The sequence below is a fragment of the Amphibalanus amphitrite genome, unplaced genomic scaffold, assembly GCF_019059575.1.
Source record: "Amphibalanus amphitrite isolate SeventyFive unplaced genomic scaffold, NRLGWU_Aamphi_draft 000146F_arrow, whole genome shotgun sequence".
Lineage (NCBI taxonomy): Eukaryota > Metazoa > Arthropoda > Thecostraca > Balanomorpha > Balanidae > Amphibalanus > Amphibalanus amphitrite.
In genome coordinates this window covers 293,446-835,754 of record NW_024881641.1, presented here as the reverse complement: position 1 = coordinate 835,754, position 542,309 = coordinate 293,446, and the positions used below count along the sequence as shown (strand labels likewise).

General features: G+C 49.4%; 24 protein-coding genes and 1 non-coding gene across 89 annotated transcripts; 12 read left to right on the top strand and 13 right to left on the bottom strand.

Annotated features, from left to right (window-relative positions):
• Positions 1-8,677: 8,677 nt before the first annotated feature.
• Positions 8,678-26,163, bottom strand: LOC122382759. Of its 2 annotated transcripts, none has more exons than XM_043368527.1 (8): positions 25,981-26,163; positions 21,521-21,710; positions 20,697-20,811; positions 20,160-20,257; positions 18,825-19,003; positions 18,124-18,276; positions 16,871-17,039; positions 8,678-11,322 (listed from the first exon to the last, which is right to left on the bottom strand). In XM_043368527.1, the coding sequence occupies exons 2-8, from the start codon at positions 21,671-21,673 to the stop codon at positions 11,116-11,118; spliced, it is 1,074 nt and encodes a 357-aa protein (XP_043224462.1). In that variant the 5' UTR covers positions 21,674-21,710; positions 25,981-26,163; the 3' UTR covers positions 8,678-11,115. The 2 variants fall into 2 exon arrangements, with proteins under 2 accessions (XP_043224462.1, XP_043224463.1); XM_043368528.1 differs by lacking the exon at positions 8,678-11,322 and adding an exon at positions 11,788-11,871 and having other exon boundaries at positions 25,981-26,160.
• A 6,225-nt stretch (positions 26,164-32,388) lies between these two features.
• LOC122382758 (CD2 antigen cytoplasmic tail-binding protein 2-like) lies at positions 32,389-39,485 on the top strand. Of its 10 annotated transcripts, none has more exons than XM_043368524.1 (7): positions 32,389-32,430; positions 33,237-33,404; positions 36,099-36,262; positions 37,336-37,501; positions 37,761-37,957; positions 38,338-38,593; positions 39,049-39,485. In XM_043368524.1, the coding sequence occupies exons 2-7, from the start codon at positions 33,257-33,259 to the stop codon at positions 39,240-39,242; spliced, it is 1,125 nt and encodes a 374-aa protein (XP_043224459.1). In that variant the 5' UTR covers positions 32,389-32,430; positions 33,237-33,256; the 3' UTR covers positions 39,243-39,485. The 10 variants fall into 10 exon arrangements, with proteins under 10 accessions (XP_043224459.1, XP_043224458.1, XP_043224461.1 ...); XM_043368523.1 differs by having other exon boundaries at positions 32,391-32,610; XM_043368526.1 differs by having other exon boundaries at positions 32,430-32,449.
• Positions 39,486-53,693: 14,208 nt separating this feature from the next.
• LOC122382757 (facilitated trehalose transporter Tret1-2 homolog) lies at positions 53,694-55,857 on the bottom strand. The gene has a single exon (XM_043368515.1). It carries the CDS (start codon positions 55,456-55,458, stop codon positions 53,866-53,868), a length of 1,593 nt encoding a protein of 530 aa, XP_043224450.1. The 5' UTR covers positions 55,459-55,857; the 3' UTR covers positions 53,694-53,865.
• Positions 55,858-76,481: 20,624 nt separating this feature from the next.
• On the top strand, positions 76,482-97,578 carry LOC122382756 (nanos homolog 2-like). 4 transcript variants are annotated; one of them, XM_043368513.1, is made up of 4 exons: positions 76,482-76,543; positions 95,141-95,271; positions 95,944-96,209; positions 96,581-97,578. In XM_043368513.1, the coding sequence occupies exons 2-4, from the start codon at positions 95,253-95,255 to the stop codon at positions 96,815-96,817; spliced, it is 522 nt and encodes a 173-aa protein (XP_043224448.1). In that variant the 5' UTR covers positions 76,482-76,543; positions 95,141-95,252; the 3' UTR covers positions 96,818-97,578. The 4 variants fall into 4 exon arrangements, with proteins under 4 accessions (XP_043224448.1, XP_043224445.1, XP_043224449.1 ...); XM_043368510.1 differs by lacking the exon at positions 95,141-95,271 and having other exon boundaries at positions 76,482-76,629; XM_043368514.1 differs by lacking the exon at positions 95,141-95,271 and having other exon boundaries at positions 76,495-76,564.
• Positions 97,579-118,662: 21,084 nt separating this feature from the next.
• LOC122382755 lies at positions 118,663-139,633 on the top strand. Of its 5 annotated transcripts, none has more exons than XM_043368507.1 (11): positions 118,663-118,789; positions 127,900-128,106; positions 129,457-129,513; positions 129,906-130,043; positions 130,457-130,713; positions 132,601-133,758; positions 134,162-135,443; positions 135,728-135,972; positions 137,136-137,297; positions 137,954-138,080; positions 138,395-139,633. In XM_043368507.1, the coding sequence occupies exons 3-11, from the start codon at positions 129,472-129,474 to the stop codon at positions 138,581-138,583; spliced, it is 3,600 nt and encodes a 1,199-aa protein (XP_043224442.1). In that variant the 5' UTR covers positions 118,663-118,789; positions 127,900-128,106; positions 129,457-129,471; the 3' UTR covers positions 138,584-139,633. The 5 variants fall into 5 exon arrangements, 3 of the variants coding, with proteins under 3 accessions (XP_043224442.1, XP_043224443.1, XP_043224444.1); XR_006256720.1 differs by lacking the exon at positions 118,663-118,789 and having other exon boundaries at positions 135,761-135,972; positions 138,395-138,963; positions 139,022-139,633; XR_006256719.1 differs by lacking the exon at positions 118,663-118,789 and having other exon boundaries at positions 138,395-138,963; positions 139,022-139,633.
• Positions 139,634-140,682: 1,049 nt separating this feature from the next.
• Positions 140,683-143,581, top strand: LOC122382754 (urea-proton symporter DUR3-like). The gene has a single exon (XM_043368506.1). It carries the CDS (start codon positions 140,840-140,842, stop codon positions 143,159-143,161), a length of 2,322 nt encoding a protein of 773 aa, XP_043224441.1. The 5' UTR covers positions 140,683-140,839; the 3' UTR covers positions 143,162-143,581.
• A 1,642-nt stretch (positions 143,582-145,223) lies between these two features.
• On the top strand, positions 145,224-148,091 carry LOC122382753 (tropomyosin-1, isoforms 33/34-like). The gene is made up of 2 exons (XM_043368505.1): positions 145,224-145,560; positions 146,877-148,091. The coding sequence occupies exons 1-2, from the start codon at positions 145,549-145,551 to the stop codon at positions 148,005-148,007; spliced, it is 1,143 nt and encodes a 380-aa protein (XP_043224440.1). The 5' UTR covers positions 145,224-145,548; the 3' UTR covers positions 148,008-148,091.
• A 122-nt stretch (positions 148,092-148,213) lies between these two features.
• LOC122382752 (TGF-beta-activated kinase 1 and MAP3K7-binding protein 1-like) lies at positions 148,214-156,545 on the bottom strand. Of its 4 annotated transcripts, none has more exons than XM_043368500.1 (7): positions 156,404-156,545; positions 153,496-153,614; positions 153,138-153,311; positions 152,696-152,853; positions 152,262-152,450; positions 151,325-151,672; positions 148,214-149,485 (listed from the first exon to the last, which is right to left on the bottom strand). In XM_043368500.1, the coding sequence occupies exons 2-7, from the start codon at positions 153,599-153,601 to the stop codon at positions 149,054-149,056; spliced, it is 1,407 nt and encodes a 468-aa protein (XP_043224435.1). In that variant the 5' UTR covers positions 153,602-153,614; positions 156,404-156,545; the 3' UTR covers positions 148,214-149,053. The 4 variants fall into 4 exon arrangements, with proteins under 4 accessions (XP_043224435.1, XP_043224436.1, XP_043224437.1 ...); XM_043368501.1 differs by having other exon boundaries at positions 153,496-153,622; positions 156,404-156,419; XM_043368502.1 differs by lacking the exon at positions 156,404-156,545 and adding an exon at positions 156,171-156,388.
• Positions 156,546-157,068: 523 nt separating this feature from the next.
• LOC122382751 (ADP-ribosylation factor 6) lies at positions 157,069-170,768 on the bottom strand. Of its 3 annotated transcripts, none has more exons than XM_043368498.1 (5): positions 170,548-170,768; positions 161,119-161,251; positions 160,567-160,670; positions 158,553-158,751; positions 157,069-157,996 (listed from the first exon to the last, which is right to left on the bottom strand). In XM_043368498.1, exons 2-5 carry the CDS (start codon positions 161,198-161,200, stop codon positions 157,854-157,856), a joined length of 528 nt encoding a protein of 175 aa, XP_043224433.1. In that variant the 5' UTR covers positions 161,201-161,251; positions 170,548-170,768; the 3' UTR covers positions 157,069-157,853. The 3 variants fall into 3 exon arrangements, with proteins under 3 accessions (XP_043224433.1, XP_043224434.1, XP_043224432.1); XM_043368499.1 differs by having other exon boundaries at positions 170,691-170,712; XM_043368497.1 differs by having other exon boundaries at positions 170,371-170,698.
• A 2,523-nt stretch (positions 170,769-173,291) lies between these two features.
• On the top strand, positions 173,292-198,145 carry LOC122382747 (myelin expression factor 2-like). Of its 4 annotated transcripts, none has more exons than XM_043368489.1 (10): positions 173,292-173,475; positions 182,840-182,989; positions 183,211-183,299; positions 183,444-183,598; positions 183,891-184,178; positions 185,888-186,081; positions 186,425-186,555; positions 186,984-187,151; positions 187,496-187,866; positions 197,738-198,145. In XM_043368489.1, exons 1-10 carry the CDS (start codon positions 173,429-173,431, stop codon positions 197,753-197,755), a joined length of 1,611 nt encoding a protein of 536 aa, XP_043224424.1. In that variant the 5' UTR covers positions 173,292-173,428; the 3' UTR covers positions 197,756-198,145. The 4 variants fall into 4 exon arrangements, with proteins under 4 accessions (XP_043224424.1, XP_043224423.1, XP_043224421.1 ...); XM_043368488.1 differs by lacking the exon at positions 197,738-198,145 and adding an exon at positions 191,481-192,189 and having other exon boundaries at positions 187,005-187,151; XM_043368486.1 differs by lacking the exon at positions 197,738-198,145 and adding an exon at positions 191,481-192,189.
• Positions 198,094-212,861, bottom strand: LOC122382749 (solute carrier family 41 member 1-like). 3 transcript variants are annotated; one of them, XM_043368490.1, is made up of 11 exons: positions 212,100-212,373; positions 209,977-210,268; positions 207,744-207,923; positions 206,572-206,716; positions 205,959-206,105; positions 205,203-205,350; positions 203,085-203,311; positions 200,292-200,314; positions 199,994-200,119; positions 199,402-199,497; positions 198,094-199,155 (listed from the first exon to the last, which is right to left on the bottom strand). In XM_043368490.1, exons 1-11 carry the CDS (start codon positions 212,273-212,275, stop codon positions 199,066-199,068), a joined length of 1,650 nt encoding a protein of 549 aa, XP_043224425.1. In that variant the 5' UTR covers positions 212,276-212,373; the 3' UTR covers positions 198,094-199,065. The 3 variants fall into 3 exon arrangements, with proteins under 3 accessions (XP_043224425.1, XP_043224426.1, XP_043224427.1); XM_043368491.1 differs by lacking the exon at positions 200,292-200,314 and having other exon boundaries at positions 199,994-200,142; positions 212,100-212,861; XM_043368492.1 differs by lacking the exons at positions 200,292-200,314; positions 212,100-212,373 and adding an exon at positions 211,085-211,377 and having other exon boundaries at positions 199,994-200,142.
• A 185-nt stretch (positions 212,862-213,046) lies between these two features.
• On the bottom strand, positions 213,047-224,592 carry LOC122382750 (serine/threonine-protein kinase STK11-like). Of its 3 annotated transcripts, none has more exons than XM_043368495.1 (8): positions 224,380-224,592; positions 221,511-221,913; positions 220,635-220,808; positions 220,276-220,408; positions 217,155-217,291; positions 216,487-216,672; positions 215,942-216,111; positions 213,047-214,605 (listed from the first exon to the last, which is right to left on the bottom strand). In XM_043368495.1, exons 2-8 carry the CDS (start codon positions 221,900-221,902, stop codon positions 214,487-214,489), a joined length of 1,311 nt encoding a protein of 436 aa, XP_043224430.1. In that variant the 5' UTR covers positions 221,903-221,913; positions 224,380-224,592; the 3' UTR covers positions 213,047-214,486. The 3 variants fall into 3 exon arrangements, with proteins under 3 accessions (XP_043224430.1, XP_043224431.1, XP_043224429.1); XM_043368496.1 differs by having other exon boundaries at positions 224,496-224,586; XM_043368494.1 differs by lacking the exon at positions 224,380-224,592 and adding an exon at positions 222,282-222,367.
• Positions 224,593-224,841: 249 nt separating this feature from the next.
• On the top strand, positions 224,842-235,230 carry LOC122382746 (UMP-CMP kinase-like). 3 transcript variants are annotated; one of them, XM_043368484.1, is made up of 7 exons: positions 224,980-225,145; positions 230,270-230,771; positions 231,373-231,522; positions 232,075-232,221; positions 233,061-233,198; positions 233,442-233,618; positions 233,905-235,230. In XM_043368484.1, exons 3-7 carry the CDS (start codon positions 231,379-231,381, stop codon positions 233,947-233,949), a joined length of 651 nt encoding a protein of 216 aa, XP_043224419.1. In that variant the 5' UTR covers positions 224,980-225,145; positions 230,270-230,771; positions 231,373-231,378; the 3' UTR covers positions 233,950-235,230. The 3 variants fall into 3 exon arrangements, with proteins under 3 accessions (XP_043224418.1, XP_043224420.1, XP_043224419.1); XM_043368485.1 differs by lacking the exon at positions 230,270-230,771 and having other exon boundaries at positions 224,867-225,145; XM_043368483.1 differs by lacking the exons at positions 230,270-230,771; positions 231,373-231,522; positions 232,075-232,221; ... (1 more) ...; positions 233,442-233,618; positions 233,905-235,230 and adding an exon at positions 226,881-229,644 and having other exon boundaries at positions 224,842-225,145.
• A 471-nt stretch (positions 235,231-235,701) lies between these two features.
• On the bottom strand, positions 235,702-265,828 carry LOC122382745 (trehalase-like). 6 transcript variants are annotated; one of them, XM_043368477.1, is made up of 12 exons: positions 265,708-265,827; positions 252,921-253,009; positions 246,026-246,271; positions 245,447-245,635; positions 244,912-245,121; positions 244,455-244,592; positions 243,419-243,561; positions 242,456-242,676; positions 242,072-242,193; positions 241,497-241,701; positions 241,139-241,350; positions 235,702-236,737 (listed from the first exon to the last, which is right to left on the bottom strand). In XM_043368477.1, exons 1-12 carry the CDS (start codon positions 265,720-265,722, stop codon positions 236,434-236,436), a joined length of 2,094 nt encoding a protein of 697 aa, XP_043224412.1. In that variant the 5' UTR covers positions 265,723-265,827; the 3' UTR covers positions 235,702-236,433. The 6 variants fall into 6 exon arrangements, with proteins under 6 accessions (XP_043224412.1, XP_043224411.1, XP_043224417.1 ...); XM_043368482.1 differs by lacking the exon at positions 235,702-236,737 and adding an exon at positions 238,837-240,714 and having other exon boundaries at positions 241,134-241,350; positions 265,708-265,828; XM_043368481.1 differs by lacking the exon at positions 235,702-236,737 and adding an exon at positions 238,837-238,932.
• A 9,450-nt stretch (positions 265,829-275,278) lies between these two features.
• On the top strand, positions 275,279-332,415 carry LOC122382742 (MFS-type transporter SLC18B1-like). 2 transcript variants are annotated; one of them, XM_043368471.1, is made up of 3 exons: positions 275,279-275,353; positions 326,054-327,565; positions 331,937-332,415. In XM_043368471.1, the coding sequence occupies exon 2, from the start codon at positions 326,120-326,122 to the stop codon at positions 327,518-327,520; it is 1,401 nt and encodes a 466-aa protein (XP_043224406.1). In that variant the 5' UTR covers positions 275,279-275,353; positions 326,054-326,119; the 3' UTR covers positions 327,521-327,565; positions 331,937-332,415. The 2 variants fall into 2 exon arrangements, with proteins under 2 accessions (XP_043224406.1, XP_043224404.1); XM_043368469.1 differs by lacking the exon at positions 331,937-332,415 and having other exon boundaries at positions 275,289-275,353; positions 326,054-327,784.
• On the bottom strand, positions 293,774-298,358 carry LOC122382743 (MFS-type transporter SLC18B1-like). The gene is made up of 2 exons (XM_043368472.1): positions 298,314-298,358; positions 293,774-295,363 (listed from the first exon to the last, which is right to left on the bottom strand). The coding sequence occupies exon 2, from the start codon at positions 295,270-295,272 to the stop codon at positions 293,881-293,883; it is 1,392 nt and encodes a 463-aa protein (XP_043224407.1). The 5' UTR covers positions 295,273-295,363; positions 298,314-298,358; the 3' UTR covers positions 293,774-293,880.
• Positions 323,127-360,417, top strand: LOC122382744 (upstream activation factor subunit spp27-like). 3 transcript variants are annotated; one of them, XM_043368475.1, is made up of 5 exons: positions 323,127-323,229; positions 354,103-354,327; positions 358,881-359,242; positions 359,440-359,650; positions 359,836-360,417. In XM_043368475.1, exons 2-5 carry the CDS (start codon positions 354,285-354,287, stop codon positions 359,898-359,900), a joined length of 681 nt encoding a protein of 226 aa, XP_043224410.1. In that variant the 5' UTR covers positions 323,127-323,229; positions 354,103-354,284; the 3' UTR covers positions 359,901-360,417. The 3 variants fall into 3 exon arrangements, with proteins under 3 accessions (XP_043224410.1, XP_043224408.1, XP_043224409.1); XM_043368473.1 differs by lacking the exon at positions 323,127-323,229 and adding an exon at positions 341,180-341,257; XM_043368474.1 differs by lacking the exon at positions 323,127-323,229 and adding an exon at positions 341,523-341,572.
• A 1,185-nt stretch (positions 360,418-361,602) lies between these two features.
• Positions 361,603-382,887, bottom strand: LOC122382738 (structural maintenance of chromosomes protein 3-like). 7 transcript variants are annotated; one of them, XM_043368441.1, is made up of 22 exons: positions 382,768-382,887; positions 381,056-381,126; positions 377,359-377,434; positions 376,987-377,025; positions 376,584-376,723; positions 375,694-375,852; positions 375,432-375,543; positions 374,944-375,125; positions 374,646-374,757; positions 374,352-374,485; positions 373,963-374,084; positions 373,638-373,745; positions 371,881-371,986; positions 371,449-371,552; positions 367,260-367,523; positions 366,500-366,641; positions 365,916-366,074; positions 364,542-365,596; positions 364,097-364,268; positions 363,454-363,648; positions 362,630-362,770; positions 361,603-362,047 (listed from the first exon to the last, which is right to left on the bottom strand). In XM_043368441.1, exons 2-22 carry the CDS (start codon positions 381,068-381,070, stop codon positions 361,976-361,978), a joined length of 3,609 nt encoding a protein of 1,202 aa, XP_043224376.1. In that variant the 5' UTR covers positions 381,071-381,126; positions 382,768-382,887; the 3' UTR covers positions 361,603-361,975. The 7 variants fall into 7 exon arrangements, with proteins under 7 accessions (XP_043224376.1, XP_043224379.1, XP_043224377.1 ...); XM_043368444.1 differs by lacking the exon at positions 371,449-371,552 and adding an exon at positions 368,805-368,908 and having other exon boundaries at positions 382,768-382,885; XM_043368442.1 differs by having other exon boundaries at positions 382,803-382,847.
• Positions 382,888-383,711: 824 nt separating this feature from the next.
• LOC122382740 (THO complex subunit 6 homolog) lies at positions 383,712-417,683 on the bottom strand. 14 transcript variants are annotated; one of them, XM_043368459.1, is made up of 9 exons: positions 410,743-410,807; positions 409,164-409,227; positions 399,219-399,412; positions 398,702-398,852; positions 395,978-396,048; positions 395,349-395,510; positions 384,917-385,076; positions 384,351-384,584; positions 383,712-384,052 (listed from the first exon to the last, which is right to left on the bottom strand). In XM_043368459.1, the coding sequence occupies exons 3-9, from the start codon at positions 399,317-399,319 to the stop codon at positions 383,969-383,971; spliced, it is 963 nt and encodes a 320-aa protein (XP_043224394.1). In that variant the 5' UTR covers positions 399,320-399,412; positions 409,164-409,227; positions 410,743-410,807; the 3' UTR covers positions 383,712-383,968. The 14 variants fall into 14 exon arrangements, with proteins under 14 accessions (XP_043224394.1, XP_043224400.1, XP_043224397.1 ...); XM_043368465.1 differs by lacking the exons at positions 409,164-409,227; positions 410,743-410,807 and adding an exon at positions 417,665-417,683; XM_043368462.1 differs by lacking the exons at positions 409,164-409,227; positions 410,743-410,807 and adding an exon at positions 416,341-416,359.
• On the bottom strand, positions 394,947-395,019 carry Trnar-ucg. The gene has a single exon. It is a non-coding gene; the product is annotated as a tRNA-Arg (tRNA).
• LOC122382739 (zinc finger protein 135-like) lies at positions 414,703-423,568 on the top strand. 4 transcript variants are annotated; one of them, XM_043368449.1, is made up of 5 exons: positions 414,703-414,810; positions 419,826-419,994; positions 420,214-420,415; positions 420,870-421,015; positions 421,145-423,568. In XM_043368449.1, the coding sequence occupies exons 1-5, from the start codon at positions 414,806-414,808 to the stop codon at positions 422,123-422,125; spliced, it is 1,503 nt and encodes a 500-aa protein (XP_043224384.1). In that variant the 5' UTR covers positions 414,703-414,805; the 3' UTR covers positions 422,126-423,568. The 4 variants fall into 4 exon arrangements, with proteins under 4 accessions (XP_043224384.1, XP_043224386.1, XP_043224387.1 ...); XM_043368451.1 differs by lacking the exon at positions 414,703-414,810 and adding an exon at positions 417,935-417,988; XM_043368452.1 differs by lacking the exon at positions 414,703-414,810 and adding an exon at positions 417,946-417,975.
• Positions 423,569-424,331: 763 nt separating this feature from the next.
• LOC122382767 (sodium/glucose cotransporter 1-like) lies at positions 424,332-447,346 on the bottom strand. The gene is made up of 15 exons (XM_043368541.1): positions 446,653-447,346; positions 439,301-439,372; positions 432,981-433,085; positions 432,301-432,465; positions 431,833-432,031; positions 431,259-431,394; positions 430,357-430,447; positions 429,957-430,200; positions 428,945-429,095; positions 428,473-428,641; positions 426,688-426,778; positions 426,184-426,326; positions 425,712-425,808; positions 425,247-425,424; positions 424,332-425,079 (listed from the first exon to the last, which is right to left on the bottom strand). The coding sequence occupies exons 1-15, from the start codon at positions 446,770-446,772 to the stop codon at positions 425,013-425,015; spliced, it is 2,028 nt and encodes a 675-aa protein (XP_043224476.1). The 5' UTR covers positions 446,773-447,346; the 3' UTR covers positions 424,332-425,012.
• Positions 447,347-454,527: 7,181 nt separating this feature from the next.
• Positions 454,528-473,652, top strand: LOC122382766 (importin-9-like). 3 transcript variants are annotated; one of them, XM_043368538.1, is made up of 21 exons: positions 454,528-454,975; positions 457,782-457,951; positions 458,279-458,548; positions 458,830-459,037; positions 459,220-459,378; positions 459,660-459,811; positions 460,138-460,236; positions 460,901-461,059; positions 461,413-461,500; positions 461,696-461,846; positions 462,471-462,636; positions 463,093-463,171; positions 464,011-464,148; positions 464,996-465,135; positions 465,443-465,603; positions 465,965-466,079; positions 468,456-468,622; positions 469,523-469,607; positions 469,812-469,961; positions 470,423-470,528; positions 472,660-473,652. In XM_043368538.1, exons 1-21 carry the CDS (start codon positions 454,846-454,848, stop codon positions 472,854-472,856), a joined length of 3,090 nt encoding a protein of 1,029 aa, XP_043224473.1. In that variant the 5' UTR covers positions 454,528-454,845; the 3' UTR covers positions 472,857-473,652. The 3 variants fall into 3 exon arrangements, with proteins under 3 accessions (XP_043224473.1, XP_043224474.1, XP_043224475.1); XM_043368539.1 differs by lacking the exon at positions 472,660-473,652 and adding an exon at positions 472,545-472,612 and having other exon boundaries at positions 454,761-454,975; XM_043368540.1 differs by lacking the exon at positions 472,660-473,652 and adding an exon at positions 471,885-472,472 and having other exon boundaries at positions 454,761-454,975.
• Positions 473,653-510,142: 36,490 nt separating this feature from the next.
• Positions 510,143-513,323, bottom strand: LOC122382777 (DNA-directed RNA polymerase II subunit RPB1-like). Its single transcript, XM_043368566.1, has 4 exons — positions 513,230-513,323; positions 512,160-512,296; positions 511,060-511,204; positions 510,143-510,762 (listed from the first exon to the last, which is right to left on the bottom strand). Exons 1-4 carry the CDS (start codon positions 513,252-513,254, stop codon positions 510,143-510,145), a joined length of 927 nt encoding a protein of 308 aa, XP_043224501.1. The 5' UTR covers positions 513,255-513,323.
• Positions 513,324-527,177: 13,854 nt separating this feature from the next.
• On the top strand, positions 527,178-533,960 carry LOC122382771. 2 transcript variants are annotated; one of them, XM_043368561.1, is made up of 3 exons: positions 527,178-527,276; positions 532,656-532,835; positions 533,514-533,960. In XM_043368561.1, the coding sequence occupies exons 2-3, from the start codon at positions 532,658-532,660 to the stop codon at positions 533,780-533,782; spliced, it is 447 nt and encodes a 148-aa protein (XP_043224496.1). In that variant the 5' UTR covers positions 527,178-527,276; positions 532,656-532,657; the 3' UTR covers positions 533,783-533,960. The 2 variants fall into 2 exon arrangements, with proteins under 2 accessions (XP_043224496.1, XP_043224495.1); XM_043368560.1 differs by lacking the exon at positions 527,178-527,276 and having other exon boundaries at positions 532,606-532,835.
• Positions 533,961-542,309: the final 8,349 nt, after the last annotated feature.

Below are 542,309 nucleotides of genomic sequence, written 5' to 3'. Positions count from 1 at the left end.
CTGGCTGCGGGCGCGCCCGCGCCGCGCACCGCCACGCCGGCCCCATGGCCCCGGCGTCCCATCGCCGGATGCTGGCGCTGCACAGAGACGGATGCCGCGATCAGGATGGCCGGCCGTGATAGTCTCACTGCCGACTGCCGCGCAGGCGACCGAGCACTTTACGAGGGACAAATTACATCATTGGTCTCGTACCATGCGTCATGATAAAGAATGGTCATGAGGTGCGGCCATGAAACCATGCGTGCTCGGTTAGACCAGAGCCGAGAATGGACAGTGCGGAGCGCCCACAGCACCGGTCAGCAGACTTTTCAAGATGAGCAGAGGATAATTAAATAATGACAAGGTGCGGCTAACGCACAAACGCTGCGCAAATGTGCAACACGCCAATCGCCATTTATTCGCACACGGCAAGCCCTGCTGCCATCGCGATAATTGATGGTTTCACAATAGAAAACAGATATGGTACCCAACCCGACCCATACCGTCCAAGCGGCAAATCCCAGGCATCGGGAGTACATATTTTGATGTCACTGTTTAGTGTTCATCAAAGCCTGACACGGTTCCGCTTCTTATGAACTGTGGTTATTATCAACACAACGTGCGATTAATGCCCCGGTAAGACGTAATGGCTTTGAATACGTTCATACTTCATACACACAAACTTCTCCATATAGAGGTCTCCGGCTCAGAGCAACGTAGTAACAATCGTTAGAAATTATTTCAGGAGAGCAAAGAAACACCTCCCCGCCGCCAGGCCCATCTTCATAGCGCCGGAGGCCGTGGGTAGCTGATATAGGTATACGACACCGGGCGATTACCTCCATGACATATCTCGCTTTAACACCAACATTTCAGGGTTGGCGATCCCACAGAAAATCTTCCCACAATGCAATTTTTAGTTATCATCGGGAGAAGGGAGTGTTACCAAAAATCGCTGTAGGCCTTCCATCGTTTCAAACTTATAGGTTGTGTTATACTAAATAAAACCACAAAATTGTGCAACAATCAACATAAAAATATCATAATTCTAAGCACAAACATGTTAATTACGTCAATGTGCATCGCATGGTATATAAGTAGGATATAGGGTGAATGTAGGTAACTTCGCGAAGAAATCATATATCGATTCCCAGGCTGAAAACGGTGAAGCAGTATGAAAAAGCTAGAACGGGTAGGGTAGCCTGGGGCAAGACGCCCCAGATAATTTATTTTGCTACATAACTTTTGTCCCACATCACCTGGAAGGCCAAATTTGTGCTCAATGCGTTCTTTGGACATTTTACTTTAAATTCCATCCCTCAAATTCATTCACTTGTGATTGGACTCCAAGCCAGGAAGTGATTTGTGAAGCAACTGCAAATGGGGCATTTTGCCCCAACCCCAGGGCAAAACGCCCCACGGCCTGGGGCAAGTAGCCCCATACTCTAGATTAAAGATTACACATGGTAGTTGGCTAAATCTTTTATGAGAGGTCCGTTAGACCTCGAGAGGCACGGCACTGAAGTTAGCACATTCCATCCTATCAGGTGTTCAGCTATGACACTATTGTATGAGCAGGTTTTTCACCTGCCACATAAGGCCAAATAATAAATTATTGCAATGCAAATGTTAACAAAATACCTCCTTTGTCTTCCAGCTGCTGAGAAAAATACATATAAAGGCATAGAAACTTACTGTTCGCCAGCTACCGAACATTAGAAAGTGGGTAGTCCGAACAACACATGAGGTAAAACGCCCCATGGGGCTTTTTGCCCCGCGACCTACCTATGGGGCGTTTTACCCCATCACGTAATTCGGCCAGAGCACAACGCCTTGCGCTCTAGTAAGACATAATTTAACACGAACTAACCCGGCATAATAAGCGTTAGACAATAGTTGTTCAGAATGCATAAAAGTCGTTAACCTGATGTGGACCATAAAAGAACGCCATGATGCATAATCAGACAACAAAACATAAAAATCACACCAAAAACACATTTTTGGCTATATCTCCCCAAAGAGTTATCACAATTTCTTTCCACTCTGCTCATATAATGATCATATAGTGCACGTTTTATAGAAGACAGGATGTTTCCCCAGAACCTTGCCAGTTCCGAGATACATCGGTGAGGCGTTTTACCTCGGCGGGGCGACTTGCCCCGGTCTACCCTACCTAGTTCATGGCGCAATGCAGTCCCTATGTACAGCTTTTATCCCGCGCTCCATCGTGTAGGTACATTTTGCATGATTTGTGTTTATTCAAATACATTTTTGCGCTTGACTTCGGACGAAGTTCCACAACTTCGGGTAAAATAATTTTTACTTCCTGATTTGATTTCGATCTTTGTAAGTTGCCTTATGTACATATGCAGGGGAGAGTGGGGTAAGACGCCCTTTTGATATTACAGGAAAACTATTAATATTATATTATATATGCAAGTTCTTGCAGCGTTTGTTACTGCCTTTTGTTTGTAGGGGAAAGATTTTCGGTCCGAGGTTGCAGGCTTTGAGCTTTTTATGTTTTGTCACGTTCTGATCTATAATTTGTGTCCCATCGTTTTCCATCTAATTACTTGTAGAGGGACTTTAAATTATGTTGCAGATGCATTTTGACCATAACTCCCATAACTCATAGAGGCGCTTTACGCGTGTTGCAACGAGTTTGTGCCTCACGATTGAATCTCTTGAGAAAAAAAATGGAGCCCAAAGACATTTGGTAGTTGAGGGTAAGACCCCCCCCGCAAATTCACTGTCTGCGTCAGGGCTGCGGAGTCTATGCCTTTTCGACGCGTCCAATTCCGACCCCGACTCAGGTTTCCAAAAAAAAAACTTCGACTCCAACTCCGGGCTCCAACAGTCGACTCCGATCGACTCCAACTCCGACTCAGACCCGGCAGACCTTAAATGGCTGCGAAGTTGATGGATTTTCGGTGGCTCCGACTCCGGCTTCGGCTTTACTTCCATAATCAACTCCGACTATAAGTTAAGTACCTTATACCTATAAGGTAAGGTAAGTATTAGTAAGTACAGGTTAGCAAAAGGCAAGACGCCCCTCCCCGGGGCGTCGTACCCACCCCGTGTGGTAAGGCGCCCTTTTGCAAGACTTTTTTTAAATATCTGTGTCACTCACTACATACGTGATACAATTTCCAGCTCTACTCTAAATAGTTGATCGCTATTCTAATGCACACATACCTCAATGGTGGATGCAATCATGCGGAGAGTGTTTGGCGTTTGCAGTTTCCCTTAAGGACTCTCCCCTATGCTATTTGCGCGCAACATCTGCCGCAGTGCCGCACTTTTTAAGATACCAAATTATTGCTTCCAAATGACGTCGTTAGGAACCAGGAACAGCGAGGGCTCCGAAAAATAAACAAAAGTAATTGTCTATTATCTCAAAACTCAGTTTATATTTCTGATATAAACTGTTTATAAGTTTATATTTCTATATAGGAACGTTATAAAGGACGGGGACATCGTGTCATGCCCCCATTGGGTGCCCAAGGTGCCGTTTTGTGATAAAAATGTGTCCCAGCCGTCACAGAGGCTCATTATCAACAATGTCGTCCAATCGCTGTCAATCAGGCTATTCGGTAGCATTTATGCCACTTCTTATTACTGGTCCTTGGCAACGCAACCTCCTTCATCCTGGTACTTTTCTGGTCACTAGTGTCTAGCGAACTCCTGACCTGACCAAAGATTACACAATACCATGAGGCGCACGGCATTACAGAATACCATAGGCGGCGGAACGGGGAGGGCATCGGGGCACCGTGCCCCCCTTTGATTTTGGCATTTTAACATTAGCCCTATGGGCTTTGCATGGAAAGAATGGGACCAAAAGTCGGCAGTGCCCCCCCCCCCCTAATTGAGGGTGTTCCGCTCCGCCGCTACTGCAGAATACTGTACCAAAGATTTTGCAGCATCATATGCAACCTTTTCTAGTGTTGAAATTATCTTATTTAACAGCTGACATACCCATTACCCAACCATCGCGAAGCCGGGCATATTTTCAGATGCATAAAAACCTGCTTGTCAGTTGTCATCAAGTTGCACAGCATTTTCCGCAGATGTTTCTCTCAATGCCTTTTTCAGACGCCGCTCGAGCCGACTCAAGACCATGGCAGCCAACTCCCCCTGATCGAGGCTTTCCTCCATAGCCAGACCAACAATATATTTTCAATTGAGATTAGGTCGAGGAACCTATACCCGACCCTGAGCATTGGCCTTTATTCCAAAGCCATGACAAATTAAAAAAAAAAAAAACGCGCACTATTTTTGACTGCGTTTTGCGTTGTGGCCTGGCACTTCACCTTACGCAAAAGTTGCCGTGACATTGCAATTGCATCACCGGGTTTCCTTTCCTGTTCCACGACGGCGCGCAACTTCGCTGTGTTGACCAAAACTGCTGCTATTTTTGTCTTACCCCATCCGGGTAAGACGGTCACATGGGTAGGGCAAGACGCCCAGCTTCTTTCACCGACCAGCACAGCTCGCAACAAATGCCCGAGATTAGCCGCATTGATACAGTCGCTCGTTGGTCTCAAGTGCTTCGGAAATGGCAGTATACGAGATTCGTGCAGAAGGCGTATGCTCGTACATATATAGGCCCTAGTTCAGAAGCCATGTAGAACCGTTTTTCACATTCATTATTCGAGAATAAACTGTGCCAAAGGACTATTGCTAACATGCCTGTGAGTATCGGAATCGAACATATTCTTATTAGAAATGCTTCTTTTTTCCTACAGCAACAAAACATATTTTCACCATTACAGAACCATTGGATTCATAGTTGCCCGTCTTACCCCAAACTCAATGTCAGAAGTTCAGCACGATTTTTCTCTGTGAGTGTGGACAATTTGATGCAGACAAAGCAAATCCGCGGTAAATGAACACTGGTGGCATATGAGTGTACCACAAGTGATTGCGCGAGTTTTTAACCCTATTCCTGGCGGGCTCCGCCGGGACAAGAAACTGGCGGGGGGGGGGGGGCCGATTCGGCCCCCCCTTCAGATCTCAAAAACTACACATCGCAACGACAAACGGTAAACGGCATCGGATACGCACGGTCAAGATCTACAATTTTTACTAAGGTCATTTTCAGGTCAGGTCAAAGATGACGTCACAGGGGTCGAAAAAGTCAAAATGGCGGCGCTAGATATGGAGAGAGTTTTTCTCGAATAACTTTCGAATTAGTCAAGATAGGAACAAACTAAGGGCATCATCGTGATCTTCTCGTCAATCCGCATCAAATGATATATATGTTGACCTCGAAAGGTCAAGGTCAAAGGTTGACCTCAGGTCACGTGACCTCGAGGTCATCATGTATATCATTCGATGCGTCTTGACGAGCTGAACACAATGAGACCATCCACGCGTCTGTATCTTGTTCCTGTACGGAGTTATTGGCCAAAAACCTTTGGTGACCTTTGATGACGTCACATGACCTCACAGCTGCCCAACAGCAAAACAGACCTCAAGGTAGTGAAGGTTGATCGTATATGAAGTCATGTATGGTATATGGGGCCATTCCGACCCGTTTTAGTGGTAAAAACAGGGAGTTGATTTTTCCCCCATTGACTTATAATGGGGAGGTCGCGAAACTGACCTGACCTTAGGTCACCGATATCAAAATTCCGAGATATACAAATTGCACATACTGGTACCCTAACTGAAGCCCGAAGAGAAGAAATTGATCGGTCAAAAACTCTAGCTCTGGCGTGATTGCAAACTTTTCTGAGGTAGGGTCACCAAACCGCCTCTGGTGACCTGACCTGAGGTCAGATCAACTCAAAATTTTCAGACATGTTGCGTAGAAGCCTTTTAGGAAAAGTCAGAAAATTTGAGCTTCCTAGCTCTACGCGTTTGGGAGAAATAACCAAAAAACCTCAGGGGGGGGGGGCTCCTGAGGTCCCCCCGCCAGGAATAGGGTTAACTCTATAGTGTTGCACACAAAAGCTTGCACAATACATTATGGATGTTTTCAATGAAATGAGTGTTTTAAAGAAATCAAAATAAAAGATTATCGACTGAACACACACTCACCAGACTTCAATGGTGGTGTAGTGGGAAAGGCAATTCTGGTCCTATTTTTTCTCGCTCGTAGCGCTATTGGTTTGGTCTGCAGAAGGAGTGCCCGACGCCCGTCTTACCTACCTGAGGGACCGTCTTACCCCACTTTCCCCTACTGCTCACTGACACATTTTCGTCTTTTTTATTTTCTCCAAATTTAAGAAAATGAGTTTTTGAAATTTTTTGATATCTCAATTTTGAATTTAAAAATCTCAAGATCTTGATAAATCTATATTTTTGGAGATTTCGCGATATCATTTTGCTTGCCATACTTTTTTTGTACCCACGGTCCAATTTTTGAGTCTCTAGATTGATACGACTTTCTGCGATTTTTTCCGTGAACAGCTTTTACGACAAAAAATTGCCGGATATGACATCAGTTTGACCTCTTAACTCATGACCTGAGATGGCTTAGAACCCATTTTTTTTTCAGGAGCTGCGCAAATTGAGGTCCGGAGAGGTAGGTACTGAAAACAGCGGGTCAAAATTCGTCGATTCGCGGCCGTTTTTTGACTATCTGCAAAAAAGGGAGCCCTTTGCCCCCCCCCCACGAGTGGTGGGTTAATCCCCACTCGGGCACACCTGCCAGTGTTTTTGTTTTGCGCGTGTAAAGAAACTTGGTATAGCTTATGATGCATGAATGTCGCATCGTGTGTAAAATATTTGACCCCAGGTCACATAAGGTCACACAACTGCACATGAGACTAGGTATCAACAGCTACAAGAACAACTACAACTTAGAATAGGTATCAGAGCACTTTTTTGTTTCCTATCAATCAATTACGTTCATGTCCAGTTCTTTTCTTGTCTTTTGTCTTTTGTTTTTGTACTTTTATTTTTTGTTTTGCTTTTATTGTTCTTTTCTTTCATTTTGTTATTGAAAAAATGCTCACTTTTCGCCTAGAACTCTGCTGTGGCTTACTGATATTACGCTGTCAATAACACAATTCATTTTGAACGCTATCCCATGGGATTACCTACATGGCATAAACCAGATAGCCACTGCATTACGACTCTCCGCTGGCATGCGAAGCCCAGTGCCCAGTCGATCTCTGCGATATACCGCTGCTGAACGAGCTGCTGTAGCCGTTCAGAGCGAATCAGGCCAGCAGTTATGTCAGCGTTCCACGATTTATTTGAGGGCATCCCCATTCAAGATAAATGGTTCGTACTGATTCCTACATATCAGCATTGTCTTATAAAGCTGCTGCACGTCCCGCCCATTTCCTCATCTATACTTATTATCTCAATTTCTCATTAACCCGCGCACCGACGGGGGCGGTTACCCGCCCCCCCCCCCTGAGGTTTTTCGCTAATAGCGGGAAAACCGCGGCGCGTAGCGCCGCGAAATTTGGTATGACTATTCTCTTATCAATTTTACACATGGTGTGCAAGTTTGAACCTCCTAACTTTTAAGGTCAGGTCATCAGGTAACTTTGAATGACCCAGCCTCAAGTGACTTTTTTGCAACTTTGCCACAGTGTCAGAGCTACAGCTGTAGATGACGGACGCCTTTGAAAGTCGCAGGATGATATTAGGTACCTAATTGGTAGCTATATAATTCGTATATCTCAGAATTTCGATATCGATGACCTAAGGTCAAGTCAATTTCTCGACCTCTCATTATAAGTCAACGGGGGAAAAATCAACTTCCTGTTTTTCCACTAAAACGCGTCGGAATGGCCCCATATACCATACATGACTTCATATACGATCAACCTTCACTACCTTGAGGCTTCTTTTGCTGTTGGCCAGCTGTAAGATCATGTGACGTCATCAAAGGTCACCAACGGTTTTTGCCAATAACTCCTTACAGGAACGAGATACAGCCGCCCGGATGGTCTCATTGAGTTCAGCTCGTCAAGGCGCATCGAATGATATACATGATGACCTCGAGGTCACGTGACCTGAGGTCAACCTTTCACCTTGACCTTTCGAGGTCAACATATATGTATATGGTTCGATGCAGATTGACGAGAGGATCACGATGATGCACGTAGTTTGTTCCTAGCTTGACTAATTCGAACGTTATTCGAGAAAAACTCTCCATATCTATCGCCGCCATTTGGACTTTTTTTACCCCTGTGACGTCATCTTTGACCTGACCTTAAAATGACCTTGGTAAAAATTGTAGACCCTGTCCGTGCGTACCCCATGCCGTTTACCGCTTGTCGCCATCTTGCTTCGTTCTTGATATCTCAGGGGGGGGGGGGCGGTCATCCGCCCCACCCCCGTCGGTTGTAAGTTGGCGCAGACCCCCGCCGGTGCGCGGGTTAATAAGAAGGTACATGTTTTGAGCTTAGTCTTGTGAAAAATGTTAAGGATCTAAGGGAAAATATATGGCTTACCCAAAAATTGTTTTCCAGCTATGACCTGGCTTTGAGTCTGATCTGACCAAGTGACCAAGCTACCGGACCGGGCTCTAAACCAGCCCAGGTACTGGGAGGGGAATCGGGAGCACTCCTCCGAACTGGCAGGACGGTCGAAGAGTCGAGTCGAAAACACTTAATATTTCAGAATACGCCCCAGCCCATCCGCCCCCCCCCCCCCCCATCCCCACGTCCGCGACCGCCAGCGAAGCCAACTTTACCACAGAAGCCTTCTAGCATCATTAAAACATTCAGAACAAGTTGATACAAAAGTGCAAATATATTGAACGAGTACACAACACCTTTTAACGCAGTTCACACAAAACGTAGGCCCAGGCTATCGCCTGCAGCGCTGTATACCACACACATATTATATAGTCATACATAGTCAGTGTATTGCCGCTTATATGCCAAAACTCCAGAGCATACACTATACAGTCCATCCCATGAAGAGTAGTACACTTCCAGTCCAGTCTATTCGCCTATCTATAGTATTCAGCACACCCACGATACTGAGCGCACACGTTTAATAGCCTACAACACACGGAAATGTATGTATATAGTGTATGTGGTCGAATATGGTTATCGACGTTCATCACTCTAATTAGTGCTCAAGAATGAATACATGAATACATCTATTTATCTTCTCATGACTTTAGCTCTACCACAAATCACGACGGGAGTCATGTCCCAACACAGAAGGCCACAAAGCGAGTGACGAAATTTGCCACGCAACCGGTCCCAGTCCTTCCTGCTGGCATCATCAGAAGATGATGCATGAATGAAGCGGATGCGAATAACGACTGGAATACCTACACCTAAACTGTTCAGTTTCTCGCAGAATAGCAAATCTAAAAAAGACACATGTCACAGAGATGGAACATCTCAGAAAGACGGAAGCATCTAACATCTGACATCTGATCATTTGACGGTAGCAGAGTCGATATATCACTATCTGAGAGAGCCACTGCTACCCGTTCCACTCAATATCGGGTCTTTTGTGATGGCAACTACGACAATAAGCATCAGGATGTATCAATAAGGTCATGTGTACGCTGCGATGTTGCAGACGGTTCGTAAAAGACCCGCCACAAGAGTCGATCGTTTCGCGACTAACTATCATAGACCAATCCAAAAATAATTATAATATCCATTCTCATGTTCAGCCTTTATAGTGCATCCATGTATGACCATTGGTACGTTAAAAGAAATGCATCGGTTATTGATATCAAGAAATAAAGCATAAATTCACGACACAAATGCTGAAGGCACGGCCTCAATACTGAAAAGATTGTAGAGTGAATGAAAGCACTGCGCGAACTAATCGTAGTACACTGCTCCGCACGTGCCTCTCGAGACTGCACAAGCCCACTCTTCGTTGTTATTTGTGACTTAACTACGAAGGACCTATCTACGAAGGCCAAGCATGCAATAGACGGTGAAACCAGTGACAAGGTATCGCCTAAATCAGGTCCCTGCCAGACGTTAACATATAATTCGGCACATGGTTACATCACGATCGTTCACCCTCAATCCTCAATCGGCTCCAATCACACACTACTCCAGTCGTTGCTCTCAAACACAGTAGCCAATGCGAACGCAAACACTAATAAACTACCGTGAAATCGGAGAAACTCACTCCAGAACCCTGCATTAGCCATCATTGCTGAAACGTAAGTCCGATGAAATATTTACGCTCATGAAACATCCGCGCTTTTTCGGAGAGCACAATAGCGCAAATAATGTGGCAATACTGAGCAAAAATAATGGATCGAAGTTTTCTTTTTTGTAAAAAAAAAAAACATCCAGACTTACGGCATTGGCCATAACGTTAAAACATGTAGGGCTCCCCAAGCCACCTACAAAGCATGCATTCTGAAGATTCTGACGTCCTTGTTCATACATCACCTTTGGGTTTTTTTATGATACACTGATATTAGTCACAATACTAGTAAAGAAGATAGTTGTTCGTTAAATCTATACCACATATCAAACCCTGAACCAGTGACCCATAATGTTATACGCTTCACCTTTTACATGGCATCAATGTCAGCGAACGATGGCCATTCCAAGACAGTAAAACACGTGTGCAGACAAGACACTGAATCCGTGCCTTAGGACGACCAGCTCGTCATCGGCACGTGAAAAGAAAATGAGAGGAAAGAGAAAACGAAATCTGGCTCTGATTTAGGCATATTTAGGTAACACCTTACATCTGCACCAGCAAAAGAAATCACAGGCGCGTGAAGGCTGGTATTATCCGGACCACAACGCTCCGTAGGTCCATAGAGGGTCAACCCAGACTGCGATTGATTATGAAGCAAAAAGGAGTACCGAAGTAAGAGAGAAAGTTATTGAGGACGTGGTGGATGCACACAATCGTTCTATCCGGAATCCAACCACGAAACGTGCCTACTGGACGACCCCAGAACTAGACGTGGATAGGCCCGGAATTCGGGATCACGAACTTTGTCTGGAATTGACAGCTAGTAACAAAAAGACCCTAAGTGAAAAGCAGTACAATGTTGTTGTTTTTCGAGTATTTTCATACACTACAGAGAAGTGGCCGCCCTTGACCGCGAAGTGTAAGGAAAGCTGGCGCTCCTTTGATTCCCTTGTGGTTGTTTGTGCCACCTATTGCGCCATCTTGTGACGAGATCGTAAGCTACAGTTCCCGGACCGGCCGGCAGATTTTCTAGCCGTTGTTGTCCAGCGAGTCGTACGACTTGCTGGCGCCGTTGAGCAGCGGGTCCATCTCGGGGTGCGGCCGGGCGGCGCGGTGGCACCAGGCGGCCAGCGCGCGCGCCCGCTCGGCCAGCCACTCACCGATACTGGGCGAGCCAGAGTCCCAGCTGCGGTACAGCAGCGAGTTGAGCACCGCCTGCAGCGGGTTCAGCACCGCCTGAAAAGGGAACGGAGGGCGGTCAGCACCGCCTGCAACGAAACGGGAGGGGTCAGCACCGCCTGCAGCGAGTTGAGCACCGCCTGCAGCGGGTTCAGCACCGCCTGAAAAGGGAACGGAGAGCGGTCAGCACCGCCTGCAGCGGGTTCAGCACCGCCTGCAGCGGGACGGGAGAGGTCAGCACCGCCTGCAGCGGGTTCAGCACCGTCTGAAAAAGGAACGGAGAGCGGTCCTGCAACGAAACGGGAGGGGTCAGCAGTCAGCACCGCCTGCAGCGGGTTCAGTACCGCCTGCAGCGGGACGGGAGAGGTCAGCACCGCCTGCAACAGAACGGAGAGCGGTCAGCACTCAGCACCGCCTGCAGCGGGTTCAGCACCGCCTGCAGCGGGTTCAGCACCGCCTGCAACAGGGACACGGAGCAGTCAGCACCAAATGGAACGGAACGGAGGGGTCAGCACCGCCTGCAACGGAACGGAGGGGTCAGCACCGCCTGCAAGGGAACGGGGAGCGGTCAGCACTCAGCACCGCCTGCAGCGGGTTCAGCACCGCCTGCAACAGGGACACGGAGCAGTCAGCACCGCATGGAACGGAACGGAGGGGTCAGCAACGCCTGCACCGGAACGGAGGGGTCAACACCGCGTGCAAGGGAACGGGGAGCGGTCAGCAACACATGGAACGGAATGGGAGCGGTCAGTAACGCATGGAACGGAATGGGGAGCGGTCAGCAACGCATGGAACGGAATGGGAGGGGTAAGTAACGCATGGAACGGAATGGGAGGGGTAAGTAACGCATGGAACGGAATGGGAGGGGTAAGTAACGCATGGAACGGGACAAAAGCGGTCAGCACACAGTACCACAAAAAACGCGAATGTGAAACGGAGCATGGAGGAAACAAACATTGCTGCAACCTAGCATAAGGGAGCACCGAGGAGTCAGAGATGCTTGGGATGGAGGACGGACGGTTCAATAAATACCGCTAAAACGGAACAGGAGGCCGGGCCAGAGCCGCCTGGAACATCAAACGGAGCATGAATGGGTTGGTGCTGCTTGTAAAGGAGCGTCCAGGGAAGTAGCTGCTTGAAACGGAACACAGGGGCTCAGTCCTGCCGGTAACCGTTCAGCGCTGCCCCAAAAATTGAACATGGATTCACTCTGCCGTCGGGAGGAAAAAAGCCGTAAGTCACATTTTTATCGATTTTTCGTTTTTGATATCGTTGGAAAGCTCTTTTCATGATGCGTTTAATGGTACTGCTCAAACGTGTGTACACTCAAAAATGAAAATATTATATATAATATAAAAATTCAAAAACGGATTTGTTACATCAGGGATCGCAAAACACGCAGGAAGAAAGCCGTATCCTTAAATTCGGCAGATACGGCATTTATACAAAATTTCAAACAAAGAATGTGGAACTGATAAGTCAGGAAGAAAGCCGTATCTTGTAGATACGGCTTTAATTTGATGGTGGCCTGTGAAATATGAGCCGAATCGTTGTTCCAGGCAGTTTGGAAGAAAGCCGTATCTACTCATTTAGCATGGCTTCGGCATATCCTGGACGGAACAGTTGAACATTTACACAAACATGCTACGTGATCGTAGCAATATGTGACCATTTATAGGGGAATTTTAGTTGAAATAAAATAGGGAGTGAACTTGAGAAGTTTGAAGCCAACAGAACTTTGTCAGCTCGGTGGTGTCAGCAGGGTGCCGGGCATCCAGTATTTTGATGTGCTAACCAGCCGGGAGCGCCAGTATAAACCGACCGTTCTTTTCCCCAGCTTCGTTTAAAATTCCAATAACAAAAAATACCCGACCTAGCCTCCCCCATGATTAATTTGGCCTCCCTGTCCCCACCCCACTCCACAACCAAAATAGCATCATGTTAAGTTCGACCCGGTAATCATCATAGACATGCAGCTCGTAGCCGGCACGCTTAGTACGACGACCTACAATCTTTGTCGTAAAACCGTTGAAGATATAGTTGAATACCGTGAAAGGTCGATTGCTATTGCCAACCTCGTCACATTCATTGTGATAATTGTGACCACGCCCATGTATCTTTGGGACCGTCATCCCCTGTCACTTCCATTCCGGGTCAATGACTTTACCGTCTTCTTTCCGGCTCCCTCATACCCATGATGCTCAATCATATTGGAAATTTAGGCTACCTTGTAGCACGCACAAGCCCAACATTGTCGTATTCTACGGGCAGCTGCCCAGAGCCTACCAGCACAGCTGTGGCCGGTGGAGGATGCAGCAAGGCGTACTGTGAATAGCCCTCTGCTCTGTTGCAGTAGGCGCTATAATCAGAGCCCTGTGAATACGAGTGCACATTGGGGGCCTTTTGAGGGTGCGCCCTCTAAAGGGCGTTCCCGCAGACGTGTGGAGCTCTCAGCAGTCTAGCGATCTCCGACAATGAGGCGGCATTTGCTTACACCCTCAGCCACGGCACAGTGCTATCGCCCTAGATGTTTCGCCCAGGCTTTGTAGATGCAGTTTCTTTACGGGAATTCCTGAAGTTCTTACACCATCCTCTATTTTGGTTCAGGAGCCGGGCGGTTCCGTGCTTGTAGCTGCGCACCACGTGACTTAACAGCGTCCCTTTTCCGGGAACCTTGTGTCCAGCTAATCAGCAACATTCCCACTCATCGTCTCTTGCCCCCTTGAAGTGCTTTGAGGTCTGCAGATCGACGATGGGAAACTACACTATCTCGGTTCTCTCGACATTGTCGCCGTGGCTTCGGCGCAGCGGCAGACCGGCACACTCATCTCTCCGAATATATCAGTGGCTCAGAATTAACTCTGGAGTCCAGTGTAATCGAAAATTGAAGCACCGTACAAAGACAGCATTCGTGATTCCCCTTGTCGGTTGCAGGCACGTAGCCAGGATTTTGCTCAGGGAGGGGCCACAGGTCGCGGCCTAGTGTCGTGCCCCTCCAGAAAAAGAAAACTCCTCGGATTTGGCCCACTATCTTTTGGGATGTGGTGCAGCTGTGGTTATTTTTTTAAAGTTTTATTTTATTTTATTTTCGCGTTTAGAGGGGGGCATGGCCCCTGTGCTCCCCCCCCCCCTTGGCTACGTCCCTGGTCGGTTGGTCAAGCTGTCTTTTGATGGCACCCTGCGCAACCAGAATCCAAGAGCCTAAAGTTACGACAATAATGCGATTATGCATAGATCATGTAGTTTAAAATGGGTATCATGTTTGTTTTTGTATCGAACGTTCAATTAGATATCCATACTTGAGAGCTGAAGCAGTGGAACAGAACCAGCAGCGGAACTGCTTTAGTACTTTTAACCGAAGGTTTGTTGTCAATAGTTAAAACACTATTCTTTAGAATTGTGTTTTTCTATTGAAAAACAAATCTGAGTTCCCTGACAATTTGGCAAAAGCTGCCTGAGATCAGTACAACTTGATGCTCTTGAAAACGGCTGGTCCAAATATTCTGATTTTTTTCAGGATTTCTAGTGGACCAGGTGATCTACGTTCTGGTATGGGTCTCCCCTCCGCGGACCATCTGGTGCACGTGCCACGTGACTTTAAAAATTCCCGTGTTAAGCCAATGGGGAAAATGAAAAAATGCGTTCCACGGCAGATTGCTCGAAAACGATCCAAACGACCCCCCATTTTCTTACATGCAGATCAACCACCATTCGGTGCACTACCCATGGGTATGTCGCAAAGTGGCCGGAAAAGTCCAGAACCACGTGCCACGTGCCGTTGAAAATGACCCTGCACACCGGAAATTGGGACTTTTGGTCATTTCGGCGCACCCATGATGCATACTATGGCGTGGGTGACCAAACAATGGGTGTCATCCGGTCGGCAACTGTTTAAGGTGTCGTCCAGTGGGCCAAAGTGGTAGTTTCAAACTTTTGGGATCCACCACTCTGGGGATTCTTTTTGACAATATACTTACGTTTCTTGGCGCAATGTTCATTCCACCCAGCCGGTCGTCAATGCGTTAGATGACCCAAATGACGATTGACCTGAAGGAAGTTGGGGGCGAGGAACACGCACGTGCCATCCGTTTTTTACTCGGGCGCTTTCATCTAGGAGATTTTTGCAGATACGTCAATGCGTTAGATGACCCAAATGACGATTGACCTGAAGGAAGTTGGGGGCGAGGAACACGCACGTGCCATCCGTTTTTTAATCGGGCGCTTTCATCTAGGAGATTTTTGCAGATATCTTTTTGATTTGTGAAAATGACCAGCCTAGCGGTATGCCAGCCGCTGATAAATTATTATCTTGCTGCGGCCGGGCGCTTATTTGCGGTGTTTGCGTTTGGCGGCTGGCGGGCGACTTTTAGTCGTTTTCGGTTAGCAGTTAGCGTCGGTGCGGTGCGGGCGGTTTTATTTTTTTTCGGCGTTTCGGCGTTTTTTTCTGTGTGGTTTGCGGCGGTCGGGTGATTTTTTGCCGTTTGCGTTGGCTTTTCGGGCGTGCGTTTTACACGTTTTGCGGTGTTTACGTTTTGCGGCGGGCGGGCGTTTTGTGTTTTTTGCGGTGTTTGTCTTTGGCGGCGGGCGGGCGGGCGGGCGGGCGATGCGGGCGGTTTTCTTCTTTTTTTGCGTCGTTTGCGGTGTTAAATTTGTTTGCGGTTGGCGGGCGGTTTTATTGTTTTGCGGCGTTTTTGCGTTTTTTATTTGCGGTTTGCGGCGGGCGGGCGTTTGTTTATTTTTTGCGACGTTTGCGTTGGCGTTTCGGGCGTGCGTTTTGCGCGTTTTGCGGTGTTTGCGTTTTCCGGCGGGCGGGCGTTTTTCACAATTCAAAGTCCAAACCTTCGGGCCACAGCGCTCCTCGAAAAGCGCTGCCCTCGAGTATGAACCAATACGCTGTCAATACAAATGCACCGATGATAGTGCTTTTTGACAACAATATGATTAAACAAAAATGGCGATACGGCTTTATTCCCGATCGGTTAACCAATGTATCAGACATACGGCTTTTTTCATGACAGTATTGCTCAGGTGTCTCGTACGATGCGGCTTTCTTCCACGATACGGCTTTTTTCGTGAAAGAAAGATTCCGCAAACTCGGGGTTGAATTGGAAGCAAAAAAGTTTTTCGCCTTTTGCTTTTAGGTTAAAATAATTTCCCTTTTATAACCACTTTCATTGGATGTAAAATTTCTTTCCGATCACTGCAGTATGTTTTGTTTCGTTATTGAGCAAAGTTAACGAATTTTATAACAAAAAACGCGTTTTTTGCCTCTCCTGAACAATTTTCAATTCGAAAAAGTGCCCCAGATACGGCTTTTTTCCTCCCGACGGCAGCACTCCTGCCTGGAACAGATCATGGCTGACTGGTGACTGGCTGTATCACAGAACACACTGCCAAAGCAAAACGTCGATGGCTCAACAACGATGAAAGCCGGCAGTTCCAGAAAAAGATAGACAAAGTAAGCGATGGTGATCAGACAGGCTCGCTACCAAAGCACTACTCAGTCATATTTAATCTACCTCCCCCCGCGTGTGCTCGACATTCCCCGGTGATGGTGGCGCAGATTTCGGCCCGGCTCCGCTCAGAGCGGCCCGCGTTCACTCACCATGAAGTACCAGATGACCACCACCGGCTGGACGGGCACCTGCGGCCACGTGCTCCACAGCAGTACGCCGTTCACCAGGTTCGGCAGCCAGCACAGGTAGAACGCCACGATGATGCAGACAAACTTGAAGCGCAGGTAGAGCAGCGTGCGCCGCTCCCGGTTACTGAAACTGACAGCGGGGACGAGACACGGTGACTGGCCTGCTGCATCACCTACCACAAATAGTAAAATCCAGCAATCCACCACAAAAGAGCAGACCAAAGTGCTTCTTTCGAATGAAGCATATGAACGTAGTTCACCGGAATCAATTACAAAAGAAACAAGCAAAATTGTTAAATGTACACTTTGCCATTGCAAACCCATACGTTAGGAGACGGTCATAGAGATTCACGGCCGGTGGGAATGGCAAGAAGCTGTCAATCCTGTCAAGCTGTCAAGCTGTCATCCACCGTTCACAAGCTCCAGAATCCCTTTACCGTGACGTCACCACGGCGGTAGAATCTCCCTTCACCCATGGGCATGCATGCAAATTTCATCATCTTTCGAGCGAGCTGGAGAAAAAAAAAACAAGGATTATGTGTCATCAAAAGTTGTACCAATGTAACAAAGAGTTCACCTCATTACGATAAATGGGGCTGAAGCTAAAAATAGGACTATATCGAGCCAAAATCAGCAATTCAAATGACCCCTTCATTTGAAAGTGAAGGATTTCCTCTGATGACGTCACCACGGCGCCTTTATTTCCCTAGTGAGCCAGCCTGAGTAGTAAAGGAATCTTGCTGTCAATAGCCCGTATTGAGGGCATTCGACCACCCACCGGACAACGATGAGCGGCGCTGGACCACTCAGCGCCTGCAGCTGAAGACTTGGGACCACCCACCGCCATCGGTTGGCGGCGTTGTCCAAGTCACTGGTCGGAAGCTGTATTGTCTAACTCACCGGTCAGAAGCTGCTGCCTAACTCACCGGTTGGAGGTATTGTCTAACTCACCGGTTGGCGGCACTCACTGGTCGGCAGCGGCTGTCTAACTCACCGGTTAGAAGCTGCTGCCTAACTCACCGGTTGGAGGTATTGTCTAACTCACCGGTTGGCGGCACTCACTGGTCGGCAGCGGCTGTCTAACTCGCTGGTTGGAGGTTGCTGTCTAACTCGCTGGTTGGAGGTTGCTAACTCACCGGTCGGAGGTGTTCACTCACCGGTTGGAGGTGTTGTCTAGGCTCTAGCTCACCGGTTGGAGGTATTGTCTAACTCACCGGTTGGAGGTGTTTGCGATGCGGGCGCGGATCCTGGACAGTGAGAGCCGCACCAGTATCGGACACGACACCAGCACCGTCACCAGCGGCAGGTAGACGCACATGTAGTTGGGGAAGTGGCGCAGGAAGCTGTTGGTGCCCTGCGCGTGACAACTGCCGACGGACACGGACATGACAGCATTACAAACAGTAGGTGTACCGCATCGGCAACGACATAAAAAATGAACAAAAAGAACGAGGCAGTGACAGAACATACTGAACTGCGTGAAACAGAAAAAGCTACTTCGGTCTTTAAAATCACATCGCATGTTTCAACATGAAAAAAATCATCATCTCATTCATCTCACGCAATCCTAATTTTATTTTATGTGAATGTCAATATTCATACTAGCATAACAATTACCTATATCAAGAGCAATGAAAATCAAACCTTCCCACGGGAAGAAACGTTTATACGAGACACCACCAAACAACGAGATTTGGTGATGTCTCGTACCATCAGTACGATACACCACCGAACCCCGATATCACGGTAGCCCGGGGGTACGTCTCCGAACGCGGGGGCTCGTCGCTAGCTAGGCGCTAGATTGCCCCGTTAAACCCCATCCCCTCTGAGCGCGATGGCCCGCCGCTCCCATGGTGTCAGCCCAGTTGACCCCCACCCCACCCCACCCCTCTGAGGGTGATACCCCGCCGCTCACTTGGTGCCGGGCACGAAGAGCAGCAGGAAGCCGATGGTGGAGAGGACGAACGGCACCAGCCAGGCCCAGAGGCCGTACACGACCATCGAGCCGCCGGAGCCGCGCAGTGTGCGCAGGACGTCCACCGCGTACAGCAGCGTCCACATGTAGGTGGCCGTGTAAAAATACTGCGTCACCGCCTGCGGGGACCGGAGGAGATGGGACGAGCGGTCAGCCACCGGGACAGGGATGGCAGAGTGCGGTCAGCCCTCAGGGCAGCGGCAAAGGGCCGCGGTCAGTCACCAGGATAGGGACGGCAGAGCATTATCAGAGGTAATGGGCCACGGTCAGCCTCTGAGGCAGGGCAGGTGGGGTGCTGTCAACTTCAACTCAGGAGCGGCGGAGTGCGGTCAGCCCCTGTGCTGGGAGGGGAGAGCGGCCAGCCATCGGGACAAGGACGGCCCAGCATTATCAGCCGTCAGCCCAGGAGCGGCGGAGTGCGGTCAGTCCCCGTGCAAGGAGGCGCCGGCTCTGCATCTCGCCAGGCGTAGGTACACAGGGCACAGGCAGGCGACGCAAACACAACACTCGACAGATACACGGACAACGCAAACACAACGGCCACTAGACAGAGAACGAAAAACACCTATCCGTGCTTCTATCCTCTGGAAACAGAAATCCTTCTCCTCCACGCCGCAACCCCCCTCCGGGCTGGACAGGCAACTTTATCTCATGCGGGCTGCTCCTTTGGAGCGGCACCGCTGCTCCTGAGGGAGCGCACCCCGTAGCCGGGTGCAGTGAGTGCCTTGGGGCTGGGTGGCCTGTCCTCTGGACGGGCTCAGCCCCGGCGACTCACTAGGGTGCCTGCCCAGACCAATGTCTCCCCCCAATTCCTATCATCCTTCCGGCTCTGCAATGGTCTTGTCGACCGAAAGGGCCTAACCCAACAAAACAAACAAACAAACAAAAACGAAAAACAGACAGAAAGCCGCCCGGAAAAGGTGACAAATGTGTGGTGTAGATGTATGAATTAATCGCAATGCCGGAGATGGTAAAAACATAGAATGCAAGCAACGCTCACGAACGTTCAATGAAAAAGAATGAGGCAGTAAACAAGATTTTCATGCAAATTTTTCCTTAACAAAAAGAAAAGATGCGTCATATTTCAGAACTCCCGCTCGTCAGTCGCTAGTTGAGCACCTCCCATACAACAAGAAACTTCTTTCCCCCTACAAACTAAGTTCCAAGTCACTGCTCTTGCTGTTACGTAATGCATGACGATGAAATCGTACGAGCGAAATCAAACATAAAATTAGTGATTATTGATCATACTAACCAGAGTAACTGTGCTCTCACCGATGTGACGATGCAGAAATCGCTGGCGAATTCATCCAATCCGAGACCCCTCATCATGTTTTCGTCCATCAGCCAGACCACGCAGCGAAGGATCACACCTGAAAAGCCACCCGATTTATCGTCGGAAAAGAAAACTTACACATTATTCGCAACCTATTTTCAACATGGCGATGATTTATAGTTTTATTGTTATACTTGACAACAACCCTACCTACCATCTGCAGATGAGCGATCCGACAGCCCTTAACAAGCAGAATAAAAACGCCTATACTGAAGAATTATTTTACACACTACAAAACCACCGAGACAAGGAAGGCTCATAAACTGTCCCTGAATTGTCTTATTTAAATCAAACCTCTCAGTAATTGCGAAGACCAATGTAACAACAAAGTTACGGAGTGCAACTTCAACACATTTGACGGCGCTGTTTAATCATTTCCGTCCAAAAGCAATAAATTAGTCAAACTATTCTCCAAACCCGTCACCATCGCGTGCCCGCGAGGTGACGGCCCAGTCCGACGGGGCACCACCACTGACCAACTGCAGCCATCAGGTCGGCAAAGCCGAGCCACTGCAGGATGCGCCGGCCTCGCAGGATGAACGTCGGCCGCCGCAGGCTGCTCCGCTCCAGAATCACGTGGTTATGCAGTATCTGAGACGGCCAACAGGGATCATCAGCACAATGTACCAAACGGACTTCTGTCGACCTAGGGCATTGGCGCAATACAATCACTAAACGGTCGCACACAGATAAAAAAATACAAACAAATGACAAGAAACTTAGGTAACAGCACAAATGCGACGACATAGTATTGTTTTACACCGCTAAGCCACATTGAACTGAATACGCCCTGGTTCATTTTTTTTTCCTACGAATCTGTGGTAATAACCGCGGCTGCCCCCTACTGCAAACACAAACCTTACCAAAAGCGGACCCAGTGACTGGTGACAACGGTTTTCCGACAAAAAGACCTGTCCTCATACAAACTATGTAAACAAACGCACAACGATAACTTACTATTCTAGGTAATCCATGTTCTATGTGTAGTGTGTGCCATCATTCACGATAACCAAATTATGGTCTGAATGACAGCCGGCAAGTACACAAAAACAAACAAAGCGATCCGATAAACATCCGGCTCCGTAGCAGCGACCCCTGAACAGCGCCGGACTGGCCCTGGCATAAAATGCGATGAACCATGGCAATGCCGTATGTCCTATGTGTGGCATGTAAAAGATGAACAAAATACATCAAATGGACGACTTTCAGATAAACACCAAAGACATGGCGTTTGTCATGTCGCAACAAACGCCGACCAAGTCCTCCATTCAGTGTGGGGGGGGGAGGGAGGGGGACTGACCTGATACGAGGCGCCGAGGACGCCGAATATGGCGAACACCAGACACACGGTGGTGTAGGTGGGCGACCGGAAGTAGGGCGCCAGCTGCTTGGTCGGCTCGTTACTGTCATTGTGTAGCGCGCAGCAAAACGAGTCCAGCGTCGGTGACGCCATCTCCGCTCAGCAGCCGGTGAACCCGCGACCAAAACGGCTGCGGCAGAGCGCAATATCACTGCGCAACACTCTTCTAAAACACTGACGATAACACAACACAATCGCACCCATGCGACCACAGCATAAGTAAGCTTTAGGCCCCCAGATATCGCGATCCTTGAACGACCTCACGCCAAAGAATACGGCACTGTACTCCACTGACTCGCAGTCGCTCGATCGAACGGCATGTTACATAACGCCCCTGGCCTCTAAACACGAGAAACTCGATCTTCTTCATTTTCCCTGCCGATTGCCAAACAAAGTATTCAATGTCATAAACAAAAATCGGATTAAGTTGAGTCAACCTTTGGCGAATGGCAGGCATCAGCCAAGCATGGGCGGAAGCTGCCATATAATAATGGTACTAAGCAGAATCAACGGGCAGCCTGGAATCCACCTGAAAACATGCAACTAGCAACCAGATAGGTTATTGTGCTGTAGGAACTCGGATTGAGCTTAGTAGGTATATGGCGTTCACTCGATCTTAACACCTTTATCTCTCGCCCGGCCAGGGCCTTTTCATAACGCGGACGCCCTGGGGTGGGGGTGGTACGACTCCTCCCCCCCCCCCCGGCGATTGGCTCCAGTATGCCACTCAGAAACTTCAAATTATCAGGGTAGGTGGGCCCATAGGAAATATCTCCCCTGTGCAAATTTGGTGACATTAGGTCAATATTTAGGGGGGGGGGGGATGTATATGTAAAAATTTCACTAAACACGTTAAAAGTTTTCCGTTGATAACTTTTGATCTAGTAAGGATAGGATAAAAATAAAAACACTAGATAACTCAGCACGTAAATGAGCATCGAATGGTATACTACTCACCAGTTTAAGTGAACTTAAATTAATTGATAAAGTTTGTAAGTTCATAAGCTCATACACAGACTTCTTTATATAGAGAAGTCTGTGGCTCTGTGGCTCATCAAAATGCATCATGTCGCATGTCATTCGACTCGGCTGATCACAAGGAACTCAAAGCCACCATCTTTGCAGCTCTAGCCTCATTTATTAGCAAAAACGTAGTATGACCCCATCTGACCTCAGTTGATCTGACCCTAGCATTCTTGCAGCAAGGAAACAGCAAGCTAACCACGTCTGAGGTAGTAAAATATGAAAACATTGAAATGGAGCATACATCTCTCATATTTTTGTCAAGTTGGAGCCATTCGGACAAATTTCCTTAGAACTTCTCATGACCTCTATGCAGATGACCTCCGGTTAACCAAATTTGAAAAACCGGGATGCATGTTATGGCACTCGGTCTGCTTAGCATACCCTGCAAGTTTGAAGCAAATCCATGCACAGCTCTTAGAGCTCATGGAAAAACAGGGTAATTTCAGTGCCAATTTGACATTGTACCGGTTTTTGTGACCTAGTGACCTGAACTGAGGTCGCTGGGACTGAAAACTCTCAGCACGTGTGTCAAATGAATGTCCCAGGTTGTGTATGAAATTTGGTGGCGCTACGTGCCACGGTGTACCTATACGCTAGGTATTAACCCACGCCCTGCTTGGGGTCCTGGATTCCCACGCCCTGCTGGGGGGGGGGGGGGTCTTTGAACACACCTTCCCCCCCCCCCTTCTAACTCGGCTCCTGGGCCACGAAGCGATACGGGAAAGGCGGCGTTCGATTCTTTTGCCAGGCCGTGTTCCTCTCGTCAAGACGCGTCGAATGAATTATCACTTGACCTTGAAAGTCAACTTGAAAATTTGACCCCAGGTCAAGGTATTGACCTGACTGGTAAGGGTCAAGTTGCATATCAGTCGATCCGTATCGTCGAGCCAAACACAACTAATGTGTTTTCGTGGTATGACAGTTTGACGTTTGTGAAAACGTCGTTATTTATTCACACACATAATGTGTTTTCATCACTCTAGCATGCCCCTATCAAAAGTTATTCGCGAAAAACAATGTGTTTTCATCACTCTAGCATGCCCCTATCAAAAGTTATTCGCGAAAAACAGTCAGATAGGTACCATTGGTGACCTAAGATGACCTCAGGGGCATAATAAGGGGTCACGGGTGCCATTTTCATGTTCAGTTTGTCAATGATACTAGTAATTCAGTGTTTTAGAGTGTTTATAATGACTTCCGTCTAAAAAAGGGACTTTCAAATTTGTCCCATTGACTTATAATGAGGAGGTCGCAAAATTGAGCTGACCTTAGGTCATCGATATCAAATGTCAAAGATATACATTTTGTACATAATATTGTTCTTATCAATCTCTGAAAGTTTCAAAGCGATCGGTCACTTGGTGTAGCTTTGGCAGACATTGGAACTTTTGATGTAGTGAGGTCACTTGAATTGACCTGGTGACCTGACCTTAAGTGACCTGGGTCTAAAATTTTCACAACATATATAGAAAAATGTATGATAAGGTTCGCGAAATTCGCGAAAAAACAGCAGGGCGCGGGTTAACGAACAACTTTGTTATTCTGTTGCCGCTAAACAAGTTCAATTTTACCCTGACCTTGTACCTATTTTTTGTGACCTGGTGACCTGACCTGAAATGCCCGAGACCTGAAATTTTCAGGGAAGGTGTCAAAAGGTTGCCCCAGACCCAGAGGGAATGCCATATTTGGCGGCATTCGCGAATACCTTAGGGGGTTGCATGCAATTGCATCAACTCTCCCTTGACTGGGCGAGGGTTATTGAATTATTTTATGATCTCGTTATTTATTCCCAAAATGATTATCTGGCCTTTATGCTTTCTATTGATACTGCAGAATCGGGGAAAGTTTGAGCTGAGGCCTGAGCTGAGCTACCTAGTGGACACTTCTGAGTTCTGACTGTCAGCTATTTGAGGAGTGAGCACGTGTCTATTACACATAGAAGCAAAGTAATCTTGGAGATATGTACACAGGCCAAATGCTAAAGCATCATCAAAAGTGGTCTATCTTCAGCAGTTTCTGGGTCTACTGCAGAAATGCTGCAAGCAGTCTCACTTCTCATCATTACAGGCCAGACTCATGCTTCTTTCACTTTGCAGTTCAGCAGTCTAATTGATCTCAGTCCACAGATACAATGTTTAGTCATTCTGTCTGGTGTCTTACTAACCAGGTTGCAGATGGCAGTTGGCACACTAGCCCAAGTCATTACATCCAGCTTCATGGAGCTACAAAGCACAGAAGCTCTGATCACTGTCAAATGTCAATCTCCCTGCATGGTAGATTGACTGGGGAGAGGGAACACATGGCAAGCAAGACACACCAGTTGGGGAGGATAGATGGATGCATTGTTTTGGTAGTAACTACCTATAACCTATGTGGCTATTTTTTAACTTGCAAAAGACCTCTGTGAAAATAGGCACCCCACCTTTAAGGCTAGAATGCAAAGGATGGTGGGCTCAACTAGATATTGTCTGTGCAGAGCCAGAGGCCCTCAGTAACAGGTGCAGCATCAACAATTTACAGTGGTGTGGTGCAAATTTTGCATTGAGCTGTGTGGATCAACTGTAGCACCATGGTGCACTACTGTGATGGAGCATCATTAACCAGGAAAATGGTGAGCAGCAAACACAATTTGATCAGCTGGGGAGGAAAATCAACCATTCATTGCATCTTTTTTCAGCAGAAGTGCAGTTCTCTGAAAAGAACTGAAAACTCTGCATCTTATTTGGTGTAGGCTGGTGCAAAGTTTCAGCCCAGATTGCATAATGTGTATGCTGGTGCAGAATCAGATCAGCCACTTGTCACTCTGGAATCTGGATGTTGCCAGGTGCAGTTGTCAATATATTTTGCAGAATGCAAACAATCCTGTTATAGCTGCCTGTAGGTAAGCACATTTGTACAGAATCCAAATGGTCACCTTTGGAGACCATGGCACACAAGTTAAAGAAACAACTTGATAAAGTACCTAATGTGCAGTTTCAGTAGTGGTCATGCTTTGCAAATGCATTTGCAAATATTTTCATTTTCTAGTGGAGTACAAAATCCCTAGTGCATCCTGGTAGCTACCAGAAACTCACGACTTTTCCAACCTTGCCTACAATGAAACCTGGCATGTCTCGTCCTCCTTGTAATTACAAGTTTATCTTTTGCTGCATGCTCCTGGAGGCTGGATCACTTCAACTTCGTATTTAAAAATTGTCAGTCAAAGCCATCTGTTGAGATTGGTAAAACCAAACCTTGGGTAAAACCAAGATTCTTACAGATAGGTAAAACCACACATTACTTCAGCGGTGGTCTGTACATCACTAACCCCGTACAGTCAATGCAGGAATGCATACCAATTTGACTAAAAAGTCGAGAGAAAGATTTATACTCACGATCTCTGCAGTGGTGCCAGGCGTCTTTCCGCAAGAGCAAGGCCGTATCACAATTCCACAGCCTTTTCCTCCTTCGCCTTTTTGTTTTCCTCAAGGCTCAAGGCTCATTCCAGCTCAATCAAGGCAGGGCTCAAGGCTTCAGAATCAAGCAAACACTTTTTTCACACCCTCCGTGTTCCTTCAGAAATGCAGCAAGTGCGCAGGTTCGCAGAGTGAGCAAATTGAGCTGTTTTAAGCCAATCAAAACATGTAACGGAAGTTGGCACAGATTCAGCACAGCTTCAGCACAGCACAGATTCGGTAGGGGGAAAAAAGGCCCCGGTAGAGGGAAACCTTTATGACCCGTTTTCCCCTAGAAATGACGTCACAAAGAGGTTAAAATGGGTATCAATCGAAAGCTCTCGTTTACCCAGACACAGTCCTGCAGGAAAATTCCACTTTTTCCCAATAGGAAAGTTTTTACGGGAAAATCAAAATTTTGGGTCAATGGGGGGTCCCCCCCGATTTCGTTCAAAATCGGCACACAGGTGCCCCACCACCAGCCGAGAAACTTTCCCCAAAATGGTCCCCGTTGCATTGACGTTTAAGGCCCTTAAAGCCCCGTAAACTCGTAAAAAATCCGTAAATTCGCCCTTGTACGGCCAAAAACGGGGCGCTAGGGTAAAAATGGGTATCAATCGAAAGCTCTCGTTTACCCAGACACAGTCCTGCAGGAAAATTCCACTTTTTCCCCATAGGAAAGTTTTTACGGGAAAATCAAAATTTCGGGTCAATGGGGGGTCCCCCCCGATTTCGTTCAAAATCGGCACACAGGTGCCCCACCACCAGCCGAGAAACTTTCCCCAAAACGGTCCCCGTTGCATTGACGTTTAAGGCCCGTAAAACCCCCTAGACTCGTAAAATATCCGTAAAATCGCCTTTGTACGGACAAAAAAGTGGTGCTATGGTAAAAATGGGTATCAATCGAAAGCTCTCGTTTACCCAGACACAGTCCTGCAGGAAAATTCCACTTTTTTCCCATAGGAAAGTTTTTACGGGAAAATCAAAATTTTGGGTCAATGGGGGGTCCCCCCCGATTTCGTTCAAAATCGGCACACAGGTGCCCCACCACCAGCCGAGAAACTTTCCCCAAAACGGTCCCCGTTGCATTGACGTTTAAGGCCCTTAAAGCCCCGTAAACTCGTAAAAAATCCGTAAATTCGCCCTTGTACGGCCAAAAACGGGGCGCTAGGGTAAAAATGGGTATCAATCGAAAGCTCTCGTTTACCCAGACATAGTCCTGCAGGAAAATTCCACTTTTTCCCCATAGGAAAGTTTTTACGGGAAAATCAAAATTTCGGGTCAATGGGGGGTCCCCCCCGATTTCGTTCAAAATCGGCACACAGGTGCCCCACCACCAGCCGAGAAACTTTCCCCAAAACGGTCCCCGTTGCATTGACGTTTAAGGCCCGTAAAGCCCCCTAGACTCGTAAAATATCCGTAAAATCGCCTTTGTACGGACAAAAAAGTGGTGCTATGGTAAAAATGGGTAGCAATCGAAAGCTCTCGTTTACCCAGACACAGTCCTGCAGGAAAATTCCACTTTTTTCCCATAGGAAAGTTTTTACGGGAAAATCAAAATTTTGGGTCAATGGGGGTCCCCCCCGATTTCGTTCAAAATCGGCACACAGGTGCCCTACCACCAGCCGAGAAACTTTCCCCAAAACGGTCCCCGTTGCATTGACGTTTAAGGCCCTTAAAGCCCCGTAAACTCGTAAAAAATCCGTAAATTCGCCCTTGTACGGCCAAAAACGGGGCGCTAGGGTAAAAATGGGTATCAATCGAAAGCTCTCGTTTACCCAGACACAGTCCTGCAGGAAAATTCCACTTTTTCCCCATAGGAAAGTTTTTACGGGAAAATCAAAATTTCGGGTCAATGGGGGGTCCCCCCGATTTCTTTCAAAATCGGCACACAGGTGCCCCACCACCAGCCGAGAAACTTTCCCCAAAACGGTCCCCGTTGCATTGACGTTTAAGGCCCTTAAAGCCCCGTAAACTCGTAAAAAGTCCGTAAATTCGCCCTTGTACGGCCAAAAACGGGGCGCTAGGGTAAAAATGGGTATCAATCAAAAGCTCTCGTTTACCCAGACACAGTCCTGCAGAAAAATTCCACTTTTTCCCCATAGGAAAGTTTTTACGGGAAAATCAAAATTTTGGGTCAATGGGGGGTCCCCCCCGATTTCGTTCAAAATCGGCACACAGGTGCCCCACCACCAGCCGAGAAACTTTCCCCAAAACGGTCCCCGTTGCATTGACGTTTAAGGCCCGTAAAACCCCCTAGACTCGTAAAATATCCGTAAAATCGCCTTTGTACGGACAAAAAAGTGGTGCTATGGTAAAAATGGGTATCAATCGAAAGCTCTCGTTTACCCAGACACAGTCCTGCAGGAAAATTCCACTTTTTTTCCCATAGGAAAGTTTTTACGGGAAAATCAAAATTTTGGGTCAATGGGGGGTCCCCCCGATTTCGTTCAAAATCGGCACACAGGTGCCCCACCACCAGCCGAGAAACTTTCCCCAAAACGGTCCCCGTTGCATTGACGTTTAAGGCCCTTAAAGCCCCGTAAACTCGTAAAAAATCCGTAAATTCGCCCTTGTACGGCCAAAAACGGGGCGCTAGGGTAAAAATGGGTATCAATCGAAAGCTCTCGTTTACCCAGACACAGTCCTGCAGGAAAATTCCACTTTTTTTCCCATAGGAAAGGTTTTACGGGAATATCAAAATTTTGGGTCAATTGGGGGTCCCCCCCGATTTCGTTCAAAATCGGCACACAGGTGGCCCACCACCAGCCGAGAAACTTTCCCCAAAACGGTCCCCGTTGCATTGACGTTTAAGGCCCTTAAAGCCCCGTAAACTCGTAAAAAATCCGTAAATTCGCCCTTGTACGGCCAAAAACGGGGCGCTAGGGTAAAAATGGGTATCAATCGAAAGCTCTTGTTTACCCAGACACAGTCCTGCAGGAAAATTCCACTTTTTCCCCATAGGAAAGTTTTTACGGGAAAATCAAAATTTCGGGTCAATGGGGGGTCTCCCCGATTTCGTTCAAAATCGGCACACAGGTGCCCCACCACCAGCCGAGAAACTTTCCCCAAAACGGTCCCCGTTGCATTGACGTTTAAGGCCCGTAAAGCCCCCTAGACTCGTAAAATATCCGTAAAATCGCCTTTGTACGAACAAAAAAGTGGTGCTATGGTAAAAATGGGTATCAATCGAAAGCTCTTGTTTACCCAGACACAGTCCTGCAGGAAAATTCCACTTTTTTCCCATAGGAAAGTTTTTACGGGAAAATCAAAATTTTGGGTCAATTGGGGGTCCCCCCCGATTTCGTTCAAAATCGGCACACAGGTGCCCCACCACCAGCCGAGAAACTTTCCCCAAAACGGTCCCGTTGCATTGACGTTTAAGGCCCTTAAAGCCCCGTAAACTCGTAAAAAGTCCGTAAATTCGCCCTTGTACGGCCAAAAACGGGGCGCTAGGGTAAAAATGGGTATCAATCGAAAGCTCTCGTTTACCCAGACACAGTCCTGCAGAAAAATTCCACTTTTTCCCCATAGGAAAGTTTTTACGGGAAAATCAAAATTTTGGGTCAATGGGGGGTCCCCCCGATTTCGTTCAAAATCGGCACACAGGTGCCCCACCACCAGCCGAGAAACTTTCCCCAAAACGGTCCCCGTTGCATTGACGTTTAAGGCCCGTAAAACCCCCTAGACTCGTAAAATATCCGTAAAATCGCCTTTGTACGGACAAAAAAGTGGTGCTATGGTAAAAATGGGTATCAATCGAAAGCTCTCGTTTACCCAGACACAGTCCTGCAGGAAAATTCCACTTTTTTCCCATAGGAAAGTTTTTACGGGAAAATCAAAATTTTGGGTCAATGGGGGGTCCCCCCGATTTCGTTCAAAATCGGCACACAGGTGCCCCACCACCAGCCGAGAAACTTTCCCCAAAACGGTCCCCGTTGCATTGACGTTTAAGGCCCTTAAAGCCCCGTAAACTCGTAAAAAATCCGTAAATTCGCCCTTGTACGGCCAAAAACGGGGCGCTAGGGTAAAAATGGGTATCAATCGAAAGCTCTCGTTTACCCAGACACAGTCCTGCAGGAAAATTCCACTTTTTTCCCATAGGAAAGTTTTTACGGGAAAATCAAAATTTTGGGTCAATGGGGGGTCCCCCCCGATTTCGTTCAAAATCGGCACACAGGTGCCCCACCACCAGCCGAGAAACTTTCCCCAAAACGGTCCCCGTTGCATTGACGTTTAAGGCCCTTAAAGCCCCGTAAACTCGTAAAAAATCCGTAAATTCGCCCTTGTACGGCCAAAAACGGGGCGCTAGGGTAAAAATGGGTATCAATCGAAAGCTCTCGTTTACCCAGACACATTCCTGCAGGAAAATTCCACTTTTTCCCCATAGGAAAGTTTTTACGGGAAAATCAAAATTTCGGGTCAATGGGGGGTCCCCCCGATTTCGTTCAAAATCGGCACACAGGTGCCCCACCACCAGCCGAGAAACTTTCCCCAAAACGGTCCCCGTTGCATTGACGTTTAAGGCCCTTAAAGCCCCGTAAACTCGTAAAAAATCCGTAAATTCGCCCTTGTACGGCCAAAAACGGGGCGCTAAAGTAAAAATGGGTATCAATCGAAAGCTCTCGTTTACCCAGACACAGTCCTGCAGGAAAATTTCACTTTTTCCCCATAGGAAAGTTTTTATTTTCCCGTAAAAACTTTCCTATGGGGAAAAAGTGAAATTTTCCTGCAGGACTGTGTCTGGGTAAACGAGAGCTTTCGATTGATACCCATTTTTACCATAGCACCACTTTTTTGTCCGTACAAAGGCGATTTTACGGATATTTTACGAGTCTAGGGGGCTTTACGGGCCTTAAACGTCAATGCAACGGGGACCGTTTTGGGGAAAGTTTCTCGGCTGGTGGTGGGGCACCTGTGTGCCGATTGTACGAAATCGGGGGGGGACCCCCCATCGACCCAAAATTTTGATTTTCCCTTAAAAACTTTCCTATGGGGAAAAAGTGGAATTTTCCTGCAGGACTGTGTCTGGGTAAACGAGAGCTTTCGATTGATACCCATTTTTACCCTAGCGCCCCGTTTTTGGCCGTACAAGGGCGAATTTACGGATTTTTTACGAGTTTACGGGGCTTTAAGGGCCTTAAACGTCAATGCAACGGGGACCGTTTTGGGGAAAGTTTCTCGGCTGGTGGTGGGGCACCTGTGTGCCGATTTTGAACGAAATCGGGGGGGACCCCCCATTGACCCGAAATTTTGATTTTCCCGTAAAAACTTTCCTATGGGGGAAAAAGTGGAATTTTCCTGCAGGACTGTGTCTGGGTAAACGAGAGCTTTCGTTTGATGCCCATTTTCACCATAGCGCCCCGTTTTTGGCCGTACAAGGGCGAATTTACGGATTTTTTACGAGTTTACGGGGCTTTAAGGGCCTTAAACGTCAATGCAACGGGGACCGTTTTGGGGAAAGTTTCTCGGCTGGTGGTGGGGCACCTGTGTGCCGATTTTGAACGAAATCGGGGGGACCCCCATTGACCCAAAATTTTGATTTTCCCGTAAAAACTTTCCTATGGGAAAAAAGTGGAATTTTCCTGCAGGACTGTGTCTGGGTAAACGAGAGCTTTCGATTGATTCCCATTTTTACCATAGCACCACTTTTTTGTCCGTACAAAGGCGATTTTACGGATATTTTACGAGTCTAGGGGGCTTTACGGGCCTTAAACGTCAATGCAACGGGGACCGTTTTGGGGAAAGTTTCTCGGCTGGTGGTGGGGCACCTGTGTGCCGATTTTGAACGAAATCGGGGGGGGGACCCCCCATTGACCCAAAATTTTGATTTTCCCGTAAAAACTTTCCTATGGGGAAAAAGTGGAATTTTCCTGCAGGACTGTGTCTGGGTAAACGAGAGCTTTCGATTGATACCCATTTTCACCATAGCGCCCCGTTTTTGGCCGTACAAGGGCGAATTTACGGATTTTTTACGAGTTTACGGGGCTTTAAGGGCCTTAAACGTCAATGCAACGGGGACCGTTTTGGGGAAAGTTTCTCGGCTGGTGGTGGGGCACCTGTGTGCCGATTTTGAACGAAATCGGGGGGGACCCCCCATTGACCCAAAATTTTGATTTTCCCGTAAAAACTTTCCTATGGGAAAAAAGTGGAATTTTCCTGCGGGACTGTGTCTGGGTAAACGAGAGCTTTCGATTGATACCCATTTTTACCTCTTTGTGACGTCATTTCTAGGGGAAAACGGGTCATAAAGGTTTCCCTCTACCGGGGCCTTTTTTCCCCCTACCGAATCTGTGCTGTGCTGAATCTGTGCTGAATCTGTGCCAACTTCCGTTACATAATCAAAACACACTTTTGTAGGATGTCATCATGAAACACAGCGAATAATTGGTTGCTTTTGCAAACTGAAGTATTTATCAAAGCTATTAAATACACAATTACAGCTTGTTGACTCTTGAATGGTGATTTGCGTGAGATCACAAATGTGTCACAAATCAGTGAAAAGTCACAAATCTGTAAAGTCACAGTGAAATCAGTGACTTTACAGATACTTACAGATACTGTTGTTAGGTAGGTAGGCACCTGCGTATTTTATTAAATTTCTTGAAAGTGTGGTGTTTTTTGCAAACGTCTATTTCATTTGCAAATTTGCAAATTTGCAAATTTTTGATTTGCAAATTTTATGGCTAATGACGGTCAAGGTGCATTTTACGATGCAGGTACCAATTTTGTACTTTTTGTAGAATAAATTTGAAATATCTAGGTATGACGGGTGCAATAATTCATGGTTATGCAGCTAAGGCAGAAGGTTCGATTATTGTTTTGTGTGAAAAATATTGGCCTTTTGACTTTTACTTATCCCTATGCAGGCTGGTGCGGTTTAGGATCATAAGCCTGCGTTGTTGCGGGCTGGTGCGCCTTCATCATCATTAACCATATGCATCAGTAGCCTGTTCTGCAGGTCATTTGTCTTTGCTGTTGCTGTAGGTGCAATGACCCATTGGCCTAATTTAAGCTTTTCATTTTTGCTTTCTACTTTTAGACACCTAATCCCACATTTAGCTACTGCTCAAGTGCTCACATCCTGGCTTTTGTGATCATGCTTAATTGCTTAATGCTCACCAAGCTATGCCATTTATGATCATGCATTTCTTTTACTATAAAACGTTACCTACCTTTCTTTTTGTTACCTATAGGAGCCACTTGGGGGTGAAAAATGTCCAAGCGACCTCACGATGCGCTGGAGGTGGAGGAAGAGACTGCTGTTGATGAAAAACATGCAAAGAAGCATACTTTGGATTCTGATGAAGAAGATGAAGTCGACCACAAGAAATATAACTTGATGGATCCAGAAGAAATTGAAGGTAGATAGATACTTTGTTAGAAGGAAGATATTAACTTACAAATGCTTTGCATGTATAGGGACTATCTTAAATCTTTTCATATTCACTTGGTGTTCTTTCATTTTTAGATTTGATATTTATACACATAGAAGAAGTTTTATGCAGTTAGACTTGTGTCAGTTGTTACATCCTAAATCACAATTTCATCTTTCATCACAATTTGATCAACAGTCATGCCCGATTCGGCCGAGCCCCGCGCGAGTATCCAACGACAATGTGACGTTTAGCCTGCCTCCATGACTGGCCGTTAATGGTGTGCTTTGTTCGACATCTGACAGTGTAGCAGGATCATTGAAGATATTGCGTGCGGCTATTGGTTTCCCGAAAAGCAACCGCAGCACGCGTAGGAGCGCTTACTGTAAGAGGGCCTGAGCCCTGAACTTTTTGCGCACCCTGTACTCACACTCGACGCATCTTGCGAGCAGACTGGTGTTTGATTCACCCGTGATTCAATCGATTGGATTGCATCAAACAAAATTTGTTGAATCAAAAAGCTTTGATTCACCGTCTGGATTGTTCCATTGACAAACCATGATTGAAGCAAACGCATTGGGAATCAGAGTTGATTGAATTTAAAAAAAAAAATCATGATTCATGACTTAAGAAAATTGAGGTGAACATAGTTCATCATCAACAATGCACCTGTGCAATGCAACAATGGATCTGTTCAGATGTAAAAATGTATTGTGTTAACCCGCGCCCTGCGGGGGGGGGGGTGTTTGAACACCCCCCTTGTGGTTTTTCGCGAATATCTCAAAACGCCGCCGTTTTTGGTACACCTTATCATACATCAATTCTACACATGTTGTGAAAATTTCAGACCAAGTTCATTCAAGTTCAGGTTAGAGGTGGCAAAATGTGGACCCGAGGACCCGGTCCAAAGAACCAGTCTGGACCCATATGGGTCCAGACCGGTTCCTGGAAATTTCTGACGGGTCCAACCGGGTCCTACCATAACTATACATCTTGCGCACTACACATTATTGCAAAATATGAAGTGAATGTTTCTTTGCACACAGTAGCTCATGAGTATTCCCAGTGGGAAATAGGCTGTTTTACATGATGCAACTAATGATACCTACAAGCAGTTTGTATTAATTGACTTTTGGGGAACGGGTCCAACTGGTTCCGATTCCAACTAAGACCGGGTCCGACTGGTTCCAGAAATGTCCAGCCGGGTCTGGTTCGAGTCTGGTTCCCAAAATTTTCATCTTTTGCCACCTCTAGTTCAGGTCACCAGGTCACTTGAAGTGACCTCACCTCATAAAAAGTTTCAATGTCTGCCATTGCTACACCGAGTGACCGATCGCTTTGAAACTTTCAGCGATTGATAAGGGTAACAGTATCTATAAAATGTTTATCTCAGAATTTTGATATCGGTGACCTAAGGTCAGGTCAATTTTGCGACCTCCCCATTACCTATAAGTCAATGGGAGAAAATTGAAATGCGCCTCTTTTGGGCGAAAGACATTATAAACACTCCCAAACACCGAATTACAAGTGGTTTAAACACACTGAACATGAAAATGGTGTCCGTGACACATATTTATGCCCCTGAGGTCATCTCAGGTCACGAATGGTGTCTAACAGTTTTTTTTCGCAAATAACTTTTGATAGAGGCATGCTATAGCGGTGAAAACGTCTTAGATGTGTTCAGCTCGACGATACGGATCGACTGATATGCAACATGACCTTTTCCGGTCAGGTCATGACCTTGACCTGAGGTCAAATTTTCAAGTTGACCTTTCAAGGTCAAGTTATAGTTCATTCGATGCGTCCTGACGAGAGGAACACGATGCCGGTAAAAGTAAGCTCGTACAAGGCTTGGGTCCAAAATTATTGCAGAAAAACTTTCCGAAAAAATCGGCTATTTTTGCAGTTTTTGCCCCCTGCAGACACAACCGTTGACGTTAGGTCAAATCTGAGAGAATTACTCAGAAAGGGCGTTAATAGGGCTATCGAATGCGCTTTTCCGCGGCGCTTTAGCTCTATTGGTTCCCGAGTTATGCGTTGGCTTCCTGGAAATTGTCGACATTCGACCTGAAAATCGGCAAAATTTTGCCATCAATGACCTCTGGTGACCTGACCTTTGACCTAACCAAAAAAGTGACCGAAGTTATTTCGTCATTATTTTTGGCGCTCTTTCGAACGCCGCCTTCCGCGTATCGCTACGTGGCCCAGGAGCCGAGTTAGAAGGGGGGTGTTCAAACACCCCCCCCCCCAGCAGGGCGTGGAAATCCAGGACCCCCAGCCGGGCGCGGGTTAAAATGACGGCCAAAATATTGGTTTGCTATTTTTTGACCGAATCGAAAAAAGAATTGTTCAATAACTTTTTTGCTGAATCAAACGTGAATTGTTCCATTTTCTGTTTTTTTTTTTTTATTCTTTGAATCGAAAGGAATCGATTCGCCAATTTTTTTTTAAGGAATCAAACGGTGATTGAATAAAAAAAAATCAAATGAAAATCAATCAGTGATTGAATTGATCCAAAAAAGGTGAACCAATAACCAGTCTGCTTGCTAGCGTCATCTTTAACCCATACCTATCCAGAAACATAAATTCCTGAACAAAAAATATCAAATAATTTTGACTTCAAGTGACGCATGGTGCATGACCCTGTAAGTGGCTTACAAGTGACGTAACCTTTTAACACAGGTGAGGAAGAGGGTACCATCACGAAAGACGGAGACATACAGATCACACCATTCAACATGAAAGAAGAAATGACTGAGGGCCACTTTGATGCAGAAGGCAATTATTATTGGAAGAAAGAAGTAGAAATTCGCGACGCCTGGCTCGACAATATCGACGATACAAAAGTGAGTAACGTAAGAAAATTGCTTTTGTCGTCTGCTGTCGGGTAGCTTTTACTGTTCGGTAGAATGCAACAAGGGAGAGCTTTAGGCGCCCGACTAGTGGGTGATGACTCACTGGCTGGTTCGAGGCCGGAAGAATGCAAGTTTTCTGGCACACTTAACTATTCATTCCAGCTGCTGCTAGCAGGAGTGGATAATTGTGCCGAGTTGGGGTAGTACGAGCTTTCCCAATTCCACGCCGGCTTGGCTTTAGAGCCGCAACAGACGGCGGAGGTCAAGGTCACCGCTAGGGCGGCGGCGGATTTGCTGCGCCCGTGCTACCCCAACCCAGCACATTTGTCCACCCCTGGCTGCTAGCAACTGGCGAGAGAAGACCACGCTAAACTAGGAGTGTCATGTCGCCATCTACCTGTGATACGTTAAACTCAAGCCTTAAAAGCTTACCGGTGAACCTGGTTTGGGCGATGTAGTCGGGTGGACGGGGTAGTGGTGCTGCGCAACGACAAGCTGTTGTAGGGGGCATCCGGACTTGTTACCACTCATTTAGCCTTTGGAACTGAGATTAAAAGACGTCCATCACAATGTAAAGGGGCGACTGCATCTAATTTCCAGGCAACGATCACTCAAAGAGTCCGGCGAGATCTTATGAGACTAATCCATTATTGCCGATAATGTTTAATGTACCTAACAGAACAAAGTGCTGTGAATGAGTTCAACTTAGGTGTGGTGTTTTTCACTTAGATGCATCGACTGATCCATATGACCCATTTAGGTCCGGCCAGTAGCGCTCTTGCCCGTCTGAGCGGGCCACGATGTGCTGTGTCATTTGTGGGTCGTGACCTTTGTTGACCCCTTAAGGTCAAATGGTTTTGAGTGTCGCCAAATGGTTTGGGCTGCGTATTTCTTGCCACCAGGACTCTGGTATTTGTGAGTTTCAAGTTAATCCGAGGCTTATCGAATCTAGGCTGATACCTGCGATCTGGGTAGCTGTACCTAATGAATTCTGCGATAGCTGGTTAAATAGCAGGCAGCTACTGCGTGGTCTCTCCGACGCTCAACGCCCGGCCATATTTCAGCAACACTTTGACCCGCGCGCGAAGGCCGGCTCGGATGACGACGACGACGGCTCGTCGGACGGCGAGCTGGAGTCGGTGAAGGACTCGGACCGGGCCGCCACCTACGAGCAGATGCTCGAACTGATGCAGCCGAAGGAGACGGTCGCCAGGGCCCTCCGGCGCCTCGGTGAGCAGTGAGCACAGACCGTCCACGTCAGGTCACCGGCTTTAAGGCGAAAGGCCGAATGTTGTGATTGGTAGACGATAATTGTTGATAAAGTGTTTTCAGCAAAATGTTATTCGCCTTGTTTATTGGTTGGTGTGGCAGGGCGCACCAGCAACGGGGCTATGTCGCTGTGTTCTTTGTATTATTACGAGGAGTATAGCTGATTTGAATCATGCATTTGCGTTTCACTAATTCATTCCTTGTGATTCGACTGCGCCAGGTGGCAACAAGGCCCGTCACTCGGCGTCGGCGCGCTGGAAACAGAAGCGGGCAGCCGCGGCGTCTGGCAGCGCCGAGCCGGACAAGGCGGCTGATGACCGTCAGAGCATGGAGCGCCTGACCGGCCTGGCCGACCGGCTGCTCAGCCAGGGCAACATGGAGGTCTACCAGATGACGCGCGAGGCCGTCAACCACCAGGTAGTCCGCGCCGCGGCAGCTCGTGGGGACACGTCTGTGACCGTGATCGGATGACATGGGATGGTTCGGTTGGTTACATAAGGGTTTTTTCATTATTGATCCATATTCTGTAGTTATTTCACGACAATTGGTATTCAGTGTCACTGCAGTTCAAACATGTAGCTGACAGTGGCTGTACTATAACTCCGGTTGACTCGACTCAGCGGACCCTGGCTCCCCTTCCTGACCTCTCTCCTGCTCGTATGTAGGTGCCCGATCCTAGCCGACCTTACGCCTGAGCACTGACGCACCTGCCCGACCCGCTATTTTTCCTGGTCCCTGACGCACCCCCGGTCCGGTATTGTGGCCTGGTCCCTGACTCCGCCATGGTCCGCTCCCAGCTGGAGCAGCTGCGGAAGCCGGTGGCGGACCGGCTGCAGGGCGCCACCGATGACGACGCGCTGGACATGTTCGCCGACTCGCTGGACCAGCAGCCGGCGGCGGCGGGCGACGGCCGGCCGGCAGTGGGTGGAGCGGACGGCGGCGGGGCGGCCGACAGCCACGGACAGAAGGACGGCGCCGGACAGACAGACGACGCCGCGAAACCGGCGCCAGACGCTAATGGCGCGGCAGAGACGGCCGACTCGGCGGCACTAGGTGAGTCGCACCCCTCAGTGCCATTTGATTGGTGCTTTGCTTGAAAATAGATTCCAGTGAAAGTCCCCGTATCACTGCCACTTATTATCTATCGACTGTGCTGCTATTTTTTAACATGTGGCAGCAGTGGTTGGGGATGCTAGAGCAATTTCCCTGCCTCTCAGAAAAGTGGAGGGATCTTGTGCCTGATCTTGTATTTTGTGTCGCCTCTTTTTGGTCGAGGCCTTTCATTGGCGGTAAGCCGTGTAGCGGGAAGTTATTGAGCTGGAGCCTTTCTAATAAGATACCCTCCTGGCTTTTGATGAGAAACCATGAGTCCAATATCTGTATCTCCGAGGCTCAGATCTCTTTAAGTGTTAGTGGAGGTAGGAGAGAACAGCTTCTTGGGCCGACCTATCCTACTCGCTAAAAAACTCGACTCGCGTTGATGCTGAAATCTGTGCGGCGTGTTACAGACGCCGGCGACGCCGTCACGTGGGAGTTCAAATGGGAGGACAGTGCCGACGCCGAGATCCACGGACCGCACACCTCCGCCGAGATGCACGCCTGGAGCGAGAGCGGCTACTTCAGCGACGCCGTGCTCGTCCGAAAGGTCGGCGCCACCGCCTTCTATCAGGTCAAGCGCGTCGATTTTGAGATCTACATGTAGTGGCAGTGCGGTCCCGTGCTGTGTGCTGTGCTGGTGCTGAAGTGATGCCCTGTGGCAAGCAGAAATATTGCTTGCTGTATCCCGATGATTAAAATTTGGACGGCAGTGTATGTTTTGTTTCCTGCTGCTCCAAACGGAGTGTGCATAGCGTGTTGTGCGCCTAAGGTTTCCGCTGTCATTTTTCATCACATCGCTAACAGGAGATAGCGCACGATCCATTCTAAATAAAGCTCATTTGTCCTTTTTGTGCTTTGAAGCAAGTAAAAATTAGACAAGTGAAAATTGAACAAAGGTCTTGTAGTGTCTATGCCAGGACTACTTATTGTTTTGGCTCATTGCTCAAAAGTCTGCGCGTAGCTTAATCGGTAGAAAGTTGGATTCCCAGTACCGTGGTGGGCTATTTTAGGCAGTGGGGCTATCTGAGACAGCATGTTACAATCGCTATACAACGAAAACCGTTCGATAGTTTTGGTCGTGTTTGCTCAGGCTGGTATGGAATCGCGCGGTGTATTGCCTGAGCTAAAAATGAAAAAAAAAGATATCAGACGGTTTTCATTTTATAGCGACTTTAACCCTCGCCGGCACAGGGGGGTTGATGCAACGCCCAGGATTTTTTCGCTAATAACTCGCGTAAAAAGCGGCCGATCGCGACGAAACTTTCAGTATCCTTGCGTTGATTAATTTTCACCTATCCTGAAAATTTCATGACCCTGACCCAAATAACCTTTGACCTGTGACCTATTTTTCCGAGACCATGTTTGGCCGGAATCGCGATTCGGCGTATGTCGGCTCGCATTAGCCGCGCGTTTGCAGTCTTTTCGTGGTTCCAAGCGTTCAAATATGTGATTTGATGTTGCTCCCTTGCATTAGGGTGGATGTCAAGGTCACCTGAAGGTCAGGTCATTGACCTTTGATGACCTCGGTTCACTTTTTCGAGTTTTACATGTTCCTATGCTAGTTTTTGGAGCTGATTTCGAATTTAGCAACCATTTGAACATTTACGAAGTAGTTTTGGTGCCTTCGTAACATGTTACAAAGCTGTCAGAGGCGGTTGACACGTACTGCGAATGCCCGGCAGGACCCCTACTGGTTGACCTGACCTGACCTGACTCGACCTGGCCTAAATGCATAAAGACATCAACTGTGATCAAAACTAACATTATATTCGTAATCGGCACCCCCCCCCCCCCAAAAAAAAAAACATAGCAGCCACGCTTTACGACGTTCTAACAGGTCCCGATTTTCCCGACTTTTGGGTCATTGACCTTACCTGGAAGGTCAACCGATGACCTAGGATCTTAAAATCGGGTATCATCGGCTTCCTCTCGTCACGGGAAATACGCCCGCTTTTCCCGCGAAGCTCTAGCTCGATCAGGGGCCAAACGCGAGGAGGGGTCGTACCAACTGTTCAGTTCCCCTCCTGGTGCCGTTTAAGGACGCAAAATGGCCTGTGCTGTCGAGGGTTAACAAACTGTCTCGAATAGCCCCAGCTTGGCCGTACCTTCTCAGGTTCGAGGTCAGGTCAAGGTCAATCAAAGGTCAAGTTATGGGGATCCTGTAAGAATTGTGACTTGTAGATGCCCTTTCTCTACCAACCTGCATTCAGAGTCCGGTGCAGATTATTGCAGATTACTTCAGAACGGTGTGAGGCTGCTTAGACTATGTACAGCGTGTCCCAGAATCGACCGAACACTGTTAATCAGCGCATAAGATAAGGGAAAAAATAATTGCACTTTTTTCTTTTTATCGTCCGACATAGCCAATAAGGGTAGCTTCGAAATGGCACATGCAATAGACACGCTAGCTAGGTACAACATTAGCCGACAATTGTAGCTAAATGCCAGACGATGCTGGCTTTAGTTGTTTTACGTTACGGGTCTCCCGAAACTGGTTGTAAGACGGTTTTCATTGACCTCTTGCCGGTGGATACTATAAATATTTTCGATTAACTTTGTATCCAAACTGTTCCCATCCCAGGCCATAAGGCATTCTCTTCCAAAACAAAGAATTCTGCCTACACCACTGTTGCGCTGTTTTTTTTGTTTTGTTTTTTACATGAAGTGGAGAACCTCCATGCCTGAACATGGCGTGACCTTTGGCTTCCAACAGATTTGGTTTCCAAAACAAACCCGTTTATGGCCATTCAGTTCACGACAACCAGTTTTTGTAATGCTGGAATATTACCGCAGTAGCAATCTGTGTTAGCGGTCGTCTTTGGGGCATCACGTGAAGCTGAATGAGCGCACCGTGGCTCAAAATGTCTCACACTTAAATTTTCGACGAGTGCCTGGCTGTCTCGGCTGTTGGGGCGTTGTCACCATCTGACGTCCACACACGACTTTTTTGTGTCGCTCCAAAGGGCAGAATACCTTCGTAAGACCACAAAGTGTGTTTCCATTCACTTTTTTGTTGCATATGTTATGATTTATGGCTGCTTTGTAGCGATTTGCGCTGTCCTTCCGTTAGTTTTGGCATATTTTTCAGATGAGGGGCCCCAAATTCCAAAATTTTGTCGAAGATAGTGGTCAAAGTAGCCTGATGATTCGTAGCTAACCCTGATCTGTCGTTTAGCTTGTTTTTGGGTAGATGGGTGGCCGGTGGCGTTTGTTGTCCATGACATGGCAACAACCCGCTTGACTGGTGCATGCTCCTTTTTGGTCGCGCCCAGGCTTGTCGATCAGGTTATCTCTTGCTCTCTCTGGCTTCGCTCGCTGATACAACTGCGGTTTGCTCACCCCTGCCTGCTTGCAAATGAGCTACTGCCTACTGGAGCTCTCCAGCAAGAACCGTGCCAAAAGTCCGTTTACGAACTTCAGAATTGCACTTTATTCACCATGATTGCCTTTTGTTTGCTGAGGCTGAAAACGAAGAGGGACTACTCTGGATTTTAACTGACTCGAGTCGTGACCGGTCACCAAAAACACACAGTCTCAAAGCTCGATAGCTAAGGTATGTCTTATAAAAGTATAATGCTCGTAGTCGTATATAATTAGAATCGAGCGCAATCGTAGTTTTAGCCACGGTGACTATAAATAGGTTTTAGCCAGGAAATAAATGTTCGGTCAATTCTGGGACACCCTGTATGTAGTGTGGTGCTCGAAAGACCGGCTTAACCGTCCCCCCCCAACACTATCGGGTGACCTCACATGGAAAGAGGTTTCTCAGATCGATTTGAAGCTCTTTTGGGGCGAGTATTGTGTCTAGGTGTCCTGCAAGCTGGGCCCCTCTCACGAAATTATAGCCGAATTCTAGCATGCTTAGCTAATCCTAGCAATCTTAAACGCATTCATGATAGTAATAACAAAATGGTAGAATAATGAACTCCCGTAGATATATGTAGGTCGGCGAGTGAATTGAGCACTTCGCGTGTCAACATTTTAACCCTCGCCGGCACAGGGGGGTTGATGCAACCCCCCCCCCCAAGGTTTTTCGCGAATAACTCGCGTAAAAAGCGGCCGATTGCGACGAAACTTTCAGTACCCTCGCATTGATCAATTTTACACGTTCCCTGAAAATTTCATGACCCTGACCCCAATGACCTTTGACCTGTGACCTCTTTTCCGTGACCATGTTTGGCCGAAATCGCGATTCGGCGGATGTCGGCTCGCATTAGCCGCGCGTTTGCAAGCTTTTCGTGGTTTCAAACGTTCAAACATGTGATTTGATGTTGCTCCCATACATTAGGGTGGGTGTCAAGGTCACCTGAAGGTCAGATCAGGTCATTGACCTTTGGTGATCTTGGGTGACCTCGGTTCACTTTTTCGAGTTTTACATGTTTCTAGGCTAGTTTTTGGAGCTGAATTCGAATTTAGCAACCATTTGAACATTTAAGAAGTAGTTTTGGTGCCTTCGTAACATGTTACGAAGCTGTCAGAGGCGGTTGACACGTATTACGAATACCCGTCACAACCCCTACCGGACGACCTGACCTGACCTGACCCGACCTGGTCTAAATGCTTAAAAACATCATCTCTGATCAAAACTAACACGATATTCGTGATCAGCATCCCGGAAAACCACTTAGCAGCCACACTTTTCGACTTTCTAACAGGTCCCGATTTTCCCGGTTTTCGGTCATTGACCTGACCTGGAAGGTCACCCAATGACCTAGGACCTTAAAATTGGCTATCATCGGCTTCCTCTCGTGGCGGGCAACACGCTCGTTTTTTCCGCGAAGCTCTACTCGATCAGGGGCCAAACGCGAGGGGGGGGGGGTCGTACCAACCCCCCCTTGTGCCGTCGAAGGACGCAAAATGGCCTCTGCCGGCGAGGGTTAAGGGTCCCCTACATTTCTAGATCTTAAATTCCTTAGCTTTGCGACTGTCAACACATTCTAAATTATTCACACATTCTGTGAATGATTTAGTCATTCTTACGCGAAAACAAGCTTATAGGTACTCGGAATATTGGGGGGGGGGGGTAGGTAGGTACTAGTGATGTCAGTTACGGAAAATCGGAATACCGATACCAAACCAAATACCAACCGAAACCGTGGAGAAATACCGAAACCAAACCAACTTGGGAACATGAGGGAAATACCAATTTTTTACCGATTTCTTAGCCTTTTATACATTAGTGGGGGTTCATGATACCAACAAAATACCAAACACATTAGGATTGAAATACCAAACACCAACTTGGTATCGGTTTGGTATCGTTATACCAAAAAGTTGGTATCCGATTGACATCTCTAGTAGGTACTGTACCCCCCCCCCCTGGTAAATTATGGGGGGTCCTGAATCCCGCGTACCCCCCTGTGGCGGAGCCCCTGATATCGAATTACCTATTAATCAACCAATTATTAACGAATTATTAACGAATTAATGATAAAATTATAACGAAATTAATAATTAACACTCACAAACAACGGGATATAGGCAAACATGGCACGCCCATGACTCGTATTTATGCCCCTGAGATCATCTCGGGCAATAAAGGTATTCAGCAGCTTTTCTTTACTTTAACTGTAGATAGGGACATGCTGGGATGATGAAAACTCCATATTTGTTCATTTGTTCAGCTAAACAATATGAATCGACTGATATATGGAGCATGGCATTTAACGTGACCTTCACCTTTGGTGAAATTTGAACCTGACCTTTTCAGCTCAACTCGTAGTTCATTCGACGCGTCTTAATGAGGTAAACGCAATGCAGGTAAAATCAACGTAATGCAAGCTTGATGTCAAAATTTGTTGCAGGAAAACGTTTTCTGCGAAAACGACAAATTTTCAGTTTTTGCCATTTGGAATTTAACCCTCGCCCGTATTGGTGTTTTTTTCCCTTACCGTTTGGCCCCTGATCGAGCTGGAGCTTCGCGGAAAAATGAGCGTGTTGCCGGTAACTAGAGGAAGCCGATGACACCCAATTTTAACCCGCGCCCTGGTGGGGTCTGTTTATAACGCGACCTGGTGGGGGGGGGGCTATTTTTTGCCCCCCCCCCCTCGTATCTCCGAAACTACTGGACGGATCCACAAAATTCAAACGGTGTTCGAAAGGCTTGTCAAATTTGTCGAAGGAAACCAAATTTCATTGACCTCGGGGTCACCGATGACGTCACAGGTCAGGTCAAAGATAAAATGTTTCACCGTTCACGGGTCTACTGGGGAATGCGCTATAACACCGAGGAAAACACATTTTGTCGAGAATCAGCGATAGGGCGTCAGTTGCCTAGTAGATATGTTGCTATTAGAGGTCACTGACAATACCAGGTCAGGTCACAGGTCAGGTCACCAAGGGTCACAGGTCAGGTCACATGAACCCAACTTTACTAAGGTTGTGTGATGCATGTTTTATGGCCAGTTTTTGATTTCCAACTCAATGGTGTTGGTTATAAGACCATCAGGTACGGTTTAGGTCACTCTCTGGTGGAGGTCAGGTCAAGGTCAGGTCAAAAAAGGTCAAATTTCAAAGTTGATATTTTGCATAAAATGGGTATTGATTCAATGCAGCTCGTCACGGGGAGTCTAATGGTGGTCTTTGTTTTGCGCTACGGGGTCTAGAATTGCTAAAAATTGAGTTTGAAAATTTGACGTCATCAATTTTGAACAGTTTTTTCGCTATAACTTTGCCAAAAAAAGAGGTATCAATCTAAAATTTGGTATGTGGATGGAAGGCGGTAAGGACTATCACATATATTCCGGTTTTTGGGAAATTCAAAAAACTTTTTGGATTTTTCGACTATTATATCCAAAAAATCTATTTTTTGATTTTTGGGGGTCAAAATCCAAAAATTTCAAAAATCCGAGACAGCAGTTTTGTAGCCCCGTCAATTCTACAGCTTTTTGTCATCATTTTTCTGTATTTGCAAAGCTATAGGCCTGACAGCTCTTCCTGCGAAACCCTTTTTTGGGTCGAAAACGGCAGAACATGACGTCACTCTGACGTCATTTCCGGCCAACCTATCATAGCTTTTGGAAAAATTGTTGGTCACAATGTGTAAAATTGATGTCCGGGAGGGTACTGAAAGTTTGGTGACGATCGGCGCAGCGGTTCTGGAGATATATCGAAAAGTCTGGAGGGGGGGGGGGCGGGGGCAAAAAATAGTCCCCCCCCACAGGTCGCGGGTTAAGGTCCTAGGTCATTGGTTGAACTTCCAGGTCAGGTCAATGACCCAAAAGTCGGGGAAATCGGGACGTGTTAGAACGTCATTAAAGGGACCCTCCCACCTTCAAAAAAGTTAATGAATTGGCACGAAAGTGATGTCGCTCGATTCAGAAAGAGCGAAAACGAATATCTACCAAATTTCATCGAAAAATATTCACCGGTTTTCAAGATATTAGACTTTTACTTTTGTTTACTTTTTGGGATCTCCGCTGTTCCTAGCGACTTTATTTGAAAGTGCGGCATTTGTTGCGCGCAAAGCAGCATATACCACCGCGTGCTACCAAACGTTTTAGTAAAAGATTTAAAAATCGTTAGATCTCCGCTGACGTCACAAATTCTAAGGGGGCATACCAATGCACTAGCCCCTTAGAATCCGAAAACTGCAAGTTTGAAATTCCATATCTCCGAATTAAAGCATTTGTCGATGTTGTGAGTGCCCAAACCGGTGTTTGCAGGCCATGGCCACCAATTTGGCTATCTCAACTCAAAACTAATGTTAAGGTGGGAGTGTCCCTTTAAGTGTGTTTTCGGGGTGCTGATCACGAATATCATGATAGTTTTGATCACATATGATGTCTTCATGCATTTAGGCCAGATCGGGTCAGGTCAGGTCAGGTTAACCAGTAGGGGTCCTGCCGGGTATTCTTAGTAGGTGTCAACCGCCTCTGACAGCTTCGTAGCATGTTACGAAGGCACCAAAACTACTTCGTAAATGTTCATGTGGCTGCTAAATTCGAATTCAGCTCCAAAAACTGGCATAGAAACATGTAAAACTCGAAAAAGTGAACCGAGGTCATCAAAGGTCAATGACCTGACCTGACCTTCAGGTGACCTTGACACCCACCCTAATGCATGGGACCAACATCATTTCACATGTTTGAACGCTTGAAACCACGAAGAGACTGAAAACGCGCGGCTAATGCGATCTGACATACGCCGAATCGCGATTCCGGCCAAACATGGTCTCGAAAAGTAGGTAGGTCACAGGTTAAAGGTCATTTCGGTCAGGATCATGACATTTTCAGGGTAGGTGTAAAATTGATGAACGCGAGGGTACTGAAAGTTTCGTCGCGATTGGCCGCTTTTTACGCGAGTTATTCGCGAAAAACCGAGGTGGATCCGTTCGACCCTCCCTCCCCCCCCCCCCGCTCCTATCCCTCGCCCCGTAGGGCTATCGGCGAACCCTAATACCCGTAGGGGGGCCGTTTCGTCCCCCCTAAGATCTCGGAAATTTACCGGCCGATTTTCAAAATTCAAACGGCGTTCGATAGCCCCACCGGGGAACTACCTTGTGACCAAATTTCATTGACCTAGGTTAAACCGATGACGTCACAGGTCAGGTCAAAGGTCGGATTTTCACCGTTCACAGGCATTTCAAGAAATGTGTTGTGAAATCGAGTAAATTGGTAATTTTTTTGAAAACCATCGATGGTACATTGTTCGTCAAACACATACTTTGCTATCTGAGGTCACTGATACCAGGTCAGGTCACAGCGAGGTCAGGTCACCGGGGGTCACAATATGAAAGTGTCGTGTGATACATGTTTTATGGTCCATTTTACATGACAAATGCGATTATGTGGGTTAGGCAGCCTTTGGGGTCAGCCTAGGTCACGTTTTGGTGAAGGTCAGGTCAAGGTCAGGTCAAATTAGTTCAAATTTCAAAGTTGATATTTTTGCATAAAATGGGTATCGATTCGATGCAGCTCGGCACGGGGAGTCTAATAGTGGTCTTTGGTTTGCTCTACGAGGTCTAGAATTGCCAAAAATTGAGTTCAAAAATTTGACGTCATCATTTTTGAACAGTTTTTTCGCTATAACTTGGCCAAAAAACGAGGTAGGGTAAGGTGCCTAATTAGCGACCCTTTCCGATTTGCGACCTACCTCCCTACAGAAAAACTGGCATGAGAAAACGGGGTAAAAACATCGTCAAAAGGTCAGCCATACTTTGGTTATCAAATTTAATTATTTTCCGGTCGTCGATGTTTCTGGTGGGACGTTTCAGTTGAGTTTAAATAAAAATGACGAGTTTTTTTATCCAAAACGTGTGTGTTTGGGCCCTCTCTGATGAAAAGCGATGCACATTAGGATGATGCACCTTTTTTATTCTGAATCGACATTCCATTTTTAATTGATTGCCGTTTTCTCATAGTGAATCGCTCAACTGTGCACAGCATGGCAGTTAAAAATGTGTCGCAACTCATATTTCCTATTTGCGCCCGACATGGTCGCAAATAGCTCAAGAAGGGAAAGAAAGGGGAAAAGAGAGAAATGAAAATGAGGTGTTCCTGAAGCTTGCAATGTGTGGCAGGGGATGCCAAATGTCGTCACTGACTGCAGGGGTGCCGAATTCAGCGCGGACCTCGAATATCATACAAGATAGCCCGCAAAATTTGGGTTTCCGCCTTCTTTTCGCCTTCGGTGCATCACGTGATCAGTTTTTACTTACGTAAATGTGTTGGATAAAGGTTCCTGTTCGAGTGATTGAGTGCTTTGCGTATAGGTTACCTTTTTTAGATCATATTTCATCTTTTCAGGCGTCGCATTTTTTGCCATTTTTAACATGGGGAAACCCATAGACTTATTAGCGACCCTCCCCGGTCGCTAATCGGGAAGAGTTCCCTATTAGCGTTTTTTGCAATGGTTTGTCGAAATGCTCACTACAAATAAGTTAGTGAATATTGGGACAGAAAATGACTATATTTTAATAGAAAAATGAGTGATCTCTCCGAAAATCAAGCCAGTAACACAGTGGCACCCACAGAGCGTGAGCAATGACGGTTCAAATTAAGGGGGTCGCTAATTAGGCACCTTACCCTATCGATCTGAAATTTGGTGTGTAGATAGAAGACGGTAGGTACTATCACATATATTCCGTTTTTTTGAAACTCAAAAAACTTTTTGGATTTTTTTTTGGGCTAATATATATAAAAAAATACTTTTTTGATTTTTTTGGGTCAAAACTGAAAAATCTCAGAAATCCGAGATTGCAGTTTGGTAGCCCTGTCAATTATACACCTTTTATGTCTGATCATTTTTCTGTATCTTCAAAGCTGTAGGCCTGACAGGTCTTCTCGCGAAGGTCTTTTTTCGGTCGAAAATGACAGAACATGACGTCATTCTGACGTCATTTGTGGCCAACCTATCATAGCCTCTGGATTTTTTTTTTTTTTTTTGGTCACAATGTGTAAAATTGATGCCCGGAGGGGTCCTGAAAGTTTGGTGGCGATATCTCTAGCGGTTTAGGAGATATCGACGGAAAAGGACAGGGGGGCCGTTTCGGCCCCCCCCCCCCCCCCTACGGGGCGCGGGATCTATAGGGCGGCCGGACCTATTAATATTGGGTTTTTTACAAACGCGCCGGCCGAGGGGGGGAGCGGGTACGATCCTCCCCCTCCCCCCTGGTGGAGCTAGCGCGTCGCGGAAAAAAACGAGGGTGTGCGCCGTTACGAGACGCAGAGATTGATACGCAATTTTAAGGTCCTAGGGTCAACTGGTGACCTCTGAGGTCAGGCCAAGTGCCCCAAGGTCCGGTTCCGCTTTTGGTGAATAACTTCGCAAAAAAAAAACGGCCGCAGAGCCACGATTTTAGCAGCATCGTGTTCGCCTCACTCAGGCGCATCGAATGATATACTTTTTGTTTGGGTGAGGTCAACTTAGGGTATTGACCTCGGGTCACGGTCAGGTCAGCGCCCCCAGGTCACGAAATTTGTCGAAAGGGGTCATGTCGCATATCATTCGATTCGGCAGGTCTTCCTGGGTCCAATGGTGGCTTTCATGACTGGCTAGCTCAATTTGATCGGGAGTTATTGACGAAAAACTAATATGACCCTAATGACGTCATAAATGACGTCACGCAAGGTCAACATTGCAAAAGTGACGCATCAAACTTTGCAAGGAGTGCATGAAATCAAGATTATATGTGCATGGGATAGTTGGAGATCGTTCCCGGCGCCAGAATAGCAGTTTTCATTTTTCCCCATTGACTTATATTGGTGAGGTCACGAAAATAATCTGACCTCATATGACCTTTAGGAGAAATCTGAGATATGCAAGTTGTGAGACTCGTAATGGATGCTAGCTCCTGCAAATTTCATTTCCCTGTGAAAGCTCCTCTGGCAGTGAGGGCGTTGCGAAGTTGCGACATTGAAAAACCGTGCAGAGGTTCACTTATGACGTCATAGGTCAGTGACTTGACCTGACACGAAAATGCGGTTTGGTGTCGAAAGATCCGGCTTGAATCAAAGGTCAGGTATGCCAAGTTTCAGCTTTCTATCGCCAGCGTGTTCGGAGCTATAACAAAAAACTATGGGGCGGCACCCGCTCCCCCCCCCCCCCTCCCTCGGCCGGCGAGGGTTAAACCACTGAACCTATAAGAACATCGGTCAGAATGAGCTTTGAAAGAGCTATCGAATGCGCCTTTCCGCGGCGTTGTAGCTCTATTCGTTCCCGAGTTGCGCCGATTTGTGAGAAGTTTTCAAAATCGTGAAAATTCTCGCATTATTTTTACTTTTGGTGACCTCCAGTGACCTCAGCGATGAGATGATAAAAAGAACTCATAGTTAGTTCCGAAAGCTATTAAAGCGAGCTATCTATTGCTTTTTAAAGGTAGTGTGCCACCTTTGAAAGATTTCCCATTTTATTTTTCCTAGGATAAGAAGCTTCTGTTTTTACCTAATATCGCAAAAAAAATCAAAATGGGCCTGAAATAGTGCCTTTTTCGCCTAAAAGTTTATCGGTTTTTCGATATGTATAACAACTGTAGTGGGCTCACCTGCAAACAGGCGTCGGCAACAATCGCGAATGCGGCGCACATGTGACAATAAGCAAAGGTCATTATAGAGTTACGACGTACGGGAATGAGTTATCAGCTGTCTAATCGTAGACAACACAATGTCGAGCGTATTTCAGTTGAGACAAGTATAATAACACGGAACAAAAATGATAGACGAACGCGTTTCGGCTAAATCACCGTCATCAGCGTCTAAAAGGAAACCTTTTAGACGCTGATGACGGTGATTTAGCCGAAACGCGTTCGTCTATCATTTTTGTTCCGTGTTATTATACAATGTCCAGCCTTAAACTGTAAGCCTGTATTGGTATTGTTTCTTTTATTTGGCTGTCGAACATTATTTATGGTTTGAAATATGATTTTATGTAAAATAATTGATATGAAAAAGCCGTCTCTTAAGTTAAGACCCCATTTCACCACACGCAAGTGGCAGAAATGACAATGATCAGCTGACGCATTTTTCTTGGCCGAAGTCAGAGCGCGCGGCCCGACGCACCACCACCGCACCACAAAGTATGAGCAGAAGCCGCGCCCAAAGCCAGGGCCCCGGTAACGTGAGGTAGCCGAGTCGGGGCAGCGTGCGCTGACCCAAGCCGGGGCCGCAGCTTTGGGCGCGGTCTACCGCATCCCCGCGGGCAGCCCCGGGCTATCACATGACACCGGGAGGACGCGCGGCCCCGGCTTGGGTCAGCGCACGCTGCCCCGACTCGGCTACCTCACGTTACCGGGGCTCTGGCTTTGGGCGCGGTCTACCGCACCACCTAATAGGCGTGTTCGAAACCGCAGGAGATGATGATGAACGACGGGTTTATCGAAACTTGATTGGATGAGCATATCGGTAATAGCGATTTCAGTGTGTGCATTTATTGTTCATAGTGGTGTGAAATGTGGTTGGGGTACGACCGACAACCCGTCGGGGCGAATTTCGCACTGGGGTACTCAAAATTTGAAGAATTTAAGACGTTTCCATGAGTTTTGAAGGTATGGATAAGTTCCAAAAATCCGGTTCTCCTTATCTGGGCCATTAACTCCATACGGTCCAGGAAAGCTGGCACACTACCTTTAAGCGTCTTTCTAGATTCTTTAGTTTTCGAGATAATCGAGATAATCGATTCGAGATAAAGATTTTCACCGTTTACAGGCCTTCTAAGGAGTGCATTATAGCATCGAGTAAAAGGCATGTTATCGAATATCATCGATAGGGCGTTGGTTGCCTAATAGGTACATATGTTGCTTAATGAAGTCACTAATACCAAGTCAGGTCACAGAATCAGGTCACTAAGGGTCACAATATGAATTCAACTATGCTAGGGTAGTGTGATGCATATTTTATGGCCATTTTACATTTGAAGCTCAATTGTGCGGGTTGGGCGACATAGGCGGCGGAACGGGGAGGGCACCGGGGCACCGTGCCCCCCTTTGATTTTGGCATTTTAACATTAGCCCTATGGGCGTTGCATGGAAAGAATGGGACCAAAAGTCGGCAGTGCCCCCCCCCCCCTTAATTGAAGGTGTTCCGCCGCTACTGTTGGGCGACCGATTTCCCGATCTGTTACCTACCGCTGGACTATTATTTTGGATGGTGAGTCGCTCTCGCAGATCCGAAAAAGATCCGCAAAAATGATTTTGGGGTTCGGGAGCTGAAACGGAACGACAGTTCCGGAGTTCGCAGACAGCATTGACGCCGAAGTTGTCAAAGAGGCTGTGCTTTGACCTCCGAGATGTCAGTAAACCCCCCTTCAAGGGGAATAGCACAGTTTAACCCGCGCCGGGCCGGTGCTCTGAGATTCCGCGCCGGGCCGGGGGGAGGGGTGTCTGAACACCCCCCCCCCCTTCTAACTCGGCTCCTGGGCCACGTAGCGACACGCGGTAAGCGGCAATCGAAAGAACGTCCGAAATAAGGACGAAAACACTTCGGTCATTTTTTGGGTCAGGTCAAAGGTCAGGTCACCAGAGGTCACCAAAGGTCAAATGTGCACTATTTCAACATTTTGGAAACTGCCAACGGCTATCTCGGGAACCGATAGAGCTACAGCGCCGCGGAAAAGCGCATTCGATAGCCCTTTTACAGACCTTTCTGAGTAATGTTCTCAGATTTGACCTCAGGTCAACGGTTTAGCCTCCAGGGGGCAAAAACTCCAAAAATAGCCGTTTTTACGAAAAACGTTTTTTTGGCAATAACTTTTGACTCAAAAGAGTCAAAGTCAAAGTTTCTCCCATTGACGAAAAACGTTTTTTTGGCAATAACTTTTGACTCAAAAGAGTCATGACATTACTTTTGCCACCATCGTGTTCCTCTCGTCGAGACGCGTCGAATGAACTATAATTTGACCTTGAAAGGTCAACTTGAAAATTTGACCTCAGGTCAAGGTCATGACCTGACCGGAAAAGGTCATGTTGCATATCAGTCGATCAGCAACGTCGAGCCGAACACATCTAAGGCGTTTTCAGCGCTCTAGCACGTCTCTATCAGAAGTTATTAGCGAAAAACTGTTAGATTCTGTTCGTGACCTGAGATGACCTCGGGGACATAACGAGGGGTCACAGTTGCCATTTTCCGGTTCAGTGAGTCCATTTTACCTACATCTCGATGTTTGAGAGTGTCTAGAATAACGTTCGTGCAAAACAGACGCTTTTCAATTTTCTCCCATTGACTTATAATGGAGAGGTCGCAAAATTGACCTGACCTTAGGTCACCGATATCAAAATTCCGAGATATACATTTTATAGATAATGTTGCTCTTATCAATCGCTGAAAGTTTCAAGGCAATCGATCAATCGGTATAGCTATGACGAGCATTCTTATTTTTTCTGAGGTGAGGTCACTTGGCGTGACCTGGTGACTTGACCTAAGGTGACCTGGGTCTGAAATTTTCACAACATGTGCGGAAAAGATGCACAAACAGGTGTGCCAAAAACGGCGGCGCTCCGCGCCGCCGTTTTTGAGATATCTGCGAAAAACCGCAGGGGGTGTTCAAACACCCCCCGGCCCGGCGCGGGTTAAGAAAGGGTTAGCGATAGCATAATAGTATACCAAAAGCCCGCAGACGCTCGACCAGAATTAATCTGCCAACATTTTATTAAGCGATCACTGCAGTATAACCACTCACCTACCCTGAAACCCTCATTCGGTGCAGAACATACCTAAACAGCGCAATAAAAGTAACGAACGTCACCTAGCACAGCACAATATTTCTGGTCTAAACCTGTGCGCCAGTGCGAGCTTTCAGGCAATGACAGACACGTCGCAACGGCCGCTGTGTCCCCGGGACACCTCCTCGCTACCATCGGGGGCTGGCGCCGGCTTCCCCTTGTCAAACAGCGTCTCAATGGCGGCCAGCGAGAGGCCCTTGGTCTCTGGGACTGCCAGCAGTGTGAACGCGCAGGCCAGAGCCATGATGATCCCGTGCGTGAGGAACAGACCGCCGGCGCCCAGCGCCGCCAGTGTCCGCGGGAACGCCTGTCCTGCCAGCATGTTGAACGCGTTGTAGCTGAACATGACTATCGCCCCGTCCACTTGCCGCATACGCAGCGGGAACATCTCGCCAGCGAGGCAGAACGGCAGACAGGCGAGCGCCGACGAGTAGACGAAGCCGGCGCTCAGCATCAGCGCGATGGGCAGCGCGGTGAGGTGGTGCAGCGCCGGCAGCTGGTAGTAGGCCACCAGACCCATGTAGCAGACGGAGACGCCGCCGCAGCTGAACACCAGCAGCACGCGGCGGCCCAGACGGTCCACCAGGGAAGACGTCAGCAGGACAGCCAGCACGCGGATCGCGCAGAACAGAATCGAGCAGACCGCCGCGTCCAGCTGGAAGCCAGCCATGCGGAAGAACTCGAGCGAGTATGAGAGAATTGCCATGTAGCCGGAGAAAGTGTTGAAGAGCACGAGCATTAGCACAATGGCTAGTGGGAGCAGATTTTTGCGCTGGATTAGAAGCCCCAAAGTCTGCCTCCAGCCATCAGAAGTCTCCGCGTCCAGTGTGGTGGTGTCAGAGAGCTCCAGGTTCAGGTCGAGGACTGCCGCCGAGCGTTTGGCGTCGGCGAGTCGGCCACAGCTGAGGAGCCACACGGGGTCGTCCGGCAGTAGTAGCAGCATGGTGGCGGCAGGAAGCACAGAGGCGGCGGCGCAGACGGCTGCCAGCCAGCGCCAGCCGAGCACCTCGCCCAGCGCGATGACGCCGATAATGATCATTAGGCAGATGACGTCGGCCAGAACGGTCAGCGCGCCGCGATACCGCGGCGAGGACGTGCCGCTGATGTAGAGAATGTACACGCCGACAGAGATGCCGCTGGTCAGACCGATCACCAGCCTCCCGGCGAGCAGCACCGGAGCGCTGTTGGCCAGCGCGACCAGCACCTGGCTGAGACCCAGCGGTAGCAGCGAGTGCAGCATCGCCAGCCGCGGCCCGAAGCGCGCCGCCACCCGGCCGCCCAGCAGACAGCCGAACGCCGTGCCCAGGAACAGCGCCGAGTTGAGCCAGGCGCGCTGACCGTCCGTGAACCGGAGATCCCTGCCGGCCCCCTCGGCGGTGTCCCGCAGCTGCCAGGTGGCCACCACGCCCCAGCCCATGGCGAACGCGTTGGAGCCGCAAGCGAGGCTGGCCGCCACGGCCGCCGCCAGCTGCACAGACAGGCGCCCGCCGTCGCTGCGCTGCCCAGACTCGGGAGACGCTTCCTCCGGCCGACCCATGGTCTTCAAGGCTTCGGTCGGCGCGAGAAATGCTGCTGCTCTTGCGGGACGGCGCGCCGCTCTGGTGACTGCAGGCACGGCTCGTGGTCGGCCCTTCCAGTCTGGCGGGTGGTGTTGGACTCGCAACATAAGACGATGCTTGCTGGGTTATATCGCTATGGGGTCGCGGCTGCGAATATCTTTCGGGACATGACGCGGCTAGAGGGCATTCGTTAAGGTTTCAAAGCAAGTCTCATTGTGAAGGAGCGTGCCAGAGGTTCTGAGTTTGCTGTGTAGTAACTGGTAGGAGCCGGTTACAGGCTGGCTATGGCCGGTCAGGCCCGGTGCGGTCATGTCTGACCCTGTGCGACCCTGCTTTGTCCGTTTCTGTTACTAACCAGTGTGATTGCTGGTGCTCCGTGCCTCACCGGCGGTGGTCGGAAGGCTTAGGGGCCGGCACACGCCAGTGACATTATAATGTCGGCTCTGATGTGGTCGTCCGCACGTCTGTAATTGCGAGATGCGGTGCGATTATGACTGAGCAGAAAAAGATGACAGCTCACAGCAACATAGCAAGACGGGATATTTACAGGGTGATTCATAGCCATGTGACCTATTTAGTTGATCTCTCTTGAGAAAAGGATTGCATATTTTCGTGTGAAATTTCACGCGCTAGTAGAAAATTTTATGAAGTTTTGTTCTATCTTGGTCTGGTCTGTGTGTATCGCTCAAGATGTACACAGCGCAGCAAAAAGTAAAAATGTGTAATTTGTATAGGTTAACGCAGTCCATCAAGCAAACACAAAGATGTTTCTGCACGTCTGAGGGCTTGCAGCCAAGGGAAACTCCAAAGAAGCTAACAAAGTCATAGAATCGTTAATCAATTCAAAGCAGAGGGCACGGTTCAATGTTAAACAAGGCACAAAAAAAAATGGTAAGCGAACCCCGGAAAGTTGATTTCAAAGAGCGCTGAGGTCAGGTGGGCGCCACGCTCGCCGGAGCTCAGCGTCGTGGAATTCTTCCTCTGGGGCTATGCAAAGTCCGAGGTCTATGAAGAGCGTCCCCAAGATATTCTGGGGCTGAAGGATGCCATTGGAAGCTGCTTTGGTTCTATTTCCTTAGAAATGTTGTGCGTCCGCGCCATCGCCAACTTTAGGCTCTGGCGCTGGAGTGCATCCGTCGCCGAGGTGGCCATTTTGAACATCTTGTTTAAAAGAAGCTTGTGAGAGTCGAACGAAAAGTATTTGTGACTGATGCTATACATGGATCAAAACTTCAGATTTGGCTGTTTAATATGGTACTTGGCAATGGCATGTAACACGAATGCATTTCCTGTAGTTTTGATTTATTTTCGGTCACACGGCTATGAATCACCCTGTATTTTGCATGTTGCGGAGTTTCGGTTCTGCTCGCGTTTTTCAGTCGCGTGTTTTGAAATTATGAAGAATAAGCACTAAGTAGCATGCATATGAATATTGAATAATGCATATTTAAAGTGACCATCCCACCTTAACCCTCGCCCGCACATGGGGGGATGCCCCCCCCCCCCCGGGAGTAGTTTTTCTGCTCTGCACTAAACATTTTTAAAGCGGCCCAGGCGCGTAACCACCACTGCATTTCGTAACCACCACTGCACTGGGGACCGGTCCCCGCTCCCCAGTAACTTTTGGGTTACTGGGGACCGTCCCCAGTGAAAATCGACGACCTCCCCAATTTGCTTAAAGGGACCCTCCCACCTTCAAAAAAGCTAATGAATTGGCATGAAAGTGATGTCGCTCGGTTCAGAAAGAGCAAAAACGAATATCTACCAAATTTCATCGAAAAATATTCACCGGTTTTCAAGATATTAGACTTTTACTTTTGTTTACTTTTTGGGATCTCCGCTGTTCCCATAGCGACTTTATTTGAAAGTGCGGCATTTGTTGCGCGCAAAGCAGCATATACCACCGCGTGCTACAAAACGTTTTAGTCAAACATTTAAAAATCGTTAGATATCTGCGCTGACGTCACACATTCAGAGGGGTATTCCTATGCATTAGCCCCTCTGAATCAAAATGCTGCAATTTTGAAATTCAATATTTCCGATTTAAGGCATTTCTCGATGTTGTGAGTGCCGAAACCGGTAATTGTGAGCCATGGACCCCATTTTGGCTATCTCAACTCAAATCTAATGTTAAGGTGGGAGGGTCCCTTTAAATAGCCAAATATTGTCTCTAAATCGACGTGAAGAGTAATATGTAGTTAACGGAGAAAAAACTATAGATGTTATGTTAACCCTCGCCGGCCGAGGGGGGGGGGCGGGTGCCGCCCCCCCCCCCCATAGGGTTTTTTCGCGATAGCTCCGAACACACTGGCGATAGAGAGCTGAAACTTGGCATACCTGACCTTTGATCCAAGCCGCATCTTTTGACACCAACCGCATTTTTGGGTCAGGTCAGGTCACTGACCTATGACGTCATAAGTGAACCTCTGCACGGTCTTCAGATGTCGCAACTTCGCAACGCCCTCACTGCCAGAGGAGATGTCACAGGGAAATGAAACTTGCAGGATCTAGTATCCATTATGAGTCCCACAACTTGTATATCTCGGATTTTTCCTAAAGGTCATATGAGGTCAGGTCATTTTCGTGACCTCACCATTATAAGTCAATGGGGAAAAATGAAAACTGCTATTCTGGCGCCGGGAACGATCTCCAACTATCTCAAGCACACAGAATCGTGATTTTATGCACTCCTTGCAAGGTTAGATGCGTCACTTTTGCAATGTTGACCTTGCGTGACGTCATTTATGACGTCATCAAGGTCATATTAGTTTTTCGTCAATAACTCTTGATCAAATTGAGCTAGCGAGTCGGGAAAGCCACCAATGGACTCAGGAAGACCTGCCGAATCGAATGATATGCGACATGACCCCTTTCGACCAACTTCGTGACCTGGGGGTGCTGACCTGACCTTGACCTGAGGTCAACACCCCAAGTTGACCTGACCCGGACAAAAAGTATATCATTCGACGCGCCTGAGCGAGACGAACACGATGCTGCCAAAATCGGCGCTCTGCGGCCGTTTTTTGCGAAGTTATTCACCAAAAACTGAACCGTACCTTGGGGCACTTGACCTGACCTCAGAGGTCACCGGTTGACCTAGGACCTTAAAATCGGGTACCAATCTCTGCGTCTCGTAACGGCGCACACGCTCGTTTTTTCCGCGACGCGCTAGCTCCACCAGGGGCGAAACGGCGAGGGGGGGTCGTACCCGCCCCCCCCCCCCCTCGGCCGGCGCGTATGTAGAAAACCAATAGGTCCGGCGAGGGTTAAGGCAGCGCCCGGGTGGGCCTCTCAGCCACTTTGCCTTGGTGGTGGTGGTGCAGGGCTTTTTGGCTACACCAGATTATCTCGGAAAGTAAGCAAACTAGAAAGACGCGATAAAAAGCAACAGATAGCTCGTTAGAGTATCTTTCAGACCTGTCATTTTCGATCAGGTCGTCGCTGAGGTCACTGGAGGTCACCAAAGGTAAAATTTTCACGAATCTTTTCACAAATCAGCGCATAAGTCAGGAACCAATAGAGCTGCAGTGCTGCGGGAAAGCGCATTCGATAGCTCTTTCAAAGACCTTTCTGAGCAATGTTCTCGGTTGACCTAAGGTGAACGATTTAGCTTCCAGTCCAGGTTGGCGTTTTTGCGGAAAAGGTTTTTGTATCATAACTTTTGACTCAAAACTTGTATGACGCTGATTTTAACGGCATTGCCTTTGTCTCGTCGAGATGCGTCGAATGGTCTACAAATTGACCTGAAAAGGTCAACTTGAAAATTTGACCCCGGTCAAGGTACCTAACGGAAAAGGTCATTTTGCATGTCATTCGATTGGTATTTTTGAGCTGAACACATCCATGGTCTTTTCAGCGCTCTAGCATGTTTCTACCTAAAGTTAAAAAATACTGTTGGAAGATGTTTCATGACCTGAGATGACCTCAGGGGCGTTGAAGTGGTCGCAGAAGCAATTTCCCGGTTCCGTGTGCCATTTTTACCTATGTCACGGTGTTTGAATGTGTTTTCGGTCATAGGCGGCGGAACGGGGAGGGCACCGGGGCAGGCCGTGCCCCCCCCCCCCTGTGATGTTGGCATTTTAACATAAGCCCTTTGGGCGTTGCATGGAAAGAATGGGACCAAAAATCGGCATTCCCCCCTCCCCCTTAATTGAAGGTGTTCCGCCGCTATTGTTTTCAGCCAAAAGAAGAGCATTTTAATTTTCTCCCAATTGCTTAAAGTGGAGAGGCTGCAAAATTGACATGACATTAGGTCACCGAGGCGAAAACTTTGAGATATACGAATTGTTCCTATATTGATTTCCTCATGCAAAAGCTCGAGTTTCAAATTTCGGGGATGTAAACTGTAGGAATGAGTGACAATTTTTTTAGAGGCATGGTTGCTTTACTTGACCTGGTGATCTGACCTTAGGTGACCTGGGGTCAAAAGTTCCACACACGAATACGATGCAAAATTGAGGTATCATAAGCTATACCAAGTTTCGTGGCGTGCGCGCCGCGGTTTTCCTTAAACGCGCAAAAAAAAAAAAACTGGCAGGCGTGGCCAAAAACGCCTACCCCCAGTTTAGGGTGGTAGGGTAACTGTGGGGAAAACGCACCCCTGGGTTAAACGCCTCCCCTTAAAAAATCGTATTTCTTATCGACGGATAGGTGTTTTATCCTGTCTTTCAGAACAGTCAGCTGCTTGTTTACGTAGGTCTCTAATTTCCGGTTCTGCGTCTTGAGGAGCAGCGTGGGTAGGTGCTGATGTTGGTTTTGGGTGTTGTTTTTGTTGTTTTTACAGAAGATTCCTAATATTTTGATGCCCTCTTTATATCACAAAACTTGCTATTGTCCACCTCACTCAAAACTGCGTTTTATTGTCATTCTGTTGAATTTATAATGCTGCGGCGTTAGTGGCGCGTTTTTTTTTTTGTTTTTTTGTTAATTACGAGCGAGCGAGCGCAGCGAGCGAAGTGAGTCTTTTCAATATAACGGAAAAATCTCAGTATGAGCGGCCCGGCCCGGCCCGGCCCGGCCCGGCCCGGCCCGGCCCGGCCCGGCCTGTAACGCTTTTGAGAGGCTTATATCTCAGCAACCGCTGGACCGATTGGCCTGCGGTCTTTTTTGTTGGGTAGCCCCATCCCTTCTACCCCGTAATTGACTACTTTTGATACATCTCAGTGACCGTCGTGGCACGTGCCACGTGAAAAGTCAAGGGTGTTCAAGCTGTTTTGCAAAAGTGGTGATTTTGAGAGGTTCATATCTCAGCAGCCGCTTGGGCGATTGACTTGCGGTAAATTTTATAGGGTAGCAGCATCCCTTCTACCCAAAATAGGATACTCTCGATGCATGTGGGTCACCCCCAGTGCACGTGCAAAATACAACAATAAGAGGTGTCAAATTTGTTCCCATTTCAGTAACTCGGTAATTACTGGGGCGATTTCGCTGAAACTTGGCATACAGGTAGGCACCCACCAGGTAATGCATTCCCATGTGTTGCGGTTAGGGTGCTACTGCACGTGCGCACGTGCAGGGGGCGTTTCCAGATCTCGAGAACGGCTGGGCCGATTGCGCTCAAATTTGGTACACGGTTGGGGACCAGTTAGTAGGGTGCCGTGCAAAAGTCATTTTGGACCCCGTTTGCACGTGCGCACGTGCAGAATGCCACTTCCAGATCTCAGGAACGGCTGGGCCGATTGCGTTCAAATTTGGCACACCGCTAGCGACCGGTTAGAAGGGTGCAAGCCCGTTGGAAGCACCCTCTCGCCCTTCCGCACGTGCAGGGCTCACTATCTCGCTCGCTCGTTCTTCGCCCAAAAGGCGTTTTACTGGTATTTTGTTGACCGGAAATGGAGTGGATGGGGAAAGACGCCTACTCGATGCATGGGGCAAGACGCCCCCAGTTTTCTGAAAGGGGGGCGTTTTGCACGGTGGTGAGAGTGCAGGGTAGCGCCCTGTAGGTCGGGGCCGAAAAGGCCTCTCCCTGTCCTTTTTTGCTGATATATCCTAAACGACTGCAGATATCGTCACCAAACTTTCAGGACTCCTCCGGGCATCCATTTTACACATTGCAACAAAATTTTATTCCAAAGGCTATGATAGGTTGACCACAAATGACGTCAGAATGACGTCAACTTCTGCCATGTTCATCATGTTCTGTTGATGGATGGGGTGGGGGCGCTTTGCACACACTGGCGGTCGCAGGGGGGGGGGGGGCCACGGGGGCCATGGCCCCCCCCCCTTTGGTGCTGAAAGGTGGGGCCATACTATCTTTTGGCCCCACCTTTCAGATCGAACAAAAGTCCTAGAAAAGCTTTTCGTATGTTTCATTTTCTTTCTTGCGCCATCAAAGGACGTAAATTTCACTCATGATGAGTGGGCTCAGTTTCGCATTCTGTCAATTTGGCGGTCAGCGTCGCTGACACCAGTTCACGAGTATGGCCGGATCTTATATGGAATATCAGCGCGAGTTTACTTGAGGCTCTCGTAGGCCCAGCATTCAGCAATGGCTGACATGAGACCCTCTTCGGCAGTGGCGGGTGGGCCCTGCTAAAGGAGATTGGCTCCAAGACACTAAAGTAAGACCTCATGGGTTGGTGCTGTGCACCTCAGAAGCCCGGTGGTGACGCCGTATGCCGGCTTGGTTTCTTAATGATTAGCGTGGGACCTCCGGGGCCTGCGTAGAGTTTGCATGAGCTATGTAATCTCAGAGGCATGTGTGTAATGTGTACCTACACCGTGGCGGTCGCGGGGGGCCGGGGGGGGGGGCATCAGGGTCATGCCCCCAAAGGTCAATAAAGGGGGCCATCATATCATTTGCCCCCCCCCCCTCAAACAACCAATGGGCCCCCATATAGGTGTATGGGGCCCTGGCAATTATTCGATCGTCACGAGGCTAAAAAACCCACGCCCAGCTATTAATATAGCTCCCACACCGGTCTTTGAACGTCCTATTCTGACCTCTGAGGGAACTTCAGTGGCGGTCAAGCGCCCACGTTGACCGCTAAGAGCCTACATCAACCTCTGAGGCCCCACATCTGGCCTATGAGGGCCCCTAACCGGCCTCAGGGGTCCCAACCGGCGTCTGAGGGTCTCACACCGGTCTCTGGTGGCATTGTTTCTGTCTCTGGTGTCCCAAGACGAACCTTTAGGTGCCAATAAGGGCCCCGCACTGGCTGCTGAAGACCCGATGCCGGCCTCTAAGGGTCTGCATTGGCCTCTGAGGAGGGCCCATCTTGGCCTTTGAGGGCCCTCTGCTGGCCTCTGGGGTCCAACGACGGCTCATGCCGGTCTTTTAGGGCCCCACGCTGACCTCTGAGGGCCCATGCTGGCCTGTAATGAGTAAGGACCCACATTAGCCTCTGAGAGCCCAACTCGGTCTCTGATGGTCTCAAACTACTGGCCTTTGTAGTTTGCAGGCCCTGTACTGGTCTCTGAGGGCCCTAAACTAGTCTCTACATGAAAACATACATGGGTGGGTTTCCGAAGATCAGAGGGCTCACGCAGTCTCCGGCACAGCCTTACGTTGGTCCTGATCGAGATTGCTTTACGTCCTGATGGTCCCGCGCTGATTCCCTCATATTTCGAGGTCGGGACCCCATGAGCCGGTGTGGGTCCTGGGGCTGGCAGAGACTGATGAAGTCCTTAGGGCTCAGGGCCAGTCTTTTTAGCAGTAGGACTAGGCAGGTTGAGTGAGCCCCAACAGAGCCGTTGCGAAGCCCCGCAGGAGTCGCGCGCGGCCCTCAGATGCCAATTCTGAAAGCTCGGAACCTGTGGGGGTCTCCAGAGGCCGGTGTACCTACTCTCTCCCGCCGCCACACAACTACTATGCATTTCAGACCCCATGAGACCCTGTTTTTTGGCGATAATTTATTTACTATTTATCCAATTGGCTTGAAATTTTCGCAAAGCACATTTCAGCTCAAGCGTCAATTTTCGCTAATATGGTCTTTTAACAAAATATCAATTGTTAGGGTACTTGTCGTTGCCTCGTAATGTTAAAATCAGCTCCGTAAATCCGTCAGTGGAGTAGAGGCTATCCGTACGTAGGTGTGACGTCACAGGCACGTGACCATTAAGCTCCGCCCTCCCGGTGACCTTGGCCGGTCAGTCGGATGCGTGGAGCCGACGGGGCAGTAGCTGCCGGACCCGAGGCCGTATGCCGGACCGCGGCAGCTCGCATTGGACGTGGCTTCCTTGCGGTTGCCGTTGCAGTAATAACGATACAGCAGAAACTAACACTCGTAATTAGCACACTAGCCTTCGTTATGGCATTTATCGCAAATTAGCCTACACCATGGCCTCGTTTCATAAAGCGAGTCCGTAACTTACGCCGGTTTTTGGGCTTGTATTGCAAGTGCATGTGAAGCGATAAATTCATTTCCCCTTTTCCCTTCTGTTCTTGCTTGCGAGACAAATAAACTCAACGATTCAAATTATCGTCATCGCTTCACATGCACTTGCAATACAAGACCAAAAACCGGCGTAAGTTACGGACTCGCTTTATGAAACGAGGCCCATGTCAATCAATAAAGATATGGGCATTGCGTAAGTTACAAGTTCAGTAAGTTCAGGGCTAGTGACTGCATTTTTGCTTGATTTAACGTCATTAAAAAAAAAACGTTGATGTCAATTGACTGTGAACTGATGCAAGACGTCGGTCAGCTTACGTCAAATTTGCAAGACATGATAAACAGTTACCTACACCGTAGCATTTAAGAAATGTGGTTGCAATATGAAATATATTATGCTTTGCGTATGCTTGAGATGGATTCATGCGATTGCGGTGCAACATGAACACCTTCAGAATTAACCCATTTTATAATTGGCTAGATTGAGGTCACCGGACTGACTTGATCCCAGGATTTCGTGTTGAACTACAAATAATTAAAATACTTGTAAGTAGGTAAGTAGCCTACTGCCTCATTATTGGAGAGCTTGAAAAGTTACTTTAGTTTCACAAAAAGACGCGATTTCTTTACTATAGCCATCTATAGCCAATGCGCTTGTTTCCCTTATTCTGATGTCACATTTCTACCATGCGCAATAAATCGCACATCACATTTCTGCTCCCTTCTCAACGCTTCCCGAATTACGAACACAGCTCTTAGAGCGATGTCTTAGGCAATCGGAAGTGCTCGCAACTCATCATCCTTACTCCGTTGCTTTCTGCATAGGTACCTATAACAGCGTCTTCAGAAACAGCGATTGACGCAACGACAACGCAACGCAGCGATTGAAGCAACAATATCGATATTTTCGAGTAGTGCAGAGGCATCGCATGCCATGGGTGACAGAACAATGGCACGACCTGACCATAAGATAAGCGCCAGAATGTGCATTCATTCAGATATTCAGATAGTGCATGACTCAGCTCTCTATTTAAGGTTGGTTCTGGGGAGGTTGATATCCTCATTATGATTATTCTTCATATTCTGAGCTGGATCGGTGTTAACCCGCGCCCCGTAGGGCTACCGGCGGACCCTACCACCCGTAGGGGGGGGGGCCGTTTCGGCCCCCCCCTAAGATCTCGGAAAGTTACCGGCCGATTTTCAAAATTCAAACGGCGTTCGATAGCCCCACCCGGGAAGCGAGTTACCTAAGTGTGGAACTACCCAGCGCCGAGCCGGCCGGATGACGTCACACCACGGCCAGTGCCGGCGCGGCGGCAGATTGGCCGAGATTGGCATGGTCTTAACTTGGCGAAGAGGCATCGGACGCCAAACTTCTGCTGCAGCTATTAATCACATTTCATGCGTTTCTTCCATGTGTATGAGCTATCAAGTCCTTCGAATACCTAATGTGTAGGTGAGCGTACCTGCATTTAGCAGTGTGTGCTATGCATATGTGGATGGGCACATCCGACAGTCGACACACTGCGCAATGGATTCCGATATTGCTTGGCTGATTCTGGCTTTGTGTCTTCGAACGAACCATTGAAAGGGAGGACGTCATTTTTAAAGGTTGTTAGGTGCACTCAAACGTTTTAAGATAAGCAACTGCTGATTGAATTTCTGGCGAGGGTTGGTGGAACGCTCTGTTTACAAATGAGTACCTATCTACCTACCTAGTACCTACCTGCAGTGGCAAATAACTGGGTCGCGGTCAGTTAGGCATGATTCACGAAGTCCCTTATCTTTTATTAGACTTATTAAGCACAATGTGCAACATTTGCGTCTTTTCGCGTTGTATCGGGTAGCAAATGAGAAAATCTGCTTCTTCTCCACAGCCCTCAATTCAAGAAACCGTCCTTTTCCTTATCGTATCATTCCAGAACATAATTTTCAAACATGGGTATCTTCCCCACAAAAAAACTGAAGCAGTTTCCTTCGGCTCCAATGCGCCGCTCGCCCAGGGAGACAGAAGTGTTATATTCTCGGCGGTCCAGTCTGCATTCTGCAGCACACTCAAACTTGGCGGACCCCCAGCGCACGACTGAACGATTCGTAGTTGTGAGTGACTGTGACAATTCACTGGTGGTTTCGGAATAATTAACAGGCGGCGCAGCCCAGTGCCTCTTACAATGAATTACAGTGGCGAATGCACTATTGCAGAGAAGAAATGGATTGAGCAGATGCCCAACCTCGCTGTATTATCAACTAAACATTAGGTACGCTTTACATTTTAATCAGGCAATCATGTAAACAAACGACTTGCGAGTTGCGACCCTTCCGCCTTACATAACTCGGCAGAATGACCCTGAGTCGGCTAAACTACACTGCATCTCTTCAAACCTTAAGTATTTTACAATTTACCACTCAGCTATGCAACAGGCTTATAATTCACTGCTCAAGTCTCAACCCCTTTTTCCCTATCATCTTTTTGGCACCGTCAATCGCCATCTGCGCTGCCCACTGTCCAGCAAATAATCCGGCCGTCTCCAGTTCTCTGGCAGGGGCTTCCAAACTCAAGCGAACTCGCCGAAGTTTCGCCATTCAATGCGCAGGATCTGTACAATTGAGTTTGAGAGCCTCTGGGTTGGCTCGGCGCGCCTGCGCCGCGCCGTTGGTCCGGCCAAGTACGCGAGTGACGTCATGCTATAAGCGTCATCCCCCGACTAAAGTCACCAATCAGAGCCCTAGAATCGACTTGTAGTTCCACACTTAGGTAACTCGCACCCGGGAACTACCTTGCGACCAAATTTCATTGACCTAGGTCAAACCGATGACGTCACAGGTCAGGTCAAAGGTCAGATTTTCACCGTTCACAGGCAATTCAAGAAATGTGCTGTGAAAGCGAGTAAATTGGTAATTTATTGAAAACCATCGATGGTACATTGTTCGTCAAACACATACTATGCTATCTGAGGTCACTGATACCAGGTCAGGTCACAGCGAGGTCAGGTCACCGGGGGTCACAATATGAATGTGTCGTGTGATACATGTTTTATGGTCCATTTTACATGACAAATGCGATTATGTGGGTTAGGCAGCCTTTGGGGCCAGTCTAGGTCACGTTTTTGTGAAGGTCAGGTCAAGGTCAGGTCAAATTAGGTCAAATTTCAAAGTTGATATTTTTACATAAAATGGGTATCGATTCGATGCAGCTCGTCACGGGGAGTCTAATGGTGGTCTTCGTTTTGCTCTACGAGTTCTAGAATTGCCAAAAATTGAGTTTGAAAATTTGACGTCATCATTTTTGAACAGTTTTTTCGCTATAACTTGGCCAAAAAACGAGGTATCGATCTGAAATTTGGTATGTAGATAGAAGACGGTAGGCACTATCACATATATTCCGGTTTTTTCGAAACTCAAAAAACTTTTTGGATTTTTTTGGCGAATATATCAAAAAAAAATGCTTTTTTGATTTTTGGGGGTCAAAACTCAAAAATTTCAAAAATTCGAGATAGCAGTTTTGTAGCCCTGTCAGTTCTACACCTTTTTGCTGGATCATTTTTCTGTATCTTCAAAGCTGTAGTCCTGACAGGTCTTCTCGCGAAGGTCTTTTTTCGGTCGAAAATGACAGAACATGACGTCACTCTGACGTCATTTGTGGCCAACCTATCATAGCCTCTGGAAAAATTTTTGGTCACAATGTGTAAAATTGATGCCCGGAGGGGTCCTGAAAGTTTGGTGGCGATATCTCCAGCCGTTTAGGAGATATAGACCGAAAAGGACAGGGGGGGCCGTTTCGGCCCCCCCTACGGGGCGCGGGTTAATATACCAAAAAGAGAGAAGCGGTTACCAACTCCCACAAATGAAGAGCAAACTTTCGCTCAGACACTTCCTGTTGATTCCATGCATGTTTCCAGCGCGCGGCCCCCGTGCGACCTCCCCGCGGTGCTGCCGCCGACTGAGCCGGCATAGACCCAGCGCGGTCACGGCCAGTGGGCGGAGTTTAGTTGGGCCCGGCGCAACGTGATTGGCCAGCGCTCCCATCCAATCCGCTGCGGTAGCGAACGAGCCTCTATCCGGGTGCAAAATCTTATTAGCATTACGAGCCTATGACAAGTGCTCTAAATATTGATATTTTGTTAAGAGACCATATTGATGAAAATTGGCGCTTGAGCTGAAATGTCTAATGTCAAAATTTCAAGCTAATTGGACAAAAATTGAAGAAATTATCGCCGAAAAGCAGGGTCTCATGGGGTCTGAAATGCATAGTAGGTACCTATATGGGTAAATGTCATAGTCTAAAAATGCTCTCTGGGTTTCACATGCTTGTTCAAAGCAAGAGGTATCTGTACTTTTTAGCAAGATGTATCTGCACTTTTCCGAATTGTTTTATAGTGGTAAGATCATGAATCCGCGTGCCTAACCTTCCAGTTTACCTATGCTACACCGATCCGTCGTCATGGACGGTGCAGCGGCCCGACCGGTGGGCACACCATGAGACGGTAAATGGAACCGTTGATTTTGCCTTAAATTGAGCTCAAAGATTTCACGCAAGAAAGAGATGGATGAAGCCAGTGGCGGATCCAGGGGGGGGGGGCTGCGGGGGCTGGCAGCCCCCACCCAAGGAAAACTGGCGCCACTGCGCCGAGGCAGTGGCGCCAATTTTCAATTCGCAACTCATCGGAGTGCCGCATACTAGGACTAGGATGCAAAAATCAGTCGAATAACGTCGTTTCAGTACGCTCCGCACCGATATTTCCAATCGTGTGGTGTCACTGTACATACTGATCCTGGGCGCCTCTTGTCAGGGCCACTGGGCGCCAATATTTCAGCGCCAATACGATGCGACTATGGCGCCCATCCGGGGCGTGGCGCCCAATTATGACCTGCAGCCCCTCCCCAGTGAAAATCCTGGATCCGCCACTGGATGAAGCATAAGTAATGCCAACTGTGCGGCGCCTCGTGGACGTAAAAAATTAGCCGATCACCCCCCCCCCCCCTCCCTCCCGGTGATGGATAAATGTTATGTCCCGCGAGTGTGACTTTGGCCCCCCCTTTTGCTAGCGGCTGCGACCGCCAGTGTTTGCACATGGGTGTGGGCGTATTACCTAGGGTATGGGGCAAAACGCCCTTTTGTAAAGGTATGCGAAAACCTTTTTGGGGGGTTAAATACCACACGCAGGTGTCTTTTCTTGGTCTCAAAGCGTAGCAAAAAGAATGAGCTACATGATGGTGCCCAAAGGTTTAAGTAATCTGTGTTGGGTTAAGTGTCAGAAGGTTTCGCGTTTTTGACCTATTCACCCTACTTATTTTCGAAGCTTTGAAATTTTATCGGGACACCCTCCCATACTATTCCACTGGGCCGTGTGTAAAATGTTTTTGAAAAATTTTGGTTTTTAGGGGTCGCTCAACGAGGTAATTTATTCTGTGTTTTGTAGTAAAAATGCAATTATTCATTTATTTATGGTAATAGTTTTTCACATCAAAACAGATAAGCTTTGCCACAGATAACAGTAGTACTGGATTGGAAACAGAATATTGGCAGTTGCAGTAAGAGGCCGAATGTTTTTATGCGACGGCGCCAAAATGGGATTCTCGCGTGCAGCTGAATGGATAATTTGTGTGTTGTGTATTGCAAGAAATCGTCATTTTTGTGTTTTGTCGTTTACATTTAAAATCGAAGCTACCAATGTTACTTTCATTTGCTTAAAAATTAAAGTATTTCACATTTTGTTTATGGCAGCGACTCGATACAAAACCAATCGAAGCTGGCGACTGCATATAGGCGGCTGAACGGGGAGGGCACCGTGCCCACTGCCCCCTTTTGATTTTTGCATTTTAACATTAGTCCCATGGGCGTCGCATGGAAACAATGGGACCAAAAGTCGGCATTGCCCCCCACCCCCTTAACTGAAGGCGTTCCGCCGCTACTGTATTTATCACAAATGTACGTACGTACCTACACCCTGTTCAGCCACAAAAATATCTAATTCCACACGATATTCGGGACTTGCGAAAAACGCACATAAAAGACGCTCACGCTGTTGATTTCAAATGATTGCGTAAAATGATGCATCAGGTCAGACTACGTCCAAATTGCAAAAGAAAAAATAATGTGTGTCTTAATGACCGTTCTCGTATAGTGCTCAACGTCTGCCTGCCACATTCCTATTTCTTTTTGTGCACGTCTTAACAATATATAACACACGTCACACAACGATAAAGGACAATTCAACCACACGACACATCACGCTTCTGCTCCACCCGGCGCCCCGCACCGCTTTACGAATCACTAATTCGGTCGTCTCGTGGAGTGATGCCCCACTGCCCCAGGCAATCGGCCGCGCCCGCGACATTCGTCTTCATTCTACTTTGTTGCTTTCTGCGCCTTCCTCAGAAACATTCATTGAAGCTGCCAAATATACAATAATTTTGGGTCATGTGGAGGCTTACGCATGATCTCGGATATAGTGACCTGACCCAACCTGACGATGAGATAGGTGCAACTGCGGCGTAAGTAAGCGCCCAGAGTCCAAGAGTTCATCTATCTTTTTTACGCCCGGTTCGGTTCTAATTGATCCTACTCTGATCCTGAGGCCAGTTTTACCAACAGAAAAATAGCCGCCTGCCGGAAATTTTCGCCTCCAGATCGCTTCACATACGGAGCGTAAACGCGATGGGCACGTAAGCAAATAGGGCTGTGCCTTTTACGCTCCGTATCTGAAGCAGTCTACGCAAAAAATTCCGGAAGGCGGCTATTTTTCTGTTTGTAAAACTGGCCTCTGATCATTATGAATATTATGAGCTGGTTCGACGTTAACCCGCGCCCCGCTGGGGGGGGGGGGCAGAATCTGCCCCCTCCCGTTTTTCGCTAATAACTTCTAAACGCATTACGCCAGCAACGTCAATTTGACACGTTCCCTGAAAATTTGAGCGAAATCCGTCGGAAAATTTTTGAGAAATTGACGTTTTAGTGACGTCATGTTCGCCATTTTCGCCTCAAAAACGGCAAATTTTTAAACGCTGCTAACATCTTCAGTTTTAAAGAAATCAAGACGTAACAAAAAAGGTTATACGTGATTCTACTTTGTCTATCAAATGGCTATCTCGGTTTTTTGAAAATTTTGGATTTTGGCCCAAATTTTTTCAAAAAAACTGACTTCTTTTGGGAAAATAATTATAAAATCCAAAATTTTTAGTATATCGAAAAAACCGGAAAATACGTCAGAGAAGTGGTCTATGTGCACCTACATACCAATTTTTAGAAGAATCGGTTCAAAAATGTGGGAGTTATTCAAAATTTTATGACGTCACGACACACAAAATTTTTGAAAAATGATTTTTTTTAGAAGTTCTAGACCTCGTACGGAAACAATAATAGCGCCATTCGATTCGCCGTGAAAAACTGCATCAGATAGACACCTTTTTAGGCCTTAACAACCAACTTCAAAATTTGACCTCACTTGACCTGACCTTGACCTGACCTCGACCTGAAATTCATCCAGAGGTGGTCCATATCACTTATTAAGTGTGCCTATTGAATTCTATGAGTAAAATGACCCATAAACATGTGTCGCACATGCCCTTTTCTATATTTTGTTTTTGGTGACCTGACCTGACCTGACCTGACCTTGACCTTGACCTTTGAATGACATTGTATGCAACAAATATTGTCTTGGTAGTCTAAGAACACTTTTTGGGCAATCAGTCTCAGTCCATTCTTCGGCAACTACGGTGCAAGGCCGATACTGTAGAAGCTTGCATTTTGTACCCTTGACCTGACCTTGACCTGACCTCTGACCTACTTAAGCAAAAATATTTGGGCTCTTAAGATCCGCCTTGTTGAGAGCTTTCGATTGCCGTTTTCCCCGTCTTTCTACGACCATCGGTTCGGAAGTTAGACAGGGGGGGCAGAATCTGCCCCCCCCCCCCTCCCAGCAGGGCGCGTATGGCTGAATAGCCCAGCGCGGCGCGGGTTAAGATACCAAAATATGGAGAAGAGGACACCACTGCCCTCGAACGGATAATTTTTGGTTAAGTTAGTTGGGTCGTTGGTTGAGTTAACCCGCGACCTGGTGGGGGGGGCTATTTTTTGCCCCCCCCTCCAGACTTTTCGATATATCTCCAGAACCGCTCCGCCGATCGTCACCAAACTTTCAGTACCCTCCCGGACATCAATTTTACACATTGTGACCAAAAATTTTTCCAAAGGCTATGATACATTGGCCGGAAATGACGTCAGAGTGACGTCATGTTCTGCCGTTTTCGACCCAAAAAAGGGTTTCGCGGAAAGAGCTGTCAGGCCTATAGCTTTGCGAATACAGAAAAATGATAAAGACATAAAAGCTGTAGATTGGACAGGGCTACAAAACTGCTATCTCGGATTTTTGAAATTTTTGGATTTTGACCCCCAAAAATCAAAAAATAGATTTTTTGAATATAATTATCGAAAAAATCCAAAAAGTTTTTTGAATTTCGCAAAAACCGGAATATATGTGATAGTCCTTACCGCCTTCAATCCACATACCAAATTTAAGATTGATACCTCTTTTTTTGGCGAAGTTATAGCGAAAAACTGTTCAAAATTGATGACGTCAAATTTTCAAACTCAATTTTTAGCAATTCTAGACCCCGTAGCGCAAAACAAAGACCAACATTAGACTCCCCGTGACGAGCTGCATCGAACCAATACCCATTTAATGCAAAACTATCAACTTCAAAATTTGACCTTTTTTTGCCTGACCTTGACCTGACCTTGACCTGAACTTCACCAGAAAGTGACCTAAGCCGTACCTGATAGTCTTATAACCAACACCATTGTGTTGGAAATAAAAAATTGGCCATAAAACATGTATCACACAACCTTAGTAAAGTTGGGCTCATGTGACCTGACCTGTGACCCTTGGTGACCTGACCTGTGACCTGACCTGGTATTGCCAGTGACCTCTAATAGCAACATATCTACTAGGCAACTGACGCCCTACCGCTGATTCTCGACAAAATGCGTTTTCCTCGGTGTTATAGCGCATTCCCTAGAAGACCCGTGAACGGTGAAACATTTCATCTTTGACCTGACCTGTGACGTCATCGGTGACCCCGAGGTCAATGAAATTTGGTTTCCTTCGACAAATTTGACAGGCCTTTTGAACGCCGTTTGAATTTTGCGGATCCGTCCAGTAGTTTCGGAGATACGAGGGGGGGGGGCAAAAAATAGCCCCCCCCCCACCAGGTCGCGTTATAAACAGACCCCACCAGGGCGCGGGTTAAGTTGGGCCCGGCGTAACGTGATTGGCCAGCGCTCCTATCCAATCCGGTGCGGCAGCGAGCGAGCCTCTATCCGGGTGCAAAAACTGATTAACATTACGAGCGAACGACAAGTGCTCAAAATTTTGATATTTTGTTTATAGACAAAAATTGGTGCTTGAGCTGAAATACCGTATGCTAAAATTTCAAGCTAATTGGACAAAAACTGGAGAAATTATCGCCGAAAAACAGGGTCTCATGGGGTTTGAAATGCATAGTATAGGCGACTGCGTGGGTCGCGTGCTCCAGGCGGTTGTTCATTGGCCGCTAACCCGCACCGATGAACAGTGGGGATTTTTCCGATCTAGCGCCTATTAATTCAAAAAATATTTTTTGGATTTTGGTTTATATTTTGTGTCAGTAGGGCTAAGAAATGTCTGAATTTTTCATATATGGCATTGTTTTATCTGTATGTCCACAGCAAAACTAGGAAAAAATGCGCCCAAAGTTCACACTCATGCGTGATTACTCAATGGGCTCAGCAAGGCCCGAAAGTATAGCTCAATTTCATTGTCCTGTCCTGTTGGTTTTAATCTTGCGAGGTCTTAAAGTTGCATATCGTCTGAAAGGTACCTTTATTAGGAATGGAATGGCAAACAGAAAGTATGCCACAACCTTACTAAGGTCACAAAAATGCCCTTTACAAAAAACCCTTACAGACACCATGTTGAAGGAATGGTATTCTAAATAAATGTAGGAAATCAACAATGTTCTCCACACTTTTCCACTCCGAAATATATCCTATCGAATTCCCTACTTTCTTCTGCACAAGACAACGCCTAGTTTGGCTGCCGAAACTTGCCTGAACACGGAATATTCACATTAGAGTATCTTAACACCCCACTCGAGGAGCGCTAGGGCAAACAGCACGATATAGGTATGTTCCGGACATAGGCGAATAATTTTACTTCGTGATTTATATGATGCATATTTTCTGAGACACATTCATTAGGAATAGGATGACAAGCGTAAATTATACATACCGTAACCTTATTAACCATCGCACTTGTGGGGAGGGGGAGGGGGAAGGGGTCGGATAAAACCCCATGGTTTTCCGCAAATTACTCGCGCAAAAAGCGGCCGATCGCGCCGAAACTTTCGGTACCCTCGAGATCATCAATTTTACATCTAACCTAAAAATTTCATGACTCTGACCCAACTGACCTTTGACCTGTGGCATATTTCTCGAGACCATGTTTGGCCGGAATCGCGATTCGGCGTATGCCAGCTCACATTATCCGCGGTTTCCAGTCTTTTTGGGGTTTTAAACGTTCAAATATGTGAAATGATGTTGGTGCCATGCATAATGGTGGATGTCAAGGTCACGTGAAGGTCAAGTCAAGGTCATTGACCTTTTGATGACCTTGGTTTCTTTTTTTCGAGTTTTACTTGTTTCCAGGGTAGTTTTTGATGCTGATTTCGATTTTAGCAGCCATTTGAATATTTACGAAGTAGTTCTAGTGCCTTCGTTCCATGTTACGAAGCTATCAGTAGTAGGTGACACTTCTATGGATGGCCGGCAGGACGCCTACTAGGTAATTGATCTAACCTGACCTGACCCGACCTGGCCTAAATGCATAAAGACATCGTCTGTGATCAAAACTAACATGAAATTCGTGATCAGCACCCCAAAATACCCCGTAACACCCTAACTTTGCGAAGTTTCAAGAGGTCTCGATTTCCCAACTTTAGTTGGGTCATTAAACTGACTTGGAAAGTCAGCTTATGACCTTGGACTTTGAAATTGGATATATTCGGCCTAATTTCGTCATAGGCAGCACGCTTGACTTTTCCGCGAAGCTCTAGCTTGATCAGGGGCCAAACGGCTGAGCGGGGGGTCCAATTGAACCCCTTATACTATGTTGATTATCAGAGCTGGGCGCGTTCCTCGATTTTCGGTAGTGCGTTAGCGTTCCTGCGTTCCTCCGGCCGCGGTTAGTGCGTTCCTGGAATAGCGTTCCTCAATTTTTTTTTTCGCTCGGTGCGTTAGCGTTCCTGCGTTCCTGCGTTCCTCCCTCAAAAATACCGCCGAACCACGCGGCGCGGGCCCAACCAAACACGGGGCGAATCGATCACAGAATACCCAGGGGGTGTCGAAGTCTAGTAGGAAAATCTGGCAAATTCCCTGCGTGACGTCACGTCGGGGATGACCGACGGCACCTTGCACTGAAAGATACGGCAGAACGGCTATTTTTGAAAAATGATTAAAAATACTTTTGTGCTGTTATGACGCATAAAACGCTTATCAGCATGTTCCTCATCATGTGATAAAGGCATATCCGTGGTCGAAAATAGCTGAGCCCCTCCCAATTTCCAACCACCGACCTCATAAGCAAAGGATGTAAGCGTAATCCTTAAGGGCGACTTTCCTATACATATCCGTACATATGCGTCCTTATGGAAATCGGTAGTGTGGCGATTGGCGACGCGCGCGACATCTGTGTGGCGACTGTGGCGACACCTGGTGGCTGCTTTTCTGCTGTATGTAGGCATTGGGGTTTTGCCAGATGTGGTTCCTACTGCTACACCACTATGTTGACCCAATACTAGAAAAGTTATTTTGCTAGTAAAAGGCAAGCAAATTGAAAGTTGATTTATGAAATTGCTTATAAATGATTACGAGATAATAATAAAGAAATTTTGATTGAATAATTATTTAAATAATCAACCGTGAAACTATATTCTGGTAGGTTTAGTAGAAATAAGTCCGTGCAACCTTGTATTTAGGGCCTTGAGAATACCCAGAATGGCGACGTGGGGCAGAAAAGCAACTCGACATATCTTTTCCGAATCGAATATCTGAAATACGTTTTACCAATATCATCCGTAGAGTTTTCAACAAAAATACGACCTGCTTAAAAACAATAGTTAAGTTAAAAGATGTATCTTAGTAAAAGTTATCATATTTACTTTACACATTTAATGCCTGAAACTGAATCGAATAGTAAACATCACCACTAAAAATATTTACACATTTAATGCCTAAAACCGAATCGAATAGTAAACATCACCACTAAATCTAAGCAAGCCTTCCTCGATTCGACCGACAAGTGGCGCCTCTACCGGCAAACACACGTATTCGAGATTCAAACATTTGACACAGAGGTCATTGGCAGCAATATAATTTTTCGAGTGGTTCCGCAAGAACGCAGGAACGCTTCAAAATTTCGGGTGGTGCGTTCCTCTTACTTGCGTTCCTTTGAAAAACTTTGCGTTCCTGCGTTCTTGCGTTCCTAAAAAGGGCGGTGCGTACGTACGGAAGAACGCAGGAACGCACTAAAGAAACGCACTTGCCCAGCTCTGTTGATTATGCACATTTACAGGTAAAATTCTCACCAGGACACACCAGCCAACATCTGTGCACAATCTGGCTACAATTCTACCTATGGTTTGCCCTCTACGAATAAATACGTGCTAGATCGGAAAAAAATCCCCACTGTGCGGTGCAGTGACCGGACGCCCTGAGGCCAGCTGGGTCACGTGACCTGACCCGGCGAGGGGCGGGATCAGGCGGGACTCTGATCGCAGCGGCGGCGCCGGGCGGCCGTGCCGCGCCAAGAGTGAAAGGCTGATGGTGCAGTGCTGCGCGGAATGAGTTGTGTTGCAAGTGTAATGTGCAATACCTATCAAAGATGGCTTTGGAATCTGCAGCCGACCTACGTATGGACCATATAGCTACGGTTTCAGTTTTATGCTACCCGACCCGCATCAAACGAAGTTACGTAGGAGGGAGGGGGGGGGGGCTAAATGATACGAGGAAGGTTCCTAAATTGATAACTTTCTAATAACGTCAACAAGTAGCAGCTAAAAAGGGTTACCTACTTGAGCCGTAATCATGGTGCGGTACCCATCATTTCCAATGTATCCCGACTGCGCATGCACGTACTGTGGTGACTGCAGGTTAAGTCACTGTTTTCTAACCAAAAACATTTTAGTTGTAGCGTCTGTAATTAATCACCTATTTTCCCCATGTTCTGTTGCGCTTGGTTTGGTTATCATTGGTGTAGATTCCTGCAATGCTCATTCAGAGGCGGATCCAGCTCAGAGTTTATTTGGGGGGGGGCAAACCATAACAATTTATCGATTCTTTCCATGCATCGTCCATAGGCGTAATGTTAAAATTATGCCATTGGGGGGGGGGGCAAATACCCATTTACCCCCCCCCCCCTGGATCCGCCACTGTGCTCATTCCATTTCTCATGATGTGCCTATTTTTTTGTACCAATTCGTTGCGTCGCTTTTTTCAGGAATGAGGCTTTCCTGCTTCGGTGTACGCCCAAATCTCGCGGAGTTAGCCTGTCCCAGTGCAAGCTTGTATGTATAGCCAGGGCTGCATTTTTTGGCACCATGGGAGGAGCTTGTTTTGAAATCCTGATTCGAGCATCGTACACAGGGGCGGAGAATTGTCATAATCCCAGGGCAAGGGGTGCTTTTCTAGCACCTAGCGAATGGAAGCGTCGAATTCTTGCGTAGAAAAGCCCATGCCCCATAGGTAGGTACCTTTTCCCACCACCATCACACTCCTCGCGACTTACGCAAAGCAATTTGTGTCTCAGACTCAGACGTAATATAAGCACCTCGGGAGCACTATTTTATGGTGCCTTGAATTTCTGGGGGTGCTCGAGCACCGCCAAACCCCTCATTCTCCAACTCTGATTGTGCATCTTTGTAACCTCACGGTCACGTAACATGAGCGGAAGCCTGCGATCCAAGTTTAAAGGGGACCTCCCACCTCCAAAAAAAAATTGATAAATTGGCATAAAAGTGATGAGCCTCATAGAAATTTCTTGACCTCCCATAGGTCAATGGGGTAAAAGTCAACCCTCTTTTCCCACTAAAACGGATCGGAATGGCCCAATATTCCATGAATGACATTTACGATCAACCTTGACTACCTTGAGGCATTTTTGCTCTTGGGCAGCTGTAAGGTCATGTGACGTCATCAAGGGTCATCAAAGGGTTTTTGCTAACAACTCTGAGATACAGCCGCGCGGATGGTCTCTGTTCAGCTCGTGAAGGTGCATCAAATAATATGAATGATGACCTTGAGGTCACGTGATCTGAGGTCAACCTTTGAACTTGACCTTTTGAGGTCAACGCATATATTATTCGATGCAGATTGACGAGAGGATCACGATGGTGCCATTAGTTAGTTCCTAGCTTGGCTACTTCGAAAGGTATTCGAGAAATGCTCTCTTCATTTCTAGCGCCACCATTTTGGCTTTTTTTACCCCTATGACGTCATCTTTTATCTGACCTGAAAATGACCTTTGTAGAAATTGTAGACCTTGTCCGTGCGTATCCCATGCCGTTTACCGCTTGTCGTTATCTTGCTTCGTTCTCGAGATCTCGGGGGCGGGGGGGGGGGGGGTAAGTTGGCGCGGACCCCCGACACCCGCGCAGTCGGTGCGCACTGCGCGGGTTTAAAGTGCGGCAGATGTTGCGCGCAAAGCAGCATATACCACCACAGCTTTACAAAGATTTTAATATAAGTTTTAAAATCGCTAGATCTTCGCTGACGTCACAAATTCAGAGAGGGCATTCCAATACATTAGCCCCTCTGAATCCAAGTGCTGCAACTTATAAATTACCTAAATATTTTCTATTTAAGGCATTTCTCGCCGTTGCCAGTGCCGAAACCGGTGATTGTGAGCCAGGGACCCCACTTTGGCTATCTCCAAAGTGGGGTCCCTTTGGCTAACAATCTAATATTGTCAACCCTCGCCCGTATAGGGGGGGGGGTCGAACGGACCCCCCTCTCTTCGGTTTTTCGCGAATAACTCGCGTAAAAAGCGGCCGATCGCGACGAATCTTTCAGTACCTTCGCGTTAATCAATTTTACACCTACCCTGAAATTTTCATAGCCCTGACCCTAATGACCTTTGACCTGTGACCTACTTTTCGAGACTATGTTTGGCCGGAATCGCGATTCGGCGTATGTCGGCTCGCATTAGCAGCGTGTTTGCAGTCTTTTCGTAGTTTTAAGCGTTCAAACATGGGATATGCTGTTGCTCCCATGTATGAGGGTGGGTGTCAAGGTCACCGGAAGGTGAAGTCAGGTCATTGGCCTTTGATGACCTCGGTTCACTTTTTCGAGTTTTCATGTTTCTAGGTCAGTTTTTGGAGCTGAATTCGAATTTAGCAACCATATAAACATTTACGAAGTAGTTTTGGTGGCTTCGTAACATGTTACGAAGCTGTCAGAGGCGGTTGCCACCTACTACGAATACCCTTACTGGTTGACCTGACCTGACCTGACCCGACCTGGCCTAAATGCATGCAGACATCATCTGTGATCAAAACTAACATGGTATTCGTGATCAGCACCCCGAAAAAAACCCATAGCAGTCACGCTTTACGACTTTCTAACAGGTCCCGATTTTCCCGACTTTTGGGTCACTGACCTGACCTGGAAGGTCAACCGATGACCTAGGACCTTAAAATCAGGCGCGTCACCACGAGTCTGAAGTTACTGGGGACCACATGGAGGGCCGCGAAGACCAAATATGATATTTCAGGATCAGCCTTCGCCGGAGTGTGTGTATGGGGGAGGGGAGAGGGTGGGGTGGGGGGCGTTTTTGGCCACACCTGCCAGCTTTTTTTTTGCGCGTGTAGGGAAAACTGCGGCGCGCACCGCCGTGAAACTTTTTTTTAAGGTTTTTTTTATTTTTCTCAGTCACATAGCTCGTTATACATACCAACACATATCTTCCAACAAGCACGCATCACATACATAGGTACATACAACACAACCAGTGAAACTTAGACCACGGAAAGTAAACAATCATATAATCGTTTATGTGCTTCGAGCTGTATTCTACTTTTTCTATTTTCTTGACACGAACTTTTATTTATTTCAGCCAAACCATAGCGCCTAGTGAACTCCCTCAACGCTACAATGTTAGGGGAGCTCTTTACAACCTTAGTCCTGTATATATACCGTTTTACAATCAAAAGGATCCTCTGTGTAGCGATCTGCACGTCCTCCGCTATTTCCAGATCCTTTCCTATACCCATTATGATTGTCACCTTATCTATCCTAATTCGAATGCCGAGCTTGTTTCTCATAAGATTTTCTAGTTTTTCCCAGATACCCCTTACCTTGTGACATGTAACAAATAAATGAAGTAATGTCTCTCGTTCAGCATTGCAAAAAGTACATAAGGGACTGCAATCCGTAAACTTTGCTGCAAAGGTGTTGGTAGTCAGTATCCGATGCATAATCTTATCCTGAAACCACAGTAAGCTAGTGTCCTTTGTACAAGAAACAAACCTTCGATAAAGTTCGTCCCACTGAAACTCTGTTTCTAAATCCCGATTCCATTTTTCTTCTGATTTAAGGGGCAATTCTTCAGGTCTATAGTTAAATCTAATTAATTGTTTGTAATAATGTCTGCATCCTGTTAAGGGTATCAAAACTGCTTCCAGCGCGGGCTGCATCTTGGGTCCTACCATACGATAGGGCACTTGCCCAGTAAAGGCCTTTTTTATGGCTCTTAAAATGCCCATGTGCTCAATCATTGATATTCTCGTTCGATAGGATTGCGTAAAATCAACATATGATAAACATTTCCCTGCAGATGACCAGAAATCGCCCACATACGCACTACCCGAGTCAATCAGCCGTTTATACCAAATTGCTTCTCCACCTCTCTTAAAAAAAGACGAGAGGCATAAGGGCTGCGAATGTATACTTTCAGACAAAACCGGAAAAGTTTTCTGAAACTTATTCCATGCTTTAACGACCTCCTGCCAGAAGGGATTCATTCTTACCGATTCCATTTTCTTTCCACTCAAATCCCCACACGTAAATAATAATTGACTGTTTGGAATGACATTTTGCATGACATGTTCATAATCCTTATCAGAGCATATTATTCTTTTAATCCACGACAATTTCATGGAATCATTAAAAGTACGCAAACAAGGGATACCAAACTTCCTAATCATATGAGTACGTTTAATCTTATCCTGTCCATTGTCCCAGACAAACTTGAAAAACTGTCTTTGAAGTTTTACGATAAGGTCTTCTGGAGGACCAGGTAATACAGTTAATAGGTTCGTTAGTTTCGAAAGTGCTAGCGTTTTGAGTACCGTGCGCTTACCGTACACAGTAAGCTTTCTTCTGAGCCACCCCTTCAGAAGGTTTCTAATATCGATCATTTTTGCTTCAAAATTTATTGAGCTCATATCTAGCATGTTGCTTGTAAAAATAATGCCCAAGTACTTAAATTTTTCTTTAATAACATCAAACGAAGAATCAGTTACAAACGCAGGAGCCTGAAAAGACCCTAGCCACAAAAGTTGTGTTTTGTGCATGTTTAGGAACAGACCAGAAATCAAGCTGAACTCGGATACCGTTTCCACACAACTAGTATAACTGCTATACGTTCCATCTAAGATAAAAGTACAGTCATCTGCATATTGTTCAACTTTTTTTTCCACATCACCTATCCTGTATCCTGAAATGGAAGCATCATTCTGTATCATAATCCCTAATACTTCTACGCAGAGAATGAAAAGCAGCGGTGAAATACAATCACCCTGCCGACAACCTTGGCTTATCGGGAAAAAATCAGTCGAAGTCTTGTTTTGAGTTATACATGAATTTGCTCCAGTCAACATAATCTTGATCCATCGGATCAACTCCGGACCAAAATTAAAAAGTTCCAGCGTTTCAATAATAAAGACGTGATTAAGAGTATCAAACGCCCTTTTGAAATCTGCAAATATGATCAGTCCCTTTTTATCAAAGCCTGCGTGCTTGGCGTCCCACATAATGTCATATACTGTTCGGATGCATTCCCCTATATATCTGTTTTTCATAAACCCCTTCTGATTGACAGATATCAGTTTGTCCATTACCTTACGCAGACGATTTGCTATCGCTGCTGATAGTATTTTTTGAGTCGTATTTAACAAAGAAATAGGTCTCCAGTTTTCTATTCTATCTTTTGGCTTTCCACTCTTCGGGATTAAAGTAATCATGCCTTGTTTCTGAGAGATGGACAACTGACCATTTTCGAAACCATAGTTTAGGGATCTGACTAAGAATATTCCTAAATCTTTCCAAAAGAACTTGAAAAAGTTCGACGTAAAGCCGTCAGGTCCAGGAGATTTATCATTATGCAATTTAGCCACCGCACTACTTGCCTCCTGAACAGATAGCATTCCTTCTATCTCCATTCTCTCATCCGTTGAAAGTCTCGGAAAATTATCGCCCAGTCGGTGCCTGATATCACCTAGCTTCTTACGCCTCCCTTTAGACCTAAATACTTCCTCAAAGAAATCTTTCAAATGGCTCATTATTACATTTTGGTCATGGGTTTCATGCCCATTTACCTCTAAACTACCTATGTACTTTCTAGCATATTGGCGCTTTTCGAGAGAACAAAAATATCTTGTTGGACGCTCACCGAGCTCAATCCATTTGGCTTTTGCCCGAAGAAGCATCCCTTCTACCTTCTTCTCCCGAATCAGATAAAGTTCGTTCCTCAGTCTCTCTTCTTCCTCGATAACCCTAGAGTCGCCTGTTGCATCATTCATTAGATTCTGTAACCTGTTGACGATGCGTTTTTCTTCTAAATTTGTATTCCTCTTTTTACGGGCTGCATATTGAATACAAATGCCTCTCAAGTGACACAGCAAGGTTTCAAAAAAGAGTTGATCGTTTACTGTAAACTGAATATCTGGATCCCCTTGTATTGCTTCCATAGAGTATGGGGGTAAAACGTAAAGCCTTTTAATGTGTGATATTTCCGTCTTGACAAGATTGGCAAATTTCTCATCCTTAAGCAGACTATTATTAAACTTCCAAAATAAGCCTCTCTTATCTACTTGTGGATTCTTGAATGTTATTGTAACTGCATTATGATCCGTTCTATACCCATAAGAAATATCCGATGACGTGATATATGACAAAAGTTCTGGTGACACCAAGAAAAAATCCAGTCTAGAGTATTTGGCTGGATTTTGTTTTCTCCAAGTATACCTTAATAAATTCAAATGCTGCTCTCGCCAAACATCTATCAGATTTTCTTGTTCAATTACATCTAACACTACCCTTCTAGCTCTAGGATTGCCTATCTGTCGATAAAACTTGGTATCTTTTTCTTCGTTCATCACTAAATTCCAGTCGCCCACAAAAATAACTGGTAGTTGGTCGACACCTGAGTGGAAAATCTTATCAAATAGATCCACAAAAAAAGATGGGTCATCGTCGTTTGGTCCATAAAGCACCACCAGAGTACATCTGAAATATCCATCGAACTCGACATTCATAATGATGTAGTTACCTAAATCGTCCGAAACATAACTATGAACTATCACCGGCGCCCCAGGGCTGGGCAATACCACTATGCCTCTTGAATTACCGGATCCACAACTCATGAATACATCAGTGCCCCACTCCGAGCGAATCCTATACTTCATTTCTGGGGTAATGTGCGTGTCCACAAGACAATACAGTGCGCAGCTAAGTCCCTTAATGTACTGAAACACGTCTCGTCTCTTTTTGAACTGACGTATCCCTCTAACGTTAACGCTAAGCACTGTTAGACTCATACTCATTCTCTATCCTTTTTGTGTGACTTGATTGCGTATTTGACAAAATAAAAAAGGAAACTGATGAAAAGCAAAGCAATAACATAGACGAAAAAATCAAATACAGCTCGTTCACTACGTCGCTCGTCGGAAGGATCCAAAGCATCGCTACGTTCCGTGGATGCCACCTACCTGCAAGCACAAATAACATAAAGAACACTTGCTGATCACCAGTCAATACCAGTGCAAATACCTTACAATGGTACCTTAGACACCTTACCAACAAACGACGCGTAATAACTCGCGCAACATATAACATCGAGCCTATGAGACTGCGTAGGGTATAACTCAACAGAAAAACTCCCGTATGTCCCGTGAGCCCCCACTAGGACCACGAGACGGCTGCGACGATCGGACCACGTCGGCAGACAAACGGTCCTCTACTGGACCCGAACCTAGTGACTGCTCCGACACCTTAACACTCCCCCGCCCCCGAGCAGGCCCCTTAGCTCTCGTTCCCCCCTGAGCAGACGCACTCGCTCCCAGGTCCCCGTCGTTCCCGCCAGAGCGCCGAGTGCGCTCCTCCCTCTGCAACCCGCCGCCCCGCGACGAGAGCCCCATCGCCCCCTCGGAGGTGGCCGGAGACACAGTCTGCATTGGAGACTCCCCGCCACCAGACTCACATGATAGAGTGGCGACAGACCGGTCACCAGCCACGTCGCCGGCGGGGGTCAGGCTCTCCTTGTCTTTGTCCGCCTCTCTAGAGCACACTGAGTCTCTAGGAGTAGACTGCATCCCCCCCGGCGGCTGTCGGTGATCTCTGCCTGGTGTCCCAGTAACACCGCTGACCCCATTCCCCGTCGGCACAGCCGCAGCATCAGCGGTGGAGGCGGCCTGCAGCGGCGGCAGCAGGCGCACCTGCCGTACCGGCTCTCTGGCGCAGTCTAGCAGAGAAGACGACGAGCGCCGACTCCTGTCCTCCGTGACGTCATCGGGAGACACCCCGGCTCCGCCGGCTCCCTCCTCCATCGAGTGTCCGGAACGCGCGGCGGGAGTTCCTCTTAGCTCTCCTCCACGATCCCGGTCTCCAGTTCCAGGGTTGAGGCTGGGAGACGTCCTTGTTTCCGCCTGGGCTCGAACTTGAGACGGGCCATCCGCGGAGCGCCTCAGATACGACACTCGGCCGTTCGTTTGGGTGTGCTCTCGCTTCGGTTGATGGGGCGGACGGGCTCCCGATAGCTGACGCACAGTCTCCTCATTACTGACTCTGATCGGGGCGGAGTCACGTGTCTTACAAGCAAGTACGTTTCCAGACCTGGTGAAGACTGAAAAGATGGCCTTTTCTTTTTTCAGTTGCAGTAGACTCTGGAACAGAGCCTGTCTTCTTGGAGTCAGGGACTCCGAGATGTACAGTCCCGATCCTTTCAGCTTTGATTTGGAACGGAACATCACATCACTGTCTGAGCCCGGTGCCGCCGAGTAGAAGTCCATCATAATTTTCCCGCTTTTCAGTCTGAAGGCTGCCCTTATTTGCGCTCGTTCGACATCGTGCTGCATGTACCGATGGATTAAGGCACAAATCAACTCAGCTGCATCCTCCCGTCGATTTTGGTTCAGCACGGCTGGGCCCGAGAACAGAAGAGAAGTCAGTCTTTTTTCTTGCTGCACACGGTCCTCCTGCAGTTCTAAACGCTGCAGACGAGCTTCCATGTCTGCCGTCCCCCGCCGTAGCTGCAGGATATCCCAGTCGGCAGACTGCTGACGAGCTGCCAGAGTCGATATCGAATCCATCGCAAACGATATGGATTGTTCTATCGCTGCGATGCGCCTTTCGTTGGTGTCTTTAATGGCGGCCACACACTTTGCATTTTCACTGACAATAAAATCTTTTAATTCCGCACACAGATCACTCTGGCGCTGATCCGGCTCAGCACCGGCTCCTCCCTGACTCTGCTGTAGCGGCGAGCCGGCCTTGCGTTTTTTACCCATGGTCAGTCACTGATGAGTGCAGACCAACACCAGAGGTCCCGCGAGCAGCTCTGACTGGTCAACATATATATCATTCGATGCGGATTGGCGAGAGGATCACGATGATGCCCTTAGTTTGTTCCTATCTTGACTAATTCGAAAGTTATTCGAGAAAAACTCTCTCCATATTTAGCGCCGCCATTTTGACTTTTCCGACCCCTGTGACGTCATCTTTGACCTGACCTGAAAATGACCTTTGTAAAAATTGTAGATCTTGACCGTGCGTATCCGATGCCGTTTACCGCTTGTCGCTATCTTGCTTCGTTCTCGAGATCTCAGGGGGGGGGCGGTCATCCGCCCCCCCCCCCCGTCGGTACTAAGTTGGCGCAGACCCCCGTCGGTGCGCGGGCCATTTTGCCCCCCCCTGTGGTTTTTCCTGAATAGCAAGAAAACGGCGGCGCGCAGCGCCGCCAAATTTTCAGTACCTTCCCGGGCATCAATTTGACACCTTCACACCAAATTTCAAGTCTTAGGTCACCTTAGGTCAGGAGTTATTGAGGTCAAACTGAGGTCATGTTCGAGCAAATATGAGCAAAAAACATGCAATCTTGAAACGCTCACCAAATCTACAGTTATCAAGCAATTTCAAAGTTCTTTATATGGTCTAGTAGACAAAAAGCGGCGCTACAAAACTGCTATCTCGGATTTTCAAAATTTTGGGTTTTTGAACCCAAAAAAAATCAAAAAATTGATTTTTTTATAAAAACTAAAAAAGATCAAAAAAATTTCCGAATTTCGAAAAACCGGAATATATTTGATAGTCCCTGTGCTCTTCTATATACATACCAAATTTCAGATCGATATCTCGTTTTTTGGCCAAGTTATAGCGAAAAAACTGTTCAAAAATGATGACATCAAATTTTTGAACTCAATTTTTAGCGATTCTAGACCACGTGCGGCAAAACAAAGGCCACCATTGAACTCCCCGTGACGAGTTGCATCGATTCAATACCCATTTTATGCAAAAATATCAATTTTGAAATTTGACCTAATTTGACCTGACCTTGACCTGACCTTGACCTGACCTTGACCAAAACGTGACCTAAGCTGGCCCCAAAGGCTGCCTGACCCACATAATCGCACTTGTCATGTAAAATGGACCATAAAACATGTATCACACGACACTTTCATATTGTGACCCCCCAGTGACCTGACCTCTGTGACCTGACCTGGTATCAGTGACCTCAAATAGCGAAATATGTGTTTGAAGAACATTTCCCCATCGATGATTTTCAATGAAATGCATTTTACTCGATTTTACAACGCATTTCTTGAAATGCCTGTAAACGGTGAAAATTGGACATTTGAACCTGACCTGTGACGTCATCGTTTTGACCTAGGTCAATAAAATTGGGTCACAAGGTAGTTCCCTGATAGGGCTATCCAACACCGTTTGCCGCTTGTCGCTAGGTTGCGTGGTTCTTGAGATCTTAGGGGGGGGCCATAATGCCCCCCCCCCCCCAACAGGGTGCGTTGCTCGGCAGAGTCCAACGGGGCGCGGGTTAAGGTGGGATGGTCACTTTAACCCGCGCCCCGTTGAGGTCTGGCAGGTTCCACGTCCAAAGGGTCGTATCTTCGGAACCAATAGCCGGAGCGGAAAAATTCAAACGGCATTCGAAAGAGCTCATCGAGATGCACAAGAAAGGATATCGATGACCTTGATATTTGACCTGTGATGTCACAGGGAGCCGGGAGGTCAAACAAGGTCAAATCAGTCCAATTTACAATGACGAGAAGTCGGTCATAAAAATGAAATTTAAGTTTCCAAAGTTTCCGAAGAGTCTGGACATGATGTAGGTATAATAGATCTGGCATGTGGATAGTCACCTTAGTCATTAGTGGATGATGACCTGTGACGTCACAACAGAGGTCAACCTCGACCAATCAGAAAACACTTTCGTGAATCGCAGGGAAAGACAGTTCGAGTCTTAATGAAGACATGTCATATACATGCAACCACAGAAACCTCCTTGACCATTTTTCTTGAACCTAGGACGTCACAGGAGGGTCAAACACGATCAATTTGTACCGGTTTACATACAACGAAAAACAATTTTTTACGTAAAAGTGACTTTTCTCACGTCAAGGATCATATTCAGTCAAGAAAAGGTTGATAAGTATATCATAAATATTACTTCTCACTGATTTCAAGCACAAATACCGAAAATAGTGTGACGTCATAAGAACAGTCGCTACTTTTTCAGTCATTCAAATGGCTATATCTCTGGCAGTTTTAGAGATATTTTGATAATTTTTGGCATGTGTAAGGCACATAAAAGGTTCTCTGACATATAGGTCTGCTTTTTATTTCACCAAATGTCAAAAATATCCCACGAAATCTAAATTTTTAGTTAGGAAATCCCTAGATCTAAGGATTTTTATATTTTGGAAATTTTGAGATAGCCATTTTGTTCGCTATGCTTGTTTACATATACTTACGGTCCAATTTTTGAGTCGCTTAGTTGAAACCCTGATTTTCTGCGATTTTTCTCCGTGAACAACTTTTTCAACGAAAAATCGCCGAACATGACCTCAGTTTGACCTCAATAGCTCGTGACCTGAGATGACCTGGGACTTATTTTTTTCAGGAGTTGTGTAAAATTGATGTCCGAAGAGGTACTGAAAGTTTCAAGTCAAAATTCGCAGCCGTTTCTGAGCTATCTGCGAAAAACACAGGGAGGGGCCCTTTGCCCCCCTCCCCCAACGGGTTGCGGGTTAAGCGACTGGGGCATCGGAGCTAATCCATATGACCTGGGCCACCCTGGGGTGAAGCAAGTGAGTCGGGATTTTGTGTTCCAATTACTTAAACCGAGCAATGTGACCCAACGTGATCCCACGTAACTTCAGTTGACGTTTGTGACCAAACTGCTGTGACTCCAACTGAGCCTTGGGATCTTAGTGATCCCTGCAACCTGTGGATTGCAATGTATATAAAATAACACAGAACACTGCATCACAAAAAGCACTGCATAATAAAATAATCCATTCATCAGCGTTAATGCAATAAATAGCCAAAGCCGCCTGTTCTGTCCCATAAGACTTTGCTCTGGTATAAAGCTGTGTTCTCTAGTTAAAAAGTTGTGTTCTGTCATAATAAGGCCACAAATTGACCCCACTCCGGATTAAGCCCATATTCAATCAGAGCACCTCCAACTGACTTGCAACGCACACAAGACAGAGCCGCTGGAAGAGGATGTGTGGCAACTCGTCCATCCGACGGATCACTCCGTTTGAGCTAGAGAGGTTGACAACTGGGGCCACAGTCTCTGCACAGCAGATTGTGAGGCAAGAAAGAGGCAAGAGCTCTTGCCTTGCCAAAAACGTTTGTTTATGCAAGCGTTTTTCGGCAAGCGTTTTTATGACCCTACAGGCATGTCGTTAGTAGGGGAAGATGGGGGAACACCGCCCACCCCGATATCAGAAATATAAAAAGGTCTAGGGCGACAGGTGACTGTCTTTTGGCAGCGCGACGACAACAGAAGTGCAGGCATATGCAGTGCACCGCAGTGGTTTAGGTGATTTGCGAGAAATTCCCAATTTTAAGTTTCGTGAATACGTTTTATACTTTTTCTAGCATAATAAGCAGAAGAAAACTTATCTTATTTGAGTTGACAGACATGAGTCCTGAAGTAGGTAGTAGTTTTTGCCATAATTAGGATTCATCCACTAGCAATACGTGCTCCTGCTCGAGTAAAATTTTTGTCGTGCTGGCATATTGAAGGATTTTTTTTAAAGAAAATTGCAGACACTTGGGTAACACCGCCATATATCTATGAACACCGCCCACTTGGGAAATTTGGTATTTAATCACATATTGTGACACCTAACCTGCAGGAGTGGCGCATTTCAAATAAAGAAAGAACGTTGTTGCTATGTTTTCTTTTTTAGAGGATAATGAAAAATTTTGAGAAAATGAAATTTTGTGACTTAAGGTCGTCTAGTTATATAAATGAGTACTACATTGTACCAGGGATATAATGAAATCGTTTCCACTGTTTTTTATAAATATACTAAAATGCCTCGAAATTTACGATCAGAAGAACAACTTAAAAGTCCAGCAATCTGCACATTTCGTTGCCTGTTGAGCTCGGGCGGTGTTACCCAACGGTCGGTGCTACCCCGAAAAATGTAGACATTTACTAAATGTGGAATGATGCAATTATGAACGACACTACAAGAAAACAATTGGTTGATATGTATGTAAAATTGATGCGACAATCCAATGAAACTGAGAGATTGATCATTTGACCAAAATTTACGTGGCTAGACCCTGAAAGGTTAGGGGGGTCGGTGTTCCCCCGTCTTCCCCTATATGTATGTGTCCCGAATCTGGGCTGAATCCGGGCTGGGGTGCGTCCATTTTGTTTTTGTATTTCTTGCTGCATGCGAGGAAGGTTATCTTGTTTGTTCACAAAATTATTGTATGTACCTATGGCTGATTGCTCTGAAGTTGCCGTTAAAGTTATGTCATGAAACGTTTCTGTCAAGCATAGGCGGCGGAACGAAGGGCACCGGGGCACCGTGCCCCCCTTTGATTTTGGCATTTTAACATTAGCCCTATTGGGCATTGCATGGAAAGAATGGGACCAAAAGTCGGCGGTGCCCCCCCCCCCCCCCTTAATTGAAGGTGTTCCGCCGCTACTGCTGTCAAGGAGAATCGAGGCGAGTTTTATGATAAGACTATCTGGGATCCATTTAAATGTGCAAAATTGTTGTTTCAACAAGTTTAGTTGTAAGTTGGATGAAGAATCCATTAGTTGTTTCAACAATGTGACTTGAGCTGTCATTTCTGAACTTAACGCCTAAAAAAGTGAAAATATTTGAGTGCGCTGCACCGTCGATATATGTTTCGTTGGTGCCGTGGCGACTGGCGTGGTACCCAACTCCAAGGTCCAAAGTTGTGTGTGTGTGTGGGGGGGGGTCAATTCTTATGTTTCCTTCACTGGTTCCTTCACTTTCTCTTTGGTTCCCACGTCCCCGCCCTGATGGACGGAGACCGACATCCGTTGTGTCCCATTATCTGTAATTGGTCACCACCGCACCTCCATCAATTTAATCACTCGACGCCGTCGCTAATTAGCGGGTCCGGGGACCGTCGGGTTCAGGAGTCGCACTTACCGCGCGTGCTGACACTAATCCGCGCCGTGTCGGGCGGCCGTGGGCTCTGACCGTCCGCGACCACCACGGGGTGGAGCCGGGCGGGCGGCGGGCGGGGCACTGTCGGCCATTAGCAGACGGCTCCCCGGCACGGCGGCTCCTTACTCACAGCAGGTATAAATCCCTTAAACAGCGACGGTGAGATGAAAGCTGAGCTGGGGTGATCAGGTGACTGTGCGTGGTGGCGGCGAGTCGCGACCTCCCACGGCATCTTAATCCCGATGGCGGCAGTCTCACGGTTGGTTATCTGATGACCGAGGTCCACGTGTCATCCCCGTGCCGCGGTGTGCCTCCTCGACCTCGGCAGTCAGCACTGATCCTTCTAAAACTGCTAATGATAACTGTTGGGCCAACTTTCATTAAATCATGAATAGAAAGGTTCCACACAGGCACAGTTATAGGGACTATCCCACCTTCTAAAATGTTGTTAAAACCAGTTAAATTGTGCCTGACTTTATAGATTGGATGACCAGGAACACGGTTCTGGCATTTATTTTTCATTAAACATCTTAGGCTTCCCATATTGCAAACACAAACTTTCAAATATGTGATGTCACAGCCCAAAATTACCTCCTTTCCCAGGCCACATTACTGTCATAAAGCTGATTCTTTTACTCTGTAGGCACCACAACAAAGTTCAGACCAAGTTTTAAGCGATTTTTCAACGAACAAACCCATATAAATCAGAATGACTAAACGAGGTGACGTCACACTAACGGTCGCTCCATGTTGAAGATAGGGCCTTGCACAAGGCCCATTTTCAAATGAAGGGAACGAATTTTTTCAACACCAAGAGGCCGCGGGGGTTGCAACCTAGATAGATAGTGGTTTCTGAACCTCGCCGCTAACTTGGCTATCTCAACTCAAACCCCATGTTAAAGGTGGGATAGTCCCTTTAAACTCATCAATCATTCCACCTGAACACTTGCAAACATGATTCTCGTGCATCCAAGTGACATAGCACCAATATCCAATTCCAATGGTAAGAACTGTGGGGCGTGGTTGCACTACGAATAATTACTCAGCTCATATACCTTTACTTTGAGAGGACACACATATCCCGGATAGTCTTGCTGATCACAGACTTTATTGAGGCCAGCAGATAACGCGGAAACTTAGTAGGATGCCGAGGTAAGCGATGGGCTCCAGCTTTTGTTAGATACAATACCTAGCACGTGCAACTAAGAGAAATAGGAAGACACCGACCGCTCAAAGAGAACCAAAATGAAAATAATATTAAACACCTTCATCATCAAGCGATTGGCAGCTCATAAAGCGTTAGGAGAAGCAAATTTGGCATCATAAGCGGCAAGCGCGTTGAATATCACTCCGTCATCTTCACGCGCGAGCGCCGAGCGAAGCCGAGCCGCCGTACTCCACTAACTTTACTCCCGTTGTTTTCCATATCTTGGGCTACCCGCACGGGATCTTCGGCCAGGTCAAGCCAGGAACACAGATTGACCTTCAGGTTGTGATAATAATTAGGTATCAATTCATGAACGTTTTTGCTCTGCCTTGATTGACAATACATGCACTAACTGAAATGCATTCAGTCAAAACATTTATTGTGTCCCTTTATTGCGTTCCATCCAGATCAAGCGAGCTACCTCAGCATCTAGCGCAAAATGAAATATTGAAACCGGTGTTGAAGCAAAATAACAAGTTTCAGCTTATTTGAATATTGTTCCAATTTCCCATCAAGCACAACTATATATTATATATCAGCAAAATTTGTCAAAGACCAAGCTTTCAAGCTTCATATGATAGTAAAATAATAAAATTGCTTTTTACCGTTACAGTTCTTGGGATATTCAGTTTATACCTAAGTTATTGTGGGACACCCGGTTCCTGTCTGACTTCCTGTTCCTTTCTGACATTTTCATAATTTGCCACCTATGTTTGTCGCCTGAACTGCATGATCGCTGCATCTTTGACGTGCAGCGTTTTATACTTTGGGACTTTATAGTTTATACGTGAGCATGCACGAAATGCAATTTGATGGTAAATCACGAATTTAGGTGTATGTAAAGTTGACTTCGATAGTACCTTACTACCTAGGTAGGTACTAGATAATAGATATGTATCTACATTTATTCAGGTTGAGCATTCGACTGGTTTCCGGATCGATTTCCTATTCACACCCGTGGGCTGTGGCCATGGGCGGCGCCACCGGGGGGGACAGGGGGGACAGGTCCCCCGCTATCGAAAGTTAGGGGGGTACAGTACCCCCCTATCGGCGAGGCCCGTTCAATAGTTGATAATAATGCATTATAGAGCTGTCCGTCGCATTTAATGCATCGTTGGTCAATCAAGGCAGGTTCTGAATAAAGATTGCTGTTGGGATGCATCGCAGGGGGTTCTGGCCATTTGCAAAAGGTGTGGAGCTGTGATGCCTGTAGTTATAAGGTGATCGGCAGGGCCTCGGGGATCGTGCCCCCTTTTTGGGGCGCCAGGCAGGGTTATTATTACTTATTACCTCCCCACCCCACTGCCAGACCCCAATGCCGATAAAACCAAGTTCACTGAAATTCCATAGATTTCCGTTACTATATGAAAATTTTCCATTCCTAATTAGTCAAATTCAAGCATGGCAGTTCTACCACAGGAACCATTTGAAATCTATGCCATTTAACCCCAGCACTTGTGGGGAGAAGTGTTCGGATAGATCACAGGCAGGACCAAAAAAGCACGCAGTAGCCCAAGGCCTTATAATTAAGGATATAGCATCGGCTCCCTCTCGTCAAGGGGTTCGATAGCACTCGTTTTTTTTTTTCTGCAAAACTAAGTTCGGTCGGCGGCCGAACGGCTGGGGGTCTAATCGAGCCCCCCATCCCTCCCCTTCTTACGTCAGCGGCTGTGAAAATGCCATTACCAGCTGTTGAAACATGGCAGTTGCTTTTGCATGAGTGCACGAAAGGGTTTTAGTTCCGTGATACGTGAAAGGTTCTACATGAAAATTGAGATACACCAGCTTATCAAATTGTGCTCACTGTGGTGCGCTCGGTTTTACCTTGACTAGTCTTTGAATTCTGGGGTGAAACAGACCAGTCAAGAAACCTGTTCCATAAGGAGAGCCACTAATGCTAAAGAGATGTGGGATGAGGTTTCCGGAGACCTTCATTACCTCCCAAAGGGGGTGCCCCGCCATTTGCCAATCCCTGCTGTAGTTGTTACGATTGGAGGGTGAATATGAGAACGATGCAGGTCGTGCCAGCTCGATCATGACGAACACAATGGTGCCGACATCACAGCTCTACTGCCATTTTTGACGAAGTTAATCAACAAGGACCGGAATCCTACCCTGGGGCATTTCACCTGCAGAGGTCGCCGGACCTGAGACCCTTTCACTCAATTTTTTTCAACGGTGCATGCGCTCGTTTTTCCCGCGAAGCTCTTGGCAAGTAAAATCCATCAGAAAGTGTGATCAAATAACGGCTGGTGACCTTCCATGACCTAGCATGGCCTTTTGAGTGACCACCGATGACATGACCACTGACGGCTAGCCATTAGCTGCACCCTGCCCGTTGCATATGGATCAGGTGGTGATGTCATGATTCTGAAATCATATTGCAGTTTTGGCGCACTTGTCAGAGCAGAAGACATTCCCACTTTTCCTCCATGACTATATGATGGTGAAGCCCTGAAGCTGACCAGACTTAAGATCGAAAATTTGAAAGTACGAAACGTAAGAATAGCTGGCACTGCTACTCATACCTAAGCAATTCGCAGCTTGTAGGAAACCAGCTTTGAGTTGGCAAGACTGCAAATTTTGATTTAGAGGCAAGGATGCTTGAAAAGGTGATCGATCTTAGGTGTCCTAGGATAAGTTTGGAAACGGGATGCACCATTCGATGTGTTTTGGGCCTTGCCAAGTTTCGCGGCGTTACGTGCCTCGTTTTTTTTTTTTGCATACACGATCAGTATCTACTTTTGGGATTTTCGATTTTCGGTCCCCGTCCCCCCCTATCGAAAACCCGTGGCGCCGCCCCTGGCTGTGGCCGAGTTTTATCACCCTTCATAATTAGGTAAACCTCGAACCTCCAACCGTGAATATGATATTTGATGGTCGTCATAGCTACTCATAAATAAAGATAAGTGACAACACAGCATAGAATGCCAAATGATAATAATTTTGCCGTTATTTTCGCACGAGCTATCAAAGAAATTAAATAAAGTTCAGGCTATAAATGGTGTTCAAAGGTGGTGGCGCATTTCAAACAGACCCTCCCCACTTCCACAAAGTCCTGTCGATTCGCTGAGACTCGAAGGATTAGAGATGGGGCCTCCCATCGATGCGAGGACTGGGAACCAAACGCTAATTGGTCGCCGGGAGGCCGTCTGCTGACTTGTGATTGGCTGGGTATCGGCGGCCGAGCTGTGATTGGCCGACACCTGTGCTCCGCCCCCGTCTCACGTCAGCACGGGTTTCTGGCCGGCGCGGCAGCTATCCGTCGCCAGACACTAGATCGGAGTGCTGCCGTCTAGTCTTACCTTGTGACATTTACGTTGGAGGTGCATGCCGACCTGCGAGGAATTTTAACAGCTCCAGCGTGCACATGGCTGAAGGGCGGAATGGTAAGTAAAAACCGAGACAAACAACAACCGACCTGTGTTGTTAGTGACCATATGGTATGCATCTCGTCCCTATACCTGCAAATGGGACACTTACACGTCATCTATTCTCACCACCAATGCATCCTCATCATCGATTAAATTTCTTTCAAACGCCGGTGGAGAGTCTGCTCTGAACTGTGGTTTGAGCCACCCTTGCGTCCCGACATACGTAAGGTAGGAAGCCAGCGAATACCAAAGCTGTAGGTATACCTACGAAGCTCTTAGGGTTGGTAATTGAATTTCTAGGCTGGGTGATTAGTGCTTCATTTTCTTTTATTTTTTTGCATTTTCATCTTGATCTGTCGAATCTTTTTCTCCAGAAATCCTTCCTGTTAGTGCCTATTGCAATAGGCGTAGAACATGACTAAATTTGTTTCTCCTTTATTAAAACTGATATAAGGAAAATCAAGAAAACAACCGTACCATGTCGAAATATCTACGGAGTCAGCCTTTTTATAATTGCATCGTTGAAACATGATTTTCATATATGCTATACCTACCTATATATGCATTTGGTATCTTTATGTTTATACATTTAAAGAATTTCCATAGTTTTGGTAGGCAAGTATGTATTAGTTTGTTTTCGGTTTCCCCGGATGCTCTGAAAGTGACTTGTCTTCGTGTTCCGTGCAGACGCCAATCGTTACCCGTCCGAGCTGTTCGTCTACGACACGCTGTGTATCCTGGTGTCGCCCGACACTCCCGTCACCGGGCCCGGCCTGCCCAGTCCCAACGAGGACTGTGACCCGCGCGGCACGCCCAGTCCGGACAACATAGCCCGCTGGGCAAAATGGATCAGCGCCGGAGGAGCCAGTTCACGCAGAGCGAACGCCAACTTTTGCGTCTTTTGTAAAAATAATATGGAGCCGACAGAAGTCTACCACGACCACAAGCTCAGAGTAAGATCTCCGATGGGCGTGAAGCCGTTCTCAGGTGTGATGTTATTGTGTGTGTATTAACGTTTGTATTAACGTAACGTAATGTAGCATATTAACGTGACGCACATCCATTTACTTATCTGGGTTGGTACACATTGTTTTAATGAATGTAATCTCTAATGTTCAATATTGATCCTGCACTCTGCCAGGGTGTGGAGGCGTTTAAATTGAGGCTGTGGTTAATTGCACTAATAATTGACTATGCTAGGTTAAATTGCAATAGCTTAACCGTGCACAACTATGAGCGGTCTGTTGGCCCCGCTAAACTAACCACATAAGGCGGTCGGAACCTATTCACTTCAGCTGACCTTCCATATACCGTGTGTCCGCAGGACCGGCATGGTTTCGTCATGTGCCCGAGGCTGCGGTTCGTCGTGTGCCCCAAGTGCGCAGCCACCGGGTCGATTGCCCACACGGACAAACACTGTCCGCTGAACTCTGTGCGGCCCATCGGCCACGGCCGGCCGTCGAGGCCCCCCGCGCCGCCGCCTCCACCGCCGCCGCCGCCGCCGCCGCCCGCCGTGAACCCGTCCAAAGTTGTCCGTTCAGTGGGCGCGCAGAACGTGTAACGTGATCAACAATGGCCGATGCCGGCATTGTTCAAATATGTGGGTAGCGTCCTACCTTTTTGCTTTTTCAATCATTTTAGCTGAAGAAAAGGACCTACTTGATGCGTGCCAACCCTAAACCAATCCACTGGCTGGCTTCTGCCTTGTTAAATGCAACCACCTGATTGGTTTTACAGTTTTATGTCCTGAGATCTACTTCGATCATAAATACCTGTCCTTTGTTTGCTGTCAGCTTCTACGAGCTGTTAGGTGCGGGATCTATTTTCCACACGAGATTCAATGGGATCATAGATCCTAGCCTGCATTTTGCATCATTCATAATCTACCGAGACCTATACAGTACACACTCATCACTCGGATTCGTCCACATCGCACATATCGGGTTACCTACAACAGTTTACAAGCAGTTGTACTTGTGTTAGGGGTGCATGTCAGAAACGCGACTAAATGCTGTCGAAAATCTCCTGAGTTCGTGACTATTGTGAGTTTCTTTGGATTTTTTTTTTTGCAAATGAAGAAGTAGGTAATAAGCAACGCTGTCATGCCCTCCTCCTTCGTGCATGCACCTCACTGTCCCCACTAAACGGGCAACTCGTTTCTTGAAGTGTGAGTGATGATTGAAGAAATGATTGTGTTGCGCACTCCTCCAACCTATCTGTTTTATCTATGCAACGTAAGTCGGCTGCCGATGCAGGACAATCCCAAATGCTTCATACTCATCCTTCATTAAGGATCATTTGTAATAAAGATGTGTAATGTATTATGTGTATTTTCATTAATCTCCCTCTGACTTATACAGGAGAGCGGGGTAAAGCGGCCACCCATCGTTTAATTGATTAAGCCCTCCACAGCTGGCGTCAGCTCCAATTTATGGTTGCCAATTGTACTTCCCTTCGCGGTCGTTCGAATGAGCCACGCCGGGGTTTGCAGCCCATCGCCATTGCTCCGCGATGCCCGCAAAAGCATTTCTTGCCAGGTTGCTAATTATTTTTATGATTTTAGATTCTGTTTTATTCCATCACCGTTTTGAATTTTATTTAAGTGGTCTCATTCATTCATTGTGTTGTTAACGTAGATTTCTTCACATAGGTGTCTAAGGTGTCGATTTGTATACTGAGTATACAAATTTGTAATGCTGAGTTGGGCACCCCCCAAGGGGCTCTGGGCACCCCCAACCAAAGTTGGTACTGGCATCACTGTTACGATTCTTTGAACGCATTGTTTTCTCTAATTAACCCTCGCCCTGGCAGGGCATTTTTCATAACACGGCCTGGCAGGGGGGGGGGGGTCGATGCGACCCCCCACCCTCGCGATTGGCTCCTATGGCACCTAGAAACACCAAATTTGGTAGGTAGGTGGGCCCCCTGGAGTTCTCGCCCCTGTGCAAATTTGGTTGCTTTATGTCAATATTTAGGGGGGTTTTGGGGGGTATAAATGTAAAAATTTCGCTAAAAACAGGTCAAAAGTTTTTCGGTTATAACTTTTGATCCAATTAAGATAGCGCAAAAAGAAAAGCACCAGTGAACTCAGCACGTCAAGGCGCGTCGAATGATATAGGTACTTTTTAGCTTGCTTAAGTGTACTTAAAGTTTTTCTTAATTATTAAGTAAACTTTAATTTATTAATTAAGTTCAAGTTAACCAAATTGCATCATATCGCATATCATTCGATTTGGCTGATCACCAGGAACACAATGATACCATTTTTTAAGCTCTAGCGTCATTATGTGCCAAGTTATTGGCAAAAACGTCATTTGAGCTCAGTTGACATCATTTGACCTGACCCATGGATAAGTACACCAAACAAAGAAGCACCAAGTGACCTGCTGATACGTAATGTGGTTTCAAAGCACAAAAGTGATGGAACGAAGCGGATATCTCCAGTATTTTCCGAATTTAGTATTTTCCCATAGGCTTAACATTACGACGTAATGACCTCTATCTAACTGACCTCAGGTCAGTGACCTCAAAAAACCCGAACTATATGTTATACAACTCGGTGACCTTAGCACATCCTGAAAGTTTGAAGAAAATCAGTCCAAAACTGTGAGTTGGACAGGTGTAAAAAGAAAATTGAAATTTGACCATGACCTTGTACCGTTTTTTCTGACCTGGTGACCTGACCCAAGGTCACCCGGGCCTGAAATTTTCAGGTCATATGTAAAAAGGTTGCCCCATAAGCTGTGCCAAATTTGGAGGCGCTGCGCGCCGCCGTTTTTACGCTATCTTCGAAAAACCTTAGGGGGGGGGGGTCGCATCGACCCCCCTGCCAGGGCGAGGGTTAATTCATAGGCACGGGAACGGGGGGGAGGGCAGTGGGGACAGTCTACCCCTCCCCCCAACTCTGGGGCCGTAAGGGTGGTGTCCCCACAGCTTTAAGACGGAATATTGCACTTTTTTGCAAATGTTTCCTTTTTATGAAAACGCCAAGGGATGAAAAATAAGTGGTCTAAAACCGGCGAGAAAACTAGGTTTGGGGGTACCCTAGGTTGATTTCAATTATGGTATGCCCCCCCCCCCCCCAGTCTGAAAGTGGTTTCCGCGCCCCTGCTCTAATTACCGTACATCAGAATGCGTTGTAAAAATGGACACAATTTTTCGCTTTATTTATGCCAGACAGCAGCATTTGGTAGCCATCGACGCATTCGTGCCGCGTCAATGGGTTTTCGGTTCCGGACGTCCTGAAGTTTTGCTTTGAGTGGCGAGATAGTCTTTTGGTCCGAAATATCATGGTTTAACCCGCGCACCAACGGGGATCCGCATTCCGCGCCAACTTCGCACCGACGCGGGCCGACGGGGGGCGGATACCTGCTCCCCGTGATATCTCGAGAACGGAGCAAGAAAGAAACAAGCGGTATGGCATGGGATACAGACGGACAAAGTCTACAATTTTTACTGAGGTCATTTTCAGGTCAGGTAAAAATGACGTCACAGGGGTCAACAAGTCAAAATAGCGGCGCTTAAGTTAGACAGTTTTTCACAAATAACGATTGAAGTACGGATGTCTGTCATACCCACACCGAGTGGCTGATTGCTTTGAAAATTTCACCGATTGATAAGGCCAACAGTTTGAACAAAATGTATATCTCGAAACTTCGGTACCGGTGACATAGGGTCAGGTCAATTTTGCCACCTCCCCATTACCTATAAGTCCATGGGATAATTTTTTGGAATGCTTGAGACGAGGCATTAGTATCACGATGTTAGTTATCGGACTTTCGTTCCCGTCTTGAGTTGAGATGTTAGTTTCACTGAAAATGACCTCAGGGGGCGAAAGTCCGACATCTATCATCAGTGTCAATGGAAGGAAATAAAAATGCGTTTTTTTTTTCTGGACGGACACCATTCTGAACACTTCCAAACACCTATTAACAATTCAACATGACACACTGAACTGGAAAATGACACCCTACGTGAAAATGACGTGACCCTTCCTTATATTCCTGAGGTCATCTCAGGTCACAAAAGGGAGCCTAACAGTTTTTCGTTAATAACTTCTGGTAGGCGCATGTTAGAGCGATGATCGACTGAACAGATCGACTGACATGCAACATAACCTTTTCCGGTCAGCTCCTGACCTTGACCCGGGGTCAAGTTTCAAAATGAAATTTCAAGGTCAAACTATAGTTTAGGTATTCGACGCGTCTTGGTAAGAAGAACATGATGGCTGGCAAAATACATGTCATGACTTTCTCGAGTAAAAAGCTATGGCAGAAAAAAGAAACTTTTTCATAAGTGGCTATTATTGGAGTTTTCGCCCTCTGGAGAGTTTATGCTAAGCCGTTGACCTGAGGTCAAATCTGAGGACTACTTCGGCGAAAGAGCGTTGAAAGAGCTATCGAATGCGCTTTTGCGCGGCGCTGCAGCTCTATTAGTGCCCAAATGATGCGCCAGGTTTTCGAAAATGTTTCAAACAATCCAAACTTGACCTTTTATGACCTCTGGCCACCTGAGCTTTGACCTGACCTTATAAAGACCAAGTATTCTCGTCATTTTAACTGTCTTTCCAATGCCGCCTACCGCATGTCGCTACGCGGCCCAGGGGCCGAGTTAGACGGGGTTGTTCAGAGACACACCCCCGACCCGGCGCGGAAGGCGCCGAGCACCGGCCCAGCGCGGGTAAAACTGCTCCGTCTCCGTCTTTACTGGGTGGGCAAACACACTCCACTGGGTGGGCAAAAACTGCTACTGGGTGGGCGATTGCCCACCCAGTTAACATGTTATCCGAAGCTCTGGTACTAACACAATGCAGTTTTATCTAAAAGAATAGCATATGAGGTCTGCCTTAACCCTCGCCCGTTTGGTGTTTTTCCAGCCGCGAACGTATAAGAGGGGGAGGCCTTGCCGACTTCGTAACATGTTACGAAGGTACCAAAACTACTTCGTAAATGTTCAAATGGTTGCTAAATTCGAATTTAGCTCCAAAAACTAGCCTAGATACATGTAAAACTCGAAAAAAGTGAACCGAGGTCATCAAAGGTCAATGGTCATCAAAGGTCACTGACCTGACCTGTCCTTCAGGTGACCTTGACACCCACTCTAATGCATGGGAGCAACATCACATCACATGTTTGAACGCTTGAAACCACGAAAAGACTGCAAACGCGCAGCTAATGCGAGCCGACATACGCCAAATCACGATTCCGGCCAAGCATGGTCTCGAAAAGTAGGTCACAGGTCAAAGGTCATTTAGGTCAGGGTCATGAAATTTCAAGGGTAGGTGTAAAATTGATCAACGCGAGGGCACTACTGAAAGTTTCGTCGTGATCGGCCGCTTTTTACGCGAGTTATTCGCGAAAAAAAACGAGGGGGGGTCCGCTCGACCCCCCCCCCCCCCAATGCATACATGCGAGGGTTAAAGCTCTGGGCACCCCCAACCATTTTCACAAATCGACACCCCTGTAATTCTTCACCAATTCTAATGCGTATTGCCCCACTAATAGGTAATAGCTGGGCTGGAATATTTTTGATTTTAAGCTTTTACGACTAGACATTACAAGGTAGGAACGTTTTTCGGCTACTAGTCGTTTATTGTTTTCGTTTCGAATTTTCGACCTTCGCATCGAGGTCGTTGTCAAGAAACATATAACAATGACAATAACATGCATCGTGAACACGTTTGAAAAATAGTACGGTCATCATATCTAAAAACGTGCAAGTAATCCCTCCAGCTATTTCTGACCTGAAACTCTGTACCCAAAATTAATGAGGAAAAAAGTGTATGAATAGATGAACGAATGAATGAATGGCTAACTGGCGGACTGACTGACTGACTGAAGGAAAGAATGAATAAATGAATGAATGAGTGAATGAATGAATGAATGAATGAATGAATGAATGCAGTACATGAGACACACAAACAGGTTGTGACACATTAAAAATACATGCTTAAAATCTTTGATTGCTTGATCGTCGGATCTCGTTGCCCTACCAGCACTGATCCCATAAAGGACTGAATGCGGTGCCGTCTACTCGGTTGATCGTGTCGTCACGATCAACGACACGACACGATCAACCGAGTAGACGGCACCGCATTCAGTCCTTTATGGGATCAGTGCTGGTAGGGCAACGAGATCCGACGATCAAGCAATCAAAGATTTTAAGCATGTATTTTTAATGTGTCACAACCTGTTTGTGTGTCTCATGTACTGCATTCATTCATTCATTCATTCATTCATTCACTCATTCATTCATTTATTCATTCTTTCCTTCAGTCAGTCAGTCAGTCCGCCAGTTAGCCATTCATTCATTCGTTCATCTATTCATACACTTTTTTCCTCATTAATTTTGGGTACAGAGTTTCAGGTCAGAAATAGCTGGAGGGATTACTTGCACGTTTTTAGATATGATGACCGTACTATTTTTCAAACGTGTTCACGATGCATGTTATTGTCATTGTTATATGTTTCTTGACAACGACCTCGATGCGAAGGTCGAAAATTCGAAACGAAAACAATAAACGACTAGTAGCCGAAAAACGTTCCTACCTTGGAATATTTTTGTCTCGGACCGGACGGTACGCTCGGGGCAAAGTGGAAGGTGCAAAGTGGCCAGCTTCAAATTGGCCATCAGGCCATCTCGGCCATCAGCCGAGACGGCCAACTTAACCATCTCGGCCACTTTTTGGTTACATGAGTTACCTACCAAATAATGCAATTAAATATTTTCCCATGAATGTCCTTTCTTACCCACAGGTGAGATTGAGAAGATGACAACTAAACATCCATCCTCGTGAACCAATCGCTCCGTTTCTCGTAATTAGCGAGGCAAACACTCGTTATTTCCACGATGTTCTAGCTCAGTGAGAGGCGAGATGGTGAGGGGCGTTCCAGCACCCCCCTCCCCTACCCGCCTCGGCTGGGGCGTATGAAGCCGATGGGTCCAGCGAACGTTTCAATCCTCCACCCTCCTGCCGCCAATTATGCCTAATATGATAATTACTTACCGCCAACACTTGTTGCTATCAAGAAACTCCTGCGACCTGACACTGGCACCTCATCAGTTATCACTTCAGAGAAGCTAGACACCCAAATCTCTTATCGGCTCGATCGACTGTGTTTTGGGCCCCACAGCTCATGCGTTCCCAGAGCCTCCCGCCGCGCCGGGGAGCCGTCTGCTAATGGCCGACAGTGCACCGCCCGCCGCCCGCCCGGCTCCACCCCGTGGTGGTCGCGGACGGTCAGAGCCCACGGCCGCCCGACACGGCGCGGATTAGTGTCAGCACGTGCGGTAAGTGCGACTCCTGAATCCGACGGTCCCCGGACCCGCTAATTAGCGACGGCGTCGAGTGATTAAATTGATGGAGGTGCGGTGGAGACCGGTCAGGGGACACCGCGGGTGTCGGATTCCGTTCAATGAGAGCCCGTCACTAATCCCGGCGAGACCCGGCGGCCTGTGGCGGCTGCGAGTTATCCACCAGCAGCGGTCACAGCGGGAGACCTCTACGTCCCTCGGACATTCGGATTTGCCAAGGAGGGCTACCGCTGATGGACGACGTGTGAACATTAAATGTCGGCGATGTAGTTTCCCAAGTAATATTTGTACCTACATGCTCTTTGGGCGTGGATGACGCCATTCAACACTGTCACTGAGTACCATTGAAAGACCGCTTTTCATTACATTTTACGATAACGGTGAAAGCCCCGAGGTCTACACATTGCCGCAAATGCGCCATGGCGCAATATATAGGTATATGAGTGGGCGCAATTTGGAAGGTGTCCTGTCACATGATAGGGAAATAAATAAGTATCGATGCCTAATGTTGCGCATGTGTCATGTACCGTCTTATTTTTGTCTCTCCATACTTGACACACAGATCACAACACTACTAAAACCACTCTTGAGACTTGAACCGCCGTTCCTCCGTACGAACAGCAGTAACATAGGTACAGTAGGTATTCAGTAAATAACATAGGGGCTCCGCCATGAATGCAATCGCAGTTTCTTACTAAAAAGTATTTGCTTTTGTTTCACCTACTTCAGTTTACACAGTGTGCCCGTCAGTGCACCATACCATGCATTCCCTAATCATTTCTGAGCCGCACTGTGAAAGAATTCTATTCACTGTGAGCATTCTTCGCACTGTGAAAGAATTCCCAGGGCTCTTGTTCCAGAACCGCAGCATCCGACTAGCACACCGGGGTGCTAATCTTTTTTTACAGTGTAATTTGGACCTTACCGCAGTGAGCACACCCTAAAGCCCTAGTAAAGAAACGCTCCACCCAGAGCCAGGGGCGGATCCAGGAATTTTCGGGAGGGGGGGGGGGGGCGGCAAGTCGAAATAGGGGCGACCTGGCCATCCGGGGGCGCTCCATACAAATGGGGCGCCAAACCCTCAAAATCGGGAGTTAAAAACCGTGTCGTGCTGGGGGCGTTATTGCGCTCCCCGTCAGGTTTTTCGCATATATCTGAAAAACGGCTGAGCGCAGCGCCGCCATTTTCAGTATACCTTATCATGCATTTTTTCTGCACATGTTGAAATTTCAGACGCGGGTGATGGAAGGTCAGGTCACCAGGTTATGCCAAGTGACCTAACCTAAGAAAAAGTTCAAATGCTCACCATTGCTATACCGACTGAACGATCGCTTTGAACCTTTCAGCGATTGATGAAAGCAACAATATTCATGAAATGTATATCTCGGAATTTCGATATCTGTGACCTAAGGTCAGGTCAGTTGTGCGACGTCTCCATTAGGTAGGTAGGTATGATTAAGTCTTTGTGAGAAAACTGAAAGGCATCTCTTTCGGACGAGCGCCATTCTAGACAATATCAAGCATTGGGATACATATAAAATTAACACACTGAATAAGAACATTGCACCTAGTGTGACCACTCATTATGTCCCAGAGGTCATCCCATGTCATGAAAGGTCCACAGCAGTTTTTTTAATAACGTTTGATATATTCATGCTAGAGCGATAAAAACACCTCAGTTGTGTTCAGCTCGACGATACGCATCGACTGCTATGCAGCATGACCTTTCCCGGTCAGGTCATGACCTTGACCTGAGGTCAAATTCTCAAAATTACTTTTCATAAGGTCAACCTTAAGTTTGTTCGACGTGTCTCGACGACAGAAACGCAATGCTGGCAAACGTAATGTCGAGACTCTTGAGTCAAAAGTTATTGCAGGAAAACATTGTTCTAAATCGGCTATTTTAGAGTCTTTTGCCCTCTGAAGGCTAAACCGTTGACCTGAGGTCAAATCTGAGCGCAGCTTACAGTAACACCTCTGAAAGGGCTATCGAATGCGCTTTTCTGCGGCGATATAGCTCTATTGGTTTCCGGGTTATGTGCCGCTGCTTCGAAAACGGAAAAATGTTGAAATAGGCAACATTTTACCTTTGATGACCTCTGGTGACCTGACATTCGACCTGACCTAAAAAATGACCGTTTTGTTTTCGTCCTGTTTTTGGACGATCTTTCGAATGCCGCTTATCGCATGTCACTACGCGGCCCAGAAGCCGAGTTAGACGAGGGAGTGTGACCCTCCCCCCTCCCCAGCAGGACACGGAAAACTCAGACCATCAGCACGGCACGGGTTAAAAGTTGTAGATGGGCACCGCTACACTAGCAAAAGAGATTGGCAAAAAGGTGGCCTCCATTTACTGGTGCAGTCCTTCTTCTCCCGGTGATATCCCTCCTTTTTCTGGAAGCGTCTCACTTATACTGGTATACCTCACTTCTCCCGGAAGCGACCAACCTCTGCTTGGATCGCCTTAGCCCTCATGGGAAGACCCACTTTGCTTAAGTCGCCTCATTTCTTCCTCCTAAGAACGACCAATTTGCTGTAGGCGGCCCACTTACCTGGGACGCCCATCTTCTGCTAGAAGTGCCCCTCTTCTTCCTGATGCGTCCCACTTCTACTACGAGTGCACCTTTTCTGTTGGGGCGCCCCTTTGCTGCTGAAGAGTCTTTTTTCTACTGTGAATAGGGCGGCCCTCTCCTGTTGGGCGACCCCAAATTTTGCTGGAGGCTCCCCACTTCTGCCAAACTTTTGATGTGGTGCCCCTCTCTTGCAGGGGCACTTTTCTTTTGCTGGAGACGCCACTCTTGTGGGGGCGCCCTTCCACTGCGGGGAACGTCTATCTTCTGCCAGAGACACCCCTTTTCTTCTTATGGGGCTCCTGTTTTTTTTTTGTTTTTTTTTTTTTTGCTGGGGCGAGGCGACCCTCTTCTGCTCGGAACGAGGCACCCTTCCTTTTACTGGGGCACCGCCCCTCTGCTGGGGTTGCCCTTCCGCTGTCAGGGGCGCCCCTCTTGGTAGAATATACTCCTTTTTTGTAATGGGGCGCCCCTCTTTTACTGGGGGCGCCCAACGGCTGCTGTCTGCTGGGGCGCCCATCTGCCGCTGGGGCGTCTCTCATCTGCCGGACATTGTCAATGGGGCGCCCATATCCTGCTTGGCGGGCCCAACCTCTGCTGGAGGCTCCCTATTTCTGATTAACTTTTGCTGTGGCGCCTCTCTTCTGCTGGGGCGCCCGTCTCCTGCTGGAGACCCCTCTCTTCTGCTGGGGCGCCCCTCTTCTGCCAGTGGCACCCATTTTCTTCTTATGGAGCTCCTTTTTTGTTGGGGCGCCCATCTGCTGTCAGGGCGCCCCTCTTCTCGGAATGGGGGCGCCTCTCTCCGTTTGCTGGGGCGTCGCTCCTCTTCAGGGGTGCCTTCTCCTGCTGAGGGTGCCTTTCCACTGCCAGGGGCGCCCCTCAACAGAATGTATCGTTTTATTCTTGTAATAAGACGTTCCTCTTCTGCTGGGGGCGCCCATCTGCTGCTGGGGCGACTCTCATCTGCTGGGAATGGGCAATTGGGCGTCACTCTCCCGCTTGGTGAGCCCAACTTCTGCTGGAGGCGCCCTATTTCTGCTGAACCTTTGCTGTGTCGCCACTCTTCTGCTCGCGGCCCCCTCTCAGCCGCGGGATATGGGCGCCTTTTTCGGATGGGGGGGGGGGGGGCGGCCGCCCCCGTCGCCCCCCCCTGGATCCGCGCCTGCCCAGAGCTTCTGGATTCTCGTTCCAGTCCACCGTTCCTTCACTCCAGCCCGCCGCCGCGCTCCCTCACCTCAGCCCTCCATTCCCAGCTTGACGAGCGTTTGGGCCTTAGTTGCCTTGCTGTAGGCTTACTGTTTAAAGGTATAAGTGTGCCACCTTTGAATGATTTCCCATTTTATTTTTCCTAGGATAAGAAGCTTCTGTTTTTACCTAATATCGCAAAAAAATCAAAAATGGGCCTAAAATAGTGCTTTTTTCGCCTAAAAGTTTATCGGTTTTTCGATATGTATAACAACTGTAGTGGGCTGACCTTCACTCAATATACCCTGGGCTGACCTGCAAACAGGCGTCGGCAACAATCACGAATGCGGCGCACATGTGACAATAAGCAAAGGTCATTATAGAGTTACGACGTACGGGAATGAGTTATCAGCTGTCTAATCGTAGACAACACAATGTCGAATTTAAACTGTAAGCCTGTATTGGTATTGTTTCTTTAATTTGGCTGTCGAACATTAATTTATGGTTGGAAATATTATTTTATGTAAAATAATTGATATGAAACAGCCGTCTCTAAAGTTATGACCCCATCTCACCACATGAAAGTGGCAGAAATGACAATGATCAGCTGACGCATTTTTCTTGGCCGAAGTCAGAGCGCGCGGCCCGACGCACCACCACCGCGCCCAAAGCCAGGGCCCCGGTAACGTGAGGTAGCCGAGTCCGGGCAGCGTGCGCTGACCCAAACCGGGGCCGCGGCTTTGGGCGCGGTCTACCGCATCCCCGCGGGCAGCCCCGGGCTATCACATGACACCGGGAGGACGCGCGGCCCCGGCTTGGGTCAGCGCACGCTGCCCCGACTCGGCTACCTCACGTTACCGGGGCCCTGGCTTTGGGCGCGGTCTACCGCACCACCTAACAGGCGTGTTCGAAACCGCAGGAGATGATGATGAACGGGTTTATCGAAACTGAATTGGATGAGCCTATCGGTAATAGCGATTTCAGTGTGTGCATTTATTGTTCATAGTGGTGTGAAATGTGGTTGGGGTACGACCGACAACCCGTCGGGGCGAATTTCGCACTGGGGTACTCAAAATTTGAAGAATTTAAGACGTTTCCATGACTTTTGAAGGTATGGATAAGTTCTAAAAATCTGGTTCTCCTTATCTGGGCCATTAATTCCATACGGTCCAGGAAAGCTGGCACACTACCTTCGAGACAGCCCGTCTCGGTGAGCTTATTTGGCGAACTACCATGCCTTGGGGAGGGTTTCTGGCGGATCGCTGTCCCATTAGGTTTAGATGCGACCGACTGTCTCTGAATGTTTGAGCGGTCTCCTCCCGCTGTGAGCTAGTTTCAGTTGATATCTGTCTCAGAAATACTTTTTAAAGGAAGGTTAAACGGAAATCGAACGTAAAATGAACAGAGGAAATGGTAACGAGTTGCCTCATTGCAAAGAGTAGCGCTCGCCTACTTCAAAAGGTTTGGCACCGTTCTTCAACATCTGATATGCGATCGGGTTTTATGGCACAATTTTTCCCATTGGAGCTTTTTTTCTAATACAGCAATACGAAAAGCGTTACATCGTCCACTGGCGGATCCAGGGAGCGGGCATTTAACCCGCGCCCCACTGGGGGGGGCTATTTATAGCCCCCCTCCCGTTTTTCTGCAATAACTTCCAAACCGCTTGACGTATCGACGCCAAACTTTCAGTACCTTAGGCTGTATCAATTTGACACCTTGTGTCAAAATTTGAACTTCGTACCTACTATAGGTCGGCCGGAAATGACGTCAGAGTGACGTCATGTTCGGCCGATTTCGACGCAAAACATTGAACCACGGCAATCGCTCCCAAGAGCTCAGTTTTTAAGCTAGATCCAATTTCTTTGCATGAGAGGACTCAAAATAGGCTGCGCTATCAAACTGCTATCTCGGATTTTCGAAATTTTGAAAATTTCGAAAATTTTACATAATAATATCCAAAATTTATATTTTTGCATTTGTTTTCAAAACGTTTTTGACTTTTCGAAAAAAACCGGAATATTTGTGATAGAACGCATTATTATGACTAACTCTAGCAAGTTTTAGCTAAATATCTTCAAAATGGCAAAGTTTTACGCATTATTGCAAAAAATTCACAATTATTAATTTTTAAATCAATTTTTCAGCACGTATTTGACATCGTACGCCAATATAAATAGCACCATCGTGTTCCTGAGCTCAAACTGCATCCAATAGACACCTTTTTTGTTAAAAAATTTTAACTTCAAAATTTGACCTTTTTTGACCTGAAAGTGACCTCACATAAGCTAAATGCGACTCAAAATGACCTCGAATAACACAGACGACATCAAATTCGAAATCTCTGACCTAAATGGACCATAAAACATGTGTCACGTGACCGACGCATGATATAATATTTTCGTGACCTGTGATGACCTGACCTTGACCTGAAAATCAAAGTACAAGTTTGGTACCCTCAGGGTAACTAGAGCATCTGTTCCCGAGTGTGTGTTCCAAAAATGAGCCTGATCTGACTTGTAAGACGGCGGCCAGAGCCCAAAACGTGATCAAGCCAAAATGCTAATAATTTTTACTTTGACCTGACCTGTGACGTCATCGGTGACCTTGAGGTCAATGAAATTAGGTTTCGTTCGACAGTTTTTCCGGGGCTATCAGACGCCGTTTGAATTTTGACGATCGGCCCAGTAGTTTCGGAGTTAGGACGGGGGGCTATGAATAGCCCCCCCCCCCCCCCCAGTAGGGCGTGTTATACGCAGACCCCAGTGGGGCGCGGGTTAAAGCAAATATTTACTCCCCCTCCCCCTGGCCCCTGCTTCGCCCGAAATAGGCAAAACGTACCTTATGTTTCCTAATAATACCTAACACTTTTATCAGGATTTTTTTGCTTTATGCTGTTCAGCAGTAAGTCCGTAAGGAATCGAAATCCAAGGAGTTTTTGGATTTTGGACACTTTTTTCTTGGGGGGGGGGGGTATGTCCCCTACAGCGTCGAAAACGCCTTTCTGGATCCGCCTATGACATTATCTCGACTGGGATCTTGCCCCCCCCCCCCCCACGCCAAAATCGAATCCGCCGCCACTGCCCACCAGCGTCTCTAAGACCCCGCAACGGCGCCTGTGAGGATGCAACACCAATGACGGCCTTTTACCGGCACCTCTGAGCGCGCCACACACCGGTGCAACTCTGAGGAGCTCGCTCGCTCCGCTCGCTCATAAAATACCATGCACAATGCACATTGGCACACTCCTCGGGCATAAATGATATTTTTACTTGCCAATTTTCCACATTTTCTCAGGGCAAAGACCGTTTTAAAGAGGCACGTCTGCCAGTGGGACCGAACCCACCGTTCCCCCTCCCATCGAAAGGTTCTGGATACGTCCCTGCCTGGGCTGACCCCGGGCCCCCGGTTGACTCGCGGGCCCCTTCAAGAGCAGGTGACCCCCTCTTGGGCGAAATCCTGGGTACGTGTCTGACGTACATCGTACATAGTCCTGTTGATTTGATTCATCGGTTAAACATTGAAACATTTTTAAACATTAGTTAAACATTTTATATATATATATATTGAACATAAGTTATGAGCTGGATCTCTGGTCTGTGATCTCACCTCGTATCAGATATAATGGCATTTCATGTCCATGTACCTAAATGAATATGCGAATATACGTGAAAAAGGAGTGCTGCTGCCTGCTCCCGCTCCCACACATCCGGGCCGAACACGGAACGGTGACCGACCCCTGCTTCTAGCCAACCGGGGGCGGTCGGCCGGCCGGCAGTCAGTCGCTGCCCGGGGCTGAGTTCCGAGGGACTTGCAAAAATGCTTATTAATTGAATGTTTTACGTAAAGCTAAGAGCATTAGGTAGGTATATGTAGGGGAAGCCGGGGGAAGCCCGGGCGCGGGGGAAGCCCGGCCACCCCGTTTCCGGCTAAATTATTCACGATAAAATGCTCAACTGTTTGTCCTTTCAGCGTGGCAGCTAAGGTACGCCAGCAAAAAAGTTAAGGCTAACAAAAATTGCATATTGTTAAAGTTATAGAGCAAAAATGATATTTTAAGGGTTTTTAGCTAAAAAATGAGATATGTTGCACTGATTAATGTTATACCATACAGTACTAATATTTATACGAATGCTATTTAAGGGCCGTTTAAGTGTTTGTAGTGAGGGGTGACGAGGCAGGCTGGCTTAAGTATGACATTTTTTTCGAACATCGCTGTTCTAAAATAAAAATTAGCACATTGGGGTAACCCCGGGCGAGTGGCCAAGCTTACCCCAACCGAGAGCAATGCCACTTAACCACTGTTTTCCATGAGATAATAGGTACTGAGCAGGTTTGGTTTACACCTAGATCAAAGATAAATTTCGAAAATAAACATGTTATCATAGACAAAGCCAGTCATGTCACTTAAGGTCAACTAGGGTCAAACTACGTTTTTGCAGATAACGCGACAGACAATGAAGCTAGAGCTTCAAAAATGGTGTCGTGTTCTTCTTCATCAGCCGAGTCGAATGCTATGCAATATGATGCATTAAGGTAAAAAGAAAAATAAATTTTAAGGAATTTTGAAATGCACATTTTTTGTCAATTTTGCATCACGATTTTCATCGACCTGTACTGTATATGTGGTAGACGCTAGCTAAAATACCAGTAGTGACATAAACTCTAATACCTATGTCCAGAGCTAATCAGTACCTTAATGTTTCACTTTCCGTTAATATTTGGAAGACACATAATGGTTTCATCAACTCGTTGTAAAGCGCTGGGGAGGTGGCCGGCGGCCCGGCGTTACCCCTATGCCGGGCTTACCCCAGAAAAATCAACACTTTTTTAAAACTCGATTTTCTCAAACTTATACTTATTCCACGAAACCGAATTTTTGGGAAGACACGACCAATGAACTTAGCTAGCTAACAGGATATCAACATTTTATACAGCACGTACCTATGGTATGTAATAAACACGGGCGTAGGAACGTCATGAAAAGTGGGTGGGCCACCCTGTCAAGGGGCCTCCTTTTCCAGGGGGCCTCCTATTTTCAGGGGCCTCCAACTTTTGCCTCGTCCTGCTGGCTGCTTTCAAGTATGACCTCCAAATCTAGCTTCTGAGATCGGGCAGATGTACCCAGGGGCGTAACCGCTTAAGCGAACAGTGCGGAAAGTCCGCACCATTTTTAAAACTTATTCCCCTCCGATTTTTTTAGAATCTATTTGCCGCAAACGGCGCATGACTCCTGAAAACCCTTACACAAATGTCTTCCTCGTTTCCCAGGTGCCCCCATTAGCTTCATAGGCGCCCTCTTTGGCATATAAGCGCCCTATGTATAGTCATCAGAGACATCCCTATATGTCCCAGTTCCCACAGTCCCACAGTTGTCGCATACAATGTGCGCTTATCATAAGCGTCTCTCTTTTATGGACACTTGAAGGCGCCCCTCTTTGCCATGCCGGCGCCCCTGTTTCTTATGAATGCACCCCCATGGCATTGATCAATTGCTTGCAGACCTCTATTGCATGTGGACGCCCATATATGTAGGCCTCAGAGGCGCCCCTCTTTCGCATTGAGGCGCCCCTATGGGCTTCATAGGCGCCCCTCTATTGCACGTAGGTGTCCTACTGTCTCAGAACCGCTCCCCTTTGGCATGCAGATCTTTCGTACGGAGGAGCCGCTGTGGTTCTTAGAGACGGCATGGCGCTCCCAGACGCAGATGGGGCTCTCGGAGTCGACAGTGTGGGACCTTCAGTGGCTGATGGGTGCCCGCCAGATGTGGACCCTCGGAGATGCCGGTATGGGGCCCTTAGAGACACCGGTGTGGAACCCTCAGATACTTCAGTGTGAAGCCCTTACAATTGCTGGTGTGGAGCTATGAATGCGCTGGCTTAAATCCCTCAGAGGCCGGTACGGACATTAGAGCTCAGTGAGAGCTTGTGTGGTGCCCTCAGTGGCCTTGTGGAGCCGTTAGACATCAACATGGTGCTCTCAGGAGCCGGTGAGTCCTCAGAGTCACCGGTGTGGGCCGTGGGGCCTTCAGAGCTCCGAGATACTGATGTGGGGCCCTCAGAGGTGTCGGTGTGGGTCCTTCAGATGTACGTACCTATAGAGCCTTGAGATGCACAGGTGTGGTGGCCCACAGAGGCGCCGGTGTGGGGCCCCCAGAGCCACCGATATAGGGCCCTAAGAGACACTAGTATGACACTCAAAGGCGCCGCTGTGTGCCGCTCATAAACACTGGTGTGGAGCCATCACAGGCGGGTGGAGCCGTTAGAGGCCGGAAAGGGCCCTTAGATGCCTACAAGGAGCCTTCAGAAGCCGGCGTGGCACCCTTATGGAGATAAGCGTGTCTACTTAGGAGCCCTTGAGGTGCTCTCATGAGCTCTGTGGGGCCCTACCGAGCTGAAATATGGCCACGGCCAGTTGCCGCCGCATGGCTCTTCGGACTATCATTCTCAGGGGCCTCATCTGCCTAGTTTGAATAGAAGGGCCATCCATCAGAACATCAGTCTCATGGGCCTCCTCTGGCTAGTATAAATAGAAGGGCCTGTTAGACCATCAATCCTAGGGGCCTCCTCTGGTTAGTATAAATAGGATAGCCTCTCACTTCTCAGACCATTAATCTCAGGGGGCTCCTGTGGACAGTATGAATAAAAGGGCCTCTAAGACCATCAGTCTCGGGGGCCTCCCTAGAAAAGTGTAAATGTGGATAGAGGGCCCCTCAGATTCATTAGGAGTGGACCTCTCTGACTATCAGTCTCAGGGGCCTCTTGTGGCCAGTATGAATATAAGAGCCTCTCAGACCATCGGTCTCAGGGGCCTCTTCTGACTAGTGTGGATAGAGGGCCCTCCCAGACCACCGGTTTCAGGGGCCTCCAGTGGCCAGTTATATGAACAGAAGGGCCTCACAGCCATCAGCCTCGGGGGCCTCTTCTGACTGGTGCATGAATATGAGGGCCTCTCATACCATCAGTCTCAGGGGCCTCCTCTGCCTAGTGTGAATATAAGGGCTTCCCAGGCCATCAGTCTCAGGGGACTCTTCTGACTGGTGCCGGATTGAAGGACCTCCCAGACCGAAAGTTTTGGGGGTCTCCTGTGGCCAGTATGAATAGAAGGGCCTCTTAGTCCATCAGTCTCATGGGCCTCTTCTGCCTGGTGTGATTATCAGGGCCTCTCAGGTCATCAGTCTCAGGGGCCTCCTCTGACTACAGTGTAGATGGATAGGCTTCCCAGACCATCAGTCTCAGGGGCCTCTTCTGACTATTGAGGATAGAGGGGCCTCCTCTGACTAGTGAGGGTAGGGGGCCTCGGCTAGACCGCCAGTGTCAGGGGCCTATTCTGACTAGTGTGGATGGAGGGGCCTCCCAGACCACCAGTCTCAGACCTCTGACTAGTGTGGATAGAGGGGCCTCCCAGACCGCCAGTGCCAGGGGCCTCCCCAGGCCAGTGTGGATATTGGGGCCTCCTCAGATCCACTAGGGCCTCTCAGGCCATCAGTCTCAGGGGCCTCGACTGACAAGTATGAACAGAGGGCCTCCTTGGATCCATCACGGCCCCTTGGAGTCTGTGCGTGGGGACTCGTGGAACTTATTTTTACCGAGTTTGTTTATTCTGGAAGGTAACGACGTCCTCTCAAATCGAGACGAGGGGCCTCGAGTAAAAAGTGGGTGGGCCAAAACACATGGTTGGCCCCCCCACCTCGAAAAGTGGGTGGGCACTTGCCCACCTGGCCCCCCCTGTTCCTACGCCTATGGTAATAAAAATGAAAAAAGAGCTTACTATGCCGGGCTTCCCCCGGCTTCCCCTACCGACTCTGAGTCGCATTTGAATACAACATTCCAGCGTAAAAAGTATCATAAATGTTTTGAAAATTAAGCTAGTACCGAAATACTTGTTTTACCATCAAAAGCTCAAACTTCAAGCCAACCGAAATATAAGCCAGCAGATCTTTTTTTTTTGGGGGGGGGGGCTTCGGCATGGAAGGGGGCCCAGTTCGCAGGTCGTGCCCCCCATTCAAAAATCCTGTGTGCGCGCCTGTTTGTACATAGGTAGGTACTCGTAATTCGCTGATGGGTAGGTATACGGCCTACGGGTCAATGCCGCAGTCGTGGGCGGAGCCTAATGTCGTGACGTGTGAAAGGCTCCATCCGGGATGAAAAACAGTTTAGGATTACGGGTCAATGACAAGTACCTACCACAAATATTTGAGTAACAGCAAAATGCACTAGAAGTAAAGGTTTCGGCTATTCTCATTTCTCACAGTGTGTTATCCCGGCAGGCGGTGGGCCTACCAGCCACCTTCCGTGCGGTGGGGGGGGGGGCATTTTTTTGCCCCCTCGTATCTCCGAAATTACTGGACGGATCCGGAAAATTCAAACGGCGTTCGATAGCCCTGTCAAATTTGTTGAAGGAAACTAAATTTTATTGACCTCGGGGTCACTGATGACGTCACAGGTCAGGTCAAAGATAAAATGTTTCACCGTTCACGGGGCTTCTAGGGAAAGCGCTATAACAGTGGCGGATCCAGGGGGGGGCTGCGGGGGCTGGCAGCCCCCACCTAAGGAAAACTGGCGCCACTGCGCCTTCGGCGCAGTGGCGCCAATTTTCAATTCGCAACTCATCGGAGTGCCGCATACTAGGACTAGGATGCAAAAATCAGTCGAATAACGTCGTTTCAGTATGCTCCGCACCGATATTTCCAATCGTGTGGTGTCACTGTACATACTGATCCTGGGCGCCTCTTGTCAGGGCCACTGGGCGCCAATATTTCAGCGCCAATACGATGCGACTATGGCGCCCATCCGGGGCGTGGCGCCCAATTATGACCTATTGACCTGCAGCCCCTCCCCAGTGAAAATCCTGGATCCGCCACTGCGCTATAACACCGAGTAAAACGCATTTTGTCGAAAATCAGCGATAAGGCGTCAGTTGTCTAGTACATATGTTGCTATTAGAGGTCACTGGTCATACCAGGTCAGGTCACAGGTCAGGTCACCAAAGGTCACCAAGGGTCACCACATGAACTCAACTTTACTAAGGTTGTGCGATGCATATTTTATTTATGGCCAGTTTTTCATTTCCAACTCAATGGTATTGGTTATAAGACCATCAGGTACGGTTTAGGTCACTTTCTGGTGGAGGTCAGGTCAAGGTCAGGTCAAAAAAGGTCAAATTTCAAAGTTGATTTTTTGCATAAAATGGGTAGGGGAAAGTGGGTGTATTGCGCCCTCCTAACTAATTGCGCCCGCCCACATTCCCACGAATTCAATGGCATGTTCAGTATTTTGTTTTCGAAAACATTATTTCACCACTGGATAGTTCCTTTTATGGCCCAAGCTCTCCGATGAAGCCAATCAGCAAGGCTCATTACGCCATCAAAGATATTACGGCGTTTTCTTAACTTTCTTGCAGCATTTTGAACCGTTGGCTATAAAAATAGGCGATACATGTGTGATTTTGAGAGTGATATTTGGAAAGAAAAATCCTTTTTTTAATATATTTCACTGAAACAGTAAACATCCTTCAGTATCTTTATGGTAACTTCTACGCTTTTATTAAAAAGTACCTCAATTTTAATTGCGCCCATGGCAATTGCGCCAGGGGGGGCGCAAATAGAATAATGGTGTAGCTATTGTATCACGACAGTATGAATGCATCATAAACTGATTGCGATAAAGAAGGAGTTTTATGTCAGGCAGGGGAGCAACCCGCCATCGTCAGTCCAAAAATTATTTCTCTCGTCGAACTTATAATGTAGCTGCCATTTAGGCTATGAACTTACGGTGTAATTGACGAAATACGGCATTTTTAACATGGACTCAGGCGTGAGAGGTGACAGCTATGATACAAAGTTAGAACTGATGTCAAAAAAGTTGTCGAAACAATAAAAAATATTAACTTTGAGAGAAACGATTGAAAATATAGCAGTCTAGACGCATACGTTCATATATATCTAGTCGGTTACATCAAACGTTTTCGTTCCACTTCACAAGCATACCGGACACAAGTAAAGTTATTTACCTGCGCAAAAAACATCGCAATTTATATCTTCATTTATTATGTATCGAGCTTGATTCACATAATACATGTTCAAGTAAGCCACAACGACATAGACTGCCGGAGTGTATGCATTCCGTCTCCTTTGCTTAGCCATGTTAAAGGATAGGGCGCAATTGGGTTCTAATTGCGCCATCCCCCTGGCGCAATTTACATCAGTTGTTGGTAAATGCGCCCTTTTGCATGTTTTTGAAAAAGCAACTGTCAGAAGCAAACGAAACATTCTTAATTGATCGGGAGGCTCTTAAATCGTAGCCAATGAGTTCCTCTTTGAAATGGTGAACAGTGCATGCTTACATCTCCAGTGGTTTTCTTACAATTAGCGTTTTTCCTTAAGGTGGCGCAATTCACCCTCCTTCCCCTATCGATTCGATGCAGCTCGTCGCGGGGAGTCTAATGGTGGCCTTTGTTTTGCGCTACGAGGTCTAGAATTGCTAAAAATTGAGTTTGAAAATTTGACGTCATCAATTTTGAACAGTTTTTTCGCTATAACTTGGCCAAAAAAGGAGGTATTGATCTCAAATTTGGTATGTAGATAGAAGTCGGTAGGGACTATCACATATATTCCGTTTTTTCCAAATTCAAAAAACTGTTTGGATTTTTCGGCTATTATTATCAAAAAAATCTATTTTTTGATTTTTGGGGGTCAAAATAAAAAAAAAAATTGAAAAAACCGAAATAGTAGTTTTGTAGCCCTCTTGATTCCACACCTTTTATGTCGGAACATTTTTCTGTATCTCTAAAGCTGTAGCCCTGACAGCTCTTCCCGCGAAACCTTTTTTTTTTTGGTCGAAAATGGCAAAAATGACGTCACTCTGACGTCATTAGTGGCCAACCTATCATAGCCTTTGGAAAATTTTTGGTCACCATGTGCGCTAGCTACTCCCGGGAGGGTACTGAAAGTTTGGTGACGATCGGCGCAGTGGTTCTCGAGATAAATCGAAAAAACTAAAGGGGGGCAAAAAATGCCCCCCCCCCCACCGCCTGGAAGGTTATTCGTTATAGTCACCGTGGTTATTCGATGATTATTTGACTGCCATTAGCTAGAACCTGGGCTAGAGCACTAAGCGGTAGTCACAAACGTCGCCAATATCCACAATATTGAGAACAATCAGTAAAATGTTTTTGTTATTCAAATGATGCAATTTTTTGTCTCATTGGCTCTGCAAACTGTGAGTTTTAGGATGCCTAGAAGAGCAGCTGTAAAATAGTAGGTACTACCGCCGCGCCTTACCCATCTCTTTCACTTTTCCAAGTACGTACCGACACGTACTTACTTCGAAAGGTATTTGTCCATCACTAAATATCACAAGAAGGGATTTGTGCGCAAGCGAGTCTCCGGCGGGGCGACGCTGGTTAGGGGTTTGTGCGACGTGTTGTTTAGCATGGGATCACGTGAATAGAGGACTTCACTGAAAGTAAGTTATTGAAACTTTCTCTTCATTTAAATGAAGCTACGAAGTTGTGCCGATCAGTTGCTGAAACGAACTGATGATGACCTTGTGCGCCATTTTGGAAACGTCGCAAACGTGTTGAATAGGATTACTTAAATTTGTTTTCTTTCTCGCTATCCCTGAATGCTATTGAAATAGATGGAATCTTTATATTTATAAGACGTAAATGTAGATGTAAGTAGAACTTAATAACATGATGCACAAGAAATTATTAGGATGAGTGTTGGTGGGTTGCTCCACAATCACAATGCAATCACAACAGTAGGCGGAACTATGGTCATGAGTACCCAAATATAGGAACGTTCCCATTTTTGGGAACGGAGTTCCCGAATATGGGAACGGGCGTTCCCATTTATGAGAACGGAAGGCAATTTTTCGGCCGTTTGCCCACTAAAACTCAAAAGTGCATCACGTCTCAAAAAAGTGCACGCTGATTTAAGTATCTACTAAATCTCCATAAAGTTATCTTTAATCTGACCGTGGAACAAGGAAATTGACCGTGGAATGATATTTTTAATGATTTTTTAAAAATGACAGAATGGTGGAAATATGGGTTATACGACATTTAACATGCAATTTTAAGGAAAATGAAGCATTTTTTACATTTTGAGGTCAAGTATAATAATTTTCGCCTGGTTATGAAGTTTCATTCTAGCGACACCAGATGCTGACATATGCAAGCGAACACGCGGACAGTCCCGAGGTAATATTGTTGACTTTTGGTGTCGGGGCGATCGACCGCGTGGAACGTCAGTGATTTTACCGAACTACTGTTGTAAACTCAGTTTCAGTGGTTTAAAATCATTCAGCTGTATTTTATCAGCCCTGAAAGACATATTTTATTTGGATGCTAGCTGTTTAGCGTTGTTTTATAAGCAGCGTCATGAGCGTGGTTTTTGTCTTCGGCGTTTCTAAGCATGATCGTTTGGGGGGAATTTCTCTGATATAGGTCGCTCTGTGTGGCTTATTTATAATTTTTATGCTGATTTCGATCATACCTCGTGCCCATCCTACCAGGCCTTTTGCCACTTACACTCATTAAGAAAGAAAAAAACTAGATTTTCATTGGGACTAGGTGTTTTGAGGGTGTAACATATTCAGCGTTCCCATTTTTGGATACTTCTTGTGCTCGTCAACTCTCGGTGATTAGCAGACAGGTGCTTGACATGTCTCCACCCTCGGCGCGGACGGTGGATATAGGTATGGAAGACCTTGTTGAACATCGCTGAGCGTTGTGGATTACGTAATCCTGCAGAGGGGGGCGTGCCCGCTGCGAGATCGACGGGAATAAAAGCGCAGAAGACCGGGCGAAACATGCAACGGTCTTGCCGGAAAGGTCATCTGATGATTGTTGCGTTAACAATAATTTGCGGCGTTGGACGTGATGCTTGTTAATGAAAAGAGCCCCTGAAAGGCGTCGGTGAAATCGTTCCCAATTTTGGGTACGCCGTTCCCATAATAAGGAACGCTTGCAGCGCCAGTGTACGAGAGCGTTCCCAAATTTGGGCTCGCGGCCCGGGTGATGGACTGCTTTAGAAATAGGGGAACGATTTGAAACTACGATGGGCCTTACGATATCAAACTCTTTCCCAACAATATTGAGACAACTATCAGGCGGTTCACGATCGTTTTATATTTTTTTTGGACGTCATTTAACAGTTCTTTTTCTTGTTTTAAATAATGCCTACATGGCGTTCCCATATTTGGGTTTATCGTTCCCAAACATGGGAACGAAAATGCGTTCCCGAAAATGGGTACGCTTGACCATAGTTCCGCCTACTGACAATGCAAATCATGAAATAAAATGTGAATTTGAATGAGTCAAGGTTGAATACAGTTGGTGACTTACCAGTGAAATGAGGTAAAAATAGAGCGCTCTATTTAATGATCCTGCGCCATGTTGAAGAAATACCCCTTTGAGTGTGATCTTTTGTCAGTTGTTACGCAGCAAGCCAACACTTCTCTGACCAGTTAAAGAGAATTCATCAAATATTATCATACACTAGAAAAATAAAATCAAGATGTTTCTCAATCAAAGAAATCAGTTCTAAACATAAGCTAAATATTGATCCTATTTTGCCACCATCATAAAAAAAGATACTGATACCCAGCCCCCGTTCACGAGCTCCAGAATCCCTTTACCGTGATGTCACCACGGCGGTAGAATCTCCCTTCACCCATAGGCATGCATGTAAATTTCATCATCTTTCGAGCGAGGTGAAGAAAAAAAAGGATTATGTGTCATCAAAAGTTGTACCAATGTAACAATGAGTTCGCCTCATTACAATAAATGGGACTGAAACTAAAAAAATAGGACTTTATCGAGCCAAATCCAGCAATTCAAATGACCCCTTCATTTGAACATGAAGGATTTACTCTGATGACGTCACCACAGCGCCTTTATTTCCCTAGTGAACCAACTTGAGTAGTAAAGGAACCACCCTTGTGGCGCAGTTGGCAAGTGCTTTCACGTTTGGCGTGGGAGGTCCTTGGATCAAAGCTGACCTCTGGCAGCGTTTTCCTCGGCCGGCTCCTACCCAGGAGATGGCAGTAACTGGGGAGTGTTCGCTCGGTTGTGGGGATTACCGCTGTGCCAGCCAGCGCCCCCGGCCGCAGTTACACGGGCCTGATCCGCCTTTAAACAGATCCTTCGGTCCGGTGACATGTCCCGAGGGCACGGCCTCGCTTCATGTCCTGGAGCAGCCCTTTGACCTGCCGGGCCCGAGAAATCGGGATAGCCCCAGCGTGCGCACCAGTGCGGTGCCACCTGGGGTGCGTGACAGGAAGCGTGCGGTCAAGGCTGTCCCGCGTAGCGGGTGCCGAAAACGTTTCGTACCACTGCTGTGTATATACCATATAGTGTACTAACCCAGTATGAATGTGTGCTACTAACGACAAAAGCCCGGGTTGGGCAGTAAAAATATTTTTTTTAAAAACTTTAGTAGCAAAGGACTTGCTGATACCTACCCCCAATCACTTGATAAGCTAAAAATAATGCTGATCCTGCCACTCAGTCAGAAATATTTTTCTCATAGTTGAATTTCATAATTATTTATTAAACAAAAGATTGTGTTTCAGAAAAATGGGCTGATTTTATGTGGAGATGTATGTAGAGAAATTATTAATCATGGTAAGGTTATTTGTATTGTCTTTTTTAGTATGTTAACCCGCGACCTGGTGGGGGGGGGGCTATTTTTTGCCCCCCTCCAGACTTTTCGATATATCTCCAGAACCGCTGCGCCGATCGTCACCAAACTTTCAGTACCCTCCCGGACATCAATTTTACACATTGTGACCAAAATTTTTCCAAAGGCTATGATAGGTTGGCCGGAAATGACGTCAGAGTGACGTCATGTTCTGCCGTTTTCGACCCAAAAAAGGGATTCGCGGGAAGAGCTGTCAGGCCTATAGCTTTGCAAATACAGAAAAATGATTAAAAAATAAAAGCTGTAGAATCAACAGGGCTACAAAACTGCTATCTCGGATTTTTGAAATTTTTGGATTTGGACCCCCAAAAATCAAAAAATAAATTTTTTGGATATAATAATCGAAAAATCCAAAAACTTTTTTGAATTTCGCAAAAACCGGAATATATGTGATAGTCCTTACCGCCTTCCATCTACATACCAAATTTGAGATTGATACCTCTTTTTTTGGCGAAGTTATAGCGAAAAAACTGTTCAAAATTGATGACGTCAAATTTTCAAACTCAATTTTTAGCAATTCTAGACCCTGTAGCGCAAAACAAAGACCACCATTAGACTCCCCGTGACGAGCTGCATCGAATCAATACCCATTTTATGCAAAACTATCAACTTTAAAATTTGACCTTTTTTGGCCTGACCTTGACCTGACCTTGACCTGAACTTCACCAGAAAGTGACCTAAGCCGTACCTGATAGTCTTATAACCAACACCATTGAGTTGGAAATGAAAAATTGGCCATAAAACATGCATCACACAACCTTGGTAAAGTTGGGCTCATGTGACCTGACCTGTGACCCTTGGTGACCTGACCTGTGACCTGACCTGGTATTGTCAGTGAACTCTAATAGCAACATATCTCTACTAGGCAACTGACGCCCTATCGCTGATTATCGACAAAATGCGTTTTCCTCGGTGTTATAGCGCATTCCCTAGCAGACCCGTGAACGGTGAAACATTTCATCTTTGACCTGACCTGTGACGTCATCGGTGACCCCGAGGTCAATGAAATTTGGTTTCCTTGGACAAATTTGATAGGCCTTTCGAACGCCGTTTGAATTTTGCGGATCCGTCCAGTAGTTTCGGAGATACGAGGGGGGGGGCAAAAAATAGCCCCCCCCACCAGGTCGCGTTATAAACAGACCCCACCAGGGCGCGGGTTAATATTTCAGCATGTTCAGTTTTTTCAGTTTTTTTTTTCAGTATTTCAGTATGCTCTGCAGGGAGTTGAGCATTATTTCAGTTCAGGACCAATCTTTTCCTTGTTCAGTTGTTCATTAATCATGACATTTTCAGGGTGGAACAATTAGTTTTCAGGCGTTCCAAGTGGTTTTCGTGAGAATGGTACCAAAAACGATGTCCTTTTTAGATCCTTTTTACAGGACCCTATGGGAGGCAGTGCTGTCACAGGATCTTAATGCTATTGCAGCACTTGCCAAAGAATGGACTATAACTACCTTTGGACCCTCTATAGTCTATGAACTGGAGAAATTCACAAAATAAATACATGAGAAGAACGCATCCATTTAAGCTTGAAAAGTGACACCACACATCAATACTTTACTTACAATACCTTTTACACAAAACATGAGTCACACCCAACCACCTATTGAGTCAGGTAGTAACCCTATCTGACTTAAATCATCATCGGTGTTTGGTTACTTTAGGGGTAAGTTTGTCAGGACTCAGGATAGGTTAGGTTTAAGTATTTCTTCTTGTAGTGTAGGTAGCTGTTTTAGGAGTAAATGGTTGTATGATCAATTTCTTGGCTTATATATCAATATCATTTGTGACAATATGGTATGGTTTTTATTCAATTTTGAGCCCAGGGTGCAAAAGGCAACCTTTGCCCAAGAAAGCGACCTTATCGTACCTGTTCGGAGACAACAGGCAATAAATGGTCTTTTATTGCAACATTTCATCCCACAAGTGCAATTGCATTTTTATGTCATTGGCAGGGGTGTAATTTTATATCTCTTTTTGGGAGCAGATGCACCCACAATCCTGAATTATGCCCCCACAATGATGAACATGCACCCACAAGTCTTTTACAAGCGTCCCGTCCAGAGCACGGCGCCCTTCGCATGCTGTAACGGCGTCCTCCTGACCGTCTCGCGTTCTTGGATAATGTAGCGTTTTTGATCACTCGGCGCCTTTCTAAGAGAATGGTGCCCCTTTTCATGGTTTCCAGGCGCCCTCGTCACCGTCTGGCGCCCCTATGTCCCCACCAACTTCGCACTACTGACTGTTCGACGCCCTTCTGGCCTCACAGCGCCCCTGGACCACATAGCGTGTTCAATCACTCGGCGCCCTTCGAGGAGAATGGCGCCCTTTTTATGGTCTCACGGCACCCTCGTAACCGTCTGGCGCCCTCTTACATCCCCACCAACACAGCATTACTGACTGTGCGGCGCCCTTCTGGCCTCTCAGCGCCCCTGGACCACATGAATGTTTTTTATCACTCGGCGCCCTTCTAGGATAATGGCACCCTTTTTATGGTCTCACGGCAGTCGGCACCCTCGTAACCGTCTGGTGCCCCTCTAATTTTTTACGGCCTTCCGGTCACTTAACACTTTTATCGGTGTATTTGCTTAGTCCGACATGTCATTTGAAGCGCCCTTCGGCTAGCAATGCTATCAAATTTGGTGTTTCTTTAGGCTCCCACATAAAGAATATCCATTGGCCATTGCTCCCCAAAGCAGCCTGGCGCCCCTACAGCTGGACACCCACAATCATTTTAGGAAAATTACACCCGTGGTCATTTGTTATCATTTGGTATTCACGTCGACACTTCTTATGATTTTATCAACGGAGTTCACGTGATTGCACAAATTTTCGTAAGAAGTAGGCAAGGCTGCGGAGTCGATGGATTTTCGGGTGACTCCGATTCCGACCGTGACTCTGGCTTCAAAAATCGACTCCGACTCCAACTCAGACTCCGGACGGTTCTATTAAAATCCATATGATGATATTGAAGTTCATAATGGAGATATTTGTTATCTCGCCTGAAACGACCCCTTGTGCGTTCCAAGGCTTTACGTTGCAAATGGGCATTTAAAATAACATGCATAATTAAAGGGCAGGTTCTGGGGAATTCACCCGTCCTCTGCTTCTTTCGCTAAAAACGTTCGTCCAAATCAGCAAAATTGCCTTTTTTCGACAGAATCTAATTTCGAGAGCAGAATCGTCAATCAAACAGGTGCAGTGCATGCCCTTGTGCCATGCAGCGTCAACTCTGACTACGGAGTCGGAGTCGGTAAGCTTTCGGCGACTCCGACTCCGGGCAGAACTGTCGACTCCCATTCCGACTCCGCAGCCCTGGAAGTAGGTCAAGCGTAAGAAAATTCTTATGAAAATGATCGACGTGAATATGGCCCCAGGTTCATTTTCATTTTGCACACTCGTAAATATATGCTTAAGATGCCCTGAGGGTACCGGACTTGTGCTTTAAAATTTTTCAGGTCAAGGTCGGTCAGGTCATCCTAGGTCACGGAAATTTATATCACACATCGGTCACGTGACACATATTTTATGGTCCATGTAGGCCATAAATTTCGAAATCAGTGTGTTCTGTGTCATTCGAGGCCATTTTCAGCAGGACATAGTTGAGGTCAGATCACTTTCAGGTAAACAAAGTTCAAATTTTAAAGTTAAAATTTTTCAACAAAAAAGTGTCTAGCTGATGCAGTTTGAGCTCAGGAACACGACGATGGTAGTTATTTTGGTGTACGATGTCAAAAACCTACTGAAAAGTTGATTTGAATATTTGATGATGTTAGGTATTTTTACTATGAAGCGTATAACTTAGCTATTTTTGAAGGTATCGGGCTGGAATATCCTATAGTAATTAATCGATATATGTTCCATCACATACATTCCGTTTTTTTCGAAAGATCAACTTACGGGAAAATTTTCAAAAATATTTTTGATTTTTGATGTCAATTATTTTCAAAATTTTGAAAATCCGAGATTGTAGTTTGAAAGCCATGTGTATTTTAAGTCCTGTGTTGGATCTAGCTCAAAAACTAAGCTCTTGAGAACGATTGCCGTAATTCAATGTTTTGCATTAAAATCGGCCGAACATGACGTCACACTGCCGTCATTTCCGGCCGATCTATGGTAGCTACGAATTTTTGTCTGGTCACCCGATGGTACTGAAAGTTACGTGTTGATACGTCCAGCGGTTTAGCAGAAATTGCAGAAAAAACGACAAAAGGGGCTAACCACCCCCTTGGGGCGCGGGTTAACCCTCGCCGGCACAGGCTATTTTGCGTCCTTCGACGGCACAATGGTCCCGGAAAGCTGGTACCGTAGGAAAAATCGGGACCTGCTAGAAAGTCGTAAAGTGTGGCTGCTATATAAGGGCTTTTTCGGGGTGCTGATCACGAATATCGTGTTAGTTTTGATCTCAGACGATGTCTTGAAGCATTTAGACCAGGTGGGGTCAGTATGGAAAGAGCCCCCAACTAAGCGAAGCTTGTTGCGTTGACCCTGCCCTCTACCCTCCGATCGCGCTATTCCGGTTCTATGGCAGAATTTGGAGTCCAAAGTTCGTGCGCACATAGCCGCGCACGGCCGGTCTCCTCACTGACTTTGCCCGGCTACGCCTGCCACCAACCGCAACCATATCTGTCAGGAGGCTTGTAAAGGTCAAGCGCCCGTCGCGCTTCGAACCCGGACCGTTATAACCGGAAACGCGTGCTCTCACCACGCGGAGTCCAAAGGTCTACCGAGTGTGCTACGGGACCGGCTGAAATACCGGCTGAATATGAAACATGACCTTGTCTATGTCAGATTTTGAGTTTTTGCCCTCTGGAGGGGGTAAACTGTTGACCTTAGGTCAAATCAGATAACAATACCAGGAAAGTGCTTGTAAGAGCTATCGAATGGGCTTTTCCGTGGCGCTGTACTCTATTTGTTCCCAACTTATGCGCCGATTCGTGAGAAGTGGTCAAAATTGGAAACCCAATCTCGGGATGATTTTACTTTTGGTGACCTCAAGTGACCTCAGCGATGACCTGATAAAAAATGACATTCGTGATTCTGAAAGATCTTATAGCGAGCTATTTGTTGCTTTTTACCTTTTTAACCTTTTACCTTTTACTCCGCTTTTTTAAACATTATTTGCATTTTTATCACATGGGCTTGAAAAGTCAGAATGCAGGTGCTGGAGTATTTATTTGTAAAGGAGAACGCAATCTTTTCCGACCCCCACCAGACACGATTTGGTAGCAGAGTAATGACGTCAGGCGTGAAGCTTTCCCTTCACCATAGGGATTACACACAAACTGGTCAAAGTTCGAGCCTAGATTTACTAGCCTTAACATACAAAAACCGATCAAATTTTGGCATCAATAGATTCAGTGTTTCATCTTGTGTCTCAAAACGTCCATCATTTGGCCTCAAGGTGTAAAGTGTTCAAAATTGGAGTTGAAAAAGATGCTATTTGGGCACAAAATCTGGTAGCATCACGTGACTTGTTTAGAGCGGTTTGTTGATAATTTACTGATATAATTATCAATATACTGCTTAAAACATTAATTATACATTTTAGACTTTTAATACTTTTGGTAAGGCCATAACATTGCAAAACACAAAAGTTTTAGAAATAGTCACGTGGGTGTCAGGGAATGTCACAGGTGCGTCAGATTTGTGACTGGGTCAAACATCGGGTCTACCTGTATTTTTTTATAGGCATCTTGATCTTTTCAACCCACCTGGGACCAGATGGGTAACGGTCTTATTTTCAGCAATGGGAGTGGGCCAAGTGACCTGAAAGCCAAGTTTCTTGAATTTAACTTTGCATGATTTCATTGGAGCCTGATCATTTATTGGTGTCAAGTTGTTAACATGCTGCTGTTTTTGTTGCAGGTCTTCTCCCATGAGTGACGGCGTAAGCACCCTCGTGACGACCTAACAAGCTGAATGACCCGCCTACTAGTCCCAATGGCTGAGTAGAATGGCTGTCGCCTTAAGAAGGCAGCATGCCTGCCTCAGCTGGCCATCCAAGCCAGGGGAAAAGGACGAACCCGACCGCGCTCCAGTGATGCTGCTCTCTTTCTAAACATTGTAGGCCAGGTATGTGACACTGTGCTTCAGGCTTCGCACTGGAGATTTCAACTTCACTATGTGATTTACGTGCACAGTATTGTAGTTCACCAATCGAAAAGTATAAGCTGCAAACAGCTTTAAGGAATCACGATCGTCATCTTAAAATGCTTTATAGGGAGTATTTTATGTTTCGTTGTTCGTGGTTTTTGTTTTAATAAGCGTCTATCTCATTTTGTAAGGTGCTTACCTCATACCAGTAAAAGATGGTTGTGGTCTGTGTGAGTAGGGTCGATGTGCCAGTAGTCTGCCCAGGGTGGTAGAGTAGAGTTGACGTTTCCTGAACAGACCCTTTGGCGAGAGCCCGGCTCGAGGCGCCCTGGCGCTGGCATCTTTCCTGTGACCTGCAGTCATTAACAGTGGTCGTGTAAAAATACAAATGACAAAAAAAAAATCTAGCCTTGGTCAGGTTCAAAAGTGCAGGTGTAAAATGTCTGAAAGCACCTTCGCTCCCTGCCAGCCGCGAGTTCTGACCACTGATCAGACAGTTTCAGCCGTTACGGCTCCCATTTGCTTGGTAGGCGGCCTTAGCATCTTCCAGACTCTTGGGATTGTTGGTGTTGATCAGGCCTGTGAAAGCAGGGAGTGACCGTAGTCGAAACCTGACTTAATGTCTCGATGGATTGGTGGGCTGGACAGGTTGCAGCAGAAGCTTATTAGAGGTGGCGAAAGGGTTTGGAACCAGACTCGAACCAGACCCGACTTGACATTTCTAGAACCAGGCAGACCCGGTCTAAGTTAGAATCGGAACCAGTTGGACCCGTTCCCCAAATGTCAATGAATACAAACTGTTTTGTACCTATCCTAAGGTGCATCAAGTAAAACAGCTTTTTCCAACGGGGGATACTTATGAGCTGCAGTGTGCAAAAAAAAAAAAACATAACGAACAAATGCTCGTTTCTTGTCATTCACTTCATATTTTGCAATCAGGTTTAGTATCTATGCAAGTAATATGGTTTGTGGTAGGACCCTGTTGGACCTGTCAGAAAATTCCAGAAACCGTTTCGTCGGGCCCACATTTTGCCACCGCTAATGCTAATCATTTTGCTCTAAATTGTGCCTTTTTACCGATGTTTGTTTGTTATGTAGTAACCTGATTAAGTTCGGTATATGCGCAACAAGCTTTGCTTGGCTTGGACTGTTGCCTCGAAAAATGTATCCATTTGAAGGGTTTTGACTAAAGTGAACGATACATTTTGTCCATGTAAGTTGTAACTATGATCTTACATCACAACCGTAATAGAGAACGGCTCAATTGTGATTATTTGTTTTAGGCCACATTCTGACTGGAACTTGGTCATGCCGTTCCGCTTTTTTCAGATAAATAACTGTGTGATGAAGTATCCCCAGCTTGTCTCCACTCCGGCAGTGGTTAAGGTAAGACCTGGCTCATTTTTCCTGGATCATCAGTAAGGCATTATAACATTAGTGAATAATGTCAGGACATTGATCATTTTATACCATTCATTTGTGCGTTATTATTATTTAACCTTTACTAGTTTCAGTTCACCTCTCTTGAAGTATTTACATTTTTCATTGTCTTCCTAACATTGATCGACGATCTTGCCAAAGCTTGCCGGCTCACTGAGTTGGGCGACTTAGTATCCAAAATTTAGTTCCGTAAATGACCAATGGCCAAGTATCTCAGACCTTCAGTATCCGCTCTGAAGTGATCAGACGCCAGGCCAGCACTGTGTAACCCACCGATCGCAGACCACGCCGCCCGCTGTTCACATTGTGACGGCGCGCGCGTTGCTCTCACTCGGCAGGAGTGGCTGGAGGCCGAGTTGGAATGCCTCGGCATCGACTCGGCCGCCTACGCCCGCACCGTGCTCTCCCTGTTGAGCCGCGACACCATCGACCCGGCAGAGGTCATACAGTCCGGCTACGTCCTGATCGCCAACAAGGTACGCAACAACTACGCACACACCCGGCGGCAGACGCGCGCGCGCTGGCTGTACTCTCAGTGTAGTTCCTGTCGTGGACCGAGTAGCCCCTTGCTTGCGAAGGAGAAATGTATATCTGTTGGTTCCTCGCTTTGTTCATACTATTTGTGTGTGTGTGTTTTTTAGATGTGGCACTGTCAAAGAGGTTATTGAATGTTGTGACGTGTTTTTTTCTTTTTTAAGCTGAAACACGTTTAATTACATGCTCACCGCCTTTGTTTATTTCATGATTATTGTGATTTGCACCATTGCACCACTTAGACGCTGGGTTATCATGTATCTGTCCCGTTGTGTGTCGCTCACCCTTCTCCATTATCCGTGTGTGCGTGTGTGACGGTGCGTGTGTGACGGTGCGTGTGTGTGTGCGCGCGCAGGGCGGCCGCGGCGCTGGGGGCCTCGGCGGCCCGCACCCGCCCCGGACCAGGGAGGAGGAGCTGAAGCGAGCTGAGGTGATCGAGTGTCTGCGCTCGGCGTCCGAGGACCACGGCGGCATCCAGCTGCTGGTCGACCAGCTCATCAGCATGCTGAAGCAGCTGCCGGCCTCCTCGGAGCCGAGCGGGGACACGGCGTCCGACAGCAGCCGCCGGCCGGCCACCGGAGACCCGCCGCCGCCCGACGACCCCGTCCTCAGGTGAGTCCGCCACCGCACAGCGTACTGCTGCACTGCAGGGCGGTCCGGGGAACGATGCACGCTTTCGGAACGAGCGAACGAGTCGAACAGCAGCTGCAGTCTGCAGCCGTCAGATACATGTTATGCAATTTGAATGCGACTGTCAATAAATTGGCCTTGGGTTCCGAGTGCAGCTCTGATTTCCTGTACAATGTTTAGGACTTAACCCGCGCACCGACGGGGGGGGGGCGGATATCCGCCCCCCCCCCCCCTGAGGTTTTTCGCCAGTGTTCCATTTTTCAGACTTTTTGGTGGCAAATCACACCTAATGGGGAAAATACTTTCATCCCTAAAATATGAATGACCGACTTTACTTCATCTCTGAAAAAAAGAGTTCAGGTATTCCCAACAGCCAGCTTAAATGTCACTTGACAGTTGATGCACCCACATCCTTTTGTTTCACACCCTGTCAAGATTCTGACATAAAATCCTGGTTTATCCGTTGGCATACAAATTGGCATTGCACCATTTTGCAAATATACTTCGGTTATTTATTTCCTTTTTTCTCATCCTAGGATTTTTTTCATCATCGGCACACCCAACCAAAATTCAATTTTAGAACACTGTTTTTCGCGGATAACGGAAAAACCGCGGCGCGTAGCGCCGCGAAATTTGGTACGACTATCCTCTCATCAATTTTGCACATGGTGTGCCAGTTTGAACCTCCTAACTTTCAAGGTCAGGTCACCAGGTCACTTTGAATGACCCAACCTCAAGTCACTTTTTTGCAACTTTGTCACCGTGCCAGAGCTACAGTAGATGTCGGAGGCCTTTGAAAGTCGCAGGATGTTATAAGGTCATTAGTAGCTACAATTTGTATATCTCGGAATTTTGATGTCGGTGACCTAAGGTCAGGTCAATTTCGCGACCTCCCCATTATAAGTCAATGGGGGAAAAATCAATTCCCTGTTTTTACCACTAAAACGGGTCGGAATGGCCCCATATACCATACATGACTTCATATACGATCAACCTTCACTACCTTGAGGTCTGTTTTGCTGTTGGGCAGCTGTAAGGTCATGTGACGTCATCAAAGGTCACCGGCGGTTTTTTTCCAATAACTCCGTACAGGAACAAGATACAGCCGCGCGGATGGTCTCATTGTGTTCAGCTCGTCGCAAGACGCATCGAATGATATACATGATGACCTCGAGGTCACGTGACCTGAGGTCAACCTTTGACCTTGACCTTTCGAGGTCAACATATATATCATTCGATGTGGATTGACGAGAGGATCACGATGCTGCCCTTAGTTTGTTCCTATCTTGACTAATTCGAAAGTTATTCGAGAAAAACTCTCCATATCTAGCGCCGCCATTTTGACTTTTTCGACCCCTGTGACATCATCTTTGACCTGACCTGAAGATGACCTTAGTAAAAATTGTAGACCTTGTCCGTGCGTATCCGATGCCGTATACCGCTTGTCGCTATCTTGCTTCGTTCTCGAGATCTCAGGGGGGGGCGGTCATCCGCCCCCCCCCCGTCGGTGCGAAGTTGGCGCAGACCCCCGTCGGTGCGCGGGTTAAGAGAAACACCTGTCTACCAATGGACGTTAGACTCGCATGCACGTAGTGTTAATTTGTTTACATCAAGCCGGTCTAATTGACTCTCACACCAACGCTTCGCGATCCAGAAGTTGTAAGCTGGTCATATAAATAATCCTACTTAGATTCTGATTAGGATTTAATCTGACTCCTAAATATTTTATCAGTTTTCTTCTGAGTGATAAAATCGGACAGAGGTCCACGGCGCAGAGTCAGTCCTTGAGTTGTTGGTCTCCTGGTGCGCTCCCCACCGCCGGCGGCCCTGAGTGACTGACACCCGTCCACGTCCCCGTCCGGCCGGCAGATACGAGGCGGCGTTTCCGGCGCTGGGCCGCGGGTCTCCGGGAGTCATCCCGCTGACGTACTTCAGCAAGATGGGCCGGGCGGCGGCGCCGGCGGCGGCCGGCCTGTGGCGCGCCGACCTGGCGCCGGCCGCCGCCGTCTGGCCTACGACCCTGGACCACCTACGGCTGCTGCTGCCGCAGCCGTCCGAGCAAACAGCACCACTGGAGCCGGCCGGGGGCGCGCCCGCGCCGCCGACACCGCCACCCAAACCGCCCGAGCCGGCCGAGACGGCGCGCATCATCCGCCCCTCGGCCGAGACACACTTCCAGCCGATCCGGCGCGCCAGCGGCGACGACGGCGGCGAGGATTGGCCGCCGCCGGCCACCTACGACGCGCGGCTCTACATGCGCTCCGAGAGCGGCGGCCTGTACCTGGAGGATGAGGGACCGCGCTCAGCCGCCGAGCCACCACAAAAGTACATGATCTTCCGCGAGAGACCGACGCTGGCCATGACCCGTCGCGGCCTGGCGCCCAAATTCAAGCTAAGCTGCAATGAAAAGTACTGTCAGACGGACGACCCGGCGACGGCGGACGGCGCCGGCCGAGACCTGCTCCAAATATTGGTTTCCGGAGAGCAGGCGGGCGAGGCGTGTGGCGCGGCGGCGGGCGACTCGGACGACGACGACGACTCCAGCTACGAGGTGCTCTCCAGCCTGCAGCAGACGCTGCACAGCATCTACGAGGACGGCAGCGAGGCGGCGGACAGCGGCGCCGAGCCCGAGCTCGAGCCCGACCAGCCGGTCGAGCCGGCGCCGGCGCGCCGACCGTCGGCGTTCGCGCGCGTGCGCCGTCCGTCGCCGGGCCACCGGCCGCTGTACCTGCGCGGCGGCGGCGCCGACTCGCTGCTGGCGGCCGTGTACACGGGCGGCGACTGGTCGCCCGGCGACGCGGCCGTCTCCGAGCCGGCCGACCACCGGCCGCTGTACGCGCGCCAGCCGACCGGCGCGGCGGCCACCACCACCGGCGAGTTCGCCCAGCACCGGCAGCTCACGTCGGGCCGCATCAGCAACTCGGTGTACTGGCAGGGGCCGACCGAGTACCCGGCGCTGCGCTACCAGCTGGCCGGCCGCGACCGGCCCGAGGTCACCTTCTGTCGGCTGAGCGGCGACACGCACAGGTGGGTCCGGCCCGGTCGCACGTGTGCTCCACGCGGGGGAGGGGCACTGAGCGACCAGACACCTTATCAGTAGGCACGCGGTGATTTTAGGCGTGGAATTATTGCATTTTGGGCTGGGTTTAATTATCCCATTAGATGTTTATGAATTTTATCTCGACTGGAAATTGGACAAAAAAAGAGTGCATATAGGACGTGGAGGTGATAAAATACCCTTTTCAGTGCAACATAGCATACGGCCTGTTTTAGGTTTACGTTTGATTGAACGATTGCTTTGCACATTTAGGGATTTGTTATTATGGTCGTTATCTGGTTTATTTATGTCCAGCCACTTTTTACTCTAATGTTTTCCGACCTTTGCTGAGTGTGACGGTCAGTGACGCGGATTGTGTCTGTTCGGCGACAGGTCAGGGCCGCTGAAGGAGGACCCGGCCGCCGCCTGGGAGGCTGTATCGGACGTGGCCCGCTCCTCGCGGGAGGCCAGTGTCTGCAGTGACACGGTCTCGGCCGGCGCCGCCGCTGACACCACCCTGTGGCAGGCGGCCGGCGAGCGTGAGCGGCGCGACCGGTCGGCGGACCGCGCGCTCTGGGAGGCGCGCGCCGCCGCCGGCCGCCGGCGCAGCTCGGTGGACAGTGCCGTCTGGGAGCAGGAGCCGGCGGCCGGCCTGTGGGAGGCGCCGCGCGGTCTGCACGAGCCGGAGGGCGGCTCGGACCTGGGCGCGCTCTGGGAGCCGGCGGCCGGTCTGGCGGAGCCGGAAGACGGCGCCGAGCCGGCCGCGCTGTGGGAGACGCCGCGCGGCCTCGCCGAACCAGAGGACGTGTCGGAGCTGGCGGTCTGGGAGACGCGCCGCGGCCGCGCCGAACGCGAGAGCTCGGTCGAGATGACCATATGGGAAACATCTGGAGAGCAGTCGGCAGCCACCGAGGCGCCGCCGGCCAACATCTGGGAGTCGGGCTCGGCTCCGGCGTCCGGAAACACCTCAATGGACGCGCGCTGGGCTCCTCGGGAGCTCGTTCAACGGGAGAAGTCGGTGGAAGAGGTGTGCTGGGAGTTCTCTGACGACCTGTCTCAGCGAGACAACTCGGTGGAGGACCCGGCCGCGGACGCGCGCTGGCATGTGCCGCGCGGCCAGGGCGCCGGCGAGCGCAGCCTCTGGGAGTCTCCGGCCGAGCTGGCGCAGTGCGACCGCTCCATCGAGGAGGCCATCTGGGAGGCGCGCGACGAGCCAGCGCCGCGACACGACGGCTCGACCGAGAGGAGCCTCTGGGAGGCGGGCGGCGCCGCGCCGCAGGAGCCGGCGCCCTGGGGCGTGCCGGCCGGCCTGGCGCGGCAGCGGTCCGCCGAGCCGGCGCTGTGGCCGGCCGAGCCGCCGCGCTGGGAGGCCGACGAGGGCTCCGGCTGGCCCGCCTGGGACGACCCGCCGGTCGGCGCGCCCGAGCGCATCTGGCGCCGCTCGGAGCCGGCGGCCGGCCTGCCCGAGTGGGGCGGCGCGCTGCCGGCGGCGTCCGACGGCGGCGGCGGCGGCGTCGAGGAGGGTGACGAGGAGGAGATGCGCCGCCTGCTCTGGCGGCTCGGTGGGGACGACGTGCTCGCCCAGACCGGGCTCTACACGGCCGACATCGCAGACGCCGCCAGGGGCTGGGAGTTTATCGACGAGAACAACGTCAAAAACAAGATCGACGCTCATGTAAGTTATTTACCGGTGTGTAGAGGTACGAGGGTGGGAAGGAGCATGGTTGCTCGCCATTTGATGCTTGGAGTTTGGTCTGGGCCGGCATACGCCAGTGCTAGTTATCTTTGTGTGTGGATGGTGTTTTATTTGTTATTGATCGTTACGTATCGATCCATAATGTTTTCTACTGTCTAAGTGACTGTGGTGATGCTGCTTGTTTGGCTGTCACCTGCCCGCGTGTACCGCCACCTCTGAGCGGCGCGCAGAGATATGATTACGGCGCCGCCGGCTGTCCGCAGGCCGGCTCTGACGGCGGCCCGCTGTGTCCGCAGGCCGGCTCTGACGGCGGCCCGCTGGCCTCCGAGCTGGCTGACGGCGAGTCGGGCTGGCGTGTGCTGCCGGCGCTGCGTCAGCTCTCGGAGCGGCTCGGCCTGACCGAGGGCGCGCCGCTGCCCGACGGCGTGGCGCTCAAGGCCTGGACGCTGGAGGAACAGTGGCGCCGCGACGAGGGGCCACAGCGGCCGGCCCGCGACCGGCGAGTCAGGTCAGTCCGCGAGCCGCCGTGCCGCGCGCTGCTCGAGCGGCATGCTGTCAGACAGAGTGTTCAGCATATTGTCCGGGCTCCGGCCGCCGCCGGGCTCACCCGTGTTTGCTGAGTTCTCCTGCTTGTTTGGGTTTGCGTGACCTTCGATTAACCCAGACTTGGTGATGTTTTCCTTTGCTTGCACCCTACTGGTTGAGGGCGTTGGTTCTTGTGTTGTCTTTTTACAAGACGCGTATATTCAAACGTCCCCCCTCATGAGGTATGCAAAATGCCTATGAGCCATTTACCCCCTACCCGTATGGTTTTCCATGTTTTAGAAGCATTTAACAGGAGTTTTCTCGATAAGGTTGAATTGGTAATTCCAAGCCCGGGATTCACTGATCGTATTTGTTCTTTCCCAAGTGGGGAAATAGATCGAGGTTACAATAGCTAGGGACCAATGTTGGAATTGTGAATTTTGGTCCTGGTCCCGGAGAAAAAAAAATCTGTCCGGAGAACCGGCCAGCTTTTAGAACACTCACAGGAAAGTCATATGTTTGGCCTACTAAATGTGACTGTTGATAAGATGTGTTCTCTCAATGCTATAACTGCATGTTTTAGGCGTAATAATAGCAGTTTTTCATCACACAGGCTGGAAATTTAAGAGATTTCAGGAGCCGGAGTATGCATTTTTAAAGGAGAACAAAATCGTTTGGACCCGACTGGGACCAGCAAAGGACCTTATTTCTTACATTGCTAGGGACAGATCGGGATAGTCAGATAGGGGCACCAACCAAATCCTTACATACTCGTTTTTATCCAGAATGTACAAAACGTCGAGTATGATCGGTATTTTCACTGCATTTTTCTAAGTTTCGTTTCTTGATAGGGACTCAAATGGTGTACAATGATATTAATTCGTCAAGGTGTTATAAGTGTTAAGCTTGAGTATTATTGTGCTCAGTCTCTGAAATTTCCGTTTGCCGGAGTATTTGATGATAGTGTTTGCCTTCTATTGCGTGGCGCCCTCTGCGCCGGGTACGTCTATGTAGAGTCCCTGCGCCGGTAGGCCGGTCTGTCTGCCGGCCGTGCGCCCCAGGCTAGAGGGTGTCTAGAGGGAGGGTGTCTCTTGCCGTCGGACCGTGCCCACGCCGCCACCTGAGGCCACGCGCTGTCGGTTTCAGGAGGTCTGACCGCAAGCGTCCCTGTAGCTATTTTATGGAAGGCAACTGCAAGCGGAACGATTGTAAATTCTCGCACGACCTGTCCGCAATCACGTGCGTGTTTTGGGAGGAGAGCGGCTGCTTCAAGGGCGTGCACTGTCCCTTCCTCCACGGCTACCCGGCGTGAGTATCGTAACAACCCGTGCCTGCCGCGCTGTGTTCCTCCCCGTCGCCCGTACGCCTTGCTCCCACTAACTCGATCATGTTTGGACCGGTGTCGTTTCTTGGGTCTTGCTGAGACTGACCCATTGGGACGCTGTTGGCGCCATCTGTCCGGGTGTGTCCGGGTGGTGAGACGCCGTGGGCGTGATTGTCCATCAGGGCCCTGTTTCACGGTACGACGCTACAATGGGCTACTTTATTGGTGCGGCGTCTGAGACGAATTCGCCTCAGCGCTCCAGCGTTGCGAGCGTCCGAGTTTGTTGATGTTTCCTTGGAAACCCATTACACCGATACGCGTAGCGCGCTACGGTAGCGTCGTGCCGTGAAACAGGACCGGGTAATCATTTTGGCGGACTCTTATGGCTATTGTGTGTTCTGGCTTATCTTAATGGTTGGTGTTGGATCGAAAAAACTGGAAGGTGTTGGTCTTGGGAATCATTCACAGCAGGTGACGGATCTAGGCGAACTGGCTAGTTTGATGTGCAGTGATTCTTGATGTCCTGCAGTTGCTGTTCCGTGTGATGTGCGCGTGATCGCCGGTTCCACCGTGCCCGCCCATGTCTCCGAGCTGCTCCCGCGGCCACCTACCTACCTGACCTGGACTTTCGACTCCCTAGGGACGATGAGGAGGACGAGGATTCGAGCGACTCGGCCAAACGGGCCGTGCCCAAAAAGTCATTCAAACTGGAAAAAGAAGACTTTCCTTCCCTTCACAACACGAAAAAATGGCACAGAAATGATGAGGTAAGTTTTCAATTGTTTTATACCTTTCCGACGGTGATTTTTGTGCCTCCACAACGGCAAGCAACCGAATGCGATAGTCAAAATAATCATTCAATTGTGCTCTTTTTAAAAGATCGCATGCATGTGTGAATTGTATGACGTGGCTGTCCTTATCCGCTTTCCGACTGCAGCTGACCGCCGCCCTGGCAGCCCATCGTCCCTGCTGCCCAAGTGGTTTCAGTAGCTACCGACCCACCTGCAATGCCGCGCCCGGCTGACCAGTCTCTGCTCACTGCCCAGTGCCGTCCCCGGCTGACCAGCCTCTGCCCCCGCAGGATGATAACCGGAAGGTGGGCCGGCGCAACTGTCGGCGGCACAAGTCGTTCTCGGACGCCACGCTGGGCGTCGGCGGCGGCGAGCCAGAGCTGCCCCGGCCGACCATCGGCGGCCGCGGCAAGCGGCGCCGCCACCACTCCAAGAGCGAGGGCGTGCGGCCGACCGACACGGGCGCGCGCCGGCCGTGACCGCCGCTAGACGAGCAATGTTCGCCCAGACGGACCGGGCTGCGCGGGGAGGCGCGAGTAGCGCAGGGCGTGAGCGAGCGTCGGTACAGCCGTGTCTCTGAGCGTATGAGAGAGATGGATGAGAGAAAGTGAGCGAGTGAGTGAGTGTATGAATGAATGACTGAGTGAGCGAGTGAGTGCGTGCGTGAAAGAATGAATGAATGAATGAATGAGTGCGCGATTGAGTCAGGGACAGCAAACGAGTGAGAACAGTGAGCTGATGCGGCTGTGTGCGGGTCGTGAGGAGAGGAGAGTGACGGGCTCGGAGAGCGAGGACGGGAGGACGGGAGTGAGGCGGCTGAGCTGGTGGGGCGATTCGTGGGCCCGGGTGCTCGGGCGGACGGACGGCGGTCCGGCGGCCGGCCGGCCGGCGCCGCTGCTGCCCGCCCTGCCGGCCGCCGGACGGACCAGCCGCGCGCTCGGCCGCGCCCCACCAACCCGGGCCCGCTCCCCATGTATTATGTGCAAGCTTCGCTGACAAAACTATTAACTCATTGTTTTGTAGTGGGCGATCGGTTGGAATTTGTCGTCCCACCCTTATCAAGCGCGGAGTGTTCTAATCCAGAGGCCTGCGAAGTCGGAACCCCACAAAACAAAGAGCTTAACCAGTACGACCTTGTCGGCCCACACCTATACCCGCCGTGCTTGCATACACCCAGAAAGGAGTGTGCGGTCCAAAATTGTAGGTGTTTAGTGTAGACGACTGCAGGCCGAGCTGTGGGCACACCAAAGCCAGCTCTGAACGAAAGCCAGCGGCTGCTGATGCGAGGGATGAGTCAGACTGTCGCCGACCGTCACCGAGCTAGGACAAATGAACGATAGTAGATTAGCAGCAACTTTTGTCAGCCTCACGCATTGTTTTGTTCCTCCTGTTCTTCGTCTTACCAAACACGTTGTGTAAGTGTTCTAGTTTCCTTCACACCAAAGTCGGCGTCGCCGCGGCTGCGGACGCCCGTGGACGGAGACACACAAATGGAAGCCCAGTCCGACGCAAATAAACGTCAAACCTTGTCCGAACGGGTCTCTATGGGACTGCTCTGAGGGGGTACACTGGGTAATGGAGGCACGGGTTGGACACTGGACAGTGCCGAGTGGAGACCGGTTGACCTCTGGACGCTGGGCCTTTAGTGGACGGAAAAACCGCCACTGAGTGCTAATTGAACGCGGCCGGTAACTCTGGGTGACGTAGTCCATTATTTTATTCTTAATCTTATTATTTTTACCAAACATGGTCACAGAGGTTGAGCTTCAGCATTATTAGTGGCCCCAAATGCGAGGGGATCGAACTGCTCCGATTCACTTGAAGATGGAAGGATGGGAAAAGACTGGGAGGTGACGAGGGCTGGTCTTCCCAAACCTATCGATGTTCTATATATGGCTGAATGGGTACGAAGTTACGAACCACAAGGGCACTGGAGACTGGAGTAGGGCACCGTCGAACTCATAAGAGCCATGGAGACTGGAGTTTTGCGAGGAAGCGAGCATGTTAGTTATCAACCGAATAGCTTGATCAACCATCATCTCACTGCGCGGTAGATATCCTTGCCTCGACGAAGCCGCCAATAATTCAAGATTATGTGACATTTTCACGCGGAAACCGTAGCACAAAGGAGTATATTGCTCTGCACGAGCCCCCCCCCCCCCCCCCCGACACGGCGGGGAACTAGTCGAATAAAAGAAGACGCTGCGTAGCCTGCTCATCGTTATATAAGCAAGTCGATGGGCGCACTAAAGGTTTTTGAGGAGCGATACCTACGCAACGGGACTCGCATTTTTAGAATTGGACTTACATTTTCACAATGGGAAGTAACGGTCACCACAACACTAGATCCCGAACAATGCCGACAAGTGTAAAAAAACAAAACAAAAAACAGCGAGCTGCATGACGCACCATTTGTCTTTAGCGAAGTGTTGGAAGTCGCCAATTATGTTTTGATTTACTCCAAACCAGCGATATTGTACGTACAAATGTCATGCTATTTTAAGCGATGCTTTGCAAGTCTGCAGTCTCAACCGCCCTCTGACATTTCCTAATCCGGTATAAAGATCGGAACCGGTTACGCTCTTCCCGAAATCGGCCGCCGTGCCGTCCTGCACCACTCCGGCTGCAGTGAGTCGCTGTGAGCGGCAGTGAGCGGCGGTACTGTGACATCACGGTCGGTAGAGGCACACAGGGAACCGGCCGCCGGGCCGCGCCATTCCGCCGTCGCAGCCGTCATGCAGCGCACGTGGCTCGTGGTGGCGTTGCTGGGCCAGCTGGCTGCCGGGGAGCAGCCGCCGGTCGAGCTGGACTCGCCGCCGGCGCCGGCCGGCTGCAGCGCGCGGGTGGCCGAGCTCCGCTCGCGGAGCGGCGAGGTGTTCGGCGTCCGGCCGGCCGTCTCGCAGGCGGAGGCGGCCGGCGTGCTGGTCGGCGTCGGTCTGCTGGCCGCCTGTGTGGCCTTCACGTTCACGGCGATCCGACGGCACGTGTTCCACGACGCCGACAGCCTGGACACGGCGTTCGACGCCGGCGGCCGGGTGTCGGTCGGCCTCAGGGCCACCACCATCGTCTCGCAGTGGACGTGGGCCGCCTCGCTGCTGCAGTCGTGCACGGTGGCCGCCAAGTTCGGCATCAGCGGCCCGTACTGGTACGCCGCCGGCGCCACCATTCAGATCATCCTGTTCGCCGTGCTCTCCATCCAGCTCAAGACGCGCGCGCCCGGCGCCAAGACGTTCCTGCAGGTGGTGCACGCACGGTTCGGCCGGCCGGCGCACCTGGTCTACTGCGCGATGGCCGTGCTCACCAGCACGCTGGTCACGCTCATGCTGCTGCTCGGAGGCACGGCCGTGCTGCGCGCTCTGGTGGCCGACCTGAGCACCGAGATGGCGGCCATGCTGCTGGCGGCCGTGTTCGGCGGTTACACGCTAATCGGCGGCCTGGGCGCCACCTTCTACGTGTCCTACTTCAACACGGCGCTGATATTCGCGCTGTTGCTGGCGCTGGTGGTGGCCGTCTACCACGGCGAGGACGCCGTGCTCGGCAGCGCCGACCACATGTTCGAGCTGCTCTCCTGCTGGCCGGCCGCCGACGGCAACCGCGACAACAGCTTCCTCACCTTCTTCTCCAGCGGCGGACTCGTGTTCGGCATCGTCAACATCGTCGGCAACTTCGGCACCGTGTTCTGTGACCAGGCCTACTGGCAGAGCGCCGTGGCCGCGCGGCCGTCGCACGGCGTCTGGGGCTTCGTGCTGGGCGGCCTGACCTGGTTCGCCATTCCGTTCACGCTGGCCACCACCATGGGCCTGGCGTACGTGGCGCTGAGCTCGGCGCAGGCCGGCCCGCTGCTCACAGACGCCGACGTGGCCAGCGGCCTGGTGGCGCCCGTGGTGGCGCAGACGCTGCTCGGACGCGCCGGCGTGTTCGTCATGCTGCTGCTCATCCTGATGGCCGTCATGTCTACCGGCTCGGCCGAGGTGATCGCCGTCGCCTCTATCATCGTGTACGACGTGTTCCAGACGCACCTGCGCCCGTTCCGCGCGGACCTGCCGTTCGGCCACTGTCCGCTCTGCAGCCTGCCGCGACTCGACTGCGCCTCAGGACCCGACTCCGGTAAGGCGGCCTGCCGCTGCCAGCCGATGGCGAGCTGCGCCGCGTGCGCGTCCGACAGGGCCGCCCAGCGCGCCGCGCCGTTCGCCGAGAGTCCCTCGTTGCAGTGCGGCACGCACGGGGCGTACCGCGCCTACCAGCAGATGCTGCTCGGCTACAAGAGCTGGAGCGTGGTGTGCGTGTCGCTGCTGACGGTGCCGCTCTGCCTGTTCGGTGCCGCCGTCAACTTGAACTTGGAGTGGACCTACTACCTGACGGGCACGCTGGTCTCGTCGGCGGTGGCGCCGGTGGCCATGGCACTGCTCTGGGACCGCACCAGCGCCACCGGCATGCTGGGAGGCGCCCTGGGCGGCACCGCCTGCGGCCTAACCGCCTGGCTGGCCACGGCCTCGCAGCAGCCGGCCGGCCTGGCCGACTTCATGGCCAGCACCGGCCGGCAGATGCCCATGCTGGCCGGCAACCTGGCCTCCATCTGCGCCGGCGGCCTGCTGTGCGGTCTGCTCTCGCTGCGGGACAGCTGGCACCTGACGGCCGAGCAGCGCGCCGCCGCCTGGCTCGCCACGCGCAGCATCGACAACCCGCTGACGCCGTGGTCGGCGGCGCTGTCCGGCAGCGGCGGCGGCCGGCCGGCGCCCTCCGAGCTGGTGCGCCGGTTCGCCGGCGCGCGGCGCACAGCGCTGGCCGTCGGCGGCACGCTCACCGCAGTGCTGGTGGTGCTGTGGCCCGCCGCCATGACGGCCGCCCACCCGATGGACCTGGTCGGCTTCCGCGTCTGGACGGGCGTGTCGCGCGCCTGGGCCGTGCTGGCGGCGGCCTTCATCATCCTGGTGCCGCTGGCGCAGGAGACGTGGGCGGTTCGGCGCCAGTGGCGGCGGAACCGAGCGGCGAGCCGGCGCTCCCTGCACGGACACGACGGGCCGGCCGCCGCGGGCACGGACATCACCCACCTGTAGCGCGGACCGTCTAGATCAGCTGTGTTCCAATCGTATAGCTCCCGTCTGTGTCACCCTGAGTAGGAAGAACGACCCACCTAGTTAGATCAGCTGCCGTCTCAGTGTAGATTGTAGATCAATTGACGTCTGTGGCCCAATTTGGAGCGAACGGCCTGGTGTCAGCGCCAGACTCCTCCTCCCCCACATATATAGCGAGTCCATCCGAGCTCGACAACAGTTATCATATTCATGAAACCATTATGTGTAAATATAACCATAATATATCGATCAGTGCTCAAGATGGAGGGTGTTGCGGTGGAAAATATACATTGGAATTGAGAGGACAAGCCGCTGACCTTGGGTAAAATAAGCAGCGAAAGCCCGTTTTGAGCTGATTCAGTGGTAAGATCACGGAGGTTAGGTTAGATGACGTGGCTGGTGAGTGGTGCTACGAGCTCAGCTAGGTATGCCACCGCTGAGCGCGTCAGTCTTGCAGACAGACATATTTTGGAAGATGTTTTCCCGATCATAGGCATTCGTAGATCAATGCACTCCTTGCAAGGTCTGATGCTGTATTTTTGCATTGTTCACCTTGCGTGACATCATTTATGACGTCACTAGGGTCGTAAACTTTTCGTCAAAAACTCCCGTAACATTGAGATAGGAAAGCCACCAATGGACTCGAGTAGATCTGCTGAATCGAATGATATGCGACATGACCTCCTTCGACCAGCTTCGTGACCTGATGGGCTCTGACCTGACCTTGACCGGAGGTCAACATCTTAAGTTGACCTCACCCAAACAAAAGGTATACCATTCGACGCGCCTGAGCTAGGCGAACACGATGATACCAAAACCGCGGCTCTGAGGCCATTTTTGGCGAAGTTATTTACCAAAAAAACGACCTCGTGACTTGGGCCTCTTGACCTGACCTCAGAGGTCACCGGTTGACCTGAGACCTCAAAATCGGGTACCAATCGCTGCGTCTCGTAACGGCGCATACCCTCGTTTTATCCGTTAGGCTCTAGCTCCATTAGGGGGGCGAAACGACGAGGGGGGTCGTAACAATCCCCCCCCCCCCTCCGCCGGGGCGTGCCTATGTGGAAAACCAATAGGTAGGTCCGTCGAGGGTTAAAAGTGAAGCTAACTTGTCCAGTACAACTGATATGCATCATGACACGTTTGGGTCAGGCTATGAACTTGACCTGATTTGGTTTGTAAGGGAGGTTTGTCACTTCTTGTAGGTAGTCATACTCGTATATAGTTATCATTTACCGCAACAAATCGATTGGATATCAATCGATTGCCTTTAGGTATCCCGCTCCCCCTGCCCGTTTAGTGCACGATCTGCGTAATTGTCGGACGTCCGTCTTTAGTTGAAAAAATGTCTGATGACCTCTGGACTGGTCATGTCACGCTTACGTACCTGGACAATCAACGATAGAACTTCTAGTTCTTTCGATAGACCCTCTTCAAAAATTTCAAAGGTTGTCTACTGTTTCGCGCTACGATGCCGACTTTTCCAAATCTCCGGGGGAAGCGAGGCACTCCGGCTCTCCCTGTCAGCGCCAAAGTTCTCTAAATACCGTGGGCTATAGAAATCCGTCAGTGCTACGTAGATCATGTGCTCAGACCGGTTGCTGTCTGCCGGTCGCCGGCGCCAATAATCTTGCAGATAGCCAGCGCTGCTGTGCGTAGGTACGCATATCCCTATATACGGCCTTGCGCATATCAACATTTTCAACATTACTTATTAGGAAGGCCATTGCACGTTGGCACCTCGGACGCTTACATAATCCAGCCAAATTCCTGCACACACATTTCACACAATACACGAATGGAACGTGGCACGCTTGTGGCTGTTCCAAAGGTATCCGTTGATATTGATGGGCGCTAATAGCCTCGGTTGTCGGCCCAGAAGCCCAGTTTTGGTCACGATTTACGAGGCGGCGCCGGCGGTAGGTATAGGGTATATCGGCGGCGCGATCGGCCGCCTGTGTTCTGCACGCTGCGCCGAGGGCCGGCCCTCGCCGGCGGCGGTCCGGGGACAGACGGACCGCCGCCGGCCGCACCTTACGCCACTGACGGCGGCGGCCGGCCGCCAAAGCCGCCGTATTGATACCGGCACAATGGGCCGGCGTCAGGAGTGCTGTGCATCACTGTCGCAACGGGGCATCTCGCCGGCAGAGCCGACACGCGCCGCCCAATTACCAGATCCAGGGCAGTCGGGCCGGCCCTGCCCCCCCCCCCCCCATCTGTGTAGCATCGTCCCACTGAGCTGCACCCCCCGGTAGCCGAGATGACCGAGGGTGGGGCCGCCACTGGCCTATCGACTATTTAAACCGGGACACGGCCGTCCCAGACATCACACCGCCCTGGAGCTTCACAGGCCTTCCATCCGACACAGCATGGGAATCCAGGTGAGAGAAGTTCTAACTTCCAAACCCTTAGCTGACGCTCGGGAGTTCTATATGTCTCGTAATGTACCGATTTACCCTCGAAAGTGCATCCAATATGTTCACTGTCCAGGACACTCAGAGGCCAAAGCGCTCGTATCACTCGGTTCTTCCATCGTATCACTAAAATCTACAAAGCTGCGTTTAGACGTCTGCATAGACTCCAACCTGTCAGTCATGTCCTGTGCAATGTGTTCCAATTTTGCCAAGGCGAGCAAGTTTATATTTACTATGTAGCATTATATGACTACAGGAACACTCCATGTGTTCATAATAGCTCATAAGCTATTAAGTCCGTATTATTTGCCAATGTAACGCGGGATACTTTCCAAGCGACCGTCGCCCCCTGCCCGGCATCCCGTCCTCTCCAGGGATGCAGCGGGTAGCCGTGGCGCTCCCTCCGAGACCATCCACCCCGGGAGAACATCCAACAAATGACCGTTCGGCTCCGCTCCCGGTCCGTCAGCCTGCTGGCCGCCCGGTCTGGTATCAGTGACTGCCCGGCCCGAAAATCCCAGCAGCAGACCGCCCACCCCCTCGGTCGGACACCATGACTCCCGAGTCCCGGGAAAACCGGCTCCACCTGGCCTGGCACAGAACATGCAACATGTGACCCGCTCGGCAATACCGAGCCTGAGCCGAATACTCAGCTTCGCTAATCTCTGCAATCATGGACTCTGACAAATTTGAGATATGTGCCCGACGTGAGGTCGCGGAGTTTAAGGCTAACTTGCAACTTTCTGCAGCGATGAAAAGGCAAAAGTCATTCGCAATCGACCACATACAATGTCAACCGCTGCTCAGTCGTCAACAAACAGATGCCATTCCGAAACTTTTTGAAAATCCAACCCCATGAGCGTCATTTTGTGGGTGAACCTGGCTCTCAGATACGTGCATGATCGTCTCATTTAAGAAAAGATTGTAAAATACAGGTCAAATAGTTCATTGGAAAAGAGCAAGCGAAGTACAATATCTTGGATATATCCGCCCTTTCATACAAGGCCGGGAATTGCGTGCTTGATTGATTGGGACAGGTGCTGCAATGGAACCATTTATAACGAAGTAAAAATTTTCCATAGATAATGCGCCTGTCAGAACCGTAAATCGTAATACGACTATTCATAGTCGTCGTCTCACGCTTGCCTTGACCGAGTTAAATACCAATGGAGACCAATGCAGTGAGCAGCGCATCACCGACCCCTCGCCGGTCTGCATTGGAGAAAAGTGCGAACTACTCGATTCCGTCCGTGACCGTGCTGTGTGCCGCTGACCGTTCACAGACGATTCTGCTGAGCGCCGCAGTGGCTGCCGCCCTGGCCGTTGCGGCGCCCCCCACCCCGGACCCGGAGCGGTACTCGGACCCGGCGCCGGCCGAGCCGCACTACCAGTTCGAGTACTCTGTGCTGGACGCCACCGCGCTGCTCGACTTTGGCCAGCAGGAGCGGCGGGACGCGGCCCAGACTAGCGGCTCGTACCGCGTGCTGCTGCCCGACGGCCGCCGGCAGAGCGTCCGCTACACGGTGCTCGGCGCCGACGGCTACCTGGCCGACGTCACCTACGACGGTGAGCCGGCGCCGCGGTACCAGCGGCCGTACGGACCGTCCACCCGACCCCGCACCTACACCCTGCAGACGGCGACCGGGGCGCCCCTGACAGCCGCCGCCGAAACCACACCGGCCGCCGCTGAGACGACCACCGTGGCAGAATACGCCGACACTGTGGCGGTAACTGAACAGATCGAAACGACAGAGGCCGCGCCAGCAGAGGTGGCTGAAACTGACGGCCAAGAACAGGACGACGACGAGACCCACCAGGTGGCTGAGGTAGAGGGCGGAGGGTACGGCACCAAACTGGAGAGCGCCGAGCAGGCAGAGGCGCAGCCTGAGGAACCCACACCAGCGTACCGTCCCCGCCCGCAGCCTCGCTACACTCCGAGCTACTACCCCCAGTACGTGCCTCGCCACTATCCGCGCTACTACCCGCGGTACCGCCCGGCCTCCAGGGCGCGCACCTACTACACCCAGCAGCGCGAGTCGGTCCCCTCCGCCCCGAGCACACCTGCCGCCCCTGTAGTTGAAACGGTGAGCGACGAGCAGGCCCCCACTCCGGCCCCGGCCGATCAGACGTACCAGGAGGGCCCGGCGGCCACCGAGGCGGCGCTGGAGACTGACCAGGATGAGTCAGCGGCGGTCAGCGAGCCAGCGTACGGCGCCAGGCTGGCTGAGACCGAACCGGTGACGGCCGCTCCCGAGACGACCACGGCCGCTCCCGAGATAACCACGGTCTTCGAGCCGACCACGGCGGTGTACGGCGAGCGGCTCGAGGCGGCGGCGGCTGAGGGAGAGAGGGAGGAGGAGGAGGCAGAGGAGGCGGAGGCGGCAGAGCCCATCTACAGACAGGACACGCTCTGATGGGCCTAGCTACTCGTAGCGCCCTCAGCGATGCCGATGTCAATAAACAAGGTATTTCTAATAAATATTGAGAAATATTGTAAGCTGAGTTTTGTTACCTGATGACATGACCATGCGTTCATGTCCTTACTCCTTCCAAACAGTCATATGCCAAGATATGACAGCCTGCACAGCTGTGCACCTTTTCACCAGCGTCCGAACACTGCTTCTTACAAAACAATTATTATTCATCACAACAAAGGATCGAACACAGTAACGAAAAAGGGACCATAATGTCATTGCGAAATTGCGTTTTAGCGAAACAAATCAAAGTAGCACCAATAAGAAACGTCAAGAGAAGTCGTTTAAAATAGTGTCGGAAAAAAACATTATGCCGGAGTGTCAGCACACAGCATTACAATCAGTCAAGCAACAACGCGTAACAGTCCAGCTTACCAGACCTGTAACACAAACTAGCTATTCATATATTAAGCTTCAGATGACAACGAAGCATCCAGAAAAAAAGTTCTTAAAATAATCAACATTTTCCTCACAATGTCACCTGACCAAAAGTGTGTTGAGCCAAATTACGATAAGGACGAGGCCACACGAAGTAGTACATATATCACACACGACAAAACAGTCGTAGTAAAATTAGCATTTCATCAACACGCTAGGTTGCAAAAGCAGCATGACTCATCCCATACACATCGAGCAATAGGTACTCAGAGATAAATGCGGCTGCGCCGCTCAAACACCGCATCACCGAACGGCCGGCCCCATGCACCTAGCCTCCAGAGCCGACCCTGCCGCACTCAGCCCAGCTCCGCGACGGAGCACCCCACTGCGCACTCTGACACGACCGCTGGCCCTCCGTGCCACACGGCAATACGCGGCGAGACTGTTCAGCAGAGCACCGAGGGCGGTCAGTCCGGCACCGGCCGCCGTCAGAACCACTGCGCCAAGTATCACAGACTCTCCGAGCGGCTCCTGTCCAGCGAGCCCGTCCAGCTCCCGGCGGAACAGCCGGTGTCTACGTGTCCGAGACGGCAGCACCCGCGCCGCACCTACATATTTAGTAGCCGCTTCCACCACGTGTCGTCGGTGAACTGTCCCTGTTCGCGCGCGCGCGCCAGGTTCTCTCTGTAGGCGTCAAACGAGACGTACGGCTTGATGCGCTGGTCGGCGTCCAGCGAGAACGAGTACGGGTTGGTGACGGGCTCGGACGAGTTGGTGCTGCTCGAGTTGGTGGTGGAGCGGCCGGCCACGGTACCGCTGGTGGTACTGGTGGCCGACTCGGCCGCCACAGAGGCCGCGCCGCCGCCGCCGCCGCCGGCCGCCGGCCGCAGCGGGTAGCTGAAGTTGCGCACCAGCAGCGTCATGTCCTCGCAGCGCTGGCAGCGCGTGTTGCCCGAGTTGATGAAGCAGTCCTGGTGGTCGCGCGCCACCCGGTTCACCACCGTCTGCGCCACGCCCTCCAGCGTGGTCGACTTGGCGAACTGGTCCGACACGACAGGGGCGGGGGGACGCGAGCTAGTATTGCAACGGTTAAACATTAGGGTCCCATGGATGGGAGTCTGAACATTGAAAAGCGCAGTACTCGCAGTACTCCAGGATAGTTATTGCTAAGAAACAGTTGTGCAAGGTTAACCCGCGCCCTGCTGGGGGGGGGGGGTGTTTGAACACCCCCCCCCCTTGTGGTTTTTCGCGAATATCTCAAAAACGGCGGCGCTCCGCGCCGCCGTTTTTGGTACACCTTATCATACATCAATTCTACACATATTGTGAAAATTTCAGACCAAGGTCATTCAAGGTCAGGTCACCAGGTCACTTGAAGTGACCTCACCTCATAAAAACTTTCAATGTCTGTCATAGCTACACCGAAAGACCGATCGCTTTGAAACTTTCAACGATTGCTAAGGGCAATAGCATGTACAAAATGTATATCTCAGAATTTTGATATCGATGACCTAAGGTCAGGTCAATTTTGCGACCTCGCCATTATAAGTCAATGGGAGAAAATTGAAATGCGCCTCTGTTGGATGCAAGACATTATAAACACTCCCAAACACCGAATTACAAGTGTCTTAGACACACTGAACATGAAAATGGTGTCCATGACCCTTGTTTATGCCCTGAGGTCATCTTAGGTCACGAATGGTATCTAACAGTTTTTCGCAAATAACTTTTGATAGAGGCATGCTAGAGCGATGAAAACACCTTAGATGTGTTCAGCTCGACGATACGGATCGACTGATATGCAACATGACCCTTTCCGGTCAGGTCATGACCTTGACCTGAGGTCAAATTTTCAAGTTGACCTTTCAAGGTCAAGTTATAGTTCATTCGATGCGTCTTGACGAGAGGAACACGATGCCGGTAAAAGTAAGCTCGTACAAGGCTTGGGTCAAAAGTTATTGCAGAAAAACTGTTTTCGAAAAAATCGGCTATTTTTGCAGTTTTTGCCCCCTGCAGGCAAAACCGTTGACGTTAGGTCAAATCTGAGAGAATTACTCAGAAAGGGCGTTAATAGGGCTATCGAATGCGCTTTTCCGCGGCGCTGTAGCTCTATTGGTTCCCGAGTTATGCGTTGGTTTCTTGGAAATTTTCGACATTCGACCTGGAAATCGGCGAAATTTTGCCTTCAATGACCTCTGGTGACCTGACCTTTGACCTGACCAAAAAATTGACCGAAGTGATTTCGTCATTATTTTTGACGCTCTTTCGAACGCCGCCTTCCGCGTATCGCTACGTGGCCCAGGAGCCGAGTTACAAGGGGGGGTGTTCAAACACCCCCCCAGCAGGGCGTGGAAATCCAGGACCCCCAGCTGGGCGCGGGTTAAGTTAGGCCAGCTCTGTCATATCAGTAATAAGAACAAGATAAAAGGCCAGCTCTGTCATATCAGTAATAAGAACACGATAAAATAATATATTGGGCACTGAATTATCATTAATTTTCAGCTTAGAAATAAAAATAGGTAATTTTAGGGTTGACAGCTTATTTTCTAAATACTCTTCGAAGACAACCAGCATGCTGCAACGCTGGGTCCGCTTTACTTGACATATTTTTGGTGTAAAATGGAAATGTTCGCTTACCATAACAACTTTTACCTACCATAAAAGCTTAACCCAATCTGTACTAGAGTACAACAACATAAACAGTACTTTATTACTTTATTACGTCCTCTTTTTCATCACGAATGGAAACGGCAGCGGCTGATTTTGTGCCCTGCAAGTGCCCACTATTCCCTGCCGACGGTGAGTTGTGTCCTCGCTCCAACGTTCAACCCACCCTGTCCCTCAGCGCCGTGTCGCCGAACCGGCCGGCGCGGACTCACCTCCTCGACCACCAGCTGGGCCACCTCCTTGTTGACCTGCGGCTCGTCGCGCACCTCCTCCAGGGCGCGGTACAGGCCGCGCGACAGCAGCAGCAGGAACCGGCACGACTCGTCCAGCTGCACCGACACCATGTCCGGCTCGGCCAGCGCCGGCTCGGCGCAGCAGGCGCGCAGACGCTCGTCCTCCCGGTAGCCGGCCTTGAGTCGGTAGTTGCCCAGGCAGCGGGTCACCTCCTGGCCGGCCAGCTTCTCGCCCTGTCGCAGCGGCGTCACGTCCATGCCGAGCTGCTGCAGCCGGAGCAGCTCGTCCTCATTAGTCAGCGTATGGTCGGTGGTCAGCTGCAGCACCTGGCGGGACGACACGGGGCGCAGCGGTCACACAGCGGGCACGGAGGTCACCGACCGGACCCAGAGGTCAAACGATCGCCCCCAGAGGTCACAAACCAGACACAGAGGTCCAAGAACGAGCCCGGAGGTCACACCGGACCCAGGAGGTCACAAAAGGAACCCGGAGGCGACAACGGTCCCAGAGGTCATATAAAGACCTCTCAGCCCAGAGATCACACAGCGGTCGAGAACTTGTGGACTCCGACTCCAGCGGTGTTACACGCGAAAAGACCCTCCGAACGTTATCCCAAACGACAGCTACGAAAGCCGTAATGGCGGATGTAAGGACTGTTAAAACACCACAGTGCAATCGACCCATAGCAGTAGCAAAATCATAAACTGTGCGACTAGAGAAAAACCACTGCTTACTCGAGACGGGTGATGCCGCTGGTGCAGGGAACACAAGCGAGAATGCCTTTTACTACACTTACTCTCTACCGAACGGCTCAATACGGCACTACCTTATCAGGCCGTCTCATCACCGATAATCTCCGTAGTCACAGATCATCCCTACCTACCGACCGAAGGGCGGACTGACTCTCCGTCCCACCTTCAGTATTCCGTTCTCGTCGGTCTTGCAGAGCAGTGCGCGCGAGTCGCCGACGTTGGCCACGTACAGCCGGTTCTGGTGGACGACCACGATGACGGCCGTGGTACCGCCGCTGATGGCCTGGTCCAGCTGCGCCAGCTGCTGCATGGCCGCCGGGTGGTCGCGGTTCGCCTCGAACTCGGTCAGACCCTGACACAAAGGGCGAAGGGAGGGGGAGGGGGAGTGAGTACGGACACACGTACAAGAGCGGTTACTGTCAGAGTCGTCAGACGAGTATGGTCTCAGATACGGTAGTGGACACTGACCGGGAAAGGGGGTTAACTTATAAATGAGAGCGGTCACTGATTAATAGCGCGACACAAATAAAACTCGGTACAAAACTGAAAATGCTCTGGTCCACTCCACTCCACACTGGGTCTGCTATGCCGCCCTACCTCGGGGATCTCGGAGAGCAGCATGGCCCGCTGTGCCAGCGACTCGTCAATCATCTCGAAGAATCCCTTCTCCACGGCCAGAAACGCCTGCTGCAGAGCCTCCCTCACACTCTCGTCCGAGCCGCCGCGGCGAGTCAGCTGGCCGAAACTCAGCTCCGCTGTCCGGCAACATACGCGACAGCCGTCAAAACGAGCGACCCAAATCGATGCACGGAATGCAACCAGGTGGCTCAAACACCGAGAAAGAAGTTGCCTAAATTAGGTAGTCTCAATTGATAAGATCAGCCATATGTGTGAACGGTCCTGGTGTTAACTCACTCATCTGCAGCATAAAGAGCATGACAAGACAAGATCGTATTATAGTCCCGATTATATATGAACACCAGGTCTTCAGCCACGTCCGGGGGAGGGATAGGAACAGTCTCTATTCAGTCCCCCTCACCAGGCATCCTCTGGTGGGCAAAGTGCGCCGCGCGGCAGCTGTCGTGCCCGTCGAACACGCCGTACAGACACAGGTCCTTGTCGAGCTCGAAGTGAAAGCTGTAGTCCTCCTGGGAATGCTGTTGGGTGCGGTATCCGTCGCGTCGATACGCCTTGTTTGTCTCATAACCGACACCTGCCGGCGGAGGATGAACTCAGCACGGGACGCTGAAGAAACGTTAAATCAGGTCTGCTGGTTGGGGAGGTCTCGGCTAATGAACGTACCAAGCACACTTTGCTGAAGTAGGTAACCTCACAAGTCACAGACCCATATCATTCTATGTTAGTCAGATACATTTGACGTAGTGTGACAATCATACCAGAGATGTTGCAGACGGGCAGGTCGTCGGTCCAGCTGCTCTGCTGCTGTGGCAGGCTGGGTAGCGTCAGCTGAGGCTCCGAGGACGCCGTTGGAGTCGTTGCCATAGCTGCTCAATGCCTGCCAGTCAGTAGACAAAACATACAGCCAGGTGTTCAGAGGGAACTCCTAAAATGCATCTTGGCAAGATATGGGATAGCATCCACAAACCAAAGCCAAGGCCCTCACCTCCCATTGTAAAACACATGCAACAAGAGAGTGGCATTTTATGCCCCGCCCCTCTGAGTCAGCTCCGGTGGCCAGCGATTCCAAGGCAAAGCCTTGTCTACAGACTGGTTTTTGATTCACCTTTTTTGGATCGATTCAATCATTGATTCATTTGATTTTTGTTTGATTCAATCACCGTTTGATTCCTTCAAAAAATTTGGTGAATCGCAAGGCCCTAAATACAGTGAATCGATTCCTTTTGATTCAGAGAATCAAAAAACAATAAAAGGAATGATTCACGTTTGATTCAGCCAATTTTTTTGAATGATTCTTTTTTATTCCATTAAAAAATAAAATCTACAAAATATCAGGGATAGTATTGTATTTGTTGTGTTCTTTTTGTTGTCATGTAATGGCAGTAGTGTTAATATTTGCTGATAATGAACTATGTTCGTTCACTTCAATTTTTTTTTAAAGTTCATGAATCATTAATTCTTTTGATTCAATCAGCCCTGATTCCCAATGCGTTTGATTCAATCATGGCTTGTGAATCAAACAATCCTGACGGTGAATCAAACCTTTTTGATTCAACAAATTTTGTTTGATTCAATCCAATCGATTCAATCACAGATGAATCAAACACCAGTCTGCTTGTCTAGAATTTCTTTGTTGGCAAGCCTTTGTCAAATTTCTTTGTATCGCATTTCTTTGTGAACCTAAACTAACATCACATTACTTAACCTCCCACTTGTAGGGGGTCGGATGGACCTCCCTCGGTTTTTCGCGAATAACTCGCGCAAAAAGCGGCAGATCGCGACAAAACTTTCAGTATGCTCGAGTTGATCAAGTTCACACCTACTCTGAAAATGTCATGACCCTGACCCAAATGACCTTTGACCTGTGACCTATTTCTCGACCATGTTTGGCGGGAATCGCGATTCGGCGTTTCAGCTCACATTATCCCTGCATTACCAGTCTTTTTGTGATTGTAAATGTCCGAAATGATGTTGGACCCATACATTATAGTGAGTGTCAAGGTCATGTGAAGGTCAGGTCAAGGTCATTGACCTTTGATGACCTTGGTTCACTTTTTCTTAGTTTTACATGTTTCTAGGGGAAGTTTGGAGCTGATTTTGAATTTAGCAGTCCATTAGAGCATTTGCAAAGTAGTTTTAGTGCTTTGTAACATGTTATGATGCCATTAGTATTTAGTGGTGGTTGACAGTTGATACCTTCTCTGAGGGCTGTTCGGCTGCGCAGCCAAAATAAAATATGCTGCAGCACGCATGCGCAGTGAGGGCTACGTCGCCCGTTAGTCCCGCCCACACCACTGCGTCATCGCCTGTGTGCCGTCACCTACTGAAGCATACTTCGTTTTCCTGCAGCCGGAAATTTGGTGCTGCAGGAGGAGTGGCGTGGATTAAAGTTTACCGTCCAATATTTCTTATTGTAAGCGGTTTGTATGCTGCTTTTTTGTATCATTATCACTCTTTTCAGTGGCACAATGCACTTTTGACCACATCTGAATGCAATTTAACCGTTATTTGAGCGACAATCACCAGTCCACCCGTGCAACAGTTGCCACGTTTGGAATAGGCTGCAGCGACGCTCGGCCGCGGCGTGCCGACGGAGAGTGGGCAGAGCCAGGCGGTTGACGTCACCCAAGTATGACACACGCAGCACAGATCTGCATGCATTCTGGTCCCTGCAGCATGGGACCCGAACAGCCCTAATGGATAGCCAGCACTGGCGGGATGCCTACTAATTGACCTGACTAGACCTGGCCTAAATGCATGAAGCCTTCTGTGATCAAGACGATCAGCACCCTGAAAAAAACCCATAACAGCTTCACCTTAGAAAGCTCTAGCAGGTCCCGATTTTCAGGACTATTGCGTTATTGACGAGACCTGGAACTTGGAAGGTCGACCAATGACCTAGTTGGTACCTTAAAATTAGGTCTGGTATCATCGACTAACGGCTTCCTCTCGTCACGGGCAGCACGCTTGTTATTTACATGAAGCTCTAGGGGCCTGTTTCACCGGTGATAGCAGCATACTGCTATCAAATTGTGCGAGCTGACGTAATGTGATGATGTCACACTAATGATGTTTCGTGTAATCTGTGACCTTTTTCATAGCTATGTTTGGAACAGAGTTGCTGTCTCGTTGAATGTGTTTAATACATTTGTTTGATCGCATGGCCGTGAAGATGTTAGCAGCAATATTTGATGACATCACCATGATCACACAGATTGATGATGGCATGGTTTGTTGATGTTTCCATGGAAACCCAATTTGACACGTGTAATAGCAGCGTTCAGCATTCAGAGGCCAGATTTCAGGGGGGCCAACTAACCCCCTTAGGTACTTGTTAGAGGCTGTTAAACATTGCGCACACATGGGCAAGGGTTTAACTAGCCTGAAGACAAAGAAAGGTGGGCATGAAGAAATGTGTTGACAAAAAACTTACACAATCAGAAAATACCAGATATAATTTGTCTAGAGACTATGCCTTGCAGCGGTTAAGCAGTTTTTATGCCCAGTTTGTTGGTTGTTACAGGCCATATCAATAATAAGAACAAATTGAAATGTTGTTTGACCATTTATTTGGCATTGGTAAATGGTAGGAAATGTCAAGGCAATCAAAGTAAATGTATCCGACAGAAAAATAAACAAGCAAGTAACAATGCTTTAATTACTCACCTAAAATTCCGATTTAACCAGGAATTTTCTTTTCAAATCGGCTAAAAGCGGTTCAAAATGCATTCAACCTAGGCGTCGACAAAATATTCCCTATGTATGAGCAGCGCCATTCTCGCCCACAGCTAATGCTACCAAAGCATTTGGCCGTGGCTGCCAAATAAGGAAACTATTCCATTTGAAGTGATCCGTAGGCGATTCATCTCCACCATAGAAATATAAATGAATGAAAACACACCATATAAATGAAACAACCGATATTTTGTTCTTAAAAGTACAGGTATCGACTTCTTACCTTACCTTACCTTACCTTCACAGTGATCGGGAGGGAAAAGGCCACTTGGCCTGGAGATCCCGTTCTCATCGAGCTCTAGGACTAGGACAGTCTGGGCTCTGGGTAACAAGCCGGCCATGATCGTGTAAAATGGCTTCATCGTAAATCGATTAGTTTTTGAGGTATAACCGGAAATGTAAAAGTGCAAAACCTGCCGCTTAATCTCGCGAGAGCCGTAGGTACAACACGCGACATATGTATAGTAGAATGAAAAAGATGACAGCGAAACAAGCACTGTTGAGCTGAAGCCACTCCCAATCCCATACACTATGGCGATTGACAACACAGCTGTCATCATCCCACTCGCCACTAGAACTGCAAAGAAAACAACTTCTCAGATCAGCGTCACAATATATCAAGCATTTTATTCACGGAACGAGTCACGTCATGAGCTGGGATCAGTATTCAGTAGATAAGGTACGCATGCATCCTCGCACATTCTCCCAGGTGTTGTCTAGAGCCCTCGCGCCTCTGCGCGTCCCGATATGAAGTCAAAGGACCTCGGAACTTCAGGAGCCGCTTCCAGCCAGCACCCCGCTCCCGGAAGACCCCGCAGCCAACACGGCCACCGGCGTCACCGCGGAAACCGGACGGGCCGCCGCGGCGGCCGGCCGGCGTCCCAATGGAAGCCGGCCGGTTGTCAGCGATGCTGCCGCGGCTCGCGGCCACTAAACGCCACTAATCACGGTAACACGAGGCTCGACGGGCGCCCCTCGGTCGCGGCGCTCACCGCACTCACATGGTGCATTCATCACAACGCATCGTATCGCTTCGTCAGTGGTCGCATCGCAGTCGGCACGGGCGGCCCGGTCGCCGGGTTGTGCGTGCGTCCGTGCGCCAGTGGCGCGGCACTCGGCGGGCAGTCAACTCGTAACAGCACCGTCCTTTCAGACGCCACCATACAAAGCTATCGGCTAGTTTAAATAATATAGTGATTTACCCGGGTCCGAATGGCATCTACAGCGCCAAGCAGAGCCACTCTATCCGCCGTCGGCACAGCGGCGGCGGCGCGCGGCCCGGAGATATGCAGTGAGGCCGGGGGACGGCCGACGTGCCGCCCGCGGCGCTGGAATGGCGGCGGACACCGGCAGTGTGACGGGGCCGGCGCGGCGCGCCACCTCACGACTTGTGGTTGGACGTGAGCCACATGAGGCCCTCGAACAGGCCGTCGCCGGTGGTGGCGCACGCCGGCTGCACGTACCAGTTGCGGTCGTTGATGCGCGTCAGTCCGAGCTTCTCCTGAATCTCGTGTGGCTTCATGGCTGCCGGCCACAGAGGGAAAACGGTCATACGGCGGCTAAACAGGCACAGGCAGGTGGTCGGATACATCCGACGGCATCCTTCACACAACGGCATATAGTGGACGTTTTTTTTTTGTTCCTTTAAAAAATTCAGACGCGGCTCTGCGCGTCTCAATTCCTATGGCTCATCACATGTCATTGCTTAGCGAACACAATGCAGAAGGCAGAAGGCTAAGCTGTTATTCGAAGCAGGCTGGGGTAAAACGCTTGACTTTTGGTTGCATGTAGTTGCCAAAATATCAACACTGAGAGTGAAATTACCAAGAAAGACACATTTCGTTGCATTTTTCATACAGTGGAAAAATAATCCAGCTAGAACTTGTCTTGAAATAGCACAAATGACCCAATGATGCTATGACGTTCCAGTTTGATAGTAAAACGATCAGTACATCGACGCCATCGTACCCCGCCCGCGCCCGGCGCGCCGTAAATGTGGCACTGTTGCCCTGCCACTGCACTGCAGCGCCCCAATCGCTGCCCTTCCGCCGTGAGTATGACGGTGCTACATATGACGTACCGTCGGGCAGGTCCTGTTTGTTGGCGAACACCAGGATAATGGCGTCCCTCATCTCGCGGTCGTTGATGATCCGGTGCAGCTCCTGCTTGGCCTCGTCGATCCGGTCGCGGTCGGCGCAGTCCACCACGAATATCAGGCCCTGCGTGCCCGTGTAGTAGTGCCGCCACAGCGGCCGGATCTTGTCCTGGCCACCGACGTCCTGCGCAGGGAACGGCGGCGTCATGGTCCTGACTATCGCTGACACGAGACAAACATCAATCAACTGCACAACCCTGAGCCCGGAACGGTCCGGTGCAAAGCCATAACTCGGTGCAGCTCGGCAGGATAAGGAAAGGGCTGGTCAGGTGATCAGTGCGGCACACCCCAGGCCGGTGGCGCGGGCAGCGGCCGGCCGGCGGCAGGAAGCCACCCGGGCCGGCCCTGAGAGGTGGAGGGGGCGACGGACGGCGGCTCATCAGCCGACCGGACACGGTCGTTCGCGGCTCCCGGATGGGTCAAGGGACGGGGAGGGTCGGAGTCGCGGACTGGCGGGCCGGGGCGGGGGAGGGGAGCGGAGTCGGAATCACGTCGTACTGTACAAAAAAAAAAAAACAATTAAAGGTAGTGTGCCAGCTTTCCTGGACCGTATGGAGTTAATGGCCCAGATAAGGAGAACCGGATTTCTAGAACTTATCCATACCTTCAAAACTCATGGAAACGTCTTAGATTCTTCAAATTTTGAGTACCCCAGTGCGAAATTCGCCCCGACGGGTTGTCGGTCGTACCCCAACCACATTTCACACCACTATGAACAATAAATGCACACACTGAAATCGCTATTACCGATAGGCTCATCCAATCAAGTTTCGATAAACCCGTTCATCATCATCTCCTGCGGTTTCGAACACGCCTGTTAGGTGTTGCGGTAGACCGCGCCCAAAGCCAGGGCCCCGGTAACGTGAGGTAGCCGAGGCGGGGCAGCGTGCGCTGACCCAAGCCGGGGCCGCGCGTCCTCCCGGTGTCATGTGATAGCCCGGGGCTGCCCGCGGGGATGCGGTAGACCGCGTACAAAGCCGCGGCCACGGCTTGGGTTAGCGCACGCTGCCCCGACTCGGCTACCTCACGTTACCGGGGCCCTGGCTTTGGGCGTGGCTTCTGCTCATACTTTGTGGTGCGGTGGTGGTGCGTCGGACCGCGCGCTCTGACTTCGGCCAAGAAAAATGCGTCAGCTGATCATTGTCATTTCTGCCACTTTCATGTGGTGAGATGGGGTCATAACTTTAGAGACGGCTGTTTCATATCAAATATTTTACATAAAATAATATTTCAAACCATAAATTAATGTTCGACAGCCAAATAAAAGAAACAATACCAATACAGGCTTACAGTTTAAATTCGACATTGTGTTGTCTACGATTAGACAGCTGATAACTCATTCCCGTACGTCGTAACTCTATCCCCGCGTTCGATGTCTCTCGGACGGCAAAGATTCTACGCCGTCCGGCCAATCACGTTCCATAACCGCAACCGAGCCCCCGCTGACCTTGGACGGGATTGGCCGGACGGCGTAGAATCTTCGTCGTCCGAGAGACATCGAACGCGGGGTATAATGACCTTTGCTTATTGTCACATGTGCGCCGCATTTGTGATTGTTGCCGACGCCTGTTTGCAGGTCAGCCCACTACAGTTGCTATACATATCGAAAAACCGATAGACTTTTAGGCGAAAAAAGCACTATTTTAGGCCCATTTTTGATTTTTTTTTGCGATATTAGGTAAAAACAGAAGCTTCTTATCCTAGGAAAAATAAAATGGGAAATCATTCGAAGGTGGCACACTACCTTTAACGCAATGTTAGATAACGGCAGCGGCTGAAAAAGTAGCGTCAACTATCATTACATCAGTCAACGATAAAACTGATGTTTTGCTTGGTAAACATTACTAACATTTGCAAATATCTCGCATTTTATGCATTACAGAGAGCAAAAGCCGCACAAAGAAATGCTTGTACAAAAAAGTAGTAGTCATATACTCACCCAAACGTTGAATTTGACATTTTTGTACGATACTGTTTCTACGTTGAACCCAACCGTGGGTATGGTTGTGACGGAATGACCTAGTTTCAGCTTGTATAAAATAGCTGCAGATTCTGTTAAGGAAGACTACGTAGATAGCAACACAGCAAGACAGTAAGTTTACGCAACAGTCGGCTCTCGGAGCTCAGCACGGCATTGGTATAACGGAAACTGTTATAACCCTGACCACGACACAACTATGTATGCATGTCATTATCCCATAAGACTTAAGAGCATTAGACGCGTCAGACTGCCAAGCGCAGACCTGGTCCAAACCAAAACAGCTGTGCCATTGCACCAGACGGCCCGCCGTTCGCGCGAGACCAGTCGGGCATCGCGAGCTCTCCGACGGACCAACTGGTCGGCTGGTCATCTGACGGACTCCAAGTTCGAACTGGTCTCTGACTGTCGGCTGGTTAGAACCGTCCACATCCCTTCTCTCCCCCCCCCCCTCACACACACACACACATGCACTCATGCACCGCGCCCGTGACGCTCCAATCCAAAGGATACTGGTCTTTCCAGCTGCATCCAGTCCCAGCATCAGGATCCGGATCTCCTTATTGCCGAATATCTTGGACAGGAACTTGCCCATGTTGGCGGGGCGGGGGCGGGGGCGGGGGCGGGGGCAGCGGCTGACAGCGGCCTGCGGACAGACGGGGCGGGTGCAGTCAGTACGGGTGAGTCATATTACCGGGGAGCCGAGACGCTCGACGCCGCGGAAACAGACGCCAGCCACTGCTCAGACAAACGTACAAACACAGACTGGCAGATGGACGGACAGCTGGATGGGGCCGCACGGCGGCGGGGCAAGCGATGGTTCAGAGACACAGCGGTGGAAAGCCAATCCCGCACCTGAGCGGACTGGTCTAGAAGGAGGAGTGGGCCGTCAGGGACAACAGCTATCAATGGAGACTGACTTAAAGCTTCGTTGTTCGATGATCAACTGAAATATCTATCGAGCATTAACTCCGCAAAGATTCCTGAATCCTGATGAGTCTCTCACCGAGCTCCTCTGCGTTGGCAGTTATTGGGTTTGCCGTAACAAAACACAAGGCTACGAAGGCCGCAGGAAGGAAGGAAATGCCATGACTAAAGGTGGCCCATTCATTGATGGCGTTCGAGCGAGATACTGCCTTCCAAATGCTCCCAGGATATCGCGAGAACAAACAATGAATGCACCCAACAAAATATGCAGGCAAGAGTTGGTGAAATACAAAAAAAAAAAAAAAAACGATACTTCCACGAATTCAGGGTTTCAGCTTTGTATTCACCTCACGCAAGCCAAGCACGCCGTGAAGCTGCTCTCTCGGGTCTAACTCTAACAGGCTCTAACCAGGCTCTAACACCGGCACCGACCTGCCCAGCCACCGAGACGGGTCAGTTTTCGCCGCGGACGCGTCTCCAAATCGGGCCGGAGGCGGCGCGGCGGCACTCGCGGTGTCACCTGACACTCGGACTGACACGCGCCGTCAAGGTCGACCGAGCGGCTGTCGGCGCCCGCTCTCCGTGTCACACGCGGTGACCATCCCACTATCGGGCTACGATAACGGCCGCCCGCTCACGCGCTCGTACGGAGTGATCCGAGAGAAACGAGACGTAGAACATGTGACGAGACGGTCGTCTGCTCCATCTGACACCGAGCCGATAAAGGAGCGCCGCGCGGACTCGGGATTCAGTCCACAAACAACGCCGATACCGTACCAGGCCAGGAAAATGACGATAAGTAAGACAGTTTACGAATGACTTGTATCGAAATTCACCCATGTTTATAAAAACAGGCTTTTCTTCTATGATATTGGAGCTTAACTGACCTTTGTGGCAATGGTATATATTATAATAGCATCGATTATATAATCGAAGGTGGTCAACAAAGAAGGCCCACGCCCCATTGAACAAATAAATCAAGAGCCCCAACATCTTGCCTCAACATCTGATGATATTAAAAATCCAGACAAGGTCACCGGCAAAGCCATTGCAGATTACGGCCAACATCAAAGTAATCAATAAAACGAAGAAGCAAAGTACATAATCAGCGAAGTGAATTGATGGCCAATGTCACAACAAACGTCACACGGGAATGCAGGACCGAGCTTAAAAATGACAATCAGACAAATGTGAAACCGTGACATTATTTCCATCGAGGAAATACCTAGTCCATGCCGCAGCGTGCCTTGCCGTGAGCCATGGACCGTCAGCCGGACACCACGGCCGTCAGTCCGCCACCGGAGACGGACTCTACCGCACCGGTGCCGGACCCGGCGGCACGACGGGAGTCGCAAGGCGGAGAGGGCGAGGAGCCACCGGTGCGGGACCCGGCAGCCCCGCCGCCTCCAGCCTCGGCAGCCGAGGCCGCCGTTACAGAAGCGGAGGGTGCGGAGCAGGGGCCAAAGACAACCGAGTTAGGCGCATCAGCGGAACGAACAATATCCGAGACGGACCAAAGTGAAGGAGCGTCCTCTGTTCCTCAATCAGAAGTTACCGATGACGCCCCGTCAGTTCCAGAGGACAAGGGAGAGACTAGTGGTACTGGTCTCGACGAGCGTCAGTCGACGGAGACCAAGATCCCGGTGCCCACCGTCAGTGTCGATGGGCCGGCCAGCACGCCGGGGTCGCCCATCCCTGACGTGGCTGACGGTCCGATAGAGATGACGGCACGCAGCGCGCCTCCGCCGGCCGCCGCCGAGCCGGAGCGCCCCCCGGGCCGCGCCAGCAGCGCCATGGGCAGTATCGGCGTGTCACCTCTGCCGGCCATCAGTCCCGGCTTCCGGCCCTACTCGGAGACGCCGGTGTACAGCGACAGCGGGGCTGCGCCGAGCCCGCCGCCGGCCGAGCCGCCGCCGCGCTCACCCCCGGCCGACCTGCCGTGCTCGGGCGACTGGCACCAGAAGACAGTCGACGACCTGATCGCCATGGATGTGCCGGACGTGCGCATCCCGCGCTGCGTCAATACCTGGGGCGCCTGCGAGATCCGCGGCTGGCTGCGCAGCCTTGGACTCGAACAGTACGCCGAGGCCATGATGAATAACGGCATCTGTGGCCGGCGGCTGTGCCTGCTCACCGCCTCGAACCTGCCGCGCATGGGCATCACCGACTGGCGTCACATCCGCACCATCACCGGCTCGGTGCGCCGCCTGCTCTCCATCGCCGACTACGTGCCCTACGAGCGCCAGCTGGACCGGCCGCCGCCCGGGCCCATGACGCGAGCCCTCTACCTGCAGTGCGCCCGGCCGACCGGGCCGCCGCCGCCCAGCAGCCAGCGCTACACAGAGTTTTTGCGCCAGAACGGCTTTCTGGACGTGCTGCTCGAGCTGACCAACCGGCCGGTGGTGATGCTGCCGCAGCCGCAACCGGAGGCGCTCTACCGCGAGATCGCCGTGCCACCGGTGCCGTCGCTGGCCGACTCGACCAGGCCTCAGAGCGGCTCTCCGGCACTGTGACAGGCAGCAGATTGAGAGCCACTGACACACCGCGGCAGCTGCCCACAGATGGGGTTATGTGTCAACAGCTGCTCCCAGGAATGACTGGGGGAGGAATATTTGCAAAGGCTAAAAATGGGAGACGAATAAATTCAGAGTTCAGACAGGAATAAATGAGCCTGCATGAATGAGGCTAGGTCTGATGCGGTGCTGTTAATTTTTATTAGGAGCAAAGACAAACATTCAATCAGATAATCCGGCAAGATCAATAAGATATCAATATAATATTCAATAAGATATAATAAGATATAATAAGATAAATAAGATAAAAACAAGATCAATAATCAAGATCAAAACAAGATCAATAAGATAAGAATATAAGATATCAATAAGATAATCAGGCAATCAGATAAGGCAAGAGATTCAACAAAAATTTTGTATCATCTTAGCTTGTTGTCATTAGTGGCTTCTGGGTAAGCAAAAGACCTAAAGCTAGCTATGAAATAACTTAAGCTGTTATTTGTTTTACGACATCTTTACCCAGGTAAGGTTAAAATCTATACTTGTTTAGCTCTCAGCTGGGTTTGAATAATCATATTAATGTTTTGTATATTTAGGCATACTTTGCTTAACCTTTGACAACAGAACCATCATCTGTCATTTTGAAATGTAGGCAGCCCCTTCTGCCAAAAGAATAGATAAGCATGCCAAAATATACAGAACACTGATATACTTGTTGTATCCTTTGACTTAATTGCCCTCTATCTAGTCTCCTGCTTCAGGCCAGATGTTAAATCATTCTACTTCAACACATTTGTAATTGTGTCTTACTATCCTTTCCCCCACATATTCAAGTGGATCCTGGATGTTTATACCTTATATATCAAGATACATTCCAAAATTTAAAGCTATATCCTTGCAAGTGACAGAGTGGCAACTTAATGTATGTGACATCTCCCCAAGGCTAGATACCTGCCATTGTACTTGCAGTAGCATAAGCAGCTGAAATTCTACAAATGGGATCATCCAAGTTGGGATATTTAGGGCAATTGTTCCTTCCACAGTGTTCAGAATTGTCAAAATTGTTGTCAGGAGGGAATATATACCGAAACATTTTTTTCTTCAAAATTTACCAAGCTTTTAGGGGAATAAGGACCCAAGAGTGTCAAATGCCCTCCTGGATCAGACAATGGCTTCGTATGAACAGCTATATTACTCTTCACAACTGGACAAACAATGGAAGGGCACAATGTATAACACCTCCTTCCCCTCAAATTCCATTATCTACCTATATCCTCACAAGCTTGATGAGAGGATTCCCAGGCTAAGTGGCCTTGCTTAACTTGATAAGCAAGGCCACAGAAAGGCTAGAATGTAAGGTAGGTACAAGGCAATAAAATATGGGGCGGTGTCACTAGGACTTCTGCACAGTGCACAGCTCAAGTGTGATGTAATGCTGTAAATAGGAACATCATGAATTGAAATGGTGTTAATGAAAAAATATGAGACATTGAAGCTGTATTTCTTTCATTTTAATGTATATCAACCTTTAAAAGAATCCCAAAGGATGATATTTGTCAAGCGCTTTCCTCATGATCTGTTCACATCTTATTCACACAGCTACATCAACCCTTAAAACTGAACCTGTTTCAGGAACATTGTTGCCTGCAGGAAATGATCTGAATAGGGCCATAGGCAAGAAAGGGCTGGTTGCACGCAACCATAGGAAAATCCGAACTGACTATGAGCTGTTGGAACTTAATATAAATGATATCAGTCGAAAAGATGTTGGCAATATGTTCAGTGCCCATCTAGAAAGTGATACAAGCCCGCCTCATGCAGGTCTGAATTCGCTGATGTCAAACTGCCAAGATATTGTCTAATAACTCTTGTGCATGGGTGTGATGTGTGCAGAGTGTACAGGGTGTTGCAGGTAAATTGGGAATTTTCAGACCTAATTTCAACATGCTATTAATACGGTGAATAAAAACACAAAAAGTTGAAACTTCGCACGTGTATTGTGTCATGTACGCACAGCCTTGACACTCGATGTGACCGCCGTCGGCGTCCCGCACCCCCTCGAGACGGCGCCGGAAAGCGGAGCACGCGCGCCGGGCCTCGTCCTGGTCAATGGTGCTGACTGCCTTCCTGATGGCCTTCTTCAGGTCAGAAGCGTTGGCAGGAGTGGTCGAGTTGGACTTTTGTTCTACCACGCCCCACATCCAAAAGTCGCATGGATTCAAGTCAGGCGAGTTGGAGGGCCATATGTCCTTGGGTACATATAGGGGGATCCTCTGGCTCAGGAAATCTTGCACCCTCTGGGAAGCATGTGCTGGGGCGGAGTCTTGCACCAGCATGACTTTGCTCAGGTCATAGTATTTCATCATCCAGGGGATGAGAGACTCCTTCAGGATGGTCAAATACGCGTCAGTGTCGATCATCACACCAGCAGGTATGAAATGGGGCGGCATTATGCGGCCATCACTTGCGACGGCCCCGAACACCATTACTGATGCCGGATTTTTGCCTTTATCACGGGGGCCACTTCATCAGGGCTGTAGGCGATAGCCCGCGAGTTCCTGCGGTTGGCGACCTCTTCTACGATGAACTTTTTCTCATCGACAAATACTCTGACGTCACTCCCGAGGTGCTTGAGGAGATTGAGGACCTTCGGTGCCCTCTCCCTTCGTATCGCTCTTGCTGGTTCGGTCAGGAGGCTTCGTCGTTTTCTGGTAAACGACTTCATCCCGAGGTCCTCTCTCACGGCTCTGCTGATGGTGCTCTTGCTCACGTGACGGGCACGCGCAAGCTTGTTCATCGAGGTCCTCGGTTTGGCCTGTATCGAGCGTTTCAAGCCGCTCAGGAATGTTGGTGTCCGTTTTCGGTCACTGCGAGGTGTGTGAGAACGTCGAGCGACATCCCCTCCAGCTCCTACAGTCGCGATAGTTCGGTACACGGTAGACTTTGGGTACCCAGTTAAACTTATTATGTCCTTCGCGCTCTGTCCGGCGCGAACTAACTCACCAATCGTTTCCCTCCGACGCTGCTCCATGACTGCGCGATATGTTAGGATTAAAATTTCAATATCAAATGAAAAACAATTGTTGAAATTATATTGTGTCAAATTTCCATGATGTTCCTCCGCATAACAAATTTTTTGTAAGGTCATGAACATAGTCCCAATTTATCTGCAACACCCTGTATGTTGATGTGTATGTTGGCGATATTATTATGTTGACTGAATTTGTCATGCCATAGATAACATGAATCTATGGTCATGATTCATGTAGATTAGATAACATGAATCTATGGTCATGATTCATGTAGGGGGCATTCCATGTCAACCGGGACAACCAAAATCGGTCACCTCTGCGATTTTGTTCAAACTTGGTATACTTATTGCCTATTGGGTGAAACCTCTGAGGGTGAAAGGATTTTGTCATATGCCCTCGGGCTACAGAGATACAAGCCGCTAAACTTCTGCTTTTTTAGCAGAATTGGACGTGTACTGTAATCTTGAAAGATCTATAGCTTCAACATTTTTGAAGCTATTAATTTCAAACAAACTGGAACGTATACATCAGGAATTATACTAGCAAAATTTGGCAGTTTTAACATATTTTGAAAATTCTGAATTTATTTTATTTTGAATTAATTTCTTAAAATATAATTTGTGAAAAATGGGTACCCTTCGATTTTGCTCAAATTTAGATATTGTCTTCCACTACACGTAAGGCACACGTGCTGAGAAAATTAGAGTGGGCCAACAATAACTTTGGATGATATAGCAACAAGTAGTGCAACGTAGCACGGGCGGTGAAAGGGGCGGATCTCGCCAACCCCACCTGTTTTTCGCCAATAACTCACGTCATAATTATCATATTAACGTCAAAATTTCAGTATCTGTCCAGAATTGAATTGCTAATTCTCCCGTGCAAGCAATCGGTAAATCGGTCTACAAATTTTCTAGTAATAGCAGTGTAAAGTCAAACATCCTGCCGGAGCGGCGCGGCGGCCGGCGCTGGCCGTTGCCGCCTGAATGGTAGACTGTGCCGGCGCGGGACGGTTCCATCTTTGCACCGCGCTTCTTACCGATGATTATGGTCGATTCGTGTCAAATTTTGTGTGAAGGCTTAAAAATGTACATGCAATCTAATGGTCAAATACATGCGAAAATCAACCGGTAAAAATTGAATTATTAGGGTGCAAACACAATCTGTGAATGAAACGTTTTCGCGTCGGCCGATCCCCGCCTCTGCCGGCGACATCTTACTCTTAGCAGGCCAATAACTGCCAAATTCATGGTTAGATTAGCTAGAGATTCTCATAACACTACAAATGTCGTATAAAGGAAGAAATAGGAAAATCGGCCATTAACTCTTAGAGCTATGGGCGTATAAACGCAAAATAGTCACCATAGCAAATTTGATCACGTTTAACCTCATTTGATCTTGAAGATATTGATCTAGGGCTATGAAATTGGCACACGATAAAGTTCCCCACCTACAATTCAAATTCCGTTTTTTTATACCCTTTTTGACTAAACGGGGCCTTTCTCCCCTAGCGCTGGGAGAGTCAGGCGTATTTCCTTTTTGCAACCAAAGAGAGGCGCTGCCCGGAGAATGCTCAATTGCATCATTAAAAAAAACTGGCTTACAGCTCAGCGATGACCAGCTATCTTCGTGGCTTAGTAGTTAGTGTGCCGAGTGTACCCACCTCGTAATCTATAGGTCGCTGGCTCGCGGCCGGTCAGCCTCAAGTGTTTTAACACGCGTTCATTTTTGTTTTATAGTGTTCGTATCTAAGTAGCATTTCGCCAGCCGGCAACTGCCGTGAGGGCTATACATATTTACGCGTGTTGGATTAGATCAGGTCAGGTCAGGTTAGGTTTGCTTTGGTTTGATTAAGGTAGAAAGAACCATCTCCGCGTAGCGCCTCTCCTTGGCTGCTAAAACGAAACGCGCGAGTGCCAGACATTACAAAGTCCAAAAGACAGTTACGTAGACGTCGGCCCATTCTGAAATTTGCATATGAAGTAGCTAATGTATGGGAGAATAAAATATGTAAAAATCAGCAAAATCGAAGGGTACCCATTTTTCAGAATTTCAAAATTTATTTTTTGAATTTTAATTATGCTGACTAATTAGTTAATGACGTCCATATTTTGATCCTCAAATTAAAGCCTGATCTATTCCCTCCATTTCAAACTTTGTCGCGCGGTGATATGTCTAAAACTTTAAAAGTTATGACGCTTTAAAGATGATAATGTGCCTTGTCGAAGTCAATGTTTGATGACGTATATCTCGGAAAAGTGACGTCATATCTTGACAAAAAAAATGTCTCCTTTCTTTTCACATATACATGAGTAGGTTCACAAAGTTTCGCAAAAATCGGAGGAGGTGAGGTTCAAAATCGTCATTTTTTGTCCCACTTGACGTGGAATGCCCCGTAGATAACATGAATCTCAGTTGGGGAAACTACGAGGCGAATGTCAAAAAATGGATTGGTCAATAAATGGACTTTTGATGACCATATATGGGCATAAATGCAGCCCCCACTACTAAGGGTGAAAAACGGTATAACAAGCCGGTACTTGCGGTATCGCGTCCACTTATTGGAGAGAAAAGGCTTCCATTTTTCACTAGGAATTGGTGTGATTTGATTGAATTCGGCGAATTGACTCGAAAATGGCGATAGGAAAACGGCTTTTCTGCAGGTTCTGGGCGTCACAATCAGCTGGCCATTCAATAAATGGATTGGTTTTATGAAAGAAAATTGTTAAAAGATTTAATTTAATTACAATGAACAAAAATATTTAATTCTAAAATAATAACTTAACTACAATTAGAAAAACCATATACAAAATAAAAAAAATGACATTTTTAAACCACGGTACTGCTTACATTTTTTGGCGCGTCTGTTTCAATCCGCCGTATTTGCCAATCACGGTTTGACCTTGTGTTGTAACTCTGCGATTTAGAGCCGCCAGTTAATTATGCACCGGGTGAGTGTAGGCCTTGTGTGGTTAAAAAACATTCTTATGCCTTATTTTTTCATTTGAATGCTGAAATTCATTGAAAAGATGAAGTTGTCTGATTTTATGACCATATATGGTCATCGCCCCGCCCACTCCAGCCGCTGATTGGCTAATCCAATTTTTGTTTGGCTCCTCGTAGTTTCCCCAACTGATCTATGGTCATGATTCATGCATAACATGATTCATGTTATCTATGGTCATGCATATGTACTGACTTGGTGCGAAATAAATATTATTATTATTATTATTATTATTATTATTATTATTATTGTAATAATGATAACTATGGCCTGGCAAGGTAGGTATTACCTGGCAATGGCATCAAAACCTGATCCAAAATTCAAAATTGTTCATATATAGCACTCAATTACTAAGGAGCAAAATACCATCAAACTGAAAATAGAAAGGTAATGCAGTCACGATTGTCGATTGATCATGATCACAGACACACGAGTCAAGATTGAACCAAGATCGCATTGCACTCACAGCTGTTCAAATGTCGACCTGGACCGCAAAGTACCTATTAGGGATGTCTGCACATTCTAAAAAACCTCCTTTCCACATTAATATGATCTTAATGCTATACGTTAACTATAACACATTCATTCCATTCTATCCGATAGCCATACACTTTTACAGCGGAAATTATAACGGGGCGGATCGGGGAAAGAGACAGATTTGGTTCTTGTCAAGGTTGATATTCAAATGTTTGGCATTAAGTCAAAATATGACGTCATCAAAACTCAAAAGTCTACTCATCGATACGACAAGACCATGGACTTCGTATGTATGTATGTATGTATGTATGTATGTATTGACACCAAAAGCCTTCCACATATGGCGTGGCGATTACGGCTTCATCCATGACAAGGCCATCTCATGCCATCCAAAGAGACTCAGAAGTCGGAAAAGACACGAACACTACTACTGGGCTACTGGTACTGGGGCTCGCGCATTTTGGAGGCTGGAGGACTGATTTTCGCAGCTTTCGAACGCCATTGATGTATGGGGCATTCCACGTCAAATCGAACAAAAATCGGCTGTTTTGCACCTTACCATCAGCGATTTCATTATGAATTTGTGAGCGAGTTCCTGTGTGGCCCTGGACATTACATTGATGTTTTTTTGCACATTCTGACCACAGGTCTTCTAAATATAGGGCATCAAATTTTTACAAAATGTTGCATCTTTATATTTTTGAACGACCATAACTTTGGTTGTACTTGTTTGATTTGAATGAAATAAACCTTACTGTTTAGGTAATTTCTTAAGCATTTGTTTAGAATTGCACCTACTTAAATATATGACCTTGAAATTTGCTTAACTCTGTTCTTAAGCACAAATATTGAAATAGCAAAAAACACGTCACCTTCGATTTGGCTCATTTTCATATATTTTATTGCCTACCATATTCTTAACAACCTGTGAAAAAATTAGAGTGGGCCATTCATAACTTTTGAAGAAAATTGCACATATGCAAACGTATGTTAGCACGCGCAGTGGAGGGGGAAGAGCGAATTTCGCCCACCCCTCCTGTTTTTCGCCAATATCTCATAAGATTAATGCGAAATTAATTATGGCTACCTGTCAAGAATTGAATTGGACATCTCATCGTGCAAGCAATAAGAAAATCGGTTCACAACTGTTCTAGTAATAGCGGTGTAAAGTGAACATCCTGTCGCCGCAGCGACGCGGCGACTCGGCAGCCGGCGCCGACCGCTACGTGCCGCCTGAATTGTAGACTGTGCCGGGACGGAACGGAACGGTTCCGTCTTTACATCGCGCTCCCTACCGCTGATTACGTTCGATTCGCGTCAAATTTTGTGAGAAGACTAAGAAATGTACAGGCAATCTTATGGTGAAAGAGTTTTGAAAATCGGTTGGTAAACAATTGAAATATGAACGTGTAAACACAAAATTGTGATTGCTGTACGTCTTTACATCGCGCTCCCTACCGCTGATTACGTTCGATTCGCGTCAAATTTTGTGAGAAGACTAAGAAATGTACAGGCAATCTTATGGTGAAAGAGTTTTGAAAATCGGTTGGTAAACAATTGAAATATGAACGTGTAAACACAAAATTGTGATTGCTGCGTTTCCAGCATCGGCCGAGCCCGCCTCAGCCGGCGACATGTTACTCTTAGCAGGCCTCTAACTGCCATATTTATTATTGGATTAGCTAGAAATTCCCCATACATACTAAAAAATGTATGTTCTTTCGTATAGTGAAGATCAAAAGACGTGAAGATATCGTTGCGTGATAATGTTTTCGTTGAATTTACTTCATGATGCATTTCCACACGGCTCAAAATTCACCGCAAAATACCGTTTGCCTGAAACACTTTTACTATGGAACGTGAATGCTTGACTACGATGACTATGCATTTCCATTCTCGCAGAGTTTGGGATATCACTAATCAGCAATCATTCATTTCAGAAAGTGTACACAAGCAAGCATGTCTTGACTCTGTCTTTCAAGGTCACGCGCGGTTGCGTGATGTTGATGCATGAAAACGGCGTTTGCCGCGAAAGTTATGAATGGCCCACTCCAATTTTTTCACAGATGGTTAGGAACATTGTGACGGACATAATATGTAAAAATTACCCAAATCGAAGGTGACGTGTTTTTTGCTATTTAAATTTTTCTGTTTTAATTCAAGGTCAAATGCATTTCAAGGTCGCTTCAATTTAATTTTATAATTAAAAATCAAAGCCTTATCAATTGCCTATAAGACCCTGTTAATATCATTTTGATACCAGAAAAGGAACCAGAGTTATAGCCATTTAAAAAATTGATATGTGGCATTTTTCGCTATATTCGATGACCTATATCTCAGCGATACGTTATCAAATTTCGAAAATATTATACGTAACTCAGTTTTGAACCATGCCCAGTCTGCCTACAAATTTTCAGAAAAATCGAAGGGGATGACGGATTTCGGTGTTTGATTTGACGTGGAATGCCCCGTATTTAGTATTTACCATATTTACCATATCAGAATTTACGCAGATTGTTAGATAAATTTGATAAATGCTTAAATAATGCAAAATTTCTTTTACATATGTTCATCTAAGCATAAAACCGTTTTAGATTAAGTAAATATCAAGCTGTGGAAAACTTCCATTTTCTTTTGAACTGAACCAAAGACAAATTAGTGGTTGGTTGCCTTATAGGCACGAGTGAACTTTGTCGGCGAACGTAGCGCCTGCGCCAAAGTGCTCGTCGCATTTTATCCGCGTCGCATTCTCTCTGTTTCGCGCGCGTCTGGCCGGCGGCGTGGCGTGTTTTAATTATTTCTGGTTTTGTTCTTGTATGATCACCTGTTTCTGCAGTCACTTAAGATATATCATTTTTTGACACAGGTCGATGATCACTTACAACCATCTTAGCAACATGAATGGTCGCAGAGACAGGTGAGGAATCGAGCGGCGAGCCCCGGTGCGATGCGATCTAATTCAGTTTGATTTCATTTTGAATTCAATTTCAGGTAATTTTTCTCCTGTACATGTGTGTCAGATCTAATTTTTTTATGTGGGCGAGGATGGATGACATGATTATTATTAATATAACGAGGCTTGAAATGATCTCACGCATGTCAAAGTGTTTTTATTTTAGGCAAAATAAATATCTAAAACAGTAAAACAAGCTTTCGGCATTACGCCATCATCAAGTTTAGCCGAAAGCCGAAAGCTTGTTTTACTGTTTTAGATATTTATTTTGCCTAAAATAAAAACACTTTGACATGCGTGAGATCATTTCAAGCCTCGTTAGATCTAATTTTTATTCATGAACTGGATCAATACTCATCATGCATTTTTGGTTGTGCACATGTTCAACAGTGCCAGACTGGAAATAACACACGTTATGCCAAATATGTCCTGTGTAGTGGCGGGATTGCGCCGAAAATTTCAGCGCACGTCCGGCGTAACTTCGCATGCGCCGAATTCAGCGCATGGCGGCGGACGAATTTTTTGGTGCAGGGCGGTCGCATGATTTTTTAGCGAATGACGGTCACCGAATTTATGCAGTACGCTGGTCAATCTAGCAGCAGATTTGCCCCGCGGGCGGCTCTGGAGAGGTTTCAGGACGGAGACCTCCCCACCCCGGTCGTCTCGTGCTTGAACTGGTGAGCCGCTCGAACTCAGCAGAGAAGCGGCTGCCCAGGTGAGGCCTCAACCCTCGGCGTGGAGATAGGTATGGAAGACCTTGTTGAACATCGCCAAGCTTCGTTAAGCAATACTGCAGTGGGTTCCTGCCCACTGCGGTATCAAGGGGAATGAGAGCGTGGACGACCTGGCAAAACAGACTGCCGCCCTGCCCTCAAACGCCCACTCGCTGACTAGGGCGGTTCACTGTGCGGCCTCGCATCAATGGCGCGACAACTGCTCAGAATCACTATTCAAGCCACTCCTCGGGAGCACGTCGCCGCTCCCTATCCCCGGAGCGGACCGAGAGGATGCCGTTTCGGTGCACCAGATGAGGGCGGGCCACTGGAGCCGCTCGCTCCAATACGGCACCGAATCGGCTGTCTCCACTCCGCGGCGTGCTAGCAATGCCCAGACAAGCGGTGCCCCGCGGCGCTCTGCGCCGTGTGCCGAGAAGAGGGTGATGTGCCGGAGCACATGCTGCTCCGCTGCCCGGCCCTCGCGGCCACTCCCACCAGCCTCGAACACACTGCTCCGGCGCTCCGCCGATAGTAACATCGGCACAAATTTGTAGCCCCGGAACTCACGGCTCTAGCTTTGTTTCACGGCATGAAGCTAGAGTGCACTAAGACTATTGAGGTATTGGGTTTCTGTGGAAATGAAAAACTCATTCGGAAACTCAAACATGGGAGAGCATACAAGGCCCCGGAATACTGTCTGGTTCATATAGCCTTGATCGGTAGATGTGCACATGTGCTTTATATAAAAAGGGCTTAATTTTCGCACAAATAGGCACCTAATTTTTGGCGCAAATCACACAGAAATTTCAGCGCAAAATCGCTTGCGCCGAATTTCGGCGCAAGAGGGTCTCACGGGCGTCCGGCGTAGTGTATGGATGATTTCCAGTCTGGCAACAGTGTTCAGTTTGAGTTCAGTATCTGTCTTTTTTTTTTGCTGCATCTTGGTGACAAGCAGAGGGGTGTTCACGGGCACCGCACACTGCTGCGTGCGGTGTGTGCAGCAGGCGTGGGGTGGGGTGGGTAGGGGATGGGTAGGCGGTTCTGACGTCACGGCTGCGTGCGGTGGACGGTCCGCTGTGGCCAGTCCCGACCGGCCACAGCGATCGCTGTGTGCGGTGACGGAAGGCTGGCGTAGGGACGCAGTGGGCGGAGCTTGGAGGCTGTGTGCGGTCCGACCGCACATAGGGCCCGTGAACAGCCCTCAGGTGTAGCTTGTCGATGCCTCCATATTTTGATTCCATTAAGCTAGTTTGACCAACTGATTTAGTGATTTGTGTTGGATGCAAAAGCCAAGCTGCTATGCGCCTAAAGACAAGTGACACCCAAAATTCTCATGAATATTCTGGAGTGGGTCGATACAGCTTGGTCGACCCAAACTCTGAATCCGGTTCCGACTCCTAGTCCTGGCTCATTACTTACCACCAGGGTTGCGGAGTCGATCGATTTTCAGGCAACAGACTCCGGCTCCGGCTTCCAAAATCGACTGCGACTCCGACTCCAGCTCAGACTCAAGACGTTATTCTTAAAATCCTAGCGATGATGTCTTTTATTTTGCCTGACATGATCCTTGGAGCGTTCCTAAGCCTTACATTGCAATAAAATGCCTTATAAATAATGGCAGAACCCGCGAGTTGCTGGGTTAAACGGGTTAAACGCCCCCACTTTTTCCGCCGCACTATAGCATATGACAAAGTTTAGAAAAATTGGTTGGAATATTTTTGAGATACCGTAAAACGGGGTGTTAACCCTCGCCGGCGGGGGGGGGGGGGGGTGATGCAACCCCCCTAAGGTTTTTCGCGAATAACTCGCATAAAAAGCGGCCGATCGCGACGAAACTTTCAGTACCCTCGCATTGACCAATTTTACACCTACCCTGAAAATTTCATGACCCTGACCCAAATGACCTTTGACCTGTAAACTTCTTTCCGAGACCATGTTTGGCCGGAATCGCGATTCGGCGTATGTCGGCTCGCATTAGCGGCGCGTTTGCAAGCTTTTCGTGGTTTCAAACGTTCAAACATGTGATTTGATGTTGCTCCCATGCATTAGGGTGGATGTCAAGGTCACCCGAAGGTCAGGCCATTGACCTTTGGTGACCTCGGTTCACTTTTTCGAGTTTTACATGTTTCTAGGCTAGTTTTTGGAGCTGATTTCGAATTTAGCAACCATTTGAACATTTACGAAGTAGTTTTAGTGCCTTCGTAGCATGTTACGAAGCTGTCAGAGGCGGTTGACACGTATTACGAATACCCATCACGGCCCCTACCGGTTGACCTGACCTGACCTGACCCGACCTGGTCTAAATGCTTAAAGACATTATCTCTGATCAAAACTAACACGATATTCGTGGTCAGCACCCCGGAAAACCCCATAGCAGCCACACTTTACGACTTTCTAACAGGTCCCGATTTTCCCGATTTTCGGGTCATTGACCTGACCTGGGAGGTCACCCGATGACCTAGGACCTTAAAATTGGATATCATCGGCTTCCTCTCGTGACGGGCAGCACGCTTGTTTTTTCCGCGAAGCTCTAGCTCAATCAGGGGCCAAACGCGAGGGGGCGGTCCTACCAACCAACCCCCCCCCCCTTGTGCCGTCGAAGGACGCAAAATGGCCTGTGCCGACAGTTTTGAGGTGTTTTGTTGTATAACTCAAGAAGGGTTGGAGATAGAAGCATCAAAATGTCAGCATTTGATGTGAAATTTGGCGCTTAAAGGGACCCTCCCACCTTAACATTAGATTTGAGTTGAGATAGCCAAAATGGGGTCCCTGGCTCACAATTACCGGTTTCGGCACTCACAACATCGAGAAATGCCTTAAATCGGAAATATTGAATTTCAAAATTGCAGCATTTTGATTCAGAGGGGCTAATGCTTAGGAATACCCCTCTGAATGTGTGACGTCAGCGCAAATATCTAACGATTTTTAAATGTTTGACTAAAACGTTTTGTAGCACGCGGTGGTATATGCTATTTGCGCGCAACATCTGCCGCAAACGCCGCACTTCTAAAATAAAGTCGCTAGGGACAGCGGAGATCCAAAAAAAGTAAACAAAAGTAAAAGTCTAATATCTTGAAAACCGGTGAATATTTTTCGGTGAAATTTTGTAGATATTCGTTTTCGCTCTTTCTGAACCGAGCGACATCACTTTTATGCCAATTCATAAACTTTTTTGAAGGTGGGAGGGTCCCTTTAACATGCCTGCTATATTAAAGTTTTAAAATATATGCCTGCATATTTTTAATCCTTTTTCATCACTGTCCCTTAGCAGCCCAGTGTGGAGTATTAAGGGACACCTATATTATTCCAAGAAATGGTCATCAAATGCCCGCAATTCGGGTGTGAAAGGGCACACAATTTATTGAAATGTTTTGCATATTCAATCACAAAAATAAGTCAGGTTCATTCACCACTAATGGCCTTTTTAGCCAATTACCTACAGCCTATTTTTGCCTATTACCTGCCTAAGCCTATTTTTAGCCTACATGTAATGCAGTTTACTTTTCTGGAAAATGTGATAATTATAAGGTAACCAGAACCAAAAAGTACCCTTCTGTCATCAACAAAAAACCATTTTGAAGCTACTATGAACGTCAAAGCCCTTGAGACCCCACTTTTTTGCGATAATTTTTAAATGCGTCAACTTTCGCTGACAATATTCTGGCAATGTATGTTTCAGAACCTGCCGAAACTTTTATTACTAAGGTATTTTGACGCCAAACGATTATGGAAGGTACTTTTCATTCACTCGTAATGCTTAGGTCAATTCAGGCCCGGGCAGAGGCTTGCGCTCGGCCACACTCGAGTCCCGCCACCAGCGCCATCTGCTCTAAATGCCATCTACCAGCGCCCGCTACCGCTACCAGCTACCGCCCACCATCAAGCCTGAATGGAGCGAGAGACGCGAGTGACCGGTCGCCGGGCAAGGAGCGCCGGAGGGGTAGGGCGGAGCTTAGCGCTGACGTCATTACGTGGCTCCGCCCAATGAGCGCGTAGCCTCTACCCAAACAGCAGATTTGTTCCATGAAATTTAACATTACGAGTGAATGAGAAGTACCTTTCATAATCGTTTGGCGTCAAAATACCTTAATAATAAAAGTTTCGGCAGGTTCTGAAACACACATTGCCAGAATATTGTCAACGAGAGTTGACGCATTAAAAAATTATCGCAAAAAAGTGGGGTCTCAAGGGGTTTGACGTCCATAGTAGTCACTCGTCATTATGTTGCCCTCTATGTTTTGGCCTTTTTATGATGACATCACATTTACCTACATCAGTCTTCATTGACCCATCATTGTAAAAGAGAGTGTTAAGGTAGTTTTGAGGTGTTTGCTTTATAACTTAAGATGTGTTAGATATAAAAGCATGAACTTGCCAGCATTTTATGTGGAATTTGGTACTTTATGAAATTATGTTTAGCCTACTATTTTTTTATTTTTTCTTCCCTGTTCCTTAGCACCCAACATCCACCTAAAAATATGCATGTGTCCGGAAAAGAGGAAGAGGATGATGAATGAATGGGTGGATTTGTGTAAGTTTTTCAGGAGACATGTGCAATACATGTGACAATACAACTATGCATTCATTTTCCCTGTACACCTACTAGTTTATGTGGTACACACAGGGTTTTAGAGATGTTTCAATTTTGTAAAAATGTAGCATGATTTTCAAAACGATTTTTCAACCAAATCACTTGCATGAAAAACCATTCCATTTTATCCCATAGTCAAGAGCAAAACAGTGCCAACTACCACACTGAAGTTTTTATTTAAACTTCTCAAATTAGGAACTTAATATGACTCAAAGTTTTTCCCACGCAACTGTCCCTTAGCACCCCACGGCCACTGTCCCTTAAAGGAAATAGTTCACATTTTAACATGGGTTTTGAACTGGAATAGCAGTTCTGTAGCTTGGGCTGAGACGAGCATAAATCAGGAGCTTTTACAGCCCAACGATCACCCTAGGCAAAGATATTCTATTTCTCGTCGTCTTGCGTTGAGGATGTGTGCCTTGCATATATTCGCATCCAGTATGAAACGAGCATGGGTCCCGAAAATTCTTCAGAAACTAGAGAAATTATCTACGAGAACTCTAGAGAAATTCGCTCCAGTGAGGCGCTCCGCATGCTCCAGTAACAAAAGCACGAGCAGATCGCCCAAATGCCGGTGGCCGCGATAATTTCTCTAGTTTGTGAAGAATTTTCGGGACCCATGCTCTTTTCATACTGGATCGCGTGTGCCTTACAGAAACTGAAAAGTTCTTCCTATATCAAAAATATAGAAAATAATCTTTTGTTGTAAAAAGGTTTTATTTTCTTTGCTGATCATTTTGAACATAAAAAATCACAAATCCATTGCAAAAAAAATAATTTCGTGAAAGTGAACTATTTCCTTTAACCCGCGCCCCAGTGGCGGTCTCAGCCCAAGTCTCAGCCAACTTCGCCTTTTTTTGGCCAACTTCGCCCTAGTGGGAGGGGGGGGGGGCATATGTTACCACCCACCTCTAACTAAAAAACTAAAAGGGCTAGAAAGACGCGGTAAAAAGCAGTCGATAGCTCTCAATGTGTACGTTTGAAAGTATTTCGGTCATTTTTCATCTTAGAGCAATATTGGGGTCACTGGAGTCATCAAAGGTCAAAATTTGCCAAATGTAATTATATTTTTTTCAGAAAACATGCATTTATCTCAGGAACTATGATAGCTAAAAAAACGCATGAAAAAGCAATCGATAGCTTTTGAACTCTTCTTTTGATAAGGTCATCATCAAAATTGACCTCAGGTCAACGGTTTAGCCTCCAGAGGGCAAAAACTCCAAAAATAGCTGTTTTACGAAAAGTGTTTTTCGACAATAACTTTTGACTAACAAAATCCACGACATTTCTATTGCCAGAATCGTGTTCCTCTCACCGAGACGCGTCGAATGAACTATAATTTGACCTTGAAAGGTCAACTTGAAAATTTGACCTCAGGTCAAGGTCATGACCTGACCGGAAAAGGTCATGTTGCATATCATTTGATGTATCTCAACAAGACAAACACAATGAGGCCATCCCCAGCGTTCTATCTCTTTCCAATCTAGAGTTATTGGCAAAAATCTGTTTGTAGCCTCAAATGACCTCGGATTTATTGAACTTTCTAGAGGCTATCAGCAAAAAGACACATTGGTCGTCACGGATGGTCCAAATCATTGTGATTCTGAAATATTTGGACTGTTCCTATGCGTACACACGGATCTAAAGGCATTTTCATTTTTCTCCATTGACTTATAATGGTAAGGTCACGCCACTGCAGTGGCGTGACCTTAGGTCACGGATATAAAAAAATCCGAGATATACAAATTATAGGCGCCCATAACATCATACATATGTCCCCCCCCCCCACACACACACTGGGGCGAAGGGCTAAAGGGACCCTCCCACCTTCAAAAAAGTTAATGAATTGGCATAAAAGTGATGTCCCTTGGTTCGGAAAGATCAAAAATCAAATATCAATATCTACCAAATTTCACCGAAAAATATTCACTGGTTATTTCAAGATATTATGCTTTTACTTTTGTTTACTTTTTGGGATCTCCGCTGTTCCTAGCGGCTTATTTGGAAGCAATACTTTGGCAGCCTTGAAGTGCGGCAGACGTTGCGCGCAAGGCAGTGTATACCACCACGTGTTAATGATGGTTTTAGTCTAAGATTTAAAAATCGTTAGATCTCCCCTGACGTCACAGATTCTAAGGGGGCATTCCAATGCATTTAGCCCCTTAGAATCCGAAAACTGCAAGTTTGAAATTCCATATCTCCGAATTGAAGTACTCATCTGAAGCGTCTCGTCGCGTTCTTTCGTTTGCCGCCTCGTACGTTTCGCTGCGCCTATTGGTTCTCGAGTTATCAGCTGGGGGCGTTTAACGCTCCCTCCCCCCCCCCCCCCCCAGCAAACGGCGGGTGGCGAAATACCCTAGCAATTGCCGGGTTTTAAGAAGCAGGTTCCGGAGAGTTCGCCTTCTTCTGCTTCTTTTGCTGAAAATTCTCGTCCAAAACAGGAGTAGGTACCTATGATCTTTTTTCGACAAAATCTTATATCGAAAGTTCAATGAGCGTAGGATCGCCAAGTAACCAGGTGCAGGGCATGACGTTGCTCCATGGAGCATTAACCCGCGCACCGACGGGGGGGGGGATGACCGCCCCCCTCCCTGAGGTTTTTCGTGAATAGCGGGAAAACCGTGGCTCGTAGCGCCGCGAAATTTAGCATGACTTTCCCCTAATCAATTTTACACATCGTGTGCAAGTTTGAACCTCCTACCTTTCAAGGTCAGGTCACCTCGAATGACCCAACCTCAAATCACTTTTTTGCAACGTTGTCACCGTGTCAGAGCTACAGTAGATGACGGAGGCCTTTGAATGTCGCAGGATATAATGAGCTCATTGATAGCTACAATTTGTTTATCTCGGAATTTTGATATCGATTAACTAAGATCAGGTCAATTTCTTGACCTGTCCATTATAAGTCAATGGGGGAAATCAGTTTTCCACTAAAACGCGTCGGAATGACCCAATTTACAATGAATGACTTCATACACGATCAACCTTAACTACCTTGAGGCCTTTTTTGCTGTTGGGCAATTGTAAGGTCATGTGACACCATCAAGGGTCACCAAAGGTTTTTGGCTAATAACTCCGTCCAGGAACGAGATACAGCCGCGCGGATGGTCTCATTGTGTTCAGCTCGTCAAGGCGCATCGAATGATATGCATGATGACCTTGGGGTCAGGTGACCTGAGGTCAACCTTTGACCTTGACCCTTCGAGGTAAGCAAAACTATGATTCTATGCGGTTTGACGAGAGGATCACGGTGGTATCGTTAGTTTGCTCCTAGCTGGGCTACTTCGAAAGATATTCGAGAAAAAACTATTCATTTCTAGCGCGGCCATTTTGACATTTTTGACCCCTGTGACGTCATCTTTGACCTGACCTGAAAATGACTTAGTAAAAATTGTAGATCTTGTCAGTGCGTACCCCATGCCGTTTACCGCTTGTCGCTATCTTGCTTCGTTTTCGAGATCTCAAGGGGGGAGGCGGTCAACCGCCCTTCCCCGTCTGTTCTAACTTGGCGCAGATCCCGGTCGGTGCGCGGGTTAACTCTGACCCCGGAGTCGGAGTCGGTAAGATTTTGGCGAATCCGACTCCAGGCAGGACTGTCTACTTCGGGCGACTCCGACTCAGACTCCGCAGCCCTGCTTACCACCACTGTGAGCGAGTCTGTCTCGGCCTCCGCAACCCTGTCTTTTGATCCTGGATGTTCTTGACACAGGGCGAATGCGACCCGTAGGCGTTGATCTCGAATCCGAATTACATGTTACTCTATGCAATGATACTGAGGCTAAATGACACTGAGATCGTTCAATATGGAAGCATTGAAACCCAGGAGCCGCGGACGGACGCAAGCTCTATGAGTGACCCAGTGCTCTTTGAGTGACCTAGTGTCTTTTGGCAAAGAGGTGTTATACTCGTTATTATCGCACCAACACGGTCTCCCTTGCTTACCAGCTGCCATGCTTACGACGCGCCGACACTAATTGTCGTGTCCCTGATAGTCTAACCCGCTCCCCCCGAATGCCGACAGGTCCCCGCTGCGCGATCGGGAGGGCATGCGGAACGACCGTGACTCTCGCGGTGACCGGGACCGCGGACCACGCCGGTTCGGCGGCGACCGCGACCGCGACCGCTCCGGACCGCCGCCGCGGGACCGGCCCCCTGCCGGCGGCGCTGGCAGGTACGCTCGGCGCCTCGCTCGGAAGCCTCTCCCGGCCGGGCTGCGGACGGGAACCAGTGCAGAGGCCGACCCGATCATGGATATACTATTGTGCCAGTGTTGATGCTCCTCACGAAATGGATTATTTTTGTCATCTTTATGAACGAGATATGAAATCCCCAATGACATCGGTGTCAAATTCGTCAGTTCCCCACTGTGACTAATGACAATGTCATTTTCAGGCGTGGACGTCCGGAGCGGCGCGTCTACGTTTCAAACATTCCATTCGACTTCCGCTGGCAGGAACTGAAGGACCTTTTCCGGCATGAAGGTAAGGATTTTGGTTATTGTTTCAGCCCGACACTGATCCGACATATCTTAGTCTGACGTATTACGGTCGCCAGCCTGTTCTGTGCAGTCTGAATGATTTATCGCAGACCCATGCCCGATTTAACTTTGCCCCTGGTGTCGCCAGTGGGCGAGGTCTCTTATGTCGAGGTGTTTACCGACGATACCGGCAAGTCGCGCGGCTGTGGCATCATCGAGTTCGACTCCAACGAGCTGGTCGACATTGCCTTGGAGAAGATGCACCGCTACGATCTCAACGGTCGCAAGATTGTCGTCAAGGAGGTGAGGTTATTACCAAACAGAGAATAAAGCAATTTTTTTCGATTTTCGATGTTTCTCGTTAGTAGTTCAATGTTTTTGGTGTGCACAGGATGTCTCTAGTTGTTTAAAATGCAATAGCACTTATCTTGCATGTTGATGGTGTACGATCACAACGGTATTCGAAATATATGAAGGCATCAACAGCTGTCGTGTTCCCTTTGTTAATTTAGTGATCACCACTGGCCTGCTACCCAGTGGGAGGTGAAGCCCAATGACACCCAATGCCTGCTGCGGTGTCGCCCGTCTGTGACAGCTGGACGCGGTGCGTCGACAGGACTTTGGCGTGGAGCGCGACCGGTACGGGCGCATCCTGCGCGACGGCGTGCCGCACGGCGACATCGGCGTGGGCGGCCGCGGCGGCCACCCGCGCGCCGGAGACATGGGCAGGGACGGCCGGCGCGGCTTCCTCGGCGACGGGCCGCCGTCCGGCCCGGCCGTGCCGCCAGAGGCCAAGTACACCAACACATACGGCCTCAACGTCAGCTTCCTGGAGAGCCTCGGCATCGACGGCCCGCTCGTCAACCGGGTGTTCGTGGCTAACGTGAGTCCGGGCTGGGGCCGGCACCCGGGAGCGTATTCGCCAATTGTATTACACGAATCGGCCCATCAACTAGCGACATCTCTAGTGCGACGTCATAGCCATCCGCCGCGACAATGCATGCATTGAGGCTAGATTTGAGTTGAGACTAGTTTTGCATTGTATATGGCTATCAGGCATGTATGTGTCGCCGTAGCCGAGTGGTTAGAGTCTCGGTGTGATGGACGACAGGTCGGTGGATCGATTCTTGCTTCAGCGGTTCTTTTCTCTTAAAAAGAAGTCGGTCGTAGACGCGCATTTTTGGCCCCTACGTTCGCACGCCAATATCGTACGCCCAATAAATCTCTGACAAGTGTTCATCTGATTAAGGAATAAGTTGCAAAAGAACTGCAGTTGCAGTCTATACCTGAACTACCAATTTTGTTACGGCACTGTCGATATTCGTCAAAGTCGGAAGAGCTATTATGAAACACACTCGAATGACAACGGATTCCTGTATTATTTCATCGATCAGATAAGACATGTATAGAGATAAATTGATGACAGCCCGCCGTGAGCATGCAACTTAACAACCAGTCCCAAGTTATCTTCACAAACGTCTAATATAAATCTTTTGACTTTAACTAGATTCCAAGTAAGAGGACTTAGGTATCCCCCTGGCGGCTGAAATGTAAAAGTTATAGTTAGGGCATAGCTCCTATAGATGACGCTCTGACGGCTGGAAACTGATTATCTCGTCCCGTGATTACGCTAACAGCTATGCCGAACTTTTTTGTGCATGGTGATTCTTACACGAAAAGCTATCTAATAGCCTGCTTACCAGCGTGCGATTTTTACTTTTCATCTTAGGTTTCGCTACTTTTAGGTACTTTACCTTGCCAAGTGTGAAGTGCCCACCTACTTTCAAAAGGTCAGCGCCGCCCCTGTCAATGCTGCGTGCTATCACCCATTGGCAGTGAGAAATATTGATCAATGAATGGCCATCGCCCAGCACCATTTGTCTTTCCATTGGCTACGTTCGCATAGTATGCACTATGCATTAGTGATGTCAATCACAGAAAATCAGAACACCGCTACCAAACCAAATACAAACAAAGACCATTGGAAAATACCGAAACCGAACCAATCGGTTGGACTGCAAATATCTACCTTATGCAACATATTCATTAGAAGAATGCCTACGTCTGATTTCTTAGGTGCACGCCGTTACAAATGTATAAAAAACGCACAATGACAGATGACACGAAAATCGAAGTCGCCGAGTGGATTCGAACCACCTACCTCTGAATCACCAGTCCGATACTCTAACCACTTCGCCACGGCGATAACGTACCCCATGTAGCTTAAATGTCAATAAGTTAAAACCTAGCTTCAATAGACGCCACCAGGGCGAGGACCGAAAGTATGACGCCACGCTGACGTCACTCAGGAGGCAAGCCATTGGTTGGCCGATTCGTGTAATACAATTGGCGAATACGCCACCCGGGAGCGCCATTTGCACTGCCTGCTGTGCAGGGCGTCTGTCTTATACTGTAACTCTTAAATGTTCACTTTCTAATAATATCCGCCGATGGCTATTCTTAGTTGTTGTTGTTTTTTTTTTTTTGTATGCATGGTAGTTCTGAAACTTACACAACTACGTTTTTTCTCACGCTTGATCATCTCGTCTCCTTTTAGTAGGTAATCTGACGCGCAATATATCTACTTCACAGTTGATCTACAGCGTGGACGAGAAGCAGCTAAAGGAGGTGTTCGGCCTGGCCGGCAAGGTGGTCTCCGTGTCCATCAACAAGGACCGCGAGGGCAACAGCAAGGGCCACGGCGTGGTTGAGTTCGAACACCCCGTGGAGGCGGTGCAGGCCATCTCTATGCTCAACAACCAGATGTATATGGACCGCGTCATCAGGTCAGTCGGTGGCCGCCCGGCCGAGTCGCTACCACATTTGGGGAAGGTCACGGCGCGGTCAGCAGGCACGGGTCATTGTTTTACGGGCTGTTTTGTGCGTCTGATTTACTCTGGTAGCTGGTTTCTTCTCTTCTGGAGTTTGACAAAACTTTCGAAATGCCGTGATGTCTTTGAGGCCGTGGCGCCTGGCCCAGCTCAATGGGGGCGGGCCGGGCCGACGGTCGTGCTGTTGCTCGTCCGTTGTATCAGTCTGGTGAGCGGCGTGCTGCTCCTGGCTCGCAGCCTGTCAGCGGCACCCCTCCATTGTTGGCCGAGTGTCTGACCCTCCCCCGTCGTGCGGCAGCGTGCGGATGGACCGGGTGGCCGAGCGTAAGGACCGCGACACCGGCCCGGCGCTGCCGCCGGGACTGTCCGGACTCGGCCTCGGACTCGGCTCCAACGGAAAACCCCTCGCCGACGTGGCCAGCAAACTCGGTGAGAACCGGAATCTTGTATACCACGCCTGTCATGACTGCAAATGTTATGCCATGTGATGGTGCTTATGTAAATGTGTGAATTTAAGTTTGTTTGATTGTGAAACGTTATTCGTGGTCAGCGCGCCGTTAAGTAGAAGTCGGTGTGCTTAAAACCTCAGCGATCAAATTAACGAAAGCTTTATGTAATTTTCTGTTTGTTAATAAGCATGCCAGTTTTTGTCAGAATAGGCGATCTGGTGACTCGTATGAAAGATTGTTGTGAATTTCTGTACCTGCCTATTTGGTGGTGCCTTGTGCAACTGTGTTTGCTGGACTGCCAAAATACAGCTCCAACATGACCGATAACGGGCCGACCCTGTCGTCCCGTTTCCCACTGTCGGTGGCCGCTCGGTCTGCCCTTTCCCCAAGTGACACGGCTGCTCCTAGTCTCTTCGTCTGTTCCCGCAGAGGCGCAACAGCAGCAGATGGCCGTGCCGGCGCCGGCGCCGGCCGCCGCTCAGCTGGGTGGCCTGGGCGGCCTGACCAACCTCACCGCCGCCAACGGGGCGGCCGCGCTCGGCCTGATGGGCGCTGCGCCCGGAGCCGCTGCCGCAGGTGAGCAGACCGTCACACCGGAACAGGGGCACACGCAGGGGTCCGGGGAGCTGGGCCTTACAACAGGGGCTCAAAGACACTCCACGGACTTTGTAGCAAGCTGAAGTGTGTTGGATGCTATCATTTTTACGTTACAAATCAGCGTGGCTATAGACATCGTAGTCATGCTGACACTGCTGCGTGGCATCATTTGAGTCGGGTCGCTGACCGGCTTACGATGTGCGCCTGGTCTGTGACCTGCTGATGGTGTGCGCCGGGTCTGTGACCGACTGACGATGTGCGCCTGGGTCGGGGATCGTCCGACAGTGGTCGCAGGTCGTCTGACAGTGTGTCGGCGCCCGCAGGGTTCCCGGTCGGTGTGCCGATGGTGAGCGCCGCCGGCGGTGTCGGACTCGGCGCACTGGGCGGCCTCACCTCTCTGGGGGCCACCGGCGGCCTGGGCCAGCTGGGCGCCGCCTCTCAGCTCGGCCAGCTGCCGCAGCCGGGCCTGTCGCAGCTCGGCGGCGGACTGCCGGCCGCCGCCACCGCCCCCGCCGGCGGATTCGGCGGCGGCGACGACCTGCGCGGCATGGGCGGTCGCGGCGGCGGCCTGGACCGGGGCGGCGACCCGGGCCGCTCGGGCCGGCCCAGCTACGGCGGCGGTGGCGGCTTCGGCTCGTCCGACTACAACAGCGGCTCGTCGCGCAACTTCTCCGACTCCATCATCGTCAGTAACGTGAGTACCGGCCGGTGAGCGGCGGACGGCGAGCGGCGCGGCGCCGCGCACACCCAGCTGCAGCGCGGCCGGCGGCTGGCCCGGGAGCAGTCCGCCGCCTCTCTGCTCTGCTGTGTGATGGGCAGCGTCGCCAGCTCCGGGCCCCTCACTCAGTATCTTTGAACTCGTTGGACGACTACCTCCGTGCCGCGCTCAAAGTTCAGCGCATCTGGTGCTCTCGTTTTTCGATTAGTGCTTTCGTTCATTATCATGTTTGTCGTCCCATAGTTTCTAGGTTCTCCCATTGCCATGGCTTCCATCCCATTATCAGGTACTTCGGAAGGCGTTCTTTACTGGGCTGGTCTTCCTTCTTTTGTGGATATGTCTTGTGTGAAAAATTCGCAACTATTCAACTGTTGGCGGGCTGATCTTAGCTATATCTTTGTCTTCCAGCTTTGATTGCCGGGCTGTCCAGGCTGGCGATGGACGAGCTTGATGACATTCCAACTCCACAGGCACATAACATTTACAACGCTCGGTTGGCCAGCTTTGTCAGCTTAATCAGCTCGACATCCTGCCTTTGTGTTTTGTTCTATATCTAGTGTTCTTCGACCCCATGTGTCAAAAAAAGTATCCTTCCGATCATTTACTTAGTGTATAACTAAAAAAAAAAAAAGAATGCGACCTATGCATCTGCTGTAATCACCCATAATGAGTGGTAATTATTATTTGTACAATGTTTCTTCCGTTGGTATCTGCGAAAATAATGGATGGGTGATGTCTAGTTGATCCATGATATCCTTGATCGTGATGAGGTATCAGGATTTTCATAACGTGGCAATTTTCCTATGCTCCCCTGCCCGCTCACAGGCTACTTCCCAAGAATAAGCGGCTACTCATCTCCACTAATTGTGAGGTCAAAAAGAATTATACGAACGCTCGATGCCATTCAACGCAGGCTGCTACGATGTGTCCTTGGATTACTGGTTTTCTGCAATTTGCGATTCGACGATGGTCTGCATCGTGTTTTTTTTTTCCTTAAATCGCCTTGTTTTGGCTCGACTCCTAAGCCACCAGTTATAACTTTAATAGTGTGCATTCCATGCTAAGGCGTAATTATTGGCTCTTGTTTTCGGTCTCTTTCATGGTTCACATGTAATGTCAAGAACGTGTTTGTGTTGCGGTGAGAACTTTATAATTTATCATTTTGCAGAGGTTGACACCATTAACACAGTTGGAAAATTCCTTTCGTCATTTCCCGCCCTCCGCTCGATAAACTGTGACGTCCAGGCGGCATGCGCTCTGAAAAACTCCGGTCGGCTGGTACGCTAACTCGATGTCAATCGCTTCCTCATTCGTCCTCATTCATGACCGTGTCTTTAAGGGGCCTTCAGTCAGGCCAGGCTTAGGAAGTGTCCAGTCTCCTCAGTCGCACAGTTGCACTGTCTCGGAGTCGCACAGTCTCGGGACTGGTGTCAATCTAGGAATCTCAGAGGTCCATATGCGCTAGAGTTGCAAAGTTTCCCTACCGCATTACCGGCATGCCGGTAATTCTTCACTACCGCAGGTTTTTTTGTGGTATCTGGCATGTCTTGCCGGTAGCATGCCGGTATTTTTGGTTTTGCACAAAAAAAATATTAGTATATGATTCAAACTTTGGACACTAAGAGGAAAATGTGGCATCTCTTGTAGGGGTAAACTGGAATTAACAATGCAGGTTTTTTAGTATGCCGGTAATTTGGTGGTGTTTTTGCTTTGGGCGTGGTAGCATGCCGGTATCCCCAAAAAAATTTGTGGGGCGGGGCGGTGCCGGTAGCAGCCTTTGGGGGAAACTTTGCAACTCTAATATGCGCCCATTCGGATCGTCGGCGTCTCGAACGGGAGCAGTCCAGCATGTTAGAATGCCAAAAGTAAAAATTACTTCACCCGAGCCATCTTAAATCAGCAACAGCTCTAAACAATACATCATTCAGTTCCATTTGTAAGCTAATGCCAGCATTTTATTTTCACTTTTTTTTGTCATTTGCACATCGTTGCTGAGTCAGAACAATACAAACTTGAGATGATTAAAACATCGATATGTAGTATAAATCGTTCTCTTCCTAAGAGCATTCTTCAAAGTTCCTTCTGATGCAGTCGTCACTCTGAGCATACTGCACACTACTGGCTCATATGAGAACATTTTGCATTTTCCCCCTTATGCTTTTTGTTTTCTTACTTTTTTAGCCTTGATTGCCATAATTTTGAGCATTCAATGAAATTGACCATTTTTTGATGATGCATCGTTAAACCCAATCATGCGAAGTGAACGAAGCGATATCAAAATTTAATGCCTGAGTAACATGTCACCTTTCCAGTGAAAATACACTAAACGATTTACCGGATAGGTTAGAGTGACACTAAAAAAAAAAAAAAAAAAAAAAAACAGAAAGTTGGAATATGACTTTGCTAATTTGTGTGTTACGAATTACGATATCCTCAACCTCAACGAATATGCACCCAAACTGTCTCTGGATGAAATTGTTGGGGTAGCCCTCGCCCTCGACCTTGACTGTGGACATCGCTGTGCGCTAGAATCCGGAAAATTAAGGAAGATAATAATGTGTGGATACAATATGATGAGGCCTCACTTGGCATCTGCAATCCGTCAAAGTCTGGGCCTTCGCCTGCAGTATCGCTCCATCCAATCCCTCACAGCTCCGATCGTGGCCCTCACACGACTGTCAAGCCTGCCACAGACTTGGGCGGCCTGCTTGTTTGTTGAACTCTCTAAAGGACGCCCCCGGAAATGAAGTCTCAGGGACTCGAGCCTGTATTACTGGGAGGCCAGCGCCCCGTCGACCAGGGGATGTCCAGGTTATCGCAGCACCGCGTCTGGACTCGGCTGGACGTTTGATCACGAGCTCGATCCTGTAGATAGAGCTACGGCTTCCCTCCAGCTTCCCGAACCATCCACAGCTTCGCAAATCTTCGTGCCAAGGGTCCATCTCTCGTCAAGATCTTCGTCATAGTAGCTCGGAGGCATGACGTCCCTTTCATTGAAGATCATCTGCCTCAGCTAGTCCTTGTTTCCATTCCCCACCTTGATTCGATGCTGCCTTTTTTTTCTCGTGAGTCGAGAGTTCATCCCCATTCTCTGTCGACTTTCAGTAACTTTGCATGGTCGCACGCGGTTTAATTCGGGTTTTGAAATAAGTCCAATAATCTCCTGAAGCGTACGTTTTCAATGAAGGGCAGCAATAGTTGCATTGTGGAGACCGAACACTGACGGTTTTAGCGTTTATTTTATTGTCACTTGAAGATAGTATAGGTTAGAAGCCATCCAGGAAATCAGACTGCTATATAAGAAACGATTTTCGTTTCATACCAGGTACAAGTTGTTCCGGATTCTAGCGCACGCCCCTGTACTCCACATGCCATGCTCAGGTCGGGCTACATCGTCTATTTCTGCATATCCCAGCAGGATAGAGGAGCTTGGTCCTTGCTCTGCCCGAATTCCAGGTTATCTGCCGTCGAGTGATGTTCGCTCTGCCTGTAGTGACGTTTCCGGCTGTGTTGTCGGCCTGTTCGGCAGTGGGTGTACGCCGGTGGCGGAGCGGCGGTCTGACGGGCCTCTGTGTGTTGTCTCCCTGCAGCTGGACCCGGGATTCACGTGGCAGATGCTGCGCGACCATTTCCGAGAGGCGGGCGAGGTACGCTACGCCGACATGAAGGGCAAGGGCGTCGGCGTGGTGCGCTTCTCCAGTCCGCATGAGGCGCAGCGGGCCATCAGCCTGATGGACGGCTCGCGCTGTGACGGCCGCACCATCGACGTCCGCTCCTACTGAGCCCCCGGCCCGCCGCGCATCAACTGCCGCCCACGGGCGGCCCATCACCTGCGGATTTTACTGAAGCTTTGCGATTCTCGCTGAAGAGGCGCTCTTCCTGAGCGGGGTGGGTTTCCTCTGACGCGCTGTATAGAGACCTCTCGCCGGCTGGCGGGCCGACCTGGCGACCCAGCGCTGCCAGCGGCGTGGCAGCGGGGAGGCGCCGGGACCGGTCGGCCGGAACGGGAACTTGCTCGCTCCTCGAGCTCAGCCGTCGGTGTTTTCGGCGCCCGCTCGGGACTCTCTGTCTGTCTGTGTCTGCTAGCGTCCGTCTGCGTTTCTGACTGGCGTCCAGCGGTCTGGCGTCTCCACCACATTGGCAGCCGGCGGCGTCTGAGCGGCGCGGCACCGGCCGACCGCCAGCGGCGTCTGCCACCGGGCTCCAGCGGCAGTCGGAGGCCGCCGGCTGTCGGCAGCGTTCATGTATCACCCGGTGTTCATTTAGCGCAGAGACGTACAAATACATAAAATGCCTCGGCACCTGCGTATGTCATCGGCGGGAGTTGTTTCTGCAGGGGAGACTTCGGAGTGCTCGGCGGCCAGTCGAAACCAGAGTCGATCTCCAGGACACCGCGCTTATGTTCAGACTGACAAACTCTTGGAGCGTCCACGGTAAGGCTGTCTTTCATCAGCGTGACCGAATAGCAAATGCGATAAGGAAGTTCTCGTTAAATAGGTGTCTCTAGCCGATGAGTGTTTGATATTCACGAAACATCTGTAGTGGTGAATGCTTAGGCATGGGAGGATTTTACTATTGTTTGTGCTAGATGCAGCCTGATTGTGCATTCGGAATGCCTTTCAAGTGGCTTCCATTATGTTTGTTTGTATAAGGTCAAACTGCTGCGAAATCACCAAGGTTCTAAGCAAAAAGTGCAATAGGTTTTGTGATTAATGTATTTATACACTTCTCACCTGGTCTTGGGCCGTCTGGTTCCATCTACGGTTTAAATTGGTGAAGTAACTTGCGGTTAAAAGATGCAAGAATGGCAATGTACAGAAGAGTACCGAACAGTTGATGGTTCAAAGCGGACATCTCTTCACTGCTGTGCTTCTGAACGCGGAATATGGTAAACGACCTGTCATATCTGTGAAACACGAATCCAAGATGACGCTGCGAAGACAAATCTTCAGGCATCCATATCCTTGATATCTTTGTTGTACGCTTTATCGCTCGTAGTCGCAAAATTTGTTCATATCTCTTTGCCCTTTCACTCATTCCTTTCATCTTTTCCACTATTTGATCGATATAAAGTAAAACGTTCTTCGTGCATTTTGTAGGTAAAATAATGTGTTTAATTGTTTACTTGCTTTCCATTGGGTGTTCCTTGCAAAGTGGTTAACTCTGGTAAGTTTTTGGTTCGTATAGGAAATACCTACGTCCTTCGCCGCAATATTTAATATATTGGACTGATGGCACCAACTAGTTAGCTAAAAACTTGAATAATCAGCTTGAAAAAATTAGTCTTTTTGAAGGTTCTCAATGTTCTGTGCCAGCTATCTTGTTAGTGAAGTTCCGCACAGTCGTTTATTTCCCCGTGGCTGCATGCTCTAACAGTGGATTGCTTTGCTACACGTAAGCAGTAACAGCTTGGCAAATGCGACAGGAGCGCGAACATTGTGATTGGGATGGAAAGACGGTATGCCTGAGCTGGTGATATGGATGTTTGAAATGGGAGCCGCCGTCTTATTTTGGTCCCAGTCCACTCAACGCCATGCGTTGTGCTATTTGCGTTGATATAAAACTGCTGAGACCAGCAGCCTCTCAGCTGCGCATATTTCGATTAGGCTTTTTAGTTCGGATGTCGCGCTGAACGGCAGACAGGCCGCGATCAGCAGTATGAGTCACGCCGTCGCTGGACCGAAGACAGCATGCTGCCTGGAGTCGTCTGTTGGATTCCGCCATCGAGTCCGACCTCCGCGCCGCGGCGAGGCCTCCTCTGTTCGCCCGGTTACTGGGAGTTCAGGCATCGTTCGTCCCTTCGCGGCGCCGGCAGCCCTCTCTGCAAAGGCTATACCACTGGTAAGACGACTGTGGGCCGCCTCGAGCGGACTTTGTTGTGTTTTCTGTGTTCGTTTCACTACGATAGTTGGCCGATTGCTTTATCCCGTTTGTACATTTTGCTGGTAGCTCTTCGGTGTGGGTGTTTGCTCATATTATATATACTTCGTGCCTAATGTCCGGTTCAGGTTGGGTCTAATTCACGCTCTTTAAGCTCCATAGTTTTGCTGCGAAATTAGTTAACTTCGAGTATAATCTGCGCATTTCCGATATCCATACTACGTCGCCGGGAGAGATCGCGACAGCGGACTGAGATGACTGGAAATTTATATCCCTACGCTTCCCTTTGCCCTTGCTGTTCGTGTTGTTTATATTTGTTTTATCACACCTTTCGTAGCGTCCGTCCTCCTTCAGTCCAGAAAACGGCTCCGTTCCTTCATCTGCGTATTCTGAGCAACAAAGTAAAAATACAAGAAAATACACTTGTTACGGAGCGAGCGAAGCGAGCGTAGTCTTTCCTTAGATTAACGGAAATTTCTGAGTATGAGCGGCCGGCCGTGGTCACGCTTTTGCGAGGCTTATATCTCAGCAACCACTTGACCGATTTACACGCGGTAATTTTTGTAGGGTAGCTTCATTCCTTCTACCAAGTATTGGACTATTCCCGATGCATGTGGGTGACCCCTTATGCACGTGCCACGTGCAAAACGAAGAGGTGTCAGTTTTGTAATTGTTGCAATATCTCGGTAACTACTTGGCCGATTGCGCTGAAAGTTGGCATGTAGGTAGGCACCCACTAGGCACTGCATATACATGTGCCAGAGTTGGGGTGCTGCTGCACGTGCGCACGTGCAGGGGTCGTTTCCAGATCTCGGGAACGGCTGGACCGATTGCGCTCAAATTTGGTACACGGTTAGGGACCGGTTAGTAGGGTGCCGTGCACAAGTCAGTTGGGACCCATTTTGCACGTGCGCACGTGCAGGGTGCCGCTTCCAGATCTCGAGAACGGCTGGGCCGATTGTGCCCAAATTTGGCACATCGCTAGAGACCAGTTAGTAGGGTGCCGTGCACAAGTCAGTTGGAGGTACCCCCTCGCAATTTCGCACGTGCAAGGCCCACCCTCTCGCTCGCTCCGTTAGTCGCCCCAAAAGGCGTTATACTGGTTCTCTATCGTACTGCTCGCTGGTTTTCCTCTGTGATTGTTGATGTACTGATCGGTGTGTCTTTCTTCCCTTTCAACACATACGCATTCGCCTTCCTTTTGACCGCTCTATGACTTGTGCTGTCAGCTACTCGTACTTAGAAGCTGTGAACTATGCACATATTTGGTTCTGATGTGTGGCACGTCTCACCAAGGTGCTCTCCTAACGGCGAGACTGACGGGGTGCACTGATCGCCGGGGAGGGCGCCCGCTGACGGGGCTGATCGGGTGCAGTGTATCGCCGGGAGTTCGCTCTGCGCCCGCTGACGGGGCTGATCGGGTGCAGTTGTGTCGCCAGGGGAGGGCGCCCGCTGACGGGGCTGATCGGGTGCAGTGTATCGCCGGGAGTTCGCTCTGCGCCCGCTGACGGGGCTGATGGGTTGCAGTGTATCGCCGGGAGGGAGCGCTCTGCGCCCGCTGACTGGGCTGATCGGGTGCAGTTGTGTCGCCAGGGGAGGGCGCCCGCTGACGGGGCTGATCGGGTGCAGTGCATCTCCGGAAAGGGAGCCTGCTGACGGGGCTGATCGGGTGCAGTGTGTCACCGGGAAGGGAGCCTGCTGACGGGGCTGATCGGGTGCAGCGTGTCGCCAGGGGAGGGCGCCCGCTGACGGGGCTGATCGGGTGCAGTGTGTCACCGGGAGGGAGCGCTCTGCGCCCGCTGACGGGGCTGATCGGGTGCAGTGTGTCGCCAGGGGAGGGCGCCCGCTGACGGGGCTGATCGGGTGCAGTGTATCGCCGGGAGGGAGCGCTCTGCGCCCGCTGACGGGGCTGATCGGGTGCAGTTGTGTCGCCAGGGGAGGGCGCCCGCTGACGGGGCTGATCGGGTGCAGTGCATCTCCGGGGAGGGAGCCTGCTGACGGGGCTGATCGGGTGCAGTGTGTCACCGGGAAGGGAGCCCGCTGACGGGGCTGATCGGGTGCAGTGTGTCGCCAGGGGAGGGCGCCCGCTGACGGGGCTGATCGGGTGCAGTGTATCGCCGGGAGGGAGCGCTCTGCGCCCGCTGACGGGGCTGATCGGGTGCAGTTGTGTCGCCAGGGGAGGGCGCCCGCTGACGGGGCTGATCGGGTGCAGTGCATCTCCGGGGAGGGCGCCCGCTGACGGGGCTGATCGGGTGCAGTGTACCGCCGGGACGGGAGGGAGCGCTCTGCGCCCGCTGCCGGCGCGGCTGTGACGGCTCCGTCCCGCACTGCGCCCTCAGTCAGTGGTCGGGTGTCCGGGGGCGCCGGGTGCCCGCCGCAGGACGGCGCTCGGGGCGCCGGCCACCAGTCTGGCGTGGTCGCATCCTCGCGCCGCGGTCGGCCCCGGCGGCTGTCCCGACCCGCCCGTGGTCACCTCCGCCGTCCGTCAGCGCAGTTGGCCGCCGCTCTCCCCATCTACCGACTCTCCCGCCAGCGCTGGTAAGTGAGTCCCACCGACCCGCCCTCCAGTGAGCCGACCGGTGACTACCTACGGTGAGTGACTCAGATCGACTCGCCGTTCAGTGAACTCGGCTGTACGGTCCACGTCGTTCACATTCAGAGGGACTAACGGACCATCATATCATGACTCCTTTGTTTATGATAGGTGTGTAACATGTGATGACGTATGATTGATATTTTCCACTTATTTCATTCTCATTCATTTCCGATCTCCTTAAATTATAGGAGAATCGGTCGACGGTTGCATTCTACACGCATTTTCTTCGTTCCGGTAGGTTTCAAAGGCTGTTGTCCCTGGTTTTGCCGGGCGGCTATATTGACCCACAATTGACTCGCTCCATATTTTCAGCAGTGGTGTCTCTGAAAGTGTTCGGCAACATCCGCCTCCAGCTATTTTTTTTTGCGATATGGGAGGCGATGTATTGACTGTCCGCGCCACTGAGAGCTTGAGTAGCGCTGAGTGGGCTCACAGGCCTCCTGAGCACATCTTCAGGTCACTAATCAGCTGCCACCACCGACAAGCTTCGTCCATGTAGCGGTGCACCGACAATGCCCAGCGTCCACACTCCTAGCCTGTATACAGGTGGTGCTCCAGTCGCCGGCTTTCCCCGTTTCGACTCGGTTCTCTGGAGTCCTGTTATGTTAGAAAGGAGCTGCTCGGATGGGTTGTGCATTTGACGTACGCATTTCAGCCGCGGCGGTTTTTCCTTTGGGAACATTTGGAAACAGACACCTTCGCAATTGCTCAGCGGCGGCTGAAAAATAAATAAATAAATAACATTACTCCGCTATGTGACGGAGCTGAAAATGTCGAACCGTCTCCGGACACGAGTCGGCTCTGGTCACGTCAGGTTTCCACGGGTTACTGGATCATCTCTAGGTGCACGCTCCTCTCCGCCAAGAACCAGTCGCATCAGCAACAAAATGACGCCGTGTCTTCTCGTCCTGACAGAGGTAAATACGCCGACCCCAGCGGTGGTCGGCTTCTGCTTTTCTGCTTGCGATGTGAAGTCTGCCGATAATCAACGTTCAAAATGTCCGGTCGCTAGGGAATAGCTCGCTGAATAATCCGGGCGCTGGGTAGCTGATATTTGACTCTCGATGCTTTCGACCGACTTAAGATGCGGGCTAATGGTTGAATGCATTTAATAATTAATCACAAACATGCGCATTTATCGCTAATGTTAAATCATCACCCATCAGTATTGCCATTTCATCTTCGGGGAGCTAGACGCCCACATCGGTTAATTCCTTTTCCTGAAAATGTATCACGTTTTCAGAGTGCGAGCACTGCCGATCAATCGGCGTGGTGTCAGCCGTGCCTTCAGCCGTGCCCCTCGTACCCTGTACTGTACCTCTGCGTGGCCTGTCGTGGACGCCCCGTGTGACCGGCTGCCCGGCTTTACAGGGCGTCCAGCGGCCGTAGCGGGCCGCGTCTGGAGCCGGCGGCCGTCGTCGGGGCCGGAGGATCTGGCCGCGGCCGGGCGGAGGGCGGCACGCGCCCGCACCCACTCTGTGATACGGCTGTGAGACCAGCTGCCGGGACGGGCAGCGATACTCAGTGATCGGTAGCAACAAACTGTGCTTTACAACGGAACTGTGCGGGTTGGTGGATCCATGATTTGTGATGTGTTTTGTGAATGCTTGTTCATTTCCGTTCTTAACCTAGATACGCATTGATACTGCGGAAGTTTCGGGGCGTTGTAGCTCGGAAGTCACGTTTTTCCATCATCATCATCATCAAACCCTGAGAACAAAAAGCCATACAAATACTAATATGTATTCTTTGGATATAAAATTCGCAAGTTCACAACAACTCTTGTTTATAAATCGCCCATGACCAGAGCAGCCTCGATAGTACAAAATGCCCCACCTACGGGCGTATCCACCCACTCGACACCTGCCTGATCGGCCCAGGCCTACAGACACCTACAGAGGAACAAAACACTGTCAGTGGAACGGACCGAACACAGTCGAGAGAAGGCGCACGTCACCACTCGATAAAATTTTCCAACTTCTAATCATAAAAGTTATTCAGAGAAAACAACATCTGGCAGTTGGACTACCTGTTAAGTACCATTTCCTAGCACCCAGTTTTCCACAGGGATCTCGTATTGCAGTGTCTGATGGGCCCGCGCAGCATGCTTCGGAAATGAGCGCGTGTCTGAAATGTGTGTGTGTGTGTGGGGGGGAGGGATTCGAGTCCAACCAAGTCATCAATCGTCTTGCGATTCCATCCCCGACCTCCTGTAAGTATCGGCATGATCTACGCCTATCAGGAGGCCCCACAAATTATCCGTTATAACAACACGCACTATGGAGGGATGTCGCATCGGCACACGAATGTGCCTGAAATAACGTCCGAACTGTCCTACCCCTCACTCTCCCGGCGCCAGCAGCCAGTGCAGTCAACAGTCGGCACTAACCATCCCGAATGCCACACTCTACACGCCCCACCCGGTATAAAATCACACAACCGCCACCACGCCCCACGGCACACACGGGAATACTTCTGGGCAACGTGACGCGAACATTGCACACGAACGAGTCTTGAGAACAGCCCGGCCGCACCGAGCGGAAACACAGCGCGCTGCCAGCTCAGACCTCGGCCGGCAGCTGGGAGGGAGGCAATCTCACACAGAGTATTGCGGTCCTGGCTGGGGCGCGGCCGGCCGCTGGGACGGAGCAGGTGTTGTCCCGGACGGGCGGGCGGGACCGCGGCGTAGACCGGCCGCCTCAGTCGCCCAGGTCCGAGTCCCGGTCACCGACGATATAGAGGAACTGGAAGGCCAGCGCCAGCAGCCCGGTGCCGATCAGGTCTCCCAGCTGGGGACAGACGCGGGGGAGGGGTCAGCGCTCGGTGCCACAAGCTCCCGGGCAGGGAACTGGCGGATAATAACTGCAAAACTGACGGGACACTAATTGCGGGACTGGCGGAGAAGGGCCGCGGGACTGAGGAGACGCGACCAATAATACAGACGCTGTGTTACCCCGCCTTAGAAGGGCTGCTGACTTAGGATAGCCCACCGACCGTCATCCGCACGACAGCCTGTCTGTCCAGGTAGCACGTACCGCCGTCAGGTAGGGGATGGCCGAGTTGTCCGGGTCCACGCCCTGCTTCCACATCCAGTTGACCATGCAGTGCGCGGCGTACAGCAGCACCAGAACCTGAGGAGACACGGCGCGCCGCCCCGCGTCAGGTGCAGCCAGGCGCCGGAGCGACTGGGTATCGCGGGCGCTGAGCGGCTGCACGCCGTGAAAGACGGCTCCGTAACGGACAGAGCTGAAACGCTATACGAATGTTTAAAGAAAAAAATGTACTCGAAATACACGCGGATGCATATGTAATAACACCAACAAGGGAACGATCGTGAGCGATGGGAATAGCTGAGGGAGCCAACTGGCTGGTTAAAAAAAAAACGAAAGATCGATATGGAATAAAATGTTTATCTACTTCAAATGGCGCACGATACGAAAACTATGCGGTGATGGTCAACACTCATCGTTCCAATCAGGCCCGAAATGTCTTAATTCGTGACCGAGCGGTATAGCAGAGTGGAGCCGCCGGCACTCGGGCTTTCTGCAGCCGCGCCGTGCAGTAGCGTACACCGGTGACCCACCGCGTTTGTAGGTACGGCTGCCCGGCGGCAGGCGCGCGTCTCACCTGCAGTAGCGCGGCGCAGTTGTACACCACGAGGAAGGTGGGCGTTAGCGACGTGTGGCCCGCCCGCAGATAGCTGATACTATAGCAGAACACCAGGTGACCGGGCACCACCATACCGAGCAGAACCCGCGCCGTCCGCGAGTGGCCGCCTGGCGACAGAACGGGCGGTCACAATACTAAAGGTCGCCACCAGATGTCACACCGAGCAGCACCCGCGCCGTCCGCGAGTGGCCGCCTGCCGACATAGGGAGCGGCTACAGTACTAAAGGACGACACCAGATGTCACACCGAGCAGCACCCGCGCCGTCCGCGAGTGGCCGCCTGGCGACACAACGGGCAGTTACAGTAACTAAAGGTCACCAGCAGATGTCAAACCGAGCAGCACCCGCGCCGTCCGCGAGTAGCCGCCTGCCGACATAGGGAGCGGTTATAACACTTTATTTTTTTTCGTTTTGTTGGGTTAGGCTCTTTCTGTCTAACGATATTATTTCAGAGGCGGAAGGATGATAGGAATTATAGGGGGAGACATAATGGTTTGGCCTTTACTCACTATACCCTGGGTTTTGGCCGCCACCTTGGTGCGCCGCGGGGGCCGAGACACGCGGACAGGTCACTCAGCCCTGCTAAAGGTCACCGCCCCCGGCAACGGGCCTGCTTTTTGGGGAGCTCCCCGCATGGGATAAAGGTGACCGTCCAGCCCCGGATCAGGTAGTTGAGGTGTGGAGAGGGATTTGAGTATCCTGAGGATGGAGATGGCGGAACGGACTGGAGGGTTATAGCGCCTAGCGGCACAGCTTATGTAGGTAACGAGTAGGATTAATAGGCCGTGAGAGGTTTCCTCCTGATACGTCTGAGGTGGCGCGGGCGCCTATTGTAGTGTTACCAACCGGTGACGTCAGGTAGCATTCACGCCGTCCGCGCTGGGCAACAGAACAACCGCAGTAGCGTCTGTCTGTCACCGCCAGGCGGCATACTAAGCGACACCCACACGGTCCCTACAGGACACGAACAATCGAATTGTTACTAAGCCGGTTCGCACTTGAGGCAGGACGTTTAAGCCCACACATGTGGCCCACACATAGTGTTTGTGACGGAAAGCACGCGTTGATGTCGCGACACAAGTGGTACACTGTGCCAACACAGGTCGCGCCAGCTGTCACCGAGTCGTTGACTTTGCCCCCCTCATCACCCTTCGTCGAGCCGACAGGGAACGGAGAGCATGTGAGCAGGAAAGAGAATCCCCCTCTCCCCTCCCATTGCACAGTGGGGATTTTTCCGATCTAGCACGTATTTATTCGTAGAGGGCAAACCATAGGTAGAATTGTAGCCAGATTGTGCACAGATGTTGGCTGGTGTGTCCTGGTGAGAATTTTACCTGTAAATGTGCATAATCAACATAGTATAGGGGGTTCAATTGGACCCCCCGCTCAGCCTTTTGGCCCCTGATCAAGCTAGAGCTTCGCGGAAAAGTCAAGCGTGCTGCCTATGACGAAATTAGGCCGAATATATCCAATTTCAAAGTCCAAGGTCATAAGCTGACTTTCCAAGTCAGTTTAATGACCCAACTAAAGTTGGGAAATCGGACCTCTTGAAACTTCGCAAAGTTAGGGTGTTACGGGGTATTTTGGGGTGCTGATCACGAATTTCATGTTAGTTTTGATCACAGACGATGTCTTTATGCATTTAGGCCAGGTCGGGTCAGGTCAGGTTAGATCAATTAGTAGGCGTCCTGCCGGCCATCCATAGAAGTGTCACCTACTACTGATAGCTTCGTAACATGGAACGAAGGCACTAGAACTACTTCGTAAATATTCAAATGGCTGCTAAAATCGAAATCAGCACCAAAAACTACCCTAGAAACAAGTAAAACTCGAAAAAGTGAACCAAGGTCATCAAAAGGTCAATGACCTTGACTTGACCTTCACGTGACCTTGACACCCACCATTATGCATGGCACCAACATCATTTCACATATTTGAACGTTTAAAACCACAAAAAGACTGGAAACCGCGGATAATGTGAGCTGGCATACGCCGAATCGCGATTCCGGCCAAACATGGTCTCGAGAAATATGCCACAGGTCAAAGGTCAGTTGGGTCAGAGTCATGAAATTTTTAGGTTAGATGTAAAATTGATGATCTCGAGGGTACCGAAAGTTTCGGCGCGATCGGCCGCTTTTTGCGCGAGTAATTTGCGGAAAACCATGGGGTTTTATCCGACCCCTTCCCCCTCCCCCTCCCCACAAGTGCGATGGTTAATAAGGTTACGGTATGTATAATTTACGCTTGTCATCCTATTCCTAATGAATGTGTCTCAGAAAATATGCATCATATAAATCACGAAGTAAAATTATTCGCCTATGTCCGGAACATACCTATATCGTGCTGTTTGCCGTAGCGTTCCTCGAGTGGGGTGTTAAGATACTCTAATGTGAATATTCCGTGTTCAGGCAAGTTTCGGCAGCCAAACTAGGCGTTGTCTTGTGCAGAAGAAAGTGGCGAATTCGATAGGATATATTTCGGAGTGGAAAAGTGTGGAGAACATTGCTGATTTCCTACATTTATTTAGAATACCATTAGTTCAATATGGTGTCTGTAAGGGTTTTTTGTAAAGGGCATTTTTGTGACCTTAGTAAGGTTGTGGCATACTTTCTGTTTGCCATTCCATTCCTAATAAAGGTGCCTTTCAGACGATATGCAACTTTAAGACCTCGCAAGATTAAAACCAACAGGACAGGACAATGAAATTGAGCTATACTTTCGGGCCTTGCTGAGCCCATTGAGTAATCACGCATGAGTGTGAACTTTGGGCGCATTTTTCCTAGTTTTGCTGTGGACATACAGATAAAACAATGCCATATATGAAAAATTCAGACATTTCTTAGCCCTACTGACACAAAAAATAAACAAAAATCCAAAAAAATATTTTTTGAATTAATAGGCGCTAGATCGGAAAATCCCCACTGTGCATTGGTGCGGCAAACGGCCGCCAACGGCGTCTACCTCCCCCCCCCCCCCCCCGCTGCAGCTTACCGGTGCGGCAGAAGGCGGCCCACGGCGTCAGGCACACCTCTCCCCCCCCCCCAACTCACCGGTACGACAGAAGGCGGCCCACGGCGTCAGGCACACCTCGTGGCCGTCGGCCCGATGGTGGCCGGCGTGCGGCGGCTGGCCCGGCCGGCCCGAGCGGTGCAGGTCGGTCGAGATGCGGCTCGCCTGCACGGCCACCAGGTTCCCGCCCACGCCGTTGATAACCGGCTGGAACACGGCCACGCCCTCGTACGCCGACACGGCAAAATCGAGGATCAGGCCTCCGGCGCTGCGGGGAGGGGAGGGTCCGTAAGACACAGACATCTCACTGGGGAGTGAGGAGGCCCGGCTTTCAAACAACAGCCACAGGCGCTACAATATGTTCGGCAATGTATGTACGTACGAGCTTGGTCCGATGAGAGCAATTAATTTGGAAAGAAAAAAAAATTCTGTATGGCTTGAGCTGAGCTACAAAGCACAACATTGTTTAACTATCGCGCTGTCCTCTGTCAAAAGCAAACCATGTCGGGCCTTGGGTTCATCTGATCAACTCCCCAACAGCCATGCACATGCCGACAGCAGTGCAGTGTTCCGGCGAATCAATGGCCGGCCAATCACAGGTCGTTGTGTGTTGTCCGGCCGTCGGGCCGTCGCTCGCAGCTCGCCGTGATAATGATCGGCACGTGAGATCGATCAGACGGGGCACAGCCGGCCGGCAGACGGCGGGTCGCGGCGCGACGACACCGCCTGACCCCCAGTGCAGCTGCGGACTGCACACGGAGAGAGGCCGAGACAGAGATAGGTACGGAGAGAGGCCGAGCTCTCCCCGGGGTCGGTACGGAGAGAGGCCGAGCTCTGCCCCGGGGTCGGTACGGACTACGGAGAGAGGCCGAGCTCTCCCAGGGGTCAGTACGGAGAGAGGCCGAGCTCTGCCCCGGGGTTGGTACGGACAGAGGCCGAGCTCTCCCCAGGGTCGGTACGGAGAGAGGCCGAGCTCTCCCCAGGGTCAGTACGGAGAGAGGCCGAGCTCTGCCCCGGGGTCAGTACGGAGAGAGGCCGAGCTCTGTCCCGGGGTTGGTACGGAGAGAGGCCGAGCTCTGCTCAGGGTCGGTACGGAGAGAGGCCGAGCTCTGCCCCGGGGTCAGTACGGAGAGAGGCCGAGCTCTGCTCAGGGTCGGTACGGAGAGAGGCCGAGCTCTGCCCCGGGGTCAGTACGGAGAGAGGCCGAGCTCTGCTCAGGGTCGGTACGGAGATGGCTCAGTGAGCTCTCTCATTAGGTGGTGGGTAGGTACAGACTTGATGAACCCTTCCTATGGACTGGAACGGAGACAGGATGAGCTCTCCACTGGGGGCTGATGAAGAGAAAATGAATGAATTTCTCTAGAAACCGGCAGGAAGACAGACTAAATGATTTCTTCCTAGCGGCGAGCCCTCCAATGGGGGCTTATATAGAGCCAGGCTGAATGAATTCCGCGGGAGCTAGCGCGGAGACGTGCTGAACGATTTGTCCCTTGGGGTGAACTCTCCCCTGGGGGCTTACGCAGAGTCAGACTGATTGAATCCCCCGCCGAGGATTGACACGGATATGAACTGAATGATTCCTCCCTGGCGGTTGAGACAAAAAAGCCCAAATGAGAATCCCTCCGGGAACTGGCGTATACACAGGCTCAGTGAACCCCCCATGCGAGTGGCTTAACCTCTCTTTCACTGACACAGTGCGGCGCCGCCCTTCCACCTGAGGCCACACGGCCCTCCGGGCTGACCGGCACGCCGGGCCGTCGGGTCGCCGGAATTTTCTGGCGTCACAGCGGATATCGAACTGCCGGCCGCCAGCCGAACGACATGACATAATGACCTATACATTATGGTAACTGGCTATACTGAACGAAATTACGGATAATCAGCTCTTATCAGCCGCCAGGACTTTCGACAAAGGAAATATCTGTTCTGCAATGGGACCGTGTGAACGCTGCTCAGGAACCCAGCGAGTCCGGCGGCGCTAACCATTCTGTACGGGGTCCGGCGGTCAGACCTCCGTTAATGGAGGCCACGTCTAGTCCATGGTGCTGTGTGCAGTGCACTGCTGATGATACTGTCTGTACTCGTAGGAAGTTTACCTGATATATTGTTCACACAGCTGATCGCTCTGTCTGCGCTGACGGGTAGGGTAGTTAGCTCACCTGCTGATGAGCATGGCCGTGATGACGGGCGTCCAGCCCTCCATCAGCACGATGCGCGTGTACTGGTTGCGGTGTGACACCCACGCGAACACGGGAATCAGCAGCAGGTACACAACTATAATGGTGGGCGCCAGCCACGGGTCCGGCCCTGCGCAAAGGAAAAGCCGTCAGCGGCGATCCGGCATCACTGGCGACTCCAGTGATATTCAAACGAGTCTCTATCTAGTCACAGGTATTCCAAGAACACTTCAGACCAAAACGTATCACTTCATTACGTTTACATAGTGGAGTAAATAGGTCTTTTTTCATCGAATATTTAAACGACAAGTTGACTGAGCTATAAAAGCCCCGTTGGTGTGCATAACCCGTTCCCAGACATCCGATCGCTCAATGCCGGATGATGGAGTAAAGTTAAAGGAAGGTGAGCCGACGCTCACCGGTGTCCCCACACACCCCCTGGCGCTCACCGATGGCCCCACACGCCCCCCCCCCCTGGCGCTCACCGATGGCCCCACACGCCCTCCCTGGCGCTCACCGATGGCCCCACACGCCTCCCCTGGCGCTCACCGATGGCCCCACACGCCCCCCTGGCGCTCACCGATGGCCCCACACGCCTCCCCTGGCGCTCACCGATGGCCCCACACGCCTCCCCTGGCGCTCACCGGTGGCCCCACACGCCCCCCTGGCGCTCACCGATGGCCCCACACGCCCCCCTGGCGCTCACCGATGGCCCCACACGCCTCCCCTGGCGCTCACCGATGGCGCGGTAGAGCAGCGAGGCGATCCAGGCGAGCAGCGCCAGCGTCACCAGGTCGCCCATGCTGGCCGCGATCGGCGTGGCCACGTTGTCCGGGTTGATGTTGAACCGCTGCGAGCCCACGATCACGGCAATCATCACCGTGCCTGTTAGGTACCGCAGCAACACGTCAGCGGCCGGCGCGTCAGCCCGAGTCATCAGAGGATCAGTACGTCACATCCCGCCACACTTATCACCTCGTATCAGAGCAGCGCTGTACCCGCGTTACATCAACACTCGGTAAGTTTTCCAAAGGGCTGTGTGAGTGTCCTTACGTCACAGCAACAGCCCTACACAACCATCGGGGGATTTCGGGTTAGTCGCCAGCCAGCCACACATCAGCTGCGCCTACTCCCATCTCATTGGTGCGTTAAAGCTTCAACATTTCATCCAATGCCGACCCTCCCATTTTACCTAATGTATGAACGATCCGACCGACCGCTTAGACCGTGAGACCGCGAGGCGGGAGGGAGGGTATGCGGTTTCGTCGACCAGCGAACGGCCCTCCCACCGACGGCGATTCCCTCAGCCCCCCCCCCCCCGCCCCTCAGCGGGGTGAGAGGTGACTCGTACCGAGGATGAGCGAAGCCAGCGAGGCGGTGACCACGCTGCTGGCACACAGCAGCAGCGTGTGGTGGATGTCCAGCTCGCCGTCCGGGATCCAGCCCATCACCACGGCCGCCGTGGACGCCAGAAAACCCACCACGATCGCCTGGCACTGCGGGCAGAACGGCATAGACGGAACTGCAGCGGTCCACAAACACCACTGCCGCGCGCAGGAGTGGCAGGACACAATACACACCAAACTGCCGTGGAAAAACGACGTACACGCCACAACTAAGAGCTACGAAGTCTAAAGCAAGATTAAATATAGCACGGAACACTCGCACCGGAACACACATGGAAAATGCCTTACGTATTTGAGCATTGAGGTGAAGTAAATTGGCCTCCATTGGTCATGAAGCATTGACCTTTGTAAATCAAAGGATACCTACATCTAAAACAAAAAAGAAAATGCCTTAAAGATGATTTAAATCATGTTTAAAATCATTTTCATTCGGTTTAAAATGCGAAATTCCGGTCAAAATAGCACATGGTCACTTTTACCGCCCGGGAATCGTCATCGGTGATAATAGGTCAGCGATGGGTGCAGTGGCACCAATAGAACACTGGCGCGCAGCCCGGTATGACAGGACACGAAACGGTTCGGCCTAACATACACCTCCGGCACGCTACAGGTGCGGTACGTGTCCTCGGCCTCGCCGGCCCGCTCCCAGTCTACCGAACAACTCCTTTATCGGAGCGGAGATCCGCCCGACAAACGCCAGTCGCGAGCACCGACCGGCGGCCGGCCAGCCCACCCGGCAGACCGGTGTGCCAGTTTTCCTTATAGCTTCAACAGGGACTGTGGACGGACGACAGCACTGAATGGTTCCTACGCCGCCTGGCAAACTGAGTGTGATCCCACACCGTCCAGCAAACTAGGATAGCTGCCGCTGCCCGAAATACCACGAGTTTACCACGAGTTTGTACCCACGAGCATCCCTGATTGTGGGTGTGACCCTTAGCAGTCCACTGACCGACATACCCACCGACAGTGACAACAAAAGACTCGAAAACACCGATATACATTCCCGGGTTCCGGCCGCTTGGCGAGGCGGTAAACACAGCCGTTTAGACACAGTCCCACACAGACAGGCGCACCGACTAACCGAGCGGGCCCACAGTCCACGGGTCCCACGCACCTGTATGAGGCCCATGTTGCAGAGCAGCAGGCTCCACATGGCGCCCGGCTCGTCCATACGGCCCAGGTTGGCGTGGGTGCTGAGCCGGGAGGCCAGCGTCATCTCCAGGTTCCCCTTGAGGCCGAGCAGCGCCGGCACCAGGATAAACACCTCGGTCACCTCGGTGAACACCCTCCAGTGCTGCCGGTAGGCGGTCAGTGCGAGCGTCAGACCGAGGCGGGGGCGCGAGCGCAGGGACGAGACGGACCAGGGGAGACGACACAGACAAGGGCAGGACGAAACGAGCCAGGGGCACGGGCGAGCGTCAGACCGGGGTAGAGATACGGGCACAGGGGTGAGACCGAGCCTGGGTGGGACAGCCCGACGACACACGGACATCGGGCGGGATGAGACCAGACGGGGCAATGAGGACAGGGGAGGGGTCAGCCGGGGCGGACAGGATGCAGAAGAGACAGACCAGCGACACGCGTGCCATACGTCGGCCGGATGTGCGTGGTAAACAACACGGACTATCTGCTGAGGGCGGCGGTCCCCCGTAAATAAACACAGCGCACGTGGGGCATGTGCTATACCAGACAGACTGGGAAGTGGGAGGGGACGCAGATCAGTAGGTGAACAGACGTCAACACCTTCCGAGCACGGGACGCATTTGGCCCGATAACGGTACAAAGATAAACGGGATATGCTCAGTGAACTATTTAGGCACGCCGGAAGAGATAAATACGATCTGATTCCGTATAGGTATACGCTGACTAATATGCTGCGATACAGTATTGATACCGAATACCGCGTAACACACTTAACTGGCATACGGCTAACCAGCGCACAAAGCGCATGTAATACAGCACCACTGCAGTTCACTGGATGTTGAAGACCCAGCTCGACGATCGTTTGCAAGCGTAATGCACTGCGTCAACAAATACGCGCAGAACGTATCAATTCGCTATCTTGTTTCTCAAGGAGATGAACCATGGCCCGGATACCGTTTCGGTTCACATTGTCATAATTTCGAAATAGCCCTGGAGGGATTGTCCCGGGCTTCCCAACGTGGCTCAGCAGTGAGCAGCACACGCTGGATCTCCGTGCCACAAATGATGAGAACTGATGTCCCTGACTCCCGAGCCACGACTCTTACACATAGTTCCCGGGCCCAGCTGGCAGTCGGTCTTAGTGGCGCGACACGCGGTGCAGTCCGCTGAAGTTTCATCGACGGAGCTAAGCACGGCAGGGCCGAAACGGATCATTTTTGTTCCTCCGCTACGTCGGCTACATGGACTTCACCAACCGAATATATGTAGTTGGAATCGGGCATATAATCTCCTAAAACTACCATAACATACGTGTGTTTTGAATTTTGAGGCAGTATTCGTGTTCGCCATTTTTTCCTTGTCCGAATTCATGGCTGCTGAAACCCGCGACTGCACGAACTTTGTCCACAGAGCCACAGTCACGGTGTATAGGTACAACCACCAGCGATGGGCGTCCGTCACCGTGCATCGATTACACCCTGACCGGAGCGCGACCCGAGCGGCCCTCTGCGCCGCTCCTATTGTCGCCGGATTTTCTCGACGGCCCCTCTCGGGACGCCGGCGGCTCCTCCAGACATCGACCAAGTCGCGGCCGGAGCAGATCCCCGCAGACCGGCGGTCAGTCTGACCTCCCACCGGCCCCCACCAGCCGTCTAATCGATACCCCTTCCTGCGACACGTTAATGAGCCCCCGTCCGAGCACCCGAGCTCCTCGGACTCTGTCACATGCAGCCTACCCCGCACCTACGGTACCCAAAACCCTCCGACCAGAGCCGAGCCCAGTCTGACCAGCCCGGGGCTGTCCGTGACTGCACCGACAGCCATCTGGCGCCGTTTGCCAGATAGTAACCAGCCCTTGTCACCACACGGTCTCACTCTGCCAGCGCTACCACCGTCACCCAGGGAGTAAGTAATGCCAGCGGCCTGGCAGCCGTCCGACAAGTTGCTGCACCATTCTGCACAGAGCACGGCCGGCGGCCCTGTCGAGCCGCGCGTTCCACCTACAGTGCCGGCCTGCGCGACCCACTTCACACATACATAGTGTGGCACCCAGCCAACCCGGCCAAACAGGCCTTAGGCACACGTCTATGGCACTCACCCAACCCGGTTCTGCAGAACATGTCCTGACCGCGTCGGACTCACGCTGGCACCAAAGTCCCGGCCGGGCCCACCCGTACGGCGGACCAGCGCCGCGTCGAACCCACCTGTACGACATCAAGCACGATGCCGGCGCCGACCATGCCGAAGCCGGCCACCAAGTACGGGAAGAACACCTGGACGCCGATCGAGAACCAGCTCTCCTCGGCGGCCGGCCGCGGCGCCTTGCGCACCTCCACCAGGCCGTCCTCCGAGTCCAGCGTGGACTCGAGCGTCAGCGGCACCTCGTCCTCGGCCAGCGAGGACATCTCCAGCGCCGGTGAGGGCGTCATGGCGGCCGCGGCAGCCCGGTGCCGGGGTCGCGCCGCCTCACCCACTGCAGCCATGGTCGGACCGCGCCTGCCACAGGAGCACAATCGGTCACTTAGCTGCTGCTGACCAACAGAAATGGTCACACATGGCAGTTGGCACCAGCAATGCAGAGGCACAAAGCTGCCACACACAGGAAGAAAAGGGTGAGGGATGTTTGGGGGGGGGGGGGCATCTATAGTATTTCATGACTCTTAACAGCTCTTGTCAAGAGCATTTCAAAACATGCCAGTATGCATAAATCGAAAAAGTTCAATTTACCATGACCCTAATTAGTACAGCCCACTGCTAAAGTAATGTAGGGTTTTACCAATCTCAACGGTTGGCTTTGACTGGCGATTGTTTAATGCGGAGTGATCGAAAAGAAGATGTAAATAGCTAAAGTTGTAGCTGCAAGGGTGACGATACATATAAGCATCATTCAAAGTTTCATTGTAGTCTGGCTAATCGTTCCTAAGCTTCAGAAGCAGAACATACCCATGACTGAAAACCCACATTACTTCTGCTGTGGACATTACCTATGGCATTTAACTACCAGTCAAAAAACCAGTAAGGTAAAGATTAGCCGTCATCTTTCAGCATCTTCCCTTTGAAAAATGGCATCTCACCTTTTCCTTCAAACAGCAAAAAAAAAAAGATTAGGCATGTAGGTACATATGCATTACAATTTTCCAGCTGCTCAATTACAAATCTTTTATTGTTAAAAAGCAGATGCTGAAATATCAATAAATAGGCCCTTTCAATCTGATCAAAATTGAAATAAGCTGGAGCTGAGACTGGAATATTTGACTCCTTATCCAACTGGATTGTGAATCCGAAACCAGTAAAAATTAAGGTGCCACTTACCATGAATTCTGTTGTCGTCTATAACTAGAATTTCACACAAATTACAATTAATTCACTATCGCCTGTCAATTGATGTGATGAAGGAAGTGTTCCAAATCCTTCAAATAAGAGCACCAACCACTTTCAGCCACAGGATAAAAAAGGTAGTCCAGAAGAATGTTACTGGTAGTTGATGTCGGTTCAACTGAAGAAATTCCAGAAGATACTAACTAAATCACAGAACTTAATACATTAGAGCGACGTAAAGACCTTCCCCATCAACACTCCAATACGAACTGACGTCGACTCGTAAACGAAACTGCTGCGCCATATATAACGAAATAAAGTGCTGCCATATGTTCCCTAATTTTTGTTCACTGAACCTTCGTTTGTGGAGGAAAACTAGGCCAAAGGATCTCTGGAATCTGGACCAAATCATGGAAGGTATCAGGGGTGGAGAATTAGGGGTTTTTGGGGTGCTCGAGCACCCCCTAAAATTCAAAAGTCACCATATCATAGTGCTTCAGGGGTGCTTAAATTATGTCTAAGACACACATTGCTTCGCGTAAGTCGCAAGGAGAATAATGTTGCTGGGAAAACGTACCTAAAATGTGCTTTTCTACGCAAGGATTCGACGCTTCCATTCGCCAGGCGGTAGAAAAGCACCCCCTGGGATTTTGACAATTATCCGCCCCTGGAAGGTATAATACCACGGAAATTTGTTTTTGATACCCCGATCATATTCCTGGTACTTGGAAGTCTTTGTTAACTTTATCATAATCTTCTTCAGCCATGCTCAATTATATGCGAGTGCATATTCGACGATATCGTCGTTGGGACTCGGCCCAGGCCCCAGGCAAAGATGAAGAGCACGGCAAAGCTAGACTCGAAAGCTTAACCATTGGGCTAAATGGTCAAAAAGGGGTTTGGCCGAATGAATGAGCCTGTACAATACGAATCGTCACGCTCCGGGATCAATAAACGACCTGAGAGCTTCTGGCAATGAACATAACTGATTCGAAACATCAACACTTACCGGAAATCTTCCGCGGTACCGGGCGAATCGCTGGCCGGAATACGAATGCTGAGGAGGTCGGCGCGGTCGGGTCGCAGGCCGGCCGCAGGCATCTGACGCGGGTCGGCGCCCGGGGCCAAACGGTCCGCCCTGGAGTCGATCCAAGAGGGGCGGCTGCCCGCTGCGGCCGCGGCCATTCCGCCGGACAGTAACTCTAAGGAAGACGCCCCCAAAGCGGACAGGTAGGTACCGAGCACGCAACGCGGAAAGTCGGCCCGCCGTATACCGGTGCGGCCGCCCGGAGACCCCGGCACCGCGACGAAGGTCATCGCGTGCTCCTGCTACACCTCCCGCCGCACGTCAGCAGTGACAGCTCGTGACGTGGGAGCCGATCACCGGGGCCACCCGTCGACCGTTTACCCCGCACACCGTCCGCGCCGCGCCACAGCTGGCACCTACGCGTGCGAGAGCAGGTGTCTTAAAACCAAAACAAACGACTCCTACGGGCCGGGCCCAACTTCCGGCCATATCCACGTGCAACCTTTCTCGGGCGGCATGTTTCTGCCACGGCAGTGACGGCCGACGGGCGCCCAGCCAGTGTCGGTGGTACCGGCGCTGACAGGTCACAAATCTGCCACCGGTGTCGGCCTGTGTTTAGTTCCCGGCTGCGATAACAAACTGGTCGGCCGGGACAGACACAGCCGGCCGGCCGGAATGGAAACACAGCACCGACCGGTACACAACTCCCGACCCGTCCGGTCCGCCGGCGGCGCGCGGCTGGAACCGGCGCGGAGCACTGTACAGCCCCCGACAGGGAGAGCGGGCGCAGTACATAGCCCGACAGCGACAGGAACAGAGGGCTCAGCCGCGTGACGGGGACCTCCTCACACAGCTCGCAGCCCCCCCCCCCCCACTGATGGAAGCACACAGCTATCCCGCGCCGACCCGTAGACGGAACAGATCTGCGCCGCAGTCATCAGAGGTTTATTGAAAACGGACTAGCATGTTGGCCGCCCAGTCGTCCTGGCCGGTGGGTCAGCGCCGTCCGGTGTGCTCCCGGCCCGGGTATCCTATCGAGATGTTCGGCTGGTGCCCATGTTTCAGTGGGTGAGTCCCGGTGGGACGCGCACTCTCACCAGACGGGGCCGTCCGTGAGCCCAGTTTGATCGTCCCGGCGACCGGCGGCCCGCCAACCAGACCACGCTCTCAACGCATCCACTGGCACGCACATACACACACGCTCCTGCAACCAAGTTTGGCACCGAACGTCCAACACAAGCCATTTGTACACAATATTAAGCGAGATTGCAATGGAACGCCGGACGCGCAACACGTGAATAGCAACATAAACGACCGCGACCAATCACAGATGGTGTTGACTAACGTAAAAGCGCGACAGTGCCCGCCGCTCGACTCGCACACGTAACATGGTTGTACCGCCTGAGGCAGACACAGGGGCGGCGGCCGGGACCATTCGATTCGCACCATCAGAACACAGCGCAGAGCGAGTCGTCCACTCCCTGGGAGCGGTTACCCATGTCAGCCGTCAGCCTGCCATCCGCTGTGTCTCAGCAGCACGAATACGAATGCTCCCACTACATATGATGAAGCATGTTCATGTCATTTGTTTCTCTCCGCGGGGTGCGGAACAACCAGACACACATAAACAAACGAGCCCGGGCGCACTCGCATACACACGCGCCCACATCAGCGCCAGTAAATTGCACTTGTAACAAACAGCGCGCGCGACGCATTCAGTGATTATGACGCGCGCCCCAAACACACCGGTCTACCGGCAGCGGCCGCGCGGGCCGCCGACCCAGCGCCGCTCCGTTGGCCCCGCCCGTCATCCCGTACCTATGGCAGAGAGACACGCATCTCTAAAAATACGGGCGCCGCGGCGGCAGAGCTCATCGAGTGACCGCCGGCCCGTCCCCACCGACAGGTGCGACAGGGGCACCCAGCGCCGCGTCTCCGCTGGTACAGCCGCAGCTCTGCCCTTCCTCCGCCGCACGGCCCCGTGCGCGCCCCGTCCATGTAAAAGTCGCAGCTTTACCGTCCCTTTAAACGGCTCAATGCGTGGCTCGTTGATTAAAGCCACGGCCATGGCCGTCCCCCAACACAGCCCTGTGAGCGGCCGGCTGGTAAAAGCCGCATCTCTGTCGTCCTCCGCCGTTCGCTGGTACAGGCCGCCGCTCTGCCGTCTTCCCACACAGCCCTGTGCGCGGCTCGCTGGTAATACGTCGGCCGCCGGCCGCCAGTCGGTCGCCACCGCACCGTTCAGCGCGGAGGAGTCCGCCGCGCACCTCCCCGCCCGGGCGGCGTCTCATCCGCCCGGCCGGCCGGTCGGACCGCCAGCCGCGCCGGCCGGCCTCTCCGATACTACTCCGGCTCCTCCCGAGCACTCGTCATGCGTGCTTACAGCCGGACCACGACTTTGGGTTGAGGCAGGGCTTGTTCTTGCGGCGCCGGACGGGTCCGTTGGCAGCGGTGGCGTCCCCGCCTCCGGTCCTTGCCGCCTCGCGCTCTGCGACACAACACAGACGGTCAGCGGACTGCGACAAACATATTACATACGCACACCGCCAGAGCTGGACAAACACTGGCGGCGACAGACCTACACAGAACGTACACCGCGGGGAGCGCCGAAACACTTTCACGATCCACACTTTCCTGCGCGTCCGGTCAGAAAAGTGTGAGAGGGATTATAGGAGTATACGTTCATCTAGGCAGTCGACGACAGCAACTCATCAGAGCGATAGGTAAATAAATCGAAACATAAACATGCTTATAAGCATCTCATTAACCCTAGCTTACCCCGACAAAGGGATCAAAAGGCATAAAAAACGCAGCACAGGACCCATGACTCCAAGGTTGAGCTACGACCCCAAATTACTAGAGCATTGGTCGGGGCTTATCCAATTACAGCCCATTGAGTCGACTAAACCGGGGCTAATCCAAGTCTCACTGATCAATGCAATTCATATCCCCTGACAAACTCCCACACGCCAATGCAATTCGCCGTCCCCAATCGCATCGCAGTTACCAGTCATCCGTGATATTGCTATCAGATCTACGGTAATTTACTATCGGTCTGTTTGCGGCGCATTCCGCGCACATTCAGCAGGTCCGTTCCAAGCAGTACGAATAATTCCGACAGCGGACTGGCTGTGAGTCAGCCCCGTCGGTGACGCATACTCTCAGCGTGAGTGTTCGAGACGGCGACCTACGCCCCGCTGACCATTGACCCGATCCCGCCGACGGACCGGCCACACTGACCGACGGACACACGGACCGACCCCTGGCGACGGACAGGCTGCGCTGACCAACCCAGGTTTATCCATTGACCCGATCCCGCCGACGGACCGGCCACTCTGACCGACGGACACACGGACCGACCCCTGCCGACCGACAGGCCGCACTGACCGACCCCTGCTGACCGACAGGCTGCGCTGACCGACCCCTGCTGACCGACAGGCTGCGCTGACCGACCCGCACACCGCCCACTGACCGACTCGACTGTCCAATGTCCAATCACCGCTGACCGACCCGGGTTGTCCACTGACTGTTCAGCGGCCGCCCACTGACCGTCCACTGATCGACCCCTGACCGCCCACTGACCGCTCCGCCGGCACCCACTGACTGCTCCGCCGCCACCCACTGACTGCTCCGCCGGCACCCACTGACTGCTCCGCCGCCACCCACTGACTGCTCCGCCGGCACCCACTGACTGCTCCGCCGCCACCCACTGACTGCTCCGCCGGCACCCACTGACTGCTCCGCCGCCACCCACTGACTGCTCCGCCGCCACCCACTGACTGCTCCGCCGCCACCCACTGACTGCTCCGCCGCCACCCACTGACCGTTGAGCTGGCGCTCGGTGATGTACTCCTCGCTGCCGCTTTGGTCGTCGTCCGTGCCGAAGTGCATGTCGCGGATGTAGGGCAGCACGGTGAGCTCGTGGCACTCGCTGCCGTTGCGCGGCGGCACGGGCACACACTCGGTGGTCGGCGGCTGCTTCTTGCGCACCCAGCTGGCAACGGGGTGAGATGGGGAGGGTCAGAGAGGGGTGGAGGGAGGGGGCTGTTAAGCGATCCATCAGAGAGTGAGCACGTCACTCGGCATGCTGCACACGGCTGATCCAGTGACTGATACGATAAACACAACCAGTCCGAGGATTAATGTGGTGTCAACTGTGGGCGTGGCAGGCTTCATGGAGCTACAAACACCACCCCACCGTCAACCCACATTGAAATAACAACACGCCGACAACGTAGCGTAGCTGAGTGACTCGTAATGTTAGCTAACGCAGCAGCGGTCTGCGGTAAACCTTCAATCGTGCGCTGTTTCACAGCTCACCACAACCCGGCACGATATGGTAGCGGTCTATGGCTGTCTGTATACTGACTCGTGCTGCTGTATCTCGAAGATGCCGAGCCGCTTTTCGGGCTCCTTGTGCAGCATGCCGCGCAGCAGCGAGGCCAGCGAGGGGCCAACCATATCGGGAATGTCGAACTCGGCCTTGGCGATGTTGTCGAACAGTTTGAACACCGTCTCACCCTCGAACGGGTACTGGCCAGTCACAAAGTTGTACCTGAGAAACAGAACAGACAATGCCGCTTCATGTGTTGGACCACAACGATTCGGAAGAACGCATTCCGCCCATTTTTTTATGCGCGTTAAAGCTGCTCAACGGGAAAACAAGCATCAAACACGTAAATCATAGGGCCAATTGCTTGCCAATTTACCATTATCACTGACATATCGTAGCTATCGGAAAATGGTATGAACCCACGTTGCAGCGGACTAAAGGTTGACTTTTTAGCCCCCAATATGGTGAGCGGATGAGTGACAAGACTCCATGGGGACATCGAGACAATGAGGAAGAGAGGTGCGGTAATGCACTACGTAGATAGGGGCTGCGACAGAGGAGCCGAGTAAGCTAGCTATGGTGGAAACACGACACCAGTAACGCGAGCCTGTAGTGAACTATGCTGCCGACGTGTGCCACCGGTAACACGAGCCCGTCGCGTCCCGGCTGTTGGGGGGGGGATGAGGGGGGGGGGGGGCACTCACAGTGTGACGCCGCTGCTCCACACGTCCACCTTGAAGCCGGGGAACGCATCGCTGCCGCTGGCTATCTCGGGCGGCTGGAACGCCGGCGAGCCCTGGCTGACCGAGATCTCGTCCGAGCGCCGAAACCGGTCCAGCTCCTGCGGGACGCACCGAGAGTGAGGGCCAGCGCCACGCCGCGACGACGGTCTTCATACGCCACAGGTAATAATAAAACGGAAACGGTTGATACGGCATAATCATATGCCATAAGTTACATAATTCACCTTCCCGTGCGACGGAAGTCCTGCACCACCGATGTGAATAGCACTTTTCTCCCCGACACGTGCCACTCGAGTGTTGGTGAACAGAGGCACAGCACCTGTGGTGCTTTGGTCTCCATGCCAGCTATCCCTGGAAATGACTCTCAGCTTCTTTTTATCGCAGCCCTTTCTTTTATGAATTATCGTCGGCTTGAAATAATTCATCTCTACTTTCTCCACAAAATGAAAAAGTATGGTTTTAGAAGAAAACGATATTGCTATGCATGTGGCCAACACACCAAGCCAGCGAGTCCGAAAATTTAATTTTTATGCGGGGATGAAAATGATTGGGCTTAGCATTCGCCCTGGTGTAGCGGGACTTACTTGTTACTCATCTACGATGGTGGGAAAAGCTTTTGGCCACTCTCCATTATTTTTTACATGGGAAGTACAATCGCGTCACATAACGCCGCGAACTTTATTCTTATAACAGAGTTCAGTGCTTATAACGCACCAATTTTGCATATCAAGATAAAATATTGAGCCCAGCCCATACTTTATCGGCGCAAAATGACCACCATTGTCCACGTTGTCTAAATGACCGTTGTCAAAACGGCCAAAATGACCAACGTTGCGCCCATAACGGTAGACAGCTTGCTTTACCGTTATACTGGTAAAGCAAGCTGTCTAAGCTGCCGTCGATCCTAAAGCTCACTGTCGCCCTGAGACCCCAGCCGGCCGCAGGTCAGGGGCTGTGGGGACCACGTTATCAGCGACCTTTTCATGATGCAGTAAGAAACGACAGTGAGATATAACAGAGACCTTGCTCATGCTTTTCACGTTAATAGACGGCCATTAAGAAAATCATGATTCTTCATGAACAAAGATCGCTTCACTACTACACAACACATTCCCTGTCTTGGTCCACGCCAGTTCTGTGCGCCTTTCCAGTTCGCCGGAGCCGCATAAGCCCTGCATTGAGCGTGCCCCATCAACCCCTCCTTCCCCACCCCCATTCGTCGGGCCCGCGCTGGGTGAACGGCGCAAACCGCAAAGGCTGACCCGATCCAGAGCGCGGCGGTAACGGGGAGGGTGGGAAGCAACGGCAAGGACGGGCAGTCAGCAGGCAGACACGACCAGACGAGACGGCAGATCAGAGGGCAGACACGACCAGACGAGACGGCAGATCAGAGGGCAGACACGACCAGACGAGACGGCAGATCAGAGGGCAGACACGACCAGACGAGGCGGCAGATCAGAGGGCAGACACGACCAGACGAGACGGCAGACACGACCAGACGAGACGGCAGGTCAGAGGGCAGACACGACCAGACGAGACGGCAGGTCAGAGGGCAGACACGACCAGACGAGACGGCAGATCAGAGGGCAGACACGACCAGACGAGACGGCAGGTCAGAGGGCAGACACGACCAGACGAGACGGCAGGTCAGAGGGCAGACACGACCAGACGAGACAGCAGATCAGAGGGCAGACACGACCAGACGAGACGGCAGGTCAGAGGACAGACACGACCAGGCGAGACGGCAGATCAGAGGACAGACACGACCAGGCGAGACGGCAGATCAGAGGGCAGACACGACCAGACGAGACGGCAGGTCAGCGAGCAGACACGACCAGACGAGACGGCAGGTCAGAGGGCAGACACGACCAGACGAGACGGCAGATCAGAGGGCAGACACGACCAGACGAGACGGCAGACACGACCAGACGAGACGGCAGACACGACCAGACGAGACGGCAGACACGACCAGACGAGACGGCAGATCAGAGGGCAGACACGACCAGACGAGACGGCAGACACGACCAGACGAGACGGCAGGGTCAGAGGGGAACACAAGAGGTGACACGGCCATCCGTCGCTGTCGGTCATGCGGGTGTCCGTCCGGAAATTGCGATACGTGCGAGCGCCACGACAGACGGTGATCCCCGTGGATTACCGTCCGTCTGCGTTATACAGGCGAACGAGACAGCATGGCGACCACCGCGGCGTCGCTCTCTGACTGCCAGCTGCAACTGCAACTTTTCGCTGCGAACTGCAACATTTGCTGACCAAAAACAACGACATTTTCTAAATGAATCAGGCATACGATTCACTTCATACCGTTCGTTACAACAGAGCCAAGTACAGGAAAACACTTCACTTCAACTTGGCGTTTGGCATTGATCAACAGGGAGGCTTGGTAGGTATAACAATGTAAGCAATCCCGATTGTAATTATGGTGTCGGATATCTGCGTGTCTTGACTTCTAATAGCCAAAGCCTATTCACATGTTACTTAAGAAATTTGACAACAATCATGTCAAATATAAGAGATAGAGGGCACAATTATTACAAATTATCGACATTTATGAAGTTGCAGTGGCTGAACGGAGACGTCGCCCACGAGGTCATTCACGCCAACAATTATAGTTGTTAGCATCGACACATGCAGCTAGACCAGATATTCACCCATTGTGGCGGTGACGATGTCAAACACTTATCAATTATTAGCATCATTGATAGCAATTGGCCAATAATTAAGAAAATTAACTATCTGGACAACATCGAAGTCCGATATCCACGTCCTATCTCGGTAATGTAGGCAGCTTATTAGAATCCGAACTTTTCCCTGCCAGGCTGCCGATGTCCGCCGCGCCAATTGAAGACAGGTGCCAACTTATTCCGCGGTACCGAGGCCAGGACGCACCACTACCCACCTACCCCAGCCGTACCGAGGTCAGATACCCACTTATCCAGGCGGTACCGATGTCAGACACCAATCTACCATAACAGTACCGAGGCCAGATACCCACATATCCCAGCGTTACCGAGGCCAAAACACCTACATACGACGGCGGCAGCGACGCCAGATCCCCACATACCTCTGCGGTGCCCAGGTCGGAGATCTTGAGCGTCATATCGGCCGTGAGCAGCAGATTGGCCGGTTTGATATCGTTGTGCACAACAGCCTGACTGTGCAGGTACTCCAGACCCGTTATCAGCTGCACAAAGTACCTGCCAGCACGCCGCCACGCACAGTGCCGGTCAGAAGAGCGATCGGCCGCAACCGTCCGCGACCGCCAGCTATACTGGGGAAACAGGTGTTCAGCCGGCCATAGGAACGACTTAACACCCCGTCATACCCGTGCGAGGTAACGATATTGGAAATGTAGGCATGTTACGATATTAGTTCTAAGCGTGCGGCGAAGAATGGTATCGAGCCCGTGGTCGCGCTGCTTACCTGTGAGCCTGCCAGACAGGAAATCGCTTCTCGTGCGCGCGATCCAGCATCTCCTTGAGCTGACACACACAGAACTCGAGGATCATGTAGATCTTCTGCTTCTCGTCATTATGCAGCACGTCAAACAGCCGTAAAATGTTGGGATGCCGTAGCCGCTTCAGCAGACGAATTTCCCTAAAAAGGGTGGAATGTTCACGTTAACCGAAATTGCGTTGTTACTCGGCGTTCTTGTTATACAAATACCAGCAAACTGGCTTTGTAGTAACCGTTAAAAAAAAAAAAAACTGGAGACATCGAAGCAACATTGGCATTGTTTCACCGAACATAGATACACGGTGTGGACTGTATGTGGAACGAGTCTCATCTTATTTGCCTACGAACGAACGACCTAAATTTGATAGCGTCCGCGGTCAAACCAACACGCATTCAGCACACACGAGTTCTCTAATAAAGTACGATACGCATTACGTAAGGTGCTATCTGCAGGTAATAAAACGCTGTATTGGCCAACGTTAGCATCGGGACACCATTTCGGGTGTGATAAACACGACTGATCCGACTGATCCCAGACGAGTTCATTCCGCCAGGCTGAGCAGCTGGTCATGCCAGAAGGTCGACAAGAATGCAATGCAAGGGGAGAGATATATGCTGACACAAAATCCTTTTATGAGTTGTAGAAAAGAGTTCATCTTCGAAATTTTAGTCGAGCCATTAATATTCTAACAAATAGTACCTAAATGCAGCTCTTTGTGGGTGAATTTGTTGGTACCTAAAATACGATGACTGTCGCAAAAATGAAAACAAAACTGTTTCAACATGGCATCTCTAGTTCCTTTGACCCACCGTTTATGCATAAAATACCTTTGTTTATCTCACCTTTGCAGATTTTGTTCGCCGTTCATTTTTCGCCTGAGTTTCCTTCGCTTGAATATTTTCACAGCTCTCCGTTCTAACGTATCCTTGTCCATGCACTCCTTCACCTTTCCATACGAGCCCTCGCCCAGGAGATCGCCGAAAATGTAGCGACCCACCACCTTCCAGCGTTTGCGTTTGTTCCGGTAGATGATTTCGGTGGAGGGGACGCGCGTGAAGACGGCCATCTCGCCGCCGTCGTCGTCCCAGAGGTCATCCTCGCCGTCGAACGGTGCGCCGAGCACACCCACAGGCTGCGGCTCCGGCTCCGGCTCCGGCGGCGGCACGTGGTTCGAGGCCGCCGCCGCCTCCGGGGCCGCCGAGCTGGGCCCGCTGCCGCCCTGGGTGGATGCCATGTCTGCTGCACCTGGAGAAGACAGCTTTATCATCAACAAAGCAGACTTAACCCAGAAATACGATTCGTGCTGATAAGTCTTAAAGATATTCCCACAGACACAGCTTTTCCCTCCATTTCCTTGTATTCCTTCTTTCCAAGGAGCTTCCTACAAGTAAAGCACACAATACTGTGATAGCCCTGCCACCAACTCATCAGCATGCATTTCACTTCATGCTAAATAAAAAGGAACATAGATATTTTTCCAGCTACACCATGCACACATATGGTCAGTCAGAAGGATCATACTTAGACCTACATTCAATGGTACCAATCCTGTCACACATTTCTTTTGTTGATAATAAGTACCTACCCAACTAACATATATTACCAATACCCACCTAATTCAGCTAGTCCAATAATGCTTGAATCAAAGTAATAATAAGAGTACCAATATAATAACTGGTTATGGTCATTTAACTCACAGGTAAACTGCTTGGCCAATTCTGAATAAGAATGCAAGGTGAGTTAGAAATGTAATAAGCAACAGCAGCAGACAGGATATGCAAACATAATCCATAGATGAATCCAGGATAGGTAGCTATGTCTTAAGTGAGAGTCAAGTATGATACAAGGACTAGCCTAAAACATGAGAGATAAATGTGAACCTTAACCCTCGCCCGCACATGGGGGGGGGGGGGGGTGGTGGTTGCCACCCCCCCCCCCCAGGCAGTCTTTCTGCTCTGCACTCAACATTTTTAGAGCTAGAAGGCTGATTTTTCGTATAGCTGCTCGTCTATCCTTTCTTGATGTCCACCGAAAATTTCAAGTTTCTGTGATTTTTGGTTTCGGAGATATGACCTTGTTTTTCAGGTCATGTCATGACCCAAATGGCCAATTCTCAACATCTTGCGTTTGCCATGGGCCTTGTGAGCTTTTGACACCCTGATTTCGGCCTTTTTTGCCAGTCTTACCTCCCACCTATCATGGAACATGTTGTTCGACGATGTACAGGGGTCAAGGTCAGGGTCAAGGTCAACCTAGGTCATCTAAGATAATTGCGTTTTAGGCAAGCTGAATTTACTTTTTTTGAAGTTTTTTGACTGCATTTTTGGTAAAAGCTTCTCAGATCATGATTTCATGTGATTTGGACCCAAAAACAATCGGTGCACACATCAGTATACACACAGACACACACAGACATACAAACACATATAATTGACCTTGACCTAACTTGACCTGAAATGACCTCAGCAGCAAAATTCTGGTCGGATAGTGTGACAAAGAGGTTCTAGCTGGCTTGGCACCAGAAAACAGCATCGTCATCGGTATTTGATAAGCAGCGCACTTGATATCCAACGGTGACCCAAAACAGCAACATTTTTTAGTTTGACCTGACCTGGAAGGTCAATGACTGACCTGAGAAGGTAAAACTGGGTATCATTGGATTCGTCTCTTCCCAAAGAATCTTTTTGGTCTTTACTGCTAAGCTCTATCTCCAACAGGAACGAAATGGTGCGGGGGGGGGGGGTGGCAACCACCCCCCCCCCATGTGCGTTCTAGGATGGGAAAATGGCATGTGCGGGCGAGGGTTAAGCACCTATATAGTCCTTAATAATAAGCATGCCAATTTTAGATAGCTATGATATGGAAGCATTCCAAGACTAGGTTGGGTTGGTATAATCTAAAGTCACTATTCTAGTGCTTACTCAATCTTTCTGGCAGTTAGGCTGCTGACAATTTATTTAATTTTTTTTTTTGCAAGCTTCTAGAAAAAAACATAAGTCCCTCCATAAAAACAGTTCCTAGGTACCTACCTACATACAACATTATCAACTCTGCTTATATTTAACAGCAATAATTGCAAAAGACATCCATCCATGTACCTTATGACTAGTGCTAAGATAAAAAGGCAATTTTAATAGAACAAAAATACCTTAAGCTTCACTTCTGTTATCAAACAAACAAAATGGCCACTTGACCTGTAGAGTCCAGTCTCAATACGCTACCATAATGGAATCATTGAACCAGAACATGCATTGGACATAAACTGTTGTCCTATTTTCAAAATGAACTTACTATATTACATATGAAAACTTCATCAGTTTCCTGGGAATTGGGTCACTCTAGGGCGGCCTCAGTGACAGTGAACACAGCCTAAGCCTCAGTGGTGTTTCGCAGATGATAGCAACACGCTGCTATTACACGTGTCAAATTGGGTTTCCATGGAGATTGAGATGTCAACAAGCCCATTGCTCCAACACTACCACAAGTGTGACGTCAGCTCGCAAAATGGAATAGCAGCACACCTACAGTAGCAGTGTGCTGTGAAACACCGCCCTGTAAAGTTAAATAATTTTCACCCTCCTCATTCTGTTGATATTGTTTCAATACTGCAGTTATGCATAACTATGCCAAAAAGCCTAAAGGTACATTACCGAAAAATATGGTTAAATATTACCTACCTAACATCTCACTTGGTATCACTTATTGGCTTACCTGATACCTAAGATTTGATCCCTCAACTAAGCATGCCAACTCAAATTTTTACATGCTTAATGTAAACAAGGAAAAGCCTAATTAATATCAATTCGTGTCTTCAAACGTTAAATTACCAAGAAAACGAAGACACAGTAGGGATGCAATTGCCCCCCGTGATGCTCAATTACAATGCGCGATGCGATGCGGCGGAAACTCACAACATCCGCTTTTGACGCTGACGCGTTATTTTCGCTATCATGCTGAGGACTGTTGTTGAATAAAATCTGACAAACCTAGCGGCACATTCTGGACTACTGTAATTATTTTCAGTTTTAGTGCAAACCCTTTATAATTTAGGAAAATCTATTTTTCAAATAAAATAAATATGATTCAAAAAGTAGCAAAAAATTGTTAACATCAACTTTATGATAAAATAGTTAAATCTAATTTTTTTGGTGTTCTTTTTATTACCAATACGCTAGTACATATTACTGACAGCTGATCAAGGAGTTTTCCTCGTATGTGATTCGTCATTTCTGAGCTCAAGCAAGGAACCGGAATAACAAAGAACACGCTATGTGAAGCCATTTTGCCACGCTGAAATATGCTCTATCTTATGCAGGGAAAAGCAAGGGGAAAAGCAAGAGAGCAAAGCGCGGCGTGTGGTTTACGTGCCGGTTGGGCCGCTGGGGTGATTGTTTTCCAATTTCTGGTAGTACGGAGACATTTTAGATTTTCCAATTTTGTCATTGCCTAGTGGCAACCGGAGGGTTCCACAAACGCAGTAAGTTTTTCGTCCATTGTGCATGCGTGCCATTTACCTGTGCAATTTACAAGTTGAAGTGTTAGTGGAAGTGCCGTTGATTTGCAGGTTCCTGCTAAGCAGAGTCCAAACCTCTGTTCGCACCCCGTTTATTTATCAGCAGGCCACGAGCATGCTGCTACTTCTTGGCTCCTCATTGTTCGAATTCAAGTGGTCTATTTGTTAGACCAATGAGAGGCCAAGAAGTGCCAGCAATAACTTCCTTATATGGGGAAAACCGACAGTACGCCGATATAAAAACAGCAACCGAACAGGGCCCAGACTGCTAAGCGTGGATATACGGTCGATCAGCTGTAGAGTCTTGGGTGGGAGCTCTTCACTTTTCCACCCAGGTTGAGGTCGACACATAATATTGATATGCCCTACATTACAGCTAATCTGCACTGCATTGTGTATTTGTCCAGTGTGTCCGCAGCAACAAGATATTGAGAGTGCAGTGCTTTGCAGTCTGGGAATCAGGATACAAGTAGACTTGAATGCTGTATATATGTACATATTAGTGAACTTTTTTTAGGAATGTCATGAAATTCATGTATCATTTGAAAAAGCACTTCATTGTGAACATTTTATACCTTACCTTTACCTTACCCTTAGGTACCTTAGAAGTTTGTGGAATTTTGAGGCCAAGGGTGTTTATCTTGTTTATTGGACCCAATCATTACTTTGAACTCACTCTGTTTCTATTGATCAAAGACTGATGAATATTGGATGTATTTCTAGTGGGAGTCAATGAGGATTTGAATGCATTAATAGGTAGTAGGTGCAGATACAACAGAGGAAGGCAGGCCTTTCCAACTGCTGATTGCTCTGACTCCCAGAAAGTTCTTCCTTGCTCTTGATCAAGATCCCTTCCCCAGAATTAGCTCTCAGCTAGAGCAGCTTTCTCCAAACAAAGTGTTCTGCATCAGTTTAATCACCCTGATGCTCAAACCTATTGAATACTACCCACCTTGACCTACTCTAGATTGAAATGCTAGCACACTTAGGCATGTATAGCTGCTGCCCACCATTTTTTTTTATTTTTTAGAATAAGCACAAGTGCTTTTTTACACAGTAGTGAATTACCTACTTCAAGTGACCATGTTGTATAGCCCTTTATAATACATCACTGTTATTGTTGTAATAGGTACTGGCATCATTTAAATTCCAAGCTCAGGGAGAATATTGATCTTGTTTAAATTCAAGCTTGCACAGAGGACACTGTCAGAACTTTTGCATCTGTCATCAAGTTTCTGTCTGGCCCTGCAGTAAAATCAAACAACTCTCCCATAATGGTCTACTCTGCAACCTCAATGTTACACGGATAGATTAATTAATTCAAGCCAGTGAATGGCCAAAGGGCATGCGAGATAACAAATGCAGCACAAATGGCAACAATGAATGAGTGTTGTGCTGATTGCAGTATGCATGCACCCAGCATAAGATACAATAAGAAGTCATCTGACATCTTATCACACAGCCAAGCAAGGAACAATGCTGATGCTCACAAATTCATCATGAATTATGTGTGAGGGAACCAATATTTCAGTGAATGGCCAAGCAGCTTGGAGGAATGTCTTCCAAACATGGATCTTTGCCCACTAGTTCACCAGAGCAAATCGCCTTATGACACTGAAGAGACCACCAGCAGTGTGTTTGTGCTTGGATCAAGATTGGTTGGAAGCCACCGCTGAGCTGTGCTTTGCTGGTTTTGCAGACAAGAGTGGAGCCGAAGCAGCGACCGCCATGGACACTGAGCCGCTGGACGTGGACCCGGAGCTGGACTATGAGGACGGCCTGCTGGGCGACGACAACGACAGCCCGCCGCCGGCCGGCGACCACGAGCTGGAGGACGGTGAGCTGGATGACTCGGGCTCTGAGCAGGAGGCGGCACCCGCCGGCCGGCCCGCCGCGCCGCCGGAGCCGCTGACTGAGGAGGCCCGCCGGCGGCGCGCCGAACGGTTCGGCGGGATGCTGGATGCCGAACCTCCAACCGAAGAGGCCCGTCGGCGGCGCGTTGAGCGATTTGGTGAGATGCAAGATGCGGAACCTCCAACGGCAGAGACCCGCCGGCGCCGGGCGGAGAGATTTGGCGACATGCTGGACATGGATGCAGAACCTGTTACCGAAGAGGCCCGTCGACGCCGCGCCGAGCGGTTTGGTGAGACGCTGGCGCCGGCGGACCCGCCGGGCCTGCCGCCGGCCGAGCAGGCGCGCCGCAGTGCCCTGTACGCCAGTCTGGGTCTGAGTGAGCCCGTGGACGGCCCGGTCCAATGGCGGCCAGAGGCGGTGCACGTGCGCGGCACGGGAACCATGACCACTGGTGACGTCATGGACTATTTTTACCGGTTCCGGCCGGCTCACGTGGAGTGGGTGACGGACGGTGCGTGTAACGTGGTCTGGATGGACGATGTGGGTCCGGTGCGCGCCCTGCTCGAGCTCAGCTCACCGATCGCGCCTCCCGGAGCCGAGAGGCCGGCGGCGGCGGCAGTGGAGGAGGACCCGGATGCGCTCCTGGTCGGTCTGGACACGATGGACTCGGACGCTCCGCCGCCGCCAGCCGCCGACACCCACATGCGGGAAGCTGGTGAGGAGGAGGCCGTCGACCCGGCTGACATCAAGACGCCGATTCCGCCGGGCCGGTGGCGCCTGGGCGTGCCGCACCGGCTCACCGACAGCCTATTCCTGCGGTTCGCCACGCGCGGCGACCGCCGGCTGCCGGGCGCCGAGCAGAGCCGCTCCGGACATGTGAAGCTGCTGGGGGATCCGAGCCACCCGGCCGGCGTGGCCGGCATTATCACAGAGCGGCGGCGGCGCGAGCTGCGCGGCGAGCCCGTCCAGGAGGCGCCGCCGCCGCCCGGCAAGGTTAATCCGTGGGGAGGCATCGCCGCCAGCTGGGCTACTGCCGAGGCTGTGCGCCGGCCTGTGAGGGATTACGACCACGACCCGGAGCTGAACCTGCTGCGGGACGGCGGCCGGCCGCCGGACCTGCGCCGCCGCCTGGAGAGCCGGCCGGCCGGCGCCGGCTCAGACACCGAGCGGCCGACGGCGCCGCAGCCGCGCAAACGGCAACGCAGCAGCAGCCCGGAGAGCGGCGGCGACGCGGCGGCCAACAGTGACGAGGAGGAGTGGCGCACGCGACTCAAGGTGCCGCGCATGCGCATGCACGCCGACGACGAGCTGGAGAAGCCAGTGACAGCTCGGCGGCCGGTGCGCAGCGACCTGCGCGCGCGCCTCGCAGCCGGCGGTGGCCGCTGGCGCAAGAACGCCGAGCTGGAGGCGGAGCGGCGTGAGGCGCCCGACGGCCGGCGGCGGCAGCAGCCGGCCTCGCCGCTCCGACTCGACTACGAACAGCCGGATGCCGAAGACGAGGACGAGCTGACAGCCTCCGCTGGGGATTTGGACTCCGAGCGGCCCGTCAATATTAAGATCACCCGCGACTTTAGCGGTGACGAGCTGAGCGGTGGCGAATCCAGCTCGGAGACGTCCGAGTCGGCACCGGACTCGGATCGGGAGGACGAAGAGGACGAGGATGAGGAGGAGGAGGAAGTGGAGCCGGTGGAGGTGGACGTGGACCGGCGCACGGACAAGAACAGCGCCGCCGACCTGCGCGCCCGCCTGAACAAGAAGCGCGCGGAGACCAAGAGCGAGCGGCCGCCGCTGCGGATAGAGGTGGACAATGACGAGTACTATCGGCTGATCGGCTCTGACAGCGAGTAGCGGAGCCGCGGGGGTCGTCCCCGCCGGGCCGGGTGGCCGGGCAGTGTGTGTTCGTGGTCGGACAAGCTCCAGTGTGCCGAGTGTCAACGACGAGACGACAGGAGCTGCTGTGTGCTGGGTGAATCGGCGAGCAGCGACTGGCTTCGGCTGTGTGTCCATGAGCGAGTTCAGAGACATGGGTGGCGCTGCATGTTACAACAATGGTCCATTGGTGTGTCCACCGATATAGGTTGCTCCTAGCACTGGGAGCTTGAACTTCATCGTTTCATGAGTGCATCGCATGCTTTGTTCAGTTTCATAATGTGAAATTATGATGCTTCAATTGATAATCACAAATCACTGTTATTGAGGTGTACTACTGTCCACAGTATTTAGCCGAAGTTTTTATTGAATGATAAAGTTCGGATGAATAGGACAGTGTTCTACCTCAATCGGAATGGCCTGCGCTCTTCTGTTGAAAATGACGATTGATAAGTTCATTTTCTTTTCAGCTTTGTCGCGCTAACAGCGAATTTACTTTTACCTAGCGTTAGCTGTGATTTATCTGCACATGCGGCCTGCAATCCTATCGCGGACTGTATTTTAGCATCAAGAGGCATCAATATGCTGCCTTGGTTACAGCCTGTCAGCTTTTCTGCTCTTGAAATGAACAACAAATCATGTGAACTATTTTACTATGAGCGCACATTGTTGTCATGCACTGTGCTGAGATGTAGTGTTTCGACGGTCGAGGTTTCAATAAATGACGGTTCACAGTTTCACCTGGTGAAAATCGTTGTGCTGACGGAGATTCCGCACCCCTCAGAAGACGCTTATCACTACGCTCATAAGTCCGAGTCTCAAACATGATCTGTTAATCAAGATTGGTTTCATGACACGGGCACCGATGCGGGTGTCCCTCGGGCGGCGACTTCACTTTGGATCCTGATCGTTGAGGATCGTCCGGCCGCGGGCGCCTATGACTTCGGCACTCCGTAGTCCGGGTACCTTCTCAAAACCCCGAGTCGTCACCAGCGCATCGGTCGGCCAGGCCAGCTGGTCTCCGCCCCGTGCAGGTGCGTCCCCACTCCCAGTCCCGTGTACTGATCGTCTCCGCTACCTCGTGGTCCGAACCCACCCCGTGGTCCAGTCCGCTCCGTCCACTGCTCTCCACCCCGTGGTCCGTTTCCACCCCGTGGTCCAGCCCACATTGTCCTGCGGACAGCCGAGGGCAGTGGCCGGGTCGCCCGTCGGACCGGTCGATACCAACACACTGGCGGTCGTGTCTCATGTCGGCTGCCCCTGTGGGGTCTCCCTGTCGGCATTAGCGATGGATTTCACCAGCCTGTGAGCTGCAGGTTTCGCTGGGGCGATTTAATGGTGCTAAAGATTTTCTACTTTTTTTAGAAACAATGAATGACTGATTTACACAATTAGAATATTTCCTTCATTATATCGACCTGCATAAAATCTCAACGTTTTTAGGAGTATCGATAGTTGTATACAAGAAATGTATCTTGATTATCGTTGTGACGATCACCACTGACTCACGGCCGGTGTAGTGCGTGCGCACTTTGCCACGTTGGCGTGTGTTCTTTGACCGTTGGTCGCTGGTCGTCGGTTGGTGACTGCTTGCCCCCCCCCCCCCCCCGTCGGTCGGTGGACGGTCAAAGTGCAGCCGATAGTGACAGGAGGAGGCTTCCGGCGCAGCGTGGGGGCGGTGGGGTGGCCGCGTGTCGGTCCGCCAGTGTGCGGCGGGGCGGTGTCGGGTCAGTGTCGTGGTGGTCGAGGTCAGTCCGTGTCGCGGGTCGGAGAGTGGCTGTCAGTACCCTTCGGTCACAGTCGAGCGGCAGCCGGGCGCGCGGGCTGTCACTGACACCCGACCGCTGCTGGATACAAGGATGCTCAGGTCAGACATTTGGCTTTATGTATGTGCTTGATTCTCATGTTCATTGTTCACTGGACCAGTTGTCTGTCCCTTTGTGTTATTTGAATGTATCTGTCTAATCTGCTTGTTATTCTGTGAAGTGGATATTGCGTCATCGGCCAGTAACAGAGCCGCTACCAAACCGGTATATCCTGTCCGATGCACCGCTCTACCCTATCGGAGTTCCCAGACCAGATTGCCCAGACCCTGACCAGAGCGGTGTTTGCTTATCCTGTGACCACGCCAGGCACCGGCGTGACCGGCAGGGACTAGGTACCGACGGAGAGATCCCTCACAGGTCTGCAACGCCCCCATATAGCGGCTGTGGCGGTCATACACCCGTGCTGTCAGTGGGAACCCAGACCATTGTTTGCGACGGTCCAGACCGCAGTTTTTGCTGGCCTCAGCCGTAACTGTCACAGCTGCCAAACTGAAGTGTTCCAGACACAAAGCTGGCTCCCGCGGGTAGGTAATTGCCTCGTGTGCCGTTTCGCCGCACGTCTGGTGTGTTCAGCCGCTCATGTGACCGCCATCCGCTGACCCCGTGGCCCGTTCCGTTCCGCTCCGTTCCGTTCCGTTCCAGGGTCGTATGCTGTCGGCGGCAGTGCTCGTGAACGGTCTCCGACGTCTGTTCAGCTCCGTCATGGCGCCCGTCCGTGAACGGTTCAACGTGGTCTTCGTGCTGGGCGGCCCCGGCGCCGGCAAGGGCACCCAGTGCGCCCGTATCGTGGAGGTGAGTTTATTCCGTTATCTACTGTTTGTTAGTGCCTGCTATTGTACATATGTACTGTGGCGACTGGGGCCGAAAGTGTCGGTTCGGTTTGATTGTCGTTTATTTATGATTATGGTCATGGCATAAGTCAGACATAAATATCTGGTCTGGTGCAAACGTTTAAACTAATTTCTACCGGTAACCGTAGTGCACTGGTAAATGAGTGGTGGTGAATTGGTGGGAAGTAACGAGCCACCAAAAGTGCAGCAGTTGAGTACCGGGGTTGACGTTCGATGGGGCAGAGTGTAGCCTGCTAGTGTCGGACGCCCAGGTCACTAATCTCAGACGTCTAAGGTTCGAGTGATAATGTTCACCGTCAAGCACACCAAATCTGATAGATCAACCTTACGTGTATATGTATGTTCATTCTCAATTCCTTGTGGGTCCCCCTAGCCGGCCGACTCCGTGTATCGTTGTACACTCGCCCCCCTCCCTTTATCCCTCGGCGTTTCGACGCCCAGCTCGCTGGCCTCTCCGTCCGACCTTTTACACTCTCCCCTGCCCGTCCCGCAGAAATACGGCTTTGTGCACCTCTCTGCCGGCGACCTGCTGCGAGCCGAGCGGCAGCGCGAGGGCAGCCAGTACGGTGACCTCATCAACAAACACATCAAGGACGGCTCCATCGTGCCGGTGGCCATCACCTGCGCTCTGCTGGAGAAGGTGAGGTGCCGGACGGCCGGTCTGGTCCGCCAGCACCCAGGTTTACTGACCGAGATAGAATGTCAGTTATTCTATGGCTGACGTGGAGATGACATCATTTCCACGAAAAGCATCAGCATTTGATTACAGCCTTTCCCCAGAAGGAAGCCATTGGAGAGCTGGAAATCGTTCGTGGTTAGAGAGCGGGCTTTACCGGAACGGCGTGCAGTGGTGTCGTGGTTTCCTTTGCTTCCTGTCTTTGTTTTATCCACTTCAGCGGCGAGACATTTTTGTGTAGGAACCGTGACTGTTGCGATGCGCATACTATGTGAAACCCTGTAAAAGACTCTGTGGTCGAGTAGACGAGTATTATTTCGTTGGTAGTCATGGTATTGAATCGTGAATGATTTAACATGTGTTGAAATGATTTCCGGTACTTCAGCTTGTTGTTGCATCATCCTCTTGCTGCCACCGTTCGGTGTTCCTACTTGAGGGCAATCGGGAGCCATTGGCTGGCTGGCCCGGAGCCACCCGTCACCATTGACTAGTTACCGGGCCGATAGACAGGATGCACTTGTGGGCTCGTGATCGGCGATTATTCCGTGCATGGAATATCCGTCCCATCCCCATCCGGGTCGGTGAACCAGCATTCTGAGTTCGTTGTCTGATGTATTACAGCTCCGGAAAATCGCCACAATGAGCACATCCATTCCATTCATTAGATACTTGTATGTACTACAGGCTGTATAGCGTGCGCGGCAGTGTGTCGGTAGCTGTCTGTTTATGGAACAATATCTGTTTTTCAGCTAGGTCTCGTGTGTGGTTATGTGACGTTCATCTGTTGTGTTGCTACTCGCCAGGCGATGGAGCAGAGCAGCTCCAACAAGTTCCTGGTGGATGGATTCCCGCGCAACAAAGACAACCTGGACGGCTGGGAGAAGGCCATGAACGACAAGGTCGACATCAAGTTCGTCCTCTTCTTCGACTGCCCACGAGAGGTCAGTCGTGCTCGCTTGCGCCGACTCAGGCGTACAGAAAGGACAAATAGTGTGCATAACCGCCTCCGATGTTGCTGACGCTGCCTGTTTGCTAAAGCTATACACTATACAGTTCTCCGTCCAACCTTGCCGCCTATCGTATCGTAATGCTGAGTGGTACTGCGGTAGTATGTGGTGACGCGGGGGACTCGCTGGCCTGTGGTACGTATGTACCGTTCCGTGACCACTCCGTGCCGCTCTCAGGTGTGTATCGAGCGGTGCCTGTCGCGCGGCGCCGCCGGCAGCGGCCGGGCCGACGACAACATCCAGTCGCTGGAGAAGCGGCTGGACACGTACAACAGCAGCACCATGCCCATCATCGAGTACTACGACAACAAGGACCTCGTCAAAAAGTTCGACGCGTCCCGACCCATCAATGAGGTGAGGGCCGAGGCATGCAGAGACGGCGGGGGGAGACCAGATTGACCCGGCAGTCGGGCTGACAGTGGTATAAGTCGTTTTTCGTGGGACTGTCTGTTTAGGCTAGAAACGACTGTGTTTGTAAATCACTATCATCAAGAAAGGAAAAGTTTTGAGTTAATAAGCATTTGAAGCGATACAGTTTTAAACCATCACAAACGTATCTTCATGTTAGTTTCGAAACAATGTTCAAGTCACTCTTTGTTCATTTGACTGACTTTTGCCCCTGCGATGCTGTGATTGGCAGATATTCGCGGACGTCTCGAAGGCGTTTGACGAGCTGAACCTATGACCTGGCGCTGAGGCCGGGTATCGGCGGAGCGACTCGTCGGCGAGGGCTCGGGATGACCACGGCGGCGGGGCGGCGGTCAAGTGACCTCTCGACAGCAAGGTCGGCGATCTTTGGTTCTCATCACCTGTCGGGCGGGGTCTCGCGGTCCCGTCACCTCGTCCCTCGGGCCTGGAGATTCACATGTTTCCCTTGTCTCCGGTAGTGCGGGGCCCGCTGAGATGGCCGGGAGGGTGATACATGGCGCCTCTGACTGCCCCAGTGCCCACCTGCCCCAGTGCTGGACTTGCTGCGATGACGAGGGACACGAGTGCATGGATGCACGCTCCGCATAGTTTATTTTCACGTGCTGAGGGTAAAGGCGCTTGATTCAGTTCGGCGTGCCGTGGCTCAAGCTGCGTAGGTAGGAATTTCTTCAGAGACCAGCTGTGCGCTCGGAGGAGTTGAGAGCCTGTTTCGATGCCGGCGGCCAAACACAAAGCTGTTGAAAGACTGGAGGCTGCTGTTCTGGGCCTGGATGGAAGAATGTATCCACAACTGATGTCCATTAAAGTGCCGGTAATTAGAAGGTAATAGACCGTTTCGCGACAGCGACGAAGGGTCAGCCGTTTGTCAGATTCTTTTTTGATGCCGCTAGATGCTATCAGAGTTCATTATTTTCACTGTAGATTACTTTATCTTTCTTAGTGATATTTAGCCGGTGTTTGACATGAAAGAAGACGTCCTACCCTTTTTCCATGCATTGATTTACGCTTGGCTGTACCTTATTTTTACCGTTGTTTTTTGCGTCAGTGAGTGGTGTTGGTGTCAAATTGTGTGGTTGAGGTACTGCTACGGGAAGTCGCGCCTGGCTCATTGCTCCCTCGTGGGTCACCCGGGCTTTTACCCGAGCAGGTAGCGGTGACTTGAATATAGCTGATAGTAGGCTGGTTTCAATTTGTAACGTCTCAATCAAGCTTACAACTAAGCATTTCTATCGCCCGTTCAGGAAACACAAGCTTCACATTTAGTTATAGCAGATAGAACAGCGGCCGCTAAGTCCAGATTTCGGGTTTTCCCTTAGGTATTTTGCTTGCATCAGTGCCGATGCTGGTTCGTAGTATCTTTGCTCGCCTCTGCTCGTAGTTTTATTTTTCTCCAATACTGTCGATCCCGCACCTTTGCGTCAAGGCAGCGATATTGTCAAGGCCACTTAATTTGTCTTACATACTGACTGTCTGTGAAAAGCGGCCGGGCGGGCACAGTGCGTGGGCCCACTGTCTGGAATAAAAGGAACGAGTGTCAGGTGTGGAGTCAGACTGGTGGATAGTATAGGTATAGGGGCGCGCTGAGGGGTCACGGTGGAAGATAGGTATACCCTGATGGTGGTTGGTTGTTGGTTGTTGAATAACAGAAATATCCAACTGATAAGCGAATTGCCAGCCAATGTCCCCTGCCGTCATACCATGCCTCACACCGGTCATCCTGAATGGCACGTGACTCCTCCGCCTGTTGGGTACGGTTCACATGAGCTCTGAATACATGTTAACCGTTTGTGACAACGTTTTCTCATCATTACTTGCACTGTCATCTCGACTCCTTGATGTTAATAGTTCACTAAGGTTGACTTGCAATATGCTTCCATATATTCTGAGATTTTGCATCATCGAATAATTGTTTTGGGTTCCCTTCAAATGCGCTTCTCTTACCGTCACACTCACGTTAGTGATTTGACCCAGCCCGTAGATAGGACAGGTCGATGCAAAAGCAGCGTGACCGAGCTCGGATGTATTTCAATGCTAGTCCGAGAAATGCAGAACACTGCACAATGTGAACCATAATTCCTTCCGACACTCTGCAACAATCTGTCATATTGACACTGTCTCAGTGCTCCCCATCATCCCTGTAACGTGGAATATCATAGTGAGCTCAAATGAACGTTGTGGTAGTCGCATTCGTCTGCATACTACAACAGGCGCGTAACAAGTTACTTAGCACCTTATTCGCTTTGGCAGAGAGGCGGGCTCACAGCTATGTACAGCTGTTACTGGCTATTCGGCAGATGTCTGGTCTATGGCATTGATCAGTGGTGGATGTGAGTACGCATACAGGTCAGGCTTCGTTTTGTAGAGCTTTGATCGTGTGGCGTTTTCATGTGGCTACAGTACCTAGACACATGCATCGAGATTAGAGACTGGATCCTCCATCTTTGGCACTGGATATTAGTCGACTTAACACGTTGGCCAACGACCTTCTCTGTAAATCGACTGGGGCTCTCGCCCAGTCTCGCACTTCACTGGAACTCCTTGCAAACCTTCACAGCCGACTGGGGTACCTGGCCAGCTCTCCCACTGGGCTGGAATGTCTTCACCAGGTCTCACAGTGCGATCGGTCGGTGATGGGGCAGTGTGGGTGCGCGGGACACAGGAGCGTTGTCCCACATCTCAGCCCCATCACCCGTGAAAGCCCCTGAGGTGGGCGGCCGGGCCGGGCCGGGCTCTCGGCGGGCTACCGTGCGGACGCGGCGGCCTGGCCGTGAGGCAGCGATTGGTCGTCGGCCGCCGGGCCGTCCTCCCAGTCGGCCTCCCAGTCGTCGTGGAGCTCCCAGTCCTCCGGTCTGTCGGTGTCGGGGGAGTGGTGCCGGCCGGCGCGGCCCACCAGCGCCGTGTCCAGCTCCTCCTCCTGCTCCTGTTCCTCGCCGTCCGAGGAGAGATCCAGCTCGGAGGTGCGCAGCCGCGAGTACCGCTGGCTGGGCAGCAGCGGCTTGGAGGTGCGGATCCGGTCCACCACCGACCGCCAGCCGCCGCGCCGCCTGCCGGCAGGACGGGCGCCGTCAGAACTGTCAGCTCGGAGCCGTCAGAACTGTCAGCTCGGAGCCGTCAGCGCTGCCGATATGACGGCAATTGGTCACAGCCGTCCGTCATAACAACATGCTGTATGTATGTCTGTCAGAACTGTCAGCTGTACAAGCGCGTGTGTCCGTATGTCTGGCGGTAGCTTAGTCACGTATGAGTACACATTGCAGAGGCGTTCACACATTAACCACAAAGCCTTCATCATGCCATTTATGCATGCCCGAGCAAATACCAAAAATGAGTGCAAATGCGCGCATTTCAACACCAGTATAACGCCTTTTGGGGCGACTAACGGAGCGAGCGAGAGGGTGACCCTTGCACGTGCGAAATTTCGAGGGGGTACCTCCAGCTGACTTGTGCACAGCACCCTACTAACCGGTCTCTAGCGATGTGCCAAATTTGAGCACAATCGGCCCAGCCGTTCTCGAGATCTGGAAGCGGCACCCTGCACGTGCGCACGTGCAAAATGGGTCCCAACTGACTTGTGCACGGCACCCTACTAACCGGTCTCTATCTGTGTACCAAATTTGAGCGCAATCGGTCGAGCCGTTCTCGAGATCTGGAAACGACCCCTGCACGTGCGCACGTGCAGCAGCACCCCAACTCTGGCACATGGATGTGCATTGCCTAGTGGGTGCCTACCTACATGCCAACTTTCAGCGCAATCGGCCAAGTTGTTACCGAGATATTGCAACAATTACAAAAGTGACACCTCTTCGTTTTGCACGTGGCACGTGCATAAGGGGTCATCCACATGCATCGGGAATAGTCCAATACTTGGTAGAAGGAATGAAGCTACCCTACAAAAATTACCGCGTGTAAATCGGTCAAGTGGTTGCTGAGATATAAGCGTCGCAGAATCGTGTCCACGGCCGGCCGGCCGCTCATACTCAGAAATTTCCGTTACTCTACCAGGCCGCCCCACACTGGAACTCGCATGCGGGTTGCGAGTTTTCAGGTTTTCGGGTTTCTTCAAAATCAAATATTACAATCTAAGTTGAGTAACCCACACTACCATCTAACAAGCGAGTCTGCATGTTTTTAGCTTGCGAGCGACCTTACATCGCATTCCAAAAGTTGATTTTGAGTCAACTTTCGATTTTCCTCGCTGCGAGGTCTGCGAGTTCTGCGAGGCTTGCGGGTTTTTCGTTGGAGTCGAATTTTGGATCGTTGCGCTGGTATTGCGACTAAATGTAATTTTCTGAAGGTGTATCGGCTTCAATGCATTCATGAAGCTACCATAAGGGAACGGTCTTATCACTCTATGAATTAGTATTATGCCCGCAAACTCAAAACCCGCAAACTCGCAACCCGCATGCGAGGTCCAGTGTGGGGCCCGCTCGCTTCGCTCGCTCCGTAATTATTATTGTTGATATTGACGATGACGTTAAAAACGATTAGCTACTGAGCCTCGCAAGTCATGCATGCCGAAAATAACTTAACATCGCCGCGACCATGTTCAATGGTTGAGTAAGAAGTTGTTCAACCGCATGCGCTGCCACTCTCGCAGAAAAAAATCGACATGCAGATCATAGATGCGAAATAGATAGGTGGCGAGGACCTGTTAGGCTCAGCTCGTTGGGTAGATGGGACAAATTGCGTTCTGCAATTCCCTGCAGTTTGTCCGCGACATGCATTTGATGAGTATCGGGCAAACGTGACAGAGCGGCAGCGTTTCGTACCTTGTCATGATGTGGAGCAGACAGAGCGGGAAGAAACTGCGGCGATAGGACAGAGCTCCGCGGCCGGCCAGCGCCAGTGAAGACCAAACCCCACACCTCTGCCGGCACCAGCTCTGAGCACAGCAGTCACTGCACAGCACACCAGTCTGCGCCGTGAGCCGGCCTGCTAAAAAGACCGTCACTGCGCCCGCCACCGCCCAGCCAAACCACCAGCACCATGCCCAGCACCAGCACCATTCCCAGCACCACCAGCACCAGCACCGGCGGCAGAAGCGGAGGCAGCTGCGCGACCATCGCCGGCTCTGATCCCTCCACCCACAGCCTCTCCACGCCCCCACCGCCATCCCCAGTCGGGCCCACACCAAACAGGCGGCAAAGCACACGGATCTGTATTCGCCACACGCGGGTTCAGTATTTACATGGGACCGGCCCAGTGTCGTTTCAAGGCCTCCACCCTGGTGCACCGCCAGCTGGAAGCGGGGAGGGGCGCGGCCCGGTCAGACACCGGTGGACTCTGTCGCTCAGCCACCGGTCAGACACACGCCGCTGTTTGTCCCGCGCGCCGGGTGCGCCCTCAGTGACGGTGCGTCCCGCGCGCCGGGTGCGCTCTCAGTGACGGTGCGTCCCACGCGCCGGTGGCGCCCTCAGTGACGGTGCGCTCTCAGTGACAGTTTCCGTCGGACGGAGCCGGTTACAGAGGTACAGTATCACAACAGGGGCGAGGTGTGTCCAAACTAGGATTTTCGCTCAGATGGACACTCCGCGAAGGAGACGGAGCGTGTTGTGCGGGGAGCATTCCAGACTAAGACTGCAACAGTACTTCGCAATGGCGCTGGGATTGCTCGCTCGCGTGCCTTTCAAGTGCATTTACACATGGGGATCATTGCGCCTGAGCATCATTGTGTGTAGCAAAAGGCAGCGACCGCAGGTACCCGGCTCGGCTCTAACAATAAAACACATTAACTCCAACCACTCCCAACACACCTAGACATAAAAAGCTGCCGTGTCTCCCCGCCGCCCGCGCCTCCACACGGGCACTGGGCCACCGACCTACATAATGCCCAACTGGTTAGTACTGGGACCGACCGACTTAAGCCCTGCAACAAACTGCGCTCTAAGAGCGTTACGTACATAACACTGGTGCTTAATAACATTTATAAACAATACATCACTACCGAACGATACACGGGGATATACGAATAAAAGCAACCACCGAGCCGACTATGACTTGCATCTATGTAATACTCAATGTGTCGCTACAGCAGCAAACCGACGACACGTCGGTCGCTGCATGGCACCAGACTGATATGCTTCGTGTTGCGTGCGACGGCGGACGGCCGGGGTCGAGGGGTACACGACACGACACCCACTGGCGCGACCGATGACCTGATCTTGACCTTCAGTATGTATAGGTACCGCATGTGTGATGGGCGGAGAGGGAGCTTTGCTCCGCAGCCAATGACTACGCAGTTCAGCGCAGAAATGATGAAAGCGGCGGTCGACTTATCGAAACATAACCAAGCTGCATTGAAAGTAAGATAAAATTCAGACCACATGCTAATACGGCTTGTCGTTAGTCCACGGCAAAATTTATGGAAACGTTATGGTTAGCTGTCTGCGAAAGACGTGTCACTTAAATTAAAAAGAGATGAGATACAAAGCATTACCATCGGAGCTACCTTAGATTACATAATGTTGTTCGTATGCCTAAGACTTCTAAAGAAAATGCATGCAACTTCAAACAACCACCGCTAAAGCTATTGATTCTAGGAAAATATAAGAGGATTGCTTACTATTAAACGTTAAGCATTAACATAAAGAGAATAAATGAGTACAAACGACAAGCTTTTAAACGTTATCTTTAATGCTTAAATATAATGCCGTGTCTCCTAAAATCCACTAAATGTGGATTTCCACATTTAGGATGAAATCCACTAAATGTGTCCTGTAAAATCCACTAAAATCTCACTGCACATAGCTCTCTGGTATGGATAGGGCCCACTCATGCCTAGTTTCTCTCACATCCCCCTCGAAAATAATCTACGTAAAGATGCTAACTGAGCCGCCCCGGGTGACAGCCGCCGGTTGGGTCAGACAGGCACGCAGCCGCTTCTCTGGTGATGTGGTGACTGTGGACTGTGCCTCCGAGACTGCTGAAGGCGGGGTTACGGCGGCTGATCCACTCCCGTCCCGGCCCTCCCCGGACGCAGCCACCGCAAACGTCCACGGCCACCGACTCGGCAGTCAAAAATCTGCGGACACAGAACACCAGTGTCAAAACAAGCCCAATCATTACACGGTGTGTGTTGAAACAGCGTACTTCGACAGCGACACTGGCAGTCCAAAAAGCTTCGGTTGATCAACTATGCAATATAGTGCTGACAAAACAATGTCTCCAAAAACGTGGGAGCTGATTCATCGGGATGGGCACTAAGTAACGCAACAAAACAGTATCGAAGTTTCAGGTCCAACCCGATAAAGCACGCCTTAGCTTTATCACAAATAAAAAGGCACGCCCCTCAAAGAGCTGCCCCGAGGTCGACTGCACCTCCACACCAGTGCACAGGTGCCAGCGGTGGTGGCGCCACCTGTCGGCGACCTACCGCACCACAGCAACGCCACCAGTCGGTGACCTCTCTCACCACAGCAGCGCCACCTATGTGTGACCTACCTCACCATAGGAGCGCCGAGACGGCGGCCAGCGCCGCCACCGGCAGCAGCACAGCCATGGTCCAGAGGGGCGGCGCGCGCGCGGCCGCTGACGGCGCCCGCAGCCGGTCGCCGTACTGGTCGGCGAACGTCATGGCCACGCCGTTGCTCCAGCCGAAGCCCAGCTGCACGTCATACTCGCCGCCGCCGCCGGGCAGACCCATACGGGTGACGTCGTACTGAAACCGGCGGCGGGAGACAGAGTCAGACGGCGCAACTGGGTCAAACACGGAACGCTCAACCCTCTTTTCACAAGTTCGCACCATTCCTCCTGCGCCCTCCCTCCCTCCTCTCTCCACTCCTATGGAACGGCCGGTCCGCTCACCTTTTCGAACATGGCGTGTGGCTTGGCCTCCATGTAGCTGAGGTAGTTGGTGTCGATCCACTTCTGCACCAGCTCGTAGGCCAGCTGCTTGGCCTCCTCGCTGCCCATCTGGTTGAGGCTCTCGACGAGCACGTGCTGCAGGGGCGGCCAGGCGTTGGGAAAGTCCCACTGCTGGCCAGAGTTCTCCAGAGAGGTGGGCACGCCGCTGCACGGGCACGGCACAAAGAGAAACGGAGTCACGGGACGGGTCACGGTGGGAGACGGGGTTACGGGACGGGTAACAGAGACGAGGTGACAGACGGGGTCACGGAGGTGAGGTCACAGCCAGAGACGGTATTTTCCATTCCAATGTGCTCATTACACGACAGTAGCACAGTGAAATGATCGATCAATGATGATGAATCACAGAATAGTTATTACGCATATTAATATTACGGGGACGGAATCGCTGAGACCCGGGTGACAGCGGATGACTGGGTCACGGAAACGTTAGAAGGTGGATGCCGGTGTGACACAGAGGAGGAAATCCGATCGATCGACACACTGACGGTCTGAGTAGTGTCTGTCTACTCTACCTGAGGAAGTTGGTGACGTTGACCTTCTCCAGGTACTGCAGGAACTTGTCGTTCTGCTGCGGCGTGGAGGCGTTCACCCACACGGGGAAGATGTTGGACGGGTAAAACTTCTTGTTCAAACGCTGCAAGGGGTATACAATACATATAATCAACAACACAGCAGAACGCCGATCGGATCGTACGAATCTCATTGAGTGAAACCACGTTTACACCTGACGTACTTCTTGAGTGTGTTGGATAATAAGAAAAGTTGGCTTCTTACAAACAAGCGTAACCATAAGCTAGTGAGCGAAACGAGTTACTCTGTGTCTACATCCGTAAAAAAAGAATAATAGAAAATACACATCAATGATGATAGGCACGTACGGTGGGCAGTCAACTGACCCCGTTTTTGGTGTCGTAGTCGAACCAGGAGCCGGCCTCCTGGTCCCAGAGCACGTTCTGGATGTTGTTGCGCAGCGTCTCGGCCTGCTCGCGGTAGTTGGCCGCCGCGGCCGAGTTGCCCAGCTGCGTGTGAAACTCGGACAGCAGACGGGCGTTCAGGTACAGCAGCGAGTTCAGGTCCACCGGCACAAAGTTGCGCGTCTTCAAGTCCTTCAGGGAGGCTGCGACCGCACGGAGTCAGGTTAGAGTCAGCCGGCGGTTAGGGAGGATCGAGCCCGTGGGCAACGTCGCATAACATCAGAAATTAAAGCAGCAAGGAATGTGTGTATTTCCCCGAGGAAAAGCCTCTCATTTCAATAACGGCACCGCTGTGTTCGGTAAATATCGCGCAAAGCCCACCACCGAGCAGGGAGCCGTACTCGGCGAACGAGTCTTGCGGGACAGTCTAACTTCAGGCGCCGACTACTAGCGACATCTATGAACCAGTTTATAAGTAGGCGAATAGAGCCGTTCGAGCGAGGGTAGTGCCGCTCGTACTGCGCGATAGAGCCAGTGGGGATGAAAATGAACTGGAAACCTGCAGGTAACTTATCACACAAATGTTTCTGTGAGTTGCGACCGATATAAGCATGTGATTGCTACTGTATTGTAAAAGTTAGGTATTTACCAACTAACGATCTACTCATTGTTGTTTTCTATGTTTCGAGTCTATTTCTATCAAAATCAATCTCTTGATGCGCCTCTATCCATGGAAAGGAAAAAAATAAAAATAAAAATCAGCGCGTACCTCACCTGGAAATGAAGTCCCTGATAAAGTATATAGCGCTCATCATCTCCGGTCACCTTTCTTAGGTACAGTAGCAATGAAGCTAATAGCAGAGGCGGACGACTGCTGCGGGGCGTATGGCACCTCACCTGGTACGCGGCGACTGCCCGCCGCGGTCGGAGAGTCGGAGACCTCACCTGAACCCTGCTGGTCGCTGCTCGGAATGAACCAGCGCGTCGAAAAGTCCCAGCCCGACTCGGCGCCCGACTTGAGCTGGGCGTACAGCATCTGGCGCGAGTTCTCGGTGGCGAACGAGTCGTGCGCCAGATCGAAGTCCTCCCTGAGGGCGCGGCAGGCGGCGGGCAATCAGCGGCGGCCGGCCGGTTGACGGCGGCGGGCAGGCAGAGGGGCAGAGCGAGGCAGAGCAGAGGGAGAGGCAGGCAGAGAGGCGGACGGGGCAGACCGGCCGCTGGACACAGCGGAGGCTGGCTACTTCACCTGCTGCTTACACCTGCCATACCACCGGCTGACGGTGCCTAGGTGAGCACCTGTGGGGCCTAAGCAAGAAAGCTAATAACGTCAGGCTGGCAGACCGTCCACCTGGCGGCCGAGTCCGGAAGCGAAGCCTGAAATTACCTCCGCCGCCCATCCAGCGTGACGAGAAATCCCAGCCCGACTCGCATCCGGCTGCCAGCTGGTCATAGAGAGCGGCCCGCTCGGCGTCAGAGCTGAGGTGGGCGGCCAGCGCAATGTCCTCCCTGGAGACACCGCGTACCCGCCGGGCGGAAACATCAGTGAACGGCGACACACCGGGAGACGGTGCACAGAGGCGCAACGTGCGGGCTAGTTATCGCTATGGTAATTTGCTATTGTTACGTTGTTATAAGAAGCTCGAGAACAGTAAGCGGGTTATTGGCAAGGTTAAAAGGGTGGGTGGAAGACCGAGCGAAGGCGTTAGTTTTGCACTGATTCGTGCCTCGTGGTGTTCAGGGCAGGACGTTACCGGCTTCATGCATTTCAAACGGACGAGTCACTACCATTGCCATATGCACATCACTTATAGATGCATGATACATTCACGAGAAGTATGATTAAACAAAATTTCCGTTTCATGTACCACTAAAAATTTATTCCCTAACATGAATTTTTTCGATCATATAGAGAAAAACAGACTTTTATCGATGTACAGCCACTATCCTATCTAGTTTTGTCCTCTCATGCTCGACCGCCCACCTGTAGCTCTCTGGCCGCGGCAGGCCGATCTCCACGTTGTAGCGGTACATCTTGTAGACGCGGCCGTCCTTTTGAACGTCCACCGTGCGGTTCGCCTGCCAGAACTGGTACTCCCGCTCCAGCAGCTCCATGTTGGTCCTACCGGCCGCCGGAGGAGTTTCACGTTATGACGGGTGACCGAACATCCTCGATCACAGAGAGGATGGACGCACCGCATGAACCCAGTGTCGTGTACTTAAGCGTCGTATTGCGCACTGGGGCAGTGAGACATGATCAAATACGTAATGCGTAGGCATTTCATAACCATGACATGGTGCGATAATCGTGATAAATCTCTCTGTTTAGTTTTATCACGAGTATTTACATTGATACAGAAGTGTCATGATTCTCTTCGTAGGTTTACATTTGGTCGGTCCGACCTGTCACGCGGGACGGCGACCAATCGGCCCGTACGTACCTGAGGAAGTCCATGTCATTGGTGGCGTCCAGGTAGAGTTTGACCATCGGGATGAGGAAGGGCGGCTGGGAACGGCGCTCGAAGTAGACGCGGCCGCCGTTCGGCACGAACCCGAACCGCTCCACCATCACCAGGAAGTTCTCGATCATGCCGCGCACCGTCTGGTGCATCTCCGAGAGCAGCAGGCCCTTCAGCACCCAGTACGAGTCCCTGCGGGCGGGCGGCAGCAGACGGCACGGCTCAGCGCCACGGCAGTGAACACCAACTTTGGGTATATACCTACTCCATTATTAACATACCGAACTTAAATATAATTAAAACACGAACTTGAAAAACACTGTCACGTCCTAACATGGATATCACCACTCCGTGCTAAAATGAACCAAGTTCTAGGAAAAGTTGGCGAGATGGATCACGCTGGACAAAGTTTCCCGACCCCGTACTAAGGAGGTGGGTAGGCCCACCGGGACCCTCCGACGAACCCCGCCTCCCCGGCCGCTGGTGGCGGGCCAGCGCGGCCTGCAGTGGCTCTCACCAGTAGTAGAACTCGCGGAACCGGCCGCCGGGCACCACCACCGGGTTGGGCACGAAGATGAGCGAGTAGCGCTCCGGGTGCAGGTACACCTCGCCGGTCACCTCTCGGCCCAGCTGCTTCCAGAAGCCGTGCAACTCCGAGATCCACGAGCGCAGACCGGCGTCGGCGATACGCGACAGGAACTTCGGACTGTTGGAGAGACAGTGCCGCGTCACTGAGCGGTCCAACCTCGCGTACACGGCCAGAATGCACAGTTATAATAAATATAGCTTCGAGGTAAGTTACCAGTGAACCGCCATTACAACCAGGTATTTAGCTTGGCAATCGATACGGTAGGATGCTGATCAAAAGACGGTCATATGTTGACTAAAAGACGGTCATATGCTGATAATAAGACGGTAAGATGGCTTTAAGTCACGATGAAAAATTGAATAACAGGGCGAATTAAATGAATATGCAATTCATTTAAGTTATCAACCACAAAAAGAAGATCTGTGAGCCCGATAAGGTGTCGAGGATTTTTAAGTTTTGTGGCGCATTATTTAACCCCCAATTATGCGATTGGTTCGCGGGCCTTACTTTTCCGTCCAGTCGGAGGGGTGCCATTGGATAAACTCGCTGTCCGGCTCCTCGAAGTTGTCGTTGAGGAAGGCGCGCACGTCATCCTGGCTTGGTTGCTGATTTGTCCGCCGCATCATCGCATCAAAGTTGGATTTGACCTCAGCAGGGTCGTAGCGCATGCTCATATCTACAAAGTGTTTGGAATCCTTGTGCAGGCGAGCCATCTGCACAGTGTGCAGCAGCGAGCCCTGGCAGTAGATATCGCTGGAACACACAAACACACCAGTTAGTCGCTACCTGAACGCAGTGACAGCCGTTCATATATCAGCCCGGAGCAGCCCTGGGTCGCATAGTCGGCTAGCCAAAGTACATATGCACTGACTAATCCTCTTGACGAAAAATTTCGAGACCCAGGCAGTCTCCCGGCTAGCAACAGCTCTCCTCACAACGCTGACACAAGCGTGAAGGAAGACATCGATCTCGAGACTGTCATCTATATCTGTATCCGGGTCCTAATTAGCCCGTTGCTATACAAATTAACACAGTCCCTACAGATTCACGGTGCTGGGCTGTTTGCTTTGGAGACGCCTCCGTCGTTAAAGCTCAGCATCAAATGCTTGGCAGAGGACCGGAATACCCGAATGTCACGGGGTGACAGCGGCGGTCGGAGGAATGTTCCACCTCTGCGTACCGCTGGGCCGCGCTGGACAACAGGTGAGCCGCCGAATCATCGGTGGTGAGATCACGTGCCCCGTCCCAGTCCGGGGACTCGGGCGGCCGGCCGGGCCGCGAGGGGTCAGTGATGGTCTCCACTGGCGGCGACACTTGGCTCGGGGCCGGGGCCGGGGCCGGGGCCGGGGCCGTCCGGCGCCTCCAGCCGCACAGGCCCGATATCGACCGGCGCAGCACTGTCCGCACAGCTGACCGGGACTCGCACATTGCCGCCGCGACTGCCACAGCTCACACGGACACACAGACGCGCCCCAGCAGAGGCGCTCTGACAGCGGCCGGTCGCTGGCCGGCCACGCGCCGCGCGCAGGCGACACCTCACCGGCGTCGGACGCACACTGCCAGGCATGCCGGGGCCGCCCAGCCCCTCCGGGCTGCAGTCATGACACCGGCGCGGCGCCATATTCGAACGCCGCAGGCCCTGAATCTGGCGTGTCTGATCCAGCGTACGCATCTGACCCGATACGCCGAAACAGCGCCCAGCCGGCTGCCAACGGGGTCGGCCGTGGCGCACTGCCAAAGCGGCGCACCATTTGAAGGGCTGCCAGGGCTGCAAACAACGTAATTGGTTCAGCTGTCTGGCAGGTGAATGGGCTCGGTAGTCGTTCGAGTGGCTTGATTCTACAACAGCTGCAACAGGCGTGGGACGAACCAGAGCTAGACTGAACTGGAGGCAACCGGATGTTCATTTAGTGCAAAGTCGCCATTTGTTCGGTTTGGTAACTGTTTTCAGAATATGCTTCGCATATCAACTTAACAATCATATGTGGAACTTTGTGCCGAGCTAAGGTTGCCCTGGAACAACAAATCCGTCACCGCCGATCGGTGACCTTGACCTCCGCCGTCCGTTGCGTTGCGACTCCAAAGCCATAAGCGGGCGTCGATAAGGTAGAGCTTGGGCATCCCCAGCTCGGCACAAACCCTCATCTATGTTTACAATATCTAAAAAAGTGCTATCATGTGGGCTGAAGCTACAGCCAGAAAAGGCATGCGTCCATCCCACATTGCCTTTATATTTCATATATATTATAATTTCAATGGGTGGATATATGCGATATATGTAGATTGTAAGTAAGTAGGTAAGTATGAGACCACGCCATGTTTTTCTGTCTCACAGACACATGTTTAAAATGTTTTCGCCTCAAATCATAGGCCCAGCCGCCCAAGAACTCTTGATCGAACAGTTAAATCCAACCCAACACCAAAATGGGCTGTGAGGCTTGCCGCACCATGGGCTCACACCACCAATAATGCTGAGGGACACTCATCAGCCGAAAATGAAGTTATTCCTTCACGGTGGCAGCGCTCTCTTCGCGACACTAGCGCCACTTATTTCATCTGGCAGCTTCTGCGCCGATACGTCTCTCGTGCGCCGCGTTTGTCGACCAGTCCGTTTCCGACCACCACCGACGGAGGACTGCTGCGCTCCGGTATCTTCTCAAGTTAAATTATAAATCCAAAGTGAGTTATTGTGGTATTTCTGGGCTAAAAAAGATAATTCGAGGGTGATAGTCAATAACAACATTGATACCTGTGTCTTATCTTGTATAGCTGCGGTATTTCGACCATGGTAAACGTGAAGGCCAGGGCCACTTCATCTTCAACCGTTTCAAGTTCGATTTCATGTGTGAACTGCCTAGGCGATGTTCGTAAATTTGGTGCTTGGAGTGTTTTTTTTAGCATAATATAGCAAATCAGGGCATTATTATCAAAGCATTGCATATGTAAGCTTTGATAAGGGCATGCCGCCTGTCACGTTGAATAGGTAGTTTACCCTGAAGTTAAGTTAAAGAGCTGTATTGGGGTGCATTAAGATTTATGAATACCTTGTAATTTGATAACCCTACTTTGAAAATGGTAAATGGTCTTAACAACTGATAGAGATTATCATGGAGTGTTCCGCCTTTCCGCATACGTATGCTTGTTTCAGGCTTGCAGAGTTTGATTAAGCCCATAATATGCATGTCATACATCTTGGTTTTCTGGGTAATATAATAATAAATATGATGGTAAATTAGAAGGTTATTAATGTCAAATGCATCCAAAACTTGTATGCAAAATCAGCCGCAGCAATTTAATAGGAATTCTGTTAGAAAATGCAGGTTTTTATCAAAGAACAAGACATTCATAGTGGGAGGTGGGCATTATATCCTTTTTTGTTGATTTTATAACACTTTCCTTATACTACAGTGCTTTCCATATAGGTAGGTACCAACAATTGGGATGTACACGATGATGGCCTTGCTGGAGTCCAAAAGCAAAACCTTCCTACATGAAATATTCATTGAAAGTAGTTCATATAATACCATAATGTGATGTTCTACACATTCATCACAATGACACACCCAGGATGACTTTTGCACTGTTCAAAAGCTTCAACCTGCTTGTATTGATTTTAACATAATTTATCCATTGTTTTAAATAGGTACATTTGATTCCCTATCACATAGAGTGAATGTTTATCAAGCATTATCATTGCTTCTAAAAGCATGCAGTCGCTAGATGTGTTGATTTGGGTGGGAAATAACATCCATATGAAAATAATTTTTCACTCTAACGTCCACTTTTGAAGAATAATTTTCCACCTCCAGTTTCACCAAGAACATTTTTGCAATGATGCTAAATTTATACCCTACATTTAAGCACACTTTTATTGGAATTTATGCCTTAGATCATTTTCCACTCTTTTTTGGCCTTATCTGAGCCAGCAATTTTCCACTCTCATCCCCTTTTCTTAAGATTTTTTCCTGTATGTCAGTGTCCCAAAATAAATTTTGGGACACTGATATTCGATAAGCTTAGATATAGGCAGTATGCACAGTATTGAAATCATTGACTTATGTCTTTCTTGAACGCAGTGCTCGGTTGTTTTCATTAGAAAACTGTACCCATCAGGTCTCCACTATTCTGCGGATTAATTGTGCCGTTCTGATGTTTCGCAGATGAGCGGCCGTCCGATGAAGTACCCGTACACGCTGTCGGCGAAGATCGCCCAGTTCCCGTGGGGCCTGTACTGGAAGAACGCCTGGGTGTTCCGGTACGGCGCCTTCGCGTCGGCCATCACCTTCCCCATCTTCGTCATGATCCAGAACGCCGTCTACTCGCCGTCCAACGTGCAAAAGTGGACCGAGATTCGGAAGAAGGAGCTGGAGCACCACTAGCGGGAGGCGACCAACAGTCGGGTGGGATTGTAAGTGTACATGTGGATCACATCGTGTAACTCGCTGAACTGTGAGAAATACAGTGGAGAACGGTCAGACGTGAAAATCTTCTGCCAGGGTGAAACTGGTGGGTGGGCCGTTACTCGTTGGAAAGCTAACAGGCAACTAAACTGATCCAAGGAATGTGTAAAGAGCATTTTGAACACTACATGAAACCTTGGAAATTTTGGGGCACGATTTTTGACACTAGATCAATGCTTGTTTTCCTCGCGTATGTGCAGCAGAATTGATTGATCTTTTTATAAAGCAACGAGCTCTCCCGACATGTTAACCCTCGCCGGCCGAGGGGGGGGGGGCGGGTGCCGCCCCCCCCCATAGGGTTTTTTCGCGATAGCTCCGAACACGCTGGCGATAGAGAGCTGAAACTTGGCATACCTGACCTTTGATCCAAGCCGGATCTTTTGACACCAACCGCATTTTTGGGTCAGGTCAGGTCACTGACCTATGACGTCATAAGTGAACCTCTGCACGGTCTTCAGATGTCGCAACTTCGCAACGCCCTCACTGCCAGAGGAGATGTCACAGGGAAATGAAACTTGCAGGATCTAATATCCATTATGAGTCCCACAACTTGTATATCTCGGATTTTTCCTAAAGGTCATATGAGGTCAGGTCATTTTCGTGACCTCACCATTATAAGTCAATGGGGAAAAATTCAAACTGCTATTCTGGCGCCGGGAACGATCTCCAACTATCTCAAGCACACAGAATCGTGATTTGATGCACTCCTTGCAAGGTTAGATGCGTCACTTTTGCAATGTTGACCTTGCGTGACGTCATTTATGACGTCATCAAGGTCAAATTAGTTTTTCGTCAATAACTCTTGATCAAATTGAGCTAGCGAGTCGGGAAAGGCACCAATGGACTCAGGAAGGCCTGCCGAATCGAATGATATGCGACATGACCTCTTTCGACCAACTTCGTGACCTGGGGGTGCTGACCTGACCTTGACCTGAGGTCAACACCCCAAGTTGACCTGACCCGGACAAAAAGTATATCATTCGACGCGCCTGAGCGAGGCGAACACGATGCTGCCAAAATCGGCGCTCTGCGGCCGTTTTTTGCGAAGTTATTCACCAAAAACTGAACCGTACCCTGGGGCACTTGACCTGACCTCAGAGGTCACCGGTTGACCTAGGACCTTAAAATCGGGTACCAATCTCTGCGTCTCGTAACGGCGCACACGCTCGTTTTTTCCGCGACGCGCTAGCTCCACCAGGGGCGAAACGGCGAGGGGGGGGGGTCGTACCCGCCCCCCCCCCCTCGGCCGGCGCGTATGTAGAAAACCAATAGGTCCGGCGAGGGTTAAGAGTGCTACGAAATGCCCTCACTTCAATTCGTCGACACGGATGTAGCGGTAGCAGAATAAAAGAAAAGATCACATGGGCAGCTGGGTCCGAATGTTGAGTTACCGACATTTTGCCGAACTTTGCACAAATTGTCTGATGCCGGATAGGAATCGGGGCCAGGCTGGGGGAGGGACGGTGGGGTTGCCTGGGTTCAATGCGGCTCGGTGCTCGGCAACTTATGCGGTCAGGCAGCGCCTCAGTAGACTGCTGACTTTCGCCCCGTCTATGCTGGCTGCGGTCGCTGTGCACGACAGTGCCCTCAATCACATTCAGTCTTCTCTGGGCATTCCGTGCCCAACAATACCGAAGGTTCACTGAATCAAGCTTGTGTACTAGTTGCAGCAGCTTTTGTAAACTCAATCAAAGTGAGCAGTTGAATAGAATTGGGCGCATTGTAACTGTATGAACGGTATGACCACAGACCAAACGATATTAGACGATATGACCGGTGACCACCCCAATTAGATCAGCATTATCCTAAACAGCAAATGGCAAAACAATGCTTGGTGCAAACAAAGCATTCCTTCTTGACGACCTTCAGGTTCAATGACTCCTGCCACGAATCTGGATGTTTGACGTAATGGCGCGTTGCAGCTTGATGTGTCATTGTGCCATGCACTGCACGATTGTACAGCTTTAAACTTGAAAGAAATGACGGCGTACTTCGTAGCGCTCCATAGGTGCTATGAATGAAGCGCAACAACAAGGTCCGGGCGTTTAATCTCCCCCCCCCCTAGAAAGTGATGGTTCAGTTTTAATGCTAACTTGTTCTTTTATGGTTGCCGGCTTTGGCTTATGTAGTTTGAAACTGTACAGTGTACAGGAATCCAACCGTGATACTACTAGGGGAAACTGGCACTCCAACCACGACGCTGTGGATGAGCTGCAATCTTCGCCCGTTTCCAGCGTAATAAAGTTACGGCCTCCAACGCTTAGCTCAGGAGTGACCGCACTATCAGTTATGGCTCCTCAAGTTATATAATAATGCTATCCCGAGGCACCACGCCACAGCTGTCCTACAAGGCCACTGCAAAGGAGTGATGGCGGCTGGTCCAGAATGTGAAGTTTCACAGTGGCGAGAAGTCGGAACTGACGCTGCTCTTACTGAGATGCTGAAAAAGTAAAAAGCATGTGGTGAATGACTTCCTAATGTGGAATGAAAGCCGGTAGTGCCATTCAACAGGAACTGAGGTGATCTTCTCAGGCTGTTGAACAGCCGCCGCAGTGTCTCCGGGGCCAGGGGACTCACTGGGGACTCGCCCACGAGAGAAAGACCGAGGTACGGGAATCCTAGCAGGCGGTCATGCGGCCGCCGGCGCTACGCTGGCCAGCGGGTAATGGTGCGCACTGCGTAGCGTTTATGGTGGCGTCCAACCGGTTCCTCTGACGTTACATAACTGAGAACGCCGAATGACGATTGAGGTCCAACATCCGTTCATAGGGCATTGCTCGAGGCCGCGAGCTCGCTCCGGTCTTCACTGCCGCCGGGTGGGCGTGAGGAGGCTGGCTTATCCGCCGCGACTTACCCGTTACTGAAATATCTGGTCCGCCCTCAAGTAAATAATGTAATGCGTTAAGCTGTGGGGGCTGGGCTGGGATGGCCTGCCAACTGACCTGTCACAAGGCGGCGGGAAGATCTGTCCGTTGGTGACGGCTGTGGTGAGCGCCAGGGCCGCCAGCTGCACCACCGGGGCAGGCGCCATCTGCAATCAGACGCGACGTGCGTGGTCATTAGTGTGTGGCCGGCTCGGCGTCCGGTCGGCGCACTGTGAAGGCGTTTGCTATGCACTCGAGGCGCGCCGGATCGATCCCCCTGCTCGGTCGAGTCGTCTGTATCGGGCCGAGGGCCGCGGCGGCTGTGCGCGGCGCGCCGCCCGCTCCCAGGGGTCGGTCAGGACGACCCCGGCTCCGGGCGGCGTCAGGGTCGACCCACCTGCTCGGGGACGGGATAAATCGGCCGCCGCCGCTGCCGTATTGATCCACTACGCCGCTATCCGCCGCACGGGCGGCCGCGGCAGCAACAGGCGGAGGCCGAGGAGCGGGCCGAGACGGCGCGGCGGCCACTCGCTGCGAGCCGGCCGCGCGGCCCGGGAGCCGCCGAGCGGAGCGCCGTCAGCGGCCGGCCGGCGCCGCTCCCCAGGGGGCGAGCTGCGCCTGCGGCCGGCCCGGGCTGCCAGCTGCCAGCTGCCAGCTGCCAGCTGCCCGGTCCCCGGCCGCTCGTAACTCGGCCGGCCGTTTCCGCGTCGCAGCCCGGCGCTGAACAGTCCGTGACCGGCGTACCGTGCCGGCTGTCGGCATCGCCCCCCCCCCCCCCCGCCCGTCCCCTGGCCGTCCCAACCGTCCTTCAGCCCTCTCACTGCTCCCCTCGGCCACCATCGCCCCTCTGCTGCTCCACTTCCCCATCGCACTACCATTAGGTACTCTTGGCGGCTGTTCCAACCGCCCCTCGGTTGTTTCACCGCCCCACCGAACTCGCTCACTCGGATAAATCTTCCGCGAATCTCCCCTTCGGCCGCTCCGTCGTAGGTACCCTTGCCGCTGTAGCTTACAACGGTCTCCATTCTTCCTCTTTTCCTTTTTTTCTGGAGACCAGCCTCACCGCTCTCCTTGACATCCACTTCGATACGTAAATAAGTAACACAACGTAAGCTACAAGGACCTTAGCGTCTGCTAGCACGATAAAAGACCCGACAAGAGAGTGAAATCAATATCGGTCACGTCTCTCTCTCTCTCTCTCTCTCTCTCTCTCTCTCTCTCTCTCTCTCTCTCTCTCTCTCTCTCTCTCTCTCTCTCTCTCTCTCTCTCTCTCTCTCTCTCTCTCTCTCTCTCTCTCTCTCTCTCTCTCTCTCTCGTCAGTCACCTTCTCAGTCCTCCCCACGTCTCCCCACCTCCTTTTCTCGGTAGTTTTATTGTGGTCTCGGCTTCTGCGCCTCCCTCGCCGCCACGCTGAAGGCTGATTTAAGCCCCTCGTGGCGGCGCTGAACCGGGTCGTGTTGGCCTCCACAGAGCCACTTGGCTTCGTTGAAGTGACTTATCCGGCATTCGGAACCGCGGCCGATTATGACCGCTGCGTCTCGGCTCCTCACTTTGAAGGCGACAAACAGCACCACGGCGTCGGACGGGCGTGGTGCGTATCTCGAATGTGGCTCGTGTCGACGCTGTGACAGCGTCGCAGGGCGGGGGACACGGCAGACGGCCGACTGCGACATACTGACAATCCGCAGCCTCATGCAATCATAGAGGTGCCCACGCCCCAGGCTCATCCCCATATGGCCATATAAAGGGCTCGGAGACGGTCCTCACACAGAGAGCTCAGAGACCGCCCAAACGACTTCGGTGCGGGGTGCGACTTTGGGAAAACTGCCGTAATCTGCTTAGCGTTGACCGGGAAACGCACTTGGTGTGAAGAAGAAAGCATGAGAAAAGTCCACAGGCGAGAATAGGAACTGACCAGCGGCGCAGCCCAGTTTAAACAGTCGGCTTACGGCGAAGCACATCGGACCCAGGGTCATCAGCTCAGCCACAGTTCTCAGACTGACCGGCTCACCCGCAGTCAGAAATGGGTAGCCAGTCCAGCCACAAACGTCAATACCTAGCCGACTTAGATACAACCGGTGAAGACAATCAGCTCGACATCAACCGGCAGTGGTTAACCAGCTCAGCTACAACCGGGAATGGGTCGTCTGCTCATGGTCTCAGCCACAGCGGTGATGGATCGCCGGCTCAGCCAGCAATGGCTTACCAGCTCAGCTCAATATACCCGGAAATAGATCGTCAGCTCAGCTCAGCCACACCCGGTAATGGTTCGCCGGTTCAGCCATAGGCCGCAATGGCTCATTAGCTTGAGCTCAGCCATAGTCCATAATGGCCGACCAGCTCAGCTGCAGCTAGCAATGGATCGCCAGCGCCGCTGCAGTTGATATTGAAACACCATCACAGCCGGCAATTAGCTCACGAGCTCAGGCTCAACTACTATGCATTTCAGACCCTCTGGAACAGTCCTTTTTGGCTCTTTCTCGTTACTTATACGCTTGATTTCAACCAAACTTTGACACAATGAGTTTCAAGGCCCTACCTAATTTTTACTAATATGGTCTTTTAACAAAATGTCAAAATGAAAGGCATTTGTCATTGACTTGTAATGGTAAAGATTGATCGGAAAACTCTGCGCCTTGGTAGAGGCTAGCATGGTGTAGCAGCGTCAGCTGTTGCGCCGCAGCTAAGCTCCGCCCACTGCGCCGCGACACCGAGACCGGTCATTCGCCGCCCGGGGTCAGAGCAGTGCGGAGCTCTGACGGATTGGAACAAGACACACGCTAACGCAGGTATCCTTGCGTGAATTTATGTCGTATCTCGCGCGGAGAGAATAAGGATGAAGAATGCAATGCATATCGGTGTGTGTATAAAGCGATAAGCACTGCTTCCAGCGACAGATTCAGAATGTTATTCCCTACAAAATTAAAAGAATCTTATACCTATAATTTATTGCGAGCTTCTCCGCTGCCCTGTTTTCCTACAGGCTATGGCGCAGTTAAGGAGTAACGAGACAGAATCTACCGGATTGTCTTTAGGTACGCATCACGCATGTGACATTCAGCGGCCTTATCTAATTGAGGATATCCACATACCTATGCATGTACTTGCGTTTAGTTTTTTTTTATTTGAAATATATTTTTTTTTTTGGGGGGGGGGGGTAAAAATAGTCAATCTTTCCATAATATTTCCACAATGCTTTAAGGATATTGCTGATAGATCTTAGGGCCGAAAAACAATAGAACAGGGAAAGATAGGATGACTCAATCTGAAAATGCAGATATGCAATATCGAGAGTTAATGACCTCCCATCCTTCACTCCCCCTGTCAGTCTCTCGTCTCTAATCGACACGATTAAGGCCTGGCCAGTGCTGCCAGATGGGGAAGGCTGTAATCCTCCAGATCAGTTACAAAAATCCTCCAGATTCCTCCAAATCCTATTGGTAGATATAGAAAGACGGTCTTGGACGCTGCGGGGGGCTATACCTACCCCCAAAAAAGTTTCACCAAATTCTAAAAACTCATCGGATTTCGAATCCTTTCGCACTGCTGTGCAGTTTAAAAGATACCTTTTCTTATAAAAGCTGTTTAGTTTTCCTTTTATCCTAAAAAAAAACGAAAATTTTCGTCGATTTCGGGCGCTGCAGGGGGGCCGAGGGCATTTGCCCCAAATGTCCCCCTTAGATCCGCCAGTTGTTTGGTACCCTCGACCCTCGTAGATATAGCCACAGACTGAGACATTCTGCAGTCTCACGGTGATGAGACAAGGACGTGATATATCCTAACGGGTAGGGTGACGCTGGGCAGGAAAATGCCTTTTTAGTATTGAATGTGTGATATTTTCCCATGAAATTGAATATAATAATTGGGCGACAAATCCTCCAGATTTTCCTCCAGAATCAAAAATCCTCCAAAAGCGAAATTTGTCCGCAAATAGAGTTCAAAATCCTCCAGATTTGCGGAAATCCTCCAAATCTGGCAGCACTGGGCCTGGCTACACTATGCGTTTTCTTCGTGCGTTTTTTGCGTGTTTGCGTGTTTTGCGTGATATCGTTCTAGAAAAAGGAACGATATTACGTTTTTGTGATGTTTTTCACCTTAATTTTTAGTTACATAAGAGTTATATTAGCTTTTGTATATAACCAAAGTAAAAATTATATTGTTTATAACTTTTTTCTTAGAACGATATTACGCAAAACACGCAAACCTGCAAAAACGCACGCAGAAAACGCATAGTGTAGCCAGGCCTTACTTGTCTCTCCGTCTTGTCTTAAATCATCTCCGTCTTGTCTTAAAATTACTTGTCTTGTCTCCGTCACTTGTCTCTGGTCTACCATCATTGAGTTTTATTCACGATCGATGGCAACACAAGTCAAATTCCTGTTGCCATCGATCGTGAATAAAACTCAATCATGTCTGATTATTTATCTACCATCATTGTCTGTCTTGCGTCTACAGTCTTTGTCTCCTGTCTCTGCTCTAGCGTTAATGCATATTGTTTGCTGTCCACAGACCACTAGCCACCGTCTACCGCACGTCTCATTTTCCCTTTGTCTCCTCTTCCTTTTTCTTACTTGCTCCGTCCTTATTTGTTGTAGTAAAAGTTCATGACATGCAAACAAGTGCTCCACTCCGCTGCGCTGTGCGCGCGGCCGGCACGCCGGCCGGCCAGACGGCGACTGCCGCCGACATGACCCGAGGCTGGACCGCAAGTGGGCGGAGCCAAGCCGCAGTGCGCTAGCACGCCACGACCAATCAGAGGGGAGACAGCGCCCAGCCTGTGGCAGCCTCTAAGCAGGGCTCTGACGACCTTAACATTATCTGTCAATGACAAGTGCCTGTATTTTTCATTTTTTGTTAATAGACCATATTGATAAAAATTAGGTAGGGATCTCAAACTACTATTACCAAAGTTTGGTTAAAATCAAACGCATATACAACGAGAAATAGCCGAAAAGGACTGTTCCACAGGGTCTGAAATGCATAATAGTTAGTAACGGCTCCCCAGCTCAGCGGCAGTCGGTACTGACTCGCCCGGGCCCAGGTGGTGCCCTGTTCGGAGTCCGCCTCAGGCGGGCCATCACGGCGCGGCCGCTCAGCCATCGACTGCCGGTCACTCTCTAATGACTGATTCATGGCCCCACCAGACGGCCGGTGATTCTGTTACATGCCCTAAAAGCCTTCCGTGAGCGGGTCAATCTGGTGTTTTCCAGGAGGGGCTGCGCTGGCTCCCTCGCCGCCGTAATTACTGCCGCCGGCGCCGACGGGGACCAGACGTCGGCGGCGCCGTGCCGACCGGCCTGCGGCACATTTCATCACGGCGCCCGAGGCCAGCTCGTTCCCACCTGGCGTAACCTGCAGCCGAGCCGACCGGCGGCTGATGTCACGGACTGTAATGTCACGGACTGAAATGTCACGGACGGCGGTCCGTCTACAGACGCAGAGACGCCTCCCATCCGACCAGTACTCGCCTCGGCAAAGCCGCAGTCCCGAGTGTCTGAGATGGATTGGGAGCTTCTGATGGGTGCGGTCTGCCGCAGAACCACCATGACATTTACACCGTCATCAATATGCACGAATGGATGGCCGGAATACACGGCTGCCACCACAATCCTGGGCCGCTCCTCGCACAGAGTGGAGTTGGCTGTCACTCTGGGTCAGCCCCCCCCCCCATCCCATTCCATTCCATAGACCATCTGGCGCACACGCACTCAGCGTGTGCGCCTACAGGGCTGGGCATTTCAGCTCATCAGGAGTCGGGACCATCCACTACCAGCGGCACCAGTGCAGTGTCCGAGACACGGCTGTCTGTTTCGGCCGGTGACATTCTCCCCCGAAGAGCACACCTCACACTGTAAAAAAAGTTTAGCATTTGGGGTACTAACGGCTGCTATTCGTAGCACCTTTTTGCGTCAAAAGAACCCTACGACGTATTTACAAAGAAGCATGGTGCTAATACTGTGCTAATGATAGCTAACATTCCCATCAAATATTATAAGTTTAGATCACCTATTCTTCTACTGAGCTTAACGTCTACTTCTGCTAGTACCCAGTCCATCAGTGAGTGCTCTTTCAAGCTGGATTTCTAATTAGAACCATTTTAAGTGTTTTAGAAGTTGGTAATGCTGAATATGGTGCTTACGTTAGTATCACAATAGAACCGGACATGCTTACAGAGGAAACAAATTTGAAATTGGCGCCAAAGAAAGTAGCTAAGCCCTGCTTTACAAATCTCTGGGAGTCTTATCACCAGCCCTTTAGCACGTTTTGACGGCGCAGAGCGATATGCGCATGCGCGTGCCAGCTGTTTCCGGCCACGTGTTGCGCCATTTTAGTGGAGTCCGTTGGTCGTGGTGGGAGTGTGTGCTGCTCCGGTATATGAAGTGAAATGAAGTGAAGTGAAGTGCTCCGGGCACATGCCACCGAGTGATAGCTCTGGAATGATAGCTTAAATCAGCTATTATCGGTGGAATCCGTCGTGCGTGGCATGGGAGTGCGTGCCCCTGCTCCGGGAGGCAGTGAGGTGGAGGGAAGTGCAGTGCAGCAGTGCAGTGAAGTGAAGTGAAGTGCTCCGGGGCCGGGTGGTACATGAGCATTTGCCACCGACACATGCCACCGACACCGACGTTGATCGACTTTGGTGAGTCTGACACGTTGTATCTTTTGACATTATCTTATATTGTTTAAGTGCTTCATATTCCGACTTTGGCAAATCGCGCTTCTTGGTCTGAAGGAAAGTTGTGTTGTTTGCGAAAATAGCTCCCAACAGAAAAAAATCTTGGAACTGATCCAGTTTTTTTTTTTTGCTCCAGGCATGGGGCCTGGTCAGTTCTTCCGTCGACTACCACTTACAATGGAGGACAACTACGACAACAACACGGGGTCTCCGGTTCCGTCTATCACTAAACGCCGTCTGGTCGTGGATGAGGTCGAACTTATGGCCATGAACGGAACGTCGGTTCAACGACCCCCCCCCCCTGCCTCCCCCAGTCGATCTCGCGTTAATCGTCGGTCACTGCGAGTGTGCAGGTATATGAGCGACCTTTCGTTATTTCCCGTGCGTTTGTTTGTGTATATATTTACATTTGTTTTTCATGCAGATGATATGAAGTGTTAATAAATGTTCCATTATTATTTTTTAATTTTATAATGTGTTGGATGCTTGAAAGATGCACTTACACGGGAATATTGCAGAATGCAAAACACAATCATTGAGACTTGTAGTTATCACTTATCTAGGATATAACCTTTTTTGTACGTCTTTTCGGCCTTACACAATTTCCTTTTTGGTAGTTGATTAGTCCTTTTTGCAGTAACTAGTGAAAGTATGTGCTGCTAAAGAAAGCAGTTTTTGCGAACTTTTCATGCAGCAGCTTTAACTAGTATAGATATTCTACTTTCAGCCCCAATGCTTTCGTTAGCATTATTCTACTTGTCGTGGGGTAACAATAGCGCTAAAACGGTTCATATGTGAGTACGGAAGGTACTAACTGCATGCTATTCTTAGCACCTTTTAAAGTTTAGTACCGCTAGGGTACTGAAAATTGGTCTAGCAGGTGTAGGGTACTACATTTAGTACACGGGTGCTAAACAAATATGGGTACTTATATTAGCATCTTGATACTAAGCTAGATCTCAGTTAAGTACGAATAAAATGCTTAGCTTAGCACCGCTAGGGTACTGAAAATTAGTCAATTGAAAAGTACCTCTATGGTGCTAAACTTTTTTTACAGTGCACGGCTCACGGGGCGGCGCCGGCTGACAGTCCGACCAGTCCGTGACCGCGGTCACAGGAGCGCTCCGGCCCGGCTCCCCTCGGCAGTCGCCGCACGACGCACCTCAAGTGTCGGACGAATCAGGGCCGGACAGCGGCCGCATGGAAACGGCCCGTGACGCTCCCAGAGGTGACGCACCGTATTGGCACCGGCCGCCACCGCCGCCGCCAAAATGTCACACAGACCTCACGACAGCCGGAAGCTGAGGCACTGAAATGGCGGCGCGAGAAATTAAACACCATCGATAGCAGCTTGACCACAGGATTTTCAGGAGTCGCACTTGCCCAATATGTTCTGTCGTTTGACAAATGTTAATGAATGCGATACCGTGATAAATGAGCGGTATACGAGATGCCGAGCTTCCAGCGCTGAAGCCGCTGAAGCTACCTTCCTATCAACATTGGGGATAGCTGATCCGTGACTCTGGCAACCTGCTTTGTGAACCTCTCATACAAGGGAAAGGTGAGGTAAGTACGCTGGCCCACTGCGGTAAGACGGACCGCCGCTTTTTAAGCACCCCCTTCCCACCAATGTTGCCATATGCGCCCGTATATCGATTAAGGTCACCTTTCGTTCGCAACACTTGTCCAGGTCAGGTGGTGGATAAGACAATGGTCCAGCTGTTTGCGCAGATACCGCGCGTGCGAGCGCAAGACTATTCGAGGAAGATCGAATGGACCAAATTTTGCCCATCTTAGCCCTCTTTTTTGCAATCTTCTTTTTTGACTTGGCTCCATTTACGAGAAAACAATGAACATCATATCCAATCCATCTATTTCTGGATTTAACATTAAATCCATGTGGGTGCCTATAGATAAAAAAGAGGGATGAAGATTCACGAGCTTTTAGTTTATTTGACGATGGAGCGCACAGTATAATGGCCACGAATATGATGTAAAACCTTAGCTCGTCCGTCTCACTCTGAAGCACCGCCACCTTCCCCTGCCCACACAGAACCCATGCGTGCAACACCACATGAGAGGCGATCCATCTCCAACCGACGCTGGCTTTTGTAATTTTAGCTTCAATAAATATTTTAAACGGACGGATTTCCGAGCTCAGAAGTGAGAAGTCTCGCTGAGCGGAAATTGTTGCGAAAGTTGGAACATGAACCGTTCGATCGGGGTATCCGCATTTCACGAACTTGCACCATCGTGACTCTGCGAACAGTGTACGCACAGTTCAACCAGATCGATGAACTAATACGAGTACCTATTATATGTCGGTGGCTGCCATGCAGGCTGCAGACCATACCCACCCAAAAGTGCGAGCGCCGAAATGTTTCGAGTCTGGGGCTCTGTTTGGACAGTGGACACTGGACACTCTCCCACGAGTTATTGGGCTACACTGTTTCATTCCCTGAAACAGCCTATGTTAGTTTCATTCACTGGTGCATCTGACGTGGTCTGTCGGACAGCTGCATCGACTGGTCGGACTGACGCTGCAGCTGACGGCGCCATGGGTCCGCACTCCGCTCCCTGTAACAAACCTTCCCGTATGCCGGGGTCGCTGGGACCCAACCAGCCAGCGGTCAATAGTGTAGCAGCCGCGCCTGACTCTGTAGCACCGAACAATGTGGACACGCTTGTTCAATAATACGGGCAACTTCCAATCAATGATCGACTGGGGCCGCGGCGACTGATGTCCGACTCCGGTCATCGGTTACAGGGAGACGGCGCTGCAGGCCGGCCGCTCGGCCGCACACTTGACCGACCGCTTCCCGTCCGGAGGTCACGGAAAGCCACGATTAAACGCCCTCATAAATCCAATCCAAGGCATTGATCTCGCCTTATTGCCCGCCAATTTGTCACACTTCAGCGCATCACCATAGACAGTTAACCGTCCAACTGAGGCCGAACAATATTCATATTTCAGAACTTTGGCGGATTTCCAAGTTTTCCTTTTGAGGTGTGACTATGCCAAAGATTTGAAAATTTCAAAGTGTTTCACAATGCTAAGAAGCAAAAGCATTGTAGGTAGCACGAAAAATCTTCCTAACTTCCATAAAGCACATGAATATATAAGGTATGAGCTTATTTTATGTGTAGGTAATTATCGGACCGTTCGTTAACGCGCCACTGATATGCTAGGCGCTATCGGCCAAAAGCTGCGCAAATATCACATAGATGGGTAGATAGGCACTACACACAGAACAATCACTTGAAAGATTGCGAACGATTACAACAATTCTTGATCAGAAGTTGAAATGGACAATTCTTGTGAGAGTCAAGTACCTTTATCTTTCAAGATAATGATACTGATGCGCAATCCAAGGACGGCGCCTTTTAGTCGCCACATAATCTTCTAATGCGACCCCTAGACGGTATTCAATCCGTACCGTCCGTCCCTCAGGACCGCCACCGGGGCTCCGGCCGCCGAGCGCCGGACACCGGGAAGCTGAGTCCCAGCTTCTGCTCGCGTATCGGGAAACCCGCCGTCCAACAATCGGAAGCACTCAACTGATTGACTCGTGATCCGAGAGGCTATGGCTGCTCGACCCGACCGCCCGACAACGGTTGCTGCGGAAACAGAGTTCCAAACAGGCCGTCCTCATTGGCGCCACGAACGATGCTCGGCGGTCATGATTCGGATCGTAGTCGTATACGGGTCGCTCGAACACGACACGTAAAACGATGAGCACGTCTTGTGCTTGCACCGGTCGATCGTACCAGCCGCTGCCCCGTATGGATTTTCAAGGCGATCCTAATGCGAACTTGAATGACCAATTATTGGCACATTTATTCTCAATAGCTTGCCCATCGCGGCAATCTTGCATGCTGCATTATTACTGCACCGCATAACCCCACAGACGGCATGCCATCAATCACTGCAGTCACCAAGCAAACTGCATGAGCAGGGGTGGACGGCTACCGTCACTGCAGCATCGAAACTTCTCCCGGTCCGTTTCAACACGGCGTGCTTTCCTGAAGTGAACACCCCGAGGGGTGGTGTTGCCTCATCAGCCATTGGCACGACGCGCCCGTGGGCGTCGGCCGCCGAGTTACGTGGGATGGATTGCGTGGCGTCCGAGACCCGATGGCTGGGAACACCGATCGTCCCAGCAAACGCGTTCGAGCGGCTGGTATTAATTAGCTTCAGCCCAAAATACTGCCCACAAAACCGCTACATCTGCTTGGAATGACGCATGAGCTGATCAGATCACTGATCAGCCCTCCACAGTTTAGTATCCTGGTTCTATCTACCGTGGACCTATTTGATACGCATTGAAGAGAGGAACTGCAGTCCTGGGACCTGGACAAACCATCGGATATTGCTGCCTAGTGCCCAGATTAGCTTGCTTTTATCCCAGGAATGTCACACAACTGACAGACTGACCGTTCTCAGCGACTGGAGTAGGTGATGCCTAGTCCAGCGGCGCCGTGATGGAACAGACCGGCCCTCTCCGGTTACCCGAGGGGGGGGGGGCACCGCTCGAGTCCCAGCACTGCAGCCCAGCACCTTTCCTGCTCCGTGCTGGTTCCACTAGTTTCTGATGTGTCCGGTGTCCACAGCGTGAACAGATGGCTAATCGACTATCAGGTCGCTGGTCTCTCCACTTAGTTTCATTGCTGGAATTTATTTGCAGAGTAAGACTTGACTGGCATACTTCATGTTTGGATACTTAGTACATTTTGTACGTACCAGCAGCACAAGTCACGTCGCATACCTACATGCCTTGCAGCTATTCTTTGTTTTATGCAAAACTTTGTGGCTATGTTTCTTCTTTACATAAACTTCTAACTATTTTCATGTCATAACATGAAATAGTCCACACCACGAACATTGAATTTTGTGTAAAATAAAGCGAAGTTAGCATTAAACAATACGAACATTGCATCATACCGGAGACTCTGAAAAGTATTGATTTACTAACCATACATTCAACAACAACGGCAGGAAGCAATCGAGCACTCCCATGCTATTCAATATTCACACTGGGTAGGTATCGGTCGTTATCGATTATTGACTCCTTCCAGTCTCACGCTCCAACAAAACACTGCGACCGGTGACAGCCGCTTGGCCTTTGGGTCACTCTGGAGCCGGGTGGCCAATGCGAAGTGTGAACATTGAGAAAACCCTCCAATGCACACTGCAGTCCGGGCGCGCCGGCAGCCGGGGATATGGGGCGCGGTCCATTCGAGACCTGTCCGCTGGACAATTTATGCCGCGGACAGGCGGCGCCAATCGGCCCCCTAATGGCCTGCTGACCGCGTGTTGGCCGCTCGAAGAAATGACCCACGGCTGGACACTGTCGGGGCTCGGCCGAACGGTCCGGCGTCCGGACATCCGGCGCGAGCCTCACATTTTGATTTACCGCGGCGCTGCGGGGCTTCAGTTGATTAGCGGCCGCCGGCCGACTGCCGGGTCACACCGGATGGATCCGCCGCGAGCATCTCAGGTGCCAGTAGGTATCAATGATGATGTGATGCCCCGCTGTCGGAGGGGACGACCAGGCTCGACAACAGGAGATAACTTGTTCAGCGCCAGGTGCATATAACCAAAGCACCAATTCATTGAAAAAGAACCCACCGCATGCCAAATTGGCATTCGCCGTTTCAGCATAATGCAGTGTGTACACAACGCACAGCCTCCTACGTGCAGCCGGTAGCTGGAGGAAGCGTTGGGGCGGACCCAGCGCTGCGGCTGGACAGCCCCGATCCTGGCCTGGCCGCCACGGCACGGGCGTCACGTCATCGGCGCCAGCTGTGCAGGACGGCCCGGCCGCAGTCGCGCGGTCTGCGCTACCCCCCCCCCCCCTCCCTTCCCCGCAGGCCCCGACAATCGCCACCGCTATCACGTGACCTTCGCACGTGCCGAGCCGCCCAATCATTGTTTTGATCGTCACCGCATGTATATAGGCAAAAATTTGGAACCTCGGTTAAAAACCGGGCCACTGTTACATGCAGTAAATGAGTGATACAGAATGCTCAATAAATCACAGCATGCATTATGCAACTACCGAAATTCAAACTTATTAAATTTCCAGCTACGTAGAAAATCAAAGCCTAAGCTAATCCGTCCCCAAACGGTAATCAATAATCGTTGAGGATCAATGCCCGCCGCAGTGCCTGTGTCACTCCCGTTTCACTCACCAGGGCGCGCGTCATGTGGCCGAGTTCAAGTGTCACGAGGCTCCGCGTCCTCCCGTCACCCGTCCTGCTGCACCGCCAACAGGTCGACTGCCGGCCGCGCGCCGCGCCCGCCGCCCTGCTCACCTGTTCGGCCCCGGAGGCCGCCGCGCCGCACACTGGGCCGGGGGTCCGGAAAAGTGCTAGAAATTATTTGTGATTGAGTTGTTGATCTCAGTGACAAGCCAACATGCTAAAAACGAAGTGGGGCTGCTTAACCCTCGCCGGACCTATTGTCGGACCCCCCACCCCCTCGGCCGGCCGAGGGGGGAGGGTTGGTACGACCCCTTTTTGCCGTTTCGCCCCTAATGGAGCTAGAGCCTCGCGGAAAAAAACAAGCGTGTGCGCCGTTTCAAGGCGGAACGATTGATACCCGATTTTAAGGTCCCAGGTCAACCGGAAACCTCTGAGGTGAAGTCAAAAGGCCCAAGGTAGGGTTTGGTTTTTGGCAAATAATTTCGCAAAAAATGGCCGCAGAGCAGCGATTTTGGCACCATCGTGTTCGCCTGGCTCAGGCGCGTCGAATGGTATACTTTTTGTTCGGGTGAGGTCAACTTAAGGTATTGACCTCGAGTCAAGGTCAGTTCAGAGCCCATCAGGCCACGAACTTAATCGAAGGAGGTCGTATCGCATATCATTCGATTCGGGAGGTCTTCCCGAGTCAAATGGTGGCTTTCCCGAGTCGCTGGCTCAATTTGATCATGAGTTATTGACGAGAAACTCCTATGACCGGTGTGACGTCATAAATGACGTCACGGAAGGTCAAACATGCAAAAGTAAAGCATCGGATCTTGCAAGGAGTGCACGAAATCACTATTCCGTGTGCTTGAGATAGTTTGAAATCATTCCATGCGCAAAAACAACAGTTTCCTTATTTTCCCATTCACTTTTAATAGTGAGGTCACGTGACCTCGAAGAGTAGCAGGCATTAGCAAAAATTGCGAGTAGGGCATGACAGAAAGATGATTGGTGGTTTGTATGGCATGGCCATTTTTAACGGCTCGAAATAGCATTTCTCAAAAAGTCTAGCTAAAGAGCAAGTTGTTGTTGATTATCACTGACTTGTGTTTAGGGGTTAATAATGACTGAATTTTTGAGTTTGGCCCAGAAATGTTGACAGCATTGTGTGCGTTGATCAATTCTGAGCTCAGGGACATATATTTCATTTAGATTATAAGCGTTTGTTTTTCACAACTTCCAGCGTTTTAAAGAGCGCCGGGCCTTCAGTAGAGCGGCGAGGTGACAATTGCCCCTACATCATGTGGTTTACTGGCGCATATCTCGAAAAGTAGCAGGGAAAAGCAGCAAAGCACCTATATGGAACAAAAGATGAGTAATCAGAGGCTAGTATGAAATGTTCATTTTTAGCTGCTCGAAATAACGTTTTTATAAAAGTCTAATTAAAAAATTGGATATGATTTTAAATTACGTCTTGCAGCTGCTTGCAAACAGCTAGCTTATCTTGCAGAAAAGCGATGCAATATGTCAGAATGATGTTGGCACAGTGAACAATAGTGCCCTGAACTAGTCTGACAGGAAATTTCGTTCAAAACGACGATTGGTCAACTAATAAATTACCACTAAAGTTCATCATTAAAATCGGTAAATGTGGTGGCCTATAGAGAGTCTAAATTGTCTTGTGTTTGGTGACAACTGACGACCTCAATTTTGACCTTAGGGCAAAACTAGCATCGGAATCGCATTCTTCGATCAATTTGGGATTAATTGATACCTATTTTGTTCATATTGCAGACAGTCAGTTTGGGGGAATTTCTAGCGCTTTTTCAGGCTGCCGGCCTACAGTGCGCCGGCCGTGTACAGTCTCGTGCAGCGGCCGGCGTACAGTCTCCGACGCCGCCGCCGCACGGCCGCCCGCCCCCTTCGCCGCTGACGTCGCGAGTCCAAGGCCCTATGCGAGTCGAGCGCGAACCGGGATAGCATTATGCCGCAAATCTTGCGGGTCACGATCAACTGATAAACGGAGGGTGCCAGTCAACTGCAAGCCTAACGCAGTGCCGCAGGTCGCAGGAACAAAGTCTTTTCGTCCACTCTCGATGGGAGCCAGGTCACTACTGGGGGTGACCCGCCAGGATTGCCTATGTAGCCAGGGGGAGATAGGGCGGAAGAGCGCGGAACTGATATGACGTCATTCTGACCGCAGACCGGAAGCAACCGGAAATACGAGGAAGGAGGCGTTGCCTGAGGAATATTTACGCAGTTTTCCGGAAACTGCAGTGCTCCTTGCTTCTAGCCGGAGACCGGGTATGTCCGTGAAGTTAGCGTCACAGACAGCGACGAATATAGCGTCGGATTCAGAATCGCTTCAAAAACTCAAATCAGGTCATTTGAGGAGGTGGGGGTGGTAACACAAATATGACATTTATTTTGTATTTTGCCCTAGCTCCCGTCCTTCATCACTTAATCGCCCCGCAAAGGACGAGGCGCGTCGAAAGTGCCTCAATCAGCGGGTACGAATCTATCGTGAACGAGCTTTCATGTGTCAAGTTCAGGGGCGTCGCCGACGGGGGGGGGGGGGTCGCGGGGGTCGTGACCCCCCCCCCCACTCGTCAGAACCGGGGGGGGTCGACCCCCCACTTTTGGCGATGCTGAGCATGCTTTTTGAGCTATCATGTCAGTGAAGTTGGCGTCAGCAACATCAACAAATACAACGTCAGATTCGGAATCGCTTCAAGAGCTCCCTAATTTCTATTGCTTATAGGTCAATAAGCTGTGGGCGTAGAACATCAGGCAATATTCTAACCCGGCAGGCGGTGGGCCTCCCGGCCACCTTCCGCGCGGTGGGGGGGGGGCATTTTTTGCCCCCCCCCCCCGTATCTTCGAAACTACTGGACCGGACGGATCCGGAAAATTCAAACGGCGTTCGATAGCCCTGTCAAATTTATCCGTGGAAACCAAATTTCTTTGACCTCGGGGTCACCGATGACGTCACAGGTCAGGTCAAAGATAAAATGTTTCACCGTTCACGGGGCTTCTAGGGAAAGCGCTATAACACCGAGTAAAACGCATTTTGTCGAAAATCAGCGATAAGGCGTCAGCTGCCTAGTACATAGGTATGCTGCTATTAGAGGTCGCTGATAATACCAGGTCAGGTCACAGGTCAGGTCACCATGGGGTCAGCACATGAACCCAACTTTACTAAGGCTGTGCGATGCATGTTTTATGGCCGATTTTTTCATTTCCAACTCAATGGTGCTGGTGATAAGACCATCAGGTACGGTTTAGGTCACTTTCTGGTGGAGGTCAGGTCAAAGTCAGGTCAAAAAAGATCAATTTTCAGTTGATAGGTAGTTTTGCATAAAATGGGTATTGATTCGATGCAGCTCGTCACAGGGAGTCTAATGGTGGTCTTTGTTTTGCGCTACGTGGTCTAGAATTGCTAAGAATTGAGTTGGAAAATTTGACGTCATCAATATTGAACAGTTTTTTTTTTCGCTATAACTTGGCCAAAAAAGAAGTATCGATCTCAAATTTAGTATGTGGATAGAAGGCAATAGGGACTATCACATATATTCCGGTTTTCTCGAAATTAAAAAAAAATCTTACTATGATATTCAAAAAATTTAGGTATTCTTTATTTTTAGGGGTCTAAATCCAAAAATTTCAAAAATCCGAGATAGCAGTTTTGTAGCCCTGTTAATTCTATACCTTAAATGTCTCAAACGTTTTTCTGTATCTCTTAAACTGTAGGCCTGACAGGTCTTCCCGCGCAACCTTTTTTTGGGTTGAAAATGGCAGAAATGACGTCACTCCGACGTCATTAGCGGCCAACCTATCATAGCATTTGAAAAAAAAAAAATTGGTCACAATGTGTAAAAGCTATTCACGGGAAGGTACTGAAAGTTTGGTGACGATCGGCGCAGCAGTTCTGGAGGAGGGGGGGGGGGGGCAAAATTAATGCATGATGTTATCCATGTCATCAGTCGTCATTCTTTTCTTAGTGTAGGATGCTCAGTGCTCACAGCTCAACTATTCAAAAAAGTCTCGAAGAACCTTGTTGGCCATCTACCACAATGGGAATCATAGGAATGCAAACAGGTGCGGCCTCTGCTACGCCCCATGGAAAGTCGTACCGTACCAGCCATAGCCGTGGGGTCCTCGCACGTTATTGGCACAGCCTGCCGTTCCGAACTACGGGTAACAAGTCGCAGGTCAACAATGCTGACAAGCTAGATTTATGTTTCTAAACGTTACCTAGCGGCTAGCGTAGGTCACGAAGTGCTCAATGTGCCCATTTATCGAAGTGCTCAATGGATGTGCGTGTCAAACTAGGCGGTTTAAGGTGAGCAAGTTTCATAGGGGAAGCCGGGGGAAGCCCGAACGCGGGGGAAGCCCGGCCACCCCGTTTCCGGCCAAATTATTCACAATAAAATGCTAAACTGTTTGTCCTTTCAGCGTGGCAGCTAAGGTAACGCCAGCAAAAAAGTTAAGGCTGACAAAAATTGTAGGGGAGAGTGGGGTGGGTTGTATCAGTTTTTACTCCGAGACCCATAACCTCGTAACTATCCGTGATAAAATCATTATTTCCATACTATCTCCTTCCTTGATTCTTCTGCTTTTTTGTGCCAAGTAACTTTTCCGCTACCTCTACCAGTTTTTCTTCTACAGTCTGCCGAATAGAACAATGTTTTTGATACAACCTGCCCCATGGCTTGGGTGAGTTGTATCACATGGTGGGGTAATTTGTATCACTAGGTATTTCACGTTTCAGGGAGTGTGCTTGCTACTGGTTTTGAGCATAACAACAACATTAAATGGGGTTGATACAATGTATATGCTCAAAGGCTTCACTTTTATTCGACCAAACTTAGGTCAATGCAATCCGAACGAAACATCGAAACGAACGAAACATCAACAGACTAGACGCAAAAGTGGCCCGTTAAGAGCAAAGAAGCCAACACATTGTGCCAAAATGGAACGAGTATTGACTAGCTACCTACAAACGCGAGCCAGGGCTTAGCTTTCGCGATCAAAAGCAACATACCCATACATACATACATGTTACAACATACCCCACCCGGCTCTGATACAACATGTACCTCGCCGCCATCTTGGAAAAACATCCTCGTGCTCAAAAACAGCGGACAGCTGGAGAAATCCATTTTCACTCACGCAGCCTTAGAACCTACCCTCACCACCGCTACGGAGATCTTTCAAATTCGTGCACATCTAAATGTCCAAAACACACATTTTCTTGCAACTCATTTTTTTAGAATGACATTAAAAAAACATAAAATCGGCTCTCACCTCGAGACGCGTCCACCCAGCCACACGACAGAACAGGGAAAGATGGCGCCCGGAAAACCTCGTCGGCTGGTCGTGTCACGAGCGCCATCAATTGGATAAGTTTCGCACAATTCGCCCTGATACAACTTGGACATGATACAACTCTCCCCGCTCTCCCCTATATTGTTAAAGTTATAGAGCAAAAATGATATTTTAAGGGCTTTTAGCTAAAAAGTGAGATATGTTGCACTGTTAATGTTATACCATACAGTACTAATATTTATACGAATGTTATGTAAGGACCGTTTAACCCGCGCCCCGTTGGGCTCTGCCGAGCAACGCGCCCCGTTGGGGGGGGGGGCATTTTGGCCCCCCCTAAGATCGCGAGATTCGAGAACCACGCAACCTAGCGACAAGCGGTAACGGTGTTGGATAGCCCTATCAGGGAACTACCTTGTGACTCAATTTTATTGACCTAGGTCAAACCGATGACGTCACAGGTCAGGTCAAAGGTCGAATTTTCACCGTTTACAGGCATTTCAAGAAATGCGTTGTAAAATCGAGTAAAATGCATTTCATTGGAAATCATCGATGGGGAAATGTTCTTCAAACACATATTTTGCTATTTGAGGTCACTGATACCAGGTCAGGTCACAGAGGTCAGGTCACTGGGGGGTCACACTATGAAAGTGTCGTGTGATACATGTTTTATGGTCCATTTTACATGAAAAATGCGATTATGTTGGTCAGGCAGCCTTTGGGGCCAGCTTAGGTCACGTTTTGGTCAAGGTCAGGTCAAGGTCAGGTCAGGTCAAGGTCAGGTCAAATTAGGTCAAATTTCAAAGTTAATATTTTTGCATAAAATGGGTATCGAATCGATGAAGTTCGTCACGGGGAGTTCAATGGTGGTCTTTGTTTTGCCGTACGTGGTCTAGAATCGCTAAAAATTGAGTTCAAAAATTTGACGTCAACATTTTTGAACAGTTTTTTTTTCGCTATAACTTGGCCAAAAACGTGATATCGATCTGAAATTTGGTATGTATATAGAAGAGCGCAGGGACTATCACATATAGGTACTCCGGTTTTTTCGAAATTCGGAAAATTTTGGATTTTTTTTAGTTTTTCTAAAAAAATCAATTTTTTGAATTTTTAGGGGTCAAAAACCCAAAATTTTGAAAATCCGAGATAGCCATTTTGTAGCGCCGCTTTTTGTATACTAGACCATATAAAGAACTTTGAAATTGCTTGATAACTGTAGATTTGGTGAGCGTTTCAAGATTGCATGTTTTTTGCTCATTTTTGCTCGAACATGACCTCAGTTTGACCTCAATAACTCCTGACCTAAGGTGACTTAAGACTTGAAATTTGGTGTGAAGGTGTCAAATTGATGCCCGGGATGGTACTGAAAATTTGGCGGCGCTGCGCGTCGCCGTTTTCTTGCTATTCAAGAAAAACCACAGGGGGGCCAAAATGGCCCCCCCAACGGGGCGAGGGTTTTAAGTGTTTGTAGTGAGGGGTGACGAGGCAGGCTGGCTTAAGTATGGCATTTTTTCGAACATCGCTGTTCTAAAATAAAATTAGCACATTGGGGTAACCCCGGGCGAGTGGCCAAGCTTACCCCCAACCGAGAGCAATGCCACTAAACCACTGTTTTCCATGATATAATAGGTACTGAGTAGGTTTGGTTTACACCTAGATCAAAGATAAATTTCGAAAATAAAAATGTTATCATAGACAAAGCCTCTTCGGCCTGTCGCTCTATTCCAGTGCCTATAAATATCAGGTATGGATGAAGGGCGATTGCTTGCCTGGTTTTTACTGTAAAATATGGGAGATATCCGCCCCATTTTAACGGTTTTTAGTTACCCTCCATCAGTTTATATCAAAAAGTGACTAAGTTTATGTTTATATACTACAGGAACAGTCATGTCACTTGAGGTCAGCTAAGGGTCAAACTACGTTTTTGCAGATAACGCGACAGACAATGAAGCTAGAGCTTCAAAAATGGTGTCGTCGTATTCTTCTTCATCAGCCGAGTCGAATGATATGCAATATGATGCATTTAGGTAAATCAAAAAAAAAATATTTTAAGGAATTTTGAAATACACATTTTTTGTCAATTTTGCATCACGATTCTCATCGACCTGTACTGTATATGTGGTAGACGCTAGCTAAAATACCAGTAGTGACATAAACTCTAAGATGTCCAGAGCTAACCAGTAGGTACCGTAATATTCCACTTTCCGTCAATATTTGGAAGACACATGATGGTTTCATCAACTCGTTGTAAAGCGCCGGGGAGGTGGCCGCGCGTTACCCCTATGCCGGGCTTACCCCAGAAAAAATCAACACTTTTTTAAAACTCGATTTTCTCAACCTTATACTATTTCCACGAAACCGAATTTTTGGGAAAACACGGCCAATTAACTTAGCTAGCTAACAGGATATCAACATTTTATACAGCACGTATGGTATGTAATAAAAATGAAAAAGAGCTTACTATGTCGGGCTTCCCCCGGCTTCCCCTAATTGGTCGGTTTGATTGGTTGATTTTTGACAAATATGTGGTTATCTATCGAACATCGGAGTTAGATGCATGTTCGTGGATAAAGCGTATCATTCGTTGAACGTTTGCAACTTTAACAAGCACCTTTCTACCTAAACTGTAGGGTGGTGCATAGGCGCGGGAGCCGGGGGGGGGGGCAGTGGGGGCAGCTTGCCCCTCCCCCAACTCTGGGGCCGTGGGGGCGATGCCCCCACAGCTTTGAGACGGAATACCACACTTTTTTTGCAAATGTTTTCTTTTTTTGTTGAAAAAGCTGAGGGGTGAACAATAAGTGGCCTAAAACCGGTGAGAAACCTAGATTTGGGGGTACCCTAGGTTGATCCCTATTATGGTGTGCCCCCCCCCCCCCAGTCGGAAAGTACATAGGTAGTTCCCGCGCCCCTGGGGTGGTGAATAGCTAAGGGTTAGGTGCTGTAGGGTTAGGTGCTTGTGCAATATCCACTGACGTGACTGTTGATTACTTACCACTTATTTATATCAATGAAGTGTTAGTGCTATTTGGGTATTAGGGCAGCAACACCGTAAAAGAAATCACCGCCTGCCAGTTCAGCTTCTCAGTCGGCTGTGCTCAGCGCTGTTTCTCCGTCCATTTGTCGATGAACGGAACACCCCGTTGTTTTTCTGCGTCGGACGATCGCCGAGTGCGTTCCGTCTCTCCCGCGGCTGTTTACGGCTCCGCCGCGCTGGGTGAGGGAGCGGCCACGTCAGTCTCCGGCAGTGGTACGGCGCCTCTTCTGCGGGACCCGTCCCGACTCCGATCGCCCACCTCACCGATCAGTGAGACTCTGGATCCACGTAAGCCGTGCACGGACTTATTCTTCGTGTCCGGCCAATGTTGTGATGCATTAGGCGGGGGTCAGTTCAGAGCAGTTCCCGCTCGCCAGCCGGCAGCCGTTCGCAGAAGCAGCGGCGCCAATCTGCCCGACGCGTCTCACCGCACCTATCGGCCGACCTGTCGACGGCCGACAGCACGGTGTTGGCCGCGACGGGCGCCGGTCGGAACACGGACCGGCCGACGGTCCACGGTCACGCGACGGGGGCACGTGCGGTCGACGCGCCGAGGATGGATGGCCGGCGGCCGGCCGGCGGACAGCGCCGGCCGGGCGCGTCACACCAGCGGAGGCTGACCCCGACCGCGCACGGCAGCTGACGCCGGCCGAAATAGACGGCCTGTCTGGCTGTCGCGTGTCACTGTCGCCCGCCTGACCCACTCGGCCTGATATCAAACCTCCGCAACAGCCGGAGCAAACAAAACCGTATCTGTTGTTTCTGGTGCATCAACAACGCCCCATAGTTCAACAACAGTACGGAGTACCGAAATGCCCCAAAACACGACTAACAACACAACATCAGGAGAAGCACAAAAAAGACTTGACAAAGCAGCATGCATATTACATACAAATAGGTATATTGCTAGTTGCTGGTGAAGGCCGACTAGCGAGCATCGATTTCGCTCACTCTTAAAACAGTTTAGACGATGATCGCTATAAATGTGACAATATTCCACTAATGACCAGTGCATTGCAGTGGTGGCAGGTGTCAGGTGACATCGAGGCACCTGCCGCGTGCTCGTCCCTGGCTTGAGTATCGCGGAAGAGACGGGGCGGGCCGCAGACGGCACTCGACGAGCTCTGTTCGTCCCATATCGGCAGTCGAGTGTTCCAGATTCAGACAGCCGGGGTCGTGCGGCTTATCAGCCGGCCACCACGGGGCCACGCGATCACCACAGTGCCAACGACAGTGGTCCGACAAACTGCGGCCCGCGGCCACTCGGGTCGATACCAATCACATCGTGAACAGGTGGGACTCATTAGACGACAGAAGGAAGTGCCGGGTCGAACGCTCGTGGGGACATTGCAGCTCGATGGCGGCTGAGCACGGGGAAGCATGCAAATGGCTCATGACTCATACGGATAATTGCCGAGCTGCTTCATTGCGTTCGATGGTGCTGGGATTTGAGAAGGGAACTAAATGCTGGCGCAAGCAATCGAAGACTATTATTTCGATTAGTTCGCCGTGGCCGTCGCTGCAGGCTCTAACACTGCAGGCTCTAATCGCTTTTATTATGATACACAATAAACCTGCACAGAGAAAGCATGAGCTTCATCGGGTGCAGCATTTCACTACTTTTAGGCATAATGCTGCTGGATGGTCTGTGGATATTGGCCTCCTCATCGTTCGAGTCCGGCCCTTTCCTGTCCTGCGGGGTCATTGGGACCGTCGCGGCCGCCGGCGGGGGCTCGCACTATCGCCCGGCGCGGCGGTGGTCACTTCCGTGGCTGGTCCGACGAACGGCGGGCGTACCGTCGCAGGCTGCGTGACGCGCCGGGGGCTGGCCGGGGCCGAGCGTCATGCTCCGCCAATGGGAACGCGACGCCGCTGACCCGCCCACGGCCTGCCCCTATGACGCCATCAGCACGCGCATGAGGTCCCGGAGGCGGCGCTTTGTTTTTGTTCTGATACTATCGGACGAGTCATTCTAAAAACGTCACATCCCGGGGATTTCATAAGCCATGTTGCAAGAACCCATGAGTAGACTCGAGACAGCCAGCCGTTAGCACGCAGAAGGCGATGGGCGTAGAAGGCATGGGTAGGTTTCAGCTTTCATCAGAACTCGGCTGGATGAGTTCACTGTTTCATCAGTCCGATGACCTTTCAGTGGATAAACTGAGCTGCGGCATTCGTCGATTCCGTTCATTAGCGACAGGTGCCCGCGGTGACTCAGGGCGCAGTCATGGGCGGTGTGGCAACATCGAACCACTCGGCGGTATATTGAGCCCGGACGGCCCGACTCCAATTCCAGCACCCGGAGACGGCAGCTGTCAGCTGAGGCAGCCAACAGTCGTCACATCGACACGGTAGCTGAGGCAGCCAACTCGTCACACCGAGACGACGGCTGAGGCAGCCAACTCGTCACACCGAGATGACGGCTGTGGCAGCCAACTCGTCACACCGAGATGACGGATGAGGAAGCCAAGGGATGGGAGATTTGGTTGGCGTGAGATCTGGCACTGTCAGTCCGTCCATTCAAACATTTGAGCCTATATTTATAAGAGAGGGTATGTTCCAAGCCTGGCGCCGCGGTTCACTAATGCTTCGAAGTGCTGGGGCGGCCGGGTATGATAGGGCTGGGTCTGGCGTCGCAGCGCGACCCGGCTAATTCTGCTCTCAAGTTACCGGCGCGCTCGCCGTGCCGCCGTCTGCGGCCGTGCCGGGGAATACGGGGCCAGCCAGCGAACCAAGCCGCGTGGAAATCGCCTATTACCGGCCGGGTCAGGTGTCGGCGGCTCGTGACCCCGCGCTGGCCGCCGCATAATGCCGAGAGGCCGAGTCGCCGCCGCGCCGCTCCTGCCTTTGACCTGTGACCTTGTTCGGCCGGTTGGACGCGAACGTGAAAATCGCAATTGTTTGTCAAATAGGTAAGCCATTTACCAGCGCACAGTTCCAATCATGTATCCCTACATAGGCGTAGGAACAGGGGGGGGGGGGCCGGGGGGGGGGGGGCCATGGCCCCCCCACTTTCGGAGGTGGGGGGGCCAGCAATGTTAACTGGCCCCCCCACTTTTTGCTGACTCAAGTGTCTGTCTGTACCTACCTACCACCCGGTAACTTGACAACTATTCAGCTTGCCCTGAAGATTCCCTTTTGTTTCTACAGCGTTATTGACCGCAATTTCCTTCACTCAATGAAGGAAACCATATCAGAGACACGACTGTGGGTCCTTGTGACAACATTTTGGTGAATACGAGTCGCGGGACAGCGAGCACCGAAAAGGTATGACAATACTAGCACGGTGCAGGAGAATGCGTATACAAACGACCAACGCTTGACCGGATCTGCTTGGGGTCGGCATAGTTCGTCAAAGGCGTACTAGCTGGGGGCAGGGCAGGGTGACCGTGCCCCCGCCTCGGCTCAAACAGGCTGGGGGCCAGCAATGTCTGTATCTGCCCCTCCCCCTTCCACTTTCAGTGCAGTGGCGGTCGCAGAGGGGGATCAGGGCCATGCCCTTCCCCCCTCCAAAGGCTAATCAGGGGCCAGGGGGACATCATATCATTTGCCCCCCCCCCAAACAACCAATGGGCCCCCATGGGCGTATGGGGCTCTGGCCCTTATTCAATTGTCACGAGGCTCAAGAATCCCACGCTAGCTATTAACAGCTCCCAAACCAGTCTTTGAGGGTCCTACTGCCTACACTGATCTCGGAGGGCCCTTCAGTGGCGGTCAAGCGCCCACATTGACCGCTGGCCTGAGAACCCACATTGACCTCAGTTGAGGGCCCCTAAACCGGCCTCAAGGGCCCAGCCGGCGTCTGAGGGCCTCACACCGGCCTCTGGTGGCCTCATTTCTGTCTCTGGGGTCCCAAGACTAACCTTTAAGTGCCTCTGAGGTTCCCGCAGTGAATTCCGAAGACCCGCTGCCGGCCTCTAAGGGTCCGCATCGGCCTCTGAGGGTCTATATTGGCCTTAGGGGTTCAACGCCGGCCCATGCCGGTCTTTTAGGGCCCCACACTGACCTCTAAGCGCCCATGCTGGCCTGTAAGGACCCACATTAGCCTATGAGGGCCTTGCACGGGATTCTGAAGACCTGATGCCGGCCTCTGAGGCCCATCTTGGTTTTTGAGGGTCTTTTGCTGGTCTCTGGGGTCCAACACCGGCCCATGCCGGTATTTTAGGGTCCCACATTGACCTCTGAGGGCCCCGCACTGGATTCTGAAGACCCTATGCCGGTCTCTAAGGGTCTGCATCGGCCTCTGAGGGCCTACCTTGGCCTATGATGGCCCTCCGCTTGTCTCTAGGTTCCAGGTCCCGCCCATGCCGGTCTGTTACGGCCCCACACTGACCTCTAAGGGCCCATGCTGGCCTGTAAGGACCCGCATTGGCCTCTGAGGGCCTTGCACTGGATTCTTAAGACCCGATGCTGGTCTCTGAGGCCCATTTTGGTTTTTGAGGGCCTTCTGCTGGCCTCTGGGGTCCCACACCGGCCCATGCCGGCATTTTAGGGTCCTACACTGACCTCTGAGGGCCCATGCTGGCCTGTAAGGACCCACATTAGCCTCTGATGGCCTCCACCTGGGGCGAAACGGCGAGGGTGGTCGTACCCGCCCCCGCCCCCTCGGCCGGCGCGTATGTAGAAAACCTATAGATCCGGACGTCGAGGGTTAAACTGGCCTCTGAGGGCCCAGACCGACCTCTAAAAGTCCCACACCGGCCTCTGATAGTCAATCAGCCCAGTTGCAGTGGTCGCTGATATAAGACCTCTAAAAACGTTAAAGGTCTGGCTGAGCCTAGCTGGGCCGTTCATGCTGATTTTTATAGGTATATTGAAAACACTCGCTTTGCACGTTTCAAGCTCGCTCGTAATGAAAAAGTTGCTGGATGCCTCTGGAATTTGCATGGGTGCCAACTGCCAACGGCTGCGGAGGACAGGGGAACGCGTCCATCAGTTTGAGTTTATGGACGGGAGTCTCCCTGAAATTTCAACCAATTTTGTTTTTGTTTTTGTCTCGATTTTTTTTTATCTCTGAGCATGTTTGCAAAAACAAAGTGGCCGAAATCCGAGGAGAAATGGGATTTTGGGGGTAGGTTAGGTTTTGGACCTCTGTGACCTTGGCCCCCCCACTTTCGAAAACGTTCCTACGCCTATGTATCCCTAATTATCTGCAATCTTTGCCAGGTTAGCCCATGTTAAAGGGACCCTCCCACCTTCAAAAAAGTTAATGAATTGGCATGAAAGTGATGTCGCTCGGTTCAGAAAGAGCAAAAACGAATATCTACCAAATTTCATCGAAAAATATTCACCGGTTTTCAAGATATTAGACTTTTACTTTTGTTTACTTTTTGGGATCTCCGCTGTTCCTAGCGACTTTATTTGAAAGTGCGGCATTTGTTGCGCGCAAAGCAGCATATACCACCGCGTGCACAAAACGTTTTAGTCAAACATTTAACGGACGCTCGAAAGCCTGATGACGTCATCAGATTCCCGTAATGGTTAAGAGATAGGGACCACGCTGGTCCCACCCTGCAAGTAAAGGGAAAAAATTTCTTGAACACCATAAAGCTGCGGGGGTTGCGACCAGGATAAATGGTGGTTTCCGAGCCTGGCCGCAAACTTGGCTATCTCAACTCAAAACTAATGTTAAGGTGGGAGGGTCCCTTTAAGGTTAGTCCAAGCCCTAAGGTAGAGTAGAGTAGGTAAATGCTCCGATTACCGCCCTGTAAGTTTGAAGCCCGCTGTAGCACAGCCTGTCTGTTCGTTTATATAGGTATTTACTGCAAATTAGAGATGTCAATCGGATACCAACTTTTTGGTATACCGATACCAAACCGATACCAACTCGGTATTTGGTATTTCAATCCTAATGTGTTTGGTATTTTGTTGGTATCATGAACCCTCGCTAATGTTTAAGAGGCTAAGAAATCGGTAAAATGTTGGTATTTTCCTCATGTTCCCAAGTTGGTTTGGTTTCGGTATTTGTCCACGGTTTTGGTTGGCATTTGGTTTGGTATCGGTATTCCGATTTTCCGTACCTAATTGACATCACTACTGCAAATATCTATTTAGGTATTATTGTTGTCAGTAAGTGACCTGGGACTCGTTTCATAAAGCGAGTCCGTAACTTACGGCGGTTCTTGGTCTTGTATTGCAAGTGCATGTAAAGCGATGACGTTAATTTGAATCGTTGAACTTGAATCTATTTATGGTGCATGGAAGAACAAAGGGAGAAGGGGAAATAAATGTATCGCTTCACATGCACTTGCAATACAAGACCAAAAACCGGCGTAAGTTACGGACTCGCTTTATAAAACGAGGCCCAGGACTCTAAAAAAAAGAAATGCGCGATTCTGTTATCCTACCAGTTTTTTTTACTCGAATTTGAAGCCTTGGTGCATATTCTAAAGTAGAACGCATGATAATACGACACGGGCACCTCAATGCGATGGATCTTTTTTGTTTCATTTGAAAATGTTTGGCCATCAAAAAGCAATCGAACGAAATGAATACCAACCAAATCGACACAGACCAACCCAATACCCACGGATCAAAAATAACCCTCCTTCGCGTTGCGGAGCACGCGGGTAACCCTAGTAATCTCTAGTCTCATGTGCAGAATGGTTGAAAATGTCCAGGTCATGTGTATTTTGAAAGTGTAAAAGATATTGATTAATTTATTAATGTAGGTAATATCGGTATTGTCACTGACGAAGGCACCCTGCCTGAGGCCGAAACGTCTGGCTATTTAGAATATTTGCATTTGTGTTGTCATCGAAAGTGAATAAATATCACAATGTCTGACACGATACAAGATCAGTTTTCTTCTGCTTATTATACTAGAAAAAGTACAAAACGTATTCAAGAAACGTAAAATTAGGAATTTCTCGCAAATCACCTAAACCAATGCGGTGCACGTTGCCCATACCTGCACTTCTGTTGTCGTCACGCTGCCAAAAGACAGTCAGCTGTCGCCCTAGACCTTTCTATATTTCTGATATCGGGGTGGGCGGTGTTCCCCAAAGCTCGGTGTTCCCCCATCTTCCCCTACCCTCATACCGGACTCATGTCATCAAACCCAGCTATTTTCAGAATAGTGAGATTCTCGTATCTATAACCCATGGACTGAGTGAAGCTGATGGCCAGTGGTCACTCGGCAGGTCACGCTAGGTCATAAAAGGTCACCAGCAGATTTTCGAAAATCACCTTTGGACCTGAAGACCTGGTAGAGCAATGAAGCAACAATGTGTTCAACTCAATACGATTGATCGATTGATATACCTACAGGAAGTTCATGGGACCCGAGGTCAATGTTTAAGCTCCCCTTTATTGTCAAATTTGTTTGTTTGACATGTAGGTACCTATCGATGAAAAAAGCACAATGGTGTTAAATCGCACTTAGATAGAGTAGAAAAGATACAGTATCACTTTCTCAGATGGCTATACTTTTATGTAAATCGAAGCGCGATACCATCCGATATTGATTATTCTTGTTTGCTCCAAATGTTTAACGTAACTGAATTAGAGAAAAGACGCCATCAATACGATATCATGTTTGTGGAAAAACTGTACAAAGGTGTCCTCGATTCACATGTACTATTGGCACGGTTTCCGCTGTATGCTGCTCCAAGAATTACAAGGAGGATTGAAGGAGCTCGTGGTGTCATGAATGTACCATTTGCGCGGGTCGACACTATGAAAGGTTCGCTTTTTGTTAGGGCACCCACTATCATAAATGAATTTATGTTCGAGATAACAGATTTGGATTTGTTTCACGACTCAATGCGGGATGTTCGGGCTAAAGTAAGACGACATATACAAAACATGTGAGTCCTGGTGTGAACCGCGTGACTGTATTTATTGTGTTATGCATGTACTGTATGGACTGTGTGATAGATATGGTTGGTATATCGAGGGATTGTATGTGTAAGAGACGAAAGACTAAAGGCAATGTTTACACTGCTCCGAACGTATAACTGCTATGGACTGTTACTGGGCGTCAATTCGCCTGTTGTTCCATGACATCGAATAAATAAATAAATCAAATGTTTTGCGTTGATTTGAGTCCCAACTCCCAAGTTATTCCAGAAAAAAATGCTTCAGCGAATTCCGTCTATTTTGGCTGCCTTGTCTGCAGTGCCAAACACTGCCATGAGGTCAAATCTGAAGCCATTTGGCAAAATAAATTTAAAAAAGCTCGGTGTAGGTACAGACGAGCTTAGGAAGGACTTTGCCTGAAATAGTCCCTCCCAGAGCATGGTGCTTGTACTGTAAACGTCTGGCCAGCCACTTATATAGGTGTCTCTGGCTGTATCGAAAGGCGGGCTCAAGCGGCGCCGCGTAGGGGAGACCGGGGCAAAGTGGCCACCCCGCATTTTAGCCCTTCACAACTGGTGTCAACTCCAGTTATTGGTTGCCAATTATAGGTCTCTTTGCGGTCGTTCGAATAAGTCACACCGGGGCTAATTTCCGGGATGACTCCATTGTTCTGTAATACACGGAAAACTGAACAAACAGTATTTGTTCCCACTTCCCAGGCTTCTGACTATTTGGACAACTTTTAAAAGTCATTTATTCCATAGCCGTTTGGAATTTTATTTAAGCGTTCTCGTTCATGCATTGTGTGGTTATCGTCAGGGCTGCGGAGTCGGAATCGGATTCGGAGTCGCCAAAATCTTACCGACTCCGACTCTGGAGTCTGAGTTAACCCGCGCGGGGCTGGGGTCTCCAGCCGAACGCGCGGGGCTGGGGGGGTGTAAATTTTACCCCCCCTGTTATCTCCCGAACTAATGGTCCGATTTGGAAAATTCAAACGCCAATCGAAAGATCTCATCACGAACAACTAAAAACATGTACTCAATTTCAATTCTGAGGTCAAGGTCAAGGTCAGGTCAAGGGTACAAATTGCAAGTTTCTACAGTATCGGCCTTGCACCGTAGTTGCCGAAGAATGGAGTCATGGACTGAGACTGATTGCCCAAGACGTGTTCTTAGGCTACCAAGACAATATTCGTTGCATACAATATCATTCAAAGGTCAAGGTCAAGGTCAGGTCAGGTCTGGTCAGGTCACCAAAAACAAAATATAGAAAAGGGCATGTGCGACACATGTTTTATGGGTCATTTTAATCATATAATTCAATAGGCACACTCAATAAGTGATATGGACAACCTCTGGATGAATTTCAGGTCGAGGTCAGGTCAAGGTCAGGTCAAGTGAGGTCAAATTTTGAAGTTGGTTGTTAAGGCCTAAAAAGGTGTCTATCTGATGCAGTGTTTCATGTCGAATCGAATGGTGCTATTTTTGTTTCCGTACGAGGTCTAGAACTTCCAAAAAATCATTTTTCAAATTTTTTGTGTGTCGTGACGTCATAAAATGTTTGATAACTCCCACAATTTTGAACCGATTCTTCTAAAAATTGGTATGTAGGTGCACATAGACCACTTCTCTGACATATGTTCCGGTTTTTTCGATGCACTCAAAATTTTGGATTTTATAATTATTTTCCCAAAAAAGTCAGTTTTTTGGAAAAATTTGGGCAAAAATCCAAACTTTCCAAAAAAACCGAGATAGCCATTTGATAGACAAAGTAGAATTACGTATAACCTTTTTTGTTACGTCTTGATTCCTTTTAAATGAAGATGTTAGCGGCGTTTGAAATTTTGCCGTTTTTAAGGCGAAAATGGCGAACATGACGTCACTAAAACGTGAATTTCTCAAAAATTTTCCGACGGATTTCGCTCAAATTTTCAGGGAACGTGTCAAATTGATGTAAGAAAAGGTACTGAAAGTTTGGCGGCGCTGCGCACCGCCGTTTTTGAGATATTGCAAAAATTCGCGAGGGGGGGGGTAAAATTTACCCCCCAGCCCCGCGCGGGTTAAAGGGACCCTCCCACCTTCAAAAAAGTTAATGAATTGGCATGAAAGTGATGTCACTCGGTTCAGAAAGAGCAAAAACGAATATCTACCAAATTTCATCGAAAAATATTCACCGGTTTTCAAGATATTAGACTTTTACTTTTGTTTACTTTTTGGAATCTCCGCTGTTCCTAGCGACTTTATTTGAAAGTGCGGCATTTGTTGCGCGCAAAGCAGCATATACCACCGCGTGCTACAAAACGTTTTAGTCAAAGATTTAACGGACGTTCGAAAGCCTGATGACGTCATCAGATTCCCGTAATGGTTAAGAGATAGGGACCACGCTGGTCCCACCCTGCAAGTAAAGGGAAGAAATTTCTTGAACACCATAAAGCTGCGGGGGTTGCGACCAGGATAAATGGTGGTTTCTGAGCCTGGCCGCAAACTTGGCTATCTCAACTCAAAACTAATGTTAAGGTGGGAGGGTTCCTTTAACGCTGCATGGCTCAACGTCATGCACTGCACCTGCATGCTAAACGATACCTACTGCGCTCGAAATTAGATTTGGTCGAAAAAAGGCTATTTTGCTGTTTTGGACGACAGTTTTAAGCGAAAGTAGCAGAAGACGGTGAATGCCCCAGAACTTTCTTTTTAACCCGGCAGTTGCTGGGGTATTTCGCCATCCACCGTTTGCTGCAGGGGGGGGGGGGAGGGCGTTAAACGCCCCCAGCCGATAACTTGAGAACCAATAGGCGCAGCGAAACGCACGAGGCGGCAAACGAAAGAACGCGACGAGACGCTTCAGATGAGTACTTTAAAGTTGAATTTTGAGGTCACAGGTCGGGTCAAGGTCAGGTCAAACACCTGAAATCGGGCTTTCAGTAGCATTGACTTCAGGACTTCGCAATGGGCGCCTCTCGTCATAAACTCTGTCAAAACGGTGCACAATCCATCATATAAGGCCTACAAGAGTGTCAGCTCCATGTAGGGGTCAGTCAAGCATAGGTCAGGGTCAAGGTCAGGTCAACCGGGTAGGCACATATCGCCGAAAATCATCACTGATATTTGCAGCCTGTGACAAATGATTAACCCGCGCCCCGCTGGGGGGAAGGGGCAGAATCTGCCCCCCTCCCGTTTTTCGCCAATAACTTCTAAACGCGTTACGCTAGCGACGTCAAACTTTCAGTACCTTATCATACATCAATTTGACACGTTCCTTGAAAATTTGAGCGAAATCCGTCGGAAAATTGTTGAGAAATTGACGTTTTAGTGACGTCATGTTCGCCATTTTCACCTCAAAAACGGCAAAATTTCAAACGCCGCTAACATCTACATTTTTAAAGGAATCAAGACGCAACAAAAAGGTTATACGTGATTCTACTTTGTCTATCACATGGCTATCTCGGTTTTTGAAAATTCTGGATTTTGGCCCATTTTGTCAAAAAACTGTATTTTTTGGGAAAATAATTATAAAATCCAAAATTTTGAGCGTATCGAAAAACCAAAATAAATGTCAGAGAAGTGGTCTATGTGCACCTACATACCAATTTTTAGAAGAATCGGTTCAAAAATGTGGGAGTTATTCAAAATTTTATGACGTCACGACACACAAAAATTTTGAAAAATGTTTTTTTTTAAGTTTTAGACCTCGCACGAAAACAAAAATAGCACCATTCGATTTGCCGTGAAAAACTGCATCAGACAGACACCTTTTTAGGCTTTAAAAACCAACTTCAAAATTTGACCTCACTTGACCTGACCTTGACCTGACCTCGACCTGAAATTCATCCAGAGGTGGTCCATATCACTTATTGAGTGTGCCTATTGAATTCTGTGCGTAAAATGATTCATAAAACATGTGTCGCACATGCCCTTTTCTATATTTTGTGTTTGTTGACCTGACCTGACCTGACCTGACCTTGACCTTGACCGTTGCATGACATTGTATGCAACGAATATTGTCTTGGTAGTCTAAGAACACGTTTTGGGCAATCAGTCTCAGTCCATTCTTCGGCAACTACGGTCCAAGGCCGATACTGTAGAAACTTGCATTTTGTACCATTGACCTGACCTTGACCTGACCTCTGAACTACTTAAGCAAAAAAAATTGGGCTCTTAAAGCGACCCTCCCACCTTCAAAAAAGTTAATGAATTGGCATCAAAGTGATGTCGCTAGGTTCAAAAAGAGCGAAAACGAATACCTATCTACCAAATTTTATCGAAAAATATTCACCGGTTTTCAAGATATTAGACTTTTACTTTTGTTTACTTTTTGGGATCTCCGCTGTTCCTAGCGACTTTATTTGGAGGTGCGGCATTTGTTGCGCGCAATGCAGCATATACCACCGCGTGCTTCCAAACGTTTTAGTAAAAGATTTAAAAATCGTTAGATCTCCGCTGACGTCACACATTCAGAGGGGTATTCAAAAGCATTAGCCCCTCTGAATCAAAACGCTGCAATTTTGAAATTCAATATTTCCGATTTAAGGCATTTCTCGATGCTGTGAAAGCCGAAACCGGTAATTGTGAACCAGGGACCCCATTTTGGCTATCTCAACTCAAATCTAATGTTAAGGTGGGAGGGTCCCTTTAACCCGCGCCCTGGTGTGGGTCTGAGCCACCTTCGCCCTGGTGGGGGGGGGCCAAAATGACCCCCCCCCGTCTAACTCGAAAACGAAGAGGGCTAGGAAGACGCGGAAAAAAGCAAACGAAAGCCCATAACAAGTACGTTCGAAAGTATTTCGGTCATTTTTTCGCTAAGGTCAATATTGAGGTCGCTAGAGGTCATCATAGGTCAAATTTCAGTGTTTTCGGTGTTGCCGGACATATTCCGCTGTAGCTCGGAAACTAGAAGAGCTAGAGAGCCGCGGAAAAAAGCAATCGATAGCTCTTTTCAAGCTCTTTCGCCAAGGTTCGTCAGATTTCACCTCAGCTCAACGGTTTGGCCTACAGAGGTCATGCAAGGTCAACTTGGCAAATTTCGTTGAAAATGTTTTTAACTATAGCATGCATTCACGAGAAAATAGAGAAACGATTCATGCACCATCGTGCTTGGCTCGTCGAGACGCGTCGAATGATATATAGTTTGACCTCGAAAGGTCATTTTGAAAATTTGACCTCAGGTCAAGGTCATGACCTTACCGAAATAGGTCATGCTGCATATCATTCGATCCGCATTGACGAGACAAACACGATAAACGTCGAATGGAGTCTCTATCTCTATTCAATAACAAGTAAGTGCAGAAAAACCGCTGGTGACCTCTGGTGACCAGGGAGATGACCTAGCGTGACCTCAGCGAGGTCACAAGCAAATGGTTTCACATGGGCTGTGATTTGCTGACCCAAGACACTTCAATAACGAAATATAGGAACAATCACGCCCGATTTAGCTGAAAAACAACTACTTTTCGATTCTCCCATTGACTTATAATGGGGAGCAGCGATGACCTGACCTGACCTTAGGTCACATTTATAAAAAATCCGAGATAGCCATTTTGTAGAGCTGGGTGACATCTTCAAGTACTGTAAATTTTACATCGATCGGATAAAAGCTGTGCCTTTGAGAGAGCTTTGAACTTTTTTAGAGGTGGTGTCAGTTTTGGTGACCTTGTGACCTGACCTGACCTGACCCGAACCCCCCAAAAAAGGACATGATGTAAAAATGTTGAATAAACAGCTATACAAAGTTTCAGGGCGCTAACTCAAGTGGTTTCTGAGTTATCGCTGAAAAACCACAGGGGGGGGCCAAAATGGCCCCCCCCCCACCAGGGCGAAGGTTAAGATCCGCCTTGTTGAGAGCTTTCGATTGCCGTTTTTTCCCGTCTTTCTACGACCATCGGTTCGGGAGTTAGACAGGGGGCAGAATCTGCCCCCCGAGCAGGGCGCGTATGGCTGAATAGCCCAGCGGGGCGCGGGTCAATTGGTAATTTGGGGCGTAGAACACGATGGTGACATTAATTTCATCATATGTGTACGTGCTTGGCTCAAAAAGTTCAATTTAAGAAATGCATGTATCATAGTCGTGAGATAGTCACGAGGAATTGCCAAGATTCAGATCAAGATTTTGGAAAATGTGAAACAATAATCAATAATCAAAGATAGCCATTTGATTGTTCATGGTATTGGCAGTCTAATGCCGTTTACGGCATGTCTTTATGTCTATTCTGTGATTTTATATGATTTTTTGAACATATGCCGTTTTTGGTCGAAAACTCAGATATCATGACGTCACTAAAACCTCAATATCTAAAAAAAATTCCGACCAATTTTTTTGAAACTTTGTCACAATAAACTTCAATCAATTCGCTACAGGTACTAAAGATTTGGCGCGCCTGCGGCGCCCCGTTTTTATGCTATGGCCCGTCGAAAAAAGTGGGGGCGTTTAACGCCCCCCAGCAACTCGCGGGTTAATTCTGCATGCTATTTACCAGTAAAACGCCTTTTGGGCGAAGAACGAGCGAGCGAGATAGTGAGCCCTGCACGTGTGGAAGGGCGAGAGGGTGCTTCCAACGGGCTTGTGCAAAGCACCCTTCTAACCGGTCGCTAGCGGTGTGCCAAATTTGAACGCAATCGGCCCAGCCGTTCCTGAGATCTGGAAGCGGCATTCTGCACGTGCGCACGTGCAAACGGGGTCCAAAATGACTTTTGCACGGCACCCTAGTCTAACTGGTCCCCAACCGTGTACCAAATTTGAGCGCAATCGGCCCAGGCGTTCTCGAGATCTGGAAACGCCCCCCGCACGTGCGCACGTGCAGTAGCACCCTAACCGCAACACATGGGAATGCATTGCCTGGTGGGTGCCTACCTGTATGCCAAGTTTCAGCGAAATCGCCCCAGTAATTACCGATTTACTGAAATGGGAACAAATTTGGCACCTCTTATTGTTGTATTTTGCACGTGCACTGGGGGTGACCCACATACATTGAGAGCATCCTATTTTGGGTAGAAGTGATGCTGCTACCCTACAAAAATTACCGCAAGTCAATCGCCCAAGCGGCTGCTGAGATATGAGCCTCTCAAAATCACTACTTTTGCAAAACATCTTGAACACCCTTGACTTTTCACGTGGCACGTGCCACGACGGTCACTGAGATGTATCAAAAGCAGTCAATTACGGGGTAGAAGGGATGGGGCTACCCAACAAAAAAGACCGCAGGCCAATCGGTCCAGCGGTTGCTGAGATATAAGCCTCTCAAAAGCGTTACAGGCCGGGCCGGACCGGGCCGCTCATACTGAGATTTTTCCGTTATGTTGAAAAGACTCACTTCGCTCGCTACGCTCGCTCGCTCGTGATATAGAGGATTCTTCATGGCTCCGAGTGGAAGATAAGGATATCTTTTCCAAGCGGGTTACTGAAAAACCGAGCGACGAAGGAGCGAGGTTTTTCTGTAACACGCGAGGAAAAGATATCCGATCTTCCACGAGTGAGCCATGGGGAATCCTATATCTTTCTATGTTGAGGTTTTTTCTTAATCAATAAAATATTATATTTAAATGCATTCATCTATGTAAAAATAGATTCAGAGTAGTTTGTTCTTATTTCATAAGTTTCATCCATAAACAACCATTAGAAATGTCGTTCGGTTATTGACCCATCATCACATGAACTCTTGATTTTTCGCTATGAACCCTCGAGACCTTATCTTTGCATCTCAGAGGGATGCAGATATAACAAATTCTTATCTTTGCATCTCAGAGGAGTGGGAGATAGAAATATCCCTGCACTGTGACCCAATGGCAAATAAACCTCAACTAGAAAGATAATACTTTCACAAAATTCACCTAATGACGCATGGTGAAATAACCAGTTTAGCGGTGACACACCGTTTTCCGTGAAGGGAATAATAGTTCTCTTTCCCGAAATTAGTTTTTTTTTGCAATGGGTTTATGATTTTGTATAGCTAAAAATGATCAGCAAAGCAAATAAAACCTTTTTATAACAATTTTTATGTTAGTATAGGAATAACTATATTCTATACAAAATATTGTTTGACGCCGAAGCTTATTACGCTCTGACCAATCATATTGCGTATAGTACAAACCCGTTGGCTGTAAGCAGCATGCTGATTGACTGACGATGACGTGGCTGCATTCCTCAGCAAGGCACGCATTCTTCTGCAAGGCACTCTTTTCGGAACGAGAAATGGAGTATCTTCGTCAAGTGTGATCGTTGGGACGTAAAAGCTTCTGATTTGTGCTAGTCTCAGCTCAAGCCTTAAAACTGCTATTCCAGTTCAAAACCCCATGTTAAGGTGAACTGTTTCCTTTAACCCTATTCCTGGCGGGCTCCGCCGGGACAAGAAACTGGCGGGGGGGGGGCCGATTCGGCCCCCCCCCTGAGATCTCGAGAACGAAGCAAGATAGCGACAAGCGGTAAACGGCATCGGATACGCACGGCCAAGATCTACAATTTTTACTAAGGTCATTTTCAGGTCAGGTCAAAGATGACGTCACAGGGGTCGAAAAAGTCAAAATGGCGGCACTAGATATGGAGAGAGTTTTTCTCGAATAACTTTCGAATTAGTCAAGATAGGAACAAACTAAGGGCATCATCGTGATCCTCTCGTCAATCCGCATCGAATGATATATATGTTGACCTCGAAAGGTCAAGGTCAAAGGTTGACCTCAGGTCACGTGACCTCGAGGTCATCATGTATATCATTCGATGCGTCTTGACGAGCTGAACACAATGAGACCATCCACGCGTCTGTATCTTGTTCCTGTACGGAGTTATTGGCCAAAAACCTTTGGTGACCTTTGATGACGTCACATGACCTCACAGCTGCCCAACAGCAAAACAGACCTCAAGGTAGTGAAGGTTGATCGTATATGAAGTCATGTATGGTATATGGGGCCATTCCGACCCGTTTTAGTGGTAAAAACAGGGAGTTGATTTTTCCCCCATTGACTTATAATGGGGAGGTCGCGAAATTGACCTGACCTTAGGTCACCGATATCAAAATTCCGAGATATGCAAATTGCACATACTGGTACCCTAACTAAACCCTGAAGAGAAGAAATTGATCGGTCAAAAACTCTAGCTCTGGCGTGATTGCAAACTTTTCTGAGGTAGCGTCACCAAACCGCCTCTGGTGACCTGACCTGAGGTCAGATCAACTCAAAATTTTCAGACATGTTGCGTAGAAGCCTTTTAGGAAAAGTCAGAAAATTTGAGCTTCCTAGCTCAACGCGTTTGGGAGATATAACCAAAAAACCTCAGGGGGGGGCTCCTGAGGCCCCCCCGCCAGGAATAGGGTTAAGGGGGCGTTTTGGACGGTTCTCTCCTACCTAAGCTGGGCTGGAATAGTTTTGTCAAAATGGACGGGTCAAAGTGGCTAGTTCTCAATTGGCCATAAGTTGTTTGCATCTGGACAAAAAAATATTGATATTTAAATGCATCGTCATGCGTTTATTTTGGCCACTTTTCGGTGACCACTTACCTACATGAGTTACCCAAAAATGCAACGCACTGTTTTCCGTTAATGTCGATTGTTTATCTACAGGTGGGAAGATGACAAAACAGGCATCCATCCTCGTTTAAAGGTAGTGTGCCACCTTTGAAAGATTTCCCATTTTATTTTTCCTAGGATAAGAAGCTTCTGTTTTCACCTAATATCGCAAAAAAAATCAAAAATGGGCCTGGAATAGTGCCTTTTTCGCCTAAAAGTTTATCGGTTTTTAGATATGTATAACAACTGTAGTGGGCTCACCTGCAAACAGGCGTCGGGCAACAATCGCGAATGCAGCGCACTTGTGACAATAAGCAAAGGTCATTATAGTGTTACGACCATACGACGTACGGGAATGAGTTATCAGCTGTCTAATCGTAGACAACACAATGTCGAGCCTTAAACTGTAAGCCCCTATTGGTATTGTTTCTTTTCTTTGGCTGTCGAACATTATTTATGGTTTGAAATATGATTTTATGTAAAATAATTGATATGAAAAAGCCGTCTTATAAGTTATGACCCCATTTCACCACACGCAAGTGGCAGAAATGACAATGATCAGCTGACGCATTTTTCTTGGCCGAGGTCAGAGCGCGCAGCCCGACGCACCACCACCGCACCACAAAGTATGAGCAGAAGCCGCGCCCAAAGCCAGGGCCCCGGTAACGTGAGGTAGCCGAGTCGGGACAGCGTGCGCTGACCCAAGCCGGGGCCGCAGCTTTGGGCGCGGTCTACCGCATCCCCGCGGGCAGCCCCGGGCTATCACATGACACCGGGAGGACGCGCGGCTCCGGCTTGGGTCAGCGCACGCTGCCCTGACTCGGCTACCTCACGTTACCGGGGCCCTGGCTTTGGGCGTGGTCTACCGCACCACCTAACAGGCGTGTTCGAAACCGCAGGAGCTGATGATGAACGGGTTTATCGAAACTTGATTGGATGAGCATATCGGTAATAGCGATTTCAGTGTGTGCATTTATTGTTCATAGTGGTGTGAAATGTGGTTGGGGTACGACCGACAACCCGTCGGGGCGAATTTCGCACTGGGGTACTCAAAATTTGAAGAATTTAAGACGTTTCCATGAGTTTTGAAGGTATGGATAAGTTCTAAAAATCCGGTTCTCCTTATCTGGGTCATTAACTCCATACGGTCCAAGAAAGCTGGCACACTACCTTTAAACCTTGGTACCATCAACAACCGTAGTCGTACGTGAGGCAACTGTCCTGTTTCTCATATCGGGACCGAGAAATTGCCGGTGTCCGCTTTGCCCCGGAGGCCATCATATCATTTGCCCCCCCCCCCCCAAACAACCGATGGGCCCCATGGCGGTATGGGGCCCTGGCCTTTATTCGATTGTCACGAGGAAAAAAACACTCGCCAGCTATAAACAGCTCCCATACCGGTCTTTGAGGGTCCTACGCTGACCTCTGAGGGCCCTTCAGTGGCGGTCAAGCGCCCACATTGACCGCTGAGCACCCACATTGACCGCTGAGCACCCACATTGACCTCTGAGGGCCCTCCATTAGCCTTTAAGGGCCCTAAACCGGCCTCAGGGGCCCAACCGGCGTCTGAGGGCCTCATACCGACTTCTGGTGGCCTCATCTCTGTCTCTGGGCTCCCAAAGACCAAAACTAACCTTTATGTGCCTCCGAGTGCCCCGCACTAGATTCTGATTTCTGAAGGCCCGATGCGGGCCTCTAAGGACCCGCATCGGCCTCTGAGGACCCATCTTGGCCTTTGAGGGCCCTCTGCTGGCCTCTGGAGTCCAACGCCGGCCCATGCCGGTCTTTAGGGCCCATGCCGGCCTGTAAGGACCCACATTAGCCTCTGATGGCTCAAGCTGGCCTCTAAAGGTCTCGAACTGCCCTTGGCGGGCCTTGTACTGGTCTCTGAGGGGCGAGGGCCTTTAACTGGCCTCTTAGGGCCGAAACCGGCCCCTAAAGGTCCCACACTGGCCTTTGATACCCCCATTTGTCTCTGCGACCCAAGACTAGCCCTTAAAAGCCTCTGAGGGCCCGTACTGGCTTCTGAAGGATCTATGCCTGTCTCTGAGGACCCATACCGGTCTTTAGCGGTCTCACACTGACATCTGAGGCCCCAGAATAGCCTCGGTGGCCTTAAACTGGCCTCTATAGACCCCCAACCGACCTGATGGCCTTTTATGTTCTCTGGGGGCCCAAGACTTACCTTTGAGCGTCACGCACTGACCTCTGAGGGCCCACATCAGCCTCTGCGACCTCATACCGGCCTTTGAGGCCGGTATGGTAATGGGTACCTTTAAGTTAGCACCGGGCCCCCGAGGGTCGGTAGGGGCCTGTTTCTCAAGTTGCCCCCCCCCCCCGAAAAAAACTCCAAGTCTGCGACCGCCGCTGACAAGGTCAGGTACCCTTTGCAGTTTGCGCAGAGCTCTACACCAATTGATCGGTAACTCAGGCTGAATGCTGTGTTAGCCGGCCTTGGTTGGCCGGAATATATTAGGTAGGTGTAATATCGTAAAAGGCAAGATAATTAACTGCTTCCCTATCGGACACTGATCTACTCACATGCACGGACAGCGGCCTGGGCAGCGGTCAACAACATTACCAGCAGAGTCTCCCCCGCCATGACCGTCATCATCAGTGGGAAGCCGAAAGCGTCGACCAGCACGCCGCCTACCAACGGGCCAACAACGGTACCCAGCGAGTACATGCTCCAGTAGACGCCGGAGATGAAGGCATGCGTGCGCAGGTCGTCGGGCAGTCCGGTGCGCAGCGTGGCGGCCATCATCAGCTGGAAGCAGGGGATGTAGGCACCGCCGTAGAACGCCTCCTGGAGCGTCATGCCTAGGCCGAAGAGCCACCAGCGCGGCTGAAGGCCGAGCCACGGGGCTGGTGGGATCAGCAGCTGGCTGCCGACCACGATCAGCACGCAGAGCGCCATCACCGGGTACGGGTTTGCGGCACGCTCGGCCAGCCACGCCCACAGGAAGCTGGTGACAACGTACGAGCCAGCCGCCACCGTGAAGTAGAGGCCGAGAGTTGCCGGCGTGATGCCCAGCACGGCGTCCGCGTAAGGCGCCGCGCAAGACGAGAACGTGACGAACGCCACCGTGTAGCTAAACACGATCACCATGCACAGCCAGTTCTCGTATGAGCCGATGAATAGGCGGACTGTGCGGAGCAGATTCACGGGGGCGTCGTCCTGCTTCACTACGGCTGGCATGAACTGGGCGTTGATGAGCGCTGTGACAATCATGGCGGCGCCCAGGACGTAGAACGGCAGTCCGAAGCCGGCCGCCGCGTACAGACCGCCGCCGACGGCCGGGGCCACGGAGAGGCCGACCGACTGGGCAGCCGACACCATCGCCACAGCCGAGCTGGTCCGCTCGGCGAACTGGTTGCCGATGATGGTGAAGGAGCAGGCCGAGACGGCCGCCGTGCCGGCTGCTTCCACCATCCGCGCCACGAAGCATGCCGCGATGAAGCCGGTGCTGCCCGGGATGTAGAAGATGAGCCCGAACGCCACAGTGGAGACGCCGGCGACGGCGATCCCAGCGTTGTAGAGGCGCGTCACGCCGAAACGCAGCGCCAGCGGACCGACCAGCGGGTACAGCACCACCTGGGTGAGCGCGAAGCAGCTGAACACGCCGCTGATGGCCGTCTGCGAGACGCCTCGTCGGGAAGCCTCCACCGGGAAGAAGGGGATCATCAGCGCCATCAGCGAGCCGTTCAGCACACTGACGACGTTCATGCCGACCAGAAGGCGCCGCTGTCGCGTGGAGTAGCCTCCGGAGTCCGGTGGCACCAGCGGGGTGTCCTCGGCAACGGCCGAGCTAGGCCGCTTGTCCGACGTGATGCCGTTGTAAGCTGGTGCGAAGTGGCTCTGTTTAAGGGTATCATTCACCGCATCCGTATCGCTGGAATATCCTAATGATGACTTAAGATTCATGTTGAAGGGTACCGATGTTTGCAACTTGTTTCTTTTGTGTCGTATTCAGTAGGTAATAAGCGGAGTTCCGACGCTCGAGATTCGCAGTACTCTGAAAGAAGCGCGAAATGAGATGAGCCAAAGAGGCGCACATGATGACATGGAACTCCAGGTCCGTGTAGTGCTAAGAGGGAAACACGAGGCAGTTTGAGTCGAAGAGTCGTTTACCGACGTCGTGGTAGAGAACAGTGATCCGGACTTATAATCGATATCGAAGTATATGGCTATTGGCTATTGGCTACGTCCCCTTAACCCGCGTCCCGTAGGGCTACTGGCGGACCCTGCCACCCGTAACGGGGGCGTTTCGGCCCCCGTAAGATCTCGGAAAGTTACCGACCAATTTTCAAAATTCAAACGGTGTTCAATGGCCTTACCGGGGAACTACCTTGTGACTCGATTTCATGGACCTAGGTCCAGTGGATGACGTCACAGGTCAGGTCAAAGGTCGCATTTTGACCGTTTACTGTCATTCTAAAAAAAAATGTGTTATACCATCGAGTGAAAACAATGTTATTGAAAATCGTCGGTTGGGAATTGTTTGTTTAACACATATTTTGCTAACTGGGGTCACTGATGCCAGGTTAGCTCATCGAGGTCAGGTTACTTAAGGTCACGATATGAACCCAACTATACTAAGGGCGCATGTTTTGTGGTTTATTTTACATGGAAAATTAGGTTATAATATGTGGGTTAGGCTTGGATGGAGAATTAAGGGTTTTGAGGGTGCTCGAGCCTCGAGCACCCCCTGAAATTCAATAGTCACCATATAATAGTGCTTCAGAGGTGCTTAAATTACGTCTGAGACGCAAAGTGCTTTGCGTAAGACGATAGGAGAGTGATGTTGCTGGGAAAACGTACCTATATGTGCTTTTCTACGCAAGAACTCTACGCTTCCAGTTGCCAGGTGCTAGAAAAGCACCCCTTGGGATTATGACAATTCTCCGCCCCTGGGGTTAGGCCACCATTGGAGCCAGTTAAGGTTACGTTCTGGTGAAGGTTAGGTCAGTTCAAATGAGGTCAAATTTCAAAACTGATATTTGTGCGTAAGAAGGGTATCTATTTGATGTACCTCGTCAAAGGGAATCCAATGATGGTCTTACTTTTGCGTTATATGGTTTAGAACAGCAGAAAATTGAGTTTCAAAACTTGACGTAATCAATTTTGAGTAGTTTTTTAGCCATTACTTGGCCAAAAAAGAAGAATCGATCTCAAAGTTGAAATATCGATGGAAGCCTCTAAAGGCTATCTATCACATATTTTCCGTTTTTTTTCTCTCGAAATGTTGTTTTTTAGGATTATGGTATATTTGTATCCAAAATATTACTTTTTTAATTTTTAGGGGTCAAAAGCCAAAATTTTCTCCAAATTCGAGGTAGAAGTTTTGTAACCCTGTTCATTCTACACCTTTTGTGCCTTTAAAGGGACCCTCCTACCTTCAAAAAAGTTTAGGGGAAGTTGGGGCAATGCCGGAGTTGGGGCAAAGCCGAAATTCGAGATATTTCGAAAACCGTAAGACATGGATGCCACCTGTCAGTGATGCTCTGAAGCTTGTAGTCACTTTGCTGAAGCAAAGTGACTACAATTATCGCATGTTTGTTACGAGTCGTCATTCGGAATACTTCGACTGTGAGGGCGCCAAGAGCGTTTTCAAGGTACGTTTCCCTTGTACTACATGCGCCTTTGAAGCTGCATTTCTTACTCATTATGCTACCGTTTGTCTGGCCAATTCGGTCAAGTAATCTTTAGCATGTCTTTGCATAAGTGTGCTGCCTATTTGAAATTTATACAGCACGTTGAAAAGTTATGGGCCTGCAAATGAAAGTATGGCAGGCTGGGGTAATGCCGAAAACGTGCGATTACGCACGTGTTAAAAGCACGCTACGTGGACTTTACTGCTGTAGAATAGCAACGCGTATTTTTAGTCACACAAATTACACTTTCAACCGACACAACGGCCTGTTACCTATAAGGAATGATTTACCTGGCATGTTCTTACTATATCACACAATTATAACTTCCAGTGTGCACCGCGTCCTCAAGCTCTTAAAACACGTGTGAGCTTTGATCAATTCTGGATAAAGTTTGAGATAAAATGGCAAAACATCAATGTCGGCATTCCCCGTAGATCATTTCTCCCATTTTCGGCTTTCCCCGCAGTCCGGGGCAACGCCGAAAAAGTCACTTCTTTGATATTTTTAGTTTGTGCGCTTAACGGTATGCGAATTCATCAAATGCGCCTGGTATGTATGAAAGGCAAAAGACTGGCCTCTCGAATGACGCCAACAAGAATAGCTTATGTTGTCTACCTTGCGTGCTACGGGCGTCAGAAAAAAAGTCTTCGGCGTTCCCCCAACTTCCCCTATGATGTCGCTCGGTTCAGAAAGAGCGAAATCGAATATCTACCAAATTTCACCGAAAAATATTCACCGGTTTTCAAGATATTAGACTTTCACTTTTGTTAACTTTTTGGGATCTCCGCTGTTCCTAGCGACTTTATTTGGAAGCAATAGTTTGGCAGCTGAAGCCTGAAAGTGCGGCACTTGTTGCGCGCAAAGCAGCATATACCACCGCGTGCTACAAAACGTTTTAGTCAAACATGAAAAAATCGTTAAATATCTGCGCTGACGTCACACATTCAGAGGGGTACTCCTAAGCATTAGCCCCTCTGAATCAAAATGCTGCAATTTTGAAATTCAATATTTCCGATTTAAGGCATTTCTCGATGTTGTGAGTGCCGAAACCGGTAATTGTGAGCCAGGGACCCCATTTTGGCTATCTCAACTCAAATCTAATGTTAAGGTGGGAGGGTCCCTCTAACACATTTTTCTGTATCTTCAAAGCTGTAGGAGTCACAACTCTTCATGCGAAACCTTTTTTAAGGGGGGGGGGGGTTCGAAAATGGCGGAACAATTTTGCGTCAACCCATGGAATGGTCGTGTCAACTGACCCTTCTCCTGCCCCCAACCGCTAGATACTGTCCCATATACAGAACACACACGGACCGTTATCTGCCGCCGCCTGCACCTCGCCACTCGCCAAAAGATACTGCGGCCGTATCCGTACCAGAGGAAAGGGCAAGCCTCAGTCTGTGCCTGACACCTGTGGAATGCAGATGCACTAAGCGCCGCTGTCCAACGGGCCCCTGTGTTGGCCCGTGCGCCGTCAATGAGTCCCAACTGCGGCTGATGCCCCGCTTCGGTATTCAATGGTTCCCTGCACAGCCAGCCAAAACCGTTTGAAAGCGCGACAGAAACTCATATTCGCAGGGCCTCCTCTAAGGAACTTTCACTGGGGTGGAAGAGGGGGGGGGGGGGCGAGGCTTAACGCTGCATGGTTCAACGTCATGCACTGCACCTGTTTGATTGACGATGCTGCGCTCGAACTTATATTTTTTTTCGAAAAAAGGTAATGTTGCTGTTTTGGACGAACGTTTTCAGCGAAAGAAGCAAGACTGTGAATTCCCCAGAACCTGCGTGTTATTTTAATTGCATATTTGCATCTCAAAAAAGCCTTGGAACGCACAAGGGATCGTTTCAGGCAAGATAAAAACATCTCCGTTATTAACTTCAATATCATGATATGGATTTTAATAGAACCGTCCGAAGTCGGAGTCGGAGTTGGAGTCGGAGTTGAAGCCGGAGTCGGAGTCGGAGGCGGAGTCGCCCTAAACTCCATCGACTCCGCAGTCGTGGTATACCATCTACCATACCAGTATAACGCCTTTTGGGGCGACTAACGGAGCGAGCGAGAGGGTGGGCCTTGCACGTGCGAAATCGCAAGGGGGTACCTCCAAATGACCTGTGCACGGCACCTTACTAACCGGTCTATAGCGATGTGCCACATTTGAGCACAATCGGCCCAGCCGTTCTCGAGATCTGGAAGCGGCACCCTGCACGTACGCACGTGCAAAATGGGTCCCAACTGACTTGTGCACGGCACCCTACTAACCGCTCCCTAACCGTGTACCAAATTTGAGCGCCATCGGTCCAGCCGTTCTCGAGATCTGGAAACGACCCCTGGGCCTGCACGTGCGCACGTGCAGTAGCACCCCAACTCTGGCACATGGATATGCAGTGCCTACGCCTAGTGGGTGCCTAGTGTCAATCGGTTACCGATTGACACCAGTGGTTCAAACTTTCAGCGCAATCGGCCAAGTAGTTACCGAGATATTGCAACAATTACAAAACTGACACCTCTTCGTTTTGCACGTGGCACGTGCATAAGGGGTCATCCACATGCATCGGGAATAGTCCAATACTTGGTAGAAGGAATGAAGCTACCCGACAAAAATTACCGCATGTAAATCGGTCAAGTGGTTGCTGAGATATAAGCCTCGCAAAAGCGTCCGCACGGCCGGCCGCTCATACTCAGAAATTTCCGTTAATCTAAGGAAAGACTCCGCTCGCTTCGCTCGCCCCGTAACAATTGAAACTCAGAGAACAGTAACACTAGCTGCTCCCCCCCCCCCGTTACCCTCGAAATGTTCCTTGGATCCGCCGGTGAAGAAAGAGGCAGAGAGCAAGTGAGTGAGTGAATGAGTGAGTGAGTGAGTGAGTGAGTGAGTGAGTGAGTGAGAGAGAGAGAGAGAGAGAGAGAGAGAGAGAGAGAGAGAGAGAGAGAGAGAGAGAGAGAGAGAGAGAGAGAGAGAGAGAGAGAGAGAGAGAGAGAGAGAGAGAGAGAGAGAGAGAGAGAGAGAGAGAGAGAGAGAGAGAGAGAGAGAGAGAGAGAGAGAGAGAGAGAAGAGGAAGGGGAGGAGAGTCTACATATCATTCCACAAAAATGTCTTAATTGGGGAGAGCGGGGTAATGACGGACGGTGGGTAATGCCGGCCACACATCTTTAGCGAGTGCTTTGACTACCGCTCATCAGCTGCTGGTGTTTACGCTTCAGTTAGGCGCCAAAAAAGCACGAAGAAAGATATTTGCTTTACTAGCTCCATTATTTTGATCCTAATAACGATAAATGCGTTTTTAGACTCTAATTATAAGTTGTTTGCATTGCATCTATCGCTGAATACGGTTACGCGAGAAATCATTTTCAGAAGTGCTTCTTCGTAATAGCCCCCAATATAGGGGGTTAGAGGGCCTTGATATAGGGTTTCTCCGGCGACAATACCGAGAGTGGGACGTTTGTAACGCATAGAGTTTGTTTGTCGCATGCATTTTTTTATTGAACTGACCTCGGGGTAACGCCGGACACGCGTCCGGCACTACTCCGAATCATTTGCAACAAATATCTAGCTGCTATGGTTGCATGCGAAATATAATATATAATGCATGGTATAGGTATAATCATGTATATAATATTTTTAAACTTTTAGACGTCTCGTAACTACAGGGTGAGTTTTTTTTTTACTTGTTAAAAAGTAATGAGGTTTAGTGGCGTTAAAATGCCAATATCTTTATCTAGAGCTAAGATCCCTGAAAGGTTTTTTCTTGGATAACGGTTACCCAAGGTCGTTGGTAGATGCCGCCATTGCCAAGCTTCTCAACAGAAGGTTCATTACTATCACAAATCAAGCACAGGTTGAAAAACTCGAAAGCTCCTTCACTTTGCCGTTTTTCGGAAAACGCTCAATTAAGCTCAAAAATGAAATAAGCGCTCTCCTACAAAAGTACTACCCATATCTAAGCCCGCGATTCATTCTCAGAAGCAACTTCACTATTGGATCTCTGTTCAAGTTCAAGGACTCTATCCCTAAAATGTGTCGATCTGCTGTAGTTTATAAGTTCAGTTGTCCTTCGTGTGAAGGATCTTACATAGGTTCTACCTATGTTAGGCTCCACAGCAGAGTTTGTCAACACAAGGGTAGGTCACACAGAACGGGCGAACTCTTATCCAGTCCAGTAGCATCGTCTGTACGGGATCATTCTTTGGCATGTGACACCCCCTTCAGTATAGACGATTTCAAAATCATAGATCAAAAACGCTCAAACTTCAATTTACGAATTTTAGAATATTTACACATATTTGAAGCGAAACCGACCATCAATGACCGATCATCTGCGTTTAAACTAAGTATCGTTCTGTAGGAAGACGACCGAATCAAGCACGAATGATGTTTTATGTCTTGTTTTTGTGAAGTGTGTGATGTGCATCGACTGATACCCTGCATCGACTGCTTGTATATTAATGCCAATATATATTGCAAAATTATATACCAGCATGACGAGCATTCTGGGACATTTTGATTTCATGCAGACACGATGTGAAGGAACGTCCATCGTGTATTTTACTTGTGCTTGAAGCTACCCCTTCTCTCACCGACACGAATCAACCCGCCTGAGCACGTGTTGAACAGCATCGTGGACTCCTAGACCCTTTAGACGGACTGAAAAGGCTCATATCAGTTATCACCCATTTTTAGCTCTGCCAGAGATTTCCACTGTTTTCTTGTTATATGTGCCATACCTGGATCCAAAAACTAGAAGTCTAGAAAGTGCAGGTCGAGGATTTTGGTACTGGAGGCCCTGGTGGTGTCTGATTCGCTGTTTTTGTTTCTCCCTGATGAATGATTCTTCAGAGGCTGCACATACGCCAGATGGACCGTTTGAAGGTTATTTATGACTATAAGCTTGTTCGTGCATTATTTAACGTCTTTCTGAGGTATCTCCTTGATGATCGTATGCTTCGAACTGCCTCAATGCTTCAAAATCATCATTTTGTGTCGTTCCTTACTGAACGGCGGTGGACCATGCGTGCCCGATTGGTGGGACATTTTCAGGCTCCATTGGGGCCGAGGCCTTCGGTTAAAAGGGACAAATCATGGCACCATACAAAATGTCCCAGATTTATCTATCACGTGCATTACTTTTTTGCACACGATTTTTCGATTTAGGGACCACCCTTGACGTTTACTTTTTAAGAAAACAGACATGACCCATAGTGTGGTCTTCAGAAGCGATGACAAACGCGCTGAATGCCTTGGAGAGAGACAGCTCAGTTCGTGTTGGGCCACCGAACTGTTTGCTGCTGAATACAAGTGCCGTTTCAGAATTTTCACTGTAATTTCTGGGTTGGCCACTGCTATTGTATACACCTCGTCAGTCGTCCGACATTACCCCAAGCTTTTTTGCACGCAAAATTTTCATCACTTTTCGTTAGGCTCTCAACGTGTCATCGATTATCTGCCGCACTTAAGCAGGTTGCCATCTGTTTCGTTTCGTTGTCTGTTTCGTTGACTTTCAAAGTCTGTTTCGTTGGCTTTCAAATGGAGCAAAAACATGTTCGAACTTAACAAAATAATTGAGTTATTATGGAAAATGCTTATGGTGTCGCCATTACCCCGCTCTCCCTTATTATATATAGATGACAAACAAACATTATTGACAAGGAACGCGTATAATAGGTATTGGACGGATGTACGGTGCACATGGTACGTATAGACATACCTACATGCAATTGCATTTTACAAATATTTTCTGCCTTAATTGTTAATTTATTCGCAAAGCTCATGTAAGTTTGATGCAAGGAATACTCGGAGACAGCGATTGGCCATAAATTTTGGGATCGAAAGCTTTTGGACGCTGGTGGCGAATCCCCATCCTTTTTTGGATCAGAAACAGAATAAACCGCGTAAATGCTCGGAAATATCGGGCACGCCGGAAAAATCAGCGTCTGTTTCTTCGGAACCGTCAAGCCAATATGGCGGCCGTCTCTGCACCGTCAGGCTATTTTCTGCTTTGTGAAATAATAGGTGCGCCGTGATTCCTTTACGTTTGCGAGCGCGCGTGTTTGCGTCCCTCCGGCGGCGGCGGCGGCAATCGGGACCTGCCCACCGTGCACTGAAAACAATTTCACCCGAAGCTGGCGAATTAACCCGCGCCCCGCTGGGGGGGGGGGGGCAGAATCTGCCCCCCTCCCGTTTTTCGCCAATAACTTCTAAACGCGTTACGCCAGCGACGTCAAACTTTCAGTACCTTATCATACATCAATTTGACACGTTCCCTGAAAATTTGAGCGAAATCCGTCGGAAAATTTTTGAGAAATTGACGTTTTAGTGACGTCATGTTCGCCATTTTCGCCTCAAAAACGGCAAAATTTCAAACGCCGCTAACTTCTTCATTTTTAAAGGAATCAAGACGTAACAAAAAAGGTTATACGTGATTCTACTTTGTCTATCAAATGGCTATCTCGGTTTTTTGAAAATTTTGGATTTTGGCCAAAATTTTTCAAAAAAACTGACTTTTTTGGGAAAATATTTATAAAATCCAAAATTTTGAGTTTATCGAAAAAACCGGAATACATGTCAAATAAGTGGTCTATGTGCACCTACATACCAATTTTGAGAAGAATCGGTTCAAAAATGTGGGAGTTATTCAAAATTTTATGACGTCACGACACACAAATTTTTTGAAAAATGATTTTTTTGGAAGTTCTAGACCTCGTACGGAAACAAAAATAGCACCATTCGATTCGCCGTGAAAAACTGCATCGGATAGACACCTTTTTATGCCTTAACAACCAACTTCAAAATTTGACCTCACTTGACCTGACCTTGACCTGACCTCGACCTGAAATTCATCCAGAGGTGGTCCATATCACTTATTGAGTGTGCCTATTGAATTCCATGAGTAAAATGACCCATAAAACATGTGTCGCACATGCCCTTTTCTATATTTTGTTTTTGGTGACCTGACCTGACCTGACCTGACCTTGACCTTGACCTTTGAATGACATTGTGTGCAACGAATATTGTCTTGGTAGTCTAAGAACACGTTTTGGGCAATCAGTCTCAGTCCATTCTTCGGCAACTACGGTGCAAGGCCGATACTGTAGAAACTTGCATTTTGTACCCTTGACCTGACCTTGACCTGACCTCTGACCTACTTAAGCAAAAAAATTTGGGCTCTAAAGATCCGCCTTGTTGAGAGCTTTCGATTGCCGTTTTCCCCGTCTTTCTACGACCATCGGTTCGGAAGTTAGACAGGGGGGGCAGAATCTGCCCCCCCCCCCCCCCCCAGCAGGGCGCGTATGGCTGAATAGCCCAGCGGGGCGCGGGTTAAGCGTTGCTCTGCGGGTGGTATATGTGTATTAACTCGCCATGTGCAGATTCTAGCTAGAGGGTAAGCAGACTTGCCTGCCTTATTACTCGTAAATATGCACCGTACCCACAGTCTCCAGTAAGGTAGCTACTCAGCACCGGATATTGTCCCCGCGGGTGTCGAGTCATTGGCATAGCCCTCACTGAAAGAGTTGGAACTACTCGAGATATCGTAAACGCGTATCCGTGGATGGCGAACCTTTACATAACCTGCCCTGAAGGAGTTGGATCTACTGGCACAACTAGATGGCGTTGTCTCATACAGTTTTGAATTACAGCAATTTTTTTTAACTTTTTTTTTGCACCAATGATATATTGGCACATTGTTTGGCGGTTTCAAGTGGGGGCGAAAGTACAATTGTTAGGGTGCATCTTTAAAACCTCTGCAATATTCATCACGGGACGATTGGCAACGCCTTTTCTTCCGAAACTACCTAGTGAAACCATTTTGATTCTTATATAAGTCACGAAAGCGGTCGCGAGATATATTCTTGATCTCGGGCGGTCTGTACGACTACCGATGACTGGGTCATGTCAAATTTTTTATGGGAATTCGATTTGACCGTTCCCACCGACGTGAAACTTTCTCACCGATGTTTTCTAGGTGTGAGATTGTCATAAAATAGATACTTTCCCTCAAATATGGTCAAGCGTGGGAGTTTTTTGGCCCTCGTGACTTGGTCGGCGAAGGGCAGGCGTGGACAAGGCTATAGGGGCGTGGACAAGGCGTGGAGGGTAACCCCTTTTAGTCATACCTGCTCTGAGCGGATATAACCGCTGAGGCAGATACGGCTACACTGCAATGGGACCTTACTGTACTCCTGGGAGGGTGGTTAAAAATGGTTGCGGATAGGGGTACCCGCGAAACACCGGTTTACTCACCGGCCCTGGGTTAAACTGTTTTCAGTGTGGGCGGGTCTATTCCTAACTATCTGGCCGGACACCCCGGGCGCGGCCTAGGTGGCTTGCATCCATGGCCCCCGGGAGTGGATGAGGGCGATAGCTCCAAAAACACACATACACATTAGCGATATAACGTAACGTAATATCAAAGCAAAGGGATTTTTCCTGTGCAATTTGGCAAAAGCGCACAGGCTTTGCCCTCTAAGATAGGCACCAGGTTTTTCTAGTTAGGACTTTCCTGGTGGAACTCACAACACAACAACAGCACACATTACAACACTACCACATTTCAGCATCAAGATACAGCAGCAAGACATGTAAGTACTCAAAATCCCTCTCGGCACTGCCACTCTGGCACCCTTTCTGGCTTCCCCTTGCACTTGCTTCCACCGGACGTCACATGAGCCGGTCTAACGTAAACTTTGCTCTCCAAATTACCTTGGGCCGGAATAACATAGCCGGCTTTAAAGTAAAGTAAAACGGAAGATCTGGCTAATTGCCAGCTAGTAACTTCCCCCTACCCCGACCAGGACCTCGGCCTGTCGGGAGCAAAATTAAAAAAAAAAAAATATGTCAAGCACAGAAAATGACTAAAACCATCTAACAGGGGCGGAGCTTTCTATACAGTTGGACCAATTTGCCATTTTGCTCCACCAATAAACGTTTTAAATATGCAAAAATGATCAATAACATGGCAGCAATGTAAAACTTTTATTGTCTAATAGGCCAAATATGGGAATAAGCTTTCGCTTTACAGCATCATCAGATTCATAGTTTTTTACATTTAAAAATTCTAGCTACACAAAAAGTCTATCACGCGCTCAATGTTAGGTGGGAATAAGGAGGCTTGAAATGATCTCACGCATGTCAGTGTTTTTATTTTAGGCAAAATAAATATCTAAAACATGTCAAAAATACTCCCCCTATTTATTTTGCTTAAAATAAAAACACTTTGACATGCGGAGATCATTTCAAGCATCCTTATCTTAATCATAATCAATAATCATGTCATCCATCCTCGCCCACATAAAACTTAGGTGGGAATGTCGCAATGCAGATACATTCTTGACACTGACATTTTCAAACGTAAATCTTGTAGCACATATGTAGAAGTTAACAAAAGCAAGAACTATGGTTGTGTGATGCATGTTTTTTAAGACCATCAGGTACAGTTTAGGTCACTTTCTGGTGGAGGTCAGGTCAAGGTCAGGTAAAAAAGAACAAATTTCAAAGTTGATAGTTTTTCGTAAAATGGGTATTGATTCGATGCAGTTTCGGCGAGTCTAATGGTGGTCTTTGTTTTGCACTACGTGGTCTAGAATTGCTAAAAATTGAGTTCGATTTGACGTCATCAATTTTGAACAGTTTTTTCTAAGGTATTGATCTCAAATTTGGTATGTGGATAGAAGGCGGGAGGGACTATCACATATATTCCGATTTTTCGAAATTCATTTTTTTTTATTTTGCGGCTATTATATTCAAAAATATTTTTTGGGGGGAGGGGGGTCAGAATCCCAAAAATTCAAAAATCCGAGATAACAGTTTTATAGCCCTGTTAATTCTACACCTTTTACGTCTTAAAAATTGTTCTGTGCCTATAAAACTGTATGCCTGACAGCCCATCCCGCGAAATCTTTTTTTGTCGAAAATGGCGGAAATGACGTCACTCCGACGTCATTAGCGGCCAACCTATCATAGCCTTTGGAAAATTTTTGGTCACAATGCATGTTAAAGCTATTCACGGGTGGGTACTGATAGTTTGGTGACGATCGGCGCAGCGGTTCTGGAGATATCTTTTTAAAAAAACTAAAGGGGGGGGGGCAAAAATCCTCCCCCTACCGCCTGGAAGGCCCGCGCCCAGTAGTGGAGGCCAAAACACCCACCCTCTCGTTTTCCGTCGATATCTTCCAACGTAGGGTAGGATGGGGCAAAGCGCCCACCCTAACTTTCCATCCTCAATATCTCCTTATCGTACAAATTTGAAGAACAACCAGGTAGCTGATCTGGTAGCTCATTGCCTTAGCTTTCTTCGAATAACACATCAAAAGCGTGTGGCATGCACAATTCTTGATATATGCCGTCCGATTTCAGAGGATTGCAGATCGGGCGTTTTGCCCGTCTGTCACTGCCTGTCACTGCAACGCCTGTCTTGGGGAGCAGAGATCAGATCTTGCGAATAAATCGCTCTAGACGATCTTAGCCAGAAAATTGTATATATAATAAGAATCCTGAGCATTAGAAACGTATCCCGTCACTTGCTTTGGGTCCAAGTTACTCGCAATTGCCCGTGCTGTACAGTGGCGTATCCAGGATCTTGAAAAGGGGGAGGCCAAACCTGCTCAAGGGGCCCCACCCTTACCTTAGGGGCCCCAGTAGTGGCGTACTTAACCCACGCCCAGGTACGGTTCTTTGTCACTTTCACCATGTGAGGGAGCCTTTTTAGCCACACTCGGCAATCTAAAAAAGAAAAGAAAACCGTGAAAAAGCCATCGATATCGATAGCTCTGTATGTAGTGCACAATTTATTTCAGCAGTAGGCATACAGTTTTTTTTTTTTGCTTTGGTCGTCGCCGGGGCCACTAAAAATTATCAAAAGCAAAATGTTTTGTAATTTTTACGATTATGATTTACGATTTTTACGATATTTTTCAAAGGGAAGATGTTAATCTCTTAGTGGCTTGCGCTGGTTGAGGGCTGATACCCTTAACTTTAGAAGGGCCCGACTCGGGTTGAGCTCTGATCTAGACTCTGATGGCTCTATGTCGCCCACATTGGCCTCACTCCGACCTCTGAAGGCTCATTCTGGCCCCTGAAAGCCCCACACCGTTAACAGAGTGAATCACGCTGGCCTCCGGGCCCCATAATGGCCTCAGGAGACCCATGCTATGGCTGACCTCATAGGCCCCCCCCGCTGGCTCTTGGGAGTCTTTTAGTCAGTCTGACGACCCTATGCCGCTCTCGAACCCACGCCGGTCTCTAGAAGCCCATGATGCCCCCTGAGGGTCCCACGCCACTCCTGCCTCAGGGGGCCCAAACATGCATAAGATCTGAAAAGTAGCTGCCGAGGCCCTCGAGGTGGCCTCTAATGGCCCGACGTCAGCCTATGAAGGCCCGCGCTGGCTTCTGAGGGTCCAGCACCAGCCTCTGAAGTCTGAAGTCAGATGACAGATGGCCCCACGCTGGCCGCCTCAGAGGGTTCACGCTGGTCACAGAGTGTCCCACATTGGCCTAAAAGGGCTCCACATTGTCTTCAGAGGGCTCCAAGCTAGTCTCGGTGGCCAATGGGCCTCAATCTGACCTAAGAAGGCCCCATGTCGCTGGGCTTAAAAGACCCCACGCTGGACATAGACGGCCCCATGCTGGACATAGAGGGTCCCACACTGGCCTTAAAAGGCCCCACACTGGCCTTCGAAGACCCCACAATGGCCTTAGAGGGCCCCACGCTGGCCTTAGAGGGCTGAGCGCTGGCTCCTTAGGGCTCTACACCAGCGTCAAAGGATCCCACGCTCGAGTCTAAGCTTCTTTATGGCCGCCAAAGCGACCTCTGAGGGCCCACGCTAGCCTCTGGGGGCTCGGCCTTGGCCTCTGAGGGTCTATGAGGGCCATCAAATGGCATTTTAAGATAGTTTGACGCAGTTTGACTTTATTTATGCTTGGGCCAGTACCTACTTTGGATGAGGCCCTGAAGGTCGTTTCTCTTGGGACACTCAAGCAGGCACGTACCCAGGATTTCGCCCAAGAGGGGGCCGCCTGCTCTCAAAGGGGCCCACGGGTCACCCGGATGCCGCTGTCAACCCAGGCAGGGGCGTTTCCAGAGCCTTTCGATGAGGGGATTGGGCACAGTGGGTCCGATCCCCCTTGAAGACGGGCCTCTCTGTCCGTCTGTCTGTCTGTCTGTCTGTCTAAGCCCTGAGAAAATGTGCAAAATTGGCAGGTAAAAATATCATTTTTTGCCTGAGAAGTATGCATAAAATGCACGGTATTTTATGAGGAAGTGAAGCGAGCGAGCGCCTCAGTCACCTGTGTTAGTCGCTCAGAGGTGTCGGTGAAAGGCCGTCAGATGCGCTGGTGTGGGGTTCTCGCAGGCGCCGTTGTGAGGGCCTTAGGGCTCAGAGACACTGGTGGGGGCCATCACTTAGGCGTTACCATTGAATCCGAGTGATCACGCGCCGTTCAGGTAATCAGGGGCCTCTCAGGTGACCAGGGGCCTTTCAATTGATCAGGGCCTTTCAATTGACCACGGGTCTTTCAATTAACCAGGAGCCCACCAGGTGACCAGGGGACCCTCTAATAACCAGGGGACGGTTATACCAGGGGCTCTACGGGTAACTAAGGGCCTTTATGTGACTGCAGGGGCCCTTCATATAACCAGGTACTCCCCGGGTAAACATGGGCCCTTCAGGTGACCAGGGTTTCTTCAGATCACTGGCCAGGGGTCACCCAGGGGATCAGGGGCCCCTCAGGTAGCTAGGGGCCCCTTAGATAACTAGGGGCCCCTCAGGTAACCAGGGGCCCCTTAGGTAACCAGGGGCCCTCATATACTAAAAAGCCCCACTGGTAACCAGGGGCCTCTCAGATAATCAGGGGCTCTCAGGCAATCACGGGCCCCTTATGTAATCAGGGCCCCTCAGGTAAGCAGGGGCCCCTCAGGAAACCAGGGTCCCCTCAGGTAATTATGGGCCCCTCAGCCAACCAGGGCCCTCAGGTAACCAGGGCCCCCGTAGCCAGGGGCCCCTCAGATAACCAGGAGTCCTTCAGATAACCAGGGACCAATCACGTAACCAGGGCCCCTTCAGATAACCAGGCCCCCCCAGATAACCAGGGGCCCCTCAGATAACCATGGGCCCCCCAGGTAACCAGGGGCCCCTCAGATAACCAGGGACCCCTCAGGTGACCAGGGGGACCCTCAGGTAACCAGGGCGCCCCCCAGGGCCCTCATGACCCCCCTTGGGTACGTCACTGCACTCAAGTAACCCAAAGGGCCCACTTGCATGTTTGATGCCAAAGGGGGAGGCCATGGCCTCTTGGCCTCCCCCCTGGATACGCCACTGGTGCTGTATAACTCCCATTGGCCAATGATGGGCGCTTTACCCACACCAAAGTGGGCGTATTACCACGACAGCACATTCAAAACAAAATCTACCAAAATTAAGCCGGTCACAATTGTGTTGCAAAAAATAAATGCTCAAAGTATAGCTTAAATCTGCAAGTTCGACATAGCAAATTTTCATTGCCTTCTTCAATCTCGTATCAGACAAAGTTTTAGCAGTAAGAAAGCCTGTAATTTCCAACAAAAATGTCAGAAATATGCTAATCTTCATCTCACGTCCAGAAAACCCCACTTGTGGATCCAAAAAAGGGAGTTCAAGCAGATTCCTGCGTGTTCTTGAAAATGACTATCAAGGACTCTTTGAAAAGTCGAGCATTTCACAAAAAAGAGGGATGGGCGTTTACCCGCCCTGGGCGCATTGCCCCACTCTACCCTATTGCGGATATCATCACCAAACTATCGGGACCCCTCTGAGCATCAATTGTACACCCTATGGCGAAACTTTTTTCGAGGAGCTGTGATAGATTGGCCACATATGAGATCAGAATGACGTCGTGTTCTGCTATTTTCGACAAAAAAAAATTGCAGGAAGGGCAAAACCTATACAGTTTGCCGCACGAGAAACGAGGTCATTAAGCTGCGACCAGCTGCGGCAAAGCAAGCTACAAACTTAATGTTACGGCTCTCTGCTGCAGCTGTGAAAACACTGAGGTACGCCGTACAGGTGCACAGCTGTACTGTCGCGATGTCGCAAGGTCTAACGACTTTTTCAGGGAGGGATGCTGGTTACGAGCGAGCGAGCGCAGCGAGCGAAGCGAAGTCTTTTCAATATAACGGAAAAATCTCAGTATTGAGCGGCCCGGCCCGGCCCGGCCCGGCCTGTAACGCTTTTGAGAGGCTTATATCTCAGCAACCGCTGGACCGATTGGCCTGCGGTCTTTTTTTGCTGGGTAGCCCCATCCCTTCTACCCCGTAATTGACTACTTTTGATACATCTCAGTGACCGTCGTACACAACGAATTTATTATTACAAACACAAATGAATAGAAATAAAAACAAGATGAGCATGCAATTGGCGCAAAAGTGCCTAAACACTTGAATCATGGCGCCTTTTGCTTAATCAGGTAACTACTCGTATTTACATATGTGTCTGTTTGTTTGCTTCTTTATTTTGACTATGTCTTGACCGCCTCTCGTATAGGTGTGAGTTCATTTCCCCGCTCGGTAATACATAAAGATGGTTCAGCAGCCGGCAGCAGCAGCGCCAGGGGTTCCCTATTGTATATTTATTTATTTTTTATGTATTTATTTATTCATTTACATATTTAATTTTATTATTTCATTCATTTTTGCGTATCACACACTTTTGCATTTCACACACAAAAACGTTTTAGTTGACGTAATGTAATTTTGGCCTGCTGTGCCAGTGTCAGGAGTTGTTCATGCTCGTTGGTTGTTCCGTGTAAAAGGAGATTCAGTTTACCTGTGGGCTGTGTCGGGTTTAAGGGCGAAGTCGTCACAAATATTATGAGTAATAAACCTGTATAAAGTACGTCGTTGTTCGATATATGATGGGCAGTGTAGAAAGTAGTGTTTTACATTTTCAAGCTCGTTGCCGCAGTGGTAGCTTGGCGAATCGGTGAATCTACTCTTTGGATTGTAAATTGATGTGCATTTAATTTCGACATCCCTACTCGGAGTCTCGTTAATAGACAGTTGCCGATCTTTTTACCCAGGGAGTAATATTTCGGTGGATGCTCTTTTGCCTGCATTTTATATATTTCTTTTTTGAATGTCTTGTTTGTCCTCAGAGCTCTGCTCTCTTCATTTAGTTAACCCGCGCCCCAGTGGCGGTCTCAGCCAACTTCGCCCTAGTGGGGGGGGGGGGGGGCATATGTTACCACCCACCTCTAACTCAAAAACTAAGGGGGATAGAAAGACGCGGTAAAAAGCAGTCGATAGCTAGTCTCGATGCGTAACGTTTGAAAGTATTTCAGTCATTTTTCATCTTAGAGCTATATTGGGGTCACCAGAGGTCATCAAAGGTCAAAATTTGCGAATTGTCATTATATTTTTCAGAAAACATGCAATTATCTCAGGAATTATGATAGCTAGAAAAACGCCGGGAAAAGCAATCGATAGCTTTTGAACTCTTCTTTTGATAAGGTAATCATCAAAAATGACCTCAGGTCAACGGCTTAGCCTCCAGAGGGCAAAAACTCCAAAAATAGCTGTTTTTACGAAGTGTTTTTCGACAATAACTTTTGACTAAAAAAGCTAGAACATTTCTATTGCCAAAATCGTGTTCCTCTCGCCGAGACGCGTCGAATGAACTATAATTTGACCTTGAAAGGTCAATTTGAAAATCTGACCTCAGGTCAAGGTCATGACCTGACCGGAAAAGGTCATGTTGCATATCAGTCGATCCGCAACGTCGAGCCGAACACATCTAAGGCGTTTTCAGCGCTCTAGCACGCCTCTATCAGAAGTTATTAGCGAAAAACTGTTAGATTCTGTTCGTGACCTGAGATGACCTCGGGGACATAACGAGGGGTCACAGTTGCCATTTTCCGGTTCAGTGTGTCAATTTTACCTACATCTCGATGTTTGAGAGTGTCTAGAATAGCGTTCGTGCAAAACAGACGCTTTTCAATTTTCTCCCATTGACTTACCTATTATGCACAGTGATGCAAATGGGGCTCACGAGTGGCCATAAATACCGAAAAGGCCCAAATTTCAAGTTCACCTAATTGAATAAATCGTAATATGGCCAGTCAGGCAAATGTTTGGGGTGTCTGAAAAAACATGATTTTCATGTTTTTGTCAAAACCGGCCTCGTGTATGATTGTCAGAAGTCGTGACATATTCTATGTCGTAAAATGACTGTCAGATACTCGCAACTTCAAACGCCGCTAGCGTGCGTCCATTTCATACAAATGACAAAAATTATACATGGCAATGATCCCCAAGGTCTGTTGCTTCTAATGCAGAGTCATAAAAAGCCGTATCTCTTTTGGTTTGGCGTTGATCTAACTATTTGTCATTATGTTGCAATCGCAGTTTTTTATTTAAAAATATTTGCTTTCGTTTCACCTAGAGCAGTTTACACAGTGCATGTGCCCGTTAGTGCACCATACCATAGCATTCCCTAATCATTTCTGAGCCGCACTGTGAAAGAATGAAGGCGCTAGCACATGGCTGACCGGCGCTACTAAAGTTTTCGTCCGTTGCGGTCGGGTGCCGCGGCGCGATGGGCAGCCCGGGCGGCCCCGCCGCGGGCGGGCGGCCTCAGCGGGGTTCGTCGGTGCATCCCTCTGCTGTTCCTATACGAAGTGTCCTAGCGCCTCGCGACAAAAACCAATGGATTGCTCTTGACAAGATCTCGCGAGTGAGCATATTACTTTTGACTTAAAGGGACCCTCCCACCTTCAAAAAAGTTTATGAATTGGCATGAAAGTGATGTCGCTGGGTTCAGAAAGAGCGAAAACGAATATCTACCAAATTTCACCGAAAAATATTCACCGGTTTTCAAGATATTAGACTTTTACTTTTGTTTACTTTTTTGGGATCTCCGCTGTTTCTAGCGACTTTATTTTAGAAGTGCGGCGTTTGCGGCAGATGTTGCGCGCAAATAGCATATACCACCGCGTGCTACAAAACGTTTTAGTCAAACATTTAAAAATCGTTAGATATCTGCGCTGACGTCACACATTCAGAGGGGTATTCCTAAGCATTAGCCCCTCTGAATCAAAATGCTGCAATTTTGAAATTCAATATTTCCGATTTAAGGCATTTCTCGATGTTGTGAGTGCCGAAACCGGTAATTGTGAGCCAGGGACCCCATTTTGGCTATCTCAACTCAAATCTAATGTTAAGGTGGGAGGGTCCCTTTAAGGTCAATATTTGACCTACTTATCGCAGTTCAAAGTTAAACGTCTGTCGAAATTGTGATCCGCGGTGAAAGCAGTGGACAGTGTGAACCAGTACTTTGCGAGTATTGGTACCGCCACTGCCCGGCAGGTGGACACGGCGGGCCCGGCGCTGCCCGTGCGACTGCCGCGAGTGTCCACTGGCCGGTTTCAGCTATCACCTGTTACGCCGGGGGAACTGCGGCGTGTGATAGGCCGTATGCGGAGCAGTGCGTCGTGTGGAGCAGACGGACTGTGCGTACGCTTTGTGAAACAGTGCATTGACTCATTGTGTCCTGTCATTACTCATATTGTCAACTCGAGCCTCATCAATCATACTGTCCCCAGCTCTTGGAAACTCGCTCTGGTGCACCCTGTACAGAAGACGGATAAATCCACCGATGTGTCTAACTTCCGGCCCATTTCTATTCTTCCGACAATCGCGAAAATTACAGAACGCGTAGTTTATGAACAGTTGTACTCCTACTTTACTAGTCACTGCCTATTCACATCTAGTCAACACGGTTTTAGATCGAACCACTCTACTGACACGGCGCTTTTAACTGTAACTGACAGAGTGTTCGAGGCCATGGATTCCCGTGAGGTAGCCCTTCTATGCATGCTAGACCTGTCAAAATGTTTTGATGTCGTGCCACATGAGAGACTCTTGGATAAGATGCGCCTGTACAATGTTGACACTCGGTGGTTTCAGAGTTACCTGACCGGACATTATCAGAGAGTTGTCGCCCAAGATCAGCGTGGCTACCGCACCATGTCAGCGTCACTGCCCAACCCTATAGGCACCTATCAGGGAACTGCCCTCGGGCCATTACTGTACAGTGTGTACGCGAATGATATGGCCCTGTACGCTGACGGTGCGACCATAGTGCAGTATGCGGACGACACCCAGGTTATCGTGAGGGGGAGACCCGGAGAAATTGGCACTCTTACTGCATCCATGGAACTCAATCTGTCACTTCTGTCGGCATGGTTTGGCATAAACGGTATGAAAATTAACGCTCAGAAAACACAACTCATGGTCCTCGGGACTCGTCAAAATCTCAAGCAGCTCCCCACGGTTGGAATCAAATTTATGGGTGCCACTGTCTCCGGCTCTCCCACGGTGCGGAATCTGGGTGTTGTGTTCGACCAGACGCTGTCTTTTACCGCCCATGTTGACGACGTCGTACGCCGCTGCACAGGCCTGCTGATTGGTCTTACGCACAGCAGACACCATTTACCTCGAACGACGCTCAGCACACTAGTCAATGGTCTAGTCATCTCTCTCGTTCGGTACTGCATAAGTGTTTATGGATCGTGCAATGCTACTCAGATAGGGCGTCTACAGAAAGTGCTTAACTTCGCGGCGCGAGTGATATCAGGGCGACGTAAATTCGACCATGTTAGCGACGTGCTGCGCGATCTGGAGTGGCTCTCTGCCCGTAATTTGTACCGCTACCATTCACTGACGCTTCTAAAGCGGACACTGGTCACTGACCAGCCCGAGTCACTCGCCACTCACCTCATGTACAGACGTGATGTGCATCAGCGCAGTACGCGACAGGATGGCATGCTTCACCTGACAAGTATTCGATCAGAAGCAGGAAGGAGGCGTTTTACCTACGCGACTGTGACTGATTTTAACACCATACCAGCGGATATTCGAGCCATGAACCTGAGCCGATTCAAAAAGGAGCTGCACAAGTACCTGCTGCTGCAGCAGCTGCAGCAGCAGTAGAGACGCCTTGGACGACACTGATGTGATAGAAATGTATGTATTGAGTATGATGTGCAATGAGTGTTGTGATGTTTGTATGCATGTGATCCGCTCACCTCATTCACGTCTAGTCTTTATATGTACTTGACACGGGCTCTGGAATAGCCACACATGTGTGGAATGAACCTAAGAAGTGCAATAAATAAATAAATAAATAAATAAGCAATCCGCCCCGACCGCGACACCCGACCGCGCCGGACAAAAATTTCAATAGCGCCGGTCTGCCCTGTGCTAGCGCCTTAATTCTTTCACGGTGTGACTCAGAAATGGTTAGGGAATGATATGGTATGGTGCACTAACGGGCACACACTGTGTAAACTGCTGTAGTTGAAACGAAAACAAATATTTCTTAGTAAAAGCTGCGATTGCAACATGATGACAAATGATTAGATCACCGCCAAACCAAAAAAGATGCGGCTTTTTGTGACCCGGCATGAGAAGCAGCAGGCTTTAGGGATCATTGCCATGTATAATTTTTGTCATTTGTATGAAATGAACGCACGCCAGCGGCGTTTGAAGTTGCGAGTATCTGACAGTCATTTTACGACATAGAAAATGTCACGACTTCTGACAATCATACACGAGGCCGGTTTTGACAAAAATATGAAAACTACCATGTGAATTCAGATGCGCCAAACATTTCTTTGGTTAGCCATATAGCGATTTACTCGGTTTGGTAAACTTGACTTTTTGGTATTAATGGCCACTCGTGAACCCCATTTGCATCACTGTGTTATGGAGAGGCCGCAAAATTGACCTGATTTTAGGTCACCGATATCAAAATTCCGAGATATACATTTTATAGATAATGCTGCAAATATCAATCGCTGAAAGTTTCAAGGCAATCGATCAATCGGTGTAGCTAAGACGAGCATTCTTATTTTTCTGAGGTGATGTCACTTGGCGTGACCTGGGCCTCGTTTCATAAAGCTCTGCCGTAACTTACACCTTTCCGTAATTCACACCCTTTCAAACTACGGAGCGCAAATGAAGCCGTTTCACAAAGCCACAATGAGCCACAACTGGAATTGTTTACACCTCCGTAACTAAGCACATTTGCGTAGTTGCTGTAATTTATCAAGCGTCCTACAAATTACAATTTCATGTCAACACTTATTTTTTACGAGAAACTAATAACACAATTAATATTGAATTTTAATCTTAAAAATTATTTATGAAAAGAAACAAAATTGATAGTGATGACCATCCTTTATTAAATCAATATATTGAAAACAGCAGAAAGCCAGCTAAGCAGAAGTGCCTAACTACGAAAGTGGCGAGGCGCGGCGAATAAACAAAATCCCGATAGTGGCCACAAAAAGCGACTGGTACAGAAGATTTGCAGTTTCTTTTTCTCATTTGGGCTGTTCTTTCTTCCTCATCGGGTTCAACATTATAAAATATATTAAAAATTAGCTTCGAATCTTCACATTAATTCAAATTCCCGCAACATTTTTGTGCGTAGGTTAAAGGTAGTGTGCCACCTTTGAAAGATTTCCCATTTTATTTTTCCTAGGATAAGAAGCTTCTGTTTTTACCTAATATCGCAAAAAAAAATCAAAAATGGGCCTGGAATAGTGCCTTTTTCGCCTAAAAGTTTTTCGGTTTTTAGATATGTATAACAACTGTAGTGGGCTCACCTGCAAACAGGCGTCGGGCAACAATCGCGAATGCGGCGCACTTGTGACAATAAGCAAAGGTCATTATAGTGTTACGACCGCATATTTACGTCTGGACAACGAGTTGCGGGGAAAAGTGCTGATTTTGTTGCAGTTTTAGGAGCCGGTGATAAGGCTGGATTTTTGGGTTACTTTTTCGTTCCGATTCATGTATTTCATAGTGTTTGGCTTTTGAATATTTTAGTTCTTTCAGATAAATATTACTTGCCTTACAACTTTTGTAAAAACGTTTCATTTTTTTTTATAAGCCGACCTTCAGAGTCCTAAAAATACATCAGCACTACAATCATTGTAAACAAGCAAATGGAAGACCACTTGGCTCTGTTCCAAGGCGCTTTTTAAGTTTATCTGGTGGTTTCCGTACTCTTGTACGTCGTTTTGTTGGATGTTTTGGATCCATTAAGGTTGACTTATATCATATTTAAGAAGCATGTGACTGAAAACAATCCGAAGTATCCAGGAGGCTGACAGAGGTCCTGACTCCTGAGCAATATCAATATCAAGTTGAACTTGAAGTTATTAAATTTTGGTTGATAAACGCAAGTTGATCGGGCTCATATATCAGCAAAAAAAAGTAACATTAAAAGAGCTTATTGGCCGAAAACAAGCTATAATATTGCAGATCCTGGAGCAATACTGAAGAGCACGCTGAGCAGGATCATGCCAGAAAATGTTGACTGATGAGTGCATATTGATGTATTGGTATGAATATTGAATGATAACTTACAACAGCAAGATAAATTAGTGCTAACTATCAAGTTAAAAATCTAGAATGAATGGACTTTGGCAGCTTTACTATGCTTAGATGCTGTGCAGATTGTAATGTGCATCCTACTCAGTGTCTGGCAAATGAAACATGCGATCATTTCATTGCTACTGCAACTGGAGGAGAAAGCTTGGATCACCAAATCCACTTAATGCTGATTTTGATGTTAATCATTACTGTATTTCTTGAAAAAAGGATTGTTATAAAATTGTCAATGTGACAATCCATGCCACGATGTGATCATATGATGTGTTCATAGTCATTCATGATAGTGATTCATGATTGTTGGTCCAATATACAATGGCAAAGCTCTCAGTCTCAGCGTTTCTTCCTGTGGATGGCCAGCAGTGACTCACAGCTTAGAAGCATTAGTTTTCTTTTCTTCACAGGGCTGGGATAAAAAGTACTGAGGGTAATCTTCCACCAAGGAACTCTACTTTGAGTTTTGACATGGTATGAGATGTAGGCACAAGTAGGTAGGTGCTTAGTTCCTATAGTCAGCAGTTGTGTAGGTTTAGTCGAGTTAGCTTAGATTAGGTTATGCTAGTTTTTTAATTTGCGAAGTGTCCAAAAAAATGTGACCTGAGCAATGAGCATACCTGAATATAACCTGACAGCTGACCTAACCTCAATCATCACAAATATTTGCAGCCTTACCCAAGACCTGCATAGCAGAAGCACCCAGTTATAGGTAGGTACTCACCCTAACTCAATCTTACCTGCTAACCTTCAACTTGCCTATAGTTAGCTCACCTTGCCAAGCTGCATCCAGGGAAACAGTCAACTGAGGAACTGGCTCATTGGGTGGCTGGTGTGAGTCTGTGCATTGAAAGTGTTTCTTCTCTGAAGCTGCTCTGCACTGCTGTATGTCATGTTAGATGCTCAGAAAATGTGGGAAATGATTACTAAGCTACTTTAGTGCTTTGTTAATGCTCGAGACATGAACAAGTGCAGATCCTGCAGGGTACAGCAATGAGTTAGGTGCTAGGTGAGTATGTTATGTGAATGTGCTGTTCCCTGTTTGACCATAGTAAGTATACAAACAAGCAAAGGGTCACAGTTATATTCAATCTCCACATAAACATACAACAAAAACGGCCATATAGCCTCACTCCGAACACACTGACACCACAAATAGCTTAAGCCTTTGTAGGCACAAAAATGCTTTGATTTACAGGACAGGTATACAATATAACCTCTGTCCTTGGGGATCTTGCTGCCAAGTTGAGGTACGATGACTGAACTTCAGGATTGATCAACCTTTTCTTCTTAGCCACTGCTTATATACGAGAAAGACCAAATGCTTGTTTATAAACTGCCTTGAAAATTTAATGATCCACCTTCAATTCTGACATGAAGGCACAAGTAAAATAGTTCCCACTCCTTTTGGAATACACAAAGCAAAATATTTAATAACTTCTAGTGGATGGACAAGAGCAATTACCACATCTTCTCCTCAATTCTGGCACTGATGAATAACACTGACGCTTATTCGCTTCATATTTTATAACAAACGCGCAAAAACTGCAATATAACAGCACTATATGCTTCTTGACAAAATGCAAAAGTAGTAAAAATTTAGCCCTGATGGCATTCATTCTTGGTGGAAACGTAATTAGAAAATATTTTGTAGTAACTATTAAATTCCGGCCGAAAACAGTGCACGGTTTAAAAAAGAATCATTCCAATGGCGGTCCATTCTTGCGGTCCTGAAATCGCCACTATTTCCGGCCTCTCCAACGCAACTCGTTGTCCAGACGTAAATATGCGTTACGACCATACGATGTACGGGAATGAGTTATCAGCTGTCTAATCGTAGACAACACAATGTCGAGCCTTAAACTGTAAGCCCGTATTGGTATTGTTTCTTTTATTTGGCTGTCGAACATTATTTATGGTTTGAAATATGATTTTATGTAAAATAATTGATATGAAAAAGCCGTCTTATAAGTTATGACCCCATTTCACCACACGCAAGTGGCAGAAATGACAATGATCAGCTGACGCATTTTTCTTGGCCGAAGTCAGAGCGCGCGGCCCGACGCACCACGCGTATTTGGAAATTCCGACCTCGACGAGCATCAGAAGCCACCTAACAGGCGTGTTCGAAACCGCAGGAGATGATGATGAACGGGTTTATCGAAACTTGATTGGATGAGCATATCGGTAATAGCGATTTCAGTGTGTGCATTTATTGTTCATAGTGGTGTGAAATGTGGTTGGGGTACGACCGACAACCCGTCGGGGCGAATTTCGCACTGGGGTACTCAAAATTTGAAGAATTTAAGACGTTTCCATGAGTTTTGAAGGTATGGATACGATAGGCGTTATCACAAGTGTATTCGCGGCCATTGGGGCGACGTAAGAAAAGAAGAAAACAACTGGCCCCAAGAACTTTAAATTATCAGTTAGCATGCACATTTTCCTTGATATGTAAAGAATTTACCATTAATTGTTAGAGAAAATTGCATTTAAAATCTTCCATTTATGCTTTTTTCATCGTTTGCACAGTATGTTCTTTTACTAAGCTAGAAACACTAATTATAAATAGTTCCCGCATCATCAAGAACAATAGGGAAGGCTTGAAGTGAATACAATAATCTAAACGGTTTTGTAATCCATGTGAAGACACTTCTAAAATTGCCTGTAGAAATATGAAAGGCAAAAGTTCAACTTTTTCACAAGACGGATGGCTAGAAACCTATTCAGCGTGTGACAACTCAGCCGGTATATCGTCGCCTACAGCCCAGCTTTCCCTAGTGACCGATAGAGGCGCTGCTATCGATGTCCGCCCGTGCCGCCTAACGAAGTTCTAAAAATCCGGTTCTCCTTATCTGGGCCATTAACTCCATACGGTCCAAGAAAGCTGGCACACTACCTTTAAACCACTCATATCAAGAACTTGATAAAATATTTGGCGTCGATTACGTCGTTTTATGAAACCCAAATGACATCAATGTCCGGAATCGAGAATTTGCCGTAAATGAAGCTCCGTAATTTCGATGGCGTGAATTACTCCGGTCTCCGGCTTTATGAAACCGAATTGGCATCAAATACCCCAAATCTGGCATAATTGACGGAACGCCGTAAGTAATTCCTTTTATGAAACGAGGCCCTGGTGACCTGACCTAAGGCGACCTGGGTCTGAAATTTTCACAACATGTGCGGAAAAGATGCACGAACAGGTGTGCCAGAAACGGCGGCGCTCCGCGCCGCCGTTTTTGAGATATCTGCGAAAAACCACAGGGGGGTGTTCACTGTTCAAACACCCCCCGGCCCGGCGCGGGTTAAGGGACGCATCGGCGTTCACCAACTGACAGCATCAGGGAAGAATCAGAACAACCGTAGCATGGACATAATTGTTGATCGTAATTAGTAAATATGCAATACGACCTCACCCCGCTTGGCTCAGGGGACTTATGCCTAAATGAGCGTAGGTCATCAATCAAATAAAAATTAAAATACTTCAGAGATTTCAGGCTGCAGAGTCTGAATAAAAAAAAAATTAACTCCGCAGTCCTGCATGGGACGCGTGATCGATTGGTTAACCCTCGCCCGCACATGGGGGGGGGGGGGTGGTTGCCACCCCCCCCAGGTAGTCTTTCTGCTCTGCACTCAACATTTTTAGAGCTAGAAGGCTGATTTTTCGTATAGCTGCTCCTCTATCCTTTCTTGATGTCCACTGAAAATTTCAAGTTTCTGTGATTTTTGGTTTCGGAGATATGACCTTGTTTTTCAGGTCATGTCATAACCCAAATGGCCAATTCTCAACATCTTGCGTTTGCCATGGGCCTTATGAGCTTTTGACACCTTGATTTCGGCCTTTTTTGCCAGTCTTACCTCCTACCTATCATGGAACATGTTGTTCGACGATGTACAGGGGTCAAGGTCAGGGTCAAGGTCAACCTAGGTCACCTAAGATAATTGCGTTTTAGGCAAGCTGAATTTACTTTTTTGTAGTTTTTTGACTGCATTTTTGGTAAAAGCTTCTCAGATCATGATTTCATGTAATATGGACCCAAAAACAATCGGTGCACACATCAGTATACACACAGACACACACAGACATACAAACACATATAATTGACCTTGACCTAACTTGACCTGAAATGACCTCAGCAGCAAAATTCTGGTCGGGTAGTGTGACAAAGAGGTTCTAGCTGGCTTGGCACCAGAAAACAGCATCGTCATCGGTATTTGATAAGCAGCACACTTGATATCCAACGGTGACCCAAAACAGCAACATTTTTTAGTTTGACCTGACCTGGAAGGTCAATGACTGACCTGAGAAGGTAAAACTGGGTATCATTGGATTCGTCTCTTCCCAAAGAATCTTTTTGGTCTTTACTGCTAAGCTCTATCTCCAACAGGAACGAAATGGCGCGGGGGGGTGGCAACCACCCCCCCCCCCCATGTGCGTTCTAGGATGGGAAAATGGCATGTGCGGGCGAGGGTTAAGGCGTTTGGTGTCCGGGGTAATTTTCATGTATGTAAGAACTGAGGTGGAATGTTTCAGCGCCAATGTTTATGTTCTATCCTGCACCAGATGACCGCCTTCCAGCACTGGACTAATACACACCTGTCGCTCATATATGTACATTGTACATAGTCGGCATAAGCAAACGGATCGGGGAACAGCGCAGATCATATTCGTTCCGACGCGCCCACCGGGAGGGCATTGTTTATATGTGGCGGCCCTTGCGAGTCAGTTATTCGGCAGTCGCTCGGTGGTGAGGTCGGCGGGCACAGCCCATTGAACGCGGCAGCTGCGCTCCACCGGGGCCGGTGACAAGTGAGTGCACGCGAGGTGCGACACCCGTCACATATAAAACCTTTTTTGTGCAAGGTTAAGGTCGATAATTGTGTGACCCGGTTTGGGGATAAGTGACAGAATTTGTTCAAGTTTTAAGGTAAGGAAAGTTTACTTTGCATTAGTTTCGAAAGAGCGTAAAAAATAATGATGAAAATGCTCTACTCATCTTTTAGGACTTAGGTCATGTCGAAGGTCAGGCCACCAGAGGTCATCAAAGGTCAAATTTTGCCTATTTCAACAATTGACAAATCAGCGCATGACTCGAGATTCAATTAACCCGCGCATGACTGGGGGGGGGGGGGCTCTACAGACCTCCCTCCCGTTTTTCGGTAATATCTTCCAAACCGTTCAATGTATTAACACGAAACCTGCGGTACTTTCAGCAGCATCAATTTGACACCTTGTGTCCAAATTTCAAGTTTCTAGCTACCACTGGTCGGCTGAAAATAAATGACGTCAGAGTGACGTAATGTCGGCCGATTTTAAAGCAAAACATTGAACTACGGCAATTGCTCTCAAGAGCTCAGTTTTCAAGCTAGATCTAATGTATTTGCATGACTGGACTTAGAATGAATGGACTTAGAATGAACGTGGCTAGCAGATGCCATCTCGGATTTTCAAAATTTTAAAAATTTCAAACATAAAATATATATACAATTACAAAAATATGTTTTTGATTTTTTTTTTTAAATTGACTTTTCGACAAAAAATCGAAATGTATGCCTACTAGTAATAGAACACCCATCGGTGACAGGTACTCTAGAAATTTTGAGTCCAATATCTTCGAAAATCGGAAGAGTATAGGTACGCATTATAGTAAAAATTTCACAAACATAGATTTTCAAATTCATTTTTCAGTACGTTGTTGACATCGTATACCTAGCAATATAAACAGCACCACCGTGTTCCTGAGCTAAAATTGCATATGCTAGGCACCTTTTTGTTGAAAAAAATCCATTTCAAAATTTGAACTTTTTGACTTGAAAGTGACCTGACCTCAGGTAAATTCAGCTAATAATTACCTCAAATGACACAGACGACATTGTTTTCAAAATGTTTAAGTACCTACCTTAAATGGACCATAAAACATATGTCACGTGACCGATACCTACATGATATGAAATTTCCGTGACCTAGGATGACCTGGTTTTGCCCTTAAAATTCGAGTACAAGTTCACTACCCTCAGGGTATCTAAGGCATATATATCAAGGAGTGCGTAAACCAAAAATAAACCTGATCGGACTTGTTAGCCGGCGGCCAGCGCCTAAATTGTGAACCAGCAAAAATGCTGATAATTTTAACTTTGAACTGACCTGTGACGTCATCGATGACCTGGAAGTCAATTAACTTTGGGTTCACGTTTTTCCAGGGCTATCAGACGCCGTTTGATTTTTGACGATCAGTCCAGTAATTTCGGAGATAGGAGGGGGGCTCTGTAGAGCCCCCCCCCCCTCACTCGCGATTATGGAAAATACCCGTCATACGCGGGCTAAGCTATAACGCAGCGAAAAAGCGCATTTGATAGCTCTATTAACGCCCTTTCTGTATTGAGCCCTCAGATTGACCTCAGATCAAACTTTTGACCTCCAGAGGGCAAAAAAACTTATAATCGCTGTTTTTACGAAAACAGTTTTTTTCTGCAATAACTTTTGCGCGGAGGAACTCACGACATTGCTTTTGCCAGCATCGAGTTCCTCTCGTCGAGAGGCGTCGATTGAAATAATTTGACATTGAAAGGTCATTTGGAAATTAGATCTCAAGCAAAGGTCATGAACTGACCGTTAAAGGTCATGCCGCATATCAGTCGATCCGTATTGTCGAGCTGAACTCGTCTGAAGTATTTTCATCGCTGTACCATGTCTCTATCAAAAGTTATTGTCAAAGAAGTGCTGGAGACCTTTCATGACCTGACCTCAGGGGCATCAAGAGGGGTCATGGATGGCAATTCATCGATTTCGTGTGTCATGTTTACCTGTTATCCGATGCTTGAGAGTGCTTAGATTGACTTTTGTCCAAAAAGGCGCATTTCAATTTTCTCCCTTTGAAAGGTAATGGAGAGATCGCAAAATTGAGCTGACCTTAAAACACAGAAAGCAAAATTATTAGACATGCATTTTATACATACCTACTGTTACTCTTACAAATCGCGGAATGTTTCAAAGCGATCATTCAGTCGGTATAGCTATGGCGAGCAATTGGAACTTTTCCTGAGGTAGGGTCTTTTCATGTGATCTGGCGACCTGACCTTGAATGATATGGTTTTGACCTGTGGGTTTGACATTTTTACAGCATGTGCAGAAAAGGCGTATGATAAGGTGTGCCAAAAACTGCGGCGCGCAGCAGTGGACGGAACCCTTCCCCTCCCCCTCCCCCCACCCCCACCCCAGGCATGGCGCGGGTTTAACTCTGGCATTTAATCTCCCGTTACCTGAAATTGCGCTATCAGATGGTAGGGGTCGGGGTACACGCAATAATCTCTCCTTAGCGTAGGCTCCGGCTCTGTAAATATGTACATTAAAACATTCGAGCTAAATTCATAAAAAATATTGGCACTTAACATGCAGCCTAAGCTGAAAACTACTGAGAATCAACCATGGAACTGATGTGAACTATCGAACCAAAATGTGACAAAATTTGGTTACCTTAGATACCTATGGTGAAGTCTGGTGCATCCGCCAGATAATCCGTGAAAACGGCACTATGAATTGTTTTGCGCCCTTCGGTTCAGCTCGTCTCACTCTTTTTGCCCTTTCTTTTTTAACACTTAAGGCACTTTCTACCATGGTTTTATTTTATTTTTAGCTCTGGATGTGTGACCGGTGCTCAGCTGGAAAATCGAACAAGTGAAGCACGCCATCCTCTTCAAGCATGACGTTTTCAGCCAACATGAACTCGTCATCAGAATCTCTTGGCGCTAATGACGCTGCCACCGATCCACTTGCACGGGACTCCGCACCAGTTCACGGCAGCGCCAAGTGGCACAAACGGTCTAGCTCGACTTCTGCGGAGGACACCCCGCTGGTGCCACCGGACTCCGGAGGCTACTCCACGCGACAGCGGCGCCTTCTGGTCGGCATGAGCGTCGTCAGTGTGCTGAACGGCTCGCTGATGGCGCTGATGATCCCCTTCTTTCCGGTGGAGGCTTCCCGACGAGGCGTCTCGCAGACGGCCATCAGCGGCGTGTTCAGCTGCTTCGCGCTCACCCAGGTGGTGCTGTACCCGCTGGTCGGTCCGCTGGCGCTGCGTTTTGGCGTGACGCGCCTCTACAACGCTGGGATCGCCGTCGCCGGCGTCTCCACTGTGGCGTTCGGGCTCATCTTCTACATCCCGGGCAGCACCGGCTTCATCGCGGCGTGCTTCGTGGCGCGGATGGTGGAAGCAGCCGGCACGGCGGCCGTCTCGGCCTGCTCCTTCACCATCATCGGCAACCAGTTCGCCGAGCGGACCAGCTCGGTGGTAGCGATGGTGTCGGCCGCCCAGTCGGTCGGCCTCTCCGTGGCCCCGGCCGTCGGCGGCGGTCTGTACGCGGCGGCCGGCTTCGGACTGCCGTTCTACGTCCTGGGCGCCGCCATGATTGTCACAGCGCTCATCAACGCCCAGTTCATGCCAGCCGTAGTGAAGCAGGACGACGCCCCCGTGAATCTGCTCCGCACAGTCCGCCTATTCATCGGCTCATACGAGAACTGGCTGTGCATGGTGATCGTCTTCAGCTATACACTGGCGTTCGTCACCTTCGCATCGTGCGCGGCGCCTTACGCTGACGCCGTGCTGGGCATCACGCCGGCAACTCTCGGCCTCTACTTCACGGTGGCGGCTGGCTCGTACGTTGTCACCAGCTTCCTGTGGGCGTGGCTGGCCGAGCGTGCCGCAAACCCGTACCCGGTGATGGCGCTCTGCGTGCTGATCGTGGTCGGCAGCCAGCTGCTGATCCCACCAGCCCCGTGGCTCGGCCTTCAGCCGCGCTGGTGGCTCTTCGGCCTAGGCATGACGCTCCAGGAGGCGTTCTACGGCGGTGCCTACATCCCCTGCTTCCAGCTGATGATGGCCGCCACGCTGCGCACCGGACTGCCCGACGACCTGCGCACGCATGCCTTCATCTCCGGCGTCTACTGGAGCATGTACTCGCTGGGTACCGTTGTTGGCCCATTGGTAGGCGGCGTGCTGGTCGACGCTTTCGGCTTCCCACTGATGATGACGGTCATGGCGGGGGAGACTCTGCTGGTTATGTTGTTGACCACTGCCCAGGCTGTTGTTCGTGCATGTCATTAAGTCACTGTCAAGTGTGCGTTTGGTTTGAAAGCAATTCATCAGAACGTACTTGTAGATTCTGTATTCCTCAGCGCGCACCCTCACACCGTCAGTCCATCTCGCTCACTGACTCACCGCCTGCCCGGACACAGCTTGGCCCCGGCGGCAGCGACCTGACACCGCCTGAGCGAAGTCCATCCGACTCGCATCGCGGAAAGCATCACTTAGCATCGAAAAGCATCACTGAAACTACACTCCACCCTTGATCTCAAAGGATCAACCCATCGATTGGAAATACTGGGCCTGTCTACGTTCCCGCTCGCTTCTACGTGGAATCTGTCGCTCCTCCTCGCCCACAATCTCAGCTGACTCTCCTTCCACGACTTCCGGCCCACTGTTCCCCTCTGAGCCCGCATCATTCACCACCGGCACGGTAATGACCAGACTCTCACCGTCCCTCTCTCCCTCACTGTCGCCCTCACTAACGGGCCCCTCCTCGACGGCGGCATTCCGTCGGCGTAAATTTCTCACGTGCCACGGCACTCCATCGACTTCTACGACCTGCTCAGAAACGACATCAGACACCGTGCCGGGACGCGACGCATCAACACACCGAGTTCCCCGACGACGTACCCAGACAGGGTCGCCAACACGATACGCGGCTGCCTCACTGTTCACTGGTACGGGGTTGGGCGCCGGCGGTGCAGCAGCGGGCCGCACATTGTCCCTCACATTGTACCGGAACACGACACTCGCGGGTGCAGATCCACCCTCACGCGGCGTTACATTGTACAGGTGGACTGCCTCGGCCACCGAGCATTGTTTTCGCGCAGCAATGACCTTGATCGTGCGATGGTTCCGCTCAACTATCGAATTGCCAGCCGGCTCATGAACCGCCCTAAATCGAAGACGCACGCCCCACCTCGCTGCAAAAGCCGCAAAACTCCGACTGCGAAAGATGGTGTCATTATCACAAAGCAGCTCCTCAGGTGCCCCGCGCTCGAAGAAGATCTGTTCGAGCTGAGCGATCGTGACATCAGCGTCCGGACGACTCAGGTGTCGCCACAGACAGAACCGCGAGGGTCCACAGTCCACAACCGAGAGAAACGACTGGCCCCGGTAGTGCGTTACATCAATTGCCAGTCGCTTCCATACGTCAGACACTTCCAACGAGCCATGCCTCCACTTCATTGGCGCCGGATCGATTGAGCGGCATGCGTCACACTGGCTCACCACATTTTGCACTTGAGCTCGCGTCACGTCCTTTGAAATGTCACGCCGTGCAAAGTACAGTGTCCGACGAACCCCGGGATGTCCGGCGCGGTCATGCACTCCTGCGATGGCCTCCGCAATATCAGCAGAGCCTCCTGGTGCAAGCTGATCCTCCGTCCGGTCCTCTGCCGCGCCGGCCGAGTCTCCCCGCGGCGTCATCCGATCCACCTCAGCGCTGCTACCACCTGCAGCTGCGACTTGATCGCCTTCTCTCAGTACTGCAGAACCCGATGAATCGTCATCAGAGTTAGGCAATGCCAGCCCATTGGCCGCAGCCTCGCAGCCGGCCATTGTCTCAGTAGCTGCAGACGATGACTCATCACGCACCCAGTCTTTCGGCACTCTGGTCAGCTCGTCTGCTCGATTCGCTGCGCTCCGCACTAGAGTTACAGACAGCGACAGCTCGAGCTCATCCACCAGCTGTCGAATCATGTCGACCCTGCGTCTGATCAACATCTCTCCGTGTGCCTTGGTGCGCAGCCGAGTGCGGCCGCTCAATGCATCGTTGATCCAACGGTGCACTGTGACCGAGTCCGTGCGCAGATCGATGACACGCATGTCCCAAGCGACGGCCACGTTGATGCCTCTCACGGCCGCATTTAGCTCCGCAACATTTATGTGTGTGGATTCATCCTTCCTCAGCCAGCATCCGTCTTCAATGACGTCGCCGTCAGGTGACTCCACCACCACACCCGCTGCTACGGAGCTCGCATCCACCCAAACCACAGCGCGGTCGCTCCGCACGCTCCACAGGCCGTGTGCCGGATCGTGACTGGCTACCCGAGCCGCGACATGACTAATCTGCTTCTGCAGAACTCCGTCGTAGGTGATGTCATCCCATCCTTGTGTGACGTCATTCACGCGTCGTTTCAGCCAGGCCACGGCAGGGCGGAGCCAACCACACACGGGCATGTGAGCGATCAGGCGTCCGCACCACGAGAACACTCCACGGCGCGTGAGCACAGCCGGTGGTGGTCCGACTGGGTTGTCTCTGCTCCACACCAGCCTGCCAAGCTCCCGTGAGACTCGCAGACCGAGCAGACGCGCACCGCCTGCCGCCCGCTCTGGAGGCTTGCACTCGAGACCAAAGTTCGCCAGATGAGCCACCACTCGCTCTGCACTAACAATGTCCTCGTTCACCAGCAGATCGTCCACGTACGGAAGCACTGCCCGGTTTACGTCCGCGTCACGTTCCAGAACCGTCCGAATCACCGCCTTCATGACGAGCGGAGCCACGCACAATCCATAACCGAGCCGTGTCAAACAATGTCTCTGGTTTTCGATCATCACCGTCTGAAACGGCCACAGCTGGCGGTCAACCTGAATCTGCAAATACGCGTGACGTAGATCTACGACCGCAACGTTTTCGCCATGTCGTCGCCACTTCCTCAGTTGGTCCGCACAGACGTCTGCGTCAGCTGTGTGAGCTGTCAAGTAGTTGTTCAGTTCACGATAGTCAAGCACAGGTCTCACTTTCGATTTGTTCTTTTGTTGGACTGCCATTAAAGGCACCAGACCCTTTGGTGGGCCAAGCTCTGACTCGTTGTAGGGAATAAGCCAGCCCTGCTCCACCCAACGTTTGAGTTCATCGTCAAATTCACGGCGAGCGTCACACGGCACCCTGTACTGTGCGACAGTGTTCTGCAAGCACTCCGGCTCTGCTCCGTCAGTCCACTTCCATTTCATTCTCCACGCCTTAGATGTCGGATCAAAGTACACGGCATAATCTGGTGCATCCACAACTGGTGCCCGGTCCGGGTGCAGGTCGGTCGGTGTCGGTTCGGGTTGCGCCGCCGTCTCATTGCAGCCCGGATGCAGCGATGAGGCTGCTCCATCCGAGACGCCACTGGCAGCCGCTGCAACTGGAGCGGCCGGCACAGCTGAGTCCACTCCAAAGTTCACTTCACTGGATGCACTAACGAACACGCCCTGCAGAGCAGTCACACCGTTCATTCCCAGAATGAATGAAAAGTTCAAAGGCTTTCTAGCAGACACCAGCACTTCCAACTCAACTCGAGCACCAAACATGGTCTGCACTGACACGTAACCTCTGCCTTCGCATGCGTATCGTTCTCCACTCAGTGTCACAACGTTGATTCGCTCCGCAGACCAGCGGCGGCAAACGGAGGAGTGCGCGACGCTCACGGTGCATCCGGTATCCACGAGGGCTCGACACATCACTCCGTCCACCGACAGGCGCGTGGTCGGCAGAGCGCCACTCACTGGTGAGCCGGAGAGGAGGCTGGCGCTGAGGCCACCTCTCCGCCGCCGTTTTCCGGGCAGGTAGCTGCCACGTGGCCGGGTCGGCTGCACCGGAAGCAGAGCCTGCTTCCGCCCAAACCACCTCGACGTCCACGGCCACCTCGACCACGAAGACAATCGCGGGCCAAGTGGTTGGGCTGTCCGCACGCATAGCAAACGGTGGCTTCCTGACGGCGCGGACCGCGGTGGTCTGCCGCTGCAGCTACCCCCAGAACGCTATCTCGACAGAGGATAGCACGGGCCCGGTCCACCATCTCCGACAGAGACAGGGACTCCATGCGGGCGCCTGTCTGGAGAGCGTGCCGCACGGACTCGGGCAGTCCTGCCACAAATGCGCAGCTCAATCCCTCTTCGTTAATGCCTCCGAAGATCGACGACAGTCTTTGTAGGTCCGCCAGAAACACATCGACGGACTCGTCGACCCGCAGCTGGCGATCTCGGAACTCTTCGTAGGCTTTGAACTTGTCAACTGCAAACGCACGCTGCAAAGCCGCCTTCACTTTCCCTGCGTCCGCCTTGTCGGCTTCACTCAGTTGGCGATAAACAGCCGCGGCACCCCCTGTCAGTCTCAACGGCACCACCACGGCCAAGTCCACTGCCGGTTTTTGCAGGCCACACACCAGTTCCACCTTCTCATACCAACACGAAAAGTCACTACTAGTGCCATCATACTCCGGGATAAGTTTCAAGTCGAATTTCGCCATGATTGCCGAAATAGCTTGTAGATTCTGTATTCCTCAGCGCGCACCCTCACACCGTCAGTCCATCTCGCTCACTGACTCACCGCCTGCCCGGACACAGCTTGGCCCCGGCGGCAGCGACCTGACACCGCCTGAGCGAAGTCCATCCGACTCGCATCGCGGAAAACATCACTTAGCATCGAAAAGCATCACTGAAACTACAGTACTCTACCTGTAAAAGTCGTGAATTGACGGATGCTTTTGATGCTTAGAACGTGTTTGGTTAAGGGATGTAGAATGGATGCCTACTGATTTAGAGCTATTGTAGGCATGGGATATGAAGTTTATCAAGCGCAAGATCAAGAGTGTTGCATTCACTGTTTGACTTCAATCTGTATGTAGACATACACAAACATTCGGCTTAGGTTTAGGCGCTATATCTTAGCTTTTGTGAGTTTTGAATCGAGTCGGCTGATGGACTGTCATGGGTCGGCGAACCGGCAAATGCGGTGATAGAGGGAATGGGAAATAAGAGATGGAGATAAACAGACGAAATTCAAACGACTGCGCATGTTTTTCGTGCGTGTTCGCCAATTTAGGGGAATTTGGGTATTATCGGACGGGTAGCTTCAAGCCATCGTAACATGGAGGTTATCATTTTTATTTAAATTGGAGACATTCAAATATATGTACAAAACTTTGTTTTTAGAAAGTTTGCTGAGGTTCCGGTGTTGCGTTGGAGCGCAGCGATTTTTTAAAGAAAAAAAGTTACTACGGTATTATCGGTCAGTTGTAGCAAATTATGGACGGGCGTCCGAATTGACCCCAAGAGTCTTGATATTGATATTGGTTCCCGAGTTCTGCGTCGGCTTTTTGCAAATTGTCGACATTCTTCCTGAAAATCTGTGAAATTTGACCTTTAATGACCCCATAGTAACTTAAGTCCTGAATGACCTGACCAAAAAAGTGACCAAAGTATTTTCGTCAATATTTTCATGTTTTTTTTTTCGAACGCCACCTTCCGCGTGTCACTACGTGGCCCAGGAGCCGAGTTAGAAGAGGGGGGCAAACACCACCCCCCAGAATGCCGTGGAATTCCAGGACCCCCAGCAGGGCGGGGGTAATATCGGATGGGTGTCCGATAACAACAAACACGTAGGACGTTCAAAATGCGGCAAAACGGCCGGGTGCAACAAACACATTGAACACAAATAGGGTAAGGTGCCTAATTAGCGACCCTTTCCTATTTGCGACCTACCTTTCTACAGAAAAGCTGACAAGAGAAATCGGGGTAAAAACCATGTCAAAGGGTCTGCCATACTTTGGTTATCAAACTAAATTCTTTTCCGGTTGTCGGTGTTGCTGGTGGGACGTTCAAGGGGAGTTTAGATAAAAATTGCCAGTTTCTTATCCAAAACGTGTGTATTTGGAACCTATCTGATCAAAAGCGATGCACATTAAGATGATGCACCTTTTTTATTCTGAATCGACAATCTTTTTTTCAATTGATTGCCGTTTTCTGGTAGTGAATCGCGTATATGTGCACTGCATGGTGGTCAAAAATGTGTCGCAACCCATATTTCCTATTTGCATCCGGCATGGTCGCAAATATCTCAAGAGGGGAAAGACAGGGGAAAAGACAGAAATGAAAATGAGGTGTTGCTGAAGCTTGCGATCTGTGGCGGGTGATGCCAACTGTCGTCACCGACTGCAGGGGTGCCGAATCCAGCGCGGGCATCGAATATCATACGAGATAGCCCGCAAAATTTGGGTTTTTGCCTTATTTTCGCCTTTGGTGCATCACGTGATCAGTTTTCACCTTCATAAAGGTGTTGGATAAACGCTCCTGTTCCAGTTATTGAGTGCTTTGCGTATATGTTTCCTTTTTGGGATAATATTTCAATTTTTCAGGCGTCGCATTTGTTGCCATTTTTAATAGACTTATTAGCGACCCTCCCCGGTCGCTAATCGGGACGAGTTCCCTATGTATTAGCGTTTTTTTTTTGCAATGGTTTGCCAAAATGCTCACTACAAATAAATTAATGGATATTTGGGCAGAAAATGACTATATTTTAATAGAAAAATGAGCGATCTCTCCGAACATCAAGCCGGTACTGCAGTGGCACGCATAGAGCGTGAGCAATGACGGTTCAAATTAAGGGGGTCGCTAATTAGCACCTTACCCTACAGTGGCACCCACAGAGCGTGAGCAATGACGATTCAAATTAAGGGGGTCGCTAATAAGGCACCTTACCCTACTTGGCTCATAATCGATAACAAAAATGCTCAGGCAAGTGGGAAAGGTACAATTGGCAGTTACAACTTCTTTACCTCTGCGATAACAGGCAATTAATAAGTTGCATGGATGGAAGGACAAATGGCGATTATCGTAAAACAATTATGACAGCCTAGCGGCAAACTACCTTACGAGAAGAAGTGGCGACAAAGGAAGTCCAGCGCTACCTTTTTTCCAAATAAAATATTTGCGTATAGGGAGAACCGTCCAAAACGCCCCCCTTAAAGGGACCCTCCCGGCTCCCACCTTCAAAAAAGTTGATGAGTTGGCATGAAAGTGATGTCGCTCGGTTCAGAAAAGGCGAAAACGAATATTATGATGGTAGAAAATGACCTTATGCTCATGATACAATGAAATGATATTAAAATAAGTCCAAAAAGTATTATGATATATTTCGACTTGCGTCGTCTTCAGAATGTACATTTTCGGAATTGTCGACGAGCAAATTCAAATCCTTTCAAAATAGCGTGCAACATTTTTGTGAGAACAAACCCATTTAAATCAGAATGACTAAACGAGGTGACGTCAAACTAACGGTCGCTCCATGTTGAAGATAGGGCCTTGTACAAGGCCCATTTTCAAATGAAGGGAGCGAATTTCTTCAACACCAAGAGGCCGCGGCGGTTGCAACCTAGATAGATAGTGGTTTCTGAACCTCGCCGCAAACTTGGCTATCTCAACTCAAACCCCATTAAAGGAAAAGGGCCACCTTCGTGAAATATGAAGATATCGTTGTTTTTCATTTTGACATTATTATTTTTCATTTTCTTTTTAAAACTGGTGCCAGAAGTGCACAATTCGCGAAAAAGTATTTAAAACTATTTAACATATTGGTACTATGTTGATACTCTCTACGGCACCTACTGTATGATGGCATAGCGATGACGTCACACTCAAGCCAATCAGCGTTCAGAAGACAGACTCGTCGGATTGTGTCAGATAAGCTGATTGGTTAAAGCTGAGCTGGTTGGAGCTGATTGGTAAAAAACCAAAGCCTCGCCGCGGGTGGCTGTATTGTCGGATAAGAACGCATTCCTGGGATAAGGACGCATTCCTGGCGTATTTTCTTTTAAAATTGCCGATAACTACGAATGGAGGCCGAAATCGGCCGTAAGGAGGTAGACAGTCAGGTTTTCGGACACGGGCTACAAGATGGCTATCTCAGTTTCAATCCCCATGTTAAAGGTGGCCCTTTTCCTTTAAAGGTGGGATAGTCCCTTTAACCCTCGCCCGTATTGGTGTTTTCCAGCTGCGAACGTCGGGTATGGGGGGTCCGTTGGACCCTCCCCCTTGCCGTTTCGCCCCTGATCGAGCCAGAGCTTCGCGGAAAAAAACGACCGTGCTGCCCGTGATGACAGTAAGCCGATGATACCCAATTTTAAGGTCCTAGGTCATCGGTTGACCTTCCAGGTCAGGTCAATGACCCAAACGTCGGGAAAATCGTAACCTGTTAGAGCGTCGTAAAGGGTGGGTGCTATGTTTTTTTTTTCGGGGAGCTGATCACGAATATCATGTTAGTACTTAGTTATGATCATAGATGATGTCTTCATGCATTCAGGCCAGGTCGGGTCAGGTCAGGCTCAGGTCAGGTCAACCAGTAAGCGTTTTGCCGGGTATTCGTAGTAGGTGGCAACCGCCTCTGACAGTTTCGTAACATGTTACGAAGGCACCAAAACTACTTCGTAAACGGTCAAATGGTTGCTAAATTCGAATTCAGCTCAAAAAACTAGCCTAGAAACGTATAAAACTCGAAAATGTGAACCGAGGTCATCAAAGGTAAATGACCTGACCTGACCTTCCGGTGACCTTGACACCCACCCTAATGCATGGGAGCAACATCATATCCCATGTTTGAACGTTTGAAACCACGAAAAGACTGCAAAAGCGCGGCTAATGCGAGGCGACATACGCCGAATCGCGATCCCGGCCAAACATGGTGCCATGGTGCTAGGCCGCCAGTGCATCTGAAAGAACTGTGGTGCCCCTGACAAGCCTGAGGTTCTAACGACAGGCCCATGGTGCCCCTGACAGGCCCATGATGCCCTTGCGAGGCCGGTGGTGTCCCTGCTAGGCCGATGGTGCCTCTGCTAGGCCGCTGGTGCCCCTGGGCCCTGACAGGACTGTAGTTCTCCTGACAAGTCTGGAGTGTCCCCGACATGCATGTGGTGCCACTAACAGGTCCAAGGTGTCCCTGCGAGGCCGCAGGTGCCCCTGTCAGGCATGTGGTGTCCCTGCTAGGCCTCTGGTGCCCCTGACAGGCCTGAGGTGCCCCTGAAAGGACTGATGGTGTCCCTTGGCCCTGACAAGCCTGAGGTGCCCCCGACAGGCCCGTGGTGTCGCTGACAGGTCCGTGGTGCCCTTGCTAGGCCTGTGGTGCCTCTGGCAGGCCTGTGGTGCCCCTGGCGCAGACCTATGGTGCTCTTGCTAGGCCGATGGTGCTCCCAAGTCCCAACAGGCCTGTGGTGCCCCTGACAAGCCGGTGGTGCCCCTGGCAGGCCTGTGGTGTCCCCGGGACCCAAGGGGGCGGGGGGGGGGGGGGGTCATGACCCATATGACCCACCCTTGGATCCACCACTGGTCATTACTTGCAGACTGACTCATTTGACATCCATTGCAAAACAAGTCACAGTAGTATGTTTGTTACCCTGTTCCTTTATGCTCATTTTTAAAGTGGGCAAATCTCGACAACTGGGGGGCAATTCTGTTGAGTGCGGGGGCATTTGCCCCCCCCCCAGTTAACATGTTAAAATAGGCCCTGTGGTATACGCTGCTTTGCGCGCAACGTCTGCCGCACTTTAACCCGCGCACCGACGGGGGTCTGCGCCAACTTAGTACCGACGGGGGGGGGGCGGATGACCGCCCCCCCCCCTGAGATCTCGAGAACGAAGCAAGATAGCGACAAGCGGTAAACGGCATCGGATACGCATGGACAAGGTCTACAATTTTTACTAAGGTCATTTTCAGGTCAGGTCAAAGATGACGTCACAGGGGTCGAAAAAGTCAAAATGGCGGCGCTAGATATGGAGAGGGTTTTTCTCGAATAACTTTCGAAGTAGTCAAGATAGGAACAAACTAAGGGCATCATCGTGATCCTCTCGTCAATCCGCATCGAGTGATATATATGTTGACCTCGAAAGGTCAAGGTCAAAGGTTGACCTCAGGTCACGTGACCTCGAGGTCATCATGTATATCATTCGATGCGTCTTGACGAGCTGAACACAATGAGACCATCCGCGCGGCTGTATCTTGTTCCTGTAAGGAGTTATTGGCAAAAAATCCTTGGTGACCTTTGATGACGTCACATGACCTTACAGCTGCCCAACAGCAAAACAGACCTCAAGGTAGTGAAGGTTGATCGTATGTGAGGTCATGTATGGTATATGGGGCCATTCCGACCCGTTTTAGTGGTAAAAACAGGGAGTTGATTTTTCCCCCATTGACTTATAATGGGGAGGTCGCGAAATTGACCTGACCTTAGGTCACCGACATCAAAATTCCGAGATAAACAAATTGTAGCTACTAATGACCTAATAACATCCTGCGACTTTCAAAGGCCTCCAACATCTACTGTAGCTCTGGCACGGTGACAAAGTTGCAAAAAAGTGACTTGAGGTTGGGTCATTCAAAGTGACCTGGTGACCTGACCTTAAAAGTTAGGAGGTTCAAACTTGCACACCATGTGTAAAATTGATGAGGTTATAGTCATACCAAATTTCGCGGCGCTACGCGCCGCGGTTTTCCCGCTATCCGCGAAAAACCTCAGGGGGGGGCGGATATCCGCCCCCCCCGTCGGTGCGCGGGTTAAGGCTGCCAAATTACTGCTTCCAAATAAAGTCGCTAGTAACAGGGGAGATCCCAAAAAGTAAACAAAAGTAAAAGCCTAATATCTTGAAAACCAGTGAATATTTTTCGGTGATATTTGGTAGATATTCGTTTTCGCTCTTTCTGAACCAAGGGACATCACTTTCATGCCAATTCATTAACTTTTTTGAAGGTGGGAGGGTCCCTTTAACATTAGATTTGAGTTGAGATAGCCAAAATGGGGTCCCTGGCTCACAATTACCGGTTTCGGCACTCACAACATCGAGAAATGCCTTAAATCGGAAATATTGAATTTCAAAATTGCAGCATTTTGATTCAGAGGGGCTAATGCATAGGTATACCCCTCTGAATGTGTGACGTCAGCGCAGATATCTAACGATTTTTAAATGTTTGACTAAAACGTTTTGTAGCACGCGGTGGTATATGCTGCTTTGCGCGCAACAAGTGCCGCACTTTCAGCTGCCAAACTATTGCTTCCAAATAAAGTCGCTAGGAACAGCGGAGATCCCAAAAAGTAAACAAAAGTAAAAGTCTAATATCTTGAAAACCGGTGAATATTTTTCGGTGAAATTTGGTAGATATTCGTTTTCGCTCTTTCTGAACCGAGCGACATCACTTTCATGCCAATTCATAAACTTTTTTGAAGGTGAGAGGGTCCCTTTAAACGATGTGTCACCGCTAAACGTGTTGTTTTACCATGCGTCATTAGGTATTTTGTTAAAATCTTATCTTCCGACTATTGAACAAAATAATACGCAAGGCACTCGAATGTTGCATTCCAGCAAGAATGAGCTTTTGCAAGACCTCTGCAAACGAGGTATTTTACATTACGGGAGTTGTAAATCCTACTTTGGTTGTCACATGTTAATGAGTATCGTTTGCATAAATATTGCATTTGCCACTTACTATGAATACCCGGCAAAACCCTTACTGGTTGACCTGACCCGACCTGACCCGACCTGGCCTAAATGCATGAAGACATTATCTAATATCTATGATCATAACTAACATGATATTCGTGATCAGCACCCCGAAAAAAAAAACATAACAGCCACCCTTTACGACGTCGTAACAGGTCCCGCGATTTTCCCGACTTTTGGGTCATTGACCTGACCTGGAAGGTCAACTGATGACTTAGGACCTTAAAATGAGGTATCATCGGCTTCCTCTCGTGACGGGCAACACGGCGGTTTCCTCCGCGAAGCTCTAGCTCGATCAGCGGCGAACCGGCAAGGGGCAAGGTTCAACGCCCCCCCCCTCCCCTCCCTAAACGCTCGCGGCTGGAAAAAAAACACCAATACGGGCGAGAGTTAAGATTAATGTGTTACCCCTTCACATTGCCCCACCAGACAGTGATAAACATACTTATCCTTGTTGGGCGTTTGACTGAGTGGGGGGGGGGGGGGGCGCAAACACGAGTTGGGTCACTGCCACTGGTCAGCTGCCAATTGACAATTTGCTACTTGAATCACAGTAGCAAAATCACAGAATCACAGTGGGTAGGGGAGAGTGGCCATATTGCGCCACGTTAAGCGAAACTGGTTTCAGCTTGGAATACAAAGACAGCGCAGGTTAGTTGTTTTCACATTATATTTAGAAACCTTTGTCCTACCTTTTCAGTCACTAATTTATCGCATACTTCAACTCATTAGCCAGACACGGTCTTTTTAGAAAGTGTTGCAAAGGGCGCAATTGTCGAATACCTTCGATAAATGCGCCCACACCATGGCGCAATTGAATTCAAATGCGCCCACCGCAAATACATGCATTAGCTATGGGCTTTAAAGATAAGAGTGATAAGTAGGTAAGGCGTATGATGTGTCATTATTTCATTAATTTACCATCTGTTTTTTAGAAATTTTATTAGAAGTGCACAGTGACTTCAAAATGCTTGTGGTTTTGCATCTGCCTAAGCCTTTCGAACATTAGCCATTATTAGTGGGTACCTACTCAGCTCTATAAATCACAAAACTCTGGCTTTTCTCGTAGTGATGGAGTATGAACAGTTTTTGATCAAATAATTTAATGTTTCTCATGAAATCCATGTTAGATTCCTAACAAAAACGTAGGTATTGCAGAGAAAGTAATTTTCTGAGAAGTTCACGTTCTGACTGGGGGGGGGGGCAAATGTTGGCCACTGGGGGGGGGGGCAATCCGCTCGACTGGGGAGGCAATTGCCCCCCCCCCCCCCAGTTAACATGTTAGACGAGGCCCTGTGCCCCGGTGCCCTCCCCGTTCCGCCGCCTATACAGCCGCACGACATAAATGGCGGCGGCGCTCGAGCAGAAGCATGAAACGTTTGGATAAGTCCTAATTATGGCAAAAATAAAACTACTTCAGGACTATTGTCTGTCAAAAAGACAAGTTTTCTTCTACTAATTACCTATGCTAGAAAAAGTAGGTAACTATAAAACGCATTCACGAAGCGTAAAATTATGAATTTCTCGCAAATCACCGGAACCCTCGCCTGCACAGTCGAAGCTATGGTAAGGTGATGCAACCCCCCTAAGGTTTTTCGCAAATAACTCGCGTAAAAAGCGGCCGATCGCGACATACCCGTCACGGCTCCTACCGGTTGACCTGACCTGACCTGACCCGACCTGGTCTAAATGCTTAAAGACATCATCTGTGATAAAAAATAACACGATATTCGTTATCAGCACCCCGGAAACCCCATAGAAGCCACACTTTACGACTTTCTAACAGGTCCCGATTTTCCCGACTTTTGGGTCATTGACCTGACCTGGAAGGTCAACCGATGACCTAGGACCTTAAAAAGACCATCGGCTTCCTCTCGTGCCGGGCAACACGCTCGTTTTTTTCGCGAAGCTCTAGCTCGATCAGGGGCCAAACGCGAGGGGGGTCTTACCAACCCCCTTGTGCCGTCGAAGGACACAAAATGGCCTGTGCCGGCGAGGGTTAAAGGGACCCTCCCACCTTAACATTAGATTTGAGTTGAGATAGCCAAAATGGGGTCCCTGGCTCACAATTACCGGTTTCGGCACTCACAACATCGAGAAATGCCTTAAATCGGAAATATTGAATTTCAAAATTGCAGCATTTTGATTCAGAGGGGCTAATGCTTAGGAATACCCCTCTGAATGTGTGACGTCAGCGCAAATATCCAACGATTTTTTAATGTTTGACTAAAACGTTTTGTAGCACGCGGTGGTATATGCTATTTGCGCGCAACATCTGCCGCAAACGCCGCACTTCTAAAATAAAGTCGCTAGAAACAGCGGAGATCCCAAAAAAGTAAACAAACGTAGGGGAGAGCGGGGAGAGTTGTATCATGTCCAAGTTGTATCAGGGCGAATTGTGCCAAACTTATCCAATGGATGGCGCTCGCGACACGACCAGCCGACGAGGTTTTCCGGGCGCCATCTTTCCCTGTTCTGTCTTGTGGCTGAGTGGACGCGTCTCGAGGTGAGAGCCGATTTTATGTTTTTTTAATGTCATTCTAAAAAAATAAGTTGCAAGAAAATGTGTGTTTTGGGCATTTAGATGTGCACGAATTTGAAAGATCTCCGTAACGGTGGTGAGGGTAGGTTCTAAGGCTGCGTGAGTGAAAACGGATTTCTCCAGCTGTCCGCTGTTTTTGAGCACGAGGATGTTTTTCCAAGATGGCGGCTAGGTACATGTTGTATCAGAGCCGGGTGGGGTATGTTGTAACATGTATGTATGTATGTATGAATGGGTATGTTGCTTTTGATCGCGAAAGCTAAGCCCTGGCTCGCGTTTGTAGGTAGCTAGTCAATGCTCGTTCCATTTCGGCACAATGTGTTGGCTTTTTTGCTCTTAACGGGCCACTTTTGCGTCTAGTCTGTTGATGTTTCGTTCGGATTGCATTGACCTAAGTTTGGTCTAATAAAGTGAAGCCTTTGAGCATACCTATACATTGTATTAGCCCCATTTAATGTTGCTGTTATGTTCAAAACCAGTAGCAAGCGCACTCCCTGAAACGTGAAATAGTGATACAAATTACCCCACCATGTGATACAACTCACCCAAGCCATGGGGCAAGTTGTATCAAAAACATTGTTCTATTCGGCAGACCGTAGAAGAAAAACTGGTAGAGGTAGCGGAAAAGTTACTTTGCACAAAAAAGCAGAAGAATCAAGGAAGGGGATAGTATGGAAATAATGAGTTTATCACGGATAGTTACGAGGTTATGGGTCTCGGAGTAAAAACTGATACAACCCACCCCACTCTCCCCTAAAAGTCTAATATCTTGAAAACCGGTGAATATTTTTCGGTGAAATTTGGTAGATATTCGTTTTCGCTCTTTCTGAACCGAGCGACATCACTTTCATGCCAATTCATAAACTTTTTCGAAGGTGGGAGGGTCCCTTTAAGCAATGCGGTGCACTGCCCATACCCAGGGGCGGAGCTTCCTATACAGTGTAAGGGGCGGCTGCCCCACACACTTGGTATTTTGCCCCACCAATAAGCGTTTTGCCCAGGGATGCGGAGCCGTGGAAATTTCAGACGGCTCCGGCTCCGGCTCCGGCTCCGGAGAAAAAAATCGGCTCCGGCTCCGGCTCCGGGTGAAATGTCATGGCGGCTCTGGCTCCGGCTCCGGCTCCGAGTAAAATGGTCCGGCTCCGGCGGCTCCGGCTCCGGCGGCTCCGGCTCCGGCTCCTACACAGTACATCCCCTATGCGATCAATTAACCCTCGCCGGACCTATTGGTTTTCTACATACGCGCCGGCCGGGGGGGGGGGGCGGGTACGACCCCCCTCCCCTCGCCGTTTCGCCCCTGGTGGAGCTAGCGCGTCGCGGAAAAAACGAGCGTGTGTGCCGTTTCAAGACGCAGAGAATGATACCCGATTTTAAGGTCCTAGGTCAACCGGTGACCTCTGAGGTCAGGTCAAGTGTCCCAAGGTACGGTTCCGTTTTTGGCGAATAACTTCGCAAAAAACGGCCGAAGAGCCGCGATTTTGGCAGTATCGTGTTCGCCTCGCTCAGGTGCGTCAAATAATATACTTTTTGTTTGGGTGAGATCAACTTAGGGTGTTGACCTCGGGTCACGGTCAGGTCAGCGCCCCAGGTCACGAAGCTGGTCGAAGGAGATCATATCGCATATCATTCGATTCGGCAGGTCTTCTTGAGTCCATTGGTGGCTTTCCCGACTCGCTAGCTCAATTTGATCGAGAGTTATTGACGAAAAACTATTATGACCCTAATGACGTCATAAATGACGTCACGCAAGGTCAACATTGCAAAAGGGACGCATGGAACCTTGCAAGGAGTGCATCAAATCACGATTCTGTGTGCTTGAGATAGTTGGAGATCGTTCCCGGCGCCAGAATAGCAGTTTTCATTTTTCCCCATTGACTTATAATGGTGAGGTCACGAAAATGACCTGACCTCATATGACCTTTAGGAAAAATCCGAGATATACAAGTTGTGAGACTCCTAATGGATACTAGGTCCTGCAAGTTTCATTTCCCTGTGAAAGCTCCTCTGGCAGTGAGGGCGTTGCGAAGTTGCTACATCTGAAGACCATGCAGAGGTTCACTTATGACGTCATAGGTCAGTGACCTGACCTGACCTGAAAATGCGGTTGGTGTCAAAAGATCCGGCTTGAAACAAGGGTCAGGTATGCCAAGTTTCAGCTCTCTATCCCCGGCGTGTTCGGAGCTATCGCGAAAAAAAACTATGGGGGGGGGGGCGGCACCCGCCCCCCCCCCCCCCTCGGCCGGCGAGGGTTAAATACGGGTGGAAGAAAAAAGGCGATGGGATTGGTAAACGTGGCTTCTGTATTTGCATAAAAAGGTTATTTTGAATACCACATTGTTTTACGCCTTGTACTGTCAAACCGAACTAGGCAAATAATTTTTCCTCTTCAAAAAAAGGAGCCGGAGTCGCCCCTTTTTTGACGGCTCCGGCTCCGGCTCCGGCTCCGGGCTATATTGTTTCACGGCTCCGGCTCCGGCTCCGGCTCCGGGCAAAATATGCCGGCTCCGGCGGCTCCGGCTCCGGCTCCGGCTCCGGCTCCGCATCCCTGGTTTTGCCCCACCAATTTTTGCTGATTTCTAAGGCTTCGTTGTTTTGCAAATTAATCTTTTTCGCATTGAAGAGCTTTGTAATCAGGGGCGTAACTTTGTATACTTTTGGGGAGGCAGGTGCCCCCCCCCAACTTGAAATTTTGCCACCCCAACATTCCGTTTGCCCCCCCAACCTTGGTGGGCGCCCCCAGGCCCGAAAGGCGCCCTCACGGGCCAGCGGCGTCATAGGAGCGCGTGCGCCATCTTTCAAGGGGGCGCCATCGCCTATATGGAAATGGGATGCGTGAGAGGGGAACCTCTGAGGCCGTGGGGGCGCCTGCATGCGAAAGAGGGGCGCCCATGAAGTCCTCAGGGGCGCCTCAATGCAAAACACGGGCGCCTGAAATGGCCACAGGGGCGCCTGCATGCGAAAGAGGGGCACCTTATTGGCCTCTGAGGCCCTTCGGGGTGCCTCTGAGGTCTATAGTATAGGGGGCGCCCACATGAAAAAGGGGCGCCCATTAAGGCCATAATGGCGCCCCAATACGAAAGAGGGGAGACTGCATGCCAAATGGGGGCGCCTCCGAGGCCCATAGAAAGAGGAGCTCCAGTTGAAGCCCAAAGGGGCGCCTCAATGGGAATTAGAGACGCCTGTGAGGTCTATAGGGGCACCTCTGATGCCCATGTCGAGAGAGTCGTCAGTCGTTTGTGTAACGTTCCTCAGGGATGGTGCGCCGCTTGCGGCAAGTAAAAACTTAGCTAAATAGCGTGCCCCATTGGTTAAAAAGCGCCCCTCGAGCCAAAGTGGTGCCCCTCTGACAACACGCACGTCTTATGTCATCTGTTTTGCTAATAACTAATGCCCCCGCATGCAGAGCGGCGCCCCATCCGTTTATCAATGTGACCCTTCAGGTGGATGAAGCGCCCCTCTGGCCAATACCTTATCATCATTGTTGCTAGAACAGCGCCCCCAGTCCGTAGACTGCCCCATTGGCTCCTGAAGGCGCCCCTCGTGCCCGTTTTGGCGCCCCTCTGCACTGAGTAATGAAATGTATGTGGCCTACCAATTCTTAAGGGCGCTCCTTGAGTCATAATCATCGCTCCTCGGGGAGGGGGGGGGGAGGCTAGAGGGCCTAGATACCATATGTAGTGCACGCTATAGTGTGTTATGGCATCCCTGCTGCTAAAACGGCACACTTAGCTAGGCTAGCGCCTCAACGGTTCATACAAGCGCCCCTCGAGCCGAAGTTCGCGCTCCTCTGACTTACATAATTTCCTTGCTAAGTACGACGCCCCTCGCTGGGCATGGGGTGGCGCCCCACCAGTTTACCAACGCGCCCCTTTAGCCACATGAAGCGCTCCTCTGGTCAATGCGGTCAATACCTTATTTCATCACTGCAGCTAGAGCGGCGCCCCTATTTCGGTGGCTGTTCCATCGGTTCCTGAAGGCACCCCTCGAGACAGTTTGGAGGCCATCTGCAGTGAGTATTAAAATTGATGTGGTTAAGAATGGCGCCCTCTGCACGGTGTCGCACCGATTCTAAAGGGCGCCCCTTGAGTCAATGTAATCGTCCCACAGGGCCTTGTGTGTTATGGTATCCCTGCTGTTAAAGCGCCACTCTTGCTTGGCGTAGCGTCCCAACGGTTCATAGCACCCATCGAGCCAATGTTAGCGCTCCTCTGACTATACTGGTATATCCTACATCATCTTTTTTGTTCAAAGGGTGGCAAAATGTGGACCCGAGGACCCGGTCAAAAGAACCGGTCTGGACCCAAATGGGTCCGGACCGGTTCCTGGAAATTTTCTGGCGGGTCCAACCGGGTCCTACCATAAACCATACATAGTGGACACTACATATGATTGCAAAATATGAAGTGAATGGAAAGAAAACATTTGCTCATGTATGTTCCTTTGCACACTGTAGTTCATAAGTATTATCAGTGGGAAAAGGGCTGTTTTACACGATGCAATTAATGATTTCTACAAACGGTTTGTATTAGGTAATTGACTTTTGGGGAACGGGTCCAACTGGTTCCGATTCCAACTTAGACCGGGTCCGACTGGTTCCAGAAATGTCCAGCCGGGTCTGGTTCGAGTCTGGTTCCCAAAATTTTCACGTTTTGTCACCTCTAGATCAAAGCAGGAGTAATTTGTACCTATCATTTCGTGATAACTTGATATCACCTGGTGAGCCACAGACTTCTGCATGTCTCGGTATACAGAGGTATATGGGTGACCTAAGCTTGAACGCTCTCAGCCTGGGATTAACCCGCGCCGGGCTGGTGCTCCGCGACTTCCGCGCCGGGCGGTGAGGGGGGTGTCTGGTCTCAAGGGCGGATCTAGGGGGTCGTTTTGGGGGGGGTCACCAGTCGGCCGACATACCAGGTCTGGTGAATGAATTCTGACGACCGGGGGGGGGGGGGTAGGGAGCGAGTATGTCGAGATCAAAAAATGACATTTGATCTTCGTCGTTTATAAGATGAAGTTTTATCGTAAGTCACTCGGCTCAGTAGTTTTAGTTAGTGAAACCCACCTATATAGGAGCGTCGCCACGGATTTTTTACTGGGGGGGGGGAGGCGGGTCGACCGACTTAAAAACCCAGAAGTAGATATAGTTACCTCACTTTTAGCCTAATGCATTAGTAAATAGTAGCATACAGTCACGATCTCTCTTATTGACCTGTGTATGAATCGGCGGCGCGAAGCGCCGCAAAAATTTGCAAAAAAAAGTTGTCAAAACACAGCTCTAAAACACAAATATTACAACCTTTTTAGCATGCTAGTACAAGCCGGAGTTCCTTCACAGTACACATATGAATTCCGATTCAATTTGACACGGTTGGTGTTATTACAGTCACTGTTATTTCTCTCTTATTGATTGGTGTATAAATCGGCGGCGCGAAGCGCCGAGAAAATTTGCAAAAGAATGTGTCGAAACACAGCTCCAAAACACAAATTTTACCACCCTTTTAGCATTGCAGTACAAGCCGGAGTTCCTTTACAGCACACATATGAATTCTGATTCAATTTGACACGGTTGGTTTATGTAATTACAGTCAAGATTTCGTATTGACCTGTACGTATGTACATAAATCGGCGGCGCGAAGCGCCGCGAAAAATTTGCAAAAACATTTGTCAAAACACAGAGGGGGCCTCCTCTCTACAGAGGACCACCGATCTCTACTGCGGGCCTCCTCTTTTCACAGGGCCTCTTAACTACAGAAGCTACAGGGCCTCCTCTCTACAGAGGGCTTCCTCTCTACTGAGGGTCTCTCCCTTTAAGAGGGCCTCCTTTACAGAGGGCCTCCTCTCTTCAAAGAGCCAGAGGACCTCATCTCTGCAAAGGGCCTCCTCTCTTCAGAGGGCCTCTTCTCTACAGAGGGCCTCCTTTCTTCAGAGGGCCTCTTCTCTACAGCGGGTCTCCACTCTTCAGAGGGCCTTCTGCATTCAGGCGGTCTCCTTTCCACAGAGGGCCTCCTCTCTACACAGGGCCTCCTCTCTACATAGAGCCTTCTCTCTATAGCAGGTCTCCTCTCTACAGAGGGCCTCCTCTTTAAAGGGGTCTCCTCTCTACAGGGGGCCTCCTCTCTACTGAGGGCCTCCTTTCTACAGAGGACCTCCTCTACAGAGGGCCTCCTACCTACTGAGGAGTCAGAGGGGCCCTAGCGGTCAGACACAGACACTAGCGGTTATTCACTGGAGGCCCCAGGAAGTAAGAAGGGCCCTAGCTGTCAGGCTGGTCAGAGGGCCCTGAATGTCCTGACGTGATTTTTGGGATTCCCGTGAATTTCTTTCGCCTCAGACGTGATTTTGACCTGCCAGGGCCCAGGGGCACTAAAAATAAAACAAACAAAATAAAAAATGAAAATAGGACATCACCAAAATTAAGTGACCGAAATCCGTTGAGTTTTTAATTTTGCGTATAGGTAGGGGCACCACGAATTAAATTCATGACCATCCCCTTGGAGTTTTCCTGGATCATCCCCTGGTGCTCGCACGGTTGAGACAAAAACGAGTAAGATTCTGGTCTTCAATACGCCTTTTCACGCAACACGATCCAGAAAAACAAAGGTATTAGCTCAGAAGTGTTTGACAGGTGATTTTGAGCATGCAAGACGGCGTCTATAGCGCATTTAGGTCTTCGGCTTTTGGGGGGGGTCAAATGACCCTCTCAGACCTTTTGGGGGGGGTCATGACCCCGTGGACCCCCCCAGGATCCGCCAGTGTCTGGTCTAACTCGGCTCCTGGGCCACGTAGCGACACGCAGTAAGCATCATTCGAAAGAGCGTCAAAAATAATGACGGAAACACTTCGGTCATTTTTTGGGTCAGGTCAAAGGTCAGGTCGCCTGAGGTCATCGAAGGTCAAATGTAGGCCATTTCAACAATTTTGGAAACTGCAACGGCTAACTCGGGACCAATAGAGCTACAGCGCCGCGGAAAAGCGCATTCGATAGCCCTTTTACAGACCTTTCTGACCATTGTTCTCAGATTTGACCTAAGGTCAACGGTTTAGCCTCCAAAGGGCAAAAACTGTAAAATAGCAGTTTTCACGAAAACTGTTTTTCGGCAATAACTTTTGACTTAAGAGTGCCACGACATTACTTTTGGCAGCATCATGTTCCTCTCGTCGAGACGCGTCGAATGAACTATTTTTTGACCTTGAAAGGTCATTTTTAAAATTTGACCTCAGGTCAAGGTCATAACCTGACCGAAAAGGGTCATGTTGCATATCAGTCGATCCGTATCGTCGAGCTGAATACATCTGAAGTGTTTTCATCGCTCTAGCACGCCTTTATCAAAAGTTACAGCCAAAAAACTGGTGGTGACCGTCTATGACCTGAGATGACCTCAAGGGCACACAGAGGGGTCACAGGTGCATTTTTTCCGATTCAGTGTATCATGTTTACCTATGAAACGATGTTTGAGAGGGTTCTAAATACCATTCGTCCAAAAAAGGCTCATTTCAATTTTCTCCCATTGACTTATAATGGAGAGGTCGCAAAATTGACCTGACCATAGGTCACTGATATCAAAATTCCGAGATAAACATTTTAGACATACTGTTACTCTTATCAATCGCTGAAAGTTTCAAGGCGATCGTTCAGTCGGTGTAGCTATGACGAGGATTGCAATTTTTTCTGAGGTGAGGTCTTTTGACGTGACCTGGTGACCTGACCTTGAGAGCTCTGGGTCTGAAATTTGCACATGTGTAAAAAAAGATGCATGAACAGGTGTGCCAAAAACGGCGGCGCGGAGTTTTGAGATATCTGCGAAAAACCGCAGGGGAGGTGTTCACTCCCCCCCCCGGCCCGGCGCGGGCGGGGGGGGGGGAATTTTTTATTTTTTTCGATGAGGGCAAATTTTTGCCACTGGTTTGCTTCTAGAACACGTGCGGAAAAGATGCAGTATGAAGTGTGTTCTTAACTTAAAAGGGGAGGCGTAAAAACGTCCCTTGCTTCTGCGTGGGGTGAAGTTCTACAGATTTGTTTCTTTAATCTCGCCTTTTTATCAGTTGTTTTTTCTTTTCTTTTTGTCAATTCATCAGTTCGTCTCGTTTCTTTAGAAGAACTACCATATGCGTTGTTTAATAAGGCGTCACTACCCTGGTCCCCAATTCCACTACCCGCCCCCGGTCTCTGGTCCCCAAAGTGCTTTCAAAATGTATTTGGTTACAAAATAATTCCGCGCTTTTGGCGCGCTATTTCAGAAAAAAACTGCAACATAACGTGCCAAAACACGACGGCACAAAAACAACGTGCTATGGTAAAAAAATGCTGCCGTAAACTTAAATAAGACTTATTTCTAGACAGTCACGGGGAGGCGCCCCCATGCCCTTAAAAAGGCGCCCCTGACAGCGTTGCCCCCCCCCCAACGAAAACCAAAAAGTTACGCCCCTGTTTGTAATGTCTGTTTAATGCAAAATATTATATCTGCAATGATAGGAATTGATTCAGTGTGGCATTTTATTCAACTTCATAATCGGACATTCTGGGTTTGACGACTTTTTGCCCCACCAACTTTCCTGGAAAAGCTCCACCCATGCCCATACCCAGTGGCGTAGCGAAGGGGGGTCCCTATGGTCCCTCGGGACCCCCCTTGGGCCTTCCATGGGCCACTATCCCCGAAACTGACGGCAGGGCCCTTCGTAGTTTCAAAAGTTCCGGGATGGGCTGTTTCAAATGGGGGACCACACATGAATGTGGGCTTTACCTTACGTACACCCTGGCCAATTATTAGGGCGGACTTCACTCACTTTATTTTTGATGGGCCTCTTTTTTTTATTTAATATTTATTTCTTATAGTTTGGTTGAAGTTCGAGGGGCCCTCTTCAGAGCTAGTGAAGGGCCACTGATCGCTTGACGGGTGCCCTCTGAGCCACAGGAAAACCCTCCGATTGCATTAACCCGCGCACCGACGGGGGTCTGCGCCAACTTCGCACCGACGGGGGGGGGGGGCGGATGACCGCCCCCCCCCCTGAGATCTCGAGAACGAAGCAAGATAGCAACAAGCGGTAAACGGCATCGGATACGCACGGTCAAGATCTACAATTTTTACTAAGGTCATTTTCAGGTCAGGTCAAAGATGACGTCACAGGGGTCGAAAAAGTCAAAATGGCGGCGCTAGATATGGAGAGAGTTTTTCTCGAATAACTTTCGAATTAGTCAAGATAGGAACAAACTAAGGGCATCATCGTGATCCTCTCGTCAATCCACATCGAATGATATATATGTTGACCTCGAAAGGTCAAGGTCAAAGGTTGACCTCAGGTCACGTGACCTCGAGGTCATCATGTATATCATTCGATGCGTCTTGACGAGCTGAACACAATGAGACCAACCACGCGTCTGTATCTTGTTCCTGTACGGAGTTATTGGCCAAAAACCTTTGGTGACCTTTGATGACGTCACATGACCTCACAGCTGCCCAACAGCAAAACAGACCTCAAGGTAGTGAAGGTTGATCGTATATGAAGTCAGGTATGGTATATGGGGCCATTCCGACCCGTTTTAGTGGTAAAAACAGGGAGTTGATTTTTCCCCCATTGACTTATAATGGGGAGGTCGCGAAATTGACCTGACCTTAGGTCACCGATATCAAAATTCCGAGATATACAAATTGTAGCTACTAATGACCTAATAACATCCTGCGACTTTCAAAGGCCTCCGACATCTACTGTAGCTCTGGCACGGTGACAAAGTTGCAAAAAAGTGACTTGAGGTTGGGTCATTCAAAGTGACCTGGTGACCTGAACTTGAAAGGTAGGAGGTTCAAACTTGCACACCAAGTGTAAAATTGATGAGGGTATAGTCATGCCAAATTTCGCGGCGCTACGCGCCGCGGTTTTCCCGCTATTCGCGAAAAACCTCAGGGGGGCGGATATCCGCCCCCCCCGTCGGTGCGAGGGTTAAGGGCCCCCTGATCGCTTGACAAGAGCCCTCTGAACTAGGTACAGAAAGGCCCTCTGAATACACGAGAGGGCCCTCTGAACGCATGAAGAGGCCCCTGATTGATTGACGTGGCCTTCTGAGCTACAGTAAAATCCTCTGAGCGCATGAAAGGGCCCCCGGTCGCTGGACGGGGGCCCTCTTATCTACCGACGGGCCCTCTGAACGCGTCGAGTTGCCCTCTGACTCTGAGGCGAGCTCATGATGGGACTCTAACTAACATCTGAAGGGTCCTCTGTCAGTGTAAAGGAACCGCAACTTGCGTGAGGGGCCCTTTTTGGACCGAGAGGGCCCTCTGTCGGTCTGAGGGGCCCCCGATCGGTCTGAGGGCCCCCGATTGGTCTGAGGGGCCCCCGATCTGTCTGAGGGGCCCACGATCGGCCTGAGGGGCCCTTTGTTTGTCCGAGGGGCCTATATTAACTGCAGGGTGATCAACTATATCACCTGATGAGGTCCTCTATTGACATGAGGGGCCTCTGTCAGTCTCAGGGTCCCTCTCCCGACCTAGGAGAGGCCCTCCGCTGTTCTGAGGGGCCCCTGCCGGTCTTATTTGGCCACCGATTGACCTGAGAGAGCCCTCTGTTCACCTGAGGGGCCCTCTGTTGATCTGTTGGTTTCCGACGGTTGGTCTGATTCGATGTCGGTTTGATGGATCTCAGATCGGATCCACTGTCGATCTGGGGGGCCCCGAGGCCCTCAAATGACCTGATGGGCCCTTAGTTTGTCTTAGAGGGCCCTCCATCGGTCCGACAGGGCCCTCTGCATTCTGCGAGTGCAAGGGGCCTTTTGTCGGTCTGAGTGGCCCTTAGACGGCTTACATGACCCTCAGACGGCTTACGAGGCTCTCATGGCCTGTAGCGGCCTTTGACGGTCTGAAGGACCCTCATCCGACCTACGAGACCCTCAGTCCGCCTTCAGAACCGGCTGAGCGAAGCGACTCTATGAGGCTATTCGTGTGCCTATCTGGCAAGGGCCCATGGACTGCTTGCCCCCTCAGTTCTAACATTTTTTTCATTTAAAAAAAAATCAGCTTATTTGGGCCCCCTCCAAAAAATAGTGCATGAAATCCGACGACTTTTTGAATTTTGAGGGGGTTACCTTGGGCCCTTGTAGGTTTGGAACCCCCCTTGAGGAAATCCCGGCTACGCCCCTGCCCATACCTGCACTTCTGTTGACGTCACGCTGCCAAAAGACAGTCAGCTGTCGCCCTAGACCTTTTCATATTTCTGATATCGAGGTGGGCGGTGTTCCCCAAAGGGCGGTGTTCCCCCGTCTTCCCCTACCTTTGTTGTTGAAAAGTTTGCAACTTTAAATTTGAACTTTTTTGACCTGAAAGTGACCTGACCTAAGCTATATTCAGCTGAAAATGGCCTCATATAACACAGGTGATACCGAATTCGAAATCTATGGCCTAAACGGACCATAAAACGTGTGTCACGTGACCAATGCATGATATTAAATTTCACCTGACCTGATCCGTGACCTGTGATGACCTGACCCTGACCTGAAAATCAAAGTACCTACACATTTGGTACCCTCAGGGTACCTATCTTAAGTTTTTTTCATTCACGAGTGTGTAAACCAAAAATGAGCCTGATCTGACTTCTAAGCCGGCGCGGCGGCTAGAGCCCAAAATGTGAACAAGCCAAACATCGATAATTTTTATTTTGACCTGACCTGTGACGTCATCGGTGACCTCGAGGTCAATGAAATTAGGTTTCGCTCGACAGCTTTTTTCCAGCGCTATCAGATGTCGTTTGAATTTTGACGATCGGCCCAGCAGTTTCGGAATTAGGAGAGGGGGGAGGCTATGAATAGCCCGCCCCCCCCCCAAAAAAAAAAACCAGTAGGGCGTGTTATGCGTAGACCCCAGTGGGGCGCGGTTTAATGACCTTGAACTGACCTTCAAATGACATTGACACCCACCATAATGCATGTGACAAACATTATTTCACATGTTTGAACGTTTACAAGTTGAAGTTACAACCACAAAAAGACTTGAAACGCGCGGATAAATGATGTGAGCTGACATACGCCGAATCGCGATTCCGGCCAAACCTGGCTTCAAGAAAGAGCAAACTCGAAGGTCAAAACTTCAAAAGCCATTTGAGTCAGGTTCATGAAATTTTCAGAGTACGTGTAAAATTGATTAACTCGAGAGTATTAAAAATTCGTCGCAACTGGCCGATTTTTGCGCCTGTTATTAAAAAACGGAGGGGGTCCATCCGACCACCCCACACCCTACAAGTGCGAGGGTTAATATTTGTGAAAGCCCTGAGGGGGGGAAGGTGGGTTAGAACGTCCTCGCCCCGGCGCGAGCACCAGGGTCGGGACCTCAGAGAAACTGTTGTATAGTCGACTACAGAATGATGTTCCACTCCTCAGAAGCTACCAGTTAACCGGAGCGCTAAGTTGTGCCGTTTATCACGCAATTAAGCGTGTCGATTGTGAGCATTGGGACAAAGCTACAATTTGTGAACTCAGCCCGTGGGATGCGGCACAGCCGTAGTCGACTACCCTCACAAAATAACGTTCCTTATAGGGGCGGCGTCTTGGGCGGCGTGGAGCGCCTCGCCTATTGCCCAAAAGCCTTATCTTACCGGCCTTGATCTTACCGGGAAATAATTTGGAACCGTGGAGGCAGTTAAACTATGTGACAGCTAAACCACACACAAAAAATAGTGATGGGTACCTATAGGAATCAGGGGATCTACTTTACTCTCCACCGTCCAACCATGAACCAAGGCCCAACGCGTCCCCCTTGGATGATCATGGCACCTGAGCGTTCGGTGCGTTGGGCTGATGCAGCTAAGCTTTGCCGCATTGTCGCCAGATACCAGCACACACGTGGCGGCGCGGTCGGCGCGGCGGCGGTAGTCCGGTTAGCACCAGCCACCGCCGGCCAGCCGCCAGCCCACCGCCGCGCCGCGGCCGGCCCCGTAGCGCCCGTCCGCCACCGCCACCGCCGCGCCGAGCCTCCGCCGCGCCGACGCAGTCCTCTCCCAGCGCGTGAAAATGGCGAGCATTACCAAGGAGGAACTCCGGGCCGAAATCGTCGGTAAGTTTGACACTTCTGATAGTGACCATTTCTGCTGTCGTGGAGGGGTAGTATTTTGTGTGCTGAGTGTTTCTGTATATCTCTTTCTGCCGTCCGTGGCGATTTTGTTGGTAAATTTCGCTGATAAAAGTACGGGGTGCTGTACAGCCTCTGGCAGAAGCGTCCACCATGTTGGGCCGGCGACCGTCAGTCAGGAAATATAATTCTAGTTTACACGTAAAATATGCCTCTCACTGTGGTATGATGTAAGTTGCTATATACGCAATATGGGGGTGCTGCTTCGTCAGTAGGCTGCTGAATTTCGTGTTTGTTTCGTTGTTCGGCGTCAATTCGGCCATGTCTGGAATGCCGGTCGTACGGCCTCCAACATGGCGTCGTGGACAGCTGGGCCGGGCGGCCGGCGCCGTGCTGCGGCGGTGGCGGCCAGCGGCGGCGGCCGCCGGTACTAGCGGCTGGCGGCGCCGCTCAATCCGTGCCGGCTGTCCCGCGTGTCACCGGCCTTCACCCCTGTCGCCGTGCCCCCGGCCACTGCCCCTGTCTCGGCCGCCACCGGGACCGTCATGGGCAGCTCCGGGACTGCGAGAACATTCTCGCTTGCGCACGGCGTATCAACATGCCGGCCGGGTGGGAGGACAGGGCTGCAGCTGTCGGAGTCCGAGGGGACGCCCCCGCCTTGCCGGAACGGCGGCGGCGCCGCGGGCCTCTGGCGGCAGCGTCGGGGGTCGGCAGCGGCCACTGAATCTGTCTGATTCGGCCGGGCTGGTGGAGGTCCTGTGCTGAGGCGGTACGGCGCAGGGACCGCCCCGGCGCCAGTAGCCACGAGGGGGCAATACCGGAGGTCGGAGACCTCAACTGTCATTGGCAGGCATTTTTTTTTTTAATTGACAAAACGGACCAAGAGCTGCCTCTTTTTGGTATCATTTTTGGTTGTTAACTTTGTTATTACTGCTCTACGTACTAATTATCTGGGCTAAAGTTTGTCTCAACCAGGGCTGCGGAGTCGGAGTCGGAGTCGGAGTCGGTCGGAGTCGACAGTTGTGACCGGAGTCGGAGTCGGAGTCACCGAAAATCTGTCGACTCCACAGCCCTGCCAGGTGTGCGGAGTCGGAGTCGGGAGTTGGAGTCGATCGGAGTCGACATTTCTGCCCGGAGTCTGAGTCGGAGTCGGAGTCGCCGTAAATTCATCGACTCCGCAGCCCTGGTCTCAACCACCGACGATGGACTTCCTCTTATCAAGATGATAACGAGGATGATTAACAAGCTAGTATGGTGTTGGCCTTGAGCTCCCTCAACATATCGTCTGAAGATCTATCTATTTATTTATTTTTATATGAAAAGTTTTTTCCCCGCTGTCCATCGGCCGTGGGGATAGCGGCATTACAGGGAGAGCTGCGTGTGCCCTGCTACCCTGTTATTGATTCGATATACTTGGTGGAACGTAGTATTTTTCGCGACCTTTTCCTTTTCTCTAGAGCGTGCCGATAAGGTGGCATTATTATATTATATTATATTAGGTGGCACACCGGGAGCTTATTGATACCTCCCGGTGTTTGGACAGACCACCCGTATGTCAATGGCTGGGCTGGGCGCTGGGCGCCTGGTCAATGGTCATGTGGCCGGCGCACGGTGCCATCCGGCGGCGTCGGCCGCCCGGGCTCCGATTTGAACTGCAGGACGCCACCTGGCGGCTCGGCACGCTGCCGGCCGACCGAGGGGCAGGGGAGGGGAGGCGCACCGTGTGCGGAGGGGGAGGGGGCTGGTTGACGGGGCACCGGTCGATCGCCTACGGACGGCTCAGCGTCGTCCGTCCTGATTAGGGACGTGCAGCGAGTTATTTGCTACCTACGGTTGGTGTTCTGATAATGCACTTTTTGTCACACCTGACATTTGAGCCCTTGGATAAAGTTCAACACAGGCTGTCAGACAGCCTGTCATTCGATTCTCTGACGTTTGTTTTGCGAAGGTTCTCGTGATGCAGTTCTCGCGACGGCAGCACGCCATCGGATCCCGTGTTGTTTGAATGACGTCATATATGCGCCGCCCTGATAACGGTTAGCAGCTATGGCGCCGGTCAGTGTCAGCCCCTTCAGTTGGAATGGTTTCCTATCCTGTGGTGCCTCGCTCTCTCAGTCAGAGGTCGGTGGCAGTCTGGGTGAGAGGGTCAGAGCCGATGGTTGGTCTGCTGACCACAGCGGCCGCGGCGGCGGATAGCGGGCGCCGACTGCGATATCGACGGCGTCGTCCCTCTTTTTTTTTTATTAATTTAGTCTTCCCGGCATGCCTAAGGCAACCGCCAGGGAAGGGGAAATTACTAAGGCTGGCAATGAGCCAGATCTTTCGTTTTACTTTACTTTACTGTCAGCTATTTAATTCTGACCCAAGCAAGAGAGAGAAGCAAACTTTACTTTAATTCGGCTCATGTGGCGTCCGATTAACAACCCTCTTCCCGCCTCCTCCCCTCTCACCGGACGGCGCAGTAGTGCGCTACGGCAGAGGGACAGCGAGAGAGAGAGAGCCGGGAGCCTGCTCGACGCGAAATGAGGGACAATCCGATGGGATTAAATGAGGCCGAGTATCGTCAGCGGAGGAGCAGCGGGGGTGGGAGCTGCCGGCCCGCGCCGCGTGCCTGCCTGCCGGGTAGAGGGACGGGGTCACAGGCAGAGTGGAGGGGCCTGGCGGTGTTGTGGCGTCTCTGGCCGCTGGAGCCAGTTTTTGCATGGTACCGTCACTCCTCGTCCGGGGGAGTGGATATTTTTCACCCTCGTCTCACAGCTCCGTGAAACAGCGAACGTATGGCGGCGACTCACGTGGCTCACACTCCATGAATCGTTTCTTGTATCCCACATAATATTGATATGTTCTCACTTCTCATGGATCAGGATATCTCACGATGCCTATATCGTGAAGCGCTGCGAACCGCGACTCGCCGACTACATTGCGCTGTACTCAGTCGTGTTATCTTCTTCCTTTCAAGCTATCTGATCGGTACTGGTCATAAGAAATGGTGTTTTTATAAAGCCTGTTTACGAATCCTTTGTTTCGCCGCTTTTTTCGGTGGGTGTCGGGCACTGTCGGACAGTGACGTGCTCAGGAATGTCGTACAATCTGCACCATCCTGCGTCCCAAGTGAGCGGCGGTTGGTATTGGCACGGGTGAACTGGGTGACCGATAACGTCCCTGCGACGGATATACCGTGACAAAGGGTCGCACTGAGGGGGCACGGGGCCGCGCCGAGGGGAGGGGGTGGGGGCAGACGACCGGTGGACCAGCGCCGAGGGTCGGCGGCAGGCAGGTGGTGCCGGCGGCGACACCGGGCCGCCGCGCCGGCCGCGTGGTCCCAGCGGCCGGCGGGACGGCGCGGCTCCGTCCCATGACGGCACGCTGGGGCGCAGCTACCGACGGCTGCGGCGCGCCGCAGAGTTTGGCCAGTCACGCTGTAGAGAACTCGCCCGGGCGACGTTTACAGGCCACTCTGCATGCCTGTAGAATAAATCACACGCAGCCGGTTTGCTTTTGAAGTCGGGCACACGCTGATGTTGATGTTTTATATATTTTCCGTTTATCGATTCCTTTTTCATCTCTGATATCCATATCGTCGGTTCGATCAGAGATCTGGCTGCCTGGTGCGCTGTTCAGTGTCGAACCCCGTCGTCCTCGCGGTGCGCTGCCAATAGACGGCGGTGCGCTGACGTGGCAGCGTCCGGCTAGTGCATGGACGCCGTGTGGGGAGCGGCGGACACACCCGGGCCGGGGTGACCCGGCGGCAGTCGCCTCCGTCCGCCGGCCGCCGCCGCGCCGCTCCCCGCTCCCCGGCCTTGGCCACGGCCGACCGGGTTGAGAAAGCTGGAGCCGCGGCGCGGCGGCGGCGGCGGCCGGTATCGGGCCGCGCTGCCAACTCGGCCGGCCGGCGCCGCCTGCAGAGCTCCAGCCGGGCCGCCAATGACGGACGATGGGCCGGCTGACACGCCAACGGCCGGCGCAGTTTGAGCCGACCGAACCGCCACGAGGGGGACCATCCGGCAGCCGGGCGCTTTGAAATGGTGTGACGGGAGTGGGGAGGGGAGGGAGCCGGAGACCACGACATTAGATTGCAGAATAAAACAGGCCTGACATTCAGAAAATAAACGATTGAGGCGCCATGAAGTGTTAATCCATGCGTTTTCTTTAAAGTCGTTGGCATACGTGTCCCATTCGGTGCACCTATGTGCTTTTCACAATCCTATTTTTCTAATTTTACCCATAATTTACGATTCTGAAACGATGTTATCGGCCTTTAGCGCGACGCAACTATGAGGCGCTAAGGTACGGCATCCATAGACTTTGAACAACATTAATCGAATGTGCCACCCACGGACTGAAAAGTGAAAATGCCACACTGAAATCCCCTCGTATCCGGCGCTGTAAGCTTAGTCAAAAAATGGTGGGATATCCATTTTATCGACTTTTCTCAATGCTTATTAGCTTGCTCCCAAAGTTTGTCTGTGCGGTAAGCCCGGCGCTGGTCAGTCACTGGTTTTGGATGTCTGACCATCTCGTCCTCTCTCCGCCGGCAGCCCAGCTGGACGACGCCGACCTCGCCTCTGTGTCGGCCAAAAAGGTCCGCCAGGCGCTGGAGAAAAAGTTCGATGAGGACCTGACCGACCGCAAGAAGGAGATCGACGACCTCATCAACGAGGTGCTGGCCGAGAAGAACAGCGGCGGAGAGGAGGAGGAGGAAGAGGAAGAGGAGGAGGAGAAGCCGGCGCCCAAGAAGAGGAAGGCCGCTCCCAAGAAGGACGCGAGCGACAGCGAGGGCGAGCCCAGCGATGACGACGATGACGAGGAATATGCCCCTAAGAAGAAGCGCGGAGCGCCCAAGAAGCGCGCCAAGAAGTCCGACAGCGATGAAGAGGACTGGAGAGCTTCAAAGAAGGCGGTGAGAACTCTTGCTCACGTTACGTGCAGTTCTGACGGTTCTAACTACGATGTATGTTTCGTGTTCACTGTTTACTTTCCTCTTTCTTTGAAAATGTATTCGAATAAAATGTAGTGCCGAGGTAGGTACGGATGTTAGTTGAGTTCGATCTCGTGTTGTTTTACAAAATATTGATCGTATTACGTGCTTTCCGACAGCCGAAGAAGGCAGGCGGCGCCAAGAAGGGTGGCACCGGCTACACCAAGAAGTGCAAGCTGTCCGAGCCGCTGGCCAAGCTGATGGGTGAGGACCGCATGGCTCGTCACGAGGTCATCAAGAAGATGTGGGCCCTCATCAAGGAGAACAACATGTACGACCCAAAGAACAAGCAGTACGCCATTTGCGACGACGCCATGCTCTCCGTTATCGGTAAGAACTACAGGAACTGGTCTGTCTCTGGCGGGCTGTCTCTTCTTCATTTCCCACTCACATTATCACCTTTTCTGATTCCGGAAAAGAGTGACATGAGGGCTCATTGGAGTCTTTCAGCTGTCATGATTCACATCCTCTCGCTCTGAAGTGACCATCATCTGACCACATTGTGTCCTCTGCAGGAGTAAAACGCTTCCGGACGTTCGGCATGATGAAGTACCTCAAGGACCACTTCACCAACGAGTAGCCGCCGCCCGCCATCGCGCGCCGCCGGGCGCTCTCTTCACGTCACCAGATAGGTTAGGAATGTCATCTGTCGTCTGCATGTCGCCGCCGCGGCGGCCGCCGGGTCGCCGATGGAGCGCCCGGCGGCCGGCGGCCGGCCGGCCGTGTCGGCCACGCGCTCTCGCGGTTCTGTTGACTGCCGCCCGCCGGCCGCTCGCCGGGCCCGACTGCAGGGTAGACGCGGCGAATCGGAGGGCTCCCGGACAGCACAGCGCGCCCACAGCGCGCTCCGTCTGTGCCGAGCGGCGCACCTCAGCCGCGCGGAGCAGCTCCCCAGTAGCCGCCGCACCGGCTGTGCTCGCTGGCCGTGAAGGAAAATCCATACACATTGTATTTGTCACCGTTTGTTTGGGTACTCGTGCTTTCTGAGCTGACGCGAGACTCGGATATTTGTGCGGTTTTGTTCTCAACGTGCTTGTAGGTGTGCGTACGTCTTCATGAATGTCGTCTCTTTCTACAATACATGACTGGTGGACTAAGCACTGTGTGTCTTAGCAAGGATGTAAGACCATCTAGGACCATTCTAAGCTCATCTCTGTCGATATCCTTCCATCTCGTTGTAGTTTTAACAGCGTAGTTTAACATGTTAAAATACACAGTTGACGTCTTCATGCAAGCACCCGAGCCGACGTCATAAAGTGAATCAGGACTAGGCATTCTGCTATAGTAGTTCTGAAAAAAATCTGCAATTCGGAAGCGAACAGTAACTGCGCTTATCTGGACTGCGACTAAGGTCCTGGTATCCTGCCTACACTGGATACGGGTGAAACGGCCGCGAGCAGACAGGTGACCTCAGCGAAGTCGCAGACTAAGGATCCGCGCAAATCTTACATAACGGCGTGATCAAATTGGCAGGCCATCAGCGTCTTTACCACAGGAAAACCGGAATTGCAATGGGAGCAGCAGGATTGGTTAGTGCAGTGAAATTATGGCGTATTCCGTCGTTCTAGTTGGCTCAGGAGTGTTCACAGCAGATTTCTAGGACGTTTTGAGTCAATTATCCACATAATTTTCTTTGCGTGTTCCATTTTCTAGGTAAACAAGAGCCTATCTAACGAAATCTCAATGTCATCATGTCCAGCACAATATCATCTCGGACTCTAATATGCAGGCTTCGAACCGGTTTGCGATCCGGCGACCTTCCTGGTATTGCAAATACGGTAGCGCGAGCTGTTGCTGGCACATATGAACATAACTGATGTCCCTCGAGGCTAGAAACGAGACGTCCGCCTGCCCCGGCTGCGCGGACACCGGCTGTCCGGCCGCCCGGTACCTGGTGTGCGAGGAGGAGGCGGACACCCCGCAACACGTCCTGCTGCGCTGCCCGTGCCTCTGCGGGGCCCGCCTCCTCGCCATGGGCAACATCTACGGACGCCCCACCGACTTGAGACGGGACGACGTGGTGGCAGCCTTGGCCGCCGGCTTTCGGTCCTTCCAGAGCCGAACGACTACGCCCTGGTGACGGGGCCGAGGGGAATACAACATCAACAACAACAGATGCATTCTCGCTAGGTGCCGCGCCCGCTCGTAACCTACGTTACCTTAAGAACTCGCGATAGTTTTGGTACGACGAAAATTGGGGGTCGCATGGATTGGTCCGTACATATCTGGAAGATTCCGCCACCTCCTACCATCCCCGTCCGCTTCCCTCACGAAAGAGCCAATAAACAACGTCCACTATATTTCTGGACACATCCACACGCACGACCGTATACACATTGCCTCGAACATCGCAAAACACATAAGAAGAGTAATTAATGACCCCCCCCCCCGACTCCGTCACACCCCCTCTGTGAGACCTCACGAACACATCTACTGCAGTCAATCAATGGACATGGAGGATGGGAGCGGCTCTGGGAGCCACCGAACGGTGATGGGTCTCGGCGGCGCCGCGCAGCTGTGAGATGAGAATACCGCCGCCGGCCGCTGTCAACGAACGGAACGAACGGACGGAGCCAACGAACGGAGCCGGCGCCGGCTGAACCCGGTTTGTACAGCGGTCGCGGCGCCGGGGCAGCGACGCGGCCGGCGCGGCGCCTACGAGTGGGTGGCGTCGTCCTCGACGAAGTCGTAGGCCTCCTCGCGCGTTACGCACACCACGTGAGAGACCTGGCGACGGAGAGGTGCGTCAGTCACAGACGGGTTGTTATGTACTCGCGTCAATCAGTCACAGACGGAGTATCACACAGTACACGGCCGCCGCGGTCGACAGTACAAACACCTGGCTGCGTAACACCGACGCTGCAACGGTGACAGCTGTAGAAACATTGTCCGGTCTGACGAGCATAAACAAACATTCGTCGAGGTGACGACTTAGCACGTTACAGTTTACACGTTGTTTGCCAGTCTGGGTTATCAAGACTGAATTGGTGCAACATGACTTACAATTACGATTCGTTTGTTATTTATCGAAGTGGAAGCCCTTATTCATTCATTCATTCATTCATTCATTCATTCATTCGAATCGCCTCTTTCATTCATTCAAACTTAACCTGACACCGGCTGCTCGCCGATTATTCATATCCATTCGTTAACAAGCAGTTTACTTCCCACAAATATTGGACCAGTCCTTCATTGGAAGAATGCCAAGCGGGTACAGCGTAGCAAGTAACAACTCCTTATGGGACCCGCGCACCGGCCGACAAACACGCTGCCCGGCCCACCACCGCCCGCCGCCGAGGGCCGCCTCACCTTGTTGCGGAACTTGACGCCGTAGAACTTGTTGGCGTGCTCGAGCAGCTCGGGCCGGAATGTGGTGGTGATGAACTGCGCCTCGCCGGCCAGTTCGTGGATCATGTCGGCCACCGCCTTCCTGTGGGTGGCGTCCAGCGCCTGGGGCACGCACACCCCGTCAGTGAGTCGGTACGGTAAACGTATGGGCACAGCGGGACTCGGTGCAGCAGTGGGGCACGATGTCACGGGTCACGACCACATAACATGTCCGAGGATCGATACCACACTACACCGGGACACGATACCGTACTGCACTGAGAATCGACACCCACTTTACTACACTAGGACATAACACGGAACTGCATCGGGACACGGCACAACACCAACCCCGAACAGTTGACACATATTACACCGGGACATGAAATGGAACTAAACTGGGATAGGAGACGATACTACACCGGGACATGATACGATACTACACCGGGACATAATACGATACTACACATAATACGATACTACACCGGGCCATACTACGATACTCGCCAGAATCGGTTAATAAACATGCACAGGAGGTAAACTGACTAAGTCATTTTGAACGCGAAATAATGAAAATGCCTTGTTTTGCTCCCTCCAAAATTGGATTTTTGAATTTGCATACCTTTGAAAGGCAGCTTTTATTGGAGCGCAATGAATGCCATTCGTCACGTCAAAATCGGTTCGTTGCTTATTTCTTGAGATAAAACGGGGATTTTATAAAATGGGGGTTTACTTATAGATCCTGTCTGCAGCACTGTGTCCCACGGCAGCCCTCCCTCTCCACCACGCGGTCGCCAGCCGCTCACCTGGTCGATTTCGTCGAACAGGTAGAACGGGGCCGGGTCGCACTTCTGGATGGCAAAGATGAGCGCCAGGGCGACGAGCGACTTCTGTCCGCCGGAGAGCTGGTTCATCTCGCGCATCTCGGCGCGTTTGCCGCTGAACGACACTCGGATACCGACGCCGGTGAACGAGTCGACCGTGGTGGGCCGCGCCGGCTCCTGGGGGCCGGCGGACGCGGCACGTCACTGGGGCGCCGTACACGTCAGGGACACGGTACGACAGAATCATGCGTAGCTCTGGAAGTTGGGCACGGTCCTACTCACAGTAGCAGCTCTGCTGCCGCGGGACGGTACTCGGAGCTATCGCCCACACCTGCTTGGGCGCCCTCCAGCTCCTCTCCGTGCCGGACAGGTGCGGACAGGGCAGAGGTACCGTGTCGCGGCGTGGGCCAGCAACATACCTCAGAGCACGATAGTACCAAATTATAACCGCGCACGGCGGGCCCCAGACCTACATACCAGCACATAGACAAGTCACAGCTGCTGATGTAACAGCGGCCGGCTGCCGACAGATCGCTTCCCAATAACCCCTCCCCCACTGTTCCTGGTGGCCTCGTCCAGTCCGTCCCTTCCATCCCCTCAACCCCCGATAGGAGCCGCCACTCACATCGTCATCGTCGTCGTCCTGGTCGGTCTTCATGATGAGCTGGGCGTGCCCCTGCGGCACCAGCTTGCCGAACACCTCGGTGAAGTTCTTCGAGACCTGTTTGAACGTGAACTGGATGGCCTCAAACTTGCGCTGCTCCAGCACGGACATCAGCTCCATGATTTTCTCGTAGCTGCCGACAAATGGGGGTCAGTCAGACAAGAGTCCAGTGCAGGGGTACACATCCAGTCAGAGCATAAAAGGGCAATTCAAACGCCAAAGGCAACGGAATACACCTTATACGACGGACGGGTGTAAAACTCATGCAGGATGAGTTCAAAGGTTACCCCAAAAATGGCAAATATTCTACTTCATTTACACACTGGTCATTTAAAGTTGGCTTTTCTACATACATATCATGAGCCAGCCATCTACCAGGACCTGCTGCGGACCCACTGACACTTACCCTCTGTTCTGTTGGTCCTTGCGCTGCATCAGCTTCTCCTTATGTTCGCTGAAGTGGACGAACTGGTCGAGGGCCTTCTTGTTGACGTGGCTGTACTTTTTCAGCTCGCCGTTGGACTGTTCCAGCTTCTTGAAGAGCTGCTTGGTGCTCAGCGCCTGGTACTTGTCGAACGCGTCAGACGGCAGCGATCCCAGCTCGCGGATCTTCTTGGTGCACTCGGCGATCTTGTTTTGCAGCACGTTTTGCCGCGATGCCATCTTCTCCAGGTCCTTGGCATCCTCGTCGATCCGCTCCTGCACCTCCTTCTCCTTGGTCTTCCACGTCTCCACCTCCTTCTGTGCCTCCTTCTGCTTCTTCTGCAGCGCGCTCACCTTCTTCTCGAAGTCCTTGAGGTTTTTGCTGACGTCTGCGATCTTCTCCTCGGAGCGGGCCAGCTCAGCCTTGCTGTGCTCCAGTTGCCGCTTCCTGTCCTCCACGCTGATCTCCTGCAGCGCCTGCATCAGCTCGTCCTTGCGGCGGTTCAGGTTGTTGGTCAGCAGGTTCTCCAGCTTGTTCTTCTCTGCCTCCAGCTTCATACGCATGCTGAAGGCCTCCTTATTCTCGCGCGTCAGCCGGCGGATGTCGTCGTTCAGCTTGTCGACCTCGTGCTGGTCTTCGACGCTGAGCGTGGTCATCAGGTCCTGGTGCAGCTCCGACTCCAGGCCGTCCTTGGTGTTCATCATGGCCTCCAGGTTGGCGCGCAGCGTGTTCAGCGAGCGCTCCTTGGGCTGCCGCGAGCGCTCGATGCCGTTCAGCTCCTCCTTCATCAGCCGGATGTCGGCCTTCACCTTGTCAAACACGTCCTTGGCCTTGCTGTTCTTGGTCTCTGTGCGCTGCATCTCGGAGACGATCTTGTTGATTTCGGCCTCGGTGGAGCGCAGCTGGTCCTTGAGCGTGGAGAACTCGTCCTCGGACTCGGCGATCTGCTGCATGAACTCGCTGCGCGTCTTCTGGATCTCCAGCCGCGAGCGGGACGTGTTGAAGTAGCCACCGGTCAGCGAGCCCTTGCTCATCACCTGGCCAACAAAGACGCAATGTATAACGTTACCACATGCACACAATAACTAGCACCCCAACTCAACGCTAACAACGAAACTACCACCGACTGATATCCCAGAAAAAGCGTCGGTCACTACATTCTCATCCGCAGTTGCGCGATTATCCATTCACCCTCTGATCAGCCAACAAGAAATTGAGCGGGCTAGTCATGCTTATTCTCTCAATCTGACGCGGCAGTCAGTGCCACAGTGAAGCCCAGCCGTCTGCTGCTCTGGAAATACTCCCAACCCTACAAAATTGCCGCCAACCGTTTAGCACTACCGCCGTCCGACTGACCTGGTCTCCGTCCATGGTGACGCAGTCGAGCCGGTTGGTCTTGGCCAGCTGTGTGGCCACCTCCAGGTTACGACAGATCAGCGTCCGCCCAAATATGTACTTGAGCGCCTTGTCGTAACGGTCGTCATAGTTCATCTTGCTCACCATCGGAATGGCGTCCTGTCGGTTACAGCACGGTCATTATATCTTCTTCTTTTTTAACTACCTACTCCGCCACCCATGATCAGGTGACCATACTCAAACCCCGACCCTCAAACTCGTTGGTTTGACGCAGTCGACGCCGGAATCCCGCGTACACACATGACATAAGGCTCTGCAGCTGAACGGCAAACATTGGCTTGGAAAGGAGCATCGCGGAGAGTCTGGGGTCTGTTATAATTCCCTGTGTATGTCACCCATTTCTCTATCTCATTTATCGTTTAAGGATACCAAGCTTGACCAGCTTATTCATTGCTTAATTTTCTCATTTATCTATGAAGGTCAGTCTTTACCGCGTTTGACTGGTACCAGAAATCCTGCATAGCGATCATTCCAATCACTCGCGATCCGTTGTGTCCCATCAGCCTGGACGGCGGCGCACTCACGTTGGTCTGCGGGTACTCGATGTCCCTGACAGCCAGCCGGTTCAGCGGCATGAACGTCACCTCCCCGGGCAGCTTCTGCTTGTTCATTTCCTTCAGGATCTGCGTGCCCACCTTGTCCGAGTCGACCACGTGGTGGAACAGCCTGCCGCAGGGAGAGACCGTGGGTCGGCGCATTATAGTCAGTCCGTCACAGTCAGACAGCGGGCCGTCATATCACAAATAGCGGGCTGCCACACTGTCACAGCACTGACAGCAGGCTGTCATAACAGACGGCAAAAAGAGCCGCACCAAACGCGGGAAGATAAGCTGCCTAGTGTCATTGCTAGCCTCCAGACATGAAACATGCAAAACAGAGCCATAATATCTATATTCAATAGCGTGTATCACGTAGTTACAAAGAAAAAGGTGTAGACTGCGACTACCATGATAAACATCCTATTTGACAACCTCGCGCCCTTCTAGCAGTATGTTTTTTTAAATCGAGACAAACGAAGAAGAGTGAAGGCGAGGACAGAAACTCATAACTATGCTAATAATTAAAGACAAGTAAATAAAGCGACGTAAACGCCTCTAAAAAAAAAAAAAAAAACATCTGTCGCAATTAAACTCTAGAAGCCCAGACAAAGCATTGATGATTATCTCTAAAGCCATTTATGAAAAACACGAAACATTTCAACTTCCTACGATAACAATCAAACTAACGGACTACGAACGGGCTAACGAAAAAAAAAAACAGCCGCCCGGCGGCGCCGACCGTTACCTGTTTCCGGCGGTGACCTCGACGGCCGTGTAGATGGTCTTCTCGCAGTCGAACAGCTCGATGACGGGGCCGTAGTACATGGTGGCGTACTCGGCCCACTGGCCGCCCCGCTCGCGGAACGTGTCCAACACCTTGCGCACCGAGTCGCGCCCGTTCAGGATCGGCTTTCCGGCCATGGAGCGGAGCGACTGGTCGGCGCGGCTGAGCTCCTCTTTGAGCGAGGCCAGCGTCTGCTGCAGGTTGTTCTCCTTCCGCCACAGCTCACTGCGGAGGGCAGTGGCGACGGACGGGCGGGGTTAGCGGTCAGCCGCGGACAGGCGGACGGGGTCAGCCGCGGCGGACGGGCGGGGTCAGCCGCGGCGGGCGGACGGGGCTCAGCGGACGGGCGGACGGGGTCAGCAGCGGCGGACGGACGGGGTCAGCAGCGGACGGACGGGTGGATCAGCGGCGGACGGGTGGATCAGCGGCGGACGGGTGGATCAGCGGTGGTTGGGGCGGGGTCAGCAGCGGCGGACGGACGGGGTCAGCCGCGGCGGACGGACGGGGTCAGCCGCGGCGGACGGGTGGGGTCAGCAGCGGCGGGCGGGGTCAGCAGCGGCGGACGGGGTCAGCAGCGGCGGACGGGTGGTTCAGCGGTGGCTGGGGCGGGGTCAGCGGAGACCAGCTGGGCGGGGCCAGCTTTAAAATCATTAGCACCAGGCTGAGCAAATAACTTGTTGGCAACTTAAGCTCTAAACGTTGTTCAAAATACCATCTTCCATCAAGAGGGTAAGTAAGTAAGGGTGAATGATGTCGGCTTTGGAGTGCAATCGTAGCCTGTATGGGTGCCATGGCTAAAAATAATGCGAGGTACAATAATTTAGCTAATCGAAGCAGCGTTAACGCTTTAAAGTCAATATAACACATCACTCGTCAAGCATTGGAACCGTTCTCACTAAACTTCCATAACAAGCTACAAAGCTACTTTGCTTGAGCGAAGGAAAATAAACAAAGCGTGCAAACAAAATGCAGCTGCCAACGATTGCGTACATGCACAGAACAAAGCCAGCGAGCAGCAAACGCAAACAAGGACTATGATATAGCATGTCTGGCACAGGAATCATATTGAAGGGAGGAAGAGAATAAAGTGAAGGAAAAGATACGAGAAAAGTATGAAAGAGAGTATCTGGAAAGACGAAGAAGAGAGGGCAGGAGCCGGGGCAGGGGCGAGTGCGAGGGAAACGGCGAGGGAGAGAGAAAGAGAAAGGGAGCGAGCGGACACGAGAGGGAGAGGGACAAAGAAAGAGAAAGAGAGAGAGAGAGAGAGAGAGAAAGAGAGAAAGAGAGAAGAGAGAGGGAGAGAGAGAGAGGAGAGAGAGGAGAGAGAGAGAGAGAGAGAGAGAGAGAGAGAGAGAGAGAGAGAGAGAGAGAGAGAGAGAGAGAGAGAGAGAGAGAGAGAGAGAGAGAGAGAGAGAGAGAGAGAGAGAGAGAGAGAGAGAGAGCTTCCGAGCGGGCTGACTGGCGGTCTGCTGCGCGGCAGGCGGGACGGGGAAGGACTGCTCGGACCTCCTCTCGTGGACGCGCTGGTCGTGCTCCTTCTTCAAGTCCGAGTCGCGCTGGTAGTAGCCGCGGATCTGGGCCAGCGTCTCGTCCTGCAGGGTCTGGGCGGCCTGCGGGAGGCCGGAGGCGGCGGCAGAGTAAGGACCGGAGGTAGAAAGGGTGGCGGGTGGGGGCCGCGTAGACGAGGATTAGGGAGGGCCACCAGGGGCGGATCCAGGAAAACTCCAAGGGGAGGGTCATGAATCGAAGTGGTGCCCCTACCTATACCCAAAATTAAAAACTCAACGGATTTCGTCCACTTCATTTTGGTGGTGCCCCCATTTTCAGTTTTTTATTTTATTTTTTTATTTTTAGTCAGTATCTTACCTCTTAGCCACAACCACATTTACCAATTGTAAGCAAGTATATATGAATGTGCTATGTGTATATATGTTGTGGACGCTGAGTAATGAGTACTTACCAGGAACGTTATCAGGTAAGCAAATCGTTGTCAGTCCGACGAACTTGACCCTGGCGTCTAAAGGGTCTGTCCTTGACACTTCAGGCTTGTCAGGGGCACCAAAGTCCTTCCAGGGACACCACAAACCTGTCAGGGGCACCTACGGCCTTGTAGGGGCGCCACAGGCCCGCCAGGGGCACCACAGGCCTGCCAGGAAGCAGGGGCACCACAGGTCTAGCAAGTATATACGACAGGCCTGTCAGGGGCAAACGGGCCTGTTGGGCCCATGAGCACCCCTAGGGGCAGGGGCACCACAGTCCTTCCAGGGGCACCGCAGGCCTGTGAGGGGCACCAGCGGCCTAGCAGGGGCACCAGTCAACACAGGCCTGCCAGGGGCACCACAGACCTGCCAGGGGCACCAGAGGCCTGCCAGGAGCACCACCGACCTCGCAGGGGTAACTTGGGCCTGTCAGGGCCCAGGGGCACCACAGGCCTGTCGAGAGGCACTTCAGGCTTTTCAGGGGCACCATAGTCCTCTCCGGGCGCAGGGGTAGCAGGGGCACCAGAGGCCTGCCAGGGGCACTACAGGCCTAGCAAGGGCACCACTGGTCTATCAGGGGCACCGAGCCTGTCATAGCCAGGCATCTCAGGCTTGTCAAGGCCCAGGGGCACCACAGGTCTGTGAGGGGCACCAGCGACCTAGCAGGGGCACCAGTCAACACAGGTCTGCCAGGGGCGCCACAGACCTGCCAGGGGCACCACAGACCTGCCAGGGGCACCAGAGGCCTGCCAGGGGCACCACCGGCCTCGCAGGGACACCTTGGGCCTGTCAGGGGCACGACGGGCCTGCCGAGGGGCACTTCAGACTTTTCAGGGGCACCAGTCCTCTCCGGGCGCAGGGGCACCAGAGGCCTGCCAGGGGCACCAGCGGCCTAGCAAGGGCACCAGAGGCCTGCCAGGGGCACCACAGGCCTAACAAGGGCACCACGGGCCTGTCAGGGGCACCTCAGGCTTGTCAGGGCCCAGGGACACCACAGTCCTTCCAAGGGCACCGCAAGCCTGTCAGGGGCACCAGAGGCCTGCCAGGGGCACCACAGGCCTAGCAAGGGCACCTCTGGCCTGTCAGGGGCACCTCAGGCTTGTCAGGGCCCAGGGGCACCACAGTCCTTCCAGGGGCATTACAAGCCTGTCAGGGGCATCAGAGGCCTAGCAAGGGCACCACAGGCCTACCATGGACACCACAGGCCTGCCAGGGGCACCACCGGCCTTGCAGGGGCGCCTCAGGCCTGTCAGGGGCACCACGTGCCTGCCGGGGACACTTCAGGCTTGTCAGGGGCGTTACAGTCCTGTCAGGGCCCAGGGGCACCAGGCCCGTGGTGTCCCTGCTAGGCCTGTGGTGCCCCTGGCGGTCCTGTGGTGCCCCTGTCAGGACTGTGATACCCCTGATAGGCCGGTGGTGCCCCTGGAAGGTCTTTGGGCCCCCGGGCCTCAAGGGGGGGGGGGGGCCATGACCCATGTGACCCCCCCCCCCCTTGGATCCGCCCCTGAGGGCCACCGACTGGAACTGGGCCTGAGACGGGCGGCCGCACCGCTTTGTTGGTCGGACAAGCCGCGTGGGCCAGGGCGACGAAACGAGTAAAGACAGAAAACTCCAACCGGACAGGGGATGCTGCAGTGCACAAAATGCTAGGTGGTGAGGATTTTGTCACAATATACCCGAAGCATGCCAGGCGAGTGCAGCATTAGTTATCCACCGACGGCTGCGAACGTGGGGTTGTGATATGCACCGCCACCAACAGTTAAAACCATGCAAGAGAGATGGATCGTGGCCGAAGCCTCTCGCGGCAGCACATACAACAAACAGTAACGGGAGCCGAAGAGGACCAGGCCGTGCGGGTTACACACAACTCCGTGCAGGCAGACACAGTCAGCAGGATCCCGCCGGTCGGCCGGGCCGGTGTGCGTGTAACACACAACTCCGTGCAGGCAGACACAGTCAGCAGGATCCCGCCGGGCGGCCAGGCCGGCCAGCGGAGGACGCCGGTGAGAGTCGCCACCATGCGCGCGGGTGTGCCGGTGCCGAACAGACGCGAGAGGAAGCTCCAGAGCCGCGACACGAACCACCACCACGACAGCCCCGATCACTACCACCACCGCGGTCCAGCGCCGCCGCCGGAGCCGGGACGGGCGGACGGAGGGCGGCCGGCTTACTTTCGCTCGCTCTGCAGCTGATCTTTGCGCTTCTTCATGTCGTAAAAGCCCTTGTTGTGATCGTCGATGCTGAGTCGATAGCGGTCCATCTCACCAGTCATCTCCTGAACACCCGGTCGGTACAGTCCGCGGTCAGTTCGGCACATCGACAGTCACAGACAAAGAAACACTGCCGGTTCCCGACCATCCCCTGCAGATACAATCCGCTTAGGAGCCGCGCAGAAAATGGCAGCGTTTGATTCAACCATTTGAAAATCAACATCAGTATTTATTGTGTCTTCATAACTGACAACAGGGTTTTGTAAAACGAAATGTTAGATTTTTAAAACCTTATCCCCGATGCGGCAGCGAACAGTACAAATCTGCATCTCGGATCGAGTGTGAGAGCCCCTCCCCACCCTCCCTTCCGAGTGACGGGGCGCTGCCTCTGACCTCGATGCGCCGCTCCAGCTGGACCTTTTTCTCGGCGTCCTTGGTCAGGTCCTCCGACAGACGGTCGATCTGCTCCTTCTTGTCCTTGATCTGCTTGTTGAGAGACCTGCAGAGGAGCGCACAGAGCGGCGTCAGCGCTAAACGAGTCACACAGTCCTGGTGATGGTGAAAATAGTCTCAGTGAGCAGAGCAAGTACAAAATAATTGCAAATCAAACAAATTGTAAACAGCGAGTTTGTTAATCAAACAAGCTGCTCGTTAAGAACGTTGCGATCGGTTACAAATCCATTGTGCAATGTACAACGTACATTCGATCATCTTTAACCCGGCAGGCGGTGGGCCTCCCGGCCACCTTCCGCGCGGTGGGGGGGGGGGGGGGCATTTTTTTGCCCCCTCCCCCGTATCTCCGAAACTACTGGACGGATCCGGAAAATTCTAACGGCGTTCGATAGCCCTGTTAAATTTGTCGAAGGAAACCAAATTTCATTGACTTCGGGGTCACCGATGACGTCACAGGTCAGGTCAAAGATAAAATGTTTCACCGTTCACGGGGCTTCTAGCGAAAGCGCTATAACACCGAGTAAAACGCATTTTGTCGAAAATCAGCGATAGGGCGTCAGTTTTCTAGTACATATGTTGCTATTAGAGGTCACTGGTCATACCAGGTCAGGTCACAGGTCAGGTCACCAAAGGTCACCAAGGGTCACCACATGAACCCAACTTTACTAAGGTTGTGCGATGCATGTTTTATGGCCAGTTTTTCATTTCCAACTCAATGGTGTTGGTTATAAGACCATCAGGTACGGTTTAAGTCACTTTCTGGTGGAGGTTAGGTCAAGGTCAGGTCAAAAAAGGTCAAATTTCAAAGTTGACATTTTTGCATAAAATGGGTATTGATTCGATGCAGCTCGTCACGGGGAGTCTAACGGTGGTCTTTGTTTTGCGCTACGAGGTCTAGAATTGCTAAAAAGTGAGTTTGAAAATTTGACGTCATCATTTTTGAAGTTTTTTTTTCGCTATAACTTGGCCAAAGAAAGAGGTATCGATCTCAAATTTGGTATGTAGATAGAAGGCGGTAGGACTAGGGACTATCACATATCTTCCCGTTTTTTCGAAATTCAAAAAACTTTTTTGATTTTTCGGCTATTATAATAATTTTTTTTTGGGGGTCAAAACCCAAAAATTTCAAAAAACCGAGATAACAGTTTTGTAGCCCCCTAAATTCTACACCTTTTATGTATGAAACATTTTTCTGTATCTCTAAAGCTGTAGGCCTGACAGCTCTTCTCGCGAAACCTTTTTTTGGGTCGAAAATGGCAGAAATGACGTCACTCTGATGTCATTAGCGTCAAACCTATCATAGCCTTTGGGAAAATTTTGGTCACAATGTGCAATAACAATTCACGGGAGGGTTCTGAAAGTTTGGTGACGATCGGCGCAGCGGTTCTCGAGATATATTGAAAAAACTCAAGGGGGGGGGGCATAAAAAATGCCCCCCCACCGCCTGGAAGGTTAACGAACGTTTGCATATAGAAACATCGCGCCATTCACCGTCATGTCCTATAATTTTATCCATCTAACCAAAATAGATATGAAAATAACGCTACCACCGTCTAACCGAGCAGCTCTGCCACCCTAAGACCGTATTATTCTGCCACAGTCCGACTGTGACTCTGCCACCGTCCTACAGTGACTGCCACAGTCCGACAGTGACGCTGCCACCGTTTGAACGCAACTCTGCCCCCGTCCATTCTGACCTGAGCTCCTTCTGGATCCACTGGTCTCGCTGGTCCTTGGATGTGAACTGGCTGCCGCGGCCCTGCTTCGCGTACAGCTCCTTCCGCTTCTGCTCCTTCAGACTCAGCCTGGTGGCCGGGTCGAACGTGCGTCAAATACGTGTACACGATATGGACATTGGACAGTCACAGCACACCATACACACCAGCAGCTGTCGGTTCATCCCCCATCACACCCCCGGGGCCCAGTTAAGTCCCCGACAAAGGTACCCCGGCTCCCCAGCGGTAGGCGGTAGCAATGCATTCGTTCCCAGGTCTCGGCAGTAGGTGGTAGACGCATACTCACTCCCGTGTGCACTCCTCCTCCTTGCGCTTCATCTCCTCGTACTGAGGCCGGTTCTTCTCCAGCTCGCCCTCCTTCTGGCTGATGGTCTGTCGCAGCTTCTCCAGCTCCTGCTCCGCCCGCTCCTGCAGTCACGCGCACACCGCGTCACATACGGACATCCCTGAACGTGCTGAGCATCGGCAATGTGTGAGAAAGGTAACAATAACAAGAGATAAATTTTGACAGCTGCGTATTCTGAATTACCGGTCTCGAAGCAGACAGCACAGGTCTCCTGTGTACCATGTTGGAGGGTTAAATTGTCAGCAGAAGGCCCCGAGCTGGGATTGATCAACGACGGCTCGACGGCCGGCCGGTAGGCCTGCGGTGCGGGTCCGTCGCCAGTGACTGACCTTGGACTTGTTGTCGCCCATGACCTCGTCGGAGAGGTCGCGGATGGTGAGCTCGAGCCGGGTGCGGTCCTTGAGCAGCTGCTGGTTCTCGGCGTTGTACGCGTCGCGCTCCTCCTTAGCGGCGCCCACCTTACCTGGCGGATAGGCAGGAGCGTCACATTGACGGATTGCCATCACTATCCGCGTTCCAATGTTAAATGTCAGAAAAACGCTGAACAGCGTGGACGGCCCTGGGTTAAAGATTCTAGATATGACGTATGCTAGCTTCACTGAATGCAGTAAAACGCTTCTTACTTTTCACATCCTTGAGCTCCTTAGCAGCTGTTTTAGCCTTCTCTTGCGCATTTTGCAGCTGGTTCTTCAGCTTCTCTTGCTCTTTACCCGAGTTGTTCCGCTGATTTTCCATCTACAAGACAAGCATACAAATCCAATGTCAATAAACATACAAAGGTAACACAAGCACAAAATCGAAAAGAGCAACGTCCATTACAACTGTCACCCATGCTCTCCATAAAGGGGTGACAAAAAAGGGTTAGCTGCTGGCACGGGACGTGTCCTACAATTCCCATATGACCTCAGCTGTGTAACTCACGTCGTCCAGTTTCTTCCTGTTGTCCTTGAGCTCACGGTCGTGGATGGTGTACTCGAGTGAGCGGCGCATCTTGTCCCACTTCTGGTACTCCTTGAGCTCCTCCTTCTCCTCCTCCAGGGCAGACAGCCGGTCCTCGATCGTGCGCAGAAACTCCTCAATCTTCTCCCGCTTACTCTCGCACTCTGGGAGAGGCACACGCGAAAAGTCAATTGACTGCCCCCCCCCCCCAAAAAAAAGAATAACAGTAAGACTATACACTGTCATGCACGATCATGACAATGAAATGGCAATACAGGAACTGAATTGTTGATGAAGGAAACTAATCGTCAGAATCAGATATTGGTTTAATTCACTGACGATCATCCGGCCATATAAAACTTTGCCTAAAACGATCAGCAAAGTAGCAATCACAGTGATCCTCTCCAATATTAACAGGCCCGCGGCCACGCAGCTGGACACTGGCTCCGCCCGTGAGGATCGCCTCTTACCTTTCAGCAGCACCTTGGACTCCTCGCGGCGCTCGTCATACACGCGCGTTCCAGCCACCTCTCTGAGCAGCTTGAGGCGCTGCGAATCGGGCGCCGTCGCCATCTGGTTGATCTGCCAAACGGACCGGTCATTCGTCAGTAGAATCACACGATACCACGGGGCACCGAGAAACAAAGTCATGGAGGTCCAAGCATGCACCGGAGAGTTTCATTACCTACAAATGATCGTGGTTCGGGTGTATGACGGTACGGGCGACGTTACCTTGCCCTGTTTGACGATGTAGTAGGGGTTGGAGCGGGAGAAGCCGGCCGACTCCAGCAGGTTCATCACGTCCGTCTTGGGCACCACCTTCTTGTTGAGGAAGTACTGGTCCTTCTTGGAGCCGATCACACGGCGCAGGTACACCTCCTCCTTGTCAATCTGAGGCGCAGCAGCGACACGGGCGTGTCGGGTTATCACGGGCAAAAACCGATATCAAAATGACAGCGATACACAGAAAAGTCCCACAAAAAAAATCACACATCTCGCCAAGCTTAGTTTCTGGATTCCCACGCACGCCGGGAGGGTGGCGATCGAACACCATACTTGTAGTGTTTTGCATCATACAGCGACAATAAGAGAACGTTGGCGTCACGTCAACGATCATACACCAAGACCTTTTAGCATGTCAAGTCAGTTAGAAAAAAAAAAACAGCAATGATGGATATCGTCGTAAGATAAATTTTGAAAATCACCGACGAATTCCATTTTGCGCATTCACTACCACACATCGATCCATGAATGATGAAAGAGAACATATTTTTACAGCTCTCTTATGTTCTAAACTTAGAGCTCAACTTACAGAGACTCGTTTACAAAAGCCAAAACGACCAGTCTATCAAACTACACCTAGTAATTCATAACCATTTCTTTTAACTGCAAGATAAATAAGAGGAATACTACTAGGATGCCACACTTCTGGAAACACTGTTAAAACAGTCATTGCTGACAACACTTTGATTGAAAGACGATTCAATAAACTATTTGACCTGGCCGAACGATTCCAAACAGTCCCCTGTACATACATATGTCAGGAGACCGTTTGAGGGGCGTGAGGAGGCGTGAGGGGGAGGAGAAAGAGCAGTGAGGGGCTGCGCGGCCGCGACACCCACCGGCAGGCGTCCATCCGAATTGTCGAAGATGATCTCGACGTATGCAGAGATGACGCGCGGCCCGGTGCCCTCGTGCAGCAGCGCCTGGCGCTGGTCGGGCCGCAGGTGCGAGAACTCGTCGCTGAGCACAAACTGGATCGCTGCACAGCCATACAAATAGTGTTAAACACAGTTACACCATACATGCTGAGAGCAGTCATAGGCTAATTCAAACAGCAGAAAAGGACAACTCATTGCACACAAAAAAGACAAAGTCATATATACTCGTAGGACTTGCACAAGAAGGCAGAAATTGAATATATTGCAACAAAGTTAAACTGCCTTGATGTGATTGCAGAAAGGGACAGCAGCAATTATTAAAAATGGTTCAATTACCAGGCAAGATAAAAACAAAAAAACTTACCATAAAAGAAGTTACTCTTGCCTGATCCATTACGCCCCACTGAAACAAAATGACAGTTAATGCTTATGAGGGATGAAATGCAATGTGAATGCACAATTCATGAATGAATGAAATACACCACAAGGAAGCTTAACTGTTCTTAAAATGAAGATTCCAATTAATTATTGTGATTGACAAAGAAGCATGAAGAAGAAATTATGTGACAACCCAAGAGGCAAACATGGGCCCTGTTACACTTAACTCGACAGAAGAATTACATGTTTTTTATAAGTACATGGCATTTACACATGCCTGTGAGAAAATATTGCAAATTTACATGGGCACGAAATGACAACAACTCAGCTGTTCACCAACATGAAATGAGACACTTACCAACTACATTGTGTCTGTGGTCAAATGGCTCTATAACAGTCTGGTCTCTGTAGCTCTTAAAGCCCTGGATGATAATCTGCAAAAAAAGTCAAACAAGTCCAGCACATTTATGCTTGCATTTATGGATACAGACAGATAAAACAACAAAATACCAGATTAAAATAAAATGCAAATTGTTTTGAGTGTCCACAGTACACATAGCTTTGTCTTTACTTCTCAACAACGATAGCAAAATCAATGAATTTTATAATCAATGTTGATCAGTTATATAGTTATATGCAGAAAACATTGAAAATGGAATGCAGTGATCATGATACAGATGGGCTCATCAATTAATAAAGTACAACCATTAACCCGCGCCCTGATGGGGGGGGGGGGGGCACTTTGCCCCCTGTCGTTTTTCTTAAATAGCGAGAAAACGGGCGCCGCCAAATTTTCAGGACCTTCCCGGGCATCAATTTGACACCTTCACACACAAGTTCAAGTCACAGGTCACCTTGGGTCAGGAGTTATTGAGGTCAAACTGAGGTCATGTTCGAGTAAAAATGAGCAAAAAACGGCATCTTGAAACGCTCACTAAATCTACAATTTACAAGCAATTTCAAAGTTCTTTACGTGGCTGTGTAAAGAAAAAACGGCAATACAAAACTGCTATTACGGATTTTCAAAATTTTGGGATTTTAACCCCAAAAAATGAAAAAAAATGTTTTTCTGGAAAAGCTAAAAATTCCAAAAAAAAATCGAATTTGGAAAAAACGGAATATGTGTGATAGTCCCTGCACTCTTCGATAAACATACCAAATTTTAGATCGATATCTCCTTTTTTGGCCAAGTTATAGCGAAAAAAAAAACTGTTCAAAATTGATGACGTCAAATTTGTGAACTCAATTTTTAGCAATTCTAGACCTCGTAGCTCAAAACAAAGACCGCCATTGAACTTCCCGTAACGAGCTGCATCGAATTGATACCCATTTCATGGAAAAATATCAACTTTGAAATTTGACCTAATTTGACCTGACCTTCACCAAAACATAATCTCAACTGACCCCAAGGGCTGCCTGTCCCACATAATCGCATTTGGCATATAAAATGGACCATAAAACATGCATCACGTGATATTTTTATATTGTGACCCTCAGTGATCCGACCTCTGTGACCTGACCTAGTATCAGTGACCTCAAATAGCAAAATATGTGTTTGACGAACATTTCCCTATCGATGATTTTCAATGAAGTACATTTAACTCTATTTTACAACGCATTTCTTGAAATGTCTGCAAACGGTGAAAATTCGACCTTTGTCCTGATCTGTGACGTCATCGGTTTGACCGAGGTCAATGAAATTGGGTCACATCACATGGTAGTTCCCCGTTGGCACTATCCAACGCCGTTTGCCGCTTGTCGCTATGTTGCGTGGTTCTCGAGATCTTGGGGGGGGGGGGGGCAAAATGCCCCCCCCCCCCATCAGACCGCGTTGCTCGGCAGACCCCATCAGGGCGCGGGTTAAATTGAGTTATAGGTCATGCAATGCTTAACCTGCGCCGGGCCGGTGCTCCGAGACTTCCGCGCCGGGCCGGGGGGTCTCTGAACAGTGACCCCCCCCCCCCTTCTAACTCGGCTCCTGGGCCACGTAGCGACACGCGGTAAGCAGCAATCGAAAGAACGTCCAAAATAAGGACGAAAACACTCAGTCATTTTTGGGCCAGGTCAAAGGTCAGGTCACCAGAGGTCACCAAAGGTAAAATGTTGGCTATTTCAACATTTTGGAAACTGCCAACGGCTAACTCGGGAACCGATAGAGCTACAGCGCCGCGGAAAAGCGGATTCGATAGCTCTTTTAACTCTCTTTCGCCAACATGTCCTCAGATTTGACCTTAGGTCAACGTTTTAGCCTCTAGAGGGCAAAAACTCCAAAAATAGTCGTTTTTACGAAGTGTTTTTTTCGGCAATAACTTTTGACTCAAAAGAGCCAGGACATTACTTTTGCCAGCATCGTGTTCTTCTCGTCGAGACGCTTCGAATGAAGTATAATTTGACCTTGAAAGGTCAACTTGAAAATTTGAGCTCAGGTCAAGGTCATGACCTGACCGGCAAAGGTCATGTTGCATAGCAGTCGATCCGCATTGTCGAGCCGAACACATCTCATGCGTTTTCATTGCTCTAGAATGCCTCTATCAGAAGTTATTAGCGAAAATTTGTTAGATACTATTCGTGACCTGAGATGACCTCGGGGACATAACGAGGGGTCACAGGTGCCATTTTCCGGTTCAGTGTGTCAATTTAACCTGCATACCGATGTTTGAGAGTGTCTAGAATGGCGTTCGTTCAAAAGAGACGCTTTTCAATTTTCTCCCATTGACATATAATGGAGAGGCCGCAAAATTGACCTGACCTTAGGTCACCGATATCAAAATTCCGAGATATACATTTTATAGATACTGTTACTCTTATCAATCGCTAAAAGTGTAAAGGCAATCGTTCAGTCGGTGTAGCTACGACGAGCATTCTATTTTTTATAAGGTGAGGTCACTTGACATGACCTGGTGAGTGGTGACCTGACCTGGAGGGACCTGGGTCTGAAATTTTCACACCATGTGCGGAAAAGATGCACAAACAAGTATGCCAAAAACGGCGGCGCGGAGCACCACCGTTTTTTAGATACCTGCGAAAAACCGCAGGGGGGTGGGGTGTTCAAACACCCCCGGCCCTGCGCGCCGGCGCGGGTTAATTAACCCTCGCCCGTAAACGGTGTTTTGCCACCTTCGCCCACGCAGGGGGGGGGGGGGGTTGGTGCGACCCCCCCCTGGCGTTTGAAAACGAAGCGTCGTAGAGCTTAGCGGAAAAGACCAACGGATTGCTCTCAACGAGATCTCGCGATTGGTGGTATATTTTTTGGTCCTAGGTCAACATTTGACCTACTTATGACCGGTCAAAGGTCAAATTTTCGAAAAAATCTAACTTTTTCAGATTTCCGCGCCGATTGCGGCAAAACCGTAAGAGATATCGACTTGAAACCTTCACTATCGCGATCCTTGATCAATTCTCTATCGTTTGGTGTGTATTTCGATGTCATAACTCTAAAAATGATGCGTTGGGAGCATCGGAAGTCTGCAAGGTCATTTGTGCATTGGTTCACGTCAGGCGTGTGGCGTCACTGACCTGACCCTGACCCAAAATGAACAACAAGAAACAACCGACGATGCCTGAAATGGATAGCAAATTCGAATTCAGGGCATCAAAATACCCCGAAAAGGCATACAAGTGCAAGAAGTCATTAGAGGTCAACCGAGGTCACTGACCTTACCTTGACCTTTAGTGACCTTTAAAATGTCAACAGACATTGTGTCAATGTCAAATCAGCCAGTTGTGATTCTAAAACAATCCATCAGTGCGTCAGGTCAGTCGGCATTTATACCAATGTGAAGCAATCTCCAATTTAGCGTAAATCTGGCCGGAGGTTGTTCCCTTTATGACGTCATAACTCCGTGACCTGACATGACCTTGACAAAAATTTTTACCAAAAGTTGCACAAAGAATGCCCCAAAGGGTACTGAAAATTTGAGCAGGCTATCTGAAACGGTTCGGCGTGTAGCTAAGAAAAACCTCAGGGGGGGGGGGTTGCACCAACCCCCCCCCTACATGGGCGAGGGTTAAATGATGTTTTGTAACCAACAAAATTCAAGTGCCTTCCAACTCACTTGTTTGATGTACATGTCTTCTGCTGTTCTCCCTCAAGTAAGCAGATCAGCTATGTCTATCAAAACTGAACCTGAAACACCAATAGAATTCACATTAATAAAGAAGAACACTAAAACTATGTAGTGAGTTATTAAATATCATGAATTCAAACAACTTATTTAGAAATCTGCTAGTTACTTCAGCCTTGTATGGCATGACCAGTGCTGCAGGCCAGGGTCAAATTTCAGAGTCAATGGGGCTCTCTGGACCCTGGAGTCAGAGTCTTCAAAATCTCACTGGAACTGACTCCAGAGTCAACAATGCATGGCTTAGCCATACTTGATATTATAAGCCCAGTTGCTGAGAAATATATCATTAGTTGACCTACCTTACCAAGACAGAATTTGTCAAAGCTAACGCCAGACATGTGCATTGTGGGTGGATCCAATAAAAAAATATGGCACCTGATTCTAATGTATTTTTATCTAGAATCTTATAAAATCATAAGTCCAGTTGACAGCAATCTCATTTGCCAGGAGAGAGGTACCTACATTGAAAGCTTAGATCTGAGATTATTTTTGTCTTGAGAAATGGTGAGATCATACTATGATCTCATAGATTCTCACTCAATTTGTCTGCACAAAAACACATGATCAGCCACTATTGCAATATATGAACAACTATGAACTAATCCTAATTGTCCCTGGATGGGTGCCACCCCATGACTATTTACAGTGAGGCAATTTCCTGATTATTTCATTAGAGCAGGTACCTACCTACCTACCCAGCTTACATCAATGTTCTGGGTAATATGTATTATATTGACATATCATTTTTATGGTCCATGATGCACATCTCTGGCTACTGTAATTGATATGCAATGTTTTTGTTATCATCCATTCACATTTGACAACTTTTACCTGGACCCCGTTCAGTTCAAGTGTCTGCGGCTCCCGCCTCCCGCGGTGAAAAAGGCAGGGCTTAGCCAACAGGCCAATCAGGATGCTGCAAACTGCTGTCTGTGTCACTGGACCTTTTTGACCATAGGAGCCACGGCGGCTGCAGACACTTGAATAGAGCCCCGTTTCATTTTAAGTCCTACAAGGAGCGGTAACAACGGGTACCTATGTGTTATCCATGTTTTCATTGATGTACTTTTATTCAAAAAATGAAAATATAGTGCTAAGCCCACTTCAAATTGGAGCTGGTCAAAGTGAAGTAGCATCCCTGAAACAGAGTGGTGTTCATGGGCATCACAAACTGCTGAGTGCGACTCAGTGCAGTGTGTGCGGTGTGTGCAGCAGGCATGGGGGTAGGGAATGGGTAGGCGGTTCTGAGGCCACAGCTGCGTGCGGTGGACACTGGACAGTCCCCTGTGGCCGGCCCCGACCGACCACAGTGGTCGTTTGACACTGTGTGCAGTGACAGAAGGATGACGTAGGGAAGCAATGGGCGGAGCTTCCAGCCTGTGTATGGTCCGACCGCACACTGACACAGGGCCTGTGAGGCGTGAACAGCCCTGAAGTATCAGTATACAGCAAAAAAGGCCATTCCAGTGACAACTGACAAAGAAATCATGAGCTATCCGACACAACACCGACAAAAGGCATTTGCATTGACAGTATTGGCACAACAAGGCAATGCCTCAATAAATGTAATCAATCATTGTAATAATCGCTCGAAAGTCGAAATTGAGATCGATAAGTTCTAGGCTTGAGCTAACAATACTTACTCCCAAGTGTTGTTTATTTTAACATAAATTCAGACCTCATCACACCCGATCCAGTAATTTGAGCGGCAGCACAACAGCAAATTGTTGTTGTTTTTACACCAAACAAACATACTGTATATAAAATGGCGCATTTGTGACGTGCAAGGTGCAAAGCGGGAAACAGTACATTAAAACGCTGCAATTTTACGTTTTGAGATAGTTCCCACACCTTTTCCAGTGTCTTCGCTTGTATTGAAAGCTTCTATTGATACAAATTACAATTTCACTGTGCCTGTGAACCACGTTTTCAATGTCACGCTTATTCTTACATCGGCCGTGAGCATGCCAAGCCCGAAGCCGAGCCAAGACTCAAGAGCAAGCCGTAATCGCCACGCCATATGTGGAAGGCTTTTGGTGTCAATACATACATACATACATACATACATGCCGTAAGCATCTTTACGAGTAATGAGTGCCACTGCCATAGGCTATTGCATTGAAGATTTCGGGTTCGAAGCGCGACGGGCGCTCGACATTTATGGGCCTCCTGACAGGTATGGTTGCGGTTGGTGCCGGTGGCAGGCCGTAGCCAGGCGAAGTCAGCGAGGGGACCGGCCGTGCGCGGCTTTGTGCGCACGTTAAACTTTGGACTCTAAATTCTGCCATAGAACTGGAATTGCGCGATCGGAGGGTAGAGGGCAGGGTCATCGCAACAAGCTTCGCTTAGCGGTGGCTCTGTCCTTGTGAATCCTTGCCATTAAAAGTTCGGACAAAATTTATTTTAAAAAAAATGTCCCTGGCAACGGTAAGCGTATATGAGTTGTAACATGACCAAGATTTATCGATATATTCCCAGCTATAACAAACGAAATGAATAATGCGTGAAATGTCTTCATTTTCGTCAAGGTGGCGCTCTGCTTATGGTCAGCTCTGCTCAGCTCTGCTGCTAGCTCCAAAACTTCAACTTCAATGGTCTTATGTATTTCGAGAATTCTGCACCATCCCGCCTATATTTATACAAATATGACAAAATAGTGAAAGGATATGTCCCCTGCACTGTCATGTCAGCGTGGTGCAGAACAAATCGCAGGTACGAACATCTTTTAGCTTATTATCAGACACTTTGTACACAGTGAGACAATGAAGGTTGGCTCTTGATGAGACGTGAGCAGAGACCACCACCGAACAGCCGAGACAGACGTGGCTCTTCCTGCTGCAGATGTCACAAGAAGCTTAGCGAGAAGTCCTTGTACTTGTTTGACGTGCAGACCTCGATGAACTTTCCGCAGCCGCCAATGGTCATCAGCTGGGGATCAGAAACCGGACTGTTGGCGCAGCAACACAACAGGGCAGAAGCGCGATGAAATATCTGCAGCACGCTGACTAGCTTCAGCCTCATCAAATGACATATCAAAAGACACTTTAACGGAAAAGCGACACGTTTTTGCAAGTGTGAAATTACCACGGAAGCCTGATAACTACCTACTGGTTTGCGTACCTACTGCGAATCACCCACACTACAGGATTGACACCTGCACGACCAACATACTGCACCACGAATCGACTTAGTGACCAGATCTGACGGTGCGGCGCGCGCGACCTACCTTGGTGGGCTGGGTGCGCGCCAGCACGGTGAAGACGGCGGAGCAGTCGGTGGGGATGGTGCCGGCCCGCTCCCCGGTCAGTGTGAACTGGTGCAGGTCGGCCACGTCGCCACCGGCCAGCACCAGGCCGTCGTGGAAGCGCGCCTCGTGCACCACGGCCGGCACGTCGCACACGGCCGCCTGCGTCAGCGAGCGCAGGTGCCAGAGCGCCAGCCGCGGCCCGCCGCCGCACACCTGCAGCCGGACGGGAACGCACGGGTAGTGGCAGGTAGTTGAGAGGCACACACCGGGTGACGGCGGGCAGTTGAGAGGCACACACGGGCGGCTCGGGATCACATACAGAAAACACGGGATAATTGAAATCATTTGCCAAAATCATGCGTGAACCGAACGTTAAATATAGGGTCAGACATGGGAGGGTCGACGTCCATACATGGGCAGCGAGCTTTCTTTCATATGAAACATAAAATTCGTTACAATCTAGTCGGCGGCAATATTTGAAGCTCGAGCCAGCGGCGCCACGGCGACTGCTCCGCGCCGGGCGGCTGGCCTCACTGCCCACTCACCATCCAGTCGTCGGTGACGTCCAGCGCTCCGATCCACTTGCCCATGCCCCGCTCCAGGTCGCTGTGCGTGTGCGGCTCCACCTTGGACACCTCCTTGTTCTGCCGCGTGTCCCAGAACCGGACGGAGCCGTCCTCGGACGCGCTGACGCACTGATCGCCCCTGCAGACACAACAGACACCGGTCACACCAAACCGGATCACTGGACACCGGTAACAGCTAACAACAAACACACACCAAACGGCAAACATAGACACGTCAGATACCGGTCAAACAAAAATGATGGACAAAATAGAAGCAAAAAAAAAGCATTGGTGACACCAAAGGTCCGGGTCACAGCAGACACATTGGTCACACATAACTACAAATCAGACAACAGGCACATAGATACGCCAGATACCATCCACGAGCTACACCAAACACGAACAAGCCAGACATCAGCCAAACTCAACATGACGCCGGGACACAGACATGAAACGGCACTGTCCTGTCACGGCTGTCACCTGTAGTCATGCTGGACACAGGTTTCCTAAACAGGTGGCAACCCTTCGTCACTAAGTTCGCGCCGGTTCGTCAGAGACAGGCCGCCTAATATGTGACTGGACAACACTACGTCAGACTTCTGCGACATTTATCGCCAATCCGCTATCAGTTCGCAGTTATTGCGCGGATCAATCATGAAGGGAAAATGCCTTTTCCCAACCCCATACAAACACAGGAGGGGCATTCCACGATAGATCGTACCAGGCCCGTCACCCTCATCTCTCAGATTTTAAAGGTAGTGTGCCACCTTTGAATGATTTCCCATTTTATTTTTCCTAGGATAAGAAGCTTCTGTTTTTACCTAATATCGCAAAAAATCAAAAATGGGCCTAAACTAGTGCTTTTTTCGCCTAAAAGTTTATCGGTTTTTCGATATGTATAACAACTGTAGTGGGCTGACCTGCAAACAGGCGTCGGCAACAATCACGAATGCGGCGCACACGTGACAATAAGCAAAGGTCATAATAGAGTTACGACGTACGGGAATGAGTTATCAGCTGTCTAATCGTAGACAACACAATGTCGAATTTAAACTGTAAGCCTGTATTGGTATTGTTTCTTTAATTTGGCTGTCGAACATTAATTTATGGTTGGAAATATTATTTTATGTAAAATAATTGATATGAAACAGCCGTCTCTAAAGTTATGACCCCATCTCACCACATGAAAGTGGCAGAAATGACAATGATCAGCTGACGCATTTTTCTTGGCCGAAGTCAGAGCGCGCGGCCCGACGCACCACCACCGCGCCCAAAGCCAGGGCCCCGGTAACGTGAGGTAGCCGAGTCGGGGCAGCGTGCGCTGACCCAAGCCGGGGCCGCGGCTTTGGGCGCGGTCTACCGCATCCCCGCGGGCAGCCCCGGGCTATCACATGACACAGGGAGGACGCGCGGCCCCGGCTTTGGGTCAGCGCACGCTGCCCCGACTCGGCTACCTCACGTTACCGGGGCCCTGGCTTTGGGCGCGGTCTACCGCACCACCTAACAGGCGTGTTCGAAACCGCAGGAGATGATGATGAACGGGTTTATTGAAACTTGATTGGATGAGCCTATCGGTAATAGCGATTTCAGTGTGTGCATTTATTGTTCATAGTGGTGTGAAATGTGGTTGGGGTACGACCGACAACCCGTCGGGGCGAATTTCGCACTGGGGTACTCAAAATTTGAAGAATTTAAGACGTTTCCATGAGTATTGAAGGTATGGATAAGTTCTAAAAATCCAGTTCTCCTTATCTGGGCCATTAACTCCATACGGTTCAGGAAAGCTGGCACACTACCTTTAATGAAAATCGGTCCTAGGGGTAATCATAGGCCCCAAAGACGCCTGGCAAAATATCAGACTTCTCAGATCAAAACTTTTTGAGTTATATTGCATTACATTTTTTAACTTCGGTATGTAACGGTGAGTTTGATGGCCTATAACTAAAGAACGGGTTAAGCAACCAACAAAAAGTAAACAACACTAAGCTTGCGATGAATCAAAAATTAATATTACTATTTAAAAATTCCAAAGAAAAATTTCATTGTTGAGCAAAAACCTTAATCTTTTTTCATTTGCCTCTAATGACTTTTGGGACCAAAATTTTTCACATTTTTATTTTTTCAAAATAAACTTCATGTCATTGCAAATCGACATGCAAAAAATTAGAAAGGTGTTCTTTCTATAAGTTCCTCATTTTCCCGCAAACAAAATGGGTTTCGGAGGGGTTGATACGACCCCAGCACGCCGTTTCGCTTCTAATAGAGCTAGAGCCTCGCGGAAAAAAACGAGCGTGTGTGCCGTTACAAGTCGCAGCGATTCATACCCGATTTTAAGGTCTCAGGTTAACCGGTAGCGTCTGAGGTCAGGTCACGTGACTGAAGTTACGGGTTCGGTTTTTAGTAAATAACTTCGCAAAAAATGGCCGCAGAGCCGCATTTTGGCATCATAGTGTTCGCCTAGCTCAGGTGCATCGAATGGTATACTTTTTGCTAGGGTGAGGTCAACTTAAGTAGTTGACCTCGGGTCAAGGTCAGGTCAGAGCCCCTCAGGTCCAGGGTTGTATACGACTCAGTCAATAGCAATCAATTCAATCACGACAAATTTGGGAAACCAATCAAATTGATTCAATCGACTCAAACGCGACAATGAAAGGAATCAATCAACTCAATCAAACGACTCAAACCAAGACATACATTAGGTTTTTTGCCCACCAACTTGGAAAAGTGTCCATAGCAGTCTGGTGTACCTACCTACCTACCTACCTACCTACAGAAGAAACATAAAAATATTGTCATTTAAAATTATAAATTGTCATGCCATTCAAAGTTTCTATGTAATAAGGAAGGATACCTAGTGATGGACAGGTGGATCATGATATTGAGGTTCAATGGGTAGAATTGGAGCAGAAGTTTCATTTAATGGGTGCAAAATAACCCAGTAGTTGACTTGCCCCTTAACCCAAATCACCACCTTTCACCTAAAAGTTGTCAATTTAATTTTGGCCATATTCCAACTCCATTTACACTAAATATCAGATATTGCAGTTGAAAGTTGGCTGCTCGGATTTTGGCAGTGTTCGTGATTTGGCCATTTACCCTACACCATGTCTATTTCAATGGATTATATGCATCAATAACATATTAACCATAGGGAAATAGAAATAAATATCTTACCTGTATGTGACGGTTTTGGTTAGACAGAGACTGACGGGCAGCCTGAAAAATCTTTCCACACAATGTGCATTTGAGACGTGGGATGTCAATGTTAGGTACACTCGGGGGCAGATTGATGTTCCACCACTCCCTACCCATCGGGCCCCCATGGCTCAGCATTGGCTGCTGCCAGTGTTGCCTGCCCTCAGCATTGCTCATCACTGCCTGCCAGTGCCAGTGCTGCCAGTGCTGTCACTGGCAGCAGCCAGTGCTGAGCCATGGGAGCCCGACGGGTAGGGAGTGGTGGAACATCAATCTGCCCCCGAGTGTACCTATGTGAAGAATTCAAAACATTTGTGTTTGAATTTTATTGCAATACAATTTGAAACTGTTAGGACTGGGGGATAGGGATGAGGGTTAAAAAATATATTTAAAAGGAAATGGAGAGGACAGGAACTCTGGAACCACAGTATAAATATGAAATAATATTTTCGGAGTTTCTTGAGTGATATATATTGAAAAATTGATAGCAAATATTTCGATACTCGTAGTGGTACCTTTTTCAATGCGAGTGATCAGTGATGCACAGTGCGAGCTTTGTTAAGCACAACAAAATAACACAATTCCCATGCAATCGGTGGAGCTGGGTCCTCCAGTGCAGATAAAATAACCTATACGATACCGCCTTCCTAAGAACTTATACAATATCACTGTCTATCACGGAATTTTAATTAAATATTTAGACAATCAGCGCGAATTTAATAAAAAGAGCGTCACTTCAGTTACAGGTAAGTCACACTTACACAAGGTGACCCCCCCCCCCCTCGCGTGTTCGTTCAGCGTGCCAACCACTATTTTTTTAGCACAATGTCCCATATTGGGCTCAGCTGGACGCCACCGCTGTCGAGATTCATTGACGGGCGCAGCTGTCGGATCTCGATGGCCTCCCTGATTTTACGTTTTTTCCAGTGGCGTTCGATGGCTAGGGTTCTCGCCTCGAACGGGTTCAAGTCACCGCCACAGGTACAAAAGTGTCTGGCCGTCGCTGACGTATCGCAGCGTCCGTGCTTGATATCGGCGGTGTGCTCCTTCAATCTGTCCTGTTTTGGTCGCCCTGACTCTCCGATATAGCTGGAGCCGCACGAGCACTTTATCTCATATACGGCCCCTTTCTTCTTGCTCTGCTCCACGGGATCTTTGACGTTAACCAGGTGACCCCTCAATCGCTTGGATTTGTGAGCTACCTTGATTCTGTGTGGCCTGAGAACCTTGGCTATCCTTTCGCTGAGACCTGGGACGTAGGGCACTGCCGCATAGGCTTCTTGGTCTCTGGCGGCGGCTTCCCCCTGTACGGTCTGGCTGGCGTCACGGCGTCTCATAGCCCTCTTGATAAACGGCTCCGGATAGCCATTGGCTACGAACACATCCCGTATCTTGCTCTTCTCCTCCTTCACACTTGACATGTCGCTGCAGACCCGTCTTGCTCTGGCTTCCATGCATCTTATTAGACCAGCTTTCATGGCCGCGGGGTGGCTCGAGTTGTACTTCAGGTACACGTTTGATGCGGTCGCCTTCCGGTAGACTGAGGTGCCCAGCCGACCTTCTGACCTCTGGACAAGAACGTCCAAAAACGGCAGTTTCTGGTCCATGCATGGAAGCCATGCATGCATGGAAGCCATGCATGCATGGAAGCCAGAGCAAGACGGGTCTGCAGCGACATGTCAAGTGTGAAGGAGGAGAAGAGCAAGATACGGGATGTGTTCGTAGCCAATGGCTATCCGGAGCCGTTTATCAAGAGGGCTATGAGACGCCGTGACGCCAGCCAGACCGTACAGGGGGAAGCCGCCGCCAGAGACCAAGAAGCCTATGCGGCAGTGCCCTACGTCCCAGGTCTCAGCGAAAGGATAGCCAAGGTTCTCAGGCCACACAGAATCAAGGTAGCTCACAAATCCAAGCGATTGAGGGGTCACCTGGTTAACGTCAAAGATCCCGTGGAGCAGAGCAAGAAGAAAGGGGCCGTATATGAGATAAAGTGCTCGTGCGGCTCCAGCTATATCGGAGAGTCAGGGCGACCAAAACAGGACAGATTGAAGGAGCACACCGCCGATATCAAGCACGGACGCTGCGATACGTCAGCGACGGCCAGACACTTTTGTACCTGTGGCGGTGACTTGAACCCGTTCGAGGCGAGAACCCTAGCCATCGAACGCCACTGGAAAAAACGTAAAATCAGGGAGGCCATCGAGATCCGACAGCTGCGCCCGTCAATGAATCTCGACAGCGGTGGCGTCCAGCTGAGCCCAATATGGGACATTGTGCTAAAAAAATAGTGGTTGGCACGCTGAACGAACACGCGAGGGGGGGGGGTCACCTTGTGTAAGTGTGACTTACCTGTAACTGAAGTGACGCTCTTTTTATTAAATTCGCGCTGATTGTCTAAATATTTAATTAAAATTCCGTGATAGACAGTGATATTGTATAAGTTCTTAGGAAGGCGGTATCGTATAGGTTATTTTATCTGCACTGGAGGACCCAGCTCCACCGATTGCATGGGAATTGTGTTATTTTGTTGTGCTTAACAAAGCTCGCACTGTGCATCACTGATCACTCGCATTGAAAAAGGTACCACTACGAGTATCGAAATATTTGCTATCAATTTTTCAATATATATCACTCAAGAAACTCCGAAAATATTATTTCATATTCATTATAACTTGAGGAAAAGGTAACATGACTCTTAAGTCATACATTACCACAGTATAAGTTAAGGACAAAGGAAGTGGGAACGAGGAAAATTAAAACGCAAACGGGGACGACGGTGAAAACAGGGCGCCTTGGGCGATTTGACCAAGGTTGGTGAAATTTACACGTGACGTTTAGCATGTAGAAGACCCACGAAGGGGTAGCACTTCCAAATGTCACGTGACTAATATGCCCTCCGGCGCCCTGTTTTCACCGGCGTCCAAACGGGGACGACGGTGAAAACAGGGCGCCTTGGGCGATTTGACCAAGGTTGGTGAAATTTACACGTGACGTTTAGCATGTAGAAGACCCACGAAGGGGGAGCACTTTCAAATGTCACGTGACTAATATGCCCTCCGGCGCCCTGTTTTCACCGGCGTCCGAAAACGGCACGGTGCGACTGCATGAAAACGTTTTGCCAATAAGTATGCTAAGCTTTTATAAATCCTTATTCTACGTCTTTTGATTTTTGGTAAGATGACGTCATTGATTATCATGTAGTATGGTAGATCATCATAAAATAAATCGGTTATACTACACCAATTTCGTTTTAGTTATTATTTTATTTGAAATAAAACCACTTAATAATATTCGGTAAAATATTTCAAGGAAAATGAAATATATTAAATATGTTATGCTTAGGCTCTCAGGAGAAAAGGATCAACAAACGTTCTGCTGCAAATTAAACAATGCAGCAAATTAGCTATTAATTAGGCACGTAAACGTAAATAGCGAGACGAAAACGGCGCTTTTGTTTCAGTTATTTTTGTAGGGGTTTCTTAGTTAGGACCAGCGATGCCATTCCTTGGGATTTGTCCCAAGATCTTGGGATTTGAACATTAACATTGGGATCTTGTGATTTGCACTGCATATCTTGGGATCTGGCAGAAGCTGATTTCACTTTGTCTTCTCATGCTGTCGAATGCTTTTTCCTTGGTCGATAATAGATTTAGAATGGATTTGCACTACGGACGGTTAATCAAACATATTGAAGTAACGGACGAAGCTTGCGATGTTTCTAGCCGGCATTATCTTCCCGAGATCGCAGGATTATTTTTGTACCATTACTTGTTATGGGTATAGTAGCAGCTTTCAGTCGCTGTTCGCAACTGGCGCTCATTTGTTTAATTTCCAACTACCGATCGACGGGGATGGGTGGTTTGGCGGCATGATGGACGACGGTGAAAACAGGGCGCCTGGGGCGATTTGATCAAGGTTCGTGAAATTTACACGTGACGTTTAGCATGTAGATTGTAGAAGGCACACGAAGGGGGAGAAGCTACAAATGTCACGTGACTAATATGCCCTCCGGCGCCCTGTTTCACCGGCGTCCATGATGTTGGGTGGCTATGAAAAGCTTTTACAAACATTATGCCTAAAAAACATTTCAGAAAGCGGCTCCCGCACAAAGCGTTTCATTTTACGGTTTTGCTCTATGGAGGCTTATCCGTTGACCGCGAACCAAAATAAGGGCAATTTGTCTTTGACCTCGGGAAAGTGTCTGGTCACCTGACCTCTGGAGTCTGGGCTCTGCTGGACCAAAAATAATCAAAGCGTAACATTGCGACCTTCACAACACTGCTGACGTCTTGTAACTATATAGTCCAGGGGACGAGTTAGGTCCTCGTTTAGACCCCCTCGCCATCGCCGGCTTGAAAATTCATGGGCCCCAGCGGGCACTGGCTTACGCGCAGATTCACAGCATAGGCTTTTCGATTTCAGGATTCACATAAGCTTTTAAGAGCTTGTTTTGGAGCCCATATTTCAAAACTCAGTGGTGGAAAACACTTAAAATCAGCCTGATCTCACCTGACCCTAGCTTCTCCAAATGTGTCACGAGACAAATTTTGAAATAAATCCAAAATGCCACAGACTTCGTTTCCAAGAAGTTCTACCAGATTCGGACTATGTGTTTTAAGTCCTTGACCCACCATTGACGGTCGACGAATGACCTGACCATAATATCAGATACCACCGGCTTCATGTTGTCTAGGCCAGCATCTTCATTTTTCGTGAAGCTATTATACTCGGTCAGGAACCGATCAGCTGTAGGAGTCCGATCGACCCCCTCCCCCTCCCCTCCCCCCGGCCTCTAGGTACATTAGCTGCTGTAAATACGCCAATAAGGACAAGGGTGGACCCGAAGAAGAGAAAGTTGAATACTAAACACACTAATATGTCCAAAATAAGCTATGGATTTACTTGGGGTACTCCTAAGGATATTCGATGGGTAGTCTTGGGATTTGAGACGAGAATCTTGGGAAATTCTGGTCGAGATCTTGGGATGGAGCAAAAATGTGGATGGCATCACTGGTTAGGACGGCCGGTTTCTTTTGCGCGGCGTAGTTAGGTCGCCGCCCTCCTCGCGAGGCCGGTAACGTAAGTTAGGGCCACTAAAAAAAAAAAAAAAAAGATATTTATAGAGTTCAGTGGGTTGTTTCTGAGGAGATGTGGAGATGTGAATTATTAATTAATCACACTTTATTAGTATATAGGGCCTTGCACTTTATCATCTGGATTAGAAAAAAACGTTTCCTGCTGAGTGCAGAAAGGTAGGTAGGTGCATCGCCAGGTTCTATCACCAGGATTGGTGCAGTTATTGCAGTTGAAAGTCAAAGTTGGCTGTTCATGTTTAGGCCCTGTTCTTTATTTGGCCATCTACCCCATATTGCAGTTGTGATGACAAGCAGTTTTCAGTGTAGTTTTGTGATCTTTGATGTCATCAATTGGTGTCATTATTTTTCGTCAACTAAAAGTTATTTGAACTCTCCTTTCAATCGACTCAATCATACGAGTCACTCTAATTTTCAGGAATCAAATCAGTCAACCAGTCGCTAAAGTCAAACGAGTCAGTCAACCAGTCATCTCGAAAAGTCAATCGACTCAATCCAATCAACTCAAAATACGCGTTGAAACAAATCAATCAATTCAATCGACTTGATTGGTATACAACCCTGCTCAGGTCACGAAGCTGGGCAAAGGGTATCATATGACATAACATTCGATTCGGAAGGTCTTCCCGATTCCATTGGTGGCTTTCCTGACTCTCTAGCTCCATTTGATCGGGAGTTATTGACGAAAAACTCGTACGACCCTAGTGACGTTATAAATGACGTCACGCAAGGTTAACAATGCAAAAGTAAAGCATTGGACTTTGCAAGGAGTGCATGAAATCACGATACCATGTACGCGGGATAGTTTTAGGTCATTCTCGGCGCCAAAATAACAGTTTTTATATTTCCCCATTGATTTATAACAGTGATGTCACGTGACCGACCTGACCTCATGTAACCTTGCAAAAATTCCCAGATATACATACAAGTTGTGAGAGTCTCTGGAGGACACCATGTATGCGTCCGTCCTGTAACTTTCATCTCGGACAGCTATGGTCATTGGCGTCCAAAACAATGTCAGAACCAAACAGCCTTTTTCACCCTCGCGCTTATAGGAAAGAGGGTTGGATGAACCCTCTTTTCACTTTTTTCAGATGACTCAGACTTAAATTGAAATTTCAGTAACCCGTGATGTCACTAGGCAGCTTTACCACGCCATTTGTAAGCTCCCCTCCCGAAATCCCTATTCGAAACCGTTATCGTGACGCAAAATAAATACATTTATAGAAAGAACACCTTATAAATTTTTTGCATACTTCTTAACAATGAGCCAAATATTTTTTAAAGAAATAAAAATTCAAAAAAATCAAAATTCAAAAAAATTGGTCCCAAAGTCCAAAAATACAAATGAAAGAAAACTCGATATGTCATATATCAAAAACAGCGTATTTTTCGAAAGTTCAAAAATACTTATTAATCTGTTTCATTGCAAGTTCAATGTTATATAACATTTGGCATTTGAATAATCCGTCTTAGAGTTACAGCCCGCCAAACTTAGCGCTGCAAAGCAAGATCTAAAAAATGTTATACACCATAACTCAAAAAATACTTACCTATCTGATAAGCCTGAAATTGTTACAGGTGGATTCAGAGCCCCTGATTACCCCCGAGACCAATTCTCGTCAAATTCCGAGAGATGAGGGTGTCAAATTGGAAAAAAAGTGATACGATCTATCGTGGAATGCCCCAGGAATCACACAGAGACTCACCCTCAAAACTGCTGACCGTGACAGGACTCGAACCTGCAATCTCCTGATCCGAAGTCAGGCGCCTTATCCATTAGGCCACACGGCCGATGGGGAAAATTGGGCCGGGGCGATGTTCAGAATGGAAGACTGAATGGCTCTCCACCAAGGACGTCACACAGCGTGTAGTATATAAACATTAAAGTGGATGAAAACAAGGGCCTGGAGGGCATAAACGCCCATATTTAGTCACATGCCCAAAGATGAAGCTTTTCTTCTACATCGATTGCCCTAATGTGATGTCTGATGTGGCTCGGGTCAACGAGGCACCTTTCTCGATGGTCGTCGTCGATGGAGTCTAAAAACCGCCGGCGGGCACCTATTTTCACCGTGCACCGCTAGAAAGACGAGTCCTCCCGGGATGGTGGGAGTACCGACCTGACGCGGACGACGTGAATGTAGTCCGAGTGGCCGCGCAGCGAGGCCACCTTGATGCGCGTCTCGAGGTCGATCACCTGCACGTCGTGGTTGCCCGAGCCCACGTACAGCCGGTTGTCGTGCAGCTCCAGCGAGTTCACCTCCGGCTGCGAGAGGCTCTCGCTGTCGGCAGCGGGGCGCTGCGGTCAGCACGGCGGCGGCACGGCGGCTCCCGTACAGAGGGCGCCACTTGGAAACAGCCGACGGCGAGCGACAGTCGCAAGTGACGGTTGAATATGAACGGCGCGGTAAAAATAACAGTCGCCTGGCCATGACACTTACGACGTATGGAGAACCTTCACATTTTCCCCCTGTACTTTATCAACGACATTTCATTAGCTTATTAATCGAATGCGTAATAAGCCCACTATATAGTACCTACGGCAAATGCTCAACCAAATCGGTTGGACGCTTAAGCCTTAACGCGAGATCGTGCAAACCAACTCCGCGTAGTTTTAAATTCATACGATATCTACATTATCCCAGGAGATTATCTATAGATTGTCTGCTAGCAAAAACTCAGCTTTCACACGTAAGACATGCAAAGAAACTAAAGGTCTAAAAACATACGGACACCGCAGGGCACTGACCGATCGGATTCTATTGGAATGTTCCATGCCATTTTGAAGTTCTTCTTCAGAATATCGCTCCATTTGTAAGCCTGAAATGTAAAACGCTTGTCACACAACATACAATCATCAGGATGTCATATCACACAAAGTCATATCATCAGGATGTCCCGAAGTATTGGCATCGCGATTCCGTTTCAACCATGAAGTGGTCAGCCGAGTGACGCGCCAGTCGAACCATTTAGCCTTAGACAAACCACGTACAAATCATGGGAAACGGACATTCACCTACAGGTCTAGTCAGTTGTATAATGGTGCGCGAGAACACACTGATTTTGATGTGAGAGAGTTTACAGTTAGGGCTTTCAAACGGGTCGCAAGAGAAGTAGTGAAAACTGGCTAGTCTATAGCTTTTCTATGTGGCTCGCTTTTACTTTTAATCCTAACATTTCTCGATTGTCTGATAGTGAGATTATTCGCTTTGATGTTTACCGATCCGCTTTTACTGTCTATATGTACGTGTCCACTTTTGGATCTTTTGATCACGTTTTACACGTCTTATTTGTTTATCAATGCTTGTATGACGAAGACCTAGAATAGCCTCAACTTGAGGATTGGTCAGATATTGTGACAATAAACAATAATAATAATACAATGGAAAAACAATCATAAAGTAGGTACAAAAAGTGATGTGACCTTTGGAAGGCATTAACCCGCGCCCGGTTGGGGATCTCAGCCAATTGTTCAGTATTGTTAGACGCATTTATGAAATCTGATGACCAAGAGTAAGAGCTGTAAACCAAAATTAAAATTAAAAGGTAAATCTTTTTGTATTTACTAAAATACAAAAAGATTTAATTCTAATTTTGGCTTACAACTTTTGGTCATCAGATTTCATAGATCTCAGCAAACTTCGCCATGGTGGGGAGTCTTGGGGGGGGGGGGGGCGTATTTGGCCACACCAGGTTATCTCGGAAACTCAGAAAGCTAGAAAAACGCTGAAAGAAAAACAGTACACAGCTCGCTATAAAATCTTTCAGAATTGCAAAGATATTTTTTTATCAGGTCATCGCTGAGGTCACTGAAGGTCACCAACTGTAAAATTATCAGGATTTTTTAAATAGATTTTTACAATTTTCACAAATTAGCGCGTAACTCTGGCACGAATGGAGGTACAGCACCACGGGAAAGCGCATTCGATACTTCTTTCAAATCTCTGTCTGAATTAACCTCTCAGCTTTGACCAAGAGTCGACGGTTTAGGCTCCAGAGGGCAAAAGCTCTTAAAATTTGACGATCTTAACCCTATTACTGGTGGACTTTCTGGACGACGTTAACTGGTGGTGGTGGGTGTGGGGGGGGGCATTCGCCCCCCCCCCTTGATATCTCGAAAACTAGATGTCCGATCTTAATGGGACAAACGCCATTCGATCGCTCTCATCGTGAACTTTCAGATTTGCTATAAAAAGTAAAAAAAAGTTCAAAATTGGGAGTCCTGGACTGGAAGCAAAAAAAATCGAAAAATCGCGTTTTACATCGTATCACTATCAATGCTATAACTTCTTTATTTTTTTGACCGATTTTGATACAACTTCAGGGAACCCTTCTTCATGAACTGGTCTATCATATATATTCCGGCATTTTGGATATTTCAAAAATCATAGGCGGATTCAGGTAACCTAATTTGGGATGATGTTTTGAGCTTTTGTCATGGCATTTCATGTGTATTATTACATGATATGTCATATATCATGTAAAATATGCAACGTGAGCACGAAATCACGTTTTCGTTAATCATCAGGCATGCTAAGACTGAAAAAAGGTACCTGGGTCCGCCTATTCCAATATTTTCATTGTAGAATGACGTCACAGTCTTTAGGTGCATAAATATGACGGGAGGTGCCACTGATCACCATTACAAACCTAAGTAAGTCGCTGCTTAGCGGCAAATGTCGGAACAGTCAAAGCTGGGCCAAAACTACCCCCGAGAAACTCGTCCTGGAGACGTCTCTGCGCAAGCTCAAACTCAAAAATTTGACACAACGTGCCCAATGAATGGCAAGGAAAAGTCACCAAAGTTAAATCCCCTAGCTAGAGTGTTTTTCCGTTGAGAGCAAAAAAAAAAAACTACAGGTGGGGGCCGATTCGGTCCCCCCCCCCCCACCAGTAATAGGGTTTAGGAAAACGTTCTCCTTCAATAACATTTAGACCCAGCTTGTATTACTATAGTCACCGTGGTATTGCTCTGATTTTACCGGCATCGCGTTTCTCTCGTTGAGACGTAGCGAATGAACTATAAGTTGACTTTCAAATGCAAAGGCCAACTGAAAAAATTGACCCGCGAAAAAACCTACCTGTGCCCCGATGTTTCAGTGTTTAGTACAGCTTTCATTCAAAACTGGCACATATCAAAATTTAATGTTCTCCCATTGCATTGACTGATTATGCATCTCTATATATAGAGTAGAGAAGTCTGTGGCAGAGGTATAAAGGAATGGTGGCCAATGCACCTTATCCCTCATCATACACAGTAAGTACACCTAAACTACACACATCGTACGCTGATACGGGCTACTATTCACAGGATTTTTGTTTTAGTGGAATATCAAGTTGCTGAAAGAAGAAGTGTCTTTGATTCCTATCGCCACCATAATCGAAGACACCGCCTCGACAGCCGTGCTGGAGAGCACCGCGGGTGTGTGCCGCGTCCCCCGGAGGCCGGCGCAGGGCGCCCTGCCCGTCTCACCTGGATGAGGCCGCTGGTGCCCGCTATCAGGTGGCTCTCGTCACAGACCAGGGCGTAGACAGGTGCCTCGCCGGTGGAGAAGCGCAGCTCGGGACGCCGGAACTCCCGCAGTGACTCCTCGTTAGCTGACAGCTCCACAATCTTCTTCACACTGCAAATGTGTGAGCGGAGGAATGCATCAGACAACCTGGCCAAGCTGCTATCAAACGTGGATCGTTTATCGTACTACTTTAAAATGTGGGCCCTGATCAGAAATTCGATGATGTGTAAAGAAAGCAAAAAGCAGAATTTTAAGGAGAATATAATGTGACTTTGATTTGACATGCCAAAAGTAATGTAAAATATATTAAACGGCATTGGCAACGCCTGTAACAATTTGCATAGGTAGGTCCACATGCATGTGACACAGTAAAATGCAAAGTGCAGATGATTGCAATGATCCAAAGCATTTTGTAACTCAGTTCTAGTGCTGCATCAGTGCGTTCATGACCGATATGTCTGGAGGACGTGAACTCACTCGTAGCAGGCGATGTTGCCGAACCCATCGCCGGCCGCCAAATAACCCCCACAGGCAGAAAACGCCTGGCAAAAGACAGTTGTATACAGCTCCTTCTTCATATCGCAGCAATTACTGCAGAGTAGCCTCAGGCCAACCAATCAGGCTTGGAAGCTCTGCATCCAGCACTCGTATCTGTGAACTCCACACCAAGCCTGAAAAGATGACAGTAATGACTTGGTAGGGGAATGCAGTACATAGTTATATGTATATTGTGATGATGTATACCTATGAGTTATACCTCGTATAGGTACAGTCACCAGCACTTGCTACTAATCACCTCGTTTTTGCTCAGTAGTTTGAAGACCGATCAATTCTCAGTCGAGCAAGATACGTCAAACGATCAGTTTGGTCCTCCGATTTTCGAATATCTAACTTGTTTTTGTATGTTCGAAGCATTTTGGGATGAGGAGCCAAAAAACGTCTTTTCTGTCCTAAAGTTGCCCCAAGAAGTCGTAGAACCTAGCCCCGCCTCTGATCCACAGACCACTAGTGCCATCTCTTGTCAGCCGAACAAACCGCAGAAGTAAATAATGTCACGTGACCTTTGCACACGCTACAATTACTACGCAGTTGTAGTGGGGGAAGCGGGGCGGAGGCGTGGAGAGGGACGCGATCGGTCGGCTGGGGTCAGGTCGCCGAGGTCAGAGGTCATCCGCCGGAGGGTGTTTGGGCGGTTGGGCCGTGTGGGCTGGGGCCTGCGGAGTGGGGAGCGCCTGGACCTGTCTGGAAACAAGTTCTACAGCGCTGTGGCAGTCGAGAATATTGTGAGAAAAGAGAGAGAGAAAGAGAGAGAGAGAGAGGAGAGAGAGAGAGAGAGAGAGAGAGAGAGGGAGAGGGAGGGAGGGAGAGGGAGAGAGGGAGAGGGGGAGGGAGAGAGAGGGAGAGGGAGAGAGGGAGAGCGAGAGGGAGGGAGAGCGAGAGAGGGAGAGAGAGGGAGAGAGAAGGAGAAAGGGAGAGAGATAGAGGGGGAGAGAGAGAGAGAGAGAGAGAGAGAGAGAGAGAGAAAGAAAGAGAGAGAGAGAGGAGAGAAAGGGAGAGAGAAGGAGAAGAGGAGAGAGATGGAGAGAGAGAGAGAGAGAGAGAGAGAGAGAGAGAGAGAGAGAGAGAGAGAGAGAGAGAGAGAGAGAGAGAGAGAGAGAGAGAGAGAGAGAGAGAGAGAGAGAGAGAGAGAGAGAGAAAGAAGAAAGACTGGAGGGAAGGGATAAGGACGGGAGGAGAGAAAACAGAGACAGAAAAGGAAAACCAGGGAGGGTAAAATGAGAGAGGGTAATGGGTAAATCAGTGAGGGGGAGCGAGAGAGAAAATATTTAAATGTGTCAGCTTGTTTCGTATGTAAAATGTAAATTTGCTTTCCATCATTTCAGCTTCGGATTGGAAATTAAATCTTAGCATCCTTATGATAAACAAACGCTGACGGGATGGGGACGTTTTTATGGTCGTCGTTGGCAGCTCTGCACTAATGGGGATGATGTTGAGGGTTTCGCAAATATTTCATAAAAGAGATGCTATTTTTTGCATCACCTATTAAACATTTTTTTACGTTTGCTATGAAAATGTTAGGCCCAGGGCCAGTTCCTTCAAGATCAGCTCCACGACTCCACAGCTTACAACAGGAGCTAGCTAACATAACAATTCACCCGAGCCGTATGTTGATGGCATGAACTTTCCGTCGAGTGCTTTCACGCCCCTCCGTCTAACTCAGCTCCTGGGCCACGTTGCGACACGCGGTAAGCGGCAATCGAAAGAGCGTCAAAAATAAGAAGGAAAACACTCGGTGATTTTAAGGTCAGGGCAAAGGTCAGGTCACCAGAGTTCATCAAAGGTCAAATTTTGTCGATTTCAACGATTTTAAACACCCGACGACTAACTCTGGAACCAATAGAGCTACAGCGCCGTGGAAAAGCGCATTCGATAGCTCTTTTAACGCTCTTTCGCCAACATATCCTCAAATTTGACCTCAGATCAACGGTTTAGCCCCCAGAGGTCACCGCTCTGATTGACTTCAAATTTGACCTCAGATCAACGGTGACCCCGTGTTTTCACCGCTCTAGCACGTCTCTGTCAAATCAAAAGTTATAGTAAAAAAAAAACTGCTGAAGACCTTTCATGACCTGAGATGACCTCATGGGCACTCAAAGGGGGCACAGGAGCAATTTCCCGATTCAGAGTGTCATGTTTACATTACATATGAACCGATGTTTGAGAGGGTGTAGAACGACATTCGGCCAAAAGAGGCTCATTTCAATTTTCTCCCATTGATTTATATGGAGCAGTCGTAAAATTGAACTGACCTTAGGTCACAACTCACAGATATAGAAAAAAATCCGAGATACCCATTTTATACATACTGTTACCCTAAGCAAGTACTGAAAGTTTAAAAGTGATCGCTCAGTAGGTGTAGCCACAGCGAGCTTTCTAACTTTTTCTGAGGTAAGGTCACTTAACGTTACCTTGTGACCTGACCTTGAATGACCGGGATCTGAAATTTTCATAGCATGTGCGAAAAAGATGTCGGAGCGGGTGTATCTAGAACAGCGGCGCTACGCGTCGCCGTTTTTTAAATATTCGCGAAAAACCTAGGGGGGGGGCGTAAAAACTCCCCCCAGGACGGCGCGGATCAAACGGCCCCTGAGACCTCGGGATGGTGCCCCTGAGACCTCGGGATGGTGCCCCTGAGACCTTGGGATGGTGCCCCTGAGACTTCGAGATGGTGCCCCCTCAGACCCGGGGAGAATGCTCCTTCAGACCTCGGATTTCGGAAAAGTGCCGCCATGGAAACTTGGAATGGTGCCCCCGGAGACTTCGAGATGGTGCCCCCAGACCTCGCGATGGTGCCGCCGGAGACCTCGGGATGGTGCCCCGGACCATCAAGATGGTGCCCTCTCCGACCTTGGGATGGTGCTCGCGGAGAACTCGGGATAGTGCCAGCTGAGAACTCGAGATGGTGCCCCGCGGACCTCGGGATGGAAATAAATGGACAATATTAAACTAAAAACTAAAAAACTAAAATTAACTAAAAAACCCGAGGCGAGGGACAGAAATGGGCCTCCGGGAGACCCCGAAAACGGTACCCTATTCCGATAGACCTGGATGGTGCCCCCTTAGGAGACCTCTGGGTTAAAGCTCCCGTCGGTGACCTCCGTGATGAATTAAAAAAAAAACTCCGTGATGGGCCCCGGGAGACCCAAGGGGGGGGGGAGAATGGCCCCATGCCCCCCCTCTAGATCCGCCACTGAAATGATCTGACCCAATACCTTACCTAAAAACGACCAAAGCCTTCCTTCATTGTCCGAGAACCGCTGACAGTTGATAGCTCAATGACACTAGAGCCGTGCATAAGGAGGCGTGAAAACACTCTCCTCATCTCGATTTATTACGAGAGGACCATGTCAGGGCGTGAGAAAGGTGTTCTCAAAATAGATGACACTGTATGAATGAGTAAATAATTCGCGCCCCGTTGTGTTATTGGCGGACCCTACCACCTGATGGGGTGGTGCAGCCGTTTCGCCCCCCACCTGAGATATCGGAAAGTTTCCGACCGATTTGGAAAATTCGAAGAACGTTTGATAGCCCCACCAGGGAACTACCTTGTTACCAGGTTTCGTTGACCTAGGTGCAACCCATGATGTCACAGGTCAGGTCAAATGTTGCATTTTTTTCACCAATTTAGTCTAAGGAATGCGTTAAAGTCAGTTAAAACCCGGCGGCCGCTGGGCCTCCGCCCACCCGCCGGCCGCTGGGGGGGGGGGGGGGGGGCATATAGTTGCCCCCCCTTTACTTCTGCGACGATATCGTCGCAGATAGAGAAGCGAAACTTTGCACACATCTTCCTGAATACCTAGCCGAGGTTGTGTCCAAATTTGGTGTCGATCCCATTTGAAATGACGTCACAGTGACGTCATAAGTGAAATTATAGATTTGCGGCTCTCATATTCCTCACGATACATCAGATATATGGGACCGAAAATAAAGGGCCGATTATTGGTCAGAAACTAGATGGAAGTGTAGTTAGATGTTTTAGGATGACAGCAGGTGCTGTCTAGTTCATTGACAGTTGAGTTTCATGCTCAGCGTCATCAGAAACGGTCCATATCGGAAAACGACAAAACCTTATGACGTCACTGTGACGTCATCTTAGGTACTACAACCACCAAACTTTCCTCAAACATTGCCTAGGTATTCATTTGAAGCTATGCCAAGTTTCACGTTCGTAGCTCATCAGGTTTCGGAGATATTTCACAAAACGTAAAGGGGGGGGGGGGCAACTTTATGCCCCCCCCCCCCCCCCCCAGCGGCTCGTGGGTTAACATATCAAATAAAAGGCATGTTATCGAAAAACCGATGGAGCGTGGTTGCCCAATACATATGTTGCCTAAAGAGGTCACTGATGCCAGGTCAGGTCACAGAGGTCAGGTCACTAAGGGTCACAATATGAACCCAACTATGCTAATTGCTAGGGTCACGTGATACATGTTTTATGGTCAATTTTACATTTGAAATTCAATGGTGTGGGCTAGACGGCCATTGGGGCCGGTTTAGATTGCGTTCTGGTGGAGGTCAGGTCAAGGTCAGGTCAAAAAAGGTTAACCCTCGCCGGACCTATTGGTTTTCTACATACGCGCCGGCCGAGGGGGGGGCGGGTACGACCCCCCCCCCCCTCGCCGTTTCGCCCCTGGTGGAGCTAGCGCGTCGCGGAAAAAACGAGCGTGTGCGCCGTTACGAGACGCAGAGATTGGTACCCGATTTTAAGGTCCTAGGTCAACCGGTGACCTCTGAGGTCAGGTCAAGTGCCCCAGGGTACGGTTCAGTTTTTGGTGAATAACTTCGCAAAAAACGGCCGCAGAGCGCCGATTTTGGCAGCATCGTGTTCGCCTCGCTCAGGCGCGTCGAATGATATACTTTTTGTCCGGGTCAGGTCAACTTGGGGTGTTGACCTCAGGTCAAGGTCAGGTCAGCACCCCCAGGTCACGAAGCTGGTCGAAAGAGGTCATGTCGCATATCATTCGATTCGGCAGGCCTTCCTGAGTCCATTGGTGCCTTTCCCGACTCGCTAGCTCAATTTGATCAAGAGTTATTGACGAAAAACTAATTTGACCTTGATGACGTCATAAATGACGTCACGCAAGGTCAACATTGCAAAAGTGACGCATCTAACCTTGCAAGGAGTGCATCAAATCACGATTCTGTGTGCTTGAGATAGTTGGAGATCGTTCCCGGCGCCAGAATAGCAGTTTGAATTTTTCCCCATTGACTTATAATGGTGAGGTCACGAAAATGACCTGACCTCATATGACCTTTAGGAAAAATCCGAGATATACAAGTTGTGGGACTCATAATGGATACTAGATCCTGCAAGTTTCATTTCCCTGTGACATCTCCTCTGGCAGTGAGGGCGTTGCGAAGTTGCGACATCTGAAGACCGTGCAGAGGTTTACTTATGACGTCATAGGTCAGTGACCTGACCTGACCTAAAAATGCGGTTGGTGTCAGAAGATCCGGCTTGGATCAAAGGTCAGGTATGCCAAGTTTCAGCTCTCTATCGCCAGCGTGTTCGGAGCTATCGCGAAAAAAACCCTGTGGGGGGGGGGGGCGGCACCCGCCCCCCCCCTCGGCCGGCGAGGGTTAAATTTCAGAGTTTATATTTTGCATAAAAGGGGTATCTATTCGATGCAGCTCATCACGGGAAATCCAATGGTGGTCTTTGGCTTGCTCTGTGTGTTCTGTGACGGCTAAAAATTGAGTTTGAAAATTTTACGTAATATATTTTGAGTAGTGTTTTTTGCCATAACTTTGCTAAAAATGGAGCTATCGAGTTTAAGTTTGGCATATCTAGAGCAGATAGTTCTATAACATACATATATTCCAGCTTTAATTTTGAATGTTGTTGGTATTTTCGGGGTGTTATACTTCTATAGTTTTGATGGTCGAACTAAATTTTTGTTTAGAAATCAGAGTTATCAGTTTTGTGGTGCTGTTTATTTTACATCTTTTTTATCTTGAATATTTTTTTGTTATCTTCAAAACTGTAAGCGTGACAGCTCTTCCCGCTAAACCTTTTATTGGGTCGAAAATGACAGAACATGACGTCACTCTGACGTCATTTGTGACTAACCTTTTATAAGAGCTCTGGAAAAATTTGGTCACAAGGTGTAAAAATGATGCCCGGAGGGGTCTTGAAAGTTTGGTGACGACCTACGCTATACTTTAGGAGATGTCGACTGAAAAGGAGAGGGGGCTGTTTCGCGCCCCCCCCCCCCCCCAACGGGGCTCGAGGCTTTCAGTTGTTGCTCTCACATAACTCTTGGTTATATTACAACGTAGTGGAATTGCAAGTGGCAAATAAGCTTCCTGCCAGCGCCGGACCCGAGTTTAAACATGCAGGCTGAATTTTAACATTTGACTTTAAAAAAAATTACCGTTGAGCTTTTTAGAAGTTGTATGAACTGTTCAGCTCCTTTTTTGGTCCATCAGAGCGGGCTTGTGTGTCATTTGTCAATCAAAATCGAATTAAAAACTTTTTATTGGGTCTGGTTATCTCGCCAAATTCTTAACTGAATCGTTTAGTAGCTTTTGATTGGGCACTGCCCACGTTGTCTGTCAAACTTTTTGTGTCAACGAGAAGAGGCTGCTGACATCGTTTGTCGCGGTTAGATAATACCAATCCACGTCCCAGTGTGGCTGCTCGATCGCACTTTCCCTGGCCCACCTCTCCCACCAGGCTAGGTTTTGCCCGGCACAGCCCGCACAGCCGTCGCTTCAGTGCCTCGGGCGGTGACCCGTGCAAAGGGGCTCACAATTCGTATAGTGCCGTGGCTCTCAAACCAACACAGAACGGTGAAACGCACAGGCTAACCTTCCATATAAGGCGAACGGCTGATTCTGGCGCCGGGGCTTCATTCATGCTAAGGCGCCCAATCACAGCGCCGCATTTCAGTTAGTGTCGGGCGCAAAAGCTGCTATGCTCCGCCCCTCCATCACGTGACCCTGCCCTCACGTGGCCTCAGTCACGTGGTGTTTCCACTTCTTGGCGCATGGCGGCGCTAGTCTCGCAAGGGCGGTGGTAGCTTGCTCCCCCGCCGTCCGGGGGTGATGGGTAGCAAGTGCTGGTGACTGTACATGACTGGTATATGTACACTATAAGGAGTTTATATTTTATTGTGCTGCTCTCATGATCAACTGCTACAATCCCAAAAACATCATGAGGCACATCCAAAAATGCATTAGCATGCATCAGTCATGTATGTCTCTGTAGGTATCAATTTGTGTGCATGCATGTGAACATCAACAACAAACTGCCCCACACAGTTTTTAAGTGCATTAACCCTCGCCGGCGCAGGCCATTTTGCGTCCTTTAACGTCACAAGGGGGGGGGGGATGGTTGGTACGACCCCCCGCGATTGGCCCCTAATAAAGCTAGAGCTTCGCGAAAAAACGAGTGTGTTGCCCGTCACGAGAGGAAACCGATGATACCCAATTTCAAGGTCCTATGTCGTCGGTTGAACTTCCATGTCAGGTCAATGACCCACATGTCGGGAAAATCGGGACCTATTAGAAAGTCGTAAAGTGTGGCTGCTATGGGGTTTTTCGGGGTGCTGATCACGAATATCATGTTTGTTTTGATCACAGATCATGTATTTAAGCATTTAGACCAGGTCGGGTCAGGTCAGGTCAACCAGTAGGGGTCGTGCGGGGTATTCGTAGTACGTGTCAACCGCCCCTGACAGCTTCGTAACACGTTACAATACGAAGGCACCAAAACCAAAACTAAATGTTCAAATTTTTGCTAAATTCGAATTCAGCTCGAAAAACTAGCCTTGAATGAGTTGAAACATATAAAACTCGAAAAAGTGAACCGAGGTCACCAAAGGTCAATGACCTGACTTGACCTTCAGTGACCTTGACATCCACCCTAATGCATGGGAGCAACATCAAATCACATGTTTGAACGTTTGAAACCACGAAAAGCTTGCAAACGCGCGGCTAATGCGAGCCGACATACGCCGAATGGCGATTCCGGCCAAACATGGCCTCGGAAAGTAGGTCACAGGTCAAAGGTCATTTGGGTCAGGTCATGAAATTTTCAGGGTTGGTGTAAAATTGATCAATGCGAGGGTACTTAAAGTTTCGTTGTGATCGGCCACTTTTTACGCGAGTTATTCGCGAAAAACCTTAGGGAGGTGCATCCCCCTGTGCCGGCGAGGGTTAAAGCCCTCGCCCGCACATGCCATTTTCCCATCCTAGAACGCACATGGGGGGGGACGTGGTTGCCACCCCCCCCCCCCCGCGCCATTTCGTTCCTGTTGGAGATAGAGCTTCGCGGTAAAGACCAAAAAAATTCTTTGGGAAGAGACAAGTCCAATGATACCCAGTTTTACCTTCTCAGGTCAGTCATTGACCTTCCATGTCAGGTCAAACTAAAAAATGTTGCTGTTTTGGGTCACCGTTGGATATCAAGTGCGCTGCTTATCATATACCGATGACGATGCCGTTTTCTGGTGCCAAGCCAGCTAGAACATCTTTGTCACACTACCCGACCAGGTTTTTGCTGCTGAGGTCATTTCAGGTCAAGTTAGGTCAAGGTCAATATGTGTTTGTATGCCTGTGTGTGTCTGTGTGTATACTGATGTGTGCACCGATTGTTTATGTCAGTGTTCATGTTACATGAAATCATGATCTGAGCTAAGAGCTTTTACGAAAATTGCAGTAAAAAATTCACGAAAAGTAAATTCAGCTTGCCTAAAACGCAATTATTTTAGATGACCTAGGTTGACCTTGACCTTGACATCTGCTCTCACCACACACACAGAGTCCAGCACTCTACTGACTAAGCTACAGGGCTGGCTAAAAATTTAAGACGTTTACCTACCTATCAAATTCAAAAAAAAAAAAAATGTTGCCCTGTTGAACTCCTGTATGCTGATACAGGGAATACTTTATACCTAAATAGTTAATTGTGGCATCTATGTCAAAGTTCAGGACATTGACGACCGACATCAAATTCCATGAAATCTGATGAGAAGCAATTGTAATTGAATACAGACAAATGATGAGATACTGATAAAAATGTTTTCTGTAGTAGAAATGGATCGCTTTCAGTAACTCAGTGCCAGAGCTGGGCATTGGCTCATGGCTGGGCTACCGAGCCCAAAAGAGTTGTGGAGTTGCGAGTTGCGGAAGCAAAAATTCTCAAGGGCAACCGCTACCACCGAGGCCACCACTGAGATACCACTGAGATAGATATGAGTATGAGATAGGTACAGGATTTAAGCGAGATACAGGTTCCACCGTTCCAGGGCAAGTTTATGGTATTTATCTCATCAAGACTTATCAATTGATATGCAACATGAACTCTTTGGGTCAGGTTGTGACCTTGACCTAAGGTCAAATTTTCAATTTGAGGTTTTGGGGTTATCTTGTATATAATTGATGACCTCCAAACACCACCCCTTGAGAAATGCTATGGTGATGCGATTACATTATTGACCTAGCGTTATTTTATGAGAAGGTATGCCTAAAAAAACTAGTTCCGGCTATTTTGACAATTTTTTTACCCCTGGCTGGAGGCCAAACCATTGACTTGAGGCTGACATCTTTATTCAGATAGTGTTATAAATGGGCTTTCACTTCTTTTTTCCGTGCCGCTCTAGCTCTTCTGGATCTTGAGTTAGAGCGTCTGAAACTGAAAATTCTCCAAATCCGGGAAAACCTGGAACATTTTACTTTGTTCATCTCTGGTAATGTTCAAAAGGTACTACCTATCAGACATAACACTGCACTTCAGGACTTTAACTGAAAAAACATAGGTACCTAACAGAGGCTGGTAGCAGAGTCGTGGAGTTGCGAGTTGCGGTCTTACGATCTGCAAAATAGGTGGTTTCAGAGTTGCGATTGCGCTTTGGGTACCTCAGGCTGGGGAAGGTAGCGGTAGCGGTTTCCAAATTTCGGTAGCGATGCCCACCTCTGCTCACTGCAAAAAAAAAGAAGCAAATGACAAACATGCCCTATTATTATCTGATTTCGGGCCAGACTAGAAAAAATACACGTTATGCCGAATATGTCCGGCGTAGTGGCGGAATTGCGCCGAAAATTTCAGCGCACGTCCGGCGTAACTTCGCATGCGCCGAATTCAGCGCATGGCGGCGGACGAATTTTTCGGCGCAGGGCTGTCGCATAATATTTTGGCGAAAGACGGTCACCGAATTTATGCCTTACGCTGGTCAATCTAGCAGCAGATTCGCCCCGCGGGCGGCTCTGGAGAGGTCGCGGGACGAGACGTCCCCGCCCCGTCCGTCCCCGCCCCGGTCGTCGCGTGGTCGAACTGGCGAGCCGCCCTGAGTCTATTCAGCGGAGGAACGGCCGCCCAGGTGAGGCCTCAACCTTCGGCGTAGAGATAGGTATGGAAAACCTTGTTGAACGTCGCCAAGCGTCGTTAAGCAATAACAGTGGGTTCCTGCCCACTGCAGTATCGAGGGGAATGAGAGCGCGGACGACCTGGCAAAACAGGCAGCCGCCCTGCCCTCAAACGCCCGATCGCTGACCAGGGCGGTTCTTTGTGCGGCCTCGCATCAGGCCTCGCGACAACTGCTCAGAATCACTATCAAGCCACTCCTCGGGAGCACGCCGCCGCTCCCTATCCCCGGAGAGGACCGAGAGGATACCATTTCGGTGCACCATATGAGGGCGGGCCACCGCCCACCGGGGCCGCTCGCTCCAGTACGGCAGCGAATCGGCTGTCTCCACTCCGCTGCGTGCCAGCAGTGCCCAGACAAGCGGCACCCAGCGGCGCTTTGCACCGTGAGCCAAGAAGAGGCTGATGTGCCGGAGCACGTGCTGCTCCGCTGCCCAGCACGGCCCTCGCTGGCTCCCGCCAAGGAATTGGATTTACATGGAAATAAAAAGCTCATTCGGACGCTCAAACATGGGAGAGCGTACAAGGCCCCGAAACACTCTGACTGGTTGATATAGCCTTGATCAGCATGTAGATGTGCACATGTGCTTTGCATGAAAAGGGCTTACTTTTCGCACAAACAGGCACTAATTTTTGACGCAAATCACGCAGAAATTTCGGCGTAAAATCGCTTGCGCCGAATTTCGGCGCAAGAGGGTCTCACGGGCGTCCGGCATAGTGTATGGATGTTTTTCAGTCTGGATTTCGGGGTTATGACGAACTTCGTCATTTACGCCGAAGTACGCCGAAAATTTCGGCGCAAGCCGTCGATTTACGCCGAAGTACGCCGAAAATTTTCGGCGCAAACGCCCAACTACGCCCGAGTTCTCGACGAAAGCGTGCATTTTTTCCAGTCGGGTCAGACGAAGGTGCAATCACCATTACGGCTCTTTTTAGAAATTAAAACGACTCAAAGCCGAGTTTCATACAACCAAATAACGGAAAAAACATTGCATACTAGTTATAGAATCTCTAACACCACGAAAAGAAGCAACATAAATAAAATATCGATGGAAGTCCTATTCATTCACTGACACCTGTCTGTTGAATCACGGTCATAGAATACTAGAACAGGTGTTGAATAACACCTGTTCCTGTGTGTTGCCGCGGATGCGTTGTAAATATCTCTATACCAGGCACTGTTCGCTCGCAACTTTATTTTATTAGTATGCTGCAGTTTCTCGGCTTCTCATTGGTGACATTCACAATGCCAATGCAAAGCACCAATAAGATGCTGAGATATGCAGGCAGCTGGCTTCCATATATGGCGAAATCGGCATACTGCTCATAAAATGAACAGAGAAAAAAGCCTGCTCGATATGAAATCTTCCTTTTTAAAAATGACGTCAGTGGCTTTTATCCAAACAGCGAATCAAAGCTCTTTTTCAACAAAGGTCTCTTATCTCCAAGTTCCAACACTACCCCAAAATGTAACGTCAGCTCCTGGCAGGGTGCCAAGAGCGGATGGCGGCGTGGGCGTGCTGCTCTCGGCCGTGAAACACCGCCTAGTTGAGATGATTCCATGGCGTTTTTTTTCGTCTAGCAGATTTTCGTCCGACTTTTCTTCGTCTGGCATTTTTTCGTCTGTACATTTTTTTCGTCTGTAAACTTTTTCGTCCAGACTTTTTTCGTTCGTATATTTTGAACTTATATGTTATGTTAACATCGCGGGTGCACACTCTGATAACATGTGATAACACTGCCAAGAACAGTCCATTTCATGTAACTATAGTCTGAGTCTAAGTAGACGCACGACTCGCAAAGTCTCAGGGTCTTAATGAGCTTATCTCTTTTGCCCATTGTGTAGGTTGCCTCGCTCCTTGTTAGAGGAGACTTACTTATGCGCCAAGAGTTGGTCTGTTTTTTAACCCTCGCCCGTATTGGTGTTTTTCCAGACGCGAACGTATAAGGGGGCGGGGGTCCGTTGGACCCCCCCCCCCCCTTGCCGTTTCGTCCCTGATCGAGCTAGAGCTTCGCGGAAAAAAACGAGCGTGCTGCCCGCGACGAGAGGAAGCCGATGATACCCAATTTTAAGGTCCTAGGTTATCGGTTGACCTTCCAGGTCAGGTCAATGACCCAAAAGTCGGGAAAATCGGGACCTGTTAGAACGTCGTAAAACGTGGCTGCTATGGGTTTTTTCGGGGTGCTGATCACGAATATCATGTTAGTTATGATCACTGATGATGTCTTTATGCATTGAGGCCAGGTCGGGTCAGGTCAGGTCAACCAGTAAGGATTTTGCCGGGTATTCGTAGTAGCCTCTGACAGCTTCGTAACATGTTACGAAGGCACCAAAAATGCTTCGTAAATGTTCAAATGGTTGCTAAATTCGAATTCAGCTCCAAAAACTAGCCTAGAAACATGTAAAACTCGAAAAAGTGAACCGAGGTCATCAAAGGTCAATGACCTGACCTGACCTTCCGGTGACCTTGACACCCACCCTAATGCATGGGAGCAACATCATATCCCATGTTTGAACACTTGAAACCACAAAAAGACTGCTAACGCGCGGCTAATGCGAGCCGACGTACGCCGAATCGCGATTCCGGCCAAACATGGTCTCGAAAAGTAGGTCACACGTCAAAGGTCATTAGGGTCAGGGTCATGAAATTTTCAGGATAGGTGTAAAATTGATTATCGCGAGGGTACTGAAAGTTTCGTCGCGATCGGCCGCTTTTTACGCGAGTTATTCGCGAAAAACAGAGGGGGTCCGTTCGACCCCCCCCTATACGGGCGAGGGTTAACCCGCGCCCTGGTGGGGTCTGTTTATAACGCGACCTGGTGGGGGGGGGGGCTATTTTTTGCCCCCCCTCGTATCTCCGAAACTACTGGACGGATCCGCGAAATTCAAACGGCGTTCGAAAGGCCTGTCAAATTTGTCGGGGGAAACCAAATTTCATTGACCTCGGGGTCACCGATGACGTCACAGGTCAGGTCAAAGATGAAATGTTTCACCGTTCATGGGTCATCTAGGGAATGCGCTATAACACCGAAGAAAACGCATTTTGTCGAGAATCAGCGATATGGCGTCAGTTGCCTAGTACATATGTTGTTATAAGAGGTCACTGACATTACCAGGTCAGGTCACAGGTCAGGTCACCAAGGGTCACAGGTTCACATGAACCTAACTTTAGGTACTAAGGTTGTGCGATGCATGTTTTATGGCCAATTTTTCATTTCCAACTCAATGGTGTTGGTTATAAGACTATCAGGTACGGCTTAGGTCACTTTCTGGTGAAGGTCAGGTCAAGGTCAGGTCAAAAAAGGTCAAATTTTAAAGTTGATGGTTTTGCATAAAATGGGTATTGATTCGATGCAGCTCGTCACGGGGAGTCTAATGGTGGTCTTTGTTTTGCGCTACGAGGTCTAGAATTGCTAAAAATTGAGTTTGAAAATTTGACGTCATCAATTTTGAACCGTTTTTTCGCTATAACTTCGCCAAAAAAAGAGGTATCAATCTCAAATTTGGTATGTGGATAGAAGGCGGTAAGGACTATCACATATATTCCGGTTTTTGCGAAATTCGAAAAACTTTTTGGATTTTTCGGCTATTATATTCAAAAAATCTATTTTTTTATTTTGGGGGGTCAAAATCCAAAAATTTCAAAAATCCGAGATAGCAGTTTTGTAGCCCTGTCAATTTTACAGCTTTTATGTCTTTATCGTTTTTCTGTATTTGCAAAGCTATAGGCCTGACAGCTCTTCCTGCGAAACCCTTTTTTGGGTCGAAAACGGCAGAACATGACGTCACTCTGACGTCATTTCCGGCCAACCTATCATAGTCTTTGGAAAAATTTTTGGTCACAATGTGTAAAATTGATGTCCGGGAGGATACTGAAAGTTTGGTGACGATCGGCGCAGCGGTTCTGGAGATATATCGAAAAGTCTGGAGGGGGGGCAAAAAATAGCCCCCCCCCACCAGGGCGCGGGTTAAGCATGTCCGATTTAAAAAGAACGACTGAACGATCTAAGCGTGAATTTAACTGAGCGGAAACTGAGCTAAGCTGAATTGAGCGGAAACTGAGCTGAGCTGAACGGGAACTGAGCTGAGCTGAGCTGAGCGGAAACTGAGCTGAGCTGAGCGGAAACTGAGCTGAGCGGAAACTGAGCTGAGCTGAGCTGAGCGGAAACTGAGCTGAGCTGAGCTGAGCGGAAGCTGAGCTGAGCTGAGCTGAGCGGAAACTGAGCTGAGCTGAGCTGAGCGTGAGCGGAGCACAGCCGGTTTGAGCGGAGCGTGAGCTGAGCTGAGCCGTGTTAAACTGAGCGGGAGCTGAGCGGGAGCGGATAAAACGGAGTTGAGCTGAGCGAGCTCACTTTTTTCTTGAGCTGTCACAAGTCTGCAAAGGTGTTGACAAATATTTGGACTGATTTGTGCCTCATTTTATTTAAACATGATTTTAACTAACTCATTCAACCATTTTGAAGCAAAAATAATATAATTTATTATATAATAATATAATAAATAATAAAATAATATATTTATATACACTGTGAATATAATTATTTATATACACTGTGAATATAATGTTACCTATGAAGTGAACCAATTCTAAACAAAGGGTTTGTTCCCGTCGCTCCTCTAACCTCCTCCAAGCTCCTCTAACCTCCTCTCGTTTCAAAAAATCGTTCCCGTCGCTCCTCCAAGCTCCTCCAAGCTCATCTTGATTTCACATCTCACCACCACTATTTGCCTCCTCCCTCATCCCAAACGAAAGTTGGTTTTTTGGAGGAGGCTCTTGCGTAGACATATTTGGCGCACGTAATACAAATGTGAATTGTTTATAAATGAGATTTAAGGGAAGTGGAAATGATTTTAGTGATTGATGACGATTGGATATCTTTAAATAGTAATGTTTGATATTAATCTAAGGTTATTTTATTAGAAAGCGATTATGATCTCTTGAGTTATGTTTGCGCGCCATAAATCGCCGACCGTTAGAGTCCGCAAACAGCTGATTTCCTCGCGAAAATGTTCCCGTGGCTCCTCTGAAACGGCTCTCCTCCAAGCTCATCCAACCTCATCCGAGATTTTTTGGGAGGAGCGACGGGAACAGACCCAAAGACTGACCGACCCCAGACATCTTACCATTGAGTTTCTATGAGGTCACTATATATCTCACTGAGGATGTTTGACAAAATCAGCCCCCTCCAAAGTCATATGGCAGCATGGGCGTGACTTTTCCTACTAGCCCATAGGGTTGCGTGTTAAAATGCGACTTTTCGCGCTCGGTTTTCAAGGTTTCGTAGTGTGGGCATCCACATACGAAGTATGTCAAAAGATAGCTACAACATTTTTATTTCCATTTTTGGGATGAAAAGTTCAAGCCCATCCAACCGTTTTCGAGATATTCGTCCATATATGACCCCATGTTTTTGATACATCGGAAGGTCCTGTGTTCGAATCTCGGACAGACCAAAACTTTTATCGTTAATGTGCGGCAAACCATTGCTGCAAAGTAAAGTAGGGGTGAGCGCGCTGGTGATGGATGGCTGTAAGTTGGCATACCTGACCTTTGATTCAAGCCGGATTTTGTGGCACCAACCTCATTTTCAGGTCAGGTCAGGTCACTGACCTATGACGTCATAAGTGAACCTCTGCACTGTCTCAAAAACGTCGTAACATAGCAACTCCATCAATTCAAGGAAATCTATCACAGGTAGATGAAACTTACAGAACTTATCAAACTCCCTTATTCTAAAAAAAGTCGTTAACTTCGGATTTCTCCTAAGGGTCACCTAACTTCAGGTCGGTCAGGTGATCTGGCCATTATAAGCCGATGGGGGGGGGGATATAGAGACAGTTATTTTGGCGCCGACAGTGATCTTAGACGGAAAAGACACAAATAGACTCAGAAAGACCTGCCAAATTGAATAACGTGCAACTTGACCTCATCATGAGGTAATGACCTGACCTGACCTTGGACGGAGGTCAACATCCTAAATTGACCTCACCCATACAAAAAGCATATCATTCGACGTGGCTGAGCATCACGAACACGATGGTGTCAAAATTGCAGCTCTGATACCATTTTAGGCGACCACCGAACAATCCACTTCCTGGTATGCCAATGCTTTTATTATCTAAAGACGATGAATACTGAACATTGTCATATATGCAAACATGCCACTTTGGATTACAGAGTAAGTGGTTCCCAATCGTACATACTACACGTTCCACACATCACACTACCGCTCGTAATTGCAATGCTTTGGCTCGTTGGAAATAAATTTTGGCATTGGAAGATGTCACGGTGTTACACTAAACATTGACCACAATTAGATATCAGGTATCAATATCAGTAACATTCAGCTCATCATCAACACATAACAATCAGAAGGAGAACACTACCTACAGTAAACCTCAAAGAGGTTTTGGCCATGGTAGGCAATGAGGCATAGCTGCGAGCAAGATCTTCGATCTGAGAAAACATGAAGATGAAATTACATGCATCACACTTGCAATAAAAACAAACTCAAGTGATACTTATCTTTGAAAAATTAGGATGAAAGAACATGAACCTATTTGAAAACATAACAAGCATTATCAGAGGAATAATGCATGGTTATTTAAAAGACCTGTTAATTAAGGTAGTGGATTGTTAACAGGATCTTAGAATGGTCGAGAGATGTTACCTTCAGAAGGGTTTCCTTTCGTGGTCACACATTGATGTTAACAAATGAACACCGGGTGGTGCACAGCCTGAAAGTCACAACTTCACACAAGCTGTTGTAGATGTTGAAAACTAGGCTTCCTTCCTGTTCAGATTAAGACAGTTGATGGCACCTTTGGTTAGCTTTGTTCAAGGAAGCATTCATTTTGCCAGTGTCGGTAGGGCAGCCTTGCTACATATAGGAATCTTGAGTCAGGCACATCATATGTAGTAGTGCATGTCTTGTCCTGAAAAAGGATCAGAGACATATGGCTAAGGAAGTCATGAATGGAATTGACTCAGGCTGCTCTGAGGATGATTGACCACAAAGACATGGCTATTGTGAAAGCCCTGAAATAACTTATGAACTGGTGTGTTTTGAGTGAAGTGGAATATCAAGAACAGCATTAAAAAAGAAAAAGTAAAAATTGACCTAAAAATTATCTTCCATGTTAAGTTTCAATCGCCTAAATCTTACGCGTTTTCATACAAAATTAAAATACCAAGAAATTGCACAATTATCACTAACATGTGGCAACAAATGCTTCTTTCTACTTACTATCCACTTTCATGGATGCAGGATGCATGTGTTTTGATTTCATTATCACAGCAAGACAGTTGTACGAGATGCTTACACTAAGTATTATGTTATATGTTGATGTTATTCAGCTGGAGCCTGGGACAGTGATATTGTATTGTTACGTTTGTTCAAAACCAATGTCCCAAAATTTGCCAGTTTTGGGTGGGAGGTGACATCCAACTGAAATCAATTTTCCACTTTCAAATCATCTCCAATTTTCAAGAACAATTTTTCACTCTGAAATAAAATTTTGGGACACTGATCACTGTTCATAACACCAGCTTCATTTCTTAGTAATGATAGCTTTCAGAAGACTTCAGTCATCCTTCATCAGCCTGGCAGGGCTCTAAAAATACATACAAACGAGTAGCGACCAACATAGAAAAGACAATACACAAATGGCGTACAAAAGCTGCCATTACAAATAGATAAAGCCGGTGTACGCAATCTTTGCAATACAATTATACCAAATATGCTCACAGATAAGTCGAAAGGTGTCGCCATGCATCACAATTGATTCCTTGAAACTTCTTTTGTAACACATCGCTACGCAACAGTGAAAGAATGAGAAAGCATGAGGCTGGCCCACCACCCAGTCAAGTTGAAGTACAGCAGATTGCAAATTTGTACACTGTTACTCAGAAAGGCCTTTGTTCACACAATTCCATGCATAATGAAGAGCCAATTTTTTAATGCACACGATAGTTATTTAATACTTAGCCAGCACAATTTGTAAGTCTTTAAATGTAGGGAGAACGCCATGGAACCGCGTGAAACCACAGGCCGCCGTGTGTATAAATATGAAGCGCAATGTATTGAAACACGAGCGCCAGCTGCGCCGCGCTTCAGCGCAGCCATATCCTAGGATAATTTTCGGTATATAGTAAAAAGCTCCCAGTTCTAGTTGTTTTTCTAGAGGATATAGTATAATTCTAGTATATACTAGGAAAAACTTTGGAGTACCCGACTCTTTAGTGCCCTGGACAAAATATTAGATCAGTAGGCATTTGAAGAGGGAGTATTGACGAAAGCGGCGCAGTCAGTTTGACGGGTAGGGGTTGTGGTATTTTTAAGCTTTTTTTGGCGAATTTCTGGTAGTTGAGCTTTTTTGTGCCGTCGTTAATGTTCACGATTGAAGCGTATTTCGAATGATATATAAATTGTATGGCATACATCGATAAGATGCGAAGGGTCTTGTAGTGGCGCGTGAAAACGAAAGCATTTCAATTTCCCAAAAAGAAACTTTTGCAGGTACCTAGTCCTTCATTCTGAAAAAATTTGGGTGTTGGTAGATTTGGATACCTGCTTGAGGTGGGGAGCTCAAACGCATTTCCTCAACAGCAGAAAAGTTTGAGGCAGAGGGGCTAAGCCCCACATTCCATAAGCCTAATGCCATTTCCATGCCCATTGCTATGGGTAATGGGATTATGATGACCCCCCCCCCCCCCCCCACCACTGAATTTAGCTGTATTATCAATTTGTGTCATTCTTACTGTGCTGATTTAAATGCTCACGAAAACTTGAGGGTAATGCATCTGATCCAGGGGTGACTTGACTGGTCCGTACTGCTGTCCAATGCTATGCACCCCTTTGTTTTTTCCTTGTTGCATGCATTGGGGAAAAGGCAAAGTGTCAACTGAGTATACTCAGTAGGTATACCATAGGTATACCTATGGAATGGATTGGGGGCTTGAGCCAACACCACTTTATCCTCAGAAAGGGGTAAGGGAGGGACTGGAGAGGAGCGTTCATACCTGTGTATGTATCAAGGCAAGGGTAAGGAACTCCAGTTTACATTGATTTGATGGTTAGTTATCTGGTGATTTCCCCCCACTTCTTCAGGTATGCTGATCAGTTGCTGCTAGGTATGCTTTTTGTGTGAAGTTTGCCTTTTGTGTGGCAGACTTGCAAGTAATAAAAGCTAAGCCATTGCTTGTGCTCTATATACGCGCAGGGTCATATCAATATGCTCAGGAACTTCAAATGGAGATGAATTTGGAAATTGAAACCTTAGGTCCTTTCAGAATTCAGATTGTCATATTGGTGTCCTCTTTAACTAGCATGGGGCTCTCTGAAGCTGGTGTGGTCCACTGTGACTGACAAGTTGTCTTTTCACACAGTAAGAGGGAGTCAGTCAGTTAGATGGTTTGAGGCCATTTCAGAGTGATGTTGGCTTCCCGAAATGTGGGGCCTCTGCAGTCTGAACTGAACCCCCACAGACTGTATGAGCTCAAGCCCTGGGCTGGATGCTGTCATCCCAGCAGGAGCTCTTGCAGCTTTCTGTTGGTAACCTGGGTTGGCCAGATCTGCACATCGTTGTAACTAATCTTTGGTATGCACCAGCAAATGTAATAGCAAATCAGAAGAAACAACATATTATGCATAAGTCATGTTACAGTTCAACCCATGGGTTTAAATAAAGAGCGATGCATGGAGTCAGAGTCAGGCCTGCAGCAATACTCATAGTGTGGAGAAAATTTGAGTCACTACTTCAAGTCAGCAGGGTGAACATGATTAGACATGAAGTTAATAATTTTCACTTTGCCTTGACCACTGACTTTATCAATTACTTCAAGGTAGACAAAGTTCAGTTTTGCCTGACTGTTCACCACATATATCAAATGCCATTGAAATTCTTTGAACTGAACCACTTGTGTTGGACATAGGGCCAGGCTCAGAGTAAGCTCTGTACTCCCCTATCCCCCAGTTAACTTCACTACAAAATACACCAAAAAATGGGCGCAAAATGACTACCTATGTGACTACTATTGCTTTGCTAGCACACCCTTATACCCCGATAATTAAGCAAAGTAATACACTGAAAATGCAGTCAAGCACATGTTATGTTTTAAATTATGTTTACCATTTACGTTTGCTTTTGTTTCCAGGCAATTGTCAACATCAGTGATGGATGGTGGACAGATTTCAACACCAGTCAGAGGCCAGTGCTGCATGCTCTGCTATAGACCATTGTATGGCACTGGCATCAGCATTTACCACACAAAGTGCTACCAGACTGATAAGAGCCTCTATGCCAGGCTGATGGAAGTGACAAATGTAAGTTGGCTTGTATGTTTTCCACCCTTAGTTTGTTACGCTTAATATGATAGTAGCTTCCAAATTTTGTGCACAATTGCTATTTCTGATGGGGCACGGGTTGGATAGGTGGCTACCCATCCATGACTCAATCTGCTCATTCAAAATTACAACTCCTATTCAAACATGTGATATGTTCACTATCCAATGTTTATCGCATCTCTCTATTGCCTGTTTCAGTACACGTCCAGCATACCGCAGTTGGCGAGTGACATGATGTGCAGCATCTGCTACACGATGATCAGTCAGTCGGACCAGCTGGGCAGCCAGCTGGGCCAGGTCACCAGGCACATCCGCGCCCTGTTCCATCAGATGGTGCAGCGGCAGACGGAGGTGGCGCGGCTGAGCCTGAGCCGGCCCGCGCCGGACGGCCGTCAGTCCGGTACGTAACCGACCGGGCCAGAGCTGACCCGATCACCCAGCAAACTCTGCAGTTAGCTACTACCTCTGGTGGTGCTGCTTTTTCGATTGGTGATTCAGATTAATTCATTTTGTTTTTTAAGCTTTTTATTGTAGAGATTGTATTGTAATAAAATGTTGATTCTTGTTCTAGATCGGCGAAAACTGATATTTTGTTTGTCGCTGGTATGTCGTTATCATCTTCTTTTTTTTCAATAAAAGTGTATAGCCGCTGCGAATAAAAGCGTTTCTGCTCTCTGCTTCATCATTTATCAGACTAACTAGAGCTTAGTTACGCTACTAGTTGTTTTATATGAAAACGGTCCGAATTCGTCCATATTTTTAGAAGTTCCTGATTCCTGACCCCGCGGTTTTTTATGCCGCGGTCGTGGCTAGCTGTACTCGCCTCTAACCCACCGACGCATATCTATCTGCAGAGGCGGCTGTCAGCGAGGCGCGGACCGCCGTCAACGGCACAGTCCCGCCGGCGGTGCTCAGCCCGCCGGCGACCTCCCGACCGGAGCCGTCCCCGGAGCAGAGGGCACCCACCAACCTGCAGACCTTCAAGAAACCCACTGAAGAGGTGCGTGACGCATCCCCAGCCCGTGTGCTGCTCCTTGCATTGCCGGTATCCGGGTGTGTCTTCGGTGTACGCTTGCGTACAATGCAGCCAGTGACATGATTTATACGTTTGTGTGTTCTCTGACCGCAGGAAGCTGTCCGGCAGCCTGCGGAGGCGGCCCAGCGGCAGTCCTGGCCGACGTCCAGCCCTGAGAGTGGTGATGGCGGCGGCCTGCAGCCGGCGGGCGCCTCCAGCAGCGGCCAGAACGAGGAAAACTCCCTGTTCAGCCTGAGCGCCTTCCTGCAGTCCAACCTGCGCGACACGGCGGGTGGCGGTGAGCGGGCCTCCCGCCCGCTGGCCCCCGCGCCCACCGTCACTCAGACGGGCGACTTCACAGACAAGTTTGTGCGCGGCACCGCCTCCTCAGACGCCTACCGGTACCAGTGCGTGCTGTGTCAGAAGCTGGGCGACTGCGAGGAGGCCGTGCGCCGGCACGTGCGTGCCGACCACCCGGGCGCCGACCGCATCAGCTTCCCCGAGTCGGCGGCGCAGAAGCGGCCGCGCGCGCCGTCCAGCGGCGGCCCCAAGCCACCCAAGATGCTGCGCTCGATCACGGCCACGGCGCCGGCCATGGCGCAGAACATCGCCGACCGCGCCTACGTCTGCGTCAACTGCGACAAGGCGTTCGGCTGCGAGGCGTTTCTGGCGCGTCATGTGGAGGCGCAGAAGTGTGGCCAGCTGTTCGGCTGCCAGTACTGCGGCAAAGAGTTCACCCGCTCCGATAAGAAGGTGCGCCACGAGCGGTCCCACACAGGCGAGCGACCCTACAGCTGTGAGTACTGCGGCAAGGCGTTCTCACGGCGCGACAAGTGCACCAAGCACGAGCGGACCCACACCCGCTGCCAGCCGCTCGAGTGTCACAGCTGCGGCGAGATGCTGTCCACCACCTCCGAGTACACTTCCCACCGGCGGCTGTGCGGCGAGCGGACGGCGGCGGCCGCGGCGGCAGCGCGCGCCGCAGCGGCCGCGGCCGCCTCCGCCGGCACGCTGTCGCTCTCGACGTCGGCCTGGCCGCAGCCGCTGCCCCAGGCGCCGCCGCCGCCGCTGCCGTCCCAGGTGTCTGACGTGTGACCGGTGTCGGTCGCGGCTGAGCGGCGGCCGGCCGGCTGGCTGCGGTGCCCGCTGAGGGTGCCGTCTGCCCGCGGCCGTCTGCGCGCGTCCCGAAGACCCACCGCAGCGGAGCGGGGATCGGCCCGTCTGCCGCCCTCCAGGTCAGTGGCGGCGCCTCCGTCGGCTGTGCCATGCTCTATCCAGTGTCCCGCACCCGTGAGCTCGACTGAAACTTTTAATCGACTCTCAGCTACATTGCGGGGTATCGCCGGCATAATAAGAGGCGATGTCATAATATTTAATTGTTCACGATGAGCTGACGGGTTTGCCTTTTGCTTTCTTCATGACGTACGGACCAATCATTGTGAGCCAGTTCTGATCATTTGCAGCTAGCCTATCATGGCAGTAAAAGTTGGAAGGCAAAAGTTTACTTTTATATCCATGCACTCGATACTGCATTCAGTCTCTCAGCTAGCTATTTTGACAACTTAACTGGCGATATGCTGCGACACTTTGTCTTGAGTCGTTTTCATTGGGTTGTATATCTTTTCATCGGTCCGACAATTGTGTCGGATGCTTGTCATCAGCTCTGAACAGCCGGCTTTCACCTGCCCTCGGGCTGTGCTCTGGGTGGGCGTAAAGTTTAAACTAGCCACCTATCGCTCTGCTGATTGGTTCTTGATTATGATATTCACTCAGGATTAGCTGCCTTTAAAGTGTTTATTTTAAGCTCGGAGCTGAGACCTTTTCTTAGCAGTCTTTTAACTCTACATTTGTTGGCTGTGCAGCAATGTTGCCACTCACTCCGCAAGTTGAGATGTCAAACAGCTAATCTCGAATTTCGCACGTGCTCACTCTGTGCGTTGCGTTCGTCCTGAACAGCTTCATCGGGTTAAGCTGTTATGCCCAATGCGTTAACCGCTAATCGTAATTTAGATACACGGCGGTATGGTAACCAAGGACGTCGATTTCGGCAGCTTTACGAACTGTGTGGTTACGATGCAACCGTCGGGAGTGCACAGAGTGTTTCTGATCACGCTGAGTGCTTACTGCAGATGAGGACTACGGAACATTGGTATTAGTTTGGATGAATTGCTGGGAGTGAGCTTTGCACTTTCGAATGCAGCTTACGTTGCTCGCGCACCGTTTCGAATAGCTATTTATGGAAACTCATCCCTATGCCTTGCTGCAGTTTCTCGAGCATTTTTGAGCAAGGCATCATTGATCTGATTTGAAATGGCGCGCATACTGTCAGGAATATGCGATAGTTAGGACAGACGTTCTTACGATATCAGGGCCTTAGGCCAAAGATTGGACTTGGTAAATGTTCATCACTGGTGGATGGCATCTGGGCTATTTTTGTATTCACGAAGTGCCATGCTTTAGATCATGATTTCGCCTGTACATTTTCCCTCATATTTTGTGTCATCTTGCGAATAATATGAATACACAAGGTATTTTGTATGACTGGTTTCATTGCGTGGAAGAAATTAACTGTTCTGAAAGATGCATTCGGAAATCGGTATTATATTGCAACAAATGACTGACTGTAACATTGTCCTGTCGACAATTGAGTGACGGCCGTCTTCGGCGATATCACCACGTCCTACCATCGGAGGCAACGTGCCAGCATCGGGCCGCGGCCGGTCAGTCGGCGGCTTGGGTTCACAGTCCTCAGTCTCGGCCCCGCCTCTTTTAATCATTTACTCGCGCTCATCTTTGTCAGTCTTCGTCCCGCTGCTCACAAAGTGGCTGTTCGGGCCCGGATACAGCTCAACCGCTATCTCTGAATACGTTGGATCAAGTTACCATTCGCCTTACGTTCGGATTATTTCTCGTCGTTGGTTTAACGGATTTACCAGGTTCTTGGGCAGCATGATGCATACCCCATAGTCAACTCACAAGAAATATTTTCTTTTGATGACAAGTTTCCTCCTCTTTACTCTTTGTCTCCACTTTCAAAACACTGCAGAATAAGACAAATTTTGTTCCACTCACTGACTTGAACTGGCTGCGCTACTCCAACCCTACCTACCCTACCAACTGCGACCATTTTCGTTCCGAATCTCATATATACCGCTGGAGCGACTCGAGCCCCAACTCTTAACCGGCCAATCACATTAGTTTCCAAGTAAATGTATGCCTTTTCGCCTCAGCAAGCTGCGACCAACTAACACGAAAGTTGTCATTTTGTGCATGGAAACATGTCAGACAAAGCAAAATCATATGAACGAAATACGTGTATTCGAAAGCCACATGATATCGATGCTCCAAGTGAGTAAAAATGGACATAATGAACTGCGCTACGCTGTATCATATGGTGATTGGTGACGCCGGGTGCCAGTGACAGCGACACAGTCTATGTTATGGAGATACGTAGCTATTGGTATTTGCGGACTTATATTGGGCTCACACACGAGCAAAATGTAGTATGTCGTTCGCAATTAACTACAGTACACATAAATCGGTGATCCTCTGAGGTAAAAATAGCTATGATGTCTACGAGACATTACATCAAGGGTAACTATAAAAAGTTCATAGAAGATATCCGCTATTATGCCTGTTGGCTTGACCTACGTCGATTGATCAGTAACCACGCGTTTACATGGTCGTGCTATGCACCAAGTATTCATTTGAATATACGTCCGGTGCGGTTACATCGCCAGTTACCTACGCATTGTAAAATGGGACGGATGGTTCCATGGTACAGCTGAGATAGGTTTGGGTACGCCGAGGCCAGCCTTACTGACCATAGTGGCATACTTTCACTGCCGGCCGCCGCGCGTGTTGCGCCCCTGAATGTGGCAGGTGTTGTGGCCGCGGGACCCCTACGGGCCGATGCGCCGTCCGCCGCGCGCCGTGGCCTCCGGTCGGCAGACCGGTGACGCCGGAGACCGAGCGACACCGTTCACCGGTAGTAGACGTACATGCCGATGGCCACGACCATGGACACGATGGCCGACACGTTCACAATCCTGTGGAGCGGAGAGCGGCGTCATACAGGGCGGTCAGGGCTGGGAAAACGGGAGGGTTTCAGTCGTCCTCGGCACCGTCACTCGCTAAATATGTGCCAGTGTGGGCTGTGGAGGGGCGGCGAGTGTGGCACGTCTACCTGCGCTCTCCTACCGCCCGCGGTACTCACACTCTCTGCTTGGGGTCCTCGTAGAGCGAGGCGGCGTCCTCCTCTGCTCGCTGCTCCTCGGTCAGCCGGTCGCGCGGGTTGACGGCGGCCTCGCCGGTTCGCTCCTCCACGCCGCACAGCTGGTTAAAGAGGCGCCGCGCCCTGGACGGCGGCTCGGCATCGCCAGCGGCCGCCGGCTCTGTCGCAACAAAACAACGTGGTCGTAAATTCGATACACTCGATCGAATCATCGAAATCAGACGCAGCGTAAACTGGTGATTTTATCTTTGTAAATAAGTTAGTCTTCCTGATCTCGTAAATAATGAATATTTAGGAGACATCTTTGAACATCGCCATTTTCTTGGCATTGCAAAAATGGTACCAGGTACGACCTGCGCGGGTATTTAGCCTAATGCTGCCTAATATTTTACGGTGCAGTGTGCACTCAGATGACGTAAGAGAATCCCATTAAGGGAATGCAGGTACCTTCTCGGATGGGATTTTTCTCCATCTCCAGGAGTGTGGAGGGCAGCGGCTTCCTGGGCTCTGTGCTGTGGCGGCTCCAGAACGTCAGACGGTGCAGCTGAAACGGGGGACGACCACGGTCACAACCAGTTGCACCCAGCATAAGCCGTCTTTCCAGTCGACACTGCCCTGGACCAACTGGTTTTTATCAGCTCGATGTCCGTAATTGACTCTCGGCCATGGTTCAGTCAGGGTTGGGAATCGAAGGTTTCTATATTGTGACCTATCGTCCTGTTTGTGGTATGTTCTCGTCTTTTATGGCACTTGGGCGAGGGATGGCGAGTCATCAAAATCCTTTTGTCTGCGATCGGCGCACTTGTGCACTCCTCACACAGTTGGCTTTTTGGGAGACCTGAATGCCGTTCATTGTTTCTCCGTCAATTGTCTTTTTTTTTTTGCTCATTCGCCTGGTCCATTCGGTACCCATACTCACGCACTCCTCCGGGATGGGCTCGGTGAGCAGCGATATGACGATCACAGAGATCAGCACGATGAGGAAGAGGATGCAGCCGAAATGTAGGAAGTGCACGTCGAAGATGACCGCCTTGATCCAGTCCGGCCGCAGGTCCTCCTCATCTGTGTTGGCAGATATACGGTGTCAGTTGGAGATATACCTACTGGAGGGACCTAGAGGGGTCAACTTTGGGGTCAACTGGCCCTTACGTATTCTTTTACAAATGCTGGCATTGCTGGCCTTGGAAAGAAGTCCAGCACCGCAAGTCCAGCACTTGGGAAGAAGTGTCAAGTTTTGAGTCTAAGGTCTAAGGCTACACGTGCTTACGATTAACTTGATCTGTTACACCCCTGCACATCTCCCATATATCCGCTACAAAGCTCATTATACGCCCACTACGCACCCGCTACCCTCGCCCACATCCAGTCCGCTTCATGCCTTCGGCACACCCACTGTCCAGTGTCCACTCTACGCATTAGTTACCTGAGCCGCAGGGCGGTACTGTGTAGGAGAACTCGACGCAGAATCGAATCATGCCCACCACCAATCCGATCATGATGCCCCAGAAGGCGCCCTGTTCGAAACACACAGACAGACCACATTGTAACGGGCTAGGTGAACGTTTCTCGCATGATGCCCCAGAAGGCGCCCTGTTCGAAACACACAGACAGATCACATTGTAACGGGTTAGGTGAACGTTTCTCGCATGATGCCCGAGAAGGCGCCCTGTTCGAAACACACAGACAGACCACATTGTAACGGGCTAGGTGAACGTTTCTCGTATGATGCCCCAGAAGGCGCCCTGTTCGAAACACACAGACAGACCACATTGTAACGGGTTAGGTGAACGTTTCTCGCATGATGCCCGAGAAGGCGCCCTGTTCGAAACACACAGACAGACCACATTGTACCTAACGGGCAAGGTGAACGTTTCTCGCAGGTACGCTGGTCGTTCAGCTCATGAAAAACATTCAGCATTGTTGGAATGCACGATAGGACCGCGGCCGGAATTAGCGCGACATTGGTGGATTTGGCGACCTTTCCCAAATTGAGTTAAACTGTGTCACGTAGTTCAGAAATGTCCATGGACCACGAATCTGCAAATATTTTTCGTCCATAGTGTACAGCGTCCGCGCCACATCAGCCCAAACACAAAGTTTTGTGCCAAGCATCGTAGACCCGTTTTCGTACGGAGAAAAATAGCAGCTAATGTAGGTAAAAAATATATCTATTAGACGGCTTTATCAATATTTTCGACGTCTAACCTGATAGTTTAGACCATGGGCTACACGATGGAAGAAAAAAACTCATAGCGGAATATATAAATACGCTTCAAATGTTAAGTTTTTTTGGTCCTTTAAAAATTGTGAGTTAATTTTACTGTTATAGATATTCTGGAATGCCGATATAAAAAGTCCCGCTAGGTCCCGCTGTTCTTTTATCAATATGGTGTTTACCAATCAATTGCCTTTCAGAAAATGTATAATTTAGCTGCGTCAGCCTGCGGCAGCGAAAATGAGGGGCATTTTTTTACTCCAGGTCGCCGCGGCCGGGAGCCGCGAGTAACAGAACCTCAGGAATCGAACAAGGTTGCCAAGTACCAACTATATTAAAGTTTTGTCCGGACATATCCGTACCTTCTATCGGAGTTTCTGATACACTTTTCTGACCCGTAATAAATTTGTTATATAGTCATGTAGGCCATCAGATTCCCATCTTCACGGTTTTGGTGGCTACATTATTTGCTTATCGGAATTTCCGGTGCCGTCATGACCTGGCCTGACAGGTGCCGCCGTCTTATCACGTGACCGAGCGGAGTCGAGGTCAGGGCAGGTCAACCGATTAATTAATCAATTAATTAATGAATTAATTAATGATTAATTAATTATATTAATCAGAAATTGCTTAGAAAGTACACCGATTACCATTTTTAAGATTCTACCATCCTTTTCATGTGAAAAGCGGGCACGAAATACGAAAAAGTACCGATGTCGCGCTAATTTTCGCTCCGGTCCCATTGTGGAATGGAAGGAACAAATATGTCTACATGTTTGAGGTTTGTGAAGGTGGTGGACTCAAAAGAGGTTCATCGGGGACTTAAATGCAAAAATCATCGGCATTTTTGCATGCATACTGCCGTAGGCATTCCGTGTTATCATGCATAAAATGAAGGGTCTTCAGGAGGAAGGGCTTTTGCTCAGTTTCCGTCCCTCTTCCCCGGTGTTGTGCGAGTGTCTGAGACTGGCACGGCTGCCCGGTGCCCCTCACCTGTTCGTTGGTTCTCGGCCAGAAGACGGCCAGCAGGTAGATGGCACAGATGGGCGGCGCCAGGTACGAGGTGATGCTCTGGATGTAGACGAACAGCTGGCTGGACGACGACGAGTTGATGATGGGGATCCAGACGATCGACACGGCCACCATGAACACTACAAACACCCTGCGACATGGATTACGCCCGGTCAGTGGTCATCGAATACACTGTGACTCGGAACACCAAGCACACGCACCGGTCACCGCTCGGTTAAACGGTACGTATCCACTATGTACATACGAGTGAACTTCTCTGCTGAACGTATGTACCACTCGTACATACGTTCTGGTTATCAGTGAACTTCTCTGCTGTCCATTCTGTTCTGTGCAGCCGCTGCACCACGTTCTTCCCGAAGTTTACCCGGCGTGTCCAGTCTCCTGGACTGGACCGGCGAGCGGCAGTGGGGGACCGGGCCGGACCTGAACCCACCTGCCAGCGATGACCTGCTCCATCTCCGAGGCGTTGCGCCTCACTCGCGTGTAGATGTCGATGGTGAACAGGGTGGAGGCCGAGTTGAAGATGGACGTCAGCGAGGACATCAGCGCCGCCAGCATCACGGCCAGCATCAGACCGGCCACACCTGACGACGACGCACAAATAAACGACCTTACAATTATCGGTGACTAACAAACACATGTCCCAATGCGCCTTGAGGGCAATCACCATAAGGATGCATAGTGCATACTGCATACTGAAACGTGTCACCTAATAAAAAAACACGATTGATTTTATCCAAACAACTACAGACATATCTGCCCCGGCGTGCAGAGGCTAATGTTGACATTTCTCTTTATGATTCGTAGGTACTTCATTTTTATGGCCTGGAAAATGTTCTTATGCTTTTAATCTTTCGTTATTTATTTTTATGACATTAAGAATGCATTTTTTCGCAGCTTACGAGTACGAATGGCGATTCGAAAGCCGCCGAAACAGCGTTAAACTTCGGGTGAGCACAGTACCTACTGTTTGCAAACATGAAAACCATTGTAATTTGCACAACTGCGAAACACGCCATGCCAACACGTGTCACGGTTCCGGTCCTGGCATCACCGGACAGCCTGGTCAGTACGTGCGGGGCGGGCTATTACACTGCAGTTGTGTGGTGCGACGCGTTGAGAGCTGTTGGTGGACGTGCATTGTACTGCACGTTTGTTTGTTTTTTAAGTAAATTTTGATGGCGCAGCTACTTTTAAGGTTAAAGGTGGCTTTTTTCTCCCTCGTTATTTAGAAGGCAAAATATGGCTTTTTGTGCCAATACGATGGAGCAGCGGCAGCCATTACTTATTTCACGTCTTTTAGACGGCACCTATAGTTTTACCGTAGCATCATACCTACAAGTAAAAAAGTAAGACAGAGATAGACGTGCAGTGTGCACCGCACACACGTTTCGATGACGCAAAAGGTGTCGCCCCGAGGTATAAGCCCCGGTGTGGGCCCCCACCTTTGGGCAGGAGGTTGAGCACGAGCTCGATGTAGGCCAGGTTGCTGCAGCCGGACTCGGAGTTGCAGAACCGCTTGCAGGCGGCCGGGTCGGAGCAGGCCACCGTGTCTGTGTACAGCACGCGCGCCGCCATGCCCGGGAAGATGAGCAGGAACAGCGGCAGGAACTTGAGGGCGGCCGCCAGCACCACGCCGCCCTTGGCGTGCACCATGTTCTTGGAGGCGAGCGTGCGCTGCACGATCACCTGGGCGCCGGGCACATGGTCAGACCAGGGCACTAAAGAGTCGGTCAGACGAGGCAGGCGGTCACAGGAGGAGTGACGTGCCGAATTTGCGGCGAACTCTGTTTGCAAACCAAGTGTGGCTCTCACACCGCTGTCACGGCCGGCCGGCCGACTCACCTGGTCGGAGCACCAGTACCAGATGGCCGAGATGGTCAGGCCGAACGTCATGCCCGTCCAGGGCAGGTCCGACTTGCCGGCCTCGGCCGCCCTGAGGGCACACAACACACGTCAGCGCGCGCCGGAGGGGCCAGTGGGCGGCCGCACGGTGGCTCAGGTATAACTCCATGCTGGCCCAGGTGACCCTCTCGGCTATCAAGTCACCTGAACAGCATCACTACTATGAACGTCAAACCCCTTGAGACCCCACTTTTTTTGCGATAATTTTTAAATGCGTCAACTTTCGCTGACAATATTCTGGCAATGTACGTTTCAGAACCTGCCGAAACTTTTATTACTAAGGTATTTTGACGCCAAACGATTATGGAAGGTACTTCTCATTCACCAGCGCCCGCTACCGCTACCAACTACCGCCCACCATCAAGCCTGAATGGAGCGAGAGACGCGAGTAACCGGTCGTCGGGCAAGGAGCGCCGGAGGGGTAGGGCGGAGCTTAGCGCTGACGTCATTACGTGGCTCCGCCCCATGAGCGCGTAGCCTCTACCCAAACAGCAGATTTGTTCCGTGAAATTTAACATTGCGAGTGAATGAGAAGTACCTTTCATAATCGTTTGGCGTCAAAATACCTTAGTAATAAAAGTTTCGGCAGGTTCTGAAACACACATTGCCAGAATATTGTCAACGAGAGTTGACGCATTAAAAAATTATCGCAAAAAAGTGGGGTCTCAAGGGGTTTGACGTCCATTAGTAGGTATTTATGGCTTCACAGTAGGTATTTTCCTCCAGCGTGTCATTCAACAGGAAATTGGAACGATCCCATTATTCACAGCTCGGAATGCGACTCCATCTAATTGCGGTCTGATTCTGCGCTTCCGAGTAACCTTGCAGGCCGAGCGGCTCACCGAAACATATGCATGGCGTCGGCGCGCGGCGCGCTGCACGATTGGTTGGCGCTGTCGTAGGCGGTGACGTTCGGACTGGGCATCTTCTCAAAGTACTGCGTGATCAGCTCGTCGTAGCCGCCAACCGCGATGAATGCTGACGAGTGACGGGAACCACGGGGAAGTTAACAAAATGCTGAGAGCCATTGATATTATGAGATCAACGCCATGGTTAGAAATGTTGGTGGAAATAGTATACTCTGGGGTCTGTTATACCGGTCTAAAACCTATTCTTTTTGGAACGGAAAGGTCAGAAGTTCAAGCTAAAGCCTCGCTGAACGTAGCGGTTCAGTTCCATGAACGTAACGGTCCGGGCTATTGTTCACCCTATGCAAGCACTTATACCGACATGCATTTACAGAAATATTCGCTGATTACCCAGTAACCTAAACGGAAAATGCCAGTTCAAACTCGGACAATCCATCCAGATATGTCTACCCAACTATAGAAATTAGCAGCACAGGCTGACGAATAGTTTACATCATATACCCGGTACCTGTATGTTTAATAAGCGACAAGTGCCCGAGTAGCTTACACATGATGCAGAGGACCAGGGAGCCGGCGATCATGAGCACGGTCTGCACGGCGTCCGTCCAGATGACGGCCGTCAGTCCGCCGAAGATGGTGAACACGGCAGCGATCAGCAGGAGGACGATGATGGCCAGGTAGAGGCCCAGCTCGCCCTCCCACTGCATGGCGCGCGTCAGGAACAGCGCGCCCGCGTACAGGTCCGCCTGCACCGGAACACAGTTGAATGCCAATGGTGTCGGGTGCGGTAGGTATTTATATCGTACAGCCATTCAACGAGAGCATTTTATTCCAAGTCGGTCAGGTGAGTCCAGTTATAGGCTTCTGCGATAATTAATGGTTTTGTTCAACATTTTCCTCCAACTAGGCCCAAAAGCTACAGAAGGGAAAATCAATATGGGTATACCTATATAACTAGGTGTCCTTGTTTTTTAATGATTCTGTGGGATGGAGAGGGCTGGCACGGCATCCTTACCGAGACCTTGGTGAAGATGTAGAGTAGGATGGCGAGCACAGAGAGGTAGACTCTGATGCGTTGGCCGCCGAATCGCAGTCGGAGGTACTCGGGCATTGTGTACACGCCGGCCGCCGTGTACACGGGCACAAACACCCAGCCCAGGATCATCAGAACGAACACGGCCTGCGCACAGCGGTCAGGTCAGGTCACGTCAGACTGCAGTCACTGCACAGTGGTGCAGCAGTGCGTTGGACCCGTATGGTGCGCTCGAGCAAGTCTTCAGAATTACAGCATCATTATTGCTAAACGTTATTCAGGACTGAACGTCTTAGAACCTCAAAGCCCCGGAGGCTCCGAAAGGGAATGTCATTTGTTTACATTACAGACATTTGAAGCTGCTTTCCAAGCATTATATAAGTATGTCGATGAGAAAACCAACTGCATGTAGGTACTTCTCGTTTCAATGCTTTCAATACAAAATGCTAAATCAGCACGGATGACCACAGGCGCCATTTAACACGGTGCCGTTCCGTGCTGGGCTGGCCCTCGGCAACTTTCCCCCAGTTGTCCAGTCGGCTCCGATTTGGCTACGACAGTCCCAGACTCTCCCTCGAGTTTCACCAAGCCTTTCGGGCCGTCTGCAGTGGCTGCAGCTGGCTGTGTTTGTTAGGGTGAGTGGCTGGGAGTGTGTCACTCACATTGAGCTCGAAGCCGGCCACGGCGATGCCGGAGGCCGCTCCGGTGCCGGCCAGTCCGATAAAGTGGCCGCTGCCGATATTGCTGGCGAACAGTGACGCCCCCACCTGCGACAGTCGGGCGGGGGTAGAGGGTGAGTGGAAGAGACAGAGAGACACAGACACACAGACACACAGACAGACAAAAACACGTGGAAGCGGTGCCTCGAATAGCTGGGCCTCAGGCTGACCGGGCTTTCCGAGGAGATGCGCAGCTGTAAAAATGGACGGTTTCGGCTCCGGCGTCCGTTGAATGTTCTGGCTCCAGTTCCGAAAAGGTTGCAGCGCCCGCGGCTCCCGTGAGCTGGCATCGGTGCTAATGACTCCGGTTCAGTCACCTTCAATCAATGTGGTCCTAAACCACATTTGAAGAACGGTTAGTAAATCCGGGCTAAGTCTACCTCTGGGCTGAACATGGGTTGTTTTTACGGACATATTTAACACACCTATATAAAGTAGGTACAAGTGTTTCTTTCTCACAGCTGTCGTGAGTTTGCGCCTGGCGCCTGCTGGTATAATCGCTTTTAACGCACCACATACGCAGCTGTTCACGGACGACTGCTGACGAAACTACACACACAACTGGATATATATATATATATATATATATATATATATATATATATATATATATATATATATATATATATATATATATATATATATATATATATATATATATATATATATATATATATATATATATATATATATATTATCGGAATTGTGTATACTTGGGAAGCAGGTTCTCTGTAATGCATTTGAGATTAAAATTAACAGCAGTTTGAGCGTTGTTGACTTTCTTATGAAGGTTCTCGATTCGTCGGATTAGCTGTCTTGTTTCACTATTATGTTCAAAAAGGATGTTGGAGAATGATTCTCTATTATATACGACGTTTCGTTCGGACATCGAACATCATCAGGTGATAAATTCAGGCGAACATATACACAGGAATGGGATAAATAATGCTATAAATGATTCGCATAATCGTAAATGATGCACATTAGTCGCTATCGGCACGGTGAAATCTTGGGTGAAATCATCTTACACTCCACTAGTTAAATGCAATGTTGCACGCTGCGTTCAACAGGAGCACTTCTACTGTCGGATACATACATGGGGTCCTAACTCTTAGCTACTACAGACCTACGTGGCTAGAGTCTAAGGAATCTAGATCCGGGCTCTGAGAGGCGCCGAATCAAACACCATCAGCGAACCACGCAAGTTCATTTGCCTGTTGATCCAGGGATCACTGTCACGAATATACACGGCCTCCAGAGCCTGCAGCTTCTTCCTGTTCGAGCATCGTGCTAAGACAGATGTGTTTTGCACCATCATATCTCGCGCGAGCTCCAGGCTGTGCTCCTGCTGCATGTGTCGCAAAGGTGCACCGTCCTGGAGATGCATTGTGATCCTACGGCTCATCGTTGTTACGGTGTGTCCAATGTAGGCACGATTGGAATAGTGTACACAGTCACCAACAGGGCATTTAAACTTGTACACTACATTGGTCGACCGTAACAACGATGAAACGTGACTCAAGTTGTTTTTCATGACAAGGCTAGATACAGTGGGGCTCTTATAGTAAATGATCATTTTCAGGTTATCATTCGGGTTGATGGGGACACAGTTATTCATCACAATGCTACGAATTGCTTTTTCATCTTTCTTATACGCAGACGACATAATCGACTGGTAAAATACTTTCAGCTCACCCCTGCTCTGTGGGTCACCTGGCGCAATATCATTCGACGGCTGAGGCCCTTCTGTTTCAGTTGAGCTCGCGGTGATCTCCGAGCCACCCAGAAGGGCCTCAGCCGTCGAATGATATTGCGCCAGGTGACCCACAGAGCAGGGGTGAGCTGAAAGTATTTTACCAGTCGATTATGTCGTCTGCGTATAAGAAAGATGAAAAAGCAATTCGTAGCATTGTGATGAATAACTGTGTCCCCATCAACCCGAATGATAACCTGAAAATGATCATTTACTATAAGAGCCCCACTGTATCTAGCCTTGTCATGAAAAACAACTTGAGTCACGTTTCATCGTTGTTACGGTCGACCAATGTAGTGTACAAGTTTAAATGCCCTGTTGGTGACTGTGTACACTATTCCAATCGTGCCTACATTGGACACACCGTAACAACGATGAGCCGTAGGATCACAATGCATCTCCAGGACGGTGCACCTTTGCGACACATGCAGCAGGAGCACAGCCTGGAGCTCGCGCGAGATATGATGGTGCAAAACACATCTGTCTTAGCACGATGCTCGAACAGGAAGAAGCTGCAGGCTCTGGAGGCCGTGTATATTCGTGACAGTGATCCCTGGATCAACAGGCAAATGAACTTGCGTGGTTCGCTGATGGTGTTTGATTCGGCGCCTCTCAGAGCCCGGATCTAGATTCCTTAGACTCTAGCCACGTAGGTCTGTAGTAGCTAAGAGTTAGGACCCCATGTATGTATCCGACAGTAGAAGTGCTCCTGTTGAACGCAGCGTGCAACATTGCATTTAACTAGTGGAGTGTAAGATGATTTCACCCAAGATTTCACCGTGCCGATAGCGACTAATGTGCATCATTTACGATTATGCGAATCATTTATAGCATTATTTATCCCATTCCTGTGTATATGTTCGCCTGAATTTATCACCTGATGATGTTCGATGTCCGAACGAAACGTCGTATATAATAGAGAATCATTCTCCAACATCCTTTTTGAACATAATAGTGAAACAAGACAGCTAATCCGACGAATCGAGAACCTTCATAAGAAAGTCAACAACGCTCAAACTGCTGTTAATTTTAATCTCAAATGCATATATATATATATATATATATATATATATATATATATATATATATATATATATATATATATATATATATATATATATATATATATATATATATATATTAGCCTGTCCCACTCTAATATAGGGAAATCCAAAAAGTGTAGCACATATTCAAACACACTTTGCTTTTCATCCCATTGCTAAAAGGAAGCTTCCTACAAATTTTTGGGTCAATCGGTCAATGTTTAGGGGTCGCGCCAAAATGTAATTTTATGTTTATTGTTTATTTACCACATAACACCCACAGGCAAATCGGTCCAGTTCAGCGTGAAGTCATGTGATAAAATTACATAGGTAGGTACATACATGGAAAACAGTAAGTAAAATCAGTCGATATAGCTGCCCAGTGTTCGAGCGTACTGGAAAGCCTCGCGCCGGAAGGACGTGGAAGGATGGTAAAAGTCCACCGATGGGCTATGTGCCAAAAATTGATTGCACAATCGAGGGATACGCACAGAAAGACAGTTCTTTACGGTGTTCACTCTCCCGAAGGACACATGAAGCAAGTCTGTGCGACGGTTACGCCTCCCAGGCACATTCAGACCAAACATCGATACCAGGTAAGCGCAGTCCAGGTAAGGTGGTGCCGGAGTTGTACAAGAACATGATATCGGTGTGAATGAGGCGGGCTTTGATGGACTCAATTTTAAAGGTTCGCAGTAGACTACTATAGTCCATAGGACAGCTCCTCTGCGTTTTAGCACCAAGCCACATGAGACAGCGGTGCTGTAGCCGCTCCAGCCGTACCTACCAGGTGGGACTGGGCTGCACCGCTCCAAATGACATTTCCGTATTGGAGGACGGACCTAACATGACCATTGATCAGATCTGAAGAACAGATCAGATTTCTTCGACTCACGTTCCCGACGAAGAGCGTCGACAAATGGCTGCAGCCCTCTCTCATCTGCTCGGAAGGGCACGAAGAAGCTGGAAGGTAAAGGTCTCAAACTGGACGGGACTCTCCACGGACGCGTCACCTCGAAAACGAAGTCCCTCTTCGACCCCCTCGGTGCATCTCCTGACCTTACCAGGTCCGTTCGTGAGTGGGACATCGATCCAGCCTACAGGCATGCCAGGGAGAGAACAGCTGCACTGTCAGCTGTGAATGATGCAGCTGAACGAGGAATCGCCCTCATCGAGAAGTTAAACAACTCCATCACACGAGATGGACAGCAGAAGCAGCACCCATGCTCAAACTAGTCCACCGCCATCGTCAGTTGGTGGGCGACGAGAAGAAGGCTGACCTTGCCAAGAAGGTGTTCTGAGTTTCTGTTAGGCCTAGGCAAGTAATTGGTGGCAGAGATGTGACTCACTTTGCATTCAGTTGTGTTCCAGTTCATTAATTCACAGTATACAGTAGATAATTCGCAACAACCCAGAACAACATGAAGCGTTATGGCGCGACCCCTAAACCTGACTCAATCGTTCTCATTTTTTCAGGGTTTCATCTTCTGTTGTTAGGGGCTCAAGGGAACATGTGTCTCTACGGTTTCAATGGCGTTGGTACTTTTGGGACAGGCTAATATATATATATATATATATATATATATATATATATATATATATATATATATATATATATATATATATGGAAGCGGCATTCTGCACGTGCGCACGTGCAAACGGGTCCAAAATGACTTTTGCACGTCACCCTACTAACTGGTCCACAACCGTGTACCAAATTTGAGCGCAATCGGCCCAGCCGTTCTCGAGATCTGGAAACGCCCCCTGCACGTGCGCACGTGCAGTAGCACCCTAACCGCAACACATGGGAATGCATTGCCTGGTGGGTGCCTACCTGTATGCCAAGTTTCAGAGAAATCGCCCCAGTAATTACCGAGTTACTGAAATGGGAACAAATTTGGCACCTCTTATTGTTGTATTTTGCACGTGCACTGGGGGTGACCCACATGCATCGAGAGTATCCTATTTTGGGTAGAAGGGATGCTGCTACCCTACAAAAATTACTGCAAGTCAATCGCCCAAGCGGCTGCTGAGATATGAGCATCTCAAAATCACTACTTTTGCAAAACAGCTTGAACACCCTTGACTTTTCACGTGGCACGTGCCACGACCGTCTCTGAGATGTATCAAAAGTAGTCAATTACGGGGTAGAAGGGATGGGGCTACCCAACAAAAAAGACCGCAGGCCAATCGGTCCAGCGGTTGCTGAGATATAAGCCTCTCAAAAGCGTTACAGGCCGGGCCGGGCCGGGCCGCTCATACTGAGATTTTTCCGTTATATTGAAAAGACTCACTTCGCTCGCTGCGCTCGCTCGCTCGTAACCAGTAAAACGCCTTTTGGGCGAAGAACGAGCGAGCGAGATAGTGAGCCCTGCACGTGCGGAAGGGCGAGAGGGTACTTCCAACGGGCTTGTGCAAAGCACCCTTCTAACCGGTCGCTAGCGGTGTGCCAAATTTGAACGCAATCGGCCCAGCCGTTCCTGAGATCTGGAAGCGGCATTCTGCACGTGCGCACGTGCAAACGGGGTCCAAACTGACTTCTGCACGGCACCCTACTAACTGGTCCTCAACCGTGTACCAAATTTGAGCGCAATCGGCCCAGCCGTTCTCGAGATCTGGAAGCGCCCCCTGCACGTGCGCACGTGCAGTAGCACCTTAACCGCAACGCATGGGAATGCATTGCCTGGTGGGTGCCTACCTGTATGCCAAGTTTCAGCAAAATCGCCCCAGCAATTACCGAGTTATTAAAATGGGAACAAATTTGACACCTCTTATTGTTGTATTTTGCACGTGCATTTGGGGTGACCCACATGCATCGCGAGTATCCTATCTTTGGTAGAAGGGATGCAGCTACCCTACACAAATTACCGCAAGACAATCACCCAAGCGGCTACTGAGATATGGGCCTCTCAAAATCACTACTTTTGCAAAACAGCTTGAACACCCTTGACTTTTCACGTGGCACGTGCCACGACGGTCACTGAGATGTATCAAAAGTAGTCAATTACGGGGTAGAAGGAATGGGGCTACCCAGCAAAAAAGACCGCAGGCCAATCGGTCCAGCGGTTGCTGAGATATAAGCCTATCAAAAGCGTTACAGGCCGGGCCGGGCCGGGCCGGGCCGGGCCGGGCCGGGCCGGGCCGGGCTGGGCCGGGCCGGGCCGGGCCGCTCATACTGAGATTTTTCCGTTATATGGAAAAGACTCACTTCGCTCGCTGCGCTCGCTCGCTCGTAATAAGCCTTGGAGTATAAACCGAGAAAATCAGAAATCACAAATGCCTATGATTTAACACTGTCGTTTGATTGTTGGTATGAATGTATTATTTACTAATTACCAACAAGTAAAACCCAATTTCAGGTAGCCAATACCTAAATAAAAATACAATAAATAAATACACGTTTCTAGGTCTTGAACGTTTATGTTGATGTTCAACTCAAATTAACAGTAGGTATTTGGCAAACTTACCGGAATCCAGTGCATGCTTCGAGAAGCCAGGAAGTAGCCGCTCAGATTATCCTTCTTCGAAAAACGCGAACTCTGCAATAAATGAAAATGTGATTAGTTACACAAGGATGTAGAACCCAACGCATAGATATATGGACCTACGTCCTATATACCTACTATTAAATATACAAGAAGATAACATAACGCAAATATCAAATATGCCTTGGTTATTAAAGAGAATTATTTGCCAAAATATAGTATACCTATAGGTATATAATGAATATCTGTATATGTAATTACATATAGTATATAAATATATATATATATATATATATATATATATATATATATATATATATATATATATATATATATATATATATATATATATATTTAATACCTATATGTCTCTTTGTTATTCCTTTATCTATATAGGTAGGTACAGCCCTCTGCAAACTGCGTGGTAGGTAGTAGGTACTCTTGTTTCGACAAAACCGAGAATAACGCGAATACTATGCCATCGGTTACTCGGAAATCATAACAGCAAGACGCGCGAGACTCCGCACAGTAGATTGGCATTATCATCGTATTCATTTTCCATCCAGTTTGGCAACGAAACCCAAAAGTATATATGTATTCGCCCCCAAAACAAACTTTTGCATTTTGTTGCCACACAAGGCGTATGTTTAGGTTTATTGTTAGACCCAATCGAAGGAGTGGAGGGTGGTGCATCAGGCATCTATTTGCAGTTAGTTCCGAGTGACTGGTAACATCGCCATTGAGTTATTATCGGTTTTGACGAAAAAAAGAATGCCTACCACCCAGTTTTCTGAGGGCTGTATACCTACTCTATGCATTACACATTAATTCTATTATAGGGGTACCTATACTTTAATAATATATACCTAGTAGGTACCTATATATGCAAAAATAAAAGTTCCGATTGCCCCTGGCCCTGACCGTTTGGCTGTCATGTGGTGGGCCGCTGGGCAGTGAGCACTCATGCCTATGGTTGGATTTAAATTGTGTTAGGCATTAAATTATGCCATTTCCACTGCTTACTGTTTACACAGGAAACGTAAACAATGTGCACTCCTCTTCAACAGCATTGTAACTACTTCCCGGAAATATATTTAAATGACCTTCCTAAGAAGTTATTTAAAGTTGTCACGGTTCAGGATTTAGAAGAAAATAGTGAAAAGCTGCTTTTCAGTCAACATTATTATAGGGCTTCATATTGCTTTAACTATGCCATTACCTATTGTCTTTCTATTCCGTCATTTTGTTCACACTCCTAACGTTCAGGGACGAGTGAAAATATGACAGGGTGCCTGTTTTGTTTTAGTCACCCGCTTTAGTGAGGTGGGTGGATATTTGCAATCATGTCACGTGTCTCTGGGAATGACTGGCTGCCATCCGCAGCGCCCATTCACCCATTCGACAGACGGAGCGGCGATGGCCTGTATAGGCCGCCGCGGGCGGCTGGGATTCCCGCGCCGCGCACCAGAGGACGGCCGCGTCATCCACTCGGCGCCCGTCCCCGCTCCGCGGCCACTCCTCAGCTGGAGTCACCTCAGAGGCGTGCATTGGGCTGGCGGTGTGTCACATAGCGGCCACAGGGTATTTTTCCAGTATAACTCATAAAAGATGTCAGGCATATGTCAGGCCACGTCAGTTGTAACTACTCAGTCCTGTATGCAAAAGAAAACAGCAATGGTATAACTGTTACCCTCTCGAATGTGCCGGTATACTCTGTACCTACTTATTGGGTGAAGTAAGCAATGAGCATAGGTCATAGTGTTCAACCTCGGCATTTCGTATGCTTTCACTGCTATTGCAGACGCAGCACGACCAGTTATTTCTCGCTGGTCAGTCGGGTTCTATGGGTGACGCTCAGCTGCCTACGTTGACCGGTCGGCAGCTATGGACAGCGGTCGGTGGCCGCACGTGGGGAGCGCGTGCTTGGCCGCAGTGCACTGCCTCCGGGCCCGTACGCGTCAGCACTCAATAGTCAATACCCATGTATTACCTGTTCCACGGCGCTCGCTCGGGCAGAATTATCTAGCCGACAATCGTACACCGTGCAGCCCCTCTGTGAAGTTCCTTTGCAAAATAAAACGTTTCTTGTCATGGCATAGCCAATCATTTCATAACTTGCACATGAGCTTTGAGAGGCAAGGGGAGGTGGCGGATTACTGTTGAACAACTGTCGCTGAGCAGTGGTGGAGGAATCCGACCAGAAGGCATGTCTGAAGTGAAGTGACCTGATTCCGTCGTTCGCAGTGTTCCGAGATTTGAGATGAACCGTTCAAATCGTTGCGTTTTCCCTACATTTGATTAAGATTGACGCGAAGTTGGAAATTGTCTCTTTACCATTATGGACGTTGCGCCGTTAAGGCAATAATGGCACCGTATGTATTCGGTATACGATTATGCATTTAACTTGTGAAGCTGTATGTACAGCCCACAGCAGAAGTAATGTGTGGTTTCAGTCATGGGTATGTTCTGCTTCTGAAGCCTAGGAACGATCAGCCAGACCGCAACGAGACTTTAACCCTCGCCCGCACATGCCATTTTCCCATCCTAGAACGCACATGGGGGGGGGGTGGTTGCCACCCCCCCCCCCGCGCCATTTCGCTCCTGTTGGTGATAGAGCTTAGCAGTAAAGACCAAAAAGATTCTTTGGGAAGAGACAAATCCAATGATACCCAGTTTTACCTTCTCAGGTCAGTCATTGACCTTCCAGGTCAGGTCAAACTAAAAAATGTTGCTGTTTTGGGTCACCGTTGGATATCATGTGTGATGTGCGCTGCTTATCAAATACCGATGACGATGCTGTTTTCTGGTGCCAAGCCAGCTAGAACCTCTTTGTCACACTATCCGACCAGAATTTTGCTGCTGAGGTCATTTCAGGTCAAGTTAGGTCAAGGTCAATTATATGTGTTTGTATGTCTGTGTGTGTCTGTGTGTATACTGATGTTTGCACCGATTGTTTTTGGGTCCATATCACATGAAATCATGATCTGAGAAGCTTTTACCAAAAATGCAGTCAAAAAACTTCACAAAAAGTAAATTCAGCTTGCCTAAAACGCAATTATCTTAGATGACCTAGGTTGACCTTGACCCTGACCTTGACCCTTGTACATCGTCGAACAACATGTTACATGATAGGTGGGAGGTAAGACTGGCAAAAAAGGCCGAAATCAGGGTGTCAAAAGCTCACAAGGCCCATGGCAAACGCAAGATGTTGAGAATTGGCCATTTGGGTCATGACATGACCTGAAAGACAAGGTCATATCTCCGAAACCAAAAATCACAGAAACTTGAAGTTTTCAGTGGACATCAAGAAAGGATAGACGAGCAGCTATACGAAAAATCAGCCTTCTAGCTCTAAAAATGTTGAAAGCAGAGCACAAAGACTGCCTGGGGGGGGGGGGGTGGCAACCACCCCCCTATGTGCGGGCGAGGGTTAAATGTAGCTTACATGTATCTTCACCCTTGCAGCTACAACTTTATCTATTGACGTCTTCTTTTCAATCAGTCTGCATTTAAAAATCGTCGGTCAAAGCCATCCGTTGAGATTGGTAAAACCACACATTACTTTATCGGTGGGCTGTACCTACCAATTGGAAAGCCGTGTAGGTAGCAGATTAAGTATATGTAAATGTTCCCGCATTGGCACATTGTTTTTATCTTTTGCGCAACATTTTCAGCTGTACCTATCATTAGCGTCGCCACGGGGGGGCAAGCGGGGCAGCTTGCCCCCCCAACCTCGGATCGGGCACCCCCTGAGATCGATACAGATCCGATGAGATTTTGGAGTCGGGAAAAAATGGGGGTACCTTTCTGAGAATGCCTGTGAGGTCAGACTCGTTCAAGCCAGAGGGGCATTCCACGTCAAATCAAACACCGAAATCCGTCATCCCCTTCGATTTTTCTGAAAATTTGTAGGCAGACTGGGCATGGTTCAAAACTGAGTTACGTATAATATTTTCGAAATTTGATAAAGTATCGCTGAGATATAGGTCATCGAATATAGCCAAAAATACCACACATCAATTTTTTAAATGTATTTAACTCTGGTTCCTTTTCTGGTATCAAAATGATATTAACAGGGTCTTGTAGGCAATTGATAAGGCTTTGATTTTTATTTATAAAATTAAATTGAAATGACCTTGAAATGCATTTGACCTTGAATTAAAACAGAAAAATTTAAATAGCAAAAAACACGTCACCTTCGATTCGGGTAATTTTTACATATTATGTCCGTCACAATGTTCCTAAACATCTGTGAAAAAATTGGAGTGGGCCATTCATAACTCTCGCGGCAAACGCCGTTTTCATGCATCAACATCACGCAACCGCGCGTGACCTTGAAAGACTGAGTCAAGACATGCTTGCTTGTGTACACTTTCTGAAATGAATGATTGCTGATTAGTGATATCCCAAACTCGGCGAGAATGGAAATACATAGTCATCGTAGTCAAGCATTCAAGTTCCATAGTAAAAGTGTCTCAGGCAAACGGTATTTTGCGGTGAATTTTTAGCCGTGTGGAAATGCATCATGAAGCCAAAAATTCAACGAAAACATTATCACGCAACGATATCTTCACGTCTTTTTATCTTCACTATACGAAAGAATATACATTTTTGAGCATGTATGGGGAATTTCTAGTTAATCCAATAATAAATATGGCAGTTAGAGACCTGCTAAGAGTAACATGTCGCCGGCTGAGGCGGGATCGGCCGACGCGGGAAACGCAGCAATCACAATTTTGTGTTTACACGTTCATATTTCAATTGTTTACCAACCGATTTTCAAAATTCTTACACCATAAGATTGTCTGTACATTTCTTAGTCTTCTCACAAAATTTGACGCGAATCGAACGTAATCAGCGGTAAGGAGCGCGATGTAAAGACGGAACCGTTCCGTTCCGTCCCGGCACAGTCTACAATTCAGGCGGCGGCTAGCGGTCGGCGCCGGCTGCCGAGTCGCCGCGTCGCCGCGGCGACAGGATGTTCACTTTACACCGCTATTACTAGACCAGTTGTGAACCGATTTTCTTCTTGCTTGCACGATGAGATGTGCAATTCAATTTTGGACAGGCAGCTATAATTAATTTCGCATTAATACTATGAGATATTGGCGAAAAACAGGAGAGGTGGGGCGAAATTCACTCTTCCCCCTCCACTGCGCGTGCTAACATGCGTTTGCATATGTGCCATTTTCTTCAAAACTTATGAATGGCCCACTCTAATTTTTTCACAGGTTGTTAAGAATATGGTAGGCAATAAAATATATGAAAATTAGCCAAATCGAAGGTGACGTGTTTTTTGCTATTTCAATTTTTGTGCTTAAGAACAGAGTTAAGCAAGTTTCAAGGTCATTTATTTAAGTAGGTACAATTCTAAACAAATGCTTAAGAAATTACCTAAACAGTAAAGTTTATTTCATTCAAATCAAACAAGTACAACCAAAGTTATGGTCGTTCAAAAATCTAAAGATGCAACATTTTGTAAAAATTCGATGCCCTATATTTAGAAGACCTGTGGTCAGAATGTGCAAAAAACATCAATGTAATGTTCGGGGCGACACAGGAACTCGCTCACAAATTTATAATGAAATCGCTGATGGTAAGGTGCAAAACAGCCGATTTTTGTTCGATTTGACGTGGAATGCCCCCAGAGTCGGAGTCGCAGTCGCCAACATCGTCAAAACACCGACTCCAGACTCGGAAGTGTCAATACTGTGATTCATTTCATGTTCCTCGTTGGTTTTTTATTACATTTTATAGCTGATTTTCATAAGTTTTGAAGTGCTGATACAAAATTTGCGTTCAAAGCGTGACACTGAATCTTCGGGCCTTGCTCAACTCTCGTCAAATGTCTGCGACAGACTCAAGTACCGTTCAAGTGCCACAGGGCTCATGACTGCTTGCTTTTCACACAGGCTCCGAAGGAGCTCCACTGAGCTCTAAGAAGCCTTCAGAGGGCCCAAACCGGCCTCTGAGAGTCCCACTGGTGTTCATATTCTCTGAGGGCCCATACAGGAATCTTTGAGGACCTTACACATGCGTAGACCTCTGAAGGGCCACGCGGATCTTTGAGGATATTTTCAAATATTTCTGAGAATCTTAGGCCTCTGATAGCTCAGCCGAGCTTTTGAGGTGACAGATTTTGCTGAGCCTAAGCCTGCAGTTTAGGGGTCACGACTCGGGTGTGCCTCTGAGGGTCCCAGCACATGTTTCTTATGTCCCTATGTAGGGTCCTTAGGGATTCGACACAGACCTCCAGGGTTCACACTGCTATTTGAAGGCTCCCTGCTCACCCTGGGCCTGGTCTCTTAGCGCCCGCCGCCGGCGCCGCCCACACTGGCTTCTGAGGGTCCCACCTTGGGCTCGGAAAGCCCTAAAGCACCACATATGTACACGTAACTATTTGGGGTGACCAGCGCCGATTTTCAGGATCCTAAGCAGGCTTCTGAGAGCCCACACTGACCCTGAGTGGCCTAAAATGGCCTGGAAGTCCCAAGCCTATCGCTAAAGGATCCCTTGCCGCTATGCCGTGCGAAATTTTGGTTCCGTTAAACGTCTTTTCTTCGCGTTTGCAGCGCTTCCCTACACACGAAAAACGAGAAACTTTTTGTTCACAATACACCTCCTCTCACTGGAGCAAAGATGAATTACTTCCGATTCACACTTCCGACATTCACTCTCCGCTGAAAGCCCTACTTAGCTTCAATCGGCGGCTGGGATAAGCCCTATGCATTTTACGTAGAACCTCTGCATGCATGCGTGAATGAAAGTTTCAGCAAGGTGATTCGCTTAAGCTGAGCGTTTAACCTTTTTATGATCATGAGCGACGAGCGTCTGCACAGGGGCTCTCCAGAGTGCGTCGGCAAGCGCAGCCATTGTGATTCTACCGGTCGTTTTTTGTTCAAAAATTTAAAAAAATTAAATTTTCTGTAAAAAAAATGGCAAGTCATAGCTACAAGGAAAACCTTGTCACCATCGTATTCCTCGCACCATTGCGCGTTGAATGATATGTAAAATGAATGAGTAACGACTGGAGGAAGGCAAGGTTTAACACAAAAGTTGATTTTGCCCCCCCAACCGAAAATCTCTGGCGACGCCTATGGTACCTATAGTATGACGTTGGATGTTGGTCTACATAATGGGCCGTAGCTAGGACTCTGCATAATTGACATTACTACCTACTGTTTATTCTTGCCAGTCTTTTTATAGTGAGAAGTGAGTGGTCATAAGCGTACCTAACATAACACAGTAACCAGCCTCATTCAAAACAGGGTTCTCAAGGACCAGTGGTGAAGCGGGCACCCCTCTGTCGTAGTCCCCTATCTGTCGGAACTCACCAGTAGACCGACAGCCAGTACCAGGCCGAAGTAGATGACCACCACGACCCAGTCGGCCCAGTGCAGGCCGGCCGCGCGGGCCGCGCCGGTCGCCGCCTCTGTGGTCGTCTCGGCGTCCATATGGAGCGTCTGGTCGCAACCCGTCACCGTCACCAGCACACGGTCTCTCGGCGCCCGACGGCGGCCCACTGGCTGCTGCCCGGCCGCACACAGGTGAGAGCCGGCCCGGAGCGCCACCCGTCCGCCCGCTCTGACCTTGGGAGGACCTTCGCGTGCGGCGCTCAGGTGCGCCGGGAACTACAGGCCGCCGCGCTGGAGAGCGCCGTCCGCGGCAGCAGCGGTGTCCTCGAACGACTGAAGACCGCGGGATTATATGACACTATCAGACGTGTATAAAAACTTAAGAAATTCTACGGGTAGAAGCCAACGCCGGCTAGTTCAGGCTCCGCCAGGCACGCGGTCCCCCAGATGAAGAGCTGTTCCGGGCGCCCGGGCGCTGCGCGTCACGGCTCGGGCGAGGTGCGTAGGACTGCAGTGCACTCGTCTGCGTGCTCGCTGCTTCTGACCTCAAGTGGTTAGTTACACCATGTCGTATATCTGAAAACACGACCGACAGAAAATCCCGGGCATGACGTCACATACGGGTTTCCTCGGCACTCGTCACCGCCGGCGGACATCCGTGGGTCAGAGTTCCGGGGAAATAAACACCAGCGACCAGCCCTGTCGCCGCAGGAGGGGGGGGGGGGAGGGCACGGGGTTCGCGCCGGCTGCACGACCGCTGGGCTGCCCCGGGGCGGCCGCAAACTCACCGTGTAGATACTCAGTTCCGGTGTACCGTCATTTCAATGTAATATGACGACCAAGACGACAAAATAGTAGGTTTGATGATAGCGCAATCCATAAATGGAACAATACCTTAAAACTAAATTTACCACCTCCAAAGCTGCTAAGCAATATTCTCGCCTGCCGGGAGGGTGGGGGGTGGCGGTTGCCGCCTCCCCGCTCCATAGGTTTTTTTCGCGATAGCTCTGTATGCGCCGGCGATAGAGAGCTGAAACTTTGCAAACCTGACCTTTGATCCAAGCCGCATCTTCTGACATCAACCGCATTTTTAAATCAGGTCAGGTCACTAACCTATGATGTCATAAGTGAACCTCTGCATGGTCCTCAGATGTTGCAACTTCGCAACGCCCTCAGTGCCAGAGAAACTTTCGCAAAGAGATGAAAATTACAGGATGTGGTATCCTCCAGAGATCTCACAACTTGCATATCTCGGATTTGTCCTTATTTTTACATGAGATTAGCTCAGTCACGTGACCTCACCATTAGGCGTAGGTAAGTCAATGGCGATAAATAAAAACTGCTATTTTAGCGCCGGGAACTATCTCAAACTATCTAAAGCACACGCAATCGTGATTTGTTGCATTTCTTGCTAGGTCCGATGCTTCACTTTTGCATTGTTGACCTTGCGTGGCGTCATTGATGACGTCACTTGGGTCGTAAAAGTTTTTCGTCAATAACTCCCGATCAAATTGAGCTAGCGAGTCGGGAAAGACACCAATGGACCCAGGAAGACCTGCCGAATCGAATGATATGCGATATGGCCTCCTTCGACCAACTTCGTGACCTGGGGGTCCTGACCTAACAACCAATTGACCCGAGTTCAACACCTCAAGTTGACCTCACCCGAACAAAAAGTATAGGAACCATTCGAACTGAGCGATGCGATCACGCTGATGCCGAAATCGCGGCGCTGCGACAGTTTTTTTTTGCGAAGTTGTTTATAAAAAACCGAACCCGTGCTTTGGGCGACTTGACCTTAGTTACTTCAGAGGTCACCGGACACCGGTTAACCTGAGACCTTAAAATCGGGTACCAGTCGCTGCTTCTCGTAACGGCACACACGCTCGCGAAACGGCGAGGGGGTCGGACGACGGACCAGCCCCCACCCGCACGGCGGGCGCGTATGTAGAAAACCAATAGGTTCGGCGAGGATTAATCCGAGCCGTTTCGAACGTGGTGACCTCGGGTGACCTCTGTAACAGTGAGAAGTCACGTAACCGTTTCCGCCTATGGCAGTCAATCTATTAGAGATGTCAATCGGATACCAACTTTTTGGTATACCGATACCAAACCGATACCAACTTGGTATTTGGTATTTCAATCCTAATGTGTTTGGTATTTTGTTGGTATTATAAACCCTTACTAAGGTATAAGAGGCTAAGAAATTGATAAAAAGTTGGTATTTCCCTCATCTTTCAAAGTTGGTTCGGTTTCGGTATTTCCCCACGGTTTAGGTTGGTATTTGGTTTGGTATCGGTATTCCGATTTTCTGTAATTGACATCACTACAATCTATAACTCAGGAAGTAGGTACTCGGCCAATCGAAACGAAAACACAACCAGCCGATTCGCCGTGTGCGATTTCATCAGCCGAATTGAATACGGTGGTCGGTGACCTCAGATGACCTTAGTGAGTACCTAGTGACCTCGAAAGATCAACTTGACGTTTTTGCCTACCTATAGCAGTCATTCTATAACTCAGGAAGTACTAAGCCGGTCGACATGAAAACAGCACCAGTTGATTTGCCGTATGCGATTTCATCTACTGTTTCAAATATGGTTATCTCAGGTGACCTCGGTGACTTCAAAAGGTCAACTTGACGTTTTCATTGCAGCCATTTTATAACTCAGGTCTCAGGAAGTACCATGGGTGTCGATTTGTATACCTTTGGGGGTGCTGCAGCACCCCCAATGCTCAAATGAGCACCCCCAATGGTTTTCCGGGCACCCCCAATGATTTTGTCCCTCAATAACTCCCACTAACTCTGCTTGAGGAAAATAATTGTTCTGCAGTCTTTCACTACAAAAATAAAACAATTACGCAATTTACAAGGCATGAAATAAAGATGTAAAGAAAAGAAAAGTTAGTTTTAAGAAGAAGGGCGAAAAAAGACGTTCAATTGCAAAGACACTTGTGTGGGTCCGTCCTACACGGGTGTCGGACTCTTAGAGCTGCTGGTGCGTACCCTTTACAAGCCGGCAGGGGGCTCCAGAGACCGGCGACGGGCCCTCAGAGGCCGGCAAAGGGCCATCAGAGGCCGGTGGTACCTTCAGAAAGCCTGTGGGGTCGTCTTTAGAGACCGGAACGGACTCAGACGCCGATGGGGCCCTCAGAGTCGCCGGTGTGGGGCCTTCAAATTAGAGCACTTCACGGATAGGCTTTTTAGGATCCGGCCCGGCCCATATCCGGCAAGTCATATCCAGATCCGCCCATTATCCGCCTTTCTTTGAATATCAGAATCCGGCCCACCCATGGCCCGTATTGCAGCCAAACTTCCAAAAAATATCCGTAATAATCCGTTTCACCAATAACTGGTTTCACCCAAAACTGGACTAACAAATTCAATCTAAGGGACCAGACAGCCATACATCTCACAGACCATCATGGTTCCAAAAACCATGCTTATAAACCTAAAACCACATGAAAATCACCACATTGGTAAACTAGGTATCATCCTGCCGCTTAACACATTAGGTTAATTTTTAACTTCAATGTTGAATGTTAAAATTTTGATCCGTTTTGATCCGGGTTCAACCTTCAATTCCCAAATCCGGCCCGCCCATATCCGTTCTTTTTTAACAAATTTAGAATCCAATCCTATCCGGTCCGCGGATTTATCCGTGGATAACGGATTTATCCGGCCCATGAAGTGCTCTACTTCAAATGTCACCGGTGGCAGGGCGGCCGTCACATGCGCACTAGTGGGGCCTTCAGAAGCTACGATGCTGGGCCCTCAGAGCCGCCGATATGGGGCCTTAAGAGGCACTAGTGTGGGGCCCTCAGATATGGCAATGTGGGGCCCTCGGACTGGAGGCGCCGGTGTGGGGGCTTCGCAGTCGCCGGTGACGGCCCTCACAGGCGCCGTTGTGGGGGCTCTCAGAGACACTGGTTTAGGGCCATCACAGGCGCGCGTGGGGCCCTCAGAACTGCTGTTACGGAACGGACCCTTCATAGGCCGACAAAAAGATCACCGGTCAAAAAGAGGTCACCGGTGCCTTCAGGAGCCTTGTGGGGTTCTCAGAGACTGGCATGGTGCGCTCAGACGCCGCTGGGACCCTCCGAGTCACCTGTGTGAGCCGTCAGGGTCGCTGGTAACTGACAATGGCCCTCAGAACCGCCCATGTAGGGTTTTTAAAGGCATTGGTGTAGGGCCTCAGAGTTAGGGGTGTGGGGCCCTCAGGGACGCCGGTGTGGCGCTCAGGGGCGCTGGTGAGGGCCCTTACAGTCGCCGTTATATGGGCCCTCAGAGAAATGGGTGTGGGGCCATTATAGGCGGGTGTGCACTGTGCAGCTCCTAGAGCTGGCCCCCTATAGGCCGGTTAAGACCCCCAGAGGCCGGCAAGTGGCCCTCAGAGGCTGGCTTGGGGCCCTTATGGAGATCTTAATGTTGGTACTTGTGGGCCCATGAGGTGTTCTTACGAGCCCTGTGGGGCCCTTCTGAGTCTAAATATAGCCAACGTGGACCCTCAGCGGCCAATTGGCGCCGCAGGGCCCCTCAGGCCCGAATAACCCGATGGGCCCCTGAACCTGATGGGGGGGGGGGGGAAATCCCGTGATTATCAGTACCTTATGGGGATACCCAACCATGCCTTGCACGGTTGTGCCCCATGGCAAAGCTGCAATCTTTCACCCGGTGCAGGGGTTGAGCACCCCCAACCATTTTGAAAAATCGACACCCCTGGGAAGTACTAAGTAAGTCCAATCGACACGAAAACACCACCTCCGCCAGTCGATTGGCGTAATATGCGATTTCATCCGACGTTTTGAATGTGGTGACCTCGGGTGACCTCTGTGACCTTGGGAGGTCACATAACCGTTTTTGTCATGTCAAGTGCAACCATTCTTTAACTTAGGAACTAACTGGCCGATCGAAACAAAAATACCACCAGTCTATTCGCCATATGCGATTTCATTGGCCTTTTGCATATTTAGTGACCTCAGGTGACCTCGGTGACCCCGAAAGGTCAACTTGACATCTTCACCTATTGTAGCCATTCTACAACTCAAGAAGTACTGGGCCGATCGAGACGAAAACACCACCAATCTATTCGCCGCATGCGATTTTTTAATCCGTTACGGATATGGTGACCTCTGCGACCTTGGGAAGTCACATACCTATCCGTTTTCGCCTATGACAGTCATTCTATAGCTGAGGAAGTACAGTCCACAGCAGAAGTAATGTGCGGTTTCAGTCATGGGTACCTATGTTCTGCTTCTGAAGCTTAGGAACGATTAGCCAGACTACAATGAAACTTTGAATGTAGCTTATATGTATCGTTACCCTTGCAGCTGCAACTTTAGCTATTGACATCTTCTTTTCGATCACTCCGCATTAAACAATCGCAGTCAAAGCCAACCGTGAGGTTGGTAAAACCCTACATTACTTTAGCGGTGGGCTGTACATACCTACTAAGCCGATCGAGACATCATTCTATTGAGCTGAACACCAGCCGGTTCGCCTTGTGCGATTTCATCGGCCGTTTTGAATATGGTGACCTCGGTGACCTCGTTAAGGTCGGCTGGACGTTTCCGCCTATCGCAGCCATCCTCTGCATGGTAATTCTATAGCAATTATATGGCCGAGGTCATCGAGGTCATGGCTGCAATGGGAAACGTCAAGGCATGAGTAGTGTGACCTTTCGAGGTCCCTGAGGTCACCATATTCGAAACAGTATATGAAATCGCATACGGCGAATCAACTGCACTGGGACGTGTAGCCAAGGGCGGGGGGGGGGGCACGGGGGCCATCCCCCTGAAGGCTAAAAATATAATAAAATGTAATACAAAATAAAAATAAATAACAACAACTGCACCCCCCAAAATAGTGGGCCAAAGGCCAAAGCCGAGGAGTTTTCCTTTTTGGAGGGGGTACGACACTAGGCCGCGACCTGTGGCCCCTCCCTGAGCAAAATCCTGGCTAAGTGCCTGATCGACTGGCGACTTCCTGTTTTCGTTTTGATCCAGTAGCGGCGGAACACCTTCGATTAGGATTTAAGGGGGGGGGGGGCACTGCCGACTTTTGGTCCCATTCTTTCCATGCAACGCCCATAGGGCCAGTAGCGGCGGAACACCTTCGCCAATAACTTAACGTTATTGGCGAAGGTGCCAATAACGCGCCCCGCTGGGGGGGGGGGCAGAATCTGCCCCCCTCTCGTTTTTCGCCAATAACTTCTAAACGCATTACGCCAGCGACGTCAAACTTTCAGTAGGTACTTATCATACATCAATTTGACATCTTCCCTGAAAATTGGAGCGAAATCCGTCGGAATTTTTTGAAAAAATGACTTTTTAGTGACGTCATGTTCGCCATTTTCGCCTCAAAAACGGCAAAATTTCAAACGCTGCTAACATCTTCATTTTTAAAGGAATCAAGACGTAACATAAAGGTTATACGTGATTCTACTTTGTCTATCAAATGGTATCTCGGTTTTTGAAAATTTTGGATTTTGGCCCAAATTTTTTAAAAAAACTGACTTTTTTGGGAAAATGATTATAAAATCCAAAATTTTGAGTGAATCGAAAAAAACGGAGTATATGTCAGAGAAGTGGTCTATGTGATTTTCAAAAGAATCGGTTAAAAAATGTGGGATTTATTTCAAATTTTATGACGTCACGACACATAAAATTTTTGAAAAATGATTTTTTTTGGAAGTTCTAGACCTCTTACAGAAACAAAAATAGCATCATTCGATTCGCCGTGAAAAACTACATCAGATTGACACCTTTTTAGGCCTTAACAACCAACTTCAAAATTTGACCTCACTTTCGACCTGATCTTGAACTGACCTTGACCCAAAATTCATCCAGAGGTGGTCCATATCACTTATTGAGTGTGCCTATTGAATTCTATGAATAAAATGACCCATAAAATATGTGTCGCACATGCTCTTTTCTATATCTTGTTTTTGGTGACCTGACCTGACCTGACCTGACCTTGACCTTGACCTTTGAATGATATTGTATGCAACGAATATTGTCTTGGTAGCCTAAGAACACATTTTGGGCAATCAGTCTCAGTCTCAGTCCATTCTTCCGCGGCAACTACGGTGCAAGGCCGATAATGTAGAAACTTGCATTTTGTACCCTTGACCTGACCTTGACCTGACCTCTGACCTACTTAAGCAAAAAAATGGGCTCTTAAGATCCGCCTTGTTGAGAGCTTTCGATTGCCGTTTTCCCCGTCTTTCTACGACGATCGGTTCGGAAGTTAGACAGGGGGGGGGCAGAATCTGCCCCCCCCCCCCAGCAGGGCGCGTATGGCTGAAAAGCCCAGCGGGGCGCGGCCGGTTAAGGGGGGCCACTGCCGACTTTTGGTCCCATTCTTTCCATGCAACGCCCAAAGGGCTAATGTTAAAATGCCAAAATCAAAGGGGTGCACGGTGCCCCGGTGCCCTCCCCGTTCCGCCGCCTATGTTTTGATCGGCCATGTGCGTAGTTCCTGAGTTGTAGAATGGCTGCAATGGGCGAAACCGTGAAGTTGGCCTTCCGAGGTCACCGAGGTCACTTGAGTTCACCATATTCGTAACGGCTGGTGAAATCGTACATGGCGAATCGACTGGTGGTGTTTTCGTTTTAATCGGTCCCATCGTTCCTCAGTTATTGAATGGCTGTAAGAGGCGAAAACGTTACCGTGACCTTTCGGGGTCAACGAGGTCACCTGGGGTAACCATATTCGTAACGGCTCATAAAATCGTTTCGTACCTATATTGACGCCTGGGGCCTATTCAAGGCTCAAGGTATGCGAACCCCGAACTGAGAACTCAACCCGGCGAATGTTTCGCCTCGGTTAGCGCCGAGCATCCGCCAAAATCTGGAAGATGGCGATTACGTCTCCTCTCCGTCAAAGGTCAAGGTGGAACATGGATGTAAAGAAAGCCAATAAAAACCGCCTAAAATTGCGTGGCGCGTGCTCAGGCACGGCACTCTGGTACTTGCGGTACTTGCTTTGAAATTCGCACGTTTTTGTACCTACTTGCTGCTCTATTCGACATTTGACCATCACTATACAATGAGAGTCTTTTTGGCGCGGGTGGACTGGTTTCATATCCGGCGCTCAAGGGGCACGAGTTTTTCCGTCTCACGTGGGCTGGGTAGGGATGATAGGGTGAAATATCGAAAATATCTGTCAATATGGGGGACGAAGAAGTAAATGAAAGCCTCAAGGAGGCTCTGCTTGATGCTATGAGTGGTACATTGTCGCCTATGGCTGATGTGAGGAAAGGTGCAGAGGAAAGACTGAAAGCATTGGAGGTAACCGATGGTAAGCATTTTGTATTGTATTTTTCAATCATTTTCCCCATTTTTCATGTAAATCAAGGTGCCTAAATACATTCCAATTCAGAAAACCTACACTGAGAATTTGCATCTGAAAATGTATACATTAAACTTAAGTCTTCCTTGGGAGGAGGTTCCGTTGTGAAAGCCGAAAGGTTGTGGTTGAATGCCATCTTTCTCTGTGTTCCAAACCATTCTTACAATTCAGCATTCATGTGCTATGGGGTGCTGAATGGGTGAATAATTTAAGCATTGTAAGCTGCTAGTCTGCTGCTTATGACAATTAGGAAATGCACCTATTTTGATATTCTAGTTTGTGAACATTCTATAAAGTTTGGCACTTGAGTCAATGAGCATCCCATCACCCAGGGTGATAAACCACTCCAGGCCTGAATGACCCGACTGTAAATCTGCAGGAAGCAACTCCTATAAATTTAATTTTCTCAGAATATTGCTTTTGGATGAGTAAAGCTTCAACGAAGGTCCAAGTGGTGGTACCTATTTATGGGGAATATTTGTTTCTGGTCCCTAAAAAGCTGTTTCTGGCACCTAATTGCTGATCAGCCCCAAAATGCTTATTCGACCCTAATATCTGAATCTGGCACCTAATTGCTTCCACACAGCCTAAAGTTGCCAGATCGTCTAGTTGAACTCCGTATTTGCTGTTTGCTGATTCAGCACCAAAACCAAAACTTCCAGCACCTATTTTATTCCACGTTTGCCTACCTAATTCGCGTAATCTTCCTGATTTTATGTATCCTAACAAACATGAACGTTGCATTTGGTGATGTCAAGTGCCATTTTCGCCAGTGGAGATAATGATTAATGCCATTTTTAGCCAAAAGAGAATCACTAGCCAGCTATGGTGCAGCATAGCAAGACGCTCCTATACCAGCCCGCTATGTAGAGACTAGAGATTATTGCACCCTCAGCCATTTTAACGTGAAAAGTTTGGATCCGTCACTTCCAGCCAGGCTCTCAGGTCATAAACTGGAGTAAAGCAAAATGTAAACTCTGAACAGACATGCCACGCAACCGGCCCTCTTTTCAATATTATTAGCTTTCTGCAATCATCGTCTGACTCCATCTCGATCAAACGCAGCATCCGGTTTCTACAGGGGCGTTTGACTGACCGGCCGGCCACACAATAACCAAAAACAAAATCAAAGCTTCATGCACACAAATGACATAAGTAAGAAACGGATGAAAAAGGCACAACCACGGCACAACTCTGCGCGGCAAACAACGGACACTATATATGGCCTTGCAACGGACAATGTCCCACGCAAGATCCCGCGTTTCTTCAGCGGCCTTGAACGGAATGAAAACATTACATTTCTTTTTTGGAGCTATTTGATGACGTCAAAAAATACAATACCCGTTTTAATGGTCAAAATCGAGACAATTACTCACAAAAATGTTTCCCTTTAAGCATTACAAATAAAAGCTTTTAAATATTTAAATGACATTGTTTTTTCAAACAAATCAATATTATTTGCTTACTTAAACGTCATATACAATGCTGAGATCACTACGGGGCTGTCTTAGAGTGTAGCTGCACTGGCAACCTTTAGACTAGACTCCAGGGGTCATTATACCAGAACAACATGATTCTACCAGCCAGTAGTTCATTTTTCTACTAGATTGGTGCTACGCTCAGCATTTAGGTGCCATATTCAGAAAAAAGAGTAAGGCGTACCGATGAATAGGTGCCAGAAACAGCTAATTAAGGTCATTTTCCATGATTGGTGCTGGTATCCACCAAATAGGTGCTGAGGACCAATTTTGGGGCGAGTCAGCTTTTAGGTGCCACAATTAAATGGCGTCCCCTATTTATTCACTTTGCACCAGCTGCAGTCCACACTAACTGGGTTAGAAATCCACACCAGCCAGCACCAAACAAGACCTAGAACTTTCACTATATAATTTATAAATCTGCTCTTGTAGCAGCCTAAGCTGCAATAAAAGGTTGATTATTCTCTGTCTGACTGCATTATGTCTTCTGTGCATTTTTTTCAGACATTGGAGTTTCAGTACAGAAGTAACAGGGGCTTACAACACTCCACCCTAATTCTGCATCACACCTCAGTAAATCTGCACCTCACCACATACTGGTGGAGTCCCTCAGCAGTCAGCACTGACAAGATGTTGTTGAGATTCTCATTATACTTTGCAATCTGGATAAAAGGGCTTTTCATTTCACGATTTCCTGCCTAACCCATTCTGTCTGAAATATATCAGTTTCTTGGACAACCCTGCACCATTACAATAGTTAATTAGACACAGGGCTCATTTTGGTCCAGCACTGCTCCAAGCAAAATCTACGCTGTTTCAGGGTAAATCTGCACCACACCATGCAGTGGCTGAGTGCCATTGTATACCACATGCATTTTTTTGCAGGAGTTGCCTTCCTTGTACCCTGTAGAATATGGGGTACAAAATACACCTTCACAAACATGCCATTATTAATCACCAGGTGTTCTACCATGCAAAGCCAGAAACAATTTTCTTAGGTCAGAGGTCATTTCCTGAGGCCAGAGGTCACCAGAACATAATCAGTTTTGCGTTTGTACGGCAGTACTAAGCTTCTTGGTTTGCTGTTACCAATTACCCTTACTTTTGCTCCAACTGTGTCCTAAACTACCTATGTAACATGAATGTTTCTGAATGTTTCGTACTTGAAATATTTTTTTTTATCGAGGGTAAAAGCACTGTTCTCTTACACTCCAAAACTCTAGCGGCAGTTGTTTGTGTCTCGCTTTATTGCAGGACCTGACTGTTTTATTTCTCAGAGTATGGCCGCCATCTGTCAGAGCTGACGGTGGATGTGCACTGCGCGCTGCCGATGCGCCAGCTGGCCTCGGTTATGCTGCGGCAGTACGTGGACACCCACTGGACGCCGGCCAGCGACAAGTTCCAGCCGCCAGAGCCCAGCGAGGCCACCAAGACGTTCATCAGACAGGTCGGGAAACATGCATTGGCTGTGGACAGCACATCTTGAACTTTTTATTCCAACTGCCTACACTAAACCACTCAACAATATTTGTTGAATGTGAATGTTTTGTACCTACTGTGATTTTGTGAATGTTTTGATAGAATACATGAACTTTGAGCGCCAAGCGGTACGTGCGGTCACACATCAACGACCTGGAGCAGCAGAATGACCCCTCAGACTACATTCGTCATGGCCTTCACGATTTATCACATGCCCGACCTCTTCCGTCCCGAGCTCTGTTACGGCTTGCGTTACTGTAAGCTGAGCCGCCCCGTTTCCCGTCTGTGTGCGCAGGTGCTGCCGATGGGCCTGAAGGAGTCCATCAGCAAGGTGCGCGCCTCGGTGGCGTATGCGCTCTCCTCGATCGCGCACTGGGACTGGCCCGAGCAGTGGCCGGAGCTGTTCGACATTCTAATGGCGTGCCTCAAGAGCGGCGACGAGCACGCGGTGCACGGTGCCATGCGCGTACTCACCGAGTTCTCGCGCGACCTAACGGACGTGCACGTGGCCCAGGTGGCGCCCGTACTGCTCTCCGAGTGCTACCGCATCTTTGTAGAGTCTGACGTGAGTATTACTCGCGGATGGAGAGTTGCAGGAGAGGTGTGCCATTGTAGTGATGGATAGCAATGAAGGCCCTCTGGGCCGCGTTTAAGCTATTTTTGATAGATAACTTTTGATATGCTTTGCTCCGCTGTTGATGCAATTTTGTGCATGCCAATGGGCAATGGCAACATTTATTAATTGTGTTAACGTCTCCGCCGCTCGCCACCGATTGTGTGTGCGCTGCCGCTGACGTGTTTCTGCACCGTACCGCCGGCTAACAACTGATGACGTTCTGCCGGCAGCGGTACTCTATCCGCACCCGGAGCCGCGCCGTGGAGATTTTCCACACGGTCGCCTCCCTGATCGCTACCGTGGCCGAGTACGACCGGAACCTGGCCAAGAGCCTGCTGGTGCCCGTGCTGCCCAAGTTCACCGAGGCGCTGGTCAAGAGCCTCAGCGTGCCCTACGGACCGGCCTCCGACTGCGGACTCAAGATGGAGGTGCTCAAAAGTAAGTCGACGTGGTGTTATCGTATCCCATCTAGCTTATGACTCATGGCCAGCTTACAGAAGAAGTATGCAGTGTGTCTGCACTCCGCAGCTCCTCACAGGCTGGCAGGGGTGAGGTCTGCCCTCACAGTAAGTGCCATCCCGTAATTGGTCTCCCCTCACGGAGCCGACGTCTGTTTCCAGCGATCCGGATGCTGGTGAAGAACATGCCGAAACACACGGTGCAGTGGATGGGCGAGATCCTGACGCCGGTGTGGAACACGCTGACTTCGAGCGCCGAGCTGTATGTGCGGTCACATATCAACGACCTGGAGCAGCAGAACGACCCCACCGACTCGGACGGTACGCTGCGGCCGGAGCTGGGTGTGGCTGAGGGTGTGGTGTCGGGTATAGGTATCGGTACTGGTACCGGACGGTACGCCGCGGCCGGGAGCAGTTGGTGGGCAGTTGAAGTGAATGCAGTGACGGTTTGTGCTGTCCGGAGAATTAGTTTCATTAATGTTGTATGAGCCAGAATTTTGAAACTGTACAGTGTTTTTGCCGGCAATTTTACCAGAATCTTCTACAAACTGAAATTGTTCGTTTCGTGTTCCCTGACAGTCACAACCATATGTCATTTGCAGGTCAAGTTTTATCGTTTGAGAACTTGGTGTACAGCATTTTCGACTTTGTGACGGTGCTGGTGGAGACGCCCAAGTTCCGCAACTCGGTGCGGCAGGGTCTGGACGACCTCGTCTACTATGTCATCGTGTACGGCCAGATCACAGAGGACCAGGTGGGTGGCGCGCACCGAACGAGCGCCGGGTGACCGAGCGGGTGGCAGTTGGTGCTCGTCTGAGGCCGGATGGGGACGGGAGGGGGGGGGGGGGCTACGGGCTCTTTGCCTCGCAAATGGATGTACTCTATGTATTGTGTGCATAACATTTCTATTGTCGGATGCACTTTTGGTAAATATTTTCGTTTGTTTTAGTAGCATGTCATCCATGATACCTAGTATGTATTTCGGTTTTTACTAGAGAAGCTCAGACGTCACTCGCCACTCGACCGGCTGTGTGTGCTGCGTTCTGTCGCTGTGACTGACGGCGCTCTCTGTCACCGCAGATCAACACGTGGTCACACGACCCGAACCAGTTTGTCGAGGATGAGGACGAGGAGACGTTCAGCTACTCGGTGCGCGTCTCGGCACGAGACCTGCTCGTGGTAAGTTTGGGTGTGGGGAGACGTTCAGCTGCTCGGCGCGGGACCCTGCTCGTGGTAAGTTCGGGCGTGGGGAGACGTTCAGCTACTCGGTGCGCGTCTCGGCACGAGACCTGCTCGTGGTAAGTGCGGGCCGGCTGGTGGCCATCCATGATCCAATGACGGAACTCATGTGACATTTTGTGGGATGCACTGCTATCTGGGCTGTTCTTCTTTTGCTTTGTTACACAGTTATTTGGCTGGTGTTTTTGTGTCCCTCGGCCCAGACGTTTCATGTAGTTTGAAAGTTTGCCTGCCCACTGAGACACACCATCCTCGTCTTTGACTGTATCGTCACAAATCTCCTTGATGCGACCGAGTCGCGGCAATGATGGTTATATGCCATGCCGTAAGCACCGATTCTGTTCTGTTACTGTCGTTTATCCTATCTCAGGCTTTGTGTGCCGCTGCAGCCTGGGTTTGTGCCGGTATTTCTGCCTGTGTTTCTGTCCTCTCTCACTCCCCCCCCCCCCCCAGCAGTAATCTGTACCGTTGTAACCCGCCCTGCCCCGTCCACGTAGTCTGTGTACTGTGTAGTGAGTTCGAGGGCGAATCGATCCGGCCACGGTGCGCCGCCGCTGTTCCCAGTCACAATGTGTACAGTTGTAACCCGTCTCCCGCCCCACAGAGCCTGTGCCGCGAGTTCGAGGACGAGTCGATCCGAGCCGTGTGCGCCGCCATCTCTCGGCACATGCAGGAGGCGGCCGTGGCACGACAGCAGGGCCACCCCTTCTGGTGGAAAATCCACGAGTCGTGCATGCAGGCCATCATCGTGTGCAGCGCCCAGGTGGGTAACCGGGGAGCATCGTGTGGGAAGAAGGCTAAGAGTGGGGTGCTGTATTGGTCTTTGGCTGTCTACCTTTTCTCTTCTTTCGTAAGTAATATGCGTCGATCGTAAAGCGATAATATGTTGTTTTACGCATGTTGCTGTAACAAAGCGTATTTAAGCACTTATTTTAGCAACGTAATCATTAAAATGTCTATGATCTGACGTTTGCCGGATTGTTATTGTAGTTTCCGGTTTTCTAACGCAGTTAACATGCGTTATGTCCAGCTACCTTCCTTTTCGAAAGCCTCAATTGCGTCGGTGAATCATTCTTATAATGCATTCAAATGACTCATGGGGGTGTGCTGTTTCAGCTGCTCTGCCAACTCTCCGAGAGTAAAGTGCAATTCGATCTGATGGGCTTCCTCGAGAACGTGGTCGTGGCAGATCTGAGCTTGGAAGGTTAGTGCCCTTCTTACCTTTGGATAGTGAGTTTGGAATCGATTGTCTGACTTGGACTGTGAATTGGTGACTGTACTGTGTGTCTGGTGTAATACTCGCCCTCTGTGTTCTCCGGCAGGCGCCTCTCCGTTCCTGTCGGGCTGGTGACTGTGCTGTGTCTCTGGTGTAATACTGACCCTCTATGTTATCCCCCAGGCGCGTCGCCGTTCCTGCTGGGCCAGTGCCTGGTGACGGCCAGCCGGTTCGGCGGCGCGATGAACGTCACCCAGACTCAGTCGTTCCTGCAGGCCACGGTGACAGGCCTGGCGAGCACACAGCCGCCCGTGGTGCGCACCTCGGCACTCAGGTCAGTTCAGTGGCCGCTGCTCGGTTCTCAGGTCGGTTGGAGTCACCACTCGGTTCTCAGGTCAGGGGGGGGGGGCGGACTAGTCACGGGTCGGTCCTCGGTCAGTCGGATCGGGTCACCACTCGGACTGCAGGTCAGTCGGATCTCGGATCTTCACTTGTCCCCACCCTGTCAGTGAGATGATCTACTCAGCTATTCTGGAGCACGCCTCAGGCGGCTCCACTCAGGTGGTAATCTCTCGGCTCAAAGTCAGCCGGCTAGTATTGAATAACGGATATGATTTGAATCAGGGGCGGTACTTGTATTCCCGAGACATTGGGTCAGGACACTGTCGCTTAGACCCTACGTGCGCGTGCACATGTCTGCTGTAAAATTAAGGTTTGTCGGCGTACAATGCGGGTGCCGACAAAAGCGTTTGCTCTTTGTTTATTTGCGGAGCCACGACTCTCGCGCGTGAGATTTCTGCTTTGCTAAACCATTGCGTGCGTAATTACGTGTTACGCACGGCTGTTTATTACGTTTATAACATGTAGTTGTAAGTTGTGACATCATATTATATGCACACTGTTCGGTATCTACCTCTGGCCATGTCAGTGCAATGTGTTGTCTGTATCTGTGTGTCAGGGCCATCATCGGCTTCTGTGAGGTGGTGAAGGAGCGGGCCGGCGGCGCGGAGGTGCTGCGACCCTTCCTGGCGCCCATCGTCGACAGCCTGATCACCTTCATCACCCAGTACCACGGCGGAGAGGTGCTCGCGTTGATGCTCGAGGCCATGTGCAGTGTCGTCAGCGTGAGTAGAGGGGACGGGACAGGCCGGGTCGCTGGGAGGGTGAATGGGGGTCCATGTAAGTGGAAGTGGCGGGTCAGGGGATCGCCAGGGAGGGTACTGTAGTGGGGTCAGTGAAAGTACTGAGAAGTAAGTGAGAGCAGAGTGTGTGTTCAGAGGCCGTGAAACTGACCCTTTCCGCTCTGGAAGGCGCATTTGTGATGCGCGTTCTGCGACAGGGTTGGATATTTTTGTCTTCGCTTTGGAATGGGGAGTAACGTGGTTGTTATTTCCGGTTCATTATATGTAGTCATTTTTTTTTTTTTTTTTGAACTCGGCAACTGGCGGGGTGGCATAACTGTTAGGTTTTCTAAGGGGTTTGAGCGAGATAACTGTTGCCGTTGAGATTTTGTTCATTACTTTCGGACACACGATTAGTCAGCGTGTTTTGTGTCTGACCGGTCTATTTTGACGTTTCAGGTCGACAAAGCGTTCACAGCCACATACGAGACGAAGATCACACCACTCGCCATAGCTGTATTCCTTAAATACAACAAAGGTGAGTACTGAGTAGTACATTTTGTACAGCCATTAATCCACAGTAGTTATTTTGGCTGAGATTGTTTCGTTCTCTTTGTGATGGGCTGTGATTCGACGATAGTGAATGTTTCCTACTGCACCGGGCTCCATTCCATCCTTAGTGGGTCGTCCCCGACCATTGTATTCCTACTGCCCCGGGCCCTGTCCCGTCAGTTATGGTGGGCTGTACCCGACCGTCGTATTCCTCCGGCCGGGGCTCTGTTAGGTCTACAGTGTACTGTCTCCGACCGTTGTACACGCATTCCTACTTCTGCGGGCTCGGCACCGGGTTGTCCCCCGACTCCCGACTGCTGCGGGCTCTGTTCCGCAGTGTTCCATTTTTCAGACTTTTTGGTGGCAAATCACACCTAATGGGGAAAATATTTTCATCCCTAAAATATGAATGACCGACTTTACTTCATCTCTGAAAAATGTTTCGTTTATTCCCAACAGCCAGTTTACATGTCACTTGACAGTTCCTGCACCCTCATCCTTTTGTTTCACACCATGTCAAGATCCTGACATGAAATCCTGGTTTATCAGTTGGCATAAAATTGGCATTAGGTACACCATTTTGCAAAAATACTCCAGTTATTTACTTCCCTTTTTCTCATCCTAGGATTTTTGTTTCTTCATCGGCACACCCAACCAAAATCAAATTTTAGAACACTGCTGTTCCGTCTACAGTGGATTGTCCCCAACCGTTGCATTCCTACTCCACTGGCCTCTGTTCTCTATACTCTGTAATATTCCGTGTTGTCCCCGACTGGTAGTGGCTGTGCTATTACTGAAGCACTCTGTGCTCCGCCTGTGTTCCAGATCCGGTGATGGTTTCGCTATCGCAGGACATATTCCGCGAGCTGTCCAAGAACGAGCAGTGTCTACAGGCCCTGCAGAGCCGGCTGGTGCCCACACTACTCAGTATACTGAAACAGGACCCGCAGAAGCTACCCGGAGGTGAGAGCCGCGCCCGGGCGCTACGGGTCGCCACACCGCGCTCTGCCGTGAACAGAACGGTTCACTATGCCGGACTGTACGGGACAGACCTGTCGGGATATGCTCATGGTGGGCGTTGCAGTCCCTCATCTGCTCTAGTTTTTACTTGTCACGTTTGCGATTTGATTAAGAACTGGGGTGCGTGGGCGTCCATTGCAATATTCGTAAATTGCTTCTCGTATGTAAACAAGGCTCTCATATTTTTTTTGTATTGCTGTGACGATATCGAACACCTTGGTATTATGGTAGTTCAATCGTCTAATATGTCCGTGCTTTAGGATACTGACAGTATCTGCCATATCCTCCAGGCCTTCAAACTGTGTTGCTGGATGTGTTGTGGGATACTGACCAGTGTCTGCTATACCCCCAGGCCTCCAGATGGCGGCGTTGGACGCGTTCTAGGATAGTTACCAGTGTCTGCCTAACCCCCAGGCCCTCAGATGGTGTCGTTTTACGTATTTTAGGATACTGATCTGTATCTGTTATACCCCCAGGCCTCCAGACGGTGGCGCTGGACGCGTTCTAGGACACTGACCAGTGTCTGCTATACCCCCAGGCCTCCAGACGGTGTCGTTGGACGCGTTCTAGGATAGTTACCTACCAGTGTCGGCTATACCCCCAGGCCTCCAGACGGTGGCGTTGGACGCGTTCTAGGATAGTTACCAGTGTCTGCTATACCCCCAGGCCTCCAGACGGTGTCGCTGGACGCGTTCTAGGATAGTTACCAGTGTCTGCTATACCCCCAGTCCTCCAGACGGTGGCGTTGGACGCGTTCTAGGATAGTTACCAGTGTCTGCTTTACCCCCAGGCCTTCAGACGGTGTCGCTGGACGTGCTCCAGACGCTGATCCGATCGTCGACACCTCCGCTCAGTGAGCTGCTCATCAGCGAGGCGTTCCCGGTGGCTGTGCGCTGTGTGATGCATACGGACGACAACTCCACAATGCAGGCGAGTCTACTGCCAGTACTGGTTGTTATTGATGTTGTAGTTAGGCTCCGTTCAGCCGTTACCGCGGCGTAGCCGTACGGCTCTGGAGGGTGCCAGTACTGGCCGCTCGCTGTAGAGGGCGCCAGGGTAGAGAGAGAGAGACTCCGGAGAAAAGTGCCGGTATAATTGGCACCAGGCTGAACGAGAAACTGGCGAGAGAAACTGATTAAACCAGAAAGCCATGACGTTTGTGACACCGTATCGTGCCTGTATGGTATGCGTACAGCTGTCGTGTGTTTGACGCTGTATTCTGTCCTCCCTACCACAGTCGGGCGGCGAGTGTCTGCGCGCGTACGTATCGGTGGCCACGGAGCAGGTGTGTGCCTACCGGGACAGCCAGTCGCGCTCGGGCCTCTGGTACCTGATCCAGGTGTGCACCCAGCTGCTGTCGCCCACCGCCTCAGAATTCTCGGCAGCCTTCGTCGGCAGGTGGGTGGCGGGGGCGGCTGTTGGGCCCGGGTGTTGGGTCATGGGGCGGCTGTTAATAGGGGGAGTGTTGGGTCGGGGGCAGTCAGGGGCTGGGTGTTTGTCACGGGCGGCAGTGGGAGGCTGGGCGTTGGGTCATGGGACGGCAGTTGGGGGCAAAGGCCTTGGTCGGTCTGGGTATCTGCTTGTAGGGCGGGAAGACGCCGTTTGGAAAACCAGACTTTCGATGGTGAGAGGCTAACGGGGCGATAATCTGGGCAGTGTTTGATGTTTGTGTTTGTGTCTGCCAGGCTGCTGATGGTGATAGTCAGCAGACTGGGCGATAATCTGGGCAGTGTTTGATGTTTGTGTTTGTGTCTGCCAGGCTGCTGATGGTGATAGTTAGCAGACTGGGCGATAACCTGGGCAGCGAACTGGAGACCCTGCTACGGGCGACGCTCAGCAAGATGGTCAGCTCACAAACTACCATCGTCATACAGGTCAGCCAAGGCTGCATGCGCAGTGCGCACCCAAATCCGTCAGATATGGTGATAATTGTCAACGCTCTGTTTCCGGTATCGCAACTGTGTTTCAATTTCATCAGGCTTGTGCTTGCGACTATGAACGTTGGAGTAAACATCACTAGTCTGAATTCTGATTAGTAGTAGTAGTAGTTTATTAAAGAGCCATCCACAAGACAAGTGGCTATTATGGCCTTCACGTCAATAAAATCGGATCATAACATGCAGGGTAAAATACACACTCACGATGTTACACAACCTAAAATATACATATAGCTCAGGATAAAAAAACACCACCTGCACGGCATCATGATAAAAAACGCGTTCATTACGTGTCTCGTCTCGAGAGTAGGTGGGCCTTCAGGGCTCGCCTGAACCGCGGACCTCGCTGGTTCCGCACCGACATGGGCAGATCGTTCATGAGGTGGGGCGAGCGGTATACAAACCGTCGCCGGCCCGCCTCCGAACGGATGGGTGGCACGTGCAGGAGATCGTCCTGTCTGGTGTGCCGGACATGGCCATGATGGTCCCGGTTGAGGCAGACCTGACGGGCAATGCATTCGGGCTGGCTAGAGGAGAGGACTTTGTCAAGGAGGCAGAGGGATTGGTATTGGAAGAGTTGAGACGAGTCGAGCCACCCCAGCCTGTCTCGCACAGCTGACACGCGGTCAAACTTTCGTTTTCCCGCGATCACGCGAGCCGCAAAGTTGAGCAGCTTCTGGATGGTTGCGAGGTTGCCAGCGCTGCCGCTGCCGTAGACAGAGAGGCAATAGCGGATGTGCGAGACGGCCAGGGCGGTGACTATCTCGGGAAGGGTGTCAGGAGGAAGGAAGTGGCGGATGTGGGATAGTGTTGCGAGGATACCGCAGCATCTACGCGAGACAGCCCTCACGTGCGCGTCCCATGACAGGTGCTGGTCGAAGACCACACCAAGATTTTTGGCCTCAGTGCTGGGCGTCAGGCACGTGTCCTGGTATCTGATTTTGATCGTCGGGAGGTTGCGCAAATTTTGTCTAGAACCAAAAGTGATGAGTTCGAATTTGTTTACGTTAACCTTTAAGCCGTTCGCAAGGAAGTAGTTGCCAAGAGAGGAAAGGGTGCTTTCTATGCGCGATGCAAGCGCTGGAAGAGCAGATTTAGGGCCGGAAACCAAGACCTGGGTGTCGTCGGCGTACTGGATAACCAGTCCATCGGAGACGTACAAGCTCAGGTCGTTGGCAAACGCGCAGAAGAGGACAGGGCCGAGGCTAGAACCTTGAAAAACGCCCTGGTTGATGGGTAGAGGAGGTGAGATTTTGACGCGGCCATCAGAGGAAGTGAGGCTTACACTCTGCGAATGACCGGAGAGATAATTTTGAAACCAGGATGTGTTGACGCCCAGCAGCTGGAGTTTTTCGAGCAATTTAGCATGACTGATAACATCGAAACACTTGCTAAGATCAATGAGACAAAGAATGGAGAGAAGCCCAGAATCTGTAGCAGCAAGGATGCTGTCGGTGACGCACGTGAGGGCGGTCTCGGTAGAGTGCTGCGGACGGAAGCCATGTTGGGTTGGGGAGAGGAGATGGTTGGAGGAAAGGTAGTAGTAGAGTTGGCGCTGAACTGCCCGCTCCACTATTTTGGCAAGGACTGGGATGATGGAAATAGGACGGTAGTTGGAAGGATCGGCAGGATCACCGGACTTGTGGATGGGATGGACGAGGGAATGCTTCCAGGATTCCGGGAAGATATTGGAGATGAGGGAGAGGTTGACGATATGGAGGAGGACGTGACTGATGGCGTTGAAGGATAGCTTGATGGTTCGAATGCAAAGTCCGTCAGATCCGCGGGACGGGGAGTTGCTCATGGAGCTGATGATGGCATGTAGGGTGCTGAGCGTGATCGGAAGTAGCCGGAAGGCGCAGGCTCCCACCCTGGGCAGTCGCGGGGGAAGTGAGGGGGGCGGACCCTGTGCGGCGAGCTCGGCGGCAACGCGTGGGCCGACATGGACAAAAAATTCGTTCATCTGTTCGGCGGAGATGGTAGGTGGTATCGTGCACGCTGTCTGGTGGTGATTATGGTGTACAGTGTACACTGCCTCCCTCAGAGTCCGATAATGGTGTACCGGCTCTGGCTGTCTGCCTATAACTCTTGTCCGTGTATGACTGTGTCTCCACTCCATCCCCCTCATAGTCTGATTATGAGGTACGCGCTCTGTCTCGTTCTCAGAGTCTGATAATGGTGTACACGCTCTGTCTCCCTCAGAGTCTGATTATGGTGTACGCGCTTTGTCTCGTTCCCAGAGTCTGATAATGGTGTACGCGCTCTGTCTCTCTCGAGTCTGATTATGATGTACGCGCTCTGTCTCGTTCTCAGAGTCTGATAATGGTGTACGCGCACCTGGTGAATCTGCAGCTGGAGGCGGTGCTGTCCTTCCTCAGCTCGGTGCCAGGCCCCTCCGGTCAGTCGGCGCTCCACTTTCTGCTGACAGAGTGGTGCGGCCGGCAACACCTCTTCTACGGCAGCTACGACGTCAAAGTCAGGTATGCAGCGCCGGCAGAAACTCAGCCTGCTTAAATAACGTCTCCTAAATAATGAGTCAGCTCCTCCACTCACCTCCTAAATAATCCTAAATAACGATCGAATGACGAATTAGAGCAGACCAGGCAATCCGGGAAGCAAACGTTCATTGATGTCTAATGTCCGCTCACCGTTGTTTTCATATTTTTAGGGGATAATATTTCATTGATTACCAATTTTATTTGTAGTAATTTCGTGCTTTCGGTTGTTTACGTAAAATGTTGGCCGGAGGGTAACAGCGATGCCTTTTGACATGTCTTCTCGCCCTTTCTGTCAAATGTGTGACCAATTATGGCCCTTCATAAGCTGCTGAGTGTTATGTCCGAGCCACTAGCCATTGTCATAGGTCCACTCTTGCCCCCGTAGTGAATGGCCCTGTCTAAACTGTTGGATCTAACGTACAAGCTACCAGCGGATCTGATGTATCAGTGTGACCAAATTCGTTTAGCGTTAGGGGGAGGATGTTTAAAAAAGTCGTACGAGGATGTCACTATTTTCAAAAAACTCGTCTTCGGCCTCATTTTAGGTGCAGTTTTACAGACAATGTGGGAAAAAACTATACCTGACGTCAAGTTCTGGTGGAAAGTAAAAAAACAACAACAAATGTTGTCATTAAAGATGTAAAAAACGACATTGCAAGCGCGACAGTACGAGTATGATGGTGCGAATCGTACATTGGAACATTTTCAGTCTTTATTCCCACACTAGGTAGGTATGCTTTTACGACAAAAACGTCGTGATGATGTAATTTTAAAATTTCTGAGGATGTCATTATACTTTTCATTGGGGGTGACTTTCCCCGCAACATCACCAATTTGGCCACACTGTGATGTATTGACTGTCCCTTCCTCACCTGTCCTCAGTGTGATGGCCTTGTGTAAACTGCTACAACATGGCGTCAATACGCACGACTCGCGACTCAGCGAGATCACCGTCAAAGGAGACGAGGTAAGAGTCCGATTTTGTACGTACGCGACTATCAGAATGTTTCCGTATTCATTGCCGCTAAAGAATGGAACTTCGGCTAATTTATCGGTTTGATTTTTTTTTTTTTAACTTGGCATAAGAACTGCTCTGGCTGAAGGGTGACTGAGTCAGTTACCCCCGGCTCATTGGACTGTACTGTGACTGACCCCTGCCGCCGTCCCGCAGGTGATAAACACGGGCGGCTCGGGGATTCGCACCCGGTCACAGCGCGCCCGAGAGCCCGAACAGTTCACTTCCATACCGGTCCTAGTCAAAATATTCAAACTGCTCATCAACGAGCTCTCGTCGGCCATCGAGCGAGACGCCGGCAGCGAGGTGAGGTCGCGCGACTGGTGAAGGGGGGGGGGGGGTGAGATCGCGCGGCTGATGAAGGGGGGGGGGGGTCGCTGTTGTGGGATCGTTCGACTCCGCTGCTCGGGCTACGGCTTATAACGTGGAGAGTGGGAAGAGGGTGTGAGATGCGGACCGGGGTGAAGTAGGGAGCACAGGGCGAAGGCATTGTGTTTCGTGATGTGCCGTTTCCAATTTGCGAGATGCTTACAAGCCATATAGTAGTGAACGTGGTATATGTTGGATGCACTGCATTTGGCCAATAATTTTCCAACAATAATTGCTTTCTCGTTACGGTTGTGGAATTGTCCGTCCCGGCCCGCACACAACGCGTCTGACACATGCTGTCATATGTCATATGCCTTCCCTGCCCGCGGACAGTGCCAATACCGTCTGTCCGTCCCCTCTGGCGTTGACGTACTGACCCGCCACCCTCGGTGTTTCAGTCGGAGAACGAGGACGAGTACGAGGACGGCGAGGACGAGGACCCGGAGAGGGTCGACCTGCCCGAGGGCGTGCCGCTCTCCCAGGTTCTGTCAAACGACTTCCAAGGTCAGTCCGCAGCGGCCCGGCCCACGCCGACCGAGCACCATGGCACAGGGCGGGGCTTCACTGGGCGGAAAACGACGGTGCTGAACAGCGCCAACGATTTACCGAAACTGAGCGTACCCTTCCCTGAAAAGACCCCTGCGGAAGATTCATAATTGATCGGAGGCTGCAGACATCGCTCTAACCACGCCTTCTTCATTGCATTGCATCGACCGCCGGCCCTGCACTGATACGCGACTCAAGACACTAACTGTTTTGGTGTTGCTGAATTTATGATCCCAGTTGATCTAACGATAAACTACTGGTAGGAGCTGCGATCCAAAATGGATACCATTTGAAGACATATCCTGGATCCATAATTTCATGGCACGTGGCGACAAGATAAGGACAAGGATCAAATATCTGTGTAGTTCTAGGCAAAAAAAAAATAATGACCCCCAGGCGAACACATCGGAGTGTGATCACCTAAGATCATTAAAACAGAACCATTTCAGATTGCGCTATATGTTCATTGAACACATAATAATCCCAATGAGCACCACCCCAGATCAAAAGTCGTGGATCGTGTCTTGTGGCGACCTCGTCTGGAGAAGGTACTGCCCGAAATTGTAGCCCTCCACGAGCGTAATTGGGTGTGGTGCTATGTTTGCGAGTCGGAGGGTGTGAAATCGCTGATCACTGCTTTTTGTAAGCTGAGACTGTGTTCAGGATTGGTAGTTTTCGTAATTTGTTAAAACTAATCAAAAGTTGGCAGTTTAGTGAATCAATTACGAATGAAAGTGAAATTATTGTTTTATCAGATTACTGGAATTACTCTTCAATTTCTCTTGACGGCTGATTCGATTCTAACGATTTACGTGCTGCATTGGAATAAGTGGATTAAAAGCGGACTAACATCATCGCCAGGTGTCATAGTCTTCGTTTTTGCGTTCGTCGCGGTCGTTTCACAGGTCATCATGCATTTATAGCGATTAATTCACGAAAAGGTTATTTGCTGCGCTGTTTGTGCACCCGCCGTCTGCCGCTGTCTCCAAATGTGCAACTTCAGCATCCCTCTACGGTTGGTATCTACACAGTCAGTAGGTTAGGTAATTGTAACACAATTTTGAAATGTAGCCACGATGTAGATTTTCAGCTCACTTTATCCAGTGTCTTAGTCTGGGACTTGTCTTTGAGACGGCGTCTGTGCCGCCTCGTCCGGTTAATGCCATGTAGACGCCATGTTGTCGGCAGATCACGGCAGACACGATGTCTGTGTCAGTGAGTTGCACGACGTTGTCTATGTCGGCAGGCTTCTACTTTGAATCGTTGTTTGTAATGGCAGGCTACTAATTTTCCAATGTCTGTCTACATCAGCAGGTTACGACTTTGACGCTGTCTGTGCTGGCAGGTTACGACTTTGACAGTTGTCTTTGTGCCTGCAGGTTGCAACTTTAAATGTGTATTTGTGCCTTCAGGTCATGACTGACACTGTCCTTGTGACTACATATTACGAATTTGGCATTGCCTTTGTGGCTGCAGGCTACGACCTTGACACTGTCATTGTGCCTGCAGGCTGCGACTCTGACACGGTGTCAATCGTTACAAGTCATAAGAATACTATATACCTACAGGTTTAAACTTAGTCCGTCTGTGCATGCAGGCTACGACTTTGACACGCTGTCTGTGCCTGCGGGTTACAACTTTGCCTGTATGTCTGCAGGTTACGACTTTGTACCTAGTATGCCTGCAGGTTACCACTTTGACACTGTCCTTGTGTCTGCAGGTTACGACTTTGACACTGTCTCTGTGTGTCGACAGGCTACGACTTTGGCGTTGTCTTTGTGCCTGCAGGCTGCTACTTTGAGAAAGTGTCTGTGCTACGACTGTGACGCTGACCACATGTCGGCAAGTGGTGACTTTGACCCTGTCTCTGTGTCTGCAATTCTGGACTTCGACACTGTTTTTGTACCGTTAGGTTACGACTTTGACACTGTTTGTCTGTGCCTGCAGGTGACGACTTTGTCTCTATCTCTGCAGGTTACGACTTTGACACTGTAGAAGAGGAGGACGCGCTTTGTATTGGTAGTTAACGACTTAACCACTCTCTTTATATCGGCAGGTTACGACTTTGACACTGTCTCTGTGTCTACAGGTTACGACTTTGACACTGTAGAAGAGGAGGAGGACGCGGACGCGCTGGCCGACCCGGTGTACCACGTGGATCTGAAGCAGTACCTCACCGAGTACCTGGCCTCGTTCTGCCAGCAGCCGTACATCGCGCTGTTCGCGCCGCACCTGCAGACCAGTGAGCGGCATGTGCTCGCTCAGATCGGCGTGCGGACCGTCTGAGACCGGCACACACTAGACGCCCGGTGTGCGCGAGAGTGTGTGATTAGTGAGTGACGACAGCGGCGCGCTGTGCACCCGCTGTGTGCCCGCTGGGACGGGGACAGTGCTGCCGCCCTCACCGCCGAGCGCAGGCGGCGCTGTTTGGCGCGGACGGTGCCGCCGCCCGCGAGCCGGGTACAGGCGGCGCTGCGGTCGACAGAGGACCGGCGCGGCTCGGTGCTGATAGTCACTGAGGAGGCCGCCGCGGAGCTGTGAATGCCGGGACGGGAGGGGAGCGAGAGCGCTGAGAGTGTCAACCCGACTGGGACAGGTTCCCGCTGCCCTTGTAAGCGTGACAGTGGATTTACCGGCGCAGTGATCACATTAAATGCATGGAGGGAAGCTATATTTTTAATATGGCTCTTGTAACAGTGCGGTTTTTACTGGTTAGACACTGTACAGAGGGTTTGAGCTTGTGCGCTGGTGTTTGTGTGGATGCGTGTTCTGTTATCCGGTACCTCCGGAGCCGGCCGGCGCCCGCGCACGCCGACTGTTGCGGCGCCCCCTTCTCCCGTCTGTCGGCGGCGCTCGGCCCGCCGGTGGCAGCGGCGGTCGGCCGCCGCCCCCTGCCCAGTCTCCGACGCACGCGAACTGTGGGTCAATTCCCGGCCGACCCAGGCCAGGCCGCCGAACGGTGTGCAGTCACATAGGCCGCGGCCGACCCGTAGGCACTGCATGACCCGGCCCGCGGTAGCTCGGGAAGCATTTATTTATTTTCACCCACATTCGCTTTAAATATATAGTTTGATTCTGGAAACGTTCTGGTGTCGTGTGAAGTGTGTAGCTTGTGGTGGTGGCCTTTGAGTGCAGCCTTTGAGGGCTGCGGAGTGCAGGTGTCATACCCGAGTGGCGACGGGCATTGACATTCAAATGAAGGCGTCCTCTGAGTAGAATAGGAGCGCGCCAGTCACTGCGCTGGTCGTGACTTGCCAGCCCTCTCCCCATTGATGCCAAGTATCATGAGGTAGCATCTGAAGAGTCACGGATTTCGCACCGAATAACCCTTACGCAGATCAGTTAGCTTGAGACAGACGTGTTTCATCGCCGCTGACCTACATCTGGATCTGCTTCGGATACGTGGCTCATGGGTCACCAGCGCAGGCGAAAGCATGTGAGACTGTTTAATTTGTCCTACCCTGTGGATATGCTTTAACAAAAAAGGAATGAATATGATAGACGGCAGCAGCAATTTTCAAAGACAATTTGATTCTTACGAAATGAATCATGAAGCTTCAATTGAGATTCAGGCACAGCATAGTTCATAATGGTGATGATTTTTTGAAGACTTCAAACGCTCCTCGTTACCTTGCGAAGCAGGCGAATTAGAGAAGGCGGATGTGAAATGCTCCCTGCCACTACGCGGATTGTAGGCCTACATTCAATGTTTTCTTCCCATTGCTCATTTGTTGATACCGACTGACCTATTCCCTGTTCAACCTTGTTTCCTTTAATATACCTATCTCACCGAGCAAATGTGCATTATTGGAAGTCTTAGCAAATTTACCTTAGCATTTGGGTCAGCCAAGGCTAGAAAATCAGTGCCAAAAACGGTGTAACAAAAAGTCACCTGTGATAAACTTGGACCGTTGAACGTAATGGCAGACGCCGGCGGCGGTCTACTTACCCCGTCGGCCGGCCGACCGCCGTGCCCCGTAATGAGCGCGCTCTGAAGGTCTGGCGCCGCAGCCATTGGGTTACGTCACCGCCGGCGGCGGAAGAGGAGTCGGCGCGCGCGCGCGCGGTTTTCCGGAACATCCGTCCGCAGGGGAGGTGCGTGGGAAGGACACCGCCTCTGGCAGCACCAGATGCATCCCAAACAGGCACCGCCGCGGCCGCCGGGGGCCGCCAGCCTTGGAGTCGGCCCGCCCCCCGCACCTAATGAACAGCTGGCGAGACGTGGCGAGAAAATCGCTTAGCGAAGACATCCCGACGCCATTTAGGGCATTGTGATCGCCGAATGGAATTCAGAAACAGCTCTGAAGAGAGTCGACCAAGGCTACGTGGGTCAGAATGAACTGATATCGAGGTCGAGCTGGATGAGAACAGACGTAAAAATGTTTTAACTCTCATGGCGGGAATGAAAGAAGTGAAGTTATACGGGACAGACGCTGAATTTTAGCGTTTCATCTACTGAATAATGCTACAAACGACTCGGCCGTGGGCGACTGAGAGGGTCAGTGCGACTCTTCAGCCAGTAGTTCGCCGTACGTTCCGTTGTGCAGTTGACGGGAAGATACGGTGTGAATAATAATAGAATTAGCCGGCGACCTGAGTGAGAAAGCAACGTTGCGGAATTGCCGAGAAGCTCTGTTTCTATGATTTGTTAATTACGCTTATTGGCGTATTCGCATGAATGCATTTTTTATCACGACCTTTGTCTTGCCAGGTCGTAAGTAACGTGCATTGAATGAAGTGCTCGTAAAAGTCTCCATATCTGAATATCATTTCTTGATAAGCGAATACGGTGTATAATGCTGTTCCTCGAGGAGCAGGCTTAGGGTCTTGGAGATGGCGTTCGATCCCCCTTCCCCTGGGCAGGTAAAGGGTTAATCACTGGGCTGTTGTGACTGCAATCTATGAATGCCGAGGGTCACCAGGATGAGGAACGTCTTGCATCGGAAAAAGTCAAGGTCGGCGGGAATGTATGGGCACTCAGCCGTTTACGATAGGTCGCGTAAATACGGACCCGGGGCTGAAACGGCCCGTTACTGGGAGAGTATCGTGACGTCACGGGCGGGCGTGTGATGTTTGGCAAGGTTTATCAACAGTAAACCTACAGTAGGCCGGGGCTCGCCTCCGGGTCGTATGGTGATGCTGGGCCAGGTGGGGATGTCTAATTTTTGCACCGTTCTGTTCACTGCTGTGTTGTGTTCTGTCATTTGTGGAGTTGGAGTCACGTATAGGTCTCCCTGTGCATGATAATGGGAAGCAGAAAAACAATGATAATTGGCATAAGATAAGTCAAATATGAACGTTACCAGCGTCAGACATGTGCTTGGATCCGAGAGCTGGATCTATGATCTCAGTGGATCTCTCGACAAAATAGAGGGGTTGGATCTATGATCCGAGTGGATCTCTCGACAAAATTCAGGGGTTGGATCTATGATCCGAATGGATCTCTCGACAAAATTTAGGGGTCGGATCTATGATCTCTGTGGATCCAGCGGGCAAAAATTTGTGGAGGTCCTATGATCTGTATGGATCTCACGACAACATGTAGCCAATGAAACCCTTATCCTACATAATTGTACACCTTTCAGTGAAATACAATTGAGAATTATCACTTGTGGACATGGTTATTGGTTACCAAGAACATGCATATTGCTACTTTTTGTGACCAATTGTAACTTTTTCATGACAGCACTGATGACAATCTTATCAACAAGCTACAGCCACTTAAATTCAATGAACAAACAGTACAGACAGATGCAGTGGCAGCAGGGCACTGCAGATTTTCATTTTGGTCCCATTCTTTCCATGCAACGCCAGTAGGGCTAATGTTAAAACGCCAAAATCTATGGGGGGGGCACTGTACCCTGGTGCCACCCCCCCCCCCCCCCTGTTCTGCCGCCTATGGACAGATGTAAGGAAATCAAACCTGGAGGCCAAATAGGTCAGTTTTGTTAAAAATAATCCAGCAATCCACTTCTGCCAGGTATGAAATCCCAATCCAGAATGTTCGTATGAGCTATTAGTATGTGCAACACAATTTCGATTTAGTAAGAATAGCAAGTAGCAACCAACCTCTAATACTTTCCTAATAAATTTCAAGTTCAAAAATGGCATCAAGTTCTTCAGATTACCTACTTTTGGCACATCGTGCCACGTGTGGTGCCTTGCTTTGCTTTTATTATGAGAGAACCTCCCAAAAAAAGACAAACGAAATTCACAGCTCACGTTCTGGTAATGTGGTTTTATTACGTCATTATCGTTTGACCAATGAAAAATCTTGATTTGACCGAAACCGTAATGATTCCAAAAGATTCCCCGTGATAGGCCCTTTAAACTAATGACGTAAGATATTGTTATTCTTTTGAAAAGTGAATAAAATAAAGATGCAAGGCGCACACCGCTCAGGGCACTGTAAAACCATTTTAGCTTACGTTTACGTCATTAACACGCGCACTGCAGCGGGTCTGAGCCGAACACGAACTGCAGGGGGGGGGGGGGGTTGAAAACAACCCCCCCTGAGATCTCGAAAACGGCGCAACGTAGCGACAAGCGGTAAACGGCGTTGGATAGGTTAAGATGAGATCTACAAGAAATACTAAGATCATTTTTGGGTCAGGTCAAAAACGAGGTCACCAGAGGTCACCGAAGACAAAATGTTACGATTTTCACAACAGGAAGTTCGCGGTAGTTTTTCTTGAATAACTTGTCTTGCACACAAGACAGAGGATCGATTCGAACGCCATCGTTCTTAGCTCGTCAAGGCGCATCGAATGATATATAATATGACCTCGAAAGGTCAAGTTGAAAAATTGACCTCAGGTCAAGGTCATGACCTGACCGAAATAGGTCATGTTGCATATCATTCGATCCGCATTGACGAGAAAAACACGATAAACGTCGAACGGAGTCTCTATCTCTATTCAATCTCAAGTTATTGAAGAAAAACCGCTGGTGACCTCAGGTGACCTAAGATGACCTGGAGATCACCTTCCAAAGGTCATAAGTGATATGTTTCGGTGAAATCACCAACAGGGACCTGTAATACTATGATCCTGAGCGTATTGAAGTCATAGGATGGCATTCAGAGTAAGTTGAAATTTCTCCCATTGACTTCTAATGGGTCGGTCGCAAAAATGACCTGACCTTAGGTCATCGATATAAAAATTCCGAGATATACAAGTTGTAGCTCGTGATGACTTTACTATTTCCTGTGGGTTTCAAGATCATATCTCAACAACTGTGGGCTTGGTGGGATTGCAAACTTCGAAATTTACGTTTCGAGGTAGGGTCACTTGACCTGACCTGGTGACCTGACCATAGGTCACCTGGGGTCAAATTTTTACTCAAGGTGTGCAAAAGTTGGGAGAACAGGCATGCAAAATTTGGCGGCGCTACGCGCCGCCGTTTTCTCGCGATTTGCGAAAAACCACAGGGGGGGGGGGTTGAAAACAACCCCCCCTGCAGTGCGCGTGTTAAATTCAACGCTACAAAGATGATATTCACAAACAATCGTATCGTAAAATTATGTGAGGCAGATAAAATGAACATTCTTTAATCGCCTCGTGACTCAGAAGTGGCTGACATCTGGTGGCCGTTCCCTGAACTACTATAGGTAGGATCCGGCGGCCGCTCCGCAGGCAGACCGGCCGGTCTAATCTCACGAGACCTCGGATTTCGAATACTTTTTCTGTCAAAATTGGAATGCAATGCACATAATTCGACGACAAATTCCTCATAGATCACGAATAATGATTCTCATAGCCCATCATGCATCCTTTCACAGTCAAAAGGGCCCTGAACAAAGCGTCCCGTGGCACTTCGTAAGCAGCTGTATTGGTGATCACAACCAATGTTAGGGCGGTAAGGGCGGCCGATAAGGATATTGCAATCCGCCGAAAGAGCAAGGTTCCGGGCACATTGTCTGAACCCTCGCCGTAACGGTTTTCTACGTAGGTAGGTAGAGGTACCGCCCGATGCTTTGGAACCGCCCTGAGATCTTAAGAGCAGCATTCATATGCCGGCATAAGACATTCACCTTTTATAGCCCGTCACAGGCCGACGTGGGGCCCTCAGAAATAGGCATGGAGTTCTCGGAAACCCGCATAAGGTCCTCATTGACTACCGTCGGAACTTAAATCTGCGATGGGCCCCAAAACGCCACCGTGGAGCCCTCAAAGACCTGTAGATTGCAGCCTTCAGAAACCAGCGTGGACGCTCGGGTGCCGATGTAGAATGATCAGGGATTGGTGCGGGCCAACGGTGAGTTCAGTGCGGGTTCGCTCAACCTTTCAAATGACCTGTTGACCAGTGGGATGGAATGGAACAGACTTACAAAACCAGCTGCTCGAACGGCGCCCCGGAAGGCGAAGGGACATGTTCATTTCACATTGCTTTTTGCTAATGATATCTGCATGTCAGGGCCAAAAGGCAGTAGCTACTAGCCTGAGCACTGAGCAGGGAATGAGGGATGTATTCGGTTCAGAAGAGGCTGATTCTGCTCCCAATGATAGGGGGAGCGAACACCTGCTCCCATGTGTTCTGCACATGTGTCCAGGACACATGTGCAGAACACATGTAGCATATTGTGCTGCACCACACATGCCAGCAACAGACTTAATTGTAGGTCTAATCTCTTCAGCTACCTCCTTGAAACAAACAGCCATCTCAGCAGCAAGTGGGTTTTGAGGGTTGGCAGCAAGACTCCTCAGTTCCTTCCTTCCAGGGCTGCAGCCTGCTGCTGGAAGCTGCCTCAGAAACCCTAGCATAGTGGAACAGCTGCTGTTAGCAGTGGAATCGGGTTGGCAGCCATCACTTCTGACTTCCGATTTTGGTCAAATGCCACTAGTAGTTGCAGTCTGAGTCCTGTCTTTTGTACTTGTGTGGTCATGTCATTGTCATACCATGCTATTGCTACAACATGAAAGATTGCATATGCACCTTATTGCCTGAAATATATCCATTCTAATAATGGAAACAAGATCATTTCACGAATTGCCATGCGTCTTTGTAAGCTGCTTCAGACTGAGATTAAAAGTCAAAGGTCATAGCGATTTCTGCAGCCAAATGCTGTATGATATTCACTAGCGATAGCAGGGTAATTTACTCCAAAGGTCAAAAACCCAAAACGTTACATAAAAGGGATCAAAATCGATAATAATCAGCTTCCCCCAACCCCAATTTCCACTGAAGCTGATACAGAAATACACGTTTACCGGTATTCGTAACTCGTGCGCCACATTCGCTATCCTATCTATACGGTTCTACGGTGCTGCCACCTAGCGAGGTGTCACGAGGCGAATACTCGAAGGTAGAACGCCTAGCTCATTTGTTATTTGAAATGACGTCACGAGTTCTATTTAGATACTGAATAATCATTTTACGGCAAATATCCAAGGCCATTACAATTGATATTTCGCTGCTTCCCATATAGCTTCAGCAGGCTGCTGAACATTTTTATACTTTTGTTTATATCTCAGTTTATTTTATCAAATATTTCTTTCGATAGATTGAAATACATTTACCTAACCAAGCCACATGTGTCAGTATCATCTTTTATTGTTTATCAATCAATTGTGGTAGCTGGAAACTGGAAAGCCTCAGCCCTCATGGTTGTCTAATGCAAGATTGTCTTATCAATATCATTATGTAGATTCTCCTACACAAGCACATAGCAACTCGGGAGGGTGGAGGTAGTTTTGCCATTCAATCGCAAGTAGAAGATTCAGGAAATACGATGGTACTGAATGCCAAGGATATTATCCCGCGCCCTGCTGGGGGTGGGGGTGGGGGTGGGGGTGGGGGGGGGGGGTATTTGAACCCTCCCTGTGGTTTTTCGCGAACATCTAAAAAACGGCGGTTGTTTTTGGCACACCTTATCATGCATCTTTTCTGCACATGTAAAAATTGTAGACCAAGGTCACTTAAGGTCAGGTCACCAGGTCACTTCAAGTGACCTCACCTCATACAAAGTTTCAACGTCTTCCATATGCTACATCGAGCGACCGACCTCTTTGAAACTCTCAGCGATTGATAAGGACAACAATATGTACACAATTTAAATAAATAACTATCTCGGAATTTTGATATCGGTGACCTAAGGTCAGGTCAATTTTGTGACCCCCCCCATTATAAGTCAATGGGAGAAAATTGATGCCAAGTTATGCGTTGGCTTGTTGTAAATCGTCGACATTCGACCTGAAAATCGGTGAAATTCGGCTTTCCATTACCTCTGGTGACCTGACCTTTGATTTCACCCAAAAAAAGTGACCGAATTAATTTCGTCATTAATTTTGACACTCTTTCGAACGCCGCCTTCCCCGTATCGCTACGTGGCCCAGGAGCCGAGTTAAAAGGGGGGATGTTAAACACCTCCACCAGCAAGGCGTGGAAATTTAGGACCCCCAGCGGGGCGCGGGTTATGGCAGTAGAGTTCAGTGACAGTCAGATGACCGATTTTGAGACCCAGCCATCTACATCAGCAAGCGTAATATCAAGCTCGCCGTCTCTAATGCGCCCTGCCCAGCCCTCAATTCCTCTTTGTTCGCAAGTGTTTTTAAACCAACAACAGCCAAAGCGCGATTGAAATTTATTAGTGTCTTTTTGTCGATACCCAGCCCGCATGCTGTAAATGTTAAATTGTATTAATCTTGCTAATATACCTACCAGTGAAGTATGGATGATTTTCGGTTGGGTGGAACTGCATCAGGGACTTGTAAAGCCGTCACACAAGTATGTTCGATTTCAAAATAATTCGCGAGATTGCTTGGTGCCTATTTATCGTACTTGATGGTTGATGATTATGACATTTCCGGCTCGACTTTCCGGTTTTCCGGTTCTAGCGACTTTTTTGACATCTAGCGACAATGGGGTTGGGAACTCGATTTTTTAAGAATGCATGAAAATGATCAAACTATTTTCACAGAATTTATGGTGCATACCATTGCCTCATAAAATCAATAAGCTGAGAGAAATGGGGGAAGAAAGATAGGAAACTTGTTTTGAAAAGTTCTTGAAAAAAGATGCTCTTGATGCTGTTACGTCACATGTCACCTTCTGCGGTTGACAAATAATGGCGCATCTGGCGCACCACAGATTACATGTTATATCAATGGGTGAAAGATGTTGTTTGCTTCACTCTGCCATTCGCGCTGTTTTTAACTTTAAATTATGCTAAAACATTTACGGATGAAATGTTCAGTGTCAAAAATTGATGTGTCTGCCGTGTACTATATTCCCACTTAACATGAGCGCGTGATAAACATTTTATGTACCTCGAATTTTCAAATGATAAAGATGATGAATCGGAGGATGCTGAAAAGCAAAAGCTCATTCCAATATTTGGACTACTTTACGATTAAAATGTTTACATTCCTGTCATCTTATTGATCATTTATTTGTTCTTTTTTATGAAAATAACTTAAGGCGTTGAGAACCGAGGTAATTTCTATCTACCGTGCCTTAACTTACCAGCAACAGCAATCTATCTACGCCCTACGGTGGCAAGGGAGAATGTGAAAGAAGCGTAAGATGGATTCTAAACAATTCTTTTGTGATATACTGAAGGGCAAAGTGCAGAGAAGAGCGTACGAGTCCTGTTTTGTGCCAGGCTGTGGCAGTAGCACTTATGAAACTCCGAAAACGATCTTCGTTCATGTCCCGAACAACATTACCCTGTGAGGAGATGATCGTCTGCAATAGCAGGAAGAGCTGATGCAAGTACTTTGAAATCCACTATCAAGTCGGTGCTATTGTTGTAATGATCACTGTGAGGTGAGATATTTTGTGCAAGGGCTGAGTGTAATGCCCAGGAAATGACCTCCATTCGCCCCCTGACCGGTCAGGGTTATAAAATTTGAGTGGATGGCGGTCCGTTTGGGGTTCAGATGTCAATTGTATTTTGTTACTGTCAAACAATACATGTTATGCTGGCAGCGAATGTGTGTAACGTCGTTTTTCGAAACAGAAGTTAGAACTGTAACGGCAGAGTGCTTGCTGGTCTCATCGAAAGTATTGTAAGTGTTGTAAGCAAAAGCATTGTCAATATTGTAAGTATTGTGAGCATTGATGTATGGTAGATATCACCTCACATGATCTCGGCTCAGATAACCCTCTCCGGTGTCCCTGTCAGTAAATGGCACCTGGATCATTACAGATAAGATAATTTGTCATAGTTCTTAAAGAATTGGGTGGTTTTGACTCGTTTACTCGAGGTGCAGGTCGCATTTCAATACTTTTCCATAGGCTTGCAATGTACAGGTCACGACTCTGACCTAACCTCAGGTCACAGATCAAAAATTCTGAGATATACAAACGACACATACTGCAGGTACTGTTTTGAAGACTTGATGAGAGGAAATAACTTCGTGAAAAACTCAAGCTCTGACGTGTTTGCAAACTTTTCTGAGGTGGGGTCAACAAACCCGCTCTGGTTACCTGACCTGACCTGACCCGGCATTTTCTTCTTTTTTTTGCTGAGATGTGCGCAATGAGCATTTAGGAAAAGTCACCAAATATGAGCTGAATGTCTCGCGGCGTTTGGCAATTGTACAAGAAAATCCTGAAAGGTCTCCCCGTCCGAAATAGGGTTAATGTGTATATGAAGAGTTGCAGATGCCAAACATACCCAGATCTAAGACTGCAGTTCCCAGCGCCGCTGCAACGTTTTTAAAACAAACATACATAGGACATACAAACATGTTTATTTGCACCGGTTTTGGATAATAGCAACTCATGGCGCCATCACCCGCGATAACTGTTAGATTTGAGATATATTTTTATTTAGGCCATTAGTTTGGCTGTAATGTTTATTAATATTAGTTGGGCGGAGTTTGGTAGTTTTTTATTTAACTTGTGGTATGTTGTGCTGATTGCGGGTTGTTCAAACCTTTCAAATGTAAGGACCTTATTGAACTCAACCCTACCCCTACACTACCCTACATACGACTGGACGCTTTCCAAGCCCACAAGCATCACGACGCCGAGATGGAATGTAGCCGAGAAATCACCCTCGCCATCTGCTCTAGAGCTAATCGTGTGGGGCGGCGTGTGGGGCGCCGCTTAGCCTATGGGGGTGCACTTCTAGTGGATGGGGGACGGGGGTGCACCTGCACCCCTTTCATATGGAAAGTTACTTCCCTGATTACAGCTCCCCGTATTGCACCTAATCAGGGAACGGCCAGCAAACGAAGGAACTATTTCTGGATGACAGGCGAATAACCGCTCACGCAAGGAGCGGAGCTCCGCCCCGTCCAAAGCAGAGGTGAAAAAAACGTCTACGCTGTCTCCAACTGTATAAGCTGGCATACTGGCTCTGTCTCCAGGCAAATTGTAAACTTTTTTGGCTGAGCAGCACACGAAGCCCTTATTAATACAACCTTTACAACTTTTTGGCTTTGAAAGACACTCAAGTTCCGTTAGATAAAAGTTGAAGTATTTTCAAGAGCTGAAAAAGGATCAAAAAGTGGAAACAGAATATTTTGGATTTTGGAGTTGCTTTTGGGGAGTGTTCCTTTTTTACCTTCAAAAACTTTCTGCCACCTTTCTGCCATCTGGACCCAGCAATACCCATTGGAATACTGGTTGCGTTTATGCTGTGTTCCCATGCTTTTGAACCGCTGTTACACGAATGCCGCGAACAAATGCGAAGGGTGTATTTGTTTCTGGGATATACTAATGACTAGCCTTTATGCTTCAATCGCGAGGTCAACTCAAAACGATTGAACTGATGGTTTACCAATGCTTATAGAGCTTGTGTCAGACCAGACAAAATCAGCTAAGCCCCGTGCGTCAGTCGTCCTGGACCAACCGTTCGATTACGGACGGTCCGCGTGGCGTTCGCATTGGGGTCCGCCTGATGAAAGACGCCGTTGTACCATTTTATGGCACACAGATGTTACGGTCGGTCCTTGGCCCTTGGGCAATGGGCAGCAGTGTGGAGGCTGTGAGAGGATCGGCTAGACGTGTGTGCTGGTGGCTGCTCTCCTTCATCTATACAAAGGCAAGGAAATTAAAATTTTCAACTTACTTTGCTGTTAAATCAGCAATACTTATGAATACAATGGGTGTTATTTTCCTAAACTGAAAGCCGGACGCAAGTATTAGCTTTCGAAAGGACTATTCCTTCGGAGGTCGGCACTTCAAACCACGGGCGTAGGAACGTCCTGAAAAGTGGATGGGCCACCCTGTTGAGGGGCCTCCTTTTCCAGGGGGCCTCCTATTTTCAGGGGCCTCCAACTTTTTCATCGTACTGCTTTCAAGTATGACCTCCAAATCTAGCTTCTGAGATCGGGCAGATGTACCCAGGGGCCAGGGGCGTAACCGCTTAAGCGAACAGCGCGGAAAGTCCGCACTATTTTTAAAAGTTATTCCCCTCTCCGATTTTTTTCTTAGAATCTGTTTGTCGTAAACGGCGCATGACCCCTGAAAACCCTTATACAAATTTCTTCCTGGTTTCCCAGGCGCCCCTAGCTCCATAGGCGCCCCTCTTTGGCATATAAGCACCCTATAGTCATCATCAGAGACATCCCTATATGACCAACAGGCGCCCCTTGTTGCATAAAATGTGCCCTTGTCTTAGGCGCCACTCTTTTATTGACATTGGAGGCGCCTCTCTTTGCCATGCCGGCGCCCCTGTTTCGTATGAATGCACCCCTATGGCATTGATAGGCGCCCCTCTATTGCATGTGGACGCCTATATACTTAGGCCTCGGAGGCGCCCCTCTATTGCATGTAGGTGCCCTTACTGCCTCAGAGCCGCTCCCCTTTGGCATGCAGACGCCCGTCTTTCGTACGGAGGAGCCGCTATGGCATTGATAGTCGCCCCTCAATTGCATGTCGACACCCCAGTAGGCATCATATGTACCGTCTTTTGCAATCAGACACCCCTATGAGCATCACAGGCGGCCGTATGGGCATCGCAGGCGCCATGGGCGTCGAAAACGGAGGGACAGGGATACGCGCCCCCCGGTTGAGGAATCCGAGGGGCAAATCCCCCAAAATAAACACCCGAGGATGCTTAAAAATGACTATTTGCAGAATAGTCAACTCCGACCGTCTCCGGATTCAACCCCGCAGTTGTGCAGACTTACACTACATTTCCAACTTCAAGGAAACAAGCTGCACGGTTGATGCAGGACCACAAAACTTAGAGGCTGCTTGACTCGGTGACCCGACCTTAGGTGTTCTGACCTCTTACATGCTACAAGGCTGTATTTTGGGACTGTATTTTGACAAATATTTTTGCCATTTTTCGCGACGCTTCGCGCCGCCGATTCCTACAGCAGTCAAAAAGAGAGATTGTGGCTGTAATATCTCCCCTCCTCTTACACGGGCATGAATGCATTATGTATCAGATTCAGATTGGTGGCATGCGTCAACAATTGGTACACCCTAAAAGAAGAGCAGCGGCTTTGCCCCTAATTGTGTCAAATTGAATCGGACTTCAGATGTGTACTGCAAAAAACCGGCTTGTACGACTTTAAACACAGATAGTGCATTGGGCTAAGAGTGCGGCGACAATACCTACTTTTGGGTTTTAAGTCTGCCGATATGTCCCCCCCCCCCCCCCAGGCAAAAATCCATGGCGACGACCCTGGCAGGCGTCCTTCTCTTGCACACAGGCGGGCGCCCCTTTTCCTATGAATTCATATCAATTATCAACTCTCTTTCGCATGTAGGCGCCCTTATCACCTAAGCGCCGGCGTTGGACTCTTATATGCAGAGGGTGGCATGAGACTTATCAGAGCTAAAGCGATAGAGCTTGCCAGGCGCCTTCAGAAGCCCTGTGTGGTTCTTAGAGACCGCATAATGCTCTGAGACGCAGGTGGGGCCCTCGGAGTCGACAGTGTCAGTGTGAGATCTTCAGAGTCGCCGATGGGTGCCCGACAGATGTGGACCCTCAGGGACGCCGGTATGGGACATAAGAGCTCAGTGAGAGCTTGTGTGGTGCCTTCAGTGGTCTTTGGAGCCGTTAAACATCAACATGGTGCTCTCAGGCGCCGGTGAATCCTCAGAGTCACCGGTGTAGGGCCTTCAGAGCTCAGAGATACTGGTGTGGGGCCCTCAGAGGTGTCGGTGTGGGTCCTTCTGATGCACCTATAGAGCCTTGAGATGCATAGGTGTGTGGCCCATTGAGGCGCCGGGCCGGTGTGGGGGGCCCCAGAGCCACCGATGTAGGACCTTAAGAGACACTGGTATGACCCTCAAAGGCGCAGGTGTGTGGCGCTCATAAACACTGGTGTGGAGCCATCACGGGCGGGTTGAGCCGTTAGAGGCCGGAAAGGGCCCTTAGATGCCTACAAAGAGCCTTCAGAAGCCGGCGTGGCACCCTTATGGAGATAAGCGTGTCTACTTAGGAGCCCTTGAGGTGCTCCCATGAGCTCTGTGGGGCCCTAACAAGCCGAAATATGGCCCGAGTTTTTTTTTCAACGGCCAGTTGCCGCCACATGGCTCTTCGGGCTATTATTCTCAGGCGCCTCCTCTGCCTAGTTTGAATAGAAGGGCCTCTCAGATCATCAGTCTCGGAGGCCTGTTCTGGCCACCATCAGTCTCAGGGGCCTCCTTTGGCAAGTATTGATAGAAGGGCCTCTCAGACCATTAATCTCAGGGGGCTTTTGAGGCCAGTATAAATAAAAGGGCCTCTCAGACCATCAGTCTCAGGGGCCTCCTTAGAATAGTGTGGATAGAGGGGCCTCCTCAGATTCACTATATGACCTCTATGACCACCAGCATCAGGGGCCTCCTGTGGCCAGTATGAATATAAGAGCCTCTCTGACCATCAGTCTCAGGGGCCTCTTCTGACTAGTGTGGATAGAGGGCCCTCCCAGACCACTGGTTTCAGGGGCCTCCTGTGGCCAGTATGAACAGAAGGGCCTCACAGCCCATCAGTCTCAGGGGCCTCTTCTGCCTAGTGTGAATATGAGGGCCTCTCAGACCATCAGTCTCAGGGGCCTCCTCTGCCTAGTGTGAATATGAGGGCTTCACAGGCCATCAGTCTCAGGTGACTCTTCTGACTAGTGTGGATAGAGGGACCTCCCAGACCACAAGTCTCAGGGGCCTCCTGTGGTCAGTATGAATAGAAGGGCCTCTCAGTTTATCAGTCTCATGGGCTTCCTCTGCCTGGTGTGATTATAAGGGCCTCTCAGACCATCAGTCTCAGGGGCCTCCTCTGACTACAGTGTAGATGGAGGGGCCTCCCGGACCATCAGTCTCAGGGGCCTCTTCTGACTATTGAGGATGGAGGGGCCTCCTCTGACTAGTGAAGGTAGGGACTAGGGGGCCTCCCAGACCGCCAGTGTCAGGGGCCTCCCCAGACCACTGACCAGTGTGGATATTGGGGCCTCCTCAGATCCACTAGGGCCCCTCAGGCCATAAATCTCAGAGGCCTCCGCTGACAAGTATGGATAGAGGGCCTCCTTGGACCCACTAGGGTCCCTTGGAGTCCGTGCGTGGGGATTCGTGGAACTTATTTTTACCGAGTTTGTTTATTCTGGAAGGTGACGACGTCCTCTCAACTCGAGACGGGAGGGCCTCGAGTAAAAAGTGGGGGGGCCAAAACACATGGTTGGCCCCCCCACCTCAAAAAGTGGGTGGGCACTTGCCCACCTGGCCCCCCCGGTTCCTACGCCTATGCTTCAAACAAATCGTAAGAATTACCTACGGACAAATTTAGGTTAGCATGGCGTTCAATCATTTCTATGTATACCTAAAACAGACAAAAAAGCAGGCTAGCACTGCACTTGTGGGCATCATTACCGGGTGTTATTCCAAAACAGAGGGCTAGTCAATGAGCAACACGCAAATGCCTTAATTTGCCTACCAACTCTCCAAATTCCAATTAAAAGCAAGTTATATTTGGGTAACGTCGCGCCTGCCAAAAAGATTCGCGGATACTCCAGGCAAATTATTAATACCAACCTTGTTTATAAAGTGCAATGCTGCCCGTCGTCCCCGGATACCCCTCCCCACCCCTGCCGCCCGCTCCCCGGCCCGTCCGCCACGGCCGGACCAGGCCGGCCCGTGGCCTCGGGATCCGCCGACCTCGGCAGTGTAGGTGGCGCTACTGCCAACTGCCAGACCGGGGCCTTACCAGCCGCCATGGCCACCGTTGGCAGGTCGAGAAATGCAGAACTGCAGGGGACTGATTTGGCTACTGGAATGAAGTTATGCATTGATAATGAAAACGTCATCTCGCATCTCCCTTATTTTAAAGCTATAATTACCTTTGAATAAATGCTTCCTCTGCCATGCAGAAATCGAAGGCATGGGAATAAGCCAATGAAAATAGCACATTTACATTGATATAAGCACCAATGAAGACTTGGATTGTTTTAAATCATTCAGATGCATGCACATATTTAGACTGATCTCTGGCCTTACCTGAAAGTGTCAGCAAGATGGGTGCTTTGATATAGACCACCAAGATTTAATATTTGTAAAATCAAAATAATGACTGGAGTATTTGCTCTTCACTTCCAACACGAAGTCCAGAAATGGTTCAAAAATATAGGTAAATGCTTGTTGCAAATGCTTGCATTGAGGCTGTGCAGTGTGCACCTCAATCTGCAAATATCAAACCATGTGGTTTGTATAATGGGTACCTACATAGAAACAAGTTTTAGACATCATGGATTGATGCTAGGACAAGGAACAACATCAAGCTTAAATAAAACTTCTTATGAATACTTAATCTAAAAAATTTGAAATTCAAAGAGAAGTGCAATCAGCACCATAAATCACTTCAGATTTGTCTATTTCCTTTTAAAGTATTTGTAGAATAAGAATGCAATCAATGTATTGATATTGATCACCTTCACATGCATTCCTAAATCAGTCAATCAGAACTGAATATAAATATGTAAAAATGATCAATAACATATTGATCATTTTTACATATTTATAACTATTCATCATGGCAAAAAGCACCATCTGACATATTAAAAATCAGAACTGAGCCTTGAACTGAAATATAAAACAAATGAAAGAAAAACGACTGTTTCTGCATCAACTAACTAGGTATATAATAAAAATCATTCATAAGGGATTTTGTACAATATATTTTACTTTTGTTTGAAAAGTTCAATATTTCCTCAGTACCTATTGATTCCTCAACTTTGATAACTATTCCCCAACCTCAACCATTGTCTTATTTTAGTCTTACCTAGGTAGATTCAACCAAGATCCAACTACTCTCTTCAGTCACTTCAAGCACACTTCACTGTCGCTACTATCCCAACCCAACGGCATTTTCAGAAGCTGCGCCGCGTTGTCACAAGTGCGCAGGGTTTGTGCTAGCGTTTTCGCTACTGAAATTCTTTCGTGTCTCCGGAGACAGCCGTAAGGTCTAGTTTCGCGGCAAGCGTCAAAGAGAATCGTCTTTATGGATTCCGGCTGGCTCTAGGAGTCATCACCTTCTCGCCACTTTCTGTCTCCGGTGTCTCCGGCAGCCTATGTACACTGTATAGTGCTATGGAGCATGAAGTTCTCGTTATGAACTAAGACTCAATATGTTTGATTTTTTTGCATGCATCAAAGAAAAACGAGAAGAATTTTGCGACAACAATGAAAAGAGATTATTATTTATATTAAAGTGGTTGTGTCTCCGACGACCTTCCTTTATTGGATTGACTCTGTCTCCAACACCGGTTGGAGAGTTGACACCTTTTTTCACCTCTGGTCCAAAGTGGCCAACAAAGCAGAGACAGAGGCAGCATCACATCTTCCATCAAAGAACTGGTTTCTGGCTTGGAAGATGAGCTCCATCTTTGCATCCGAGTCGGTGCTGTCAGGAATCAGCTGGTCTAATGGAGTGAGAGTAGTGAGACGACTAGCTATTGTATCAGAGCTGCCTGGTCTTCGTAGCATTTGCATTGCACCGATTCTTCTCGATCGGACTCTGAATTCTGTCCCTCCTGCGTATTACTTGAGGCATTGCTATGTAGCTAAGTCTTTGGCAGAGTTTCATTATCCATGCTTTGCAAACAGTGCCATAACAACGCAGTTAATTAATCACCAAGCTTCTTTGTAAGTTCCAATACAGTTGAATCGCACGCGATTTGAGTGCAAAAATCAAGAAAAGTGCCAACTTGTTCCCGTAAAATATTTTGAATATTGACCTAAAAAAAATGAGTAATTTCCAGATAAAATAACAGCGAAATCAGTTTTCGCTTGCCAATAAAACTCACAGATATTGAAGCTCCATTATTAAAGGAACATTTTAGTATATGCCATTCTTGATAAAACTTCTTAGCCACGCAATACCAGCGCAAAATAAAGAGACACTGAAAACACGACCAATCACTCCGATTTACCATAGGAAAATACATAGAAAATGTATGTCTCAACTGCGCCAAATATACAGACAGTTATATACCTACATGTGACGTCATGATTAGCCCGACCAATCAGAAGCAAGTTGTTTTCAGCCACAAATAATTAATTTCTGAACTAACTAGGCATTTTTTTAACAAAGTGATTTTAAATTAAATCATTAAAAATTCTGAGCTTTTTTTATTTTACCAAAACATACAGAGCATGCAGATAGGTCCCAACCCTATTTTAACATTTTGGTGCCGGCCCGGCAGACGGAATTTTTCCGGACCGGAAAACCGGTGTGAACCCGGCTTAACATGAATTGTGATGTGGTAGACTAGGTACCTAGTTATGTATTGTTCATTAGTCATTACTTTGACTTACCTCTATGTTAATTGTTAATGCAAACTTTTCTGTTGGTACCTATGTGAACTGTGAACAATCTTCATGTCACTCAATTCTCTCAAGTTGTGACCGTCATGAGCCTCCTTTATTTTGTATTCTGTATAATGTAACTGGATGCCTTTACAATATGGCCTTTGTATAAGATTGTTTGTTTCTAACCATACTTTGGTATTCATAACTTCTTATGAAAGAAAGTTGTTAACATTTTGAGCACCTATGAGCTATGATCCCAATGGATCTCACGACAAAATTGGGGAGCCAGATCTATGATCCGAGTGGATCTAGCGACAAAATTGAAGGGTCAGATCTATGATCCCAGTAGATCTCTCGACAAAATTGAGGGGTTGGATCTATGATCTGAATGGATCTCGGATCGGGATCCATGGGATCGGATCTCAGATCCATTTTTCCGGATCCAAGCACATGTCTGACCAGCGTGCGTACCTAGTGAGGATTTTCTTTGATGTTCCAAAACACCAATTTAACCACAACGTCGCAGCGACTTCATGAAGACCAAGGCCATGTAGACGTAGATTGCATCACTGGTATAGTATAGACATAGCGTTGGCTCGATGTAGGCCTCAATGCTTATAAAACAGGGTTATTCATATTCCATGTGTTTTGTTTGGTGTTTAATTATGGGCTATTAACACCGTAGCTACCCAATTACGCAGGCTTCGCCTGCGTGACGAATGAACCCCGGCCACTGAGCTATCCGTGTCTGCTAAACAGTGGCTGTGTGTCAGGCACTGGAACGTGGCGCTGCTGATCAACGCCGACCCCTGGAACGGTCAGGGTCGCCGCCCGGGGCCGTTCGGTCACCGGGTGACACCTTTGATCGGAATATACGCGGCCCGACGGCACCGACAGCAGCTGGGCGTGTTGTTTTCCGACGGTTCATCCACAGACCCACGCTGTGTCTCTGCCTTTGTCGATGGGACATTTGCATTATAGGGGTGACGGCTTATGAGAGAATTCCTTGCGCGTTGCTCACTTTCATTGAGTGTTCAGTTCAGAGAAGTGTCAGAGGCAGATCTGATTATCATGTACAAATTGCATGCGAAAGAGTCGTTGATCATGTACATATATTTTACTACATAACGCGTCGAAATTGGTGCGAATTCAACAAATGTCTCGGGACCCTCATATCACACGTTTTGTCGCCGAAGGATCTGCTGCATGTCACGGCGCCCGTCACGCCGGCCCGGCCGAGTCACGAGTCGTGTCACGGTGTCGGCTGTGACAGATGATGCTCCCCACGGCGCGGGCGGCAGCGCAACTCACGTCACGAGGCCGGCTTACGCAGCCTTCACGCCGCGGGGCTCACGAGCGTATCAGAAGATACAGGGACAGGCCCGATCACGGACCAGATCAGCTGTGAATAGCTGCACGCATTATCTCATCCATGACTGCATTAAGCATCAACTGTATCGCTGTTTTGTGCACACTGTTTGCTGATATCATATTGCGTCAAGCATCACAAGTGGGGCCATTAAAGGAAATAGTTCACTTTTTAACATGGGTTTTGAACTGGAATAGCAGTTCCGTAGCTTGGGCTGAGACGAGCATAAATCAGGAGCTTTTACAGCCCAACGATCACCCTAGGCAAAGATATTCTATTTCAAAGGTGTCTTGCGTTGAGGATGTGTGCCTTGCATATATTTCCATCCAGTATGAAAAGAGCATGGGTCCCGAAAATTCTTCAGAAAGTAGAGAAATTATCTACAAGAACTCTAGAGAAATTCTCGTACTGATCAATTAGGACATTCAGGGGAACATTATCAGATCGAGCAGATCGCCCAAATGCCGGTGGCTGCGATAATTTCTCTGTTTCTGAAGAATTTTCGGGACCCATGCTCTTTTCATACTGGATCGCGTGTGCCTTACAGAAACTGAAAAGTTCTTCCTATATCAAAATATAGAAAATAATCTTTTGTTAAAAAAAGGTTTTATTTTCTTTGCTGATTATTTTGAACATAAAAAATCATAAATCCGTTGCAAAAAATAATAATTTCGTGAAAGTGAACTATTTCCTTTAATTCCGCTCGTTTGAACAGTGCTATCGCATTGGAGCGTTTGACATTCCCCCATGATCCAGTCATCCCACGTTGAAAGTCGCGGTCGTATCACCTTGAGTGCCATGCGGTTTCGCAATGCCTCGCATCATCACCTAATGTGTGACACGTCAGTCGGCCGCGGGGCTGATAGGCTCACAATTTGATTTCCAGCGGGTCATCATCACGTCCTGTGTCGGCCGTCTCACAGACCTGTCAGGGGTGATAGCGGCCGGCGCGGACACCTCTGAAAACTCCGCGCCAGAAAGATCTCAGCCATCACTGATCACATCACTGATCACATCACACTTGGAGACCACTGTTCTGATGTAACGCCACTGATCCCTCACGTTTCTGACACGTGTTTCCATGTAGGTAGGTATATGTTTTGTAGAGCCCGAGTGGATAATAGACAGAGACACCAAGTACTTACAATATCAAATGAGGCTAGGGACGCTTTGTCTTTTCATATAAAATGGGCATTTCACGTAGGTTTATGCCACCATGATGTTATTCTATTTGCCTGCAATAGCGTGCAATTTTATCCGAATCGCACACGTGTGGGTGCGGTAAGCACAAGTTGTAAACGTTGTTGTATGGCGCTATAAATATGCTGCTCCTGCGGCGGCGCTAACAATCACTCATATGCGGCATCAAACGCAAATGACTGTCCTCGTAACGTGGTGCTTTGATTGCGCCTAATTGCGCCGTCCGTCGGTCGGCAAATCGTGCCGGGCCGTTATTATCAATTATCAACTGAGGACGCACTTGTAACAGCACCGCGGGCGCGCGGCGCCGGCTATTACTGCACCGACCTCCCGATCGCGGCGGGTTTGACCCCGCTGGTCGGCGCTCACCCCAGGCTGCTCACTGACCCCTGACCCTGAGAACGGCGGCGGATAGTAGCGACGGCGGACCGTGCTTGTCGCCTGCGTATCGCACGAGGCGCGAGGACGGGCTAGCTGATAAAATAAATTCACGTCTGTCAAACTATGTATTGGTGTAAATACTATAAGAACAGTCATAATTGATAGGTACTGGATATGTATTTTAATTACCTCCATGGGTCTTGGGTTGAGAAGGATACGAAACTTCCGTGGCTAGCACAATTGTTTCCAATAAAACTTTTTAGCTTTGGGAAAATGGAATCCAAAATATCGATAGATAGGTACTCAGCCTAATTAAAACACGCAGGCAAGCCGCTCAATCGAACATCGCTCATCTCATCAATCACCAGCTGTATATGAATCACGTTTATTCCACCTCGTAAAACCTTGAGGTGCCGATCGATCAGTGGCTGATTCCTGCAGCCGAGACCCCATCCTGGCTGTGGGCGGCCGCCGCCCAGCATTGTCCGGTGACCTGTGACCCTGCGGGCGACCTGACACTGACCTTCCGACCGTCGGCTGTCCTCGGCTGCTGGCGGTATTGTTCTGTGGGCGGGGGCGGCCAGCGGGGTACTGAGGGCGGCAGTGGGCCGCCGCCGCCGCCACCGGGTTCCGCCCACCGCCCACTCCGGCTCCCGGCGACCGCCTGACCGCAGCCGACCGCACACCGCAAACACAGACAGAGAGACATCCCAAGCTGCCAATGCCACCAAGAAAACTAATTCAAAGTAGGCAACAATTAGTTATTGGTATACCGACATGTGGAACGATTTACAACTACCGCTAAAAGTAACATGGCACAACAAGTAGGTATCTGAAATTTATAGTAACATGACAGAACGAAATGAACCGACCAATGGCCGGCTCCAGCGGTCAGCGGATCGTTGTCATTAGTCGACAGTCAATGGCCGTCTGTTTATCCGGTATTAGACAGGTAAAGCCAGTTTGGCCGAGGTCAAACTTGAAAGTCGGCTGGGGAGGAGGTATAGGATAATGGTTCAACCTGAACGGGAATCACCAGCAGGTCAGAAGTCAATGTTGCAAATGACGCCGCCCGCAATGTCTAACGGTCCCGGGTCTCGGTCGGAGAGGGGTCATACCAGCTACGGAACGGAAATACCCATCCATCATCCCGGCGGAGAGTGAACCCACTCTTCATTGACATAGGGTCAAGGTCAGTTCCGCTCAGGCATGCAGTTGTGAGTTCCCAGCTGTTAAGGGGAGCCAAAACCAAGTCACGACCCACGTCGATAACGGCTCATTTTCTGATCGTATCGGTCATCAGATCAATATCATAATAGCGCACTGACCATCGGAGCAGGCGTAAACAGATATATTATAGCATATGGAGACGAAATAACGTTTACTCTGAAGGGTGGGCCCCGTTCTAAATAATTTGTAATGTCCATTTGAAACGAAACCGAAGCGTGGGTAAAAATGGTTCACCGTGACATTTTCAACGGTTTGTACTCATGACATTGAATCCACCTGTCGTAGTGATATCGGACCGACTGTATCACCATCAGACGACGGTACAGTCCAGACCAGACGCTGCCTCGGGGCGTCCTTTTGGGAGCGGGCCTCAGGTCGAGGTCAGTGGGCGGGCTTGCATACCAGACCCCGCGCTGACGGAGAGGTGATGGATCGAACGGTGCCGAGCCGGGCCCGATACCCGGGGCACAGCCCCGGAACAGCGGTCACTGCTCCGCCGAGCCGGGCCCGATACCCAGGGCACAGCGCCGGAACGGCGGTCACTGCTCCGCCGAGCCGGGCCCGATACCCAGGGCACAGCGCCGGAACAGCGGTCACTGCTCCGCCGAGCCGGGCCCGATACCCAGGGCACAGCGCCGGAACAGCGGTCACTGCTCCGCCGAGCCGGGCCCGATACCCAGGGCACAGCGCCGGAACAGCGGTCACTGCTCCGCCGAGCCGGGACCGATACCCAGGGCACAGCGCCGGAACAGCGGTCACTGCTCCGCCGAGCCGGGCCCGATATACCCGGGGCACAGCGCCGGAACAGCGGTCACTGCTCCGCCGAGCCGGGCCCGATACCCAGGGCACAGCGCCGGAACAGCGGTCACTGCTCCGCCGAGCCGGGCCCGATACCCAGGGCGCAGCGCCGGAACAGCGGTCACTGCTCCGCCGAGCCGGGCCCGATACCCAGGGCACAGCGCCGGAACAGCGGTCACTGCTCCGCCGAGCCGGGCCCGATACCCAGGGCACAGCGCCGGAACAGCGGGCCGTCGGCCAATCCAACCATCACCGCGTGCCCTGGTGGATGCGAGCAAAACTGAAAATTGGAATTTCCCAAATGAAATCGGGTCTTTCAAGCGTCATGCATCTCCCCCAATCCCATTTGGCTGACTGCGGTCACGGCACCAGTGCACCTTCCTCACAAAAATCGGGAGTGGATTTGTGTGCGATTTAGGACATTTGTTAAGGATACCTATCCCAAAATGGCACCCATAAGGTGCATGTTTGGGATATTGCCTTCAGAGACAGAATGGTTTCCATGATGCAGTTTGTCTATGAATAAGCGGAAAATGGCATAGCCGTATAAGCTGCAAAATAGAATATGCATGATGCGAAAAAGATAAAGTGGACTTCCATTCTCGCGGTGCCCCTTAACCCTCGCCCGCACATGCCATTTTCCCATCCTAGAACGCACATGGGGGGGGGGGGGTTGCCACTTGCCACCCCCCCCCCCGCGCCATTTCGTTCCTGTTGAAGATAGAGCTTAGCAGTAAAGACCAAAAAGATTCTTTGGGAAGAGACGAATCCAATGATACCCAGTTTTACCTTCTCAGGTCAGTCATTGACCTTCCAGGTCAGGTCAAACTAAAAAATGTTGCTGTTTTGGGTCACCGTTGGATATCAAGTGCGCTGCTTATCAAATACCGATGACGATGCTGTTTTCTGGTGCCAAGCCAGCTAGAACCTCTTTGTCACACTATCCGACCAGAATTTTGCTGCTGAGGTCATTTCAGGTCAAGTTAGGTCAAGGTCAATTATATGTGTTTGTATGTCTGTGTGTGTCTGTGTGTATACTGATGTGTGCACCGATTGTTTTTGGGTCCATATCACATGAAATCATGATCTGAGAAGCTTTTACCAAAAATGCAGTCAAAAAACTTCACAAAAAGTAAATTCAGCTTGCCTAAAACGCAATTATCTTAGATGACCTAGGTTGACCTTGACCCTGACCTTGACCCCTGTACATCGTCGAACAACATGTTCCATGATAGGTGGGAGGTAAGACTGGCAAAAAAAGCCGAAATCAGGGTGTCAAAAGCTCACAAGGCCCATGGCAAACGCAAGATGTTGAGAATTGGCCATTTGGGTCATGACATGACCTGAAAAACAAGGTCATATCTCCGAAACCAAAAATCACAGAAACTTGAAATTTTCAGCGGACATCAAGAAAGGATAGACGAGCAGCTATACGAAAAATCAGCCTTCTAGCTCTAAAAATGTTGAGTGCAGAGCAGAAAGACTGCCTGGGGGGGTGGCAACCACCCCCCCCCCCCATGTGCGGGCGAGGGTTAACAGGAAGGTCTAGTTAGCATGCCGTCCCGTCACCGTGGTCATTGTCAGGGGTCAACTATTGCCGGCTAATTGGACAATTAACTCGTTCTATGTAGTACTTAAACAGTAGGTCAAGGTCACTAGGGAGGCTCCCTAACGATACTCCAGTAGGAAGTTTAGTTTCGTGCAGAGGGTTTCGAGTGTCTTTAATGTCGCGCACTCGGTGCTGAATGTGCTTCTCTTCACAGGGATATCCCGTTGCAGCTGAGTCATTTAGGAAGACATTGATGGTGACATTATACGAGCCTCTTCCCTCTGTGTGAGTTGATGGAGGTCGGCTGTAACAAACGCGATCTTCAAATGTATACGGCGCCTGTAGTTAAGTAGGCCTGTAACATTTTTACAAAGTCAAACATATTGAGAAAACAAGCTACGTAAGTTAAAAAGCGAAGGAAATGGGAAAATATATAGCCATGTCATCGCTAACGCCTCATATTTTTTTAAGGCCGTCGTCGAACAACAAACGCCTGGTCGCTGGTTGACCTAGAGTGTCGGGGTCGGGGTCACGAGCGTGCCCTCTGACCTTTGACCGCGTATTCGATGTGGTCGCGCGCGCCGGGGTGGGGAGGAGGACCCGGCGTTCACCGTGTCGCACCAGAGTTGATAGAGGGGAGGGACTTTTGATCGCCGGTCCGTCTCCCCGCGCCGGCTCCGAGTTTTGGAAACAATCGACCAGGTGGACCTCGGGATTGGATGGCGGCGCGGCTGTGTGTAGTTACTTTATTGGTGGCACTGAAAGTATATGATAGCGGCAGGCATATTAAGGTAAGAACCAATTTCATATTGTTGGAATGATTTTTCATTTATGAATATGGTTGGTTGACGAAGTTAAGCGAAAAGCTGATAAGGTAACCTTTTCATTAACCTGCTGAAACCGATAGGAAGGCTCTGCAACTGGTGGTCTTTGGTCGCCTCAGCTGATGTGATCAGTGATCGATCATTGATATCCTGCGCAGCTCCAGGACACAGTAATAAGTGTGTTTCGGTAAATATAATTATGAAATTACTATATACGAATATTAAGCTAAGAAATCTTGAATATCTATCAATAGGTACTTAATTAGCTATAGTCCATTGGAATCAGTGCCCTAATGAAGTCACTTCAACGGTTCTTACGCGGATCCTCATGACGTAGCCCTGTTGTGCGAAGCGTCACGACGTTGCGGCAGTTGTGACATTGACAGGTCATTTTTCAGCTTTGAAACGAGTCTCGTGAACTGAGAAATGAACCGGTTAATGGCTCTTTAAAGGGTGATTGAACGGCTGTCATCTCTTTCGGGAAAAAATGGATTCACTCGCAAGTCACGAGCGAGCCGAAAGGCGAAACTTAACATTATTTGATAAACATTGCGTTCAGCGAAAAGGAATGATTCAGAAAACGAAAATCGTCCGTCATGTATGCCTTGTTGTCGGCGAAGCCCATTAGGGGAAGCCGGGGGAAGCCCGGGCGCGGGGGAAGCCCGGCCACCCCGTTTCCGGCTAAACTATTCACAATAAAATGCTCAACTGTTTGTCCTTTCAGCGTGGCAGCTAAGGTAACGCCAGCAAAAAAGTTAAGGCTAACAAAAATTGCATATTGTTAAAGTTATAGAGAAAAAATGATATTTTAAGGGTTTTTAGCTAAAAAGTGAGATATGTTGCACTGTTAATGTTATACCACACAGTACTAATATTTATACGAATGTTATGTAAGGACCGTTTAAGTGTTTGTAGTGAGGGGTGACGAGGCAGGCTGGCTTAATACAAGGTAGGAGCGTTTTTCGGCTACTAGTCGTTTATTGTTTTCGTTTCGAATTTTCGACCTTCGCATCGAGGTCGTTGTCAAGAAACATATAACAATGTTATATGTTATATGTTGTTATATGTTTCTTGACAACGACCTCGATGCGAAGGTCGAAAATTCGAAACGAAAACAATAAACGACTAGTAGCCGAAAAACGTTCCTACCTTATATTAAGATGTCTAGTCGTAAAAGCTTGAAATCATATATTATAGGCTGGCTTAAGTATGACATTTTTCGAACATTGCTGTTCTAAAATAAAAATTAGCACATTGGGGTAACCCCGGGCGAGTGGCCAAGCTTACCCCCAACCGAGAGCAATGCCACTAAACCACTGTTTTCCATGAGATAAAAGGTACTGAGCAGGTTTGATTTACACCTAGATCAAAGATAAATTTCGAAAATAAACATGTTATCATAGACAAAGCCAGTCATGTCACTTAAGTTCAACTAGGGTCAAACTACGTTTTTGCAGATAACGCGGCAGACAATGAAGCTAGAGCTTCAAAAATGGTGTCGTTGTGTTCTTCTTCATCAGCCGAGTCGAATGATATGCAATATGATGCATTAAGGTAAAAAGAAAAAGAAATTTTAAGGAATTTTGAAATACACATTTTTTGTCAATTTTGCATCACGATTTTCATCGACCTGTACTGTATATGTGGTAGACACTAGCTAAAATACCAGTAGTGACATAAACTCTAAGATGTCCAGAGCTTATCAGTACCTTAATATTTCACTTCCCGTTAATATTTGGAAGACACATAATGGTTTCATCGACTCGTAAAGCGCTGGGGAGGTGGCCGACGTTACCCCTATGCCGGGCTTACCCCAGAAAAATCAACACTTTTTTAAAACTCGATTTTCTCAACCTTATACTTATTCCACGAAACCGAATTTTTGGGAAGACAATGTGCCAATGAACTTAGCTAGCTAATAGGATATCAACATTTTATACAGGCACGTATGGTATGTAATAAAAATGAAAAAAGCTTAGTATGCCGGTCTTCCCCCGGCTTCCCCTAGATACTTAATATTTTAAATTTGTCTGAAAGCAACTACCTATTTTTATAGAACTCAGTATTAACTCTTATGTAAATGATGCTTCCTCAGCAGTCAGCTCTGTTTTTAATCTGCCCCGCGAGCGACTTCCCGGCGGCGCTGTTGTACCTACTAACCATGACCGGGGATGGGACGGGGGGTGGGGGGGGGGGGAGACCGGCGCGACATGGCTAATGGTGTCCTGGCCGACCTCTGGTGACCTCTCTTCAACCTTCGGCCCGGATAAAGACAGCCTAAACAGGCAATATAATCAGCACGTGTCTAACAGAGGGCGATACGTTGTCCATCACTAGGTCTGTTATGCCTGATTTATTAGAACATTGCCTGCTCGTTAATAATTGGCAAGACAATGCACGCTCAATAGTGTTGCTCAGTGATCAGAAAATTTTCGACAGAGAAAAGAATAATAAAAAAACGCATGGTATATAGCCATTGAATGTTCATATCGATCAATGTGCGCAATAGAATGTGTGATGCAGTGTCGTTCAGTCCATGCTTTTAATTCCTTACGATACGCGATGCTGGTGCTCATGGAAAACTTTGGCATTTACCTATCTGACAAGGGAAATTACTTAAATTGGTTCTGTGCATTTGTATCTTGAATTTTCATGCGGAATAAGCACACCCGTCGCAATTTAGGCATTTACATATCATAACCAACAACGAAATAAAGCGCATTGTCAACTGAGCGTGTGTGATTTTAGATCAGACTCATATTACTCTGTGTTGGATGCAATGTTATTGCGTGCTAAAATAATTAGGCAAGAAGGTTTCTCAAAATATCGAATGCGAGCCCTTCTGTTGTTTGGATGACAGGGAGGACGCGTGGCTGTTTGTCGTCGCTGAGGAGCGTGATCAGCTCACATCGGTCAAAGGTCTGTTCGTGGCTGTATAGATTTACGGCTGTATCGGCACACACTCTCAGTGACCGTAACGACCGGGTCGGCGGCCGTGCCTGTCCGGGCCGGCCGGCCGTTTTTAGGCCGCACCTGGCGACCCTCGGAGCGGTGTGTCAGCGGTCGCCGGGGCAGCCGCTGAGGGCAGGCGGCCGGTGTTATCGTCACCGGCCTGCAGAGACGCCCGCTCTAATCAGATGACTCCGACAGCGGGACGGCGCTTCGTGCCGACCAGTCGTGACCGGCGCCGGCCCGAGCGGCCACCAAATGACGGCCCTATCGGCCATTGGGCACACGGACGGACGTAACCACCGGCACACGGCACGCTAATAAACACGCCACTCACAGAAACACTTGTGGCCAGGAGGTGAGCTGTAACAGTAGTTATTACTGCCTAACCAGCTTGCTGTATAGGTCGGTGACGCTAATTTTTTTTCAGTTTCGCTTGTCTCGTATCTGAACGTTATGCATTTGTAAGCATAATATGCAGCTCACCATTCCCCGGTATTTGGAGTTGCGCAATCCAGTTTCCGTGCACGGGCGCACTAAAATTATCCAAATAATTTTAGAGCATCCTCGACTTGTTTACCAGCGAAGGACAGTGGAGTGCAGGCCACTTACAGGCCACATTACCCTGTCATATAATTAGACGGGCGCCACCTGCCATCAGAGGCCGTGCCGGGGTCATCGATGGCTGATCGGTGCAGGAGTCAGGGCCGCGGCGCCGCCGTGGGAGCCGCGCGGCCATTGTGCGTCACTCCGGCGGCCGGCGGACGTCCGGGTCCCGGTCACAGCCGCGGTCGGCAAACGGCCGCCGCCGCCACAACCATCCATTCAGCCTGTCGTCGCGGGCAAAGTCAGCACGCACGCGTTACGTTTCACACACTCGCCCCGCATTATCGGTGGTAAAAGCATTAGGCATTGTTCGGTATATCACCATTCACCACGTTAGCAAAAGGCAGCACGGCAAACAGAAAAGGGTAAAAATCGGACCAAATCGTACATCCGGGACCGGAAACCACCCTTAATGTACCTAGCGTAGGTAGGCATGTAGGTTTATAGGTACTAGGTAGGCATGTGCCATGTATACTTTATATTACATATAAAGGTACGGAATTGAACAGACTGGGTGGCGGGTGCAATACGGCCACGGCCACCTATAAAGTAAAGTTGCAGGAAACATTTTTCCAAATAGGTAACAACTTGGTGTGACAAGAGGATGCAAGAGAAACGAAATGCCAGTTGAGCTAAAGTGTTAGGGAAACAAACAATGATTAATCATTGGGACCTGTTTCTGGTTCAAATGTTCTTGTGTTAACAATGGAACATCACCATAATGTGATGACTTCATGCATAGTGATTTATCGAAGAAACCTATACTGCTCTGTCTCAACTGACGTGCCATAAGCTGAATAATGAGATGAACTTTGACCTCTTGTTTTGCGAATGATCACTCATCGCCGCGGGCCTAGCTCGGACCAGCTCATGGAAATCTTATTGCGAGAATGGTGCCTTACGGTTTGAGTTGACAACATACCTACCTATGTAGGCAAGGGAGAGGCGGGAGAATTGGGACTTATTTTTCTGGCCTTATTTATTGAGGCATTTTTTGAAAAGTATTGTAGCCGACAAGGCACAAGCTGCTTTGTGTAGCACCAATAAAAGGTAGGCCATTTCTATGCATCATGCCATCATAAAATACCGAGCCTGTATAGTGATGTGGTGATATGGTGACAAAACAAAAACGCTCAATTTGAGGAGAATAGGGACACACGCAGGAGATAAGGGACAGACACGAGACTGAATCGGGACACATAAAAATTGTGTATTGGGACAACAACTTTATCACGAATTATTTGTCGTGTCCATGTCTAGGCAATCACTTGATAGATTGGAACTTATCTTCACACTGTCCGACATATAAAATTAAAAGGCAAGGGCAAAACTCGTACAAGAATGCTGCCCTTTTTTAAATATTGGCGTGTCCCTATTCTCTTGCGTCCCAATTCTCCCCCCTCTCCCGTATAGGTACCTATAATAGTTTGGTTGAAATTATTATCTACGACTATGCATGTTTATAGACCCCAAGCGTAAGCAATAAGCATGCAATATTTAACCGAAACATCAAAATTGATGGATCTCGACAAATGGATGATAGATCAACTTCTAAACTATTCATGTTCACCTCTAATTCATAAAACTGGCTTTATAATTGAATACTTATGAGCTGCCAAGTGCCTTCTTTCTCTCCTTCCTATTTTTACTTTCCGGAGTGATCGCACAGCCAGCGAATTTAGGACTGGCACAGGGTATGATCGCGAAACAAAAAGTGTTCAACTATGCATGGGCCGAAGTTACTCTTGTAGTTATGGATGTAGATAGGTTGGGTGAAATTACTTATGAACCTATGAAATAATTCCCATAGCTCTGAGCACCTGTAAAGCGGGGCTGCCGGAGCCAGAGAACCTGACGGCTCGCCGACAGCCGGGGAGCAAGCAGTCGACCGATCCCCCACCCGCCCCTACGTTAGCACGCGGCAGCTCACGGGCGGGGCACGTGCCGCCGGAGCCTCCGCTGCGCGCTGTGGCCAGGCCGCTCTGGGCCCACACGGAACTGGCAGGTCGTGGGAGGCCACTGGGCGGGGTCACTGTCGGCGGCCGGGGACGGGTTGGGTGCGATGGGCGCGCCCGGCGGCGGTCGGCGCCGGTCACGGTCGGACGGCGCCTCTCCGCCCTGCAGCGCCGCCCTGCGGGCACCGTCCCGCCGCCGTGACCCAGGCCCGCCCGGCCCCCGGCCCGCCGCCGTGACCCCGGCCCGTCCCCCGGCCCGCTGCGCCGCCGTGACCCCGGCCCGCCCGGCCCCCGGCCCGCCGCGCCGCCGTGACCCCGGCCCGTCCCCCGGCCCGCTGCGCCGCCGTGACCCCGGCCCGCCCGGCCCCCGGCCCGCCGCGCCGCCGTGACCTCGGCCCGTCCCCCGGCCCGCTGCGCCGCCGTGACCCCGGCCCGCCCGGCCCCCGGCCCGCCGCCGTGACCCCGGCCCGTCCCCCGGCCCGCTGCGCCGCCGTGACCCCGGCCCGTCCGTCCGGCCCTGAGCCCGCCGAGCGCCGCCGGCGGACGCGGCGCGTCATGACGTCGCCATGGACAGTAGCGGCGGCCGAGCAGCGACTCCTTTGTGATCACAGACGGTGACCAGGTCATCCCATTACGTCAGATGAAACTCATTAAGTTGGCCAACTCCAGAGATGACAGCTCACCTCCCCTTTCCATCGCTTTTATTCTTCTTTTTAGGAGATGACATGAGCTTTACCGAATGAAATAATTGGAATGAAATGGTAACGAAATTGGCTGCTGCGGCATTTTTTTTCTTCTTACTGAATTGCAATTTACATACAGCAGCAGTAGTGCTCACCGGTAACGAAAAAAAGGTAGCAAAATTCTGGTGTCTGTTGCTACTGCATGCGTCCTGTTGCGGGCTGAAATTAGCGTTTTAGATTTATTAACGAAATCAGCGGTTAAATTCTGCCGAAGAGAAGTGAACAGGGAAGTTCGCTATGGGGCTGAACGCTTGCTTTGGTGCTGAATGTTGTTACACACCTATCAGAACAATCGCGTATAAAACGAAGAGATATATTTTTATATACATATTTTCAGTACGATGTGTTTTATTGCGTGTTCGTTGTCACAACAGCTTGAAGATGAACTCAGCCTCGCAGCAACTCATCACACCGGGTTTGACCTGCGCCTATTCTCTGTGACTGATTCAGCATGATATTCAGTGTGCATTGTCGTCCGATAATGGTATATATCTATCGTATCTCATATATCTATGCGTTTACCCATCGAGTCGTCCTGTTCAGATATCCAGACAAGAAGCCGAGTGCGTCGTCTGCGCCCTGCGGTCTGTGAGACGAGATATCGTGACCACAACTACTACGTGTCAACAAAAACAAAAACAAAGAGAACGGGCGGCGCTGACGAGCTGAGCTCGTGCTGAGAGTGTCGACAGCCAGCCGCGGGTTGATGACGGCGCGGATGACGCTGCTGTCCGCCGCCGCTCAGCACGCGATGGTCACGGTGCGGTTTGGTGTGCGTTCCGCGTGTGTCGCAAGCCGTCGGATCGCCCGCCGGCTCGCTCTGCCGTCCTGTTCCGGGCGGGCGTCCCGCCGGCGGTGGTGCCGACGGCCGCCGACTCGACTCGGCTCTGACCCCTGACCCCGACGGCAGCCAGCGCCGGGTAATCGGCCGACTGTCACCGACTCCCGGGTCGCTCCATCAGCCGGCACCGCTGTCCGACAGGAAGTCAGCCTCCCGGCGGCGGGAGAGCAGCCCGCCGCCCGCCGGCTGGCCTAGTTAGCCGCTCCGGCGACCTTCGCAGGCTGATGATGCGTTGTCCGACTCCAAAAGCTATGAATTTCCATAGCTGGGCGGCTTAATTAGTGTGCGCGGGGCGGTGACGCGTCTTGTCGGTGCGGTAGGATGGGAGGGCCGGGGGCGGCTGGGTGGTCTGCCAGGCTCGGCCGCGCCGCACGGTCACGCCGGCTGACCGGGCACAGAGCGGCGCGCGGCGGGGGGCGGCCGTCACGCGGACAGCTCGGTCGCCTGTCACAGCGCTCACCAGCGCCCGTCCACCGGCCTAATGACGGTGTGGAAACCGAGCCGAGAGCGCTGCACTCACGACTCGGGCGCGGTCGGCAATCCATGGGCAGCGACACACACCTGGCACCGGTGTGACCAGCCACCCACAGACACAGACACACGGCGGGCACCAGTGGCACGCGGCCAGCCCCACAGTTACGTCATGGTAATGTGTGGTCCAGGGCGCGGTAATAGGACGGTAAACACACGTTGTCATATTACCGTCACGGACTATTGTTTGTTTGGATAATTTTCACTTGTAAAACCAAAAAAGAAGATAAGAATAACTTGGCATTAACATGAAGCTCCTCCGATCCATATCACAATTCATATATGCACGATTTGACTTCAGAACATCAGCACCAGCCTCCATGCGTAAAGCGACAAGGACCCAAACACGAAGACGGACCGGGGAGGGAGCGACGAGCGGCCTTCGGCTGCGTACCCTGGCCTCGACCCCGCCGTGGCGGCACTAGTGCACCTCCGGCCGTGAAATCACAAATAACACTCGAACACAGGGACCTCGAGCTTCGCTCCATAATGCATGATTCAGTGTATTATCATGCGTGCCCGTGTAAAGCGTCAGAGATCTGGTCTGACGTGTGAACTCTGCCCCAGCGCTTTCAGCGGTCTGCGGTAGGTAATTCAGCGCGCGGTGATGCTCTGGTCGGGTGGTCTGGAGGCGCAGCTGGGCTCGGAGCCTGGGCAGGTCAGACACGGCTGGAGGGACGCGCCCGTGTTTGGATCAGCTGCCGCCGCCGCCCGCTGCACTGGCGTGCCGTGTGCACCGGCCCACCCTCTCGGCGCTCGCCGCGGCCGAGTTTTTCTCCTGTTTACCGCCGGCTGATAATGCGTTTATGAGGCGGGCAGCGCCGCGCCTGTCTGCCGGCGTTTGGTGGCGGCGAACAATGCCCGAGACGAGGCGTATCACACGAAAGGACAGCCGCGCTGTGCTCTGGCTGGTGGCGAGTGAGTCAGCTCTACAACCAATAACCATGGCCGGGCTCAGTGCTCGGGCGCTGGCAGAATGTGACTCCTATAAGACGGACAGAAGGAAATGTGACTATGTTTAGCAGAAACTTATTATGAAGAGCGGAGCATTACCGAAAGCCAGGTAATATGCCACACCCTCACAACTCAAGCACCTACTTAGCTACCAACAATAAGCTTTCCTTTCCTTTTACCCATCACTTTGGACGTAGCTTTGGCCATGCGAGGCTGGCTTGGAATGTGTGTCGTGTTAGACCGTGCCGCACCATTTGCCTGTCCCGTAAGACTGACGACTGTACTCCTTTCTGTCCTGTTAACTGTCACGCACTTTCTGTTATCTAACTATCCTGTTAGATATTGCCGCTTTATTGCCTGTCCTGTTAGACTGTACCGCACTACTTGCCTGTTAGACTGTGCCGCACTGCCTACAGTACTGTAGACTGTGCTGCTCTACTTGCCTGTCCTGTAAGACTGCACCGTACTGCTTGCCTGCCCTATTAGACTGTGCCGCATTACTTTCATGCCGTGTTCGACTGTGCCGCAATACTTGGCTGTCGTGTTGGCTTGTGCCGCTTTATTGCCTGTCCCGTTAGACTGTACCGCACTACTTGCCTGACGTGTTGGACTGTGCCGCACTACTTACTGTCCAGACTGCCGCACTGCCTACAGTACCTACTTTTTGACTGTGCCGCCCTACTTGCGCGCCCTGTTGGACTGTGCCGCACTACCTTCCTACAGCGTTAGACTGCACCGCACTACTTGCCTGTCCTGTTAGACTGTACCGCACTACTTGCCTGTCCTGTTAGACTGTACCGCGCTACTTGCCTGTCGTGTTTGACTGTGTCGCATTACTTTGCTGTCCTGGTAGACTGTGCCACACTGATTGCCTGTCGTGTTAGACTGTGGAGTTAGTCTGTGCCGCAATGCTTGCCCGTCGTGTTAAAATGTGCCGCAATACTTCACTGTCGTGTTAGACTGTGCCGCATTACTTGGCTGTAGTGGTAGACTGTACCGCATTACTTGGCTGTAGTGGTAGACTGTGCCGCAATACTTGCCTGTCGTGTTAGACTGTGCCGCAATACTTCACTGTCGTGTTAGACTGTGCCGCATTACTTGGCTGTAATGGTAGACTGTGCCGCAATATTTGGCTGTGGTGTTAGACTGTACCGCATTACTTGGCTGTAGTGGTAGGCTGTGCCGCAATACTTGGCTGTCGTGTTAGACTGTGCCGCAATGCTTCACTGTCGTGTTAGACTGTGCCGCATTACTTGGCTGTAGTGGTAAACTGTACCGCAATACTTTGCTGTCGTGTTAGACTGTACCGCAATGCTTGGCTGTCGTAGACTGCTCCTCACCGCATATCGCCATGCTAGACTGTGCTAGACTATAGTCTGGCATGAGATGAGTTCACGCTAACGCATCTCATCTGCCGTGCTAGTGTGACTGTGTCACACACTATTGTTTGGTATCCTGTTAGACTGTACCCGACTAGTATCTATCGGTTTAGATTTTACGCCGTTGCTTATAGGCTATGCTAGACCGTGTCGCGCCACGTGCCACCGACATATGCTCCTACAGTATTGTAAGACAATTCCTCACTTCTTGCCTGTCCAGTGCCCTGTTAAACTGTACATACTGTGTCAAAACGGAGCATTGCATCACGTCAATTAAGAACGATAGTGCTTCAATGCAGATCGATATTATACATAGTGTGCCAGTTCAGATGCGTAGTGTTGAAATAGACCGTTACAATTGGTGTGCTGTTGCTCTTTTCTGCAGCTGTTTTGTTGTTTCACGTCGCTTGTTGAGAAACGGGGCTTTCAGCCTCCCCCAATAGCAGGTCGGCAGCGCTGTCACTCAGCACTCTGAGCTCTCTACCGAAGTTGGGTGTTTGTGCAGGCTTGCGAGTCATGGTCCCGGGTCACGCTCTGTATCATACCGATACACTTGGTCGTCGTCCTGTCGTCCTTCAACGTCATTCGTTTTTAAATGCGTTTTTATATTATGCTAAATATCATGTATTTGTTCCGACCTGGTTTATGAAATGACACACACATGACGTTGAACCCTGACAAGTCCAACCATAAGCGCTACCGTTCGATGCTTATGACTAGACAAGCCTACTATGAACGTCAAACCCCTTGAGACCCCACTTTTTGGCGATAATTTTTAAATGCGTCAACATTCGTTGACAATATTCTGGCAATGTATGTTTCAGAACCTGCCGAAACTTTTATTACTAAGGTATTTTGACGCCAAACGATTATGGAAGGTACTTCTCATTCACTCGTAATGCTAAGGTCAATTCAGGCCCGGGCAGAGGCTTGCGCTCGGCCACACTCGAGCCCCGCCACCAGCGCCATCTGCTCTAAATGCCATCTACCAGCGCCCGCTACCGCTACCAGCTACCACCCACCATCAAGCCTGAATGGAGCGAGAGACGCGAGTGACCGGTCGCCGGGCAAGGAGCGCCGGAGGGGTAGGGCGGAGCTTAGCGCTGACGTCATTGCGTGGCTCCACCCCATGAGCGCGTAGCCTCTACCCAAACAGCAGATTCGTGCCGTGAAATTTAACATTACGAGTGAATGAGAAGTACCTTTCATAATCGTTTGGCGTCAAAATACCTTAGTAATAAAAGTTTCGGCAGGTTCTAAAACACACATTGCCAGAATATTGTCAACGAGAGTTGACGCATTTAAAAATTATCGCAAAAAAGTGGGGCCTCAAGGGGTTTGACGTCCATAGTAAACGAGCACTACACAAAAGAAGAAAGACGCATCACTCGCTGAGTTTCAGCTCCGCCTTGGGCGGTCGCGCTGACAGAGACAGAAGACACGGCTGCTCCTGCCGTTCCGCCGCTCAGTCTCGCACACCATGAACACCACTGGCAAACGGAACTCGCTCACTCACGCTCACACTCACTCCGATAAATAGGGCGGCCTCAGCGGCCTGGCACTCGGCTGCTCCTCGGCTGCTCAGTTGTGCGGCAGGTTGTAGAGACCCGGCGGCGGGCGCAGCGTGGTCGTGGTGGTTGTCGGCGGGATGTACTGGTTGGGCACCGGGCGCACGGGCTGGGGACGGGGGCGGCTGGGCTGCGGCTGCGGACGCGCGGGCTGAGGACGAGGGCGGCTGGGCTGCGGCTGGGGACGCACGGGCTGGGGACGAGGGCGGCTGGGCTGCGGCTGCGGGCGCACGGGCTGGGGACGGGGGCGGCTGGGCTGCGGCTGCGGGCGGGGGCGCGAGGTCTGCGGGGGCTGGTACTGGGGCCGCGGGGTGGTCTGCGGGGGCTGGTACTGGGGCCGCGGAGTGGTCTGCGGGGGCTGGTACTGGTTCTGCTCGCTGGCCGGCCCGTTCACCACGCTGCCGACGTTGTTGCTGGCGGCCGAGTCGGGCACCACGCCGATCTCCTCGTTCTTGGAGTAGAACTGCTCGGCACTGTCGCAGTCTACCTCGTTCCACCACTGACACGCGAAGCCCTCCTGGTTGAAGATGGTGCCGTTGGGGCAGAGGAAGGAGAGCTTCATGGCCTCGCCGCCGGGCACGGGGCTGCACACGTGGAACGGCTGGCAGCCGGCCTCCACATCGGCGTAGTAACCTGCCGCCGGACGGAGGGACGGTCAACACAGTGACGGCAGTCACAGACCAGTATGAACTTCATCAGACATCAGAAAGGGGAGCACACTGCAGTTTATAGAGCCAGCCATACGACTGACGACTTACTATTTGCACTAATGAAATAACGTTTTAGAGAAATACAACTATGATTCATATATTTATAGTCCATTGTGGATGAGGTGCCGTTCTGATTGTAAGACCTTTTGACGTCTATCAGTGAATACTGCTGAGCTGAAGCCCTGTGTGAGGGCTATCAGCCGGCTATCCGCCCACTGACCGGCAATGCGTCCGTCGCAGGTGAAGCCGGTGGGCGGGATGGTGGCGTAGATCGGGTAGTCGACTCCGGGCTCTCCGGGCACGGCGTCACGCAGCCACTGCAGCGGGTCCGACGAGCCGTGGTGGTGGTCCTCCTCAGCGGACGGCTGGGGCGTCACAGACACACCCACAGGTCAGACAGGTCACAGTCGCTGACGGCGGTCTCAGGGGGCGGTGGAGGGGGTAAGGGAGAACCGCTGGGGCGTGAAGGCAGCGGAGAGGACGGCGTCGCCTTAGCGGTGACTAAAATGGGCACCCTGGCCATAAGTTTGAAGGGATACCATTTTGGTTAAGACGAGAACGTTTATCACTGCATACACCTTATAGGTTAAACACATCATGGCTGGATATGTAAGCTATGATGTAAGATTGACAGCTCTCCATGATTGCATGACAAAGTATACCTACACTATCTGGATGGGCTGATCGCTGGTCAATGTCCAAAATTGGCAGGTGACGCGATATTTCCAGGCATTCCCGGCTCAATTCAGCGGATTGGGCTAGCCGTGGGAAGGGAGAACACGAAACATTCCTATTTTCCGGCGTTGATGATAGTAGGGGTCTCATGTGAAAGTGAATGGGTTCTGGAAAAAAACATCTGATTAGAAGGGTTTCAGCAAACGCAAGCCGCAATACCTGAAATAATCTCAGTCAAAGAAAGTGACATTCAGTCAACCAGAGAAAACCAAATGCCATCACATCAATCGAGAAAGAAGTTAGACGATCAAATATTTACGAAGACTGATCAGCCATCTCAGGGGACTTTTGATCACTTTTCCTAGCTCTTCTTGGTTGTCATCCAACTAACTTCCATGGAGCTCTAGTTTTGCCAAATAATACCCCAATCAGCTCAATGTCGTCGCACTTGAATCTTATTCACGAAAAAGATGACACATAATAGGGCAATAAGTTTCCGTGAAGAGATTCAGAGCAGTTGCGTCATCGACGGGACATGTTTTCGACTCTCAGCGAGATGACCCCCGGTCGGCCCTCGACATGTCTTCACAACAAGTGGGCGGGTCGGGGTCGCCGGGTCAGCCGGGGTCGCGGCTTTGACCTCACCTTGACCACAGCGCCGCCGGGGTTGTTGCCGGCGCCGAACGGGTCGCTCGGCTCCTGGTAGTCGTAGCCGGGCTTGGCCGTGGTGGGCGGGGCGCCGTAGCTGTAGCCGCTCTGAGCCGTGGCTAGGGCGGCCAGCGCTGCGAATGAGGCGGAACAGGCGGCTGTTAGCGAGACAGGGACACAGCCAGAGCTGTGGACAGCGGGCATGGGGGACAGCGGGACAGTGACACAGCCAGAGCTGTGGACAGCGGAAACAGTCGGCGATCAGCGGCACCGCGTTCACACGAATACACTGGACAGGAGGAGCTGCAACACTAGGACGGTCTGAGGGTTGCTGAGGGGCGGTCTCATCTGCATGACGGTCTGGGATGCAGGTTATTCTGAGCTGCCATGAGGGAAAACCAAAGTTGCACTGAGGGACTAGCTGAGCTGCTCTGAGGGATGGTCGAAAATGATCCACTAAGGGACGGCTAGAGTTGCACTTTACACGATCCGAAATCCAATAACAGTTCATATGAGCTCTTCTGAGGACGACCAAAGCTGCGCCGAGGTGCGATCCTGGAGATTCGCTGTGGGATGACTCATTACCTACAGTTGGACCGTCTTGATCTAACTGCAGATGCATTGATGTATCAGGGACAAAGTGCGGACGATAAGACATTCAGAAAAAACAACTACGAGGCAAAAATAACACAAAAACGCTCAAATAACAAAAAAACTTTTTGGGGTCGTGTAGCATGACGGTTTGGACTACAAATGAAACACTAATGTAGGTAGGTATTTTATGCAATTACGGGGTAGAGTAAGATAACCAATGCACTTTAGGTGTGCAGGCAACTTTTTATGGAAACAAGCTTAGTTGCACGAGCTTAGCAGAATGCATAATCAGTAGCCGATTAAATGAATCAGGTAGCGATATTTGGTTCTTTTCTTATAATTTGTTCCAATACTCAAATTTTGCATCGTTCCTTCCAAGTTTTCGGTCTTTATATTCGAATGCACCTTATCGAGATACTGTTTTCACTGTAAAGTGTTAAGCCCTGTGGTTGGCGGTCCGAGTGTCGACTCACCGCTGAATACGATAAATCCCCTCATGTCGGCGGCCGTGCAGGGCGCTCGGTTTGTGTCCGACGGCGGATGCTGTGCACCACTGATGCTCCCCTCCCGCCTCAGATACTATTTATACGGAGCCTCCGTAATTACGGGCCCGCGTCACGTGACCCTCGGGTCGGCGCCTCCCACCGGTCACGTGACGGCCGTGTCGCCGCCCGATACTCCACTTTCACTGGTCGGTGTGCCAAGTTCGTCTCCACCCCCGGGCCACGGGCGCTGACTTGAACTTGGGCGCGCGGCGCTGCGCCGGCCGTCGGCAGAGACGCCGGCGGGCGGCGCGGCGGCGGCGCTGCATGGAAGCAGACAAACGGCGAACCATGGAAGGGCGGGACTGGCAATCAGTTCACCGTATAGAATGAATACAGGATGGTGTGGCATGGGGACTGTCCACTGACATGCATATGTAGGTGTGTGTCCGTCACTACCGGGGGAAGCAGTGAGCGTATCCCGGAAGTAACTTAACTATGTTGTTAGCGTGTAGGAAACGACCAGGGCCAGGCGTCTTCCGATATAAATGCAGCTTCATTTTACTCGGACGTGTTTCCTATTTAATTGTTTGTGATGTGTGTGTTACGCAAAACAAGATGATACCTAACGAACAGGGTGTATTTGTAAATTTTAAGTTTTCGTTCCCTCCTATGGGCGCGATATATCTCGAGTTTCGAAACGCATCAGTCAAGCCCTGAGGCCTCGACAGGCCAGCGTTGTCTGGTCCAGTTCAAAAGATGATTTACTATCGTTCGCCATGAGATGACGGATCGGAATAAATGACGCCATATGCGCAAAAACGGCCCTTTTTCTCCGCTCCTTCAGGCTCTCTCAGCAACACTTTTCTCTCCATAGAGCGACATGATATAGCAAGTGTGAATTCTCTCTGTACCTAATTGTGAAAATGTAACAAGGAAAAAGGGTCACGGATCTTGTTACGTATATTTTTCTATGTGTGAAGGTGTAGCCACTGTGTGCGGAACGGACCAGATCTCCTAGCTAAGATGGAAGACGTCACAAAGCTTATCTACTTTACTTACTGATCTTGTATATAAATGAAATAATACAACGGCAGGGTCTCGGGTGACGAATTTTCAAGGGGTGGGCGAATGCCAAAAGTTTGCCCGTATAGCAAAATTATGTATTTTTAGCTGTATTTTAGTTGCTAGTATGGTATCTTGGCTAGGATCTCCCTAAAGAACAGAGATATTACCCAGATATGATAAAGTTTTTGTAATATCGCTGCGGTCACGGAGTACAATTCTGAGCCGTCAATGTATTTTCTTGAATGCTGAATAACTGTCCGTCACGATTACCCGAAATTGTACCCTATGATTTTTAAATAATTTAGGTACACCAAAAGGTGAGGTGCCAGCACCGCGTCGCGTAGCGCCGCGAAATTTGGTACGACTATTCCCTCATCAATTTTACACATGGTGTGCAAGTTTTAACCTCGTAACTTTTAAGGTCAGGTCACCAGGTCACTTTGAATGACCCAACCTCAAGTCACTTTTTTGCAACTTTGTCACCGTGCCAGAGCTACAGTAGATGTCGGAGGTCTTTGAAAGTCGCAGGATGTTATTAGGTCATTAGTAGCTACCAGTAAAACGCCTTTTGGGCGAAGAACGAGCGAGCGAGATAGTGAGCCCTGCACGTGCGGAAGGGCGAGAGGGTACTTCCAACGGGCTTGTGCAAAGCACCCTTCTAACCGGTCGCTAGCGGTGTGCCAAATTTGAACGCAATCGGCCCAGCCGTTCCTGAGATCTGGAAGCGGCATTCTGCACGTGCGCACGTGCAAACGGGGTTCAAACTGACTTTTGCACGGTACCCTACTAACCGGTCCCCAACCGTGTACCAAATTTGAGCACAATCGGTTCAGCCGTTCTCGAGATCTGGAAACGCCCCCTGCACGTGCGCACGTGCAGTAGCACCCTAACCGCAACACATTGGAATGCATTGTCTGGTGGTTGCCTACCTGTATGCCAAGTTTCCGCGAAATCACCCCAGTAATTACCGAGTTACTGAAATGGGAGCAAATTTAGCACCTCTTCTTTTTGTATTTTGCACGTGCAGTGGGGGTCACTCACAAAGATCACGAGTATCCGACCTTTGGTAGAAGGGATGCACGCCACCTACCCTATAAAAATTACCGCAAGACAATCGCTCAAGCCGCTGCTGATGTATGGGTCTCTCAAAATCATTACTTCTGCAAAACTGCTTGTACACCCTTGACTTCTCACGTGGCACGTGCCACGACGCCGTCACTGAGATGTATCATAAGTAGTCAATAACGGGGTAGAAGGGATGGGGCTACCCAGCAAAAAAGACCGCAGGCCAATCGGTCCAGCGGTTGCTGAGATATAAGCCTCTCAAAAGCGTTACAGGCCGGGCCGGGCCGGGCCGCTCATACTGAGATTTTTCCATTATATTGAAAAGACTTCGCTTCGCTCGCTGCGCTCGCTCGCTCGTAATAAGTCAATGGGGGAAAAATCAACTCCCTGTTTTTACCACTAAAACGGGTCAGAATGGCCCCATATACCATGCATGACTTCATATACGATCAACCTTCACTACCTTGAGGTCTGTTTTGCTGTTGGGCAGCTGTAAGGTCATGTGACGTCATCAAAGGTCACCAAAGGTTTTTTGCCAATAACTCAGTACAGGAACAAGATACAGCCGCGCGGATGGTCTCATTGTGTTCAGCTCGTCAAGATGCATCGAATGATATACATGATGACCTCGAGGTCACGTGACCTGAGGTCAACCTTTGACCTTGACCTTTCGAGGTCAACGTATACATCAGTCGATGCAGATGCACTGAGCAGACATCATCCGCGAGCTCTCGCGCGGCAGACGCTCTGCCGGGACTCTGCCGGCGACATCGGCAGAGCCGTCGGCATCCTTTACCCGTGAGCGAATGCCCTGGTGGGCTAACCGACATCTGAATTGTTAGGTAAAGACATACCGTCATTCTTCTCAGTCGGCAACCACCAAGAACGTCGTTATTCATGCGTCGCTGACGTTCATCGAGAGCTCGAATCTCTTCCTGCTAAGGCTGTTATAGGCAAACTTCCAAATAGGTCTTCCAACTACGCCATGTCGGCCGGACGGTGAGAGCTAGCAAGTGCGGATCAATTTGATCTACTTTACCAGGTACAACATTGTTATGAAGTATTGCATGTGCCTCGTTACGACAACCGATTGACTTACTTGTAAGCTATTCGACATCGTGCGGTGACGTCTTGTGTTTCATTGTTTTTTCTTGTGACGCATGCTTTCCTATCGGATTCAGGCGGTGAGCCTAAATCCGGCCGTGCGCCTATAGACACATCAATGGTAGCAGTTTTCCCGCCGCCGCGCCATTCCGAGCATAGGCAACACGGATCTCGACTGGGACTGGTCATGCTTATATGTAAGGTGAAGTTCACCCTGTGACTGCATGATGATCACCATTTATGTTGAAATAGTTACTTTTATTGTGACGAATATCCGTTTCAATCGAGCCTGCCAGAGATCGGGTGACACGACATTTTACCACTAAGCTGTAATCAATGCCGTGTGACAAATTGTGAGTGACACACTGTGCAGATGACAGCTGGGCAGCCTTCATTGGCTCTCTTCAGTGCGTGACTGGACAATTTCGACTGACGTCAGCAAATCGACACTGTCTTCCTCACCAAAAGCGGTGAGCGCTGCTCCCTGAGGCAGCGGCACTTATCGCTGATGTGAACGTGCGCTCGTCGCGAGATGAACACACGATCTGACCTCGTGCGCTGCCGCTTTAGTTAACTAAATAGCCTAAAGACCTGAACATCTCACAACATCCAATAACAGCATTTACCCTCGCCGGCCTAGAGGGGGGGGAGGGGGGTGCCGCCCCCCCATAGTTTTTTTCGCGATAGCTCCGAACACGCCGGCGATAGAGAGCTGAAACTTGGCATACCTGATCTTTGATTCAAGCCGGATCTTTTCACACCAACCGCATTTTCGGGTCAGGTCAGGTCACTGACTTATGATGTCATAAGTGAACCTCTGCACGGTCTTCATATGTCGCAAATTCACAACGCTCTCACTGCCAGAGGAGCTTTCACAGGGAAATGAGACTTGCAGGACCTAGTATCCATTAAGAGTCTCATAGCTTGTATATCTCGGATTTTTTCTAAAGGTCATATGAGGTCAGGTCATTTTCGTGACCTCACCATTAGGTATAAGTCAATGGGGAAAAATGAAAACTGCTATTCTGGCGCCGGAAACGATCTCCAACTATCTCAAGCACGAATCGTGATTTCATGCACTCCTTGTAAGGTTCGATGCGTCACTTTTGCAATGTTGACCTTGCGCGACGTCATTTATGACGTCATTAGGATTTAGGGTCATATTAGTTTTTCGTCAATACCTAACTCCCGATCAAATTGAGCTAGCGGGTCGGGAAAGCCACCAATAGACTCAGGAAGACCTGCCGAATCGAATGATATACGACCTCCTTCGACCAAGTTCGTGACCTGGGGGCGCTGTCCTGACCGTGACCCAAGGTCAACACCCTAAGTTGACCTCATCCAAACAAAAAGTATATAATTCGACGCGCCTAAGCGAGGCGAACACGATACTGCCAAAATCGCGACTCTGCGGCCGCTTTTTTTGCGAAGTTATTCACCAAAAACGGAACCGTGCCTTGGGGCACTTGACCTGACCTCAGAGGTCACCGGTTGACTTAAGACCTTAAAATCGGATATCAATCTCTGCGTCTCGTAGCGGCGCACACGCTCGGCTTTTCCGCGACGCATAGCTCCACAAGGGGCGAAACGGCGAGAGTGGGTCATACCCCCTCGGCCGGCGCGTAAGTAGAAAACCAATAGGTCCGGCGAGGGTTGACCCGCGCCCCGCCGTGCCATTCAGCCATACCTACGCGCCCTGCTGGGGAGGGGGGACAGATTCTGCCCCCCCCGTCTAACTTCCGAACCGATGGTCGTAGAAAAACGGGGAAAACGGCAATCGAAAGCTCTCAACAAGGCGGATCTTAAGAGCCCATTTTTTTTTTGCGTAACCCTCGCCCGTATTGGTGTTTTTCCAGCCGCGAACGTATGAGGGGGGGGGGGGGATCCGTTGGACCCCCCCTTGCCGTTTCGCCCCTGATCGAGCTAGAGCTTCGCGGAAAAAACGAGCGTGTTGCCCGTGACGAGAGGAAGCCGATGATATCTAATTTTAAGGTCCTAGGTCATTGGTTGACCTTGCAGGTCAAGTCAATGACCCAAAAGTCGGGAAAATCGGGACCTCTTAGAACGTCGTAAAGTGTGGCTGTTACGGGGTTTTTCGGGGTGCTGATCACGAATAGCATGTTAGTTTTGATCACAGATGATGTCTTCATGCATTTAGTCCAGGTCGGGTCAGGTCAGGTCAGGTCAACCAGTAGGGATCCTGCCGGGTATTCCTAGTAGGTGTCAACCGCCTCTGACAGCTTCGTAACATGTTACGAAGGCACCAAAACTACATACTTCGTAAGTGTTCAAATGGTTGCTAAATTCGAATTCAGGTGCAAAAACTGGCCTAGAAACATGTAAAACTCGAAAAAGTGAACCGAGGTCATCAAAGGTCAATGACCTGACCTGACCTTCAGGTGACCTTGACACCCACCCTAACGCATGGGGGCAACATCATATCACATGTTTGAACGCTTGAAACCACGAAAAGACTGCAAACGCGCGGCTAATGCGAGCCGACATACGCCAAATCGCGATTCCGGCCAAACATGGTCTCGAAAAGTAGGTCACAGGTCAAAGGTCATCGGGGTCAGGGTCATGAAATTTTCAGAGTAGGTGTAAAATTGATTAACGCGAGGGTACTGAAAGTTTCGTCGCGATCGGCCGCTTTTTACGCGAGTTATTCGCGAAAAACCATGGGAGGGGTCCGTTCGACCCCCCTCCCCTATACGGGCGAGGGTTAAGTAGGTAAGAGGACAGGTCAAGGTCAGGTCAAGGGTACAAAATGCAAGTTTCTACAGTATCGGCCTTGCACCGTAGTTGCCGAAGAATGGACTGAGACTGATTGCCCAAAACGTGTTTTTTTTTTTTGGCTACCAAGACAATATTTGTTGCAAACAATATCATGCAAAGGTCAAGGTCAAGGTCAGGTCAGGTCACCAAAAACGAAATATAGAAAAGGGCATGTGCGACACGTGTTTTATGGGTCATTTTATTCATAGAATTCAATAGGCACACTCAATAAGTGATATGGACCACATCTGGATGAATTTCAGGTCGAGGTCAGGTCAAGGTCAGGTCAAGTGAGGTCAAATTTTGAAGTTGGCTGTTAACGCCTAAAAAGGTGTCTTTCTGATGCAGTTTTTTACGGCAAATCGAATGGTGCTATTTTTGTTTCCGTGCGAGGTCTAGAATTTCCCAAAAATTCATTTTTCAAGAATTTTGTGTGTCGTGACGTCATAAAATTTTAAACAACTTCCACATTTGTGAACCGATTCTTAAAAAAATTGGTAAATAGGTGCACATCAGTGGTGTCAATTTCAGAAAACGTATGTCCAAAGTCCGTCCAATGTCCAATGCTTACGTCGATTGTCCGTCCAAAAATGTCCAAGCCAGCCATTTGTCCAAAGATGTCCGACACCTACGCAATAGTTTACACTCAACACTGGTTACGTTTCCATGACACAAGCTAAGCCGATTTTGAAAAATGGATTTGCTCCATCATAGCATTTAGGCATAATTTAAGAATGCAAATATAGGATAAGTGCTACCTAAAACCATATATACGCTCATTTTTTGCATAAGTTAAATTAGTTTCCGAGGAAAGCGCTCGTGAAATTTCGCTAAATCGTTTTGGACGTGTCATGGAAACGTGTAGTGACTGTCTGGTGACTCATTTATTTTGCTTTTCATGTACCATTACAAGCTTAAAAGTGTTAATCATATCGAAAGCTGAGCTTTCTAAGCCAATCCATGTTATACACGACTACTTTTTAAAAATGTGTATGTGTGTAAAAATGAAATTAAAAATTTATGCATTAAAAATGTGGTGTAGCAAGTGGTTGTCCAAAGTTGTCCAAAGCCTGCTGCCATTGCCCAACCGAATTCCGAATTGGACATTGGACAAAATCGGAATTCCGAAGATTCAAGTTCCGATTGACACCACTATATAGTGCACATAGACCACTTCTCTGACATATATTCAGTTTTTTTTTCGATACACTCAAAATTTAGGATTTTATAATTATTTTCCCAAAAAAGTCAGGTTTTTTAGAGGAAAAAATTGGGCCAAAATCAAAAATTTAAAAACGGAGATAGCTATTTGATAGACAAAGTAGAATCACGTATAACTTTTTTGTTACGTCTTGATTTCTTTAAAAATGAAGATGTTAGCGGCGTTTGAAATTTTGCCGTTTTTGTGCCGAAAATGGCGGACATGACGTCACTAAAACGCCATATTTTCTCAACACTTTTCCGACAGATTTCGCTCAAATTTTCAGGAAACGTCTTAAATTGATGTATGATAAGGTACTGAAAGTTTGACGTCGCTGGCGTAACGCATTTCAAAGTTATTGGCGAAAACGGGGGGGGGCAGATTCTGCCCCCCCCCCAGCGTGGCGCGGGTTAAGTGAAAAACTGAGAGCAATCGTGTTAAAAAAAAATTGTTTCTCGTTATGCCTTATCACTTCCTAGGTATATGCATACTCACTAGGTGAAGCCATGGAGGAGCTAGTACTATCTCATCTGTGGTAAAACATTTAAGAATTTACTACCTAAATGATTTTTCTTCACGTTTTAAAGCTCAAGCTTCTGCCTGATTTGAGGATATTGTCGATGACTTCGCAGCTAAATGTTTGGGGGATTTCACCCCTATCACATGGATTGCAACGCATGGACCTATTTATATTTTCTCAGACGTACTAGAATATCGCTGCTTTGAACGATTATCCCTTTGCTATAATATTGGGCCCACATATGGCCTATGGGCACCGAGCCCTGACAGATTCAAATAGGCGGTCTTAGACGGTGGGGGGCGATACCATAAAAAAGGTTATCCAAGTTCCAAAAGCTCCTCGGATTACATTTCTTATTTCTTGCTGTCCAGTTTCATGCAAGCTTTTTGCTAATAAAAGTTGTTTAGTTTTCTTCCTATTAAAAAATGTACATTTCCATCGATTTCGGGCGCTGCGGTGGATAGGGCTTTGGGGCGTTGCGTCAATGGCCCGCGGATTCGCCTGTGGCACTGAGCAGCGTTGGCCCCAGCATTGGGGCGAATGATCATAGACCACTCGCCCCAATGTTTCAGGATGTGCAATTATGCATACCCAATAGGAACATACCAGACGAGCGACCATTTTTCATGCTCAAAATTTCCCGCGATAAATTAACCGCGCACCGACGAGGGGGGGGGGGGCGGTTAACCGGTTTTTAAGGTTTTTCTAAGGTTTTTCGTGAATAGCGGAAAAATTACGGCGCGTAGCGCCACGAAATCTGACATGACTTCCCTGATCAATTGTACACATGTCACATGGTGTGCAAGTTTGAACTTCCTACCTTTCAAGGTCAGGTCACCAGGTCACTTCGAATGACCCAACCTCAAATCACTTTTTTGCAACTTTGTCACCGTGTAGAGCTACAGTAGATGACGGAGACATTTGAAAGTCGTATGATATAATGAGGTCATTGATATTTACAAACTGCTCATCTCTGAATTTTGGTATCGATGACCTGAGATCAGGTCAATTTCTTGACCTACCAATTATAAGTCAATGGAGGAAAAATCAACCCCCTGTTTTTTCCACTAAAACGCGTCGGAATGGCCCTTATACCATGAATTACTTCATACACGATCAACCTTGACTACTTTGAGGCCTTCTTTGCTCTCGGGGAACTGTAAGGTCATGTGACATCATCAAGGGTCACCAAGGTTTTTCGCTAATAACTCCTTACAGGAACGAGCTACGGCCACGCGGAAGGTCTCATTGTGTTTTGTTCAGCTCGTCAAGGCGCATCGAAAAATATACATGATGACTTTGAGGTCACGTGACCTGAGGTCAACCTTTGACCTTGACCTTTCAAGGACAACACATAAATGATTCGATATCGATGCGGATTGACGAGAGCATCACGATGGTGCTATTAGTTTGTTCCTAGCTTGGCTAGTTCGAAAGTTATTCGAGAAAAGCTCAGGGGGGGAGGGGGCGGTCAAATGCCGCCCGTCGGTTCTAAGTTGGCGCAGGCCCCAATCGGTGCGCGGGTTAAAACCCTCGCCGGCACGGGGCCGGGGGATAGGGGTGATGCAAGGTACTCTTGCTCAACCTAAGGTTCTTCGCAAATAACTCGCGTAAAAAGCTGCCGATCGCGACTAAACTTTCAGTATCCTCGCGTTAATCAATTTAACACCTAACCCTGAAAATTATACGACGCTGTCCCTGACCCAAATGACCTTTGACCTGTGACCTACTTTTTTAGACCATGTTTGGTCGGAATCGCGACTCGGCGTATCAGTTGGTTCGCATTAGCCGCACTTTTGCAGTCTTTCCGTAGTTTCAAGCGTTCAAACATGTGATACGATGCGCATAAGGGTGGGTGTCAACTGTCAAGGTCACCTGAAGATCAGGTCAGGTCACTAACCTTTGATGACCTCGGCTCACTTTTTCGAGGTTTACATGTTTCTTGGCTAGTTTTTGGAGCTGAATTCGAATTTAGCAATCATTTGAGCATTTACAAAGTAGTTATGGTGCCTACGTAACATGTTGCGAAGCTTTCAGAGGCAGTTGACACCTACTACGAATACCCAGCAGTACCCCCCCAGCCAGCAATTTTGCTCCGGGCCCAAGCAGGCTCTAGTGCGGATTGCCCGAGATTTTTAGTCGGGCTAAAGTTGGCTAGGGCTTTGGCTAAAGTCGGCGTATGACACAAAAACGCCGACTAAAGCCCATGCTCTGCCGGAGGTATGCCCGCTCTGCGAGCTCCGGACAGCCGTAGTTTAGCCCTAGTTGAGCGACGATTGGCGTTAGCCCGATTTAAGCCCGAGCAGTGAATCCATTTATATAATGGAGATTACTCTGGGCCCGAGCGGGCTGAACTCCGGCAAGCCCACTCTGTGTGCCCTGTCTATCCCGACTTAAGCCATAGAAGTGAATGGGGTTTATACATTGCAAACTGCTGTGGCTTTGCTCGGGTTCGGCTCGAGTGACGGCTCCTGTTTTCTCAAGTCTCGACTTGACTTCATCTTGCTTTTGCTTCACACTGGATCAAGTAGCAAGGAGCAGCCAATGCACTTTCAGCAGGTTGTGCGGTTTCAATGCATATTTAAAATTACGGTCACTCATATGCTCTGTTAACCGGTCATCGAGGCTCGAGCATTGCAAAAGGAAAGTAGTGTTTGACTTTGATTGAATGTATATTTCAAACGACTACAGACACGTCAAATGAAACACAAATACATGAAACAATGGACTGCAAACTGCAGCAGTAATATGGCATGAGTCATGAAAAAACGCCATCAAAACTATAAAACAATCACAAGACCCGTTAGCCTCCCTCCCCGTTCATAATACTTGGTTAAACACTCAACCGAAAGCATAAAGTAAGGACAGCAAGTAATCGCTCATGAGACATAAAGCAATAAGCAAACAATCGTTTATAAGGAACTTCACTCTGGTGAATGGGAGCTTTAGAGGCGTCTGGCTCCTCCGCACACACACATCTGCAGTAGGTGGTCGGCCAGCTTTCGGCGCAGTTTCCGTATATGTAGTATACCTACCTACTTAATCATAAGCAGGCAGTTTCCGCTAAACCACTTGGCGAGGGCGACTGCGTCGTCCACCCGGTCCTGGTTTGTATAACTATTCCATTTTTTGGAACCATTTGCTCTAATGGTACGTACCTGAAAAAGAGATTAATTGATTTAATTTACATTGCATGTTTACTTGAAAAATAACTTATTGATGCATTAATACTGTAAAAGCACTTCTCATTGATCCGTATAAAATGTTCATTTGATTTTAAATGCGGACAGAGAATGAGCGTGCTCGGTGATAAGTAGATAAATATTTGTGTTTTGTATTTCATTTTCCTGGGTCAGAAGTGCTGGTATTTCACAAAGATATAAAGGCACGGAATGCAGCTTTTCTGAGCGAGGGTATGAGTCGCCAGGCTGAACAGCTATTCAACTTCATGTTTGATGGCGTGAAACTCAGTCAAAATCATGACGTTTACATGCGATCAAGCGCACCATTCAATACACTTACCTACCGTAAAACTCCATGCCAGTCCACTTGATAAGAGCAGTGAGCACTATCCCTTCTTCGCGCTGTCACACGCGCCCAAACATCAACCACCAAATGCCCCAACACCGGTGTGTCGTTTCGTCGCACAGCGCGCAGACTTGCACAAACGCTGCACATGATTGGCGCAGAACTGCGCATGCGCGAACAGCCGAACAAGTATGGCTAAGCTCCGGCTTTACTCCAGTTAGCCGAAGGACACAGCCAGCCTGATCAGCCCGCGCTCCGCCCAAGTTAAGCCTGTTTTGGATGCGCGGGCAGATGTCGGGCTGAGCTACTGCTATCCGCACGTGGGCATTGCTGCGGCATGCCCCAGCTCAGCCCTAGTAAAAAATACATTGGTTTTGATCAAAGTGGGCAAACCCAAGCTAAGCCCAAGCTGCCCGACGCTTGCCACAGTTCAGCCCAAGCGAATTGCTGGCTGGGCCTACTGGTTGACCCGACCTGACCAATGCATGAAGACAACATCCGTGATCAAAACTAACAGTATATGTTCGTGATCAGCACCCCGAAAACCCTCATAGCAGCCACACTTAACGACGTTCTAACAGGTCCCGATTTTCCCGACCTTTGGGTCATTGACCTGACCTCAGGTCAACCAATGACCTAGGACATTAAAATCTGGTATCATCGGCTTCTTCTCGTCACGGGCAACACGCTCGTTTTTTCAACGAGGCTCTATATGCTAAATTATAGGCCAAATGCGGGTCGTACCACCCACCCCCTAATTGTATCGTCGAAGGACGTAAAATGGCCTGTGCCGGCGATGGGCTTAGGAAGCAAATACGACGGCTTTTGTCGAGGAGTATTGACGAGAGAAACACCTACATATGGCTCAGCTTCCTTGTTTCCCCTTTTCGAAAAGTCAATAGGGAAAGTTGTCTGGAAACATTTAACCCTCGCCGGCCGAGGGGTGGGGGGTGCAGCCCCCCGTTTTTTTTCGCGATAGCTCCGAACACGCCGGCGATAGAAAGCCGAAGCTTGGCATGCCTGGCAGTTGATCCAAGCCGCATCTTTTGACACCAACCGCATTTTTAGGTCAGATCAGGTCACTGGACTATGACGTCATAAGTGAACCTCTGCAAGGTCCTCAGATGTCGCAACTTCGCAACGCCCTCAGTGCCAGAGGAACTTATACAAGGAGATGCAACTTACAGGATGTAGTATCCTCCAGAGGTCTCACAACTTGCATAGGTATCTCGGATTTTTCCTAAAGGTCACATGAGGTCAGGTCGGTCACGTAACCTCACCATTGTCAAAGGGGAAAATGAAAACTGCCATTTTAGCGCCGGGAACGATCTCAAACTAGGTGGCTCAAGCACACGGAATCTAATTTCTTGCACTCCTTGCAATGTGCGATGCTTTGATTTTGCCTTGTTGACCTTGCGTGACGTCATTCATGACGTCACTTGGGCCATAATAGTTTTTCATCAATAACTCCCGATCAAATTGAGCTAGCGAGTCGGGAATAGCGACCAATGGATTCAGGAAGACCTGCCGAAGCGAATGATATGCAATATGACCTTATTTGACTAGTTTCGTGACCTGTGGGCACTGACATGACCTTAACCCGAAGTCAACATCTGAACTTGGCCTCACCCAAGCAAAAAGTTGACCATTCGACGCGCCTGAACGAGGCGAACACGATGATGCCAAAATCGCGGCTCTGCGACCGTTGTTTGCAAAGTTATTTATGAAAACTGAATCCATACTTTGGGTCACTTGGCCTGACCTCAGATGTCACCGGTTGACCTGAGACATTAAAATCGGGTACCCGTCGCTGTGTCTCGTAACGGCGCACACGCTCGTTTTTTCCACAACGCTCTAGGCTAGCTCCATCAGGGGGGAAACGGCGAGAGAGGGGGTCGTACACGTCAACCCCCCTTGGCCTAGAAAAAAATAGTATGTAAACATACTACAGGGTGTTCCAAAAAAAGTGATCCCCCTAACTAAGATCGACTGTATCTCCGCAACCGTGTATCCTACAGCTTTGGAAAGCCGCTCATTAGAAAGAGCAATCGAATTCCATCCAGATAGGTCGTAATTCTGTTACATAGCTTGCACAACACGACCAGCATTGTGAAAAGCACAATTCAATACCAAATTCTTAGTGAAATATTTAGGGGTAACGGATATGGTTAAAATTTCTCACATCTGACTGCATATTTCAGTTCACGTGCTTTTATTCATTCTTCGCGCGTGAACTTTTATCATAAAAAAAAATGAAGACTGAATGGATGACCTAGTTCAACCAGTATTTTGACCACTCCAATATCGGTCGTGCGTTGCCGTCAGCAATACACTTTTACCGCCGTCGCCGTGTTTCACCCGATCTCGCAACACATTTTGTTCTGGTCGTTCTCGGTGTAATACGTAATCATTCAGAGCCACACTAGGTAGCCTACTAGAACCGAAATTGACCGTTCTTTCCAACAAGGGGTCTTTCATTATCGTAGGACATACGGTTTTGGAGATAAAAGTGTGGGGCGGCGTTTGCGTGGGTGCTGTGCGCCGACGCCGCCCGGGTGTAGCGCCCCTCCCGGCGCGCGGCTGGACGCGCCTCTGCGCCATGCCTCTGACTGGGCGCGCCGCTGCGACCGGTGCGGCGGCGAAGGTCGAGGCTGCGGCCCGAGGAGCAGACGTGTGAGAGGTCGAGGGCTGGAGGGTCGCCGCCCGCGCGTGCTGAGTGTGTACGAATACACGAAGGACTGAGACGCTGCCTCTCAACTAACATTGGCGCGGTCAAGGTAAGCCTTTTCGCTCCTTATTTCAATGAATATGCACTGGTTAGCGTGATCGTTTATACGACACAATCGCCTCCTATATCGATTGCCGATATTGCTCTTTGGGTGATTCCGACCTGAAATTTATCGGGGTGTGGTCGTTTCCGATTAGCTTCTTGATAAATACCAGGTCGTTTACAATATTCACAATACGCCTTGAACCCGGTTATTTTTCTCTGCCGTACATAATTGTAGACATTATAGATAATCATAAGGTGATCGTTTAGCGACACCACACTGAGAATATAATTGATTCTGTCAGTAGAGGGCAACTGAAATGGCTAGTGAACTGTATATGAAAGTTCACAACACAAAAAAATTTAGCGGTCTGAAAGATGAAAATTGGGAAACATGGATATTTCGTTTTGAAACCCGCTTTAGTGAGCTGGACGAGACAAGCCTAGCCACTGTGCTGCTCGATGTATTAGACGGCACTGCCCTCGACGTTTGCGGAAAATTAGGGAGGGATGAGAGGAAAAGTTACAAAATCCTCAAGGGCGCGTTGCAAAGGAAATTTGGAGCCAACGTCGATCCACGACGCGCGAATGCAGAACTCCGTCAGGTACGTCAACAACCGGGAGAAAGCACGGAGGCGTTTGCAGATCGCGTCCGAAAGCTTACAAATATAGGAAATCCGGGACTGTCCAGTGCTCATCTCGACCAGACAGCCTTAGAACATTTCTTGTGCGGCCTCAGTGACCTGAAACTGCAAGAAAAGCTGCACAACGATGACGCTGTGCTGTCTCTACAGCAAGCCATTCGTGTAGCCCAAAAAGTCCAAGAAAAAGAAAACACCTTGTCTGTTATGCGCACGTTAGGTGGTCAGGACACGCAGACGGTCATGCCCTCCAGCCACACTACAGCCAGCGAAAGCCCACGGAACACAGGAGGCGACCGCACAGACACAACAGAGGTTCTGGCGATGATTGGTGAGTTAAAAGACGAATTAAGGGAGGTAAAGGCTCAAATAAAACGAGGCACAAACGGAACACCAAACGCGATCAGCAGCAATCAGCGTGGCTGTTTCCAGTGTGGCGATACCAACCATTTCAAGCGCAATTGTCCGCAGCTTTTGAACAGACGCCAGCCAGGGCAAGTTAGGCCCCCGGGGGCGACAGCCGGGAACCGAGGGACGGCACCCAACGCACCTAAGAGCCTACAGTGTTTTGGATGCGGGAGACGCGGACATTCGGTAGCCGAATGCTGGAGAACGCCGGTTTCGGCGGGTGGCCTCGGTTTGTCGAGCGCCCCACAAAACATGGGACACGTGAGCTGTTTGAATTGCGGGAGGCAAGGACACTGGGCGGCCGACTGTTGGAGACAAAACGGTGGCAGGAGTCCACAGTACCCAGCCGGACCACCCCAGAGCATGCAACAGGGAAACGGTCAATGACTGGTGCTGAAGGGCAAGCACCAGTCGGAGATGAACAAGAAGCAAGCCCCAAACGCGCTTCAGCGATCAAAATCGAAGTCGAAGGACGCAGTGTATGGGCCCTCGTTGATTCCGGAGCCGATACGTCAATGATTGGACAAGAATTCGCCCGAGCGGCTGTACAGAAAGGAGCGTCCCACAAAGGAAATTTTGGAACAATAACGCAGGCAAACGGGCAGAAAATACAAGTCAACACACAAGCAGAAGTGTCGTTCTCGATACAAACCTCGCAGTTCATCCAGCCTATGTTGGTCATTCCAGGCTTGATCTACCAGGTCGTTCTCGGCCGAGACTTCTGCTGCCAGCACAAAACAGTGCTAGATGACAGGGCAGGGGTTTTCAGAGTGGGGAATGTCGAGATTCCTTTACCAACATATTCTGAGTTACGACCGCTACGAGCAAGGGTGGTCACTTGTGCCTCAGTCACCATCCCCGCTAGGTCTCAGACCCTCGTTCAGGCCGAGGTCGAGATCCCAGATGGAGGCGTTAAAATCACTAAAGAAGCCACTTGGGAGGGTGTTCTAGAACCTCACTCAGTTGAGAGCAGCCAAGAGTGGAGGGTCCCTCGTTTAGTTGCAGAAGTGACGAGCGAGGCAACCGTGCCGGTTCAGGTCGCCAACATCGGAGGCAAGGCAGTAACGATCCCTCCAGGCACAGAAATCGGTACACTGTACTCCATTCAAGAAAATGGCAAGGGTATGTACGACGTCCCGAGCCCTTCAGCGGCTTCAGCTGAACTCAGTGCAGGGACGCTCGATGATCTCTTAAGCGAGCTCAAACTCGAATCTACTGCCCTTTCAGAGAGTGGCAAGACCTCGCTAACACAACTTGTGTCACGATACCAGGATATCTTCAGCACGGGAGAGTCCGACATTGGAAAAACAAAGCTTCTACAACATCACATCGAAACTGGAGGCGCGGCTCCGATCCGACAAAGGCCACGACGGATCCCAATGAAACTAAGAGAAGAGGTGGAAAGACAAAAAGAAAAGATGTTGAAAGAGGGAATAATCGAGGAGAGTTCCAGCCCTTGGTGCTCACCCATCGTTCTGGCCAAGAAAAAAGACGGCAGTTTCAGATTCTGCGTCGATCTTCGAGCAGTGAACTCTGTCACCCAAAGTCTGCCAGTCCCTCTCCCGAGGGTGGATGACAGCCTCGACAGCCTCGCGGGGGCAAGCCTGTTCTCCACCCTCGACATGGCCTCAGGCTACTGGCAGGTTGATGTCGCTGAAAAAGACCGAGAGAAAACCGCTTTCAGCACGGGAAAAGGCCTGCACCACTTCCGGTCCATGCCTTTCGGCCTCAAGAACGCTGGAGCCACGTTCCAACGACTGATGGAACTAGTGCTGGCTGGAATGGACTCAAAAAGCTGCCTGGTGTACATAGACGACATTATTGTCTTCGGAAAGGATCAAGACGATCATCTCAAAAACCTGGAGGAGGTCTTTCAAAGGATCAGGGCAGCAGGGATGAAACTAAAGCCAAGGAAGTGCTGTCTAGCCCGCGACGAGGTAGTATTCCTCGGACACAAGGTGGGGAAGAGCGGTGTGGAGCCAGACCCAGCAAACATAGAGAAGGTGCGTCACTGGCCTCGACCACAGAAAGCCGAAGAGCTGAAGAGTTTTCTAGGGCTCGCAGGGTACTACTCGCGATTCGTGCCCAACTATTCTGACCTCGTGCGACCCATCAGAGAAGCTGCTGAGAAAAAGGGTACTGTAGAATGGACTGAAGAGCTGGTGGAAAGCTTTGAAAGCACTAAAACGAAGCTGACGTCGGCGCCAATCCTCACCCTGCCAACCTGCAAGGGCGAGTTCAAGGTTGCAACCGACGCCTCCAACACTGCAGTCGGAGCGGTGTTGACGGAGACCATCAACGGCGATGAGAGGGTGATCGCCTACGCCAGCAAGGTGCTCAACAAGAGTGAACGTCGATGGCCGACGTATGATAAAGAACTTTGGGCAATTGTATGGGCTATTAGACATTTTCGCCCATATTTGGCTGCCACAACGTTCACGGTGATGACGGACCACAAACCGCTCAAGAACATTCCCCGCTCGATCAATGTCGACGGAGACGCCACGGGACGACGTGGCAGATGGGCAATCGAACTCAGCACATACGATTTCATCGTTGAGTACCGAAAAGGCTGCGACAATGGAAATGCTGACGCTCTGTCGAGACCTGTCGCTGACGTCACCGACTCCACAGCCGAGACTGAGGCCAAAGAGCTTCTCGCAGCCGACCACCAGGGCGGTCGAGAAGACATCCCCCTCGAAAAGCTGCGATTCGAGCAGGAGCTCGACCCCTTACTGGCTGAGGTCAGGAACTGGTTGGTAGCCAAGAGGCTTCCTTCAAAAAAAGAACTAAGGAAAAAGAACAGCTCACTGCGTAGCATGGCTCGATTATTCGACCAGCTCACGGTCGAACAGGGAGTTCTAAAACTAAGGCGACATGGCGACAGCGACAACTCGGTCATTGTTCTTCCAAAAACCTATCATGAAACAGTCCTGAACATGCTACATGACGATGTGACTGCCGGTCATCTGGGAACCGACAGAACTCTCGAGAGAGCAGCAACCAGGTTTTTTTGGCTGGGGATGAGCGGGGACATCGCCCGCTACTGCGAAACTTGCGAGACCTGTCAACGACGCAGTCGCCCAGCACCACAGATGCAAGCAACTCTCCGAACCGAATCCTATTCGAGGCCATTTGAAAGAGTGGCTATCGATATCACCGAGATGCCGATGTCGGCTCGCGGTAATAGATACGCTTTAGTAGCAATGGACTACTTTACCAAATACGTCTTTGCCTACCCCATGCAGAACCAGACAGCTGAAACTGTATCTGGCTGTCTTCTGGACATGGTATTGCGGCAAGGGGTGCCAGAACGCCTTCACAGCGATCAAGGTCGCCAGTTTGAGTCTGCGGTCTTCCAGTCCCTGTGCAAACGACTAGGAATCGAAAAAACTCGGACATCACCCTATCGGCCTGAGAGCGATGGCATGGTAGAGCGCTTCAACCGCACACTCAAGGACATGTGCTCGAAATTTATCAAACCGTGCGGATCTGATTGGGACGAACATTTGGCTTTCCTCACCTTTGCATACAACACGTCCAAACACTCGGTGACCGGATTTACCCCATTTTTCCTCGTGCATGGGTATGAGGCACGCCTGCCAGTCGATGAGCTTTTCAACCAGAAGCGCGACGTGTCGATGGTCGACACGCATGTCGAAAACAAGCTGCGCCAACTCAGACATGCATACAACAAGGTTCGCGAAAACATCGACAAGGCCTCCAACGACATGACAAAAACACAAAACGAGTCGGCACGAGAGGTTGAATATGTGCCAGGTCAAAAAGTGTGGGTGAGGGACCATACGGCTCACGTCGGAGGTAAACGTAAGCTGGCCCTTCATTACAAAGGCCCTGCGACCATTTTAAGAAGGCACGGTCCGGAAGGAGACGGAGTCACCTACAAGGTCAGCATGCCCGGTGGTAAGGAGACCAACGTTCATCACAATCATCTGAAACCCATGAAACTTCGAAGGAAAGACGATCCAGCCGAACGACCAGTTACCCCCGAACAACACGGACAGCAGACCACTGACGAGACTACGCCTGACCAACACAAACAAAGGACTGACGAGCGGGTATCTCGGGACTCTAACATGATCACGAAGAGTAGTCCATTTATACACTTTTTGCAGATGCCCAGTGATACGGCTGCGGGACAAACACCACAACTGACGAGCACATACACCACACGATACGGGAGAGTATCCCGGCCTCCGGTAAGGTATCCAGCCCTGTGAATGGCGGCTGTGTGACCTGTGACCCTAACTATGAATAAGTTAAGGAAGGAAACCATGCATGTCTGTCGATGCGTATCAATTGTATTATGCCGCCAGGTATGGACGCTGAAGGCGTGGAAGTTGGAGGAGAGGACGTCGTTCCGTCGACGGAGCGCTGCAGGCGTCTGGAGGATCGCTGCGTCGACCTCCAGGACCAGGTGGACGAGCTGCTCCTACGGGTGGAGGCCTTGGAGAGGAACCGAGCGCCATCTGGACCTTCAAAAGCGCCTCCAGATGGTAAGGTAGCCACCGCAACAGCAAAAAGCGCAGAGCTAGACGGGGCACCATTCGATCGTTCGATGGTGGAACCACCGATTGAACCCGACGGTAGTGAGCCCAAGGTCGATGCTGTCGACGCGCTCCTCGCTGAGGCCGAGGCGATGGGGCAAGGACAGTACGACGAGGACTTGAAAGAAATAATAAATATGTACACGTCCCCACGACCTGAGGACGAGGGTGCTGGCTTTGGGCCAGCTGATGAGGTGGCATCTGACCTGAGACAGCTGCTACAGGAGCCTGCTTTCCGGGTAACGTTGGTAGGAGAGGCGGTCCCGGGCTCAGGAACGGCGGCCAGCACGCGGCAGATGCCCCACCCAGCCCCGGAAGGAAGGCTGCACTTGATCATAGGGGATAGCCTAGCAGTGGGACTAAAACTCGCGGTGGGTGCAGGGGATTACATTCTCAACTTGGCCATTCGGGGGAACACTTGGAATAAAGAGCGGAAAAGGGTTCGGGAGCATGTTGAGCAGTGGCGGGATTCGGCTAGCGATCATAACCTCAGCCTGGGGAGGATTTTTGTGTGGCTTGGGGGGAACGATGCATATGGAAGGCCCCACGACACGCCTGTGGGTCTATGTCAGAATGATGTGGGCGCCGTGTTGGCTGAGCTCCAGTCTTACGACGTTCTGTTAGCAGGTCCGACTCCACGGCTGTGGTGTGACGCCGGAGCCCGCTACGAGGACACGGCGGCGTTCCGGGCGGACCTCGCCCTGCGGGAGGCGGCCCTGGCACGAGGACTACGGTTTTTACCGTATCTGGGCCGCGCGCTGACCTGTATGGTGAAGCGCCGCCATCTGGTCAGGAGCGATGTCGCGAGCAGGTGGTTCTGCCCGGACGGCATCCACCTCACCGCGCTCGGCTACGACAAGATTCAAAAGAAGCTTAGCGACACATTTGCCCGCTAAGTGCGCCAAGCTAACGACGTGCTCGTTATCGACACGCTCGATGGATGGCGAAGGGGGGAGGGGACAGAGAGACGGTGTCGTGTAGTGACTGCGGTGCAGGGCGAAACATGTGCGTTGTACTTGGGTGTTTGACGTCGCGGTGCGTCGTGGACCTCGTGTTGCGGTTGCATTATGGTCCTTTTTGTTGCGGTTTTGTTGTTGTTTTGAGTTGTATGTACATATTTTTGGAAGGATTGTGGGTCGAACCTTTATGGGGGGAGGTATGTGGGGCGGCGTTTGCGTGGGTGCTGTGCGCCGACGCCGCCCGGGTGTAGCGCCCCTCCCGGCGCGCGGCTGGACGCGCCTCTGCGCCATGCCTCTGACTGGGCGCGCCGCTGCGACCGGTGCGGCGGCGAAGGTCGAGGCTGCGGCCCGAGGAGCAGACGTGTGAGAGGTCGAGGGCTGGAGGGTCGCCGCCCGCGCGTGCTGAGTGTGTACGAATACACGAAGGACTGAGACGCTGCCTCTCAACTAACAAAAGCAATAATAGTTAGGCGGGGCATACCGCCGTCGCCAAGTTTCACTCGATCTCGCAACACATTTTGTTCTGGTCGTTCTCGGTGTAATACGTGATCATTCAGAACCACACTAGGTAGCCTACTAGAACCGAAATTGACCGTTCTTTCCAACAAGGGGTCTCTCATTATCGTAGGACATACGGTTTCGGAGATAAAAGCAATATAAGTTTGGGGGCTCCCTTTTTTGTAACACCCTGTAAAAATATAGAATGCTTGTATAGAAAACCAATAGGTCCGTCGAGGGTTAACAGAGAAGTGTTGGACGGTGGAGCGTATGCCACTGTCCGTGAATGTTGCTAAACGTCAAATGTCAAACGAGTCGGTTTTACGTGTGTTTGAGTCTTGATTGTAAACGATACTGTTAACTTGAAAAAAAAATTTAGGTGGGAATTAAAGAATATAATGTTATATGTCAATGGGCCTGTCAGCCTAACCTATAAGCGGCCCGTGGTCTACAGTATGAATGGATTAAATGAATCAAGTAAACGAAATGTATGCACAGCATCGCTGCAATCCCTCGCCTGTATACCAGACTGTCAGTCCCGCACTGCCCTACTCCAGGTCGGGACGATCCCGCACATGGTCCGCCGTTCATAGCGCCCATGTTACTGTTCCAGTCGCCATTGAAGTCGCTGTGGCTAGCGGGGCCCTGTTCAAGTGTCTGCGGTCTGCTCCCGCCGTGGCCCGAGTCGAATGGGTGGAGGGAGGGAGTGGGAGGAGCTGCGCCGCTGCGCCGGCCGCTCCGCAGGCTGCCACTGATCGGCCGGTGAGCTTTCAAAGGCCCCGCGCCGCCAGTGACGCCGGGCGCTGTGGCGACCAGTCGACTCGGTGACGACCCAATCAACAGCGACTCGGCACCGGCCGGGACGCGCGGGACGGTGATGGCATGATTCAGTGCGATATCATGGACATTGTTTTCGTTGATAGATCACGCAATCTTTTCTCAATATTTGCTGATTGATGCCGCAATCATGCGATTTAAATGATGGTTGGTGATTATGAATGATATGCAAATGAACATCAATGTAGCCAAGATCATAGCGCGTATCCAGCAATCACTTTTGCACGTATGACAGACTACTTTTGTGAAATTGTGAATACATGTCTCCCTTCGCTCAAATCCTTCGCTGATCACTTATGTCTGTTTCATGGTTAGACGATGAAATCGTCGACACACTCAAGGTCTAAGTGACCCTGCGTAGTTACCCCTGAAGCTCTCCCATGGGACCACAAAGCCCCAGCCCCCGCATACGGCCACAGTGGGAGAACAAAAGCACTGTCTGAGCTGCGGGCCTCGGGCCGACTCGAGCGGAACAGTCGGATTCAATCCGGGGAGCCGATGGTGCTGATGGCACAGAACCGCCGCGAGTGGCACACTCACGGCTTCGTGAACTGGGATCTCGAGTTTCTGCCCGGACAATAGAAACTCGTCTCGAGTGTTAACATGCTTCAAATAAATAAGGGATTTCCCTTAAGCTTTCATATGATAAGAGGATTTTCTTTTGAGATATAGCTCCATGCATAGTGTAATAATGCATAGTGTAAAAGTGATAGCAGTCCTTTTCCGTAGCCAGCCGGAGCCCGTGCTGACCCAGCTCCCACGCTGCACCGCCCGGGGCGATGCCACCTCGCCAGTCACGTCTCCCAGTCATGGCATTGCGCACATCGGCAGCTCACAGTTCCACGCGGCCTCCAGATTCGCCGATAGCTGGAGTCTCTCCACACTAGAGCTATCAAAGGATGACACGCGCGCGGGCGCCGGCCAGGCGCCCCCCTCCCCCCTCCGGAGGGGTGACCTCCGCTATCCCGGGCAGGCATCTGGGCCGACGTGGCCAGCGGCGGGGTTGGCTGGGGAGGGGTAACCCCGAGAGCCGGGAGGTCACAGGGCGGGTCATCAGGGGAGACAATGGTGGCCAGTCATCACCGGGTGTCTCCCGGATAGGGGGATGCGTCCGGATGCCGGGCCGGGGTGGGTAGGGTCCGCGGGGAACAGTCGGAGGCAAATCAGAACCGCCTGTAATTCACACCTCGATCATGACCCCTCTATAAGTAATCATTTCTGCTTGAGCAAAAATAAAAACGAGCTTGAGGTCCAGTTTTACCTAAACGATCAATACGCGGTTGCCGATCAAAGTGAACATCTTTTATTCTAACCTGTTTTATAGATAACATTTCATAGAACACATATAAATTCGAGGAGCACAGCACACCAATAAAGTATATCACTCGGGTTTATCTTATCCCGCGCCCTGCTGGGGGGTGTTTGAACACCCCCCCTTGTGGTTTTTTGCGAATATCTCAAAAACGGCGGCGCGGAGCGCCGCCGTTTTTGGTACACCTTATCATACATCAATTCTACACATGTTGTGAAAATTTCAGACCAAGGTCATTCAAGGTCAGGTCACCAGGTCACTTGAAGTGACCTCACCTCATAAAAAGTTTCAATGTCTGTCATAGCTACACCGAGTGACCGATCGCTTTGAAACTTTCAGCGATTGATAAGGGTAACAGTATCTATGAAATGTATATCTCGGAATTTTGATATCGGTGACCTAAGGTCAGGTCAATTTTGCGACCTCCCCATTATAAGTCAATGGGAGAAAATTGAAATGCGCCTCTTTTGGACGGAAGACATTATAAACACTCCCAAACACTGAATTACAAGTGGTTTAGACACACTGAACATGAAAATGGTGTCCGTGACCCTTGTTTATGCCCTGAGGTCATCTTAGGTCACGAATGGTATCTAACAGTTTTTCGCAAATAACTTTTGATAGAGGCATGCTAGAGCGATGAAAACGCCTTAGATGTGTTCAGCTCGACGATACGGATCGACTGATGTGCAACATGACCCCTTCCGGTCAGGTCATGACCTTGACCTGAGGTCAAATTTTCAAGTTGACCTTTCAAGGTCAAGTTATAGTTCATTCGATGCGTCTTGACGAGAGGAACACGATGCCGGTAAAAGTAAGCTCGTACAAGGCTTGGGTCAAAAGTTATTGCCGAAAAACTGTTTCCGAAAAAAAATCGGCTATTTTTGCAGTTTTTGCCCCCTGCAGCACGGGTGGAGAATTGTGCTGGACTGGGGGTGCTCGAGCTCTCCCAATTCCACGCCGGCCACGCCGGCTTGGCTTTGGAGCCGCGACCGGGCGGCGCGGGTCAAGGTCACCGCTAGGCGGCGGCGGATTTGCTGCGCCCGAGCACCCCCAGCTGGTCACAATTCTCCACCTATGCCCTGCAGGCAAAACCGTTGACGTTAGGTCAAATCTGAGAGAATTACTCAGAAAGGGCGTTAATAGGGCTATCGAATGCGCTTTTCCGCGGCGCTGTAGCTCTATTGGTTCCCGAGTTATGCGTTGGCTTCTTGGAAATTTTCGATATTCGACCTGGAAATCGGCGAAATTTTGCCTTCAATGACCTCTGGTGACCTGACCTTTGACCTGACCAAAAAATTGACCGAAGTGATTTCGTCATTATTTTTGACGCTCTTTCGAACGCCGCCTTCCGCGTATCGCTACGTGGCCCAGGAGCCGAGTTACAAGGGGGGGGGGGTGTTCAAACACCCCCCCCCCCCAGCAGGGCGTGGAAATCCAGGACCCCCAGCCGGGCGCGGGTTATCTAGTACTAGCCTCGTCGCATTCAATACTATACTTTGGCCTTTATATATATTTTAGCTCTCTTTAATTAATTACAAGAGAGCAGAGCCGTCAAGTTGGACTGCTATTGCTCCGGCTACGCTGAGTAAAATCCATCAATTGCTCTGGTTTTGAGCAAAATCGTGGTGGGCACTGACTCCGGGCTAAATGCTGTATGTTTCCATGGATCTGCCATACGGCGCATTGGTAGGGCTGGCCCAGCACTGCAGTCAAGAGAACAAAGGAGACGAGCGGTCGACACGGGCGCGTAACAAGGCGTCCGTCGTAAACTGGAAACTGATCCTAGTAAACTGACTCGGGACTCCCGCTTCGTTGTGCGTGCAGGGAACGATCCTCTCCTGGGAGAGCGACTAGCGACAGTGCCACTCACGGAATCTCGTCACCCGTGCAAAGAATTAGTAACCCCTACAACGTACCTACCTACTGTCGATGTTTGACTTCACGATCTAGGCATCTAGGACGCTCGGTTCCCGCCCCGGGTCCGCCCGTCTCTCGGGCTGCAGTCCCCAGCTGTGCCACTAGAGAAGTGCGTATTCCTCCGCGATCTTGTAACCATGACCTGAGGTCAAATTATAGCTCATTCGGGGCTATTTGACAAAAAAGCGATAGGTACTTAGTGACACTGGCGGTCGCAGCCGCTAGCAAAAGGGGGGGCCAAAGTCACACTTGCGGGACATAACATTATCCGTCACCGGGAGGGGGGGGGGTGATCGGCTAATTTTTTACGTCCACGAGGCGCCGCACAGTTGGCATTACTTATGCTTCATCCATCTCATTCTTGCGTGAAATCTTTGAGCTCAATTTAAGGCAAAATCACCAGTTCCATTTACCGTCTCACGGTGTGCCCACCGGTCGGGCCGCTGCACCGTCCATGACGACGGATCGGTGTAGCATAGGTATACTGGAAGGTCAGGCACGCGGATTCATGACCTTACCACTATAAAACAATTCGGAAAAGTACAGATACATCTTGCTAAAAAGTACAGATACCTCTTGCTTTGAACAAGCATGTGAAACCCAGAGAGCATTTTTAGACTATGACATTTACTCATATAGGTACCTAGTTGTGTGGCGGCGGGAGAGAGTAGGTACACCGGCCTCTGGAGAGTCGGAGACCCCCACAGGTTCCGAGCTTTCAGAATTGGCATCTGAGGGCCGCGCGCGACTCCAGCGGGGCTTCGCAACGGCTCTGTTGGTGCTCACTCAACCTGCCTAGTCCTACTGCTAAAAAGACTGGCCCTGAGCCCTAAGGACTTCATCAGTCTCTGCCAGCCCCAGGACCCACACCGGCTCATGGGGTCCCGACCTCGAAATATGAGGGAATCAGCGCGGGACCATCAGGACGTAAAGCAATCTCGATCAGGACCAACGTAAGGCTGTGCCGGAGACTGCGTGAGCCCTCTGATCTTCAGAAACCCACCCATGTATGTTTTCATGTAGAGGCTAGTTTAGGGCCCTCAGAGACCAGTACAGGGCCTGCAAACTACAAAGGCCAGTAGTTTGAGACCATCAGAGACCGAGTTGGGCTCTCAGAAGCTAATGTGGGTCCTTACTCATTACAGGCCAGCATGGGCCCTCAGAGGTCAGCGTGGGGCCCTAAAAGACCGGCATGAGCCGTCGTTGGACCCCAGAGGCCAGCAGAAGGCCCTCAAAGGCCAAGATGGGCCCTCCTCAGAGGCCAATGCAGACCCTTAGAGGCCGGCATCGGGTCTTCAGCAGCCAGTGCGGGGCCCTTATTGGCACCTAAAGGTTCGTCTTGGGACACCAGAGACAGAAATAAGGCCACCGGAGACCGGTGTGAGACCCTCAGACGCCGGTTGGGACCACTGAGGCCGGTTAGGGGCCCTCATAGGCCAGATGTGGGGCCTCAGAGGTTGATGTAGGCTCTTAGCGGTCAACGTAGGCGCTTGACCGCCACTGAAGTTCCCTCAGAGGTCAGTGTAGGACGTTCAAAGACCGGTGTCGAAGCAGTGGCGGCGCCACGAATTTTCGCCAGTGGGGGCAAGCTTGAGGTGACCCGACTGTTGTATGATACACCGATCTGCAAAATCCATGAGCACCTTGCCCCTAGTTGTTGCCATTCAAAATTATTATGGTTTCAGGTTTCATGCATACCTACATATTGAGCTTAACCATTAACCCTCGCGGGCCCGGAAGGGGGGGGGCGTTTTTCGCCTCCCCCTGGCGAATGTTTGCGATACCTCATGAACGCTTTGGGATAGAAAGACGAAACTTGCTGTGCCTTATCCCCCATTAATTTGACATATTTTGAAAGCAAAAAAAATTTGGACCTAGCCTCCTTGACAACGTCACAAGGTCGATTTTGCTAGATCCCTGCACGGCAAACGTCGGCGTCACAGACGTGTACGTGAGGTCAACATAAAACTTAAGTTTTTTTTCGCAAAGAACTTCAACAAAAATGGTCCAAGAGCTACGGCAGTGGTACAGGTCTCGCGGGTTTTAGCGGTAGGGTTTGCACATAAAAAAATAGTGTTATTTAGGCTATATCTTCGTCGTCTTAGGCTTTTAAGTGTTGAAAATGCGATCGACTTGTTGGGTAACAAGCCGCCCATGATCGTTTAAAATGGCTTCAACGTAGATCGATTAATTTCTGAGATATAACCGGAAATGCAAAAGTGCAATAGCCTACCGCTTAATCTCGCGAAAGCGGTACCTTCGCATTCGTCTCGTCGAGATGCGCCAAATGACATATATAATGCATATACACATCTATCACATTTTGTCATACCTCCCTGAGCTCAGTCTCAGGCTAAGGGTTCCCAAAAGAGGGTGATCTCATCTCTATTCTCTTCTCCGGCCGACTTTTGACAAACTGACTCTCAACCTCCTCGAGGTCAAGCTCGAGGACAGCCTTCTGGTGAATGAAAATGAGTAGGGGAATGAGTGGGAGTAGGAGATATGCGACAGGCGGTCCGAGAACGAACGTTCTGCTGATGCACTTGATACGGGGATCGTCAAAAACAGACGTACTATTATAATCGCCTATCATGAATGTTGCACCGGTCTTCTGTTCCCTTTTCAACATCAGCCAAATTTTGTGGGGGCAAAAACATAGTTTTGCCCCCACGGCCTCATGCCAGTGGGGGCAGTCTGCCCCCACTGCCCCCACGGTGGCGCCGCCCTTGTGTCGAAGCTATATTAATAGCTGGGCGTGGGTTTTTTAGCCTCGTGACGATCGAATAATTGCCAGGGCCCCATACACCTATAATGGGGGGCCCATTGGTTGTTTGAGGGAGAGATACAATTTATTGAATCTATGTACACAAATTTAAAGATAACATACACGATTGGCGTAAAAGCGCCCGAGGCGCTTAATACGAGACGCCGTTCGAGAAAAAGTTTTGTACAGCATCTAAAACACTCTTGTGTCCTCACACACATCACTACTCACACACAACACATTTGCATATGTTCCTCAGTAAATGTTCAAACGTGAATGCGCGCCACTTGTACTCTGCACCACTTATAAAAGCATCGATATATGAAACGCACCACACTAAATTAACGACAGTAACTAACTTCTACGACTCCTACTACTACTACTACTACTAATTGCAAGCACAATACAGTGTACATAGTATAATGTACCTACAATGGACATTACACATTGTTACATATTACTATATGTCACATTCGCAAAAGTGGCCGACCCTAAACCTGTAGCCGAAACGCCTGTCCCCCTGCCCCTCGGCTAGCGCAGAGAATAGTTTCTTCGCATGTTTTTGTTAGTCAGTTCTCCCTTCGATTGTCAGCTTATCTAATGTCTATTCTAGTGAGAAAATCTCTTCGTTTGGAGAATGAAGCGCTGGACAGCCAGCGCAACGTTAGTTTCAGAGTCCCTATTTGTTTTAGATGGACCTTTCGTTAGAATTTCAATTTGGGCTTCCCGCGGAATATTTCTGAAGTTGTTTCCAAGCACTGCTGATAAATTGTCGTATAATGTCGTTCGTTCTACATTAAATAGTGGGCATACGAGTAAGAAGTGTTCCACGTTTTCTTTAGCGCCTCCACATCTACAAGCTGTTGTATTGTTTTTTTTTCCAAATTTATGTTGATCCTCGTGTAGGTCCGAGGCCCTCAGTCTGATTCGTGTATGTAACATGTTTCCTATTTTGGACCCTACATTGAAGAAAAAACGCGGTGGCGTGATTCCTATATATGCGTGCAACGAGGTCTTGAACTGTCTGATGCTGTGTTCTGTCCGCATGGTGTCAGGCAGTTCGTTCCATTTATGGTCGTAGCTGGGACGAGAGACCTTGCATACGACGCGGAGCGAGCCGCTGGAATAGTGCG

Coding starts and splice junctions, on each gene's coding strand:
- LOC122382759 (XM_043368527.1), bottom strand. CDS start 21,673: ATGGCGTCACCGACGCTGGACTCGTTTTGCTGCGCGCTACACAATGAC. Junction 20,258..20,696: donor CGACCTGATGGCTGCAGTTG/GTCAGTGGTGGT, acceptor GTGGCTTTTCAG/GTGTGATCCTTCGCTGCGTG. Junction 18,277..18,824: donor CTCTTCGTGCCCGGCACCAA/GTGAGCGGCGGG, acceptor GTCCGTCGGCAG/TTGTCACGCGCAGGGCACCA.
- LOC122382758 (XM_043368524.1), top strand. CDS start 33,257: ATGTCCAAGCGACCTCACGATGCGCTGGAGGTGGAGGAAGAGACTGCT. Junction 37,502..37,760: donor CAGGGCCCTCCGGCGCCTCG/GTGAGCAGTGAG, acceptor CGACTGCGCCAG/GTGGCAACAAGGCCCGTCAC. Junction 38,594..39,048: donor GGCCGACTCGGCGGCACTAG/GTGAGTCGCACC, acceptor GGCGTGTTACAG/ACGCCGGCGACGCCGTCACG.
- LOC122382757 (XM_043368515.1), bottom strand. CDS start 55,458: ATGTTGCGAGTCCAACACCACCCGCCAGACTGGAAGGGCCGACCACGA.
- LOC122382756 (XM_043368510.1), top strand. CDS start 76,602: ATGGCTTTGGAATCTGCAGCCGACCTAC. Junction 76,630..95,943: donor GGAATCTGCAGCCGACCTAC/GTATGGACCATA, acceptor TGTTCCGTGCAG/ACGCCAATCGTTACCCGTCC. Junction 96,210..96,580: donor ACCACGACCACAAGCTCAGA/GTAAGATCTCCG, acceptor GTGTGTCCGCAG/GACCGGCATGGTTTCGTCAT.
- LOC122382755 (XM_043368507.1), top strand. CDS start 129,472: ATGAAGTATCCCCAGCTTGTCTCCACTCCGGCAGTGGTTAAG. Junction 129,514..129,905: donor CCACTCCGGCAGTGGTTAAG/GTAAGACCTGGC, acceptor CTCACTCGGCAG/GAGTGGCTGGAGGCCGAGTT. Junction 135,973..137,135: donor GCCCGCGACCGGCGAGTCAG/GTCAGTCCGCGA, acceptor TGTCGGTTTCAG/GAGGTCTGACCGCAAGCGTC.
- LOC122382754 (XM_043368506.1), top strand. CDS start 140,840: ATGCAGCGCACGTGGCTCGTGGTGGCGTTGCTGGGCCAGCTGGCTGCC.
- LOC122382752 (XM_043368500.1), bottom strand. CDS start 153,601: ATGGCAACGACTCCAACGGCGTCCTCGGAGCCTCAGCTGACGCTACCC. Junction 153,312..153,495: donor GCCCGTCTGCAACATCTCTG/GTATGATTGTCA, acceptor CTCCGCCGGCAG/GTGTCGGTTATGAGACAAAC. Junction 151,673..152,261: donor ACGAGAACGGAATACTGAAG/GTGGGACGGAGA, acceptor TCGTCCCGCCAG/GTGCTGCAGCTGACCACCGA.
- LOC122382751 (XM_043368498.1), bottom strand. CDS start 161,200: ATGGGCAAGTTCCTGTCCAAGATATTCGGCAATAAGGAGATCCGGATC. Junction 160,671..161,118: donor GGATGCAGCTGGAAAGACCA/GTATCCTTTGGA, acceptor CAGAATCTGCAG/CTATTTTATACAAGCTGAAA. Junction 157,997..158,552: donor CAAACAGGACCTGCCCGACG/GTACGTCATATG, acceptor TGTGGCCGGCAG/CCATGAAGCCACACGAGATT.
- LOC122382747 (XM_043368486.1), top strand. CDS start 173,429: ATGATCACTTACAACCATCTTAGCAACATGAATGGTCGCAGAGACAG. Junction 183,300..183,443: donor GGACCTTTTCCGGCATGAAG/GTAAGGATTTTG, acceptor TGGTGTCGCCAG/TGGGCGAGGTCTCTTATGTC. Junction 183,599..183,890: donor GCAAGATTGTCGTCAAGGAG/GTGAGGTTATTA, acceptor CGTCTGTGACAG/CTGGACGCGGTGCGTCGACA.
- LOC122382749 (XM_043368491.1), bottom strand. CDS start 212,407: ATGACCTTCGTCGCGGTGCCGGGGTCTCCGGGCGGCCGCACCGGTATA. Junction 207,924..209,976: donor TCGTGCTTGATGTCGTACAG/GTGGGTTCGACG, acceptor GCCTACCGGCAG/CACTGGAGGGTGTTCACCGA. Junction 200,143..203,084: donor GGCCGCCTTCTGTCGTACCG/GTGAGTTGGGGG, acceptor TTCTGTCGCCAG/GCGGCCACTCGCGGACGGCG.
- LOC122382750 (XM_043368495.1), bottom strand. CDS start 221,902: ATGGCATCCACCCAGGGCGGCAGCGGGCCCAGCTCGGCGGCCCCGGAG. Junction 216,673..217,154: donor TGGAGCAGCGGCGTCACACT/GTGAGTGCCCCC, acceptor TCTGTTTCTCAG/GTACAACTTTGTGACTGGCC. Junction 214,606..215,941: donor CACCGAGCGCCAGCTCAACG/GTCAGTGGGTGG, acceptor GTTGTGTCGCAG/AGCGCGAGGCGGCAAGGACC.
- LOC122382746 (XM_043368483.1), top strand. CDS start 226,910: ATGGACACTGAGCCGCTGGACGTGGACCCGGAGCTGGACTATGAGGAC.
- LOC122382745 (XM_043368476.1), bottom strand. CDS start 246,946: ATGTGCGAGTCCCGGTCAGCTGTGCGGACAGTGCTGCGCCGGTCGATA. Junction 245,122..245,446: donor TTCCGCGAGTTCTACTACTG/GTGAGAGCCACT, acceptor GCCCGCCCGCAG/GGACTCGTACTGGGTGCTGA. Junction 243,562..244,454: donor CCGCGGCCAGAGAGCTACAG/GTGGGCGGTCGA, acceptor CCGCGCCCTCAG/GGAGGACTTCGATCTGGCGC.
- LOC122382743 (XM_043368472.1), bottom strand. CDS start 295,272: ATGAATCTTAAGTCATCATTAGGATATTCCAGCGATACGGATGCGGTG.
- LOC122382742 (XM_043368471.1), top strand. CDS start 326,120: ATGACGTTTTCAGCCAACATGAACTCGTCATCAGAATCTCTTGGCGCT.
- LOC122382744 (XM_043368475.1), top strand. CDS start 354,285: ATGGCGAGCATTACCAAGGAGGAACTCCGGGCCGAAATCGTCG. Junction 354,328..358,880: donor ACTCCGGGCCGAAATCGTCG/GTAAGTTTGACA, acceptor CTCCGCCGGCAG/CCCAGCTGGACGACGCCGAC. Junction 359,651..359,835: donor CGCCATGCTCTCCGTTATCG/GTAAGAACTACA, acceptor TGTCCTCTGCAG/GAGTAAAACGCTTCCGGACG.
- LOC122382738 (XM_043368441.1), bottom strand. Junction 375,853..376,583: donor ATTCGGATGGACGCCTGCCG/GTGGGTGTCGCG, acceptor GCTGCGCCTCAG/ATTGACAAGGAGGAGGTGTA. Junction 371,987..373,637: donor TGGATCCAGAAGGAGCTCAG/GTCAGAATGGAC, acceptor GCTCCTCTGCAG/GTCTCTCAACAAGCAGATCA.
- LOC122382740 (XM_043368465.1), bottom strand. CDS start 399,319: ATGAAGAAGGAGCTGTATACAACTGTCTTTTGCCAGGCGTTTTCTGCC. Junction 395,511..395,977: donor ATTCCAATAGAATCCGATCG/GTCAGTGCCCTG, acceptor CGCTGCCGACAG/CGAGAGCCTCTCGCAGCCGG. Junction 384,585..384,916: donor ACGTCACCGACGACTGGATG/GTGAGTGGGCAG, acceptor GTCCGGCTGCAG/GTGTGCGGCGGCGGGCCGCG.
- LOC122382739 (XM_043368449.1), top strand. Junction 419,995..420,213: donor GGCTGATGGAAGTGACAAAT/GTAAGTTGGCTT, acceptor TGCCTGTTTCAG/TACACGTCCAGCATACCGCA. Junction 421,016..421,144: donor TCAAGAAACCCACTGAAGAG/GTGCGTGACGCA, acceptor CTCTGACCGCAG/GAAGCTGTCCGGCAGCCTGC.
- LOC122382767 (XM_043368541.1), bottom strand. CDS start 446,772: ATGGACGCCGAGACGACCACAGAGGCGGCGACCGGCGCGGCCCGCGCG. Junction 432,032..432,300: donor ACATCTTCACCAAGGTCTCG/GTAAGGATGCCG, acceptor GTTCCGGTGCAG/GCGGACCTGTACGCGGGCGC. Junction 430,201..430,356: donor GGTACTGGTGCTCCGACCAG/GTGAGTCGGCCG, acceptor CCCGGCGCCCAG/GTGATCGTGCAGCGCACGCT.
- LOC122382766 (XM_043368538.1), top strand. CDS start 454,846: ATGGGGGACGAAGAAGTAAATGAAAGCCTCAAGGAGGCTCTGCTTGAT. Junction 464,149..464,995: donor CCCGCAGAAGCTACCCGGAG/GTGAGAGCCGCG, acceptor CTTTACCCCCAG/GCCTTCAGACGGTGTCGCTG. Junction 468,623..469,522: donor AGCTACGACGTCAAAGTCAG/GTATGCAGCGCC, acceptor ACCTGTCCTCAG/TGTGATGGCCTTGTGTAAAC.
- LOC122382777 (XM_043368566.1), bottom strand. CDS start 513,254: ATGAGGGGATTTATCGTATTCAGCG. Junction 511,205..512,159: donor CCGGCGGCGCTGTGGTCAAG/GTGAGGTCAAAG, acceptor GTGACGCCCCAG/CCGTCCGCTGAGGAGGACCA. Junction 510,763..511,059: donor CTGCGACGGACGCATTGCCG/GTCAGTGGGCGG, acceptor GTCCGGCGGCAG/GTTACTACGCCGATGTGGAG.
- LOC122382771 (XM_043368560.1), top strand. CDS start 532,628: ATGCGTATCAATTGTATTATGCCGCCAGGTATGGACGCTGAAGGCGTG. Junction 532,836..533,513: donor TTCAAAAGCGCCTCCAGATG/GTAAGGTAGCCA, acceptor TTCTGTTAGCAG/GTCCGACTCCACGGCTGTGG.